The sequence below is a fragment of the Argiope bruennichi genome, chromosome 4, assembly GCF_947563725.1.
Source record: "Argiope bruennichi chromosome 4, qqArgBrue1.1, whole genome shotgun sequence".
Lineage (NCBI taxonomy): Eukaryota > Metazoa > Arthropoda > Arachnida > Araneae > Araneidae > Argiope > Argiope bruennichi.
Genome location: NC_079154.1, coordinates 111,742,658 through 112,319,373, shown reverse-complemented (window position 1 = coordinate 112,319,373; position 576,716 = coordinate 111,742,658). Strand labels below are relative to the sequence as shown.

General features: G+C 29.5%; 9 protein-coding genes across 20 annotated transcripts in view; 3 read left to right on the top strand and 6 right to left on the bottom strand.

Moving 5' to 3' along the window:
• The window catches only part of LOC129966625 (VIP36-like protein), a 27,931-nt gene extending 9,056 nt beyond the window's left edge, over positions 1–18,875 (top strand). The window contains exons 3-9 of one of the 3 annotated variants that reach the window (XM_056081126.1): positions 244–358; positions 2,071–2,153; positions 4,727–4,888; positions 6,141–6,255; positions 7,213–7,265; positions 10,168–10,225; positions 18,340–18,875. In XM_056081126.1, the coding sequence (XP_055937101.1) occupies positions 244–358; positions 2,071–2,153; positions 4,727–4,888; positions 6,141–6,255; positions 7,213–7,265; positions 10,168–10,225; positions 18,340–18,833 (1,080 nt within the window). In that variant the 3' untranslated portion in view covers positions 18,834–18,875. Of the gene's footprint in view, positions 1–243; positions 359–2,070; positions 2,154–4,726; positions 4,889–6,140; positions 6,256–7,212; positions 7,266–10,167; positions 10,226–13,544; positions 13,726–13,824; positions 14,034–18,339 lie in introns of those variants that run through there. The other 2 variants (XM_056081128.1, XM_056081127.1) reach the window with 2 other exon arrangements.
• A 4,949-nt stretch (positions 18,876–23,824) lies between these two features.
• LOC129966158 (BLOC-1-related complex subunit 7-like) lies at positions 23,825–32,382 on the bottom strand. Its single transcript, XM_056080553.1, has 5 exons — positions 32,130–32,382; positions 29,338–29,400; positions 26,824–26,867; positions 25,503–25,523; positions 23,825–24,051 (listed from the first exon to the last, which is right to left on the bottom strand). The coding sequence occupies exons 1-5, from the start codon at positions 32,268–32,270 to the stop codon at positions 24,000–24,002; spliced, it is 321 nt and encodes a 106-aa protein (XP_055936528.1). The 5' UTR covers positions 32,271–32,382; the 3' UTR covers positions 23,825–23,999.
• Positions 32,383–32,597: 215 nt separating this feature from the next.
• Positions 32,598–55,666, top strand: LOC129965661 (BLOC-3 complex member HPS1-like). Its single transcript, XM_056079758.1, has 16 exons — positions 32,598–32,978; positions 34,046–34,204; positions 34,287–34,405; positions 35,747–35,861; positions 37,598–37,752; positions 39,591–39,714; positions 41,389–41,455; positions 43,417–43,442; positions 43,538–43,678; positions 44,417–44,572; positions 47,676–47,791; positions 47,873–48,086; positions 49,982–50,104; positions 50,744–50,860; positions 52,370–52,449; positions 53,693–55,666. The coding sequence occupies exons 1-16, from the start codon at positions 32,868–32,870 to the stop codon at positions 53,868–53,870; spliced, it is 2,001 nt and encodes a 666-aa protein (XP_055935733.1). The 5' UTR covers positions 32,598–32,867; the 3' UTR covers positions 53,871–55,666.
• LOC129965662 (drebrin-like protein) lies at positions 55,659–75,439 on the bottom strand. Its single transcript, XM_056079759.1, has 12 exons — positions 74,948–75,439; positions 74,695–74,750; positions 72,849–72,961; positions 70,367–70,441; positions 69,333–69,470; positions 68,359–68,436; positions 68,127–68,213; positions 65,448–65,573; positions 65,279–65,359; positions 61,561–61,933; positions 60,182–60,355; positions 55,659–57,674 (listed from the first exon to the last, which is right to left on the bottom strand). Exons 1-12 carry the CDS (start codon positions 75,028–75,030, stop codon positions 57,535–57,537), a joined length of 1,524 nt encoding a protein of 507 aa, XP_055935734.1. The 5' UTR covers positions 75,031–75,439; the 3' UTR covers positions 55,659–57,534.
• Positions 75,440–75,868: 429 nt separating this feature from the next.
• Positions 75,869–173,235, top strand: LOC129965660 (rho-related BTB domain-containing protein 1-like). Of its 8 annotated transcripts, none has more exons than XM_056079755.1 (16): positions 75,869–76,057; positions 76,699–76,770; positions 79,101–79,222; positions 137,689–137,920; positions 145,179–145,282; positions 146,796–146,993; positions 150,806–150,850; positions 152,278–152,485; positions 154,507–154,755; positions 155,821–156,200; positions 157,112–157,205; positions 157,330–157,450; positions 159,931–160,049; positions 160,156–160,398; positions 162,599–162,747; positions 164,351–173,235. In XM_056079755.1, the coding sequence occupies exons 4-16, from the start codon at positions 137,741–137,743 to the stop codon at positions 164,517–164,519; spliced, it is 2,259 nt and encodes a 752-aa protein (XP_055935730.1). In that variant the 5' UTR covers positions 75,869–76,057; positions 76,699–76,770; positions 79,101–79,222; positions 137,689–137,740; the 3' UTR covers positions 164,520–173,235. The 8 variants fall into 8 exon arrangements, with proteins under 8 accessions (XP_055935730.1, XP_055935724.1, XP_055935731.1 ...); XM_056079749.1 differs by having other exon boundaries at positions 75,870–76,057; positions 157,297–157,450; XM_056079750.1 differs by lacking the exon at positions 75,869–76,057 and adding an exon at positions 76,259–76,329 and having other exon boundaries at positions 157,297–157,450.
• Positions 173,236–247,557: 74,322 nt separating this feature from the next.
• Positions 247,558–404,444, bottom strand: LOC129965880 (uncharacterized). Of its 3 annotated transcripts, none has more exons than XM_056080134.1 (4): positions 404,288–404,444; positions 271,339–271,472; positions 254,001–254,058; positions 247,558–251,765 (listed from the first exon to the last, which is right to left on the bottom strand). In XM_056080134.1, the coding sequence occupies exons 2-4, from the start codon at positions 271,465–271,467 to the stop codon at positions 251,632–251,634; spliced, it is 321 nt and encodes a 106-aa protein (XP_055936109.1). In that variant the 5' UTR covers positions 271,468–271,472; positions 404,288–404,444; the 3' UTR covers positions 247,558–251,631. The 3 variants fall into 3 exon arrangements, with proteins under 3 accessions (XP_055936109.1, XP_055936108.1, XP_055936110.1); XM_056080133.1 differs by lacking the exon at positions 404,288–404,444 and adding an exon at positions 392,868–393,313; XM_056080135.1 differs by lacking the exon at positions 404,288–404,444 and adding an exon at positions 275,391–275,528.
• Positions 404,445–421,562: 17,118 nt separating this feature from the next.
• On the bottom strand, positions 421,563–509,672 carry LOC129965393 (uncharacterized). Its single transcript, XM_056079237.1, has 8 exons — positions 509,594–509,672; positions 487,116–487,246; positions 473,730–473,990; positions 462,643–462,877; positions 454,425–454,569; positions 436,671–436,862; positions 435,357–435,519; positions 421,563–421,941 (listed from the first exon to the last, which is right to left on the bottom strand). The coding sequence occupies exons 2-8, from the start codon at positions 487,201–487,203 to the stop codon at positions 421,634–421,636; spliced, it is 1,392 nt and encodes a 463-aa protein (XP_055935212.1). The 5' UTR covers positions 487,204–487,246; positions 509,594–509,672; the 3' UTR covers positions 421,563–421,633.
• A 7,731-nt stretch (positions 509,673–517,403) lies between these two features.
• Positions 517,404–534,057, bottom strand: LOC129967165 (uncharacterized). The gene is made up of 4 exons (XM_056081862.1): positions 533,910–534,057; positions 530,278–530,347; positions 526,186–526,580; positions 517,404–517,741 (listed from the first exon to the last, which is right to left on the bottom strand). The coding sequence occupies exons 2-4, from the start codon at positions 530,336–530,338 to the stop codon at positions 517,409–517,411; spliced, it is 789 nt and encodes a 262-aa protein (XP_055937837.1). The 5' UTR covers positions 530,339–530,347; positions 533,910–534,057; the 3' UTR covers positions 517,404–517,408.
• Positions 534,058–537,592: 3,535 nt separating this feature from the next.
• Positions 537,593–556,340, bottom strand: LOC129967167 (nucleolar protein 56-like). The gene is made up of 11 exons (XM_056081864.1): positions 556,278–556,340; positions 554,958–555,162; positions 553,714–553,884; positions 552,369–552,561; positions 550,605–550,792; positions 548,124–548,275; positions 546,214–546,314; positions 544,852–544,991; positions 543,508–543,629; positions 540,231–540,402; positions 537,593–537,680 (listed from the first exon to the last, which is right to left on the bottom strand). Coding segments are annotated over exons 2-11 (1,365 nt in total). The 5' UTR covers positions 555,082–555,162; positions 556,278–556,340; the 3' UTR covers positions 537,593–537,678.
• Between the last annotated feature and the right edge of the window lie 20,376 nt (positions 556,341–576,716).

Here is a 576,716-nt window from a genome sequence, read left to right as displayed (position 1 = left end):
TTTCGGGAAAATAAGTTGCCATAAAAATTAGACCAAATGTTTAAAATGTATTAAATGCTATATAAATATTATGGATTCTATGTTTACATTTAATGATTTGTTATGCACTTATTCAATGTCTTTTTACTAATCGATTTCGTTTAATCCTTGTAGCATTGATAACTGCTCATAAATTTTCATTTCATTGTATGATTAGATCTTAATATTATATTTTAATTTATAGACATTTTTTTTCTGTTGCAGCCCATGATGAGCAATGACTGGGAATATCATATCCAGTTCCATATCCATGGTAAAGGTGTTCACCTCAATGGGGATGGTATAGCTTTTTGGTACGTCAAGGACGCGTTGCACGCAGGCAAGTGCATTAAAATTTTTTTTCTGTTTTACTATCATTTTATAATTAAAGCTTAATTATTTAGACCGCACATATTTACCCCTTTTCAAAATCACCCATGTTTTTTATATGGAGATTGGCATTAATGAAGTAAATTGTAATGTCGCCAAATTCCAGAGATGTATAAGCCATTAAATGCGACTAAGAGAGATAAATTTTGCTAATTCTCAGTGGCGGACTTTCACTCAGGTAAACTGGACAATTGTCTAAGGTCTTTTGGTGTGGAAAAGGGAAGGGAATTCAATTTTTTTAAAATTATTAGCAATTTAGTTTTCCAAATAAATAACTACATAAAAAATACAATTTTGATTAACTATATAATATTTATATTTTATTATCACTTTTTCGATCATAATGGGTTATGTTTTATATATATTTCATTATTCACTTAGTTATAGCAGCATTGTTGGGCAGTTTTAATTTGGCGACCAAATTTGGCACCAAATGATTATTTGAAAAATATGAGGTCTCGAAGTTTGACACAATTTGCTTCTCGAGATATGTCAAAACTTCCGGTACTCGAGATATGTCAAAATTTCCGGTACTCGAGATATGTCAAAGTTCGATACCTCCTCTCGCCTGACTATAAAAGGCAGAAAATTGCTCTGGAATTTGTTTCAGAGTTGATTGAGCTATTGAATTCTGCCTTATCTGTGATTCGTAGCTTTATATACAGCTAGTTCATGTTCTGTTGCAAATGAACTTATGCCATATAAGAATACTTTACCTCACATTTGAATTTGTGACGTTTTAGAGTAAATTGAATCATTTTAATCCAAGATACCTCCGTCAATACTTTCGCCTCCTTTCACTGATAAAAGACAATATGTGGCACAACTATATTTACAAATCACACACCGCCTTTACCAAATATTTATTTAATTATAATTGTGTACAAATTAAAGTACATTCTGAGTCATACTAAAAAATATGGTGAACGTCACAAAATTATCAAAATAAAGATATAATCTTAAAAAAATCATTCACATTAAATTAAAAGTGTGTTATATTGATCAATTTGTTGAAAGAAGCGCCTGATAATGTGCAACACTTGGACTGAAATTGCCTAAATCCAACCCTGTAAATCGAAAAACAAAACTGTTCGATCATTTTGTAGCGACATCATATAAACGATTTCTTTATTTTCTCTTTTAATTTATTTAGAAAATCATCAGGCAATTTTCATTGTTACCACATTATAAAACATTATTCAATCGATACTTTAACATGAAAAATAGAATTTGAATTTTTGGCTTTTACATCGCTTACCACTCTGAACTTCAAATACCTCAAACTATAATGTATCGGACAAAAATTTCGAGAATTTTTTTAAGAAGTGCACATTGTTTGAAATATTTAATCTGTATTAGCTTGGTAAGAATTTTTTTCATCTTAGATATTAGAGCTGCAATTAGAATGAAAATACACTGCGACTTTTTTTAAGCATAATTTTTAATTAAAAGACATTCTCATTTCTACCATGATGAGAGTACTTTTGCGCGTCCTTTTGCGTCACAAACTGCAGATTTTGGTGAACATTACTATTTTTTTTAAAGTTTGTCGGGTCTTTTCTGAAACATTCTGAATGCAGATTCTCCCGAAAGAAAGTAATTTTCTCCTTTATATTCCCTTTTCCTCATTGTTAATATATATAAATGTATTTTATTTCCCAGGACCAGTTTATGGATCCAAAGACTACTGGAGTGGACTTGGCATCTTCATAGATACATTCGAAAACGCCGCTTCACCTCACAACGTAAGTAAATAATTATTTTGTATTTGAATACATAATGTTTTCCCGTCTGTTAATAAAAGAGGGCTTCCATTACATTTTCTTATTTAACTTGACTAATTTCATGTTTATAAACATGAAAATTTATAAAAGATTTTTCACTCATTTCTTGATCTTAAGGTTCTGAAATTTAATTCAGCTGTGTATACGCTATGACAATACGATAATTTAGTATTTTTTAAATTTAACTATCAGTTAATCGATAAATTTAATTGAATTTTGATTCCAGAAGAATTGACTTATCTATTAATGAATTTCAAAAAAAGCTGATTTCAAGATACAATAGCCTTTATAATAAATTATAAACTATATTAATTACTAAAAAATCGAAATTCGTAAAAAAAAAGTTATCTAAAACATATTTTTATTAACGTTTTTTTATTTTTGTTAAAACGTCATAATACAATCTTAAAATCTTGTGCTTAATTTCTTTATATGAAATTTTTATTGAGTGAAGCTATCTTTCATTTCCCACAATTGAATCTGAAGATTAATTTTGCTCCAACCTGAGGCTTCACAGTTATTAAATGAAAACCGAATTTAATTAATGATTAATTCATAATTAAATCCTACAAATATAAAAATAGTGTACTGGCACGAAGGACCTTCAAAGGAACAAAATGTGGAAACTTGGCACATAAGATATACATAAAAAAATCAATTTTTAAATTGATAAAAGCAAACCGCAATAAATAAAATATAGAAAAACAAGAATCAAATCTTTCTTTAAATCACTGCTCCTTATATAAGATTGCCACTGCTTTTGATATCATATAGCAAAATTTCGACGCAACTTCAATGTCTTTAAACTTATATAGCTAAGAAAATCTTCTTGGGTGAATGAATTTCATTTTAAATAAATTTTAATTGACTGAGTTTTTTTCATTTATTTTTAAATTAATGTAGCAATGTTTTATTATTTTCTTGAAATTGTGGCCTGAAAGTTTGATTCACTTGAGAAGGTCACAGAGAAAATTTTAAAATCGCAACAAAAAGAAAACACACTCAAATATCTAACAAATGGCTTATTTGAAACATAGATTTTATCAGAATAACTATCAAATATCAATATTATAAAAGCAATATTTGTAAAATCATACTTGTAAATAACAAAATATGCAATGTTGCTAATTGTTATTGCTATTGTAATATTAATTACTGTAATTATTTTTATTGTAATGTTGTAACTGTAACATTGTTATTGTAAAATTGATGATTATAATATTACTTGCAAACAATTAGTAATTGCTTGATAAATATTGTAATTTTTACCACATAATATTATTTTATAAATAATTTGTATTTTAAAGCAGCCTAGGTGAAAAGAATAAAGAACGATTTATAATGTAGTTCTCTGAAACCAATATAAATGAAATGATGCATTTCTACAAATCGTAAATTTCGGTTTTTACAATAAATTTTGAATAATTAAACAATTAATTAATAATAATTTAATAAGTACATTTTTGACAAGATGTTGGTATAATTTCAATAATTAAAAAAAAAAAAATCAAACATCGTTGAAGTTGGCAGAACTTTAATCAAGAAATTGACTTTAAAATGAAAAAATTCTATTTTTTCCCCTGTATTCTTTACGCTTATCTATAGTAACTTATTCAATTACTAATAAAATAAATCATAAAGTATATGGTTAAAACAAGCGCTGAGAAATTCCTATTGCATTTATCTTATAGAGCATTTATCTTTAATTTATTTCAAATTTTTAGAACTAATATATCTCGAAATATATTTTCATTTACATTCTTTTTCTTCATATCAATTGTAGCGGAAAGAAACCATGGATTGTCAATGCATGAGCATAACCAATGGAAATCAGAACTAAAGGAAATTGCAGTCCTTGAATTTTTTTTTTTTCCTTTCAAGAAATGAAAAATTGCACTGTCTGCTTTAGAAAACCACTTATACGATTTTACTATGCTCCAAAGGAGCGAGCGATACGTAATAAGAAGAGCAATTTCCCGAAATCTTTTATTAAACACTTTTCTTCTTTCAACTTCCTTTTTCGAAGTTGATTATTTATTTTCGTTTCGTCTATAAATGAAGACAAAATCTTTCGGTATATTATTTGAAAATACTCGTATACTCGCACAGAATTGGTAGAGGTTCTTCTATTTTAGATATTTGATTAAAAAAAAAAATACTTCAGCTTTCATCTCATCTGACATTTGGTGAAAATTAAGAATAAGTAAGCGTAAAAATAAGAAGAAAATGAAATGTATATTGTTTTTCTCCTGTATATCAATTTGGAAGCGCAAAAAGGCAAAATGCATCAAACTGTTAAAAAATGCAAATGTCACTTACTAGTGTGTTAATGTTACTTACTGTTAGTTCAATAAATCAGTAATTAAATTTATACATTAAAAAATTACAGGCGCTGTAATTTCTCAGTGCTATATTCACGCTGTAATTGGTCGCTTGACACTGTAGAAAATAGTCCACTAAATCACGATTTCTATTTCAGAGTGTATTTGAATTTATATTATTTAATAAATGATTAATGTCTCATTCTCTTCTAGCATAGACATCCTTACCTCTCTGCAGTGGTGAATAATGGCTCATTCCCTTACTACCATAATGAGCACGGCACTGCTGGCCAGATCGGAGGTTGTCATTTACAAGCCAGAAATCTCGAATGGCCAGCAAAAGTAGCCATCTCCTACATATCGGATATCCTCACGGTTAGTAATAATACTGTAATCATATAAATCACATTAATTCCGCCAAAGTTGATTCAAAGTTATGACCCAACTTAAGAATAATTTCAGCTCACCTAAGTTGAATTTTTTTAAAGACGATTTCTCACCAAATGTGCTACTTTTGAAGTTTTTTATTGCAACCTTAAAAGCCGATTGCTACCATTTCAAGCAATCACCTAGGACTGTTGAAGAATTTTTCAATGATTGACACGATTATTTTTTTTTTTTAAGCAAGAAACAGAGCACTAATCTTAAGTGTTATCAAAATTACTTTTTAAATTTATGCAAAAATATTGTAATTAATATAATTGTTAAGAAACCACTTTTATGTATTCATGTAAATAATAAATTGGTACTAATTGCAATTAGCGTGTTGTCTATTTGAATGGTGCTAAAGATTTATTTGTTTTCATCAGATAAGTTGTGAAGCTCATGAAGTAAAGATGTTGAAATATCTATTGAACAACGAATTTATTCATGTATTTAGAAAGTTAATTTACCGCGAATATCAAGAAATTAAGACATTTTTTTTGTCATTTCTACAGGTGAGTTGTCATTTCTACTGGTTAATTATTCACAGCTATTGTATAGCGAAATTCAATTAAATAATTAAACAACCAGGTACTATTAAGAATAAATAGTTACATTTACACCATTAAAAATCTCGCCGTATTTCTTCCAAAAAGTCGAGTGAATGATTCATAGAAGATATGATTTCATTTATATTATGAAACTTAGATATTTCTTGAAATATTTATTCTTTTTGTTAAAAAAAAGTTCTTCATATTAGTTAGGACAAATAATTATAATAGAGAAATGCATTTAATAAATATTTTTATGTTTAAATGTATTATAATAAATATTGTAAATATTGTTATGTTCTTTTGTTTAAATTAATATCCAAAGTTGTAATAAAAACTCTTAATTAATCTTATTTCTGCTTTTCGAAATTCTTCAACAAAATAAGAAATGGCAAGAATTCAAATTCATTGAGAATTTTGAAGAAAAATAAAAGAGTTTCCACTTTTTCTTTAATTCTAAATGTACCATAATCCAAAATATATTGAACCCTAATGAATAATAAAAGTTAAAATGAAGAATAATGGAAGAATTTCTACTTCAAAATTTTGAATTATGAAGTAGACCATATTAGATTACATTTCCATTTTAATTTTAATGATTAATATATGAATTTCCACTTTTTTGATTCTAAATGCTCGAAATGTTTGCGCAGGTGTACGTCGACTCTCAAGGAACAGACAACTGGGCACAATGCTTCAGAGCTGTTGGAGTTCATTTACCCACAGGATACCACTTTGGCGTTTCAGCAAGCACCAGCGAGTACTCAGGTACTTAAAATACTTTTACATAGTTCTATTTCTAATTTAGTTACAGATCTTCAAGGTCAAAAATTAAATATTTGAGGTGTGAGTACTTTTTTTTTGTAAGTAATATTGAAAACTACAAAGAAAAGAATTTAGATGGCAATTTCCATTCTGGATTATTTGTGTTAGAGTGAGCGAATGGAGAATCAGATTCGCTGAACTTTTATAGAACAAAATGGCAATTCCAACGATTGCCGTTGCCTATGGTAACGCATTCCTCTCGCAAAAAGAACATTCTGATAGACAGAATTCAATGTTACTAACTTTTTTTTTTTTTTTTTGTAAATATATCTCTTGTAAATAAATTCGTTTTCTTTTTTGTTCGTTTTATAATATTTGCTGAGTAATAATTAAAGTAACACGTTTGATACTCAACGGAACAATTGTTAGAACATAACGCACCTGCGTCATACTCGTTCAGAGTTGGTCATTTTTCGACAAGGAACAATCATTATTCTTATTCTGCTATTTACATGAATAATATGATAAAGCGTCGGAATTTTCTATAATATGAATCAATTTTCCATTTTGCATTAATTTTTGCTTAATTGTGATAATTAATTAATTTTTGGAATTATGTATAAATTATGTTCGATTTTTAATATTTAAACACGGGTATTAAGAACTACTTTACTTGATTCTCTTTCATAAAACTGTTGCAAGGACTCTTTTATTTTTTTGCTAACTTCAATATTAAATGATATAATTTTTAATTAAAAAATATAGAAGGTAGATGAACAAAATTCTGTTAACCTAACAATCTAAATAATAACCATTGAAATTTACTTAATAATATATTACATAATAGTTGTGATAATGACATTTTTAAAATCTGATTTTGGAAAAATATATCTTTTTTTTTAATTACTTTCTTTTCTGAAGTGTTTGAATTGAGATGATTTTTTTTCTTCCCCATTTTAGATAACCATGATGTAGTTTCAGTAACAACATTGGATAACATTATTCCAGACAAGGTAAGCAAATCAGTCTTTTATTTCTTTCTCGTGAAAAACAGAAAAAAAAATGATCACAAAGCCATATTTTATTGATAAGAGTCCTGTGTGAAGTGATATTATTCATTTCATAAGTCGCATTGTCCCAGCCCATGCTTTTAGAAGTGCTTTGTACCCAAGTAGCTATAACTTCTAGACTTATTAATACTTAAATATTAATTCATTTAAAAATTAAAGTATTCATTGTTTATTCAAATTTTTATTGCATATTATTATTGGATATCCGACATGCAACACTACAGAATCGAAAGCAACATGCCTGCTTTAACTCACCAAATATCACGCTTATTTCAAAATTTTAAGAACAAGATAAGTAACATATTCAGAGTAATTTTATCAGTATTTTCAGATAACTATAGTAAAATAATGTTAAATAGAACTAAAAATATGTCCAAAATTGATTCGCTCTAAATTTTTACTGGATAAGTATTCTTTTTAAAAAAATAAATCGCAGCAGAAATCATCTTGAATCAATAAATAGAAAAGAAATGATAGAAATAAATCTTAAAGATGCTATACAATTTGCATTCAAATTATTATTTATTATTAATTTGATAAAACGTAAATGGTAATTAAAATGAAACGATCAAAATGTAGTGTTAACAAAAAATCGTGCATCTTCTGTGATTTCAAATTTGTTATGAAAGGAAATGCAAAATTTAAAATTTCACTTTAGTTCTTAAAAATGCCGATATGGAAATTATGAATATACTTTTATTATGTGATGACAAAATTGGTTTGAATTGGCAACAGCATTACATTCGTGTAAATTTTATTATTTTTGCATAACAAACAAACTGAACTGTTTCTTAAGAAAAAAAAATTTCCCGATTTCCTAAAAACTCCATTACATGAACTACGAATACAAACTATATGGCTAAACGACGTATACTACACCGTGTTCCATTATCATTTTTGTTTTTCTTGAAGTTTAATACTAATCCTCTAAGCTTGTCACCAGTAAGTTTGAAGTGAATTTATAAAGTATTTGGTGGTGGTGGTGGTGTGTGGGGGGGGGGGGACTCAAAAATGCTTTAGACTTCATGGGGTTGGGAAAAAATATTTTTCAAAGTATATGCCTGAATTTGTCTATGTTTGTGTATCTCATGTGTGTATCCTTACATTTGATTATTTTTTATGAATAAGCTGGAAGTGTAAAGTTGGTATATAATATCTAAGCCAGGACTATGGTATATATCTGTATTATATTAAGTTATAAATTTATTAATGAAAGGAGTTGAAGAAGTTTGTGGTTTTTAAACACATACTTGATTTTGTACACTGTATCATAAAACTACAGACAAAAAAAAATCTTATATCTCCAAGCATTTTTTAAATGCACATTGACATTTGAAAGTAAGCCATTTGAGATTTGTCAGTAAGATAATATGGTTAGAATAAAAAATAAATCTATCTAAATAAAACTAAAGCGCCTAAATTTTTATACTCTATTGAAATCCAAATTACCGCAAAAAAAGTTCTTCAAATTGTTTTCTTAAATTCTATGTAAGCAAAAGAAAGATGTTTTGATAATTAAATAAATAGTTACATTTCATTGATCAAGAACTGTTCCCATCGCGCATGCGTAACACTGCATAAATAACCAATATGGCGTCGACCAAGCTTAGTTTTAAAAATTAAATTTAAAATAGTTAAAATATGGCAAAAAGCGATATTTTTCATTTATATTCTTTATCTTATTAATATCGAAAAGCTTGGACGTTGTTTTAAGATTTCCTGTTACTTAAAAACAGATTTAAAACTTGATTTCTGGGTTTTAACAGCCGATAAACATTTGACTTTAATACTGAAAATAGTTGCCTATGTGCACTATGCTATAAAGACATATTTAAGTCGCTATTCACAGAACTTAATTAAATTTTCTATCATTCATTAAAAATTATTAATAACTTATGAGCGATTTGCTCACTTTGTTATTTAAATAGCCTTTGGGGCAATTTGTTGATTTTCCGAAAAGTAGTGAGAACTTTAAAGTAATGAATTCTTTTGATGCAGCAGATTTTTTTCGATATCTTGTTTATTATAATAATTTATATAAAAAATTTCTATATTAAAATGACGTTATCATATAAGAACTTTATCTTTGCTATAAGCATTTTCTTATACTATAAAATATTTCTCACTAATATTAAAGAATAAAAAAAAAAGGTTTTGATGAAGATTTAAAGGCAATTATTTAAACATTTTATTTTTATTAGTAAAAAAAACACAAGAAAATAATTTAATCCCAAGAAAAGCTAAGCATATAACTTAATTTATTAACTCCTAACGATGGTTAATGCCTTCTCAAGTGATAAAAGGGCTTTGTCAATTATGCCATGTATAAAAAAAAGCGTTTGTTAAGGATTAAAAATTTCATATATCAGTGAATAAATAAGATGAAAATCAAACTAGCAGCATTGATTAGATAATTTTTTTTAATCCTAAAATGAAATAAAAATCGATGCCTCCGGTTATAAATTAAAAAAAAAAATGCCAGAAAATATCAAAATCAAAATAACAATAATAAATAGAAAATGCAAGTAAAAAATCTTGAGAAGAATAAAGAATTAAGGAAACATTTAGAAGAGAATTTTTTATACTAATCTAGAATGTTTGGTAGCAAAACAACATGACTTCATAAGTGTAGATCGCACGTATAAAGGCTACGATTTTATGATAAAATAAGAGAAAATAGACCCGATAATATATAACAATGTATTTAGTATGATTCATATATTTATTTTCTCTATCAATCCATTCAAACATCAATCTATTCATACTCAAATTACATTTTTAGGAAAGCTATCTTTTACGCTCAAGAATTCTCTGTTCTTACAACTTATTTAAACTTCTATTTCAGGTATGGGCAGACAGGAGTCAACTTGTACCAAATGCAGAGTTTTTGGAAATACCATTTGGTAAGTATTTATTTTTCTCTCAATTCATTGCATGCACGTACGATTTAAATAAAAAAAAACACAACAAATAATAAATTAATGAAAATACATCAAACAAGAAAGGCGATGACTGTTCTGATGGTCTAAATGTTCATCTGTAAGTTATTTTTCCTGCACTCTGCGACAGGACCACTAAAGACATTGAGCTAACTTTGCTAGACACCAGAGACACCATGTATTCCATCAGATTACCATACTAATTTTATATATATTTTAAAACGAAAAAAAGTTATTATCCCCTGATTATTAAAAGATATAGTTAATGGATGTCAAAGTATTTGAGTGCTTGATTGGTTTGTTTGGTTTATTAGCACAAGAGCGATTTGTGCCATGCTTATGGTAAAATCTGAATTGGTTATGATTAATAAAATTAGAAAAGCAAATGTCGAAAGATAAAAAGACGTTACAGATGACGTTACGATGAAAAATGACGTTAGAGGTTAAAAATTATTTCAGTATCTTAAACGATTCATAAGACTTCGAAACAATAATGTAATGAAGAAATACATATCAGATATAAATGTTAAACACCATTAAAAAGAAAATAAAAGTGCTAAATGCAAGAAGAAAAGCCAATGGTTTTTAAAAATCTAAAAAATATATATTTTGTGATATTTTACTTCTACCAGATCTTGTAATGTTAAGGAAGACGAGGGAAAAAAAACTGAACACGATAAAAATTAAAAACAGGAATTCGATTAAAATATGGCGAACAATAAAATGAACGTGTCAGCTATTGCAAAAGCTTTTTTTGGTCAAATATGAGATGCCTATGGGTGAAGCGATCGTGTCCTAACTGAGAAGAATCAATTTGAGAGTTTGAATGAAGGTGGTTAGATGATTTCTGTTGGCAAGTGCTTGAAACAAAAGAAATGAAAACAGAATATTGGACTGAAAGATTTCTAGCTTTTTCTAGAGCATAAGTTTGAAACCTGAATATGATGAGCGAAATGTCGTTGACTTCTTTGTATTTAATGTACAAAAAATTGTCTGAAAGATTGAATTTGCAATAGAAGCCCGGTGTTATCAACATTTAACTAATAACAGTACAATATATCTTCTTATGCTCTGTTTCGATCCATATAGTAATAGTAATTATGTATCGAAAATTACCAATAGAGGTCTGATATTTTCTCCTACAATTATTTTTTGAGATAATTTGTGTTAACTTCTTTCTCAGATTAGAAATCCTATCCTCTAGGGAGATCCAATATATGAATGCACGCATGGATTTTTACTACCCAGTCATCAATTTTTTTAATGTTTTATAAACATGCATATCAATTCTCAAGGCACTGAGAATATGATTCATACAGACAATTAATGAGAAAATCCTCAACTATGTGTATAAAAGAACTTGCCAACAATATTAATGATAAAATATATAGATGCAAGCTGCATTTTAGTATTGCATTACGTTTAATTCTTTAATCACCTTACACAGTGCCAGATAAATTTATATTATTTATTACTTTGTGTTAGATAAATTTATATTATTATAAATTTGTTATTAGTTATATATCTTCATTGGCATATAAATGTCCAAATTCCTTACGGGCGCTTGTTATGTTCTGAAAGAATGTCAAATAATTCTATCCTAGGATGTTCAAGTTTGTAAAGATGGTCGTGTTCTCTAGTAATTTAATTTCTAATCTTAAGCATTTCGCAAAATAAGATAATGGGCATATTTATTTAATTACAGGAAAATGGGCACATTTTCCCAAATTAATGCTTCTAATTATTGAAGGTATACAAATAAAATGTTGCGATGTTTCAAATTCATAAAATTGGATTATAAATGTGAAAAATTACCATAGTCTGATGATGTAGTAATCACTTCGGAATTGGAGAATTGCGGCCTGAAAATTCGATTCCCTGGAGATCCAGTGTTTATGCAGGTTTAGTGTACAGTAGTTTATTTATTGAGTAAAAATAATTTTTAGCTAATGTGATGTAGAAGTTTAGAAAGAAGAGTTAAGCGCCATCCTCACCACTTGGCTATGATTTAAGTTGACGAGGCTCATCCCAGAATCTGATTAAATCTTGAAGTTTCAAAAATAATATGTCCCTTCATTAAATAAAATGTTAAAAATCAGAATTATAGTTAACAAATACCCAAAAACTAATATTCCTTTATTAAAAATTCATTCTTATTCTACCAGTTTCGAAATGTTCTCATATTTTTAGTCCCCAACAACATGTAAAAAAATAATTCATTTAATTGCTGTATTTCATAAAAATTTCATTCAGTTAGCATTTTTATGCATGCATATACTTTGGTTTCATTCGTTCTATGAAGATTTTGGAAAAATACAACAGCAGAAAAATTCTAATGCAATTACTCGGTTAGAAAATTTAACATAGAAAGCATTTAGTCCCAAAATAAAACTCGTATTTTAAAGAACTGAAGAAAGATTATATCCAGCATTTTACTTTTTTTGTAATAATAAATGACATAATGTTAGAATACGAATATTCAAGATGATCGTCTGCTTTTTGAGTATCTGATTTCAAGAGGATCATAATCAACAGTTCAAATTCCAGAACTAGAAATCTAGCAAAAAATATTGATTAAAAATGCTGTTTATTTTTTTATTAAATCAAAACTCTCATATTTAAAATTCAGTTTTCTTCATATTAACATTATTAACTGAATAGGATTAATTTTCTGTTAAATCTGCTTTATCGCCAGAGATGAAAACAAGAGTTGATGGCCAAGAAGTTATTCTAAAATAATTCTATTTTTTTGCCCTTGAAAAACAATTATCATTATCTGAATAATTTTGTAACCACAGATGATTATGGATATTTTCTGCAGATCCAATCGGAATATAAAAGTACCAATTTTCTTTATAGGTACTATGAATTTGCCACTAAGTAATTTGATTCGATCTATAAGTTACAACGAGGAAGGGTTCGAAGTGCTTATTCTATTCGAATTGAGATTTCAATGACAACAGAAACCGATCTCATAGAATGTGATTATAGGAATAAGATTGTCTGCATTACATAAGAAAATCGAAACCTCAGCAAGGACAAATTGGCAAATGATATAAAATAAGGGGACATACTGAAATTATTTCAGAAGGTTCTACAACTTCAATCAATGGATGGATATTTTCGCACTTAAAACTACGACTTAAATTTTAAGAAGCTATTCTGTTTATCACTAAATGTGCTAATTATTAATTAGTTAATCAACTAATCAAATATTTAATTAAACATTTATACTTTATTATAAAATTTTAAAACAGAGTTTTATTATATAAACTATTCTTAGCGCAACTGAAACCGAAAGCTACTGTTGAAATACCTGCAGAGGCTCCATCGTCATTTACAATGAAAATTGTTTACATTGGTGGAATAGCAGCTATTCTGTACATTGTCTTCTCTACATACAAGAAGTACAAATACCCAAAGAAGAAACTTTTACTTCCATGACATTCTACTTTGTACACTGTAGCTCTCCTCTTTTGAAAATCAAAATTCCTTCAATTAAATGTGTGTTTTTGTCATAGAATATTTAATGAGAAATTTTATTGTGTTAAAATTATTCCTAGCGGAACCCAAAGAGAAAGAAGAAACCGCCGCGGCGTCTCCAAGTTCTTTCACAATGAAACTCATTTACTTTGGCGGAGCGGCAGTTGTCCTCTATACGGCTTTCTCTCTGTACAAGAAACGCAAACTTCAAAAGAGAGAACGACAGAAGAAATAAATGTTCTCAATTTATGTAGTAATTAAATAAAGATTTTTAACAAATTTTTAAAAATGTCCCAGTTTAGTTTTGAATGCTTGTATTTAATGCCAAGAAGTCAATAACAGAGATGTTTCAGTTATATGACAAAAGTAACTGCGCATGTCGAATAACGTGTGACTTCTATTGTCTTAAGTTGTGACATCCTCTTTGTTCCCCTTTTAGCCCAGAATACCGAAAAACATTGTTATGATATTTTTCCGACACATTCAAAACATCGAACGATTTCATGAGAATATCGTGTAATATCTTGTGCTTATAAGGTCTCATTGCTGGATGCCAAATGGGCTGTGAAATAAAATTGACTAAGCGCATTCAATGCGTATAATGTCTATCTAAATTGAGTTTTGTTGTGATGACTTAATATGATAATTTGAAATTTAAATAGCAGGCAACCTCATATAACACTGAATGTTTACAACATAGTTTTGCTCTCAAATGATCAAAGACGTCTGGATATCCCTCGTGTAACGCGGATTCAATCTAATATGAACATGAATTAAAGAAATCTTCAAAGAATTTATATATTATATATAGGTATCTGTATGTTATTATAATTTAACATAACATCAAATGATAAAATCGGTAGAAACAATCAGGGTATTGAGATCCCACTTGGTCTAGCGGATTCCTGATAGGGAAATGTGACGTCTTCTGTTCATCAAATCGACATTAGATATAATCTAAGGTAGAAATCTGAGATAACTTCAATATATGAAGGTAGGAGAGGTCTTGGAGAAATGGCTTAATATTTATGTTCAACTAGGACAAAGGACTGCAACCAGCATCGATCTGACCTCAGTGAGCTATTTGTTACCCATGTAGTAAGTAAATCAGTTTTTGAAAAATGGTGGCCTGAGGATAGAATTATAACATTTTTACTCATATTAATGTACTTCAACCTTGTTAAATCTGAACTCACTTGAATGCTAAATATTTTGCTCTAATGAAGTAATATACTTTACCGATCAAGCTAGAGTTATATTTTATCAAATCCAAATGAATAGTATTGTAAAAAGTTTAAGCCGGAAGCCACAGTGATACCAGGAAGATAAGGTACACTTAGAGGATGAAGATACCTTATAAAAAAGTTAATAGCACTTCGTAGTGATGATGGAGAAAACTGTCTTAGGTTTTGTGTTTAGTAAAAATTGCTTGAATTACGATATTTATCCCAATTATACAAATATAACAATTTTAATCTCTGTAACCCAACCGCATTTCTTTGTACTAGCTATTTTGCATAACACATATTCACACCCCTATTTGCACAAGATACTGTATTGTATCTCTTCGTTGTTGTCCGACCTTCTGAATGCTGTCCAACATAGTGTAAATATCGTAACAATGTTGTTAGGCATTTTATATTAATAGGGACCGAAGAATATGTTTTTTGAAACTCTACAACCATTTTATACGAGGTTTTACAAGTAGATATTAATTCATTGATGTATTTCTTAGAAACAATCTATTTTAAGAAACAGCTTGATTTTCTCTGAAAAAAAAATAGCTAAACTTGAAAGTCAAGCCAAAACATATGAATTATATTGGTAACTGCATACGATAGGCGAACTTTTAACAAAACCGAATGTCAATGGTTAGCATAGTCAACAGACTAACATGACAAAAACTGGCATGCTTTTAATACAAAAGTGCATGATAATAAAAATAAGTTCAAAGTTTATTAGGATTTAACAAATTTCGGCGTGAAGTATCAATCCAGGCTAGGGTAAGTTTTTCTGTTCTAAGTTTTCAACAAATATTATGTGAAAGCTATCTATCAACTCATTAATAAATTTGCGCAGGTATTAGCTTTACTGATCAAAAGTTATTTGGGTGGTGGTAAAAATTTCTTTTATATTTATATATTTTATCTACTTGTATTTGCAAACAGAGTATCTCTTTGCAGATACAAATTCAAAATTTTTCATATGTGTTTCTTTAATTTGATTCACTGTTATGGTAGTAATTTTGTGTCAAAATGTAAGCTAGTGAATCCACCATATATTTTCAAAAACTACTTATTTCTATAGAAGTGAAATTAATTTTTAATAAAAAAGTTACTAAACATAAATCCATTACCATAATTTTTTTCCTCTGGCCGATCCTATGTAAAATTATGCTTACCTAACCTTGTTTCAGAGTTCATAAATGACATTTTTTAACCGTCCACCCTTACTTGAGATTCCATATAAATACCCACCTAATGGTAATGTATATAATAAGTAGATTCGCAGTTTCAAATAAGTGTTGTTTAAATTTAAATGTTGCTTATGTCCAATTCCATTTATTGAATTCTAACCATTTTGCAAAAATATGCATCATTATTGTTGATACTTTTGGAAAATATTTTAAGACTCTAATATATATAAGATTTGGAAAACTTCAAGAGTGTGCGAAGTAATGTTGCAAATGGACAGTTTTAAAATAACCATTTTGGTGAGAGAAGTTTCTGGTTGTTTAGTTTTTAAACAGAAATGCTGGAGGCATTTAAGTTTTTGTATTGCTTGGGCATATACATATTATACAGTGGATGCCACTTAATTTGTGATACTAACAGGTGTTTTTGAAAAGAATTTATAATGTCTTCCTGATACCGTTGGTATAGTAAATACATTTTTGTCGAAAAGAATTTTCTAATTCCATTCCAAGCAGATGAATGAATCATCTTAGAAGAGATTCTCATATACTATGAATATGATACAATTATACATGGTCAGCTAAAGAGCTCTTTTGAAAAAGGCTTATAGTAAAAAGGTGGAGTCATATGTAAGTAATCGTATGGTATTACAGTACTCAATATTCTTCAGATAAAAAAAATGTCATAGCACATTTCGATATTATAGTGAGATTTTTTGTCGTATGAGATTTTTTCAAGCCAATTGTGATATCCTTGGATAACTCTCAAGTATAGGATGACCGTGGTTTGAAGACTGTGGAAACTGATTTTTAAATAAATTTCATATAAGGAAGCAAGGTTGTAGTTTAAAGGATGAAGGACTAGATTTTTAAATAAATTTCATATAGGAATTCAAGATTAGTTTAAATTATCAGGATCTAGATTTTTTATTAAATGCCCCCCCCCACAAAGTTGTAACCTGAAAGATTAGATTTTGAAGAAGAAAAGGTCATGGTCTAAAGGACGAGAAAAATTAGTTGTTGTTTTTTTGGAAAACTTTTACACAAAAGTCTATTTATTTATTAGCCTTATTGATGTCACGACTCTTTAAAAGGACGTTCTAGAAGAATCATTTGAACTCGAGTACTAATGAAGATACTGCCAAGACTCTGGAATATTCTATGTCATTCATTTTATCACCAAATTATCCCCCAAGTCGCAAAACGGTTGTCAAGATGCAAAGGATTTAGTTTTTTTTTTTTCAGTAGAAGACTTCCAAGTTTACAGGAGCAAGATTCAAACTGATTCCCTAGCCAATAGGTGAGAAGATTTATTAGGATGATGCACAAGCTTATATACATCACGTGATTGTTTCTGAAGGAATGCGATTACATCATCAGAAGCTGAAGAAAAATAACAGCGACTGCATGGGAAGAACTGTAAATGCTGCTTTTTTATGTCAGCTTATGGTTGTTTGAATGTATAAAAACTGATATGCATAATTCAGGCTTCAAATCTCAGTTTTGCAAGTACTTTCAAAATAATATCAATAAAGATTGCATATACTTGGAGAGTAATCTTCTCAACTTTCACCTCTGGGAAATGGTGTGTTTGTTTTGAGCTTCGCTATACAATTGGGAGAATGGCGCAATTATTTTGAAGAAGCACACCACCCTGATTGGAGTAAAATCTGATACACAGATACAACTCTATTGATAAAACAATATATAGAATTTAAACCCTTTATCTCACTGGACTTTTGAGTTATCATACTCATATGCAAATGGACGAATGGTCAGAATTTGCTTTTGATGGATTCGTTCAAGATTTGATTATCGCATTCACAAACAGACATAAGACCAAATTTTTCCCCCCGGATCTAGGATCTAAAACATAAAGTTTCATCTAAATCACCAGGTTGAATTTTTAATAATACCAACAGTTTATCTTTAATATTTCATATCCGAGAAAATAAAAAGCCTCTCCATAGCTTAAGAACAAGAGATCATTGAGAAAAAATTTGACATATAGGTTACGAAATTATGTTAATAGTCGTGAAAGTGACTTTATAGGTTATTATATAACTTTTTTTAAAGAAACATATTCTTCCTATGATAGACAGAATTTTGCTACCATAACAGAGAATCAACTTTGGTAGAAATTAAATATATGATTAAACGACCTTTTTTCTGTCACTTTCAGTGCACTATCAACATTTTGTTCGTGAAGAGCAATTACAAAGAGTTGAAAAGGAAGTAGTACATCAACAGGTAATACCAGAAGTGAAAATCGAACCACCTCAAGAAGTAATCGCTGAAATAGAACCAGAAGTGAAAGCTCAACCACCACCAGTAAAAGCTGAACCAGAACCACAAGTGAAAGTTGAACCACAGCATGTTAAAGCTGAACCACAACCACAGGCGAAAGTTGAGCCACAACCTAAAGTCGAGCCTCAACCCCAAAAGAAAGAGCCACAACCTAAAGCGAAAGAGCCACAACCTAAAGCAAAGGAGCCACAACCTAAGCCAAAGGTTGAAGAAGGACCAAAAATTGAACCAGTCCCAGAAACAAAAGTCTCGCTGTTGAGGAAAGTACTTTATATAGCTGGAATAGGAATAATATTATATGTGGCCATAGCAATGTTCCGAAAATACAATGCTCAAAGAAAGGAGCGAATGCAAAAAAGATTATACTAAGTTTCATGTTGTGCCTGAATAAATGTTTTTATATAAAATATTTTTAGAAGTACAGTTGGTTTATACAGGATGTTCCAAAAGTTATTTATGTAAAAGTATAACAAACACTTTAAACAACTATTATATGGAAAATTAACATATGTCGAAATTTTATAATTCAAATTAATCAATATAGATGGAAAATTGTGTTAATTAGCAGTAGTAGTTGGATTTTATTTTCAAGGCACTGCTGATAATACTGTCTAATGGAATAATACATCCCTAAACAGGTCAGTTGGTATTTGGTTGCGTTCTCTTATAACGATTGTTCTAAATGTGTAGTTGTAGCAGGTCTTGTGCAACAAACAATAAGTTTTAGGTGTTCTCACAAATATAAAATTATGGGATGTGAGATATGGTGAATATATGGGGAATTTAACATTCTTTCTTGATCCTTCTCTTTTGCTCATTAGAATTCCATTAATATAGGTTTCCAATAAATTTATAATTCAGATTAGTACATTAATTCTGATAAGTAATGTATTAACTAATCTGAGTAATGAAGCATATATGTTATTAATTGTTTATGAAATAGTGATTAAACAATTGTCTTTATTTTTTTGAATACCCTGTATCTGATGATGTCTATTTTAAAATTCAGAATGAATTTCAATTACAAAGAGTAATACCATTTTCAGTAAAGAATGAGTAATCAGTGATGAATACTCATTCAACATTTTTTAAGATTAATTTAATTTTTTTATTGACTTCATTTCTAAGCAAATATTGAAATTGCAGCAACAGAGTCATCTCTTGACATGTATCTGAATTTTTTTTTTTAAAAAAGGAATGAATAAAAACCAAGGAAATTGTTAGCTATAGTTGACTTCTTAAATATTTGTTAAAAAATGACTAAACTGCAATTATGAATGATATATGGTCATAATGTAATGCTTTAAATTGACTTATTTGTTTGTAACTTATACCTATATTATTTTTATTGAATACAGATTGAAGTACTTTTTAACTTCATCACTTATACAATATTTATATCTATATGGTGATTAGTAAATAAAATATATCTAGAATATTTGGTATACATAAATTATAAAGATTAAAAAAATAAAACTGGAGAACTAATAATTTTTCTTAAGGAAAAACACATTTTGATGAAAACTACTTGATTTAAAAAGAAGCATAAAATTTGATTAAAGATCAAAATATAATACTGTCCTAGTCTGAAAGTTAAGTATTGTTATCAGGAAGCTAAATTATAACTATACATTTGAAAAACTAAAAATATTAGGGGAAAAAAAGCTAGTTCAGAGAAAGTGATATTAATTATTTAGTTCAAAAATAATTTTTCTTTAACTATTTAAAAATATCAAAAAATGAAAATTTAAAAAAAATGAAAAAAGCAATTATTTATATTACTTTGTGTGGACTATTGAGTTCTATACAAAATCTCATTGTATAAATCTGAATTAATGTATATATTAAAGCATTTTAAGAAGTGTAGTTGATAACATATAGTATATCATGATATAGTTGATTTTTAAAGTTATTTTATATGAATTATAAGTATTAAACCTTTTACCATGAAAAGCAAAGATAGGATATTTGCATGATATCATTGAATAAAATAATACCAGAATATTCAATTGATCATTTTGCATCAAGTAATAAATCTAGGATTCTTCTAGATATATCAAAATTAATAATATAATATAGAATGTTTAAAATCCGATATTTTATGGCATTTGTTTTTTTTTCACAATGCACTTTTAATACAGTATAATTTAAATGGTAAAACATAAATGACATGTGCCTTTCAATTAAATTTTTATGAAAGTTTTGCTTCTAATCGTAAAATTTCCAAATGCATGCTGCATGCACACAAAATCAAATGAAGCTATACATATTTCAAATTCTTCAAGCAAAATGAAATGCTATTACATATTATTAGAATTGTATTTTAAATTTAAAAAAATGGCTGCAATTTTTCGTTTTTGAAATTATTAGGAATAATTTGATCAATAAGGATAAAGCTAATGTTTGAATTTTTCTTTGTCATTTATTTTAAGAATGAAGAATCACATTTAAGAATTCTTTGTCATTTTATTTATGGATGATAAATATGTTTGTACTGCTTGAAACACAATTCATTTATCTATTCACAGTACTACATATTGATCTCAAAACATATATTTAGAAATCTCCATGTTAATTTATTTTATATGTGCAAGTTAAAAAATTATTATCTGCATATAGTAATTTTATATAATTGCATATCAAAGAAGGGTTTAGAAAGTAAATTTGAAACATGAGAAAATATTAACCAACAATATGATAGAAAAAAACTGCAAAAATTTGAAGGTAAAGTCTAACCATGAAATATGTTTAATTTATTTATGACATTTTACCATGAATTTCATAGAGATATTCAAAATAATTAAGATATTTTGATAAGAACTTAATTGTGATATTTAGTTGACACATTTATACCTCCCCAAAAATGTTTATTTAATAAAGAATTCCAGTACTTTATTTATTACTAGCCGCCTTTGGCGACCAGCCGGTTCGCCAATCTTAATGTACGTTAAAATTTTAATAATTAAATATTTTATGCAATTTCTACTTTAATAGCTTCTTCATTAAAATATTTTAAAACTTCAAATTTTGATAGTCGTATAATTCACTCATAATATTATAAAAGCCTTCAGTCATAACATAATATGTATCTCTCTAATTTTCTGTTAGCACCCGTAGAATTTATGCTTTAAATTAAAGTGGAAAGAATTTATCTTCAATTAATATAATAATATTTTTTTACTGAAACAAAGCATTTTTTTATAATCTGATTACTGAAAATAGAGTCACTCAGCGTTTAAACTTTATGGGCACTAAAGAATATCTTTTTAAATTTATGTAATATCTCAAGAGTTGGTCAACAAAATTTTCTTAGATTCATTATGAGCAGATCGATTAATTAACAATGTTTAAATTTAAATGCATCAAACACTAAGAAAATAAAACGAATCGTTTAAAATAAACGGTTGAAAACAGGTTTTAAAAAAACTACTTAAAAACGATGTACTTAAAACTATAAGCATATACAAAAAATATATAACTAACATGAATACAATTTACTTACAAAAGCATGCAACTAACCCAAAAATAATTTAAATCATCCATTGATAACGTTGTCATGGCAACGATTAGAACAGAATGCGCATGCGTGAATTTTCTTCGCCTGTTACGTAACGCAAATACGTGATTTTTTCTACGCCAGTTGGGGTAACGCTATGCGGATTAGAAATTTTTAATTTCCTTTATTCTGTTTTATTTTAATTCAAAAGTACTTCAGAATGAATCTGAAAGATTGATTCATTAACATTGTTTAATTTTAAATGCATCAAACATTAAGAAAATAAACAGAACCGATTGAAATAATCCGCCGAAAAATTTTAACCCTAGCCTCATTACTGTTGGGAGAAAAAAAAACGGAAGCCTTTCCCGTTTTTCGCTGGGGATAATGGAAGATTTTTTTGGCGGAAAAGTTGGCGGTGGGGAAAATGGAAGATTTTTTTGGCGGGAAAGTTAGTTTTTAATTAATAATTAAAATTCTAATTAAAAATTCGAAAAAAGAAACCCCAGGTGCACATTCCCAACCTCCAAGGTATACATGTACCAAATTTGGTATCTGTATGTCAAACGGTCTGGCCTGTAGAGCGCCAACACACACACACACACACACACACACACACACACACACACACACACACACACACACACACACACACACACACACACACACACACACACACACACATTGAGCTTTATTATAAGTATAGATATAGATAACGCTAAAGTTTATTTCAGTATTAAAAAAATGAAATATGTGTGTGTGCTGGTGATCTACAGGCTAGAAAACTTAATTTACAGCTACCAAATTTGGCACAAGTATACCTTGCAGATTGGGAATGTGCATTTCAAAGCGAATCTTTTAATAAATTTTAATTAGAAATTAAATTAACTAAAAATTACACAAAATTTAGACCTAATAATTTCCAAAAATATTATTGCATAAAAATGATTATTATATCAAGTTCAAAAAATTATCTTTTTAATTATATCAATATTTTAACCTATAAATTAAGTTCTTAATTTCACTAAACTAAAACATATTTTTCAATAATTTATTTTGTGGAAAATGCAAATAAAATTTAATACGCAAAAGCATATTATGAGTCATGGGAAAAAATAGTTTCTCTCAATGTCCTCCCATTGACATACATTCAAATTAAAAGATTAAGTTAATTCTTACTGAAAGTTTAATGTTCAGCATGTGTTTGCTACAAAATTGAATAAATATGATATTTTCTTTAAAATAAATGAATGTGAGAAAAAGTTATTTGTGATGTTGTAAAAGTAGCTATAATATTAATTCAATAATTCAGATTTATTTAAAGTATACATAGTTTAATATATACAGGATATTTATTTTAATATATACTTCATTCTTGTTTTTTTTATATATTAACTCAGTCAGACTTGATCATAGCAGATAATTTCTAAAATTCTGTAGTCATATTTTTAAAAAAAATATATTTAGTTCCAGATTTTTTTTCCCCACATTTATTGAAGTTTTGTGCCTTTCACTTAAAATTCAAATTTTATGGTAGCTCATAACAAATTAGAGTGACATATAGTACATTGAACAAAATATTGTAAGGCTTCTATAATAATCTGAATTATGTAACTATCAAAATTTGAAGCTTAAAAATATTATGCCGAAGAAGCTATTAAGAGACCAAGGTTTAATGGAAAATTTTAGAGGGCATTATTTCTAGTGAACAAGCTGGTCATCAGAGGCGGCTAGTATTTTATAAAACAAGGGAGGGGGGATGACAATATTAAGCAATTAATGAATTGTCACCAATATGCTTTAAAATATTCAATAAGAAAAAAGAAGAAATAAAGGAAGTCAAAAAATAAGTAAATCAATAAAATAAGTCAAATGAATTGAGAATATTTAATTATATACATTCATTATACATATTCATATATACATTTAATAAATAATATTCTTGTAATAGACTCATGCATTACAAAACAAAAGAATATAAAAAAGATCTTATGTTTCAGATATGTTAAAAATATTCAAAATGACATTCAGTAATAAGATTATGAAAGGATTTGATGCAATTGTTCCTTCACATCCTCAATAAGTAGAGCACTGAAATAAAGTTACAAAGTCAGTTGGAAACAAAACAATTATAGCAAGTTCTATTAAAAATGTTATACATTTATTAAAAGAGAGAGAGAGAGAGATTTGAAATATCTTGTTAGAAAAATTGTTGCAAGATAATGTTTTAGACTCTTTCATCTATCTTTATTTTATTTATAAAATTTGCTCATAATGATATAACAATGCATAAAATAAAGTGTATATAAAAGAATGAATTTAATATATTTGTAAAACACACATTATAAAAGCAGTAGTTTCAAAAATAAAAAGTAATGCCAGAAAACATGCTTATAATATTTTGAAAAAATTAAAATCGGAGAATAAAATTGTATGGAGGGGGAAAAAAAAAAAAAAACACCTGGTACTACTGAAAAAACTTAATTTTTTTAAAAAGTAAAATAAATGGATGATAATATACTCTGAAGTTATTGAGGAAAAATATTAAAATATAAATTCATTTTTTTAATAATCCAACATTTTTTTTCTCTTTTTGCTGATAATTTCTACTCCAGAAATAATTACATGCTAAATGTGGTATCTTTAAACACAATAGCCTGGCATTTGAGAGTTTAGAATAATTTTTTTACTCATGCATTTTGAAATTTATATTGAAATTTTATGTCACTTTTATATATGCATCAGCTTTATAATTATGACTGTATTAATTATTTTATAATTATGAATATACTATTAAAAACAATACAAAAGTAATTTCTAGGAAAAATATATGATAATATATAATTAATAACATCTGTTATGATGGCTATGAAAATTGCAACACGTATTTATCCTTAACGTCCTTTCAAGGCGAGCAGACAGGACATTTCTCCAACATTTATTAGCCAAATGTCTTTTATCTCAAAATTAGATAATCAATTGTGCTTATATATATAACAAGTGAACAAGTCAGATGGAGAGAAATGCATATTATATGGAAGTAATAGAGCTTTCTTGTGTCTGCTCAGAGGCATATTCAATATTATTGCTTAATTAGAATTGCATATGAAGTGAATATACTAAGAAGAATGCTGCAAAGTTATTGTAGTTTAATGTGGAATATATCAGACAAGTCTGTGATTGTATAACAAATAACAAATTCTTTTCAATATATTGTATGCCCGATCACAAGGAAACAAAAGCTATTGGATCTTTAATATGTGGCAGTTAACTTTTATGTGATATGAATATATTTGCCTTTATATACTTATGCATTGAGATTTCATAAATATATTACTAAGTTGAAATATCAAAATAATATATTACTTTATTAAATGTAAGATTTGATAAGCAAATATTCTGATATGATAAAATGTAAATATTCTTTCTCATTAAGGCATTATTAGAATAATACAGATAAATATCACATAAAACAGAATAAATATTTTGAAATAATGTTAAAAATTTTATTAAAGCATTTGAAGAAATGATAAATAGCATACCTTTTTTGAATGTTGTCCAATCTAAAATGATAAAAAAGAATGATTTAAGGCAAAAGGGATGTATTATTTTAATTCTTATTAAATGAAAAATAGGCACTTTCCATTTTAATTGATGATATTTAAAATGTACATCAAATGCTACAAGTTCAGTAATCTTATACAGCTAAGTTAGTGAAAAAGTGTTCATTTTATATAGCATGATTGCTACATTTTGAATCTGGGGCAACATGAAAGTGATATTTATTTAGTCAACATTTGTATTTGGCAAATGTTAATTTAAGCTAAGAGAAAAGAGTTGAAAAATATCTCTCTAGGATTATGTTATTACCCAAAATATTGATAAATTTTTGAATTTTTTTAAATTTCAAAAAAATTTATTTAAAATTTTTGAAATCTTTACAATGTTATAAATCAAAATGACAAATTTAAATTATTGATATTTTCTTAGTAAGTACTTTATGTTTTGGAAAAAAAATATGAAATAATGTAAAAAAAAAAGAGAAATTATTGTAATCACACTATTTTAAAAAGTGCACATGAAATTTAGTAAGATGTGAATCAATATTTTATCATTTTTATTTTATTAGTTTACATATGTAATTAAATAAAAAAATTTAAATAATAAAAGTTGTATTAGTTTTCTAATTTTTTAAACAGCTTTTCAATGGACACTTTTCTTTTAAATCTTTTATTCCCATGCTTGGGACATGTAAAATTAAAAAAATGTTTTTCAAAAAAATAATTTATTTTTTCATAATCTAGTTTTAGCAAAATGAGATCAAACATTTATATGTACTTTTATTATTAGTATTAATTTCCTGTTTGAAGAAAGGCATCAAAAATTCATCTAAATAGTTGAAGATAAGTCTTACTAAACAGAAATTAGACACCTTTAATCATTAAAACACACATATAAGTAAATTAGCTATTTAAAATATTCTGCATATGATTTAATTTTTTTTTCTTCACAATATGATTGAACTCCATTCCAAATGAAAGATAAAAAATATAAATTGAAATTATAAACATTATTTGTATTCAACAGGTATAGAAATTATGCTTGTTCTCAATCATAAACATAATAATTCACTGTGCAGATATGATTGTTGTTCTTAACAAGAAAATTTCTTAATACCTGTTTTATAATAAACACTATAAATAAAGATAAATCTGAAATTATATTTTAATTTGATTTGTAGGTTGTTTACATGCTGATAGTAATATAAGTTGTATAGGTCAAAAGTCAACTAACAGGTATATAATATGTTTCGATTTTTTTTTTCTTCAAAAGTATTCAAAACAGGCAAAGGAGATTACTTACTGCAAATTTAAGTGATTTGTCAACAGCTGCATCCTCTTCAAATTCTAAGGGAGAAAAAAGTTTAATGCATAAAATATCTTTAGTACATAAGAACTCACACACACACACATATATATATATTGTCAATGAATGTAGCTGGCAACTAGATAATAAACAGATAATACTATGAATAAATTGGGCAGTAAACATTGCACATAAAAATTTTATTCAGATAATAAACTAATATTTAAATAATGGTAATGTTATTAATTATTCTCATAAATAAGGGATAGCTTCTTTTTTTTTCAAAAAATATTAATTGCTTAAAATGTATAAAATAATTATCATAACATAAATCAATGAAGTAGGAAACTGTACCATTATCAATTTTGAAGAATTTAAAATTAATATATCAAAATTCCCTGAAATTAACGATTAATAAAAGAACAGTTCAGGCACAATGCAATATCTTCATAAGAAATATATCTTAATATTCAATGCAATTATGTTTGCAAGAAATATTAATAAACAGATTAATTTGGCTTTTTTTTTTTCAAATGAAAAATTCCAATAAACCCATTTTATGCAAAATATATTTATTGGATATGTAAAGACCTTTCAAGATGTTGCAGTTGCTTGAATTTATTAATCAATTATTTCAAATCTTTTTTTATTATTATTATTATGAATGAAAGAAAACTTTTAAAAATCTTCAGAAAGTATTTTAAGTCTTACACCTAGCCTTTATTGGATATGTAAAGACCTTTCAAGATGTTGCAGTTGCTTAAATTCATTAATCAATTATTTCAAATCTTTTTTTTTTATTATTATTATGAATGAAAGAAAACTTTTAAAAATCTTCAGAAAGCATTTTAAGTCTTACACCTAGCTATAGTTTGAATTTTGCATGGAAAACATCCAAAGCAAAAAGAGAATGCATGCTTGCATGTTTTAAGCATTAGAAACACGAGAAATGTTGCTAATACAGAATTAATTCTTCAATTTACAAGCAAGCTAATAGAATTCATAATGTTAAGAGGTAAAGCAATTTATATATATACAAACACATACACACACACAGGGAGAGAGAGAATGGAAATTACATTCATCAGGCATGGAAAAGCATGAGAAAAAGCTAAAACTTGCATGACTCATAATTGAAAGTAGAATTTATTATTTCATTATCTTTAAATATCAAAATGATAAAAAAATTATTTTAAAGATATGATTAAATTATTTATCACACACGTATATAAAGAAGTAAAAAAAGTGTTATGTAAACTTATATAGTGCAATTGGGAAAAGAATTGATACACTGATCTTAAGTATCACCCTAATTTAAAATTGCATAACAGTTATTTAGGAGAAGGCATCATATTTTTAAATTATGGGGCAAATCTTTAATGGAATGAAATCTAGAATCTGGAATTCTTTAGTTTTGAAACCAGAACTGTACTTAAGTGTCAATTAATTAATAAAATAAAAATAAATATTGGATTTCACATATAGTTATTTTTCTATATGCATCAAAAAAATACTACATCTTATTTTAAAACAGATGGTTAAAATTAAAATATTCCTATTCAGAATACTGTACAGAAAAGACAAGTCAATGGTTATTAGAATGCCAAATCCCAACAATACAGAAGACAGGCAAATAATATCTAGTGCATAAATTATAGTTGCATTATTATTTCTTATAAAATTGATAGATCTTAATTAACCAGCAAGAATGGATTCTTATAATCCCTAGCATCTGCACATATTCAGATTTTTATTATCTTTGTAATTGGAAACTAGAGCAAAGAAGAAAAGTGACATCTCTCTGCTTGAAAATTCAACCTTTAAGCAAGGATAATAACTGCTATCAACATAGCTTTGAATGTCTTTTGTTTCACTTTTAGATATTATATGACATGTATTTTGAAATAAAATGGCAAAAATCAATTATGCAGTTATGACACTACTTTTCAGCCATTCCAGCTTAAGACTTGATACCATAGTAAAATTTTGATCTTGAGATCATATATCATATTTCATTTATCTAGTTAATTATGTTTTAAAATTGTTGAGTCCATGCACTGAAAAATCAGACAATTGATCAAATTACTGATGCATTGTAATTAAAACTACATGAAAATCTGAAGTAAAGTTTAATACACATAGAAAATTTTGATGATAAAACTTTGTATCAAATCATATTTGTCTACCTTTGTAAATTTTTTTAAATAACCCTGTTTACATAATCAGCTTTTTTTTAAAAAATCATGTCAGGAAAAGAATTTCTTCAATAATCAATAAAAACAGTTTAAAATGTACACTAAGTGCACAAATTAAGATAGTACTTCCCGTTTCTTTTCCATTAGAATCCAAATAAATCACATTTTAATAAAAAATTGGATACTAGATTTTGAAATTAAGTTCACAATGCACTTTCTATAAACATACTTTGACTAACATTTAGCAGAAATTCATCATATCAAGTACAGGCAAATGTTGATTTTTAAAGGACAATAATGATAAAAAAAGACTTACAGTTTCTGAATTTTCTAAAGCATACTCTTGTAAAGCAAAGTTTCTAGCAGTGTGCATTAATGTCTAAAAAAAAATAAAATAAAAATTATTATTATAGTTGAATATTTACATCAAGTTTATCAACAAATTTGACATCAGAAAAATTGCTAAAGATTTAAAAGAGAAGCAATTAATAGTTGGCACACATGTATATTTTTCTGTAATTAAATATCTTTCAATTTGAAATTTTTCTTCATATATCACTTGCTATTTTATTTATCTATAAAAATGGCAGATGATTATAAATGTAAAATAAAAGTTTGCCTGAAATTCAATTTGCATATTTTATGCTATTTAATAAAATATTTCTAGAAAAAAAATTTCATATTAACTGAAATAAAAAATTCTAAGTGATAAACATTTCAGAGAATATTAACGATCTATAAATTGAAAAACTTTATTTAATATATTATAATATAGTTTTTTATTATAATATATAATATATATTTACTATATGGAACAGACAAATATAAGCAACAAAAAACAGTGATCATAGTTTTAAAGTTATTCTGATATGCGATGCACAAAGAGTACTAGCCGTTAAAACAGATATCTACCAGCATGCTATAACTAATGATTCTTAGATTACAATAAAAAACTGGATAAAAAATACCAATATCCTAATTAGAATTGACCAAAAATCTTCAGCATATTCTTACGACACACTTCAGCATATTTTTACACTTTTCAAGACAAATAGGTTGTTCAGCTTGGCTTACAGTTTAGTGATACAACAGGCAGTATTCTGAGTGCAACAAACTCATAATTAAACTTTCATTTATATAAAATAAAGCGTTTATTCTGCAATAGAGATAGAGGTTAATGAAAAGATTAATGATGGTTTAAGTATCTAAATATCCAATTTTCTAAGGCCACTAAATTGAAAGGTATCAATATGCAAGCAGATCTTTTTAAAAATTTCCTCTTCTTAGAAATCAAATAAATAAATATGTAAAAAAATAAAAAAAGTTGTAAATAATAAAATGTTAAGATATTATGAATTTTTTTATGAAGTACAATTGGTCGAGTTCTTAATGTTATTATGCTCATTTAATTATCAGAATATTAATACAAACACCTGCTTCCATAATTTTATATACAAACATAGATGGATTCATAAGAGATAAACAAAAAACAAACATTTTTTTATGAAGTTACTAAAAAAAAATATCAATTAAAAAAATATTAATATTGAAATGGAAATTAAAAAAATCTTAAAATCAATGGCTATAGAGTTCAACAGGTTTAATAATAAATAAAAGGTTTTATTCCACATGAAAGTAGAACACACATATAACAAAACATAGCTGAAGTATACACAAGAACTGCACTTGCAATAAATAACAGCAAATTGGTAATAAACAACTGTAACAACACAAAGTACTCAGACAGAACTCCAGAGAATGACTTTACTCAAATGTTCATGTATTTCAAACATTTGCTACTCTACACTAACTACAACTCTCTTGAGCTTAACTCAATTGCTGATATACTACTATTTCATTCTTGACTCGGTACTGACTAATTTCAGTTTTATTTCCTGGGTTTTTATAGTTTCCATGACAAAGAAAAGAAGATTCTAGAACAATCACTATAATTCAATGAACAATCACTAATGAATCTGTTGTCAAAATTCTTCTTTTTCTGGAAATCTTTGATTTGTCATTAAATGCGTAATCAAGTTGTAAAAGTTAAGGTCATTGACTCAGTATCCATTAGAACTATCTGTAAATCTCTTCCTCACCAAGAGAATTATTATGCTGCACAGCAACATTACAAATTCATAACAATATGTTGGAAATGGGCTGTCGTTAATGTGGATTAATTAAGCACCTTTTATATCAAAATGTTAAAATAAATTGACCTGCTTATAGAAAAAAAAAAAGGGACACTATAATGTAAGGCTAAGATATTATAATAAAGGGACATTATTTAAGGCTGTATAATACTTGAATTTGCCAAATAAACAGTTTTTAAAAAAATTACTTATAACAAGCAGAGCCAGACTAAGGCAGGGGCATACGGGGTAGTTGCCCTGGGTCCCCACATCACAGGAGGTCCCCAAATTGAATAAAAAATTTATTTTTCGTTTCCTTCTTTTTCAGTAATGAATTTCGGTTCTTCATTACTGAAGCAGGGGGCCCACAAAGAAGTTTTTGCATGGGCCCTAGTTAGATTAAGTTGGGCCCTGATAACAAAAACTGTATGTTTAAACAAAAAAAAAAATATGAATTTTAAAATCTAGAAAGGTAAGAGTGTAAGATTTTATCAACTAATGCAGGGCATGTAAAGTAATTATATACAACCAGTGAAATAGGTTATTAGTTAAAAAATAAATATTATATATGTAAATTGGAAATACATTGAAGAAATTTGCAATGTAGAATAGAAGAAATTTGCTATGAGATCAAGTACTGGTATGCATATTTAGAACATTATATTGTTAAATATATAAGATAATTCATGACAATGTCATTTTCTACACTGACAAAATTTATATATTTTACATAAAATCTGAATCCAAAGCAACTTATATAATATGAACAAGTGAATTTAGCAATGATGATACAACAGCAAAAATATGTGATGTTTTAAAAAGAATAAAGTTACACTTTTACCAATAATAAAATTAGGCAACAGACAAAATTTGGTATTAAATTAATCCTATAAAACAATTAATGCATCAAAAAAATTATTTATTTTTAATATTAATGTATAAATATACACATAATTAAAAAAAATATTAATATTACCTCGTTAGATTTAGATCCACGGACTATCTGCTTTGCTATCGAACCTGTATTGTTTACGTTGACTTGAATTCTATCTGACAAACGAGCTTTAGATTCAATAAAAAGATTTCTTGCACTTGAAGTTGATGTAGGAGCTGACATGATAGCAATAAACAGCGTTGAAATAGTAAATTCGAAAACACTGTTTAGTATTTGTTTACAGTCTTCACTTTTTTTTTTCGTCGCCACAATATGTTGTTATGTTTTATGATTTCCGGTTTCACTGAATGGTGGCATTAGTTTGGTACACCAAATGTCATTATAAAATATATATTATTGATGATGTGAAAAATATAATGCCACAAAACTTTATTATTCAAATTTATACACTTGAAAATGATTTTAAAATTATTTTCTTACTGCGAAATTTTTTTTTTTTACATATACTCAGTACTAAAACATCTAAACACTTTAGACACATGTCTTGTCACGAGTTTCGTTTCCGTTCCAACAGACATGCGTTTATTTGTTTACAAAGGATGCAAGAATTTTGGCGGGAGACTTCTGTTAGTTATTTGCTAACTAATTTATTCGTGTTTAAATCTGGAATATAACTATTGAGACAAAAGTAGCTTTGAAATGATGGTTTCTTATTGAATATTTTTTAAAAACGGCATAACGTTATTCATTTCGAACATTTTATCATTCTGCATATGTTACCTGTTATGTAATAATTGCCTTTTATAACGATATCGTAATATGAAGGGGGTTATGATATTTGACAATTTAAATGACTTAGTTTTTTCAGATGTCGATATTGAATTATCAAAGCATATCCAAAAACTTGCGATGAAAGATGGCTTACTGGAGGTATAAAAAGCTTTTTTTGCATAAGTATACATATGTTTTGTCATTGTGGTGTAATTTTTTAAAAAAATAATAAAGTGCCTTTAAATAGCTTAAGCTGCATAGCGAAAAAAAAAAAAAAAAAAAAGAAAGAGAATTTTATAAAATCTGATATTTATATTTTATATCTATTAGATAATAAATAGTAATGAAATTCATTTTTTGTTTGTGTCTGCATGTACCTTATATGATAGAATAATGTACCTATGACCTTATATGATAGAATATTTTCTGCCTTTTACCAGAAATATATTAAACTGAGTTTTTTATCAACTTTAATAGTACCCATTTAATCCTTTGATGTGGTTTAGGATATGTTATGGATATATTTTATGTTTTTTTCATTTATGGTTTTGATATGGTTTCCTTGGTCATAATTCTTAGTTCTGAACTTGCCCTGACTGATATGATCATAATATTTTTGAAATATTTGTAATGCATCCTAGAAATTTTTTATCAGTCTTATCTGTATTTGTAATAATTTCTCATTCATTATTATGTTAATGTTCCATCATATTTTTCATAATTTATGTATCTTATTATTCCTCAAACAATTGTAGAATCTGCTCCATTTAAAAGGTATTTAATTGAAACAATTAAAACTAAATTTATTACTGAAGGAATGTTGGAAAATTTAATTATCATTGTTTAACTTCTGATTTTTATCTCTTGATTAAGTTAAAAGGAAGATTCCAATGGTTAATATTGAGTTAAGTATGAAAAAGGAAAGAAAGAAAGAGATTCCAATGGTTAATATTGAGTTAAGTATGAAAAAGGAAAGAAAGAAAGCTTTGAGTAAAACTGAGAATTTTGAGACAAAAATATCAAATAATTAATCATAGCAACTGAAGATATTAATACAATATTATTATTACAATATTATTTTGATATTAATAAATTTTAATTTTACTTTCTTATAAAATTTTTATTTTAAGAATAATTTTTATTATATTTGAAATAAACAACTATAATTTTTAAATGTATATATTATAAGTAATTTTGATTACATATTTTTAATTTCATTGTTTTAGGGTTCTTTCTTTGGCAGTGTTGAACAAGAGATGGATAAAAACATAGTTATGCAGCTTTTTTCACCACTGATAGCATCATATAAAGTAATGCAAGCACAATTTGGTAATCAATATAAGTACATTGAATCCGAAGATGGTATACTATTAGTTTTTGATGAAGTAAGTTTAAATTAAAATTGTGAGTTTTCATTCTTTAATTACATTATAATTTCCTTTTACAATACAATATTTTTTTATTTAGATTTTGAACTATATTGCCATTAGTATATGTCACAAGGATGAGAAGCTGGATGCAGTCCAAAAAGAACTATCATTATTTCTTATTTTTGTTGAAATGTTATTTGGTCCATCACTGCATATGTAAGATTTAAAATTTGCTATTTTTTTAATTAGTGATGTTATTTAAAAAGAATGTTTTATGTATATATTAGTAATGTTGCTGTTTTATCGACACTTTAAAGAATTTGCTATGATTGAGAAAATACGAAATGCGTTTTATTAAAAAGCTTCTAACATTTAAAAAAATTTTACATAAAATTTTTTGAACAAATTAAGCAGAATATTCTGAACAAAGTAAGCGGCACATAAAGAATTTTTATTAAGGAATATTTTGAAGCTGTTTTGTTATTGGCTTCAAAAGTTCAAGTAGTGAGAGTTGCATTAAATATATTTTGAGAAGCATGGGGGAAACTAAAAGCTTGTATGTTTTAGCTTGTAGCTAAAAGTTTGTATGTTTTTGAGCTAGAAGATCATTTACTTTTGAAATAAAATAAATCTTATTTTATATTTGAAATCAAAAATAATTTTCAGCATTCACTAATAAAGAAATTGTACAATTTTTTTATTATTTTATGAAAGAAGTTTGATGACTTCTTTCATTTACTTCTTTTTTTTTTAAATACATTTCTTTTTTTGGATATAAAAGTTTCAGATTGTGATATCTATGTTCAAATATGTTTTTAAAATAACAAAATAATTAAAGCATCAAAATATTTTATTTAAATAATTAATATACTATTTCTATGGGAATCAAACAAAATATTGATTTCTCTAAGAGTTTTGAATTTTTCCGAAGCCCTAACATTTTAGACATTCATTATGCTAGTAGATTGTACCATAGTTTATAGGTTAAAATAATTAAAAGGCAAAAGGAAGCAAAAATTGTTATTTCAAAATTCAGCAAATTACTTTTTGAATTGAAATTCATGGCAAATTTCTTTTCTGATCACATTTCCATGAGACAAAATTTTTTTCTGAAAAAAAATTTTTTGGACACTATTAATCCAACAATTATGTGTTTTTAAAAAATGAGTTATTTGATTTACAGTTACCATGCATTATATCAGTTACTCATAACATTGTGAGAATAAACAAGATAAATTTTTTTGCTATAAAATTAAAAAAAAAAAAAGATGACATTGAAATTAATTAAAATTATTTTGGTTTTCATGACATAGATTTTTATTATTATTATTTAATTCATTGATAATTTATTGCATATTTATAGAATTATTACTTGCTTCCAAAAGAATGCAAAAAGTTGTAAGCAATTTTATTTTGACATTTTTTTTTAGAAAATGTTATAGAATGTAATTTCTTTAATTAACTGTTGTATTTAATTACACTATTTATTTCTTGTTATTATTATAGCTGTATTTAATTACATAGTAATTTAAATATTATGTGTAAATTTTATGGCAGGATGAAAAGTGATATTTCTGTGTGCTGTGATTTGTGCTCTCGGTCAGATTTGGTTTCACTTATTTTGGAAAAGTGGAGAGTTTTAAGTGCAGAACAGCAGACATATCTTGTGGAAGTAAGGTCTTAGATTGTTGTATTGTATTAAAACTTTCATTTACTATTTTGTTTCTTTTTTTATGTCATATTAAAATAAAATATATTGATTATACAGATCTTATATGTATTAAATATTTGCTTATTATATGAAATATTTTTCATACTTCAAAAAATGCTGTGAATGGAAAATTTATTTCAAATAAAGTATTTTAAGAACCATTTTTTCCAGGTAAATGAAATAATATTGATTATAAAATTAAGGATTGAGTTTTCATTATATTGCATGTCTTTTGAATACATATCCTTAATTTAGGCTACTTTAATAAATTAGCAAAATTTATATTTTAAATTTGTACATCACATTGATATATTTGTTCGTAAGATTATTAAGGTTAACTTAAACAAAATCAGAGCTTAATCGACAGTTGATTTGCAATGCTTTAGAATAAATTTTATGCAGTACTTTAATAATTTATTACATTTTGCCATATATTACATTGCGTAGATTGTCACAGTAAGGAATTAAACAATACATGATAATGTCAAATGATTGTTACTTTTATAAAGTTAATATTTAATATCTTATATAATCAATAATGAATTAGTTAATAAAAAAATAATTGCTACATCAATTTATGAATACAATTTAGAATGAGATTTATAAGAAAAAAGTTTCAATATATGGTTTCTATTTCTTTTTCTTACATATTTTATGGTAGATTCATTATTATCATAATTAAGGTCTTTGGCTAATTTGGATTTGGTAAATGGGATATTTAAGTATGTAAAATATTCTTAACTAATGCTAAATTTCATGGAATTTTTTATTAGTTTTAATCTTGAAAAAGATCTTTTTTGCAGTTCTGATACTAGTTAATAAAGGCATTATAATTATCAGTACAGTAGAAAAAAAACTATTAAAATGGAAGAATTATTTTTTATATAAATATTTTAATATTTATATTATTAAGATCTTGGAAGACAGAATTTGATGATAAATTTTGATTTCACTAATAATTAATGCATTCTTACAAATTTACATGCAAGTCTTTGCAATATTCTAGAAGTTCATCTTCACTTAGTTGTGAATATTATTCAAATTATATATATAAAGAAACTATGTGAAGTCGTGTGGTAAATTTCAAATAAAAGAAACACTGACATTTCCATTTATGACTGGGACTGTATTGTTTATGCCAGCTATTTGCAAATGTAATGTGATTCAAAGCACCCAACCTTGGCTTGGTTAAGAGGATTGAAATATGCACAAATACTATGATTGTATTCAAGCGTGTTTATGGATTAAAACAAAAATAAAGAAACCAAAAACATTTTACTTTAAAAAAAATCAGTCAGCATTGCAGGGCCTTTGGAAACAGATGGCCTTGTTCTCTTACATTTTCCTACACATCTCTGGTTAATGATTATCAATAGCACATGCTATAATTATTTGTTGGATGAATTTTTATAGTTTTTTTTTACTAGGGAGTACTATGGTTGTTGAATGTTTTAGCCTTGCTGAGAAATTTTCAGTGTTCATAATTAATTAAATCCTTTTCTCAAAACTTGTTGAACTTAACATATCATAAATGTGACTATGAGGTGCAATAGATCTAATCTTTGAATCATTAACTCATTAAAGATCTATGAATTATAACATTGTTTAGTGAAAATATATTTGATATTATATAAAATCGTGTTAAAGTAACTTCAATATACATATTTCTTAAAAAGAATTATTTCTTCTTTAAATAGGCCATGGAGCGGCTCATAGTAAATCCAGATATTACTGCCATGTGCATTAATTTGCTTCAAGAAGTTCTGGAAAAGATACGGCACACTCATAAAGATGGAACTTATTCTCATGCCTTTTTACTGGTTGATACAAAACTTGTAGCTTTATATTCAAGGTGAATAATTTTTCTATGCAATAGTGATTTCTTTATAATAATTGAAAAATTTTCAGGATAATGTTTGAAACATTTCATTAGTGACCCACTTTTTTTTGTGGAAAGTACAATAAAGAAATAATAAAAAAATTTTCTTTTAGATTTTTTTGGTAATTTCTTGTTGCTAGTTTTTATTAATCTAATTTGCATCTTTATGCAATTCTGTATTCATTTTGATGAGAATTATCTATAAAATTTGATAGGTTTTTGTCAGAAACCTAGAAAAATACCAGATTTTTAAAAACATTTTCATAATCAGTAGTCATGTTCTTGTTTCAGTACATTTAAAGAATTTCACTTCTTTGTGATTCAAATATATTCGATCTTTAATTAATAATCATTTTTTCATTTATCTTTTTGTATGACAACATATTATGAATATGTTTACTGTTAATGATGGATAGCCATTACCGATAATCCCACAAACGGATTGACGTTAACTTCTAGTGACATAGAAAAGAAAAAAGCATTTTCCTGTTTCTATGCTAAAATCCCTATTTTAAGATCTTGCATTTTGTTTAGTTGTAATGCAAAAATTACAACATGTTGAATAAAATTAAGTTCTCTGAATAATGGTATGGTACATTTTTTTACAAGTTCGAATTTAACTATTACAGTACACTCCCGAGTATCCAGCCTAATGTTGTGGAAGGATTGGCCGAATAACAAAAAAGCCGAATAAGTCGAAGCTCTATGAATTCGTTTCTTTGCCAATCAATACCTGAACACAAAGTTTTTATACCAAACTCACTGTTATACTATGTATTTTCTTGCTTCTTATTGAATACTAAGTCCTCAATTTATCGTAGCCGTGGCCTGGGGAATCATAGAAGCAATTGCCAGTAACAGGCTGAATTAAAATAGAAGACTATGTACTGGTAATTTATATACTACACTTTACATTTCAAGAATTTATTAAAGAAAAAGTATATAAACTGTTCACATTTTAACATAAATTCTGTAATGCCCAAAAATGCAGGAAATATAAAAAAATATTAACTAAAATTGTAGGCTAATACTAGTTCTTAAGAAAATTGGTTCAAACTGATTTTATTTTTCACTGATAAATGATTACACAGATATGAAAAGGTAACCCTAAGATGAGAGTCAAAACTTATGAATTTTAGGTTTTGAAAAATTCCTTAATAGATATCTTGCTTCCTCATTTAATTACAATAAAAAAAAAACTAGACCAGATTGCACGGAAGCTGGATAGTCGTGAACTGGATACTTGGGAGTGTACTGTGTATTAACTGTCATAACTTTAACTAATACTATTTACTATATTTATGATAAATTTTTGTCGAAAAGAAATTAAATTTTTTTCTTCTTTTAATACAGATCAAAAGCAAAGTTTGATACTGAAACTTTATGAATCTGAATACTGAAACTTCATCGGTCAATGTAATATTTATTAATGTATCAAATGATTTATATGTAGTTTCAGACTGATCTTACATTGACTTTCTAATACGTTCCTAATAAAAGGAATGTGTGAGATATAATAGTCTACATAATAATAGTCTCTTGAGCAATAGCAGGACACTACAAGTATTTAACATTTTACTGTTCTTAGATTTGGAGACGGATAAGATCTGAAAGTGATCAAAACATAAGCCAGAAATATTTTGCTATTTTGAAGAAATAAATATAATTTGATAATTTGAATCAATCAAGATGCACATAGAATTGTATTAGTTGATTTTTATTGCAAATCAAAATCAACATATTGCATGCAATTTTTTTCTTTTTTTTTTTAAATAACCCTATTTTATATGGATATATTTATATTTTTTTAGTCGTAATGCAGGGCAGTTACCAAAGGAAACTCTTTTATTATTAACATTAGTTGTTCAAGTTTTAAAAACTTCACCTTCACCCTCTAAAGTTGAAGAAGAGAAAAAGAAAGCCATGGAAGATGAGGTTAGTATTCAACTAAATGCATTCATATTCCTTAAATGAATCTGCTGTATTTCCTACATTGTTATTACTAATCAGCTATTAATGATACAAAATAAATAATCATAAGATGAATCAAAGTTAAAAATAATTTGAAAATATTTTTGTCCAGAAATATTCCAAAATTTTGAATTATTGGTTTTATTCCCATTTTAGTATTCCATTATTCATTTTCTTCTTCTTATTTTTTACTTCTGTCATATCAATTAAATTTGCATCAATCATAACATTTAGTATTATAATGTTTTATGTATAAATATTTATATTTTCAAAAATGTATTTATAATCAGTCAAAAAAATAATATTTAATAACTGTATTTAATGTTATCGTGTTGTGCATGTATTTAAGTAGAATAGTTAAAACAAAATATTGCTGTAAAATTTTCTTAAATTTTACTTTGAAATGTATTAAAATTAGAGGAAATATTTCACAGAACTGCAAAACTGAAATTTTGAGCTTTGCTTTGTTTTGTATGGTTGATTTGGGTGTTATTTAGGAAAAAAGAATTTTGATTAATTTTTAATTAATAATATAATTAAAATTTTGAAACCCCTTTTTTTAAAGTTTCTACCTTTTATGAAGTAACTTCTTGCAAATTTGATTACTATAGTTCAAATTATTTGCTGTATGAAGAATTTTGGACATTTTTGAACATCTTACTTGTCGTTATAGATAGTATCCAGCCTATAAGCTCCATCATGTTAGAATTCATGTCTTAGTTCTATTGCAATTGAAATGAAAGAGATTGATTCTCACTCATTTTTTCTAGGGAGAAATCTAGATATAAATTATTAACAAATCTAGTTTGCTGAATCAACATGTTATCAAAAAGAGTTTTACATTGGAAATTTCCCATTAGCCTGTTATCTTATTCATTCTCTTAGGAAAAATATAAGAAGTCAGCAAGAATTGTCATATTAAGTTCCTGATTAATATCTTAAATGAAACTTATAGAAAAATGATCTGATACAAACATGAGCTGGACTTAGATATTTGATTGTATTTGGGGGGGAATTATATTGACAAAAAATTGACAAAGTAATATACTGGCTAAAAAGAATTTTATAATGGAACAAGTTCTATTTTTTGCTGAAGTTCCACAAAAATTTATCGAAGAAATTGCTGTTCATTTAATAATAAATTGCATGTTCAAATTTCAGCTCTTGATCATATTTTTGATTTTAAATGAGATGTAAAGCCAAGTTTCATCAGAAATTTGCCAAATTTTGCTTTCTTTTTATTTAGTGATTATATTTTATTGTTTTTTTTTAATACCAAAAGATTTTAATGTATTACTATGTTAAATTTAAACAAATTTGTTTAAATTTAAAATTAAATTGTATGATTTATTTTAGACATTTTGAATAAAATTTGATCCAATACTACTTGCTTAGGATTTTTGTAAACATTTTCTCTTCATAATGAATTATCTTCTCTTTTAGAAGCCTAAACCATTAATTTAGAGAGTAAATGCATTAATTTATGTTTGATATTTGTAATAAAAAAGAAACTGTTTTATCAGCCTATTTATAAACAGATATTCTCTTATTCAAAGTTCTGTTTTAGGTGAATACAAAGTTTTTATTTTGATGTTTTTGCATTATATGTAATTATTTGATTCTATTAATTTTTTGCAGTTTTTCATTCCTATTTCCCCTCAAACCTTAAAAGAAACTAAGTTGATTGCAGAAAAAAAGCGAAAAAGTAAGATTAAGTCACTTTGCTTCTTTAATTCTATAAAACTGAAGTATTATCAAGTTTGTAATGTATCTAAATATACAGTATGTGAAAAACTTCAAAGAGGAAATCCCAGACTTGGGTGAAATTAAAAAACAGAATCCAATGGTTAGCTGTTAATAGCGATTTGAATTACAATTGTCATCCAACATAAATTAAATTGCTGATATTAGTTTATAGGAAGGGGGAGGGAGAAGAAATCTTTTTTATGTTTAATTAGCCATCTTTGGAAACCAGCTGGTTCACAGTAATTATTAGATATTAAAAAAAAATTCAATTAAATATTTTTTATGTAACTTAATAGTTCCTATCACTTTTTGAAACTTTGAATTTTGATAAATATTTAATTAATAATATTTTGGAACTTCTGTGTCATTTTGTTCGTCTCTATTTGCCTCTTTCATTTTCTGTCATCTGACATAAAACTGAAATTTAATTTGAGACAGAAAGTAATTAAACTTCAAATAATCCAATAAATTTCTTGCTGAATTGAAACATGTCCATAAAAATGTAAAGACAGTATGTAGAATAATTCAGTATGAAAATTTTGTTAATGACAAAATATGCTTCATAATTTATGCAATTTGTTTAAGGAATTTTGTTCATCAATTCAATTTAAAGTGTCCATTAATAAGAAAGCAAAATTACATTCTAAAATGGATGATAATATATTTTTATACATCCAAATACATATGACATTAAATAGTAACTGTAAAATATAAAAATAACTATAAGAATTAGATAGATTAAAACTGTAAAACTTATTCTCACATATACTGCTGTAGCATGGTGAATAACAGAAAAATAGATTCTGGCCATATTTGGTGAAATTAAATGTGATCATTATTGGAGAAGAAGAACCCATTTGGAAATTTATAAACTATTTAAAGAATAGGATATTATTAAATTTATAGCTATACAGTTCATCTAATGGATTGACATTTAATAAGGTTAAATGTCATTTATTACACAAACCATTTAGTTTCCAAAAAAGTACCCAATAAAGAGAGACCAAAACTTAGGTGGATTAACTATCTGGAAAAAGATTCATTAAAGAAGAAACTGTTAAGGTGATGAATTTGAAAATCTTAGCCTAGAACAGGTTAGCATCAAATGGAATTCTGTGGAATTCAAAGGCCCATATGTGGCTATCACATCTGTGAAGAAGAACTATAAAAATTTTTAAATATTGTTTGTTTCTGAATTTAAGGCTTAATTCTTATTTACTACAATATTACAAAAAAGTTCTAATGGGTATATTTAAAAAGATAATTTTTAAATGGTGTAAAATAATTTGTTTTTAACATTGATATTTTTGGAAGCAAATATTTTGCTACATTAAGTAAAAATTCATTACTTGATTAGGTTACAGAAATATGTATAAAAATTAAGAGAAGTAATGCAACATTTACCATCATAGTAATCTAATCAGCTTAGAGTCTGCAGAAACATGCTTTATAGGCCTTCCGACTTATCTGATTTTAGTGCCATAGAAACAATGAAACAAATATTCTTCTCTCTCTCTCTCTCTCTCTCTATATATATATATATATATGAAAACTAGAATTTTCTACAATTCTGTATTTTTTTGTGAAAAAGAAATAAGAACTTGACTGTATCAAAGCTTGAATTCCTTTTTAGTGTATGAAAATTAAAAGTAATTAGGCATTTTTTAATAATTCAAAAAATGCTTATCAAAAATAGAAAAAAGCTAGTTAATAAATTATTATTATATATATTGCTGTTATATGTAGAGTAACTCCCTTCTTGTTTTATAGTTTAATACACATATGATTGTTATTTTTTATAACAAACTATTTAAAATAGTTTAAAGGCAATGTTATATTATTTTCTCTCTATTACAAATACTGCCATTAAACATATTGTTTTTATTATTGCAATGTCAAAAGTCACAATTTTTCTTTCAGGTTCTTCAAAGAAAAAGGCCCATCTGGTATACAATACTTTTTTTCTTTTGTTAAAATGTAAAACTTAAAAAAAAAAAAGGAACATTCAAATGTAACTAATATGCATAATAACTTCTTGCAGGAGGATGACCAATCTGACAAATTAAAGTCTGGATCTCACACTTTATTAGTCTACTTAAAATCTCGAAACGGGGATTTTGTCCCTCACATTTTTTACATTATTGAAGTGACACCAAAATTAACACTTGCCATGCTCAATGAAGTAATTTTTATATATTTTCTTTTTTTTTTCTCTGAAAATTCCTGTTGATTCATAAGATTTCAGATTTTTTTTTTATTGACTTAGCATTTTATTGAATTAATTCAAATTAGTCTAAAAAGATATGTTTTTAATAGTTTGAATACATTATTAATAATGTCTCAAAAATATCAGTGGACTGCATTTTAATATAATTTTTAAAAATATCTATACAGTTTAATGTCATTATTTTTTTTTTTTATACTTTTTTCTAGAAACTATTATTTATTGCTTTTTGCTTCATGGGATTATGTTTTCTTAAATAAAAATTTTGTGAATTTTAGAATTATTAAGTATTGTTGCTATGAATTTAGTAATAATTTTTTATTGAAATTTTTACATTTCATACTTGTTGATATAATTGAAATATTAAAAAAAAAAAGATCTTATTTAATTATTTTATGACATTTATAATTGACCAATGCATTGATTTTCATTAAATAAATTCTAAATTTTATTTTTTAATTACTTATTTTTTATTTACTTCAAATGTTGATCTTGCTAATTTTCTTAATTTTTTTTGTCTTTTTTGAGGATTTTAAAATTTTTTTGCAGTATATTTATATCTTGATGAATTCTCTTAGTAGATATATTTCTATTTTTGCAAGAAAGTAGTTTAAAAATGTTTCCCTTACACAATTAGTATATTTGTTATTAGTGTTTTTAAAAATTATTTACATTTCTTATTTCTTTACATTTCAGTTGACTGCCTATAGCTTAGTATCAAGTAATGTTGCAACTTTTATAAAACAGCTGGATAACATTCAAAACCATCCTCTTTTACGCAGCCCTTTTGCCTCTTTTGATGCATTTGAAACAGAGTTTCGGAATTTAATTGATGTCATTTGGAAATCAAAAGTAAGATATACTTTTAAAATATCTTTGTATATATTAACATTTTTAGTGCTAGATAATTTTTTTATCAAATAAAATTTGGGGACTTTAAATTGTTTGTGCTGATTGATGGAAAACAACATTTTACATAAATTTAAGCTAAGATTATATTTATATTATTAAGATTAAAACATCTAAGATGCAAGTCAGTCATTTCACAGTTTTGAAGGACAATTATCAAACATTTTTCTTATTAATATTATGTGGTTTTCATTAAATAGCCACTTGGCCCATTAAACTAAATTATTATATTAATCAATTTTATATAATATTGCTATATAGATTCTATCTACTATTGATTCATTATATTGATGAAGGTTTACTGGGGTAAATTATACCCCAAATGGTGCCTTGAGTCACACTTCATGGAGTTTTTGTAGTAACTATGGAGAACTTTGTTTGAACAACAACAACAACAACAAAAAAAAAACATTAATATTAAAAAGGAGAATGAAAACAAATGGGTCAAGGGACTATAGGAAAAGATAAATTGAAATTAAAGTTTATGGAGGAAAAGTGTTAAAGCCAATTAATGGAGGGATAATAAGAAAGAATGTCCAGAACCAATCAGGAGGCATGCAGGCAGGAAAAGCCAAGGTGTTCACACATTCAGTGAACTGTGAACGTAAAAGAAATCAGAGATTACACTTACAGAGCATTGATATTTTTTCATCCTTTGATTTGGCAGCTTTTATACTAGTAACAGGTAATTTGTTAAGTTGAGATTTATTATGATTTGGAAGGATTCAAAGTTTTCCTGGGAGATGAGAGAGACTTATCAGAGATGATTTTTTTTACAGGAGTATCACTTTATTTAGGGATGGGGGAGTGATTATTGGATTTAATCCTTGCTGCAATAGCATAAGATTTTCTAATAGTAGGGTTTAGCTTAGTTCAGAAGTAAGCTTTGCACCTGTACCAAGATGTGAAATGCCCTACTTGGTGTCCATCAATGCATCTTCAATATTTTCTTTGATAATGCATTTAAATGTTGGGTAGTTGCTATGATATGATTAATACTTAAAATTACTTTGTATACTGTTTTAAACCGAGATATTAGTGTTTATTTACTTATGGTTTCTGTCTTAGCCCCTTTCAATAGATTTCTGTGCACCTTGACATTCGTAGAGATGGCAGTACTTTTTGGTGATATTTCAACTGTTGAATCATAATACCACTAGCTATATTTAGAGATGCTTTCTTTTGTATACATTTTATTCACATCTTTGTCACACAAGTGATAAAAGGAAAATTATCTACCAAAGCTGCTAAGTTATTTTGGTATTACTCAACATTCTTTTGTCCTTCTTTGCAGAACAGTTCACGTTCTTTATATATGCTGATTTTAAATTTCTTGGTTTTATTTTTTATTCTTCAATTTTTTTTGTTTGTTTAGACTAATGTATTTTTTTCTTCTAACAAAGGGATAAACTTTGCTGAATAAATATGTGTTCTTATTTTTTAACTTTTAAAAATATATTCTCAAAATACTCTAAATGTGTCCTTATGCAGCATAATGGATTAAAATATTCCTATTTATGACATTGCAGATAAAAATTCAGATTATAAATTTTTATTGATAATACATTTATAAGAATTTTATGTATTGATTAAATTGGCATCTGGATTTATTGCTATAACATCTGTTGGAATCTTCTTATTCTAATTAAATACTATTTTTTATAATTCAAAACCAGACTTTCATCACTATTGTGATTGACTTATTATATGATGAGAATTAAATTGTGTATTAAGATGTCTTTCATTTGTCTTTCCTTTTTTTTATCCCCTTTATTGTGTCTCCATATTTTGTAATACTAACTAATAAGGTTTGATATTCTTGTGAGCCTTAGTTTTTACTTTCTTGCATATAAAGTAAATATTATAGATAGCAAAGCACTTTTAAGTTAAATATACAATTTTATATATAAATTTTTATATTTTTTTAAAATTTATGTTTTAGATATACTTTATATATAAAGTTTTAGACATTAGTTTTTTACATTCATTAAAAAAATTAACCTCAATATTTTGTTGAATCTCCAAGTTTTTCCGTCCTATCTAAGTTTGAGAAACAAATTTTTTAAATTGTTTTTTCTTTTTCTTTTTGAGAAAGATAATTCAAAAACACTTAGAATTAAGTGGATGAAAATTAGTATGTGGTCTAACAGTAAATGTTTAGATTTTTTTTCCCAATTTTAGACAAAAATCTGTATTTGTAAAGTCTGTATAATGGGAATATGATAATCAAAAAATGCAAAGATCTAAAAGATAAGATTTAGCATATGGTTTTATGTTTATTATATAATATTAGAATAGTATATCAGAGTTTGGAATAAAAATTATGGAACAAATCTGTTTATATGTTGGTTATCTATTAGTTTGTCTTTTTGCATGTGAATACAATAAGGTTAAAAAAACCTGGATAAATAAAATTTAATTTGTGATCTTATGATATAATTTTATGTCAAATTTTAGACCTAGTGGGTTGAAAAGGAGTCCAAAAAAGACCCCAGTTTATTTTATGAATCTCAAAATAGGTCATATTGCATCTCTCGATATAAAAGTTGGAAAGAGACTATCATAAACTTTCGCTTGTGTTGATAGCACAAGCTTTGCAATTTTCATACAATAGATGTTACCATTATCAGAGTGACATCCACTGTTTCTGTGACTTTTAACAAGCAAGCTCACTCCTGCTAGTTTTTGATCGATAGAAATTTAAATTTTAACCACCTGATGCCTTTAATTAAAAGCATTTAACTTTTCATTTTGGTACTCTATTCCTCATTATTAACAATATTGAAATAAATTTAAAGTTGTGGAGTAATACTCCTAATTCATCTGTGTTGAATTATTTCTCTAGAACTGAAGTAACAATTCATTTTTTTTAACTATGTAAACCAAAACTTTTTGAGTTTTTAGTTGTAATATGCCCCCCATATATTAAATCTAGACTTTTAACAAATTAAAAATAAAGTTCAACTATAAAAGTGCTAACGTTTTTTCATTGTGTATGAGTACTAATGATTAAAAAAAAAAATCTAATTCAAGATTTTTTTAATAGACTTGTGCTGACAAAGAAAAGTATATGAAAAAACTTATATCAAAGTGGGAACAACTGAAACATTGTGAATTAGAAAAGGTTTTTAAAATGCCAAAGGATAAAATTACAAATCCACGGCAAGTATTTAAAAAAGTATTTGTGAATTCCATTTAATGTATCAAAATGTGTTTTCAACACATATTTTTTTGTTACTTTAGATTGGAATCAGGACTTTCTTCTTGTTCAGATGTGCTGAAAAATTTCTTTGGGGAATGTGTCGCAGCTCCATGTCTGAAGTTTGAAGAGACAACTCAAAGTTCAGAATATCAAGAAGTTTTAAAAACTATGCAGAGAATCAGTGTAAAAAGATTAGCTGATGTTGCAGACTTTTTGGAAGTGAAGGCTATGCAGAATATTACAATGTCTTCATATCCTTTTTTAAAGTTATTTTCTTTCATAATAATTCTTTTATAGATTTGAATACAGATGAACCTTTTTTTAAATTTATGTTTTATTATGATTCTGACTATTTTCGTGCAGTAAATTGATATTAAAATTAAAATCCATTATTCAAAATTTATTCATTAATAAAGGTTTGTATATCTTATATTCTAAAATAAAAAATAAACAAAATAAAACAAATAATAAATAAAAAATAAACAAATCATTGCATACTATTTAATTTTTGATTGTGCTGCAAAAACAAAAGATTCATAAATTTGGTAGACAACAAAGTGGAATTTCTGTTTCATTCAAGATCAGTATGTATGCTATGAAATTGAAAGCAAAAATTTTTTCTGATTTGCTGCCTATGGTGATCTGCTAAGAATATTAGGTTTGTTTCATTTTCAATGAAATATTTAATGCATGGTATTTATAACTTCTTCAAGAAAATATTTTTATATATTATTTTGTGATATATATTAAAGCCATGCTATTTTCACATATATGTATCGTTTATAATGTTTTTAAACATTTCTAATAAAGTCTAGTCCCAGAGCTGTTAAATACATAAATTTACATAATTGTCTAGATAATCTAACTACTAATTGCATTATATTCACTTTCTTACTCTGCATATAAACTTTGCAAACAAAAGTGTTCTTTTTTTAACTTTAAAAATCATGTAATTAAATATTTGAGGAAATAATAAGAGAGTTTGAAATTCAAAGCAGCAATGAAACATGTTATTACAAAATTATGCAAAAAAATTGAAAGGAAAAATTATATTATAATGTAACATAAAAATAAAATCCAACCTTCGAAAATTTCAAAAGAAAGTAAAAATTAATTTTGTGCAGTAACATTTTTGGAAATTGTTGCAGAATAATCTAAAATCTCACTTGATTTTTTTTAATAGTAAAATTTACTTTGAGGTGCACATTCTAATCCTTTAAAGGTTAGTTGTGTAAATTTGGGTTTAGTCTGTTGAGTGCCAACAGATAGACATATATAAACACACACATCTCCTTTGTTATTATTATAGATTGATGCAAATATAGTTTTTCAGTGTTTTATTTTTGACTGATTAATACCCTGCATTTCGAATTAATTTTGTTAAAATTGGAATTTGGAATGTAATCCAATTGGATTTTTAAAAAATTAAAACAAATTTTTCTCTTTAATTAATGCTGGTAATGCTTGTTAGTATAATTCACATTTCACATTAATTTATTCATCCCCTTTTGAGTTTCATCTATGTAGTATGCATATTAGTTTATATGCATTTCTCTTTAAATTAAATTAAATTTTTGATACCATTGATGTTATCAAGGTGCTAAAATGATTAAGAATGGGGGAAACTTCCGATGTCCATCCTGTTCTTTATTTCACACGTATATATGAAAGCTAATTTTTAAACTGTTAAGTTAACCATAGACTTCCATTTGGAAGAATGTTTTAAATGAAATACATAATTATATTTTATGTTGTTTGAGTTGGTAAATATGCTGCTACAAAAATTGCAAAATTTACTTGTTTTAAGAATTTTGCATTGATTGGAGAATTTATTTCCTCCTAGTGGCCATTAAAATGGTGTAAAATAATGATATTCAAAGGTTTATAATTCACAAAGTATATTTAGAAGATTTTTCAAAATGTCATTAATAGGGCTGGGGATTGGTATAAAAATTATACACCATAAATTTTACAGAAATATGTTTATTAACTTAATATTAAATATAAATTTTTGCATTATTAGGAGTGAAAAAATAGAGGTCCCAGCTGAAATAATAATCATCTTTAGAGCTTTTGGATTGCCTTATATCTAATGAATTATTGATAATATATTATTTTATTGATTGTATTCTCTTAACCTTGATACATATATAACAGAATATCCAGGATTGATACATTTCATATACATTGATCGAAATTCTGATTGTTTGATTGCCCCAAATGTTATTGTCAAGAAAGGCCATCTAAATGGCACACCTTCTTTGAAACAAAAAGTAATTGTTGTCAGTTATTTATTCTGTGGAATTTTTAAATTATTATGTTTTTATTGTAATAATGTTTTATGTTTATTAGAAATACCATTTATTCCTAATTTGTACCGTGTTCTTAAACAGTTTTACATTTTGATATATGCATAGTGAAGGCCAAGTTCAACATCTCAAAATTGTAAATTGTTGTTGCATTGTAAATTACATTGCAACTCACATTTTTAAACTCATAAACTGTGTAGTCTCAATCTAGTATTGTTACTTTTTTGCATATGATAAAAGAATTCGCCATCATTTTTAAAATGGGGTCACTAAATGTTTTGAGTCGTCCTTTTGAAATTCGTTTTCAATATGATAATGATAAAATCAGAATGCAGGTTTTTTTTTTTTTTTTTTTTTTTTTTAAATATGCTGTCTACATCAATAGGAAAATTAATAAATAAAATTATTTTAATCTCTTTTCCCTCTTTTTAATATATGTAGTACATCATTAATATAATTACTATTCAGTGTTATTGTATTATTAATATCAAATGTTGTTGTAAGTATTTTTAATTGTGGATGTTGTATCATTCCTTTTTATCTCTAAAATATATAATACATTTGATTTTATATTTCCTTCATTCAATTTCTTATTCATTATAGATATGGAAAATGGTTTCAGTAGGAAGACGTTATATTGATGGCATAAAAAATTTCTGTTCTCTTTGGAAAGATGATGATCTTTACTTTTATTACAACATTTGGTTTGAAGATTCAACTGTGAGTACTTTACATATTTCAATTATCTTAAAGATTGAGACATTTTGTTACTTAATAACTTAGATTTCTGTTTTGATGTTGTATGAGATTGTATCAGTTGTATGGTTTTATTTCACTACAACATATCTTTCTCTTTTGTCTATGCAGGTATATTCTTTTGGCTCTCAAATGAAACACAAAAGATTCATTAACATATATTTTAATTTCTCTAAATGAATCTTTTGTATTTATAAGTTGGATATCACAAGTAATCTGCATCATGCAAAAATTGTTCAAAATATTCCTTAGATCGGACTATCACATTTGGCTTGTTGTTACTTTTTGGTTTATATGTTCTCATTAAGAAATGATATAGAAAAATCTTAGTTAAATTTTAATGAATTAAAAATGATTCAAAATTTTAGCATTTTTTTTCCTGTATTCAGGAAATATTATCAAACAAAATCCTCTTTTATACCATTTTATAATTTAAAAAGTTTTTATTTATTGATTTTTTATTTTGATTTTTATAAAATTATTAATATTAACTTTAAACACAATATTTTAACAATGCTTTTAATTTATATAGTCACTACCAATAACTTAGCATTATTGTGATTAATCATTGTGAACATTTTAAAAGCTTTCTTTTGACTTAGCAAATATGAATTTAAGATTTTTCAAATCATTACTATCTAATTTTTTAATATATTTCAAAATATTGGATTTTTTAAAACTTGATCTTGTCTTTAACATGGTGTTCTTTTTGTTAATTGCTTCATGTAAAAATCATTGTGTACAGAATACAATGGCTGATACGATCAACCCTTAAAACATTTTCATACTTTCATGCTTCAGATTAAAGGGAAGGGGGGGGGACTTGAATCTCTAATCAGATACATTGTAACATGATGTTTTAAGTTTGATTGTATTAGCCATTGCATTTAATCATTATAATTAATAATTAAATATTCTTCAAACAATCATTTTTGATGAGCACAATATCAAAATGCCTTTTCTATAGTTTCTGATACTTAGACAAGATGTTTTTTATGGTATCAACTGTAATTTCTGTTGTCCTCAAAGCTGTATTCAAATTCATTATTCTTTTGTCTTTCAAGGATAAGTCTCTTACCCTTCTTGGGTACAGTTCTATTTAATTGTATTCAATGGGAAGTAAGGGTGGGGAACTTTATCATTGCTGATAGAAAAGTCAGTTTTGTGAGAAATAATTTGTCTCTTTTAGTAAGCATTCAATTCCACAATATGAATAAATTTTGAATATATTTAGAATTCAGTTTTTTTTTTGTTATATTAACTTTTCCTTCTGAAAAAATATTTTTATAAAATTTAGTATGTTGCTAGAGCTTTTAAAAATGTTGCATCTAAATTACATAGGCAAAAAATTCTAAGTAAGGATATATTTTACTTATTTCCAAAATTTTACTCATTAATTTTTTAGAAGTTTTATATCTAATTTTTGTAATGAAACTTTATTTATTTTAATGTCATCTGCATTTTTTCTTTTAGGGCAGAGTAATAAAACCCACAGTTTATCCAAATCTGAAAAACTTCCCTAAAAAAGGAATTATCTGTGGAAATTTTTACAAGTTAGTCTTTTTGTTTATTTTTAAATATATATAGTAAGACCTACTTAATACTGTTTCTGTATGATATGATTTTTCTCCAATTTTTCATATTTTTCCTTAACAAATTTTATTTATTTTTTAAAACTAAAATTGCAATTGTATATAGCATTATAAATTTGTGGTACATGGCAAAATTGTGCAAATATGCCACTATAAAACTTCAATTATTCAAACTCATGGGACCATAATCACTTCAGATTATTGAAAGCTTGGTTAATAGAAATAGTTTGAAGCCATTGCTTCTTTTCTTATGACAGGGTTTTCTAGTCTTGTTTATTTATAAAGATATATTTGGAAAATATATTAACACATATTTAAATTTTAGCTTTTTTTTAAATTAAATTTCTTTTTGAAAACTAGTTATCAGACTTTTGTAAAAGATTAATCAATTTTGATATTAAAATTTTCAAGTGATGCTGATTTTCTTTTTTGTTTTCTTTGCATTTTTTCAATAATTATTTATGAGGATTGTCAAAAATTTATTTCCCCCCACTCAAAAACATGGAACTTTCTATGTTTACAGTGTCATATTTGCATGGAAATTGCTGACATCACTATTGAAGTTTTCAAGAATGCAATTATGTTTTCTTTTTCTCCATTTAAATAACTTTTTGAATTTTAAGAGTTCATTTCCATTAACAATTTTTTTTACAAACTTTGGCATTGAATTCTTTATATTTATCTGAGATGATTGATAAATAATGGAAAGGGGTCAAACCTTGTTGTTAGAATCAACCCCAATGCTAATTTTGAGAAATTTAAAAACACATATTTTTTATTACTGGTTCTGTTAACAGAGATTTCAATTGAAAGAGACTAATGTTTATGATTGATCATTAAAGGTGTTCTTTAAGGCTGTTAACATCACATTTTAATTTATCATGATATGAAAATTATTCATTTAACTGTTATTTATTAGTATTAATCTATCATTTGAATTTTAAGATTGTTAAATTAAAGAAGAAAAAGCACGCAAAGTAATTTATTACTATATTGAATCTTTATGTGAATATCGAATACATATATTAACCATAAAAATATATTTATTGATTAAGATAACTTTTATTAAGCAGTAATTCATTTAGTATTTGCTGTTTTTTTAAATGTGCATCCCACTTTAATACTTTTTACTGTTATATATTAAGGGGATATACTTAGTAACAAAAATATTTTTGAGAATGAAAGTATGTATTCTTTTCACTAGGAGACTTGTACAAGAATGTTTCCCTGCTGCTTCTTATAACCATATATTTTGCTATGAATTTTTTTGTGTACATCTGGAATCTACTCCAGTAGAAGCTATTGTTGATAACAGCCACAAACTTTGCACACAATTGTGGGATTTCAGTGGAGCTTATAGGACTTCTTTGGATTTATTGTGATATTTTACTGGCCTCTTTTACTTTTCAGGTGCAACATTCCAGTGATTAATACCGGTTTTATTGTATTAATAGATAATTATCAACAGCTTTAATAATTGTTTATATAATACCATATATTTTTATAGAGAGATTGTTAGATTTTTATAATTTTTTTTATACAGTTTTTATTGATTTTTTAAAAAAATTCTTGTATATTAGCTTTATTATGTTTAAAAAATGTTATGCAGCTTTTTTCAACTGTGTACACATTAGGAATAACTAATTTAGAAATGTTCATCATATATTATTGTGTAATTAATGTAAGACATCAGTCTGAACTAATTTTTGCTACTTTTGATATTTTATTTTTTGTTGACTTTTCTGTTTGCATTTCTTTTTTGTTATTAAATGGTTTGATAAGTACACATTTCTTAATTTTTTTTCTCTTCTTAATTCATGCCAGCCTAATTGATAAAATTATTCTTGATTTTATTTATATCTGCTAATTCTGCAGGTTAAAATTAATACAATTTAACTGATGAAATTATTTATGATGTTATATATTGAAACAAAATTTATGAGAAAATGTAATGTTTTTTTAAAGCTAACTGCACAGCTTCATATTATTTCAAATTTTATTAATTATACTATCCATTATGATGTGATATGTTTGTTTTATTCAAAAGTTGTATAAATATTTTTTTATTTGCATTATATTCAATTCACTATACCTCTTCTATTAAAAATATTGCAAAATCAGACAAATATTGCACAAAAGAATGAGGGAGAAAAACATATATACATGTAACACTTCATTGAATTATCATTTTAAAATGCATGTGAAATAATATGAATATTTAAAAATCAGTATATATTTTACATTGATTACATGGCAGATTTGGCAGGTAATAAATTTTAACAAATCCCATAGTGAAAGCTGAGCATTTTATACGCTTATTATCTGATGAATAAACGGTTGGTTCATTATGTATTATTTATTTTTTGAGAAAAGTATAAATTATTATGCTGCAATATCCTGAAGATCTAAGAATATGTCTTTAGTCAAAATAATTTTATTTTACTTAGATAAAAAAAGCTTTGTTTTGAGCTATTAAAGTGACTTAAATTAAATATTTGCATAATTTTTAAATTACGAAAATAGCAAAATTTAAAATCAAATGTGAATAAATATATTTCTTAGAATTATAAAAAATTCTTAGTGATTTTATTCAAAAGCAATTGCAGAACCCTCTAAATGAAAAAAAGATTATCCTTAAAGATTAAGTTTGTAAATTTCAGTCATATAATTCCATGAATGAAAATCAATCAGAATTTTTTTTTACTACAGATTGAAGCTTTATTAAATAGTTAACTTTTAAAGAATAAATTAATTATATATATGCCTATTTTCAGTCTTTGAAGCATACTTTCCCAAGATCAGATTCAAGTTCTAATATTTCTCTGTGTCCCAATCCCTTTGGAATTGATCCCTTAGTTTCAGTATATTCTGATGATTATTTCTATGACTTTAAAAATAATTTTTTTATTTCTTCCCATCATAACACTCTTTCAATGTTCTGGTACTCTTTTTTTCATTGACGGTGCATAGATTTTAAAATATTATTTGATATCATGTGTGAAATAACTATCAGCCTTGATAGTTAAAATATTTGAAACTATTTTTAAATTCTGAAATATCAAAATGAATACGAAGTTAAATAATATTTGAGTGCTTCTTTAAAAAAAGTAATCAATGTATATAATCTAATCTTATTTGTGTCTATAAAAACAAAAGAAAGAGACATCATATCAATAACAAAACAGATTTAATTCAGTACAAAAACTGGAACCATTTCAGAAATACCTAAAGTATACATTTTTGTAGAAGGTAAAGTCTAACATAAAAAGTAAAAACGTTTTAAAAACTAGCATATTAAACTAGTATAAAATGAAAACTGTCATACTTTAATAAACTTTCACAGAATAGGCAAGATTTTTTTTTCTTTTTTAAAAAGGAAAAAATTAAGTACTTCTTTATTGGCAACACCAAAAGTACTACACATACAATTCAAAGAGGGGGTGGGAGAGGTGATTTAAAGTCCAAAAGTGTGATTTAAAAAAAAAAAAAACACCTACTAGTATTTTTTTTCATAGCAACCATTATTAAAAAAAATAACAAAATGTACAAATTCTGGATTTTTTAATTACATTTGTATTTGTATAATTGATCCTGATTTTCATAAATATAAATAAAAAGTTCTAAAAAATTGAGTGAAATTGTGTATTCAACACAAACATTTTTTGGCACCAAATAATGATTTGATTTAAGATTTTATTAACGAATCACACTGAAAAACAAATGGCCAACAGACATTTTAATCTTTAATAATGTGAGAATCAATGAGTATATATTTAAAGCAATTACTTCACATGATCTTTTTTTAAATTGATGGAAAGACATTTTAAATTTTTTTTTATAAAAACATACGATTTTTTTGTCAGTTAAATTTGTAATAAATTATTGAAAATATATTTTTACACTATGCTGTACTGTTTTTTAAGCCAACAACATAAGGAAGAATATTAAGAAATTTTTCCTAGTACTATTTTATAAAATTCAATCATTATATTTAAGGCAGATTTTATTAATATTCAATATATAGCATAAAGTTTATGTATAATCTTAGTTCATAATTTTAACAACCATATAATATTTCTGCAAGATTTTGATTAATACTATCATATTTTATTTGAAAAGTCAAACATTTCTTTATATAAACAACAAAGCTTTGTAAATGTCCAGCTGTTTGAAATTTTTTTTCCACACATTCAGTCATTCAAAAGCAAGAAAGAAAATGATAGTATAACAAATGTTTTTAAAATCATTGATACAGTTTCTATAAGAAAAGTTTACAGTTATAAAAGCATATACATATCTAAAAGTATAATTGGAAACAAAATCTTGAAAAAAAATTATTCAAAGTGACTAGGCATTAAGGATTCACATGAAAAGAATAAAAAAAGGAAATTATCATATTTATCTAATAAAAAAATCAGTATCAGTATCATTTCTCTTTATATACATAAAAAAAATCACTTTGCAAAGTCTTAAAAATCTAAGCAGTACAAATAATATCAATTTAACAAAAAAGATACATTAATTGAAATTTCCCATAATTATACATATATAGATGTTAATGTGTCTTACATTTTCATAAATAAATTTTATAGATAAAATTTACAAGTCAGTCTTAAAAAGTAATATTGAATTTTATAGTGATTTATAAATTTTAAATAATTACTTTCTCTTTTATATTAAATAATATAAGCAATAGAAATTTAAAAAAGTAATAGAAAAAAAATCAGATACATTATATAACTTCTTGATTAAAGACAGCAAAACAGAACAAATAAGCAAATATCAAAGCCTAAATAGCCAATCAATAACTATTTATATTATTGCTATTACATCTATAAAAAGAAATTGAATTGTTTTATTTAAATGATGAAGGTAAAAAAGCATCAACTATTAATATAATTTTTATCCCCTAAAAAACCAAGTCCCATTAATTTGTTTTTATAAAAATGCAATTAAATGCAGGGAAACAAAAATGAAACATATAAGTTTGAACAAAATGACTTTCATCACAGATAACAGTCAAATAGTTGATTAAATGGTAGATAATCAGTCTAACAGTTCAACATAATTAGCAGGAAATAATCCCCAGGAACCATCCGGGGCAAGACCCTGCCACCATCCCTCATCAATTTGCTCAATATGTGTTATAATATCATCAGGATCGAAGGATATTTCAGTTTCATCAGCTAAAAGAAGCAAGACAAAATTTTTCCAATTTTAACTGATATAAAGCTTACAATATACTTACAATCATTAAATATATTATATGTTCAAATACATTTATAAGAATAAATTTAAAATTTGAAACATGAAAAGTATTTCTATACAGAGTCACAATTTTTATATCAAAAAAGCATTTTTTAAAAATATACCCAATAAAAATTTTGGCAACATTAACATTTATGATATATTCATAATTACTACAAAATACTTTGATACTAGGAAGCTTGTAGACAAATTAAAATTATATTTATTTATTTTTGTATTTTATAAGCAATCTGTTGTTTAATCTTCTTCATTATCAGCAAAATGGTATGAAAAGAATTCCATACCTTGAAGTTCTACCAAAATCGATTTTTAAAAATTAGACTTAAATCACGCCATTAAAAGAAATACGAATTAAACCACAAAAATTAGAATTTTTTTTCTCTATGTATTTTGGAATGATAAAATCTTTGGGTACTCGAAAATAATTAACTTTTTATAAATAACCACCCATAGTAGAATAAAAACCCTCAACATTAAGACAATACATTCATGGATTTAAGTAAATGAATATAAATAACTAATAAAATTGTAAAGGAAACTAATGAAAGAAACCAAAAGTTTAATATAATGAAAAATTAATTTTCCATGATCTAAGTTTGAGAGGTAGAAATGTGCACTTGAAAGTGATTTTTATTAAAGTTTCAATTAATTAAAAGTCATGTAAAATTTTGTTGCTTTTTATTGATAAATTTATAACATAAAGTAATTAAATTTTAAAAAGATAAGTAATAATATTCCATTTTTACCTGAATTTTGGTAATTCTTTTATAGATATTTTCATGAAATATTTGAAACAATATTTATGACGGTTATAAAGAAATTTAAATTGTTATCATTATTTTTAGAAATATTTCGTTGAAACTGGAACTGTTTATCTTTTCTCTAGTTCATTTCAATCTAAGGAATGAAGATTCTGTTCATTTTTTCCACATTCTTATGCAATTTATTATTAATTTTTACTCAATAACACAATTTCTCAGATATTATTTGTTATGCTTTAAGATTACATTGCCTATTATTTAATTTTCTTATTAGTATATTTTAATCCACTTAGAACATTGTTACACTAGCAATACAATACATGTAAAATCTGTCATTTTTTAAAGTTGAAATCAACTATGAATTTTATATAAGAAACAAGAAAGTGAAGTTACCACATTAATCAATATGTGAGTAAATATAAAATGTAGAAACATTTGTGTGCAAAAGAGACATAATTTGATTTGAATCGATAAGGGAAATTCATGCTCACAATACATAGAATAGGTATAAGACTATCACAATACATATTTAACTTTTTGATTCCTGAAGGCAATCAAAATCTAATAGTTTTGATCAAGTTGGGTTAGGTTAACAGTGTGAAGATTAAAAATGTTTTGTTAAAGGATGCATAATGCATATTTAACTCTTTGATTCCTGGAGGCAATCAAAATCTATTAGTTTTGATCAAGTTGGGTTAGGTTAACAATGTGAAGATTAAAAATGTTTTGTTGAAGGATGCATCGTGCATATTTAACTCTTTGATTCCTGGAGGCAATCAAAATCTATTAGTTTTGATCAGGTTGGGTTAGGTTAACAGTGTGAAGATTAAAAATGCTTTGTTAAAGGATGCATAATGCATATTTAACTCTTTGATTCATGGAGGCAATCAAAATCTATTAGTTTTGATCAAGTTGGGTTAGGTTAACAGTGTGAAGATTAACAATGTTTTGTTAAAGGATGCATCATGCATATTTAACTCTTTGATTCCTGAAGGCAATCAAAATCTATTAGTTTTGATCAGGTTGGGTTAGATTAACAGTGTGAAGATTAAAAATGTTTTGTTAAAGGATGCATAATGCATAAGAAATTTATCTGAAATTAAATACATTCAATATTGCTGACAACTGAACTACTTGCTAAAGGTAGCAAGTATTACATTAAAAAAAATCGTTTTTGATAAACTAACTAGTACTCTGTTTTTAAAGACAAGATTTCTACTCACTGTAATTTACCAATGTAATATTTTTATACTGATCCCAGGATTTAAAAAATTATGGTGCTTCAATAAAACCATTGAATAAAAATTTTGAAAACAAAGACATTCATTTTTATATCTTGTAAATATAAATTTGATTACCTCAAATTATTTATGATTTTAAAATGAATTCTTTTTTACTTTTTAATTTTTAGTAACTATCTGGAAGAGTTAATTTTTTCAAAAATATAAAATATTACATTTTTTATATAAAAATTTTTTGCCATTTTAATTAAAAATAAAGTTATAAATGCTAGAAAGATTTTGTTTGTATAATTTTACATAAAAGATAAAAATCTGACAAAATTCAGTTGGCACATAGTAAAATAATGCGATATTCTAATGTAATAGTGAACTAATTTGATAATAAACCAGAATGATTAATTTTAATAGTAAAATGGCAAATACCTGCTTGATAATCATATAGAGCACGAGCTTTCAGACCATCTCCAAGAGGAGCTGAAGTAATGACTTGAGTGCTATCTAAAGCTTGAGTGCCATCCACTGTCCTAACTATTCCATGCTCTGCCATCATTTCAGTTAATGGATCTCGAACATTAGGGGGAGCTTCCAATGTTGGCTCTGAGGCAAGGAAAAATAAACTAAAATTCATTCAATTATCAAAATGAAGAAATTTTATAGAATGTGGCAGTACTACAAATCAATTTTAAAAAGTTAAGCAATTTAAGCAAGTGCAATGATTCTAAATGCTACACTGTAGATGTACAAAAGAAACTAAATCAATCATATTTACAAGACAAAGATTAAACATAAAATCATGGCATATGGCATGGCAGAAAACTGAGTGAACTACTTGAATGATTGTAGATATATTGCAATATAAATACATCTACAGCAATTTTATGAAATATGATAGTATTCTATTAGCTAGTTAGATGTTATGACAAAATATGTAACAAATAATTTTATGCATAAAAATTTACATAAAAATTAGGTACAAAACTTTTAACTGGAAAGCTGAAAGTAAACAAATTAAAGCAAATATTTCTTTTGTATAAATCAGAACTTCGAATTACAATGTCAAGTGATATTTTGAAAATTTTGAAAGCAGAGTAGGAATTATTATGCAAAAAATATTACTTCATAAAATTACTTATAAAAAATCATTTTGATTTCAAGTTGTTGAAAAAAATTTGAATCATGTATTAAATTAATGTAAAAAAAAATGTTTTCCAATCGATTATCATAAAAAATCTGGTTTACTAAACATTTAAATAATTAGTTCATGTTTAATAACCATAGAAATTATTCAAACAGTAACAATTAAAATTTTTTTTCTTTCTTATGTTTAGTTAGATAATCCTGTTTTGAAATTAGATAAGAATTACATTTACGTAAACTTCATGAGTTTGAACCAAGCTTGTTAAAATCTAATTCATCCCTCTATTTCAAATTATCACACTAAAAAAATGAATTTCAGTTCCATATTAAAATGATTAAAAAGCACCAGGAAAAGCACAAATTACACACAAGGATTGTACTTAAAGAGATTTCGTCCATTATTTTTTTGAAACAGCTAGAAATTATATAAAGTAACAGATTTTATGATATAATGGTGGAATATATAGGAAACCATTTCATAATACATATTAAGCAAAATGAAACATTATAGAAAATTTTCATGCATATTTACAAGACAAAGTTTAAATGCAATATGCAAAAATAGAAGGAAAACAATATAGAAAATATTCCCAAGTATAAATCAACAAATTTTAATGGGTACAAATAATGGAATTTCCAAAATTCAATACAGAAAAGTATTTTACCATCCCAATTCTGCTCTTCTTCTGCATTGACTTCGAGTTCCGAATCCTGCCGGGGAGGTTCCTTTAACAAATTCCTGGTGTAGTTAAATTCTTCAGGGGGAGAAGCTGCCGAAGTTAGCTCAACTTTTTGGCTATGAACTGGTTCTATTTTTTCTACAGGAACGTGTTCAATTGTTGGAGAATTATAGCTGTCACCAGTAGTAGGAACTGGAGAGGTTGACTGAGCTTCGTATTTCGCTTGGCTCTCCTCAAATTCCTGCAGGACTTTGGGTTGTCTAGAGGTCTGAACATTAGTCATTTGCCCAGCACATGTGTTTTGCTCAAATATAGCTCTAGCATTAATCGTTCTTTGGGAAATCAAAGTTTGAGCTTCCTGTTAAAAATATAAAACATATTTGATATGAAAATTTCCATCCTCTTTGAGTAAAAAATGGAGATAAATACATTACTAAATGCATGCAAATTAGCTACAATCCCCCCCTCAACAAACAACTATTATTAAACTCATGCACAACTAAAATGCAGCATTTTTACATTTATAGAAAGGGAGAAGAAAGTTTAATGAACACAATTTGATTAATAACAGATTATCATCATGAAATTTTCCAGTAAATCCTCAACAGGTTGAAAATAAATATATATATATAATAAGCAGTTAAGTAATTTATTCAGTCGCATCAATTAGTTGTACAAATCAAAATGTCGAGAAGTTCATTTTAGTTTTATGGCATATCCAAACTTATTTGATGAGACTTGCATGCACTGATAAAAAAGTTTATCAGAAAATTCTGATTAACAAAAGAATTGCAACTGGATAAAAACCACAGAATTTATATCTCTTTTCTAAAATTGTAAATATATAGCACTCCTTAATATATAATTTATAAAATAAGGTGTCTAATCAGTTTTTTTCAGACTGACTTCAATAGGCTATGTTTATACAAACTTTCAGGCTGATTTATTAGTTGTGTATTAGGGTTTGACGGTTTTCAAACCCGGTTTTTTAAAGTAAATTTATCACATTCGAAAAGAATTATCACATTCGGTTTTAAGAATTCATATTATGTAAAAATTAATTTTGAACTTATTTGATTTGCTATTCATTCTATGCAACGGGCAGCAAACACATTTTTTCAACGTTGCAAGTTGCGTTGGCCAGTTCTTGTGCACTACAAAGTTGCGCCTCGAATTCGTCAATTTATGTTTTTCATGAACATCCCTTTTCCCTTTTTTTTTCTAGGTGAAACAAAAGTTTGATAAAGTTCATCGCTTGCTTCTCGCTGGATGTTTTGTCTATCGGTATGAAGTTGGTGCTAACAGAAACGTCAGCAATTTGACTGGCTCGTTTCGAAGAACGTGTGAAAGGAATAAATAATTCCCCATTTTCTGCTTCCTCATCACAGTATTTAATATCATATAAAATTTTCTTCGTACCACTCCTGAAAGCCTTTTTACTACACCACTTGAACTAGCCATATCAATACAAAATACTCAATTAAAATAAAATTGGAATTTTAAATAAAATACAGGGTGTTAAAATATTCCATATTTTCTTCGCAACGTTTTAACATAAATTATGTCTTCAGCAAGCATCGGAATTAGATTAAGAAGTGTTTATTTTTTTTCAAAATTCCTAGAAAATGTATAGATTAGATTATTTTAAATTGCATTAATATTAATAGTTAAAATAATAAAATTGTAAAATAAACGCCGAAAATATTTATTCAATAACTTTAATTTCATTTTTAGATAAAGTTTGAGATAATTTCAAAAAGTTCGGGATAGACAAGGCAATCTGAAATCATTGTAATAAAATGTTGAGCTGCAAAGGATCATCTACGAGCAATCTACATAATCATTTGAAAGCAGTTCATAAAATAATTGTCGGATATAATATAATTGTTTAATTTCTTGAAGACCCTGAAGAAAAACTTACAAATCCAAAGACACTGAAAGCTGAATTTTCATTATTTGAACAAACAAATAAAAGAACAAAAAAACTTAGATTTGTAATTTGATGCCAAACTCAGTAACTAGTGAACGAGTATTTTCAATTTCAGACAATATTGTGTCTAAAATAAGAAGGAGACTTAGCCACCTTTCAGTGGATATTTTATGTTTTTTAAAATCCTATTTTCTTAGGAGAAATTAAAATTAGTGAAAATAATATAAATATTATTTGAAATTTTTGTTTGAGTTTTCATTATTTTGAGTAAGTAATATGTATATGTAATCTTTAATTTTGTTTTTTATATTTTGACTTTGATATTGATTTCGTTTTTTTGTTATTTTATATAAATTAAAATAAAATAAAAAAATAGAACAGGGAAAAATATTTTATTTTTCCCTATTCAATTTTTTTTTTGACAAAAATTCAAAAACCGGATAAAACCGGTTTTTTTTAGAAATATCGAATTTGAGAACTGGTTTTTCAAAAAGTCGGGTTTCGTATAAACCCTACTGTGTATGACAACAATTCCAATAAACTTAAAGCCTTTTTAAAATTATGTTACATTGGTGATACAGTTTTTATTAAAAGAAATTTTTTTTACACTATTGAATATGGACAGCCAAAGAAAGTATTTGCAACTTGTTATGCTTCATTGCTTTAAAAAAAGGTGAGATTGGTGCTGTACAAGGACTATCCACAATTGGTTTAAGAGACTTAGAGCTAGCAATCTTGACTTGAAAGTTCTAGATCACCATGACTGCCCAGCAAAATGATTGAAAATTTTATCAAAACCATGCACACAGAAATAGTATGCACAAGCTTGAAGATGCTACTAACACAGAACAGTAGAACATAATCATCAGATCAGAATGGGATATGTTAATTGATATGAAGTTTAGGTCCTACACATAATGAATCATATCTCAATGAGCAAATCGTTTCTCTAGTGACATGAGAGGAGTCCTTTACTCAAGAAGTTTGCTACAGCGGGTGAGATTTGGTATGAAACTATGCATTGAAAATGCACTTGGGCTAAGGAAATACATCCTCGATTACAGCAAAGCCTGGATTCTATTCAGAGAAGGGGGGGGGGACAACAACTTTCATCCATTTGGAGGAACTAGAAATATTAGTATTATAAGCTGCCTTCCTCAAGCTGAAACCCTCAAATTTTCCAAATTTAGCAATCAACTTGATAATTTAATATCCAAAATAGCACAAAAGTGTCCAGAATTGATGAAGCAATGAAATTCATTGGCTGCTAGAGAAAAGCTGTTACATTTTAATTGAAACATTCAATTGCATTATTCTGACTACCAAATTTAACTTGTCTCTTGTTATTAAAAAAATTATCTCCTAAATAAACAGTTTTCAATTATTAAGTAAATTCAAAAATCCCCTTCAGGAATATTTTACAAGCAATCTCAGCATTTTTGAAAAGAGGATATAATAATGCTTTCTAAGGGATGGAAGTAGTGATAGAGTAAATCAATTCATATGTAATGTAATAAATTAATGTTAAACAACAAATATTGTGCATTAATTTCATATCAAAAAAGGAAAGAAACATACAGGACACCTTAATATATAAAATAAGCCACACCAATGCAATTTTAAGATATATCTCACATTAAGAATCTAAAAGACATAGTATCGCAGATTAATGTAAAACATGTATTTAAATAATATGTACATTTTGTTCTGTGATTTGATCAAGATATCTCAAAAAATGCAAACTGCAAACATGTAAATGTGATGATTACTTACATGACTTCTTTCTCTTCTCAAATTTTCACTTCTTGTTCTTCTAGCCTTTTCATCCTTAGCATCATCTTCTAACTGTTTTTCCTACATGAGTTAAACAAATAACATTAGTTTATCTTCATTTCAATGAGTTAAATCACACCAATAATAAATTGTAAAATTGTTAGTTTACCCATTGTTTTTTCTCTTGAGCAATATTTCTAGCAACATTATCAGCATTCCTTTCAGCTTCTCTCATTTTGTTTATGGATTGTGATCGCTCTTTCACCCACTCATCCCTAGCAACAGTATCTTTTATCTAAAAGAAAAGCAAAACTAAAATCAATAAGGAGAAAATAATACCAGTATTTAATATTTAGTTAATACTGTATTTTAAAAGCATAAAATAAATAAGCATTTGATTGTATAAAAACATTTAGTTTTCTTAAGAAAAATTAATTCTTACTAGAAGTTTGAAATGAAGCATAGGAATAATCTGAATTGTTTTTAATAGCATAGTTCTAATAATTTCGAAAGTCTGACGATAAAAATTGGCCATTATTTCACAGAATTTCAACAGCAGTGAAAAATAAAAACAAGTAACATTTGAACAAAGGGCATTTCTTTTCAAAATTATAAGCAAAATTATTTAGTGTTTAAAACAAAATGATTTGTATGGAAGTAACAATTTTAATATTACAAAATATTTTTAAAACAATAAAATACCAAATATGAGCAGATTTTTAGACTTCCGACAGTAAGTTGCATATTTTTAAGTGATAAATAATTTAATTTAAGATTACATACTTTGATAAGACAGAAAAAAATCAGTGTCTATATTATATATATACCTAAAGTAATGAGATCAGTGAAAGAAATAATTATCATTGGCTTTATTTTAGAATATTGATTTTTGAATTATAAATGTGATATTTCAGTTTATTCTGATTTAAAAAATTTTAATTTGTATTAACTTGAAAGTTAAAGGATACAGATGATTATTGTTAATATATTTTGAAGTCATAACTTTTAAATCAAACAAAATCGATAGGGTAGTTGACTTTGAGGGACTGTGTTGAACTCTTCCAACAAAGAAGACCTACAGTGCAGTAGTGTTTTGAGATTTCTTACAAAATTATAGGGAAATGCAGGGCAATTGAGTAATGTTGGCAAATCCAAGCACCACAAACTTACATATGAAATAAAAAATAGGGAAATTGATGCAAGGCTAGAGAATTTTGTGATTTTTTTTAATAAATACAATTAAGTAGTAATTATAAGTTTTATTTAAAAAATAAGGATGGTGGAGGATTGGTAACCATTGATGAGTTAACTAGGCATCTAAAATTTGCTAAATTAGTGTATGGTTTTAACTGGGAACTCAACCCTGATTCTTTTCCGCTCATAGTAAAAGTGTAATGAAGTATTTTTTAGATTTCTCTTGAAAATGGAAGTGATTAGGAACAAGCAACCTTTAATGTCATATCCAGTGGTCAGGAGATTTCACATGATATGCCAAGACTAGAGCAATGGTTAGAGTTGGAAGAAAATATCTTTGCTACCCTAAACATTTTAAATACATTGATACATATAAATAACTCTACATCTCATTTATTTCATATTATATAGTACCAAAAATGATATTTTTTTCTAAAATCTACCATTAGTTTCAGTGACTTTCATGGCGTTAAACTATATATTATGAAATATTTCTTGTTTTTGATGCAAGATAAATTAAACACACTTAAGATTAAATAGACAATAGTGAATATTTCTAATATATATACTATGTACATCTCTTTTTATAAATTGCTTTCTTCTTCCAACTCTGTTTTTATCCCTTCAAATAATTCATATTTAATAAAATTAAGGAACAAATAACACTAAGTGACAAGGAATTAAACTACTCTTAAGAAGAATAAAAGAAAAAAAAATGTACAATAAAATCTGCCGTCATATAAAGTAAAAGAATCTGCAACATGACGTTTTTAACACAAAATGAGATACACGAACACACTTAATGAGAAAATTTCATGAGGCATGAGAAAATTTCTTCTCATAATAATAGAAAAAGTGCTTATTATTGCTTTACAATTGTTGCAAGTGTTTATTATAGCACCAATTGTTGCAATAAAATTCAAACCGTTTTCACTGTTTATATAAGTATATAACAGTGTATTTCTCTTCTATTTAGAAAAGTAAGATTATATCCTAATACATTTCCTTTTACGAAATCAATTTTTTCAGTGAAATTAGCACACAATTTCCCTTGAGATAATAAGTATATTACAAAATATGTGCAACAATATCAAATATTTTAGTTGCTGATTTTTAATTCAGATTAACATGTTGCTGATATTGCATGTGCTGTGCTATTTTAATATCACTATGTTTTCTTTAGAGGCATTCATGCAGCTAGTAAACAAGAAAAGTAACAGGGAGGCAAATTGCAGGGATCAAATATCACAATTTGTAATTAAAAAACTCTTAGTTGTAAGACAATGATAACTAATATATAGGTTCCAATGAAATTTTAAAAAATCAATATTCTTTAAAAACAGGGTGGTTGCCAAAGAAGTTAGTAATTAAAAAAGCCATAAAAATTACTGATTATTCAGCATTTGTATTTCCCTTCTCTGCAGTTACTGTTAATAAATGGCCATATGTTTTACAATTAAAAGTGATAATATGTAGATAAGTTTATGATTAATTCTGCATTTTCATTTATGTTTCATATTAAGTTAAACGATATTTTAAAATAATTTTGAGAGCCAATGAGAGTAGACACATGAAGACATAAAAATTAAATACAGAATTGTTGAATAAATATTAGATTATAATCTGAAAACCAAAAATTCAAAACAATACATACTTCTCTTTCTTTCCTTTCTTCTTCTAATTTCTTTCTTTCGTCTTCAGCTTTCTTTTTTTCCTCTACAATTCTTCTCTTTTCTTCTTCCTACAATGTAAATAAAATCATTCTTCATTTCATAAAAATATTGAACACATTTTGTAAAATATTCAAAAAATTCAAATGTTAAATAATTGCAAAATGTGCTTAAATATTCAAAATCCTTTCACATAGAAAAAAATAATTAATGTACCTGTTCCTTCATCCAGAATTTTTCTCTTTCAACTGGGTTGATTTCTCTAGTTGGCATAATTCGTTTGTATACACTACCCTAAATTAAAAATCCAGTTTAATTTAATGCACAAACAAAAATTATTATATATAGATATTTAAGAAAATCTTTGAAGTGAATTTGATTGTAATTTTAAAACAACAACAACTTAATTCCCAATTTTTTAAAAGTATTATAATAAAAATTTTTTAATTACTTTATCATTTTAGGCAAGATAAATTGTTTAGTATGCTACAGCTAAGGATTTTTATAGATGCAAACATACATATGTATATTTACAAAAAGCAAACATAGCATATGCATATTTACAAAAAACATACATATTTAACAGAGTAATATTACACACTAAAACCATTTTTGATAATTTAATGCACAAACAAAAATTATCATACATAGATATTTAAGAAAATCTTTAAAGTGAAATTGCTTGTAATATTTAAAAAAAAAATTAAAAAAAACTTAATTCCCACTTTTTAAAAGTATTATAATCAAAAATGTTTAATTACTTTATCATTTTCGAGAAGAAAAATTGTTCAGTATGTTACACTAAGGATTTTTATAGATGCAAACATACATATGAATATTTACAAAAAGCAAAAATAGCTAACTCAGTAATATTATGCACTTAAATCATTTTTGTTTGGCATTTAAACAAAGTCTTCAAGCAAAAATCAATACATTTCAGATAAGACAGGAAACTTTGTTTTGAGATATTAACCTAGAGGGCTATATTGAATTTTATATTTATTCATTTACATTATATTAAAAATCTTAAATTTTTAAAAATCTGATGAACTTTTTAGTAATAGCAATAATGACTGATTAATTTTTATAATATAAATATGTATTTGAAAGGGATTTTTTTTAAAAAAAAAATCAATAAAGAAAAATGTATGATAAAAGTTTTTGTAAAACCATTTTGAAAATATACTCACCACTGGAGTCATATTTTCTACTGGATCAGATCGTTCTTTGAAATTAAATTTTGAAGCAGATGCCTTGGCAACTTTTTCTAAAACTAAAGATGGTTCAACATCTTCTTCCATTCTTGCATTGATTGTAACATGAGAACCCTAATAAATAAAATAAAAATAAATATTCTTTTCCACAATTATTGAATTATTTTTTATATATAAGTAATAAAGTTATAAAATATCACAGTTAAAAATATAAATGCTACAATATGTAAAAATGATAAAATTTAGAAATAATTTGTCTTTGGTATAAACCTCTTAAATAACTATAAAAATGATTTGTATTTAATCCTATTTCTATATTATTAGACTGCAGAATTTATATTTTGCTACAGCAAATGATTCTAAATATTTCATTGAAAAGTATAGAATATAAATAATATAAAATTAACAACGTTTACAACAGTTTGAAAAGAATCAGACAAATTGCAATATAAATCAAAACATAATTGATAGTATGACACAAGAAGAAATGTGAAATGTGTTATTAATGAAGAATAACAAACAAAGTTACGCTGAAATAAATTTATCGAACAATGAGAATATCCTGTTGTAGAAGATGTTCAAAATAAACAAAGGTTAATTGTGAAATACCAAGTTGCATAATAACTCTAAAACACAATGCTAACAGTAAGCTATGTGATAACTTGGAATATATGATATAAACATATTCTTATTCATCCATCAACAGCCCACATACTCTAAATTTATATCTTTCATCTCAGCATTACTGCAAAATTCTTTCCTATATTTGTTAACTGGAATAAAGATAGACAATTCATTTTAGGCCAATTCAATCTAGCATGACACAATATTTCTATTAATATATGTACCAAGTAAAAATGATTAAACCAATTAATTTTAATAAGCCTGTCCTACCTGAAACTTTGTTAGAACACTTTGGAATAATTCCATATACACTATTTGTACTTTTAAAACTTATGTGGATATATGTATTATGTAAAAATATCAAAATTTTATAAAAGTTTTCAAACCTTGAAGAAATTGGATATGTCAAGTACATGATTAGCACATGCCCCTTTGCGATTCAGAGGAGCACCCTCTCCTTGCTAAAAGTAGAAAAAAGAAAATTGTTAAATAATTTATAGATAAAAAGTTTATCTTTTACTATTAGTTTAACATCTAATGACTAAAACATTAAAATATTTTTTAAAGTTGAAGAAACATATATTTTCACTTTTCTTAGTAGTAGTTATTACAAATCTAATCTACTCTACTGACTGTGAAAATCTTAGTTATGAGTTCTATCTGGTTTCTTTAGAAATATCTTAACCTGTATTCTCTTTAGAAACCACAGAAATAAAAATTGCAACATATAAAAAAAAAACATATAATTTGTTAATGACATTCTATGGCTAAGTAACTAATGAATTTCAAACATTTGATAGTTTGCATGCGTGCATATAAAATCGTCATAGGAATCTGAAGAAATCTTCATTAATCATTTCATTAATTTTTTTATTTTAATTTAAATTTGCACTAAGTTTTCAAATACATATAAAATAATGGCCCGAAGAATTGATTTAGAATCAAATTGCACTTGAATACTTCATTCAAACATATTTTTAGAAAATCCGACATATTTTTCAAGCTTAAAATCTTTTTTCTATGTTGGTAATACATTAAAATTGTGAAAGGGGGGGGGGAGGACTATATGAAAAGTCAGTAGATATAGAATGATTATTTTTAGAGAAATTATTTACATGTGCATACATACACATGCATTCACCAATCATACTAACATTTATCAATTCAATTTTTTTAAAGCTTTTAAGTGTTTTATAATAAAACATTTAATCACATTAATCATTCATTAAGTATAAGACTTGCTTCCTGTTGAATTCTTTCTTAGGATAAAAATCAGTGTAATCACAAAACGTTCATCTAATAATTAAAAACATAAATTCAATCTAAAATAGATTTATTTCTTATCCATCTTAAAAGTTATATATATATATCATAGATTCTAACAATAATCTCAGATAGTCATAAGCTCCACAGTCTGAGTACCTGTGCTACTTGTATATTGAAACTTCCAATTTGATTTACATACAATTATGAGATAGCTTATTAAAACATTTACAGCATTTTCTTTTAAAGAAAATATACGATATAAATCAAAAAGCAATATTCTCAAAAGGATCATCAAGCAAAACTCTTATTAATTTGAAAAAAAAAAAAAAAGATAATTGTTCAGTTTTATTGGAAATAACTTTAAATGCTTTTATTCACTATCCTGAAATGAAATTACATTTCTTTACATTTCTAAATTTGATGCTTAAAACACATACTAAGTAGTACACATGCTTCACTGACTGAACCTTATTTCTATCCCAAGTTCTTCTATATTTAAAGTCAGCAAACAATATTCTGCATTTGGGCCAACAATCTGTCACTAAAATATCTGAGCATCCTACATACCACTCATTCAGATATTAAATGAAAATTAATTTATGATTTGTCAAATTTTTAATCTTAAATTCTTAATAAATTCATCAATTCAATAAAATATTTTTAATTGAATTGATTGGTTCATCTCTTCAATTAAATATTTTTTAACGTGGATTCAATATGTAACCAAGTTAATTATTAATCCAAACAAGTCACAAAAAATTAACAACCAAATGTATTTTCAATTATTCAGTAAGTTGGAATTCAATATAAAGAGAAAATCATTAAAAATAAAGCAAGTAGAGAGAAACGAAAGGTTAGGAAAAGAAATTAGCATTTAAACAATAATCTGCAAATGGCTATAATATTGCTTGCCCTTATTTATTACTGTTTATGATTATAGTAATAGCTCAATTATTTTCACACTGTGATAAATTTGTAACAGCATAAAATAGTATACAATTCATAACATTTGTTTCAAATGAAACAATTATATTTTTGGAACTTATGACATGAGGAACTTATGAACCGACAGGATGGGCAGGGGAATCTCTTGAGACAAAACTAAAAAACTTCCAAAATTGTGTAAATGTTGCTCAGCAATAGAATTTGTCAAATTAATTACAATTTTATTTGAATGATTATTGGTTTCAATAATTGGTCTTAATATACATCTTTAATTTCAAGCTGTTTTATTTCAATTAATATTAAAACACCAGAATTTTCTGGTTTAATAAAGAATCAGACAATTAGATTCAAAAAGTTATTTAATATTTAATAACAATTTTTTTATAAGAATTGATATTCCTTTATTTGCATTACATATACTGACAAGTTCAAGTAAATCTTACATTAGGGTTCAAATTTTGACAAAAAATTAAAACTTGCCATTTAAGTACATAAATAATAAAGAAGACACGTTATTTAAATTTGTTAAATCCAATAGAAGTTAAATAACTTTATATCACAACATAAATTACAAATTTTAAAATCTAGGAGTAAGAATTTTACAACATAATTGCCATTTACAATACAAATATTTTTTTAAAAAGCAAGGGAACTTACCCAATTTATAAAAACAAATTTTGGAAGTCCAGTATTAGGACAAATAACTTTACAAAAGGCATACATAACTTTGCCACTGTTGAGTTCATCTATTAATTCCTCCAAACCACCATCTGAAAGAAATATATAATTTCTTTTGTGATTGCATATTAATGTGTCAAATGCAGAATAAATCACCAAATTCACAATCTATTATACTCTTTGATAAAAAATTTTTTTTATCATATCCTTTCCTACCAAATACCCTAATACTACACAAATACTCTCATTATATATTAATACTCTTTTTTTCTTATTGCTACATAAGACATATTTTCCATTTTAAATAATTTTTTAAAAAAATAGGTTGATTATGATCTAAACATATTTGAATTTCCATTCTCTTGTATATACATCTCAAATTTTTAAACTTTAGAATCATTAATCTTTACTGAACATTATTTTAAACCAAACATATCATTCAGCGATGAAGTATATGAATAAAAATACAACAGAATATATAATAACCTAGCAAATTGCAGTCTAGAAATAGTGTGAAAATTGTAATATTATTTATTTATATTAAAAAAAACCTTCAAGTGAGATTCAACAGTAAGAAACTCATTCGATATTCATAAACAAAAGAATACATGAAAGACTACACTAGCAGCAACTGAAATCTTTTATTCTAAACATATGGGAGGGAAGAAGAAAAAAAAGAAGCATTTTTTTTTTTGTGTGTGTGTGTGTGTGTGTGTATTGTGAAAATTATCATTAAGAGGAATTTCAGATTTTGTTTAGCCTATATCTAAAGGATTAATAAATGTTTTTATAAGCTGATATTATACGAGATATTTAAGTTACATAAAAATCAATGATTAGTTAATTATTCATATAATTGGGATATACAAGATAATATGTATAACACAGTATGAAATCAATTCATATTTTAAAAAATTATACTAAGCATATTTAGTATGATTTAAAATCCCCACTTTTAATAATTTGATATAAAAGAAAACAGTATGCTACAATTTATTAATTAAAAATACCAATAAACTATATGATATAAAAGCTTCAAAAACAACATAAAATATACTTTAAGTACTGTTTAACCCTTTATTTGCTGAATTATGTTGCCATCAATTTTTCAACTTCATTTTTGCACTAGTAGTTAACTTTTCTTGCAAAATAATCCCATGGAACCCAATAAAAATATTTTAATTAATAGAAATATCTTAATTTAATTATTAATTAAATATTTTTAATTCCTACTTTCAGCCTATATTAACTTCTTGCTACTTGGGTTACATTCGCCATGTACTTAAGAATACCTTCAGCAAAAATTGTCATATTACGAAAATATAAGCCAGATTTAAATGGTACTTTTAAGTACCGTCAGTAAATAAAGGGTTAAAGTGCATGTCCCATTTGACATACTAATATTTTAAAAATAAAAAAAATATTAAACTGTTTAAACTAACTAATTAAATTTACTTAACTAAAGATTACAATTTATGCAAAACTTTTTGCAAGTTGTATTTTTATAACATAATCAAACTAATTCAACATTTGAAATTTTTGATGAATGAATATTAACAAAGTTAAGCATGCAGAAATTGATCATTGAAGAATGGCAGTAAATACAAAACATTATTTTTAATATCAATTTAAAATATGTGTCAAATAGTCTAAAACAAATGAAAACTACAGAATTAAATTAAAATATTGATCTAATGAAATCAGTGAAGTTTACTAAAATACAATATACAGAAGAAACTAGTTTACATGGTTATTTATTTATTTCCTTTAATTCAGATACATTATAATATAAATATTTTAATATTAGTTTGACGAAAGACCTTACCTCCAGTTCCCACAACACATAAATCATTAGACTGCTTCTCATAACCAAACAGAGCCCTGAAAAAATTCAAATAAATTCAGAGTAAATACAGATATCGTCTAATATCTTACTCAATAAAAACATGACTAGTGATAAATACATGCAAAAAAACTGCTAATATTTCATCAAAATTGGATCAAAAACACGTTTTACGTTTGAATATTTTCATGCATGAAATACTGTGTTCTGAATAACAAATAATGATATGATTTACCAATCTGTAGGGGACTTTTCATCTACAACATCTTTCCAGGCTTGTAATAAGGCAGTTTTATGCTTTGCTAAATTAACGGACATATTAATTAATTACGTTCGACAAATGTGAATTAAAATGCAATACAAACAGGAAACCGAATTTTGACAAATGACGTCATGCAACCGCAATCAAGATTCTTCTTTTAAACATCTGTAGTTATAAAATACATTAGCTTTTGTTCTTCGAGATTGAAAATAGCAGTCTAACAATAAAGAATAATATAGCGATTAATAATTTCGAGTATCGTCAATGTCAAGGTAAGAAAACGCATGGAAACAACACCAAATCGCAAAACCTGTACGATAGGAAATTCCCGACACTTGAATATCCGGTGAATCGCCCGTTTGGCGACTTTTATATATTTAGTTAGCTTCTCTTAAGTAGATAACAATAAATATCTGTTTTGAACTGATACGTATTGAGATATCTGATAATAGAATAACATCATAGTTAAAAAACAAACAAACATAATCGTTGAAAATAGTAGGAGAAATAAAGAATCAACTCAGAATAACCTTAACTAGCACTAAAAATTAAAAAAAAGGCGATAAAAAAATTTAAAATTTTCCAACTGCGTACTTTAATAAGTGAATACAGTTTTAAAAACAATTTTAAAATATAATGAGGTGATAAATTTTAACAGTCATAAATTTGTTTTTGAAAATGAAGGGAACGATTATTTAAAAGCATTGCAGCTCTATCGCCTCTCAAAACAATAGAAGTTTATTTTTTTATTCCTGAAAAAAAGATAAAAAATACGCTTTCATTTTCATCCGAATGAAAATATTAATAGTAATGAACATCGATTTTCTTGGCGCAGTTAGTGACCTGTCAAAACAGAATCCTAATATAGCAACCTCAAATTACGAGGAGTGAAGAATCTCTCTATAGCCTCTGGATGTATTTAGGAAAACAGAGATCGTCATATCGGCGAAATACCGTTACGTCTGCTATAAACGGACAAGATATGTATATTTACTGCATATTTTGAAGATAATCCTGTGGAAACACTGTTCTTTTGATAAAATAACGCACATTCTTTGAGCTGCGTCTTATCTGTATAGCAAAGTAAGATGGAATTATTGCTTCTAAATTTGTTATTTACGTTGTTGCAGTATTCTGTATTATTGACTGATATCATTAGTTTCGGTATTTGTATTGTAATATAAACAGTGATTGTTTGGAAAAGATGCTTGTCAGTAAAACCAATGATTTCATTTGTTCTTTGTGTATGTTCACAGAAATCTTTCTAGTTTATAAATCTGCAATTCTATTTATACTACTCATGCGTAGATGCTAAATAATCGAAATTTGACTTGTTCAGTTGTAAACATTGGTAGGTACGTTGTGTCTTGAAAGCTCTTATTTATAATATTTTCTTACGGTCCAAGAGTAAAACTTGAAGAATCAATTTTGCCTTTTTCATTAATTAAAATATTTTCTTTACTAATATTTTTTAATGATATAAAATTGAATTCTATTAAATGAGTTTTTGCTAAAAATCATATGGTTGCCAGTATGACCATAATCTTATGTTAGCAAATATTTTAAATTTTGTATTGATGCATTTTTTTTTATTATCAAATTTGGATTCCTTTATATTCATATAAGACAGTGCAAGTTTTTATTATAAATTATATGAACTTCTATATAAACTGTTGCTGTTTGTTTTTTAATTTTGCTCAGTATACTATTTTGAAATTTTGCAGGGAAATTGAACTGAGGCATTGAAGAATTCTTCAAAATGACCTAGAAAATTTTAAAAAGTGATGATATACAAGGTATGTTCTGAAAAAATAAGCTTATTTTCTGTATTATTTTGATTATAGTTATTTTTAATTAATAACTATTTCGTAAAAATATTCCAATTAATCAGAATTGGATTTTTTTGTTAGTTTTTACTGTTAAAATCAGCAAATTTTATTTCATTGTAATTAAACAAAATATGACAAGTCCCCCTTGTATGAATAAAAAAATTAGGCGAATTCCTTAATACTTGTGTGATTTATTTTACTTGTCAAATTGTGATTACTATATGGCTTGTTTGCTATTATTTTATATATTATTTTAATTGTTAATTATAAAATCAAACTTAATAATTTATTTTAAGAGTAGAGTGGAATAACATTATAGATGAACAAGTGGACAAATATTCGATTTTTTTTTTTGCTTTTTAATGCTGTTGCATAAATAGTACTGTTTAAGTGGGTTAATCCTGTGGCATTTTCATCAACATGATATATTTTTAAATATGATTTTTTTGGTTGTTTTAATGGCATTGCTCATATTGTGTTTGTATTTACTAAATGCTTGGCATCATTTATATTTAGGATTTTAATGCATGAATATATTTTATATATAATGTTGACACCATTTATTTTACTTAGCATTGATAATATTATTTAAATGTATGTCCAATTATTTGTTCATAGTCTATTTTTTTATCATCATAGACTTTAATCTTTCTATTGATAAACTATTTATAATAATTTTTTTACCATCATTTTTTTTCTTCTTATTTGTTACTGTCATCTTATGTTTGTAAAGCTTATCAATATTATTACAGCAGATAAACTTATTATATTATATTATTAATCAACATGCACAAATATAAAAATCGCATTATATATATACTTAACAGTTACACATAATAAAATTTTTATAGCATTGAATTGTTAGATAACCATATCTTGATAAAACATTATCCTTTATAACACAATGATATAGTGCGATGGCTTATAGTGGTTTTCCAGGGATTTTTTTTAAATATTGCCTTTAATTTAATCCTGATTGCAAATATGGAGTGATGGTTTAATTATTTGCATTTAAATAAAGTCTAGATGCTTAAGAGCTTGCACATTTTGATTTTGATAAATATAATATTTAAAAATTGTTTTATTTTGCATAACTTTTTGTTAACACCTTTTTCTTATTTGTATTAATCTGGTTGATTAGGTATAAAATAATCATGTTTAGAGTGCTGTTAGGAGAAAATTCCCTGATCATAAGAATACTAGATCTTGGTGTTATATGTGGAGAAATGAATATTGTTAAAAAAAAAAAGATTTGATAAAAAGGTTATTTCTGTTCTTCCCTATGATAATTTTTTAAACCTTTTACCCTGTAGATGTTTATTGACATTTGATTGTCTGTGATAATTGTTAGTATTATAACATACACAACTTTAAAGAAGTGAGGTTTATTACATTTAATATTATATATTCATAATAACATATCACAGACATAGAATAATTAAAAGAGGAAACAATACATTTACTATTTCACAGTTAAATTGTGAGGAAGATTTAAATACTCTGGTTATATCATTGAATGTTCATCTGAGATTGACTGGTGTCTCTTCACACCATTCAATGGAATTTGTACTATATATTAATTTGCAGTTAGTTGCATTTGTTGCTCATGTATTTATCATAGTATCTAAGCTATTCAGTACTTAGGTAGTTACATAGTATAACAACCTCCAGATTTAATTGTTGATTTTCAGGTTATGCTTAGATCTTCCAGCCTTCGTTATAAATAATGCAACTATATTGGTGATATAACTTGGTTGCTTGTCAATAAAATCTAAGAGTCAGTATAAGATGGAAGTATCCTAATAATGCATTGTAATTGCGATTTAATTATTACATGAAGCTAATTGAATCATGCTTGTTCTAAAAAATGTTTTACAATCTTCCTATCATTTCTTATACATCATTTACTCTCCTTGTTATCATCAGTACTTTTTCTAGATTCAGTACTTTTCCTATTAATAGGGCCTCAATCAATGACAAACTTTGCATGTTGACACTATTCAATTAACATTACCATTAATAGTTGTTAATAAAAACTATCACTAAAATTTGTCTTTTTTTTTTCCCCCTCTCCCTTTTTAAATTCTGTTGACTTAGCATTGTGACGTACTTCTAACAGTTGTTAAGTGCCCTTCCCCCTAGGATTTCAAGGTTTCTCCAGCTCCTGTGGAGATAACTGCCACTGTTAAATAGAAATAATTCAATTTTCTTTCATATGAATTTACCATCCAAGTTTATTAATAAATTATTTGGCCTGAATTTTATCAGAATGTTTTTATAGATTTTATTTTTTTTAGGTTATCCTCTGAAAATGAGAATATTGTTCATCAACTGCTTGTTCTAATTATGTGGATATGTTTTGTGCATTTTTTTGCCTGATCCAAATAGAAACTGCTCCATCATAGCCTCGATCACAAAAGTAGGTGTCTGTTTAAGATAAAGTTTTATTAAATCCTTGCTTTGTTTCTTTTATTAATACAGCAAGTATTTACTTTAAAACTTCTATTTCATACATTTGAACAACAGCTGTGGATGTTTTATGATATGCTACATTATCTTTTCAAAGTTTTAAGTTGAAAGTAAATATGGTCAAAAAGAAAACTCATTTGTTTAAAGAATGAGAGTTTTATTCATAGCAAATATAAAAGAAATAAAATGAATCTGTACAATGGAAAATATTTTTATCACTTGATTATTTTAATTAGGTGCTTTGTATGGATTTTTAAAACTAATTTATTCATTGATCTGAAATTAAAAGGTAGCAATCTGTATTTAAAACATGTTTCTGCTTTCCACCTGAATTCTTAAAATACATATTTATTTTTTAAAAGAATTTCTGTGATTTTTCAGCAGTATTCTAACAAGTATTTAACTGTTAGAAATTTTGTAACAATAATAATGTACATAACTATTTTATACTAATTACAAATTTTTATCTGATTATAAATTTTTATTTTAAAATTGTTCTATCAGTAATTACTGGTTTGAAATACCATTTACCACATAAATATTGTAAGAACAGAATGGTGTGTGATAAAATAAAAGTAATAGGATCAATCAAGTAATTGAAAATGAAATGGATTTCTTGGATTGGAACAAAATAGATAGACTGAGAAAATCAATTTTGTTTTATATGTTTTCTAATTAAAAAAAATAGATAAAAATTCTAAAAATGATCTTGTTTTTAAACATCTTCTGTCATGTTTTACAAGAACATTAAAGAATTTGAATATATTTATTATCCTGAAGTATTTAATTATATTTTAGTAAAAGATTCCATTATTCATGTTAAATTGACATTTTATAAAACATAAGTCTATGCAATCAATGCATATTTATATTATGAATAGTTCTCTTTTTTCTATTTTAGAGTTTTTTTTTGTGCATAATTTTTCGGTTATGCATGGTTATTGTGAGCTATATTGTTTTCTAAAAACTTATGTGAAGGTCATAAACCTTCTTTCCCTTAATTTTTAGTTTATATTTCACATGACGAGTTATACATTTATTTTTCTGTATCTTTGCAGTGTGAAAATAATAAATATTACAATCTGAAACTTATGAAGTTTAAACCAACTTTATATAGTCGCAGATTTTTAAAATAAATTATTTTGATCATCACAATATTAAATTTTGTCTATCAAAGGGAGGTTTTAAAGTTACTATATAATTAAAAAAAAAAAAAAAAACTTTTCCATATTTTTTTATTATTATTCCAGATTTACTAAATATGAGGTTTTTGGTTTACATTTTCAATAAATTTGAGACAAAACATCTACTGTTAGTTGTTTTTCTTAAAGCTCTTTGTTTATTTTTATTTATTTCTTTTTTTGTAGTTGATATGAATAAAGTAATGTTTTTAGTTGTACCCTGATGAAAATGATCTGTTTGAGTTTTTGTATCTGGTTTTCTTTTACTTAATTGTTTAATAGATAGAAATAACTTACAAATCCATTCTGATTTGTACCTTCCTACAATTCATAAAAATTTATTCATATATATGAGGCTTTTGTTATGATTTTTGATAAATATGGTTGCCTCATTTTTCTAATTCTCATTGCTATCAAAATATATCCTGAAATATTCCATAACTGACAATGGAATATTTCAGGATATATGCTTTATAAATTTTTGAGAGTTTTGTTACTTATCTCTTGTTACTCCTAATTATCATTGCATTTTTTAAAAAAAACAGTGATATTTTAAGGACAGGTAGTTTCTGAAAACATAACATTTTGTTTCAAAAATCAAAATAATTACCATTAGGACCAAAATTTACAAAGTATAAATAAAAATGGTCTTAAATGAAAGCCAGAAATTTTCTAATATTATAAAAAAATCCATTTTTAAAAAAGAATGAATGTGTTTAAAACAGACAGAATCTTTTGTATATAATAAAATATTTTTTGTAATTTTTTCTGAATGTGTGTTTTTATTTGCGTTTAGTGTTTTTTACTTTTTTTGCAATAACTTATATGTTATTTTTCTTGAGTAATAGTTTCAACTCTAGGTTATACTGCATAGAAAACTTTTTCATTAGCATGTTTTACAAAATTAAATCAATTGAATTTTTGATGGGGGGTGGAGGGTGGAGCAGCTATAACCAGATATGACTTTTGGTAAACAGTGTTGTAAAATTGTGTGGTTTGTTTAATCAGATTTAATCAGTGTATCAAAATCAGTCTATGAAAAATATTATAACACAATAATATCTTTTCAATCTGGGTTATATTCAAGAGCATGCTGATCTGAATGACTGTTATGTGAATAATCACTTAATGAAATTCGAATCAACTATGCCCTAAAAATGTAGTTTTTATTAATGCTTCCTGAAATTTCCAAATGGCTCTTTTTTAATGCTTTCTGCATGTCAGCACTTCATTTTGTCTGTTTTTATAACTGTACAGCATATGTAATTGCCTGTGCCTAATTATGTGTATTTCTTTGTTTAATGAATAGTGTTGTGCTATTGTTTTATTTATTGGGTATCTTTTCTATCATGGTTCGTATATTTTCAGATCAGTGACATTTTAAAACAGTTGTAAAGGTGCAAACTAATTTAAAGTATTAAAAATAAGCAAAAGCAAAAAAAAAAAAAAAAAAAAAAAACCATAACAAAGCATTACATTAACCTCATAATTCCCTACTGTATTGTTTTCAGTCAGTGTCTGAAAATATCATGTTGAAAAAACTAGCATTGTGCCATTTTATATCTTTTCTAATCTTTGTATTAAGCATAGTAATATTTTGGTGTATGGAAAGCATGGATTATTTCATACTAATTCGATTACTATGACATGTTTAATTTTTGGTAGTTTATATATACCTCCAAATAATATATACCTCAAATAATGAAAAAGATATGTTAAAAAAAAGTATGGAAAAAATACACACATGGACACATTTACGTAGAAAATTCTAAGGTGCAGGGGTGTTTGAAGAGAAGTAGAAATATTGGTTCCAAATTTTGTAAAATTTGAATTTTCTTACGAGAGAAAATGAAAAGTGTGTCTGTCATATTAAACAATGAATGTATTTTTATAAATTGACTTTAATAATTTAATTGAAAAGTTTCTTTTCTTGAAGATTAAAATTCTTTTTTATTCATTCAAAATTCTTTTGTATTATAACCTTCTTTGTAATTAATAAAAATTAAAATGCATATATTCTAAATAATATCATAAGACTTTCTTGAGTGTTTGTTTTAATAAATTAACATTTCTTGTCATAATAATGTTTAAAAAAAATTTGGTACACTTGTAACAATTACATGATGGTGTGAGTATTAACCCTTTTATGGAAAATTACAGCTGTTATCCTTAAATGAAAACAAGGAATCAAACCACCTTTATGCTTCAAAATTAGTCTGTTTTGGCAATATTGGTTCATTTTATGGATAATTAAGCTAAAAAAATTGTTATTTATGAATTATTAACGAATAATTTATGATTTTTGCAAGTTGAAGCAGAAGTAATTCATTTGGAAAACATTTTCATATATGACTTTCCTATTTGTTGATTTTTTTTCTTCCATTTTACTAACAAAAAATTCTGCTGATGATCTTTGAGGTACTGAAATCCATTCTGATGATTCAGTTTGACTCATGACTAGTTTTGAAAACTGTCTGCTATACTTGAAAAAGTAGATCCAATATGGATGGTACTTGATTCTGAACTAGCACAAATTGGAGGAGGATGTTTAAAATGCATTAAAATATAACAGATAACTTTTTATAATTTATTGAGATATTAATTGTTCATTTAGCTAGGTATGTTATATTATATTTGGCAGGTCCTTTAGAATAATGTTTTAATGTTATATTTGTTGGAATTTATTTACTTATAAGCATAATTAAATGCCTTTATTGTAAGTAAAGAAATCTAATCTAAATCTAATCTTTGGCTAATTTTGCAGGGATTTTAGTACTGTAATAATTTTTTCCATGATATCTTCTAATAATAAATGGTGCAATTCAGCAATCCTAACTCTGGTACCTCCAGAGTGCATTAAATCAACTATCTTGCTAAGAATAAGGATGAAAATATCAATGTGTATACTGGAATTTTACAGATTGAAGAGTGGAAATGTGTGTTGCAGATCGATTTTTTTAAATTAAAATTTGTATGTATAAATAAACATCATTTTAAAGTTTAAAAAAATTACCTTTTCAATGATGTCACATTTCCTCCCCTGTATAAATTTCTTTCTGTATAATTAATTTTCCCCTGTATAATTAATTTTTGAAAGCTCTTTTATGCATTTTGTATAACAATACATTTCATTGTTGAAGCAAAACTCAAATAGTTTTCATTGTTATTAATATTTCATTCTCTTAGTAATTTTAATAATTTTATTAATAATGGTTTAATAAATTAATTAATAATATTCATAATGGCTTTTTGATGACTTAATGGACAAGATACGATGATTCTTTTTATTTTTCCACGTTGAGTAGGTTCCTCTGAAAGGCAAAGGTTTTCTAAAATTATTGTAATTTTGTTGTACTTACAATTATGGTTTGACTGCAAAATGAATTAATAGTAAAATATTTTTGATGTGTGGCCATTTTTAAATCTTTGTTGTTGTTGTTGTTGTTTGTGATACACTTGGTTGTATAAAGTGATAGCATAGCACAATGGACAGTGTAAAACTTCTAAAATAGTGTAAGTTAAATGGCTATTAAAATTGAAGTTAAAAAATACTTTTCTAAAGAAGCCATTAAGTTTCACAGAATATTTAATTAACATTTGTAACCATCATTTATCCTGACGAGCCAATGGGTCGCCAAAGACGGTTAATTTAAAAATAAAGATGTCTGGTTAAGAAATAAATAAAAATTGTTTAGATAAAAAAAAAAAAAAACTGAAATAAATTATTAACATTAAGTTAAAAATAGGTGGAAATATGAAAATCGAATTGATTCTAAAATGTTTAAAACCACCACTGATGGCAATAAGTAGCTTGAAATCAAATTTTTATAACAATTTGTGACGTGACCGGATAACCGGAAGAAAGACTTCCGTCCGTTGATTGGTGGCCATTATCGTAATTCGCTAGAGGAGTCTGGCTCCACTCTCGGCGCCTGCGTTTCTAGCGTTTTCTAATACGTATTTCAGTTATTAGTTAAGGCAGAATGTGATTATTAATATGAGAAAAAATATGCATTTTTTTCATGTAACTTTATTTTAACAGCATTTTTATATATTTAATTAATATTCGTAAAAACTTTTTTAAAATGCATAATAAATAAATGGTTTTGGAGATAATGTATAACTTCATTTAAGCAGTTTGTAATTTAAGTCGGTATTTATTCAAAAGTTACTGAAAAGAAATGTTGAAAATTACTTGCACTATTCTTTTCTTTTCCTTCCTTTTTTTTTTCTTTCATAATTAACTTATTCTGTTTTGAGTCGTTCTTTTTGTAGTTATTTCTATAAATAGATATGCTATTACATGACTCGTTCTCCATTTTTATTGTGCTCAGTTGAATAGATACGTTCTTTTATATAAATGAAAAGATTGAATAATTTGTTGGACAGCCCAGAAACAACGAACTCGCGAAGAATGAGCATTCAGAGTTGGTTTTTATTTGCTACGAATTGGACAAAATTAATTCTATTAAAGTAAAAGAGCTCGAGTCTTCTCCAGATGGAAAAAAAAAAAAAAAAATCGTTCAGTCGCATTTATATGTTTATTTTTTTGTATACATTTGGCATTTGTTAAATATTGGTGTTGTTGGTGGCTAAAGGCCAAGGTTGTATTTTGTAATACCCATGGCAACTGTAGTTAAAGAAAATGAATGATGAAATTCTGCTTTCTATATTGATGATCTATGCACGTAATTCCGGCACTGAAGGAAACAAAAATGAGATAAATTGTTTTTACTTGTCGTGCGGTTTATTTTATTTCACTAGGATGTATCTTGTTCAGTTTTTCTTACTAATTTTCACTCCGTAATTTCATTTGTTGATTTAACGTGTTTTTTGGTTTTTACGCTAATCGGAACTTCGGTAAAGTTCTCTTTTTTTCAGCTTTTAATTAATGTTATTTTTTTCTGCGAAAGAAATCGAATAATTCTTCATGCACTATCATAATTAACTAATTTGGGTATGAGAATCTTGTATTCTGTTTTTTAACCTAGAATGTTTGTCCCATTAATAGGTATGAATAGTTTAATGGGTTTATTAGAGTTTGCTACAGTCCAAAATATCTGAATAGTTTTTTTATTTACATTTTAAAAACTGAACTGTGGATATTTTAGTTATATTATTTAAAAAAAAACTGTTGTAAATAAGATACTGATAGTCAACGACACTGTTATGAGTAGTAAAAAACATCTACGTGTTATTTTCATTGTCGTCGTTTTTGGTAATGCCGTTTATTATTACATCAACATATTTTTGTATTATTGTTATATTTTTGAAAGTTTTTACATTGTTTTTTCCGATTGAGCAGAAATAATTGAAAAATGTTATTCGTGTTTTTTTTTTTTTTTTTTTTAAATTTTATATTCGCTTGTATTTAATCACCTCGAAGTTTTATATTTCCGATGAATAAAAATAGCTGATGTCAAAAAAGTAAAATTATCCTTCATATAAGTCTTGGTAAGACTCCGGTTAGTAAATAAAATAAATAAAAATGTATAGAATCATGCTTTTCAATTCTTAAACTTATTTCATTTTGTGTGTAATTTGCAACATAGTGAATGAAAGGAAGATTATGTAAAAAGAAAGTGTTTTTTTTTTTTTTTTTTTTTTTTTTCCCCCGATTGATGAAGTAAGTCCAAAAGTAGATACATACATATTTCAGCGTAAAGAGAGCATGCCAAATTGTATTGATCTTGCTCTTTACAAAAGTTATTTTATTCACGTTTATGTGATCAGGCAAAGAGGTATATACAGACATGTAGGGCAGGAAAGATTTGAGGCATAGAAATTCGTGAACATTTCAATATTGAATTTTTTGATGATAACGTCATTTTTTCCCCTTATCAATGGAGTGTTCAGCCATTGATTTTATTATATATTTCATTCAGTTTATTTGATATTTTTGAATTACATATTATCGCGCAAGGCATCGAGTATCTTTAACGGGTTTGATCATCTCATTTAGATCGATTTGGCCTAAAACTTAGTAAGTTGGATCTTCAACTATGTTGTAAAAATTACATGCTAAAAATTCATGCATTTTTTCTTATTACGCATTGAGTTTTTCATATACTCGGAAATACGAATACTCAGGTTGACAGCAAACCCATTATAGTTGTTAATCCAAAATTGGAGTTGTGTTCGTTCGTAGTCAGAAATACGAACGTAAATACAAAAATACAAATATAATTTTTACCCCTAAAAAGATGTAAAGCATGGAGATTTACAGAAATCTGAAGGTTTAATGTTCTGGTGATTGCTTTTTTTCTTTGTTTACTTCATATATTAAAAAAGAAAAAGCTTGACATTTACCGAAAGTTTTACTGTGATTGCAAATAACATAAATAATCTACTGATTCACTCAATCTGGAATATTAGGAATCAGATTATTTGAAAGAGAGAGAAAAAAATGAGTTAAAATGCAGCGGAATTGAAATATATTATCTCGTAAGCTACTATATATATTGTTTGCCAGCAGATTCCAAAACACTCCGCGCTGTTGCGCATGCGTTAGGATGGGTTTAATTGGACAAAATAGGGTTGAGAGGAAAGATGAAAGGAAGAGACGTTTACATTTAGCAATAAAGTTAATTCAGGAAATGCGCAAGTCCTTCCGCGTCTCACTTCTTAGTGATGTAGAATCGTCGAAAACTGGTCATCTCAGGATATTGAAACGAACAGTACATATAGTTATTTGATACTATTCATACTAGCCACCTTTGAAGACCAACTGATGCGCAGGAATTATTGGTTGCGAAACGTTTTGATAAAATCTTTTATACCTAACATCTATACCGACTAATCTTAATGGTTTCTTTAAGAAATTGTTTATGAATTTTAAATTTTGATAGGAATGTAATTTTCATTATTTTAAAAGCCTTACTTTGTTACATTCTCTATGTTTTGCGCTTTTTCAACTTATTCTCATTTCACTGATTTGAATTTTAATTTAAATGGAAAGGGATTAAACTTCAACTAATTTACTAACTTTCTTGTCGAATCGGAACGTATTTATAAAAAAAAATAAGTAGAAACATTCAACATTGAAGTTTTGTGTATACTGTAGAATATTTTTAACAATTTACGTAATACCAGAGGTTTATTTAACAAAAATTTCAACAAAAAAGTGAACATATTACGATAAGAGGAGCAAAACACCAATCTTAAAAGAACGATAGTATGTTTTCATAAATTCAATTAAATTACTGGAAAGACCAACCGTGTTTAAAAATGTGCAACTCTTAAAAAAATTTCGCATTGCTTTCTTCTGAAAAACTTTCACTGTTACTGCCACAGTATTCAAAAATTTAATTAAAAGAATGTTTTAAACAGAAATCTATTCAATATGTAAAAATAAGCTAAATCATTGTACCATGATCTTCAACAATGATAAAAAAAATTCGGGATTAAATTTTTATAGCAATAATAAAAATGACTTGAATTTCTTAACAACTATGAAATGTATTGCTGTAAATTAACTATTAAAACGAATTAAAATCAGGAAAATAATTGGTCATTTTAATTATTGTCAATGAATATAATATTTTGAATTTTTTAGATAAAGATAATCTTTGTGCTGTTTTGTTTTCGTAAGTTAAGGTAAAAGTGAAGACTCAATTTTTGATTAAAATTATGAACAAAATTTTAAAAAATCGCTCCGTTGTGCACATTTACACTTTCCAAAATATTGTGAAATTTTGTACCTCTAGATTCTAACAATTTATTATTTAAAGCGCTAAAACATCACAGATGCACATATATTTTTCTTTATTGTTAGTTAAGAGTTACGATTTTGTTGGATATCATATTTCATTAATCAAATTCATTTTAATTTTGAGATATCGTTTTCAGTAATGCAATTTCATAAGTGGTTTTTGAAAAAGGAAGGTCTAAACAAAGAGATTCGACGAATTCTGAAAGTTTAATTTTTTGGTGATTGGAATATAATAAATTCTCTGTTATCCATGAATGTTCCCAAAATGTTGATAATAAAGAAATGATTTTCACTTTTTCTTTTTTTGTAAAAATTTAAACTAACAAACTTTGAAGTACAGAAATTCACTGCTTATTAAGGACAGGAATTCACTGCTTATTATTCTGTGTGTAAGCTCCTCCTGTTGTAAATTTAAAAAAAAAAAAAATCAAGATCATTTTCTTGTTAACGTATGACATTTTTTGGTCATTTATTTTTTTTAATTACCTGCGGATTCATCACTCAATTCCACGGGTTATCGGAAGTTTGCTTTAATTTTATATACTTCATATTCAGAATGTAAAGTAAAAAAAAAATAAATAAAATAGCGCAGCTATGGAAAATGCAAGCTGTTCTGCTATTCTCAATTATATATTTCATGATTTTATTAATGAGGAGAAAACGAGACACGTATTTTTCTTTTCTTTTTACCACCCATGCACTAACTAAACGAACCGTGACAGTGAGCACCAAACTCATCACGTTCCGACCTTGGAATGAAATTAATGAATTTTGCATATTTGCCAAGCTTTCTTTCCTCTTGGTGCAGCGTGTATTCCCTATAATTAAAAAAGCGCAAAACATGAGGATAGGTGATGTAAAGGTCTTCACGATGTGCTTCTGGTTTTTAATGAAGCTTTTTTTCCCCCACTTATCTCACAGGAATATCGTATAATTTTACTTATATATTATGTAACATTATGAGAAATATTGTAATAATATGTATGCGATAATTCGTACGTGACTGACCTAAATAAAATAAAATAAAAGCTTCATTTTAATACGAGCTGTTCGTTGTTTTCCTTTATGGGATCGAAGATTTGTTGAAGATATGGCTGGCATGCGATTAAAGAACAGCTGAAAAAGAAGTTCAATACTGGAGGTTCACTGTAATAACGGAAATTAAATAAAAATCGTGATGCACGTTCCAGTACGTCTAATTAATTTAGGTTTGGAATCTATGACGCTTTAACTAGCATATCTCAAGACAATCAAAAGTGATTTGTATTAAAAGACATGTGCTCTTACGTTTATTATATTACGTGAATCGGCTTCATTAACTGTCCAATAACTCTATTACATTGATAAACGATTATTATTGCATTGATAGTGAAAATTTAGTCCAGTATTCAAAACCAAACGCTAATAAATAATAATAATAATTAAAAATAACACATTTAATATTTGAATTATCGAATTCTCATCTGTTGTCAAGTTTTTCTAATCAGTAGCCTTTTAAATTCTTTATTCAAAATTTTTATCCGAACTCTTTATAACTTCTCCTCAATTTGATGATCTATGAAGCTAACATTCGCAAAAGATAAATATCAAAATAAAAGATAATTTATGGTTTTATTTTTGTTTACATTACTGTAATGGTGTACTTATTATGTATTCTTTACATCATGGGCAATAATTACATGCACATAGATTAAATCTTGTGTTTTTACGGAATTTTTTTTACTTGTTAAACGGTAGTATTGTAAAAAATTCAAATCCGACTCCTGAGCTGCGTACTTTTTATCCAATTTTTTTTCAAAAAGAATACTATAATAAAAACCATATACTTGGGAGTATTTATGATTAAAATACGCTTTGAAATGGCCATAGAAAAAAAACCTATTGAACACAATGTTATTAAATCTGGTAATAGTTTACAAGGGAACATAAAGTTATATTCCCCCCCCCCCCAAAAAAAAGCTTTGGAACTTACCACTTGTGAATAACCAACATTTGCCATGGAACCTCTTATCAGCAGATGAGTCTCATTTTTGCCTTAATGAGCATAATATTAGATTCTTCTGAAGTCACCAAACGGTTATTTTAGAAGAATGTAGTGGAACTGGTGACCGGTGGCAACTATGACATTGGTCATTTCAAGGTAGAAACTTAATTATAAAGATCGTGTATCTGCATTTTCTCATAAAATCCTTTTTTTCCCTATATAGCTCTTATTAAGAAAATTTTATAAATGAATACATAATAAGTATTGATAAATGTACCATACCATACCATACCATACGGTACAAATACCATAATAGTAAGTAATAATAGTAAGATGAATATAAAAATTCCATAATAGATTTCATTCCATCGAGATTATTATAAATAATGTGGTTTTAAGAGTATGATTTTGGACATTGTCATGCTATTGCGCTATCCATCTAAACAGACTTTCAAAAATAATTTTAAAAAAATCTAATTCAGCAGTTTTTCTATAATTTATTGCTATATTAGAAGTCTGTTGTGCGATGTACCGGAATCGTTACATTTTGGAAAGAAAAACATATTTTAAACCTTTATAACTCAGCTTCTCACAAGATGTTTTGATATTTTTTTTCAATTAATAAGACAGAACTTTTTTAATTTTTCAAAATCTTAATTATAAAGTGAAAAAAAAAACATTAAGAAAAAAAAAATGTAGCATTTATGTCGCATTTTGTTACAATGATTCAAAGTTTATTTTGAAGACGAAGAAATACGAAGTGTTTTGAAGCAACTATTTTGCTTATTCTAACATTATACAATATTTGTATGTTGTGGCATATTGGATATATATATATATATATATATATATATATATATATATATATATATATATATATATATATATATATATATATATATGTATGTATGTAATGTTTACATACTCGCTTCCTCATTTGTTTTCAGCGAATGTTGCTTCAATTCAGCTTACTAGCAGCTAATATAATCTATTTTTGAAGCGATGCACTTAAATTGCCTAGAACGATCGAATTGATTTAAAATGAATATAGATAATTATTTTGAATTATGCAGCTCTGAAATGGTTTGCAATAGAATTATTACATGATACCGTAAAAGGTTAAGGTACAATTTACAATAGCGAACTCGACATCTGTTAAATGATAGCAATTATTTCCCGATTGCATAACTATATTGAATTGTGCAGGTATGTCTATATTATTGCTGTTCCTTTCCCTTTTTTTTTTTTTAATATTTTCAATTTTAACAACATACTTTAATCCTAGTTCTGACGGTAAAAAATCTTTTGAAAAATTACTTTAGAATATTAACAAGTACTCAATTAACTAACACTGTATTAAACAATATCTTGAAATATCTTGATTAAATAAAGTTATTTTTTTCTAGATAATGACGTTAAACCTTAAAAAAATTTCCATTTGAAATGCTAGTATTTTCAGTAGAGTATATTTTGGTATTCTGATGATTGAGAAACATTGTTTGTATTATTATATTAGATATTGAGAAATAATGATTTGCAGAAATGTCAAGTTGTTTAATTATCATTTGTTAGAGTTGAAACTTTTAAATATGTGCATCATTAGTAATCAGACTTTGAAATATTTTGTCCTTAAAAATATGACTAAGAAAAAGTATTAATTGATTCCAGCAATTGGTGGATCTCTATTTCTTTTCACAGCTTTAAAGGGGATGAATCATAGTAACTCGATGACCTGGTGGTAGAATCTCTACTTTGGGATTGGAGGGTCATAGGTTCAAAAGCCAGTTCTCCTTAATTTAGGAATATGAATTTCTAAATTTTATATATAAGCTTGGTGCACATAATATTTGTTCTTATGGACATCCTCTTGTTGATATAACGTATCAGACTACGTTTCAAAATTGCAAAATCCATCCCAAAATAGTCCTGTGGAATGATGGATTTTAAATATTTTTGTAGAAGTTGGATTCAAAAATGTTATCCTCCGTTTCTTTTTTGATGACAGGAATTATCTTCTAAAAATTGATAATAGTGGTATTTAAAATATTTGTAATAAAGTGATTTTCAGCTTAAATCAGAAAGAAATTGATACGACTTCTAAGCATTTTCATCTAATTCAAGTGAATTTCTGTGTTCACAGAATTTCTGTGTTCTGATGAAAATTCTCAAATCTAGACTTCCATATCTATGAGGATCGTTTATTACGCATTACGTAATTGGACTCTATGTTCCTTCATATTCATGATGGCTTTCATCTAACTAAACTATTTACCACCGTCATGGTATAACCCATGATTTTAGATACCCGTGGATTAGATCACATATTGCCTAGTAACATAAACATTAAAAATCTTATGCCCAATTTTGAGTTAGATGTTCTGTGCAGTTTTCTTTCTAGGAATTGTTATATTTTTCGTTTACATTATTTGATCAAGGTTAAAGATTATAAGGTATGCTCCCAAAAAGATGGCACGTTGCTTTAAGAATAGGAAGTTTTTCAAACTTTTATAGAAAAATATCGTATTGATTAGTTATGTTGAAGTTATCTTGAATCGGGAAACTTGGTGATTTGATTCAGGTCTGCCTAGAGTCTGACAAAGACATTATATTTGAAAAGAAGAGTTACCTTGTTCCGTATAATCGCAGGAAATAAACATACGTTAATAAAAAGATGAAACCATTAAAGAAGTCAAAAACATGACAATTAGCGGTATCGGCCATATGTAAGAATCTTCTATCTTTTGTGGCTGATACTACGAATTGGCTGGGAAAATTATCACGTTAAATTATGTCGCCAACTTCTGCACAATTTCCTTATAACTGGAACTTCCAGGAACTCGTATTGGAGATCTGAAATATCTTTTCCCTGCATGCCATTATAAAATTGAAGCATTTCTTGGATCATTAGCATTGGCACATGGTTAAGGGCGAAAGTACTAAATTTCGTCAAAGTGGTTAGTTTTGCTCGCCGGGTCCATGATCTTTTCTCCCATTGTGAAAGACCAGACAGACATCTGTGTGAAAGTTGTTTCCCAACAACGATATACTTGCTGCTGGAAAGAGAATCAATAACATCTGTAAGTTCAAAGTATATCTAATACAAATTAGTATTGAAAAACATTAGACCCTAAAAAAGCATTAATTAGAAACATTGGCAAATGTATTTTATGTCAGCTTATTTACTTCAGTTTGATCATTAACCAATTTCTCAAAGACTTGAATAAATTTTCTGATGAATAATTTGGTAAGGCTCCGTCTTTAGTACATTGGAATATTACTTAAGGGCTAAAATTTAGTTATTTATAGACATAAAATATATTTATACAAACTTATTAACATCTCTACTAATTACATAAACATAAGAAACATTCCTAACTATGCATTCGGTAACGCATTTTTAAACTAGGTGTCATTTTATTAGATAGAAGGAAAAACAATGCAATTAAGGGTTTTAAAAATTAATTTAAAATCATTTTTAACTTATTATTTTAGTAATGCTCAATTTCATTAAATGTTAATTGAACACTTCTACAATTATTTTTAGTTTATTACATTAGTTATGGTCATTTTTATGAAACATCATTAAATATTACCTAGTTAAACATTTGAAATATGTCGTATTTTGCGTGATCAAAACTGTTAAATGGTGTCTGCAATTAAGGGTTTTAAAAATTAATTTAACATCATTTTTAATTTATTACTTTAGTAATGCTGAATTTCATTAAATGTTAATTGAACACTTCTATAATTATTTTTAGTTTATTACATTAGTAATGATCATTTTTATGAAACATCATTAAATATTACCTAGTTAAACATTTAAAATATGTCGTATTTTGCGTGATCAAAACTGTTAAATGGTGTCTGTTTATTCTATTTTGATACACTTTAAATTGAGTCAGCCGATTTAATTTTAGAATTTATGACGCATCTTGTAATATAAAAAAGGACGCAACGTTACAGTCATCCAGTGTAAGACAATGTGATAATAATAAATCTGCAATTATTTTCGTAATGAGACTAAGACGTTTCATGAACTTACTTTATTACGCATGATATTTTTTCCATGGTATTTCTGGTAAAATTTATTCTAATTTTAATGTACCGTTTGTTATCCAATTAAAAATGAAATTGAAATTTAAAATTTATTCAAAAAAATATGTACAAATTTATAATAATAACTGCACTTAATATCTGTAATTTAATAAGATTAATCTTTTTTCATTTCCTTCATTTTTGTTCTGCGAAGAGGAAATTTTGGAAGTCGTTTTGCTTTGCATGAAGATGCTGACGGCTGAAATCAATCTGCTCGGCGAGTGAAATTTAATTTGCGGCCCATCAAAAAGAACGCTGACGGTTTAAAACGAAATCATCACTTAATCTTAAGTTTATAGTCAAAGTACGTGTCCTGATTTACGAGATGCATTTTTGAAGGACTGAAGATATTTTATCTGAATTATTCATAGAATACAAATGTTTACTTGTTTACAAATAATGAACCATGTATTCACTATTAAGACAAAGACTTTTATTCAAAAGCTATCTGAATATGATAGTTTTTTAATGATACATTGGTTATCTTTGTTGTTAACTCTTTATATCCTGCTTGAATCATACTGGCGTCTTCGTAATATAATCGCGACGGCAAGAAATGAAATCACAATAGCAATTATGGCAGATGAAGGCTGAAATTAAAACTTTTTGAGTAAATTATTATAATAAATTAAAGTGTTTTCCTTTCTTTAATGGGTTATTCTGCATCGGAGCTTATTTAATGATGGAACATTAAAAAGTTGTAGATGAATTGAACCGTGAAGTAAAGGATTAAATAGTATTATTTTATATTGATTCTATTGAAAGAAATGTGTGCAACGTATAAATACTGGTATCTTTGAACATTTGCTTATAACATATATGAAGCAGAGATGTCGTCAAAACATTCGAACTTGATATTTTGACAAATCCCTACGTTTTAGACCAACCTGAGTTCGAAGTACACATTTTTGACTTTATTTTAGTCTACTCTGACAAAGATAACTCAAAAAACACTTTGCGCTAGATGACTGAAATTTGGTACACGTTTTTATATCAATTTTGTGTATTTCTATAAAAGTTTGAACAAAATCCGTTCAGAAGAAGTCTGTCGATCCGACTGTACGAGGGCCGCGGTGGCCTGGTGGTAAGGCCTCGGCTTCGGAACTGGCGGGTTTCAGGTTCGTGACCCGATTCCACCGAAGAACCGTCGTGTAAGGGAGTCTGTTGCACGTTAAATCTGTCATGACCAAACGTCCTCCCGCTGGTGTGGTGTGGTGTGGAGAGGGAGGTGCCAACTCAGGTGTCGTCCTCGTCATCTGACCGCGGTTCAAAATGACGAGGTCCATCCCCAAATAGCCTTAGTGTTGCTTCAAACGGGACATTAATATAACCAAACCAAACCGACTGTACGAACAACAAAACGATGAGAGCTGGATAGATAAAAATTCGATACATATATTTAATGTCTATAGTGCAGATACCTATCAGAATTTGTGCCAAATCCAATGAGGGGTTGACCCTGTTAGTTTGTACTTAAAGAAACACGTGAACGCGATAGTTCAAAAACACAATGACGTAAATATATTAAAGTTGTTATGTGTTTTTGTTTTCAGTTGGTTGGGAAAAACGACAAATTCGGTTTTCGGATACTATTAACCGCATGCTAGGGATTAATCGCCAAGGATGAGACGATAGATTCAGTAAAAATGCTAAATTCTCGCCAAAGATTAATATCCTTTAATTATTGTACGCCAGTGCCATGCAAGGCGTTCTCTGGGACAATACCTTCATTAGAGATTATGCGAGAAAGTTTTGGGGAGACTATTTCAGTTAATAAAAGTAAATTTTTACTTATATATTTATTTTTATAGCGCTGGATAAAATTCTTCAGAAATTAATAATAACCTCTGACATTTAAAAGAAGATTAATAACACAATCGATTTTTCCCCGTTAAAATGATAGTAATTGTAATGGTATTTCTATGATTAACTGGGCATTTGTTGAGTATTTGTATATATGTTTCTTTTAATGGTTTTCAATTTCTGAAGGGAAGATACTATTGAAATCAAAAGTAAATACCGTATCAATTTTACAATTTTACAGAAGAGCTAAAAGCAGTTATAAAGCGCAACGCATTGCAATGCTCAGTTTCAACAGCGGCGCTCTTTTGTTGTTTTTATTTATGGTTATGTTACTTACCTTACAGAGGATGCCATGGAAATAAGGCAAAATCCAATAATAATAATAATTTACGCTTGAAGTTTAAGATGGACGAAAGGAAGTCGTTTGTGTGATTCAGAACTTCCGACTAAAAAGGATGATTTAATTTAGGATGTTATTAACACTTTTAGCCTTCCTCCACAAAAAGAATTACTTAATAACTTCATGAACTTATGTATAATTAGGAATATTTGTGTTGATGATAGACAAAAGTAATTTATAGTTTTTTTAATACTAGATTCAGATACGTGCTGCTTCATTTTGTAAAGTACAAGATGAGAAAAGTTTGCTTTCCCTCCAGATCCAATTTGTTGAAAATATTTAATTTTTACTTGATTTTTCTGTGTACTTAACTTAAACTAGAAGTCTTTAGACACCAGCTTGATCACCTAGATTATTGGCTCATTATATAATAAAATAATTAATATGGAATATTAATTATTTTGATAGGTTGCCTCAATCACGCGCACTTTCCAGCTCTGAAAAATATATATATTACGAAATAATAGAAGAAGCGGAAATTTTCTTCTCAGGTAATGTCTAAAGGAGTCAGTTTTTTAATATTAATTTTTATATTGCCAAAAATATGCGCTGGAGTGTTTTGGTTACTAGTTAGAATTTCCTATTATTCTTTTAAATTAAAAGCAAAATAAATTTAAAAAATATTGGAATTAAAGTAAACAAATATATGGAAATGAATTTGATATCAAAAGAGAAATTAAAGATATTACAAAAACTATTTTTATAAGATAGTTATTGGAAGACACGAACATCAGTTTTCATAGGCAAGTCATAACAATTATTCATCTGGCGACAGTTAAGCCTGTTTCAGATCTCGCTTAAACTTAGAGGCTTTTTTCTAAAACCTTGATTTTTATTATTATTATTTACATATTTTATCCCCTGAATGTTTGCTGTTTTTAGCTCATAAGATTTTTCAGCTCCATTAATGAATTAAGTGAATTATTGAATTAAATGCAACTGTGAAAACATTCAATAAAGCAATCTGAAACTTTTGTTTTACGCTTTGTTTGCATTTAACGTTGCCTATCAACAACAAGTAATATATGCGATTTCTGTGCCACTTTATGTTAGTTTTTTTTTATATATATATAAATGTATGCTTTCGTTGAATATGTTATTTCATTTCTTTTTTGTTCGCACTAAATTGGCAACATGCAGTTTTACGCTCTCAAAATTAATCGTTTGCTCAAACAATATAAGTTTATTGGCTTTTGCCTTTTATTTGGAGAAGAAATTATATTTTGATTGCCTAGAAAACCGACATGTTTTATAAGTCAAGGAGAATTTTTCTTTCCGGAATTTTATTCCTTTATCAGGTAAAGTAATTTAAAATATTTTTGCCTTTGATTTTTTTGTTATAATTATTTAAGTTAATTGGCTATAGATCTTATTTTAATACTAAATGTTCTTTGACATTTTCAATTTCATCAAAATTTCAAAAGAATTTTTATAATGTTCTTTTAGCGTGATATTTCTGTGGATGCTTGATTGTCATTTTCTATATTTAATTTATTTTCTTATAGTTTAGAATTTGACTCATGTCTTCATTTAGAACGCATATTCGAACTTCATTTCCATCGAAATATTTTTTGAAATTAAAAAATTATATACATAGATGGGTTTTATTTTTGTAGAAAGGAATTCAGCAAATGATGTAATAGTATTAACATAAAAGGTTTTAAATCGTATAATCATGCTTTTTTTCATTGCGTTAGTATTGTTTTCGAGTATTTAGATTCTTGGCCAAATCTACTCTTATTTATAAATGAAAAAGTAGTGAATTCCATAATAAAATTTATATGTGGAATTAAATAAATTCCATACAAAATGAAATAAATTTCTTTTTAAAAAAACTATTTGAATATTTCAAGAAGTATTAGCTTATTCGATTGTTGTACTGTTGTTGCACACACTTTAAATAAATCGAATAACAATATACTTTTTCTAAACTATTTTTATGTTCCATTAAAAACGAAGCAATGCATTTAAATAATAAAAAGTCACAAAATAGCTAACAGAATCCAAATTTTCTAATTCTTTAACGAATGATTCTATGCTTGGTATAGGAACATAGTTTACATAGATTTTTTTAAATGGAATTAATAAAAATTTTCAGAAATAATAAAATGTATTTAATATTTATTGTTTTTTAAATGTAGTTTTCTTTTTTTGCACACACTTTAAATAAATCGAATAACAATATACTTTTTCTAAACTATTTTTATGTTCCATTAAAAACGAAGCAATGCATTTAAATAATAAAAAGTCACAAAATAGCTAACAGAATCCAAACTTTCTAATTCTTTAACGAATGATTCTATGCTTGGTATAGGAACATAGTTTACATAGATTTTTTTAAATGGAATTAATAAAAATTTTCAGAAATAATAAAATGTATTTAATATTTATTGTTTTTTAAATGTAGTTTTCTTTTTTTGCACACACTTTAAATAAATCGAATAACAATATACTTTTTCTAAACTATTTTTATGTTCCATTAAAAACAAAGCAAAGCATTTAAATAATAAAAAGTCACAAAATAGCTAACAGAATCAAAACTTTCTAATTCTTTAACGAATGATTCTATGCTTGGTATAGGAACATAGTTTACATAGATTTTTTTAAATGGAATTAATAAAAATTTTCAGAAATAATAAAATGTATTTAATATTTATTGTTTTTTAAATGTAGTTTTCTTTTTTTGCACACACTTTAAATAAATCGAATAACAATATACTTTTTCTAAACTATTTTTATGTTCCATTAAAAACAAAGCAAAGAATTTAAATAATAAAAAGTCACAAAATAGCTAACAGAATCAAAACTTTCTAATTCTTTAACGAATGATTCTATGCTTGGTATAGGAACATAGTTTACATAGATTTTTTTAAATGGAATTAATAAAAATTTTCAGAAATAATAAAATGTATTTAATATTTCTTGTTTTTTAAATGCAATTTTCTTTTGTTGCACACACTTTAAATAAATCGAATAACAATATACTTTTTCTAAACTATTTTTATGTTCCATTAAAAACAAAGCAAAGCATTTAAATAATAAAAAGTCACAAAATAGCTAACAGAATCAAAACTTTCTAATTCTTTAACGAATGATTCTATGCTTGGTATAGGAACATAGTTTACATAGATTTTTTTAAATGGAATTAATAAAAATTTTCAGAAATAATAAAATGTATTTAATATTTCTTGTTTTTTAAATGTAATTTTCTTTTGTTGCACACACTTTAAATAAATCGAATAACAATATACTTTTTCTAAACTATTTTTATGTTCCATTAAAAACGAAGCAATGCATTTAAATAATAAAAAGTCACAAAATAGCTAACAGTATCAAAACTTTCGAATTCTTTAACGAATGATTCTGTGCTTGATATAGGAACATAGTTTACATAGATTTTTTTAAATGGAATTAATAAAAATTTTCAGAAATAATAAAATGTATTTAATATTTCTTGTTTTTTAAATGTAGTTTTCTTTTGTTGCACACACTTTAAATAAATCGAATAACAATATACTTTTTCTAAACTATTTTTATGTTCCATTAAAAACGAAGCAATGCATTTAAATAATAAAAAGTCACAAAATAGCTAACAGTATCAAAACTTTCGAATTCTTTAACGAATGATTCTGTGCTTGATATAGGAACATAGTTTACATAGATTTTTTTAAATGGAATTAATAAAAATTTTCAGAAATAATAAAATGTATTTAATATTTCTTGTTTTTTAAATGTAGTTTTCTTTTGTTGCACACACTTTAAATAAATCGAATAACAATATACTTTTTCTAAACTATTTTTATGTTCCATTAAAAACGAAGCAATGCATTTAAATAATAAAAAGTCACAAAATAGCTAACAGTATCAAAACTTTCGAATTCTTTAACGAATGATTCTGTGCTTGATATAGGAACATAGTTTACATAGATTTTTTTAAATGGAATTAATAAAAATTTTCAGAAATAATAAAATGTATTTAATATTTCTTGTTTTTTAAATGTAGTTTTCTTTTGTTGCACACACTTTAAATAAATCGAATAACAATATACTTTTTCTAAACTATTTTTATGTTCCATTAAAAACGAAGCAATGCATTTAAATAATAAAAAGTCACAAAATAGCTAACAGTATCAAAACTTTCGAATTCTTTAACGAATGATTCTGTGCTTGATATAGGAACATAGTTTACATAGATTTTTTTAAATGGAATTAATAAAAAATTTCAGAAATAATAAAATGTATTTAATATTTCTTTTTTTAATGTAATTTTCTTTTTTGCGTTAAATAGAAAAATTATTTATCGTTTAAGCATAGTTTTCTTTAAATCGAAGTTAATACAGTTCAGAATATTTACTCAAAAAAATATTGCGCATCTAATGAAAGTTTGAAAAAACAACCGAGATCATTGCTTTTGTTCTACGCAATAGGTTATTCGAGTTAAAAATTGGTCATTCGTGACGCAGCTGTCCCTTTGATGATGTTTTATGTAACATTGAATTGTGTTAGCCATTATTTACTCTGCATGTAATGATGATATTGTTTGCGGTCGCCATACGTATTTACTTCTGCAGCTGGAGGACGATTGTTTTTTTCTTCTTTTTAATTTTTACTTATATTATAATTAACTTTTATTTATATTATATATTAAATTTTTCTTCTTCTGATTTTAAAGCTGTTTATCTGATTAAAGTTATAAATGAGTTTTTTCTAATATAATGAAAATTTCATTTTTCTTCTTCTTTGCTTTTCTGAGTTGCTATTGTTTATTGCAAAAACTCGATTACATCTACGTTTCTTTTGAATATTCTACTATTTCTTAAATAAATTAAAGTGTATGTACACACTTAAAACTTCGAAAATCGTTCAAAATATCGAATATTTTTTATTGCTTAAAAATGTTCTCTCATCCTTTAGCTTTCAAACGATACCAAGATATTGTCAATATTCGAAATATTTCTCAAATTATAATTATTTTTCTTGAGGGACTTTCATTAAAAACTCTAGTTACCGTGTTTTTAAACTCATTTTATGAAGAATGATATTTTTCCACTATGTTTCTTCAATCAAACAGTCATAACTCAACAATAAATGAACCAAATACAGTTATTTATATATCAAAATAATCTGTATGAAATAGCGGATGTTTTGTGTCTCAATTAAAGTTATATTTATAGAAATAAATTTTTAATAGCTATTTAAAAGTTAAAATTACAGAAAAAATCTCGCTTTTTCTATTCATCGTTGATAAAAAAAATTGTTTAGAAAAAACTATATATTTTTATAACTTGATTGAGGCAGACAACATGAAGACTAATATTAGGCATGATTTTCAACAAGAATTGTGTGTCTGTACAAATGGGAATTTAAGATATCATGTTTCAAAAAAATTGGCTAATTAGCTCATTAAATATTATTTAATTAATTAATAATTAGTGTAATATGGTTTTTTTCTCACTGAAATGAGTTTAAATATATATTAATGACCTACTGTAAAAAAACTGGATTTTTAAAGTTAAAATTAAAAAAAAAATCTTTTAGTGTGTACGTACACCTTAATAAAGCGTTTTAATTTTTTTTTTCAGTTTTTATCAGAGATGTATTAAAAAACAAATTCGTTTTTTTTTAACCTGCGAATCAACAAGATAAATTGTGTGCAAGGAAAACATAAGAAATCATAAAAGAACTGTTTTGTAATTAAGACATAATTAATGTGTATAAAAATATAATTTTTTAAAAAAAATCAGAAATAGTTAATGTTGATGTCTTATTGGTAAGTAGTTTTTTTCCCCTTCCGTTTTATAGTTCATTTTTGGTATAAAGGCGATTATAAGTGTCGACTCTTAAATTTTTTCTTATGATGAATTTTCTTTTGTTATGTGCCTCTTGGATAAATGCTATACGTTTATGACGACATTTGGGCGACGCATTTCTACGTTACGATGTTTTACTTTAAACATTTCTTTTTCTATGTTGCTTTTATTCATTTGATGATTCTTTATTTATATTTGGAATAATAATAATCTAAGGCAAAGTTATTTTTTAGTTTTAATTTCTAGTTTTGATGGAAGAGTTAGAATTTCCCAACTTTCTTTTATATTGTAACCAAAGTAAATTCTTTGAAAAATGTCGAAATTAACGAAAACAAATATACGGAAATGAAATTGATACTAAAAAGATAATTTTTTAAATTTAAAAATAATGCAAAAACTATTTTTTGTGAGATTATAGTCTTGAAATAGAAGAGCATCAGTTTTCATAGACAAGTCATAACGGTTATTAATCTGGCGACGGGCTAAGCCTATTTCAGCTCTCCTTTAGATCTTTTTTCTGAAACCTTGATTTTTTAAAAATATAATTTGGCTGAATGTAGTTTTTAGCTCTGACCTGAGAATTTCTAATAATATTTTGTAGCTCCATTAATTAATTAACTAAGCGAATTATTAAATTAAATGCAACTGTAAGAACATTCAGTGAATGATAATTATAAGTAGTAGAATGTATAATTTATATTGTGACTTATGAAGATAACTATCTTCCGCATCTGGTTACACGAAACAAATAACTTTTTTTTAAAAAAAGTTTTGCTACGTACTTAAAATAATTCTTTACCTACTCTTATATTAATCAGAATTTTTACGATCAAAACTACGAAAATCTGATGAGTCTTCTAGCGCTTGTAATTGGAATATCAATTTGTTGAAACATTTTACATTTCATCTAGGACATTTAATTCCAACGTGGAATAAACATCTTAACGTTTGAAGGTTTTTAATAATTGTTTTAGCTCTGTTATCTTTCCAATCATATGAGCTCGACTCCATATTATAGGATTATTATTATCTATTTATTTAAAATGTATTTTTATAATAGAATTTTCCGATGGGAGATTAAATCTAGTGTTGCTTATTACGTACATAAGATTTCATTTTATTTGTTGAATTCGTAATTTTTATGGGAGGAAAATGCAAAGAAAACTTTAAAAATATTTTGATTTTTGCTCATTTTGTGTTGTTAATTTAATTTTCTAGCTGAATGAATTTGTGGATTTCGAAGGCAACTATCTTTAGCGTCTATCGTCAACTAAGCAGCGTTTTTTTTTTTTTTTTCTAAGCTAACAATTTCGGATTCATTTTTAAAATTTTGTTATTTATTTGAAATAATTCCATACTTATTCCAATATAATTCAGAACTTTCACGGTCGAAATAGGTAAAATCAATTGATTATTTGTTGCTTATTACTTACACAAGGTTTAACTTTATGTGATGAATCTTAATTTTCATGAAAACAAAAGCAATTTTTTTTTGTTAATTTTGTGCTGTTTATTTAATCTTGCCTAGATGAATCTATACTCTTTGTTGAATTTATGCCTAGAGAAAATTAATCTTGTAATAATTGAAAGCAAAAAAAAAAAAAAAAAAAAAACATACTCGATTTATTAATTTTAATTCTATTCGTACACGTGTGTATGTAGTGTACGAATAGAATTTTTTTGTAAACAGCCAAAACAGTTGTTTTTTTTGGCAACAGCCAAAAGTTTACAGGCATATTCACGAAAATAAATGCTATTTTTAGATACATTTCGGTGATCGTTTCATTAGTTGATGAGGAACTTCCAGAAACGTTTCGTAACTTGAGTGATTCTGGAGTGTGAGGTTAAAGGACGATTTATGGATATTTAATGATTCTTACATGAATTAGACATGCACTGGTATGGGATGATAACTTATAATATTTCGGGCCTTTATCGAGCCACTTTCGTGGCTCGGTAAACGACAGAAGAAACAACATATCTCCGAATATAATATATGTAAGCTGCCATGTACATATTACGAAAGCGGGGAAAACAATAACAAGAAATTCTTTTTGGTATACAGAAAGTAACTGAAAATGAACATTGAGAAATGAATCACAACTGTGCAATTTCAAGTTTCTATTGTCACATAGGATTTATAGTAGAATTTGCAATTGTTTTGTTTCTTTCGTCGCTACCCTATTCCAGCAAATTAAATTTTTCCAGACAGGTCATTATGTAGGTTTTCAAAAAATTCAGAGAAAACAGAAAATTCGTAATTTTTCTTCTGTATAAGCCATCTTCAAAATTTTAATATTTTCTTATTCTTGAATATTGTACTAAAATGCATCAAACTTTCGACCATCCCCCCCCCGTAATATGTTCTGGAAGGTGGTTTGATATTATAAACTTTGATTTCCATCAAAAGTTTTTCATTCCCAATTACAATGAATAGTTAACTTAAATTAGTAAATGCATTATAAATGTAAATGAGAAATAATATCAACATAATTAAGAAATAAACATTCAGAAATATGTATTGAAATCTTTTTAACGAGAATATTATATGTAAAACTTTTTCAAATGCTCGGCGTCGGCATATGTTTAACATAATTTATGCCTTAGAAATTCAGTATTTATACTGTAGTATTTATTTTTAAGCAATTAAGACTCAAAATTTTGAAAAATGGAAACTTTATTTGTTTGTCATTTGTCTCCTAACAAGGCGTGTACAGACAGAGAAAAAAATAATGTTTTTATGTTAAACTCTGTGATGTCTTTTATGTCATTTCAGTAAAGATGTTGGAGGGTCGCAAAACCTTTTCAAAAGAATGAAATAACCTTGACTTTCCACATTATAATAGGCTTTCACTGCAAGTTTCTGGGATTAGTGAACTGTAGCTTGTATTGTTAAAACCAGCAGGTCTGTGACACTTATTGGTATTTCCTTTGTATAATAATCGTTGATCATTAAATTTCCGTTGTTCAATTATTTTTTGTGATTCTGTTTATTGACCGATAGGAAGAAGGGGCTATGACTGACTATGGTCAGTGTGAAGGACGACGGATATCTTTTGTCTTAAGTGAAAATTTTGGCCTTGTGGGGATGAGATTTTTTTTATGACCTGAATATTTTTAATAAGAACAATTCATGTTCACATCATACATTATCGAATTAATTTAATTTTGGAATTCATTGAGTATGCTATATATTAAAAAAAGGTTGGAGTCACTGCGCGACATAGGACACTGTGAAATTATACGTTTGATGGCAGGCAAATTTGCATTTGTAATACGATTGCGATGACACTAACAGGGTTATCGGTAAAGCCATTTTAAATTTAAAACCGCTTCTCGTATACTCATGGAAATAACGTATAATTTTAGTGAAGTGGCTATGCTGAATTTACTAACGGTGCTCTTAACGGCGAAATAGAAAAGTAATAAAATTAAGTAAAAAATAAACGATATCGACCAGAAAGTTCAGGTAAGAAAATGTACGCTACACCATAATAAAAATACAAGAAAAGGTTTTATAGAATTGTCTGTAAAATTAGCGAAGATATTTGCAATTAAAATTTTAAACTTTTAAGAGTCTTTAAAAAGATTTCGTTCTGAAGGTGAAAAATACATTATCTGGTGTTATACAGTTTTCCCGAAGTAAGCAATGCAGAAGATAAAGATAATCTGTTAATTTAATATACAAATTTCGTATTCAAAGGTATAAAAATGATTAATTCACGATTTTATTTTATTTGTCTACTAATACATTTTAACTTTTACTGTTATGTTCTCTTATTTATGAGGATCTACCAGTCATCTATTGAACGACATGCATTTGATTTTGATACTTGCCCATCTGTATGAAGTGTATAAAGATAAAATATTTAAATTATAAATTTTTTTTCGTGACTTGATGGCCGCGAGGTTTTAATCAGGTATTTTGATAGTTGCACAAAGGTTGTGGTTTCAGATCTTCAGCCTTCCCTCCCCCCTGTCCCGAGTGCGTTTTTCAGATTTCTTAATTATTTTTTGTTTACTATCTCAGATAAACTATGATAATACAGGAGAATGCATTTTTCAATTTTAAGACAAACCCCTTTTTAAAAATTAATCAAAATAAAAAAAAGCAGCAACTAAATTGGTATTATTAAGAAAATGTTCTGAATTTTAAAATAGTCTGAAACTTATTTTTGTGTTTTTAATATTTTTGGCGGTTCTAATAGAAAAATGTCAAAATTTTGCATAATTTCTTATTAATTAAAATTTTAATAAAATTTTTAAAAAATTATTCCGAGGTGCATATTTTTGCCATTTAAAATATATCTGTACCAAATTTGGTTTCTCTGTGTATAACAGTCTATCTTGTAGAGTGTCAATAATTCCACACAGAAACACATTATCCTTTATTATTATCAGAAATTATTAGCATTACGAAGTAATTCATTGAAAATTAAGAAGGTCATTTTATTCATTTTTTATTTTTCATGAATTACTGTGTAAACTTTGGGCAATTCATATTTTAACTTTTTATTGTTACTTAATTTTGGTGAATTATTAATAATTTAAAATGCTTTCATTTGCATTTTAAAACCTCACAATAATTTATTTTTAAATTTTTCTTGGGACTACAAACTTTTTTCCGCATTTGTTGTATCTTCATTCTTGGCGTTATAGCATAATAAATCATTTAATCACCGTTTTTTTGCCTGAGTAACTATATCAGTCTAGTTAGAACAGATCGAAATATTGATATTTTAAACACTCTCAATTCTCTCTGACCTGATGAGAACACTTACACCAATGCTAAACGTTTTGATTTCATTTTATATTCACTTCAAATGTGTTGCTTTTGATAATTGCAGTAGATGATTAAAAATGTTTCATCATTGAACCTTTTACAAAAAGACATCTGTTTCGTAACTTTTTGTCCTTTCAAGTACAGATAAATTTTTTCAAGGAATTATTGATTTCATCTGATCATTATTTGTTACAAGGTTATTAAAAAATAAAAATAACTGAAATTGAGTGTTTTTCTCTGTTTTGAAAAGTTCTCTTCCTTTCTTTTTTTTTTTTTTCACTCAGTGGAGAACACATCTAGCATTGTGTGAGTAAAATAATTGCAATGAAACCCTTATCTATATCTCTCAGATAATGAATTGTTTGGTATATTATATCATACACTGATAGCTGAGATGGTGGTTAAGTGCTGATTGAGGCTGTCTGACCCCAGTTGTTGACCCTTGTTTACTTTTATAGCCATTTTTAATCTAGCAAATAATCTTAATTCGATGTTCTATTGATAGTTATTTTCGGTAAAGCTCCAGTTGAAGGGCTTACAAAAAAACACTAGCCATCATCATTTACTTAGTTCCTCCTGTGTATCAGTCTCTATTTTTTTAGTGTTTCGTTTGCTAAATTTAATTCATTGATTTGCATTTACGGCTTTTTTTTTACCTTATTTCTTATAAGATGAAAAAATTGCTTAATTATGCAATTTAAATTAACAAGAGAAATTGTGTCTGAATAAATTTTAAATCCTACTTTTATTTTTTATGAATTTACAGGTATCATTGATATAAATAATTTGTTAAAAAGTTGCCATTATTAATTTCCTTTTCAAAAGATTTAGTAATTCTGAAATTACTAACATAAGAAATGCGCCTCACACATTAAAAAATATAAATATTGGATAAATCTTGTTTCTTTAGCTTTATTGGCCCTTCATTATTTTAAATTTAAAAACACATCAGTAATCTTGAAAAATAATAATAATAAGAGACAATTATATTCCGAAATTCACGTTCTTTTTAAAAGTATATGTTTTTGTTCTAAGATTCAAAATTTGGAAACTGACTGCTGATTGGCATTTCTTCTTTGAGACGGACCAATAGAGTTGTCTAAAATCGCACTTTTTTAGAAGATAGAAGTATTCAAATGTTTATGACTCACTCAGTTTTAATTGAATAGATAGATTGAAAATAATCGTTTTATTTAAAATGTTAGTTTTCTCAAGAATATTTTACTAAATGTAACTTATAGAACCAAGAATCAGTATTAAAAAATATAACATTCGTTATTCATCAGGACATTTACTGATAAATTACATAAAATAGTATTTTTTTTTTTTTTAAATTTCGTTTAGATAATTTTTATACCATACCTAATACTAACTGTTTATAAATTAGGTGGGAGCCGATTAGAATAGACCTTTTGTATATATATATATATATATATATATATATATATATACACATACACACACACGCTGTTCACAGAGATTGTTTTCTTCCGTTTATCTTTCTAAAAACCGTCACATTTCAAATTTATTGCATTTCATATAGACACTTTTCTATATTTACTTTGCTATAAGAATTAACTGAATCTTTTAATTTAAGCTTTTCACAACGTGATGGCAATGCGTTGTGCTTTCTTTCTCATACATGCGTAATATGGTTGTGCATTTAAATTTTTATTTTTATTTTGGACGAAATAAATCATTGGGAAATGTGGTTCTAATATTTTTCTAAAAATTCAGAAATAATAGAAACTTAATTTTTAGGTTAAAACATTAGTATTAGAAAGAAAATTTTTGGAACATTAAGATATAAAAATAATTTTTGTGAATTAATATTTTTCAAAAGTTAACCAAAGTTAAAAGCACCAAAATTTCGCTTAATTTTTAATTAATCGGATTCTAATTAAAATTTAAAAAAAACTGCTTCGAGTTGTCCATTCTATTCATATTCTAAAGTATGTACTTGTATATGCCAAGTTTGGTAACTGTAAATCAAACTGTGGCACACATACATGTTCGCATGCTCCTTATTATAAGTCAAGATTAATAAGTAGAATAAGATATAAACTTATTATTAACTTATCTCTCTAACGTTTTTGTTAATTTTTTTATTTATTTAAGCGAAAAATTATAAATATATCTTTTCGTTTCGTATTGTAAGATTTGTTTTATTTAAGAGAAACATATTGTCCACTAATAACTTCTTCTATTCAAAATAGGTGATTTCGTTTGTAACGTGGAAAAGGGTCTGCAGAAAAATAATAAAATGCCTGTTGTTCCCTTTTTTTTTAAAAAAAGAAAAGAAATTTTTTTTAGTTTTTAGAATTACTTTAGATTTATAAATTCAATTTAAATCTTAATTTAATGGCAGAATCTATTTCTTTAAATTGTTTCACCCATTTTAATATGGTATTTCTGCATGGGGCTTCTTAGTTTTTAAATCTGCTTTAGAATGCACTAGTAATTTTTAATTCAGTCAGCTGATGAGGGCGATTAATTTTCTTTCTACGAAAATTTCTAATCCTTTTATAGATTTTTTTTTTTCATTTGCATATATTTGGTAAGTTGCATTTATTTTAATTTGTAACCTAAAACTTTGTTAAAATTCTGTATATCGTACAGCTGGTAAATGATATTCACATGCTGCTCTCTAATGATATTTGTACATAATATAGCAATTAAGATTGCATTTTGCTTTGCTTCATCATCGTTTTTTTTAATTACTGTCTATTTAGCTGTACAAAGGCTGTTTTAAAATGAATAGATAACGAGGACTCTTGTACTGGCACTCAGTCTAGCCTATTTCTATGATGATAAGAAGTAATCTGAAAGTTAAAAAAATGTAAGTTTAGCATATTTGTTAATCAAAAGCTATATCAATTACTAGTTTTCATCAGTGGTGGGGAATTTTTCGTGTTAGTAGTGGGCCATTCTTGTTCAAGAGTTCCTACTATCCGCAACTAGTGTTGTTCTGAAATAAGGTAAGCATTTGAATGAATGACATTCTACGGTTGCGTGGTGAAATCGAAATCAAACCATGTTGTGATACTTTCATGACTGGACAGTTTAATTTTGGACTTCATTAAGCTTACTATTGAAGGAAAATAGACGTGGCGCAAAGTAACTTATTGTATGCACAGTTGCATTTTTTATGTAACTAGTAGGTTGCATTAAGCGATTCTGTATTTACATTTTCTGATTAATGACCTATGAAGTAATGCATTCATTGCCATATCTTTCTTATTTAGAAAACGCACTCTTTTATTTTTCTAAAAATATTCTTTTCCGTTATTTGAACCAGCTCTTATCTGTGTAGAGATGAAAAAAAATGTTTTTATTATTATCAACATTGTTATTAAAAATTATTAATTATTTCTATATTTATTTCATTTCAATGTAACATGTAAATTGAAATTTTGGTTCGCCTTTGTTTTTATTTTATAAAAACAGCTTAACCGATCAATGCGCGTATCGTTCTTTCTAATGCTTGTATCACATGTAGTTTACAAACTTAGCTCGACTTGATAGTGTAAAGTAAATATGTAGATACATAACGATTTTAATATTTTTTTTTAGAAAACTCTTTAAGAAAAGAATAGGAAAACATTTAGTCTGACGATGTGATTCCATTTGATGAATTCAATTCCGATTGTGTAATTACCAGTTTACAATTCTTGTGGTCATTTAAATGAGTGAAAAATCAAGTTGTCTAACAACATCGCTTGTCATATTACTGACTAGATATAATCCGAGACCTTTTCTTGTAAGGGTAAATTGGGCATTATGACGTACGTACATTGTCCCAAAATATCTCTTTCATAATGCAGTTGGCCGTTCGATCTTTGTTTCGTGGAAGTTAATACGTCGTTTACTTTTATGTTATACATTGTCTTCTGTTTTTTCGCTTCTCTTTTCCCTTCTGTTTTATAGCGTCAAGATTACGGTGTAGGCACATAAAAACATGTTGGTGTTTCGTGTCTCCATTATGTATAAAGAAAATTAAGTCATTGTGTATATTCTGAGACTTATATACATCGTCTTTTGTGCTGCATCTGCCTTTTTTTTCATTATTATAAGGAAGGCAGAAAGTGGATTTGTGACACAGTTTCAGATCTTTTACACTGCTGACTTTAGAGGTAAAGTACTGCTGGTTATTTTTTAATTAATTCATCTTATTATTATTCACTTTGTAAAACTTAAATCTACTATCTGATATAATTCTACTATATATAAGATCCTATAATGTTTGTAATTTAAAATTTATCAAGTATAATTTTAAAAACATTTTAATTTTATAAATTTTATAAAATTTAACAAATAATAATAAAATAGGATATACATATTTATATATTGTTTCGCTTTTATACTTTTCAAGGGACCAGAGGAATAATGTGGTTGGGAGGATAACTGAAGGTAAAATTGCTCAGAAAAAGAGAAATGTAAATGCTTCACTAATGCATATTGTAAAAATTCTGTTTTCTCTCTCTCTTTCTTTTCCCTTTTTTTTCTTTTGAAAAATCGAGATAGGTTGTGGTGTTTATTAATCAGTCATCCTCTATTTGTTTTTCAAGTTCGTTAAAGTTTCCGAAATTGTTTTCTTCTCTCCCTAACATGATTCTCTTAAACTGTTTCTGATTGGTTGTGATGTTAATTTTTTTTTCCGGTTTTTTTTTTTTTTTTTTTTTTTTTTCGCGTTCGAATCCCTCAGCATAATGTAAAATGCGGGGAGCTTAAAATTTCATAAACGTGATTTTAAGAATTTTAATACACTGTGATTGTAAGAAATCGAAGAGATCTAACAAAAAGTTTTGTAAATGAAAGGGAAAACGGTGACATAAAAGTGGTGTAATACTGCAAAATGAATAATATATAGTAATATTTAATATACATGAAACTTTGATTTGAATGGTTTTCTAGTTAAAGATTATATCTATTATTTTGCTGTATTTCGGAAAGTGGAAAATCTTAGCGTCTTCGGCGATAGATAAGATAGAAAAAAGGTTAAATTTTGAAAAGGAGACAAAGCTCTCAATTCACCCGGTTAGCCTGAGATAAATATATTTAATGATATTCTCAAGCGCCGTCTGTTGCTAAAGCACGTAAAGATCATCTCATGTGTAATTGTTTTCTAGAAACAGATTAGTTATTTGACTCATCCTAGAGTATTCCGGGTGAGCAATTGGTGAGTACGATGACGTCGTTCGTATTTGCATCCCTTTGTTATGTTGCGTCATTAAAGCAGCTGAGCTGCGCGTTAAGCACCGGAAAGCCCTGAAGTTTAAATGGATTACGTAGCAGAGTTTGGCTAATATTTACTAAATTCATGCGTCTTTAACGAAACAGATTGATCTTTTAAATGTAAACTTCGCCAAGAAATTTTTATTGCGCAGTGTGGTCAGAATTGGCTCTTGCGCCATTAAAACCCACAAATCCAATTCAAGAAATTTTTACTGACGATATAAGATAAAAATTAAAATTGTTTATTTAATTTTTCAATAAAATCTCTTGATGAAATCATGTATACCGAATTAAAACTTTGAATATGAAAAATATCAATCCCTCTTTTTTACTTTGCAAATATAAGAGAAAATTGTTTTAATAATTAAACAAATGTGATGTGATTAATCGAAATTGTTATTTATTTTAAAAAGTAAGCAAGTATAATGTTTTAAAAAAGATATAAAATATTTAATACCAAAAAATCATGCAGATTGTAATCAAACTTTTTAAAATTTAGAATCTAAATCTTTTTTTAAACGTTTTAAAAATAAATATTTTCTTGTTTGAATAGAATATTTCAATGATTAATTTCGGATTTTTGTTTCACTCGGAATGTATTTTTCTCTTGCCTTGAGGTAAATATCCATTTAAAGTAATATTATCTTCACAGCTTTCTTTTATTCAAATTGGACTATTAAAATATATTTTCTGTAACGACTCCATGGTGATACACAATGATTTCTTTGTATATGTGTTTATACTGGTTTTCGACTTAGAGAAAAAATTGTAGCTACAGTTTTTCAATGGAAAATAATTTTATGAATATTTTTACATTTCCGGTACTGATTATTATTGTAATAAATACTTTTTGTTATACTTTATATAAATACTTTTTGTCGAATAATATTTGCTGCACCTTCAAAATTTCTTCAACTGGTTAACTTCATTTGACAATTATCGTTAGCTGCAGAATGCCTTTTTTTTCCTGCCGTATTTTCAGTTTCGCAAACGACTTCACATTTGTTTTATCTTACTTTTCCATATGCTCTGTTTAATCCTAAATGTCAAAACTTTCTGCCAAATGACAGATTCAACGTATTTCGTCTGTAAAAACATGTTGATCGAGACATGTAACTGATCGGAAATCAATCGTCCTTCTTCAAATCTGATAGATGGAAACCTTGTTTTTGTTTTCGCTGATTTCCTTATCTTTGGAAAGGGGTCTGATTTTCTGAGTAGCAACGTTCTGCAATAACATGGCACTGTGTCTTACATGAGGCATGGTGCGATGTTTTCTGTGACAGGAAACAGAGACTCGAACAACCAGGAACAAATCACAGGATGGGCGTCTGCTGTTCCCGCCTAAGGTCGCCAGCTGAAGGAAAAAATAGATTATTATTTCCCATCATTTATAATAATTATTTGTTTGTTTGGACTTTACCAGCAATCTTCATTGAACAAAAATTATTGGTATTACAGTGTCGGTATTTTGAGGAACTGAAGATTTTTGTTTTTAATTCACAAAAAGCTGTTGCTATTCCTGTGTTCTGTTAAACAGGGAAGGAATTCTGATTTCTTTTAAGTTGGGTTTTGTAGGAAACAAAAATGTAGATGGTACTTGAAGGAGACATGAGTTATTAATAAAAATATGCGTGCACATTATATTTGATATTACTATACAGCCTGCATTAGATGATTGTATTTAGAAAAGAAATCCCGTCTTAAAAAATTATTAGAGTGGGCTTGCTTTTTTATTACAAGATCTAATTTTCATGGTTGAATTTTACGTTCAATCTTATTTCACTTCATTTTTATATTTTCCATTAATTTAAATTTTCCGTAGAATTTATGTATTTAGTAGGGCCATTTGATTCAAGCAATAATAGATACTCAAGATTTTATTCGTGAAATTTTTTTTTACATATATTTTTTCTATTAGTAATCGACTTTAATACATGCTTCTGAAATTAAACGAATCCACTATTTGATCTAACAAGCAGCTGATATTAGTTCCTTTATAGTGCAATCATAGGATTGCAATACCATTTTATATTTATTGTCTTACCAGATATTTCTTTGAGATATAAAATTATTATCTCTGTATTTAAACAATACAGAAAGGTCGTATTTTTAGACGTTTGCTGTCTCTTCTTGTTTATATGTTCCTGTCTGTAACAAATCTGAAAGAGTCGAATGATATTAAATTGCCTTTAGAACAGATGACTTTAAAAATCATGCAGAGTATATGAAATACTTTACTGTGAATTTTCATTGATAGTTTAAGAATGTGTGATAAAAAGGTCTCTAAAAACAAAATGTACATTTTTACTTTACAAAAGGAATTGAATATGGATATTTGTCGTCTGGGATTCGATTTTGAACTTTTTTTGAGTTTATAAAATCCTATACAATTAAAAAAATAACTGCGTTTTTAAATAAGTAAAGAAAGTGTAAGATTTTTCTTCTTATACAATACATCGTTAACTGTACTCCGTCTGCTGATTCTCTTTCAAATTACATCATGTTATCTCTTTATACCGCTATGAGTCATACAACCAAATCATGAATTCAATAATCTGAACACTATTGTACGAACCTTTCCTGTCTTTCAATCGATTGCAACAGAAATCTCCAAAACATCTTATCTGAAGATAAGTTTGATTTGTTTCTGAGAAGAAGGGTTAACAGTTTTGACATATTTAAGAAACGATCTATTTTTGAACTGATTTTGAAAATTTTCTTTCTTTAGCTGTTTCTGGACTGGACTATTTATTTAAACTAACTTAGCTTTGATAAATTAAATTTTGCCTAATAAGGAAATAAAAATGGTAATTCATTTTGTTGACTTATATGTCGTTTTCCCCGTCGTTTTTTAATTTTAGAACTATTTTATTTTGCACATTTTTTCCCCCATTTGTTGACGCTTTTGTGTCGTGATCTGGTATCAATAGAATTTGCTTAAGGAGCATTTCTTTTACTTAAGTACAAGTCCAATTGGATTTGTAATTTTTTTTTTTTTTTTGCTAATTGAAGTATGTGAAGGAAACTATTCTAATCACCAAAAACATTCGTCATTGAGAGTTAAATGAGTATATATCCAGGAAGAAAAGAAGGTCGGGATAGCCTGGTTGGTAGAGCGTTGGATTCGCATCCCTTGAGTTGTGAGTTCGAACCCTGCCGGCGGAAGACTCTCCGTGTGTGTGTGGTGGCTGGCGCGCGTATAAATCTGTCGTGGTCACAAAGTTCTCCATGTCGAGAGTAATGCCACTGGGAGTACTGGTTCTGAAATGATCGTTCTATGTTTCATATTTGAACTACGACTTGTGGATGAGTGAATGATATAAATGAATGAAGTCCGCCTCGTAAAAAGGTTTGTGACGCGTGAGTAGCTAAGATGTACTCTTGGCCTTAGATGGCGCTACTGAAAACAAGAGACGCTCTTTCGGCTTAAAATCGCTCAATTCGTCAGCAGGCTTATCTATGACAAGTGCCATTAGAAACAACAGGAAGAAAAGCATATTTTAGTTATTTCTGTATGTATATGAAAAATAAGTTAATGATTTATTGACCCATTAATAAAATTTATTATGCGATTCTGATATCAAAATTTTAAATTTTTAGTAAATATTGTTTAACAATCGCAAGACTATTTATTTGTCTGACTTTGTGCCTGTGTATACGCTTTTACAAATACGCAACGAACTGGAGTAATGAAATTTGACATGTGAAGGCATCAAAACTGTAGATCTATATCAAATGTTCGACCATATCAGCCTACAGAAAGAGGTTCTTTTCCAATATGCTTACTCTATTCATTCCACCGTATAATGAAATTAAAACCAAAAGATTCCATAATGTGTAAGTATCTGGAAAAATCTCTCTTCCTTGTTGTTATTTTTAAGGTATGAATTCATGAAAAGTGATTATGGATTTTAATCTGAACTTTACTGAAATTTCTAAATTTATCCATTTAGAGTAGATAATTTTTTTTGTGAAGTTATATTCATTTTGCTTAATTTTTTTTAAAAAAAATATATATTTGTAATTTGTGGTTTTAAAGGTTCTATTTTGTCATCTTTATTTTGTATGCATTACTGGTATATTCTTATGTTGTATTCATAAAACGCCGCATTCGAAACTAGTGTTTTGCTGTTCGGACAGATTTATCGCATTGAAATAATTGCTTCTGTGTATCGTGTCTCTGCTCATTTCTCGCGGGAGTATTGATTTTGTCAATGCCTAGGGAATTGAGCCAAAATCTCAGCTCGACCACACGGCACGAATGCTTGGAAAAGGTAATTTCGAATTCTTTTCGCTTACTGCTGAAAAATTTTAAAGCTTTTTTGAAATTATTTCTTTTAATTTTTTTTGGATCTCCTATCTAAACATTTTCTGAATCATAATTCTCTATAATATGAGCAGTTCTAATTCATTTATAGCGAGGCTATATTAATGTTAATAGCCAGATACATAAGTTGCTTATCTAGAAATATGTTGCCATTTTTAAGGGCTAATGTGGTCTCTATATTGCCAGAATTTCGAATTTTTCATTTTCTAAAATCTAGAATTTCCATTTTGCGAAACATAAGCTTCGAACTTTTCTCAAACTTTTTTTAATATAAAAGCATACCAATCCATTTATAGTTTTAAGACTTTATAAACTGTAAGACCAAACTTATTTTTATTGTATTCTCTATAATATGTAATTTATTTTTATCCAAAATAAACACAAGCAAATTTTTTGCGTTATTAAATCTTTTTTTAAAAAAAATAGAAATTTAATGATAATTCGATGAATAAAAATGATTTCGGGGATAATTTTTTGAATAGTTAGGGATTATTATATATTAGTGAGAATATTATTATATTTTCAATAATGTATAATTTGTCTTCATTGGACATAAAAATAAAAGAATTTTATGTTATTTAACGTTTTAAATAAAAAAAAAATGAGATGATTTTTTGGGGATAATTTATTGAATATTTACTAAAATATTTTCTTTCAAAGTTTCTCGTCTTCAGTGCCTGTTAAATAAGAGAAAAGCCGATTAACGTGTATTTTACTTCAAAATATTGTGCTAATCATGTTCTAATTTCAGTTGCGTAAATGCAGCACATCTTAACAATACTTACCCGCTAAAATCGGAAGCTAAATTTTGTAATTAATTTTTTTTTAATTTTGGAAAAATAAAGAGACTAAGATTTTTGCGAAAGTACGTAAAAAATGATAAAATTAGTTTATAAGAGTTTAAAAGATTATATTTTAGTACTAAAATTTTTAAAATTTCCATGGGTATATATGTAGGTTGGTGTGCCAGTTTAATATTCCGAATTATTTGAAATTATAACAATTTTTTTTCCATAGTGTTATTCCAAATTTTTGTAATGGAGTCACAATTGCATCTGTTATTTGATGAATTTTCTTAGATATTGAGAAATACTGAAAGTCCAATCATTTGGATTTTCTTGATCTCGTAAAGGATTTTCCTTACCAGTTTTCCATGGTTAAACATTCCGATTCATTTGAAGTGTATTTGCAACCCTATTGGAACAAGTTTGCTCACAAATGGAGTTATGTTGATTCGCATTCTTCAGTTAAAGTATTGCTGCTATTATTTATTTAATGTTTTACAAACATTTATAATTTTTTTTATGTTTCATTTTTATTCTTTCAGGATTGCTTATTGGAGGATAGAGCTGTTTTATTTAAAAACCTAAATGAAGTCTTTTTATTACTTGTTATATATGTATATAAATACTATCTGGATAATATTCTCTGAGCCAATCTCATATTAATGTGGTTTTGTGTCATAATAGTGTTGTAATTGTCTATAATAATGTTGTTAAAATCCTATTTACATGTATCGATATTTTTGTTATTTTTTAAAGAAAGTTATTAAAAGTTAAAATGAAAGAAAACTTTTATTCCTAAACTTTCTGTCTTATTTCACTAAATTAAAAAAAATTAAGTAACGTATGCTTTTTCTTAAATTATTCCTACAATATTGAATTGAGAGCAAAAGAAATTAAAATGATTCAATTTGCATAGGAATATTGGAATCAATCCTATTATTTACAAAATATTTCAGGAATTTTTTTGACTGAATCTTGTTCAATATTGTTCTGTTTCATATATCTTTATTTAACATACCCAAGAATTTTCATTGTTTCATAGCATGAAAGGTCTATTAATACGAGTAGAATCGTAATTGGTAATTCTGAATCTCAGTTCATTTTGCATTTAACTTAGTCATGTTTTGAATAGTTGCCAATAGCTGAATTCTTCTAACATCGCGTGTGCTGGCAGCTTTTGTATTCTTTTCTTCTAGATTGATGTGTGTTTTTTTATTTGTGTGTTGTGAGAGACAGAGAGGGAAAAATTATCTTTGTTGTCGTTACTTTGTTATTTTTCGGTGTTACGCTGTATATCTTCAGGATTACGATAAACTATAAACCACTGAATGTTCAATAATATTTCATACATGAAGCTTCGTTGATTTCATAATTATTATTAAGTCAATGCAGATTGTAATAGAATCCATACTTCTCATATCTGTTCAAAATCTTTAATCATTTGAGAAAACAAGAAAATATAATTAACTATAACTATATAAATATATTTTTGTCATCATGGTTTGACAAGTTTTTTTATTTGCACTGTAGTTTCTGTAGAATAGGATGTTTCATAATTTAACCCTAATTTTGATACAGCTCTATTATTTAATAAACATGTTTCATATACTTTAATCTACATTAATTTATTTACATTAATCTTGTATGTGATCTTGTGTCATATATTTCAAATTCATCTTGTTCTAATTTTTTCTCAAACTAAAAGTAATTTACTTCAATATGTACAACCGAGCCTTACGGTTTCTCATACCTCTTTATGCATTGAAGTTGATGCATTTAAATTGAAAAAGATAAATTTATAAAATTAATACAGATATTTTTTTCTCACAGAGTGCTTGTACGCTTGCAAAAATAATTTTACATCTAAAGAACCTGTAGGCAGTATGTTAGATTTGACGTGATGATAAATATTTCTATGTGTCACATGACTTAGCTATACAAAGAGATAGATTTTAAGGGAACACATTTTCATTATCCATTGAGAGTTATTGTTATTGTGAATCGGAAACCTATTATAATATAAGGGTATTTAAAAGACAGATAATTCTTTAATTACATTTCAGAATTGCAAAAATTATAAATATTATTTATATGCATCTTTAATTATAAAATACGATTTTATTCTTAAGGAAAAGAATGCAATCAAAGTTTACCATTTATTCTTTTAAAGAAAGTTGTATGCCGTTTTTCCTATTTAATCTTTCGTAAACTATTAGAGTTTTTTCTGTTATTGTGTTGAATAATTATAATGATAATTTTCCGTCTTTTCTTTCCATGACTTCCATTGCTAGATAAATTTCATTTAATTACATTGCATTGCATTCTATGCATAGAATTACATTAAACGAAAAAATTCGTGAAATCTATTCGGAATGATTCTCGGTGCAATACTATTTAAAAGGATTGAAAAACAAAGATTTATGTTTTCAGACACAATTTCTTAATCTACTTAAAATTTAGGGAGTAATTATTATTTCCGAATGCTATTAATTATTTGAGGCCATTACATTTTTTTATTACAAAAATGACATTTCTTATCCATAGCAATTGCTAAATGAGATACTAGTATTGTTTTGTAATTTTATTAAACTGGTATTATTCCTCTCACCGTTTCCTAATCCAGTGCTTTACGAAAACCTTGCTTTTGGTTTTATCCCATTTTTAATTCAATTAATTCTTTGTGTATTTATTATAAAAATAATATTTGTTGAGTTTAATTTATCATTTGCTAATGCTGATACCACACCATAATGCTGATTTATTTTACCATAGCTGCTTACTAATTAATCTTATGCAAAAGAGATGAAACGAAAGAAAACCTGAATGTTTAGAAATGAAAAATCTTGTTCATTAGCTGCAGATGCATTCAATTTTTAATTAGTAACGAATTTTCTCGGATATTTCTTAGTTAATGAAGCATTTGGAATCCGACTACGTAAGAATACAGTTATGCGAAAAATAATGTGTGTTTTTTTCTGTGTGTGCAACGAATTATTTTTGACTGTCTCAGGAAAAGTTAATAGTAAATACGATACTAAACAGCTTTTGCATCCTGCATTTTTTATCCTTTTTTAAAGAAAAGCGAATATAAGTTTATGTAAAATTGGAAAATATTCCACTTTCCAGTTTATAACTGAATTAAAAGCCGGATTTTATATCTGCATTGCACCACTACATGATGCCAACTGCATTCAGCACCCCTAAGGAGAATTCACATGTGATGTTAATAACTTTTGCAAGCAACATCTGTCTGATGTATAATAACTCTCGATGGAACTCGTGACACTTTTCGGATTGATTTGTTGCTATCTCGATAAATTCGTTCTATGTTAGATAGACAAGTTTCAAGCTGTCAGTTAAAACTGCAGTTGAGAAATGAATGCAATTAGTCCTTACAACGTCAGATATTGCAGGCCATAAAAATGTGATATTATTATATTGCATTGCTTTGTATCTTTCACATTTGATATCCAGACTTCTGAGAGGCGAGCCAAACTTTGTATTCCAAGGATTTATCAGCAAATCCCAATTTTGTATATTGTTTTAAAATTTTACATAAATTATTTTTAATTATTTATAATAGCGATAATTATTTTTATAACGTTGTTTGATTTCTAAAAAATGAACGCTTTCCAACTTTTATTTCAAGGATATAAGTACTAATTTGAACTAACGAATCACGCGAAACATTATGTACGTCATTTTTTTCCATGATTTTCTAAGCCTTAATGATATAATTCTCGCGGTTTGAAAACAACTAAAACTTCCGCATTGGAAACTACAAAATGCTGCTAACCAAACTGTTTTTCCTGGGATTTTCTTGTTTCGAAAGCATAGAAGCTGTGATCTCTTATACAGTTTTCAATTTCTGCTTTGTACACTCCTCCCCGATTCGCGTCGCTTTCTGCGATATATTTTAAGAATTGCTATGATTTAAATTTATCTGGAATATCTTTTGAAGCTTTTTAAAATATTCTTTTATTGATATTGAAAATAACTAAAAATAAGAGATTATTGAATTTAAACGAGTGGAAAATTCTTTAAAAGATCTCTACACTTCCAATAAACTCGTGTATTATATAAATACAGGATTGATTAATTAGCTATGAACCCAAATCCGAATATTTTAAAATATTAATTTTTTTTAATGAAATATGGATGTGTAATGTTGCACCAGGAACTCAAATTGTTTTATTAACTTTTTCTTTTTAAATATTCCATATTCCGAATTAATCTAGCAGATTTTGAAACAAGTTGATTAAAAAATTCTTAAAACAGTGTTGGCAAATACTTAAAACGGTATGTTTATAATAAACTGAAACAAAATTGCTATTTAATTTTTTTGAAAGTTTTATATTGTGACGCGTAGTTATATTATTTCATTATCTAGTTCTCATAGCAAAGTCCTGCCTTTCAGCATAATTTAATCCTCTCTCCAAATGAACAGTTTATGCATTCTTTTTATGTTATCGTTTACAATAATTTATTTTTAATAATTTACATTTTTAATTTTAGGAATATTTATTTTTTAGGTTTAGATTTGGCTTATTAGAACAACTTAAATCATTCAGTTTTTTAGACAGCAGTTTTTATATTGAAAATGCTTTATTTTTATCATGTGATCATAGTATTCAGAGTTTTCAAACTTTTAGCATGAAAATTTTTATTGTCTGGATACTATCTGCAGAATATGTCGAATTTGATGCAATGCAAAGCCTAATGAGAGACATGTGATGATGTCTAAAGAGCATCATATCATTGGTCCTAGAATTACTACTCGGCTAGGGTAGAAAAGGGTTTGCAAATTTTTAAATAGATTTTTAACTAAAGATTGATCGGAATGTAAATGCTTATTCTATTCATTTCTTTGCACAATATGGATTTTTACATAATTTAAAGTGTAAAAAATGTTTTTTAGTTTAACAAATTTTATTTCCAATCACTTTTTTAATTATTATAAATTTTTAGTGATTTATTGAAAATATATTTTGTATTAATAATCCACATTATTTTTGATACTAATTCTTTTTTTGTGCCCGTTCTCGTATCAATATATAAGAATAAATTAAAATATATATATTATGGAGACAGACGAATCACTCTTAAAACATTATCTATTCTAAAGAAATAAATATGAGATGTTTGGGAATTTCTTAATCGCCCTTTCTTTCTCCTCGCTAATTTCTACTCACTGATTAATGACACATGCTGTTGCGTATGTGTAAAAAATTGAATTCATTTAACAAGCGCTTAGAAAAGAAATTGCTTTTTGGACATGCTATAAGATGAGTTGCCTAATGAGAACCGTATTGATTAGATCACGTCTCATTCAGCAGAATTTATCTATACCGTGACGAAATAAATTCACCATTTCAGTGTTACCCTCCTACGAAGGATGCAAAAGTAAAACTTTTGTCCAAAGGATAGAAATGAGTGATATTTAAAATATATTATTCAATTATTGTAAAGCTAAGGAGTGGTTTTAAATGTCTGTTCGAAATGAATAAATAAATTGTATTGTAATTTTTTAATCTCTAAGAATGATAATCAGTTTCAAACTTTATTTGTACCAATTATTTAAAATTTGAAGCTGTGTATAAATTGCTTAATCATGTTTCAGATTTTACATAATTTTCGTATTTGTTATGTTATTTCTCTTTAATGTATTATTTAACGCAGAATTTACAATTCATTTATCCTCCGATTATGTATTTTATTAAATGATCTTTTCTTCAATGAACAAAATAAAAAAAAATCTGGTAAAGAAAAAGTTGTACAAATGTATACTTTTTCTGGGAATTTTTATTTGACACAAAACAGTTTGTGCTAATTTAAATAAATTTGCTTTAAAACTTAGTAGAAAAATATGAATTTTCAGTTTTATTTATATTTATTAAATTACTTCCTTGATTTATTTTAAATTTATTATTAATATCTATATCATATGTCTACTTTTTCTTTATTTTATGACGTAGAAAGATTGAGGGGAAAATCCATAAAAATATTCCATTATATTGTTATGCTGAGAGTTCTCTGAAAAAGATTGGAATCATTAAAGAATATTTTATTGTTGTAAATTTTCCACCCTTTTGTAAATTACTGGTTAATGTCCTGTTATATAATCTCTGATGACTACGCAAATTTCATTACATGATGCCATCTTAAATTTTAAGACATTCCCCTTAAAGAGAAGACTCTCTATTGGACGTTCTTTGAATGAAAATTTCTTTCGTTTTTTCCCCTCCTCTCACGCGAAGAAGTTGACAAGTAAGGTAAGACTGCGCACGCGCCGTCCGTGAGCAAACCGATTTATGCACTGTATCTTGGCGGGTTTCAAAAAAAAAAATTGAAGAGCGCTTGGAATGGATAAAAATCATTTGTAGCCATCTCACACAGCGTGCTAGGAATCGAGTCGAGAAGAAAACGTTTGGAGACAGCTCTCCCTGAATATCTGCTTTCGCTCGTGAGCCTTGGCTGTGGCGATATTTCTTTGTGGATGTTTATTCTAATGAATGATTTGACGTAAGGAACATTGAGTCGCCGAGTTCCGTATTTTTACTGAACGTGACAACAGATTGTTTCTTCAGGTGGGTGATTTGTGTGAATATTAATGTTGTTGTGGTTTATTTTTTTAGCACGATGTGTTTTATTTATTTCGTTTAGTTTATCTAGTGTTAAGGGATAAAATAACTAAAAATAACTGCATTGAAAAACATGCTTAATGTGTGAGTGTTAAAACGTCATATTTTGAATATGTAACACTAGGAAATAAATTAACAGGCAAATAATGTTGCTGAAAATATATATTTTAAAATAATCAAGACTTTATGTATGTTACCAGATGATGCGATAATGTTAGAACAGATTTTTAATCCCTAGAAATAGATTAATATGAATCAGGCTTATCATTTTGGAATATCAATGTTTAATCTAGAACTATTTTTTTCAGATAGTATGATGTAGTTATAGCATAATTTGCTTGAAATTATTATTTTTTTTTAAATTAGAAATAGTTTTCTTATTAATTTTCGCATGGGAATAATTATTAGATCGTATTTTCTTCATTTTTTATTGATAAGTTCTCAATTTTATTTAGAACTAATTGAATTAACTTCAATATCTGCTGTATTTAAGTGTTTTTTTTTCTGGACTGAAAACACTTTCAGGTATCATATAAGGCTCTTTTGATTAAGATAGTTTATTTTTATAATAAAAGACCAATAAAAAATAATTTTATATTAATTAGTATCGATAAACGGAGGAAAATCGCGAGGCATCAACAATATGCTTTTGGAATAAAATATTAGTTTCGACTTATAGAATTTATTTTATCATTTTTTCCCCCATTTATCTATACGTTTTACCAAAATATCTGACAAACATATTATAAGTGGGTTAAAATAAATTCGAATGCTTTCGAATCAATTAGTGCTATTTAGCATTTTTTTTTCAATTTGAATAAATAGAAATTGGCATTTGCTTCATCTGACCGGCATGAGTCTTGTCTGTCATTCGTGTTAGACCTCAGTTCCATTTTTTTTTTTTTTCAAATTTTGGTAAAAATAAAAGATCTATGAGAAAATACCTTTTATTTTAGAATGAAGACGTTTGCTGATCATATAATTTACTAAAGTTGCATTAATTAGTTTTAGTTCTAAGTTTTTACATAAAAACAAAGTTCGGAAAAAAAAAGGGAACATTTGGATCAACGTTATCGAGAGACAGACTTTACGTGAAATGCTATTTTTGAAATGCTTTACGTGAAGTGCTATTTCTGAAATGCTTCGAGTGGAAATGCTTTTTATTTTTATTTTTTTGCCTGTATAAGAAAATCAGTATATTTAAGAAAATTTGTATACCTTGGAAAATTTTATAACTCAGTTGTTTTTTCCTTTTCAGAGACTTAAAGTAGGTTCTAGGAAACATTAAAAAGTAATAATAAGGCTTGGAAATTTATTTAACAAACACACAGACAGCCTTTGAGGATTTCAGATCAAATGTGGGCAAATTTTGAATAGATTCGATTTATTTAACATTTTTGATAAATAATCGGGTCACTAAGGGTAATTAGGAATAAAGAGTATGGAGAAAGTTGTTTATAGTAAGTACGAGTGAAATCTTAGCGTCGCGTGAATTAAGTATTTTCTTTAAGACACTCCAAATGAAGACAAAAAAAAAAAAAAAACTTTCTCAAATTTTTCATTGTTATTTTCAAATATTTTATTACAGTAATGATTAGTTGCAAGCGTATTCAATAAAATTGAAACCAAAACTTTCTTAATGTATCACTATTTATTTCCTACATCGGTTATTGGAAAAGTAAATTACTATTTCTTGGATCTAAGGGATGTAATGGTTACGAATAAGATTCAGTTTTCATTTTTGACTTCCGTCTGTAAAACAAGATAATGTTCTAAGTTACCCTGACAATTTTCATCGCGAGCTAGTTGAGAAAAAGCTTTTATTAATTTACAACTTTATTAATTTAACAGTTATGGATTAATAATATTTGATTACATCAAATCAATTGTGTTAACATTAATTTAATATCTTTTTCATACTAAGTTTAGTGCAGAATCATTATATAAATAGCAATAATTTTCTGCCGTACGCGTTTTACTGTATTGAAAAAAGGAATGATGTTATTTCTCCTAATCGCTTTCTTCAACCTTGGTAGCAATTAGAGATATTTATTCAGTCAGAATTCAGGAATTTCTGTAATTTAAAAACAATTGCATCCCCAATCATAAATCTATTCATGTCAGACATTCTTTTTTTCCCAGATATAAAAACTATGTAATAAAGAGAAAACATGAAATTAATAATTACGAGCTGAGCACTATTTTCAAATGCTCGGAAGTCCTTAAATATGACGTAATCCAGCTAAAAAAGAATTCTTACACGATTAGCTTCTATCTAATCGACCAAATAAAACTTAGAAGTGCTCTGGATAGATATTTTATCTAAGCTAGATAAATTTTGTAAAGAATGAAAGAAAATTCTTTGGATTGTATAATTATTTCATGTCAATGTATTTCATGAAAACGTATCTCTGTTTACTTCCAACTGTTTTTTCCCAGATATTGAAATCCAAAGGCATTATCAAATTAAACGAAACCGCTTAAGCAATTGAATAAAATCATAATTTTCAATTGCTTATTAGGTTTCGTTTCTAAAATCATAATTTGAACATAGAATATTTATTTATAAGACGAATGCTGCCATTTATATATATATATATATATATATTCATTTTCTTGTTTACAAAGTACATAAAGAGAAAATACTGTAATCATCGAAAAAATTCGAGAGTTTTGCGAATTTACATGTTTTAAATATTAATAAATATTTTTAGTCCAAAAAACACATTTTTGGAATTATGTCTTCTTGATTATGTACACGATAACTCAAAAACGCTCTGAGATAGATGGCTGAAATTTGGTTTATAGGCTTTATATCACATTTATAGGATTTTCTGCAAATTTTGAACGAAATCCATTCAGACGAAGTCTGTCTGCATGGCTGTCCTTGAGCAAGTGACAATGATAACTACAAAGCATAAAGAACTAAGTAAAGAAAATGTGGCACCCAAGTTTAGCATCTGAAATGTAGATTCTTATCATATTTTGAACTAAACCTCTCAAAAGCTTGACCGTCTATTGGTTAGTTCAGTTTCTCAAGTATGAAGTACTTCAAGGAAAAAAACACTTTTTATAATAAACTTATAGATGCAAATAGTGGCTTAGTAAAATTAAGTGATATCCGAAGCATACTAAGATAATTTCTTCCACAATCATTATCAGCGAATCAACAAGGATAAGTTGATTTCTGGGCATACTATAATTTTTTTTCACTCTTTCATATTTAACCAATGGCATAAATGTGCACCCTTTAAGACTGGCATCAAGAGGCTCTCCTATCTGCCCTCGCTTGTTGCAGCACTGGAAGAAGGAAAACTGAAACAAATATTGCCCCGAGGTGGATTAAAATGTACTTTTTTTTTTAATGTTACTCAGTTGACTGTTATGAATGTGTGTAATTATTCCTTCGATCTAAGTTAATATTTGTTCTCTGTTGTATAATTAATAGCACCCTTTTGATTTTTATAAGAAATTAATGATTTTTTATATAATTGTTTTTTTAAATATGTATTATAATAAAAGTTAATTTACAAAACGAATTATATTTAAAAAATTTGCTTATGTCTTGTTTAGGATTCATATTAGTATATTTGTTGAATTTCGTCCTGGTAAAACATCTGACCAGGCATCTTGGCAATGTCGATACTTCGCATCTTGTTGGTTATACCAATCAATGAATAAACACGATTTCTATACATCTTTTTCAATTTATATTTATTCGATTAGAATAATATATGATATGCACTTTTTAGTCATATGCTACAAAAATATTTTAAAAGTATCATTTTCCCGTTTATTTGGCCATCCAGTGATCTTTCACTTCTCCTTTGGCATCAACTCATTCTACTACTCCCCCATTTTCCTTCACCAAAAATCTTACACTGGGGATGAGAAAGTTCGTTTATTTGGCCTACTTGTCTGAAGGCATCGCGTCGTATGTCACTAAACAGATAGGAAACGAAAATATCCAGACCTCTCTACAGAATAAGATCACTCCTTTATGTAGGGTTGCCAATTGAATGTCGATGATATTGCTTTTCTCTCTTTTTACTTTTATGACTGCTAGCCAATATACAATAACTGTTTAAAACAATGTCTGTAACCGAATTTTAAGATTTGAAAAACATTCTAGGAATAATATTCTGAAATTAAAAAGCTATTCAGTTTTAATTTGTATAAATAGAAGTGAATTCTTTGTTGCACTCTGGGCCTTATTGGGAGCAATTTATCTTATCGCTTAACAACGGTCCTAACAAGACTGTAACATTTGTATGTGCAGTTAAAGACTATCTTATGTCCTTTACCTTTTAATGTCTGCCTCATGATTGACACTGCTTCTTATTCGTAATTGACCTGTAGACGAATTGGTGGGACGTAGCATCTACTTTTTAACCTTGAAAGGTCGATGCCGGAATTATTCGCGCGTTACATCGCTTCTTTGTTCTCAGTGCGGCTGTTTTGAATAGCCTTGGTATGGACCACCACAAAGAAAGGAAAACGACCGCGCGAATGCAACTGGTCGGTGTTGAGATGAACAAAGAAAGTCGTCCTGCCGTCTGGGTTGCCTTTCTGGCCGGTTTTGTTTTTTTAAATGTTTATTGCATTATATAATACAACTTCGCATTCCTTTTACTTTGAGAAATAAAAGCATGTTATCTCATTTTCATGCTAGGTTAATTTAAATTTAACCGTGCATTTTTTAAAATTCAATTCATGTGTAAACTGGATTGTTTTTAAAAACGTAGTAAGTTGTTCGGAGTCAAACTAAAAGTATACTTTTATCTAACATTTCTTCTACTTTGCTTAGGTTGAATAAATTATTTAAAATGTTGCCAAATTGTTGATTTTATTGATAAGAATTCTAGCTGCAGTATGAGTATTTCTTTAATCAAAAAGCTGCGAGATCATTTGATAAGATTTGAAGTTAGTTTGGCCAAAACCAGTTCTGATCATGTTACTTTTCTTGAAAAGATAAAGACCTTAAAAAGGGGTTCTCTCTTTATCTATACATTTGTGATTTATTGCATGCAGAATTTGAAACAATTTGACTGATCAGTTTGAGGGATCAGTTGGTTGGATCAGTTAGAAATGCAATTTTCAGATGAACTTTCTAGTTATTTTTTGACGACTAGAAAGTTCATCTGAAAATTGCATTTACCTATGATTATGTTTTTCGTATTCCCTTGAAAAATTCCGAACTTTTAACCTTCCTAGCAAATTCTTACCTCTGATTAACAAGAAAAAGTATTTATTAAACCATTACATGTAAGGAAAAGAATTTTATAATAAAGCATGAAATATTATGTTAATTTCTCATAATTTGTTTGCTTTGCAGTATTACGCTATGTCTGCTGAATGATGTGAATAGCTGTTTCTTTTTCTCTCCTCACTTGAATAATCAAAAAAAAAAAAACTAAGAGCTGTTTAGTTTGCGAACACAGTAATTTTTTACTATGATGGCAACGCAAAATCGAGCGATATAAGTTGAGAACAAGGAGAGCTTTCCGATAGATATTGGCCTGTGGATTTTTTTAATGAATTATTTATTGTTTATAAGTCCACCAGAAAGCGCAGAAAAGTTCGTGTTCGATGTATTATCCAATTAAAGTTACCGTATTGCCGAAAACAGTATTTCAGTATTACTACACATCGGTGAATTTAATATCTGAGAAATTGCTTCATAATATATGAAAATTCGATTTTTAAAAATCATTTTCTTACGTTACAAGGAAGTGAAACTATTTCAAATTTGGTGTCTTAATGGATAATGAATGTGTATGATGAAATCTTAATATCCTCGTTCATCGTTGTTTCGACAGCATTTTCATTGTCACGTCTGTACCCATAAGCATTTTTTTTTTTTAATTTCCTTCTTCTTTTTTCAAAAAAATATTTCTTTCAAATGAATTCTAAGAAAATTTCCAACCGCAGAGCTCCCCCTCCCCGAAACCGTAAGTGAACGTGAGTTCTTCAGCGTAGGTAGAAAAATCGTACCGAAAAGTTGTCTGTTTCATATCCCGCCTCCCAGGATGTTATTAAACCACAACTCAAATAAACAAAAAACCAATTGTTTATATCTGTATAGTTAGCGGGAGATAACGGGTTTCTTTATCTATCCAAACGCACCTCTTAAAATAAACGAACGTGCAGTGGCGTCACTTAGTGTTCTGTGACGGCCGACCCTGCACGTACTGCCAGGTGTCCTTGAAAGTAGTAAACACACCACGGGTAGAATGGCTCGCGGAGAAACCAGGTTATACGCAGTGATTTAGCTCTCGCGATTCAGCTGCTACCGAGGAAATTGTTTTTCCCAGGTTAGTTGCACTCTTCTTGGCATTCGTAGCTCATTTTCTTTTATAGATTGTCACGGAAGAGTTTACTTGCACTCAGACTTCGTGACTCGAAGTTTCTCGCTCGCCAGATAATCGATTTCAGGCAGAAAATATATTCGTGAAATAATTGTGTTTGTATATTCCAGTTGGAGATATCGTTATGTTAAAACTTCTCTAGATTTAGGCTAACATACTAAAATGCGTTTCTATATATCGAATGCTCATATTTGTATGTTTAAATTTTTTCAGACGTCCATTTGCAGGTATGTGTTAGTAGATATGCCTTAAATGCTTTTTTAATTGGATTATTAGTAATTATTGATGCTTTTCTATCTATTTGCTATTTAATCGATTCTGCACTATTATCTGATTTTTTCCTTTCTGTTAAAACTATTGTTTCATATTAAAAAGTAATTTGTGTCATTCATAATATTTTACTGCTGAATGTCTTCTTTGACAAATTTTGTCAAAAATACAGATAATTTATGATAAAAATGCAATTTATCTAATTTACTAAATTACTTTATATTATAAAGAATTTGGCTTCTGAAGTAATTAAAAATATTTTGTATATAAATGCATATCAGATGTTTTCATTAGTTTTTAAAAAAATCTAGTCAAAACCACCAATTGTTATACGGAAGAACAAGAACACACAATGTTCTTTTTATATGGATTGTTTCATTTTCCTTATTTAGACTATGGGTAAGGATAGAATATGTATATGTTCTATGCAATTGCATCCTTTTTTAGAACACAAGGCTTTTTTAAGGTAATAATATTTTAATTTTTCTCATATTATTTAAATTTATCATTTAAAGTCTTAGGGTTTCTTTTTATTTGGGACAAAAAATATTGTAAAATTTCTTATTGAAAGTCTTCAATGAGCTAAAATCTATAGGCACTATGCCTTATACAGTAACATTTATTCAATCATTCGCTAACAGTGTTCAGGCAGATTGCGAAGTGCGGTTCTACTGGACAAGCAACTCTACAGATGTTATCATTTTTGTGTTCATACGTTATTTTATCCTGTAACCTGTAGCTTTTGAATTTTTCTTAAGTCTATGCTGTTATATTTCAAATAATTAATCTGTTAAAATCCTCAAAAGGAAATAGTTTAAACAGTGTTCTTAAGAAAATTATTCTCTTCATAAATCATTTGATTACATCAGCAGTTTGAAAAGCTGATTGAAAGCTGTTTTAGAGCATAAAAAAAGAATGAAACAAATCTTTTTTCGGAGAAACACTATGAATTTAGGAATGATTAAAAGAATAATAATGATTTCAATAGAATAAAACTTATTAGTATTTCACTTATATCATAAAGAAAAACGAATTATTGATTTTTTTTTTTACTCAAAACAATTAGGATGGACCTTATTTACAAGGGAATTTAAATAATTTTCTGTTTTTAAAATTTTTTAACCGTGCTATAATTTTTTTTTAAATAAGCTGAAAAAAATATTTCTGTATAGGTATATTTGAAAATTAATAACACCATCTGTTGCTACAGAGAATGGGCCACTATTTTTTAAAAATAAGATTTCTAACCTAGGATAGGGCTGTTGATTGTTCTTGCATTACTATACTTACTTTTTATCATAATGGAAGGAAAGGAAAGCATGTTGCATTTTTATCACCTTTCAAGGCTTTATCTTGTAAATCAAACTTTTATGTAAAATGACAAGCAGTGGAAGATTAAAGGAAGTGTTTATTTGTTGTTTGATCTTCATAGTTTTGAATGTTTAGCAATTTTGTATAAATTTGCGCTTTGGAAAGAAGTTCTAAAATCAATTCAAATATACTTTAAATATATATATATATATATAATAGAAGTTCACAGGCTGTTATTAGCAATCTTTGAAACTGATTTTCAGGATCAGAAAATCATTGCTGGAAATTTTGCACTAAATTGTTTGAAAAGCCTTATATAAATTGTTTAAAAAGCCAAAATATTTATCAGTTTTAATTTTAAATATATTTAAAAATAATTTTTATTTAGATAGCTATAAAATAAAATTCCATTTTTATTAGTAAATGAATTTTTGCTTTAAATTTGCGATTTTTTTCAAAAGCTTTGTTCCAGTTTGGAAGTTTATTTAAAATTTGAAATTAAAGAATTTCCGCAGATGTGTGTAAAAATCGTATAAGTAACTTTAAAAGCAGGTCATTCATTTATTTGAAGTAAATCCTTATCACAATTTCTGAATTAATTTGTTTCCATTTTTAATTGATAAAACGGTAAATATGAACCACTGGGGAAAATTAAATTCTACTTTGCTTCTTAAAATAGCATTCATCAGTTTCGACTCATTTTTAAAAAAATGATATTCATTATTTTAACGTCATATTATTAACAATTTAAATCTAATCTGTGCAGCTGCTTTCTGTGCCTATTAGTATATTGATATCTATTCATCCTTGACGGTTGGTGATGAAATCTTAGGCAGACTGCATCCTACGGGTCTCCATAGTGTGCCTGAACTAACATTGCCTGCGACTTCTGCATAATTCACTTGAAGGTATGTCACCATGTATCGTGATTTAATATGTGCATACTAATTCCCAAGGTCCGGGCCTGTTAGATTGCCAAAATTCCAATGAGATGATCCAGATTGCCCCCCTCACTTGGGATAACATGCATTTAATTCTTTTCAGAAACTCTCTGTCCAATTTTGGTATTTTTTAATACGAACTACCGACGGCTTATCTCGTTAGACACGCTTTTGGCTCGCTTTCAAAGTCATTTACTTTTACTTTATTGTGTGAAGCCAGTTATCATTCCCTACATGCTAGGAATTATTTAAAGTCATCACACTCGCATTGTGCTTGTGAATTTTATTTTATTTACTTTTTATTCCTCTGTTTTCCCCCTCGTGAATTCTCTTTATAGAATTTTTTTCTTAACGGTGACTATTCTTTTCGGCATACTGCATTATTCTGTATCTTAGGTATGTATTTTTTTTTGTGTCTGTTCCAGTTTATATCGATCAGGAATAATGCCTACATATACGTTGGTCTTGTTTTATTTTTTAACTTAAATTATTAAATGAAGTTTTATTCTCTCTGTTATATCAATTTGCGGAGGGGTTAATATAGTTTATGTTTCTAATTTTTTTTATTATCTGGTTTATTGATTTGCTTTTGATTAATATGTCTTGTTTATTTTACGGAAGTAAATGATTAATAGTGAATTCTTTTTGAAAAAAAAAAAAAACGATCTTTACCAGATTTTAAAATATATATATACCTATGAAATTTTTTTCCTTTTTAGCTTTTACTAAATACACACACATACGCACGCACACATGCGCAGTTACTCTACTTTAGAGAATAGTGGCAGTTCCGTTACAGAGTTTAAGTTATATTTGGGTGTGCTATCATTAAAGTCAGTTAAAATAACCGTTCCTACTTCTTGATTCTTATTTCCTGCTTGCCCATCTCTTTTTCGAGATGTCTAGTTTCCTAAGTCAAAATTGAAAAAACCTTGGTCACTTTAACTGATCACCAAAAAACTTTATCGTCGTCATTTTTTAAGGTGTGGTCAAATGCATGTTCAATAACTGTGAAATTGTCCCACGCCTTTTTTTTTTAACCGTAAAACTATTTTCTTTGCCTGTCTATGTTCAACACAGAGAAGCGGCATTATATTGTGTTATGTGGGGGTTTCCTAAACTCAGTCAACTCGTGGCAACATTTTTCAACAGAAAAATTTTCCTGCTACCCTAAAGTTAAGGAAATTAAAAAAAAAAAAAAAAAAAAAAAGATGGATGCATTAATTTAGGATAATTTTAAAGACATTCATTTAAAAATAATTGTTTTAAAAAATCCAACGAAATCGTGTAAAGCAAGATAATATTTTAAACTATTTATCCTTTCAGGCATTTCTAGATGTGAAAGAAGTATTCTTTGAGAGACTTTACGATCCTAATATTTTTTCTATTCTACTATAATTGTTGTTGTGATTTTAAGTTTAAAAATCCCCGTTTTGTGTGATGGAAAATAATTTACTACTGATATTTGAATATATACCTTCATATTTAAATATTTAAGAATATTCTTTCTTCTTGCCTAACGAATATTTTACTTTAAATTATCAATATTATTTATCCGAGACTAAAAATTCATCCTTATCTTTAGATTCGTTATAACTGACATATTTTGAAATTTCTTAATCTTTAGAGAGTTCATTTTAAACATAAAAAATTTCCCAAAATATAATGCATTATGTTTAACATATTATTGTTTTTGTGTAAATGCTTTTAAAAAGATTTAAAAATAAAATTGAATCAGAAATACTAATTATTGTAACTTTCCATTGAAATGACAAAATATTGAAAAATATCATTTTACTGTTCGAAAGACTGTTCGCTTAGTTTATCTTTTAAAGAATGGATTACGAACAAATTGAAAAATGAGCATTTTTGCGGAGATTTTTATGCTCGGATAAAAAACACTTTACCATGATACAACCAACACGATACTAACTCTCAAATACATCAAGATAAGTTCTTCAAGAAACAGAACAGTGCGTTAGATACAGAAAACCGCATCTTACTGCTTTTGTTGACGCATGAACAGATGAGTTGAATGGACGAAAGTGAGATGCTAAATGGCTCTTATGAGCCGTGACTGAACAGATGTATTTGAAACGAAATCGAAAGTGAAATTTAAGCATTTAAATGCGTCATTAAACAGCATATAGACTAAAATCCTGACATTTTTCATTGGCTGGAAACATAGTTTATTTCTATTTTTTGAATTTTTGTTGTTGCTTCTCTGAAAATTTCATTAAAAAAACACTGATAATGTAAGGTTATAAAGAAAGAAATAATTGAACATGCAGAACTGTCTTCATTATAGACACAACCAAGTGGCGTATTATTGTTATTATTTTTTGTAATGGATTAGATGTTTTTTTCATTTTAGTTTTGGTCTCCAAAACAAGGTAATTGAATTTCATAAAATTCAATTAACTAGTATTTTATTTAACTAATATCATTTTTGAAATACTATTTATTTTAACTGATTACTCTCTGTATTTAAAAACAATATTTTCTTTTTTGATAACATTAATGATAATTTATTGCTGGTGTGAAGCCTTGTTGTAATATTTTTCTGCAATTGGATTTTTGGGTATGTTTTAGAATAAATTGTTCTGATCAAAATAACCTAAAATTTGAAAAGTAGGTCATGTTGATATATCACATGAAAGTAGGTTAATCTCTTTGTTTTCGACAGATTTTGACAGATTTTATTTGTCTATATGAAAATAATGTTAAAAATATTATGACTTTTCATTAAAAATTTACATATTTTTAATTACCTTTAAATTTACAAAAAAAAATGTTTTATAAATTTCAAAATATGTAACTTGTTTGCGGAAAAATTCCTTTACTCTCAAAGGTTCATTGATGCAAAAAAAGTTTCTGCAAAGAATTGTTAAATAAATGAAATTTGGTCAAATGCTGACACTGTTGTCGAAAAAAAGGGTATTCATTAATTTAAATAAAGAAATAAGTTTATGGTACAAATGATCATTTTTACGTTAGAATTGAATCAAATTAACTTTAATATATTTATAATAGTGTTAGTAAGTATTGCACTCCTTTACAACTTACTATTTGTAAGCTTTCTTCATCACGAATTTTACTGAATTATTGGATGAATATGATTGAATTATTCTTTTACTATGTATTGTATTCGTCTTCATTGTTAAACCTCCTATTGTTCAGTATTTGGAACTTTTGAACTTTTCATCTCCCCGTATTCTAAAACGTATCTCTTCGAAACTTGGCGTTCTTGTGACTACTACTTTTCTCTACTATGCTATGGTGAGAAAATAAATGCTTTAATTCCAGCATCTCTTATATAGCTATTGTTACTTCAATCAAAACATCAGTTTTTGACATTAATAAAATTTTTTCTTCTTTTCTTCGAGATGTAAATATAAATGATGTAAGTGTTGCTTTAAAATTGATTTCCTTCTAACGGTTCGTTCATTCTTCTGATCTACAAGCGTGAGAGTGAAAAATTGGCAAGTAGAGAAAAGCTGTTGCTGGAAACACAAGATGTAAGAAGTGTTCTATTGCTTCTTTAATTGGTCGTTATTCACTTTTGTGTTTTCAGCTCGGTGGAGTGGATGAACCTTTAATAGCAAGACGTGGGAGCATCAAATTATGTGTAAAACTGGTACAAACTGCTTCTTGCTAGTTTTAGAAATATCATGGATAGATTTTTCTAATATTGTTTGCGTTTTTGGAATTACTTAAGTCGCAGTTGATATATTGTTGTTTCTGTTTGTTTGTTTCTTATGGCACTTGCCACTGACAAGCCCACTGTTACGAAGACAGCGATTTAAGCCTGAGGGGGAACGTCTCTTATTTTTTATAGCAGCGCCAACTAGGGCCAAGAGTACGACTTTGCCACTCACGCATCACTCATTCGCTTGCACAACCCCTTTTTACAGGAGGGCACATTCACACATCTCACAGATAGAACAACAGAAGAACAACCATGCCCAAACCGGGACTCGAACCCGGGACGCCCAGATCACGGGGAAGACGCGCTACCCCTATGCCAGGACGCCGGCGCAGTTGATATATAGATATAGGATTTGAATATTGTTTTCAAATACGTCCTTTTTTTCTTTTTTCTTTCTTTAAAGCGGGGCAGTAAATATTTTAAGTTTCGCATTTCCAGCAAAAGAAAAACCGAATAAAAAGAAAAAAAAATTATGATGTAAATAGTATGTTATAGAAAAAGAATTATGGAGCAAAATCATGTAAAGGAGTATTTATTTAATGTAAGTAAAAACATTAATTCAATAAGGTTTATTTTTCGATTGCTTTGGCATACAAATTCAAAAGAATTGAAAAAAAAAAAAAAAAAAGATGCTGTGAATATTTTTACAATCTACAGTTGAAGAAGCTTTATTTTAATGTAATTTTACGTATGTGTGCATAGTGGAATGTGTGTCCCTATCTTCAAATGTCAAGATATTTTTTTTTTATTTATTGTACCGATAAATGTGGAGGATTTTAGGAAATGAAAAATTATTAAATTGTATTTTAAATAAAGGAAATATCATAAGACTTACATTTTTACAGACACGTATTGCTATTATTTTTTTTTAAATCTTGATAATTTAACATAATAGAAACACAAAATGTAACAAGCTTTTAAGTGTGACATATTGCTGAAATTTGGTATTGAACGGATGAAAAGAAAATAAACATTCTAACTATCCCGCATTAAATTATTCGATCATGAATTCTCGATACAAAGTTCTTGTAATAACATCTGATGTCTTTTCTTTGACAGGACGTGGGTGCGGTGACGAGTACCGAATTGCGGGACATGGGATGCGAAGAGCATGGATAATGAGCAGCCGCATCAAGAGCACGTAAAATGCGTGGTTGTGGGCGATACTGCGGTGGGGAAGACCCGTCTCATTTGTGCCAGGGCTTGCAATGCTCGCCTCACTCTCAACCAGCTCCTCACCACGCACATTCCGACGGTGTGGGCCATCGACCAGTATCGAATATACAAGGAGGTAAAGTTTGTTTCTTTGGAACTCAGGAAATAAAATTAAAAAAAAGAAGAAGAAAACTGATTTTATTTGAATAAACTTCAGTTTAATAAATGCTAATCTAAGTTTTGGTGTATATTTGTATTGAAACTGTTTCATGGGAAAAGGCGGTCACCTATATTAATCCGAACATTCCCAAATCTGGATGCTTTGTCACGGTTTGAAGAAAAAAATGATTTTTTTTCCTCAAAAAAGTGCACTTATTTTTCATTTAAGTATATGATTTATATTAAACATTTTTTTCAAGATGATTAATTAATTTTTTAAACACATTTTTGAGGTAAAATATATTTTGGAGGATTTTTGTAATTTTTGCTATTTATAGGATATGATCACTTTATTTTAATAAACAGTGTCAATTCAGTGCCGTTATTCTTTTGAACATTGCTAAATTCCATTACGTATAGACACTTACTATCAGAAAGGTATGCGGCTGTGGTAGAATATTCTAACAATCCATATTAGGTGGGATAGCTACCTTTAAATTAATAATTTTTTTATTGGATGAACTCTCTTTATATCGAAAGTGTCCCCGTTAAGATTCAGAAAATTTGATAACTTTACTTGTAGATTCTGTATATCTACATGAAAAAAAATTAATGATACCCCATAATGCTAAATACCTAATGGGTGCGACCGCCTACCGTGTAACCATCTAGTTTGCTCTTATGAATTATTCATTCTTTTAACAAGATCAAAACATCGTTTGAAATTTTCTCTTTCGTTCCTTTTTTTCTTTGTATTTCCGTTATGGACAATGTAACGCCTACTGAATATTTCCATATACGGATGATTTGTTAGATTTGGATTGGAATTTCTTGTATTGATGTCTGCTCAAATTTCCCTTTTGTAAAATTCATTGTTTAAAGCCATTTGCTATTTTTAAATTCCTGAGAGGAAAAAAAAAATTATTATCGATTACAGAGATAACGGAGATAGATTGTAAAGAAAGTCAGTTTTCAAAAGCTCTGCTTATTGCTCAAAATCAGTTGGTAAATTTTCATATACTGGTAATTTTTATTGATAAAATTAATTCATTTTTATATCTATTTCTATCTGGACGAGAAATATTGTGTTGCGAATCCGTTCCTGTTGAATACATAGCAAGAAAGCTTGAACCAGAATAGATTTATACTGATTTCTATTCTAATTTCCCCCCCCCCTTTGGGTTCATTCTTTTTTTAGATTAGACAATCATTGGGCACTACTAGTATTTCAGAAAATAATTTCTATTCTGAAAGCTTTCACTGATGAAGAATATAACGAAACGTGACATTTTCGAATGTTTGAAAATGCATATCTTCACTTTTCTAGTCTGAAAATTTTAACGCTATTTCAAGAGCGAGTGAAGAGATAAAGGGGAGAAGGGGAACGGGGCAGGATCACACTAGACTGTTGAAACAAATCTTGGTGCTGGTCAATTCCTCATGAAGAATGTCCCCCCCTCCCTTAAATCACCTGCATAGCAACCATTCAACTTTACGTCACTGAGTAACGAAGGTATTCTTAGTGTGGGTGTGACGTCAGTGGAATCTTCATGCTTGCTCACTCAAGTATCTTAAATCGATTCCGTTATCGGTTCACAACTGGATTGGAAGTGACAAATCCGGTCCTTCTTTTTGATAGATGTCATCATTCCCGTACTCGTTGACTTGACAAGGTTATGAAGCTTTGGTCATTCGGCGCCTTTGCCCTTCATTTTCGGTTGTGTTTGTGTAGCTCTATATTAAATAAAGCGAATTTTAAATCTAGAAAGACAAATTTAAACGTCTAATCCAGTAGATGCTTCTTTACCTCATTTAAACAGATAAGGAAATCGATTTTATGGATCGAAAAAAATTACCGTTCTGACACGTTTTGAACACATTTTTGTGAAATACATTTTGTTTCAAAAATCTATTCTTAAATAATGAAAATAATTTTTGTGTGTATTGAAGTATTACAAATAAAGAAATAAGTCGGGAAAAGAAAACTGCGCACAAAAGCATATGCTTTCATTATTATAATATTCTTAATACAGATATAAACGTAGGTACATGTTTAATAATAATAATAATAATAAAATATTCTTTATGTCCACAAAAATGTAGTTTCAGTAGTAATTCTTGCACTGAAAGAGCGTTAATTGACCGAATTTATTTTGAAATGCGTAGTTTTTTTGATAGGGTAAACAACCATGCCAGAGACTATTTCAGTCAAAAAATTTTTGGGTGTAAATTTAAAATTATAAAAAGAAATCTCATCTTATCAATTTTTTGTTGCTTGTTTCCGTATATAATAAATTCTGAACCATCGGAAAAAAAGTGCTAAATACATTTTTTGTAAAATTACATCCAAAAAAATATATTATGCAAAAATATGATACCATTCATCTTTTTTATGACATATATTAGTGCATATTAATAAAGGTATTCACTTTTTTTTTAGCTGAGAGGTTGTAAGAAAATGTTTATAATATTATATATATCCATACAAAATGCATTTTGGAGTGTGAATGCATTGATCTGCTGCACGGATAAATTTATCAAAAATAATTGTGATTTCAACCGTTTTGTAACTTTGAGTTCGGTATATATTTTCACAGATTGATTTCAATTAAATATATCAAAACTACCATAAACAAAGGTATTAAATCTTGAAAATTTCACGTAAGAATAAAATTAATTAAATATATTTTTATGTATTTGTACTGTTTTTGAATTTACGATATCAAAATGAAATTGAATTTAACTTACTGAATTCATATATATACTTGTGCTTTTCTGTACAGTACCTCTTAAATGAACGAGAGGAAAGATTATTCTTGGTAAAATATATAATTTAAAATGCACATTATATTAAATTACATGATATTTAAGTACAGATCAGTGTTGAATTATAGCATTAATATTTAAATTTCTGCAGTATTTCGGAGGTTAAAGTCGCTAAGCCTCGCATTCATCAGCCCTCTCCATGCTTGATGCAACAAAACTATTTTCATAATAAATCTGTATTCTTTAACAACCAGAAGAGGAATTTTCTATCTATTTAACTCCCTCGTATTTAATTATTTTAATTCTTTAATCCCTTTTTGACAGGGAAGTTTTACTTTTCAACTAAAAACACTCAAAATACGAAATTTGTGGTAAAACATTTTTTATTAATCAACTATTAATTATTAATGTGAAAAAAAATTACGAAAATATATTAATATGCAGTTTACCATTGTCAGTACTTTTATTTTTTAATGATTACATTGAAAGTATCTCTTAATGCAGTCTCAATATGTTTTGATCGACTTCGAAGAAACGAGACTCTCTTTGAATCTATATTAAGACTATTGTAATTGCATTGCCCAAACTCATCCCTTTGTTGCATGGCAACCAAAAACCCGCGTCAGTCATGTCGAGACATATTTCTGAGAAAACCCGACCACTTAAATTTTGTAATGGTTCTGCACCGCCCTTCCCAGGTTCAGAAACCTCGAAAATCTAGTGAACCGATCGTACACAATCGAAATACGAAAGAGGGTTTACAAAAGCGGAAAAACAGGGAGGAAAAAGAAAAGGAACGAAGCTAGAGAAGTATTTGTTTTGACTGCGCAGAGGAGGCGAAAGCGCTCTCTGGCTGCGTTTCTGGATAAGCGCCAACTTTCCGCATGGCCTTCAAAATCACATGTAGGCGAGTCAACAACCCCTAAAGGAGAGTTCTTGTGAGTGCGATTTTAGGTGATGGGGCCTTGAGGTCTCATGTTTTCATTGCAGTTTCTGCATGGAATCGCAACACCACCGGATTATAAAATGAGTTAAGACCGAATCGTGAGCTCTTCAGTTACATAAAGCGTTTAATATTTATGTTTTCAGTTGAGTTTATATCTGGATTTTCACAATAAATTTTGTAAATCCTTTTTAAGGCGATCTAGGATCTTGGAAATAAAATAAAAGGCGCCGCATCCAAAGAATAATCTGATCAAGTTCAAGTCGCTTAAATACTTATGCCTTTTGTGGGATGCCTCTGAGCCTGTAATAAATTTACTCAAAAGGAGTAGAAAAATATGGCTAATTCTTTCGAAAATATGGAAAATTCGGTTTTCATTCTCAACAACATGAATGTTTTAAAAACTATCAGGAAGGTTGTTTATTTATTAAAGCACTGACTACACTATTACAAATATTAATATGAGCTAGAATTCAACGTAACTATAGACTGAAAATTCATGTCTTAGTGCAAATCGTACGATGACTTTTAATGCAGTTATCTAACAAAAATGACGAATGTATCGTTGTCCCTTTTCAGCGATCTGCCATGTTAATTTGCTCCTATCGTATTATAAATTGAAATTTATTTCAGAATTACTTTTATAAAAAGTAGTAGGAATGAATGTTTACATCTTTTATTTAGGACCCAGTGGTATATTATTTTTCTTAAGAAAAAATGCTGCTCATCTTTTAAGTCAATTCTAAAATGATAATGTTTTTAGATTGGTCATATTTCTATAAATTGCGTCATTCAGAGATTGCAGCAGCCTACACTACAGATCTCTGGCCTTATAGTTATCTAATTTAGCGCATAATTACTTCTTGAGTAATAGGTGGTCGCTTAAAAAAATTTTTTCCAAAACTTTTTGTAAATTATCAATTAATTCAAAGTTAATAGGTAATTTCATGTTTATTCCTCTATAAATTCGGAGCATATTATTACACAAATTTTTTTTTGTAAACCTCTTTAAAATTCACGAAGTTATAGATTTTCAGTTATACCAATTTTTTCCTCTGATATTTTCTTTAATTTTAATAAATATCCCAAAGTTAGTACAAAATAAATTTTAATAATAATTTAATAATCCACTTTTTATTATTATAATAAAACTATGTATATATATATATATTTCTATTTTTATTTAAGAAGTATGAAGAAGTTTTTACTTTCTTGCAAGAAGAATGAAAAGAGAAAATATTGGAATCATTAAAAAAATTCAAATTCGAGATTTTTACGGTTCTATATTTCAGGACCCGCTGAGTTATTATAAAGCATTTTTTCCATTATGTTTGTTTAAACATGATAATTCAAAAGCACATTGAGCTTCACTGATGAAATTTGGTATATGACCTTTACATCAGATTTGTAGATTCCTGTCAAATTTTGAATGAAATCCATTCTGAGGAAGTCTTTTTTCCCGGCTGTACGAATATAAGTTAACAGGAAAATTACAAAATGCAGAGAGCTAGATAGATAAAATTTGGTAGGCAAATTTAACATCTAAATTGTAGACATGTGTCTGATTTGGAAACAAATCCGTGAAAAGCTCAACCGTCTGTCAGTCTGTACTTTCATAAGCATATAAATACGATATCTTAAAAATACACTGATTTAAATGTATGAAATTTGGTATGTGATTTTGTAACTACAATTATACTTCTGTGTCAGATTTTGATTCCATTTGGTTAAAAAAATGCGTTCAAAATACATATTTGATTTTTTTGTATTAACCGTATGCCAAGAATTAATTACCGAAAATAACATGCTAGATTTATTAAAATTATAAAATGAGTTGTTCATAAGAATCGTTCGCCCAAGCATTCAAAGCGTTCGCCGCATAAAATCCTCTATTTTATGCGGGGAAAAGTTTATCTCATTTTTATTAGAGAGTATGCGCAAATATTTTGGAGAGACCATTGATTCAGACTTGCCGCTCACACATTTTGACAATGTTAAATGTATGGTTTAAAAAAACGGTGGGATGATTCTTTTAATATAATTTCTAAGGCAGAATTTTTATTTCAGCTTTTTTTAAAATATTCTTAAGCATTTTGGCTGACATTCGTTCTGTAAAATGCATGACAGAAAAATCCCCCTCCCCCCCCGAAAAAAAAAAAGCAGTGACTGATATAGCCAAGCCAAAGACGAGATAGTCGAATCAAGCTTGAAAATTCATGCTATGATATTTTGGACTAGAGATTCAAATTCAAGAATTACTTATTTTAATTTACCTTTGTATCAGAAATTGCAACAACAGATTGTTTCTAACTAAATAATTATAATAAAAAAATAGTGATTCGTTTAACTGCTTGGCATATAGAAAAAAAATCCTTTTTGGTGACACTTACACTTATGTGGAAGTAATAAAAAGGTCGACAACAGTTTGGATTTCTTAAAATAAAATACTTGCTAAATAAATTTTTAAATATTCAACATGAAAATCCCTTTCATTTCTCCCCTGAGATATGCGCTGGTTTATTTACTCATATTTAAACTCAAGAATTTTTTCCAATTACCTACTAATTTTATAAGGGCAGTAATGTATCCATATAAACTGAAATAAATGCTGAAATATTGAATATTTAGTAAATTTTATATGAATGTTTAGTTTTTGTCTTTGCGGTGCTTTCTTAGAATGAATCTCTGGACCTCTATACCTTCTTTACCCTTTTCTCCTTCATAATATGTCACTGCCTGTTATTTTCTCTTTTTTCTTCATAGCTCAAGATGACAGAATTTAATTCAAATCTCTATTTTCACATTACCCGACCTTTTGACCATAATCGAAAAATATTGTGTAGTCAGTTAAATAAAATGTGTGACTAGTCATTAGACGATCATAATAGTGGCGTAGAGACCTGAGAGTAGGGCATGTATAAATGCACCAGATGCCATTATTTAGGGACGCTATATATACCAAACATCCTACTGGCACAAAATGTTGATGTTTTCAAAACAATGATATCTTCAAGATCTTGTTTGATACTCATAATGCTGCACAATATTCCAAAAATATTTCATTAATATTATGGAGCTTTCTGTGCTGCAATGCTTTTACAATATGTAAAGCAAAATGTGATGGGTGGGGAATGGAAATTATATTATGCATAAAGCTTAGCTTTCTATGCAACGGCTTGATGATTATATTTATCAAGATTGCCCTTAGTGATATTCATATGAATTATAGCTAATAATTAATAACAGAATATAAATTAATAAAAAATTATGAATTATTAAAATGAATTAATAAAAAATTCTTCCATTCATATTAATTTTTAATAAATAGTTACTAAATAATGTGCTCTGTAAATTTTTACTTGTCTGCACTTTTATCAATTGTTTCTAGAATTTAATTAATTAAATGACTCCGAATATCATGCATATTTAAGTTGGAATTTTCTAGATACATAATTGAAATAGAAATGTTATACTCTCTTTTTAGACATCCTCATTATAAAATAATATTTTTTATGTGTTCTGTTAGGTTCTTGAACGCTCCTGTGAGGTAGTAGATGGCGTTAATGTGTCCTTAAGGTTGTGGGACACATTTGGAGATCATGATAAAGACAGAAGATTTGCATATGGAAGGTAATATTCATTCTTTAAATATTATTTGGTTTTTCTTATATATATATATATATGTTTTAAGCCGTGAATGTGAAGGTAAAATGTTGTCATGGAGATGAGCATATATTTGTAGTAGGACTGCCAAGTACGGTGGGAAAAATGCCAATGGAAAGTGGAAATAGACCAAATTGGATATCAATTCTCTCTATATTAACAGATAAACTAAAATCTATTACATTTTTATGATGCTCTTTATATCTAGATTATTTTTAAACCTTGTACGTATGAATTCAATATGAATTTCTTTGTAGAATTTTTCAAGCTGTACTGCAGTATTATTGAAATTTCAAAATTTTAGATATTTTTTTAAATTATTACTCAAAATAAAATATTTAATTATTTTGTGTATTTACGCATCTTGACATTCTTTTTTGTAGAAATATAGCATGCATGTAAATATATGCCTGTGATCATGAGTATGTTTAAAAATGATTTTAATCACTGAAGGAATAATATTTCAAATTTTAAATTGGATTAAGAAATCTTTGAAAGTGTAATTTCCGATTTTAACTAAAAAAATATTAAAAATCACAAAATGAAAAAAAAAAAAAAAAAAAAAAAAAAACTGGAGTATAATTTTATATAGTCTATAAGTTTTCTTAGCGTTTTAAGTAAATGTTAAAAAAAAAATGTTAACTAAAACCGGCATTGTAGTTATTGACTTCATTTAGTGTCGGTTTTTAAAAAGTATAATTTACTTTCTTTAGTTTTCCTATTAGCATTAGATATTGTACGATATCTTCATGGTGTTCTATATTCGGAAATCCGAACAATATCATAACAATATTAATGGGCATTTTGTTATAATAAGGTTAAGGGGGAGGCCCACCATAAGCAGATAAGGTTATAGTAAAGCTGTCCCTGTATTTTTATAAAATTGTCTTCTAACCTCAGTTAAAGCATGCACTCATTTTTAATTCTATTTTATTTATTTTTAATTTACTTATATCAGTTATATTATTTTGTTTTAATTCTTTATGTTCTTTAATTGACAAATTCTTAGATTTAATTCTGATATTTTTTTTAGATTGAGAATCATAACATGTTTGTCATTGTTTAATATTTTTTTGAAAAAAAAAAGTAAATTATATTAATAATTGAACTTAAAAAATTAAATATATATTTGATACAAAATATAAAATATTTTATTATTTTTGTTTTCATAAAAATATTATATTTGAATTCTTAAAATTGTAGATAAAATCGATTTTAAAAGTTTAAGGATTTTATATCTGTCTATTTTCATCATTAATTTGTTAATAACATAATGATAAAAATAAATGGAGTACTGTCCCTTCGTATTGGTTTTTCACACTATATTAATTTCAATTTTCATTTTCTTTGTCTTTTTAAATTTTTTTTCAATTACTTTACTAAATTTCATATAGATAATATGCATTGTTTCTCCATGACTAATACATTTACTTCAAGATTCTAAGTGCACTCAAGATTGAATTTCCATTTTGTTTTATAGGTCAGACGTGGTGCTGCTTTGCTTTTCAATTGCAAATCCAATGTCATTAAGGAACTGCAAGGTGGTATGGTATCCTGAAATACGTCGATTTTGTCCGAGTACTCCTATTATTCTGGTGGGCTGTAAAAATGATTTGCGTTACATGTATAGAGATGAACAGTTTCTAAGTCTCTGCCGAGATCGCAGTCCATTTTTCAGGTATAATCTGTGACTTATGATGCTTTTTTTTCTTTCTCTCTGCATGTAAAGTTCAGTTTTCTGTATATAGTAACTATTATAATTTTAAACTATCACGAAGTATTATGTTTGCTATGTACCACTTCTTACTGTTACATCATCATCCACCAAGCTCTCATGCTAACTTTCTTTTGATAATTTCAAAGAACAAGGAATTTTTAAATTATTTACTTGGGCTTAAATCTTAAGGAATGCTTTCTGTTCTAGCACCAAACTGCTTACTATACACTATTTTCTTTTTAGAAAGCATATAATATGCAAGTTTGCTATTGGAAACTTTCTGCAATGTTATTCATAAATTGTACATCTGAGCTAAATGCACTTATTCTGCTAAACAGCTAATAGGAATTTACTTTTCCTTTAAAGTTATGAAGCAAAATTAGGTTTGATTAATGAAGTATGTAAAAAATAAGTTTGTAATAAGAAAGTAATGTTAATTTGGGAGATAATTATTTTATATACGAATTATAATGGTTATCCAGTTATAAAATAAAAGTAATTGATTGAATTTTAAAATTGTAGGTTTTATTGACTAATGGTCTGTCTATACGAGCATTTTTAACCAAAGTATGAAAGTAATTATAATTCTTTTTAAGTATTTTATAGTATATTTAAAGCTCAAGACTTCTCAATGTAATTTCATTTTAATATCTGTACTTGACTGAAGTAATTTTATAGTTTATTACATGCATGAACTGTTCTAGGCAATTAATTTTTTGCCAACATCTTGGCAAAAGATTTTTTTTCTAAGATTTGAAATGAAATTTGAGTTTCAAGATGGTTATGTTGTACAAAATCTAGATGAAATTATGAAATTTTCTTAAAACTAAACTATCTTATCAAATACTAATACATATATGCACATCCTTTATATGAACACTACTTTTACTTTCATGTGAAAAACTAAATAATAATAATATTATTAGAATATTTCAATTGGAAATATATATATATATATATATATATATATATATATATTTAGCAGCAAAAACATTAGTGATCAGTTTTGTTATGTTGTTGTGACAAATTCCTCTTGAAAAAACATAAGTAATTCAGTCTTAAGTAAGGATTCATAACAAAAAAGAAAAAAATCAATCTTTGTTAGTCAGTATTACCTTGGAGTAGCTAGATATCTTCTGAGACCTCAGATTGATGTATAGGTACACACACACACATATATATATAGGTAGGTTGCCTCCCTAGAGAATTTTTAATGTGACCACCTTTTTTTTTTTTCTTGGAGGAAATACATTAAAACCTTAAACTGTGCTTCTATGAGAATAATGCTTTCTCCCAATTGAATCTCCCAGTTTATATATATCTATATCTATACTTATAATAAAGCTCAATGTGTGTGTGTGTGTGTGTGTGTTGGCGCTCTACAGGCCAGGTCATTTGACATACAGCTACCAAATTTGGTACATGTATACCTTAGAGGTCGGGAATGTGCACCTGGGGTCCCTTTTTTTGAAATTTTAATTAGAATTTTAATTATTAATTAAAAACTAACTTTCCCGCCAAAAAAATCTTCCATTTTCCCCACCGCCAACTTTTCCGCCAAAATAATCTTCCATTTTCCCCAACGCCAAATGATTTAGGCTTTAGTTCTTTTTTTCTCCCAACAGTAATGAGGCTAGGGTTAAGATTTTTCGGCGGATTATTTCAAACGATTCTGTTTATTTTCTTAATGTTTTATGCATTTAAAATTAAACATTGTTAATTAATCCATGTTTCAGATTCATTCTGAAGTACTTTTGAATTAAAATAACACAGAATAAAGGAAATTAAAAATGTATAATCTGCATAGCATTACCCCAACTGGAGTAGAAAAATTCACGCAATTGCGTTACCGTAAAAGGCGAAGAAAATTCACGCATGCGCACTGTGTTCTGATTGTTGGCATGGCAACCATTATCAACGGACGATTTAAATTACTTTTAGGTTAGTTGTATGCTTTTGTAAGTAAATTGTATTTATGTTAGTTATATATTTTTTGTATATGCTTATAGTTTTAAGTACATCGTTTTTTAAGTAGTTTTTTTAACCTATTTTCAATGATTTAAATTATTTTTAGGCTAATTGCATGCTTTTGTAATTAAATTGTATTTATGTTAGTTATATATTTTTTGATATATGCTTATAGTTTTAAGTACATCGTTTTTTAAGTAGTTTTTTTAAACCTGTTTTCGACCGATTATTTTAAACGATTCATTTTATTTTCTTAGTGATTGATGCATTTAAAATGAAACATTGTTAATGAATCGATCTGTTCATGATGAATCTGAGAAAATTTTGTTGACAAATTCTTGAGATATTATATAAATTAAGAAAGATATTCTTTAGTGCCCATAAAGTTTAAACTCTCAGTGACTCTATTATCAGTAATCATATTATTAAAAAAAAATGCTTTGTTTCAGTAAAAAATATTATTATATTAATTGCAGATTAATCCTTTACACTTTAATTTAAAGCATAAATTCTATGAGGGGTAACAGAAAATTAGAGAGATACATATCACGTTATGACTGAAGGCCTTTATAATATTATGAGTGAATTATATGACTATCAAAATTTGAAGTTTTAAAATATTTTGCTGAAGAATCTATTAAAGTTGGAATTGCATAAAATATTTAATTATTAAAATGTTAACGAACATTAAGATTGGCGAACCGGCTGGTCGCCAAAGGCGGCTAGTATATATATATATATATATATATATATATATATATATATATATATATATATATATATATATATATATAATTACAAAGTGAAAGTTTTTAATCCACTTGACCATTAGTGATACCTGCTTTGTTATGTTTACTCCAAATGAAATTCATTCAATACTGACTCTAAAAATTTGTTACTCTTTAACTGAACCTATGATTTTTTATTTATTATTATTTTTTTATTCTTAAGCAGAAGTCTGTGCTTTAATGAATGAACCTTTTTAAAAATCCTAATAAAGGGTCATCAAATTTATTGTGATTTAAAAGAAATTTTTACTGAAAGCTCGCTAAAAATATATGTATAATATTTTATGTTTGATTTTATGCATTTAATTTCTTTCTACTTAATTCAAAATATTCAGTTCAGATTGTTTTATCCAAAATTAATATTTTTATACATTTTTGTTATATATTATATATAATTATACCTTTTTATTAAAAAAGGTGATCAGAAATAAAATTTATATGGAAATTGTATAAATATTTTATTTGATTTTTTAAGAATTGTTTAGTTGAGAAAAGAAGAAAAGAATCGCCGTTCTTCCCAAAAAATCTGAGATGATTTATATCTTCTGAAAAATTATGCTGTGTATACAAATTCTTATCACTATTGTTAGATCAGCTAGATTTAATTAAATAAATTGTTGTAGTATTTCCATAAAAGAATGTTGAATTAAAAATATAATTTGAAAGGCCTGGGCGTGGAACATCATATCCTTTATTTTGTGCTATCGCTTTTAATGATGTCTTTGTGATGTTTACCTTCTCACCTTATGATCTTATGTTTCTCTTAGATTCAAGCCTGCTTCCTTCTAAATAACGTTTATTAATTTATTAATCCCTTATAAAACTAAAGAGTAATTATAAAAATTCACTACATTAATTTGGCCATCTGATTACATTCAATCATTTTGGTTTTGTTTTGATCATCGTTATATCTAATATGTTCAAACTCCACCATTAATTAACCATCAATTCATAATTTTTTCACTGAGAAAGAATATGAATCATTTGGCCATTTAATTCCGATCCTTTGTTTTACAGGGGAAATCATCCATGTGTCTCAAGCAGATTTCCAGAATTTGGAAGGTATCAGAATCTTATAAGTGGTTTTCACTTAATTTTAGGGAACTTTAGTTCATTTAGCACTTTCCCTTTCTACCTATGTTCGTTTGTAGTATAGGTATTTCATTTACCCTTAATTGTTAATTTGTGTTTTTGGAGTTTGTGTTTTTTTATTGATAGGTTGTGGTTAATTACAAAGTTGAATCAAATTTTTAATTAAAACATTCTTGATGTTATGAAAATGTTTTTTATTTGAATGCATCGGAAAACTATAATAATAAACTAATGAATTTATTAAAATTATTAAAAAGTTTTAAAGTTAAATTAGACTTTGTATTAGATCAAAATTATGATATTAAAAATTTTATTCTCAAATAAATCTGTTGGAGAATTTATTTGAGAACTAATATATTTAGCATAAAATGAGGCAAAAAATATTCTTTTAATATGAATATTTTTTATTACTTCACTATAATAATATAAAAAAAATCAATCTAGTTTTTAATAACTTTGAATGTGACTTTGAGGCGAATAATGAGAATTTTAGTATTGATTCTTTTTATTTTTCTATTGCATTTATTGTAAATTTTATTATTTATTTTCAAATGAGTAATGCTAAAGATATGGAATATCCTTGAAAACATTCGAATTTTCAAGAACTTGAGTGTCACCTTAGTTGTATTATAAACTGTGGCATCAAAAATTATTATAAAATGTATTGCATAAATTAAAACTATTTACAGTGTAAAATTTTGCATCTGAAATAAATGAAATTTTCAAAAAATGAGATGCTTGATGCATGTCTTTATCTAACTCTTTGCATGCTTTTTTAATACTTTCATTGTTGTTTAATCTGCATGCTTTTTAAATACATCTATTATTTTTTCCCCTGCATGCTTTACTTCTTATGATTCTTTCTATATTTATATGTAACCTGATAAGCACATTTACACTTTCAGCTTTCTCATGAAGTAATAAATCAGCACATATGTAATATGAACACTTGGTCAGCAATGCTTTGAATTGTAATCATTTTTTTTATTTAATGATAAATTATACAAATTACAATAAGAATTGTGGATTTTTTAGATGGTTTTATTTACTAATAGATAAAAGTTTTATAGGAAATCTGCCATAATGAAAATTGACCAAAGAAGGTTAAGTCCTAAAGAAAACTTTTGTGTATTCAGATTATATGAATGTATATAATTGTATGAAATATATGGTAAAAGAAAGTTTGGCCTTTTTGCTGTGTTTAAATTGTCAAATATTAAATTACAAAAATGCTATCAATTGATAGCATCATATTCTTATTGAAATGATATTTTTTTTTTTTTTGTTTACATCTGTAAATGTCATGTATGTACATATATAGTTTAATGCATTGTTCCAAGTGTGAATTGCAATATCTGTTGAATTAACTACTTACTGCTTCAATCTTGATTCTGCAGGCCTTTAAGAGAAAGTGATATTCTATCACCAGAACAAGGGAGAACTGTTGCAAAGGAAATCGGAGCACCTTATTATGAAACTAGTGTTTTAACCCATTTTGGTGTGAATGAAGTATTTGAGAATGTTATACGAGCTGCATTATTGTCTAGAAGACAGCAACGGTTTTGGATGACAAACTTAAAGCATGTTCAGCGTCCATTGCTTCAGGTATGAAGACGGATTATTTTAATAATGTGTTAAAGACCTCTTTCTTACAATGATGTTAGTGTAATCTTTATTATTGGTATTACAGTATTGAATTTTATCAAGTATTTCAATATAAATTATAAATATTAAAAAAAATTCAAAAAGTGTGTTTCTTAATCTTTTGTGCACTGATTGCTTTTGTGAAGAATTCAGCTGAGGTTGGTGCATTTTATGCACCATCTTGTTATTATAATTTTTTTTAACAATTCTCTGCTTATTTAACTATAGACAGTTTTATTTTTTATTGCTTAATAAGATTAGAGTTTAAATAAATAAATGATATGCACATAAAATAACACTTTTTTATTCTTAAAATTGCATAAAATATTTGAAAATTAGAAAATTAAATTTGAATTTAAATAAACTCTTTTTTTGGCAAAAACATTTACATAATTTGAATTATAATAGGTTCCTAAACTTTCAGACTTTTTAAACCATCAGAATAAAAACTAAGATTTATACAAATTTTTTATTGATGAATAAAATCAAATTGGGATGTATTTTCTTGTTCCAATCTTACTTCTCATTTGTGTTTCACTGTATGTTTAAAAGTGCTAAATATATTTTATGCATAAATTGTTGGCACTGTGCAGTTGATAGAATGGTTATTGTTTTAAACTTTACCATAAAGAGTGCATCATCTAAACTATATAGATAAAACAGACATTTTCATATGTTTTCTTTGTTGCTGGAAGAAATATTTTTCAAATATAAGCATTGCGGTTATGCTGATATTATTGAAGTAAAAACTTTCATTAAAAAACTTATATGGAGGGAAATTTTTTTAATTGAAAAGTAGTAAAATCAAAAGAGCATATGGTTATATTTATATATGTATATATATTGACTTTATGAAATCGGCATAGAATTGATCCACTATATCAAATCTCTAAAGTACTTAATATCCCTATACTTAAAAAAAAAATAATTCTTTAAAGAGTTAATCTTTCTAAAACAGTGACATATTGCTCTGGAGATTTAATTTTTTGAAATGGTGTACAGAAATGCACCAGGCACACAAATGCAAGTGTTTGAAATACCACAGAGCATTTCTTGCACTTGCATGTGTGTATATTCAAATTTTTTTCGTCACTGGAAACTATTGTAGCAGATAGGGACGCCGTTTATTTCAATTAACAATGCATACCCTACATTCTGTGCAATTGATTTGAGTGAAAGGAGTAGAAAGTTTTCTGAATCCATGTAGAGCTGATAATATGTTTCTCTTTGAAACTTTCCATTTTTTTTTAACATTTAAGAATTGTTTATAAAATCATTTCCATTCTTTTGTCTTCCTGTTGCAATTTCAAAAATAAATAAAGGAAGAAAGAAATGAAATACGTATTCATTCCATAAAAAACTTTTTTGAGAAACAATTTTACTAATTATTTCTTTGATTGTTATAATAGTGTTGAAACATAATGCGATAAAATTTTGTATTTAGAACTCGGAATTCAGGAACTCCATAGAATATTTAAACTCCAATTCAGAAGTTTTTATATAATTTCATGTGGGAAGAAAAATAAATTTTCATTTATTCATTATTGTTATAATTTTTCATTTATTCATTTTACTGAATATATAAAATATAAAATGGTCCTTGAAACAGTCATTTATTCACTATCATATTATTCCATGAACTATTAAAATTCTTATTTTGGTGCGAAATTTGGAAAGAAATTAATGATTGAAAAAAAATAATTGAATAAATGATACCAAATCTGTTGTCAATTATTTTAGTTGAACTTAACATTGTAGAATTGTTGATTCTGTAAGAGTCATTTTTCAGGATGAGAATACCTCTAGTGCCTATTTCTATTATAAATTAATTTTTTATAATAGGCATTTCCTCCAGCGAACTTAATACAATCTGTTAATGTCCCAAGAAAAAAAAATTACACAGCTGATTGAATTTTTTGCAACTATTTATTGATACATTATCAAAATGTTTTGTAATAAATGATTTTTCTCATTTATATTAGGTTCCATTCTGTCCACCTGAGCCAAGGCCTCCTCAAGTTATTGTGCCACCTCCACAGTTTGAGGATGACATGCTTTCTCTTCTCCATAGTCAAATGTACACAGATGTCATCTTTTTGACTGGGAAAGTGGGTTTTGCTGCACATAAATCGGTGTTATCTGCTGTTTGTAATTCTCTTTACAAGCTATTCACCCTTGATATAGCTGCAGAAGGAACACTTGGAGGAAGAAGTGCTAGTGATTCTAGTGTAGTAAGTATCTGCAACCCTACAATTTATCTTTCATTAGTATCTTAATTTATGTGTGTTGTTCTTTGTAATATTAAAAGTTTCAATTATTATTATTAAAGTTTCCCTGCTTTATATGTCTACATTTCCTTATTAGATCATTATGCTAGCCAAATGGTCTGACAATATGAATTATAATTTCAATAACTCAATAAAAATTATAACAAAAGATGTACTGACTTTTAATCATAATTAATGAATGTATAAAAGGTATTACATATTTATTGAAGCAGTTAATTGCTCAATGGTAACATTAATAAATGTATCATATTGTTAATTCAATTAATTAATTCAAGTTCAAAATTAAAACTGGCTATCATATCTATGAAGACATAAATATGAAATGATTCTACATCCTCTTTCATAGAATGTAGAAAGAGGATATACAGAAGTTTTAATAGTCAATTCTATTACATAGAATGCAATCCTTAAGAACAGTTTTGATTTTGGATTTTTTTTTTTTTTTTTTTGTATTCTATACTGCTGTATACCTTTCGATGTTATAGTACATTCTTTTTATATCAATCAGATCAGGTCTGCATAATGTTTATGATTGATGAATCAAAAAAGTTTTTGCTTGTTATTTCTGACATAAGCACATGTAAATAAAGAGAGGAAAGAAAATTTAGTTATATGTAGTGAAAAACATGAAATTAATTTATAATAGAATTTATTTCATTGTCAAATTTTACTAAGACTGGGAATTGTTTTTATTTTCTTACAAAGAGTTATCATTTTTAAAATTATTTTATGCGATGAATTTCTATCTTGCTGGAAATGCTTCAAGATGCCTTACTTTTTAACAAAAGCATGGGAATGATTCAAGCTTTTTTTTTTTTTTTTTTTTTTTTTTTTTTTTGTGAAGACAGTTTTTATAAAAATTCTTTTCATATAAAAGATAAAGTTTTTGAGCATTATTTTAATTTGTTTTTCTTAAGTTTAATTCATTTTTCTACTAATCTTTTTGCATTATATTGGAAATGTGTATATTTACTATATAAAATTACAGTTATTCTTTCTCTCCTAAAGGTTAGCTCATCAGATAGCTCTGTTGGCAATTTCAACACAGATACTGAACAACTTCTTACTGAAAGCCCACACTCTGTCATCACATGTGCCTCTTTCTGTTTATCTCGAAGCCACCACAATACAAATCAGAACAATGTCAGTGAAGCTAGACATGGCTCTGTCCGTAGACGCTCCAGTTGCCAGATTCATCCAGAATCATTAACCCATGGGACTAATGTACCAACAGGTGTTCGACGGATCCTGGACCACCGTGCATATCAATGCATAAGCATAGAACGCTGTGAAGGTCTGGACCATCGAGGAAGAGTGACTTCATCCATACAGACAATTGTTACATTGGCTAATGTAATAACACCAAGTGCAATGCAGAATTGTCTTCGGTGAGACATTTTTATGTTAATTCCATGAAATTCTGTACAGAATTTAATCAGAAAGAGTATTTAAAATTTAGAATATACAGTCTGTTGGCCTATGTTGAGTTTGATTTAGCATTTGTAATATTGCACCAATTAGACATTGTTAATAGGTTTTGAAATCTATAAAATATACAGAATTAGAAAGAGCATTGCATTTACTTTTTAGAAATAAATTACTTAATAAATATATATAAATTAATATCAAAGAAACATTGGATTTGGAATCTCCATTCATATTTAAATTGTATATTTAATTACTATTGCATTTCAAATTTTCGGAACTCTGGTTATATTATAAAACCTGAAATTTGGGTAATCTGTACATTATTTTGCAGTCTTAAAACAATGTATTAAAATATTATCTCAGTATCATTGATTATTTTGTAATATAAAAAGATTACTTTTTAATATAAACAATGGTAAGTGATAAAGAGATGGCAAATATTTTTGGTGTTTTTCCCCCTCATTGTAATGATTCATTTTATGCCTTATTTTTTAGTATCAAGTTGAAATTTCTAACTTAATTTCTTTTAGCCCTTTCAAGCTTTATTTTTTTGTTTATTTGATCTGCATTAGCTTTTTAATTTTGTTTCATGTATTGTTAAAAAAAATAGCAATAATATGTAATTAAATATATTTTGTCCTAACTTTTGCTTTAATTGATACTTTTAAAACAAACTGGTTGTTAATCCATAAGTGCCAAATAAAAAAGAAATATTTATAGATTTTTAAACATTTTTCTTCTTAGCATTATTTTAATATTTGTATTATTTATTAAACTATTTTATTTTGTACTAAATGAGCTGTCTCATAATTCATTCACAAGATTCTGTGTTTCTGTATTTTAAATATTTTTGATCTGATGCTGATTTCAGATTTCTCTATACTGGAGACTTGGGCCATAAAATGTGTATAAACATGACCGAGCTGTTAGAGGCAGCTGAACTTATGGATATACCAGAATTGCAGGTATTTCGTTATGAAATATTTTAAGTTTTAATTAAAAATATTTATATTCTATATTGTTAGTGTTGCGATAAATAAAATTGTCATTGTTCAGACGTTTGACCAGGAGTTGTGCTCTCCTGTACAGCTAATGATCACCAGTGGGCAACACAGCCAGAAGGACATTAGGGCTGATTTACATGAAAAATTTGCACAAAAGGTTCGAAATCGGATGAGGGAGGTCTGTTTGCACCAAGGGCTCTTTTCTGGTAAGCTAAATCTCAATAAATAAATTTAGAAAATGTTATTCAAATGTTTAGCAAATGCTGTATGATATTATAAATCTTTACTTATAATAAATGTGAAAGTGTCAGACCATTTGATTTGGCACATACTTTGGGGAGCGATAATGTGTAGCTCTGAGCAATTTGTTTAAAATTTTAATTAATTAAAAAATTAGTGAAATGTTGATGTTTTTTTCAAAATAATTTTTGAAAATATTATAGTAGAAAAATGATTTTTATGGCATTTTTAAATTCAAGAAACTATCTTTTCAACAATCGTTTTTGCCATTTATTTTTCTTTCTATTTTGATTTATTTTAATAAAATATTTTAAACACATTTTGCAACAATATATTTCCATATTGAACTGAAACTCAAATCGTTCATAGTGTTGCTACTAATATTTCATCCTGCCTTTTTTTTCCATTGTTATAATCAAGATATGAAGGTTAGGTTTATTTTTCCCATGTTACAGCAAGTTTCATTATAAAGCATGCTTAATAATGAAATTTTTGATATTTTATTATATTTAACATAAAGGTTTAGGTTCAGAAACAAGCAAAGGGGAAAATGTACTTGTTTTTAAACACTGTTACTCTTTTGTGTTATATAATTAGTTGTAAAAGATGTTGAGAGAAAATTAGGGAATTGCAAAGAACAATGAATGATTTTTAAAGTAGTGTAAGCTATATATCTATCAAAAGTTGAAATGTAAAAATATTTTGTAGATGAAACAAGTGAAATTTTTTAAAAACCATTAATCCTGATGAGCCAGCTAATCACTAAAAGGTGATAATAATAATCTTTGCAAAACTTAAAGAAAAAAAAAACCCTTCAAATTGTCTAGAAAAACTACTGTGTTTTGTTTTATAATTCAATTTTATCCTAAATAATGTTATACAAAGAAATTTTATCAAGCCATATATAAATATCTAGGTGGTTTCCAAAAATAACATTCTTGTGAATAATGTTGCGATAAAATATGTAATGGATTCTCCTGAATTGGTGAAACACCAACTGATAAATTAAGTCATCAAAAATTAACCAACTGGATAGTTTGGGAAGATTTATTTTTTCCACCCTTCTTATACTTGTAACCTTGAAAAACGGATAGTTTGTATTTATATTTAAGAATCAATCTGGGATTAATCTGTTTTCATTTTTTTTCTGATAATTTTTACCACATACTGACATTATCTTTATATAAATCATATTATTCTTACTTACAGTACACATATACTTCTGGAAAGTTTTTTATATTGCTTAATGTTTCGTATATTATTAGCAATAGCAGTTTTCTCTCTTATTCTTTAACACATACACTTATAAGGCATAACCCTTTTTCAGTCTTGTTTTATCATAATACCTAAAATTTGAAAGTAAATACCAATTGATAACAATAATTGTTATTTGTTACAATCAAAATATTTTTTTATTGAAACATTTTTTTAACATAATAAACAGTAACTTATATATGTAATGGTATTTTAAATTTTAATTTCAATTTAATTAATTTCCAAGGCTTTATCTTAATTTAGCCCATAGTAACTTCATTCTAAAATATTCTCTTATTTCCTGATCCAATTCCACTTTCTCTACTTAATTAATTCAAGAGAAATTTTATAAAATTGTTGAATCGGCTAAACACCGACACATTCTCATGCTCTGCTTGAAGGGATAGAAAAATGTCCAGTAAGCACATTCTTTATAAAAGATCCCTGTGTTTCCCTTACTTGTGATTGACATGTGTCAGAAATCCCCATCAGAATCTTATTAATATATTAGCACTATGAAGAAATATTTTCCATATCAAAATCTCAGGTTATATAAGACGATGGATAATATATTTACTTCTTTTTCCCCACTTCTGCTTTTGTGTTGCGCTGTGGCGGACATGCCTTGTCTGTACCTGCTTGTAAATAATGTGTACTTCTTCAAGATGAAATAAAACGACGTCACGAAATAGAAAGTCTCTTCACTGTCTTCAAAACTACATTCTGCTTAACATAAAATAATGCTTACATATATATATAACCTTCAAATCAAATGAAAGTAAAAAATGATTTTCTATTTTCATTAACAATAACATTTTTAATGAACAATAATGTTTACTATGTGGTAATGTAGTTCTTTAAAACAGAGTATTATTGAAGAAGTCTAATATGAAATTCAGAATTTTATTTTTTATACATGGATATTCTGCCATATTAATGTTGTAATATAATGAAATCTAATTTCATTTTGTGAAGATAATATATATTCCAGCATTTATAAAAATAAAATGTAATTCTTTATTTATGATTTTTATATAATATACATTAAATTTTAAAAAAACTATCATATTTCATATTCCTAGATTCTCGAAATTAAAAAAAATATATATTATTTTCTTAAGAAAATTTCTGTGTTCTATATATGTACTTTGATATTTTCCTCATTAGTATGCATTTCTCTTTCATCTTGCAGATGTTTATTTTCAACTGGAAGATGGCCTTTGCTGTGCACACAAACCTATATTAATGGCCCGTTGTGATGTCATGGCTGCAATGTTTCGGGGAGATTTTCGAGAAAGTTCTGCAAAAGTTGTAAGTTTCTTTCTTTCCTCCATTCTTTTTTTTTTGTGTGTGTGGATTTTGTAATATAGAGAAGAGATCATAAATTAATTATAAGAATATTTGACATCTGTTGTAGGTTCATTTTCCTGGTGTGACTAAATGCTGCTTCCAGCAACTCTTAGTGTATTTGTACACTGATGAAATTGATGACACAGTGACTCCCTCCAACTGTCTTGATATTTTAGAACTTGCCAATCGACTGTGTCTGCCCCGTTTGGTGGGCCTTGTGGAGCAGAAGGTCATTCATGACTTCATAAAGCTCTCTAATACAGGAAAAGATACTACAGAGCATGCCTTACGGTTATTAGAACCTTGCCAGGTAAACAGCTTTCCAATCATATGTTATAATTAATTCTATCTATTTGAAATAAATTTGTTTATAAAAACTGGTTTTTGGCATTTTTAGAATTTCAAATCTATTTTAATATAATTTATCTCAGATAACTTTTTCAAGAAATATCTTTATTGTATTTTTTTTACTGCAAGTACTTAAATCTCTCAAATGTATAAAGAGAATCTTTTCATTTTTGTTTGGATAATTTAGGGAATGAGAGGTAAGTTGATTTATTGAAAGTCTTAATGTACAAAGAAAAAGCTTTCTGTATTCTGAAAATGTGCTCCGATGCTTTTGAGATTTTTCTAATAGCTATATGATTTGTTAATAATATGTTTCAGGTTTTGTATGACTTATTTTACTATATGTGAATATTTTCCAGATATGAGTGAGGGGGGGGGGTGGAATTAAAAAAAAATGTTTGGCTCTTAATTGGAATCTTAGATTCACTGCACAGATTTAAAAACTCTCTTAATATATTATATGAGAGTATAGAAAAATAGTAAATGATATTTTTCCTGTAAGACCTTTACATTTTGAATCATTTTGCACCGCTAAGTCTTCAGAATATAGTTAAATATTATAGAGAGTGTGATAGATAAATCTTCATCGATCTTTAATAAGAATTGTTATACTTTTTTTTAACAAATGTATAAATAATAATAAAAAAACAGGCTTAATATCTGGTTCATTTAGAAGAAAAGTGCTTTAATAAGATCTAATAAATACTCTTATGATTGTATTTTTCCTTTGAAGGTATATCATTTTTATCATAAATCAAATCTGTCTATCATTACTATAAATGGTGTGTAAAAAAATAACTTTATTCTATAGTCGTGGAGACCCAAATTAAAAGAATATATTGCATATTGAAAGTCGCTGAAGAAAAGTTATTGGAATAATTCATTGTATCCAGTTTTCCAATTCAGCACATTTTTGAAGTTAGAGCACACAAATATAAATCATTGTTAGTATGATTTAAAGAGTGTCAAAATAAAGTAGGAAAAGCAAATGAAAATCAAATTGTGCTTGATTGAAATTTAGAACAGTTATGCCTTCAAAATAATTAATTAATTAATTTCTGTAATATCAGTATTAGTTACTCAATTATGAAATTCCTGAATAGTAGCTGATGTTTCTTATTTCTAAAATATATGATAAAAAAGAGGCCTACTAGAAATTTCTTGCTTTACTTTTTGTCATTCGGTTTCTTGTTTTATTTCACAGTGGGGCAGAAGAAAACCAATTCATTCCTTGCTCTGAAGTTCCGCTATGAGGCTGTAAAATCCTGTATTCCACATTTTAAAAAAGAATTTGACAAAAATGAAGATGTTCTAATGTAGGTGCTTTAACCATATGACTCGGGGCTAGGTGAAAGTTTTCAAAAAATAACATACACATATATATCTAAATATATTGTTTTATGCATTTAAAAAGTTGAATTGAATTGTTTTTTTTTTTAAATTGACTTTGGTATCGAAGAGAAAAACTTCGTTTTATTAGCATTGTTATGAATTTGAAATTTTTGTCCTTATATGATGTAAAAGAGACAAATTTGCAATTCTGTAACAGAACGTTTCATTTAAATGTAAAGCTTATATAGTTATAAATAATGTATTTATGTTTTCCAATGTTCAATAATAATTAATATACACAATTCTATGTAGTATACATCATACTTATTATTTATAGGATTTTTTGGTCGAATAAGATAATGCAGAAGATATACTTCTGCTGAATAATAATACAAATGAAATAAATAATTGTAATATTTTATATATTAATAATAATCTTTAAAAATTATTGATTTCTGAATAAAAAAATTTCAAGAAAATGCACATGTAAGCATTAGGGTAAGAGTTAATTTATATCTGTGTAATATAATGTAAATATAATCGTTTATCACTTTTTTTCAGTGTGCATGTTTGATTTCCATATCATTTTTTTTGCCTTATATGTTTAGAAAACTTATTTTAAATGAATTTTCAAATTGATGCATGGATTTTTGTGAAACAAACAAACAAACAACAAAAATATTCAAACAAACAAAACATAAATTTATAAGCACATTTTTTAAAAATTTTTTTTATCAATAGAATTATAAAAAAAATCTGTAAGTTTTATTAATTTTTTTACCATTTAGAAAAGAGACAATTTCTTTAAAGGTATTTTCTTTTTTTTTCAGATGCACAATGCAGACCAATTGGCAGATTGGTGTTTGTATCACATAGCTGTTAATTACAATGATATCTGTAGAAAAACACCAAAATTGCTCAGAAATCTTCATCCAGAAAATCAAGCATATTTAAACAGAAACAGATGGCCACCAGTATGGTGAGTTGAAAGTATATTGTATTTTTATGCATAGCTTTCTTTCTGGATATGTTTTAGCTTATATGTAGTAATGAATTAAAATATATACATAAATAAACATATGTGATTTTAATATCAATGTCAGCTGAAAGTCTTTCGTTCATTGTTTAATTAAGTTTTAAAAGCAAAAAATAAAAATTGATGATGCATGTGCTTTTATTTTGAAATATTTTTGTAGAGAGAATTAAAATTAATATATTCATGTATACATGTAAAATAAGCTTTATGATAATAGAGTCTAATATTTTGATTTACTTTGCATTGTCTTTTTACCACAAATATCAATAATTTAATAAAATTAAAACTGAGGTTTAATTTTGTGCACCATCTATCTGAAACGAAAACTAGAAAAAATAGAATTAAAATTTATCTCAATAGTTTTTAAATATTTCAGTGACAGACTTAATATTATTTTCATTTTAAAATAAAAAAGGTTTTATTTTCTAAATTTATAACTTTATTATAATATAATAGATTCATTGTTTTGGAAAAATGATTTACAAAAAAAAAAAAAAAACCATAGATATGATTTTTTGAAAGATAAAGATAATATAATATTGTTTAGCTTTAAAATAACTTATTGTTAGCATATATACTTCAATGCGTTGCTAAAAGTTCTCAAATGAAAGGAAAAAAGTATTTTAAAATTTTCTTGTTATTTTGCATATCACTCACTATATGGCAGGAAAATTTATGCAAAATATTATAATGTAAGATACAGTATATATTGCTCATATATTGATGCATGGTTTTATCTGTTACAGAAATGACATTTTAAAACAACAAGAATGGATCATTAGATTTTTCTCCTTTTGTTTTGGCTTTCACTTTTATCTGCATACCCTCTATGACAATATATTTCTAAATATATTTATTTAAGCATGAGTTTTGGTATTATTTTTTCCCTTAACGATTTATATCAAAGGTTGTTGCTGATAATTCACACTCAGAAGTATATTAAAAATTTCAAAATGTTTAAATATACGACTTTATGGTATAATTTAATTTGCAAGTGTTTGTTTAAACTGACTGTATAATGAAGACTAAAAAATATTTTTACTCCCTTGACGTGAATAGTAGCTACTATAGACTAAGCAATGTCTACCATAAAATTTAGTTATATTTGTGGATTTAAGCTGTGGGATCAAAATACCATGAATTTCAGCTCTGTTTGCCATGTATGTGAGTTTGGAACATACTAATTCTGCCATCCAATATCTTTAAGGTAATAGGACATAGGGAATAGTTTATTGGAAGAGTATTTTGGATGTTGTTATTATTCTCATTATTTGAATGTGTTCAAAATCATGAAGTGTATCCTTTCATAATTATTCGTGTAATTTCAAAATGATGGACTGCATTATTCTGACTAATTGAGCTTTATTAGAAGATTAATAAATGGAAATTTTTTTAAATTTTTTAAATATTTTTTTAAAGATATATGTTTATTTAAATTCATTAGATTATATTGAAATTTTGGAAACAAAATGCTTATTTTCATAGAATAATAAGTAACTAAAAAGTTCTTCAATTAGAAAAATTTCATTTAGAATTTCTCTTCCAGGTATCTCAAAGAGTATGATTATTATGAACGATGTGTAAGAGAGCGCCAGTGGCAGGAAAAACCTCCCAAAGTTTTCAAGCGACATAGAAATAACAGTACAAGTGGATGCCTCTGCTTTACTGGCCGAAGTAGGAACAGTGACTCCAAACGTGCCTATCGTACTGTTTGAACTGTTTCTCCAGTCGTTATCCATTTCATCCTTTGTGGTTTCTTGAGATCTTAATCTTAAAGCTTTGGATATGAATTTATCCACTGTAATTACTTTCCTGAATGTGGAAGCTTCTTGAATATCACTGGGTTTTTAAATGGTGGATACTGACTTACTTACAGTGCCACTGAAACAGAATGTATTGCTTTTTCGGATCAATGCTTATGCTGGATTATTAATGAGCTTTAGATTGGTAAATTTTTTCTCTGCTCTGCTGAATGCTGCAAGATGTTTGAAAAATCATCTTTTTTACTTCAAGGTCACACTTATAAAAGAATAGTACTGATTTCCTTTAATTGCCTGAGTTTAGTTTCTACCTATTAATTTGGAAGAGAAATATGTGGAGTCTTGTTAAAGGCTACATTGTAGCATGGAAAATACAAGTCCATATTTAAATCCCTCATTTTGATCAGCAAAATATATTTTGTTTTTGTATTCTGCCATTTATGTTTATAAATGGTTTTTGCTTGCCATAAAATAATCCAGATTTTATTATTGAGTGTTGGAAAGCTTATTGTCTAAGCTGAGATGTTCAAAAAATATTTGGAAATGATATATCAGTCTTAGCAAATGTATATTAAGTATGTATATTTGAATTTTTTTCTTGCACATGCCCATTTTTTTCTTCCTTTTTTTTAAACAAATACTTGTACAGCCATCTTTAGCACTGAAAACTTTGCACAGCTGCTGGTCAGTACGAATGTGCATAAAAATGAGCATCAGGGTGGATATTTGATAATGTACATATTGCATTGTTATTTAATCCCTTAAGTTTTGTACTTGAATTTTCATTTTTATGATTAATGTGTTCAAACAATACACTGTGATCTATTGACCATTTTGAATTTTGTTTACTTTTTATGTGTGTCTTGGTAGTTATATTTTGTTACAGTGGTAGAATGTACACAAAAACTGTGCACATATTTCATATCTAACTATGAAGGAGTCATTTTCTCTGTTGATTGGATTAAAAATATTTAGTTAGTATTATCAATGTTTACTTAAAAATTTTTTACTTACAATTTTTGTTTTTAAGTTTTTTTTATTATTTTTATTTATTCCTCACTTTCGTTCACTAAGTAGGTGTCAATGAAATGAAAAAAAAAATCATATATTGATCAAATGGGGGAAATCTAATTATTAATTTTTTGATTATCATCTAAACTTAGATGTCTTCGTGCATCTCTAGCTGATTATTTTAATAAATGTTTATAAAAACTTCACTCATGCACGATTTTATAAAAGTTGTACAATGCTGATCATCAACAAAAATAGAAATAATCTTAATGCAGAGTATTTCATTAAATATTTAAACAGCTATCATTTAGTAAATATTTCATTTACTTGTATGTGCATTTGAGATAGTTTTTTTACAGAAAATAAAAACACTGAGCAAAAAAGAAAAAGAAAAAAAAAAAAAAAAAAAAAAAAAAAAGGCATGAAGAAAATGTTAGATTAAAGAAAATAAGTAAAAATAAAAACTCTTGAAAGTATTAGCAAAAGAAAATTAAGAAACTGAATAAATTTTGTCTTAAAAGTTATTTTACTAATACTTTTTTTTTTTTCAAATCTCCTCTAAGCAGCACATTTAGGTTTCCCTTTTCATATGTATCTAATGTTATTAGTGAATGCCAAATTAGTTATTTCCTATATTGGTTTAAGCATTATCATATTTTATAAACAGATCTATATTAATTATTATTTGAGATCATGCATTAAATTAATGTAGCCATTTATTACATTACTAAACAGCACCAAATTTATTGATCAAATGTATGCATAAATAAAAATCACTTTAGTTGAACAGTGTGTAACCAGTGTTAGCTGTGCAGTTAAGTTCTCTTAGAAGCATTAACTCTTCAATGTTGATAGGAGTAGTAGAGACCAGTTATCACAACAGATGTTAAATATCTTCATCATTTGTAAAGACTGAAAGGCTTAATAACTGAATATACCAGGTCTTTAAAAAACTCAACATGGTTTAAATTTTATTATTAAAACATGTTGTAAAGAGTCATTTCACATTATAAATGTAATTAAGCATGTCATCTAAATTCTAGTGGCATGTTGTGCTATAAAGTCATATTCTTTTTCATCTGCAAGATGGGTAATGAATTTCAGAAATCAACCACTGACTCAATATATTAACTAACAATATTAAACTAAGCTAATAAAACAAATAAATGAATTGACTTCATTTGTTTTGAAAATTTGAAGGTTTGTGAGGAATAATAATTTTTAAGTTGCATTTTGTTTTAAATTAAATTATAAGTTAGAGTATGAATGGTTTATTATTAACTTTTATTGATTTGTATTAATGAATTTTAAAGATTATTGCTAAAGAAAGGAAAAAAAAAAAGTCAGATGTTTTGCTTTTAAGATGATCTCATAGTGGTTCATGTAAATAATGTCCCCATGGATATATCTGCTCAAATGACCATTTTTGCTGCATTTCAGAAACTTCAAAATATTAAAATAATTTATTTTGATGGCAAATTATCTAAATTTTCTTCTTCTTTTCTTCTAAAAAAAAAAAAAACTTAGTTTTTCAAATACTGAAGTTTTCTTCATCAGTCTTTAGATTTATATTAGTTCTTAAAACTACTTAAATTTGTATACTTAAAATGTTCTTCACATATTAATAATTATATTTACTAATTATACTAAAAAAGGGTCTTCTTATTAAATATTTATTGTGAATATGTTAACATCTCCTCTTCCTCTTTAATTTCATCAAGAACAGTGTTTTAATTGTACTCTTTTTTTTTATCCTATTAATATATAATGCGGTCTAATTTGGCAAGCATTGGAAATTCCTGTATTCTTTTTTATTGATATGTATTGTATTCTTTTTTCCATTTCTGTTAAATTCAAAAAATTTGTTCTTTTGAAGATTTGAATTGCCTCTCACTCCATGATACAATTAACATAATTTTGCATTGAGACCTTGTAAGGCATATTTTTAACGAATTACCTTACAAATCTTTTAATGTAGGGCATATTTTAATGTATATGATGTATTTTAACTTTATAGTTATAAAAGTGATGTAACAGCATTATAATGTTAAATAAGTTTAAGTGTGATGTACTGAAAGCTTTTTAATATATGAACATGCTATAGCCTCATGTAAACCTGATTGTATAGAAATGTTATTCGTGTATTTGGTGTGGATATTCTATTCATATATATGTGTTTTGAAAAATGTTATTGAAATGTGAAATTAAATTTATCCAGCATTAATTTTATTAACTAGATAATTTAATTATTTAATAAGTGGGTGACAAAATTTTTGTTCCTTTTAATTTTTAATAATTTTTGTTTACTTAAAAAAATATTTTGAAGCAATTTATTCTGTATTATTAATTAACAAAATCCTTTTTGTCTGCAATTAAAATACCATAATATGTATTAATTTGGAGAAATTAAATTGTACCAATCCCCCCCCCCCACACCATTCTTAGCTTTATTACATTCATAGCAGTGTAAGAATCTGTGTGATGAGCATATATAAGTATATGTATTATCTATGTAATATATCTGCTTAAATATTCTTTTTAATATCAGTGTTGCATGATACAATGTTTATTATCTTAAAATAAATAATATGCAATTACTACAAATTTCTTTGTAAAAATTTATAATCCTTCAGATAAACAGAATTGAACTTTAAAGGTTTAATACTGCTTTACACTAATAAATAAAGCATTCTCTTTCTGAAAAAAAAAATGAAAAAAATAAAAAATAAACAGTAATTTTTTTAAAAAAAATTATATCATGGAAATTCAGAAATACCTCATTTATGTAAAGTATGGTAAGAATAATTAGATCTTTTAATAGCAACCAATATTTTCAACTTTCTTATCATTTGCCACATTTGTGCATTCATTACATTTTAAGTATTTTAAAGGTTATTTTTAAATCTCATAAATTTGTTGTTGATTTTTATAATTTGTCATTTATAATTATTGAAAATCATCAAGTTTGTCTAATTTCTATTGTTGAAATGTTAAGTAGATATATGACTAAACTTTAATGATTTATCTGCTGATTAATAATTTTTAGGGAATTTACATAATGGTCTTTATGAATAACTCTTTCTGTGTAATAACCCCCCTTCCCCCAATCAAGTTATATTGTTTCTCCTCGTAGAATCTGTTCAGGAAATGGCTGGTTTATATTTTCCCAAGATGCATTATTTTCACCAGTCTCTGTGGAAATTGTCTGCTTTGGAAAAATTAACTTCTGAGTATCTTATTGGGTGGGTTTAATTTTTTCTTCATTTCATTAAATATTAACAAGCTATTCATCTTTTCATTGGGAATTTTTGCCAGTATCCTCAACAAAACATTAGATGTTGTTCTGTAGAGAAGTTTGGCTTAAATATCTGCTGGAAGTAATAAGCATATGTTTTGAAAACACAGAAAAAGATGTTGATAAACTGGTTTTAATTACTTTATTTTATACACTAAATGAAACCTTATATAATTAATATTTTGGAAAATTAAGAGTCCATAAATAAATCACTTTTTATTAGGTTAATGCACTTTTGTGCATTTAGCATCAAAATAGGTATAGTGCTCATAAGGTGCCTCTCTGCGTCAATTCGTGATAATTAACTCCGCTATATGTGATACTCACATTGATAATAGTGTGTGATCAAATAATGAAATTTTTATGCATCATTTCCAAGTGTGTTGTGATACCATTTTCGCTGAATATTTACTCTCTTTGTGAATTAGATATCCAAAATAATTCAATTAGTTTTAATCCTTGCTGATGCAAGATTTTGTATCACTTGTGGTTCGTAAGCTTTATGCATATTTAGATGACCGCATTTTAGTTTTGAAATAATCGAAATTCCAAGGACATATTTTTTATAAAAATTTTTAGTTTAAAGACTAAGTATAGCTATTTATATCTCCATAAACTTATACAAAATGTTATTAGCATATTAGTATTACGATTTTTAAAAATTTTTATACTTAATTATGTTAAGTTTTACTGTATTATTATACAGTAAAACCTAACATAGTTAAATATAAAATCCAATAGTCTCATAGCCAAATATTTATTTACCATCATTATAGTGATTTTTTTTTTTTTTTTTTTTTTGTAATTGGTTTTATATAAATAAACTAAAATGTTATTTTAGTTTTTAAGCTGAATTTATTTATATCGTATCAGATATAGAATAGTATCGGATTAATAAATATCTAAATATTTTTTTCAGGTATTGATATTATCTTTCTGTTTGGCATTTGTAATGAATAAATAATTGTTTTCAAAAGCTAAAAGCATTTTCATTTTTTTTAAAGTTGAAAATTACCTTGGAATTTCACTGCATTGAAGAATACGAACTACTAGTACAAGCTACATTTCATTTGCTACAATACTATGTATTGTTTTGTAATGTATTATATTACATTTAAGTACTGTGCTATTAAATATTTTTATTCCTCACATAGTAAGCATTATACCTATCTAAAAATGTTTGTATATTTATTCTGTAGCTCACAAGTATTCATTGCTATAAGCATTCAGTTACTATCTTATAATGTGATCAAATTTACAAAATACAATGAAAAAAAAACACGTCTGGATAAAAATGTCCGATTTGACATTTGTATATTAATCAAAATTAAATAAAATTTAAGAAATAAATTAAATTCTTCAATAAGAATTTTAACTGTTTTGATCTTCTTGTCTAAATGTGTATGTGTAACCTTTTTAATATTATTTTTAAAGCTAATTGTGTATAAATTTTTGATTTTCAAATAATTTTAACACCTCTATTAAAATGTTTTAGTAATAATTTCATGTTTGCTGTTATATAGTATTTTTCCTCATTGCCAGCTGTTATAAAATTAAAAAATTGTTTTTTTTTTATTTTTTTTATTTTAATTACTTTCTAATTACTAATTCTATGCATAAAATATTTTTTAAATCTCTTTATTAAAAGCTGGTAAATAATTGTAGAAAAGTACATGTTTCAGCCATTTTCCATTAATGCCGACCTTTAATGTTGTTGCTGTAAGTGCCATGCTCCATTTTTTCAAACTTGTAAAGCATATTGTTAATGCATTTTATAAAAACAATGAAGTTTCTAACAGTTTCACTACGACACTGTAATTATAAGATTTACACATATTTGTTATTCTTAGAACCTATCAATATTGTTTGGTAGGAAATATTGGTAACGTTTTTAAAGCGTTTGTTGAAATTTAGGTGTTTTTTGGACTAGCTATAGTTTACATTTATGTCTTTCATGTATTTCGCATGTGCTGTAACTGTACTGTCAATTTTATAGCTGTTAAATTTCGTTATCATGTAACAGATTATACGGTTTCTTCCTTGTTGTTATTACTGCTTATAAGCAGCACTATACATGTGTCAACCCGGTGAAAAACAAATTATTCATTAAAGTAGCAAAATATATCGCATTCGATTCATTTTTATATTGATATATATATGTTATGTATGTAAAACGATCCTGTAATCTAACATTATTATTTCGCTGTTGATGTATAAAAAAGAGTGTATAAAAAAATTCTGTTCATATAGTTGTTACAAAATTTTATAAATGTTAAGTATAAGGGTGATAAAATTTATCAGATTGTTATATTAAATATGCTATTATTTAAATGGTCGCGTGTTAAATTAATTAAAACTATCATCCTTTATAAAATTATTTTTTACTCTTCTTCGATGGGACAATAAATAAAAAAATGCTATTGTTTGAAAACTGTAGTTTATTTTCACCTTAGCTTTTTTTAAAATGTAGTTATGCTGTGGCCAGAAAATTTGATTTGTAACTTTGTAATGTGCCAAAATTTTTTGTACACTCTACCTCTGTAAGTTAAAATCAATACTGTGCAATTTTGTCGGTTATTTTCTTTTTGTTTTAAGTTACTAGTTAAAGTCGTTGTTGAATTTTTGTTCTGTTAAGCCTCTCTTCAATATTTGGTGTGCGCATAAAAGTTTAAAAATATTTATTGAAGCACTGAAAAAAACTAATACTATAGATAGAAAAATTGTAATACTCCATATTTTACAGGTTCTTTTCTTTGATTACTTTTAGTGTCAGCATTATATTCATCAACAAAATTTATTTCATTTCTGTATGCTGCCGATTAATTGGAGTAATTATAAGTAAATACCATTGGTTGTGTTTTCTTTTTTAAAAAATAACTTAGTTTGTTACTCATTTTTTGCATTTAGTTTTTTTTTCTTTCTTTCATTTTTTTTTCTTTTACAATTATATATGTAGTGCTGTCTAACTACCTGATGAATTCTCCCAATTTTTTCAATTTGCTTAAACTGGTTTTCATAATAATTATTGAGAAAAGGAAGAGGTCTTCATCATTTTTCTTTGTGTTAACTTGAATCGCGTGCCATTTAGTTATGTATCAAATACTCATTTCAATTTGATTTCTGGAAGCGATTTGTCAATTATTATCTTTTGATTACACCAAAGATATTTTATTACTCATATTAGGCTATTATTACTTTGCATTTTTTTTTTTCTTTTCTGTTATAAATTTTGTTATAAATATTTTTTTTATTTTTTGCATGTTTTGATGTAAAGTTGTTTGATTTTAAAGGCCGAAAATTCTTTTTCAAAAAATTTCTTTTTCCTCTTTACTTTTAGGCATGCAAGTAAACTTTAAATGTATACTGTTTCTCAGATATTTACTTATAATAATTTTTATATTGCATGCTCAATACCACATGAATTGTGCCATGTACTTGCATAATGTAATAATCATGCAACACTTCCTTCGGATCTGATCGTTTGACTGACTTTTTAGCTACAATTAGAGCTATCAAATTTGACATGTAATTTTTTTTTTGGTAATAAGTATTCACTAAAAAGAGATCTTCAGTGGCCACGCTTTTCGTCATTAATTTAAGCGAATTTTATTACATGAAAATCAGTCTTAATTTGCTTAAAAAAGTAAAAATTTAGATTTTCAGTGATAGAAATTTTATTTATGTGCAAAATTTTCTGTAAATTGAATACATTTAATTTTTTATTTTGCAAGATTTTTTCTGTTTTGGCTTAGTTTATATACTCACTTATAACCACGTTTTGAAATACAGTTATTTGCATGTACTTTTCTTTGTTATGAATTAAAAGTAAATTAAAAAAAATAATATAAAAATAGACAAGACACGTTGTAAGCATTATCATACTACGACACTTCGGACTCTATATTCGAATCTTTTTTCTTTTATTATTTTTTTTATTTTTCAGTTCTCAAAACTCTAGTATTTTCTTTTAGTTAAAATGCTAATGAAGAATGTATTTTTTAATCCCCACTCTCCTATTTCATCCGAGATTTGCTACATAGGAACAGTTATCCATAAAAATGACTTGCACGGGGACATTTATGGTAGTTGGACAGCAATATTTCGGACTGAACTGTATTGAGTTTTTGTTTAAGGATGTTTTTTAATTTACTGTTCACACTGAATATTGGAGTTGGAAAATATAGCATACGCACAGAACTAGAATCTTTCTACTCTAACCGAATGAGGAATTTTAAACAGAGAGTGAATGATTTTTAATTGGTGATTTCCATTACTCGGAACATGTAGGTATCATGTTACGTATTTGCACTTGTGTTGTCACATAATTCGCTTGGATTATTTGTGAATAAACATTTCTTACAGAAACTGGCGTTTTTCTTTCTTTCTTTTTTTTTTTGTCTCCTCTTTTTAAAATTGTTATAAATTTTATAGCAATTCGATGAAATTTATTTTATGGACATGGATTGCTTAAGATTCATAACCAAATATACTTTTAATACTTAGAGATATTTTTTCAATGAATTGTTCATTCTGAATTTTTTTAATTAAATTTCGAATAACATTTTTTTTTTGCTTTAATTATAATAATATTTTGCCTTAAAAGGAGAGAGAATTAGATGCCCTTATCAATTTAAAAGTAAGTTATAATTGGTTTATGAAGGCCAAATGCTGGCAACTTATTTGAATTCTTTAAAATAATTTGTATAAATATATCCACGTTATTTTAAGTTATTTTTATCTTCACATTTTTTAATTTATGAAAAGTAAATTCTTACTTTCTTTATCTGAAGAAGGTGTTTAGTAGCAAAGTAAAATTTTCCATTTTATAAGAAATAAAAAGTTGAGTTTCGCTTTTATTTAAAAAAAAAAATTGTTTTTAGATTATTTGATTTTATTTGTTCCATATAACAGCAACCGATGAGGCGATTTTAGTGCGAGCTAATATACTATATATATATAGTATATATACACTCATGTCCAAAATTAAGGTCACAAACATAAAATCGGCGAAAAATGAAAAACTATTCACTGTGTTGCCACGGAATTTGGCACAGAGGTACACTACAATGGAAGAAAGAACATAGACACATAACAACATGGAAAAGATTTTAATTGGGAATTAAGAAACAGAATATATCAAAAAGTGTTACATTATGAATCGGAGATAAAGCAGTTATCTCGGGAAAAACCTGTCTAATATGAAATGTGACCACCGTGCACTGCTATACAGGCTTCACAACGAGGTTTCATATTGTTTATGAGGATGTCAATAAATGCTTGGGGCAGCAAAGCCCACTCTTCCAAAAGCGTGCCTTTTAACTCTTGGAGGGTATTAGGAGGGAGGTTACGCTGTGCAATGGCTCTTCCGAGACCATCCCAAACATGTTCTATAGGATTAAGAACAGGAGACCTCGAGGGCCAGTCCATACGTCAAATATCCTCTTCCTCAAGAAAATCGTCAATGATCTGGCCTCTGTGTGAACGCGCGTTATCGTCCATAAACACGAATTCTGGACCAAAAGTACCCCGGAACAATCTCATATAGGCTTCAAGGATCTCATCCCTATAGCGATGTGCATTGACAATATCCTCATCGAAGACGTGCAGTGGTGTATGACTGTCCAACATTATGCCACCCCAGACAAGGATTCCTCTGCCACCAAATCTATCGATTTTCTTTACCTAGGAGGGATGATAGTGAGCTCCTCGCTCTCTCCAGATGAAGATTCGTCGAGTGTCCCTCTGTGGGGTAAATCTCGACTCATCACTGAAAAGAACATGCCCCCATTCTTGCTGTGCCCAAGACTGATGTGTTCGGCACCACAACAACCGGGCTTTTTTTCTGTTGGATGCAGTCAAAGGGACGCACTCAACTGGTCGCCGGGCATAAAGGGCCCTCTCTGCTAGACGTCCGTATACTGTTTGTCTGGAAATTTTTATTCCAGACGCAGCAGCAAGGTCACGAGCAAGTTGAGGAGCCGTTGTCATCCTAAGCTGCCGTGCGCTTAATGCCAAATAGAGATCCTGTGCAGGCGTCGTTGCTCAGTGACGGCCTTGGCCGGCCTTCCTGGTTACAGTACCACTTGTTTGGAATGATTCCACATCCTGGATACCACTTTCGGTGCCACTTGTAACCATCGAGCCACCTCCGCTTGAGACTGCCCAGCTTCAAGCCTGCTAATGGATCTCCATCTCAAGGAATCGTCTAAAAGATTATAAGAACTCATTCTCACTGGAAACAGTTTAAATTTTTTGTTTTAATGCAATATTCACAAAATTGCAGGCGAAAATCCCAGATGCCTAAACGGTCTAATTTCAGTAGTTCCTCAAAAACTAATGCTAAACAACATTATTTCCCACAACAAAGGTTAATATCGTGTTACCGGTCCTTCACAATATATAAAATATAATTTGTTTAAATTTTACTGGTAGCCATTTCGAATTACTTTGAAAAACATTTTTGTGACCTTAATTTTGGACATGAGTATATATAAGGATCTTCAATCGTGCACTGCATATGGACTAAAATAAAGTAGTCGGAAACCATTTTTTTTTTTTTTTTTTTTTTTTTTTTTAAGAATTCCGTTTTTCAAAGTTTGTTTTGCTTACTTGCTTTGAGCAAAGGACCGAGTTCCAATCTTTTAATCCTCCCGCACTTCTTGAGTAGTCTTTATATTTTTGAATAACCCTTTTAGTAGGAAATGAAATATTAGTAATAAAATTATTTTTTATTTTATTACATTTCCTACTCGGAACTATCTCTGCATAAAAAAGTCGTTATTATAATGTTAAGGGTTTTGGCTAGCTTAAAAGTCAAATGACTCAATTTAACTTAATAAGTAGTTCATAGGATTTATTTTCGTTTTTATATTTTTATTCCGTTTTACTTTCCCGTAGGCGAAGAATTCAAAAAGAAAATATTATAATCAAGAAATTCGAAGTCGAGATCTTGAAAAATCTCAACCTTTTCAGACTTCTCTGAATCCGAAAAACATGTTTTTAGAATTATGTTTGTGAACTTGATAATTTAGAAATCTTTTTTTTTATTATATGGATTGAAATACTATTTGTGAACTTAATAACAAACTTGTAGATTTCGATCAAAATCTACAAATTCATTCAGAGAAAGTTGTCGGTCCGGGTGTCCGAGTAAGATGAATTCGATAATTACAAAACGCAGAGAACCGAGTTGATAAAATTTGATACACAGGTTTAGAATTTAAAATGTTGATGTATACCAGTTTTGAGGAAAATCCGACAAGGAGTTTCCCTTCTGTCGGAATGTCATTTCTTATTGTCTATAAACACTGACTTCAATAAATGAAATGTGTCATGTGATCTTATAACTACAATTTTAGCTCTATACCAAATTTGGTTTTTCAATCGATTGGAAAAAAAGTGTCCAAAATACGTATTAAATTTTTTATACCTGTGTATAATCAGCAAACCAGAGATTAATCACCATATATATATATAATCACCAAAGATGCATACTAGATTTAGTAAAAATTTAGCGAGATTCATTCCAAAAATCTGTATTTTTTAACGATTTCTCGCCAATGAGATGCAAGGGATTCACGGCTTTATTCAAAACTCAGAATTTTATTCAGAAGAAGAGGCATGGCACCTTTATAATAGAGTATGTGAAAAAACTTTGTGAAGATCACCCACATTGGTTTTACCCTTTCAATGCCAAAAAATTAAATTTAACTTTAAAATAATATTGCATTAACTTAGGATAATAGCTGATATTACTCGTCATGATCAAGTATTCAAATTGCAAGCAGTTACAATGCGGTATTTTAGCTTTTTTTAGAGAGACGAGTTTTGTAAAAGGGTTTAAAGAGGGCAGGTACAATATCATGTTTGAAGCTGAATTAAACTTACCGAGTTATTTATTTTTGTCAAGACAATAAATAGCCTGGCAACTGTTCTATTATGTACATGAACATTCCTAATGGAGCCAAATCCAATGACGTAATAGCACTATTAAACACGTCACTCTCCGTATAATCCATCTTTTAAATGTTCGTTGTTATTTACGTGCATATTCGTATTACGTGTAATTTCACCGCCTGATTCCTCAAGTCATCTGATCCGATAAATAAACAATCTTTCTTCCTTGACTTTTAACTAAAGAAAAAAAAATATCGCTGTTTAATATTTGATGAAGCCATGGCAACAGCTGAATCTCATAGCAGTGATAAAATCTTCAATTGAAAATTTGGCCATATTTTTCATAATAACCAGAATTCAGAAAAAAAAAAAAATTGCACTTCAACTAAATTGGTAAATATAGATTTTTTTAAAAATTTTTTTTCAAATGGTGTAAAAATCAGTTTCACTCGATTATATGTTCAGAAAATATTGCGGGAAAAGGCGAAAATATCGCGTGATTTTTAATTATTAAAACTTTAGAAATATCCCCTCGAAGGTGCACATACCTGCTCTCAAAAATATACATATGATAAATATGGTAGTTTCAGATTAAATGATGGTCTGTCTAGTAGAATTCCTACACACACGCACGCATATACACCGACAATTGTATTTCCAATAAAAATAATATGGTATCCAATCATGTATGGATATTGGCATTCTACAGATCAAATCGTTTGATCTTCAGTTATCAAATTTGGCACATATATAACTTAGAGGATGCAAATGTCACAGTTTTGATATTTTAATTCATTAAAATTTAAATTGAATATCGACATTTTTCTGAGATAGCTTTCGAATATATTATTGCCCAAATTCTGGTGTGGTGTGGAGAGTGAGGGGGGGGGGTGCCAGCTCAGGTGTCGTCCTCGTAATCTGACCGTGGTTCAAAATTACGAGGTCAGTCCCAAAATAGCTCTAGTGTTGCTTCAAACGGGACGTTAATATAACTAAACCAAACTAAACCAATTATTGCACAAAAATGAATTTTGCACCATTTTAAAATGTAAGAAATTGTTTTTAATGATATTATTTTATAAACAGCAAATGTTTCCTGAATTTTGGCATTTTTTTTTAAAAATATTTTTAACCTAACTTTAAACAACAGATTATATTGTTCGAATCGTTTTCACTAATTCATCAATTATGTAAGGCAATCAATTATGTATGCGCAATTTTCTTTCGTTATTGAAAGCTAAGGAAAAAGGATTTTGTTTAATATCCATGCAATTTGTTAGACAAATATAAAGGTGAAGTTACAATAACTCGAACTAATACCCATGTAAAATAAAATGGAATATGGATACCTTTTTCCTAACCTATTGAAACAAAGCAGCAATTTCAATAATAAGGTCATATACCAAATTTCATTTATTTAAGACATTGTGTTTCTGAGTTATTTCATTTACATACATGAGAAATTATAGACTGATAGGCGGTCAACTATTTGACGAATTTGGTTCCAAATTTGATTCAGATTTACATTGCTTTGCCATGCTAAATCTGTATACTGTTACGAATCTGTGATGCGGCTTCCCAGCGTAGTTGGTTCCATCATCAGAAAGACAGTTTTACAGTCATCTGTATTAGACGGAGTCCGGGTGTCGCATCGGAGGTCTATGAGCTTGGCGACCATTTGGCGACTTTGGCGCCAAAATAGATTATACCCGAAACATCGAGAATTTTCCCGATCCGTCCATTAGGAACCGAGATAGCCTCGAACGTTCCTGATTGGTTGAGAGGCTTCTAGCCCCGCCTCCTGAGACCTATAAAAGGAGGCAGCCGCAGAGACAGAGGAGTCGTTGTCGGAAGCGACAGAGAAGAGTAGTCGGAATCGACAGGGAGTGGTAGTCAGACTCGACGGTGAAGAAGGAATCTTCCAGAGATTAGCAGAGCAGCGACGGAGTGAAGCTAGTGCTGAACTAAGCTGTGCGCTACTGTCTGCAGTAGAGTCTGGTTGTATGCTGCACATCTCGGCTGAAGATAATCGTCTTCTATGCTGTATATAGTTGTCGTCTTTGTGTTGTCCTGTGTGTCTTCGTGTAAATAAACGTCGTTGTTCCTTTTTCTACTGCCGCCTGATGATTGAGCGTTCTCTACACCATATCACTTCCACTATCCAAACGAACCCCGGAAATTTCGTAGCAATACTAAACTTTTATCTATCAACTCTATCGTATTCGAATAGCCGAACAAGCAAATTTACTATGAATGGATTTCAAAATTTGTGAATAATCTACAAATTTCTTATAAAGACTATATACTTCGCTATACCAAATTTTATCTTTCTAGTTCAAAACGTTTCGTTTTTAAGTTATTTCACAGATAGGCAGACAAAACTTCAAATTTTTACTATATTTTTTATTTATTTTATTTTTATGGATTCAAGGAGCTCTAAAATAATGGAGATTCGTCAAAATCTCTAATTGGTATTTTTGACTATTACATACTTTTGCTTTGTATTCTTCGTATATAAGAAACGATCCAGCATATTGAAGTTTTTTTTTTGTATATTCATTTATTTTTGCTGTATAATTAAGTAATAATTCTCAAAAGTGATATAAAGATAAACGATTCAGTTCTAAAACATTATCATTCGACGATATTTTTGATCAGAAATCCGAATGTCTTAATTTTTTTTAATGAATGGTTTTGTACACAAGAGAGGAGGGTATCTTTACTGAGAAATCTTGGACCTCTGATCATCAGATCATGTTCTTTAAAAACTAAATTTCATTCGATTAATCAAGCTGATGGGACTTCCGCGGTGATGTTTGTTTCGAACAACAAAGAAATATCGAACAAAAGACTCCGACACCTAATTTAACAAGACAGAACCATGGCTACTTCAGCAATATAAAATCCTGGAGACAGCCTTTGTTCTCTTTCTTTGGCTCTTCATTTTGTTCCATAGAGAACTTCTTTTTAATTCGTAGAAAAAAGGAACATTTTCTGTGATAAATTACACAATCGGTCTGCTAGTGCCTTGTTGATTTCTCAAAAACAATTCGCGACTCGTTCAGCAATCCAATTCTTCTATTCGTTGCAGTTTTCCAAGAAATTGTTTTGTTTTTGATTCGATACAAGTTTTGCTTAGCAAAAAGTTCTGTTTTCGAGCTGACTTCCTGGTATGATAAAAAAATATTATCAAAATGGATCGAACATAGTCCTTCCAAAGTTGGTTAATTTTTGGTAAGATGCACTTTTCTATCCCCATTTTGGGTGACAGAAGTTTGAAATTGAAATTCAATTTTTGTCTGAATGCTTTTTTACATGCTTTTATGTCACTCGACTTCTTTCATATTTACAAAAGTGGAGAATTAGCACCGATTTTTTTACTCATTTTTGAATGTGCTATCGTTCTGAGCTTTATACACCTCACTAAAAGTTCAAGAAATTTAGTGAATTATTAAGAAGAATCCTTATAGCAGTTCAATTCTCAAGAGGTCTAACTACAAATAAAGAATATGCCAAGTAGATATCTGTTTAAAGAATTTGCACAACGAAACGGGACCAACTCCTCCTTCGTTCTCGTATACTTATTTACACAGCCTATTTGCGTCCAGTACTCACCTATGCCTGCCCAGTGTGGGGGTATGCTGCCAAAAGTAACTTAAAATTAATAATTCAACAACAAAACCAAATTATAAAAAGTATCTGTAAATCACCCAGATATTTCTCCAACTTTGAAATATATAAAGCCATCGATTACCCACCTCTCAAAAAATTCATACAAAAAATAGCCACTAACTTCCATAACAATCTTGTAAATATCGATAACGAAGCAATAAAACTAATCCCTAAATACGAACCCAATTCACGAATAAAAAGACCAAAAAACGTACTCCTCTAACACATCTAACCCTTTCACTAACTGGTATAACCCTTTCACCTTACCTGCTTAAATAAAGTAAACATTAAATGCTCAGGGCGCCATCTATTGCTATTAATCTTAATCTGTAACTTCCCCGGCACTGGATTTCCATCGCAAAGACCCGTTACCGCTAGCAGCATACCCACTCACCCACTCCTACAGTAACAACCAATAGCTTCACGCCATTCCAAAACTCACCCAAACCAAGCCAATCATAAATCTAGCTTCACCAAGTTCACAACAGGATTCTTTAACTTCAATATTATAACAGTTTCATGGCAATATATTAAAAGTAATGCTCTAATCAGCCACATCATTAAGGGGATAGTCCTTCTCCAAGGACGGGAGCCCCGACAAACCCATCATCGAGATCGAGATCAAATTTTAAATACAAAGTTGGCAGTTGTGTTTTTACTTTCTTGTGTATGAGATATTTTCAAAGAGAAAATAATGTAATTCTCAAAACATTCGAACTTGAGATATCGTCGAATCTCGATGATCGGAATGGATTTAAAATATTGAAACTTGGTTTCCAGGAATAACTTTTAATTTAGTTTCAAAATTTGAGGAGGAAAATTGGAGATGTCATTGGAATTTTTTTTCCTCTTTTCAGTATATAGATAACCCCTGTGAAATTTTTAATTCAAAAACGTTCATTTCTTTTGAATGATATCTTATATCTGATTTTACGATAAACAATTCTAGAATAAAGCTGGGTTGCTCCTTTTCTTTTCCACAGCGATTGTACATTTATTAAAAAATATATGAGAAAGTATTGAGAGACCACTCATGCTAATTAAGGTATCGTGTTCACATAATTATGAGCAGACAAACAAACGAACAAATAAAGGGAATTTATAATTAGGATTTAAAGATCGAGTAATAAATCTTTGTTTTTTTAAAAAGCTATCCCATTTACCAGTACATGAGTAGAGAGATTGACAAATACTCTATTCATTAGCGAAATTGTTCGAAAATCTGATTCTAATCGAAATTTCGATGATGAAATTATTGGTCAATTATCTCTGTAATTTTGAGTTATTAAGTTTTATTACACTTATATAGATAGATTCTCCGTATATCAAAGATGCGTTATTCACATTTTGATAGAAATCAACGATTTTAGTGTTGATGCTGCATTCAGAATTTCATACGTTATCATCTTTTTGGATTTTGAGTTATCCAGTTAAAAAAAAGAAAAAGAAAAAAAAAAAAAAAAAAGAGAGATTAGCAGTAAAAGTAGATGAAATTGATTTTTTTTTTCAGACTAAAAAGATCTAAAAATTGGAGACGCATCAGTATTTTGAGATCGAATTGGTTTGACTATTAAAATATCGTTTATGTACATTTTCCGTGCAGGAAAGGAAAGTAGGGTTGTCGAAAATGACCTAAATAACAATTGTAGTTTCTTCTTATAAAATGTTTATTCTATTTACTTATGTTTATGTTTGTAACAATTTCAGACGACTAAAGAATCCATCATCAAATATTTTAGTGATTAACCCTTTAAAGGGCTATTTTTTTTAGTCATATTATGTTAAAATATTTTTAGGCTTGAAATTAGAATAAGAAAAGGAATTCATTTAGCTTATTAGATAAATTTAATTCGATTAATTAATTAATTAAGTTAATTAATAATTAAGTAACAAATCAAGACACGTCATTTTGTGTGAGATAAAGAGCTGAATCATCTAAGTTTCTGTCTGTCTAAAAAAATTTGTCAGAACTGATGCCAACCTACATAATTTCATACAAAGATTGATAAATTTGGTGGGAAGCATACTTCCCACGGTGCTAGAAAGGGTTAAAACACTTTCTAAAATATTTTCTTGTAAAAAACTGATTTAAATATCTAGCGATCGCCTTTCGGATCACAAAAAAGAGTCTTTGGGGCTTATCTATACAATCAACGCTATTACCTAAATACAGATAAAAAAAGAAAAAAAGAAAAGAAAAACCCACGTTAATTTAAAGGTTCGAAATCTTGTTAGGCTTGGAGACATTTCGATCCGCAAACTTGAATCTCCGATTTACAAAGCCGAGCAATTACTGACCCCGCCAAAACAAGCACAATGGCTTTTCTTTTTTCTCCAATCGGCTGAAGCTTCCATTCCGTTTGGTCTTAATGCTTCGCCATTTTCCAGACCTCCTTGAATAATGGAATTTTGCGGAACTAAGCCAACGCTGTCATTTGCGACGTCATCTCTTTTATGAGTCTGCTGAGGATCAGATAATGCAGCGCATAATCCCAGTGACATTTTTTTGGGGGAGGGGAGGGGGGAGGGGGGTCAAGAATAATATGTCATTATTTTATAAGATAAAGATTTTTCTGTCGAATGTACTAAGAATATTCGATTTGAAAAACCATAATCAACGAAGTAAAGATAAACTTTTGTAAGTGCTAAAATAAAATAAAATAAATAAATAAAAAAAATAAAAAAACGTCCTGAAGATTTTAACGAATTTTAACGTTTCAGACCTCTTTGAGACTTCCACAGAAACTTTCGAAATTATTATATTTATAGACTGAATACTATCTATTAATTACTTTAAGCGACGTATATATTGCTATCTCTCAGAACACTTTGTATTACAGAAGGTTGAGCTTAGAACTACAAATTCGTTATTTCTTTTATAAGTGTTCATTTAAGCAAGGTCTTTCAAAATTTTTAATTGTATTTTTACCTAAAAAAATAAGCGATGCTTTAACTTTTTCCCTCAATAATTTCTGAATCTATTTAACTATAAGAAATATTCTTAACCTGTTTTTAAAGTTAAAAATTTTTTTACAGATATTAAATTTGTTTTCTAATTTTAATAAAATTTTAGAAGTATTTTAAATATATTTCATAAATTGTTTTATTTATTCCATTTATATATATATGTAATGATATTTTAAACTTTAATTTCAACTTAATTAATTTCCAAGATTTTATCCTAATTTAGCCCCTAGGAACTTCATTCTAAAATATTCTCTTATTTCGTGATCCAATTCCACTTTCTCTACTTAATTAATTCAAGAGAAGCTTCATAAAATCGCTGAATCAGCTAAACGCCGATACTTTCACACGCTCGGCGTGAAGGGGTAAAAAATGTCCAGTAAGCACATTCTTTCTTAAAAGATCCCTGTGTTTCCCTTACATGTGATTGACATGCGTCAGAAATCCCTATCTGAATCTTATTAATATATTAGCACTGTGAAGAAATATTTTCCCTATCAAAATCTAAGGTTATATAAGGCGAGGGATAATTTATTTCGGTCTTTTTCCCCCACTTCCGCTTTGTACTGCGCTGTGGCGGACGCGCAATGTCCGCGTCTTTGCTTGTAAATAATTATGCTTTCCCGATGGATTAAAAAGAATTTAAAAATGATAAAAAGTCTCTTCACTGTCTTCAAACTGCATTCTACTTCATGTAAAATAATGTTATATATATATATATATATATATATATATATATATATATATATATATATATATATAATTTCCAAAGTTGTATCTTAATTTAGGCCATTGTAAGTTCATTCTCTTATTTCTTGATCCAATTCCACTTTCTCTACTTAATTAATTCAAGAGAAACTTTATGGAATTGCTGAATTAGCTAAACGCCGACACATTCTCACTCTCCGCATGAAAGGATAGAAAAATGTCCAATAAGCACATTCTTTCTTAAAAGATCCCTGTGTTTCCCTTACATGTGATTGACTTGCGTCAGAAATCCCTATCAGAATCTTAATAATATATTAGCACTGTAAAAAAATATTTTCCCTATCTATATCTCATGTTATATAAGACGAGGGATAATTTATTTCGTGCTTCTTCCCGACTTCTGCTTTTGCACCTAGCTGTGGCAGACGTGCCTTGTCCGCGCCTTCTTGTAAATTATCATACCTGCCTCCCGAGAGAGAATAAGACGAACTTAAAAATACAAAGTCTCTTCACTGCTTGTCACACCTGCATTCTGGTTCACATAAAATAATGCTCTCTCTCTCTCTCTCTCACACACACACACACACACACACACACGCGCACGCATATGTTTATATATATATATATATATATATTACATTTTTTGTGTGTACACGTTGTTGTTGCTATGAATAAGAATAAATTTTTTAAAAAATTCCCAAAATTAACTATATATTAACATGTAAAACTGTGTGAGACGTTTGATAAAAAAGTACCTTAAAATATTACATTTTTTTGTCAATAGGTGGCGCTGCGCTAATATTTGAGGCGATTTTTCAAGTTATTTTTATTACCGAAACAATACTGAATATTTCAGTTGCCTTTTTTTTTTTTTAGTTATGTTTAGTTTAATTTAACTAATTAATTCCTATTTTTTATGAACCACGTCGTGGCAATGATGCCACAACTAAAACATGTTCCATGTCAGTGTATTTGTGTTTAGTATTTAGTTGATCCATTATATGTTCCATAAGATATCAGATATTGCAATAGAATATGAAGTTTCCTTTATTCTAGATTTGTAGCATCAAGACCTTTAAAATACCGTTTCTTTATGCTAGATGGTGTACTACTTCATATTACGAACTCAGTTCATATTTTCTTAAAACATCATTTCATACAAGAATTAGTAATAAGTCGTTATTTTCAAACAATATGGCCACCACGACCGCCTGATCTCATACCTTGTGACCTTCTGCTGATGGCGTTTTTGAAAGATTTCGTGTTTAAAGATAGATGACATATAATCTGGAGGACAATGTTGCTTTTTATACCAGCTCAATCACGCAGAACACTTTACGTGGTACAGAAAGCACAGTATTCAAAATTGGATGTATGATTGAAAATAATAGAGGACTCTTATCGAGAGTGTGTAATGCTGTCTTTTTTGCATTTATCACTTCTGAGGGACATGTTTTTATTTTTGTTAGTTGACGCAGATTGCCTTATCTCTTTTTTTTTCTCTGTCTTTATTGTTTGGAACTATAGATACAGTTCCATAGCTTTCTGAATTCGTCTTTCTTGGTTTATTTATCAACAAATCTGGAAAAATCACCTAAATAATAGACGAAACACCGCATTGACGAAAAATGTGACTATGTTTTTTCGGTTTTCCTTGAACACTTAACTCGTATTACATATTAATGAAATTATACTTTTTTGGGGAGCCATAGAACCGTCTCTAAGATTTTCTTAATGGTAAGGACTTTAATTATTATGACCTTTTATACAATTTTTAATTAGCACGATTCCTTGGAAACGGAAAGAGCCAGACGGATATAATTTCCTTTAATTCAATGGGCGGGACATTCTTTCCGCAAACTTTATACTCGTAAAAAGGCGGTACGAATTTTATTGTTTTAAAACCGAGTTCTTGGTACTTTTATTACATTGCTGCTCAATGGGTTTCAGGAAAATAATAATTATTAGTCATTGCACGAATTTGGAAAAACTAAATTCCATAAACTTTTTTTTTATTATTTTTCGTATGCGATGTATTGCAACGAGAAGGTGTTTTAATTCTTAAAAATTTAGAGCTAGTGATTTTGACGAATCTCCATCTTTTAGACCTCTCTGAGTTCGAATAACATATTTTTGGAATTATGATCTGTTTGTCTTTAAGCATGATAACAAAATAAAAAAAAAAATAAAAAAAAAACCTTAAACAAGAAGGATGAAATTTGGTATATGGTCTTTACACAAAATTAGTAGATTTCTATCAAAATTTGAATGAAATGCATTTTGATGAAGTTTGTCTGTACGACTGTCTTTGAGCAAGTGAAAATGATAATTACAAAATGTAAAGAAACTGGTAAGATAGAATTTCGTACACAGATTTAACATCTTAAATGTAGGTTTGTATCAAATTTGAAACCAAATCTATCATAAAGTTGACTGTTTATTGGTTTGCACTTTCACATCCATGTAAAAGCTACAACCGAGAAACGCAATGACTGAAATCAATAAAATATAGTGCCCAATTTTAACATCTAAAGTATAAATCCATATCAAATTTTATACGTAATCTATCAAGCGTTTATACATTCTTGTGCATATAAACGCAATACCTGAAAAATACAATGACTTAGGTGGATGAAATTTGGTTTGTGATCACGTGAATGCACGTATAATTTAATGTCAAATTTTGGTTTTAATCGGTGGTGTAATATTCCCCGTTTCCCAGTACTGATAAGACATTTACAGCCAGCTGTGTCGTCGCTGTTACTTACTAAACTCCTCGAGACAGCCAGATGGTGGATCTTTTCACCTGGGTGGTCTCGCATCTGTTCATTAGCAACTACAGTGAAAGACCACATGTGGAATTCCTCGTCCAAGAGGTATTGATAGTACCTTCAAAGAGAAAGGGGTGTCCAAACATCTGGATGCTAGTTGTTTCTCTTTGTGAAAGGACCTTTCAACGATCCACTGGCGCCGCTGAGAGAGCATATGTCTGAACCCCGATTGGCCGAAAGAGAGCTCAAATGACCAATGTAAATTAAGAGGCGGAGATTGTCGCCGAAATAAAGTGTGGAGATTTATTTTTTTAGGAGAAGAAACGAATTGCAGGTGGACGGTTGGACTACGCCCACAAGTTCAGAGTCCGAGAACCAACTGAGTTTCAAGAAAACCCTTCGACTTCGACTGTTGTGTCTCCTACTACAGGTGTAAATAACTATTTATTTAACCAAGATTAGAACAAGTTGTACTTTTGTATATATTTTTTTTTGGGCTGTAAAATAAAGAATTTTCTGGAAATTCTGCTTCGTTATTTGATCAGTCTAGATCAAGACATTACAGTGGAGAGAAAGGCGTCCTAAATGCTTATTCCATTTTTGGTAATTATATATTAACCATATGACAGAAAATCGCCAAATATCGAATTTAATAGGCTTCTCAGAAGTTATTTTTCTTCAATGCAGTTAATACAGATGTACCGTTTTTTTTTTTTTCCCTCTAACAATTCTCTTTCTAGGATTTTGAAAATAAAAATCTGAGCATTCATTATGTTCACAGGCCATAATTTTTATCTGGAGTAGGAGGAGGTGATATCATTTTTATTAAACCTCGTTCCTACGGCTTATTGTCTTAACGGATGTGGTCTTAAATCTACTGTCTGACCCTTTATAGGACCACTCTCGTCTGTGGACGTCGATCGGGAGCTTCCCACAAACTGTCGGTAAGATGAACAGACATCTATGAACCACGGAAAACCACAAATAAGAAGAAAGCAGGCACAAAGCGTCTGACTTAGGCGCGCACGGGTCGTCGAAACGGGGCTTTAGGGAGAATTCGAGAAAGTTTCGCTAAACCACTTCCTCTGGTTTTCTTTATGGTATTTTTAGGTAGTATAATTTTGCGCTTTTATTTGATTTACAAGGGTTAAAACATATTAAAATTAGAATTTAATGTCGTTAAAATTTTTTCATGATATTATTTTTAGATTTTTTTTTATGTTAACAAATTCGCTTGAAGATGTGTGGTCCAGTTTGTTTGCAGTTGCTTGATTGATTAAAATGTTTTAACCTTGGAAGGCTTTATAAGAGAGTATTAATATTAATTAAATAAACAAAACTGTAGAAATAAAAAAAATATATACCTGAAAGCATTAAAACCAATTTTCTTGATGGAGACTTGTTATTAAATGTTTTGTTAATTCAGTTTGTCATAATATTTCTTCCCCAAAAATTGTTTCTTTAGAGATTAGTTTAAAATCGATAAAAAAATATGTGATTTTAAATGTTTCAAAGGACCAAGGACTCCAGCCACACTTCCATCGCTTAAAGCCCTTATGCTTAATCCATCCGACTTTTGGGACATGTGATAAAAAATAAAACGGCATATTTATGCATTTGGGAAAGAAACAATCCGAGATGAATCTAAAAATTTAAAAAAGATAGTGCCATTGTTTTCCACATTTCGGGAGACAACAGCATAGTAACAGAACGAAAAATGAAATCCTGCCCTCACATAGCAACAACAAATGAGAAATGAAACTTCTAAAAATTCAAATTCTAAACGTGCTTCAAAATTCGAAAGCGTACATAATAGTTAAGCAGCAACGCGCTTTTCTAATGCCGCCGAAAACAAAAGCAACACTGGAAAACCTTCAAGGCGGAAACACAAAATTCCTCTCCGCTCTAGACTACTTTCAGAATGACAAAGGATACATAGAAAGGGGCTTATGTTTCATTTTAATCTTGATGTAATGTGGCAGATGGATGAATGTTCGTAAGTGGGATTCGAAGTTGCGCTGCCACCTTACAAATACGTGTTGAAAAAAATCGCAGTTCGATTCGTCGCTACAATTGAACGATAAAGCTGAAGATAATTTATCTTCGAACTGTGAAATACGTCGTGGCGGAATTTCCAATTTAGAGAAAAGGTGTCTTTTTTATGGAAGTAACAAACAGTTGTTTGGCCGGCGTCCTGGCATAGGGGTAGCGTGTCTTCGCCCTGACCCGGGCATTCTGGGTTCGAGTCCCGGTTCAGACATGGTTGTTCTCTTCCTTGTGTTCTCTCTGTGAGGTGCGTGAATGAGCCCCCCACCCTGTAAAAAGGGGTTGTGCAAGCGAGTGTGTGTGTGCCATCTTCATTTGAGCTAGAAGTCAGGCCCCCCAACTCGGGTGCTCAGAGGTCTTTACCCTCAGAAGCTACCGCGCAAAAATTTTGCTTAAATAGTCACACGACAGCCGGCATAGGGGTAGCCTATCTTTCTCGTGATCTGGACGTCCTGGGTTCGAATCCTGGTTAGGGCAGGGTTGTTTTTCATCTGTGTTCTATCTGTGAGGTGTGTGAATGTGCCCCCCTGTAAAAAGGGGTGGTGCAAGCGAATGTGTGTGAGTTTCATGAACTAGAAGTCAGACTTCTGCCCTCGGGTGCTCAGGGGTCTTTACCCTCAAAAGCTACTGCAGCCCCCTTTCTGTGGTAACGCGGACACGACATCATCAACAAACATTTAAAAAAAAATAAGATGCTACTTAGTGTTGATGAACACAGGGAAATCAATCAAAATCATTATGTGTGTGAAGCTTAGAATATTTCTGTATAAAAAAAATTAATTAATAGATTTGTCATAAAGATTGATTACTTCTTGGATACAAGATGGAATTAACTTCTTTTACAGTTTGAAATTTCTCTGCTGTCGCATTTTCTTCAAATTATAGATATTTTTGGAAGATGATACTTTTCATTCTTCTTCTTTCTAAACAGTACCAGTCAAGTTATATAAATTCTAAATTAAATCAGAGGAAATGGTCCCCCCAAAACTTTTTCGCATACTCTGAAATAAACTTGTCATGCAAGAGAAGAAATAGAAGGCGTTGGCGTACAATAGTAGCAAAATATTAACTTTTGGCGTGAATTTAGTATTTTTACTGAATCGTTCGTAACATCCTTGGCGAGTTTTTTTGGCATGCGGTTAATAGTATTGAAAAAACTGAATTCGTGTTTTAGACACGTTTTTCTCAACCGATTGGAACAAAAATTTGACTCAAAACTACATTTATAGTTACAAAACTCCAAACAAAATTTGATATATTTAAGGCATTGCGCCTTTGAGTTATCGTGTTCACATGTTTCTAGATATGTTTGGTTTGGTTATATTAACGTCCCGTTTGAAGCAACATTAGGGCTATTTTGGGACGAACCTCGTCATTTTGAACCGCGGTCAGATGACGAGGACGACATCTGAGCTGGCACCTCCCTCTCCACACCACATGTTTCTAGAAGTATAGAGCGACAGACGATCCATTCCTGGTTGGATTTTGATCAAAATTTGGCAGGTGTCTACATTTAAGGCGTTAAATCTGTGTACCGAATTTTATCTATATAGCTAGTAACAACACTGTAATGATTCAGCTTCTTCCCTGCTTGACCATGGTGACGTTCCTTTTTCCCACGCTCCATAATTAGCGTCTAGACAGCAGTATCAGCAATGGCGACGCCCTAGCGCAGTGTAAGTGCTTCCAGAAGTGCCAGGTGGTCAACCCCTTTAAAGTAAGGACATCTTTGCAATTAGTGCGAGTTCAGATAAGGGACCCTACCTGCATTGTATTCGAAACAGATGTAAACCTGCATTCCGTACATTGTGAAGGGTGGCTCTTCAACGGATTCCCACGGTCGACGGTACACCAGTGAAGTTGTTGCTGAACGACTATTGGATAACCAGGAAAATGGTCCGATGTGAATGAGGGTGGGGACAGAATAAAAGTGCGAGGAGATTCGAAGAGAGAAAAAGAATCGTGCAGAAAGAGGCAGAGAACGGAGTGTCCGACGAGATTTCCATCCGAGAAGATTCGGTGGATCCCTGGAGCTACGCCTGTTTGCTAGAACGCTAAGAGTCGGCTAGCTGTTTCCTAGGGAGGTTTCTCCGAAAGTATTCGAGGAACCCTCCTTGTTGTGTTGAATAAGAAGACTACTCACTTATTTAACATAGATGATGAACTGTAATTTTATGTAAATAAAGCTGTAAATAAAGAATTTGATCATAACGCTACCTTCTATTGGATCGGGACTTTACAACACCTTGGATCCTAAGATGCATGGGGCCGCGGTGGCCTGGTGGTAATGTCTCGGCTTCGGAACCGGAGGGTTTCAGGTTCGAGACCCGATGCCACCGAAGAACCGTCGTGTAAGGGGGTCTGTTGCACGTTAAATCTGTCCTGACCAAACGTCCTCCCGCTGGTGTGGTGTGGTGTGGAGAGAAGGGTACCAGCTCAGGTGTCATCCTCGTCATCTGACAGCGGTTCAAAATGACGAGGTCCGTCCGAAAATAGCCCAAGTGTTGCTTCAAACGGGACGTTAATATAGCTAAACTAAACCTATGTTGCATATTTGTGATTTCAATAGCGCTATGATATTCCGGGTTGGTTTGTATTTTTATTAATTTACTAGCTGTACCCGGCGCGTTGCTGCCACAGAAGAAACAATTTTGGAAATATCGTTTAGAATTTGAAATACTTATCTTGTTTAATTAGGAATGATATTTATTTTCTTATCAGCAACGAATACATTCATTGAAATTGAAGGATGTATAAAGGAGAAGTATTAATTATATTTATTCTATTTTTAAAATTTCTTATTCAAGAGCTATTAAGCTGTCTCTTCGTTTCGTAATTATTCTGTTAACTGATATTCGAACAGCCAGACTTTCCTTGAACAGATTTGACTCAAAATTTGAAATCTGCACACTTGTGTAAATACTGTACTATACTAAATTTCATCTGTCTAGCTCAAAGTGTTTTTGAGTTATCTTTGTCACAGACAGACAGACATTTTTCAAAAATGTGTTCCTCGAATCAAAGAGGTTTAAAACGTGGTGTTTCTTCAAAATCTCCAGTGAGAATTTTTTGACGATGACTATACTTTTTTTATACTAGGTATACGAGAAAATAAAAGAAGAATGGAAAGTTTTTGAAAACAAGAATGATTCTTAAGTGAAGAGTTAAAAAAGTGTAATGATGATTGCCAGAAGTATTGACAGAAACGGAATTATTACATTAAAATTTTTTCATCTATTATTGAAACTTAATTTTTCGTTTTATCTACTCATAATTTTTGTGTGTTTTGATTAACAATTTTTTTTGTTTAGTTTGTTTTAATAATATCTATACATAGGATTCTAGATGGTAATGTTAATAATAACTATAATTGTAATTTTAATAATAACTTCATTTAGTTTAATTATATTAACGTCCCGTTGTAAAACAACACTAGGGCTATTTAAGGACGGACCTCGTCATTTTGAACCGCAATCAGATAACGAGGACGACACATGAGCTGTCACCCCCATCTCCACACCACACCAGCGGGAGGACGTTTGTTTTGACGAATTCAGCGTGTAACAGACCCCCTTACACGTCGGTTCTTCGATGGAATCGGGTTTCGAACTTCAAACCCTACGGCTCACGTGCCGAAACCTTACCACCAGACCACCGCGGCCTTATTTGATGCGGAAGGCAATATTTTTATATTCAATGATTGCTCAAATTATGAAGACACCAGAATCCCACTGATTTCTTAAAATTAGAATCGCAGAAAAATGCATGAAATAAAATAACAATAAGCCCAAGGAATATCGACCTTGTTTCAAACTAAAATCTAATCAGAAAAAATAAATTATTTTCTATTATAATAGAATCATATTCAAGATGATTCAAATGTATACAATGTTACTTCATACAGCTTTTTCCTGTGCTATCGACCCAACAATAATTGTTATATTTCTCAGAAAAGTTCGAAAGATTTGATTTTTGTAAATCGAGGTGATAATCTGGATAATTTGTATATCTGGCAAGTTATTGCCAAATCAAAGTTCTTTTTTTTATGATAAAGTTTATTGGGAAAATACTAAATATAAATGTCATGATGCGTTATGTAGCATTGACGCAAAGATCGGTTCAAATGCTCCATAGGGCAGATTATTGCACTTGAAGCAAGACTTGAAATGTAGCTTTTAATTTGCTGAAAACGGATCTTTCTGTGCAAGTTATACATTTAATGCTTTGAAATACAGTAATAGATTTTTTAATACAAGCCCTATGTTTTAGAGCAATATGAAACGTATAAAAAACTATTTATTGCCTTTAATATCTTCTTTCAAAATATTTTTTTAATGCGAGTTCTAAGTTTTAGAGCAACGAAAAATGTATAAAAAATATTTATTACTCTAATATCCTTTTACAAAATAAGTGCGTTTGTTTTAAAAAAATAACTTAACGCCAGTTTTATCTTCTCAAAGGAAAGAAATGTCCACAAAACTTTATTTATCTCTCTCTGGCGAAGCATCTGGGAAAATTATGTTATAGTTGGGTCACAAACCGCTCCGTAGAGAACAATTAAGTGGACATACTATTTGGTCTTCCATAATTTTAAGAAAAATTTGCCATAAATAGCAAAACAAAAAAAAAGTTAAATAATTTATGAGATGCATAAATATAAAACAAAAAACAAAAAAGCAGCAATATACGAAGAGAAAAATTAGAAAACAAAATACTAGAATAGTTTTCAACAGCAACAAAAGAAAATACAAAAATATACACTTAAAAATGTACATGTTCAGGACTTCAACTTTTATATATAAAGTTTAGCCCTTTAGAAGATTTGGTATTTTTAACCATAGCTAAGAACACCTGCTGATGAAAGTTTGAGGGCAAAAAACATTTTTCTAATCGCTGAGAAATTTACAAATTCATATTAATACATACTATAATCTGATACAATTCTATCAATCAAATCACATAGACAATTTGCTGTCCCCCCCCCCAAGAAAACCTAGGTTCATGGATAGGTAAACAACCATGAGTAATTAGAATTTGATTTAGAATTTGATTAGTACAGTATCACCATAACAGCATTTACAATTTACTTGTAGAATTATTCCATATAGATATATTACATTAACAGAAGATTTCCAACCTTCACTCTGATTTAAGGTTGCTTTTTTCCGAAATATTGAAAGTTTTACTTTAACTCTATGAGTCCGGTTATTGTGAGAATTCGAATACCTTTAAACTCTAGGTCTCGTGCTCGAAAACAGAACGAAATCGTTCCTTTTATATATATTGCTAATCATTAATTAATTTAACTTCTATATTTCAGTTATACACCCGAAAGTGTTCGAGTCAGGCTTAGATGAACAGGGAGATTCTGGTCCGGGTTCAAAGGGTTAAAGCGTATATCCTCACGATCTGTTGCCTCTTGCCTTCTTGGCTAGAATATCAGCATATCTATTACTTGTATCCCCTACAAGAGTACGGGAAAGTCATTATCAGGTGTTTCTAAAGATGTGGTATATAGAAACAAGTTATTGTTAAAATAGAAAAGTCGCAAATGTAAAGGGTGAGCACAGCAGACTATGTCAGTCAATTATAAGATGGTTATAAAAGTTTATTGAGGATGCATAAATCCTTGAAAATTATGAAATATATAGAATTAATTATGGAGGAAAACGAATGGAATTTACCATGCAGGCTCGGTTTTTACATTTCGAGAATTATAAATAACAAGCGCCTTCTCTTTTTACAGAAATGCAATATTCACAATAAGAAACCATAAATAGTATAAATTACTATTTATGATTTACGTCGGCGTTAGATAGAGACTAAAAAAATGGTGGAAGAAAACCCATAAAATCTAAGAAGCAACAAGAAAGCAATATTTCACTAATTTTCCCATGAATGCTCAAAATGCAATCGGATATGAAAGAGAGCCTCATATGTTAAGAGTTTTTTTTTTTCTCTATACGAAATATGCAAAGAGAAAATATTGCGATCGTCAAAATGTATGAACTCGAGATTTGATAAATCTCAGCATTTTAGATCTCTGAGTGTGAGTCCGAAAAACATATTTTGTGGAATTAGGTCTTTTGACTGTGATCATAATAACTCGAAAAACTCTTTGAGCTAAATGCAGGAAATTTTTCATGTGGTTGTAACACTAAATTTTAAGATTTCTGTCAGATTTTGAATGAACTCTGTTGAAAGGGACTTTATCTGTTTGGTTGTCCTAGTAGAAGTGAGCAAAAGAATTAAGTCTACAAGAAGTAACAACACAATGTAAAAAAATAAATGAATTAAATTTAACATACAGATTTAACATCTGAATTGTTCCGTATTAAATTTTAAACCAAATGTGTCAAAGAGTAGACAGTCTGTCGGTCTTATTTTCTTAGGTATGGAAACTTGATAATTCAAAAGAACAACAATTTATATAACTGTAATCTCGTACGTAGAATTAGTTCTTAAAACATAGGATTGTGTCATGTTTTAAATTAAATTCGCCAAACCATTATATACTTTTGCAAATATTCAAACTGTATTTCTTCCTTTTAAAAGAAATCTGAGAACAGCCATTTAGATTTTATTACGTAATTATTGATATTTTTAAAACAATGAGATTAGCTAACAAATGAGAATGTTATCCGTTCAGCTTTCCCATAATACAATATGGCAATACATACAATTTTAATATCATAATACTATTTTTTTGTACACGTCTGTACTAATTTGCAATATTGCTTCCCTTCCGCAGTTATTTTCATGGTAAGGAAGATAATTTTTAATGGCTGCTGAAGGTTAATGACCGCGACCTTGGAGAGGAATTTGTCGACAAAAATGAAGGATACGAATATTCCAGAGTCTTTGCAGATTCCAGATATAGCCAATAGGATGCGAGTTCTGACGTTTGTTCCAGAACATTTAGTTCCATGTTCCGGGAGCTATGAAAAATGAAGACAATCAGCAATCGAATCGGGATAGGAGCAGTTGAGCTAAGTCTGTCTTTGGAGTGTTTTCAGCGAGTATTCTGAGCACTTTGTACTGCTAATGCTCCTTGCTGTTGTTTATTGCAAGAATTGTTTCCGTGTACACTTCGGTTACGTTTTGCTACTGTATATTTGTATTTTCGTATAGAATAAAGCATCTTTAATTATTACCGATCCTGTTGGACTTTTCATCAAGCAGAGTTTTTCTGCAACAATGTTATAATGTAGAGAAATTAATGTTAATATTCATTTTGAAAGATTTATTATTGACCACTTGAGACTAAAAGTTCCTAAATTTCTACAGTTTGAATGATCAAATTACACACCAATTTTATTATATTTATTATCTTTCGTTTTCGAGCACATATAAAAATCAAGAAATGATCAAAAAGTCGGTGGTTCTGGTCTTAACTTGATGTAAGTCTATAATTTTGATGATAGAATTATATGCTAAGTTCCATGTATTTAGCCTTTTCTGTTACTTAGTTATTATGTTCACTTGTATACAGATGGGCAGACGGACGAATTTCGAACAAAATTTGAAATTAATAGTTTTATGGGGAGACGCTCTTGGCGTTTTAGTGATCAGAGATATACAGAATATCCAGTAGCTTAGATACAATTAAAAAAAATCATTTCTTTTCTAACTAAAAGAGGTTTAAAAAGTGGATTTTTTTTCAAAATTTCGAGGTCGAATTTTTTGAACGATTGCAGTGCTTTCTATCGGTGCCCTGAAAAGAAAGATTACTACCCATGTAGCACAGTCTGGTGTACAATATTGTATGATATCATATTATTCAATATATTTACAATATTGTGTGATATTATATTATTCATTATTTTTGCAATATTATACAATATTATGTGATATTATATTATTGATTTTTACAATATTATGCAATATTGTGTGATATCATATAATTCAATATTCTACAATATTATACAATATTGTGTGATATCATATAATTCAATATTCTACAATATTATACAATATTGTGTGATATCATATAATTCAATATTCTACAATATTATACAATATTGTGTGATATCATATAATTCAATATTTTACAATATTATACAATATTGTGTGATATCATATAATTCAATATTCTACAATATTATGCAATATTGTGTCATATCATATAATTCAATATTTTACAATATTATACAATATTGTGTGATATCATATAATTCAATATTTTACAATATTATATAATATTGTGTGATATCATATAATTCAATATTCTACAATATTGTGTGATATCATATAATTCAATATTTTACAATATTATGCAATATTGTGTGATATCATATAATTCAATATTTTACAATATTATACAATAATGTGAATATTGTTTAATAACATACAATATGGTACAATCTATGTGTGCCAATAGGGTACCAGTAAGAAACAGAGAGTGAAATTGTCAATACGAATCATACTGGTATTCAACTACCAAGCCCTATTCAATCACAATACAGAACACGAAACTGAATAAATTCCAGATACGTCAACCGAAAATTGGATTCCCTGACACCTAAATGAAATTCAGACATTGTATCGAAATTCAGCTCCTTTCATCATTCCAAGTTCCCAAGACACTGAAATTCAAAAGGAGCAGTCCGCATCTTTTTCGCATCGCTTATAATTTCATCTGGAGCTGGGCGAAGTTATCGAAAGGGGGTTCCTCCGCCGTCGCCTGTAGTTGTCACCCCAGACCAATGGCCGAGCGAAAAATGGCTTTTTAATAGGCCGAGGTGCTGCCCGAAAAGTTTCCGAAAGCCACTGCAATGTCAGGAAAGGGTCTTTGATAAATTAAGGTGCATTCCTTCCATAAATAAATGTTCTTTGGGAAGTTGTGCAGATGGAGTAAAAATAGATCTTTGACGGAGTTGGGTCCCTCTGTTGCAGTACCTTGTCCTCCTCTGCCGTATTGATTCGTAATTATTTAGTAGCTGCCTGAGTGTCGGAGTAGGATAAAAAGGTAATTATTTACAAGAACCAGTGGGAAAATGCAGAGTAATCAGTAATGGTTAAGAATGCTCGTTCTTTAAGTAACAACAAGCAACATTTAGATAAGAATTATGTAATTTTACAGCAGGAGAAACAATTAATTGATCCGATTGATTATTTAATAACAATGACAGAAGGAAAAAGTTAATCATATGAATATGACATGCTAAAATTAATAATTCACAATCTCTCTCTCTATATATAAAGATGAATGTCTGTTTATATATCTTTTAAAGGAATAGATACTTTTTGCCTAGTCCTGATGCTATTTGATTCACGAGCCCTTCAAGACTATAGGAAGGTCAGTGTCAATTTGATTAAAATAATAATTAATTAAAAGTTAAGTAAGTTTTTTTTTCAGCTGTATTTTTCAAAAAATATTATCTCCAAAAATTTTCAAGTTATTTTTATGATAGCCTAAAACTCAAAAAAGTATACTATACAATTCATTTTTTAACTATGTTAGTCATAATAATTTTTGTATTTAAAAATCTCTGGTTATGATATATTTTTAAAAAAACTTTATGCACGATTTATAAGACTTTTATTATAATGATGATATTCTAATCAACTTTATTGTTCCATCAAACGATTCATTCGCGTACTTTTTGCCATTGTAAAAATTAAGAAAAAGAAATTTGGACGATAACTCAGTTGCAGTATTTTAATTTTCGTTTTTATTTTGAAATATATACAATTTTTAATTTTCAAATGCAATAAATTGTAGCAGATTAAATTTTATTTTTGAATCTACTCATATAACAAAGTGAAATGTTAAATAAACGAATTATATATTAATATTTTAACATATCCACGGGCAATTTTCAAATAATGGCAGGCTATGAATGTCATATTCTTTCTTCTGGGTCAAAGTGACTTTTATCTCAAAATATTTATAGAGCTATATCCTAGATGGTGACAACAAAAAAACTCCCACATTTTTGTATGTTTTAAAAATATGTAGTAGTTTCATTACTCTATCTTCTCATTTGGATAATAGATGGCGATACCTGATTAGGTACGCATCCCATAGTGCATTGCAATTGTAATTAGAAAGAGATGATATTCTGTTCTGTTAAGGTGCGGGCGTTGATGTCTAGTCTTGTCTTTCGTGTTTGTTTGTATGGAATATGATCATTAAAAAAATGTTTCCGGCGAAAACATGGATCCTCTTGCTTCCACTTCAGGGATCATAATAATCTTCATTCCACCACAAATATTTATGGGTATAGCCATCATTTGTATTTATGGATAGGGTATATTATAAATATTTGACTGCGATAACCGTATTGTCTATGAATGTGCAAACATCACGGGCCAAACTAATATTTTGGACGAACAAACTGTTCGCCATAAACGGCTAAAATACGAAAATTAGCGATTTAACTTGTATCAAAGACGTTCATCTTTGAGAACTATCCAAGGAATTGAGTAACTTTCCAGTGAATAAAGAATTCATTGATCTTCCTTTAGATTGTTTAAATTTTATATAAAATGCAAGGTAAACAGGATATTATATCATAAACTGTCTTGCAAAAACCAGAAGTTTTCTTGTTTAAAATTATCAACTCCACCGAAGGAAAAAAATTGGAAAGTTATGCAAGTTCTGGCAATAGGAAAAGCATTTCGATTTATTTCTATTAATGAACATAGAGAAAATACATTTTCAATAATTTTTGAAATGAATTAATATAAATAGGTATTTTGTCCAATTTTAATAGATTTTTTTTATTGTTGTTTATTAAACACAGAAGCATGCAACATAAGCCAGGTTATTTTAAAAGACCTCTTAGCTATGATAAATATTAAATTATTATGGATCACCAGGTTCGCCTGTAGTGGGTGTATGCTGTGAAAACACAATCAGCAGGCCTCAGTAGAAAACAACGACGACATTTATTTACACGAAGAACACCAGTATACAGACGAGACAAATACGAAGATGACTACTACATACAGCCGAGATGAACACACAGCAGCACACTACAACACACAGTAGCCCACAAGTAGAATTCGACCACAGCACACAAAGCGGCCAGGCAGAATTGAGCAAGAGAAGGGATAGTCGGAGCTTCGCTTTACGGTCTTTCCAAACGGCTGAAATTCCCCACTGTCTTCTCGCTTAAGCTCTGTATCCAACTGCCGACCCACTACCACACAACTGGCTACTCCACATACAACTTGATGCTGCTTCCACAATAGACAACCTAACTCGGCACACAGCTCAGTTCAGCAATGGCTTGAGTTCCACACAACGCTGGTACTCCGTCGTTGCTTTGCTATCCTCTCGAAGGCTTGTTACTTGTTCACAACTCCGACTACGATTCCAATCACGATTCATTGCAACTTGAGACTGCCGTCCTTTTATACTTGTCGGGTTTAGTTTAATTTAGTTATATTAATGTCCCGTTGTAAAGCAACACTAGGGCTATTATACTTGTCGGGAGGCGAATCGGGAACCTTCTAGGCCAATCAGGCGTTATCTCAGTTCCTATTGGATGGATCGTTAAAATTCTCGAAGTTTCCAGCATTATCTATTTTGTCGCCAAATTCGTCGCCAAGTTGCCACTCGAGAAGCATCCAATACAGATGATTGTAAATCAGTCTTCCCGATGATAGAACTAACCATGCTGAGAAGCAACTTTACAGGCTTGTAACAATATCCTCTATTAAATATATAAATATAACAATCTATATATTCTTGTAAGTTTCCTTTTATGTTTTATATTCCATGTAAAGTATCATCAAAAAAATCAAAATGAATTCATTCATATGCAGTGGTTATTTTTGAGATTTTGCATAATCATCATTATAAAGTTGGTAAAAATGGTACTGTAATAACAGAAATTAAGCATCATTATTTGATGTCAAAAATGATGAGCCGCTTTGAATATAATCTATTCTAAGGAATCATTTTAACTGCATTTTTAGGTAGATCAAATGAATTGACAATTTCAAAAATTTCAAATAACAGTTCAAATTTAAAAATAAGTAATCCGAAGATAAAAGTATAGACTTGATACAAGAGAAATTCATTTAACAACTGAAAATGAGAACTCAAATTTATGATGCAAATTTATTTAAAAGGATGAAGAAACCGAATTTCATATATGCGAATAGAATGGTTGTCGGTGAAAAAAAAAAATGTGTTATAGTCTATTGTTCAAACCTTTACCAACAGTTCTATCTAAAAGACAATGCGTGTGGAATTCATATTATCTTTTATTATACGTCTGTTAGGAGCTGACTATTACAAAATTTCGTCAGAAAAAATATTTGCACGCTTTCATTTCGGTTAACAATAACAACAAAGATTAGTTAGTGACAGTAAGTTATACCAAAAAAAGCTGCTTTGAAAGCTGTAAGTTTGAAAAAGCTGCTTTTTTAAAAAATTTCTGCTGGTTAGACAGATATTTTCAGATACACGACATTATTATAAAAGTTGCATGAAAGTAAATGGTTCATGCATTAGATATATTTTTATTTAAACGCATAATTGAGTTTTTTACAATAAGAAAACACTGAAGTTGACAACAGTTGATGTTTCAAATGAAAAAAAAAAGTGTATTTAATTATTTACACAATCCGAGTGAACCGGAACTAAAAGGGGGGGGGGGGTCGATTCAGATAACGAATTTTTTCGGTTGAGTCATTAACATTAATTACTATTTTGTATCTAATTACAGTATACAGTTTCTGAATTGATTTAAGTGTAAAACAAATCATTACTTTGTAGGCTAAATTTATAATTTTAAGATTACATTAAGTACATCAATATGTACTGAGTTTATAGTATATGAATTAATCATTCAGAAAATTCAAAAATATTTGTTCCAGCTTCCCTCCCAACATTTTCGAACATCAATCTCAGTCTTTTCGTTAAAAGGCCGCCATCAGGCGTTGAATCAACTTATTTTTCAAAAACTCATAGTGCAACTTAAAATAACGATTATTTCTTTGTAATATAATATATGCCTTTTGGAGTTTTTATTTTAGAGGTAATTTGGATAAGTAGTGAATCAATTAACGTGAGCTGGTTAGTTTGGATTTTACTCTATATTAAATCAAAACTGCATCGAGTGTGGTATTAAATTATAATTAAAATACAGACAATCAAATTTTGAATCATATCAAAGTTCTAAATTAATTCTATTGTTGCTTTCAGTGAAATTTCTGTCTCCTGGGGGGGGGACCATCTTAAAAAGTTGGGAAAAAAGCCATCCATTTCGAATTTAAATCAACATGGAGGTTAGAACTTGCCATAATTTTTTATATCATTTAATTGCTAGATTAAATTTTCTCGATTAATAGCATAAAATATATACCTTATTTAGGTACTATATATTATCTAATGCGATGTAATTTCAATCCAATAAATAGCTTAAAATATATAATCAGTCAAAAAACATATCCAATATAGTGAATTCCAACCTTAATCCTACCATTCTTAGAAAAAATAAAATTTTACACATGATCACTGTATAGTGAGGTCACGTGAACTATTTTCATTTTTATTCTTTGAGATTTTATTAATTTTCAGTAGTATATAAATTAAAGATGATAGCTTATAAACTAATGCTGCCTAACTTATGTCTTAGTGTTAGTACTAGGTAGATTCTCAGATATTAAAAAAAAATCTTCTTGAAAAATCAATCCGCAGATGTTAATGGGACGATCATTATCTATATATATTTATCTAAAAACTTTGATAAAACTTTTAAAATTTTTTACGTTGTGCTATTATATTTTTATGTTGCACAAATGTTACTTAAAAGTAAACCGATATGATGACAAGATGGCAAAAGGAATGGGAAGAAGGCGAAACAGGCCGCTCCACATTCAACATAATACCGAAAGTTTCTCTCTACGCGACCAACTGGAACAGAACAGATGTCCTTTTCTTCACTGGACACGGCCCATTCCCGACATACCTACACAGATTCCACCTGGCCAACTCTCTTTATTGTAGCTGTGGGGAGATAGGATCCCCAATTCACTATGCCACCGAATGTCTACTGACTCTCTCATGGCACATGAGGAGGCCAGAAACAAGTCTCGATGAAGAATGGTACAGGAGAGTTGCATCGAATACCCTTTCACGCGGCAAGATCCACTCCATAGTAAACCATATTCATAAATACCAAGACCTCTTCAAGACTACACAATAGCTGAGACCAAAATGCCACTTATCAAAATCAGCAGAAATTATAATTTGAAAAGTCCCTCGAAAGTGCAGTTCTCACGAAGGAAATCAAAACCACAGGTCTCAGAAGACGTTACAGATTTCTGACTTTTCAGTGATTATTTATATGCTTATACATATTATACAGATGTTCTCAATGTAATTTATCAATTTTTTCAGGTAGTAATCTCGTTTCCCTGTAAGTTGAACCTATAGTGACCATTTGTTTAAGTATCCTTGTCCCCTCTATTCGGTTATTACGTCACCAAAAAATTCAATACAGTCGTGTAGGATTTGACACCGTTGTGATTCTCTCTGGAGAACCCTGGATGGTCTGTAGTCTCTTTCTTTCTACCAACATTTTCTTTCTTTCTTTCTTTTTTTCCCTTCCATTTTGTGCTCATCCAACTGGTTAGATAACTTAGTGTTATAGGCCCCGGATGGCGTTATGTTATGTTACTTAAAAGTTCTCTTGTTTTGAAACTATGCAATAAATTTTCTAATATGTCCCTTATTATAAAATAATATAAAAAGACAATGAATAATATAAGAATATAGCATTTTATAATATCAATAATATATGCATAATATATAAGATAAATAATATATACATAATAATGATGCAAAAATATTGGAATAAAAACTGTTATTAGAGAAGTTCTTATAAAAGAACCTATTGCTCCAATTTTATTCACTAAATAATAAAGTAAACTTTTTTGCATTTATTAATATCATCATTTGTTGTTATTTTATATATTTTCTAACTGAATGAAGAATCTCTTTTTTTTTTGTCTACTTTTCTTCTGCTACCAAATAATGTTGCAGAAGACTTTCTGCAATTTTAAATTTTTAATTAATCTTTCTTCTACATTAAATAATGTTCATCATTTAATGATGAATAAATTTTCAGTTGAATCTTATTATTGTGAATTTTGTTGATGAAAGTTGCCATCAAATTACAGAAATAAATTGAAAATTATGGTATTTGACCTTCCACAGCCCAAGGAAAGGCTTATCTGAAAAAAAAAACACAAACATAATCCATAAATATATATACAAACGCTTACAAAGAAACCAGGAAAAACAACACGGTCATCAAACTGGATATATTTTTAGATTTTAAATTTGTGTAAATATCGTTTCCTTCCTATAATAGTTATTGCCGTTAAACTTCAGATTATGAAACTGAAAAATATCAGTGTCAAATATCAAATGCAAAACCTTACTTAGAAGGAAATAGCAAATTTTTTATTGATGACAGTAAAGAACGTATCACAAAAATCACTTACGCAATATCATATTTGTCAGGAAGTTACAAATGGTTTTTTTTAAGCGGAAGTCTTGAAAAAGTTAGATACAATACTCATGATTTAAAAAAAATATATATAATAATAATATGATTGAAAGCATTTTTTCTCACTAATACAACAAAAACAGTTTCAGATGTAATGGTTTTTTTTAGCGCCTTGTTAACAATATTGTTGAATAATTTTGGACGTATATGAATTGAATACCTTGCAATGAACTGTAATAAATGCACTTCGATCACTTTTCTAATCATGGAACAAATCAAGATTATGACTCTTTAGGATTAATCTATGGAATCAACACTATTATCCAATCACAGATAAGAAGAAGAAAAAAAGGAACATCTTGATAATTTAAAGGTTTGGAAATATCTTGGTAGCCATTTTGATCCGCAAACTTGGTACTTCGAAAATTCGAATTTACTAAGTCGAACAATTACCACAAGCCAAAACAAATGCTTTCGCTTTCTTTTTTCTCGAGCCGTTTAAGCTTCCATTCCGTTTGGTCTTAATGCTTCGCCATTTTCCAGAGCTTCTTGAATAATGGAATTTTGCGGAACTAAGCCAACGCTGTCATTTGCGATGGCATCTCTTTTATGAGTCTGCTGAGGATCAGATAATGCAGCGCATAATCCCAGTGACATCAAGAATTTGGCACGAGGGGCAGATTCCTTTTTTTGCGTGGGGAGGGATTCTAATCTGTCATTATTTTATTAGAAGAAGCGAACAATTTCTTTTGGATATATGAATAAATATTTATCTCTAAATCATTACATGATAGATTACATGAATGACATGGTTAGCCCTATTTTATTCTTATACGAATATATAACATTTTGTTGAGGATAAAATTATTACTCAAAAATTAAATAATATTAAGTAATAGCGCTTAATAAAAACAGACAGTGTTGGTTTGACTACAGTTCTTTAGTCTACTATTCTTAGTTTCAAAACTTTGAACTCGAAATTTTCGATAAGGTTTCAAACTTTATAAAATGTGAATGAATTTAATTGGATTTAGTTTATATGCCTTTTTATTATATGAACATAATAACTGAAAAACGAAACCAGATAAAACGATGCATTTTAAGAAATAATTTTCAAACCCAAATTGTAAACCTTAAATAAACTTTCGGCCAAATCCGTTGCCAAGACGAGATACTTTTGCAAAATATATATTCTTTCTCTTACGATGGAAACTTCACTTTTACAATATTTTTTAACATACCAGCTGTCATAATGTTATGCATATTTTTAATTTCTGTATAAATTGCTGAAAATGTTTTTTTATTTATTTTTAGAATGGCAACGCTATTTAAAAAAAAAAATGTTTTTTATTGTCTCGTTTTTCTGATGGCAACTAGTAGTTCAATTCCAAAATGGAATAAATTATTTTGAATATATTTCCGTTGGGAAATTGTTTTTCTTTTTTTTAATTTAGAAAGCAAATGGAAAAGGAGATTTTTTCTTTGCATCTTTCATAAATATTGAATTTGAGGTTTCAATTCATGCCCATCTCTTGTATTCTTAGATATTGCTTTTTATTTCATCGCACTTTAGCATTCCAGTAATGAAAATTTTAAATACATTTTCGCATAATATAAATATAACAAACACATAACAACAAAGCTTAAAAGATAGTTAAACTTTCTTTTAAAAGATTGCTAACTGCAGTGAATAAGAAGGGGATGATAGAGAAGTTGATTGATTGAAGTTCATTGATATAAAAATATTCCAGATGAATGTTTATATCTCTCGTTAATAGTTTTTTTTTGTATTTCATTTCTTGTGAAGTTAATTCATTTATGGTTAAATGAATCTTAGATTACTTCAAAATCTGAGATGATAAAACATTTTATAGACAGATAAACATTTACAGACATTTTATAAATAACAAGGCAGACAACCAGAATAGATTTTTTAAATATAAATTCAAGGAGGACTTTAAATGCTAGAATTTATTCCTCCTTGAATTTATATAAGAAACCTATTTTGACTATCTGTATTTTAAAACATGCTTTGTCTTCTCGGATCATTTAGTATGCAAGATTCATTTAACTGTCAATATTATTTGGTAAGCCTCATTTAAACCATTCTTCGAGATAACAAATAGAGCAGTAGATAATACATTTTTTTTTATGCAATGAGAGCTTATAGAAAGACCGATGAATAGACTAATGTACTGTATGATGAATAGACTATACATTTGTCATTTTGGAATAACATCAAAACTGTTTTCTTAATTGATAAATGGGGAAATAATAAGATGGATGGTCCTTTGCCGTTCTGTATGATTCTTATTAACTCGTGTATATTGTTTAGAAGTTTGCTCGAAAGAAAAAAGAAGCTCTTCAGAAGTTCGCTTCTTTCGCTTTTATTTTAATCTGATGATTTTATTTAGTTTTAGAAATAAAAAGAAAAATGGCTTCATGATGATATATTATTAATTTCGATTTTAATAATTTCCTATATAGAAAGAAATTAAAAATATTATAATGAATAATTTAACATGGAATTTTAAAGTTTTTTACTTATTAATATCCTAAAAATAGATTTTCTGTTTGGCAACAATTAATAATGTTAAAATAGATACCAGGTGACTAAAAAGTGGTTTAATGTTGGCTATATAATCATTTGTAATATTTCAAATTCGATTCCCTGCAAGATGAGCGAGAGTGATCTCAAAACTTTCTCTTATGCTCTATCATAAACTTGTCACGCCAGAGAACGCCTCACATTGCATTGGCGTGCAATAATTATGAAATATTGACTATTGGCGTTCAATTAGCATTTCTATGAATCTATCGTGTCATCCTTGGCGAGTTGTATGGCGATTAATCTTTTGCATGCGGTTAAAAGTAGCAATAAATCGAATTTGTGTTTAAGACACGTTTTTACCTCAACCGATTGAAATAAAAATTTGACTCAAAACTACACTTGTCACAAAATTCCATACCACATTTGATATATTTAAGCCCGAGCGTTTTTGAACTATCGCGTTTACATGTTTCTCAAAGTACAGACCGACAGACAGTCAACGCTTTGATGGGTTTTGTTTAAAATTCGATAGGTGTACAGACCAATTGATTTTAATTCTTCGTATGGAATATTATCCATTTAGCTCTTTTTGTTTAGTAGTTATGATGTTAACTTATATTCGAAAAGCCGGACAGACAGATACCCTCTGAATGAATTTTGCACAAAATCTGACAGAAATCTACAGATTTTGTGTAAAGACCTTATACTAAATTTTATCTGTCTAGCTAAAAGAATTTTTGTGTTATCTTTGTCACAGACAGACTGACGGATATTTTCCAAAATGTGTTTTTCGAACTTAGGGAAGTCTAAAACGTGGAGATTCTTAAAAAACTTGAGTTCGAATTTTTTGACAGTACTCTAATTTCTCTATGCTATGCATATAAGATTAATTGCATTTGAATGTCACGTAAGATTTTCAATCAATTATTTCTATAAAAATATTCAATATGTAAAAATGAAGGGAATGTGAAATCAATGAAATCCAATCATTTACGTATTTTAAAACAATTTCTGATCAAAATGATACTGTTCGCAATCTAGAAAGCAACAGCATAGCCAAAACAGAAAAAAGTAAAATTACTCACTCGCATAAATGCAACAAATGAGAGAAGAAATGTCTAAAAATTCAAATTCTAAACGTGCTTTTCGAAAATTCGAAAGCGTGCGTAATATTTAAGCAGCAACACGCATCCCCAGTGCCACCGAAAACAAAAGCAAAATTGGAAAACCTCCAAAACTGAACACAAAATCTCCACCCACCCCCCGATTGCTGTCAGAATGACAAAGGATGCATAGAACGGGGCTTATGTTTCATTTTAATCTTAATGTAAAGTGACAGATGGATGAGTGTTCGTAAGTGGGATTTGGAATTGTTGCCACTTTACAAATACGTGTTAAAAAATCGCTGTCTGACTCATAAATGTACAATTGAACGATAAAGCTTAAAAGCAATTTATTTTGAAATTGTGAAACGCATCGAGGTGCAGTTTCCAATTTAGAGAAAGTATAACTTGTTGTGAAAAATATAAATAAATATTTAAAAATTAAGAAGTTGTTTAAAGTTATAGAATTTTGGAAAATGTATTTATTATTTGTGTGAAGTTTCAGAATATTTTTGTGAATATAAAATAATAAATTTAATATAAAACTGATTTTTTTTATTCGGAATTGAGTTTATAACATTTCTTCTCCAATCGAAAAATCTTTTTTTTTTGTTTTGTTTATTAGATCAAATTGTTTGTTTCTTTATTAGATACTGTGATAAAGAAGTAGAAATAATGCTTCGTTTAAATGGACTTGATGCTCAATTTGAAAATAGAAAAATACTTGCGATTAGAAGGTAATCAAAGTGAGAGTATATTTTTTGTTATATAAAATCAGCATATAAATTACGTTATTTTCTTTAAAAAATAAAAAATAAAAATTCCTGATGATTTTTTTTCTTAATTTTTTTTTCTTTTATTATTATTACCTATAAAAGAAAATTTAAAGAAAAAACAACAAATAAATATTTTATGTATAACATTTACAAGCTAACCATTTTGTTGGCGATTGAAATATCGTTTGCAATTTTTTTAGCGAAATATTTCGTCAGAAAATTCTCGATTTGTAGATTTTTTTAGAATCTTTATCCCTCTAAAAATGTTACATTTGTTTTCTCATAACAATGTATGTTTGTGAGTTGCAATTTGTTATATATTTCGTATTCTAAAAAAATATTCAATTCCTTTTATCGCTTAAGCGAACTATTTTTCATTTTTATATTTTAACTTTAAAACAAAGTATTATCTCCTTTCAGAACACAAATGATTATTTAAAAAAAATGTAAATGTATTCTGATAGAAATGTAATCCAGTTTACAATTCTTCTGGCGAAACAGAACTTGTTTTGGAATGTAACACCTTCATTTTATTGTAAATAAAATAACTTACTTATTATAAATCATTTCATTACATCTGGAGATCTTTTTAATTATTTGAAAGAATTTCAATCTTTAAAGACGTCCAAGAATTTTCCTTTTGCTGCTATTATTTATATTTTCCATAATGCATTTACTGTCTGTGAATCTTTTTCTTCATCTCTTACCACATTATGATTTATCTAAGATTTTTCGATTTTATAGGATATTCTTTAATATTTCGTATTAATTGAATATTTATCGCATTAAGAATCTGTGTGATTCGTATTTGTTATTACTTCAAAATAAAACAACGATCTGGCGTACTATGCATACTCAATTGTTGCCATTTTATTGTAATGCATGATTTTTGTTTTGCATTGAAATTAGTAAATTCGCTATTTGAGATTCTGCAGTTTACGTATTTTACCCATGCATTAATAACAATTATATGTATCAAATAAATAAAAATATAAATTAAACTAAAAAATTATGATTGCAAATCTCCGTTTGTTCTTTTGTTCGTATAATTAATTTTATTAGGAATACACTGATGCACTTGATGTAAAGAATCAATTTTGTATTGCTATAATATCTATATTCAATTTGAGAAGAACTATATAATTAATTTGTTTAGGATCAATTAATCTATTTATGGACAAAAGATAAATATATCATTTCAAAAAATAAGAAAAATGAATCTAAATCTAATTATGTTGACGATCTAGTTAGCACATTTATATATTAATAACTATAAATATTACTAAAATTAGAAACATAAATAATAAAGAAAAATGTTATTTGCTTCTGTATTGCTGAGGTCCACAGAAAGTTCCATTTTGTAAGTAATTTTTGAAATATTTTCATTGAAATAATGCTGCTTTTTGTGATAATGCGTTACGTGAAGATGCTCACTATTTTCATTTAATCGTTAATTTTCGACATACAGTGGCTCAAAAAATTGAGAGTACACCTTATTTTTACTTGATAAATCCGACTTTCAATATAAATAACACATTACCGGGAAGTTCAATCTTGTTTTTATTTTTACCCATAACAAATGGTTTAATTTAGAGCAAAAATAAAGAAAAATCAATGAAAAACTTCTAAATTGAAAAGTTTCAGAAGCATTTTAAATAATCATACGCTGAATTTTGCCTCTAAAAATTGAGAACACACCAATGAAATTTTTGCAATATCACGCATAGAAACAAAGTGTCACTATTAAGTTGCATGTCTTTTGGCTCTTATAATGACCTCCAAACTTCATGGTACCGATTGGACCCATTTTTGGTGGTATCTGAAGATATTTTACCCCATTCTTCTGGCAATACTTGTTTTAATTGGGTTTTGTTTCTAATTTTGTGTTTTTGGACCACTTTTTCGAGTATGGCCCACGAATATTCAATGGCATTGATGTCAAGGTACTGTGGTGGCATGTGTAACTGCTGTTTAAAATGAAAAAGGAACCATATTTTTACTTTACGTGCATTCTGTATGGAGTCGTTGTCCTGCTGGAAAATGGAATTTCCATCTAAACCCAAATTTTTAACACTTTCTTTTAGATTGCTGTGACCATATGGTTTATCCAACTTGTTGCAGAAACTTTTCAAATCATTGGCAGAAATGTAATTGCTGAAACTGTGCGAGCTGGATATAAAAGTCGCATTGTTAGAGAGAAACCGTACATCAGCTTGCAAATTCAGAAAAAGCATTTGAAGTTGGCAAAAACTCATCAATTGAAGACCAATAACCTTTGGCAGAAAGCTATATTTAGTAATGAAAGGAACCTCAACATTTCTGGCAGTGACAACCATCCTACTGTATGGAGAAAGCCTAATACGGCTTTGGATCCAAAAAAATTTAGATATTACAGTTAAACATGATGGTGACTCCGTCATGATTTGAGCTTGCATGGCTTCATCCGGGGTAGAAAATTTAATTTTTATAGATGACATTATAAACGATAGGGTTTACTTGGATATACTTCGCAGCAATCTAAAGGAAAGGGCTAAACATTTGAGTTTGGATGGAAATTTCATTTTCCAGTAGGACAACGACCCCAAACAGAATGCACGTAATGCCAAAATATGGTGCCTTTTTCATTGTAAACATTAGTTACACACACCACCACAGTACTCCGACATCACTACCATTGAATATTTGTGGGTCACACTCGAAGCAGTGGTCCAGAAACACAAAATTAGAAACAAAACCCATTTAAAACAAGTGTTGCAAGAAGAATGGGGTAAAAGATCTTCGTATACCACCAAAAATTGATCGAATCGGTACCACGACGTTAAGAGGCCATTATGAAAGACAAAAGACATGCTACTAAATACTGACACGTTCTTTCTATGCGAGATATTACAACAATTTCATGGGTGTATTCTCAATTTTTTGAGGCAAAATTCTGCGAATGTGTATTTAAAATGCTTCTGAAATTTTTCAGTTTAGAAGTTTTTCGTTGATTTTTCTTTATTTTTACTCTAAATTAAATCATTTGTTATGTGTAAAAATAAAAACATGCTTGCACTTCCCGGCAATGTGTTATTTATATTGAAAGTCGGATTTATCAAGTAAAAGTAAGGTGTACTCTCAATTTTTTGAGCCACTGTATATTCAGACATTGTTTGCTAAAAAATACTCTCAATGTAATGACATATTAAAAATAGAATAAAATATAACTGAAGAATGCATAAATACATAATCCAATCTACCAAATATTCCATCCGCTGTTGGATATTTACCACCGAAAGGCCACGTGTTAAAAAATGTGATGTCATGTGCATGCGAACTAGAAATCGTTTGCAAACATTCATCAAGTAGTTTTAATAACTGGCAATACTCAGTATAGTTTAAAACTATCCAAATGAAAATAAATTTATATAATTTTTTTGAAATGAAAGTTTAAATGGTGCATTTTCTTTATTCCAAGTACAGGAAATAAATTCTTAATATGCCTCAAAATTTGAATTGCATGCTTATGTTATATTGCAAATGCCCATATACAGTCAGAGCTTTTTTTTGAATCTATAATTTAAGAAAATATTCTTGGAAGATTCAGCTCCCATTGAAATTCCTTTGCAATTTTCAACACTCTAACTGAAGCAAACTTTTTATTATAATCTTGAAATGGATTTGAAAATCTATGAATTTACAATATTGCTTGTTCAACATTTTGAGATTGAATATGAATTGTATTTTAAAGCATGGCATTCTTACAGAGATTCTATTCTGTAGGTTATATTCACTTTGTTATTCTATATGTTTAAAATCGTCGAGCAAGTTTTCTTTCCTTGTGATTATAGTACTTTCTGTATTCTAATAACGTATTAAAATTGGTGTCTGCAGACTGAGCGGTGCACAAGTTAAATAGATTCTGTGAGACATTATTTAAACAGCACTGCTTAAAAATATTCACTATAAAATGATTTAATAATACGGATATTTTATAATAGTTTACTAAAGTTATGAATTTGAGATGAAAATTTATTTGAAACTGTCTGAATCTGCATTTTCGTTTCTAAAACTTGGAATTATTGCCACATAAACCAAAATAACCAGCAATTGTCGCGGCTCAGTGGGCGGAACATCTCGTTTAAGATTGTTTGGTTTGTGGTTTGAACCCCAGCCACTGTGTTTTATCCAAAGATTGGAATTCTTATATTTAAAATGTTATCTATTGTTTAAGATCTGGAAGGCTCTAGATCTTTCTTAAATATTCAAATTAGATTCTTCTCAAACATTCTCTATGTGTATAAAAGCTGAGTTCCATCAGTGATGGGTAAGTTATCAGTTTTTTCGTTTCTAATAAATCTAATTATTTATTTTAACTAACGAAGTGCCGGTGGCCTGGCCTAGGGGTAGCGCGTCTTCCCCGTAATGTAGGCGTTCCGGGTTCGAGTCCTTTTTCGGACATGGTTGTTCTCTTCCTTGTGTTCTCTCTGTGAGGTACGTGAATTAGCCCCCCTATAAAAAGGGGTTGTGCAGCGAATGTGTGTGAGCTTCATAAGCTAGAAGTCAGACTTCTGCCCTCGGGTGCTCAGGAGTCTTTACCCTCAGAAGCTACTACTCAAAAATTTGGCTTAAATAATCACAAGACAAGAAAAAAAAACTGACGGCGTATTTATTTACTTCTTCGTGACACTAATTTCCACACTTTTTGCCTATATTTCTAAATTGAAACTCTTTAGAGAACAACGAATCTGTTAAATTCTTAAATATAACCGTTCGTTTATAAAAAACACCGAACCACTAAAATTCAAATGTCTTTCGTATTATCAGATTTTAGTGGTGAAGTCTCGAACATCAAGCTGACGAGTTCGAATATACAAATTTTCAAGGAGAGGTAGGAAATAGATTCGTGTCGCAAATTCTAGTTATGTGTGAAAATGGATTTCGTAAATAAATAGAAATAGTAACTACAACTAACTAACTAACAAAAACAATTTTTAAAATCAAATAAGTAATTTAGATTCTGTGTCTTTTAATTCCTGCAATCAAATCATTCGATTACCATCACTAGTACCGCCAGACATGCTTAATGTGTTAATAGATTGCAATTGTTGTAAGCATTTTATATCACATTGAGTAAAAGCGATATTACATTCAATGCAATTCTTCGAAACGATCCTTAATTTCTTTAGCTTTTATAAAGCATTTTACCCTTTGCAATAAAGGGTTGTGACGTGTGTGTAGCTAAGTCGTTCTCTTTGCCCTAGATGGCGCTACTAAAAAAACAAGAGACGCTCCCCAACCGGCTTAAAATCGCTATCTTCGTAACAGCGGGCTTGTCCATGGCAAGTGCCATAAGAAACAACAACAACAACCCTTTGCAATAAATATTTAGCATCATTTAAAACGTCCAAAATTCAAAGTGAATTGTTTTGATATTTTAACTACCCAGTGATTAAATTACTATAATTGTCTCCAATAAAGAATGTTTGAATTTAGGTTCGAAATGTGTTGAACCATAGCTATTAAAAGGCAGTGATGCAGCAATGTAAAAGGAATTTTCTCGATAGGCAACTTAGTTTCCCATTAAACATTTATATGTTTTAGTATGCGCTAGACAAGCTTTTTTTCCTCTTTATCTAAATTCGGTCTGATTTATAGATGCGTTTTCGCCATAAATTTTATATAAAATATTTAGCTGCTTAAAATTTCTTGCATAATTACACTCTCATGCAATTGAACATAAATCAATAAAATTCAGTAAGACTAATCACTGATCAAATTTAGTTGAAGATGGCCCTTAGCTATGTCGGCAAGTGGATAGACCATCTTTTGCATAAATCGATACATTTTGATCGTGATGTTTGGCTACCATCCGATCAAAGGATTTTAATAAAAAGAAACTGTTAGATTAGAATAGTACATTTCGATAGATGTTAATAGCTAAAATGTAATATCGATAAATATCAAGCTTGAAATATAAAATAAGTGAAGAACTCGATAAAATTCGATGCAGTTTATTTTAGAAAGACGAATCTTTCCTAATTAAATCTGAAGCAGAGTAAATACTTGATGGTTGTAATACAAATTCTGTAGTACCTATTCTTTTGCAGTAACTTACATTCGGGTCTGAAGAAATGGGTACTCCCACTACAATAGCATATTTAAATTGTGGCTTTATTATATATCTTGCCGACGTCCTGGCCTAGGGGTAGCGCGTCTTCCCCGTGATCTAGGCGTCCCGGGTTCGAGTTCTGGTTTGGGCAGGGTTGTTCTCTTCTTTGTGTTCTCTCTGTGAGGTGCGTGAATGAGCCCCCATGTAAAAAGGGGTTGTGCAAGCGAGTGTGTGTGTGCTATCTTCATTTAAGCTAGAAGTCAGACTTCTGCCCTCGGGTGCTCAGGGATCTTTATCCTCAGAAACTACTGCGCAATATTTGGCTTAAATAGTCACAAGACAAAAAAAATTATATATCTTCTACAAATTGGCAGGTTTTGCGCATTTTTAAATCAGCAAATTCATGCGCGAGAATCTTGCGTTTCAGCACCCCACTTCATGTATGAGGTAACAACTAACATTTCTATTTGCTGAGCATGAAATACTTAATTTCAGGGAAATTCAAATCATAAAAATCAAAATCCAAACTTGAAGGCTATCGTGTGGCAAGTGAATTAAAATACCCTATTTTCGATGAAATGCAGACTCCTGTCAGAAATCTAGATTTTCAAATGAATTCGATGTGATAGATAAATTTCATTCATTTGTATTTTGATTTGAATCAACTCTAAAAATGATGGATATAGGATTCTATAGTACCAAGTAAAACCATGAAACTGTAATACAGTGGAATTTAGTTTCTTGTGTAAATCTACTGACATTTGGGAATAGTTGGTTCCATAGGTTTATTACGATGTCGATGATTGGTAAATTCGAACACTGTTAAAAAGCATTCATCTGATTTATTTAATCCTATTTATTAAAATTCAGAACTTTTTCTTTGTAAGAAGATTAACATTGACTGTGCTAGCTAGTCAACTAACAATTTTCTCAATTCCTAAAGGCATTTTTTGAATTCGAATTTCCCCATTGAATTTAAAATGCCTTAATCTGAAATCTTTCGATGAATAAATAGCAGACATTCTTACCAAAACGCGATATTGACAGAGCGAATGCGACGCAAACATATTGTGTTTATATTCTTAACATAATTATTAAACAATGACATCAGTCTTTAGTAGTGCCTAATTATGCCTATAATTCTACTTGTAACTACGATTGTCACATAAAAAAATTGTTTTGTTCCTGCCTTTTGATGTATGACTGACTTTTCTTTCTGCTTTCTAATTTTCATTTTATGAATTCTGAAAACAGTAGTCTAAATCTCGTTCCAAAAATCTGGTTAATATCGCTTATTATAGGATTGTAGGGTGAAAATTTTTCTTTTGAAACTTCGTTCTTTAAAACGGTATAACAATTTTTCCTTTAAATCTCGAGTTCCATCTTTATTTGAGTACATGAACGACCTCAATGATGAGGATTTTAAGGTAAGAATAACCGAAATTTCATTTTCTTTAATAGACTCCTCTGTTCCGGGTATAAATCAAAATTAAACCACGGCAGTGTATATATTCAGTCTGATTTGTAGTAGAATTCGTCAGCTGGCATCTGTATGCTGTTGCGCTATAGTTCTTACTCATCTACTTCCCATTAGAATGATTGTTATCATTCCGCTACCTGAAAGTAATACCATAGTAATTTTTAAAAAAAATTTAGTGTCAGGTTTTGGCGTATCGGTTTCAAGCAGCTCCTTAAGCAGCATTCACACGAGGACAACTATTGCCCACAGTAGAAAGTCACGCCTACTTCAGAAAGATCACGTGACCGCAATGAGAAAGCGGCAAATAGTTGTCCTACTGAGACAACCATTTAACACTGGATGTTTCAGAGGTAGGTGTTACCTCCTATTTTGGACAATAGTTGGCATCGTGTGAACGCTGTTGTAGATGCAAAGAACATAATTAAAACTAGTTTTGGCGCCAAAACGCACTCGAAGAACTGCAAATTTCCCTACTTTGCTTCAAGTATCCCACAATGATTAATCGAAAACCAAATTCGCTATTAAATGCATGTCTCCTCACCTCGAGACAATCATGCTTTTATAAATAATGGCATATTAATCATAGTATATTAAACAAAAAGTTGGATTTTGCCAAGTTGATCGAAGTCTACATTTGTTCCAAACTGTCATGGTAAGTTTTTAAAATACTTTCCATTTCATCTTTCAAAGCCAAATAATGATACTGAATTTAATCTGTTCGAGACATTTTTCGCAGTAGGAAAGAATCTCTCAGCAACTCCAGAATTGATACGGAGTGGTGAAGATTTTTATTCGTAAATTACAGTATCCAGCTAAGAATACATCATTAGCTTCTTAACTAGTAAAAATCTATTCACTATACAAATTCGAGATGTTCTAAAGTTTTGTGCATTCTACTGATGTTTTTAAGTAAGGTTATCAACTGAGTGCTATTTATTTCATGTACTAGTTTAATCTTTGGAATTACAAGTGCCTTCTCTTGCTACAAATGTATGAAACTTCTAAAAGATCTAAAATTGTAGCTGCCATTTTTCTCGAAAAGAAGAGTATCAACTTTATTAAATTTGTTAGTCTGATTGCACAAGTTTGTAATTGTATAAAAGCCAAGCAAACATTCGCCTTACATAATTGTAATTGAAGTAAAAGTTGTGTGTTGTAATTTGTAATAAGTGTTTTCTTAAGTAAAGTGAGGCTATAATAGATTTTTCACTACTAGGCAGGATATAAAATATGTTTCATTTATGTAATAAATGCAGAAAAATTCCATGCTAGTTGAGTGCTTTAAGTTTCATAATTTACGACACTTTTGATTTCGGAAAAGTACTCGAATAAATTAAAGTAATAAGCAAATCTTCTAATATCTGAGCGATTAAGAGGTTAAATGCGCGTGCCTTGAAATGATTATTTTTGTCCTATTCCAGAATATGGTTTATTTTTTGAGTAATCGCAGTCATTTTTGCATTATGGCGTTGTATTTAAATCGGCCAACTTGTAAACTTTTGGTGATTAATGCGGAATGTAAAATGTTCGCTTAAATCATGCTTGGTGTATTCTATTGCGTTTTACGTGCTAGAACGGATAATTGGTTTTGCATCTAAAAATTGCTACCTTATAACTTAATAAAATTGAATCCCACTCTTGTATAAGATTGCAGTTTGATGTAAATTGTTTATTGGTTTGGTGCTATTATTAAATTATCTTTTCGTGTATAAACATTTTTACTTTTACCTGCTTCAGTTGTGTATTGTATACATGTTCCAATAATTATGGAACAGTTTTCAGTTTTTTTCTGTAGATCAGTATATAGCTATTTGTATTGAAAATTGGAGTATAAATATTCCAGTCAAGACTTAATTTTCAAATTTAACTGTATTTTTGATATGTGTTTAAATACATAATTTATTTTACTTATTTAAGGATTTGTCAAATTCGAACAATGGTGCATTTTAAATCGAATAAATGTAATGATAGCTAGGCTTAGCATTTATTCTATGTGCATTTAGTATGTGGAATCTTGAGAGTGAACTATGCCCTAGGTAATTATTTAAATTCGAATTTTCTTTTCAATGAAACGCTGTCATTTAGGTTTTGCTTTATAATTATACCTTTTTTCTGTATTCTGTTTGCGATTTCTATTATATTTTTATAATCTATTTTATTCTATATTTGTAAACTCTTTTTGGGTTTGACTCTATTAAAGATTGTTAGAAACCAAAGTATTGTATATTATACGGTTGACTTTTTCTAAACTTGTGTATAATGTAATTAAATGCTTTATTAACATCAGCGTGCTTAATGACGTGAGCATCAATTTTGTAGTAACTGAGTGTTTGCTGTTTTTAAGTGCAGCATGTGTTTACAAACAAACCTTTTTTTCATAATTTGAAGTCCTTATTTGTTTTAATGTCCATTTTTGGTAATGTCTAACTGGAAGTTGTATTGCTGCTTCTTGGATTTCTGTATAAGCAAGGCAAAGTGACGTAGTTAATAGTTTAAAGTCTCTTGCAGAAGATTCTGAAATTTAATTGGGATTTAAATGATCTAACATGAGCCTTTAAAACTTATATTCGGGCGACTATTTAAACTGATTAAGAAGAATAGTTGATAGTGAAAGGAAATAATCGTTGAATACCATGGTCTAAAGTTTCAAATAATTAATGCAAAGTGTCGTTAAGTTGTATTTTGACGCGTATTAAAATCCAGCTGCTGATAAGCTGTTTTCATGTACAGCTAAGTTTCTGGTACTTTTTATACTTCGGGATTCTTAAAAAATGCAAATAACGAAGATGCGCTGCTCGATGCAGTCTGGTTTATAGAAATGTTTCTATAAAATTTGCTATTTATGATTAACCAATTAAATTGATTTTAGTTTCTCTTCCGTAAAATTTCAAAATTATATTTACATTTCTAAATTCCCCAGACGAATTTCAATTAAAAATCATACATAAACCTTTCAGCTTATGCAAATTTATACCTTAACCAGCACGCGTTAAAATATTTTTTGGTAATATTGCATATAAAATGTTTCTTGAATATCTATTGTCTGACCCTAATCAGTTTAAATATTCGTTCAGACCGACCCTAAGTGAGTTTTTTTTAAGTTAAGAGTTTGTACTATTCCATACATCTGCAATATAGTAATGAATTCAATATCATTTTAATGCTTATTCTTATCAGTAATATTCCTTCTACGGGTTTGTATAAATTAAGTTCCGTATAGCATTAATGAAAGCGATATGTTGCTTGCAAATTTCGTTGAATAAATTTTCACAAACATTGAAGGTTTTTGCGAATTTCGTTGCTTGCTTTTTTAAAAATTTCTCAAGATATTTTCGTGTGTCACTTTTGTTTCCTATAAGGTCTATTTTCTGTTAATTTGCATTTCATAATTCAAAAGTCACTAAAAACTTTTAACAGGACAGTGGAGCCTAACGCTACCATATGTTTGTTATTGATTCTTGGAAGTGGTTTCTCACTAAGAAAAATTTCTTCCAGGTTTATCTTTTAATGAAAAATTTAATTGAAACTTTTGTTGTCTAATATTATTGGTCGTATAAATTGATCTTAATATCCAAAAGGTCAGATTTCAGGTGGTATTAAGGTTTTGATATATTTTCGAATTTAATGAACTGTCTAAAGTTCATTCTAAACATGAGATGTAAAAACACTTTTTGTTTTGACGAAATTGAAATTGATTAAATTTTATCAAATAATTCCCTCGTGACATTTGTCATTGTTATGTTTAAGAAAAACTATTTTAAGATTTGAATGCATAAACTGTATTGTATTTTGTGCTGTAAATTGCTTTGAAATTTATCATACAACAGCATTTATTCCGATTTAAATTCTATCTTGTCTTGGTTTCTTTGAGAAATATGACAATCAAAAAGTCGAAACTGTTTCATTTGGAACATTAGATTCACTGGTCTTCTAGTTTCTGCCATTCATAATGAACGAATATTTCCATCTCATAATTCACGACTTTTACATTTTTATCAAAATTAGTGTAACTACATATTGTACTGATTGCTTGAAAAAGTGTTTTGTTATCAAAACATCTTACGACTTTTGATCTTTTAAGTCAGGAAATTAAATGAATCAATCAAAATTCTAAGCAAATAATATTTGCGTATTGAAGTGTTTACTTTTGTTTTTAGCGAAAAACTAGGCGCATAAACAGCAGAAAGAGACGTGACTCTTGATAAAGTTAATATTGTTTCATATTTCACTAAGTATTCGTTCTGTCGATTTGAAATTTTCAGATAATTTATTGGAGAGTTCTAATACAGTAATTTTACACAATACGACATAATTTTACAATAATTGCAGTAATTTTAGACTCAAAAATCAAGAAATTCCCTTGTCATTAAATGTAGGATCTTAATTCTCCCCAGGAGAGACCGCGGTGGCCTGGTGGCAAGGTCTCGGCTTCGGAACGGAGGGTTTCAGGTTCGAGACCCTATTCCACTGAAGAACCGTCGTGTAAGGGGGTCTGTTGCACGTTGAATCCGTCCTGACCAAACGTCCTCCCGCTGGTGTGTTGTGGTGTGGAGAGGGGGGTGCCAGCTCAGGTGTCGTCCTCGTCATCTGACCGTGGTTCAAAATGACGAGGTACGTCCCAAAATAGCCCTAGTGTTGCTTCAAACGGGATGTTAATATAACTAAACTAACTTAATTCTCCCTGAAGGATATTTCCAAACATATGTGCTTTTAGCCTATAAAGCTTTTTGCAAGCACATACAAATCTTTGTGTATACTTGCTTGTTTGAAATGCATTATACAAAATTTTGTTAAAGAATTTAGATTATGTGCACCTTTTTAAATTTCACACGCACATTTTATGTAACGACATTTTTCATCGTTTAGTTATGGAATTTTTACATTATTAGTATAAAAGATATGAAAATAGATCTTTCGTGGGAAAAATAAAATATATGTTGTACAGCTGTTAAAAGAATAAAATATGCGCGGAAAAAAATTATTTATACTAAACATTACTTTAAAATTAATTGAAAAATTATTAAATCATGACATGACTTTAGAGTATTTATATTTTTGAAAATTATTTATCGTTTTTTCATAAAACCTTTTAAGATAAGGTTTATATTATTTAGGTTTCTTTTGGTAAATGATGAAACTAAGGATTATTTGTCCCAATCATTTAAGAAAGCCTTTTTTTTTTTTGAAAAATTAAATCCATTTATGAAAAATATCTTTGAAAAATAATAGATTTTCGAAATACGAATTGGAGAATTTGGAATTGGGAAATTTGCTTTGAATTTACAATTTGTTTATGAGAAAGGAAAAATGAAGCGGTCAGCCAGTGATAAAAATCAATGACCACAACAGAGGTAATGGACCTCCCCCGGGTTGGATTGAGGGTAGGCAAAATTTGTGTTCCTTTATCGAATATTTGTCCTACGTATGGTGCTATTTCTTGAAGTAATCAGTTGTCAGACAGAGATGAATATTGCTTTTCAAAAGTTTAATACTCAGAGGGTTAATTTTATTTGGTAATAGTTTTTTTTCTGTATTTCCTTTGTTGTTTGAGGCTTTTAAGATAAAGATATAGAAAAGCAAATTAACGTATACAACTGTATATTTATTGCATCAGAAATTTCCTGAAGTATCAGCAATGATACTGCTTCTAGAAATTTTGTGATGGAGGTAAAAATGGGAAGTAGTTAATTACCTAAAAACTATTGTTGAATCAGAACAAGCAGAAGTTGTAGAAGATCTTAAGACTAATCATTAAACAATATTAGGATATTTGCACTAAATTTAGAAAACAAAAAAGCTTTACAATCCACATGAATTGAATGAAAAATGAAAAAATCCTCGGTACGGCAATTATTGATCAGAAACTTCATTACAATAGCTACAATTATAAAAGCACATACATAAATCTAAAATTAGTGCATACATTAAAATGAGGGAATTAGGAAAAGCTTTGCATTCCATTTACATATTTAATTAAAAACTATCCGCCTTTGGCGATCAGTTTGTTCGCGCAAGTAATGATAGCTAAAGTACTATTAAAATAGCATAATAATATTAGTAGCAATAATGAAAACGATTTGAGTTTCCCTTCAGTGATAAAATATATTATTGTAAAATAAATTTAAAATATATTTTTTTAAATGAAAATCTACGCTTCGGAATAAGCATCATTTAAAATCAAGGTTTTGAATTTTAAGATGACGTAAAAACAATTTTTGTACCGTAATAGTTTTGGAAATAATCGCGGGAAATCGCCGAAATGTTGCCAATTTTTAATTAAAATTAAGAAGAAACTGTTCTGGAGTGCACATTCTCGCCCTCTAATATATATATATATAGCCCGTTCATTAGAGCATCCTTTCTGCGGTTGCTTCTTAAGTGAAACCAAACCAGATCGAAAAGTCAGCATGCGCTATCGTCACAGTTATTCATCTAGTGACTAAGCAGGGTAGTTGGGATTACACATTCCTATAAAAAAATTATTATTCTATGTATATCTGACCTATACTTAAAGTCTAAGATCATTTCAATCACTCTGTACACAGTATTTTATTTTGCAAGAATTTTGCAATAATTTAGGGCTTTTAACCCTTTGCAATCTTCTGAAATTTGATAGAATAATGTAGCAAGAGTAAATACTATCTTGGGAATAGCTTTATTTTCTATCTTAGTTCGGCATATTTTGCTTTAAAATGAAACTAAGCGTATTGTTTTTTTTTTTTTTTTTTTTTAACCTTCATCCATTTCCAAACATTAGTGCCTCGTCATCTGTTTTTTTTTATCCATTTAACAATGTCTTTCATTCACTGATTTGTATAGTGAATTTATAGCTGAACTAAAAAAAATCCAATCTGTAATTAATATATACATATATTGTACGTATAGCCAAAGAAAACAAAGAGAGCACTTCCAAAAATAAATGATATACACGGAAACAGGCAAATCGATATGTACAATAATTAGAGAAATTGCTCCGCGATTATCATTCAACGCTCATGTGAGCGCCTTCACTTATATAGTGTCGAATTTTCTTGTAGAAACTCCAAAAGTAGATTCCTAATAAATTGACAAAATTTCTGCATTTTCTAGAACATCCATTTTTCTCGCTAAATTCGACAATAGATCGACAAATTTTTTTTGCCGAAGTCGAGAATTGTAGATCTATTATCAATTCATTAACTAAGGATTTCGTTAGATCTCTCCTCCTTACTATGAGTCTACTAGCGCAGAAAGCAATGTTAATGATTCGTAACACTATGGACTCTGTTAAAGCGTTTTCTGGTTCAAACAGATTTATTTACCAAAAAATGGTTACTAATTTTAATACAGAAATTGTGGAAAAATCTCATGAAAGTTGGGTTTTGAAACCTTATTCCTTTAATTAGGTATGAAAATGTTTATATGTAGGAAAAGTATACTTTTGTCTTGATCTCCTATGTAATTGGTAATTGTCAGCTATCATTTTTTTATGGATTCATTCAAAATACTTTTTTTAGGAATATATTTTATTCACATCAGAATTTATATTGATACATATGTATAAAGACTCAAGTAGAAAATAAAGAAGTTGTATGAAAATAGTACTTAACAAGTTTCATCTTGTACAAAAACACTTTTATTGCATTAATTTATTTTAACACACATTGTATGTGTTGAATATTTAAAAACTGCAGTTAACTACTCTCGACTCTAAAAATTGGTTTAAATGACTCTTTTCACAGTTGATGAGGGAATGAATAAAAACTTTTGTTAAGCTGCCAACTAGCAATCTGAATATAGTTATTAAGCAATGGACCAACTCCAAAATACATCTTTTTTTCCCATAAAATATTGCATAAAAGATACCATTGCAGCATTTTTCCAAAATTATTAAAATTCACCCTATAGAAGAGATTCTAGCTAAAGAGTGCATTACACGAAGTGAACAGTGAGCAAACAATGAAAGTTATGAAAACTGAAAATAAAAGAACTTTAAAAAAATTATTCGGAATTTAAAGGATGCATACCATCAATTTCACAACGGCATTAAAACATATTAGATAGTTAAAAGTTTTAAACATCTTAATTTAAAAATATTAAAGGGCATATTAAAAATAAGCCATTATTTATTAAAAAAATTGACGATTAGAAGTAGTCTAGATAATTAAATTTGACAAACATGTTATATATATATATATTTAATATGTAATGAAATTTTAAACTTTAATTACAATTTAATTAATTTCCAAGGTTTTATCTTAATTTAGCCTATAGTAACTTCCTTCTAAAATATTATCTTACTTCCTGATCCAATTCCACTGTCTCTACTTAATTAATTCAAGAGAGATTTGTTGTTTGTTTGTTTGTTTCTTATGGCACTTGCCACTGACAAGCCCGCTGTTACGAAGACAGCGATTTAAGCCTGAGGGGGAACGTCTCTTATTTTTTATAGCAGCGCAACTAGGGCCAAGAGTACGACTTTGCCACTCACGCATCATTCATTCGCTTGCACAACCCCTTTTTACAGGAAGGCACATTCACACATCTCACAGATAGAACAACAGAAGAACAATCATGCCCAAACCGGGACTCGAACCCGGGACGCCCAGATCACGGGGAAGACGCGCTACCCCTATGCCAGGACGCCGGCAGAGAGATTTGTAAAATTGCTGAATCGGCTAAAAATCTCACTTTCCCACACTCCGCGTGAAGGGCTATAAAAATGTCCAGTAAGCACATTCTTTTTAAAAGATCCCTGTGTTTCCCTTACTTGTGATTGACATGCGTCAAAAATCCCTATCGAAATCTCATAATATATTACCACCATGAAAAAATATTTTCCCTATCAATATCTCAGGTTATATAAGACCAGGGATAAAATGTTCAAGAGCTTTTCCCTCATTTCTTTCTGTGTTGTGTGTGTTGCTCGTCGCTCCTGCCTGTAAATAATGCGCGCTTCTCCAAGATGAAATAAAACATCACGAAATCGAGAGTCTCTTCCCTGTCTTCGAAACTGCATTCTGCTTCACATAAAATAATGCTTGTGTATATATATATATAATATAGCAAATATTATCTGAAATTTAAAGTAGAAATATCAAAAATATGTATAAAAGAGGAGGATATATTCTATTTTCTTAAGGATTATTTCTTAAAAATAAAATGAAGATTAATTTAGTTCGTATTTACTCTAAAATTTCGTCTTCATTTTAATAGTAAAGATTCTAAATAATATTGAACAATAGAGAAAACAACCTTGAAATAAACACCATGAAACATAGCTCATTAAAAATACTCTAGTTTGAAAAATTCAAGTTTTTTTGCAATGCCTTAGAAGTTATTGTTTTTATTTCATTTTCTTTATGGCTAAAATAGCAACTAACTGAAAAAAAATCAGAGCGAAATAAAACAAGATTATTGATTTTGATAAAAGCAAACTGAAGATTTCCCTGTACAACTAAGGGATTACTGCATTGGTTTTAAAAGTAGATTGCTGTGAAATGGATCGCAAAGGGTTCCGTTTCGGTCACCAGACAACACATAGGCACAATTTTCAATAAGGAACTCGAAATGAATAAAATATTCATAAATGTAAATAGATGAATCTGTGAATCTTTTTTTTGGTACCTAATCTTTCTCTAACATTACCACAAAAACTCAAACGCCCTTCTTAGCGAAAAATCTCTGGCAATACAACCTAAACAGTGAAACTGTCAATACGATTCGAATGGATATTCAACTACCAAATCCTATTCAATCACAATACAGAACACGAAACTGAATAAATTCCAGATACGTCAGCCCAAAATTGGATTCCCTGACACCTAAATGAAATTCAGACATTGTATCGAAATTGAGCTCCTTTCATCATTCCAAGTTCCCAAGACGCCGAAATTCAAAAGGAGCAGTCCGCATCTTTTACGCATCGCTTATAATTTCATCTGGAGCTGGGCGAAGTTATCGAAAGGGGGTTCCTCCGCCGTCGCCTGTAATTGTCACCTCAGACCAATGGCCGAGCGAAAAATGGCTTTTTAATAGGCCGAAGTGCTGCCCGAAAAGTTTCCGAAAGCCGCTGCAATATCGGGAAAGGGCCTTTGATAAATTAAGGTGCATTCCTTCCAAGAATTAATGTTCTTTGAGAAGTTGTGCAGATGGAGTAAAAATAGATCTTTGACGGAGTCGGGTCTCTCTGCTGCTGTCCCTTGTCCTCCTCTGCCGCATTGATTCGCAATTATTTGGCAGCCGCCTGGATAATTAACTGTGTCTGGGTACATACTATAAGAGGAGTGTTATTTACGATATCCAGAGAAAAAAAGAGGGTTAATTATTTAATGATAGAGAGATAAGAATCGTTTTCTTCATTCTAGGGAAGGAAACATTTAGATTAAATTAATGTAATATATAGCCGGCGCTTTTTGATCTGATTGGTTATTTGATAACATTTCGGGGCCGCTAAAAAATTAAATCAAGCGAAAGTAGTAAATTAAAATTAACTGTTAATTACGAAATTTAAATTTAAAAGTGAATGTTTGATTCCGAAGGAATAATATTTGTGTAATAGTTTTGAAACTGAGTCATTTTCATGTGTCATTCAATATAAACTTCACTTTTTATCAGTTTATTTAATTATTGCAAATCTTGCATTAAATTTAAGGAAACACAATTTATCAAATTTTGCCTTTTCTGAATCGATTTTTTTAATATATTTTTTTTTAAATTTTGGGTATTAACTGAATTTTAGAAAAACTTGTATACCTTTATTCTCAGATAATGACTACAAAAATCATTTGGTGTAATTACTTTTATTTTTTTATTTTATTTTATGGAAGGTTTTTATTTTCCTTTTCAATTATTTTTACCAATATCTTTACAAATACCTTTGTTATAAATTCAACGCTCTTCTAGTAGAGTACGCAGACAACAATCATTAAGTATGTCAATCTCTAAATGATGATTAATTGCTAAGTTTTATGCCTCTTTAAATAAAATAAAAAAAGTCTTATAATTTTAACTGTTGTTCTATCTGTCAGCACGATAGCTCAAAGACGGAATTAATGAAACTAATGAATTTTAGCATGCTAACTTAACACCAAAATTGTAAATATATCCTTTAAATTTTGACAGAAATTCAAGAAGAGGAATGAGTCCATGTGCTCTCCTGTGCGCATATGAATAAGTCATCCAGAAATTGCAAGAAGCTATAAGGGCGAAATTTGACATTTTTTACTATCATTAATCTAGATGTGTATTGGAAAAATATTGTATTTACAGTAAATATAACAATAATATATTGTAAATATAGATTTTGGAAAATATTGTATTTACTGTTCATATATCTACTGATAATGAGAGCATGATATTTGAAAAATTCAATAAATTACAGGGATGAATTTTTATGTGCGATCCTGGTAACCAAATTGTACACTTCTATCGAATTTGCGATCTCATTGATAAAAGAAAAGTTCTATTTCAAAATGCATACTTGCCATCTTCACAAAACTGGTCGCTTTAGGCGATCAGCTGATTCGCGAGGAATACTAGTTTATTCACTTTGAATTAAATCAGTTCCGCGCTTTTCTCCACTCCGCTTGATCACGTGACTCAATGTAATCACGTGACGCGATGTGTTGATGTATGTCTTTCTGTTCTGCGTTGTAATAAAAATGTGTGCCTAGCATGGCGTGGTTATATGGAGGAGTAATATTGTAGAGATAATTAACAAAATGGATATGATGTGAGGAGTAAACAATATGGTCCGTCGATGTGCTGTGTTGAGGAGTTAACAAAATCTTTAAATTGACATTCATAATTCACTAAATTAAATTTTAAAAAAATTGTAGCGGGCATTAAATATGTGCTATTTTAATAGCCTTACAACTAATTCTTTTTATTGTATATATATGAATATATGAAAGATAGGTCCCATGCCATAATAATGTGATTAAAAGTATTTTACCGTTTCATCTACATTGTAGCTTCCTCGATAATAAAAATACACTTTTCTATTTCTTATGTCAGCCACACATACATAAAACAGAATTTTTTTTAGCATTCAATAACTAAAGAAAATCACGCGATTAAATATGTGATGGACATTGAAAGCAGTTTTATTTTAGTTTAGCAATGAAATGTATTGTTAAAAATTATTCAAAAAATATCTTAATTTTTTTTAAAAATAAAAAAAAGCACTTGCCTAACGATCAAATTATTATTATAAAGACAATTTTTTAAAATTGTATGAAAATCAATTTTGTGTAATGATGTCTTTGGGGACTGCCAAAGTGAAAAGTCAAAATATCACTTAATTTCTAATTAGAAAAAAATAATTGCCATGAAAGGCACCTTACCACCTACAAAAATATTGTTCCCTCTATCACTATCAATCCGTCGGGTTCGTTTACTTGTGTGTATTTAGTGGTTGTGTATGGTATGAAGATAACACAACGCAATGATCAGTCCTTTCAGTAGACGAACACACAACACGTTTATTGACACTACGACACACAGGACAGCACAAAGACGACAACTATATACAGCATAGAGAAGACAATTATCTTCAGCCGAGACGTGCACACAGCAGCACACAACAAGACTCTACTGCAGACAGTGGCGCACAGCTTAGTTCAGCACTAGATTGACTCCGCCGCTACTCTGCTAATCTCTGGAAGACCCGTTGTTTACCGTCGACTCCGACTACAACCCCGGCAGCTGCATGCTGCCTCCTTTTATAGGTCTCAGGAGGCGGGGCTAGAAGCCTCTTAACCAATTTGGAACTTTCGAGGCGTATCTCGGTTCCTAATGGGCGGATCGGAAAAATTCTCGATGTTTCGGGTATAATCTATTTTGTCGCCAAGTTTGTCGCCAAATGGTCGCCAAGTTTGTCGCCAAGCTCTGGGACCTCCGACGCGACACCCGGACTCCATCCAATACAGATGACTGTAAAACAGTCTTTCTGATGATGGAACCAACTATGCTGGGAAGCAGCATCACAGATTCGTAACAATATATTTGTGCCGAACTCAGTAATTCAGGTCTAAAGAATTCTGGTGTAGAATATAACACACACACACACACACACACACACACAATTCATTTTTATTATTAGTAGAGACTCAAAATAAATATACTGAAAATGTACGAAAAAGACGAGGAAAAACATGTCTGTCTACAGTAAGAAAGGTTTGAAGTGAAAAAATGTTTTTTTTTTTTATATATATAGTTTCTAGGATGATGGTTAAAGGAAAAGTAATTGAAAATCATTTCCAATTTTATCCGAAATCATAGGTGCATGAATTTTGTATATCTAAGAAACTCTTGAATTATTTATGTAAACTTATTAAATATATTTTTAGATTGTAAAGAATAATTTACTTCATCTATATTTTGTACAAGAAAGAATTCTATTTTCGACGATTATAATCGACGATAACTTACGACGATTTCTAATTCGACGATTCTATTTTTTTAGACGAATTCTAAATAATGTTTTCAAAATACTATGTAGGTACCTGGAATTTTTACTTTATTTTCTTTTATATAACGTGTATTTTGATATAATTCTAAAAAATCTGCTCAAATTAATAAAAAAAAATGAAAAATATTTAACAATTTTAATTTTCATTTTAAAAAAAAATTAATTCTGAAGCTATTGTAAAAATTAAATTTTTATAAAATTGTGCAATACTTATAAAAATTTATATATATATATATAATGCCTATAAATTTTAACATTTTTTTAATCTCTAATTTTTTTAAATTTTACTTACTATTAAGAAAAAAATAATTTTTATTTTATTAAACGCGAAAAACTAGTGCCCGAGATCCTACACCTTCCCACCCTTATCTAGCCATATATATTGGAGACTTGTTTCAGAAACCAAGTCAATAATTTAAATCAATAAAATTACTTCATTGTATTTTTTCCATGTTAAAATAGAACTCGCATTAATTACCCATGACTGGATTATTTCTACTATCTAATATGAACTAAATGTTCAATCGGGTCTTTTAATATTCCCAAGAAATTAGCGCAAGTTTTAATTTCCAGATTGAAGGAATTATCAACAATTTATACTCCTTTTTTTATATAGATTCGCTGAGAAAAGTTTTTTTCATTTTGCAAGAAAATGATCTTGTTTATAACAGCCATCTTCCAAATATCATGGAAACTTTCAGCTAGTAATACAAATCTAACGAGACTATAGACTTTTATTGATTCTTCAAATAATAATAAATAAAATAAACAAATATAATAAAGGAACATAACGAAATAAACATAAAAGTAGTATTATTGCATATTGGAAATGGATATGCTTCTGTGTTTGTAAAGCATTCAGTTAACTTAACCCTTATGTTCATTTTGTATAGTATACCATACATACAACTTTATAAAAATATACTACCAATATAAGTAAGTTTTATTTTATTTTTATGTTTGTAGCCCTAATTATGCATGTTTATTATAAAATACACATGCCTAAATGTTTGTTCTTACACATTTTTATATATACATACCTATATACATTTTTTTTTTTTTTTTTTTTTGCTTTTCTTCAAAAAAAGAAATCTTGCCACGATAGGTTAAAAGGAGTTTAATGGAAATCTTGAATTGAGACTTAATCTTAACTTTTCGTAACTAAAATAGAATTGGAAACTTTGCGGTCATTTGAAAATATATAATATGCATTTTGTTTGACCAACAGAATTGTTGTTCGAAATTGCATTGTCCTTATAGTGAATGGGACAGCTTGCTAGAAAGAAACATTGCATGCATAAAGAATGATAAAAACAAAGACATTGGAACTTGGAGTCAAATGTATTAAAAATAGAAAATTTAAATAGTTTGCTTCGTCCCCCCCCCAAAAAAAAAGTTTTACTTCGATCACTTCATATAGAATTAGGCATACAAACTATTTTTTAATATATATTATTTATAAGGAGTAATATATATTACTGTAAATAATATCCGGATTTACAGGGAACAAAGCTGATTGAAGGGACATTTGCTGAATTTAACATCAGAAAACTAACATTTAAAATTTTGAGATCAAAATAGAAATCTTTGAAACCAATTATAATTAGCTTTTTTGGAAACTACGAATTTATTTCTTGTAAAAGAAAAAATTTAAGATATTAACCTGTTATCCAGGTAATGGTAACCTGTTATCCAGTAATTAAATTACATTCGTATTTGTTTTGCATTGAAATATTTCGATAAATATATTCGATTAATAGGTTAAGGTATAATGCAAGCTAAAAAGTTTTTTTTTTTTCATAAAAACACTTGGACTTTTCCTTCTTAAAATTCAAGTACAGTCAACGAGAGGTACAAGGTGAATGGTTCCATCAAAACATGAGTTAAAAGAGATATCGAGGAATGTGAAATATCAATATAATGTTCAAGTCCTGATGAATGTGAAAAAGAGACAACTTTTCACAAGAAGAAATGAGGAAAAATAAGTTTTGGAAAAGCTAGAAATCGCTACCATAAGAATTCTTAACTCTTTTCATAAACATGTTTATCACTAGAATCATAGCAGATATAGGATATATATATATATAAAATATATATTTAGCACGGGGGAAATAAAATATGCAAGAGTATTTAAATTTCAGTTATATCTCAAAAAAATATGAAATATATATTTCTCCAAAAAATATATGAAAAATATTCATATCTTTCTCCATTCATATATTTCTTTCTTATATTTCATATATTTCTCCAAAAAATATATGAAAAATATTCATATCTTTCTCCATTCATATATTTCTCATTCTTATATTTCATATATTTCTCCAAAAAATATATGAAAAATATTCATATCTTTCTCCATTCATATATTTCTCATTCTTATATTTCATATATTTCTCCAAAAAATATATGAAAAATATTCATATCTTTCTCCATTCATATATTTCTCATTCTTATATTTCATATATTTCTCCAAAAAATATATGAAATATATTTATTCCAAAAATATATAAATATATGTGGGAATTGCTGACAAATCTCATCTCCTGTATGGCGCCATGTTCGCCATGTTGCGTCACATCCTTAATCACGTGATGCTTTCCCGCCATTATTGGCAGACGAGAGTTGGGCAGTGAGTCTGTAAGACGTACAGCTCACGCTCATGTATCGTTGTGTTTTATGTTAGTATAGTAATGTTTTGTCCTTTAATTATAATAAATATATTTTCATATTAATGCTGGTCGTTGCCTTTCCCCACATATAGGAAATATTTATAATGAAATATATATTTGCATTATATATATATATATATATCTCCAAAAAATATGAAATATTTTTTTCCTTGGGAAAACATTACTTGATAAAAAAAATATATATATAAATTGGTTTTTCTTTTGAACAGCACCTCTGAAATTAGCATAAAAACCCTTTATTAAAACTAATTTTCTTGAACAATGTTTAGAAATTATTTTTTAGAGCCATGTAATTATTAGCTTTCTGAGAGTTCTAGCACATGTGGTTACAACAATTGGTGAAACCTATAGTCAGAAATCAGAAAATATGATTCATACTCATTATCTGCTATAAAAATTAATTTTATCTCGATTTTTTTTTTAAAATTAAAATGAGCTTCGACTTGACAATAAAGGTTGTAATTTAAAAAAGTAGCATCAAAAAATTAAAAATTCGCAAATAAAAATTCGGATTTAATGCGCGAGAAATAAATGTGAAAACTGAAAATAAGAACTGAAATTTATTTGAGATGACAAAGTAAATTGCAATGCTGAATTTCACGTTATTTCTTGAATAGAATAACCGTCGGTGAAATCGCAAAATGCAAAATATATTATTGCCTATTGTTCTAACGTTTACCAACAGTTCCATCTGAAAGACAATGCGCATGGAATTTTACTTGCATTTATTATATGTCTGTGCAGAACTGATTATTACAAACCTTTTGTAAGAGAAAAATATATTAGACTTTCATTTTGGTTAACAATAGCATCAAGGATTAGTTAGTGGCCTTAATTTATATCAAGTGCCTGAAAAAGCTGAGTTCTTTATTATACCTGCTGGGTAGACGGGTGCTTTTATATACAAGTTATCATTACAAAAATTGCAGAAATGTATAAAAACAATTCATCCTTATATTAGATGCATTTTGATAGTAACACTAAATTCCATGTCTATTAATATGAAGCAGCTGAAATATTTTAAGTTAAGTAATAAATTCATTTTCACATTTCTAATGACATAAGAATCAGAAAAAGAAAATATATTTCAATACAACACGAGTTTTCGACATTTGATATTGTGAGCTATACAAATAAATTGTCAGCTCGCTATAGCTTGGCCTCTTTTTTAATTTAATCTCCCTCTATGCGACTTATGGATATGATGCTTCTTGAAAAACAAGATATATCGACAAACCTTATTCTATTAGTTTTCATTTTTCAGCATTTTCTAGCATATTTTTCATTTAATAAAAAGTAAGCGCCTCATTTATTATATTTGCTGCTCAAATTCTGCACGATTTGTATTAATAGAATGCCCGCCATATATCTTTGCGGTGTTTCTGCGTCAGCATTGAGGTCATTAAAAGGCCTGGTAATGAAAATCTTGAATTGATAATAAAGTTGCGTGGTTTCATTTAAGCTCAATTCGGAAACCCGGTATATGACTGCCATCACATAAACATGAATTGAATTCATTATTACTGCATTTACGTCTGGTTATACCAACGTGATGCCATTTGAAAACGATCGTTATTAGACGGCGGCATCAACGTGGGGTCATTGGTGGATCATCCTCAGATGACACGTATGTTATTCTGAGAATAACTAAACTAAGAATTTGATGTGTAAATGCTAAATTGCCTTAAATTTAGAGAACTGTTCTGCTAATTTGGTTGAAATAGTTATCTTATTTTTAAGAGAAGTTTAGCTTTTATTTTCTTTACTATCTAATAAGATGACGCCTTCTATTTTGGGAATATTTCCATATTTTGATTCTAATGCAAATCCGATGAATACTTGACTTATCTATGTATACGAAGTAATTTTAATATTGAATTATAATCGTTATGAATGGTTCATTTTTTGCTTACAACTATCAAAATTCGATAAATCGATACACGTATGCCATACGGGCAAAACAGTTAAGAGGCTAATAGTAAATATTATAGTTTAATTAAAATATATTTTAATAATTTTTTAAAAACATATCCACTCATCTCATCTATTTACTGTTCGTTTCAGGATCTCGAGATTAGCATTTTTGGTACTTTGAATAAGGGGTTGTTCGCAGAAAGATGAGTGGTTATTTCGTCTCCCGATTCCGCGAATAACCCGAGTACACTCTATTGCTAAATGTAAACATCCTTTCATCTTTCATCTCACCCCTTTCTTTACGAAATAAACTTCGCCTGGCAAATGCACAAAGGCGTTGAGTTTTTCAGAATTAAAAAAAATGGACAGTACATGTATTATTTCACTAAAAATAGCACATTTTTTTATATTCTAATGAATTTTGTTCTTTATATTCGTACAGTTTAATGAACAGCTTTTCAAAAAGTTCTGTTGACAAATGGGATTTTTTGATCACCGTTCGGACATGAAAATGTTAAGACTGATAAATCAATGTAATCCTTTTTCGCATTTTTTTCCCCACTTACGTACAGTCTGGTTTTCAGATTAAAGAGGAAAAAATTTAGACATATTACATTTTTATCTTTTACAAAAAGATTTGTCTCAGTATTACAGACTTAACTTCGATATGTTGCACAGAGAAGAACAATAATTTTGAGCTTTGTCATCGTCCCATTTCTGAGAATGCGATTTTTTTTTCAAACAAATCTCCTAGTTGCGAACACTGATCTATCTGCCACATTAAATTAAGATTAAATGAAATATAAACCTATTTGTAAATATCCTTAGTCATTTTGGACGGCGTCAAATAGGAATTTTGTCTTCGAAATTTACTCCCATTTTACTTTTGTTTTCGATGCCACTAAAAATGGCTGCTTAAATATTGCTTGCGCTTCCGAATATTGAAAATTTTTGTGAATATTATGTTGATCTCTCTCTGATTCGGAAGTCGAGATTTTGACAATTGGTCATTTATCTTTTGCATTCAGTTTACATTAGTGAAAAATTCGTCATTGGTCATTAAAGTAAACTGAAGTGCTAAATTAAATCATTTTGGTATAAGAATAATTTAAAGCAGATTTTTTTTCAGAAATAAAATTACCATTTACCATTACTAAATTACCACCAATAAAATAGGCCGGGATAGCCTGGTTGGTAGAGCGTTGGATTCGCTTCCCTTAGGTTGCGCCGGCCGAAGATTTCCCGCGTGCTTGGTGACTGACGCGCGTATAAATCTGTCGTGGTCACAAAGTCCTCCATGTCGGGAGTAATACCACTGGGGGTACTAGATCAGGGGTGATCGTTCTCTGATTCAGGTCTAAATTACGATCTGTGGATGAGTGAATAAAATGCGTGAATGAAGTCCGCCCCGTAATAAGGTTTGTGACGTGTGAGTAGTCAAGTTGTACTCTTGACCCTAGTTGGCTCTACGATAAAAACCAGAGGCGCTCCCCCTTAGACGTAAATCGGCTGTCTTCGAACAGCGGGCTTGTCCGTGGCAAGAGCCATAAGTAACAACAACCACCAATAAAATTAACAGGAGACATTCCTTCATAGATATTGATTACATGATTATTTTAGTAAAAAAGGTGCAACTTTTAAGTCCCATCTTTAATTTCCACGTATACTTCTATAATAAGGCGAATTATTTTGTTTGGTTTAGTAGTATAGTATAGATAATTGCTCATGTATTCTAATAGTGTTCAAAATTGGTATAAATATTCAAGTTTGGGGTCAAAAACCATAAGACAAATTCATTTATCTATAATCGTTTCATATATAGAAGAAAACGAATTGGCAGGTTTAATCCGAAATTTGACAGAAATCTATCATTTTGGTTCATATATCTTATAGATATATTTATCCTAATTACTGATGCACGAGTAGACATATATGCAAATTGTCAACCCGCTGATCGATGTGGTGGTTCAAAATTTGATACTGCCTAAAATTCCAATAATATAACAATATATCAGATTTCATTAATCATTATCGTATTCATATGTGCGCAGACAGATGGACAGAAAAACAGATTTCTTGCAGACGATTTTCGTGCGAGATTATGGTTTTGAGTTTTCGTATTCAGTCAAACACATTTGCGCAGTCACTCTCGAGTTTTCGGAATTTGATACAAGTTTGAAATTTCGATGTAAAGTATGCTTACCAAATTTTATCCGATTAGCTTGTCGTATTTTTAAGTTATCGCTATGAAAAATAGATAATGAAGCCCAATTAGTAGAGTTCAGAATTTTTTTCAGATTCATGGAGTTGTTTTTAAAAAATCGAGCTCCATTAAAACCGAAATGGAGTTCTTTTTTTAAAAAAAAAAAAAAAAAATTGCCTCGCCTTCTTATTATATACCGGTTAATTACAAAAAAAAAAAAATAAATAAATAAAACCTACTCCAAAAGAAGAGAAAGTAACTATCATACCGTTCACAAGAAAGGAATAAAATTTTAGTTCAAGGTATTTTGAGGTATGCGCTCAAAATCATATGAAAAACAAAAGTTAAACTTTAACATTTATGGTTACAGTGACAAAATTTCAAAATTTTCAGATGGCAACACCAACTTTTTTTTATTGAAATGTGTTCTCCATAGCAAAAATAAATATATATTATTGGAAGAGTAACTGTAGCACGAAAATTACTAGTGGTAGACAGAGTAAGAAGAAAAGAGAAAACAATCAATAACTGACGAAAACAAGCAACAGAAAGTAAAACATTTTAATGTATTCACAAATTTTCTACTTGGTCTACTTCAACCAAGATGACAGTTTGCATGCCGTAGATGGTGCTAGAACCAAAGCATGTGCAGTGCCGAAAGGAATCTGTTCTATTTCATGCCTCTGATGGGCACATTGCAGTTGTTTTCTGTTTTCTTCTTAATCTGCCTAGCGCTGAGTTTCGTGGTACAGGTACACACTATTTATTATTTTTTGCTATGAAGAACACATTCCAAAAAAAAAAAAAATGTTAGTGGTCTCATTTGGGAAATTTGAAAATTTTATCAAAATAACCATAACTATTAGTGTTTAAATGTTGTTTTCCATGTGATTCTTGAGCGCATACCTCAAAATGCCTTGAAGCAAAATTTTATTTCCTTCTTGTGAATGCTATAATAGTTACGATCTCATATATTTACCGACATAAATTACTTAATTAAAAATTATTTTACATGTAATTGGGGCTATTTAGAAACAAATACTTTTTTACTTTCATAAATTTCAAGAATTCATTCTCCTTTTAATATCGTGACACTTCAATTCAACATAGCCGTGTTTTTCAATTTAGTTGAAAAACTTTACATTATGTTTCCCTTCCAGCAGATTTATGGTTGGTTGGAAATGTGATTCGACGCAGAATTCACTGGAATTCACTCGTGTCGATGGAATCCCAAGAACGTTAATGAATCTACTAAATGTCGGAAGCGGTATTCTTCGCGGAATCCTGCTGTTGGACTTTTGGAATTTTCGATGCCTGAAAGAGAGGATCAGTCATGTTAATTAAATTTGGGGTTACGGAAACAGTTAATTATCTCCGAAGGAGTATTTAACTAAATTGAACTTTGTAATGGATTTAATTTAAAGGAAATATATATTTGTTGTCATTAATCAAGCGATAATTTTCTACATTATTGCATAATTTGTTTTATAAATGAATTATATTTGGTTGCTAGACGTTTCCGGATTAATTAAAGTATTTAAATATTTAAATTAACTCGAATGCATTTTCTTTATTTTCTCATATATGAGGTATACAAAAAATATATTATTTTAATCGTTAATAAAATCGATCCGTGCCCTTGTGGAATCTCTACCCTTTGGAATTTTTTGAGAATTAAAGTGCATTTTTCGGAATTATGTTTGTCAGTCAGTCAGTCAGTCTGTAAAACTGTAACTTGAAAACAGAACAAGCTAGATAGATAAGCTTGTAACCTTTACTTAAAAATGTAGATTTCTATCGGACTTTGAATAAAATCTGATGTTTGTGTACTTATGCATAAGCAGGAGAAAAGATAGTTTATAAACTCATCAAGGGAAATAAGTGAAATTTGATGCATGGGTTTATTACTAGGGTTGTGTATATTTATGGAATTTTTGACCAGTTGTCATATGTTTAATTATTTTTTATGCATACATCTATGTGAAAATTCAGAAAGGCAACTACTAAAGCATGTGAATTTTATCAAACAATTTTAACATCACAATTTGCCAGTATATATGAAATCTTAGATCCAAATAATAGTCAAGAATAGATCACAAGTGCTTACTTGTACTTTCACGATTAGATACTAAAAAAAGGAATTTTAAAAATCCTAATGATTACGACAACGTATTCGTACGTAGTGAAGAGCTTTATACTATTTCAACCTTATAGAGAAAATGAACCGTTGTTCAACTATTTATTACTGATGCAGTTAGATTAAATAAATGTTTCTAGAATGCCTTGTTCATCTTAGTTGAGCTAATTTTAGTATTATTCAGTGCCGTTTCGAAGAGCTAATTTGAGGCGAAATTTTAAACCATGGTCAGAAAAGGCAGACGATACCCGAGTCACAATTTTTCCAAACTTTTCTGCCTCACCAGAAGTATGACATTTATTTAAACAAATTTCATGCGCCTTAGACACTTTCATACACTGGCTCTTTGGTGGTGTTAAATTTCTTATCTGGAAGCCGATACCTTGCCACGTGGCATGATGACTGATGAAACAAGGAGAGTGGTTTCTCTAAAACTTTCTCGTGCACTGTCTATATACTTTTGTAATAATAACCGGAAGAAAATTAGTTAAAAAACAACTTATTAACGTACGATCTTTAGAGATTAATTGCTGTTATGTGGTTATGCTAGTGTGGCGCTAGCTTCATTAGCCAGTTAACAGCCTCTAGACAAAGGTGATCGCTTTTGTCTAGTGGTTATGTTACGCGGCTACGAACGCTAGCGTCGCAGGTTCGACCCTCGCTCAGGCAATTGCCCTACTAGAAAATTGAATGCGTAATTTGGTCACTTTTTTTCCCCCGCCCGATTGAAACCAAAATTTCACACAACTGCAATGGTAGTTACAAAATCACATATCAATTTTTGTCCATTTTTCATTACGGTTTTGAATTATCACATTTAGTACAAACTGACCAAAGGTCAGATCTAATTCAAAATTGGATGCATATCTCTATTTTAGTTGATTATACACCCTGATGTGTACCAAGTTTTATCTTTTTATATTTTGTTTTTACTTTTTATAGATGTTTTATGTTTATAGATATTAATTTTATGTTTTTATAGTGTTAAGAATAAAACGCGTAAAATGAGTGTTTAATTTGTTATTTCCGACACAGATATGTTAGAAGCCGGCGTCTTTGCATAGGAGTAGTGCATCTTCCCCGTGATCTGGGTGTGCCGGGTTCGAATCCCGGTTTGGACATGGTTGTTTTTCATCTGTGTTCTATCTGTAAGGTGTATGAATGTGCCCCCCATAAAAAGGGGTTGTGCAAGCGAATGTGTGAGTTTCATCTTCATGTGAGCTAGAAGTCAGACTGCTGCCCTCGGGTGCTCAAGGGTCTTTACCCTCAGAAGCTACTGCACCCCCTTTCCACTGTAACGCGGACACGACATCATCATCATATGTTAGAAAAACGTTAGATATAAAATAGAATAATTAGTTACAAGTAGATACTTTTATTTTCAGTGTTCGAAATGCTCTCCATCTGCATTTTTTAACGTTTATTGTTCAAATGATAATTTTTTCTTCTGTTGTCGCTAGTTGTTACATGACAGATTTTGAAAATCACGTTCAAACAAAATCGCATTTTACACGTTATGCTCTTTATAAGTATTGTAAAGTTAAAAAAGTTTCAAATCTGAAATTTTGATGAATCTGAAGGCTCTAGACTTTCCTTAATCTGAAAACACATTTTTGGCATTATGTCTGTCCTGTCTGTCTGTCTGTGAACACGATAACTCAAAAATGCTTTGACCTAAATGGTGAATGGAAATGCATTCACCGGAAGTCTATGAATGCAGGAAGTCTGTGAAGCAGCAACAACAGTTCACAGGGAGTCTGTGAAGGAGCAACAACAGTTCACAGGGAGTCTGTGAAGCAACAACAAACAGTTCACAGGGAGTCTGTGGAGCAACAACAATAAATAAAAGGAGAGCTAGATAGATAAAATTCGGTACACAGGTAACCCCATAAAATACAAGTAATGTCGAATTTTGAATCAAACCCGACAAATGATTGATCATGTTTCGGTCCATACTTACAAATACATGTAAATTAAATGATTTTAATCAATGAAATTCGATATTACTATCTTGAGAGTACAGCTGTAGAAGCCGGCGTCCTGGCATAGGGGTAGCGCGTCTTCTCCGTGATCTGGGCGTCCCGGTTTGGGCATGGTTGTTCTTCCGTTGTTCTATTTGCGAGATGTGTGAATGTGCCCTCCTGTAAAAAGGGGTTGTGCAAGCAAATGAATGATGCGTGAGTAGCAAAGTCGTTCTCTTGGCCCTAGTTGGCGCTACTAAAAAAAAACAAGAGACGCTCCCCCACCGGCTTAAAATGGCTGTCTTCGTAACAGCAGGCTTGTCCATGTCAAGTGCCATAAGAAACAACAACAGCAGCTGTAGATTCGTGTTAAATTTTCTTCCCTGAGAATACAATACTTTCTTTTTGTATACAAAAATAAAAGTTAAAACACAATTCGCAATGTATTTAAAATTGGTGTAGGATCCTGGCCTTCAATTGGAGAAATTAATTACGAGAAAGAAACAATGCTTTGATAAAGTAAAGGCCTAAAAACTATAATTTTGAGAATTGTGGCTATTTATTAATAACAAGGTAGTCACAAGCTATAAAATTGCATCGAATATTGCAAATTTTTCAATTTTATTTAAAAAATTGTTGATACTTTTGTACCATATCTGATCTCTGCGTTATAAAATCGCTTGGAATGCTGCAAATTTCTCTACATATTTCAAACCTTTTTCAAATATAATTTAAAAAAAAAAAAGTTATAAACTCAAATCGAATGTTGCAAATTCCTCCATATTTTTTCAAACTGCTATGGTTAATTTTTGTTTAAAGCTCAGTTTTTAACACAGATTCTTCCTTTCGATTCGATTCCTAAACATACATATGTAAATATATAAATATAATTTTTGGTAAACTTGCAAGCAGTATTCAAAATTATGTTATATGGTGTTTTGTTGGTTTTATTTTAATAGCGAAGAATAATATTGTAATTTGGATAATACAATGTATGAACCTTTGGTGTGAATTTAGTCTTTTTACTAAAGCTATCGACCCCTGGGGGGCACCTCGAAATGAGGATGAGATGCTTCCGGCATGGTGGTTGGATATCGCCACCCTGGAGGGTACACAAATAGGTGGGGGATCTGACTCCTCCCATCGATGACGGGACGTTCTTCCTTCGGGGAGGGTTGTACCGTCGCCGGTGATGGCCCTTAGGACTCAACCACAGTTCCCGCCAGTGTTGCTGTTGCTGCTTTCCGGTCATTCAGTTTTATAGTTTAAATCCGTGTGCCTTCGTGGCGGGTTGGAGAGTCAGATGGCTGACTTACTAAAGCTATCGAGTGATCTTTGTCGAATTTTTAGCGACTCATCCCTAGCATGCGGTTCATAATATCCGAAAATCGAATTTGTATATTAGATATTTTTTTCGCAGCCGATTGAAGCAAAGATTTGAAACAAAACTACACTTGTAATCATAAAATACTATACCAAATTTGAAATATTTAAACCATTTCGTTTTTGAATTATCGCTTTGCTTATTTCTGAAAGTACAGACAGACATATAGTTGACAGTTCAGTTTTGGAAGTATTGATTCCAGCTTAATAACAAAATTGGTCTTCATTTTATCAAATCATATAAAATAGCGCTAATTTCTTTCCTTCAAATTTACAGTCATTAACGCATCTATTTTATGGTGCTTATACAATCAGACATAAAAATGTCTGGCACTGAAGTTAACTAATCTTTATATTTAAACACTGGTGAGACGTCTGGATCCGAGGAATAAAAGAATGAAATCAACACGGAACAAAATGAAGTAATTTATTTTCCAAAGCTTTCTAATCACTACGTACAATGCAAATGAGCAAATATCTTAACAGTTCGTGAAAAATTAGAGAACATGCTTTATTATTTTTTTCACATACATAAATGGCAACAGTAAAACAGTGAGAAACGCGAATAGTGCTCGACTCTAAAATAAAAACACAAAAGGGAAAACTTTTCCGTCGCCAATTACAAAAACAAATTTGTTTTATTTATGACAAAAGTTCCTTTGACAAGAAAGAGAGAGAGAGAAAAAAGCTTCCCTTGCAAAAATTTTGCAAATTCTTCACACGTAAAAACTCCTGATAATGGATTAAAAAATCAATAAATCGTTTGCTTGCTTCTAGAAAATTCGCGCGAAGCAAAACAACAGCAAAACTTTCGCTGTTTAAACAAAAACTTGGTAAGTCAGGCTAAACTTCGATAATTATCTCATTTGTTTTAAAGATTTATTTCAGGATACGTTATAGAAGACAGATTAAAACTTCAAAAATGCCTCAAGTAATAGCATTTTTCCTAAGCTATTTTTATTATTTTGCAATAGATTAAACGACATAATTGCGTTTCATATCGGCCTCTGAAGAACACCGATGAGAAAAATTGACTTTAATTAATGAAAAAGCATTCTGAATGATAACTGACTGAAATTTTCAAATTGTCATTTGCGACAGTTAAAATCTGTTTAAGATTCTGATATGTTTAATATCTAAATGACTAGCTGATTATTAGTGCTGAATCAATTAACTAGCAATTTTCAATTTGTCAATAGAGATATAGGCTTAAATTATTATATTCGATTTGTGAAATAATTGCTTATGATTGTAAACATTAAAAGCTATTTATAAATAAGAGCAATTTAACACATCACATTAAAGAAAAAAAATTGAAGTAATTCTTTAAAAAAACTCGTTCACATTTAATGAATCTCTATACATATCTTGGAAATATTAAGGTGGTTTAGTTATAAGACAAATCAGTAGGCAGCGCTTGCGTAGAAAGGATGAAAAATGCTATTCGGTCTGTGGCAAGTACTTTTCCTGGCGGGACAACAGGACGCTGTATTGTATTTTTTTATTACTGCTCATGCTTTTATAGAATTTAGCGGTGCTTTTGGCGAGAAAAAATTGATCACTTATCGTAGATTAATTCTGACATTTCTTGCTCTTCGTTCTTTCTGATGCAAGGGTGTGTGTGTGTCATTTTTTTCTATAGTTTTCCATATTTAGGTATGTTGACTTTTTTTTAAAAATTTACCATTTTTCTTTGTGTAAATGTCTATCATTTTAATACGATGCGCAGTGAAAGAAAATCCAGGGAAGCCAAAACGGCAATTTGTAGCCAAATATGGAATACCTGAATCTATCGTATGAAATTGTGACAAACATAAATCAGTCCCTTTCTGCGCATACGTTGTCTTATTGGCCGTCTTATAACTAGCCAAGTGTAACCCCACCTTTATTTTTTGTTTACAAATTTTATGGGAAAAATTAAATTATTTAAAGGGATTATTTTTTATTGTTTTTACAAATATAAAAAAATAAGTTGGCTACATACATCCATGACATTTTAACAAGGATTCTTGAAATCTGGAGATGTACGTTTTATGCAACTTAAGAATCGTGTTTTATATCAATTTTTAGAGTAAGTTTGTTATTCCAGATAAATTTTGGTTAAAATAATGCCAGCAGACAACAATTTATGCTAAGTTCTGAAAGAGTTTTTAATGCACGCAAGGCGGAGAAATGACTATTTGGTATTCTAAAGTTAGATAAGTTTTGTTCATTCTGTGCGTTACAGTGGAGTTAAAAAGGAAACGAATAATAAGAAATTTAGAAAAAAAATGTATCGTGTGAAATGAAATTGTTTTGATAATGAATTCTAAGAATACCGTCAGCTTACAAGAAATTGATTTCCCCGAATTTTAATTGAAACCATCTGGTTTCAGTTCAGCCATCTGATTTCAATTCATCAAAGGCATTCTATTTTTGATGGATCTAATTTTAAAGAACGTTCTTGTTTATATACAACCTGTTATATCATTATATAATTATTATTGTTGATGTACAACCTGTTTATTGTTTGCTTAACATTCTTCATACCAGCTCCTAAATAAGATATGTGTTGGAAGCGAGTTCTCAAATTGTACATACTAAGTCTATGGCAAAGGATACCGACGGGCTCTGATTGGTTTAAGCCTTCGCACCTTTTTGGCAATGTTAAAGCTCACATATTTATACGTTTTGGGAATTAAGTAATCATCTCCCCATATGTATTTGATGGGAAAGTAACAAACGTTCAGCAACAAGTTTCAATGACTGCATAAATTATCTAATAAAGGCACGAAAATCATAGAAAAATAAGAATTATTTCATTGCTGCATCATATGTTGAGTCATTACTTTCATTTAGTTTTTATACTTCTGTGCATAAACAACATTAGTTACTTGTATTACTAGTATTATTAGTAATATTTATTATTATTATTAATATTTAGTATGAGTTGTATTACTAGTAATATTTAGAGAAAACAATTATATTAATAAAAATTAGATCGTGTGGATATTCACTCGTATCTTCCATAAAACTAATGAAAGGTACAAAGTTTGAGCCAAATAAGCGAAAACTACACTATTATGAGTGCAAAACATTGCCAAAAGGATGCCAAGGCTTAAACCAATCAGAGCACGTCGGTATCCTTTGCCATAGACTTAGTCTGTACAATTTGCGAACTCGCGTGTGTTGCCACATTGTACTACATAAAAAATATACAATATCTTTTAATATCGTGCATATTAACATAAGATGCATTGTCACTATATACAATATAATTAGATATTATACAATATCATTGTGCATAATGTGTTATGATTAAAATATTGTTAATCAGTAGTGTACAATTCCGTGATTATTATCATAGAAATGCTACGTTGAACAATAATAATCAGCATTATAAAATACCATAGAACATATTGTACACATAGCTTAAAAATAAATACAAATAAATTGCAAAATGAGCTGTTTAAAACTATTTTTAAAAATATATTACTTAAATATGGTTATGTAAAGCTGTAAACAAAGCTTAAAATTTAATTTTAGATCAATTAACTATAAGGCATCTTATTTACAATATTAAATTATTAAATATTTTATTTGATCCATTTTTATTTCTGCGAAATTAATATTAAAATTTTAAGTGAAAATGTTTTTTAATATCTGCGTCTGCAAGTTCTTTAAGTTTTAAAGAAGCTGCTGTGGTAAAAAAAAAAAGGGGGGTTTCATGGAACGCTAATGCAGTGTGTGTGTGGGGTGGGAGAAACTTCCCTGCTGCTTTTTCCTTTCGGATTCTGTTTGGTATGTTAGCAGAAATAGATTAATTTCAAGTCATTTTATTAAAATTTTCCTATTGGCTTATTTTTTAAAATTTATAAATAAGTAATATTTACATTTCTCCGTTACCTCCCAGGTTTTGAGATCGCGGCAACCGCTTTTGGGTGAAATTAAAGTTGTAAAATGTTTTTCCTACCGAAAAGTATCTTAAGAAATTTTTTAAAAATAAAATTTGACCTAAATGAAATGCTAACTGCAAGATCAATTAAGTAATGAAAATTAAATTTTTAAAATTATTTTTTAATTACATTAGAACTTTCTGCTATCATTGTACAACTGATCTCTTCTGTTTTAAATGAAAGCGACTGTTCTTATTTTCTAAGTATCCCAGCCGCAAAGCTAATATTATACTAGATATCTGCAATAATAGTGTTAATATCTTAATCAATGGAAAAAATTATTAGAAGCAGTCGAAATCTGACAAACACTATTTGCTTGTTTACTATGAAATATGTTTTCACATTTATAAACTTACTAAAAATATTTTAACGCTTTTTTAAAAATTTTAATTTATGTTTCGAAAAAATATTTATAATAATAATTATTATATAACATGTTCAAGAATATTATGAGCTGATTACTTATCTTACTATCACGGAGATATATTCAAACGTTCGCAGTACTCCAAGGAATGTTTGCATGTTGCAGATTGATCACCCTGAGTATCCTTTTATCAGGCAACATGAATTAGTTTAAAAATTATTAATTTAGCACCAAGATTACATTTTCATGGATATTCCAACTATGGAAATTTTTTTTGTTTGAAGCAATATAAGTTGATATTTTTAAGAAAAATTAAAATTTTAATTCTGACGAATTATTTTTTCGAAATTCACCAATTCCAAAATATTTTAATATTATGGGAATTATCATGCATTTCTATTCGCAGATGGTCTTTGTTAAATACATTATCAATTTGTCCCGAATGTCGTGTGAATGGCGGAATGCAACATTTCGCAATATTCTTGAATAATGTGGTCCTTTTTCTGTGATAATAGGTAGCTAATAAAGATTAGTTTATATATGGTATAGCCATTTTGTCAGTCGTGTAATATTGGTTGAATTATTCAATTTCGTTACCCTAAATTTCTAGTAAATTATTTGAACGAAGCTGTTTTTATTTCGAAATTTCTAGTAAATTGTTTGAACGAAGCTGTTTTTATTTCGATTCCAAACCGAATAAAATCTCGTAACTTTTCAGACAGGATGATAATTGTTTTTTCCATAATATGAAGCAAGACGAGAGTCATAAATAACGCTCTGATTCGGTTCGATTCTAATCGATACCAAATTTACAAAATCATCATCAAATTCCATTAGTATCTCATGTTTCTGAAACTGGATAGCACCTTCATGAGTACCGGACAAATGTACACAAGACTATAATGCCAAAAACAAGTTGCTGAAAGATATTGCTGCGAAAACTATATTTAATTATATACAACTATATTATATTATACGACTACTCGCGGTTTTGATTGTATTTTATAGCTTTGGATTTCTCTCTTTATTAAAAATAAAAATGACGAAAACTCTAATTAATAATTCTTGTGTTTAAATTTGTGTTTATCATCTATAATATTTTTACTTTATGAGTGAATTAAATCGACGCTAATTATAAAAGCAGGTTGTCTTCATAACTGTCATTTGACAGTTAAATCTTTAAAAAACGCAAAAAAAAATCTTTGAACTTTTTATCGATTTGCAATTTTCAAAAAAAAAAAAAAAAAATTACCAGCGGTTGTAATTGGACTAATTTTTAAAATGCATTTCTGCCACATGTCGCTGTTTATTTGATAATGTACGAAAAAGCTGCAAGCAAACAAAACATGAGTAATTTTTATTTTGAAATACATATTTGAATAGGACATTATTTTCTTCTGTGGAATATTTGATTTTTTTAAACTGCATGTACTGTACTAACATTTGATTTGAATATAAATTTCCTCTTGATGTTTTTAGATGACTCTTTTGCAATTAGAGTGTAACTTTGACTATTCTAATTACCTTAACATTTCTTTGTTGGAGAGGATAATAATGTAACTTTTAAACCACTGAAAATCTTTATATTAATCCAATTACTTATGTTTATATATTTCTACATTTAATCGCACTGATTTCTCTAGTCAGTGTTTTTCTATTCAATCACTTATGAAAAGCGGCACCTGAAAGACTTTTTAAAACAAAGATAATAGCATTAGTTGATCGTTGTTAACGAATGAATTGCTTTATTTTATTTTAAGATTTTTATTATAGTGTTGATTTTATCTAACATTATAAAATTTATAGTGTTGATTTTATTTAAACTTGTTTTATTTTTCATATATATCACTTGAATTCTTGCTTATTTTTGTCGTACTTAGTATTAATTATTTTTGTCGTACTTAGTATTAATTAATTATTTTTGTCGTACTTAGTATTAATTAATTATTTTTGTCGTACTTAGTTCGACAAAAATTAATAATTAATATTGAGCATTAATTTTTGCTTGTTTTTTGTCTTACTTAGTATTAATTATTATTAATTTTTGTCGTACTTAGTATTAATTCTTGCTTGTTTTTGCCGCACTTAGTATTAATTCTTGCTTGTTTTTGTCGCACTTAGTATTAATTCTTGCTTGTTTTTGTCGCACTTAGTATTAATTCTTGCTTGTTTTTGTCGCACCTAGAACTAATTCTTGCTTGTTTTTGTCGCATCTAGTATTAATTCTTGCTTGTTTTTGTCGTACTTAGTATTAATTCTTGCTTGTTTTTGTCGTAAGTATTTTAGTTCTGCTGAATGCATTGTGTTTGTGTATTGCGAGGCAAGTTTGGCAGTTGCTATTTTTCCACCCTCAAACACTCAAAAGTTATTTCTTTTGTTCCAAATTTTGATCGCAACTACTAATATTATTTGTTTCTTGTTGCTGTAATTTAATGACAACTTTCAACCCAACCTTTTTGTGCTTTTCCTTTGTTGCAATTTGTAAAAAAATAAGAGAATTTTACTACCCATTGTTTCATTTCAAGCTTTACATCTTTGGGGTTTACGTGGGAAATAAATATCAAATTATATATATTTACTATTCACTTTATATATTATTTAACTAACTTTATGAACTAGTTCTTTGTTTTGTTCAAGAAATTACGAAGCAAAATGTTGAATCGTAATTTATGCTAAGGTACACTGAAGCACGCACGTGAGTTGAAGCTTAAGATCTCAGGTATAACAAATTCCTAGTTATAAGAGGGATTTTCTAAATACATATCTTCTTCATGGCTTTATAAGTTCAGATCATTTAAATAATACTCTCATCTTATTTACATGTTAGCAAAGCAGCTGCAATAAATACTCATTAGACTTTCAAATTTAACTAAATATCAGGGAAATTTTTATATATGCAATCTCCAAATATATCTAGCTTATTATTAGAAGAAACAGGAAAAAATTTATAAACTCCCGTTTATATGGTTTTGCTTATAAGGGCGTTACATTGGTGCTCAAAAATTGTGTGAAGTCAGTCATAAAAATAAATTTAAAACATGTTAAACGTCTTAGATAAGCATTCTACAACTTGTTCTGAAACACAAAAGCAAATTCGTGACAATTCGGATCATTTATTTCAGGTTAATAGAAAAAAATTCTTAAGTAAGCCAGTTAAATAAACTCAAAGGTTGTGTTTCATCAATTACAAACAAAAAAAGCGATATCTACAGCTATGTCTTGCTGAAATTTATTATACTTTGTTTTCCTTCGGATATGTAATCCTTGAACGATCAATCCTTATAAAGAATTCATTTGTTTTCAAGGGATTCTTTACGCTCGCCAAGACAATTTTCTGCATTTGTCTTTTCATATTGGCATCCTAATTTGCCGCCAAATTGATTTTTTTAATTGAAATAGGATAGTTAGAATAGATTTCATCTCGCCTATTCTATCTCTTCTTCAAATCTCATTTGAAGAAGGTTTTAACATGAAATATAAACAACATAAAGCCTTTTATTTTTATTAGGGAATCAAAATTAATTATGTTAGCATTATTTAACTAATTTGAATCATTTTGAAATTCATCGCCATATAATACGGCCATTTCGTTCCATTTTGTAGCAGAAATTTTAGAAAACTATACTGCAGCTTTTCCATGCTGTATCATTTGAAAATCATGTTATTAAAATGTTTTTTATGGGAGAATTAATATGCTTTTTACTATGTTACACAGTTTAATTATATATTTAAAAATGCTCTATTTTAAGACAGCTGTTTCAAATTTAGATACATTTTATAATAAGTTATATTGTTCAAATTGGTCAAAAGTTGAATACATATTGAAAGAAGGTTATTTCAATTTTTGATTTATATTATAGAAAGTCTGCCATTAGAAGATTGACAGAATTAATTTGAATATCATAGGATTGGCAATTTCTAACCTCTACGGTGGATTACAATATTTTTTTTAAAGTTTATTTTATTTATGTGCTAATCTGTCTTTAAAAGTTCAACCATTTATGTCTTAAATGAATAATTTTTCTTTATTCTAAACAGTTGGTTTCATATTTTTTAATACTATGTACTCCATTTTAGAAAAGTACTAAATAATCTTTTAGTGACATAGGTTTATAAATACACAATTGTGAAAATATGCAAAAGAGCCAAATCGATACTGTGCCAAGATTACCATCCTTAAAATATTTTCTTTCCTTCTATAAAAGAATACAATCTTTCAAAGATCACTTTCCAAGCAGCACAAGATAGGTGACGATCTTGAAAAACGTAGCAAACACTGAGCAATATCGTACAGATGTTGCTCAATATACGAACTGTCTAAAAGAAAACTTGATTTTACCGAGATTGTCATTCTTAACCCTTTCATTACCTAACCGGCCCAACCGGCCTTAGAAATTAATTCTATCCTGCGGGCCATTCCTGCTTCAAATGAGTAATGTAGGATGTAAAATGAGTTATCACCAAAGATTTCCTTACTTTACATCTTACAACCGTCTTTAAAAAAAAAAAACTGGCTCTCCAGGATAGAATTTGTATGGCCGGTTAGACCGGATCAGTAATGAAAGAGTTAAAGTATTCTTTTTAAGCTTATCTTTCAAGGATCATTTTACAAGTAGAACAAGATATGTTACAATATTGTTCAATACTTTTGCACTGCTGGGATATTATCCAAGTGAAAACAATATATATATATATATAAAGTTTCTTTACATATATGAAACTTAGCTTAACTAGATAGATTTAAACTGAATAAGAAATAACAGTTGCGACTTAGTTCTTGCAAACAATATCATTGATATCGTGAAAGTCGCCCAGACAGTCTACGCCAGCTGTAAAAGAGAGGAAAATAATCTTCACAACACAAAACGAAGCATGAATGGATCATTCGCGTTTTGTTACAGAAAATCGCGACCTAATAAACTGCTTGCTGGATTGCGAAATGCCTAAGAGATTAAATTCTTGTTTTGATTATCTCAAAATTCTTCCAGAGAGGGTTCTTCTAGAGTCAGAAAATTGCACCAATAATAGTTTTTTTTACAGTCTCGTATCAGTTCGTCTCACTCTAAAATAGGGCATAAAGCTGCGTTGAAAAATGGAGGGGGGTTTAAATCGGGGAGCGGTGGCACTTGTGCATTGTGAAACGTGTTTTGCATACACCATTTTTCGTTTGTTTTGGCTCGACGTCACAGTTTACGTCAGGTAACGCACCCAGAGGACAAGGTGGACAAGCACTGCGAGAAGAACAGTCCATACTGATCTCTGAGGGTTGGGAGCATTGTTGCAGCCATCCTCTTGGCAACAGAAGAATTCAGACAGCTCGTGAACTGGAAGGGAGAAAAAATGTTTATTAAAAATATTAAACTATGAATTCCCTTGAATTATTCTGATTATGGAATAAGCGCACTTACAAAGCTCAATAATATTTTGTTCAAGTTCATTTCTCGAACTCAAATCAAAATGAGTTCTGTGATATATATATATATATTTATTTATTATATCGTAGTTCAATGATTGATATTTACTACTTAAAAAATATTTGAGGTAAATTCATATTATTTATTTAATTAAGCAACAAACTCGGACTATTATTAATAAATAACAATAGAAACAGAATTAGATAACGTGATAACGTTTAATGATGCAAACTATATTTATTTGGCTAAAATATAAAAGGGATGGAAAAAAAATTTCAGAGGTTGAGAAATTTTATAATCGAAAAGTAAAAAATACAGAAAAATACTCTAAAATTTTAATTCCACCTACTATTTTAATTAAAATTAACGAATCAACCATCAGTAGTGGTCTCTTCAAAACTTTCTCGCATACTTTTTAATAAACGTGCTATGCCAAAGAATGCCTTGAATGCCATTGGCGTACCATAGTTACGAAATATTAACCTTTGACGTCATTTTAGCATTTTAACTGAATCTACCACGTCATCCTTGGTGAGTGTTTTGGCGATTAATCCCTGACATGTCGGTAATAGTATCTGAAATCGAATTTGTGTTTTAGACACGTTTTTCTCTACCAATTCAAACAAATATGTGACACAAAACTGCTCTTGTAGTCACAAAATCCCTATTTAATATGCTTAAGTCATTGCATTTTTGAATTACCGCGTTTACATGTTTCTGAAAGCATAGACCAACAGACAGTCAACTAGGTATTGGTTTTGTCTCACACTTCGATAGGTGTCTATATTATAGATAATAAATTTGTTTACAGAATATTATCTATATAGCTCTCTTCTTTTTGCAATTATCATGTTAAATTATGTTCGAACGGCGGGACTGACAGACTTCCTCTGAAAAAATTTTACTCAAAATTTGATATAGGTGCAAATTTGGGGTAAAGACTTATACCAATTTTCAATCGTCTAGTGCAAAGCCCTTTTGAGTAAATTTTGCCACAGACAGACGGACGGATAGTTAAAAAAAATACGTTTTTCGAATTCAGGGTGGTATAAACATGAAGATTCCTCAAAATCTCGAGTTCGATTTTTGTTACTATTAATAAAATTTCTATATGCTACGTATACGAGGAAGTAAAAAATAGAAATTAGTTTTTATCAAGTTTTTCACTTATAAAATTGTTTTCATTCAAGTTGAAAATATAAAATTGATTACTTTTATAATTTGTTGAATTTTAGAAAACTAGCTTTTACCCGCGACTTCGTACGCGTGGAAATAGATTGGAATTTATAGCATGAATGGCTTTATCTTTTGTTATTCCTGCGCATGTGTGAATTTTCAAACGCCAATTGGGGCAGCACAAATGTATCAATTTTCTACGCAATACGGGGTAACGCAATATAGATTATAAAATTTAATTTCCTTTGTTCTGTTTTATTTTAATTCAAAAGTACTTCAAAATGAATCCGAAAGATCGATTCATTAACAATGTTTAGTTTTAAATGTATCGAACACTAAGAAAGTAAACAGAATCGTTTGAAATAGTAATAGTCAAAATCATGTTAAGCCTAATCTCATTGGCGTGGGCAAAAAAACCCATGAAGAGCTTTACTCATTTGGCGATTTCTGGCGGCAAAGTTAGTTTTTAATTAATAAACAATTAACCACTCAATTAAAAGGAATAAATAGTAGCCTGTGTCCTATTCCAGACTATAATATATCTCTGTGCTAAATTTCATCCAATTCTGTTCAGCCGTTCTGACGTGATTGACTAACAAACATCCATCCATCCATCCATTCAAATTTTCACATTTATAATAGTAGTATAGATAAATATGTGAGTGATGCAAGCATACTTTAGAGCAAGAGTTTTATTTTAAACTAATCTGATTACACATATAACTAATAACCTATTTAATTCTACAGTGATATTGTTTTTACTTTATTTAATTACATTAAATGATATGCAAACGTGACATGCATTACAGTAACAATAAAAAATGAAGCTTGGAATAGGAAATATTTTATCAAATTGGGTAACAGAAATCCATTTTGCTTTTATGTTTATTCGATTTGAAAAAAAAAATTCTAAGATCGAAATTCAGAAGAATCAAGAGATAAAAATAACGAAACGACAGAAGGTATTACCTCCACTCTTGCATTCGTAGGCGCAATCTCGCACTACTATTCCTTCATTTAAATATTTCTGAAAAGCAAAATGAAAAATAATTAATATACTGAATGATAACTGTATAAAAAAAACAACAAAAGTGCCATATAATGAGTGAAAACGAAATTTTTTTAAATGAATTAAATGCTGAATGTGAGAGAACAATTCTTCTGGTGATACGAGTAATATAGAATTTCCTTTATAAAAACGAATAAAATAGAGTAATATATAAAAGATGCCGGCGTCCTGGCATAGGGGTAGCGCATCTTCCCCGTGATCTGGGTGTTCTGGGTTCGAGTCCAGGGTTTGGTCCGTTGTTCTGTGAGATGTGTGAATGTGCCCTCCTGTAAAAAGGGATTGTGCAAGCGAATGAGTGATGCATGAGTAGTAAAGTCGCACTCTTGGCCCTAGTTGGCGCTACTAAAAAACAAGAGACTGTTCCTCACCGGCTTAACCCTTTAAAGGGCCATTTTTTTATAGTCATATTGTGTTAAAATATTTTTAGGCTTGAAATTAGAATAAGAAAAGGGATTCATTTAGCTTATTAGATTAATTTAATTTGATTCATTAATTAATTTGGTTAATTAATAATTAAGTACAAATCAAGAGACACCATTTTGTGTGAGAAAAAGAACTGAAGTATCTTAATTTCTGTTTTACTAAAAACATTTGTCAGAACTTATTCCAAACTACTTAATTTTATACAAAGATTGATCAATTTGGTGGGAAGCATACTTCCCACGGCCACAGAAAGGGTTAAATCGCTGTTTTCGTAACAGCGGACTTGTCCATGGCAAGTGCCATAAGAAACAACAACAACATATATAAAATATATAAAAGATAATAAAAATATTCTCTCATTATCTATTCATTAAATGTTGAAACGTGCAAATGCTGCTTGGCGTATATTATCATCGCGTGCACCTCAATAAAATAGTGTTTAGAATCTGTAGCACCACTTTCCAGTAGAGCTAGTCCTATCCTAAGAAGGACAGTTTTATGCACAGCTCTATTGGAGGCTGAATGGATATCGGATCAATTACCCCCGGGCTTAGTGACAAACATGGCGACCGTTTGGCGAATGTGGCGACAAAGTGAATAATACTATAATCTTCAGGAAATTTGGCGATATGATTAATATAAGGGGAATTATGCTGATTCTTCGAAAACCTTCTGTATCTGTTCCAGAACCCATAAAAGGCTGGAACCAGTGTGTTTTTAGTCAACGACGAATTAATTGGTTCAATCTATTGAAGCTCAAGCGATTAATGGATTGAGAACTGAACCATGCGATGAGTTTTGGAGACAAGTATTGAAGCAGCATCGAGTCGTGTGGGGAGTAGCCAGTCGTATAGCAGTGAGTTGGCAGTTGGGTACAGTTAAAGCGAGGAGGAGACAGTGGGAAATAACATGCGCTTGGAGAGACGTGTATGCAGCTATGGATGCTTTGGACACTTTGTATGCTATTGTGGTTATTTATATCCCATTACTATTTGTGGGCGGTTGGTTGTTGTAAATGCTGTTATGTGTTGTTCGTGTACGTTCAGCTGTGTTTTGTCGTCTGTATTTTTGTGTTAAACGTTATTTGTTATTGAGGCCTGTTGACTCCGTCACCATATGCCCACTAGAGTAAACCCATTAAATTCACGAATTTTGCGTACAGAATTGTTTCCGTAACAATATTAAATGTTTGTCATAATCATAGTCAAATCGAAGTTACTCCTATCTTGGCAAAGCATCCAGATTAATTTATTGTCCATCGTCGTCATCCCACAGAGGAGGGTACTAAGATTGATCTTAATGACCATTACAATTCACAGTATATTTTCTGAAACAGGAAGTGTGTCTCATCGTCGAAGTGGAGATAATCCGATCCCGCAATTTTCATACACTAATCAAATAAAGGAGAAAGAGTCACTGAACTGATAACTTCTCATCTTTATATACGAATAGTAATCCCAGGCGAAATTTTGATGATGACCCCCCCCCAGAAAAAAAACTTACTTCATGAACTAGAAATGTATACCATTCTATTATGGTATATTTGTGTAGTAAATATATCATTTAATATATCATAACTGAAGTTATCGCATTCGTTTACAGTACTGCGATCGAAAACTTTGTTGCTAATCGCGAAATATCTTTTTGAAGAGTTAAAAAACAACAAAAGGTAAGTAATTAAAGATACATAAAAATATATAAATTTAAAAATACATAGGAGGGACAGAATTAAAATTTTCTGAAGAATATCGTGATCGAAAACAGCTTGTTGAAGTGGTAGAACATTATGAAGATTATTTCCATGCAGGGTAAGTTATGTAATGATCAGGTGATTGCCAGAATAAAGCTTTACGAATGATAATCAAATACTCAGAATCCACTGGAATTGTCATGAAAAATTATAAAATGCGGAAAAAAAAAGACAACAATTTTGTTGGTTTACTTGTTGAGTTGACCATCAGAATGTTATTGAATAAGAGGAGAAATGAAAGAGTGGTGGAAATTTAGTAACAGTTTTCCGCTTTTAAATAAAACATCACTAATATCAGAGGAAAAATTAAGATGAAAAATTCGTAGGAATTAAAACAATTTATAAAATAACTTATAAAAATTAACAATAGTTTAATTAAATTAAGAACAAAATTAAAAATCACTACTAATTTGGAAAAATATTTATTTATTTATTTTTAAATTTGAGCGAAATTTTTCGAAATCCACTTAGGCAAAATTGGTTTATGTTGGAAAAGGAAAAAAAAAGTTATGGAAAAATATTTGGAAGTTCTTTTTTATCAATCATGATTTGAGAATTTAAACAAATCTAATTTTAAAAATGCTGGTTCTGGTTTCAAATCATAACGGTCAATTTTCAAAAAAGCGGGAAATTAAATTTGAAAAATTAAAAAAAAAGGTTTTACTCTGTGGCAACTGATTCTTGAAAAAAGTTAGAATTCGTTATCGTTATATAATTTATAATATACATTTCAAAATGGCTTCTGTTCCTAAAATTTAAAACCTTTAAATAATATCTTTAATGACCAACATTAAAATGTACTATAATTTTCAGCCGTCATAAAATTATTTGTGTATGCATATCATATGTTTATAATGAATTATTCAAACAGCAATATTTATATGTTGATGAATACCACAATGCATTTCTGTACGTAACATTATTTGTCTGGGTCTTAAAATACGAGACTGCTTTTATGGCGCAATAAATAATCGAATTTATTTTGTAAGAACATAAACAAAATTGTACCTAGCAATACAATTCTTTTTTCCTAATAGTTAAAAAATATTGACGGAAGTTATAAAATTAATAGTTAATTCTGAAGCTTTATCATAAGAAACGTATGCGAGTTTTATGCAATATACAAGGAATACTGAGAACTATTAGTCATAATATGATGATAACAAAGCAAAAAGCAATTTTTAACCGTGAATCACTCTTAAGTAATAACTATTGTGGCTGAAATACAAAACAATGATATCTGAATAACATATATATGTTCTCATCATACCATTTCGTTGCGAAATTCATATTCTTCTAAATTTTATCTTTAATCCAAAAGTGCATTAAATTCTCCCTACGCAGTATTATGACATCTGAAGTAACACGAAGTGCAAGAAAAATTACTAATAAAAATGTGGAAGCCATGGAAGTACAATACAGTTTTGTCGTGTTAAATCCTTAACAGAGAATAAAATTGGAAACTTCAAGGAAATGTGCAGCAATAAAAAAAAAGTCGGTAGCAGAGAGAGACAAATAAAAAAAAAAAAACAGTAAAAATTGCACTCACAAAGTCAGCAAAGTTAAAATCATAAAAACCTGTTCTGTTAAAAATTCATTTACTCCGTTCTTTTAACGTCTTTGGAAACCTATGGAAAATTGCTGCAAAATAAGCAAAAATATGCCATGGAATTCTCATTAAACTGTCATTAATCGCTGATTAAATATTTTTTTTTATGCTTTAATGCATTTTCATACCGATTGCACTTCACGATCAATTTTGACAAGCAAGCAATAAATAACAACAACACAAATACTATGTGACTCAATTATAGCGGAATATATATTAATTACAATGCTAATTAGTTCTTAACCTTTTAAAGGACCATTTTTTTCTAGTCATATTATGTTAAAGTATTTTTAGGCTTGAAATTAAATAAGAAAAGGGATTCATTTAGCTTATTAGATAAATTTGAGTAATTAATTAATTTGGTTAATTAATAATTAAGTGACAAACCAAGACGCATCATTTTGTGTGAGATAAAGAACTGAAGCATCTAAGTTTCTGTCTTTCTAAAAGAAACTTGTCTGAACTTATGCCAACCTACATAATTTCATACAACGATTGATAAATTTGGTGGAAAGCATACTTCCTACGGCCTTAGAAAGGGTTAAACGAATTGTTTATGCTAATAAGCACAAACATAAGTATATTGAACAATTTATTTTAATTTGTTAAATATAATACAGAAAGTAAAAATGAAATTAACATATATACACATATTTTGTCCCTTTGGGCACTTATATAATTATAAAAAAAACTTTCTAATGAATTAATTCACATATAAAATACATTCTTTGACATAATCAGTAATGATCATTTTGTCAAGTAGGCTAAGTTTAAAGTGAAACGCGATGCTACTATTTAGTCTCCATCTTAAAATGGAATGAAACAGGAATTTCATTAGAATTAAAACCATAAAATGTTTCCACGTATTCGTTACAATACATACATAGCAGCATATCTATCTACAGATAATTCACAAATAGTTCATAAAATATATTTATTTGAAAAAGTTGAAAAAATTATTTGCTTTTTTCATAACGCAAAGCTTCATCATCCATTTATCTTTTTCTTTTTTTGCCATTGTTTTCTTCTAATATCAGTACACAGGTCCCAATGTCTCGCATTCTCAAAAAAAGTGAAAGGTAATTTACATAAATAGTTACATTATAATAGCAATGATCAATTCCGCCCTATTTTATATTAAACTCTTCCCCACATGATATAGTGGCCTGGTGGTAAGGTCTCGGCTTGTGAGCCGTAGGGTTTCAGGTTCGAGACCCGATTCCACTGAAGAACCGTCGTGTAAGGGGGTCTGTTGCACATTAAATTAGTCATGCCAAATGTCCTCCCGCTGGTGTGGTGTGGCATGGAGAGGGGGGGGGGGTACCAGCTCAGGTGTCGTCCTCATCATCTGACTGCGGTTCAAAATGACGAGGTCCGTCCCAAAATAGCCCTAGTGTTGCTTTACAACGGGACGTTAATATAACTAAACCGAAATGATATAGAAAAATTTATTATTTACCATGGAAATGCAGTAGAAGGAATGTGTGACGATAATCGACCATGCACTTAAGTAATATTCCTATAAGGCCAAATTCATTCTTAGTAAAATATTACAATAATTTTTTATCATTTAAAATATGTTCTAAATTATTCTAAATAATAAACATTTAAATATCAAGACAGCAACTACTGATACAATCATGATTTAATATTTCCGATATTCTACTGATACTATAGGAAATAAAAACATATCATGTCACCAATCGCAAAAGCAAATCCAAAACAATTTATAGAATTATAACCAGAAAAGAAAATGCCTTTGCAATTCTTGCAAATATTCAATTCTTCAAAGGCTGGCCTAGCCGAATTACTCTAGCTGGCTTTGGAAGCCAAATCTTATTATATCGTCTGCACTATTGATTACCGCCTTGTCTGCACAATGGTTGATACATTTCAATGGCTACAACATAGATATCCTAATTAGCATGGTAACGGATGCTTCCATTTCGAGTCTTTGTTATAAACAAACAGTCTCCATGTCCGATTTTAGTTTGTGTATTCCTTCAGGAATTAAATATAAGAAAAGATTCAAATCACTTTCTAATATGCGTACGCTGAATCCAACTCAGTGTTTCCTTACTTGAGATAATCCAGTCAGAAAAAAGCTGATTAATATTTGATCTTGCATAAATACCTTAAAAGATCATCACTATTTTGAAAATTCATGTGAAATCTTGAACAAAATAAGTATTTTTTTTTTCTTTTTAGAGTATTTGACATTCTACGAATACTCATCAATATATCAATACCAATGAAGCACTAATATCGATACAAAATCAATATAAATACAGGATCGTAAACGTTAGCGTAGTTATTTTCCTTTTTTAAAACTATTCGATGCTTATCTTGGGATTTTTCATATCATTTTAAACCATGGTCAGATGATGAGGACGATATCTGTGATTGCATACCATTTCAAAGTTTCGAACCGCACTAATTTAATCTTGAAGACATATTTAATAGGCGTAAGGCCCACAAACATGAAGAATATTTAGTAGAATTTTGTTTGAAAATATTACTAATATTACTAAATATTACTAAATATACTTTGTCTCTAGATTATCGTGGTCTAGTATCAATAAAAGATTCTTAAAACATCACGAAATGAGAAATTAAAATTTTTTTATCTGAAAATTATTTAACGAAAAGAACAAAAAAATTTCGTAGAAAAAGAATAATTTTTCAATTAAAAAGTACTCTAGTTAGTGGGAAAATGGAATTTATTTTTGTAAGATTTTGAAGAAACCGAAGAAATAGAATTTAATCGTCATTCTTCATTAAAAATAAAGCTAAGACTCTTCGCTCAGTTTTTTAATCAAAAAATGCAAATGCATTATTTAGGAAATAATTAAATAAATAAATAATTCTGAATTGAAGAAAAACAAACATTAAAATAATTAATCAGTCTGTTTATTTGAAAGAGAAAAAAAATTCCACATTTTCTACTTATGCTGCTTACAAATGTAAATAAGGTAAAAAGGTATGACGTCACAAAATGAAAACGACTTTTCGATACATTTTTTTTTTCTAATTCCCGAATTCAGGCAGCGTTTTGTTAATGAACGAGCAATAATTAAAACTAATCTGCACAGACTGAATTGCTATTTAGAGAAGAGCACACATCATTAGTGCAAGGAAAATGATGTTAAAACTACTTAAGATATTTTTTTCAGATAGCAAAATGTAAGAAATGTATTAATTTTTTTCCGCTAAACTCTGTGAGCTTTGGCATATCAACTGTGATACAAATGAACAGGAAAAAATAGAATTTCATTTTAGCATTTCTAAATGTAGCAAAAACTGTTTAATTTTGCCTTCGTTGCTATGTAATTCCATCTGTTAGAGGCTGAAAAAGCTTCATACAAAAAGTAAATAAAAAGAAACAAAAATAAAACTTTGCAAGCGTATTTCTTTTGGTACCGAATTTTTTTATTCCTTTATCTAACTGCAGTGAAAAGTAATTTTCTATTTATTTTTTTTTATGTAATCAAACAAAATTTGCGAAGAGCATAATGTTTTGGGTATTGAAATTTCCCTTTTAAGATACACTGTGTAAATATAATTGGTGTAATATTTATGAAAAAAATTGTAATTTTTTCACTTGATTTTTTTTGTTTCAATATAAACTAAACACACTTGAATGTTTGAATAAAAATTGAATGTTTGTTTGAATTATATACAATTCCATTTCTCTTGACTGAACAAATGGAATTTGGTATCAATGTTCCTAAACATCGAAGTATAGAATATAAACTAGAATTTTTAATAAAACTGTACGCCTTACTTAAAAAAGATATTTATTGCATTTATTTTTAGTTTTACCTACAGTTTTTACAGTTGTAGAAGATATTTTGTACCATTTATTTTTACAATTTTACCTTATTTTGGATCATATTTTAGTAGTTTTAAAATTAGAATGCATCCAGTTGAAATATCATGTCTTGTCAATGGTTATATTTTAGTATGAACTTGCAGTGGCATGGGTAATATATAGCTTATTTCAAATATTTTAAATTCCATTTAATTTTATAATTTATTTCATTTTTTTTATAATTCACTCAGTTTCTTCTTCTATGAAATCGATGGAATTTTATATAATTTATCATATTTGTATGATTACTATTCATTTTGCATGGAGATAGAAAATGAAATAAGATTTAAAGTATTTATTTGATATATTGTAAAACTACTACTTCTCAAGAAGTAAAAATAAGAAGGGATCAAACTCACTAAATGAAATTCTATTTCTCCTTTTAAGTTTGTTATTTTTCAGTACATTGCTATGTATTTAATCATATCGAATTCACGATTATAATTTTCAGCTGCAACAGACATTGACAGAAAGTGAGGGTAAAACAAGCTCCCAGTGACTTATTGTGCGTAAGTTTTTTATGAAACCATCGGAAGTGGTCTCCCTAAAACCTTCTCGCATAATCACTGATAAATACGTTATTCCAGAGAATGGCATATTATAGTTATGAAATATTAATCTTTGGCATGAATTTAACATTTTTACTGAATGGCGAGTTATTTGGCGATAAATCCCTCGCATGCGTTAATGGTATCGAATTTGTGTTTTAGATATGTTACCCTCAATCGATTGGAACAAAAATTTGACGCAATAAATCACTTTAAACTACAAAATGCCGTACCAAATTTGACATATTTTGGCAAGTGGGAAGAAGAGTACGGTTTTTCATCGAAAGCCAGCCTTACAAAAAAGTTCCTTCCGACTATTAAATATAGGCTGGCACGAGAATCGCTCTTCTTCTGCTCTTTTAAAGTGACTCGGTTTCGTACTGGTTATGGGGATTTCGGTCAATATTTAAAAAGGTTTCCTCGACAGACCAGTGACATATGTGACTGTTCCTTAAGAGAAACTCAAAACGTTGAACGCATTATTTTTCGTGGCCTGCATGCGCAGGATTGCCGGAAAGTTCTTCAACAAAAACTTGGCATTTCAGCAAAGGATTGACCAGTTGCTCTGATCACTTTTGTGAATACAAAGTCCTCCTTTTTATCTTTCTTAGAATTTGATCAAGCTTTTAAATATAAATAATTTTACTCTTATACTACAGCCTAGAAATTTACACCTATCATTAACTACTTTGCATAGTATTTTTTTTTAAACTTTTGCATTCATTTTTGTTTAATATTTTGGGTTTTATGTGTATATATATTTGTTCTATTTTGTTTACTTTTATCTATTTCTTTTGTCTTGTTTTTCATTGCCTTTTAACTTTTGTTAAAGAGTTTCATAAAAGGTCTAATAGTTTTTATACTTCTGTGAGCCTCGTGTTGTACATTGTGGTGCACGAGGAGAATTTAATGTTTTAACTATAAATAAATAAATAAATAAATTTGATACATTTAAGTCAATGCGTTTTTGAATTATCGCCTTTACATGTTTCTGAAAGTACCGACGGACAGTCAACCCACAGTTGGATTTGGCTCAAAATTTGACTGAAGTCAACACTAAAGATGTTAAATCTTTGTATCAAATTTTATCTATCTGGTTCTCTTTGTTTTATAATTATTAATCATATTCGAACCACCGGACTTCCTCTGATAAGATTTTGTTCAAAATTTGATAGAAATTTTCAAATTCGGTGATAAGACCATATACCAATAATTTCAGCTGTCTAGATCAAGGCGTTTTTGACTTGTATTTGCCACAGATGGACTGTATTTGCCCCATTCAGGGGGGTCTAAAAAGTAAAAATTTGCCAAAATCTCGAGCTCTTTTTTTTTTTTTTTTACTATTACTATACTTCCTCTATACTACGTATAGGAGAAAGTAAAAACATTGAACACCATCGCGAATCCATTGCAGTTGGAATAACGATAACGAAGTAGTGGAAGTAACGAAGTAGTCTGTGGTGAATAGCTTATAAGCCAGTTAACAGCTACACTACCCGAGAAATTGCTTTTGTATCGTGGTCATGTTACTGGACTGCGAACCACAAGGTCTCAGTTCTATCCTCGCGCGTTCCAATCCGCCACATTGGTGACCCGGACGTGATTTGCGATTCCAATCCGCCACAAATCCATAACATGAATCGTGATGCATAATTTTGTCACGATATTGATGGTGGTCAGTTTGAGCATCTTAAGTAATCTAGAAATTATTTTTGGTATTTTTGTATTTTTATAATAATTAAAGCATATTTTTCGTCCGTTTCTTCTTCATATATAGTAATTAAAACATTATTTTCATTTCTCCCCCCCCCCTTCAGCTTTCGGATTGCGTTTCAAGTGAATACTCTTGTGTGAGCAAACAGATGTGGATACACTTAAAGATCATAAAATAACCTCGCATAATACTGGCATTTCATCCATTTTCCCTCTTAAAAGAATATATTTTTAAAGAATATAATATGGCATTTTTAAATTCTGACCATTAAACGGTTCAAAAAATATTTGATGAAATATTTCAGGGCAAATATATCTCAACATTAAAATAATCATTTCAAAAATTACTTAATTGGTTAAAAATTCTAATAAATGAACTATTTTATTAGATAGAGAATTATATATAAACAAAAGGTGAAGAATTTGTCTACGAATCATTATGCAAATTTCGCAGTTATTTTTATAAAAATAGACGAAAATTCATTAAGGCTTATGTCTCCTTACTATTCCGCTAAATTTATATTAACTACAGTCAGGAAGAGTTCAAGTTGATAATGTGAAAACTATGAGCTGATGTGCTTCTGAGTTTTAAGGGAAGGAAAAATTAAATACTTTTTGTGAAGAATTTTCTTGACACGAAAAACTATTAATTTGGTGTTTTAAAAATTATATCCAAATATATTCATTATTTTTAATTATAGTAACCATAAGTTTAAGCCTATTTGATTGCTTATATTTTACCCGGAACCTGACTAACTCTGACTTGCTGATTAAAGGCGACTTTGTTTTTCTCGATTTTCCGTCTTCATGAAAATTGAATCTTTTATTAATTTACATTTATTACTTTGAGTATTTGAAGAATTTTGAATGAAATGCTTGTTTAAAAATGATCTAAATGAAAATCCCAATCATTATTCAGATTGCTGTCGAATACTTTTCCCGAAATAAACCTTACGTTTAGCGTGCATTAAATTCTAAACAATATCCTGAACTCGCGAATGTGCATGTTAATTTAATAGGCCGATGGCGTGAGCGGAGAATTTTGCTAGAATCGCTGAAAATAGTTCCCGTTCGAATAAGCAGAGAGAAATGGCACGAAATACAAGATGCGCAGAGTTGAGCAAGGTACCTTTCTTAACAGATGTTCGATTTGAGTTGAGAAACAAATAAGGAATGCATATTTGTTATAGACGGATTCGCAATTTCATATAAATGGACATTTTGTAGATGCTTCTTAATAATTGCTTGAATTTGAATTTAGCATTATTTTATCTTAACTTCTTGATGTACGATATAATTTAATTTCCTGAAGATAAGGATAACAAATGAATTAAATGATAGTATTACTCGTATATTCCTTCATAAACTTTTTGTTCACATATTTTTTTGTATTTTAATTTTTTTCTTGTATTGCTATTGCGCAGTGATGTCTTTCCCACCTTGCATTCTTTTGTAAACTGATTTATTATCGTATATCTGATCTAGTTTTAAATTACCCCATGTGAATGAATACTTGGTACCCTTTTGAATCATCCTGTATATATAATCAATAATACAATCAAAATAAATATGTGAACAAATGCCAATAAAAGTTAATGACTAATTTGATGTGACTCACTAAATTTTTCATGAAGTTAAAGATATATTTGCAAAGAAAATTACAAAATATTTTGAAGTTATTTCTTCTTATTCCCTAGAAATTAGCTTTCATTCCTAGTTCCATTTTTTTTCTCCTCGACTATCCGAAAAAATTATTCTTCAAATTAAGTTTAAATATAAACGAATGAGTGATTAAAGATACATATATGCTGTGTATCTAAAACTAAAGATTAAGTATTAGTAATTTTATGGTAATATCTCCTTTCTAGAAAAGGTATTTCATATTTAAACCGAAATCTTTCGAAAATTTTCCATATATGTATTAATAAATCCGCGTTGTCAAAGATTTTTATTTTAATGTGATGTGGAAGTTTGGAAAACTAGCTGACATTGCAAGTATCGTCCTTGATATCTAACCATTGTTTTGACTTATGCAATTACACGTTTTTTTCTTTTATAAACTTCAAATAGTTAAAAAAAAATGCTAATATTAAAAAACAACCAATAACCACAAGGGGTGTGCTGATGCCGTTAGTTAATCAGATGCATTTCATTAAGAAAATATTTTTTGCCGACTTTCTTGTTTGTCATTAACCTAAACTACAAATTTGATCTTTTAATTATTTTATAAACGGTAATTCAAAATATAGTTAAAAAAAAGGAGGAGGAAAGTACGCGCGCATGCAGACTCGCATGTACATTCTATAACAGTTTATAGGCACTTGTTCATTTTTACTGTCTCCCGAGATAATATTAAAAGTAACTCTGACCCGTAAAGTATACGGAGTATGAAAAAATACTAATGCCAGTAACATATCCCTCTAGAACACGGAGAAGATATCCGTAGCACCATCCAAGCTTATAAATTCATTCCTTTGAAACATCGTATTTCACTCTGACTAAAAGACATATAATTTAGTACATGTCCTACAACCATGAGCAAGTTCTTTCAATGCAAGGCAAATAATTTGAATAATAATCAGTACAAAATAATATAAATCATATTAATACAATAAAGTAAATGCAATCTGATGTATACCTGTGTTAATAAAATATCAATAGTTTCCCAAACATTTATTTATAAATAAATCCATTTGAAATTTTGTTAAATATTCGTTATAAATTTGTATGATAACAGTAAATCAAATACATTAATATAATCAGTAATTTAGTACTATAAAATGCATATTATAATTTTGTATGCTAACAATAAATCATCATCTACTCAATTAGATATAAGACATGTAAAAAGTTTCTAAATTTTGTATTATTGTATAAAATTCAGATCAACATTCTTTCCATCGGCAAATCACCCTCTCCCCCTCCTCCCTAAAAAAAAACGCAATCTTCAATCATCTTGTAGAAATCTTGGTATCTAAGGTATATGGAGTTCCCTATGTCACTGTATTCCACATTGATTACATTCAAATCAAGTATAATAGAACTTGGCGACTTTATCATAATCTGAAAATCGCCAAATCCGGGGCCATAAAAACAAGCACATACCATACACTGAATTATAAATTAATTTTGTTATCTAAGTTACTAAATTAATGTTGCAATTAAAATAACGGCAATAAATAGTAAGAATGAACCCCATCATAAATATCTGAATTTATTTAAATCAAATAAAATCGGTCAAATTTGTGCGAGTGTTCTCATACATTTACCATAAAAAAAATCTCAGTTTGAATCTTTAGAACTCTTTTATATTCAAAAGAGTGCAATTTTTGATATGATGGCGGTCAATGTGATAAAAATAATTTAGATTACAAAGGAACAGTTTCACACTAAGTGCACTGATGTCCTTGTTCTCTTAATGGTGAGTTAGGTGTTGCCATAATTTGCAGTCTGACCTTATCAGAGTACTTTGCTTTTAGTCACTGTCTGTAGCCCTGCAACAGATTTAATATATTTCGGGAAAAAATGTACAGCAATATTTCTGCTAACGAACATTGGTGGCATTACTTTCATTAAGGTAATAGAATGGAAAAAAAAGTAAGTTTTTTTTTTCCCAACACCGTCTGGAAAGTTCTTTTTTTTCCTATTACGATCGCAAAATGACTAATACAGAAATGCATTAAACTAATATGGAACTAATTTAGAATAATATTACCACTGAAATTCTGCCAGGATTGATTTTGATTTGATGGATCACTATTGGATTTTGTTGCTTGTGCTTGAGACAGTCTCCCTCGGAAAATATTAGCTTTAAAAGTGTGATACATTATATCCATCATTCAAATACTAGTAGCGTTTTTATATCGATGTATTTTTTTTCACCTAGTTGAATGACAATGTATCCATTTTAATCGTCGTCCAATACCAATTTCCTAAATCGTTAAAGACAAGTATAAACTTTCGGTTGAAAAATGTTGTCTACATGATAAAAATCATTACATTTTATGCTTCATACAATAAACGTATTGTGATAAAGCTACGAATTGTACATTTTCATACAGCCCTTTTCCGTTCTATTGGTCATATGTAGTAAAATATGCTTGGCATATTATTATTTAAACAAAAATAAACTTCGCTCTTTTACAATTGGAATTGGCGGAGTTATGAAACTTTGAATATCTCTATTTTAAAAGATTGAATAATATTCGGGTGTCAATAGATGGCGCTTCTTCGAGTCATCCATTAATGAGATAAAAATAATGAAATTCTGAGCTTCATAACTTGCTCGATGTATATATTAACTATTTCATTTCAAAAACTGTGAAAGAGAGTCACAACAATAAATTTGAGTTCGATAGTCACATGATTGCTCTAAATATGGTTGACACAATCTTCTGAAATTTTCTTTCTTTTTTGTCTTTATTTCATTAGGATGTTGCGTAGATTTTATCTTAATACGCGCCTTGCTCATTACAGAGAAAGAATTGAAAGTTCAAGTAGAGAATTCTTCATTTGGTAGAATTGAAAGTTCAAGTAGAGAATTCTTCATTTGGTAGAATCGAAAGTTCAAGTAGAGAATTCTTCATTTGGTAGAATCGAAAGTTCAAGTAGAGAATTCTTCATTTGGTAGAATTGAAAGTTCAAGTAGAGAATTCTTCATTTGGTAGAATCGAAAGTTCAAGTAGAGAATTCTTCATTTGGTAGAATCGAAAGTTCAAGTAGAGAATTCTTCATTTGGTAGAATTGAAAGTTCAAGTAGAGAATTCTTCATTTGGTAGAATTGAAAGTTCAAGTAGAGAATTCTTCATTTGGTAGAATCGAAAGTTCAAGTAGAGAATTCTTCATTTGGTAGAATTGAAAGTTCAAGTAGAGAATTCTTCATTTGGTAGAATTGAAAGTTCAAGTAGAGAATTCTTCATTTGGTAGAATTGAAAGTTAAAGTAGAGAATTCTTCATTTGGTAGAATTGAAAGTTAAAGTAGAGAATTCTTCATTTGGTAGAATTGAAAGTTCAAGTAGAGAATTCTTCATTTGGTAGAATTGAAAGTTCAAGTAGAGAATTCTTCATTTGGTAGAATTGAAAGTTCAAGTAGAGAATTCTTCATTTGGTAGAATTGAAAGTTCAAGTAGAGAATTCTTCATTTGGTAGAATTGAAAGTTCAAGTAGAGAATTCTTCATTTGGTAGAATTGAAAGTTCAAGTAGAGAATTCTTCATTTAGAAGAATTGAAAGTTCAAGTAGAGAATCTTCATATGGTAGCATAATGCAGGGAAGCTCAGGAGAAGATACGTACATAAGGCTATTATTATATACATACACAATATTTTAAATTTTCTTCTGTAACATATTTGCTTTTTTCTTCCTATCGCTGTTTACGAGGAAGTTATAGTCGTCGGCGTATATAACTTGCAATTCCACACTTTATTAACCTCTCATGACAGCATATTATTATCAGTTTGTAATAATTCTACCTTCGGAGCAAGATACGGATTTAGTTTTAAAGATGTATCAAATAGAGACATATAATTCCCAGCCTTAACGACCATTTGGCGACTTGGCCAAAAACTTAAGGTTTTTCGAAAGCACAGGAATTTTGGTGATATCTCTATTAGGAGCCAAGTTATAGGATACTTCTAAATCTTTCGAGCTCCCATCCCTAGAACAATAAAAAAAGCGGAAGAGCACACACAGGATTCATGTGAGAGAATTCGGAGTGTTGATCGAAAAGCAAGTTTTCCAGTTGTTTCACACTGAACAACTCTTGTTGAGGGACTATTTAATTAGAAACTTACTGTTTGCAAGCCTTTAAATAAATAAGCGATTATAATTAAATTTGCAAGTTGATGGATTCTGCAAATACTGCCTTTGTGAATACTTCTGCTGTATTTTAATATTTCGTATTTCCTCTGGAGCAAAACATCGGTATCTGTTATTGAGGTTTTTAGACATCTTGCCGTGTGCACATCGGACGGATTTTCTGTCATAATATACAAAGTACACTAAGCTTATTTACACTATGGATTTTTGAAGGGATCATATCTCGAAATCGCGAATCTACCATAAAGGTGTTATGTTCCAATAATTGGTGAAAAGAATTGAAATGAATAAATATTCAGAAATTCAGTTTTCCTATTTATTTTTTAAAATTTTGTTAATCAAAAGCTCAGCAGATAACTTACAGAAAAAGTTAATCCATATACAACTTTATTGTTTTAAAACAATCTTAAAAAGGCTTCGGAGAATCTTAGATGTCTAAGAGGTGAAATATCGAGATTTAATCAAGGTATGAAAATAGTATTGCTCAAATTTTTGAATGGATATATGATGTGACTATGACATCCGCTTTAAAATTTAAACTAATATCAAGTTTGAGATCTGTTAAAAATTTCACTCTTAATTATATTACTCTTAACGTGCGCACAAAAAAAGTACGTTTAATTTCATCACAGGACGTTTGAGTATAAATGATGATATTAAAATGACGAAAAGTATTGTTATAAAATGTATTTAAAAATATTTATAAGAATTTATTAAAATTACAGAAAAAAATTAAAATAAAATATAATAAAATTATAAACTCAATTTTTAAAAAAAATTTACAAAAGTTTATATGCAATAGCATGCTTCAAAATTAGGATTGACATTTCGAATATTAACATTAAAAAAGGCTTAACATTTCGAATAATTTTTAATTAATCGGCAACTTATATGTTTGGCAACTCATGCTCCAACTGTCTCTAATATAAAATATTTTGTACGATTTCTAATCATAAAACCGCTTTATAATATATTTTATAGGACATAATGTAAGATTTTCGTTTGATTTCTTCTTTAAAAATTGGAAACATTTTTCTTACTGAGCGCTTGTAACCTAAGGATTACCTACGAACCCAACAGGTAGCTTTAGGTCAACAGCCCACCCTATCAAATGCTTTAAACATTATTTTCCATCAAGAATACAACAGAATGCAATTTACACGTACCATGCCAGCCTGTAAACAAAATCACATTCAAGTTTGTTACTGCACTTAGCATCAGTAAATATGAAGAAACCCATTAGATGTTTCGTCACTTCAATCTATGACAATATGAAAAGAGGAAAACCCATGGTCAGTCAAGAGATATAATTTCCTTTTTTTCCTAACTGTTTAGACAACATCTTATTTATAATGAAAGATTAATCATGACTAACTTCATGCTTACGTTTTTCTTTTCTAGTGTTATAACTATTCTCTAGCAAGCGAAGTGGAAACCGCCTATGGCATTTGTAAAACAATATAAAGGTCGATTTCGAAATACAAGAAACGAAAGCACGTTATACTCACTAGACAGTATTTATCTCTGGGGCGGCATTCCTTAAGGTCTGTCTGATTGTAGGTGTAGCAGGGGATGACGGAGCCAGCACCATCTGGCGTGTACTTTCCACATCTGTAGCATTTGAGAGCGACAGCCATGGAGACTGAAAAAAAACCCCAATTAGAATCATCACAAAGAATAAATGCATAAGTCGTTTATATTAGCATTCTGAATATTTAAAACAATTATATACATTTTACCACCTTTCACAAATATTAGAATATATCGTTTTTGGAGTAAGTGTTTGTGAGAAATCCCTAAGTTATAGACTGCACTGAATCTAATAGATGGACTAAATATAATCATCCAGTGCAGTCTGTAACGCTGGATGGAATTAGAAATATTTCAACCACTTTAGTCGCCAATACTATTATTACTTTTTGACGTTGGACAAATCAAGCAGGTTTTTCTAAAGTTCAGATATTTAATTTAGTTATTTTAACTTCTTGTTTTAAAGCAACACTAGAACTATTTTGGGACGGACTCATAATTTTGAACCACGCTCAGATGGCGAGGACGACAGATAAGCTGGTACCCCCTCTCCAAACATCCGCATCACACCAGCGGGAGAACATATGGCCTAGATTGATTTAACGTACACTAGACCCGCTCATATGACGGTTCTTCTGTAGAATCGGGTCTCGGATCAGGAACTTCCCTATCCCAAAGTCGAGATCTTACCACCAGGTCCTCTGAAGTTTAAATTGATTTATCATTTTGTAAATGCACTTTGGGAATAATAAAAAATTATAATTAGTCATAGGATCATGAACCTTAAGTTTCATTCACATCGGATTATAGTAAAAGTCAATTAAGGTGAGATCTGCAACTTTAATTCTTTTATATTTATTCTGATTCATTCGAAATTATTTATAATATTTTATTTAAGCATTACTTTTATTTCATATTTGGCGTCGCATTTTATTCTGGTAGTGTATTGGTAATTATTTCAATCAGATTTTAGTGATTAGTTTTTGATTTGATTGTGTGTTCGTGAGCACTTAGGAACAGAGACGATCCGAGACGCAAGGAAATAAAACTTTTAATGTTATTATATATTTATATCTAAAGTGAACTTCAAATAATATACATATATAATATATTCTGGTAATGTGCATGACATTTTCAACTACAACGTTAATCTGAGACATTCGGGAAATATTAAATATTATTAACAGGACAGCACCCCGGCTAAGCTTATGCAGCTTCTAAATTTTTTGTTTAGAAACCACGTGGAAAATATTTTAAGCAAAATAAAGTCGATGCTATCTTTCAAGTGACATAAGGAGATGATGATGATTGTGTTAAGACTTCTGGGCCTCTAACCAACTCTGTTATACTTTAGGGTAAACTAACCCAAACTTTAGTAAAGCAAGCAGTGAAATGTTTGTGTCAAGAAGGCATAAAGATGAAAGCAGTTTCTTAAAAAATGACTTTTATTAAAAATCAAGAATAAAGTCAATGTGCTCGTCACTGGAGCAATCAAAATAATAAGTTGAATAATAAAAACTTAAATCAACATTACCAGACCTCAGATTCGAACCGTCTAAAAAAACTAATCGGCATAGTTAAAACGTTGAAGCAATTCAGTTGCATAGCCAAACCGTCGACACACACACACACACACACACACACACACACACACACACACACACACACACACACACACACACACACACACACACACACACACACACACACACACACACACACACACACACACACACACACACACACACACACACACACACACACACACACACACACACACACACACACACACTCTCTCTCTCTCTCTCTCTCTCTGCCAACAACAAAACACGAAACTCACGAATTGGAAAAACAACACAAGGACCGTAAAATTCGGATCGATCCGAAAATAACTTTCACATGGTTTTTCTTTAAATGTCTAACAGATTGAATAAAGAAACACATATTTTTCATGAGATAACAAATACTCTCCCCTGAGGGAAAGGTATCAAAGCATTGGCCTAGTCCTTTAGGGGAGTATAAATTCTAAGTGAGGCAAAATTATGCTTTGAAAAAGATGCAACTAATCGATAAAAAACAAAACAAATTAATAAAACTTGTCTGTAATGTATAGACTAACGAAATCTTGTTTTAATCGCAGAGTATAAGAAAGAATTTCAATAAAAAAAGGTAAAGAAGATTCAGACCTTTAGTCTGAAATATCTTAATATGATAATACATTTTTTTCTGTCGCATCATTTTTAAAACTTACGTATAATGCTAATAACGTGCTCACATAGAAGTGTATTTAATATATTTACAACTCACGTGATTATAAATGCTGTTACTAAAACAAAGAAAAGTATACTTTAAATATGTTAAAATATTTATTAATTAGAAATTTAATTTAATGGAAAAATATTGCATGATAATAAAGTTGATGTTATTGAAAAGTTATTTCTTTTATTCAATATCAAAATGTTATAAAAATAGTTTTCGTGTCGCAATGTGCACCGAATTTTTTGAGGAAAAATATTATAATATTAATTATCTTTAATAAAAAAATTTAATTAAAATTTCCCTCTTAATAAGTTGCTGCTATTCAATATGTATTATACAAATTTTCTTGCTTCAAGTGCAATAATCTGCCCTATGGAGCATTTGAAACGATCTTTGCGTCAGTGTCACATAACGCATCATGACATTTATAGTTAGTATTTTCCTAATAAACTTTATCATAGAAAAAAAGAACTTAGATTTGGCAATAACTTGCCAGGTATACAAAATCACCTCGATTTACAAAAATCAAATATTTCGAACTTTTCCGAGAAATATAACATTCATTGTTGGTTCGATAGCACAAAAAAAAGCTGTATGATGTAACATTGTATCCATTTGAATCATCTTGAATATGATTATATTATAATACAAAATAATTTATATTTTCTGATTCGATTTTAGTTTGAAACAAGATCGATATTCCTTGGGCTTATTGTTATTTTATTTCATGCATTTTTCTGCCATTCTAATTTTAAGAAATCAGTGGGATTCTGGTGTCTTCATAATTTGAGCAATCATTGAATATAAAAATATTGCCTTCCGCATCAAATAAGGCCGTGGTGGCCTGGTGGTAAGGTCTCGGCTTCGGAACCGGAGGGTTTCAGGTTCGAGACCCGATTCCAACGAAGAACCGTCGTGTAAGGGGGTCTGTTGCACGTTAAATCCGTCCTGACCAAACGTCCTCCCTCTGGTGTGGTGTGGCGTGGAGAGGGGGATACCAGCTCAGATGTCGTCCTCGTCATCTGACCGTGGTTCAAAATGACGAGGTCCGTTCCAAAATAGCCCAACTGTTGCTTCAAACGGGACGTTAATATAACTAAACCAAACCAAAATCCGCATCAAATAATCCAGACATAATCCATGAATAATCCGGAGATCAGCCGATAATGATTTAACACAGTGACTGCTATATGACCCAAATACATTTGTAGCATGCATAAATGAATCTCTTATGCATCTCACTAACGCTCTATTGTTTCATGTAGCATATTCACCCATAGTTCATATTTGAATATGTGGTTAACAGAAGCACGAGACAACTTAAATCTCTACTAATTATAATAGAAAATAATGTATGTCTCTCTGTGTGTGTTTATAAGCTATATCGTTTAACCCAGAGGTGCCACATTTGGCATAAATATAATTTAGAGGGTGGGAATATGCACCTCTAAACGATAATTTGAAATTTTAATAAATTTTTGTTAATTAAAAAATCAGTGAGATTTTGGCAGGTATAAAGTTAGCTGTCGCGCATGTTTTTTTATTTGTGTACCTAATATCCATTAAATGTATTTGGACGAAGCATCTATTCGTTAGTGTGGTGCAAAAGTCTGAATAGAAGAGGCTAACTCTGAATATAGTCCAAAACTACATCTACTTTTATCTTGTTTAAAAATGTGATGTTAATAAAATAAATTAAACTATTTAGACTACTATAATATATATATATAAATTGCAACTTTTTTAACTAGCTATTCTTTCAATACTTTACCTGGAAATACATTTCATTAAAAAGCAAAATATTTTTACTGATAGCTTGTATCATTATAAATTCCAGTCAGATTTTTCAAGACTTGGGTTTACTTGCTCATGCAATGATTAATTATTCTCTGAAAAGCTAAGAAGGGCGGTGCATTTTAAAATTTGAACTTTTAATGAAACAAACAAGCTTCCCGTGCCGGTGTTTCCAAAATCTTGATACTCTCTAGGTTCGGTAATTGAATCGAGCTGATTGTTTCAAGAAAAATATTCCCTCTCAAACTTTTCCACGGAGCGACAACCACCAGAAAACTGGGGAAGACAAGTTTTACGGTCCGTTGATCATGTAAAAGTCAGAAAACGAATGTTCGTGAACACCCCCCGAGAACAAAATATTCGATCTCACGTTCCGTTGCCACTCGAAGCAACTGAATTTGAAGCGAGAATAAAATGAGCGAAAACGAAAAATTATGAAAAGGCAGAATTTTCTAGTTAATTGATTTCTCCTAAAACGAATCAATTAGGTGTATTCTAATTCCAAGTTAAATTAAATTTAAATCTATTGCCCAAACTGAATAGTTAAGAGCCAACGAAATGAATTCTTTAAAGTGGTTGCTAGAAATTAGATTGTGCATGCTTATTTATATAAATGATCCTGGGATGGGGAAATTGAATTTGGAAATTTGTTACGCACTTTGAATTTTGCATATTTTCTCTACGTCATCCTGCTAATAATAAAGAAAAATATATATTGACTTTGCACGGGAAGACAGGAACCTACAAGGTGCAGAATTTTTAGATTAGTGTAAATGTACTTGGGTGAGAAAAAATTTGCAATTTGGGACGATTTGTTTTGAAATTTTAACTAAATAAAAATCATTAATCAGTAAATTTTTCTACAGGACAATCCATTTTACCAAGAACTTCAGGGAGTATACAACTCAAACCAATTTTTTGAAAATGAGATTAAAACTTTAATTAATTAAAATTCAAGCGATGTTTTTGCATTTTCCAGCGAAATTATTATTGCACAAAATGGACTTTTAGATGATTTGAAACTTTGTTTTTTGTTCACACTCTTAACTTAATTTTGTTGCAATTTTTTTTTTTTAATTTTGGCATTTAAAAAAAAGTTTTTGATTTTTGATATCTCTTAAAAATGGAGGAATGAGGAAGCCAGAAGACATATGATAACAAAACTAAAGGTCATGAGTATTTCTATGAAATTAAAATGATCAAAATACGTTCAGCCGTTTTGGCTGGCTAACTCTGTCGCAAAATTTCTCCATGCAGAATGTATTAATGCTTTGATTTTTCCGCTTTCTTTCAAAAATAGAGGAAAGAGGATTCCATACGACCCTTGAGGAATGTTTAATGTCATGAGCTTTCATATGAAACAAAAATGAGAGAAATCGGACAAGAGTTTGTGGCTGGATGATTGGTTCTTTAATTTTCTGCATTATTTGAAATATGTAGATAAAAGAATATCCACTACTGATTTTTAAATGGTGAATACTAGCATCTTGCTTTAAATTTTTTAATATTAAATAGCAGCCATAATTTAAATCGTTTTATTTATTTGACTACTGGAGTGGTCTTCACAAAACTTTCTCGCATACTGTCTAATAATGACTAATAATCTCTCCTTTGAATAAAATTTTCCCTCTTGAGCAAAGTTGCCATTAAAAATGTTACACATGTGTATCAAATTTTATCTACTTAGTTTTTTTTACAAGTAGTTATCGTTGTGGCGGTAACTTCATAAGCCAGATAACAACATCCGGAAAGGAGTGTACACTTTTGTCTAGTGGCTTTGTTACTCGGGTATGAACCCTAATGTTGCGAGTTCGAACCTCAAACTTGCACATTGGTGACCTCGGATGATGAAACTTCAACCTTCGTACAGCTGTTGTGGCGCCATCTGCTCATAGCAACCCAAAGTCGTCAGATCCACTTGACGCAACAACCCAAAGTCGTCAGATTCCTTTGACGCAACAACCCAAAGTCGTCAGATTCCTTTGACGCAGCAACCCAAAGTCGTCAGATTCCCTTGACGCTGCAACCCGAAGTCGTCAGATTCCCTTGACGCAGCAACCCAAAGTCGTCAGATTCCCTTGACGCAGCAACCCAAAGTCGTCAGATTCCCTTGACGCAGCAACCCAAAGTCGTCAGATTCCCTTGACGCAGCAACCCATAGTCGTCAGATTCCCTTGACGCAGCAACCCATAGTCGTCAGATTCCCTTGACGCAGCAACCCATAGTCGTCAGATTCACTTGACGCTGCAACCCAAAGTCGTCAGATTCACTTGACGCAACAGCAACCACCCACACACTCTCGCCTTAACGCTTGGCGCTTCTCAAATGGGTACAGGCACATTAGATTCAACAGCTAATACATCACCACTCAACAGCCCTATCGTTCGTCTCCCCTCCGACTCACTGGAGGGAGAGTCGGTGGTGAATAGCTTATAAGCCAGTTAACAGCTACTCTGCACGAGCAATTGCTTTTGTATTGTGGTCATGTTACTGAGTTCGAATCACAAGGTCCCAGGTTCTATCCTCGCTCATCATAATTCTCTACATCGTGTTCACTTGTACACGGAAGATAGACTTCTAGAGTATGAGTTCCGTTCAAAATTTGATAGAATTCTACAATTTTGGTTGTCGTTCTGCATACCAAATTTCAGTCATCCAGCTCAAAGTGTTTTTTAGTTATAGATTACATAAAAAAAAACATAATGCTAAAAATGTATCTTTCGGTCCCGGGGACGTTTGAAAAGTAGGAATTTCTCAAAATCTCACGTAAGAATTTTCTGATGGTTACAGTACTTCCTCTACATTTCATATACGAGAAAGTAAAAAGGGTTGTATGGATCAATGACGTATATAATATTTTCATTTCAGCGAGCTATTTTCCAACTTTTATCATTGAAGTTGGAAAAATATTTCTTCTCTCTTCAAGTTATTGAATATATTCGCCCCTAAATCGATTTCGCAACAATGTTATTAAGCCATCATATTCCACGAATAATCTTTGAATGAGCGAAAAGTTCGATTCATACCATTTGGAAGCGGCTCCCACTGTGGGGGTGCATTTTATGCTAATATCCCATCTGGGAATGAATGGGACACGTTCTCAAAATAGATGATACAGTGGAGGGGTGTATTAGAACGGCCATCAGACGTGACTTTGCAACTTAATGATAAATCGATTCGAATCAACTGTTTGTAATGCTCCTCGACTTTTCGCCAAATTGATAACTGAATATTTACAGTGGGGGACATTGCAAATGTGACGTGTCTCATTCCGGATATTGTAGTTAAGAATATTTGAGACAGTGCCGCTACCACTAAGGTTAGGTAAAAATATTGCATTGATTCTGAAGATGAGGTGATGTCGTGAGGTGAGAGAAACTTCAATCGATTGCTTCGTATGCTACCAGATTGAGGGATCCACATGACATCTTCAGTAATAACAAAAGTGAATGTGTGTTTGTGTATCTTTGTGTCTGAATGTTGGCGCTCTGTAGACCAATTTATTAGACATAGAAGGCACGGATATACTTTGCAATTTGAGAAATGTGCATGATTAAGCAATTTCTTTAAAAGCTTATTTACATTTTAATTCCGTGCACTCGGGAAATCAATGCACATTTATTCACTTAAAACAAGGACTTGTTCACTGCTACGAAAATATATATATATATATATATATATATATAATTTTTTTTAAATTTGTATTTTTCCGAATTATTTTCCACGTCTTCTTGTCCTTTTGTAGATATTTTTAATAATTAAAATTATAAAATAAACAAATAAAACGTCAAAATGATGCACCATCTTGAATGAGGTGTAAGAGTCACCATCTGAGTGAAAAGGGATAACTGATTAATTAAAACTACTTTAATTAAACTGATTAGTAAAAATTTAATGTTATTCATCAATTAGATTAAAATCACTTTTGATAGATGAAAATTAATTAGGAAGCTTTTGGCTTTTTCCCGTGATAGCTTTCGCAAATATTAATGCAAAAACTATTTTTATATACCGTTTTGAAATTAAAAAAATATTATATTAGAATATAAAAATATTTTATATTTTTATATTCTTTGTTGCTGTAAAATGCATGGCCGATTTTAATCAATTTTTAAATATGGATTGATGAATAATTCTACTTCTCCTATACAAATATCCGGTTCTGGGAGCAAATGATTGGATTTGCTTTCTGAATTTAATCACTTCTCATATAAAATTAATTGCATTTTAATCACTTTTTGTTTAAAATTAAGTTTCAAATTTTAAATCAAATGACAGTGAAACTACATAACATAATGCCATCCTGTACCCCCCAGTGCCTGTAACACTAAGTTAGTTACCTAACCAGTTGGATGAGCACAAGATGTAAGGGGAAAAAAGAGGATAAAAGAAAGGAAGAGACGACAAACAAACTAGAGATCTCCAGAGAGAATTCCATCGGTATCAAATCCTACATGACTGTATTTAATGTCTTGGCGAAGTAATAACTAAATGGAGGAACAAGAATACCTAAAAACAATTGGTGACAATAGGTTGAACTTACAGAGAAATGCGATTACTAATTGAAAAGGAAAAATTGATAAATAACATTGTGAACATCTATATCACATGTATAAACATATAAATAAACATTATAGAGTCAGAAATCTGTAGCGTCCGCCTGGGTTCTGTGGTTTTGATTTTCTTCGTGAGAACATGTTCTGTAGGGTATTGCACTGTTAAGGGAATAATTTTGGATGATTTTGACAAGTGGCATTTTGCTTTAGCTATTGCGTGGTCTTGAAGAGGTTGATATTTATGAATAGGATTTATTATGGTGTGGATTTTGCCTTGATGACTTAAGTACAGTACTGATGGTACCAGGTAATCTTAAAACTCTGAAGGACATGATGTCAAAAATTGTCAGTTTTTTACCAACTATTTGAGAGTTTGTAGATAAGGAAGAAGGACAGTAATTGACCACTTTGTGGCCAATTACCTCGAGGAGAATGTCAGTTTGACAAATCGGTCAATGCAAGGATGGACAATGCTCAAGATAGCAGTCGGCCACAACAAATCCTGTCGATACTGCTACGTTCAGTGGTGGCGGGGTGGTCGGCAGTACGCAAGAAGAAGAAGAAGCAGAAGGTGTGGATCTTGCCGCGTGAAAGAGTATTCGATGCAACTCTGTACCATTCTACCTCGAGACTTGTTTCTGGCTTCCTCATATGCCACGAGAGAGTCAGTAAGCACTCGTTGGCATAGTGAATTGGGGATTCTATCTCTCCACAGTTGCAGCAAGGAGACTTGGTCAGATGGAATCTGTGTAGGTATATCGGGAATGGGCAGTGTCCAGTGAAGAAAAGGACATCCGCTCTGTTCTATTTGGCCGCGTGGAGAGAAACTTTTGGTATTATGTTGAATGTGGACCGGCCTGTTTCGCCTTCTTCCCATTCCTTTTGCCATCTTGTCATCATATCGGTTTGGAGGATATTCTTCAAATGACATCTTGGAAGTTTCATTACATTCCGATCTTGATTAGCTCTAGCCGCCGTTTTGGATAGTTTGTCCACCGCTTCATTCCCGTCATAGCCTACATGTGCCTTGATCCATGAAATTTTAATGTGAGGATTTACAAGAAGGGACAATGCATCTCTTGCTAATTGTCTATTGGATTTTGGAGAACTTGAGGCTTGCATATTTGTTTTATTGTCGACATAGTGATTGGACCTGATGAAGGGAGAGAAGTTGCGTATTTGACTGCTCTAATGAGTGCTAGTAGTTCAGCTCGAAATACTGTATTTTCTTTCAACAGGGTGGTTGACTACTGGTTTATAGTGACTGCATCCTGTATGACACAAAATGCAAGCATAATTTCTGCTGAGGATTTCGATCCATCTGCATAGATCCCAAGTTTTAAATTCTGAGATCCACCGTCTTCCAACGAAATTTGATGTTCTTGGAGATGTTTGGATGAATGTGACTTCCAACCTATAGCTCTGTATTCATACTCGTATGGGTTGATATGCGGCATATCATGTACGATTCCACGGAGTCTGCACACGGCCAAATGAATATATTAATCCGGTTTCTGTTTTAAAGGAGGATTGCAGGATGTGAAGCAAGATATCATTAAATATGTCTTCGCTTTGCATCTTGAATTCCTTGTTTTATGAAGAAACTGACCCCCGAAATGGCTCATTAGTGTAGAACTTGCGCGGCCGGTTAGTCATAAAAGGGTTAAAAATATTTTCTTGAGAGAATCATGAATATTCAGTTATGGATAAGAGATATAATCAAAAGCAAACACTTCTTAATATTCTTGATTGTTCAACTGGTTCGTCAGACAACCTTTCTACATTGCTTTTTACGCCAAACTGTCATTTATAATGTGGTACTTATTGCGTCCTAATGTTTTGCATGAACAGCCTCTGTATTCTAATTTCATTACTATATGCTGATGAGTTCAGTGTTTATTTCATTATTGAACCCCATTGTTTTTGAGAAGAATACTTCTCAAAGGCATTTCAAAATAATGGGCCCACGTTATTGCTGATTTCTACATCCACAAATTATTTCTATCTAGCCAGAACGCGAATATTTTGGGACTATTGTCTTCCTGCAAAGTCATGCAACAACCCACATTGCCTGGAAAGTAAAGGAGTGAACACTTTGGAGATGGTCCTACAATTTCGAGATATTTTCTGACTGCTTATATTTTTCATTCTTCAGACTTAAATCACTATGATTTCTGGTTTTGGAGATTCTTGAAGAACCCTGTCTATGGGGGAACATATAGACTTTGCCTGAGTGCTGCAGTTTCTTCATGCTTCTATTGAGAACACTATAGTGGGCTTTGAATACAAAACTAAAGCAAATGGAATGTACATTAAGCAAATGGCATGATTAAATAAAGCTTTGTGTGTCAAATTTGTGTTTTTTGTTCCTCACGCGCCACCTTTTCACTTGCTGGTCGAAATTAGAATTGTTGATTTTTATCATAGATTTCTTTTTCCCATGGTTTCGAAATAACACATATACCGAGTTCCAATAAGATATCTCTGTTATAATGGTCTTTTTATAAATCTGAATAAAGATACTTCGATTACAAATATCTGTATACTCTTGTTTAATGAATAGAATTATATAATTCATTATTTTCCCGTGAAGAATATAACTTTTATACTTTTCCAATATTTCTGAAACATTTTTTTCACTGCAAGCATGGATGTAAGTATTTATCAAAGAAAATACAGGATCTTAAATCCAAGTTTCATATATAATATGACATGAAAAGGCTTTATGTGGTAGCGAGGAGAGATCATGGACCGGAATTTAACAATTTATCAAATCTGTCGTAACCTTACAATCAGTTTTATAAGGGTTCCAAACTTGGTTCTTCTCTTTTTTTTCTCTGACCAAGTAACTCTATTCTATGCCAGTCTTGTGTATTAAAACCACGGGACATTTCCTTCCTTTTATAGAGAGTGAAAGGAAGGCCCTGTCACTGGGAACCGCCAGAAAGATTAGGGGCCGAGGCAAGACCATTGTGGGCGACAGCTATCCCCTCTCCTGCGACAATGACCGCTCATCTTCTAGTGGCCAACAAAGAGCCAAGTGATATTTCTTCTAGAGCAGACAGATATCGACAGCCACTTTTTTGTTGCGAATTTCCTGTCATCATCGCCAGTGCCACGTGTAAGAAGCAGTTACAGTTACAGCAGCTGCCGCCGCTTACCTGATAACGTATTTCTTTATCAGCGATAGGTTGGTAAGGCTATACTAATGCAGATTAAATATGGGAGTTATTATTGTTTAATATTCAATTTTTCATGAATAGCATAAAAGATTTATTTTCAAAAGTACGCCTCTTTAAAATTTGTATATTTAAAAAAATTTGTATATTTAAAAATATTTAGATTTGGGGGGGGGGAGGAAAATGAATGGATTTTGAAAAATGGTTGGAAATATAAATTTATTGAAAGTAGATTATATAATGTATAATATGGCCGAAAAGAAGAAATTTTTTGTAATTTAACTTCGATTTATTTCATCGCGGGAGGCCTGATATATAGATAAAAATCGGTAAGAGATACGCCAATCTTCATTGCGACGCATCAGTAAAAGAGACCGAAATTTTTCCCTTCAGTGTTTTTATTATAAGATTTTGTTAGGGATTTTTTTGCTACGTGTCGACTTAGGAAAGGGAATCTTAGGTATCTTTAGAAGAAAGTTGCAAGCATTAAGTGTTTTTATACATTCAGTCGGAGCCCGTGAAAATGTTGTGATCAGCAATTTTAGAGAGCGCGTGTAGAACTAATTAAATACAAAAGCGGGAATTGGATCAGGAAATAAGAGACCATTTTAGAATAAAAGATAGGCTAATTACATGCATTATAATTAACATGAGCTAATTTAAGATAAAATTAGGAAATTAACAAGGACTCAAAATTAGATTAAAAGAATCATTACTTTATATATATATATATATATATAATATGTGTGTGTGTGTGTGTGTGTGTGTGTGTGCGCGCTTTAAAAAGCATTTAAGAATCGAAATTGTCCAGTTGCTTTAAAATGGGATTTTGTGAAAATTACATTCTCAAGTTGTTGGTATGCATATGTTAGAGAGAGAGAGGTAACGCTTTCTATATTTTTCTGTTTAATAAAGAAAAGCAAAAATTAAGGCTTTTTTGCCTATTTTCAAACTGTCATTCTAAAGATAGATTTATAAGGTTAATAATTTTTTTTCCTATTTTCTTTATGTTTAATTTATTTTCTCTGTATAAGAAGATCAAAATCTCTTTTTTTATGAATATAATATAATTCGCGCCAATTTTTATACTGTGGGTTGGTATAAATCTTTACAAAATTGATCCATTTTCAATATGATGTTAGTGGAATTTCCTTTTTTTTACGGGAGGGGGGGGGGGGTTCAGATAACAAACATATTTGGAAACAGTAAGAATATTTTTGTTCTCCATCCATAAACAAAGTTTATGAAGAGCTTAAAAAATCAAATGTCTTTACTTTAATTTCTTTCTTTTTATTAAAAAGTTTTTGTAATTTTGCGGATGGGTTACTAAGACTGAGGAGCTACCAAGTCTAATAACTGGAACACAGGCTTAGGATAATAGAGAAATGGAAATCCCCCCCCTCAGTATTCTATATTTAATAAAATAACATCTTATAAAACTTATATATATTGTAAAGGTTGCGTTACTATTTTGCATATATATTGTAACATATAAGTTGCTTTTCTTTACAATATAAAGCAAATATATTGTAAATTGTATATTTGCTCTTTTGCATATATATTGCGATACATAAGCTATCCTTTATAATATAACACATTTGCATTGTAAAAGTTGCTATTTTGCATACATATTGTAACATATACGTTGCTATCCTTTGCAATATAAAACGTTTATATTGTAAAGGAAAACGTTACTATTTTTCTTATATTTTACAACATATACGTTTCTATCATTTACAATATAAAACGTTTATATTGTAAAGGAAAACGTTACTTTTTTTCTTATATTTTACAACATATACGTTTCTATCATTTGCAATATAAAACGTTTATATTGTAAAGGAAAACGTTACTATTTTTCTTATATTTTACAACATGTACGTTTCTATCATTTACAATATAAAACGTTTATATTGTAAAGGAAAACGTTACTATTTTTCTTATATTTTACAACATATACGTTTCTATCCTTTGCAATATAAAACATATACATTGTAAAGAATACGCTGCTAGTCATGAAATAAGATGCAATATTTCTGATCGAAATTTTTAAAAATCCTTTGACAAATTTTCAACTATAAAAATGATTTTAATAATAAACAGATTTTAATACTAATGCTGGTAAAAAATAATTTTTTACTCTAAATATCCGACACAACATTTATTTCAATTATCAAATTAAAATAGCACAATTTTGGGATTAAACTTGGAGTATAAAACTACTCCATTCCTCTCGGTTGATTCAAACAAATATTATCAAATTATTTTTTTTCGTGTAAAACACCCAATGAAATATTTTAATTACTGTTTTGTGGCAAAACCATTAATATAAAACTAATTTAATTTCTTTATTTTGCAGATACATTCAAAACCAATCCATTTTCACTTTTCCGTATAAGTAGTTTAGAGAAAATATAGTAATCGTCAAAAAAATTCAAACTCTAGACTTCGACATTTCTCCACGTTTTGGACCTCCCTGGGTTCGAAAAACCAATTTTTGGGAAATGTCTGACTGTCTGTCTGTGATAAAAATAACTCAAAAACGCTTTGAGCTAGACGGTTGAAATTTGGTATATGGTTTTTACATCAAATTTTCAGATTTCTATCAAATTTCTTGAAAAATCTGTTTAGAGGAAGTCTATATGTCCGGCTGTTCGAATATAATTTAACGTAATAACTATAAAACGAAGAATCCTGAATGGTTAAAATTCGGAGCACACATTTAACATATATAGAGTAGACACATATCAAATTTTGAGCCAAATAGAATGAGGAATTGACCATTTGGCGATATTTTTTTGACCATTTGGCGATTCTTTCAGAAATATTTAAATTCAATAACTCGAAAACACGAGTTAAAAATTTGGTATTGGATTTTGTGACTGAAAGTGTAGCTTTTTAACAAAATCATGTTTCAATGGATTGTGAAAAACGTATCTAAAATACAGATTCGATTTTTGGATGTGATTAATGGCAAGCCAGGGATTAACTCCTTATTTACCGAATGATTTTACCATCCATTTTTCAACTTTAGTTTTGCACCAGCAGTTATGTTTCCCTGCAGAATATTTTAATGAATCTACATATCTTAATTAATTAAATTCTTTAAATGTTTTTAATTTCTACTTTTAGGTTAAGTTAGCTATTTGCTATCTGGGTTACATTCTCCTTGTTCTTTTGAATACCACCAGAAAAAATAGTCATATTATGAAGATATAAGCAGGTTTAAATGTTATTTTTAAGTACCGTCGGTAAATAAAGGGTAAATCGCCTAAAAAAAACTCGCCTAGGACGGCATGATAGGTTCAGTAAAAATTCAAAATTTATGCCAAAGTTTAATATTTCGTAGCCAATACGATGCAAAGCATTCTCTGGTATAACATCTTTATTAGAGAATATGCGAGAAAGTTTTGCAGGGACCACTGCCATTGGTTTTATTTCGAAAATATTTATCCATATTAAAAATGAAATAATTATGAGTAATTTATGGATTGTTCCATGGGATTATGATTGAAATATTTCCCATATAAATATCTTTGTGATAATATATAACACATATTTTCCAATATAAATATCTTTCCAGTATAAATAATTCCATATGAATACGTTATATACTGCTAAACATGGAGTTTGCTCATGACTGCACATATAGCCCTGATTTTATATTGACATAGAAATGAAAATGCTTGAGTTTATTTGTGCCGAATAAACACTGAAATAAATAAACCAGTGGGTAAACATACGTGCCGATGAGTCCCTTTGGACAGAATCCGGGAGAAGGAAGCACTCATCCATCAATTCTTCTGCCTGCATTTCCCATTCATTCATTCCTATAATGCGATTTCCCTTATGCTATGCAAAGGCACACATTACAGAAATATTGAAATCATCAGAACGGTCTTTTTATTTAAATAGGCGCCTTGAAGACATGATTTATGGCTTAAGGCGCCCGGGGAACACTGACCAGCTCACAAGCAGCGAAAGCAGGTGAATTGCCCATGAATAATGTACAAATAGACCATTTAGAATATGAATTTTTATGCTGAAGAGTTCGGCTTTATCTTTTTTTGGTAAAAATGTAAATTCTTGTCGGTAAGAAATGTTGCGTTATACAGAAATATAGTTCATATTGGTAAAAACATGTTTTACATAATAGTATTTTGATTGACATTTATGATATCAAGAAATAATTTGCCGATGAGAGAGATAAACGAAAATTTCAATTTTTTATGCGGTTTATTATTATTATTTGTTCTTTATAGGATTTATATTTTATATGTATATTAAAGATACCACCGCCGGCGTCCTAGCATAGGGGTAGCGTGTCTTCCCCGTGATTTGGACGTCCCGGTTCGGGCATGGTTGTTCTTCTTCCGTGTTGTAGTTGTGTGTGTGTATATATATTGTTGGGTGTGTTGGGGCCAAGGAACGATGCTTTCTTGTCTCTTTTCTTATTTATTTTGCACACACACACATATAACAACACACATGGACGATGACTACACATATAAAAGGTAACACATAATACTATATACAATTAAAGTAGAGAATGCCGCTAACAAAGAGCGAACGAATAACTTTTTGCCGCTAACAAAAGAGCGAGAGGTGACTACTTGCACCAGTTTCACACCAACTCTCAGGGTCCAGTGTTTACAAAAAGGCTTAAGTGCGCTTCCCCCACATTCCAAACATACATATGGATTAGCGCATACTGCGCCATCTATGTTCAGTATTAATCTTTACTATATGACTAAATATACAAAGAATAAAAAATACAAATAAAATAATAAAATAAAAACAAAATATTATAAATAATAAAATCACATAAACACGTGTTCTATCTGTGAGGTGTGTGAATGTCCCCCTCCCCCTGTAAAAAGGGATTGTGCAAGCGAATGTGACGCATGAAGTAGCTAAGTCGTATTTTTGGCTCTAGTTGGTGCTACTGAAAAAACATGAGACGCTCACTCGGCTTAAATCGTTGACAGATCAGCGGGATTGTAAAGTGTCATGTGTCACAACAACAACAAAGATACCACCGCCTCCTATAAATCACCATGAATGCACAAGTATTTTAACAAAGTATAGCTCACTTTCAAGTGTGTGTTATTTGTAAAAGACAGGATTGAAAGATGCCAACAATGAACCAGAAGTTGGTTGTGTTCTCAAGTCTAATGCAAATAAATTTTGTTTATTATTACATATGAAACGTATGTAAAAGCTATATCAATATGCGTAAAAATGTAACAGAATTCGTAAAAGATATGAAGAAGTTTATTCTAAAAAGATTTAAGACAATATGTTGTAAGTGAAAGTAAATATTAAAATTAATCCTTTTTACTTCTATATGAAGGATAATTATTGTGATCGCAAAAAAATTCTATCTAGACATTCTGACGTATCTCCATTTTTTAGACGTCACCGAGTTCAAAAAACCTTTTTGAAAAATGTCCGTTTGTCTGTGACAAAGATAACTCAAAAGTGCTTTGAGTTAGGCTGACGAAATTTGATAAAGGATATACGGTTCTTTACACCAAATTTGAAGATTTCTATCAATTAATTAACATTTAAGGATTTAAAAAAATCCACACTTCTGTAACTAAAATTACCCAACTTATGAAGCTTTGAATTTCACTGCATTAGACCATTTCGACGACGGTATAATATACTTTCACCAATCAACGCTCAGTATTTCCTTGAGATGGCTACTGATAAGGCAAGATACAAAGAAGTGTTAATTTAAAAGCTTACATTTTTAGAATTTAAAAATGAATACTTCATTATTATTTTATCAGTAATTCATTAAAACAAACAACATAAAATACAAGTTTTCCAAATGAAACGATTTTTCAACTTAAAGTAAATACGTATTTTAAACTTAAAGTAAATGGTTTAAAAATCACCTATTCAGCTATGTTTACACTAAAGATTGTATATTATCTTTTTCATAATGAATTGTAGATATTAATATTTTATAAGTATTACACATATTTTAAGCTGATTTTTCCGTAGAAAACTTCTCATTACTGAAAAAAACACATATTCTCCATCGTAGTTGAGTATTTTAGAGACAATACAAAAAAAAAAATACATTATGCTTAAATACATCACTCACTAATGTAGCAACTAATCGCAACTTTAGCTGCCAAACCAAGTTAATATTTTAAATCAAAGTGTTGTCAGTCGATGTAGCCATTTTGAAAGAAAGTTTTACACTTACACTGAAAAGGCAAGAGGATTAGGCAGATTAAAAGTGAAAATCAGCAATTAAGATTCCTCTGGGAGATATGCGTAACAAAATTGTCTTCGTTGTTAGTTACGAGCTGTTAAGATTGTTCTAAATCGACGTTTGCCTTTTCGATATTTATCTGATTTTTCAAGTGAAAAATTTGAATTTCCTCCAAGTAAAAGAAGAAATAACGTAACTTATCTGAATAGTTGTAGTTAATGCGATATTAACTGTAGCTTAAAGTGACATAGTACTAAAATAGAAGAAATAATCTACTAATACTTTTCTATAATGCGGTTGTAAAGTTTATTTGTGTTGAAAGTATGACGTTTTATTTATCATTAAATTTTAACTGCCAAACGATTATTTTGTTGTTTATAAAACTTGAAACTGAGCATACAGAAAAAAAGTTTTATTTTTTAATAAATATTCATATTTAAAGCGATAAAACAATCTCATTTTTATAAAATATTCTACGCGCCATACAGAAATCCGTACATCACTGAAAATGGAAAAACAGAGTTTCTAAGCGAAATGAGAGAGAGAAAACCATTTTAAAACATTAAATACCATAAAAATTCGCTTGTGATGATTTCGCTGAATAAAACTTTGTTTGTGATTTTTATCATAAAAAATAAATTTTTTTAAAATTATTTTTTTCAACATAAAAATGATTAAGTAATAATTTGTCATTTGTAATTTCTAAAAAATGGTATATCATTGTTTATTTATTTAATTCTTTAATTAATAATTTATTACTATAAATAATTTGGAACTATTGCTTTGATAATATATGGAAATATTATTACACAAAAATAATTTTTTCATCTTCAAAAATTTCGAAAAATTATCGTTCCAATGATACTACTTTACATATGCATTCCCCCCTTCCTTATTTTCAAGATTTTGAAAAATATTTTTTGTATATTTTGATACAATATTTTTCATTTTAGCTGTAAAATTTAAACAGGTTTTATTCAAAGACCAATAGAATAAGTTAAGGAATTTTGATTATGTGTATACTTTCTTATTCTTTGGCAATGTCATAATAAATTTCCACTTCCTGATTTTATTTTATCTGAATCTCAAGTTATATCCAAGTTAAGTTAAATATTAAGTATATTAAGAAATAAATTCAACGTTTTGAAAGATAATATTTAATGTCCTTCAATTTTTTTCAACTTATCACAATACAGTGAACAAACTGTTAGATGTAAAATACTCCGTACTCTTGTGATGCTGTGATAAATTGGGAATCCTGTATCGGAAATATGAAAGCGTAGCTCCAGAAACATTTAAATCAATTTAAATGTGATTTAATGGCTAGGGCATGTAAGTTTTCTGTGCAAGTATGAATCTACAAGGAGGCTCATATCCGCAATAAATATATCAGTTAAAAAATAATAAAATAATATTGCTTTAAGGGTTCTCACGATTTCAGGTATAAAAATACTTTGTTTGTGAAATCATTAAAATAAAGTTAAAATTTAAGAATTTTATTGTTTTTATCATGTGAGAACATGATGTTATTTGGGTTTGGGATTTTTGAAGCCTAAAAATATACGAGCAGAAAATTGGCGATTTATCGCCTTTGAGGCATCCATTTTTCGTTTTTAGGGTTTAAAAAAATGATAAAGTTGTCACAATCGGTGACTTATCGCCAACAAAAAGTTACAACTTGACGTAAATGTCCGTCATGTACCTGATTTTCCTGTCTGGCCAATAAAGGGTAAGGTCGTAAGAAATTATTTCCCGAAGAAGATCAGAGAAGAAAATGGGAATGAACGTGAAACAGTGAAAGGAGGTATCGAAAGTTCTATACATAATATTTTTAAATTTTCAGTTTTCCTAACTGGTAGAAAAGTTTTGAAGCTCGAATGAGTTTAGGATGAAAAAAAATAATAAAACCATCGTTTTCTAAATGTTGGTTTTTGCGAAATATGAGTCATGTAAGAACATGACGTTTTTCTGTCGGATTGATACATCGTGACTTAAAAAAAAAATAATTTTCCCACAAGATAACTTGAAATTTATGATAGCATATTTTAATTTTTTTAATTTAAATTCTATTTAATTATTAGTTTAAAGAAAGAAACGAATCAAAAATCTATTTTCTGGAGAAAATGAAAAAAAGAGGCCCTTTTTATTTATTTTCTTTATTACATTATTTCAAACTATATATAGGATTCTTTCTTTTTTGTGATTTAGAAGTGTTCGCTCTTTTTTAAAGATAATTAACTATTGACAATGTCTGCTTCATAACAAATAAATGACTCTTTGAATTGCTTGTTTAATTATTGGCAATCTATATTCTTTGCGGACATACTAGTTGCTAAAAGCGACCAATAACTAATAATGATTGGGCATCAGGAAGATTTGTCAACCACATTTCCCCAAATAGCCCGTTTGGCTGTGACGCAACAGACGCTCCGTCAGACTTCCGAAGACACAGGAATAAGTCCAACCAGTAGCAATGTCTAACTAATCAGCAACAACATTCCAACTAAATTGTATCTCCACCCCTCGATCCCGCGTTATCAGTACCGGAAGGTGCAGTGCAGGAACTGTCTTATCCATTCCGAAACTCTTTTGTCGTTAAACTGTGCTTTGTTTGGGTTATTAGATTAGATTGAATTTCCGTCTCCAGGTATGAATCATTTCATTTTCCACTTAGCGGGAAATAGTTTAAAATGCATAAGTTGCATTAAATGAGTAAAATATATGTACTAGTATAAGCTAATTTTCATTACACTTCGGCTTCTTGATTCAATAAAGCCTGTATTCAGATTATAATAAAATTTAAAATATCATAATGAACCAAGTATAAATTTAAGAATACTTTTAACTATTAAAAATTTAGCCCATCTTGCAAAACCTTATTTCTCTGGTAATATTAATCAAAATAATTAATTGTATTTAAATCTCATATTAAGAACTTGTTCATGGTTCTCTGAAAAAGCATCAAATGAGCAATTTTTTAGCATCAAATTGTGATAGACGGGTTTTGTTTTTATAGCTTTATATCTGCTCTGTTTACTATAGACATGAATATTTCTGATGGAGTTAAATTCCATGACATCACAGTACTTTAAAAATATAACTGTACATGTAATTTATTTTCTAATTGCATGAAAACTTTCAAGATAATTCCTCTTCTTATCCCTCGTAAAAACTGTGCATATGTTAAATGTGTCGTGAGATAATAAAGGGAATCTTTATTTTTTAACTTTCAACAATAGAATATAGCCTTTGAGTGAATGCTATATAGCTTTCAGGAACGGAGATCTAGAGATCATTCTAGAGATTTCCATGTGACGTCACAGTTTCTAGGGAGACTATATAATCGGAGATGTTCACACGAAGAATAATTTTGTCTTTGGAAGATTTGCCGCATTTCATTGTATTAACACCAAGCAGTATTGATTATTTAATTAGTACTTGTTTGTCAGCTTATGTGATGTTGAATTCTAGACACAAATCTGTTCTTTATGTACATTTTGACTGTGTATTTTAACCTGTGTCTTCCGTCGATTAAAGCGTCGTTTTTCATTATTTAACTTGTTGCACTAAATTCAATGTACGTCCATCAGACGATTTCTGCAATGATATATATAAATATAAAAGTGATCAACGGATTTATTTCTTCGTTCTCTTTAAGATATTTGTTCTTTACTAACAATAAACGGCACATTTTGTGCTTAAAAATTTAAGGAAGACAACAGAATCAGGAATTTGGATGTTCGCTTTTTCATTGAATTGGGTTTAAAAATTTTTGAAGGTTTATTCTGTACATGAGGAGGCCACATACAAAATTTAATTCTTTATTTTCGTTATCCGTCATTTTTGTGTTGTCACGATCACGTTCTCGCAAATGTATAAATTAACAAAGAGTAGATTTTTTCGACTGAATATGTTAAAACGTTTATACAACTTTTATCCATGATTCTAAACATAAATCTGTATACTTTGTTTCCATTATCTATCAATTTGAGTTAATAATACATTGTTTCTCATGCACATAGACGTGTAGCGGATTTGTTATGAGCGAACATAGAACCTGGGACCTTGTAGTTTGCAGCCGAGTAGCAAAACACAAGACAAAAGCAATTGCTCGTGTTTCGTAGCTGTTATCTGTCTTATAAGCTTTTTACCACAATACTCAACACCAACATATCGTTCATCTCACCTCCGACTCACTGGAGGGAGAGTACTGTGGTGAAAGCTTATAAGCCAGATAACAGCTACGATACATGGGTAATTACTTTTGTCTAGTTTTCTTGTTACTCGGCTGCGAACCACAAGGTCCCAGGTTCTATCCTAGCTCATAACAATCAGCTACAGATAGTGGGTAAGACAACTCTTCCATTGATGAATTTTATTCAAATTTTGACAGACATCTATAAATTTGGTGAACTGATCACGTTTTAAATTTCATGTCTGTAGTCTGTTGGAATTTTTGAGCTATCGTGTTCATAGACCGACAGACAGACATAACTTTAAAAATGTGATTTCTAAATTCAAGGATGCTTGGTACGTACAGATTCCTTCGTGTCATATTTTCATCCCATCACTGACATATCGATATTTTATCAGTAATTAATGTATAATCGGATAGATATTACCATTAATTTTATTTTATAGAATCGATGATATTTATATTTTATTGATTCAAAAATATTACTAATTTATTGAATCAATGATATTAAGTTTTTATAGAATCGCTGATATCGATAGATCTGTTATCAAAATGAATGATATTTCAATTTAATCAACTTCTTATACAAAATAAATAAATAAAATTTAAAAAATATTATTATCATCATCAATATAATATTTCAACTATAAAGAAATTTATTTTCATTGCAAATCATACTTCAAGGAATTCGCGTTATTTTTATGGTTGCTAAAAACGCTCAGAAGTCCACAAGTAAAAATTACTCCTAAAATCTAAAATAGGTAGGAAATAATTATACATTCAATAGACGATTCTATGAAATCGCCATTTTTACATCTTTTTGGGCAATTTATTGCATACGTAATATTGAAATATTATAAAAGTTGATTAGTTCTAAAATTCTCCATTGGTGATTTTTTCCCCCATTCAAAACTGATAGGGATAATAATACCATCAAAATAAAATGAATTAAGGATAGATTATAGTTTAGTATAAAATTAGGGTTAATTTAGAAACAAAAATCAGCATTAATAGTTATAGAAATATTTTTTTGAGAAGCTACCTGGAATACAGTTTTAAATTAATTTTTTTAAATCGTTGTCTTCTTTGTTATAAACTGATTAAAAATGTGCTTTTTTTAAAAGTTCTTAAATAAAATGCATTATATAACAAACAAACAATATTTAGTTCTTGAAGTAATTTATTTAATATCAAATTTAAGAAAAACCGCTGTAATTTCCAGAAGAATGTTTTTTCAATTAATAAAACTCAAGGTTAATAGAATTCATCAATTTGCATACGTTTAAGTAATGTTTTAATAAATTTTGCTCATCCCTTAAGCAGAAATTAACGAAACATATTTATTCCATGGAGCTACCACGGGTTAATATACTTATAAGTTTTAGCGAAAGTTGTGCCGCTGGTCTTGAATATTTGATTTCGGTGTTACCTATTCTCCTTTTGGAAGAAAAAAAAGAAAAGGGTTTTTATTTTTCATTATTCTCTAGAGTAATAATCTTAGAATTTTGTTTCAAAAGATTTTTTTTTGGGAACAACGTTCAAAAATTAGGGAAAAAGCAAAAAATTTTCGATGCCAAAGATGCGACTAAAAATAGCCTTACATAATTATCTTTTGTTAGAAACTATAATTGATTTTAGGATTTAAGAACTATTTTCTTTTCTACTCTTAAAACTTTTTTTTAAAAAAAAAAGCTTTTTGCTGCCAACCATTGATTAAAAGCTGGTCGAAATATAAGAGAAAGTCGTCTTAAGGTTTCTGAAAAGTTTTGATGCAGTTTTATAATGTTCAGTTTCAAACAAAAATAATAATTTTTTTTAAATAGGTCTATCAAATCGTTGCAAGCTTAGTATCAGTTATGAAATTTCATGGAATATTATCACTAACAGTTTTCTTCTAATTTCAGTGCGCACAAACTAATCACCTAATATATCAGTGGACTAATTGTTGTACCTCGGCTTCATCTGTGTATATTTATTTTTATATATTGTCTCATCTTTGCTGAAGACTCAGTAGTCTAACGGTTAGAGCATTGTTCTGCAATGCCAATTATTCGGATTCGAGTCCAAGAATAATTATGTTTACATTTATTGCTTTTACTTAATCTTTTCAAGACCGATGGGACATCTAATTATACTCAAATCAAATACTTTTTAAAAATGGTTTCGAAAGGGTTAATTTGTATGTAAATTTAATGTATGCAAATATTCTGGCTGGTTGAGTTCTAGAACGTTCCTTCAGGCATATAAAAAAAACTGCAGTAGAAGTCTTCAGTTTTAGTGCCGTTATATAAAATACTGCGGCAAAATAAATCTTTTTATAAAAGTGCATCTTATTGCAAGTTCATTTATACGTGACATTTATGTCACAGTTTTTGAAGTTATATATTCATTTCCTTAAGAATTCTAGAATTTTTATCTCTAATTTGAACAGAATCGTAGCACGGAAATTTTAAAAAATTGATAGAAATAGTCATACAGAAATAAAATTTACGAATCTGAATTTTTTTTAAACTTTAAGATGTCTTTTCGTTCTTACGTCATTGTAAGTATTAAAAAAAGTTGAGCTAGTTAAAAGGAAGCTTTTCTTATATCTTTCCCAGTTATTCAGAGATTTAGGATCTACTGACGAAAATGGTTGGCAGTAGACTTTGCATTCAATGCCTAGACTTTTAGATTTTCATTTTTTGGAACTATCAAAAAGAGTTTAAAAGGCCTTTTGAATCAGATCAAAGCAGTGCAGAACACGAAAAGAGAAGGTGCCTGCAACATCCACAAAAACTGTATGCAAAAATTAAGGAACATAGTAATATGATTACAAATTATAGTTTCTTAAAATATAACGAATATACTGATTAAATAAAACCACAAAAAAATTTTTTTTTAAGAAATTAGTGAAATATGATCTAATTGACAAGCTTTCATCAACGAAAATACAAAAGACTATTCAGTTTTTAGATTTAAAGAAAATATTTGTATGTGTCAAAAATGTTGAAAATACCTAAATTATTTTAAGCAGAAAGTATCATTTACTTTCATTCGGTGGACTGAACAAGAAATGTGAATATTTAAATGAAGGATTTACTTTGGCTATCTTTTAACGATATTTTCCTTTTAACATAACCATAAACATAAATACAAAAATTTGTTCAGTTTTTAAATTTTGAAGATAGCACTTGCATTTATTAAAAAAAAAATGAAAATAAAATCAATTTGGATATTCGGTTCTTAATTTGTTTATTTAATTTTTAAGCAACAAGTTAAAAATTAGAAATACAAGATTTTAAAAATGAAATCTACGATCGCAAATTTCAAATTATCATGTGGGAGCATTATTATTTTTTTAAGTCATTATTTGTCTTAATTAAGTCATGAATCAGTTTAAACCGTTTTGAAACAATCACGAGACTTCTCTATCGGTCTCTATCCCCACCTCTCTCATATATATGAAATTTTTTTTAAACTTTCATTCTTTCATTTTCAATTTTTCTAACTGGCAAACGAAGTTTTAGAGCTCGACCGATTTTGAGATGAAAAAGTCCATCATTTTTCTAAATATTTCCGCATGAGTAATCTGACAGTCTCGTGATTGTTTCAAACCTGTTTAAACTGGTTATTGATTTAAATTAATTAAGACAATTCGTAAGAATTCAGAGAATGAATAATTTGGAAATCAAGTTGTAACTTTAATTGGCGATATATCGCCAAATGTGAAAACCTTCTACATCATTTTCTAATAACCCTAAAAGCCAAAAATTGATGCCTTAAAAGCGATAAATCGCCAATTTGTTGCCTACGCATTTTGAGGCTTCAAAAACCTCAAACTACAATAACTCATGTTCTCACATGATAATAAAAAGAATTAATTGAAAGATATACGAATTTCTAACAAGTTTGTAAGGGTTTTTAGAACACAGAGGTCACACATTTTGTGCCCATTTATATTCATAGATCATATTTTAAGTACAATATACTATTCATTGAGTTGCATTTTAATTACATTCCAGTGAGGAAGTGAAGTGTTTTTTGGCAAATATGAGATGAATTGTGATAATTTCGTCTGAGCTGAGACACGAGCCAATGAACCTGTATCCAAACCAAACGATTAACTGATGCTTTAAAAGATTTTCAAATATTTCCTCTTTTAAGTGTTCTGCATTTGTGCATGTAATGTTAATGTAACAAAATTAGTTGTTTTAAACATGCAAGCTTCTACCATGGATTGACATTTAAATATAACCAAATCTCAGAAAAACAAAGCGAGACATGCTCGTCTCAGCAAAGACCATAATAAATCTTCTTTGTTTTAGAAAAAAGCATATTTCTTAGCAGATGCGTATAAATGTATTTTTTTATTGGCCATAAATTTTGTCCCTATTAGATTTCACTATTTTTAAGGCATTTTTAGTCCAAAAAAAAGGAGACACTAAATACAATCTGACTTTTTTTAGCCATTAGCTGCGTCAGCTATTTTTTTATGTTGGAAATCTCGCTTCTGAATCTAAGAACATGATTTATTACATGTAAAATAAACTTTTTTTGAAAAATGAAGAAGCCGGTGAATAGATTTTTTTCAGATATTTAAAATCTGATCAGCCATTAAATACAGAAGCATAAAAATTTCTAAGATAATAACAAAAAGTATTTAGCTCAGCTACGTAAACATACCGCTTAAATAACTCGTGCGTATGCAAACTCGTCTTGCGAGGAGGAGTTTTTTTTTCGGGCGTTAATTAAAATCAACGGACGGTTCTTACCGGTTTAAAAAAATTAACAGTAACGTTCACGGTTAAATTCGGTCCAGTTATTTATAACAGTTAATTTAAAACAATGATTTATCTCTAATAATAATGAAGAAAATGTGTATATCTGAATATGAGTGTCGACGCTGTACAAACTATATCATTTGCCCTACAGTTGCCACACTTGGCAAATATGTAATTCAGAGGATGAAAATTCAGAATTAGAATAGGTTTTTAAAACATGTCGATTAAAATTTTAATTAATGGTTTCCACTATGTTTCATCTTTGGTTTTTTTTCCATGGTTGAAGATGAAGATAAAAAAATTTTGATTTAGTTTTCCATAATAAATGGTTTCCATTTTAAGTATGCTTTTATTTTACTTTTTGTAATTTGATGTACTTACCAATCAAAGTTTAACTTCATAAATAAGCAATAATGAAAAATTTGAAATCGCATCTATTTTTACTTTCTCGTATACGTAGTATAGAGAAAATATTGTGATCGTAAAAAAATTCGAATTTGAGATTTTCACGAATTACTTGCGTTTCAGATCTTTCTGAGTTCGGAAAACGTGTTTTTGGAAAATGCCTGTCTGTCTGTCTGTAGCAAAGATAGCTCAAAAATGCTTTGAGGGAAACGGACGAAATTTGTTATACGGTCTTTACACCAAACTTAGGGGCTGCGGTGGCCTGGTGGCAAGGTCTCGGCTTCGGAACCGGAAGGTTTCAGGTTCGTGACCCGATTCCACCGAAGAACCGTCGTGTAAGGGGGTCTGTTGCACGTTAAATCCGTCAGGACCAAACGTCCTCCCGCTGGTGTGGTGTGGTGTGGTGTGCTGTGGTGTGGAGAGGGGGTGCCAGCTCAGGTGTCGTCCTCGTCATCTGACCGCGGTTCAAAATGACGAGGTCCGTCCCAAAATAACCCTAGTGTTGCTTCAAACGGGACGCTAATATAACTAAACTACTAAACTATTTACACTAAACTTGTGGATTTCTATCAAAATTTGAGCAAAATCCGTTCGGAAATCTGTCTGTCCAGGTATTCGAGCATAATTTAAATCGATAAGTACAAAACGAAGAGAGCTAGATGGATAAAATTCGGTAGACAGATTTAACATCTATACTGTAGACACCTGTCGAATTTTCAGCCAAATCCAACAAGGGGATGACCGTTTGTCGGTTTGTATTTTCAGAAATATATGACTAAGATAACTCAAAAACATAATGGCTTAAATATATCAAATTTGGTGTTGTATTTTACGACTGCAAAAGTAATTTCATCTCAAATCTTTGTTTCAATCGGTTGAAAAAACACTCTAAAATACAAATTCGATTTTTGGATACCATTAATCGCCAAAAAACTAGCCAGAGTTTATTCGCCAAAAAACTAACCAGGGATGGCGTGATAGATGCAGTAAAAATGCTAAATTCACTTCAAAATCCTAACTATACTTTCGCCAATAGATAACGCCTTTATTTAAGAGCATTTTGGGGAAGCTGTTCCATCTGATTAAAGACTGCTACTCTTTAGTATAATATAATTGAATATATAAAATATATATTATCTCTCTTTTAGCTTGAAAATGACTTAGTGCGCTGAATATATTGTTGATTCAGAGAAATTTTTAATGAATTATAAAAATGCATTCAGTTATTACATAAATTATGAAATATATTCTGTAATACATATAAAAGTTCAATGCTGAACGAATCTATTATCTGCTCTTGTAAACTGAATTAAAATCTCTTGTTACTTTAAGAAATGCTTTATATTAGTTAATTGTTAAACATTTCCTTTTCCTAATTCAAATTCAAACTTTACGCAGAATGATAGAAAATTAGGGAGTACGTTGCAAAACGTACGGAATGATTTAACCACTTAATTATTTTATTTTCTTTACTATCTAATAAGAAATATTTTCCTATTATATACTCCTATTTTGGAAATATACTCCTATTTTGGAAATATTTTCTTATTTTAATTCAAATGGAAATCCATTGAATACTTGACTTATCTATGTATTCGAAGTAATTTTAATATTAAATTATAAAAGTTATGAATGGTTTATTTTTTGCTTACAACTGTCAAAATTCGATAAATCAATGCACGTATGGCACTCGGGCAAAACAAGCTGTTAAATCATTTAAAATAGTAGGTATTAAATGTCTATTAAATTTTAAATTAAAAAAAAGCTTTGCTGTTGAAACAATCAAAAGAAAACTAAATAAAGTATTTATTTAAAAATTCAGTAATAGTAATTTAACTTCTTCCAAATCAGTGAAAAAGTAAAAATTCTTCCATGGGTCGGATCTTGCCGTGAAACTTTCAATAAAAGTTTTGAATTCAATAAGAAACCAATTAAATGAAAGTCAATGAAAAAACTGTCTTTCAAATTATAGATAAGTGCTTCAGCAATTTTTTCATCAAATTTGTAAAAGATAACTCCATTAAAATACTGGATGTAAAAATGTTAGTTTCAATTGTTAAAGTTTTTTGAGAAAAATGGATCGTTTTTAGTGCGCTGAATTTTCAGCTGCATCAGAAAATTTATTCGGTTTTTTTTATTATTGTGAAAATTCTGCTATCGATTTTCTATAACTATGACAATTCGACAATTATATGTTCCTGAATGCATTGTGATATTTTGATTCTTATAGGACCTCATTATTTATTAATTACTTGATATTAATTAGATTTTGACTTCATATGATACGCGCTTATTGGAGGTTGATTGAACAAAAATTGGTTTTTAAATTCTCTATTAAAATATATAATGAATTTTAATATGCATTAAAGCATAAAAAGCAATTAATGTTGAAAATTAAAATAAAATTGTTTTATGAAACACGTTCAAAAGACAATTATGAAAAATAAGAAAATATATTTTAAATAAAAAAATCTGTTGGTTGTAGCAAAAGTTGTGACAATGTAAAATTATAGAATCTTCACGAAGAAGAAATTTAGATTAAATGAAAATCTTATGATATTCATTACAAATAGCAAACATGTCATAAATTATCATTAAAAATTAAAAACATATCATAAATGTGAGTAAAATTTCAATTAAAATAATTTTTGCTTTTATTTTACTATTTTCTAATTTTAAGAATTTCTTCTCTACTTTAAGCACATTTATAAAAAATATTAATGGCTTTCAGATTTATTAGTCTTAAAGAACCTAAACACCTAACTTAACAATTGTCACAGCATTTTCTTAAAATAAATTAATATAGTCACCCTTTTATAGGTAAGAAAAAGGGATTTTGAAGTTACTCACAAAATTCTAAAGTAAAATTTGTATTAACGTTTTATAAACTATATAACGAATGCTATGACAAAAAACTAGTTTAAAATTTAGAGAATAACGTTAAAAAAATTTTTAAGTATGTGAAATGTACAAAAAATGTAACCATCAAAAATTCGACTTTGATATTTTGGCTCATCTTCACATTTCAGATCTTTCTGAGTTCAAAAATTCTATTTTTGGAATTCTGTCTATCTCTTTGTGAATACAATAACTCAAAAATACTTTGAACTAGACAAATGAAATTTGGTATATGGTCTTAGCATCAAATGTGCAAATTTCTATCAAATTTTGAACGAAATGCATTCTGAGGAAGCCTGTCTGTCTTTCTATTCACGTACAAGAAACAATCTGCAATACTGAAAGAGTTAAATAAATAAAATTTGGCACAGATTCATATTATCTCATATAATCTAAAGTGTACCTAATTATCCAATTTTGAACCAAATCTTTCAAGCATTTGATTTTCTGTCTGTCTGTCTACATTTGTATGCATTCGAATAACTATAACTCAAAAATGCAACAATTTGGATAATGAAATTTGATTTGTTATTTGTCACTAAAGTTGTAATTTTGTGTCAAATTTTGGTTTCAATTAGTCGGAAAAAATGTTGTCCAAAATGCATATTCAATTTTGTTTACTATAATAAGAAGTTATAATTGAAAATTAACTATTTGGGGAGCCTAAAAAGCCGAAATCTCTGTTCGATAGTATCTTGACTCGGGCATTTTCGGGCACGTAGTTGAAATTTAGGGGTGAACGGTTATTTGTGATCAACTGCTCATATGGAAAGGACGATTCCATTCTGGCTTCATGCACAAAAAAGTCTCACTTTTTAAAGTATTCTCAAAACAGATATAAAGAAGATCAAATAAAAATCTACATAAAAAGAAAGGGGCTCTAAAGTCTATAATAGACGGAATTTGTCTGGAAAACAAATAATGTCAAAGCGGTGCTTTGGCCAGAAATCCCGACGTATCAGCTCTGAGCAAAACAATGCTTTACACATCATTACCTTACATATGGTGCAGTGACGAGGAATTCTTGATATAATGTCATGGCTATTTTCCGTTGCACGACGGAATTGATTTCCGTCGATATACGACTACAGTTCGGCTGAAATCTGAAATCGCGAGGAAGACCCTCTTTTCGCTTCTAGAAATAGTGAAAATGGGCCCCTAAAACGTGAGGGTTACCAATTTTTTTTATAGAATGAATGATTTGTGGATTTTTGCGCAAGATGTCATTATATTTAATATACTAAACACTATGCAAAAGTATTGTTTTACTCTGAAAGAGGGAAAATATTTTTTTATTGATGATGATTATTAAAATGATGAATTGATATTTCGATGATTATTTAAAATAACTGTAATTTAAAATTTTAAATGAAATCTGTTATCGCAAATTCCAAGTTATCATGTAAAAACTATTTTTTTTTTTTTAAAGTCAACTGGTATTAATCAGACAGAAAAACATCATGTTCTCACGTGACTCGCATTTCGCAATCAACAACAGTTTAAACTATGACTAGCAGATTACAAATTCGTCGATATTTAGAAAACAAAGATGTTGTTGTTTTTTCTATCTCAAAATAGTTCGAGCTAAAAAACTTTTTTTGTCAGCTAGAAAAATTGAGAATTTAAAAAAATTTATATATAACTTTCGATAGTTCCCTTCGCTGTTCTGCTTTCATTCCCATTTGCTTCTCTGTGCTTCTTCGGATGATGACTTCTTACGATCCTACCCTTTATTGAACAGACAGGAGAATCGTGTACATGGCGGACATACGTGCCAAGTTGTAACTTTTTGTGTTCGATAAACGGCAAATGATATTCTTTGTCTTTTTCTAATGACTCTAAAAGCGAAAAATTGATGCCTCAAAAGCTATAAATAACCATTTTTCTGCCCGTGCATTTTGAGGCTTCAAAACCCCATCATGCTCTCACACGATAAACACAAGCTTAAAAATTTCTGGATTTGAAATAAATTAAAAATTAAGAGTTTTGATTTTTTTAAAAAATAATTTCTCGAAAAATTGACTGCATCGAGAATTTTTTTTGAAAAATTGAAAAGTAAGCAGATTTCGGAATTTGAATTTCAAAAACAAATCACGTTTTACCTTTTAAAAATGGAAACCACATAGATTTAATGGGCATACAGATTAATTTTAAGAGAGGTTATTAAAATAACCATGCTATTTTAATAACCGTACAATTGTTAGATTTATTATGTGCTTAAACTAATGCGGTCGAGTCGCACGATGTCATGATACCATTAAAAATTAAGTGTTTGAGGATTCTATTTTAAATTGCGCGTTAACTTTGGCGGTATTGTAATTTCTCTTTCTTATTTCTATAGTTATTCTATCTATAGTTATAGTTATTATAGTTATATTATATAGTTTCTTATTTCTATAGCGCGGAAAATCAGCGAAATTCTTTTTTCCTAAGATTCTACAATGGAAAAGATTCCCATGAACAAATATTTAACAAAGTAATAAAATGCTTTGAATTTTATTGGAAAAATGAAATAAATTGTTGAAAATTATATAAAAAAAGGGTATTAATGTTCTTTGAAAATTAAAAAAAAGTTTTTGAATTTCATTGAAATTCGTGTCATTAAAAACAGAATTTAAAAAAAAAAAATTCAACAAGAAATAAAACTATATTCGTGCATTAATAGTTTCAGAAACTATCGAGGGAAATAAGCATTAGAATAAAATCTAAAATATCCTAAAATAATTTTTATCCAGCATAATTTTTACTGAATTAAAATTTTTAAAAAAATTTATCTTTAAACAGAATGTTTAAAAAAATCTTTTTAAACAGCACGGTTCCATCTTACTGAATATATTTGCACCAAATTCGGTGTTACAAGCCAAATGATCTGTCTTTCAGAGCAATGACAAAAGCGTGCACGCACGCACACACGTACGCACACACGCACGCACGCACACACACATCCACATCCACACACACACACACACACATCTTTATTATTAGATATCTTAATTGTAGAGATATATTAAACGTAAATAGACCTATTAATTGCAGTTGAAAATTAGAAGTTTCGTCACTATCACACGCACGCACGCACGCACGCACGCACACACACACACACACACACACACATCTTTATTATTAGATATCTTAATTGTAGAGATCTATTAAACGTAAATAGACCTATTAATTGCAGTTGAAAATTAGAAGTTTCGTCACTATCACACGCACGCACACACGCACGCACGCACGCACGCACACACACACACACACACACACACACATCTTTATTATTAGATATCTTAATTGTAGAGATCTATTAAACGTAAATAGACCTATTAATTGCAGTTGAAAATTAAAGTTTCGTCACTGTCTGCCAATAGTTTATTTCTGAGAGGAGTCATAAATAACAAAAAAATGATTTACATGCAATATATTTCAGAATAGGACTGCTATGTTTGTCCTATCCCTTTAAACTAACTCGTTTCTAGACGTCCTTTGACTTACTTTCGCAGCTATTTAAAATTGAAAAATCATGAAGAGAAAGCTTATTAGCGTGTGTGTGATCTTTGGCGATTTAATCACTGGCAAGCAGGTCATACACAAGTAACATAGAATTAACGATACCCCAAATTTCCTGTCTGTTGAATTAAAATCACGAAATATTATGACGTATTTCCTAACACAATTCACTGGTGGATTTCCAATTAGACCGAATAGGCTGCTGCCTGGAGCCGATCAACTGAGGCGGGCTGCAAACAGATCAAATAACAATAATTTTTTTCCTAATTGTCAAATAAGTAAGTTTCTAAAACAATACAGATTATATGAATGATAAAATATTAATATAATAACATATCAAGTATAATTGTTCAGATTTGCATCCGTTTCATTACGTTCCCTTAGTTGTTACAGAGCCGCGGTGGCCTGGGGGTAAGGTCTCGGCTTGTGAGACGCTGGGTTTCAGGTTCGAGACCCGACATTTCATGATTGGTTGAAACTGGTTTTTGTTTTTTTGTAGTAGTAGTAATAAGTTGAGGCCAATCGAATCGTTTAGTCGCTTAATCATCAGCGCTTGTAACTAACTTCTTTTTAGTAGTGCGGTTAATACTTCAGTAAGCCCAAATCAGAGTTCGCCGTATCAATGGAAGTAACATCGCCGGGATTTTTCTTTTATGCTTTCATCTGCTGCAAGGCTTTTCAATAAAAATCTATTTCTGTAGTTCCAGACCTACTTTTAGAGAGTATTTATTTATTTTTTGTCCCCGCCTCAGACTCGAGTTTGAAGAGAGACTTTCAGAAAGTTTTATAGCCATTTTTCTTTAAGGAAAAGAATTCTTGAGGAGAACGCCTTTTTTGCTTGAGGTCGAAGCCCAAGTTTTTCTTGTACACTCGGCCTTTTCTTTTAACTACAGACGACATATAATCCAACTCTCAATACTCGATAAGCTTTGCCGAAAAAATAAGAGCGCTAATCTTAAAAAGATTGAGCGTTTCTAAAAACTAAGAGTGATTTCTTAGTAGAAAGTTAATTACTTCGTTCTAAAAAAGAATTTATTTTACCGCAATTTTAAAACTTTTCCCGTTAGGTTATTTTTTCTAAAAAAATTATAAAAAGAATATTTCACCCGATAATAGTGCAGATTATATCGGAACATGGAAGATTTCTTGAATACTTCTACAGATTCGGAAGAATGCAAGACAACACATGTATATGTGGCGAAATAGGGTCAATCCAGTACTATATAACAGAATCTGTCGAACTTAAAGAAATTTGAGGAAGATTTATTATGAATAGTAATTTTAACACAATGCCTTGGAAATTTAAAAATAATAAAAGAAACGATGGAAAAGAGTTCTAGCCTTTTGCTAGCAGTTTGAAGATTCCTTGAAGTTTTGTTGACCGTTGTTATCTTATGCAAAAATGTGGATAGATAATGAGCATAACAGCCAATCGCAATAATCCCTGTTAATATGATTTATTTCTGTGGTAACGAGGTGACTGGTTGTAATTTAAAAAAAGATTATTCTTTCTAATATAGAGACTGTAATATGGCTAGTTTCAGCTTCTGAACCAGATGATTGCACGTTGGAGATAAAATTAAATTAAATTTTTGTTATAGACGTGGATCTAAGAAACAATAAATTCGTTTGGTATGAAATATTGATATTCTAAAATGTTAATACTTGAGCGCCATCTCAGTAATTTAACCCTTTAAAGGGCCATTTTTTCCTAGTCATATTATGTTAAAACATTTTTAAGCTTGAAATTAGAATAAGAAAAGGGATTCATTTAGCTTATTAGATAAATTTAATTTGATTCATTAATTAATTTGGTTCATTAATGATTAAGTAACAAATCAAGACACATCATTTTGTCTGAGATAAAGAACTGAAGCATCTAAGTTTCTGACTTACTAAAAAAATGTGTCAGAACTGATGCCAACCTACATAATTTCATACAAAGATTGATAAACTTGGTTAGAAGCATACTTCCCACGGCCCTAGAAAAGGTTAAATATGATTTAAATGTTACAAAGTCAACCTCAAAATACCTCTTTTGTTATTTTAAAACGTAAACGCAAACTTTTAGATAAGAATTATTATTATTATCAGATTATCTATCTAAATATTATAAAATTATAAATAATATCTGTCTAAACATATAAATATCGTATCTATCTATTTTTCGATAAGAATTATTATTATTTGAAGATTTTCTGTCTAAAAATATAATTAAAAAATTCTTTCTATGAATAGGATAGTACGCATTCTGGGCATTAAAATGCCATGCTCTTTGTATTATAATCAATCAATGAATAGTTTTACAGCTTATTCCTTTTGTGTCATACAATGCGTAATGATTTGCTTAGTCATGATGTGGATAAGCAGAAATAAATAAGAATTAGAGTGATTTAAAAAAACTATATTCTATTAAGTAACAGAAGCGCGTCTATTGATTTTCTGTTCTAGTAGATCAACAATTTCCAACCTTTCTTCCCTGCAGTAACCCTTGAATTATTTATAATTCTCTACTGAACATCCTTTACTGATAATCTTTCCATCACCCAAAGAAATTTTTATTAATGATGTTAAACATTTGTTTAGCTTGAGAGTCAAATGATTCATATAAATTTAATAATATTTGTAAGTTGTTTTTTATATAAATTTTGCATTTTATTTCATTTGTAAAGTAGTATTAATTCGCTTTAATACAGATGAATATAGCATTCAACTGATTTAGTATTAACTCAAGCTGAAGTTGAGCTGATATTAACTCAAGTTGAAGTTAACAATCGCTAGTGGTTAAAATCAACTCTTCAATGGATGGATATTTCAATACTTCTCTTAATGCTTCGTTTACGATACACAATGTTGCAAAATTTGATTCAACAGAAGGGAGATAGAGTTGCTTTAAGTATAATGAGATATTTATTAAAAAAGTACTTAAAAGTTTTGTAAGATAATGTGTTAATTAAAACAAGTTAATTATAAGTTAACAATAAGTAATAATAACAAGTTAATTAAAAATATTATTAACCTAGTTTTCCAAATAAATAAATTTGTTTAAAAATAGAAATTCGATGAATTACCAAATATTAGAATAAAATTTATGTTTATGTTGAATTACTAAAATAAATATTAAATAGATTAAAGTACAATTAGTTATTCATTTAACTGCTACATGAAACTTTATTTCGTGGTTAAAGTAAATAACAAATTAAAAGTGATATTTTTGAATAATTAATAATTTTAGTTATAATTAATGATAAATATAAGTAAGGAAATCTTTGATTATTAATTACGATTAATTTTATCAAGACGTTTATTGCATTAACAATTTTTTGCCATGATATAAGTACGTATTAAAAGAGTAAACATATTTATATTTTTAAAAAAGTTACTGAAATAAAGAAAAATAAACTAAAATTAATTATTATTTTAGTATAATAATGATTAAACTAAAATTAATCATTAATATATTATTTAAGAAAAAATTTGTAAAACTAAATTGACCAGTTACGAAGCCGTCGTCCTGTCCTAGGGGTAACGCGTCTTCCCCGTGATCTAGGCGTTCCGAGTTCGAGTCCTTGTTCGGGAATGGTTGTTCTCTTCCTTGTGTTCTCTCTGTGAGGTGCGTGAATGAGCCCCCCTGCAAAAAGGGGTTGTGCAAGCGAGTGTGTGTGTGCTATCTTTATTTGAGCTAGAAGTCAGACTTCTGCTCTCGGGTGCTCAGGGGTCTTTACCCTCTGAAGGTCTTTACCCTCTTAGAAGCTACTGCACCCCCTTTCCGTGGAAAAGCGGACACGACATCATCAATTGTAACCCTTCTTGGTGGAACTAAAATGCAAAACAACACTCATTATTATTTAATATTTGTATACATAGCTCAGCTGGAGTTGTCTCCCCCAAATTCTCTCGCATACTATCTAATAAAATTATTATTTTCCTGCATAAAATTGTGGACCTCTGGGCTTAAAATTGCGGATGCCATAAATACTCAGATTTTAATTTTCGGAATCCCACTCATAAGAGTTTTGTAATTCGTAATATAATCAAGGAAAACAGGGAAAGGGATTCTTGTGATGAAAGCTTATAAGCCAGTTAACAGCTACGCTGCACAAGCAATTGCTTTTGTATTGTGGTCATGTTACTGGACTGCGAGCCACAAGGTCCCAGATCCTATCCTCGCTCATTCCAAATCGCCACATTGGTGATCTCGGACGATGAACCTTCAACCTTCATACAGCTGTTGTGGCGCCATATACCCACTGCAAACCAAAGTCGTCAGACACACTTGACGCAGCAACAGCATCAACAACCACTCACCCACCCACAAACGCTCGCCATTACACGTGGCACTACTCACATGCTCAAATGGGCCCAGGCGCATTAGATTCAACAGCTAATACATCACCACTCAAAAGCCATATCTTTCGTTTTACCTCCGACTCACTGGAGGGAATGTCTGTGTTATAAGTTTATAAGCCAGTTAACAGCTAAGCTGCAAGAGCAATTGCTTTTGTATTGTGGTCATGTTACTGGGCTGCGAACCACAAGGTCCCAGGTTCTATCCTCACTCATTCCAAATCGCCACATTCTCCTCAAGCCTTTCTCGCATACTAATAAACTTGTCATGCCACAGAAAGCCTAGCTTGGCATTAACTTGGCAATCATTACGAAATATTCACTTTTGGCGTGAATTTAGCATTTCTACTGAATCTGTCGCGTCATCTTTGGCGAATTTTTGGGCAATTAATCCTTGGTTCTTTTTGTCTTGTAATTATCGTTTTCACTTATATTTGAACAGCCGAACGGACATGCTTCCTTTGAACAGATTTTACTGAAAATATTATAGGAATCTGCAATTTTGATGTAAAGACAGTATACCAAATTTCAACCGTCTAGCTCAAATCGTTTCTGAATTATCTTTGTCAGAGACAGACGGACATTTTCCAAAAATGTGTCTTTCTAAATGTGTCTGAAATGTGGAGATTCTCGAATTCGAATTTTTTTGAAGAATACTATACTTTTTATATACTACGTAAACCAAAAAGTAAAAATTACTTACGGATTAACCATGTGCCTTTGGTTAAAAATAGTTACAAAAGAGCCTATTAAAAAATAATTAATCAGCGGTTACACAATTGTACGAGAAATTTGAACAACGCAGATTACATTGTTGTCCTGTCAGAGAAAGCCTAGCTTGGCATTGATGTACAATAATTATGAAATATTAACTTTTGGTGTGAATTTAGCTTTAGAATTTCAAACCGTTTTTCACTATTTTATCAAATATTTAATCGCCTGATTTTCTTTCGTTGTTGAAAGTTCAGGAAGAAACTGGGTTTTTTTTAATACATTTTACCGCCATGGGAAATATACTTTTCACCAAATTCATCAATCTTTGTTTTGTCGGTTGGGGTGCATTCTCAAATTTTTTTCAATAAAGCAGAAACCTAGATGTTATAATTTCTTATAACGCACAAAATATAGGCCGCGGTGGCCTGGTGGTAAGGTCTCGGCTTGTGAGACGCAGGGTTTCAGGTTCGAGACCCGATTCCACCGAAGAACCTTCGTGTAAGGGGGTCTGTTGCACGTTAAATCCGTCCTGACCAAACGTCCTCCCGTTGGTGTGGTGTGGAGAGGGGGTGCTAGCTCAGGTGTCGTCCTCGTCATCTGACCGCGGTTCAAAACTACGAGGTCTGTCCCAAAATAGCCCTAATATTGCTTCAAACGGGACGTTAATATAACTAAACTAAACACGCACAAAATAATTTCTTATCACACACAAAATGATTTAATCTTTATTTGTTACATAGTTATTAATTAAGGCACGCAATTAATTAATTAATTAAATTATATTTAATAAATTGAATGAATTCCTTTTATTAAGCCTATTTCATTTGTGAAATTATTTTAATATACCACTACCTGAAAAAAAAATGATTCTTTAAACGGTTTATATCTGTGTAATTTACAAGACAAAAAAAAAAAATGGAATTATAATACATCGAAGTAGAAGAAAATCGAATATGTATTTTGGATACCTGACAGACTGGAACAAGAATTTGTACCAAAACTGCAATTGTAATCATAATTGTAATTCTAGGATCATACAGATTGATAACCCATTGATATATTTAATGTAATTTTGATACGAATCTATATTATAAATGCTAAACTTGTACTGATTTTTTATCAATTATAGCTCTTTACATTTTGCAGTTAACGTAATTACTTGAATTCGACAAAGTCACTCATAATAAATTTCATTTAAAATTTGAAAAAAAAAAAAAACACGTACAATTTTAGCGTAAAGACAAACCATATACCAAATTTCATCTGTCTGGCTTAAAGCGGTTTTGAGTTATCACATTCTTAGATAAATAGAAAAAATTCCAAACTTATGTTTTTCGTATTCAGGAAGATTTGAAACTTGAAGTTGTATCAGAATCTCGAGTCACGTATTTTTTTATGACTATAATAGTTTCTCTTTGAAAAATTTCGCAAACGAGAGATTAAAAGCAATAATAATTTATTTTAAATATTAAGATCAAATATTATACGAGGTTTTTTTTTCAGGAAGAATTCGCATCATTTTTCTTAAGCTAGTAATAAAAAAATGCTAAGGATTTCTATTTTTATAACAATTTTTTATTTATTTAGTATGTTTATGGATTGTATTTTTACTCTCATTGTAATATATTCGATGGATTGTGCATTTGACAGATACGGGGCATATGTCAATATTGGCAGCGAAATTCAGTTCAATTAAAATTGAGTTTTGAAACTAATGTTCTTTTGTTGTGAACTTTATTCTTTAACTAGCCGCCTTTGGCGACCAGCCGGTAAGCCAATCTTAATGTTCGTTAAAATTTTAATAATTAAATATTTTATGCAATTCCTACTTTAATAGTTTCTTCATTAAAATATTTTAAAACTTCAAATTTTGAAAGTCATATAATTCACTCATAATATTATAAAGGCCTTCAGTCATAACGTAATATGAATCTCTCTCATTTTCTGTTAGCTCCCGTAGAATTTATGCTTTAAATTAAAGTGGAAAGAACGAATCTGCAATTAATATAATATTTTTTACTGAAACAAAGCATTTTTTTAATAATATTATTACTTAAAACAGAGTCACTGAGCTTTTAAACTTTATGGGAACTAAAGAATGTCTTTCCTAATTTATGTAATAACTCAGTATAAGAATTTGTCAACAAAATTTTCTCAGATTCATCATGAGCAGATCGATTCATTAACAATGTTAAATGCATCAAACAATAAGAAAATAAACAGAATCGTTTAAAATAATCGGTTGAAAACAGGTTTAAAAAACTACTTAAAAAACGATGCACTTAAAACTATAAGCATATACAAAAAATATATATAATTTACATAAATACAATTTAATTACAAAAGCATACAACTAACCTAAAAATAATTTAAATCCAGTCCGCATACGTTGATAATGGTTGTCATGGCAACAATCAGAACACAATGCGCATGCGTGAATTTTCAACGCCAGTTGGGGTAACGCTACGCAGATTATACATTTTTAATTTCCTTTATTCTGTTTTATTTTAATTCAAAAGTACTTCAGAATGAATCTGAAAGATCGATTCATTAACAACGTTTAATTTTAAATGCATCAAACATTAAGAAAATAAACAGAATCGTTTGAAATAATCAACCGAAAAATGTTAAGCTAGCCTCATAAGTGTGGGGAAAAAAACTGAAGCCTTACTCATTTGGCGGTGGGGAAAATAAAGACTTTTTTGGCGGGAAAGTTAGTTTTTAATTAATAATTAAAATTCAAATTAAAAAGTAAAAAAAAGGGACACCATATGCACATTTCCGATCTCCAAGGTATACATGTACCAAATTTGGTGACTGTAGGGCAAACGGTCAGGCCTGTAGAGGGGCCAACACACACACACACACACACACATTGAGCTTCATATAAGTATAGATATCGTTGTCATGAAATGAGATTTGTACCTAATCCGTACCCACCCCCTCTCCATAATTTTCCAGATTTCTAGCCTGGTCAGAAGGAGGGTACTGAATCCACGTCTATAAGCGAGATATACACCAGGCCAATGTATAAAGCAGAAACGGTGGAGCAATTGTATTTATATTTACAATTGTGTCAAGTGGATGAATCAATCCTAATCAATCCTAAAGCAAAAATACATAAAGATGTTTTGAACTATGGATTCGGAGCTCCTTTGGTGTTCTGTATCACAATTGAAATGTCTTGCATTTATATATTTATTTTGTTTTATATCTTTACCATTCATATAATTTTATATAAATTGTTCCATATACCGATATTCATGTAACATTTGACAGATTGCCAGAACAAATGCGCACGAAGAAATAATGCCAATAGGAAAACCAAAAACGCAGTAATTTATCACATTTCTCAGACAGACTGACTTCCCCGTGTTTTGTATCCTCCACAGCGTAATTTCTCTTCCAAAGTTTATATCCCTATAATACAAAGGAGATTATGTAAAAAAAAAGCAGTAAAAATCGAGTTAGCGACTTCCAGTGACAACTTGATAACCGACGTCGCCGGTTTCAAACGATCAAACGTGTGACAGGAACAGGATATATGGTTATTGGGATTATGGTTACAGCTAGCTCGAATTTTCTATATCGTTTCATTTTATTCGAATTATGGCATATCGGTAGCGTCACGACCTTTGGCATATTTACCGTAATACTACATTTATTTTTTACTTGCAGATGAGCGTCTTAAAATATTAGATATTTCGATTGAAATTATTAGATACCGTTTCAAAATAATAATAATAATTATTATTATCACAGACTGTGCCTGGGAAAATCTGCTGTGTGCCATGTATACTACAGCTTTTGTGTATTCATGAAAATACTTATTCGCTTAATCCTATGATATTATCAATTTTATCTTTTCATTATTCTCATTATAAGTATTTATTCAATCTTACTTTGATAAATTTTATTAATATGAGTATCTATTTATGCTCTATCTAGCAAAAATTAATACCTAAAATAGAGTAGTTATATTTAAAATAACTTAGACTTATGTGCAGATTATTTTGATTGGCATATATTGTCAAAGCTTTGTATATTTGTTATCTGAATCAAGAGGAAAAGAAATTTACAGTAAGAATTACTAATTCAAACTTCGATCACTAGTGAAAAAGTGGTCGATTTAAACACAAAAAAATTATTTCAACATATTAACTCTTTCTAAGGTCGTGGGAAGTATGCTTCCCACCAAATTTATCAATCTTTGTATGAAATTATGTAGGTTGGCATAAGTTCTGACACATTTTTTTAGAAAGACAGAAACTTAGATGCTTCAGTTCTTTATGTCACAAAAAATGATGTGTCTTGGTTTGTCACTTAATTATTAATTAACCAAATTAATTAATCAAATTAAGTTTATCTAATAAGCTAAATGAATCCCTTTTCTTATTCTAATTTCAAGCCTAAAAATATTTTAACATAATATGACTAGAAAAAAATGGCACTTTAAATGGTTAATGTGCATTCCATTTATATACATAACGTATTCAAAGCTTGCCCGACAACATTGCGAAGTGTTTCTTGAAAAATGACAGCAGCATAAATTGTTATTTTAGCTATCAGTTCAGAAGTTTCCGTATGCTATTTTTCCATAGACATGATCGTTCATGAATTCACATAACTTGAAATCAAAGATTTTTTTTTTGTATAAGAGTCCTTGCAGCCTGAACTGTGCTAGAAATCACTAGGATATTAGAAAAAATTCTAGTGATTCGCAAGGATTCAAATCTAGACAGTGAGGAAATCAGGCAGTCAGAAAATGTCCCGAAGTTACCCTTTTTTCTTTGAAGTACGCACGAAATAGTGTTGTGGTGAAACGAAGAAGCAAACATAAACTGGAGCACAACTTAAAACATTTTATTATTGAACTTAGAAGTTGTGTAACAACTCAACTCTGCTTTGTTGATTTACCTTTGTTCGAGAGATTTGATATATGCATTAGCGTTACTTCTGTTAATCTTCGATCGTTATATTTAATGCCATGTAAATATTAAATGTTTTTGTCGCCTTACTTTTGATTTATTCATTTTAATAAGAACACGCCTAATGTATCACGGCACGATTTCTTTAGTTTCGCTTTAGTCATACTGGCGACCCGGACGTGATGGCAGTAGCGATTTCATGAAAACTGTAGTCTCTAAACATTCGCGTTCTTGTAAAGTATAAATGATTTTCGGTTGTAAATGCTTGCAATAACAGGTACAAGTGACAAAACAACTAAAATAGAGTGGTTATATTTAAAATAACTTAAATGTTCTCCTCAAAGAAAAAGCTCAAACATCAAAGCGATGCTTTTGAAATTTTTAATAAATTTTAATTAATAAAAATAAAGCGAGATTCAAACATTTTCCTCCATAACTTCTGAAAAAAATTACTGTACAAAAATGATTTTTAAACCGTTTTAAAATTCAAAAACTCACCTTTTTAACGATATCAAATTATTTACCGTATAATTGGTTTACAAAATTTTAAAATTTTACAAAATTATTTTTATTTTTGTTCACTTTTGCAATGAAATCATACTTTTTTCATTGTTTCTCTAAATAAATATTTAGTCCCAAGTTTCCACTGTTTAGAGCTAAAAATGTATTTTTACTTTTTAAAAAATTATTTATTATCAAAGGAATTAATTTAATAAAGGAATTAAATTAATAAGCAAATCAGATTCATTAGCTATTAAAGTAACATGGCTTAAATATTTATCACAAGCTGATGTTTAAGAAGATTTAAGGGGAGCAATCATGAACATAAATGTGTGTATAAAAAATTTAAATGAATTTAAACATATCACCAAATGCATTTAATGTGAGTAAAAAGTGTTAATCAGCTTTTTACGCATGATGATTAAAGTATTTGCAGCAAACCGACATATTGATTATTTTAAAGGGGCTATATAAATATGTTTCAACAGAAATCAAATATTCATATTTTTTTAACTCCTTAAATAGCAAACATGCGATGAAAATGCATTTCCTACCGACTAAACAGTCCCAAAGAGAAACAGGTGTCTTGAGACGAGCTAGCTTGCAATGGATTACGCATGCGTGCTGTATAATTCCCCACTTTTCTCTGAACATTTCACTTCGATTTCCTACACAGTTTTTCTTTTTCTTTTTCTATTTATCTCACAGTCTCTCAGGAAGATAAATTTGAGAAATTATCAAGAAATGAAACATTTTAGATTTTCATCTCTCAATGGAATTTATTTCTGTCTTTAAATTATGCTTTTCTCAACTTCAAACTAATTATCTGAAACACAAGAACTTCTCCCATTCTTTTCTTATTTCATATTCACCTGAGAATTATCCTGGGAAACAATCCGAAAAAAGAAATTAAAATCTCGAGAGTCGTGTACAATAAATTTATTCACTATTCAGAGATAGTCAAAGATCTTTTGATTTATTTGGCGAGAAAGAGGACGCTTTTCCCGCCAACGATCGGCGGTTTCGTATGCAAGTCATGGGGACAGAAAACAAGAAAAATTATTAACGAGCGAAGTTGCTGGATTAAAAATAGAAAATACCTATCGTTAACCTTTCCATTCTGAGCTGTGTGATATCCCGTGGTCTTTCCGGTGGGAATTCTCAGCAGGAAACGGGATTTTTTTTGTCCGTTCGAAGTGAAATGGAAACTTTTAATTAGACACAAGTTACTACCTTGCCATAGTGAATTGTGGTGTATATTTGATTTACGTAATATGCAAAAATAAATCATTTTTGATGTTATATATGAGATTTGTAAACCATGTTTACGGTGATAATAGCAATAAAGAGACTGACGACTGCAGTTTATTTTGTAATAAATATTTTGTTGTGAAAGAGCTTCAAAATAATTTATAATCAGTTATTAAAGAAGGCAATCAAAGCTGGATTATTAAGGTATTAAACTATCACAAACGATATAAAATAATTTACTAAAATCTTTACGTGATATTAACCCTTCAGATGCGTAACCCCGATTTCTGTGGGTTGGCAATCAGCCCATTTTCTATTGCGTTTTTCGCAGTTTAGAATGCTTATTTTTGTGATTACAGATTTATATTATATCATATTATTATCATGTAAAATATAGTATCAGTTCCCTTTGTTTGAAAAATATTTGATGTTATCTGCAAACATCGCATCTAAATAGCGATTTAAAAAAATTACGCTGTCAGAGGACTAAAGATGGGAAAAAATCAAGCAATTCTCAGTAAGATTGAAACACAGGCTGCCCGAGAAGTTCCGAATACATGCATAAACAAACATAGGAAGAATATAAACGAAATGGCCAAATAAACATACAATACAATTAAGTGACGAAATTAAAGTCAAGAAATCTAGATCTGATATTCCTTTATTTCACATATGTCCAAACAGACCCGACCCGGTTCTATAGGCAAAGTCACTATCGTGGCATTTAATTTTAATTGCCCACTCAATATATAATACCGTCATTCCTTTTATAAACCATTGTATTTAAAATTGAAATTTTTTGAGCACTAGAAAAATGCACGTATTTAATTTGTGCCTATACTTGTTGATATTTTGGTTCGCTTATCTAACGAAAAAATGATTATCATTAACATTAATTCGTAACTAATTAGAAAGCGGAATTTCAGCTGGAAAAAATCGAATCAAATAATTGCAATTGAACAACAAAATAATCGATTCTAAAAAAAGATGATTAAATTTAAAAAAATGGATAAAATTAATGGAATTTTAAGCTTAGGTTAATATAGTTTTTAATTTTTGTATGTGATTATGTTTAAGAAAAAATTTTTTGAATACGTTCGAAATTTGTTATATTTTAGAATATTTGCAAAAAATTAAAAAAAATAGTTTGAAGAAGCATTTATGAAATCGAAAATACTTAATATAGATTAAGTGGCAACAATTTTATAAAAATTGCAAGATTTTTTGTTGTTGTTGTTTTTATTTGGCTAAAAAGAGGTATAAAGCAAAACCCTTCTGGTTTAGAGATTTTAAAAAATCATTTTTATCAAATGATCTGTTTTAAATTAAGATGATAGCTTAAGAAATAAATTATCTGATTCCTGAACTAAGAAATAAGCTTTGTTTTTATCCATGTAGATGTGATGGGTTTTAATGCATGAGTTCCCGTTGGATTCGCTTAATCGTTTTATTTCTTGATTAACAAACGATGATCATGATGATTTTTACAAGTGAGAATTCAATGATGAAGAAGGAATTTATATTACATGAAGATGGGTATTCATGTTGTTCAAATGATCTTTCCCACCTGCGCGTTGAACATTGGGCATTTGCAGATGAATTCTTCTACGCAAGAATTCCAATTTCAGCCTTTTTCATAGGATTGTCTTTACGAGTTCCGGTCACACCCTTCTCGGCTGACGTCTCTCTCTTCTCTCTGGTGAACTCTGAACTCTGCTTCTGGCTATCATCGCCCTCTCGTGGAGTTAATTTACTACATCCATTCTTAAAATATTGGGGTTCGACTGATAAGTAACAAGAAATTTTTAATTTTTTTCACTTTTTGAAGCAATGAAACTACTATAAAATATTTCTAAATGAATAGATCACTTATTCTCCAATTCAATAATTACAAATCATATTTAGAAATTATTATACCAAATTTCAACAAAAAAAATTGCATTACATTTCAATTTAAGTGTTTATTCCTAAGAAAATTCTACCAAAGATTAATATTGGAAAAAATGGTTTCTAAAGGCACGATTAAGATTAAAGATTTAATGCTATTTTATATGTAAAATGATATTAAAACCTTTGTAGATGCAAATATAAAAATCAGTGTATCTTTCCCCCCCAAAAAAATCGACTTAGAAACTAAATTCTAATGGTTTTCTAAAGAAAACTTTTCAAACATTAAGAATATTAAATTTAAAAAAAATCATAAATTCGTAAAAAATCGACTTTTTAATGTAGCCGTCTATCTTAAACTTAGGTTATATTTATTTAATATTTTAATTATTTCCATTAAAGAGTATCATACAAGTAAAACGTCCTCGACAATTAAAATAAAATATATCACTATTTTTTGTCTCAAGGTGATTTTCTTCAAAATATGTTTTTTATCAATGATTTTTCCCCCAAATTTCACGAATTAATGTTTCAATAATGCCTTAGAATGAAATAGACTCTGTAGTCCAAAAATCCGAGAAAGTTCATTTCGTGGCTTTTGGTCAGGAACACATAAACTCTCTAAAGAATCTATCTGATAAAGAAAGGCACCTTTCCTTTAAAAAAAAGAAAGCAGATGGAAAAGTCAGCTTTCAGCTCGAGTTCAACACGACATCGTAGACTTTGTAGTAGTACCTAAGAAAAGAGACCGTTATTCAAGAAGAATGATAGCCCCAGTCGAAGTTAGTGAAGCATGTAGTGGTGCGAAGTAGTGGATTGTAAGTTATGAGTTATCGGCGAGCAAAAAGCCGTACTTTCTGTGGGATATCTTTTCGATCCATTCACCAGAGAGGGTTTCCATCGGATTTCGAACAAAGAAATATCAATTGATAAAAGGTTCTTAATTTTCTTTTTTGTCTTGCTGAATCAGATTTCTGCAGCGCTGTCTGGTGAGAAAAGATAACAAAATAATCTCGTAAATTCTTTGACTCCTTTTTAGAGGACATTTTTATAAGGCCTGTAAATCTGTAAGTAGTATAGATGAACTACTAATAATTTATAAGTAAACAAAAAGTTCCTATAAGTTATTAAACAAAGATTAAAAATCCGTAAGAAAATATACGATTCTAACCCATTTCATATGAATCCAAAGCAATAAGCAAAAGTAATGCTTCTGTGGATATTTTTTTTGAAAGTGAATTCTTATTAGAGTTGAGTTGATATTTAGTTTTGGTGTATCGGGTGTAGGTTGATACTGATACTCATTTGTACCTGATACTTATGTGCTTGATACAACCGGCAGCCGAATCATTCCCTTCCAGAATGAAACTGAGTATTCGATGGTTGCACTTGAACCGAGTCTGCTAACTAATAATGATACAAATGTGATTTAAAATTGTGATTTCACTTCTTTGGAAGATGTATTGATGCAGTTTTGGATTTGACAGTGATAGATGTATGAGTAAGAAGAGGAAGGGAAGGAAGGAATTGGATGACATAGTCAATATTAGGTGTACGTGGGAATTCTTCAATGCCCCAATAGCACACATATATACTGTCGATACTACTTCGTTCAGTGGTGGCAGGGTGGTGGGTTGTACACAAGAAGCACACACATATTGTGTAATATTGAATGATTTAAAGCAATATTCGAAATATTGTTGAATATTTAATAATATAATATCGAACAGTACAATGTAGAACAGTACAACAGTACAATGTAGTACAGTACAACAGTACAATGTAGTGCAATACTCGTATTCTATGTGTATGGTAAGTACATCGTTACATGAAGTAAAGAAAGAGGGTGCTAGGGATATAAAATTGTTTAAATCACATTACACATCCCAGCAGTGAGCCGAGGCAGGATTGCGAAATAGGTTACATCGAGTTAATATTTTGCATCAGCCTGATATACCATTACCTGATCAAAGATTAATGACACAGAAAAAAATTGTCAATTTAGTCCAAAAAATGATACTAAATACCTGATATTCTTAAATTATGTCAGTTTTATGTATTTAATACAAAGTATCAGGTTGATGCATTATCACCCAACAATAATTCTTATGAAATAGATTAATTGAGACGAAAAAGCTAATTATAATTTATGTTTTCAGTTCCTTGATTAAATACTAATTGAACTGGCGAATAAAAATAAAAATGCATAAATGTTAAAATTGTACTTCTAAATTTATAAAGTAAACTGCATCATTAATTAAACACCTTTTCTCCAACATTAGAAATATTCAGATATGGAGAATCATCGAATTCAAGATACACTAGAATCTAACGTACATCAGAATCGGCCTATGGATTTAAATAATGTTTATGAGCAAAATACAGACAGATTCTTAAAGCTGTGTCGGGGTCATGTAATGTTGGAAATATGCGATGCAGTTTTTTTAGATATTTCATCTGATAGTCCTTTTTCTGGATTATAAATATTGTTACGGAATTTCCGGGGTTTGTTTGGATAGTGGGGGTTATATGGTGTGAAGAACGCTCAATCACCAGGAGGCAGTAGAAAATAAAACAACGACGTTTATTTACACGAAGACACACAGGACAGCACAAAGACGACAACTATATACAGCACAGAAGACGATTATCTTCAGCCGAGACGTGCAGCATACAACAGTATACACAGCAGTTCTACTCCGTTGCTACTTCGCTAGTCCCTGGAAGACGAGTTCTTCACCGTCGCTTCCGACTACTCTTCGACTCCACTGGTCCACTACACAATTCACCCCGACGACTCTGGTTCACTCTACCACTCCCCGGCAGCTGCAGCTTTTTTTATAGGTCTCAGGAGGCGGGGCTAGAATCCTCTCAACCAATCAGGAACGTTCGAGGCGTATCTCCGTTCCTACTGGACGGATCGGGAAAATTCTCGATGTTTCGGGTATAATCTATTTTGGCGCCAAAGTCGCCAAGCTCTGGGATCTCCTTTGAAACCCACTATGCTGGGAAGCCGCATCAAGGATTCGTAACAATATGTATAGTGATTTCTATGATAAAAAAGGTTTCTAAAAATTTCCAGTGATATTAATTTTCATTCCTCTTCTGGTATTTTTGATAGTCCGTCAATCGTGGTAGGTTTGGACTCAGAAAGAAATTTTTTCAATAGACAAAATGCATAATAGTCTGCAAGTGAAACTTCAGAGGACTTCCCATTAATGTGTTGAAAAGGAATATAGGCAATACAGTATCAGTGTTTTTTCAAGGAATTCATGGGTACTTTTTGAAATATGACTCGTAGTTTTGCCTTGAAGTTTCACTCCTTTAAATTAAAGAATTGGAATTTCTTTTGCAAATAATGAATGTAATAATTTTATTGATGGTATGTAAAATTAAATTTCATATTTTTTATCTCTTTTCTTATTTTTAATTTCCCATTTTAAGAGAGTCCTCTGGCAATTATAAACTATTTACTGAAACTTTCTTTGAATTGATGGAACAGGTTCGTAAAATTTTTTGTTTTCGTTTTTTGATAGTGAATAAATTTATTTTTGCTTCAATTTTTTTTCAACAATGAAATATTTTCATGCAGAGTTATGCTCGGCATTGAGTTACATGGCAAAAAGAAAAAGCAAAAGCTAGCTAACATTTAGTTTTTTTAAAGTTGTAAATTTTGGTTCCTTATATCCTTAGGAATATTTTAACACTTTCTAGAAATTTCATAATGATTTTGGATTACAGAATAAGAATATTTTTTTTTCGGGAATCGCAAAACTTATTCTTCAATCCATATCTTATATGCACGATATATTTTGAAAAAAATAAATTTAAAAATAGCAAACGATATTTTTTATTTTAAATAAGAAGATGTTGCCAGAAATTTTTATCCATAACTTGTTGTTTCAAATTCTTTATCGAAATTGTTGCAAAAATGTGCAATTACTTTTTTTATATCAGAGAAAAGAGAGTTGTGTTTTCAATTCTCATTTTTCTTTATTATTTTACTAGCCATCTTTGGCGACCAGCCGGTTCGCCAATCTTAATGTTCGTTAAAATTTTAATAATTAAATATTTTATGCAATTCCTACTTTAATAGCTTCTTCATCAAAATATTTTAAAACTTCAAATTTTGATTGTCATATAATTCATTCATAATATTGTAAAGGCCTTCAGTTATAACGTAATATGTATCTCTCTCATTTTCTGTTAGCACCGTAGAATTTATGCTTTAAATTAAAGTGGAAAGAATTAATCTTCAATTAATATAATAATATTTTTTACTGAAACAAAGCATTTTTTTTATAATCTGATTACTGAAAATAGAGTCACTGAGCGTTTAAACTTTATGGGCACTAAAGAATATCTTTTTTTAATTTATGTAATATCTCAAGAATTTGTCAACAAAATTTTCTTAGATTCATCATGAACATATCGATTCATTAACAATGTTTAATTTTAAATGCATCAAACTCTAAGAAAATAAAACGAATCGTTTAAAATAAACGGTTGAAAACAGATTTTAAAAAAACTACTTAAAAAACGATGTACTTAAAACTATAAGCATATACAAAAATTATATAACTAACATAAATACAATTTAATTACAAAAGCATGCAACGAACCTAAAAATAATTTAAATCATTAAAAACAGGTTAAAAAAACTACTTAAAAATCGATGTACTTAAAACTGTAAGCATATACAAAAAATATATAACATAAATTCAATTTACTTACAAAAGCATGCAACTAACCTAAAAATAATTTAAATCGTCCGTTGATAATGGTTGTCATGGCAACAATCGGGACACAGTGCGCATGCTTGAATTTTCTTCGCCAATTACGGTAACGCAAGTGCGTGAATTTTTCTACGCCAGTTGGGGTAACGCTATGCAGATTATACATTTTTAATTTCCTTTATTCTGTGTTACTTTAATTCAAAAATACTTCAGAATGAATCTAAAACATGGATTAATTAACAATGTTTAATTTTAAATGCATAAAACATTAAGAAAATAAACGAAAATAACGTTTGAAATAATCCGCCGAAAAACGTTAACCCTAGCCTCATTACTGTTGGGAGAAAAAAAAAATACTGAAGCCTTACTCATTTGGCGGTGGGGAAAATGGAAGATGTTTTTGGCGGGAAAGTTAGTTTTTAATTAATAATTAAAATTTCAAAAAAAGGGACCCCAGGTGCACATTCCCGACCTCTAAGGCATACATGTACCAAATTTGATAGCTGTATGTCAAATGACCTGGCCTGTAGAGCGCCAACACACACACACACATTGAGCTTTATTATAAGTATAGATATAGATGACATTAAACAAACATTTTCATTAAACAGTTTTAGCAAATCGGAATCATGAACTGCGGTTGTAAATTAAACATTGCTAACAGCTCACTGCTTTTTGATTCACTCAGAAATAAGAATGTAAAATTTTCTTTTATTATTTTTTTCTAAATAGCGTATTTTGATTTTGAGTACAATTTGTTTCCTTTTCTTTCTTAATCAAAATATCCTTTTTTCCAATTATATTTTAGAATTCTTTTTGCTATTTTTCTTTTAGTCGTAATTTTTTATTTTATTTCACCGCTTAAAATAACTCTTCTTCCTTTCTTAAAATCCATTGTTTTATTTCCAACAGAAAAGCCGTAAAGATTCTCACGTTTTTGTTTCTGTATTAATGCAGTTTTCAAATATATTTCCTGAAGATTGCAATAAACAAAACTATAATATTTTTTTTATGTGTGAGCGTATGTGATCTTTAATAAAACTATGTTTTTATGCTTATTCAACGGCTCAAAGGCTATAATTTTTCCAAGTATGGGGCATGAGACAATTCTTTTTCGCTTTTTTTAGGAAGATATATATAAGAAAATTTAGAGCGGACTATTTCAAATCTTTTTATATCGAAAATTATAAAAAAAGTGTCTTTAAATTTATTTCAAAATAAAATTCTTATCGAATAGTGCAGAAATTTTGATTTTATAGTAATAAGTTAATGTAATCATAATCTAAACATTGAAGAATTGTCATTTATCAATATGTAAAAAACCTTATGTGTGCGTGTGTGTAATAAGCAATACGATATCGATCGATCCATTAACAATTTTTGCTTAAATTTGAATTTTAGTTGACATATCTTAACACAATGAAAGAGAAGTAATTGTGTAATCATAATCGAACTAATTTGTAAGAAAAAACTATGATTCTCGATCGCAGTCTTTTTTTTAAAAAATATCTTGAGGCTTATTATGATTTTATAATTTATTTTTTATAAGTATTTGAACAGGGAATTGTAAACATCCGACTGCATTTGTTAAATAGCCATAGGATTTTATTGCTCGAATTCAACATGCCTGTTTCGAGGGCAAGCGTAGTTTTTAGCATGATAATATTTATAGGTTGATATAGTACATACAAATTACTTCATGCAATTGGTTTTGGAGTCGGATTTTAAACACACAAAAGCCAAACATGGCCATGCTGCGCCAAACGTATAGTAAATATAAAAGCAAAAAATACAATACAAACAATACAAAATATTTAAATTACAACTGATTTCATTTTGATAAAACGAACAAGTATTTTAAAGCAAGTGACAATCATATGCAATGTAAGAAGCCTATTGACAGCCTCTCCTATTGACATAGCGATGATTTTCTTCCACTTCATCGCTTAAAACCGTTGCATTAAAAATGACCGAAGTTGGAAGTTAAAAACTGGACATTCGGTTAAAATGTGTACAACTGAATAGAGTATTTGGCACTAATTACAAATGGATGCGGTTTCACCAAAAAGTGAGTGTTTTCCCCTAACTGAGGCACCAAACCATATGTCATTTAATATATAAGATAAAAAAGAAGAAATGGAAATGTTCTACAGAAAAAAACCAACGAAGCTAGATAAATAAATTTTGCTGGAAGTTATTTCTTATCATTAGATGTTCACCAATAAAGTGTTTTTCAAAATTTTAAATTAAAAATTAATCAAAATTTTAACGTTGCATTAAAAATGACCGAAGTTGGAAGTTAAAAACTGGACATTCGGTTAAAATGTGTACAACTGAATAGGGTATTTGGCACTAATTACAAATGGATGCGGTTTCACCAAAAAGTGAGTGTTTTCCCCTAACTGAGGCACCAAACCATATGTCATTTAATATATAAGATAAAAAAGAAGAAATGGAAATGTTCTACAGAAAAAAACCAACGAAGCTAGATAACTAAATTTTGCTGGAAGTTATTTCTTATCATTAGATGTTCAGCAATAAAGTGTTTTTCAAAATTTTAAATTAAAAATTAATCAAAATTTTAACGTTGCATTAAAAATGACCGAAGTTGGAAGTTAAAAACTGGACATTCGGTTAAAATGTGTACAACTGAATAGGGTATTTGGCACTAATTACAAAAGGATGCGGTTACATCAAAAAGTGAGTACTTATATGTGAAACGGGTATTCCCAATACAAAGACGATTTAATATAACGTTCTTTCCCCTAAGGCACCAAACCACACGTCATTTAATATATAAGGTAAAAAAGAAGAAATAGAAATGTTCTACAGAACAAACCTACGAAGCTAGATAACTAAATTTTACTGGAAGTTATTTCTTAGCATTAGATGTTCACCAATAAACGGTTTTTTCAAAATTTTAAATTAAACATTAATTAAAATTTTAACACTTTGCTCTTTAGATAAATATATAAATATTTTTCCATGCAATTATTTTTTTTCTGATTTTGATAACTTTTTGCAAAATATAACCATTGTATTTTATATAAATTCATTGTTTTGATTACTGAATCTATACACTTGCTTTGCCATGATATTAAACACGTTCTTTTTCGTGTACGTTTTCGCTGCTATGCAATTAAGATTAAATTATCAAAATAAATTAAAGCTAAACGAATTAACTTAAATAGTATTATTATGGTACGATGTTTCGAATTAGAAGGTAGAATGTCCAATAACTGAAACAAAATAATACAAATAATATTTATCTGACTTCAATACGATTTATTTTTAATGAAGAAAAAGAAGAAAAAAAAATTCTGACAATAAGAGCGTTTAAACTCAACTGACACATTTACATCCGCTGTCTTTTTAAATAGAGATCAGAAGTTTCAGTTTCAATCAAATTCTACATTTAGAATAAACTGAAAGAGAAATAACAGGCATATGAATTACTTATTGTCCTATAAGACAAAGAGAAATTGAGATCTTGAAATTGAGATCTTAAGATCTTGAATTGAAACTGCAGTTATGAAGTGAATACTTTTCAAAAAAATAATTCGAACAAATTCTAAGAAAGATTGAGAAAAATAATAGATGATTTTTCAAAGAATTAGATATTTTCAAATTACATAATTTTTTTTAAAAAAAAGTTTGTTTGCATTTTTCTACATTAACGGAAGCGCTTATTATTATATTCAGTTCTTTGCATCGAATTTAAACGAGATATTTATTTTTGTGCAACGAAACGTTTTAATTCTCAAACGATAACCAATATCCTACAGAATATTATATAAAAGAAGAAAATAAAAGGTGAGATCCTTTATTCTTAATAAAAATTTCGTTTTCTTATTCAAAATACTAGAATCTCCGATCACTGCATAGTATTTGTTATTTAACCCTTTTTTTAAAAAAGGTTGTTTCAAAAACTGTTCCTTTAGATTTTTCAAAAGTAACTAAAACAACAGTAACTCAATACACACTAACTTTTTAACCACAAATATAAGAATTTGCGTTTTATCATTTGTTTCAAATGCATAAATTATTAAGAAAAATAGGAAATTGCTTTCAGTTATTCTTAAAAACTAGTTCTGTAAATAACACACAGATAATTATCTACCACATAAAAGAAGAAAAGTAGTTAGAATGAACGAGAAATAAAAAGAAAAGAAAAAATTCTCCCTGATCCAGTCGAGGAAAAATTCTTGTTTCTTTAGATAAGATATAAGCTGTAGATGCAAACTAATCTCAGAGAATGAGCAGTACTTAAGAAATTTTAATTAAACTGATTAAGAAGAAAAATTTCGCACCGAAGATTTGCATTCATTGTTCCGAAAATATAATGTGAGCTGAATTATGATCTCGACACTTCTAGTGGTACTTAAAATAGCATTCATAAACCTTCGATTGCATTTGACAAATAACTAAAAGATTATATTTATATTTTAAGAAGAAGTGATGTTCCCTGCATTCTTTTTCCTTTAATGTTAAAATAAAAAGAAAATCTATCTGAACTGTTTTGTATAAAGACATGGTTGAAATCTAGTGGAAAACTATTCCAAATTAAAGCAAAAGAGAAACTAAAATATTCTAACTAAAAACTAAAAATTATAAATATTTATAAAGTAATAATTAAATATAATAAAGAGAAATACAGAAGTAATTCTGCATATTATACAACATCTATATACATATTGTCTTAAGAATGGTGGGTCTTTCATTCTATAAGATAGATAGCAAAATTATATTGATTCAGAATCTTTGAACAACATTACGGGAAAATGATCTGACCTTATTGCCACTTAATTTTACACAAATAAATTATTTTAATATTTGCTTGAATTTACTTAAATGTAATAGCAGAAGAATCGTTTGGCCTTAATAAAATCGTAAACAGAAGAATCGTTTAAACTAGATAAAAACAAGATCAAATTTTTTTTTATTAAAAAAATATTTTAATACGATATTTTAATGAAATCTCATGTAAGCGAAAGAAACGCATGTTCTTCATTATTGTCTCATTTTTTATCATATATCACTTTTCTATGTCATGAAACTTTTAATATAAAAAAAATATTGAAATTAGTTAGAAATTCATTCTTAATAGTTAAGGTAATATTGTCACGAAGATTGGAAATAACCAGGCTGTTAGGTTGAACAAGTAATCAGATTTATTCAAGCAAAGTAATTTTCAAGCGTACAGGACCGATAACTCGACCACAACTGGTGACACTTGACTTTATATACACTCTCAGAATGTTCGAGAAACATCCAGATAGAACATTTAAAGAAAGATCTAGAATCAACTAGAAACTAGAGAAATAATAAATAACATTTTAAATTAAAATTCCAGTCTTTGGATAAAACTGACTTGGCTGGTATTCAAACCTGGGTCGTGAAGGTCTACAGTCTCGTGTCTTGCCAACCAAGCCACAGGAATTGATATCAGTAGTTCATTATGCGGCATTACTCCCCTCCAAAGAAAGACAGCGCCCCGCTGTCAATCAGGTTAAGGGCTTTTACTCTGGAACGTGTCATGGGACCCTTGTAAATTTCTTGATTTTCGGCAGGTACGACATTTTCATTTTGACTGTCCTCAATTTCAATTTGCTTGTCGGGATCATGGTATGGTTTCATTCGCAGTACATGGACAACGTCTCTCGGTCGTCTTCTTCGGGATTCAGGGTCAAAATCTTGCACCTCGTATGTTACGTCTGATAAACGGCGTAAAACCTGGTAAGGCCCAAAGTACCTCCTTAAGAGCTTCTCGGAGAGTCCAACTTTTCGGACTGGAGTATAAATCCATACGAGATCTCCAGGAGCATAAGATACCATTCGGTGTTTGGCGTTGTAACGTCGACGGTCTTTATCTTGGGCACTCAGGGTTCGCACTCGGGCTAACTGTCTTGATTCTTCAGCCCTGGCAAGCATCTTAGCGACGTAATCATCATCTACATCATTGGGAGAGAATGGCAACATTGTATCTAACGTCGTTTCGGCGTCGCGTCCATGAAGTAAAAAGAAAGGCGTAAAACCTGTCGTCTCCTGTTTAGCGGTATTATAAGCAAAGGACACAAACGGTAAAATTTCGTCCCAATTTTTCTGCTCTGTATCCACATACATGGACAGCATGTCGGTCAAAGTTTTATTAAAGCGTTCTGTCAGTCCATTTGTTTGAGGGTGATACGCCGTCGTGAAACGATGATCGATATTGCACAGGTCAACAAGGGTGGAAACAAGTCTTGCTCGGAAAACGGCTCCCCGATCCGAAATAATTACTCGTGGAGCTCCATGCTTTAGAATAATTTCTTCGAGCAAGAACTTTGCTACTTCTTCGACTTCGGCGGTCGGCAAGGCTTTTGTTATGGCATATCGTGTCAAATAATCTGTGCAGACTATGATCCATTTGTTTCCCCGACCAGATTTTGGAAATCTTCCGAGGAGATCAACCCCAATGCGATGGAAAGGTGCTATAGCTGGAGGGATGGAAACTAATCGTCCAGGTGGTCGTTGAGGAATAGGTTTTCGTCTTTGGCAATCTCGACAATGCATGACATATCGGACAACATTTCGGTACATCCCTGGCCACCAAAATCTTTTGCGGATTCGGTCGTAAGTTTTTGCGAAACCAAGGTGGCCTGCCGTAGGAGCGTCATGGAAGTGTCGAAGTATGTCGACTCGTAGATGTTTCGGAATGACTGGTAGCCACTTTTGTCCAGCTGGGTCAAAATTCTTTCTGTATAGAACACCGTCAATTAATTCAAATCCTTTCTTTTCTATGGATCGGCTGTTGTTGTCAATGTTAATTTTTACAAGGTCTGGATCTTTGTTCTGTTCTATTGCAAGGTTCATACTCGTGGTAACGGCTAGGGATTTGTCTGTTGTATGAGTCTCATCTTCCACTGGATTTCTCGAGAGAGTGTCGGCATCCCTATGCTTCTTACCGGTTTTATATTGAATGGAAAAATCATGTTCTTGAAGTCGAAGGGCCCATCTTGCAAGCCTTCCTGAAGGATCCTTTAAACTCATAAGCCAGCACAACGAATGATGGTCGGTTTTAACTGTAAAATGTTTTCCGAATATATATGGCCTAAATTTGTTGATTGCCCACACAATGGCGAGGCATTCCCGTTCGGTAGTGGAATAATTTCTTTCGGCTTTTGTCAAAGTTCTGGAGGCATATGCGATTACTTTTTCAGCTTTATTCTGGATTTGCACCAAGACAGCTCCAATACCATAACCACTGGCATCCGTATGAATTTCTGTAGGGGCATTTTCGTCGTACATTCCTAATACAGGATCAGACGTAAGCGCTTTCTTCAGACTGTTAAAAGCTTTCATTTCTTCATGACCCCAATGAAACTCCGCACCACCTTTTAGCAGCATCTGCAAGGGTTCAGCGAGATAACAAAAGTTCTTGATAAATCGCCGGAAGTATGAGCAAAGGCCAAGAAAACTCCGTACATCATGTTCGTTTTTGGGGGTAGGAAAATTGCTAACGGCTTTCACTTTGTCAGGATCAGGACGAACGCCACTACTAGATACAAGATGTCCCAGTATTTTTACTTCTCTGGCCGCGAAAAGACACTTCTTCGGGTTGAGTTTAAGACCAGCATCTTGAAGGCTTTTTAAAACAAGTCTTAATCGAGTGAGATGGTCATCAAAAGTTTCCGAGAACACTATTATATCGTCTAGATAACAGAGACACATAATCCATTTGAAATGGCGCAACAAATTGTCCATCATTCTCTCGAATGTCGCGGGGGCATTACAAAGTCCGAACGGCATGACTTTAAACTCGTATAATCCTTCGGGTGTTATAAATGCCGTCTTTTCACGATCAGCCTCGTCTACTTCTATCTGCCAGTATCCAGAGCGAAGGTCCATGGAAGAAAAGAACTTGGCGCCCTTCAGACAGTCTAATGTATCATCGATACGAGGAAGAGGATACACATCTTTCTTCGTGATCGCATTTAGCTTGCGATAATCAACGCAAAAACGCCAGCTTCCATCTTTTTTCCTCACGAGTACAACGGGTGAAGACCAGGGACTTTCAGACGGCTGGACGATATCGTTATCGAGCATCTTTTGAACTTCTTCACGAATGATGCGTCTTTCGGTCGATGAGACTCGGTAGGCTCGTTGGCTGATTGGAGTATGATCACCCGTGTGAATCCGGTGTCTCACATTCGTCCGTGCAGCTGTCTGCTTGTCAGTCTTCGTGAAGATTGCAGTAAAACGTCGTAGCAGTTTAGCTAGTTTGTTTTTCTGTTCATTGTTCAACTCTGGTGACAACATCGGTGAACAATCCATTTCGACGTTTGGTGTCTCTTGCTGTGCATCGATGTCATCTGACTTGCTAGAAATTACACATAAATGTCCCCCATCCAGTGGTTCGGCTTGGCCTATGCACATTCCTCTAGGGATTACTCTGTTCGTGGACTGCAAGTTGGCAACCCAAATTTCACTTTTCCTGTTATGGTATAAGGATACCATGGATGGCACGGCGATGTTTCTCTCAAAGAGCAGCTGCTTATTACCATCAATGACTACGTTTAGGTCTCCTTGAACATGGTATCCTGATACTGCTACTTTTGTCACAGAATGGGGTTTAAGTGTGTAGTCTTTTGTGGCATACAATTTCCATGTGTCTGGTGTGGCAACGTCTTGGCAAATGTTTTCTACGTATAGTTCACTTTGACCACAGTCGATCACGGCTTGCGAAGCTTTTAAAAAGTCCCATCCAAGGATTATTTCGTGACTACAATGCGGCACAACAATAAATTCAAACGGCAGTTCTCGGCTGTTTATCCGAACACGCAGGATACATTTTCCGATCGGTCGGATGAAACTTCCATCAGCGACTTTCAGTACAAGGTTTTTGGTGTCAGAAAACAAAACCTTCTTTAACGACCGTCGATACTTATCGGAAATGATCGAAAATGAGGCTCCAGAATCGACTAGAGCACGTATAGGTTTCTTATCTATAATGACGTCCAGTTGATTTCCCGTCATCTTGGCGGCCGATGGAGGATTTCCGTTGCATGCGGCCTCACCTCCTAGGAAGGTCGCTCCGTTCAGTTTTCCTCATTTCTGCGGCTTGGCGACTGACTGGATCGACGATACGGTGACGGTGATCTGAAACGGCGTGTAGGGGATCGGCCTCTAGATGGACTGGGTGTGGAACGGCGGATGGTATTTGGTCGGCGGTATTCTTCTTCTTCAGCGTCAGTTTCGAAGTTCTGTTGGCGGCGTCGATAATTGTCAAATACAGCTTTCCGTTCCCTGCAATAGCGCACAACATGTCTTGGACGGCCACAGTGGAAACAAACTGGTCTATTGTCGGCAGTTCTCCAAATATCAGTTTTTCTTGACTGTACGGGCAACCTCTGAGCAGGGGCTCTGGTTCGTCTGGCCACAGCTGCATAAGATGGTCTTGGTCGAGGTTCGGTTGGTTTTGCTGAAACCGGTGCCAAAGCTTTTACGACTTCGTCTTGCACCAGGTCCTCTAACGACTGGGAATATGGTTCCGAAGGTGCTTTAAGTTCGGTAACCAACCGCTGAACTTCCTCCTGCACTATTCTGCGAATGAGGGACGTCAAATCTGGCTCGTCCTCCATGGATGCTACAGGTACGACGTTTGGTAGCCTCTCAAATCTCTGTCGTTTTACTCTCTTTTGCTTCATATCCTCTATATAGTTGCACCATTTTGTGAAATCAGCTATAGTGGTGATTTCTTTCATTAAAAGGGCCTGATAAATGTCTTCGGCAATACCTTTCATTAGGTGTGACACTTTTTCGCAGTCAGACATCGATGGATTAACCTCTAGGCAGAGACCTAATACGCTCTGAATATAGGACTGCGTACTCTCCCCTGGGCGCTGGGCTCTGTATTTAAGTTGTTCTTCGGCTTTCTTGGTGTGTTTTTGACGGTCACCAAAAAGTCCTAGTAATCCATTTTTAAACGCTTCCCAGGAATTCAAGTTGTCTTCGTTGTTTTCAAACCACTGCTTAGCAGTGCCATCTAGGAAGAAATATACATTGGCGAGACACACCATGTCATCCCACTTGTTGAAATGGGCAACTCGATCATACTCCTTTAGCCATTTAAGAGGGTCCTCTCCAGGCGTTCCGGAGAATGTCGATGGGCTCCTCAGTTGTTGGGGCGTAGGAACAGTCACTACTACGGGCTTGGCTTCTACCGACATTTTTGTCTTTTTTCTGCTTTCTGGAGAGTAAAATCCAAATTCGGGAGATAATCCTCTCAATCGAAGGCTCCTCCGTAGGTTTTCCCTATCGTCCACGGTTGCAGGAATAAGTACCCGGCGCCTCCACCAAACTTGTCACGAAGATTGGAAATAACCAGGCTGTTAGGTTGAACAAGTAATCAGATTTATTCAAGCAAAGTAACTTTCAAGCGTACAGGACCGATAACTCGACCACAACTGGTGACACTTGACTTTATATACACTCTCAGAATGTTCGAGAAACATCCAGATAGAACATTTAAAGAAAGATCTAGAATCAACTAGAAACTAGAGAAATAATAAATAACATTTTAAATTAAAATTCCAGTCTTTGGATAAAACTGACTTGGCTGGTATTCAAACCTGGGTCGTGAAGGTCTACAGTCTCGTGTCTTGCCAACCAAGCCACAGGAATTGATATCAGTAGTTCATTATGCGGCAATATGTATTCATGAATCTCTTAAACAATCATAGTTCAATATGAATGAGTAATATATACATTACATTCTACATTAGTTTACAGTAGAGTTATAAAATATTGCTTTTCTAGCTATATTTCTTTATATAAGACATAGGAATTATTCTACGAGTAAAGCAAAGGCAAAAAAGAGTTATAATTTCTTTAAAAAATGCTCAGTAGTATACAATTTAAAATGCATTATTTTACTATTTATTACTGTTTCAAACCAAGATTTAACCTTAAAAAATATTTTAAGAAATCGTTCATTTTTCTCTACAAAGTAGCTGTTAACTTTGCATTATAATGGTCGTTCTATCCAGTCTCGAAATCGACCACAATTTCAAAAAGAACGAATAAATTTAGATTAGAAGGGAATTCGAAAAAAAAAATTACAAGCTCCTTAAGGTTCTTCAATTCGATGGAATTATCGCCATTCCATTTGGAGCTTTTTAATACTGTTTCTTTCGCCAGCGGTTTGAAACTATATTTCACTTCAAGCGATTTTTTTTATCGTTCAGATAGTCATTGCCACTCAAGATATTCTTACAGTTATATTTTTTTTTTCACCTTTAATGCTACTTTGGTATCGATTTTTTATTTATTGCCTGAGTCGATGCTTTTTCTTCTTTTGAGTTACGAAGTTTTATTTTATATTTTTGACAGCATTCGAAAGTGCTTCTGGTTTTCCCTTTCAAAAAATAAAAAAAATACTGAAATAAGATTTTCATGAGAGAGAGAGAGAGAGAGAGAGGTTCGTAAAATTTCTGAAACTACAGACTGATCTTCCAATAAGGAATGACTCTAGAAGTTAATATCAATGTAACAAATATCTGTCTTTTTTGTTCTTTAAAAATCTTTTACAAGTTAGAAAAGGGAATATCTTAAGTATTCATTTTTCTCCCTTTAAATGTGGCTCTAAAATAGATTAACGGTCAAATAAATTACTGGTGTCCAATCAGTTATAGCACACATTATTTCATAAAGCATATAATAATAACTGGTATTTATTAATAAATATATGATAATTCAGTTAATGATATAAATCATCAATATGATGAATCGATTGATCAGTTTTACTGATTATTAATATTAATAACCAATTAATCACAATACATATACATACTTTGATAAATGTTATAAAAACAATTATTGAAATTCATCGGTTATCAAATGTAATGTCTAAAAATATCAAACGTAATTTATAATTTTAAAATAATGTAAATAATGTATAATTTTAAATGAAATGAATGTTAAATTCAAATGTAAATTCTTTACAATTATGTGAATACTGGATTTCTTTTCTTTGTCTATTATCATTATTAAGGCGATAAACTTGAAATCATAAATTATGTTATTATGAAATACATAATTATAAAATAATATAAAATATAATATTTAATAAATTATATAATTTGTTATTTGAGAGCAATTCTTTTTATTGTTTATCCTCATATCGCTTCACGAGGCCAGCGAGTTTTGAAATATAAACTTTATACTTCATGTATCGTCATAATAAGAAATTCAATAAAATGAGACCATGAGATCGTGGGAAAAATTATTCAATGATTTAGTATTCGTATTGATTAGCTATCAATACCCTCAAGTTACGACCGAAATTAAAATATCAATCTATTTCAGTTATAAAACTTTAGAGAACGTTGTTAATTATTAATTTCAAAGTTATTCAAACTGATTAAAGTTTGTAGTAATATGTTTGCATATGTTTCGAAAGTAGTATGTTTGCATTTTAACAATATTAAACGATTTTAAAATTTAAAAATAGCGAATATTTTCGTCGAATTAAAAAATATCGATATATATTTCTATCTATTGAAATTTCATTTTTATTCCTTTATTCAAATAATAATATTTACCACACATTGTAATTAGTTAAAAACAGTTTAAATTAAAACATTTGTGAAATTTATACGATATTTATTTCTAATAAAAATGTTCCATGATGTCAATTTTAAACCAGTAGTAGTGGTCTTCCCGAAACTTTCTAGCATACTCTGAAATAAATTATGCCCCTACATCAGCATAAAATTGTGGACCTTGGTAAAGCCGCAAATAATAAAATTTCTACGTACCGAATTTTTTTCTGGAATCTGTATTTTTAACTATTTAATAGTTTCTATGTATCAAATAAAGTTTATATATATTAAGCAAAAATTATCTTAAAAATAATTAATATCTACCTATTGCTGTAAAAAAGAGCCTATTGATTTTGCTAAAAGGAAGAAATAAAAATGTCGTTCTTTCTTATGGCACTTGCCATGGACAGGTCCGCTGTTACGAAGATAGCGATTTTAAGCCGGTGGGGGAGCGTCTCTTGTTTTTATAGTAGTGCCATCTAGGGCCAAGAGAACGACTCAGCTACACACACGTCACAACCCTTTTTAATGGGCGGACTTCATTCACGCATTTCATTCACTCATCCACAGATCGTAATTTAGACCTGAATCAGAGAACGATCACCCCTGATCCAGTACCCCCAGTGGTATTACTCTCGACATGGAGGACTTTGCGACCACGACAGATTTAACGCGCGTCAGCCACCAAGCACGCGGGGAATCTTCGACCGGCGGGGTTCGAACTCGCAACTATATGGACGCGAATCTAACGCTCTACCAACCAGGCTATTCCGGCCTAGAAATAAAAATAATTAACGTCAGTGGTTTCTCCAAAACTTTCTCGCATCTTCTCTAATAAAAAATGTTATTTCCTGTCCTCCTAAATAAAATTGTGCACCTTCGGCAAGAGAGCTCAGATTTTTTTTTCTCACACGTTAGAGAAAAATCGATATATGTGTATAAATTGCATGGTGTTGGTGAAAAGTAATTACGAAATATCGATATTAGGTGTTAATTTAATATCTTTACTGAATGGAACTTGCATTATTTGGCGATGAATCGCTGGCATGCATTTAATACATAAAAATCAAATTATCAGTTTATTATATTTGACGGGTTTTTTTCCAATCAACTGTAGCCGATTGTAGACACAAGATTTCAAAAATTTCATTTATTTAAATCATTTCATTTTTGAATTATTGCTTACATGTATACAAAAGTACAGATGAACAGACAGTCAACCTCTTGATGAATTTTGTTCCAAATATGTACAATAAATACATAATATCAACATTCTACATGTATGTATCAAAACCTCTACATCAAATTCTACCGATTCTTCATTTTATGCTTTGTAGCTACTTATACTCGAACGCATGTACAAACCGAATTCCTCTAGATGGATTTCGCTCAAAATTTGATAGAAAACTTCAAATATGATATTATATCCATATATTACATTTTGTCCCACCTGATTCAAAACGTCTTTTAATTAATGTGTTCGCATATAGAAAGGCACACTTCCAAAAAAGCGTTTTACAGACTACAAAAATTTTGAAATATGAAGATTCGAAACTCGAAGTCGAATTTTTCGATTATTACAATACTTTCATTTAGTACACGACATATTGAAACTAAAATCCAATAAGAGAAGCCTCATTAGGATTTTACTGTGTGTTCTTCAATTATCCTCCCCCCCCCTACCCCAATATTATATTGCTTGGGTAAGGCGACGTCTTGCAGGACATTAGAGAATAAAAGCTATGAAATGCAGATCTTTGGCATGGGGCAAACATTTTTATTGCATCTATCAAGCGAACATGTAATTTGAACTCCTTTTTTTACGACCGAATGAATTCGAATTTTAACACAGGTTTGCAGTTGTCATAACAAAAGAAGTAACATAAAAAAATTTTAAGTCAATTCCTCCTTTCGCAAGAATTGAACTCGCATTCTTCACCTTCACGTGAAAAATACTGAAATCCTTGCATTTTACCGATTGAGCTACTGCCTGTTGATTTCAATTTTCATTGCAAATTGCTAAAACTCTATTTAAAGTATTAAAAATTAATTAAATTTAATAATTAATGAATTAATATTTGAAAAAAACTATATTAACATCAAGTGTCATCCACTAAAAGTTTAAAAAAATGTATTTGAACTTGAGTGGATGAATAAAAAGTATTTTATTAACGATTGAACATTTGAATAAGATATATAAATATATATAGGGAGAGTGTGAACTAATAGTAGGAATTGAAATAACATACATTATTTCATTTAGGATTTAGTTTATTCCGTTTATGAATTGATTCCTGCTGCAATAAAAATTCCTGGAAGAATGGAAATTTGTTTCCAAACGACTAAGAATATCCACCGGAGAAGTATATATAATTTTTAGCTTCTGTTTTATGAATTATTTGCGGTTTGCTTATTCTAAGTTTTCAAAAAATGGCTCACAGCTTAATGATTTTGTTTCCATTTTTTGAAAAGCAAATTCCTTCATATATGCATTGATCAACTTTAAAAAAGATCGATATACTATTGTATTTAGAAAAAAAACGCTTACAATAAATTTAAACAAAAGTTCTAATTAAATTAGAAACGCATTTATCAAAGGTATATTTGCATATTAAGGCAAAAATATAAGAAAAGATATATTTTATCTAGAATATTTGATAGAAAAATCCATCATCAGTAGTTTGGGCATTAAATGCTTTCCAAGTTTTGAATAAATTTTTTTCATTGTTATTATTATTAAAGATTGCTTCAAAAATTAATTTGATAAACAATAAACTAATTTGAAACAAAAAATTTAAAGACTCTGTCAGTAGAATGTTCGTTGAGCAACCGAATTATATAAAATCTTTTTTTCTCTAGCAACGTTTTTTACAAAAGACTTTTTATGCTAAAATAAAAAAAAAATAAAAATAAAAAAAGCCTATAAATAAAGTTAAAAAAGATTCAGTGTTTTAAAAACAAAATTAATCATAACGGATTAATATTTATGATTGCATCAGATAAATAATTTAATAAAATCAGAAATCGCATTGATTCTTTTAAGAATGGATGAAAAAATTACTGATAAATGCCAAATTATATATAAAAAATTCTTTATTTCCTTTTTTATCTGAATGAATATCTAAAAATTACTGTAAATAAAATCAATCCTCCTTTGTATTGAGAGAAAAAAATCGTTTATATTTTATCAACATTTATAATTTTGTCTATAAATAATTTATTATAAATCTTAAAGATACAACAATTCATAAATGGAATGTTCATATACGGTAAATTATATTTCATATATTTCTTTTCCCCTGGCTTTTATAGAAATAGAATTACTGTCGCAAAAAAAGAAGTAAAAAAATATTTCCGATCAATTTAAAGCAGAAAACCTGCTTCAAGTTTATTCCCAAGTACCTCGATTGTCCCGATTTTTTCATTTCATCGTCAAAACCTCAGCATTTCTGAATAAGAGGGAAAGAAAGAATGTTTTTAGCGCAATTCCGACCGACATATGGAGGTTCATTATTTGCCATTAGAATTCCGAGCTCGTTTCTGCGGGACTTTAATAGTTGCCACTTCACGAAATCGAAATACTGGCGTCGAGTGTCCACACAATAGCGGGATAGTCGCTTTTATCACTCTGGCGGGCAATCATTCGAATCAATTTGAGCTTATTTACAATAGAATTCTGCTTTTTTTTTTCTTCCAGCCCGTAATGCAAATAAAACGATTTCAAATACATCGTAAAATAGTTCGAGCAAAGAATTATTTCCCTTCAGATTATTGGATATCCATCGAGCATGAAATAAGGAAACACTTTGGGGAATTTAAACTCGATCAGGAGATGCAAGTACCGCATTTTGCGAATAGTAAAAACAAATTCGTGGTATCTTACACAAAGTTGAATGTTTTTGTTGTAAAGCAGAGGATTTCTGCCATTCCAGAGGCATTATTGCATTGAAATGAGAAAAATAATTTTAATAAAATTTAATATTAAAGAACGTATTGTTACAGAATATGGAATAAATGATATTATATAAGTAACAGTTAGAAGAATTTTTCTTTTGACTTGTTGGGAGACCAATGTTTTTTTCTTTGTTTTGAGTGCTTCAAATTCAAAATTTGAATTAATTATTTAACAAGTTCCGTTGTTTCGTAATCTATATATCTCTAATCGAAACACAGAAGTTTAGAAAAGGTTGGATGTAATAGATACTTTGCAAATAAATAATAAAATACAGTTAAGCCAAACAAATTTTTTGCTTGTTAATTCAGAGCTTTAAAACTATTATTCAACTTTTACTAGTTTTTTTAATTTTATTTTTTTATTTTCTTGTATATGTAACATAGAGAAAGTATAGTAACCATCGAAAAATTCGTATTCGAGATTTTCACGCATCTCCAAGTTTTAGATCTCCCTGAATTAAAAAAACACATTTTTGGAAAATGTCTGTCTGTCAGAAACTCTTTGCAATAAATGTATGGAATTTGTTATACGATCTTTAAAACTAAATTTAAAGATTTCCATCAAATTTTAAATAAAATCTATTCAGGGGAAGTCCGTCCGTCCGTCCGAATATAAGTTAACACGATAATTATAAAAAAAGAGAGGCAGATAGATATAATTCGACACACATATTCAACATCTATAGTGTAGTAACTTGTCAAATTTTAAGCCAAATCTAACAAATGGATTGATGATTTGTCGGTTTGTGTTTTAAAAATCATGCAAAAGCGATAATCCAAAAACGCATTAACTTAAATTAAGGTATCAAAGACTTAAATTAAGATATCAAATTACGGTATGGGATTTTTGTTTTTTGTAATTTCAAAAGCAGCTTTGTGTCACATTTTTGTTTCAGGCGGTTGAGAAAAACGAATCTAAAACACAGATTTAATTTTTGGCTACTGTTAACTGCACGTCAAAGATTAATTATCAAACACCTCCCCAAGAACCCCCTAGATATTGCTTTTGTATCCTGGTTATGTTACTGGACTGCGAACCACAAGGTCGCAGGTTCTATCCTCGCGCATCTCAAATCGCTAAATTGGTGACCCGGACGTGATTTGAACACGCAACCTTCTGAAGCTATTCACTACAATACGACAGATTCAGTAAAAATGCTAAACTCACGCCAAAGGTTAATATTTCGTAATTATTGAACGCCAGAGCCATGTAAGGCGGTATCTGGGATAAAACTCATAGTAGAGAGTATGCGAGAAAATTTTATGGAGACCACTTACACTGGTTTTAATTTCTGATCCAGATTCAGCCTCTAGAAAAATTTTATGGGTGCAGGAATTTTAAAATCATGTACGCAAAATAATTAAGAAAAATCGTGAGATAATATATTGAGTGAACCTTTGTCTATAATCATTAAAATAGGAATAATTGTGCGAGATGAGAAAGCTGGGAAAGAGTTCCAGCTTGGATATCATATTCGTCTGACCTTGATTCAAAATTTTAGTGCTCCCAAAATATTTGCCGAGTCGTCTCAAACTGAAGATGTAAATCAAAGTAAATTAATTTTTTTTATTGGTTTTGAAATGCATAAAAGGTCACGTTTTCGCTTCCCAGAAGAACAAACCTTTAAATTGCTAGTTATTGAATACTTTTTACTTCAAGCTTATGAATTCCTTGGGTAAACTGAAAAATAGAAAAGGAAATTAATTTTTATTCTTAATGTTATTTCCTTTTTTTAATCTTAATGCTATTTCCTTTTTTATTCTCTGTTTTTCTACAATTTTTTTCATTTTTCATTTTTTTTATTTTGTTCTTAATTTAAAATATCCAATCACTCAGAAGTTTATGGAAGATGTAAAAAATAATTATCTATATTGTTTTACTTTATAAAATCATGAGAAATTAAAATTTTAATGACAGTTTTGTTGCTGTCTCGTTTAGTGGAATTCACTGAAACTATATAAAACTACAATAAAAAATGTGTTCATATAGTTTTTTATTTCTTCTAGAAATCGAACTATTGTATTTAAACAAAATGATTTGTTTACATCTATTTTAAAGCACACACCACAGAGTTGGCACACATATACTATAAAAACTTTTTCAAAAATTAAATTCTGAAATATTGTTTTTATTTTAATGAATTACAAAAACTGAATAGTGTAAAATTTATGTATTTTGAAAGGTGTAACATTTAAATCCTATCAAATCAATTTTATTATTTACATTCATTTTAAAGCACGCATACAAAATGTGTTCAAAAAATAAACTCAAAAACTTTGTTTTTATGTTAAAGAATTATAAAACTGAATAGTATAACATTTCTGAAATGAAATTAATTTGATATAAACTTTTATATTAACTAAATTTTTTCACTCAGCCTTTTACCTTATATAAGAAGAAAGACTATGCATTTAATAGAGCAACAGCCTGCATAAATTCTATATCTATAGATTCTAATCAGATTGAGCTAGAATTAAGTTCATGTCGTCCTCGTCATCCGACTGCGGTTCAAAATTTCAGTCAGTCCCAAAATAGCCTTAGTGTTGCTTTATAACGGGACGTTAATATAACTAAACTAAACTAAACTCAGACAAAACTGCTAGGCAGATTATCCTTGTCCTGACAGGAAGTTAGCATTAGATAATATTTTATTGTTATTAAAAAAGTTATACTCAATTAAGAATTACGCACGTTCTGTAATACAAAATTTTTCTTTACTTTAAGTATTATTGTGATTAAATTAATTCTTTATTACTCATTTTATATATATTTAAGCTGCAATCAGTCTTGCATTCTCAATTAATACTTGATGCAATATAAGAAAATACTTACGTTCTTAAAATTTGACAAAATAAGGGAGAATAGTCACACATAAAGAAGAACTTGAAAAGTGAAATTGATTTTATAAATCTCCTGAATTTATTCGTAAAACAATTCACTAAATTTGTCCAAAAATATTTTTGTATTCTCAGAAATAAAATATGAGAATTCGATTTGGTGCAGAGTAGCTTAATTTTTTTTATTTCATTTATTTGGGTTATTAAATACAACGTTAACTTTATAGAATAAAAAAAAAATAGTAATTTGATACGATACTAAAACTTGAATGAGTATTTGTATTTCAATCAAACGGTTATATGAATTTTTCTACTATAAAATATCAGTATTTTTAGTTTTATTGATGTAATAAGATATACATCGATGAATGTGTGCTTTAAATCATTAAAAAGATATTAAGCTGACAATTTATTGAAAATCTTTATAAACCATTTATATCAGAAACTTTAAAGGATTCCTAAAAAAAAAGCCATTTCTGTCTTAAAACTATAAATTCAGAATCAATCTAATCATTTGTGTTTAAAAAAAGATAGAGACAGAAAAATCGATGTCTTCCTGTTTCATTTAAAGATGCAAGTTCCACTACATCTCAATGAAATGTGAGATTTTTAAAATAATACGATTACCGAGTTTGTGATGCTTCCAAAATTAAAATAAATAAAATTGGTAAAATACTTAAATATCCATTTGTGTCCCTTTTTCAATGTTATTTTTAAAATTTGAGCGACACGAATTGAAAAATGGTATTTTGTAATTAGACTCTTTTTTATGGATTTCCAAGCTCTGTGTCAAATCTAGTGAAAAATAGTCGAATCAAGACCTTTAGAATACATATCATAAGCCGATCCATAATTAAATTCTAAAACGTTGGAGATCCTCGGGGCTGTACTATTTTCTAAAACGAAAAATTCTTTAAAGTAAGAATACTGAGCTTAAATATTTTATTAAATGAAGCAGCAATATTTTTCCTTCAAAGAGCAATTAATTTTAGATTGTTCTGGAGTCTAGGTAAAAAGAAATACTGTATTCAAGAGATCCAATTACTGTCAGCAGCATGGAGCAGTTAATCATCCTTTTCATTAACCCTTTTTTACTCCTTTTCTTTGTATCAGATAAAATGAATTCCGTTATAAAATTCGGTTGTAACTTAATTGTTTTAAATTGAACATTTCTTTTCTTTCATAATAATTGGAATCGACAGTAAAAACGAATGATTTTTTTTCCTTTCTTTTTAGATAATTACATATTTTTGATTTTAAACTTAAAAAAGAATCTTCTTTAAAGAATTTATCGTCTGCACAAATAGTTATTTAAAAAAATTCTGGCAAAAAATTTATCATTTTCGAAATTAGCTGTTTTATCAGAGGTTGAATTTTAACATTCGTAACCTCGTATTCGTAATTGAATTATAAATCATTCGAAAATGAACTGTAGAAGTATTATTTCTTATTTAATAACTAATGTACAAATTTAAATATTACCGTAAGTAAAAAAAAGTTATTTTATATTCCTTTAGAATAATTATGAGTAACTTCGAAAGAACATGTTTTTTCCCCTTGAGAATTTTAATTTTAAGAAATGAAAGGTAAAAAATAATTTCTCAAATAGCTCAAAGACTTCTTTAATTCAATTTTATATTTAACGAGCATTGCCACTGATGTCATTAAATCAAGTATTATAATAGAGCAAATTTGATTTTATTCTTGAAAAAATGCGATTAAACCTACTCAATAAAAGTGTCTAATTTTCATAAAATAATTCAATTCTCTTTTAAATGTCTCCTTGCCAAAAATTAAAATCAAATTTAATAAATAATTTTTTTGTAACACTGGTTTTACGATTCTTTTATATTTACAGCTATCAAAATTTCATTTAGATTTGAATTATTTATTTCAATCTTATTTGCTTTTAATGTCACAGGGTAAAAAATGCTGTTTTTTTGTTGTTGTTTGTTTGATTCACGATTGATACGTTTGCGTATTCTTTTTAGTTAAATTTGTGCCATAAGGCTGTAAATTAGTTGTACAATGTGATTCAATTAATGTATAGGGGATTTGAACTTTACAATTTATAACGTACTGTACCAAATCATAAACCATTTCGTGCACATTTTATTTAGGTCAGAGGAAAATCGACTTGTACAGGAAAAAGAAAATTTACCACTTGCATCATTAGGACAAAGTGATATTACAGATTAAATAAAGCCAATGAAATATTTAACCGTTATTTAAAGAATCATTTCATACGATAGACGAAAATTTAATGGATATTTTAACAAAGAAATAGAGTTAAGCAGTTACGTCTCATTTTTGACATTGACTGCATAATCAAGAATTTATATTTAGTAACTTTGTTTCTTCCCTTCATAATTTAATTTTCAAAATAGGAACAATATTTTCATTTAGCATATTATGCTTTGATTATTCTGAAAATGATGCCCCATTTTTCAGAATACATCATATCTCTATCTATCTGTTGTAATGTCTACGATTATATTCATTATTTTGTGAATAATAAGTAAAAGCATTATTTAGACATAATGGAAAATATTAATCCTAATTTGATGTGCAGTTACTAGTTTTACATTGAAATTAATTCACATAGTTTCAGAACTGAAATCTTTAAAATAGTTTTACATTGAAATTAATTCACATAGTTTTAGAACTGAAATCTTTAAAATAGTTTTACATTGAAATTAATTCACATAGTTTTAGAACTGAAATCTTTAAAATAGTTTTACATTGAAATTAATTCACATAGTTTAAGAACTGAAATCTTTAAAATAGTTTTACATTGAAATTAATTCACATAGTTTTAAAACTGAAATCTTTAAAATAGTTTTACATTGAAATTAATTCACATAGTTTTAGAACTGAAATCTTTAAAATAGTTTTATATTGAAATTAATTCATATAGTTTTAGAATTGACATCTTTGAAATAGCTCTACATTAAACCTCAATTTAAACTATTTCAAAGATTGCCTATCAAAATGAATAAATATTTTCAAATGAAAATCACATATGTTATTAAAATAAAGAATAAATTATTAAAATAATAGACATTATTAAACAAAAATTTGAGAAAATTTTCATACTTGCAGCAATTTTTACGTGCCCCACCTGAGCAAATTGAGTAACTGAATTCATTATAAATTGCGCAATTTTGCATGTTTATAATCTGGCAGCATTGAAATTTAAACAACTGTAATATTATTTTCACTTTTTCCACGATTATAAGACTCAGATCTGTTTCATCTCTTTTTTGCTCAAATACTTTCGTAGGCTTTTAAACCGTTATTATTCATTTCTACAAAGTTGTAGATTTTTTTTTCTAATTAATTTATACTTTTCAAAAATTATTTTTAAATTTGAAAAGCAGTTTACGGCTGCCTTCTTGTTAAAATCAGTGAGTCGGTTTATGTTTGTCAGTTTTTTTTTAATAACATAGAAGTTTGCGAAATAGCGTCAAACAATCCAAGCGTACTATTGCAGTCAATTTATTGAAATCAGTTTGAGTTGGTTGGTTTCAGAAAACTGTATATCAACTTTCAACAACCTCAAAATATCTGATTTGCTTCAGAGTGTATTCAGCGAGTTCTTGTGCTTGAGAAATTGAGAAGCCCGGCTTCCTTCGAATGTGATTGCTTCCAATTGAATGTGACCCACGATCCCTTTATGCCTTATTTATCCCAAATACATAGCATCTAGTTCCGATGCATTCATAAAATTTACAAAATACCCATTAAGTAGCTCATTTTCCACGAAGAGTAATATCATGTATCAATTTCCGCGCTGCGCGGAATTTCCCCACACAGACTTTATTTAATCAACAGGTCTTACTTCGTTTGAAAGTGGATAAATTGATTTTAAAAAATACAGATTGTAACGAAAAATGCCAAGTGATAATATTTGCAAATAGAAATTTTTATTATTGGTTTCAATAAGAGGCTTAATTTAAAAATCAGAGGTCAAGATTCAAAAGAAAGTGTCGATCCTTTGAAATGTCGAAGAATTTTTGAAAACTGACTTATTAACTGAGAAAATTAAGACTGTAACCTGATAGATGTCCTTTCCGTATTAGAGGGAAATGATTCAAAGCCATATCCCGCTCTTTTAATATTCAAAAACAGGTGCTTTCGGAATGGACCGCTAGAGTTAAAACACAGTTTTTACTCTTTTTGTTTTTTTAATTACAGTCAATCACCTAGTTACCACAGAACTAAGCCGTGTAAAAAGGGATCATTATGACTGGCTGTTATGTTCATTAACTATCCAGCTTTTGCTAAGAGGGCAACTACCAATAAAAGTTCAAAATATTTTCATTGGTGGTAAAAGGCTAGAAATATTTTCCATCCAGTTTTTACTCTAATGGAATAAATTCAGTCTTGCCTCATAGATATCATAATGCGCTATTCCAGTATTATTTTCGCACTCATTGAGGAAAATCGCATCTTAGGGAGGAAAAAAAACCAGTGGTCACCTTGAAACTTTTTCCGAATATTCTCTTCTAAAAGAGTTATAAACATATTGCAAAATGTGTTTACCCCCCGATACTCCCTCATGTCATCTCCCTTTCTTTACATAAAAGTGCGATGGCAATCAGCGCCACGAGACCTTTATTTCACACATGAAAGCTATGTACTTCGTAATATAGTAAAGGAAACCAACACATGTGTATTAAAGGCATGTCATCGGTTAGCAATAACAACAGAAAATCCATCTATGGCACGCATCTAGTATTTTTACTGAATCTAATATGCTACGTTTGGCGATTAATTGCGAACAAAAGTATCAGAAAATCGAATATGAATTTCCTACGGGGTTTTTTTCCGAATGATTATAATCAAATTTTGACATAAAGCTACAATTGTAGCCACAATATCACATACCAAATTTCATTTATTCAAGTCATTGTGTTTTTGAGTTTGAGTTATCACGTTTAAATGTATGAGGCAGCACAGACCGACAGATGGTAAACCAATGACGGATTCGGTTCCAAATTTGATGCAAAACGATTGATGATAAAGCCCTTATAGCCCTTTAGATATAGATAAAGCCCCCTATAGCCCTTTTTCATTTTTTTAGTTATATAGTTCATTTGCACTCGAATAACCGGACAGACAAATTGTGAATGGATTTCATTTAAAATTTCATTGAAATTTGCAAATTTAATTCAAGTTGGTAAATCAAATTTCATAAGTCTACCTCAAAGCGTTTTTGAGTAGCCAAGTTCACCGGTAGAAAGATATAATTCCAAAAAATTGATTTTCAAACTTAGGGAGGTCTAGAACATTAATATTCGGCACAATTTAAAATTCATTTTTTTTAACTGTTACACTTCTTTTCCTTTGTATTCTAGGAAGTAAAAAAAGATCATAACACTGCACAGGAATGAAATAACTTACAATTAGATATCAGATACCATTTTTAATTATTTTTGCCATGTGACTGAAATGTCGCGTAAATCCATTTCATTAATTTTTAAGAAAAAATAAATTATGAAATGAAAAGTGAATTATGAAATATTTGAATTGAATTCAAAAAGCAAAAGATGGAATAGATAGTAGGAATTAAAATAGAAAATGAATTTAAATAACTTCCTTCTTCAAATTTCGAATATATTCTATTTACCATTGCTGTTTTTTTATAAATTGAAGTTAAATTATTCTTGTTCGAAAAGTTGAAAAGAAAAACCTGACTTGGAATAAATTCCACAATCGATTTCAATTTTTAAAACTCCATGAGATATTCCATTTTAAATTCAATAACCATAAATTAATTTACTTTCCTGACAAGAGATATGCATTCTTTCACTAAACCGAGCCAAGCAGGCAAATAAAGAACTTGTTGATTCAGGAAGTTTTGCATCTTTCTCTTAATAAGCGAGTATAATTATTCGTGTTGCCATAGAAACATCTTCAAATTGTTTTTTGTCAAAATTTCAATTCTAATATCTATAGGGAATAAAAAGATTTTTGTAAAATTTCACTGAATATTAAAGCATGCATTTTTAGTTCATTTCTCTTTCGAAACTTGGAGCATTTTCAAAGGAAAAGAAGAATAAGAAAAAAAAAGCATTTATTTAATTATTTGAAAAAATATACACATCAGACGATTTTTATTTAAAAGCGTAAAAGTAAAATACTTCTTTCTCTCCATGTTGTTTCACAAATGATTTCATGAAAAGCGATTCGAAAAATAGTAGATTTCATTTAAGATGCGATTTGAAGAATGTAATAAATTGCATTAAGAGTTCAAAGCATTTTTAATTAACGTTTTTTTAAACTGCTACTGAGGATCTGATAATGAATTCGGACGTATAACTTAATATATATTTCGCTGTTCCTTTAATTATTTTATCTTGAATTAAATAAATAAATTTTTAAAAGAATTCTTACAATATCAGTTTTGCTCAAATATAAAATGATTTCTAATAGTATTGGATAAAAGTTCTTAAGAGAATTCAGATAATGCTAAATGGTAAATGATTAATCTTTTAAATGCGCATGAAATTTTAGAAATTTTAAATTCTACTTTGAGAAAAATTGTTAAACTGAAAAATTCCTAATTGATTTCAGAAAAAGTGATAAAATAAATAATTATTTATATAGTTGTTATTTTGTACCTTAATTATGAATGCCAACATATTTATTTGAAAAATTAAGTGGCACATAACTACAAGGTTTCATCAATTTTTACAGATTGCTTATTTAAATATTAATTTATTTTTAATTCAATTTCAAATGTCATGAAATTCCCCAACATTTATTTAAGAATAAAAAAATGCTAGTAATCGATTAGCATTGTAATTTTATAAAAAAATACATTAGGTTTTTATATGATAATGTTTATAGACCGATATAAATCTGTAAATAGACTTTTACGATAAAGCCATTCTTCAAATTCATAAAACTACAAATACAAATTTGATATCTGGACTTATCTTCAAATTTGCAGTTATCTATCAAATTTTGGACGAAATCTGTTTATGGGAAAAGGAATTTATCTTTTAGTTGTAAATTTGTATCAAATTTTGGAATCAATCTCTTAAGCGTTTTTAAGAGTATCTTTGGGCTTTGTATATTCGTTAATTTAAAAACTAAATTATCAAAAAAAAATTAAATTTGGTTTATGCTTGTATTTTATATATTGCTTTTATTATAGATTTGTATCAAATTTTGGAAACAACTTTTGAAGTTTCTTTACGGTATCTTTCTGCTTTGTATCCCGGTGAAATAGCTCTGTAATTTAAGACTCTGAGGAGCAGTGATTAGCCTTTATTCCATCCTTTTTAAAAATTTTAAAAATAAGTTTGTTGCTTTTTTTCCTTTTCAAAAATTATTTTAATAAATATTTGATCGTTTCTTATATTTAAATAAAATTCAGTATTTTATAAAAGTAATTAGAATGTCTTAAAAATAATTTTAAATTCATACTTTTTTGGAATAAGAAATTATTTTTTATTTGTAGTGAAAGAAAATATTTTTATAAGTAAATATATGATGCAAAAGTAAGCTTTACTATTCATTGAATACATCCCAAACTAGTTTTATTCGTCAAAAATGTAAATTCCTTATAAATTAACAAAATTGAAAAAGGTAAAATAAATTTGTTCCTTCACCACGCAAATGTTTTTCGACTGTATATATATTTCGGCACAATAAAATAAAAATATTTATCAAAAATTAATTCTTTAAAATTTCACATGTTTTCATAAAAAAATGTCACACATTTGAATTTATTTAAGCGGAATTGTTAATATAATTAGTTAAGTTATAATAAATTCTTATTTGTCACAACTTCCAAGCTTATGCCAATGTTAATTTTTTGTTCATTTCTTTTTGAACAAAATTTACTTCGTTTTTTCAAAATATCCGAATGTCCCTTTCGGTTTACCACTTACTGCTGCTTTTGAAAAACTACCTCATCTTTTCTATGACATACTTTATTGTGTATAGCATATGTGAATTGCTGAATGCTTAGATTCAAAGAAAAATCGGCCATTCTTTTCTCTGTAGTAGATAATTTACAAGTGAAGAGTGAGCTATTTCCAGTAATAGTTCACTTTCCGCTGAACTTAATGTCTGCTAATGCGCTTTTGAATCTGATTTCTTTGTCGGAGTTCAATATTTGCAAATACTTGTAGTGGCGACAAATAAAACCTGGGGGATGGTAAGATTTGATAGATGAAATGCTAGTGGCCAGCTTTTTCTGAAGCTTTCAAAGAAGATAACATCCATCGAAACACTATAGCAAAGGGTAAGATTTGAGAGTTGGAAGGAAAATGTGTCTGTTAATATCACAGCTGCACATAATTTCCAGTCTTTTGAAGAAAATGGGCCAGAAAACGAGTTTCATGCTTCCAGTATAAATGGCAGCGGGAATCAAGGAAGGGATTCAGAGAACACTCAAATCCCTTGAGGTGCGGTAGGACATATTTGTGCCACTATCTAGTGAAAAAATTTTCAGCTGTGAAATATTTTATTCTCAGGGAATAAACTTCACTTGTGCATTTTCTAAAGGTTGCAATTAAAATAAATAGTGTAAGAACTCAATTCTTTTGTAGAATGAAATTGGGTTTGTGTTAAATCTATGCTTTGGTGGTATTGTATCAAATTTTGGAACTAATCTTTTAAGGGTTATCTTTCGGCTTTCTAAAGGCAGTAAGTAACTTAAAAACACAGTTATATAGAATAATAAAATTTGGTTAGTGTTTGTATTGCCACATTGAAAAGAGGCATTCGACTCTCCATGGCCGAATGGTCATAGCACTGATCTCATAATCAAGAGATCGTAAGTTCGAATCCCGCTGGAGACAATGCGATTCACAGTTTGTGTAAATATTTAATTCCTTGATTTTATGTTTCCCTTTATTTCATGTTCCAGAAGATTCTGGACATTTCTTTAGTTTACCAGACAAATGTTCTGGACTTTTCTTACTGTCTCCAGAAAAGTATTCTGGAACTTTCCCTACTAGTATAAAAGCAGAGGATCTGTCAGTCACTGTGTTCTGAGTTCAGAGTTGAGTTAATAAATTGGTTTACTTCTACTTCTTGTGTGTGTCATTGCGTTCCACACTAGAGTACCTACGTGACAGTATTTTGTACAATGGTGATATTGTGAATCTCTCAAATTTTGGATCCAATTAATAAAAAAGATGGAATCCAAACTGTGTGCAAATATTTCAAAGTTCAAGTCAAGCCATTTTGTGTTAAGTAATGAAAACGTTGAGAGGAGAACATTTCCGCTTATTTCTCTCAACTAATAATGCCTATGTTTTTGTGTGTTTTGGCGCTACACAAGACAGAACATTTAACGAAAAAACCCAAAATGTCATTTCACACAATTATATTTTGGTGAATAGGTATATGGCTCTTGGAGAAAAAAATTCTAAGTATTAATTAGAATTTTAATTAATGTAAAATTAAGCAAGATTTTTATTCTTTTTCGCTATAACTTCCAAAAATATTCATGTATGAAAAAGATTTTTGCCCAGTTTTAAAATAAAATAAAAACGATGTTTACAATGATGCCAACTTAATTTCGATAAAATTCTTTAGTATAAATTTAATTAATTTTTAAATATATTTTAAGTATATTTTAAAACAATATTTTTAGTGTTGTGACTGAAACGCAAATTATTTTCATCTTTTCTTCGCATATTTGATCTCGTGATTTTTCATTCATCGTTGAAACTAAGAAATAAAGATTCTATTAAAATATCTGCTTATTTTATATGAGGAATAAGAAAATTAATCTATAGCATCGTTAAAGTTAAAAAAAAAAATAGGTGAAACAGGCACTTAAGCTTTTAATAGCACTTTAGTGTCATGGGTAATTCATATTGACAATGAACAGGCCAATTATAAGGCTATTAAAATAATACGACTTCAATGTCTGCCAATTTGATGAAATTATAGTCATGAAGTTATGTCTAGGCTATTTTTATTAAAATGAAATACAACAACTATCTTTAGCAAACTAGCCTTTCAGTAAAGAAGACTAGTATTTTCATGGATACAATTCATAGTTTAGGAGGATAAAGCAAAAACTAATAATTTATTATCAAGATGTCCCTCTTTATTCAATCCAATACGCGCCTTATTTTTATTCCTAATTTTATTTGAAAAGAAATTTTAAAGAATTGAAAATTATATATATAATATAAAATATAAAACTGTCAATACCCACCTTGCTGTTTCGCGTTCATTCTCATTTTCTTCTTGGTGTTCTTCTGGCGATAACATTTTACGGCCCTGACCTTTAATAGCCAAACAGGGGAATCGGGTACATGGCGGACATTTGCGCCAAATTGTCACTTCTTATTGGCGATAAGTCGCCAAATGTGACACCCTTTTTATCATTTTTTTAATAACCTTAAAAGCGAAAAATGGATGCCTCAAAAGCAAGAAACTGCCAATTTTCTGCCCTTGCATTTTGAGGCTTCAAAAACCCCAAATGAAACAACATTATGTTCTCACATGGTAATAATATAATTATAAATATTTTGTAGATAATCTAAGTAGCTGTGCAAAGTATTAAAAAATTTAACTAGTAATTTAAATTTCAATTCTTGAAGTCTAAGGTTTTTTTGCCCTGTACTTTCTTCTAAAAATACCAACTTGAGAAATATTAGAAGGCTTTTATTAGATATTTGGAAAAGTCGGGAAGGTCATAGGGTGCAGTAATGGAATATTCTTATAATACATATTTTCCTTTTAAGACCATCTTTTTTATTTCCAAAGATGTATATAAAATTCTCTTACTGCTTACTTCTCTTTCTATATTTTTTTTTTACTAGAATATTTCATATATCACTTTTCAAAGTCAAAGGTTAAGAAATAGAATTCAAGATATTCTTTAGTTATTTTCAAGAATTTCTTTTTTTTAGTTCTTCATAAACATTTCTTTAGTTGCCTTTTAAATATCTTTTTTTCTCTCTCAGATCTTTTCATTGACTTCAAAATAGTGAAAGTTGATTCTTAAAAAAACATGAAAAGTTTTAATTTCTGTCAGCTGCTCTTTTGTTAGAATGATACATGGGTCGCATAAATTTCAAAGTAGCCTTTATAGTTGCTTAAATATTCTGGCTGAAGGAAGTAGAAAAAATATTTTGCGATGTTTCATAGCATTTAATATTATATTTTTGCTTTTAAGTATATCTTTTTGTCCACAATGTATCTCATTTTTTTGAAACTGAGAATAAATACAAAAAAGGAGATGTTCACTCCCCAGTCTATTATGTATTTCTAGAATAAATTCATTTATGATGATATTGGTCACTCATTTTGTTTATACGTTTATCCATGGAACTAAAGATTAAAAAATTATAAAAATATTCTAAATTTTGTTTTCTTTCGAGGTTTTTCCGCTTTCGTAATTTAGATATTTCAATACGATAATTTATTTTTTAAAGCATTTTAAAACACAAAAATAAAATTTTACTAAATGATATAACTATAAATGCAATTCCTTTCTTTTTAAATTTGAATGCTTGTGAAATATTCTTTTCTTGTAATGAATAAGAAGTACCATTTGTTAAATATGAAAATAAACAAAGAACAACTAATTTTATATCCCACTAGCTTTTACCCGAGACTTCGTACGCATGGAAATAGATTGGAATTTATAGCATCAATGGCTTTATCTTTTGTCACTCCTGCGCATGCCTGAATTTTCAACGCCAATTGGGGCAACACAAATGTATGAATTTTCTGCGCCAGTTGGGGTAATGCTATGCAGATTAGAAATTTTTAATTTACTTTATTGTTTTATTTTAATTCAAAAGTACTTCAGAAAGAATTCAAAAGATCGATTCATTAACAATGCTTAGTTTTAAATGTATCGAACACTAAGAAAGTAAACAGAATCGTTTGAAATAATAGCTAAAATCATGTTAAGCCTAATCTCATTGGCGTGGGAAAAAAAGGAGAAAAAAAACCCTGAAGCTTTACTCATTTGGTTATTTTTGGCGGGAAAGTTAGTTTTTAATTAATAAACAATTAAACACTCAATTAAACGGAATAAATAGTAGCCTATGTCCTATTCCAGACTATAAACTATCCCTCAGCTAAATTTCATACAATTCTGTACAGCCGTTCTGGCGTGATTGACTAACATCCATCCATCCATCCAAACTTTCACATTTATAATAGTAGTATAGATGTATGGGAAGAATCATATATAAAATATGAAAATATACGAAGAGCAATGAATTATATCACGAGTGAAAAGAGGATAGAAAATAATTTTAGTGTATTTTAGTAAATATTCCTTTCTTTTTATGCATGACATGTACCATTTATAAAATATAAAAATAAACGACGAACAAGGAATTATATCACATATGCATGGGAAGAACTATTTGTAAAATATAAAAATAAACGAAGAGCAGTGAATTATATAACATATGCATGGGAAGTACCATCTGTAAAATATGAAAATATACGAAGAGCAATGAATTATATCACGAGTGAAAAGAGGATAGAAAATAATTTTAGTGTATTTTAGTAAATATTCCTTTCTTTTTATGCATGGCATGTACCATTTATAAAATATAAAAATAAACGACGAACAAGGAATTATATCACATATGCATGGGAAGAACTATTAGTAAAATATAAAAATAAACGAAGAACAGTGAATTATATAACATATGCATGGGAAGTGCTATTTGTAAAATATGAAAATATACGAAGAGCAATGAATTATATCACGAGTGAAAAGAGGATAGAAAATAATTTTAGTGTATTTTAGTAAATATTCCTTTCTTTTTATGCATGACATGTACCATTTATAAAATATAAAAATAAACGACGGACAAGGAATTATATCACATATGCATGGGAAGAACTATTTGTAAAATATAAAAATAAACGAAGAACAGTGAATTATGTCACATATGCATGGGAAGTACCATCTGTAAAATATGAAAATATACGAAGAGCAATGAATTATATGGCAAGTGAAAAGAGGAGAGAAAATAATTTTAGTGTATTTTAGTAAATATTCCTTTCTTTTTATGCATGACATGTACCATTTATAAAATATAAAAATAAACGACGAACAAGGAATTATATCACATATGCATGGGAAGGACTATTTGTAAAATATAAAAATAAACGAAGAACAGTGAATTATGTCACATATGCATGGGAAGTACCATTTGTAAAATATGAAAATATACGAAGAGCAATGAATTATATGGCAAGTGAAAACAGGATAGAAAATAATTTTAGTGTATTTTAGTAAATATTCCTTTCTCTTTATGCATGGGATGTACCATTTGTAAAATATAAAAATAAACGAAGAACAATGAATTATATCACATATGCATGGGAAGTACCATTTGTGAAATATGAAAATATACGAAGAGCAAAGAATTATATGGCAAGTGAAAAGAGGAGAGAATAATAAAAGTATGTTTTAAATGAATTGTGAAAAATAAAATAACTAAAAGAATAAAATACATGATTAATAAAAATCCTAGAATTTACTGCTTCTTCTTCTTTAATAAAACAAAATATTATATTAATGTGTTATTCACTTTAACTGGGACCGAACAGCTCATTAAACTTCCAAATCTTTAAAACTAAGTACATAGGTTTAATTAAATGCTTTTGAAAACAAATATATATATATATATATATATATATATATATATATATATATATATATATATATATATATATATATATATATATAATTTCATATTGCTTGAGTCAATAAACGTACCGCTAAAAAATGCCAAATTTTGATATAACTGTCGTGTCCTATTAATAATATTTAGTAAACTCTTCTTAACACACTAAAATTTTAAACAAAAACACACACGTTCCACACTTCTACAACTAAAACTGACCGAGTTATGAAGCGTTAGCTTTAAACCTCATTATTTTATATAATTAAAGACCATTTCAATAGTCGCATCAAAAAAGATTGACGCTTCAATCAACGGTCTTTTTTTCTCCGAGGCAATTCATTTTGTTGGCTCGAATAATATAGAATATAATTCTTCATGACATATAAAGGATACCACTTCGCTTCCCTTCGCATTGTTCAATGCCCAATTTCTCTATACTGCGTATTCGGAAAAGTAAAAATTGACAGGGGAAAAAAAGTGCAAAATTTTGTTTCGTTTTCTTTTCTCTGCTTTCAGTAGGAACGGGAGTTAATAACTTTGAATGACTTCACATATTAGATTAATTATTAATTTCTGAAAATAAAACAAAAAATAGTGCAATAATTAAACTAACTTGAAAGGAAAGGTGACTGCTTATTCTTTGAGACGGTAAAGAAATGTTGAAATAGTAATTTTTAATTATTTTGGAAGCTATTGGCAAAGTAAATTACATCGACCTTTTTCTTAATTTTTGTTTTTTAATTAGGGATCTTAAAAATAATAATTGGAAGTCGAAAATAGCAGAGTTAGCTTAGAAATTCACCACAGAATGACATGTTTAAATTTCATTTCGTTACTGTTCGTTATTTCAAAGAAAGTCTTACGGAGTTTGATATTTATGATCTCCATATCAAATATTAAATGCATAGCTCCATATTGAAGCTTCTTAAAATGTAGCTCTCAATGAAGAATTAACTTGTTGAAGAAAATTGCGTTTCCATTGTTTTAACTACAAAAATATTTATTTATTTTAATTAACTTAGAAGAACATTTAACATGTAAGAACGTCACAAGAGCTAGAATAAAATACAAGCAGAAAGTGAAAACGTTCTGCGCCACAGTTACAGTTAGTTTCGTGCTTAAGTAGAAATAATAATAATAACGCAATTAACAATAAAAAAACTGGAAAATTAAAGTATAGTCAAACATCTCATGAATTGAAAAGAGTTTTGCAATTTTGTTTCTTTCAATCCGCTGCAGTCTTATAATAAATAAACATATAGACATATATTCCGTTTTTTGTACATAAATCGAACCTGTTAATCCATAATAATTCGAACCCTAATCGAATTGCAAATTTGAAAACCGATGCATAATATAAATTTAAATATCTTTAATCAGAAAACGACGTCTGTTTCTCATATACATTCCAAATAAATCATTCTTGTATATATAAAAAAATGTGACAATAATTTATTTATTATCGTTTATTTTAATTTATTTATCGTTTATTTTATCGTTTATTTATCGTTTATTTTAATTTATTTATTATCGTTTATTTATCGTTTATTTTAATTTATTTATTATCGTTTATTTTAATTTATTTATTATCGTTTATTTTATCGTTTATTTTAATTTATTTATTATCGTTTATTTTATTTATTATCGTCTTCTATATATATCTTTTTCTTTAACGATGGATTCGTATTTATAAAATCTCTTTGAAAATATTTCATTTTTAAATCTCCTATAAAAAAAAGAAAGAGAACAGAGATGCCATGTGAGATAAGAATTTCAAACAATTTACTTCAGTAAAAAAAAAAAAAAAACGTTTGGACCTTGTTCTTTATTCTCTTTGTAAACTTTTCATTTATAGAGCTCTAAGTTGTATTTTATTTCATGACGTTCTGCTCAAGCCAGTTCAGAATCTAATTTTTGTAACGAAGTTTTTTGTACTCGCAGGAGAAGTTAAAACAATGCTTTTTCACAAGAAAAATATTGTTTTATGACATACCTTTGGGAGAAAGTGCGAGAAATAAGTCCCGGTTTTGTAAGCAAAGCCATAAACCTTAGTGTCCTTATGCTTTGAGTAAACATGGATGAAATTTTCTTCTAATAAAATATTTCTATATTATTGAATAAAACAGGTGTATACTTTGGGGAAAAGCGTTCTTTCTGTTGTTCTATCGTAAGACAGGAAAGAAAGAAAAAGATACAATCCTTTTTTGAAAGTTCTCGCTGGAATTAAAACAAAGAAAATAAGAAGCGTGTTATTTTTATCTTTTATTATTAGAGAACTTAAAGGTCCTATTTTTATTGCTTGTAACAAAAATGAGAAATGACTTGACACACTTTTGTAATGGAATATACGTTTATTTTATCATAGAAGCTAAACTTTATAATAGAAATAGATATACTAGGAGACAAAAAAAAATTATTCTGAAATATTCATTACTGAAATATTTTTAATTGATTTTGATTACTTTTGATGTATTGACTTCGAATATGAAAAATATTTTTCTCTTTTGGATTCCTTTTTTTTTTTTGAGATTTTGAATAACTAAATTAGTAATTAATTTAAACTTTAAAAAGCAATCTGTTCCTCAAACAGAAGAATTACATAGGAAAAAGAAAGGACATCAGTATTTTTTTATCCTGCAAAAAGTTCTGTGATGAAAGAAAAGAATATGGTTCCATAACTTAGGTAATTCAAGTGATTAAATTTCACAAATTAGCGGATAATTTGCTGTTCATGTAATTGGTTTATCATCTCTTTAGTCAGCAAGAGGGATTACATGAAATATCCATGCTTCTCGAATTATAGGTTAGTACATCCAAGCAATACCATTGCATGAGAAAAGAATGATCAACAAGAGAGAATTATTCTCAGGGAATCAGTTGTTTTCCAAAAATCAAATGATGATAAGTAAGAATCAAGATATTACCAATGATAAGTAAGAATGAATTTTAAGTCTTTCTTGAAAATCTAAAAGTAATTAAATCTTAAATAGTAATTTAATTCTCGGTATTAAGTTTTCACAGTCTTTGTTTCTGCAAATCTCATGAATAACTCATTTCAAATATGATAAAAGTATCATCTTATCGTTTTCACAATATATTAAAAAGTCAATACCATTTTTATATTTTTCTTCCCATTGATTGTTGTGATTAAAAATTCGCCACAACATTTTTGTTGCAATTTTTTAACAAAACTTTAAAATAGTACAAAAGCTTGGCAATTCTTAGTAACATCGATTTAACTAAGAAGAATTAAAGAATAATTGACTTAGAATTTTTTAAAAGCTGCTATTGCCAGTTTTGTCAAGTTCAATTTGCCAAGAAATAATTTTTAATAGCTTTAACGTTATTAATTTATTTCAATCTTAATTATTCTTTTAGCAGAATTTCTATCATAGTCAATCTCGAATATTCGTTCTGCTCTGCTGGTACACACATTTATTCGTTAAGATTTGGTGATGTGAACTTGTGTTAATATTTGGCGATTTATTATTAATATATGCCAGATTTTTGATTGAGCCTCCGTTAATAAAATTATATCTTTTAATCAGAATATGGCAATAAGGTTTTGAAATAGTGTGTATACTAAATGTATAAAATAGATAAAATGCGTTTCTTAATTCAGTATTAAGACATGTAATCTCTTCTTTATTTTTTAAATATCTTAAATAAATATTACATTTAGCAAAAGAAAAAAAAATGGTTAAAATGTACTATAATGTGCCCTTTGAATTATCACAAGCTGAATAATTCTTTTAGCAACCTTGCTGCTGAATTGCAGACTAATGTTTGCTTTCTTGAATTGGACATCTATTTTGACAATTGGACATTTTTAACATCCTTCGTAAGGGGAAGGGGCATGTTATAATGCATTTCCACCAACAGATTTTAAAAAATAGATTTCAACCACATTTTCTATGAATCTCCATGTCCAATATCATGCGTTTTGGATACTGTAAATGCACTTCACTATTAACCAGACAGCAGCCAAATTGTGTGAAAAGCATAGCATTTTCGAACAACAAGAATAACTTGCGTTTTAACTGTTGCCAAAATAATATCAAATTACCAAAATATTGATACCACTCATTCTTGAGCTATGTTCTTTTCTTTTTATCTTTTTTCAACGAATGTATCATTTCCTTCAGATTTTCAGCAATGCTGCGAAAAGAGAAGAAACTGAAAATTCCATTTTTATAAAAACTATCTTGATGCAATAGATTCACCACGTTCCAAATCAATTCCATACTTCCAGAATCGTTGAGAGGATCTACACTAAAGTTAAATGGCACTCCCATGGAAGAACTCATTATTTCATCTGCCCTGTATTCAGATTTTTTAGCACAAATTTCTTCCGCATTTAAACTTGGCGATTCTTTACTCGATTCTTTATTGACTTTGATGTTAGCATCTATCACGAAAAAAATATCGCCTCTGAAGCCTTTTGCCGAATCTAAGAAATCATAGCTTAAGCTGTATCTTGGCGATTCCATTTTATCTTTGTTCGCCATAAACAACGCCATGGCGTCCTTTTCCGCATAACAGTAAAGTTCATGGCCGGTTGGGCTTTCAAAATCGAATCCAGAGCACACTCTAGGGGTAAAGATGCGAATTTCATACATGCACGAGGAAATTTGTTGCAAGTACACTATACTTTCTTCTTTAGATTGTCTACAGAAATACCAGACAATCGTTCGAATTTCTTCTTTAGATGCACCACAGTTACCTTCTCCAGTGAAATGTCGTGTATGGAAGGTTTGCTCGCCTTTACCCCAAAATCCTTCCAAATTCTTGTTTTTATAACTATCAGCATATTGCATACCCAAGATAGTGCGAGAAAAATTGCGGTTGTGAAATTGGTAGATGAAATGCGGGCACACGATGTACGTCCATTGCATTTGTCTCCACAGCAAACAAGGCATAGCATTGATTCGTTCAGTTAACACACTGACGTCTGGATAGATGATATTACGAGCAAAAAGTATTTCTTCCTCACTTGGTAGTTCACACAGGAATTTTTCACCGAACATTACCATTGGGAATGGTTCGCTTGGAAAATTTCTGAGCTTCTCTTGAGTCAACATGACGCTGTATTTTTGAAATGGCGCCTCAATATATTCTGCTCCTTCAGTAGTGAAACTTATTACAATATAAAAAATAATTATTGCAAAACACTTTTTCATTTTTTAACAGGAAGCAGGGAATAACAAATTTAAAAAAGGATTTAAATGACGCTGTCTGGATATTTCTAGAAGCGTGGGGGAAAAAACAGCTTATCAAAATACAACCGGAATTTCGTGCATAATTTCTACTCGTTTAATATTTTATCTGCTTTCACCAGCATTGAACATTTTATTTTTATTTTCAACTAGCTAGAACTCAGTAAAGAGTGGTATCGAAAGCTATAAGTAAAACTGAAGATTAATATATATATATATATATATATATATATATATATATATATATATATATATATATATATATATATATATATATATTAATCTTCAGTTTTTCTAGTTGGAAAAAAATGTTTTTGAGCTGGAAAACTTTTGAGATGGAAAAAAAAGAAGAAAAAAAAAACATAGCTTTTTTAAAAGTCGATGATTACGCAATACAATGATCACATGATCATTCCAAATCAGTTTAAACTGGATTTTCGGGGGAAAAAATTTGGCTTGGAGATAAAGTTTTGGAGCTCAAACCATTTTGTGTTGAGGGGGTTGCTCTCATTGTTTTCTATATATCGACGCATACGCAATCTGATAATCATGTGATTGTTTAAAACAGGTTTTAAATAATTTTCACAAAAAATATTCTGGCCTCGAGAAAAAATTTTTGAACTCGTTTGATTTTGTGATGGTAAATACCATCGTTTTTCAAAATGTTGGTGATTGCGAAATATGAGTTATGTGAGAACATGATGTTTTTCTATCGGATTGATACCACATGACTCGAAATTTGCGACAACAGATTTCAATTTATTTTATTATTTTATTTTTAATCATTTTAAAAATATTATATATATTTTCTAACTTTATTCTTCATACAATATAAAATTCAACCTGCACGAGCACATTATGCTTATATAATAAATAATAGTTTTTACTCTATTTCGGAGACTATAAAAATCCGAGGACGAGAGCTCTACATATCAGTCGAGTGAAGTCTCCCTTTTACAGTGTTGATCTCCAAGGATTTCTTCTGCGCGTTTCGTTTTGTTTAGTAAACTGTGCTACTTGTGTGTTATTGGTTAATACAAGTGCTGTTTTGTGTACTCTTCGTCTGTTTTTTGCCATATGTGCTGAGTATTTTCGTGCAGAAAGGAGCATCATCACCCATTACTGAGCCTGTAAGTCTTTTCACTGTACACCCGCTGTACAGTTCCGAAGATTGATCCTGCGTTGCTATTATGTTTGCTTTTTATTTATTTGAAATTTTCGCCATTATTTGGCGACAACATAGTATTTGATGGAAACTGGAGTCAATATTTTAGCTTGCCATCGACTTGTGCTTTGCTAACGGAAAAATACCGACAAAAGTATTTTAAGCATTTATAAGGAATTCAAAATTCGGTGAGTATTTTTCGAATATACACTAAATTTTTAAATGACTCAACATATTGCCTCAAACAACAATCCAACTATAAAAATTTTATTTTCGCCTAGAGATAAAAATCCATGACTCTCGCGTGATGCATGAGAAGACTGATGAGCCTGTTTTGGTTCCGAATCTATGAGTCACATTTCAGGGAAGGAAAAAAACCGATTTCATGACAAAACATAGTGTAAAACAACAAAGAAATAATGTTTCATGAAAACGGAAATTCCTTTGATCATGTCATTGCAGTCTTGAGTAAACCGATATCACTGTCGCTGTAGGTTTAATCTGATAATATTCAGCAAAATGTATTCGCATTTAAATAATTTGTAGCAGTATTTTCCTTTTATCCACATAGGGTTAATCATCCCTTAGTTTAAATTTCGGTAACTACATTTTATCTAGCTAGTATCTAATAAGCTTAATTACTCTTAATTAGCCTTACCATAATTCCAGACATAATTAAAGATGATTAGTAGAGTAGTTTATTTTTATTTATACTGTTAATTATCTCTCTTTAAAACTAAGTTCTGCTAAAGAGAGAAAAACATATAAATATTTTAAACTTTTGGATATAACATATTTAATCCATTTTGTAAAATTTCAAAATTTATTGAAATTTTTGAAATTTATGGTTGCATTTTCTAATTTTAAATGCTTAGTTATTTCGCTAATTTCAAAAATTTTTATATTTTGTGAAAAGTTTAAAAAAAAGAGGATTTACTAAATTATCGCTTTACTTTAAAAATTCCTAATATTTATTGTTGATAATTTTGGCTTATTATTCAGTTTGAAAATTAAATACAGAGTAATTTATCTTAAGATATTTCACTATTCTCTAAAAACCTATTTAGCTAAAGAAACTTGTTACCAATCTAAACAAGATTTTTGTATATATTCTTTAATTTGAATCATGTGGTCTTTTTTAATTTATTAGTTAACCACAGCACAAATTGTATTCAATTCGTAATAAACAGATTGTTCTCTCTAATCATTGCAAAATAATTTCTAACCATTAAAGATTAGCTTATACTTCTTTTAATGGCTCAGAAAAATTATATTTTATCTTATCATGAGTCAATAATTATCCAGTTTAAAAAAATTAGAAAACCTAGATTTTAATACGTCGTTGCCGTTGTGACGTATGGCACTTTACAAGCTCGCTGACAATTATCTGTCAGCGATTTAAGCCGAGTGAGCGTCTCTTGTTTTTTTCAGTAGCGCCAACTAGGGCCATGAGTACAAATTAGCTACTCACGCTTCACAACCCTTTTTACGGGGCGGACTTCATTCATGCATTTTATTCACTCATCCCCTGATCTTAATTTAGACCTGAATCAGAGAACGATCACCTTTGAACCAATACCCCCAGTGGTATTACTCTCGACATGAAGGACTTTGTGACCACGACAAATTTATACGTGCACCAGCCACCAGACACACAGAGAGTCTTCGGCCGGCGGGGTTCGAACTTACAACCTAAAGGATGCGAGTCCAATGCTTACCAACCAGGCTATCCCGGCCTTTCTTTTAATACGTTCCACGGGTCTGTTAATTATATTTTATAGAATAATTTTGACTCTTTAACATTTTAGATCAATTAAGGATTGCCTCGAGAAAACGCCTTGAATGATTGGCAGATCTTCCTTGAGGCATCCATGGATATAGTCCTAAATCTTTGAAATAGAGATATTGAATGGATCATTTTTATTCGCGATCTTCAACAAAATGATGAATCCTTTTTTTGTTTGTTTGTTTAATATGTATCTTAAGAATATTTTACTGAATATGATTAATAGAACCAAGGGATTGAATAACAATTTAGGCTCCGCAGTATTCTACACAATATATAGTACTTTATGTCATTTAGGGTATTTTTTCAACTGGAAATATATGTATGATTCTACTTGTTTAGAACTGAGTTCTTCAATCGCGATTAGAACAAGTACAAAAACCAATTCAATAAAAAAAAAAAAAACTACTTAATTGATTCCATTTCAAACCTGCATACGTAGATGAGAACTTGTAAAATTACTGTGCTGTACAGAGATATATAGCCTCATCTGCACAGCTTAATCTGTAAACTGCTGTCTAAAATTTGATATCTCGAAGATTATATCCGAACGAGTAAAAGTTTAATTAAACTCCATCAAGAATTTCCTACTTCCAAACAACAAAGAGCATTTCTTAGCTTAATTGCATTTTTGTTGTACCATGTTTTAGGTAAATCTAAGAGGGTGACTAAGGATAACACTGGTAACATTTTTATCCTGTTCGAAAACTTCTTATGCATGTAAGTTTTGCAATTGTGTATAGTGCTCTTCTTGGGTCAAACGCTTCACACTTAAAGTGGTGGAGGAATTGGAAACTGAAAAGCAGGTTGTTTTTGTTTTTTATTTTCTTTTATACGAAATAAACAAATAGAAAATATTGTAATCGTCAAAACGTTCCACGTTTTAGACTTCCTAATTTCGAAAAAATACGTTTTCTTGGAATTGTGTCTCTTTTTCTTGAATATGGTAACCCAAACTCGCTTTGACCATTACTGATGCTACATCTTTGTGTAGACAATCTGTCTAGATTTCCACGAAATTTTAAAAGAAATGAAATATTAAAGAGAAAATCTGACTATCTAGTTGTTCGAGCACTAGTGAATACCATAACTGTAAAACACAAAACTGTATATAAACAAAATGTGGTATATGGATTTAACAGCTAAAATATTGATCCATATCAAATTAGGAACCAAATCCATCAGGAGGTTGATCATCTGTCGGTCTCTAATTTTGCATGCATATCTAAGCCATGACTCGAAAATGCAACCATTTAAATAAATGAAATTATTATTATTATTAACATTAAAACTTTGTCAAAGTTTGGTTTCAATCAGCCTGGGGGAAAAACCGGTCCAAACGACGTAATCAATATTTAGTGCTTATGTATTAACCACATTCCAGCAATTTATAGCCAAATAAATCTATACTTATAATAAAGCTCAGTGTGTGTGTGTGTGTGTGTGTGTGTGTTGGCGCTCTACAGGCCAGACCGTTTGACATACAGCTACCAAATTTGGTACATGTATACCTTGGAGGTCGGGAATGTGCACCTGGGGTTTCTGTTTTCGAATTTTTAATTAGAATTTTAATTATTAATTAAAAACTAACTTTCCCGCCAAAAAAATCTTCCATTTTCCCCACCGCCAACTTTTCCGCCAAAAAAATCTTCCATTATCCCCAGCGCCAAACGAGAAAGGCTTCAGTTTTTTTTCTCCCAACAGTAATGAGGCTAGGGTTAAAATTTTTCGGCGGATTATTTCAATCGGTTCTGTTTATTTTCTTAATGTTTGATGCATTTAAAATTAAACATTGTTAATGAATCGATCTTTCAGATTCATTCTGAAGTACTTTTGAATTAAAATAAAACAGAATAAAGGAAATTAAAAATTTCTAATCCGCATAGCGTTACCCGAACTGGCGTAGAAAAAATCACGTATTTGCGTTACGTAACCGGCGAAGAAAATTCACGCATGCGCATTCTGTTCTGATTGTTGCCATGACAACGTTATCAATGGATGATTTAAATTATTTTTGGGTTAGTTGCATGCTTTTGTAAGTAAATTGTATTTATGTTAGTTATATATTTTTTGTAAATGCTTATAGTTTTAAGTACATCGTTTTTTAAGTAGTTTTTTTAAAACCTGTTTTCAATCGTTTATTTTAAACGATTCGTTTTATTTTCTTAGTGTTTGATGCATTTAAATTTAAACATTGTTAATGAATCTAAGAAAATTTTGTTGACAAACTCTTGAGATATTACATAAATTAAAAAAGATATTCTTTAGTGCCCATAAAGTTTAAACGCTGAGTGACTCTATTTTCAGTAATCAGATTATAAAAAAATGCTTTGTTTCAGTAAAAAATATTATTATATTAATTGAAGATAAATTCTCTCCACTTTAATTTAAAGCATAAATTCTACCGTTTTCAACCGTTTATTTTAAACGATTCGTTTTATTTTCTTAGTGTTTGATGCATTTAAATTTAAACATTGTTAATTAATCGATCTGCTCATAATGAATCTAAGAAAATTTTGTTGACCAACTCTTGAGATATTACATAAATTTAAAAAGATATTCTTTAGTGCCCATAAAGTTTAACCGCTGAGTGACTCTATTTTCAGTAATCAGATTATAAAAAAAATGCTTTGTTTCAGTAAAAAAATATTATTATATTAATTGAAGATAAATTCTTTCCACTTTAATTTAAAGCATAAATTCTACGGGTGCTAACAGAAAATGAGAGAGATACATATTACGTTATGACTGAAGGCCTTTATAATATTATGAATGAATTATATGATAATCAAAATTTGAAGTTTTAAAATATTTTGATGAAGAAGCTATTAAAGTAGAAATTGCATAAAATATTTAATTATTAAAATTTTAACTAACATTAAGATTGGCCAACCGGCTGGTCGCCAAAGGCGGCTAGTAAATAAATAAATAAAAAACCAAAGATTCCTAGATAACTTTGTCCTTCGCAACTATTGTTCATCAATAACATACGGTTAATGCGCAATTACCGTTTACAATATTGAAAAGCAGAAATCTCTTCTATTCGGAAATCTGAAAATAAACAAAAAACAGCATTCGTGGCGTTCACTACCTTCCCCGAAATCCAAAATTCTATGCGGGGTGACACCTTTATTAGAAAATATAAGAGAAAGTGCAGCGGAAAACATTGCCGCTTGTTTTGACATGATCAAGATTCAAAGATCCAGATCTCTCTTAAATCACAAAGCGTGGATTCAAAATTACATATAAATAGAGCAAAAATGAATTTCACCGGGAATAATTGTTTATTAAACTTTAATAGGACCTTAAAAGTTGGTGTAAAAGAGTTTGTCGGGGGAAAAAACATTGTAACAATTGATTGTATATCAGTAATTCCAATGAGAAGGGTGAAAGGGCAAGAAAGAAAATTCTGCAATGAATGAGTAACATTTGATAATTGAAACAAGGGATATATCTATGAAAAACAGGTCATATAAGTAGCGCTTTCAAACAGTTTCAATATTAGCTTTACATTAAATTTTTAAAAAAAAACAATTTTTAAAAAATGTAATGTGGTCGCATTATCATGTTCAATGTGGTCATCTTGCATTGCGATGTTTAGTGATTTTACCATTTCCAAAATGTGTCTCCTTTTTGATACATGTCAAGATTCTTTTGCTATTCGGAAGGATATTTCATCTTTTTCGAGGAATGCACTGCTTTTAAAGCGGAAGTGCCAATCAAAAGCTTGCAGGACTCTCAACAGAAATGCTGTAAACTTCTTGTATCATGCGCGAATACTTTAAGGCAGATTTAGCGAGTTTTATACAAAACTTCACGTTCGCTGTTCATGAGATTACAAAGGTGGTAACGACGTGATTGCAAAAGCAAGAATAATACAGTGGCATATCATCTGAGAGAAAGAGTGGCCTTAATGACCGAGCAACACTCCTAAGAATCAACAAGAAAGCCAAACATTAGTATGTGTATCGTACTTTTTAAGGGAAATCTCATTGGCTTCGAAAAAGTTATGTTATACTTCAGTCGCCACTTGCTCTCGTTATTCGATTATTTGGAACTGCAAGGCTTATTCAATGCTATGCGTTATATGATGTAGCACTACTACACGAATGTCAATATTCCTTATGAATGTTCAGTCCTTTGCTGTACGTTTCCTTCAATTCTTTGCTGTATGAAACTTTTTGAAACCACTTATTTCATGGGCTAGAATATGTACCAATATAAATATTATTTTCTGTTAGAAGTTTTTATAGATTTTTTTTTTGGTATTCATTATGTTTTTTGAGACTAAAACCTTTTGATGATGTTTTGTTTATATTTAACTGCTGCCATCCGACCATTAGTAATAAGCTCGGCTTTTCTGCCACTTGCGCTAGCGTTTTATCTATACAGATCTCTATTAAGCATTTGGAAACATTAAAAATTTGTGTAACATTTGTGAAAACGAAGCTGAAACAAATAAATAATGGTAGAAAATTATAGCCTATTTCAGTGATCTTCATCTTGAAATTAAAATTCAATAGCAACTTTCCTACTGTCAAATTCTTCCATGCTATGTCGAATTTATTCAAAACGAAAAAAGTAACAAACTAGATGATAGTAAATTGACATATGATTTATCACCAGACTTGGACATATGTATTAAATTTCCACAAAACATATATCAAATTTTGAATTCAATAGATCAATGTGAAACGATTTTAAATGTAAAGGACTCTTATACCTTTATTAAAAAATAAAGCTAAACACTAAACACTATAGAATATGAATCATTCAGAAGCCAATGCAATGTCTGGTATATTCAATTTTTGTTATTTTAATAGAATTAATAATATTTTTTTTTTTAGTTATTTAAAAATAATTAGTTATACTCTTTTTTCGAGGGCAATATCTGATAATAAGTATTATTTTAATGAATGAGCAAAGTTTTTTTTTTTTAATTTCTGTTATCTGTATTTAACAGCAGTGGCTTTTGGCTTCTGAAGGTTTCATATAACACGTAGAAATAAATATATCATTTCTCACAATTTTTTTGAAATATATATTTTTTTATTTTTAGTCTTCATAAGTCTTCATAAAAATATGTTGAATAAACAAAATATTATTACACACATCCTAAAACCTTAAAACACTTTTGCATCGTTGTTTGCATCTGAAATCTATTTGAAAACTGTCCATAAAGTTAAAAAAAATACTTTGAAGTCATCAAAGTGATGTAAATACACACACATATATACACTGAACACCGACATCCTTTTTAACTATTAATTTAAACAAAGTACTGAAATGCGCTGATCATTATTTCCTGCACCAGAGGCAGGAATGTCTTCCCATTCAGTCGGAACGTGAAAGCTAGACTGATTGATCGACTCACAATCGCGTCGGAACTACGCGTTCTATGGCACAGGATTCTATTTATTGCCACATTAGCATTGCTTTATAGCTGATCTACAAGGATATCTAACCATAAAACAACCCAACTATCCCCTGGATAGTTACAAACTCATCGAAATCTGTAATTTGATGGCATCTGGGGCTTCAGACAGAGACCCGGATGTGGAGACAGACATGAAGCCAGACAAAAGAAGGTTCGCCCTCCTCTGTGACATTTTCGGGCACGATTTAGAATGAATGAATAATATTTGCCAAAGATATTTTCCTCCGTCAAAATCAATAAGCAAGCGTAATGCTACTAGCTGGAGTGGTCTTCTCAAAACTTTCTCGTATGCACTCTAATAAAGGTGTTACCCCAATGAACTTGTATGGTATTAGCCTTCAATAGTTTTGAAATATTAGACAGCGGTCTTTTATTTTTTAGGTCATTTATTAATAAATCTATTCTGTGATCTTTGGCGAGTATTTGGAGATTAATTCCTGACATCCGGGTGACAGGATCTAAAAATGGAGTTTATGTTTTAGATGCGGTTTCCCCAACAAATCGAAACCCCACGAAGGCGGGGCACCGCGAAAAGAGGATGAGATGTTTCCGGTATGGTGGTGAATCCTCGATGATGGGACCAGCTTCCTTTGGGAAAGGTTGTACCGTGGCCGGTGATGGCCCTCAGGACTCAACCACAGTTCCCGCCAGGGTTTCTGTTGCGGTGGTATGGTCAATCAGTTTAATTTATCCGTGTGCCTTCGGACGGGTCGAAAAGTCAATGATATGACTTTCCAACAGATCAAAACAAAAATTTGACTCAAAACTACATTTGAAGTCACAGAATAAGATATTAAATTTGATATATTTAAAACATCGCGTTTTTGCTTGCACATATTTCTGAAAATTTAGACCGACAACGGTCAAACCCTTGTTGGATTTGGTTCAAAATTTGACAGTTGTCTACTCTATAGATTGTAAATCCGTGTACCGAATTTTATATTATCTAGCTTTCTTCGTTTTGTAGTTATCGTATTAACTTATAATCGGACAGCTTGACAGACAGACATCCTGAGACTAGATTTTACTTAAAATATGATAGATATCTACAAATTTGGCGTAATAGCAAAATACCTACCAAATTAATTGATTTAAGTCATTTCGTTTATGAATTATCGCTTTTACATGCATACGAAATCACAGAGGCATGCAAACTTTGCATCGTATGATAATGCAAATATTTATGACAAATTTGGTTCAAAACTTGATAAGAATCTGTATTTTAAATTTCAAAACTGTGCCGGAAATTTTATATATTTGCATTTTAGAGTTATCGATTATTATCACTTGTAATTGAATAGCCAGACATATAGACATTGAATTTTGTGAATGAATTTTATTCAAAATTTAATAGAAATCTACAAATGTGTTTGGAAATCGATATATCAAATTTCATTCGACAAATTTATAAAACATTTTTGAGCTATCTTTGTCACAGACAAAAGACAGACTTTTTTTTCCAAAAATGCATTTTTTCGAACTCAAGAACATCTAAAATGTGCAGATTCGTCAAAATCTGAATTTTTTAACGATTACTATACTTTCTCTATACTTCGTAACCGAGGAAGTAAAAAATAACGTCTGTTGTCTTCCCGAAACATTATGAACCTTCTTAGTTTTACAGCTGTCTAATAAAACTTCGAGAAATTAGAGAAGCATTAAGAAAAATGCAAAGTTATCGAGTTTTTATAAGCAAAGGTCTTCAGGAAAACTTCTTTGCATATTGATGGAACCCGGACCATCGATTAAGCAGTTACTACAGTTCAAATTATGTGGTTTTTAATTAATGGTAAAAATGTCTGGAGAAAATAATTGTATTCCGGCAAGAGATTAATTTCTCTCTGTGTGTGGAACGTGAGAGACGCTTTACAAAATTTAAGCTCTCTTATTCGCTTTGGAAGAAAGTTGTTGCCAAATGAAGGGCTTAAAAATGATGCGAATTTATTTGTTGGGAACAATTTTTACTTTCTAGAATGTGAAGTAGATAAAGAGAAAGTTTTATAATTGCAAAATAATGCAATCTCGAGATTTTGACAAACCAGATAAATTGAAAATTTAACAACAGTTGAAATTTTATTTACTTTACTTATGAATATATTAAATATATTATGCGTATGAATAAGAATTCAATCTGTTTTTCTAAAATTTAAAATAATATCACTAATAGATATTAAACTTCAAATAATTGTTAGCTGACAAATGTTTTTATGGTTAAAACTATTTTTTTAAGAATTCTGATTTAAACGGTATCTAAGTTTAATTAAATGCATTCATTTATTGATAATAAGGCTCTAAAAATACTCTATTATCACCAAAAATACCCATGTTCAAAATTCAAAAATTCTGAACTGTTTGTACACTAGCATGAACGCAACTTGAAAAAAAAAAGTTAGCAAAAATGTCAGTTTCTGTGTCATTTGTATAACATCTCATTTTTCCTGAGAGAAAAAATATTGCAATTTACAACAGCTAAACCGTTCAATAAACACTCTTCTTAGATGGATGTTGAGAATTCAAAAAATGGTACGTATGTATTTTTATATAACTAGGCCAGTAGTATGATTTCATTTAGCATAAATTGTCAGCATTTCCATCCATTTCTTGTCATACAATACATAGGTTTTTTTTATTAAAAAAATGCACAGCTGCGAGCAAAGAATTTTATTTTCTCATTTGGTGAATACCAAGTACCAGTACTTCTCTGGGATGTCTAAAATATTCAATTACCCATTTTTTCTCCTCTTTCTTATAAAATCGGAATTGCAACTGTTACCCCTGACAGACTGAACAGCATTTTATATAATTATCAAATTTATTTCAAACTATGATTGGATAATGTACTACTTGGCAAATATTTGCATATGACTATTTTTTTGTATTGAATAAATTTGCATTTTCGAAATAAATATTTCCATTTAAATTTGTGATTTATCCCTTTAAACATAAAAATGAGCATGTCTCAAAAAATTTTGTAAATACGAATATAAAACTTTGTATGTACCTAAATAAATACACAAAATAAACATTTTAGTTACTATAACTTTTACACTTTTGGAAATTATAATAATTTAAGTTGTTAAAATTTCTTACTATCAGCTCCACAAAAACGAAAATGTTTTCATACAATTTTCCACCTTATTAAATGAAATTTTATAGCTTGAAGTGTATACCAAGACCTAATATTTTAGGGAAATAAAAACTTATTCCACTTTTACGGGATATACTGCATATATTCTTAATATGTCAGGAAACTTTTCTTCATAGGATAAATGCGACATTTTTCATACACAAGTCTTTCGTTAATTTTGTATTCATATTCGTTTATCAGCAGTTTTTAATTCCAAAATGACGCCAAAGAAAATTTAATTGTAAATAAAAAAAAGAGTCCAACAAACCTGAAAGTATAGAATTCTACTGCTTATTGAATCAAAATTATATTTATAGGTTTCTTACTTCAAATTAAATGTTGAAGAAATATTTTCGCTTTTGTTTTGTGTTATTTATTTTACTATTTTACAGAATTCGCTTATCCGATTTGTTTCTCTATCTGATTCCGTGAATAATCGTGACTTGATTGCATTTAGAAATTATTATTTGCTTAAATAACAATTGTAATACTTAGTATCAGATGCCGATAATTTCATAGAACAGAGTAAACCTTCATGTGTGTGAGCTGTTTGCATAGTTCTAGGGCGAAGACCATCTGCCACTTACGGACACCTGTTCTTGTGTCAAGTACCAGATGCTTATTCTACTGTGTAATAATACTGTCATTCATTATTGATTGGTCAAGTATCATCATTTATAACTCTTCTGTTTTTCTCATCGGTATTTGCCAGGAAAACGACGATGCGAAAAACTCAAGCTTGCATCCCAAGAATTGTGGAATATCGAAAAAATATTTAACTTATTTGAATAATTAAAAAAAAAAATTTAATGATTTTTAAAGAAATGTTTATATAAAAATAATTCTTTCGAAATCATATAAAAATATTTAAAAATTATTAAAAAGTTGAAGCAAATAAAAAGAATTTAAAAGAAATGTAACACATCAAAGAAAAAAGTCGCATCAATTAAATACTTTTTTGAAAAATTCAAAAAACTTAACTTTTTCATTAACTTTGAAATTTTAAAGCTCTATCTCTATGAAAAATAAACAGTCATAATTTGATTTCTTTTTTATAATTTAATCTCATATGTATTCGCTTGAAATTGAAAGAGAAGTTTTGCAATATCTTTAAGTATTTCAAATTCTATTTTTGAGAGAAATTTAGATTTGTTTAGTTTATTCTAAACAGATCCATTTGACCATTAATTCCCAAAATTGGTAGAAATAATTCGCAATTTATTTTACATAGATGAGATATCTCAGGTTCAAAAAATATTCCTTGTTCTTTAAAATTAAACGATCCACTTTTCTCTAAATTGTACTTAATGAAGATAAGTTTGTCATGTTAATAATGTCTGTAACCTGTGTATAAATTTATTTTATCTTATTTTGGAATAAAAATTATCTAGAGTGAGCGCAATTATTATTTGTTTTATCTGAAAGCTTGCATTTAATCCTTGGCAACTCTCTGGATCACCATGGATATTGATTGCATTTTATATATTTAAGCATAAAATTGTTAGACACATTAATGTGATATTATTTAATAGCTTTCATATAAGTTTTGTTTAATATGTACATGAACCTTTCTAATTGAAATCAGTTCCAGGACATCATTGTGCTATTAAAAATAGAATTTCCCGGTTCATCTATCTGTTAAATTTCCCGGTATTGTTACTTCCCCTTTTATTCATCATACACACTGCACAGATATTAAACAGAATCTTTCATCAGCTTTCGACAATGGAAAGAAATATAAAAGTTATGATTAAATATTTGATCAAATAGTGAAAACAGTTTGAACCCCATTCCGAGAAAAAAATCTATTGTAGAAAAAAAAATTAAAATAATTTTGCACGAATATTTAATTGTTATACTTAAAGGATAATTTTTAAAGATTTTATTGTGAAGTAAAAGTTTTTTTGTTTTGCAATATGTTTGGGAGAAATGATGAAAAAACTTCAAAAATGCGCCCAAAGTGCACATTTCTACTTCATAAAGTATAAGTGCGCAAATTGGAGGCCAAATAATCTGGCCTATAGAGCTCCAATACATGTTCATCTTTATTATTAGCAAAAATAGCGCAGTCGTCCCGAGATGGGTCGTCTCGATGACAAGGAAAATTCCTTCGAGACGGTCATTAAAATTATCTTAATTCATCAAAGATATTGTGATATAAATAACCTCATTATTCTATAGGTTTAAAATAAAAAAATACCTTTTTATATTATTTATTTAAATTATTAGTGTATCGAAAATATTTTAATAACAATCCCTATTACGACAATAGTTTGACAATTATTCCCTGGCATGCCTTTAATAGTATCCAAAAATGAAATTTGTGCTTTAGACACGTTTTTCTCAAACCGAATGAAACAAAGATTTGACACAAAACGGCATTTGTAGTCACAAAATACCATACCAAATTTGATATATTTATGTTACTGCGTTTTTGAATAATTATGTTTACATGTTTCTGAAAGTACAGACCGACAGGCAATCAACTTGTTGTTGTATTTGGCTCAAAATTTAACGAGTGTCTATACTGTAATTGCTAAATATGTGCATCATTTTATCTATCTAGCTCTCTTCGTTTTGTAATTATCGTTTTAATTTATATTCGAACAGCCGAACAGGTGGGTTTTCTCTGAATATATATTACTCAAAATCTGATAGAAATCTCACAAATTTGGTTTAAAAACCTTATACCAAATTTTAACCGTCTATCTCAAAGCTTTTTTGAGCTATCTTTGTAACAGGCAGATAGGCAAACGTATATTTTACAAAAATGTTTTTTTTTTTAATTCATAGTGGTTTGAAACGTGGAGATTTGTCAAAACCTCGAGGTGGGATTTTTTTTATGGTTACTATACCTTTTCTTTACTACCTGTACGAAAAAGGATAAAAATTCTGGAAATAGTTATTTCAGCTGTTTCAAAAATTCCATGATACATAAGTTCCTTGCCTAACTATCAATATAAACTATTGATACCAATTTAAGCAAATCTGGTTCGGGAGACAATACTCCCCTTCCGACAGCAAAATAAAAATCGCATTGCACGACAGCAGTGATTGAAAAAGCATTCTCTTCCCTTCCTTCCCTCAGCGATTCTGCTTTATGGTCCGTTTCGAAAGCGGGGCCATTTGCCCGCGAAGGTCTGAATGGCCTTCATTTGCAGCTCAAGACGGAAAAGTCTGTTTTCCTTCTATTAGCTATTCCAGCCCGCAAGTCAATATTTACGGAGAGGCTTGCTTTGTCTGGATGAAGGAAAAACCGTTTTTTACCTCCCCAAAAAGACTTTTTAAGGGCGAAAAAAGGCCATTATATGGATGCTGGCTGTTTGGATTCACATTTTATGTCCAAAAAAAAGATCTGTTAAAATCTCGAATTCCATGCGTTTTATGGATATTTGTTCCATTCTATTTGATTTACATATTAAGTGCTGTTTTTAATAAAGTGTTGACGTTGATTATAAAAGATATTTATGAATGAATTAAATGAAGGACGATTTTTAAATCACTTTAATTCAGTAATACAATTCAATTGAAAGGAGTCAGTTAATGAACTGATGCTTATCTAAAAGATGTGGTTCCCGACTAGAATATTTTGTCTTTATATTCATTAATTAAATACTTTCCATTTAAAATTTTCCGTGCTAAAGCCAATTATACAAATGGCGGTTCTAATGATATTGCTTTCAGAAAATTGAGCTAAAGATTTCATATAAATTTTTCAGATAATATAATGATTTTTTTTAATTATCCAACTTGACTGGTCTCCCCAAAACGCTCTCGCATACTCTCTAATAAAGCTGTTATCTCAGAGAACTTCTTGCATGGCATGGGCATACAATAGTTAGGAAATATCAAACTTTGGCATGCATTTAGCATTTTTACTGAATCTATCGTGTCATCCTTGGCGCATTATTTGGCGATTAATCCCTGGCTTACAGTTAAAAGTATAAGAAAATAGAATTTATGTTTTAGGAGCGTCTTTCTCATTTGATTGAAACAAAAAGTTGACACAGAACTAGTCACAAATCCCACGCCAAATTTGATATATTTAAGTCATTGCGGCTTTGAATTACCACGTTTAAATGCTTCTGAAACTACAGACCAACAAACGATCAATCCCTTTTTGGATTTGATTCAAAATTTGAAATGTGTTTAGACTATTGATGCTAATTCTGAGTATCGATTTTATCTATCTAGCTATTTTCGTTTTCTGGTTATTGTGCAAAATTATATTCGAAAAGTCGTATAGATAATCCTCTTTGCGGATTTGCTCAACATTTCACAGAAATCTACAAATTTAGTATTGTAGCGGATTAGAATGCGCGAGGATAGAACCTGGGACCTTCTGGTTCGCAGTCCAGTAACATGATCACGATACAAAAGCAATTGCTCGTGTAGCGTGGCTGTTAGCTGGCTTATAAGCCCTTCACCACAGTATAAAGAACTATACCAAATTTCACCCGTCTAGATCTAAGCATTTTTGAGTTATCTTTGTCGCAGACAGATAGATAGATGGTCATTTTCCAGAAATGTATTTTTCGAACTCGGGACGTGGAGATTTATCAAAATCTCGAGTTCATATATTTTGACAATTACTATACTTTTTTCTATAATACGTATACGTGTAAGTAAAAAAAGCTACAGAATGGAATATTTTAAAATACCTTGTAAATTCATCGAAAAAAACTACTGGGGTCATAAAATTGGATACTTGTGTATGAACCGCATATCAGCGATTAATAAGTAAAAAAAGTCACCATAGCTGTCATTTTTATTACAACCAGCGAATAATCACCAAAAATGCCATATTATTCTATTGATTAGTTCGACAATAGTCTGGGGTTAATACAACATAAATACCTAAAATCATATCAGGCAGAATAATGAGCACATAAATTAATAATGATTTCAGAATAAAATATTAAGAAAAGAAAGGAATTGGTAAGACTTAAGATTAATGTCTAGTTTTTCCCCAACTTTTTAGAAAACACTCCCGAATCTTGGAAGGTTACAAGATATGGTAACAAATGGCTTTTTAAGTTGCAATAAAAATTGCCGAGGTTACTTTTGGCGGAAATTTGCTATAAAATGTTAAACTTTGGGCAAACGGACATTAATCTTAAACTTTCGAGCTTTTTTTTTAATATTGCTTTATTTTTTGCTTATAGTCGACACGAATGCATGCCACTTGAATCGTTAATGGATAAACAGCATGACTTGGAAGACAAACTCCCATTTTTACATTTGCATTTTTTTCTTTCAAACTTGGATACAAAGTTATCATATAGAATCATAAAATAAATCCATAATATAAAACCATTAATCTGGTATTTAGAAATAGGATTAAGGTTTTATTGATCGAGGTGATTAGTTTCATATAGAGCGAACTATTATTTGATTATTATTATCTTTCAAATTTGTAATACTCTTGTTTGTACAGTGATTGAAACAGAGTCCATTATCAATTTACCCAAAACATTTGTTTTTTTCTTATCGACTTTCTGAAAAATTGTTTATTGATATCGTAAGGATGAATCTTTGACATAATGCTGTCTATGCGGAAGATATGTAATACATTTCATAGGCTAAAAAAGGGGGATTAAACTCAAATTATATTACTTTTGTAAGAATGGTTTGATTTTATGATTATCATGAATGGCAACTGATGATCCATCCATGATGGTTATTCTATAAGAATATTGAGTAATCCTCATATGTTTTACAAAGCACGGCCAAACCATCTTTACACATGCAGAGACAAACACATGCAAACATAATTTATCCGCTGTAGACTATATCATAGCACAGCGAGTTCGCAAATTGTGCAGACTAAGTCTATGGCAAAGGATACCGACGTGCTCTGATTGGTTCAAGCCTTGGCATCTTTTTGGCAATGTTTTGCCAAAAAGATGCCATACCGAAATATATTTTCATAAAAATAAATACAATTTGTGAATTTATCCCCCCCCCCTCCTCCCTATTTTTTATGGTTCACATGTAATATTAATCTGGAACACATATACAGCAGAAAAGATCAAATCCTGAAATCCAAATTCAGGAAATATAAAAATTACAATTAATTAAAAATATTGTTTGTGTGTGTTTCTTCTTAATATTATTTTGATATAACTAAAAAAAATTAGCTACGAAATCACATATTCCGTTAATGCTTACATATTTACACGTTTTGGGCATTCAGTAATCATCTCCCCATATGTGGTTGATGGGAAAGAAGCAAACGTTCAGCAACAAGTTTCAATGACTGCATAAATTATCTAATAAAGGCACGAAAATCATAGAAAAATAAGAATTATTTAATTGCTGCATCATATGTTCATTAATGACTTTCATATAGTTTTTATACTACTGTTCAAAAATAACATTAGTTACTTGTATTACTAGTATTATTAGTAATATTTATTATTATTATTATTAATTAGTATTAGTAGTATTACTAGTAATATTTAGAGAAAACAATTATATTAATAAAAATGAGATCGTGTGGATATTCACTCGTATCTTCCGTAAAACTAATGAAAGGTACAAGGTTTGAGCCAAATAAGCGAAAACTAGACTATTATGAGTGCAAAACATTGCCAAAAAGTTGCCAAGGCTTAAACCAATCAGAGCGCGTCGGTATCCTTTGCCATAGACTTAGTCTGTACAATTTGCGAACTCGCCATAATCTCATAGATATTAGAAATTCAAATCTGATGTTATATTGCCGCTCAAGAATGCAAGATCATTATAAGGAAAGCAAAAAAAAAATCATATTATCTACTGTAAGCCAATTAAAGTTATTATTGCTCTATTCCGCTTTTAAACTGTACAATTGACCAGTAGAATAATTGGTGGGAAATCTGGAGAACGTAATTTGCCAGAAACCACTTAAATCAGCTCTACTTAAGTTTAATCTGAAGGGACCAATAGAAAGTTCTATAAATGATGGGAATGTAAAATCGAGCTAGTACTATCCATGTAAAGTATGGACCACTACCGATTGTCAATGAATTATTCTGACTTCAGATATGGTTTGAAATAAACGATGTGGCTAAGTGATACTATGAAGGCTATCAGAGTTAGATAGACTTAACTTGGATATTAACCAGTTCATCACATCGAATCGAAATCGGGTCGATTGATGATACTTTATGAAGATGTTTGAAACCCGAGTTTAGCTGATTGTGATGCGAGATACCTTTTAAATGGCAGAATAGAAATAAATGCCATTGGTACTTAAAAGCGGGAGTACTGAAGTGTGTTACCTTTGCCTTCTTTGCTGTTTTAGTATTTTTACTTTGATTTGCTTTCAATAGTTTGAGTTCAGTAATTTCAATATGAGTTTCATTCTTCTCTTTTTTTTCTGAAGTTCATTATTTGTAAAAAGTATCATTTTCTTTTTGACATATTCATTTGGCAACAAAAATATCCTTACGATTGAAAAAGTCAGAAAAAATCCATTTGGTTACTATCGAAATTTTATATACTGTCTTTACACAAAATTTGCAGATTTCTATCGAATTTTGAGTAAAATTTGTTCAGAGAAAGTTCGTCTGTCTGTTTGTTGAAATATAAGTTAACTTTATATCATCAAAACGAAGAGAGCTAGATAGATAAGATTCAGTACACAGATTTAGCATCTATAGTGCAGACACCTGCCAAATTTCGAGCCAAATCCAAAAACGGGTTGATGGTCTATTTAGATTTTCAGAAACATGTAAATGCGGTAATTCAAACATGCAAAGATATAAACATATCAAATTTAGTATAGGAGTTTGTGATTATAATTGCAGTTTTATGATTAATATTTGTTCCAATAGATTGAGAAAAACGCGTCTAAAGCACAAATTTGATGCCGGCCACGGCATGCCAAAGTTTAGTCGTCAAAAAAAACTAACCAAGGATGGCGCGATAGATTTAGCAAAAATGCTAAATTCACGCCACTTTGGCATGACAGATTATTAGAGAATATGCGAGAAAATTTTGTAGAGATTTCTACCGCTGGTTTGTTTGTCTTAATTATTTTTAGGAAACACAAAACGCTCTACATTGTGCACGTCGCGAACATTTGCGGGAAATTTTAATCATATCAACCAGCCATCAATTCAATTAAAAAATGCTTTTCTTTTTCCTATCAACCTTTTTTTAAATTTATTTAAAACAATTCATTTTAGCGAAATTTCTAATGTGAAAAACTAGACCCTTTCAACCAATAAATCTATTTTTAAATTCATTTGTTTCTGATGAAGATGTACAAATTTCTTCATGAATCATTAGGGCATCAAACTTTGACTCCTTTGTCTTTTGCTCTTAGATAAAAATATCCTTATACAACTCCAACTCATAATTCACGAGTTGGTAAGCAATAATAAGTCAATCAATCTCACTTTAATGTATCTATCATATTTTTTTTTTAAATTGCCTCAATTACCCCCAAAATTGTGCAGAGACAATGAAGATTTTCAATGTTTATAATGTTTTCAATTTATAGAACCGTTCCTGTACTTTACGATTTAGCATATCACATACAATAACTTTCCAAACCAAATTGTTAAGAAACTGTTGTATGCAATTTCAACAATTTGTTTAATACTCGTATAATTCGCCAAACAATAAAACGAATACCTTTGAAAGAATAAAAAATATACGACGAACGAAAAAAGAACGAGTGAAGAATTGCAAAAACAAAATATGGTTCCGAAAAGCATTTCCAAGAAGAAAGCAGACGAATAAGCAGGCCATCTATCGTAAAAAATAAGCAGGAAATATTGCTGCTGCCAGGTGCATTGAAAACAATTCGTAATTTGTCTTTTATCGTCTGCACTTTATTAAGAAATCGTGCTTATGAAATTCCTGTCTTCGTCTGGAAGATCGTCCGAACATTGTACGAATGGAATTATAGCTGATAAATTATTCAAATTTTCTTTTAAGAATGAATTGGTTTCTTGATGTTGGAATATTTTCGAGACAAACGAATTGAGTCATTTGGAATTTTTTGTTACTTAGGGATAAGTCTTGTGCAAACTATATCGTTGCATCTTGTTTAAAAGTATAATGAAGAGCCTGAATTTGATTCTTTGTATCTAACACATATGGAAAAATAAAGTTTCAATTTCAATAATAAATAAATTTCAATATTTTATTTATAGTGCCTTAGCAAAGAGCACGCAATCAAATTTCTATTTTAAAACTTGGACGTGACAGTTTTCTGAAATTACTGGTCTTGAATATTTATTACATACAAACATGATGTTGTTTCGTTAAACGGTTGAAAGCAGTTATAAAAATGGAAAAAAAAATTACGATTCGTATATTCGAACTAACAGCGTTATTCATTGGACTGTCTGCTAACAGAATTTTTAGAGGAAAGTGGATATCTGACTTTATTTTTTTTTTACATATATTATTTGCTATTTTGTTACATTACTTGAACGTTACACTTTAAGATTTCATTAAGAAAATATTTTAAATGTGAAGATTTACGTATAGTTTCGGAATATCAATTTTATAAAAAAAGAATAATCAAAATCAATTTCATTAAGCAAACTTAACAATACTCATCGTTTCAAGGCTGTAATTTTCACTCTCCTAATTACATATGTATCAAATAGGGCGGCACTAGATACAATGGTATGCTATACAGAAAGTCAATGTACAGACACAATCAATCGCTTTTATTAGTAATAGATAAAGAGACGAATGAAATGTCTAATTCATATTGTTACAAAAAATTTTCTCCTTCAATAACTACCGCCAATAAATCGTAATGACACAGTGCATTTAATTGCTATAGTTCATTAGTTCAGCAGCTTGCTTGCTTGCTGTCTAATGCTCTAAAAAATCTATACGTGTCGGCAACTTCGACTCCTCTCACACTTCCGACGATCCACACAACTTCTTCGCAGTTTCAGAGTTCCCGTCTTTTATAGTACCGGGAGGCGGGGCTAGAATCTTCTGACCAATCAGGGTGTATCTGAATGTATCTTCGTTATTACTGGATGGATCGTGAAGCTTCTCAAACTTTCTGGTATTATCCATTTAGTCGCCAAACTCGCCAAATTCATCGCCAAGTCGCCAAATGTTCGCCAAGTTTGTCGCCAAGCTCTGAGGTCATTGACGCGGCACCCGCTCAGCATGTACAGGACAGATCTTACAATGGTCTTTCTCACGATGACATTATTCGTACTGGGTTGCAAAATTACAGATTTGTAACAATATTCTTTAGTGCGAAAAGAATAAACTATTATAAACCAGTCGCTCTTGGCGATTGATTTGAATATTTATTCAAATTCAGATAAAATGTTATTCATAACTTAATATTCGTGGTTTCCTCATCGAAGTATTTTTAAATATCAAATTGTGAAAGACAATTAAGCCGCGTTATTTAATAGCCTTTACGAAATTCGTTTCAAGGTTCTAATTTTCACCCTCCTTATTATGTCTATGTCAAATATGGCGGTACTAGATACAATGGTCAGTTATGCAAAAAGTCAATGGACAGACACACGCAATCACTTTTATTAGTAATAGATATGGAGATAAATTTATTTATTGTTACTGCCTTAAATAATTAATTTAGAAAGACTGAATTACAAGAATTTGTTTAACTTTTATCTTGGTTTAAAAAACAAAACCTAATTATATTAAAAATCATTCTAAAATATTGTTGTGGATGAAAATTTTGAAAATTTAAAATTTTTAAACTTTTCAAATATTTAGCCATAGGTCAAGATGCCGTTTCCCAACGTTTATTCCATTTATTAAACTAATTTTTTTTTTGTCATAACCATCGTGATGAAATGTTATTTACAAATTAAAAAAGAAAGACCAGATATCTTGTATGTTCTATTTCAAAATTACAACCAAAAAATCGCAAGAAATTTGAAATTGGAGGATTCCAAAAATAAACATTTCAGCACTTAAAATGACAAAATTCCAGAAGTTTTATAACTAGATATTTTTCTAGTAATAAGAGATTGTAGTGACCAAATTATCATTTACAGAAGTATATTATTACAAAAACAAAAGAAAGTAAAACAAATTGAGGATAATACTCCACATTATTATGTGGCAACATAAAATTTGACGAACACTTAATTTAAATCAAAAGTTGATTACTAATGAAACGCATTAACTCCTGATATCTTTAACATCACTATGAAGTAAGCGCATGATTGAACGATACCCGTAGAGAGGAAATTCATCAGTGCAATCAATCATTTTAAGCAATTATCAATAAGAATCATTCATCCAAATTATGTATTTCTTCTTTGAGAATATATCTTACTATAGTCCAATAAAATAAGACTTCTGAATCTATTTTTTAGACTACCAATACATATTTTCTCGTATAATACGTATTTTATGTCTCGTATAATAAGTATACGAGACTTTAAGCTATAGTTCTAAAAGTTCAAGGCAAAACCCATCAAACTAATATGACACTTGAGCGAAACTAAATTACCTATATAAATTCGTCGTTAAATATTGTCTGATTCACTAAAACTGACTTCCACGTTATATCTTCTTCTTTAATGTTGTTACTAATTTACCATCAATACTTATTCTAATCTAATAAATGAAATTCAGCATCTGATCTTGTGATAACAATTGTAGTTTTACAATTAATTTTGATTTTAATTGGTTGAAAAAAGAGAAAATACATATTCAATTTCCAGGTACCTGTGCCAGTCATTAAGTGCCAAAAAACGCAGGTCGGATTTAATAAAAGTGCTGCACCAAAGAACGATGTTCTGTAATTATAGTTGGCCAATGGTATGCGGTAAATACACAAGTACAGATTTTCTTTATATTGCTACGAAAACTCTTATGTATGAAAACAAAAATATGAGTCCTTATGGTGGTCACGGCTATCCCCAAAGTCCACAATATTAAGCAGAGAGAGGAGAACTAACACATTTAATATATAGAAAGCAAGAAAGTTTCGGGAAGACCACTAAAATGTTTTTTAATAAACTGTGTGCATTAAAAGTATGAGTTAAGCCAATTAAAGTCCAAAGTGATAAAAGTCATATTTATAGCTCTATATTAAACAGGGAACTTCACGTACATGAAATATCTTTATTTCTGTAAAATTCTCAAGGAGATATCTTTGGACATAAGCTAATGAGGCCTTTGTTTTGCAATCTTGGAGGCATTTTTCCTTTGTTAATTCTGTAACTAATCTAATCACATTAAAATTAATTAATTAAAGGAAATTGAAAATTCTATTCCAAATATCATATGATAATATTTTGAGATGGATTCATCTGCCTCTGTATTATTTTTTGAAGTGCTGTCTTAATTATAGTAACCATAAAGTGTACATCAAAAAAGGCTTTTGATAACGTTACAGCCCGAAGGAAAAGAAACACATGAAAAAGATTGCTGTAAAATGTATTTAAGAATATTTTAAGAATAAGGAAAATATTTTACGAAAATAATATTTATCTCTGAAAAACTAATTTTTTTTAAACATTCAAGTGATACAAAAATATTTTTTGTGCGATAATATGCTTTAGAATGATTGAAAGAAAAGCATTTTAAGTTTCAATGGATTTTCAATTACAAATATGAACAAAATTTCGTGAAACCCTTTCACAATGAACACCTGATGGTCACGAAGTAATTATGTTCCAAGTTTGGCATTTCTTCTACCAAATGTTTGAACCGTAAATCGAGTTTTTTTGCAATATTTAGTGACGTCAACAATTATTAGATATGCAAACAATAAACATTGCCGTGTTAAAGAATTCTTAGTAACTGTTTTCTTAAAGTTGTGCTTAACTTTATAGTAGTGGTTCCCAACAGGCAGTCCGTAAGAACCTTAAGAGAGATTAGCGCAAGAAGCTAGAAAAACATATAAAAAGTCGTCAAATAATGGGGTTGCCAAAAAAGTGGAGTTAAATTTAGGTTATTTAATTCTAAATATTGAAAATAAAGTGAAAACAAATAGTGAATACTTTAATCCTGTATCTTTTATTGTGAGAACGTATTGTTCTAACTTTTTATTGTCTATCGTTGCTGAGGTTTGAGCATTTTAACAGGCAAATTGACTATTAAAAATGTCTCAATATACTTTTAGCATTCAAATTTTCAAACTTTTTACGGGGAAAACTTTAGGATGTACCTTTGCCTGATAGTATTCCAAATCTCCCGGAAAGTACACCTCCCAAATCGGAATTGGCACATGGTTAAGTTTCTGACTTAGGGGGCTTTTATGGGCTGGGAACCACTACTTTATAACAAACAAAGGAACAAAGGATATTTATATTAATTCAAATTACCTGTGCCCGTTAATAGAATAAGTAAATGAACGGATATATTTAGTTTAATTATATTAACGTTCTATTTTGAAGAAACCCGAAGGTTATTCTGGGAGGAACCTCGGACTGAAGCATAGACATCTGATCTTTCAACCCAGCCTCTTCTGGCTTTAGCAGTACAGTGGCAGTACGTTTGCTACTTGATGTCCAATTAAACGTGAACCAGGCTGACAAACACTTTAGTAGCTTTGACGAAGTCGGGTTCTGAGCCTGAAACTCTCCGCTCCCGAAACCGAGATTTTGGCTCCAAAATCCGAAAAATAATACGAGAATAAGAGTTTCATGCCAAATATCGTCAGTTTAGCTGATTGTACATTTCATTTATTACATTTACATGAATATAAAAGGCCGGGATAGCCTGGTTGGTAGAGCGTTGGATTCATTTCCTTCCGGTTGCGAGTTCGAACCCCGCCGGCCGAAGATTCCCCGCGTGTTTGGTGGCAGACGCGCGTACAAATCTGTCGTGGTCAGAAAGTCCTTGCACGTAAGCGAAGAATCATAAATCAGTTTTCTGTTTGGACACAAGGTGTTCTAAAATTTCATCTTCTTCACAAATCATCAAATTTTCAATGTTGAATTTTCGGCACGCTTCTCTCGGCGGAAATCTAATGGTCGAATTATTCTAGTTTAATTTTAGTTATTGAATGTTAGAACTATTCCGTTTAGGCGATAACATTCATCCGTAAAGTCGCTGGGAATTAGTACAAACTGCAAACTCTATACCAACAAAACATTAAATCTTGGCGACCGGTCGCTCAATTTAGCTTAGCTAAAGTTGGTGTGGACCGCCAATTTCTAGTGATCCTAGAGAACCGTTTGAGTTCTAAATAAAAATAACGTTAACATTTCATCTTGGGGATCAACTACATATATATTTGAAGGTCCAGTAAGGCCGCTAAAGGTGGATAATCCTTAGCAAATTATAAAGACAGATTACCGATTTTTCTAGAATTTACGGACAATTTATTGCTAGAATTCGATAATATACAAACCAAACTTTAAATTACAGAATTTTTTAAAAAATAATAACTTTATCATCATACTGAAGGAATCATTATCTTAAAGAAAATATTACCTATAGAATAAAATGAAGAGAAAGAATATCTTCCGAGTAAAATGACTGGAGATAAAAAAAAAAAACTATGGGGAATTAAAGCACATGAGAAATATCTTAACCTTTCGGTATAAAAGTATGCTGTATATTTGATATGTGAGATTGCGTGACAGAACTCGCGTTTACTTCAAATTTACACATATATGGAATAATTAATTTTGAAAAAAGACACCATGATGCACATATCTAACCGGTCTCATCTCTTAAAATTCTGCTACTAGTATAATGATAGTTATATAATAGATATAACTAGGTCAATATAGAATAAACATTAAATAATGCACACTGGAAAAGATGAAATTAAAAAGCTCAACGATTTTTCATATGTATTTATCCCAACATAAAAAAATATATATATTAGAATAATGAGAACATACAGTTTTTCACATTTCCGTTCAATCATAATCACGTTATTTTGAAATCAATACTATTTTCATATGTAATCGACGTTATAATTTTATACAAGAGCTTCATGATTTGAAGAAAGCCAACAGCTCTACAGGAAAGGACAGTCAACTCATTCGAATTCGAAATTGAGCGTTTAGTGGAGACCAGTTTTCATTTTTTAAAGACTGCATTTCATTTACGATAATATTGCATAAAACTTTTCTTTTTTGAAAATCATTTTTAAAATTGCCAAATACATTGTGTTTCGTTTCCACAAATTTCATTTAGCCGTCAATATTTTGATTAATATATCAAATATTATCAAATATTTTTGCCATAATTTTAAATAAAATAATATTTTTTTTCTTTTAGAAAATGGTTACAAGTGTGTTCATTTATGAAACCATTTATAGTAAAAAAATTAGTGCTGGACATTTGTATTTCAGATATTAGTTTGTATGTTGCATGCGCAATACAGCTCTTCAAACTATTTTCATTGCATAAACTGAATCACTAATTTATTTAATTACTGCCTGTAATACCTAAATTCATAAATTAACATTGTTGCTTTTGAGGGAAAACGCAGGGGAAGACATTGTGCCGCAGAAAACACTAGTGGCATTCCAAATCCAACATTCTCAATTTTTCATATCTGAAGTATGTCACTTTTTTGCAAACAAAAAAAGCTACTTGAAAGACTGTATTTTCAACCATTTCTAATTTTTTTCAGCTGCACATGCGCAATAGCATAATGTTTTTGTTTTTCCCAAAAACTTTGGGCTGAACATGTATTTGCAGAAATAACTGCTCTATTAATATTAGATATAGATATTTAAACTTTTTTCGATTACGGAAAAAAAATTGTGTCTAAAAGTGAAAATAAATTTAGAAAATGAAGGCATAATTAGAGTGTAATAAAAAAAAAGCTTAAATGAAACTAAGTTTTATTAATTTAAATGAAATGTTTTATTATCCAAATGTTATCTTGATAAGTTTTCTAATAAAATTTTATTTACGAAGATTAAGTGGTGCTAAAATCGATCCGGATAATCGATTATCCAAAAAATTTAATAATTGACAAAATGAAGAGTATTTTCTTTAGAGAGAAAAGGCATAAAATTTATATGCACTTTGTTTATATTGTATTAAAATATCACTGCATGCAAAATCATTTGTTCTCACTGCTTTAGCTGATTTCACTGGAGAAGTGCAGGGTTTAATTTTCTTCAAAAGAATAAGACAAGCCACTATTCTAGCAATAATTGCGTGATATAACAAAAGGTGCTTTCAGTGTTTTCGCTACCTCAACGTTATTCTATAAGATCCTGTTTGACTATATTCGTATTCTATCTTTAAATGACTCTTAGTTTATCGGATTGTTGATAATAGATAAATTTATAGACCCTAGATTCAAAGATAATTCAATTATCTAAAAAAATTTAATATAAAAATTGTTTGTCGTGATGAAGCCCAATTTAAATCATCTTTCCATCTCCAATAGTAAGAGTGTTATAGGGAAACAAAAATTTAAAATCCTTGAAATTTTCATCCCTTTGGACTAAATAATCCACCTACACATCCCTATCGCGATTCTGTATCATCTCTACAATATATTCTTCATCTGTTCAAATCTAATTAAAACTACTAGTGATATCTTACGTTAACGTGGGTAACGTTTTACTCGCATGTAGTATATTGGGTTCTATAGATCAAGGAAGAACTGAAGAAAATTTCACGAAATCCTGTTAAAGGTCTATGTCATGCCAAAGGATAGTATTCCTATATTGAATCTTTGTATTGTTCTTATATGGAATCTACATAATAGGGAAGCATGTAGTGGTAATCCAATATGTTTGCATCTAGGATACTAGGTTGTCATCAATAATAATACAAGGTCTATGATCAGTTACAAAATAACAATCACTGAAAGAATGAATGGAAATAGAATAAAAGAACTATGTTGATCAAAATGGATTTCGTTGTGTAAAAAAATCATTTTCTAAGATCTATTATTTCAATAATTTTGATAAAATGTTAATTTTTTAAATATTTTATCATGTTTGCATTATTTTTTCTTGGTTCTGCATATGTAGTGGAAGAAAATCCTTTTCAGATGGACGTATCACACAATCTAAAACATTGATCAGACCTCTTAAAAGGGTTAATAATGTAAACGAGTTCTTTGGAAATTATAACAAGCAAATGAAATAATTCCAGTCGGAATTCAATTAAATTCTGAAAAATTCGTTATGAAAAAATTATTTATGGCACTGAAATATCAAAATTTCAACTAATTTTTTATAAAATTATTATAAATTTTATTCATAATTGAAAACTTCTAACATGTTTTAATGTATGGAATCATTAACTGAGGTGTGGTTTAAATACTGAAAAAGATATATCTTGTTATACTATCATAGATAGATAATGAACAATCTTTAGCCGAATAGCTGCATTCCTTTGTAAGATTATTGCATTTTACTTTTTTTAAATAATACAAATATATATAGAATTGTTTTTTGCCCAGAACATAATGTTATGTTTTGCCAATAAAATTTTTGTTCTTGCTAAAAGAGTTTGGAATGTAGCGAATTTCGTTTCATTTACGATGTTTTAAATAATTTCTTATATAAATTAAGTTTTTTTTTTGTATATATTTGAGTGGGGGGCTATTAGAAAATTGCAAACGCATAATGCTGTTGTAGAGATTTATTAATTTGTAGATGATTCGTTCGTTTAAACACAGACTTTTGTGTTTTAAAAGCAATGGTAATGCTTAGGATTTTTTCAACTTTTCTGCAACATTTTATAACTGACTTAGTTAAATTATTTGATTCCTGTGAAAATGAAATCAAAATAATAGAAAAATATAAGTATTTAATATTATAAATGGGAATAAAGTGTTATTGTAATATTTTCTAAAAATAGAAAGCTGCGCAATTTTATAAATCTGTTAAGTATTTTTTTACAGTTTTTTTTAAATTCTATTGCAATCGAATGCAGCAAGGTAATCAGCAACCAATAAATGTCCAATTCATTCTTTTAATCAATCAAAAAATTTGAGTGTTTCCTTATGTAAATTTGAACTAATTCTTCAGCGTTACATATAACAAACAACAACGAAGCTCAGCGAAAAAGCCGTATCTCAAATTATGGATTTGAACTTAACTCCCAATTACGAGAACAAATAAGGGAAATACAAAAATAAATATTTTAAATTTTATCAAAATCATTCATATAAAAATATTTGGAATTTATTCTATTAAAAAACAAATTCATTTTGATTTAATAAAACATATTTCAATTGTTAAAGGTATTTTTACATTACATAGTATGAAAATATAAATAAATGTAACAAAGGCAAATAATTACATTTAAAAAATTTATTTCGAGGTATAATTTTTTATCGAAATAGCTTACTTATGATAGTTTATTGTTTATTAAAAATTTCTTTGCTGACCAGTTTTCCTTTTTCAAAATAAAAATATTATGCCAATTATAATTATTTACAAACCATTATCAATCGAAAAAGTTGTTAAAAATATTATTTAAATGTTCAAATGTTAATAGGTAATAAATAAAAATTCACCATTTTTTTTCACACAACCCTTCCAAAAAAAATCAATCTACTAATGATATTTTTAGTTTTAATTATCTGATGATATATTATTTTTTTATGAAAAATTTTGTATCTAAGTAAAAATATATTATAGAAATATCTGTTTCACAATCTTATTTTACATGAAACTGATTAACTCAAAAAAATTACACGATAAATTAATAATTAATATAATATTCTATTTGTTATCAGCAAGACCAATTTCCAATTTATCAAAACAATTAAGACCCTTTACGGAAAACTTAATCTGCTACAAAAGATTTTGCAATTTCATTTTAAAATTTTTTTATACCATGGATTGTATTAATTTTGCTGTTACAATATTATTCTTAAAAAGTTTCAAAAAGAAACATTAAAAAAAATATTGCATGTGATATTAATCATGTGAAGAAAATGGATATTTTTTCTATCGTTTACTTTAGTTCCTAAAATGTAATATATAGAATATTTATACTAAATATTAAAAAATCTTTCTTAAAAATTACATTTCATCCTTTATCATTCTGATACAATAACATTTCTTGAATAATATTATATTAATTTTAATTAATATAATACTTTCCGTGCATATTTAAATACATGAAATATCTAACTTTAGAGATTAAATTTAAAAAAAAAACGTTTCTTAAATTTTTTTTTTTTTTTTTTTTACAAATTCCTTCTTATTTTCATTAAATTTTATCATTATATAGGTGTGCGCAAAGTATGTTATTGCTTCATAAAATTCATGATTTTTAAGAAAGAAATTCAATAAAAAAATTGTTTTGCTTCTTAACTAATTGGATTCGAGAAATTGTTAAAAAACCGTCTAATGTCCGAATTTTTTTTATCCTTTTTTCAAATTTTATCTTTGTTTTACATTCTTTTAAATTATTATGATAGCATAATATGATATATATGATAAAAATAGTTCAAATATAAATAATTACAAATAATTTGCAAAGTATAAAATATAGCAACAAACTGATAAATGGCAAATATAAATCACAAAATAATAATACTGCCATCTGCAAATAACTATAAATTCAAAGAGAAAACGATTTCGTAATTTTCTAAAATAAAACAAATTACAAAAATGATTTTGACATGATTGCAAGAAAATGAATCAAGACAAGTATGATTAAATCGCATGCATTATCTGTGCAAAAATGAGCGTCTTAATCAATACTTACGTGCAGCACAGAAACACGCAACGACGCTAAACTTGTTAAATCTCTGCATTTTCAGAAACAGCTGCAACTCATTTCTCTTAAAAGCGCGCGCAATTAACCAACAACTTCTTGAGCAAAAGTTTTCCGGGATAACTATGAAATACGATTCTGTCTGGAAGCCCACAGAATCTTTAGCGGCCTTTGGTATTTTGCAAAACTCCCTCGACAACAATTCTATGAAATGGAAGAATAAATCGCACTTTTTTTTTCTCTAAATTCCGCACTTTTTCATATTTTTTTTTTATCTCGCCAAAACTTGCAAGAACAAAGAAGAAAAGTTCGCCAAATTTTCAAGTTTGTGTCGTAGCATGCACCATTGCTTAATCGGTGGCCTTTTTAGACCGATCCAATCGTCGAACGGTGAAAGGTTTCGGTATTGCCGATACAGTAGAAAAGTTTCCTGCAGTTTCCAAGTCGGAAGATATTACTGGGCGAAAAACTAAGGCCCTTCCCTCTCAAAGCTTCGGTGCGAGGCACACTTTCGCCACCTGGTGGTCAGATTTTCAGGTCGATTGGAGCACAACGACTTCTATGAACTGAACACTCTGATAGAACTTAATTAAAAAAGAACAGCTGGCCCCTCTCAGAAAGTTTTGCCCATTGTTCTGTTGGAACAGACCAATTACTACCAGTTGTCGGGCATGGGGAGTGAAATTCTTCAAAGCAGGAATGCGGAAAGCCATAAGAATGGAAAGAGGACAAAATATATTTGAATTGAGGGGGTGAAAAAACTGGAATGTTTTATGAAAGTTCTGGTAGTGTATGAGTTTTTGTCTAGATGCAATTGTTCCATCCGAAATGCAAGCAACGATTCTGTAAATTAAAGTTTTTGATTGTTAAAGAAAAACAAAATTTAAGTATTTTATATTTAGCCCTTCTTTTTATTAATGAAATGTATTTTTTAAAAATCAAAATCATCATTTATAAGTGGGGCCAAGAAAGATTTTATAGCGTTTGTTTATGCCTAATTCTTTAATAATAACGAGTAAAAATAATTCATTTGGTATCTTTGTTTGAAACATATCATTAAACCATTTTTATAAAAAAATATTTTTAACTATATTATTAAGGACATGCAGTTATGCACTTAGGTGCCGACGATTATTTTATGGATTTATGACCTTAGTTTTATTTTATTGTATACGAAATATATAAAGAAAATATATTGTGATAACAAAAAATATTCTTCATCTAGATTTTTATTAATTTCCACGTTTCAGCCTTTCTTGAAATCATAAAACATTTTTGAAATTATAATTTTCAGACTGTCTGAATACTATTGCTGAAAGCAGCATTGAGCTAGAGTAATGAAGTTTGGTATGAGCGCCAAGTTTGTAGATTTCAATCAAAATTTGACCGGAATCTGCCAAAGAGAAGTCTGTCTGCTCCTATACATGTGGACACTGTATCAGTAACGCACTTATTATTATATTAAGTGTTATACTAAATTTTATATTTTAGTATACAAATTTATAAGTATAATTGCAAATGTGTATTATATTTTGGGCAAAATCTGTCTAAAAGAGTGGGATTTGTTGATTTGTGTGTTTGTGTCGTCTGAAAGTGATAACTCAAAAACCATATGACTTACAAGGGGGGGGGGGGCACGAAGTTGAAAATTCAGTTCGGGATGAAATTTAGTATAAACGTAGATTTAGTATGTAGTATACATTTAGAATGCTCACTCAAGAGAATATTAAAGCGCAATGGGCAGTCAATTTTGAAAAAATGGTCCTCAAACTTTCTTCATAGCTTATATACTAATAATGTGTCGCCGTTGCAGAAGCGTGAATAGTTTAGTGGTTAAGACACTGGCGTAGCAAGCAGGAGAGCCGATTTCGATCCTGCGCTAGCATTTGTTGCTTATTTTCTTCCTAATTTATTTTAAATTAATTTTAGCAATTTACAGTTTTAAGTAATGTTTTTTTTCACGCAAAAAATAAATATTTATTCTAATATTACAATTTAATTTTTAGAAGAGATATAATTATAAGTATGCATGCATTTTTTGAAATATTCAGAGTTACTTATTACAATTTAAAGATGGTTTCAATTCATATGATACTTCATTTTTATAAAGGAAAAATTAAATGTATTTTTTCTTAATATATAAATTATAATTTGTTTTTTAAAAGAAAAATAATTATGTATATTGTTCTTGAATTATAAGTATAATTTAATTTTTTGAGTGTTAAAATAATTAGAAATACAATTCTACCTATAAAAATATTTCAAAATAACTACTTTTATATTAAAATCATTAAAAGTTTTACAGTTTTGGATTTTAATAAAGATAAATTATTTATAATAGCTCAACGAAACTGTATTTATATAGGAAGTTAAAGAGAGCAGCTGACATAAATAAAATTATATCCGCGAACATTTAACACGTTAATAATCGAAAAAAAAAGTAGAAAGCAGGTGTTTAGTTATGGAATGCATAGGCAGATGGTTCTAATTTTTTAGTTACGTACGATATGCTTTAAGCGCTGACCGATTTTTTTGAAGAAAAGCAAATATTTTTTTAAGTTAAATGGAAATTTTTTTTATCCATTCTTTTAGGGTTTCTCTTGTGGATAATCATTTCATTAGTTATGAATTTTGCATGATGTCAAAATGTATCTATCTTGTTTGAAATGTTTTTACGATAATTACCTTTCTGTCTCTTTTATGTAATGAAAAATTAATGAAATATTTTCAAGATGTCAGTAATTTAATTAACATTTATCATCATTTAAGTTATATATGTAATTATTTTTCCTGCTTAAAAATAAAATTATAATTCAATAGTTATTTTTAAGGGAGATTTATTTTTAAAACATTCATATCTTAATTTTTTTTTAAATTATAATTCAGGCATTAAAAGAAAATACAGTTATTTTTCCATATAAAAATTAGTATCATATTAATTGAAATTATCATTAAAATGTTAATTTAAGTAATTTTTTGAATATTTTAAAAAATGCGTTCATATTTATAATTATTTTTCTTTTAAAAATTAGTTGTATCCACATATTAGGAGGATAAATATTTATTTCTGCAAAAAAAAAAAACTTTAATTAAAATTGTTTGCAAATTGCTAAATTAATTTAATATAAATTAGGAAAAAAAATATAGAAAACAAATGCTAGAGCGCAGGATCGAACTCAAGTCTCCTGCTTGCTATGCCAGTGTCTTAACCACTATACTATTCGCGCCTCGGCAAAGACGACACATTATTAGTATATAAGCTATGCAGAAAGTTTGAGGACCATTTTTTCAAAATTGACTGGCCATTGCGCTTTAATATTTTCTTGAGGGAACGTTCTAAATGCATACCACCTTTATACTAAATCTCATCCCGAACTGAATTTTCAACCTCTTGCCCTACCCTTGTTAGATAAATAAAAACTTCAATTCGGTCTGGTGACCAAAACAGCAGATTTGTGTCAAATTTTGGATTCAATCAGTGGAAAAGAAAGCTTCTTCAATCTTCTCTGGTCGAAGGCTTATGAATTTCCATGACCTTTGAGGGTTTGTCGAGATCCCTATGTTATCGGTTATGCATTCACTCGATGCAAAGGAGTACCGAAGGAAGATGAGGGTTTGAAGGTTTAATGTAAGTAAAAAGGTAGTTATTAGAAGGCAGAACTCTTCCAAAATAGTTTATGAAAAGGAGTAGATTTTCATTCAATGATGAATTGACCTCTCAGATTGTTTATAAAGTAAACGTTTTAACGTTTCAGTTTTTAATTTCTCATCTATGAAAAATACAAAATGAAAGTATTGCAATTGTCAAAATGTTAAACTTTCCTGGATTCAAAAAAGCAATTTTGGAATTATTTGCTTATCGATAGGCCTTTAATTTGCTTTAGTTTCGTTACGTTAACATCCCATTTAAAAGCAACGTTCCATATATTTTGGGACAAACTTAATAATTCTGAACTGCAATCAGATAAGGAGAATGACTCTTAAGCTGAAACACTCCATAATTCAAACTTTCACACCACACCAACAGGAAGTTGTTCAGTCAAGACGGATTTAACATGCACCAAACCCGCCAACATGGAATTGACCTCGACATTCGAACTCTGTTGTTGTTGTTTCTTATGACACTTGCCATGGACAAGCCCGCTGTTACGAAGACCGAGATTTAAGCCGTTGGGGGAGCGTCTTTTTTTTTTAGTAGCACCAACTAGGGCCAAGAGTACGACTTTGCTACTCACGCATCACTCATTCGCTTGCACAACCCCTTTTTACAGGAGGGCACATTCACACATCTCACAGATAAAACAACGGAAGAACAACCATGCACAAACCGGAACTCGAACCCTGGACGCCCAGATCACGGGGAAAACGCGCTACCCCTATGCCAGGAAGCCGGCTGAACGGTCTCTGAACCCAATAACTGAGAAACATAGCAAACTACAGACATGAAAATTATTATGTGAGGTTTCTATCAAATCGGAGATTTCTTCTAAATTTCGGATAGTGTCCGTTTATGCAAAGTATGTCTATTCGTTCGTCCACGTCCATGCGGATGCGAAGCCACAAAAAAAGTAGCAAGAGTGATGAAATTAAACATGCATATTTATCGTTGAATTGTAGATCTGTTTAAAGGTTTGGATCGCATTGGGGAAAAATTAGAACGAAAGAATCAAAACTCAATATTCAGTTTTCTTCAATGTAATATGAAGCATAAAGCGAGAAAGTCCAGGGCAAACAGTGTCACTTGATTTCTTTTAATGTCTTACAAAAATAACTTTATCTCAAAATATGTGAGTTAAAGTTTTTCTTAATGCCATTATTAAGTCAAATTATAATTAACCAATTCATAAGACCGACGTTGGTTGATACCAGTTATTCGGCCAGGAATTTTGTAGGACACAAGTTCAAAACTCGATTCCTTCAGAAGTCTGCAAGGCATACGGGTGTGACAAATATTGAAAGGTGCTCGAAATGATGTAGTGTGAAGATTTATAGATGGTATGAGGAAGCAGATTTCATTTTTGTCATCTGATAATTGATCACTACACGCGTCCGGATTCTCTCACTTTATCAAAACGATTCTAAGGCCACGGAGGGAAAGTGTTGGCTTCGGTATCGATGAGTTCCAGGCTGGAAAGCCGATTCCATCGAAAAACCGCTGTGTAAGCGGGTCTGGTGCATCTGAATTCATCGAAACTAAATGTCCTCTCGCTGGCAGAAGTTTAAAGAGGGAAGAGGATGCCATCCTTATCATCTGAATGCGGTTGAAAACCATGACGTCCGTCCCAAATTAGCCCCATTGAAGCTTTAAAAACGTTAGTAAAACTAACATTATAAAATAAAACATTAATAATACTATACTAATTCAACGTGAGTCTATAATCTAATCTAGAAAAACTGAATAGGAATCTAAAATTTTCTTTTAATAAAAGTTTAGTTTTCCTGTGGGTACGCATACGTTAAAAGTTGGGGACTTAAATATTTTTCTTTATTCAAAAGGAGATAGTGATTTGCGAAAGTTATATAAACTCTTTTGCCGGCGTCCTGGCATAGAGGTAGCGCGTCTTCCTCGTGATCTGGGCGTCCTGGGTTCGAATCCCGGTTCGGGTATGGTTGTTCTTCATCTGTATTCTATCTATGAGGTGTGTGAATGTGCCCCCCACTGTAAAAAGGGGTTGTGCAGCGAATGTGTGTGAGCTTCATGAGCTAGAAGTCAGACTTCTGCCCTCGGGTGCTCAGGGCTCTTTACCCTCAGAAGCTATTGCACCCCCTTTTCGTGGTAACGAGGGCAGGACATCATCATCATATAAACTCTGTTAAAAAATCTTATGTATCTCTGTGTGCTCAACTATTAGAATTATATTTCAAGAAAGCAGTATTCGGAAAATTAAAATGTGGGCGGTGCAATACTAGTCTGAACAGCCAATGATGCATTTTAGAGCAATCTTTTTTTATTTTCTAATATATTAAATATAAAAAGGAAAGAAAGAAGTGTAGAAGAGAAAAGGAAAAGATTTCCCAGAGTTACTTTCAAAATTTGTTCGAATACGACTCAATCTTTTCATTGACTTGCGAGGCAGACAAGGGCTTTTCCCTTTGCACATACAGCCATCACATTTCTTGTACTGACTATAAATATGTTTAAGAAGAGACATTTGTTTGTTGAACAAGAAAATGCATACTGCAATGCAATAACAGATTCATTCACATACTAGAGCGCACAAAGCGACTTTTCCTTAGAAATCTCTATTTTCTAGTAAATAAATAATAACGCCATTTTTACACGAATTATCCGTATATAAAAAATAAACCTTGACCTTTTCTTTCTCATGTGTCTTTGTGTGTTTCATTGCATGTGTCTTTGTCTATCGCTGTTCATTAGATGTAAATATCTTAAATCCGCTCCTTATTTTTGAATAACTTTACATAACATCACATAATTAATTTCATATTTGCGGTTTCAGCAAAATAGAGGAAAGTTCCTGATTCTGTTGAAAAGTTTTTAGTGTTCAAGTCCAAGGATGAACGCACTCTCTCTCTCCCTATCTTTTTGTCTCCCTGAAAATGATAACATGAATTAAGGATTATTTTAAAGGCTGAAGTCTAGCGTCTTCAATTGACCAAACTGACTTTGGAATTTGCTGATGTTACCAGAGATACTTCAAAGACACATGAGGTCTGATATATTGGTTCAGATATTTACCTTCCCGGAGAAGTTTAAGAAGAAACTGGACCACATTTTTGTTCTTCTTGTAGAAAGAATCAAGTGACGTTTCAGAAGGACCAATATTGGTGAAGTCATTTCATACTTACACGGCAGATATTAAATGAGTTTTGTTTATTTAATCTTGTAAACACTGCCCACAAAAGAACATAACAGTTAAATTTAAGACAATGTGCAGCTAATTGCTAGATAGCAAGCGCTGTTGCATTTATTAAGTGAATGTAATGCCATATGATTCAATTCTATCTCCATGGTATATTTTGTTTTGAATCGCAAGAATAGTGGTTCTAAATGTAATAAATTAAAACTTTCAATGCAAATTCTTAAATGAGACGAATTTAAATTCATTCACTCTGATGATTTTGACAGGTAATAATTTATTCTAAGCAGCGTTTTAATCTAGCACTATATTATCTCTTTAAAATCATCTGAGCAGGAACGAAATGTGAAAGAATTTCAAAGTATCTGCTATAAAATAGTTTTAACGGTTAAAAACTGCTTAATTAATGTTTTGCGGTACCGCATTCTAAAAAAAAAAAAAAGAAGATTTAAAGAAATATTCGCACTTTCCTCCACCGTCTAATCCAGCATTCACTGCGGTGTAGAATTACAGAATTGTATAGTGACTTAATCTCGGGAAAATATGCGCCTGACACTTATTGAATACTCATAATGTTACCATTAGTAATTACCGGTATTGATGTATTAAGTAACTAATCACAAAATGTGAGCGCGGTGCGTCCATAGCCCTTACTTAATATAATGGAAATCTCGGGCGAAATTGCATGCAGACGAATTTAATGCACTTTAGTCCCTTAGTAATCTTCACCCACCCCTTCCAGTCCACCCTCTTTTCTCTGTCGGCGAACCCGGCTACTCGCTGGGGAGATACAAATACAATTTGCATATTTACTGATTTGCTTGAATGAATGATTTCATAATCTACCATACGCGTTAATAAATAAACTGGAAACGCCGAGCATAACTGGAGCGCATCCCTTTTGGCTTAACTGTATATTTCTACGTAAAGATGGGATTTACAAAATGCGAGTAAGAAAATTGAACTATTTTTAACGAGAAAGTATTTTAATCATCAAGAAATTTGAATTCTCCATGTTTTATATCTTCCTGAGTAAAAAAAAGAAGAAGATTGTTGCTATTGGCGATAGGCGAGGATCGAACTCGCAACCTTTGGGTTCGTAGCCGAGTAACAAGACCACTAGACAAAAGAAATTTCTCATGTCTCGTAGCTGTTATCTGGCTTATAAAGCGTCACCACATTACTCGTCCTTCAGTGCGTCGGAGGTGAGACGAACGATTTTTTGTCCTGTTTTTGCTGTTATTAGTGGTGATATATTGGCTGTAGCGTATTATCCATTTTTTTTGGCTGATTACTTATCAGCTTTATTTATTTATTTGCTGATTATTTATCAGCTTCATTTATTTATTGGCTGATTATTTATCAGTTTCATTTTTTTTTGTTGGCTGATTATTTATCAGCTTCTGATTTTATTTATTTCTGGTAGAGGGCGCTACAACAGTTGTATGAAGGTTTTCTGCGTATCACGTCCGGGTCACCAATGTTGCTATTGGCGATAGGCGAGGATCGAACTCGCAACCTTTGGGTTCGTAGCCGAGTAACAAGACCACTAGACAAAAGAAATTTCTCATGTCTCGTAGCTGTTATCTGCCTTATAAAGCGTCACCACAAGATGCTTGTTTTTTATGAATACAATGAGTCAAAAATGCTTTGTTCATTTCAGCTACATTAATGTCACATTTTAAAGCAACACTAAGGCTATTTTTTACGGATCTCTTAATTTTGAACAGCGGTCAGATGACGCGGACGACATCTGAGTTGGCACTCCCCTGTACAAACTGCCGTGCCACACCAGCGGGAGGACGTTTGGCACCGATGGATTTAACATGCACCAGACCCACTTACATAGCGGTTCTTTGGTAGAATCCGGTCTCGAACATGAAACTCTCCATTTCTGACGGCGAGACCTTACCATCAAGTCACCGCTGCCATCAAAGCTGCTTTGATTTAGAGAAATGAAATTTGGTATGTGATGTTTCCACAAAATTTGTAGATTCCTATCAAATTCTGAACGGAATTTATCGACAAAAAATTCCGTAATGTTTGTAATTGCTAATGCAAAAAATAGGATAATTGTAAGACAATAAGGGTAAATAAATAAAATTTAATACAAAAGTTTTAATATATAAAATTTTACACCTGTCAAATTTTGCCTTTTTCCAATCAAACAAAGGATTGACAGTCTGACAGCCCATCGGATATAAATTCAGTAACTCAAAAATGAAACAGGTGGATGAAATTTGATATCTAATCTTATAACTAAAATTGTAGTCCTTTGGTTTGAGTCGATCAAAAAGAAAGCGTTCAATGTACATACTAGATTTTCTTGACTGCGTTACGTAGCACAAAGCTCTCATGTACTAGAAAATATAAGTACTAGTGATGATTACGGCCGTATTAAAGATTTCTATATCGGAGAGAAGCGACATATGTGTTTAGAAATTCCCTCGCTTCACATTTTTCCTTTATTAGGGAATATGCGAGAAAGTTTTGAGGAGACCAGTGTCGGTGGTTTTCTCTAATTTTGTGAGTATGAATTTGCATATGTTAAAATGATAACTCTATAACCTAACACTGCATTCGTGTGAAATTTTGTGTGTGGTCATAACTGAAAGTATAGAATTGTATCTGATATTTCTGTCTATTGTAAGTCAACCATCTGACTCTCCGACCCGCCACGAGGGCACACGGATTTAAACCATAAGGCTGAATGACCGGACTGTCACAACAGCAACACTGGCGGGAACTGTGGTTGAGTCCTAAGGGCCATCACCGGCCAACCCTTCCCGAAGGAAGTACGTCCCGTAATCGATGGGAGAAGTCAGATCCCCCACCTATTGGTGTACCCTCTAGGGTGGCGAGATCCAACTACCATGCATGAAGCATCTCATCCTCATTTCGATGTGCCCCCCACCGGAGGTTTCTGTCTATTGTAAGCAATAATTTTTCTAAACACATACAAAGTTTTATTTCCTGGGTCTTAGAACCTTACAAGAAAAGCATTACTAAAATGTTTTTAATGCAAATGCAATTTTATGCATTTATTTATTTATTAACAGAATCCGTATGTATTCTGTATATTAAAAAAAAAAAGTACAATATTGATTTTGGCACATTTATTTTGGTTTCTTAGCTCCTGATGAGCAGCAAATAATAAAGAACAATATTAACTAAAAATGAAAACACTTTTAAAAAGACACAGCTATATTTCAAAAAATGCTCTTATTTTATTGCCTCCCAGCAAGAGACAGTAAAATGAGGTAATATCTGGCAAACGATATTATTAGTGTTTAAAATTATGTGAATACTTCAGTTTCGAATACTTTATCTGAAATTAATTTCTTTGCGAAGTCAACAAAAGTGTAGTTTCCTTTCCCATCCAGCGAGAGTAGTATTTCCAAGACTTCCTAGTATACTTGATAATAAAGGTTTTATTCCTTTTCGTCTCACAACCTCCCCCCCCCCAAAAAAAAATATATATACAGATTAAAAATTTCAGCTGTTGAAATCAGAATAATATGAAGGAAAAAAAACAAGATTAACAACTAAACTGTCGTTTCATTAAATAGAAGTATAGGCATTTGTTACGAATAATTGTGCAATGTTTAGTTTGATTGTATTAATATCATGATTTGAAGCAATAGGAGGACTATTTGAAGACAGAGCTAAAATATTTGACAAATGAGCAGAGAATATGTACATGCCAAAGCTTCATCAGGGAGCTTTCATGCCATATCAATCGGATATCATTTGATTTTTGACGTTATATGTTACGTGCAACAATCCCACAAGCAGATTTCTTTCTTCATTGTAACTTGTTTTTCTGAATTCAACACCTTCCTATGAAGGCATTATGAATTTTGGTGATTGACTAAAAACGTCACTCATAAAATAATTATAAACTTTAAATGAAAGATAACCTTATGTCCTTTAGGGTTTTTAGCAGAAGATCCTATATTTGATTATGTTGCTAATTTAACACACCAGACATTTTCTGTTAGTCTGTTTCAGTGTCTTCTTATGTAAAACTAGCCGACTTTGGCGATCAGTTGGTTAGCTGGAAATATTAGATGTTTTTCATTTAAGTTAAAACTCTTATGAAAAGTTTAATGTTCATTATTTTCAAAACAAAGAAGTTGCCTACCAAAATCGAGGATCAAGACATTTTTTTCTGCCTTTGAAAACTGAGTGTCTGGGTAATGATTTTCAAATTGCTCGGTGTCTTTTTGTCGTATTGTTGCCGTTTTACCGTAATGTAATTTTCGGACTTCTACAGTGATCAGCATAATGTTTCTCCTCTAATTTCCAACTGTGTAAAAAAAATCATGCAATTATACATGGGTTAAAACCATAATTTATTTTGCTGCAATAAAATCTATTATTGAAAAGCACATTACAAAATATTTTTAAAAAATGTTAAAACTCTGAAAATATTGCTCAGAAATTAAATTGCTGTCATTAAAAGTTAATTTTTTAAATTCTAAAAAATGGCGTAAAAATCGAATTTTTGATACTATATTTTCAAAAATTATGGCAAAAAAACATCAAAATTTCGAAATTATTTTAATTAAAATTTTAACGAAAACTTACTTTGAGGTGCACATTCTCATCTTTTCAAGTATATTTGTGCCGAATTCAGTAATTCTAGATGTAATGGTCTGTCCAGTAGAACGCAAGCACAGATCATTATGATTATAGATATTTGCATGAAATTTTCTGATTTTTTCTAATACAGCAACGTATGTTTTCTTTCGGGTTTTTTTTCTATTAACCCATTTTATCAGCTCTTTATTCAAATAATAATTCCAAAATTAGGTTTTAGAGTGATGTTTAATTTGAAGTATCATTTTTTTCACTTTAAAGTAGACAACAACCATTATTTCTAGTGTTGAATCCGCGCAGTAGCTTCAAAGGATTTATTTCAGATTCGTATTGAAATAACAGCCGCGAACACAGATCAAACACACTGTTTGACAAAATTGGAGGAAACAGAATGCCTTCTTCGTGCAACATCTTTCAAACATTAAAAACAGCTGCTTCGGACGCTATCTTTTGAATGTCACGCACAACTGTTTCTCAAAAACAAAGCAGTTGCTCACGCCCCCGCCTTTCTTCTCGTTACTTTCTTTCGTCGGATCTGAAAACCAATAAATAGGAAGTTAACCATGGAAACACGATAGTGACATTTGAAAGTCACTGTGCTTTATTTTAGGGTGATTTTTCAGTTGGATGGGCACTTTACTGCTATCGCTTTTCAAACAATAATTACAATGTAAACGCTGTTATAAATTTAGTTATATTAACGTCTCTCTTCAAAGCAGCACTAGGGCTACTTTGGGACGAACTTTGTAATTTTGAATGGCGATCAGATGAAGAGGACGGCACTTGAGCTGGCACCCCTTCTCCAAACTTCCACTCCCCACCAGCGGGAAGACGTTTGGTCTTGACGGATTTAGCTTGCACTAGACAGTTCTTCGGCGGAAACGGGTCTCGAACCTGAAACCCTGTCGTTCCGAAGTTACCTTACCACCAGGCCACTGTGACTCTTTCTGCTTTAAGAAGTATGCGAAAAGAAAGTATTAAAGTCATCTAAAAATTCGTCTGTTATAATTTAGTTTAGTTATATTAACGTTCCGCTATAAAGCAACACTAGAGCTATTTCGAAACGGATCTCGTAATTTTTAATCATGGTCAGATGACGAGAACGATACCTCAGCTGGCACTCCTGCTCCAAACTTCCACACCATACCAGCGGAAGGATGTTTGGCCACGAAGGATTTAACATGCACCAGACTGTCTATTATAGATAATTTCAATTAACATATTCCTATTTTAAATTATTTGAATCAATCTTTGAGGAGGATTTTGTATTCAATAGATAACAGTTCCTCGAGGCAGTCGTTTATGTGTCTAATCTAATGTTATTAAAAATTTCATAGTTCAGACTGTTTTGTCAGCAGAAATGCATAACTAGGATATTAATATGCCACCAGCATTTTTTATGTCTATTTCTAACGAAAAATTTAGAAATTAACTGTTGGGAGACTAATCGATTTAACCCATTCACTGCCATTTTCGAGATATCTCGTAGGAAACTACTGTAAAATAAAGCGTCTGTAAATTTCTCTGGCTCTGAATGAGTCAATACCCTATATATTGCTAAATTTAAGTAGCCCTAAACAACAATCATTCAACAAAATTCAAATCTTAATTTTGTGTTGCTAACTTATGTAAAAAGTCATTTTGAAGTATATAAAAAATAAAATACAAAATTTCAATAGAATTTTACTTCAAAATTTGAAGTAAAATTCAATCAAAAAGAAAAGAAAAGACACTTTCATCGCTTAATAAACAGCACTAGTGTCCTAGAAATTACTGTAGCCTTTAATCTCCAATTGCAGAATTTAAGTTGCCTTGAATATATTTCTTCGGTGTTCGTTCAGTGGCGGATTTCAAATTTGGGAGTTGTCTAGATTGGAGTGGCAGAGAGGCAGATAGATTAAAAATGCAACTAACTTAGAGACTTTTTCAAGTGGCATTAGGCAAGTTCCTATCTGTTTCATTGAGTCCACAATAATTAAGTTGCAGATTTTATACACACACACACACACACACACACACACACACACACAGACACACACACACACACACACACACACACACACACACACACACACACACACAACACACACACACACATAATATTTCGAATCCTGTCGACTAAATAATATGTAACATATTTTGATTGAAGTAGAATGCAGGTTCGAAACAGTGAAGAGACTTGGTATTTTTAATTACGTTTTATTCTATTCCTAGTGGCAGGCATGATTATACACAAAAAAACGCAGCGCGGCACACACAGAAGTAAGAAAAGGGGGAAAAAAGCCGAACAGATGATGACTAGCCTTATATAACATAGGATTTCCAGCCAAGCTCCGAGGGAATGACCTTTTACAACTTTTCAAGGGTAAAAGTATCACTTTCATTTAATACGTAGTACTGATGGCGCATTATTTTTACAAAGGAATTCATTAAACCGAAAGTGGAATATATATATATATATATATATATATATATATATATATATATATATACACCAATAGTCTGCTTAAATAACATTTCTTACAAGAGCAAATTATTTATTATGCCCATTTATGGGTCGAACTTAAATAAATGAATGTCTAAAAATATACATTCTTATCAGTTTACTAAAATAAAAAAATAACCTCCAATAAATCATTAGTATTCTACAAAACTAAAAAGGCATTGAAGTATGAAACAAAATTCGCCAATTTATTAAAAGAAGAGGCTTTATTCTACGTATTTCCTAGGGTCGTAGAATTTCTAAATATGCTTTGGCTTGTTTTCTTCTCATCTTAAGCATAAATATCCTCACAGATATTCAATTCTTAGTATATGAACCAGAATTCTTTTACCTTTCTATTACCAGTTCAAACATTTATATCATCTTCGAATTTAAGAAAAATTGTGTAATAACACTGAAAAACTAAAATTAGACGCTATTGTATTGTATTGTATCAAGTACATACTGCCCAAAAGCATCAGGCACTCTGTTATCAGTTCTCGGACTGTATTAATACTGATAAGTAATTACGATTTTGTTCGTTTTCGACGGGTGGTACTGTATCGAAGTGATACTTTGTATGAACATTATGTCGATACCATATCACCAAACCGTAGCCTACCATTCTGCCTTTACGATATTATTATTATGCATTGTATTAATAAAATGAATACATTATTTCTTTTTAATTAAATGAATATATTATTTCTTTTTAATTAAATGAATACATTATTTCTTTTTAATTAAATTAATACATTGTTTCTTTTTAATTAAATGAATATATTATTTCTTTTTAATTAAATGAATACATTGTTTCTTTTCAATTAAATTAATACATTGTTTCTTTTTAATTAAATGAATATATTATTTCTTTTCAATTAAATGAATACATTATTTCTTTTTTAATTAAATTAATACATTGTTTCTTTTTAATTAAATGAATATATTATTTCCTTTTAATTAAATGAATACATTGTTTCTTATTATTACCTAGAATATTTCTTATCAATTTTTTTACCTTTTTATCAATGTTTATTAAGTAAACAAGATTGAAAGTATCTTTTATGAATAAATAAATGCATTTTCCTTTAAACGTGTTTTTTATTCGAAACAAATCGATAACTCAAACAATATAAAATTTATTAAAATAAATTAACGATAGTTAAAATAATTAACACACCAATATGAATAGAATTTTCAGAATATAATGATTTAAAAATATATTTAGAAAGGAAGTATCTTTATTTTTCAAATTTAAATAGATAACGAAAAAGGTAACGGCAAAATTTAAACTCCTGTTATCAATCTTTTAAATTTTATAAAACTCCTTGCTATTTTAATTATTTTTTAAAAGACAATGCTCAAAATCAGAATTAAGAGCTAAATTTATAGAGAACGGGCAATTTAGGGAGAAATAACAGTTTTTAAACTTAATTTGTATTAATATATGGCATTTAATACATACGAATGGGAAAGTTATGGTTATTGTATTAATCAAGTATCAAAGTATCATGGGCAATCGCGTATTAATTTGTACATGAGAGAGTAAGCGGGTATCATTGTAGCCCTAAGCACAATAAGCTTTACGATATTATACAATATAGTCGTTCTATGAAATATCAATATTTATTGTACCTTATTATATATAAATCATTGTGGTATTCTATAATATTTTACGCTATTATGCAAGGCAGATGGGTGCAAAGAGCGGAAGTAGTATAAGATACAATTACTGTTTTACTTGTAGGTGACATTGAGACGAAAATATTGGTACTAGTGCTAAACCTGAAGAAGTGATTGAATTAATAGTAATCGTTTTTATTGAATCGCTGCTACAAAAGTTTTTCAAAGAATATATGATTATTTAATAATAGAATGAAGTAACGTGAAATCATAAAGAAGTAATGTGGTTTCGAATAATTAACCTATATCGTAACAGTTTCGCACTGAAATAAGTAACTTATACTTATTTACTGTAATTCACAAAAAGTATTGTCCTTAAAGATTAATTACATGCTTTATAAATACTTTTGTTTAAAACTTAACCAAGCCGGCGTCCTGGCATAGGGGTAGCGCGTCTTCCCCGTGATCTGGGCGTCCTGGGTTCGAATCCCGTTTCGAACATGGTTGTTCTTTATCTGTTCTGTCTGTGAATGTGTCCTCCTGTAAAAAGAGGTTGTGTAAGCGAATGTGATGCGTGAGTAGCTAAGTCGTACTCTCGGCCCTAGTTAGTGCTACTAAAAACAGGAGACACTCCCCCACCGGCTTAAATCGCTGTCTTCGTAACAGCGGGCTTGTCCGTGGTAAGTGCCATAAGAAACAACAAAACTTAACCAAAAACGAATGTTAATTACTCTCCAACGAGTCCGAACAAAATGTTGTATCTGTGAGGAGGAGGGGTATGCTGGAGTAGTAGTTCATGCTAGGCCAGCTCTGCTAAAATGATTTTTTTTTCGCATATTAAAGGAGATGGTATTGATGTTTAAAAGGAAAACTGATCCAGAAAGGTACGATCTGGAATGGGTGAAAATGTAAATTCTGTCCGTACAAAATATTGCATGACAGCTTCGAGGCTTTGTTCGATAAAATATCATGAAAATATCGTAAGAATTTTTTAAAATATTCTATATTTATATGATATAAAAAATGCCCTTCAACTATGAGAAAAATTAATCGTAGTTGGAGCTGAGTCTTTTTATTATTATTATTAATAATTTATTAAATCTGCGTTCAGTGTTTTAAGAGTAAGCGATTGGCTCGCTAAAAAAAAAAAAAAGATGAAGATGATGAATCAGTTTATTTTTGTCAGAGGATTGACCTCATCTCGTCACATTTGATGAAGAAAGTTAAAGTTTCATTGTTAAATCAAAAAATGTTTTTTTTCAAATATTAATTAAAAAAGGAAAATAACTTTTTATATCTTTATAAGAAGCATTAATGAACAATAAAATGCAAACTTCGAATTTCGAAAAATTCGAAATTTCATGTATAAATTATAATTTTATAAATCTAAAAACATAAGGAGTCTCATATTCGCCCACTCTCTCCATTAAAGATAAATGCATGTTTATGTGGTAGCGCTCGGCAGGTTAGCCTTTTTAACCTACATCAACGTAATTTGATACTTATATACCTTGGAGTGGGGCAATATGCACCTCTGAATAGTATTTTAAAAATTTTAATTATTTAAAAATTAAGCTGAATTTCATCAATTTTTCCGCGTTAACTTCCAAAAATATTATTGCCCAAAAATAAATTTTACTACCTTTCCAAAATTTAAAAAGGTGTCTTTTTTGATGATATCCGTTTAAAAATGGTGCAATTTTTTTCTAAATTTTGATTATTTAAAAAAATATTTCTTAATTTCTAACAATAAATTATATTGTTTTCCTTAAATTCTAGTGGTTTCATTGTTTCATCAAATATTTAATCCCCAATTTTTTTTATAGTGTTGAAAACTAAAGATGTATTTTTTTATTGTCTGTGTAAACTATAAGACGATTATTATTAGTAATAATAAAGTACCTCGAAATTTAAAAGAGGGATTAACCTCACTTTTAAATTTTTAATAGCTCTTTGACACTATGGGATATGTAAACAGCACAGCTTTAATTCCTGATAATATATCTAAATAATTTTACTTTGATTAAATATAAGAAATATTCCCAGAGAGCCAGTTGGTTACTTGAGACTACTAGTTAAGAATAAAATAATTGTGAAAAATAAGGAAACTATGGTGGAATATCATCGCCTTTTTACTTATTTCCTTAACAGTTCAGTCCTTAGAAAATGAATTATCAATACGATATGAGTTCGACTGTTTATCTAATTCATTCAGAGTTGAATTTGATATAAGATGATAAATAATAGCATAATGATGCTTGATGTTAAAATATCAAACAGAATCTCTCTTATTATCTGATACGTAATAAAGTTATTCATTTCTTTGGAAAAGAAGTTGTCAAAAATCTCCTTTTAAGTTTCTAATACCAGCTCAACCATTTTATCCCGATTCCAATCTATCACTAACTACTTTATGAATAGAGTCGTCTTTCACAAACTTTAACGCCATCTATCGAACTTGTTAGGAATGACATACGATATTCTCTTCACAGCAGTTTTAATTTCTCCCACTTTAACAGCTTTCCGAGTTCATTCTGACATTGCGATGAATTTTGAAACCCCCCAAAAGAATTTTCCAGGACTTTCCACTTTAACAATTTTGAAAGTGCGGTAATTAATTCTTTTAACGAGAGTTCCTTAATGGTTAATCATCCTCTAATGGCAATTAAAGCGATTGCAGAACGCCGCTCTTTTGTATATACATTAATTAGCATCTGTGATATTCTCCCCGTTCCGATGCATGACGGGAATGATTCGAAAACAACGAATGCAATTTTATTATCCTATTCCCTTTAAAATTATTAGCTATTTAAATGTCATCCTGCATTCATTAAACGCTTTTTCTTTTTGATTATGTTGAGAAACATAATAACTGTCTAGCGATGGAAGATGCAATCGATAAATTCATTACTATAAAATGCATTAAACTGCAGATGTCGGTTGCTCTTTGATTTAAAGCATCGTCAACTATTTCAGATCTAATTTAGGTTCGCTGGCATTTTTGTAGCTTCTCGGATAGTTGGCGCATTCTTTTAATATGATTTACTGTAATTTTCTTTTTTATTTCTGCTTAGCCATTCGTTATTTAGGATGCAGAACTGCATCCTCATTTTCTGTATTCTATCATTTTCAAAACTTGCTTTGAACTTCATTTCATTGCTTGGCTGTTTTTTTACTTCGATTCGAAACAATAAGATAAAAATTGGGGAAAATATAATAACAGAGTAAAAAGAAAGCAGAAAATGAGATAATGAGTGGTAGATATTTCAAAGAGAACTGTACATACACCATAAATCTTTGAAAAGTCTAAAATTTACCCACTATGTGATACATCGGAAGACGGAAAGCGATGTTTTGTCCCTTGATCATTATTTTTTGAAATTTTGGCATCCCTAATATGTCCAACGGCTTACAGTTGTTTTTTTCACTCCTGTTTTAGTTCGTTTTTATTATACATCGACGAAGACATATCTGATTGAAGCTGTTAAAAGAAGGCAATAAATGAAGTAACAAGTGGGAGATATTTAAGATGAAACTACACATCTAATAACTTTGAAAATGCTGAAATTCGCCCACTTGCAGAGTGATGCATCGGAAGGCTAAAAGCGATACTTCCTTCCTTGAATTCAACAATAATTCTTTTGGAATTTTTGCGGACTTCTTTTGCCTAATAGCTAGCAGTTAATGTTCTTTTTCACATTTGTCTAAAGCCCCGTTCCGACGGTCTGTTGCCATTATGGATATGATTGCAAATCTACCATCTGACTTATTGTAGGACCACCCCCGATTGTGGACATCAGTTCAGAGTTTCCGTAAAGTGTCTGTAAAATGAACAGACATTAGACCAGAAAAACACAAGAGTGTGCCTGTCTCAAAATACGTGTAGGCAGTCGGAACGTATCTTAAGACTGGTCTTTTTTTGATTGAATTCTTCTTTTTCTTTTTCTTCTTATTGATTTTTTTTCATATTTTTTTCGTTCGCTTTCGTGTTTCTCCAACGAAGATATATTTGATTAAAGCGGTAAAAAGAAGGCCGAAAATGAAATAATAAGTGGGAGAGATATAACAGGGAGCTGCACACCGAATAGCTTTGAATGTGCTAAAATTCACCCATTGCATAAAACTGAGTGATGCATCGGAAGGTGAAAAGCAGTGCTTCCAATCTTGAATTTTACAGTATTTGTTTTGAAATTTTTGCATTTCTGATTTGTCTAATGGCTAGCAGTTATTGCTTTTTTCAGGCTTAGTTATTGCTAAGCCTGATCTTTGCTCGGTTGAGTTTTTTTCGTATCTTTTCGTTCGCTTTCCTGTTACTCGGACAAAGATATCTAATTTTATAACATGTTCGCTTTTACTCATTGAAGTTTGATAGCTCGAATTATATCTAAAATACAGTTCAGATAATTAAAATTAAAGAAAAAGCTAAAGTTTTCATGGTAGAAATTTTATTTTTCCTTAATTCGATTACTATAGGTGAGTACGGGTGTCCCAATCCCGAGGTACCCAGGAATCTTTACTCCCTTTATGTTTACCTATGTATGGCGCAGTTTAGCCAAGATAGGCTCTTGTGCCATTAAACTTCCTAAACCTCAACCCCCTTCTTAATTCGATTTAGAGGTAAAAAAAAAAATTTTTTTTTCTTAATTCTCTTTCGATTGTATTATTCAAAGACATATTTTTTATTGTTTTGCTCGTTTCTGAGTTGACAAGCCTCCTTGTCTTATTAATGATAAAGAAAATGTATTATAAATAGTATTATATTTTATAAATTATTATATATAATACATTATATTCTTAAATATTACATTATATTATATAAATAAATTACAATATATGAAATATTGGGATTTTGATTAATCACCAAGGCTTGTTGTTGTTGTTTATAATAGCACTTGCCATGGACAAGCTCGATTTAAGCCAAGGGAGCGTCTCTTGTTTTAGTAGCGCCAACTATTACCAAGAATACATCTTGGCTACTCACGCCTCACATTCGCTTGCACAATCCCTTTTTACAGGGAGGGGGGGACATTCACACATCTCACAGATAGAACAGATGAAGAACAACCATGCCCGCACCGGGACTCGAACCCAGGACGCCCAGCGGGAAGACCCGCTACCCCTGTGCCAGGACGCCGGCTCACCAAGGTTTAAAACAATAGTTCGAAAAAATCATTGTTGGAGAATTGTTTGTCAACACCATAACTCAAAAACTCATAAGACTAGACAAATGAGGTTATACAACCGTAATTCTATATCGGCGTTTGGAATAAAATCTCTTAACAGAAAATATGTGTGCATGTCGACACTGTATGTATTCACATGCAAATTGAAATGAAAGTAAACAAATGACTGAAGAATAAATTTAATAAAAACTATTTCTGGCCTTAATCTGTTCAAAAAATTATATTGATTGGTAAGAATTGGTAAGTAACACAGGTGTCACCAAGAGTATTAAAATAGGTGATCAATTAAAAATAGCCATTACCGACTCACACACTTCCCCCCATCCCATTCGAAATATCTATCGTTTGCCATCAAAGATGCGTCATCACAACTACACCATCCTATTCGAATTTTCCAAGGAAAAGAAAATATAATTATCGGGAAATTTCTTATTCCCATATATGAGAAAATCCCAAGGAGGGACTTTCAGCTCTCATAAAATTCTTAGCAAAATCCTCTTAAAATATCGCTCACTCTATTAAATCTATAATCTACTTAAATGTTTTTTCCCACATATCTTAGTTGTGATTTAAACAACAGAGTACTTAAGAGATTTAAGCGTTTTTGCATCGAGGAAAATACTTGCTTCGTGAGTTAAAAAAAATTATTTCGCCTTTTTTATACTCACAATGGATATAGTCTTATCTCGACAATGCTTTTTGAAAGGCATTAGTATCTATAAAAAATCCAAGGATTGGAAACTACCGAATATTTTCTCGTCCCAAAGCGGTGGATGCCTCGAATGACGTATTCAGATGAACTCAAAGCATGAAGAAATAAAAAAGTGAAATCCACGAACGCAAATTTCAAATTATCATGTGAGAACATTATTATTTTTAAGTCCTTATTTGTCTTAATTAATTTAAGTCATTAACCAGTTTAAACCGATTTACGAGAGCTCAAGAACTTTTTTACCAGCCAAGAAAAAAATTGAAAATGAAAATTGCCATTTATGCTTTATTCATTGCCTATGCGATTTTGAGCTTAAAAAAAGAATGCCACATTTCAAAGCTGAATAATGAGAGTTTCCGTCGCAATGCTATTTTCAAATGACAATAGATTTTTAAACATATTAATTTATATAGATTTTTTATGAAAACAATATTTTTGTAAACACATATTGTTATTTTCAAATTTCTGAGATCATAAAACTGTTTCATAATGGATTAATCTTAGACCAGGAGTCAAATCTTTCAATACTTCCCACTTAAGAATCAATGAAGTAATGTTTCCCCATTGGGGGAAAGAGAAAATATTTTTATCAAAACTGTTATTAAACGCAAGTGAAATTTTTTTGAACATATTATAAAAATTAAATTATTTAATTTCCTCCGAAAAAAAATTACATTCCATGAAAATAACAACTATGATGTCATAGTCATACATCAACCTTTTAAAAACGCATCTGCTGTCAAAGAAGCAAACATAATAATAAAGCAATACTGGTAAAAGCAGGTCAACCTTTTAAAAACGCATTTGCTTTCAAAGAAGCATACATAATAATAATGCAATACTGGTAAAAGCAGGTAAAAAAATATATATGCGGTTAAAAGATGATGATAAAAATTGTCACTTATGCTTTATTCATTGCCTACTCGATTTCGAGCTTGAAAAACTACCTCTTAACCAAAATAAAATTATGTTCTCATATGATAATATTCCATGAAAAAAGTTTGAAGGCAAGCAACCAAGATGTTGCAAAGAGATAATTCCCTCTTGTTTTGAAAAAGGTGTAAATGATTACGCAAATCAATTAAACTAGTTATAAAAGCCATAAGAAACATTATCCATCCGACTTTTTCAAAGATATTAAGAAATTTTTCTACAATGCATCAATACATCGCAGTTTATATTTAGCTCCTTAAAATACAAACGATAATTGCATACAGAAGATAATTGCTTGATAATTTATATTTTGCAATAATACTTCTTCTCTTCGATAGATCTAGTCACAAATTTATTACTAATTTATACTTTGGGTTGAAAGATCATGCGTTGAAATTCGTGATACAACATTTTCAGAGTTTCAGAGTTTTTTCTTTTCTTGCTTCCGCATTTAAATACAAAAGAATAGAGACATATTCTAGACAGACAATTCAGTTCTGTATTTGATATGAACATCGGTACGGATTTCTGATAATAAAACTATATAACAAATCTGTTAATCCGATTTTCAAGCTTTCAAGTTCATACACATGTGAATGGGTTAACATGTTACAATTGATGCATTTCGTTGAAAATGCGATAAAAATCTGTAATATTGATGCATTCCAAACTTTAAATCAGTTGATTGTAAAGTTTTTAAGTCATCATGTTACAAGGCAAACAGACAAAGAAATATAATTCAAGAAATAATTTTTGCTGAATCAAGGACATTTAAATCGAAAAAAAAAAATGTCATAATCTCGAGATTGAATTTTTTGACGATAAAAATATTTTATCTTTCTAAAATTCGTATCTGACAAAATAAGAATCTCAAATTTCACTCATTCTATTATCTGTACGCTTAGTTTCCCCCCCCCCTATCATATCTCAAATATGCTTTGAGCAACAGAATGTTGAAGTGATTTAAGTGTTTCTACATTGCAGAAAATACTACTTTCGAGGAAGAGAGAAAAAAAATTCTTTTAGTGTCGTTGCAAGTGAAATTTTCCCTGCTTCTCCAAAATTGCATTAACATCCATAAAGAAATCCAGAGATTGAAGACTGTCTCATAGCTTCCACTTCCAGAGTGCGAACTTCGCTCGCTCGAGAATGGATGTTGGAAGACGCATCCAAATGGGCTCAAAAGCGGAAAGAGATATTCCATAAAACACAGGTGGAAGCGAACGCGCGCTGTGTGAAAGAGCTAGACGCTTTCATGTTCTGCGTTCTGTCTAGTGTCAGGAACTGAATTATCTTCTAAATCTTTCTTATTTACACAACAGCGTCTTTAGTTTTTTTTTATATATTGAACTCTTATTTTTTTCCAGCAGAACATATCAACTTAAATTCTTGTTAAACGAATTCGGAAAGTGCTCTGTTCATGGAATATTTATTAGCCCACTAGAAATTATTTTTATTCTTTTTAAATGACCGATTTTTATGAATTATAGATAAAGTTCCAAATGGCCATAGAAATATTTTTAATGTCAATTTGCTTTTTTGATTTTTTTTTCTTATCGCAAAGTTTATGCTAATATCGAATAGTTTATTTCTTATAGAATAGTTTTATTTCTTATTGAATAGTTTATGATTAATGTCAAGACATTTTGTTTTTTATATTCCATTGCAAATCTTGAAATGTAACGAAGCTTCTAAAATATTCTGGAATTGGGCGTTAGATGGCTTTCGCAGTCATATAAATGTGTTGAGAAGTGCTTTAATTTTCCTACATTACAAGTTAAAAAAGATTTAAATAAAAAAAAGGAGCGTATATATAAAAAAACTAATATAAAAAAAACAGAGAAAAAAGTAAAAATATAACAACAACAGAAATAAATAAAGTGGAAACGGTATCATTTTACTTAACTATTCAATATTCTCCACAAAAAAGGCTATAACAAGTAAAAGAAATTCCTTAGGAATAGCTTTTTCAAGTACATTTGCTAATATTTTTCTACGTTGCTATGAGAAGAAAAAAATAATTGAACAAAATTTATTCAATTGTTTTAATTATATTGATGATTTACTTTTGCTAAACATAGATAATTCTAATTTTATAATTAATTGTTATCAAAAAGAATTAAATTTAAATTTAACTAACGAAAACCAATGGAAAGATGGCCGTTTGGAATTAAAAATAGAAGTTTCGAATGGGAAAACTTTGATAGGTATTTACGATAAAGGAGACGAATTTGACTTAATTTGAAAGTAATTAAACTAAATAATTTCTTTACCAATTTAAATTCTAAATATCTTTTTACTATATAATAGGATTAAAAAAATGTAATAAAAATTTCTTATATTAAGGCAATAACCAATCATATTAAAAACTTATAGTTTAATGATGTTATAATTCATTGTAATATATAGTTGTAAATATCTTTAATTGTAAAATTATTATAACATAGAAGTTTTAGTAAAAGGGTTCTAATCTGTATCATAACATTGTTTCACGACTGAAGCTTTGCTTTCTAGATTTTTTCCTTTGGATTTTATTTTAACTTAGTAGATGGCGCTAAGATCGTTCACTTTAAATCGTTTGATGACTATGACCTTTGACCACGCTTTGTAAGCGTTTTCAAAACGTGGGAAAATTCACATTTGATGTTATATCTGTATTTACGGTAAGTTTCGTTTTCTCCTTTTGAATTAAGTACAAATCTTTATAGAAGAGATTTAAATTCAACTTATATGCTTTCTTTGTAATTATATTTCAAACTTTTTGGTGTAAATTAGTTTTGTGGTTTGATGTCTATTTATTGTCTTGTTTTTCTTGTATGTTGCTGTGGTGGAAATTAGATTAAGAAATAGTTTGTTTACTAAATAATTAATTTTGTTTTTTAATGGTTGAATTTATTGTAAATGTACCGAATATACTAATTCTAAAATCCTCGATTTCTTGGGATTTTCGGATCACGATTTGGTTTAATCAATGCTTGAAGGTAACACTTTATCAATTTTTTAGGCTAGATTAATCATTTTTTTAAATTTTTCTTTAATTTTGTTAAGTTTTAATACAATTTAAACTTAAGTTTATAGATTATTTGAAAATTATAAAGTTTTTCCGCAATAAATACGAAGCATATTAATACATTAAAACCAATTTTAAATCACTCCAAAAGTTCGAACGTATTTTTTTTCAATGATGCTGATTTTATTTTCGTAAAATTTTCATTTTTCATTTTCAGAAATTTTTAAAAAAAATATTTTAAAGTGTCATTTATAGCATTACTTTTCATTGTTTTTTGTTATCGGATTTAAATTCTCGCATATGATAATGATATTAAAAAGTTATATATGCTTTTTAACTCTATTTCTTTGTCAAAATAAATTTTTAAAAATAATATAAAAGTAGATGAATCAAACTTAAATGATTATTGTGCTATGATGTATAATAAGAGATCTGAATAATTTTTTCAATTGTTATTAGTGGAAAAAAAATTCATGTTTCTGAATTGCAATGATTATAGGTTGCAAATTTATATTTATTAAGTTGAAACTTCAGAAAATTACTTATTTTATATTTATTACATTAAAATAGTTATAGAAATCTATTATTCCAAAATCCAGCAATAGAAAAACAATCGAAATGCTTTGGTGATAATTTGAAATTCTTTTCTATTTTCTGCAGTAATAAAGTACTAGCGTATCAAGCGATACATTCTGTCAAAAAATTGACCTCATAAGTTTATTTCACACGAAATGTTTATTTAATCATCAATATATTTTATTATCATTATTTAACTAGTTACAATAGATAATAAGTAACTGTTATTGACAAGCCAATACAATTTGTTTACTTTTTACTTTCCTGTATAGGAAGTATACAAATAGAAAGTATTGTAATTTAAAAAAAAAAAAAAATACTCGAGTTATTGATGAATCTTCATGTTTCAGATATCTTAGAGTCCTAAAAACCCATTTTTGTAATTATTTCGGTCTGTTGGTCTGTCTGAGAACCTCGTAGCTAAAAAATATATTTTACTAAACGGATGAAACTTATTATATGGACTTTTTATTCCAAATTTGTAGATAACTATCACATTCTATCAATGAAGCCTATCTGTCTGGCTATCCGAGTACAAACAAGCATAACTATAAAAAAAGAAAAGAAAAACCCTTAGATTAATAAAATAAAATTATGCAATTAAAATGTGGATGCGTAACCTATTTGGAGCCACATCCTTCAAGGGATTAACCGTCTATAAGCCTGTCCTTTTATATGCACATAAATGCGTTATTTCAAACACATAGCAACTTTGATAAATTTAACTGCTTACAGTGTAGTATCTAAATTGTGGATTCTTTTCAAATTTTGAACCAAATTTGTCAAAGTGAATCATCTGTCTGTCTATTTCTTCACATGTATGCAAGTTCAGCAATTCGATATTCGATGAATTACAGGAAATTTAGTATGTCTTGCGGCTACGATTGAAGTTCTATTCATATTTTAGTCTTGCGGCTACGATTGAAGTTCTATTCATATTTTAGTCTTGCGACCACGATTGAAGTTCTATTCATATTTTAGTCTTGCGACCACGATTGAAGTTCTATTCATATTTTAGTCTTGCGACCACGATTGAAGTTCTATTCATATTTTAGTCTTGCGACCACGATTGAAGTTCTATTCATATTTTAGTCTTGCGACCACGATTGAAGTTCTATTCATATTTTAGTCTTGCGACCACGATTGAAGTTCTATTCATATTTTAGTATCAATCGGGCAAAAAAAGACATCCAAAATACATTTGCATGAGTATTGCCTGCCTGTCAACTATTAATCTCCAAATACATTGCCAAAGATCGTAATTCCAGATTCAACAAAGAATGCTTAATCCTCGCTAAAGATGGATCTCTATGAACTATCCTTCGCTAATAACAAGAAGTTAATATACAAGTATACTTTAAATCATACGTTATTAGTATACTTTAGTTATTAGTACACAAGTTTTTAGTATATTTTAAGTCATACGTTTCTCGCGTATAAAACTCTGAAAACAAAAATTTTAACACTCGTGGTATCTATAGTCTTATCCAAGGTCTATAGTTTTATACGGGATGGGGAAGGGGGAGGGGGAGGAGAGGGATAAAGATTTTATTAGAGACTATGCGAAAACGTTTTGCGGAGATCATGCCCTCTGGTTAACAAATTTAAATCTCAATCATTTTAATTAATGTCCGATTGTGGCCAAATCTGTCATATCGCAAAAGGTCAAACTCGCACAAAAAAAAGCTGAAAAATGTTATATTTAAAAAAAAACATTATAGGTGAATTTCTGGTTCTTTTCAAACAGAGAAAAGCTGAGTCATGTGAATATCATTGACTTTTATAAAAGTTCATCGTAAGAGGCTATTCACAGAGAAATACTTCAAAGGCTATAAGATAAATTTCTTTTTATATAAAAAATAATCACATTTCGTATTGAAAGTTCTTAGAAAATATGTAGAAACCGAGTAAGATAAACTTCAAAGCATTTTCTAGCCAGTATTTTCTTTAGTAATAAGTGGAAAAGATGCAGATATAATCAAAGAATCTTTCCTTTTAGTAGATCTTTCCAGAAAGATATTTTTCATCTTTAAATAAAATTTGCATAATTTTCTATGATTATTTGTAACCTATATCTTACATTAAAATATCTATTAACATATGAAAAAAATGTTACATTTTTTTAAGTTTTGCTTTTCGAAATTGTAAAATAGAAACCTCTAAGCATCTATTTTAATTATCATCATATTCATATTTTATTTTGTTTACCCTACCCAATTGTATTTAACTTTTAGCAGTTCTATCCTTCCAAAAAGTGGTTAAGGCACGCAAATGTCGATGGCGAAAATTCACAATCGCTATTTATTAATTGCAGTGACAGAAATAGTCAATAAAAGTAGTAATTTAAATTACTGGTTGCAGAACTTCAATCCGATTTCAAAATTTTTAGTTTTACTTCTGTTAAGCCTAATATCTTCCGAATAGGGTTCTTATATCAAATCTTAACAAGTTATTGTCAAAAATGGTAACATTTTTGAATTCAGTGATTCGGTAAAAATAAATTAAATACTTAAACATTATAAATAATGTAACTGAATTTTTTTGCATAAAATATTTATTTAAAGCTTAATAAATAGTATTCTTTTTTATTTACAAGAAATCATTACACAATAAATGAAGCAAACATAAAAATTGATATAAAAGCTTTAATAAACACGTGAAACTAAAAATCTGATTTACTTCTTGTTCGTGTTTATGGATGCTTTTTGTTATCATTCCTTTCTAATACTAAATAACTTTATTTATATACATCAACCGGTTAGACATTCTTATCATTTCATTTCTTATTCGAAAACAATGAGTATATAAAGAAATTTTACACAGGGAATGAATACTTTTCGAATTCATTTTGCAAGTAACCTCTTATTGTGACGGTCATCTTCTCTACTATGAAATCTTCGACCAGCTTCGAGATTCCAGTAAGCAACCACTTCAGAATCCAGGTCAGAGGCCCCAGACCAGACATTTCTATCCAGATAGTGGACATCTCAATAATTTCGAACTCCTTCAGTTCAGGCTTTGCCCCTTTCTTGTTGGATTGCTGAATCTTGAAATAGAAGGACACTTTCTTTATGCTGCCGCCAGCTGTCAGTGATGGGCCGAAGGACATGAATTTAGCGTGACCTGCAAATATAATAAGTCTTTTAATAGTAATTTGGAACCGTAGGGACCTTGTGGTTCATTCTGAACATTACAATCAATGTTGCGCTTTCATGACTGAATCCCAATCAAATACCCATGATAAAATATGTTGTTCCTTTTATTGGACAAGAGCTTCAAGCACCAGTTTCATCTAATATGGTGCCTTCGTGATTGGACAAGAGTTGCAAGCACCAATATCGTCTAATATGGTGTTCCCGGGATTGGACAAGAGGTGCAAGCACAAGTTTCGTATAATTTGTTGTCCTCGTGATTGGACAAGAGTTGCAAGCACCAGTGTCGCCTAATACAATGTTCCCGTGATTGGACAAGTTGCACCAATTTCATCATCATTATACTTCAATCAAAGTTATGAAGTTCTCCCCTAAACGGAACTCCTTTGGCTTAAAAATACAACTATAACAATCAATTATGTTAGAATGTTTTTTTTAAGTTGACTTAAGTTCAATTCTTAGTTAGGTTTCTAAAATTTTAATGTTATTTTATATCTGATGTTATGAATAGAACATTTCTAAGTTGCATGATAATAATTAGTGAAATTTTGGATATTTGCCGTTGATGGGTATAAAAACTAAGTTTAACTTGATTTTCAAACTTAAATCCTGACGTTTTCCATAAAGAAATATATGAATAGCTGCACGTTATGCTTCAGATCAATCACAAAACGTGTCATATATTTGAAATTTTCTTCTCATTTTATCAGTTTCTCTTTAAACTGGTTTCTCTTACTATTACATAAAAATACAATTGACAACAGTATTCGTATTTGTAAGCACCGATGTAATGATTTTTACTGATTTCCGAAGAAAATTCTAGTATTTATCTTTAAAAAAAGTATTTCCGAATCAATTATTTTTATTCGATAAAAAATAGTTTCCAACTAATTAAAGATATTATTTCAATTCATAGAATAAGATGATCGTCACAATCATTTAAAAAGTGTTGGCAAATGAAAAGAGAGCATTTTTCTTTATTTCTGCATGAAGGTACTGTTCGTTTGAATATCCTGAGACAACCAATTTTAGACGATTCCCTCTCATTAAAGAGTGAGACGGGGAAGGATGAGCCCATTTCCGATTTGTTTTTGGTTTAGTTATATTAACGTCCCATTTTAAAGCAACACTAGGATTATTTTGGGACGGACCTCGTCATTTTGAAACGTGGTCAGATGATGAGGACGACATCTGAGCTGGCACCCCACTCTCCCCACCACACCACACCAACGGGAGGACGTTTGGTCATGACGGATTTAACGTGCAACAGACCCCCTTACACGACGGTTCTTCGGTGAAATCGGGTCACGAACCTGAAACCCGCCGGTTCCAAAGGCGAGACCGTACCACCAGGCCACCGCGGCCCGAGCTCATTTCCGGAATTTACTGCATTTTTAAATATAACCCCCCCCCCCCCTTTCATCTTTCCGCTCGCCCCTATTTTGTCGAATTAAACCCATCTTAACACATGCGCAAGAGCATGGAGGATTTTGGAATAATTTAACAAACAATATTTCATCTCATCAATAAATAAAAATCAACTGTGCTTGAAAATCTATGCAACAAGATATTTGCTAATACATTCAATAGGAATTTTAAATAAAAGACCCATAATATATTTTAAAAATACGTTGATGTGCTTCAAAACGCTTTTTTTTTTCGATTTCTGCAAATAGATATAAATGATAGTGTTGAAAAAGAATTATGTTGTGCATGCTTGTATGCGATTCGTTGCACAATACGTCTGGCTTCTTTCACAGATAAATATATTTCCTGTAACCGGACAACTTTTCCAGCTCGCCACCCAGCAGCCACTCGATAAAACTCAGTCTGTGCTCTGGAGTCATGAATTGAGCGTTGATGTTTACTTTTCAATTGAGCATTGAATTGTACTTTTCATTAAATATTTGTATTAATTGTTCGTCCTATTATTGTTTTTCGTGTGTTATGTCCTTTAAGGTTTCATTAAAATGATTTAAACCATTTAAGCGTCTTTCCTTAAGAGTTTTGTTTTTCCCTAGCAGGAATACTTTTTGGCGCCCAAAGGTAACTAGTTTTGTTTAAAGTTACATTCCTAATTTATAGGAAGCTTGCCAACAGTATCTAAATCCATCGAAAAAAATTCTGTAGTTGTCAATATTCAAGAGAAATTTAGCAGAAAACGGTACATCTATCTTCAAGCATTCCTCCCACTCCAAGAAGGAATTGTCCAGAATAAAGTTTTTTTTACCTCTTTCCGGGAAAGGTAGAAGAAATTATAAATATTTTTTTGTAGTAGAAAGCTTTTTTCATGAGCCTGAAATTTAAGTATAAATTTTAAAAAATGAAGAAAAAAAGATAACTAAAATTTTATTGAAGTTATTGTACTGTTAATTTTTTCCTTAAATAAATATCAAAGTGATACCCTTGATTGTGAATTTATTTAACTTTAAAATATTTCATGGTATTTTTTATCCTTTAATTTCAGTTGGATAAATTTTTAAAAACGAGAGTAAAGAGGGCAAGAAAAATAATCGGAAACATTTGCCTTGAAATTTAATTTTAATTTAATTTAATTGCTTCATTACTTTTTCTTTGTTAAAACTTGCATCATATCAATATTTCATTATTTTAATTATTAATAATTAAAATATTTAGTATTGATAAGAAAATACGGAATTAATGCTAACTCGAAAGCCAACATTGCATCTTGTAAGATAAATTGTAGTAAACCCATGACTACAATGCTGAAGATGATTTCACTCATCAAATCAACTTTTCTAAATGAAATTCCACAACAGATAAACAGTGGGTTTTTTTTTTTTTTTTTTTGTAACTTAATCCATTCAATGGTTTTCATTGAAAAATAATTACTAAAATTCTATCTAATTAGCTCTTGAAATTAAAAGATAAATATTCTTTATTAACCTGTTGCCTCAATGGATTTATGAATGGCAATTGAAAGAATTCCTGATTACTGATTTGTTAATTATATCTGTCTTGATAAATTAATAGCATTTACAACGAACATAGAAAATCGGTGGCGATATCCAATACGCATGTGAAGAGCAACTTTCCATGGGAAAAAATTAATGCAGCATTCTATATATTTAGAAGAATTCCAGTAGCACACAATAATTGTACAATATAAAATAATATTGTACAGTATTCACAATATTTTATAAAAATGGGCAATACATTATAGCATTGTACAATACCATATAAAATAGAAGAATGTCGTCCGGCAAGTCTTTTTAAATTTCAAATTACAATTCTGGATGGAATAATAATAATAATATAACTGATGGCATATCAGTCGAGAAAACGATACTGTAAAATATTCACAATATTTTATAATATTAGATGATACTCTACGGCATTGTACAAAATCATATAAAGTTGTATAAAATAGACTAATATCGTACAACATGTTGTTTGTAAAATGAATCATTTATTTAAATTTCAAATTACAATTCTGGATGGAATAATAATAATAATAATATGATGATAATGATGAAATAATATAACTGATGACATATCAGTCGAGAAAACGTTATTGTACAATATTCACAATATTTTATAATATTAGATAATACGCTACGACATTTTACAAGATCGTATAAAGTTGTATAAAATAGACTAATATCGTACAGTATGTTGTTTGTGAGACAGATTATTTATTTAAATATCAAGCCATAATTCTAGATGGAATAATATGATAATGGCTGACAATTTAGTCGAGAAATAATAACTTTTAGACAAACAGAATTCCTTCAAACAAAAAGCTATCTAGTCTTCCTTCATTTATTAAAACATCGCATTATAATGAGTAATTATTCTAACATTTAAATATTTTGCTAATTATGCTTCTAATTATTCCAGCCCTCTTTTCTAAGCATTAGAGTTCTATACTATAAATAAAATAAGTATTTAATAGATAAGCTATACAGAATTTTTACTTTGATTCTTATTCAAAACTTCATTAAAACATTTCAAAAATCTATGATAAGGTTATAAAATTAATCTTATTTTCTAATGAAATAAATATTAACAAGGAAATCCAAATCTTTAACCCTCCGACTATGTAATTTTTTAAAATCAATATTTAGATGCAATGTTTGCAAATAAGTTCAAATATTTTTCAAACTTAGTGAACTTAAACTACATGTTACACGATAATAATATGATATAATATAAATCTGTAATCGTAAAAGTAAATACTCTAAACTGCGAAAAACGCGGGATGCAATAGAAAATGGTCCAATTGCTGACCCGCGGAAGTCGTAGGAGAAGCAACTGGAGGCTTAAAACAGTTTTAACCACTTAACTGTTTTATTTTCTTTACTATCTCATGACACCTTCCATTTTGGGAATATTTTCTTGTTTTGATTCAAATGGAAATGCATTGAATACTTGACTTATCTATGTATTCGAAGTAACTTTAATATTGAATTATAATCATTATGAATGGTTTATTTTTTTACTTACAGCTATCAAAATTCGATAAATCGATGCACGTATGGCACTCGGACAAAAAAGTTAAGCGGTTAAATTATTGGTTTAGAAATTTCAGAAACTGGTTTTTTTTTGGGGGGAGGGGAGGGGAAATCTAGAATGTTTCTTGGTTTAGACTATCGCTTCAGTTCAATAATTAAAACATTCAGTGAGTTCTAATCAAAGAATAGACAGACAGACATAACTTTTTTTCCGGTCTGATGGTCAAATCGTCAAAATCATGTTCAAATTTTTGATGATTGCATACTTCATGTAGGTGAAAATAGAAAATTTAGCTGCGCCATATTGAATAAGTGAATGGAAAAAAGGACAAGAGAATAGATGAGGCGATTTCAAAATAATATTAAATCCGAATTTCAAAAGATTAAATCAAGAACCACAATTCACTGACTCTCGACTGAGATTCTAAATAGTCCAATTTCTAATAATGAATGCAGTGCAAATTAAGTGCTCATGCTGAAAAGCCTAAAAATATTTCACTGTTTATAAGAATAAAAAATGTTTCCTCTGACTTGTCAGCGAATTTTGAAAACACCTTGTTTACTTTTTGCCGGATTTTTCCAGATGGAACTTTGCAGAACAATGGACTGTAATTTCAACTCCTTTTTTCGCTGCGAAGAATTATGGGTAAATTATACAATTTATAAACAGCCTTGCATTTATATTGACACTTTGCGAGAATTGAATGTTTAGATTTGAGAATTCGCGAAAAGCTTTCTCGTATGAGAAGTTATACATTGAGAAAGACTGCAATCATGAAAAAAAATTGGATCTCGAGATGTCTATCTGTCTTATCGCTTTAGAAATCCATGAAACCAAACAAATAAGTAAGTTTTTTTTTGGGGGGGGGCTGGTTGTTTGTGTGTATAACAGCATTATTACTGGGAAATGCACTAGTTAAATGCATGGAAATTTGCCATATGATTCTTATGCCAAATTGTATCTGTAGGAATTTAGAAAAAGCCGATAAACTGGAAGAGGTATTTTTCATGAATATAATTCCATCTGCTTACCTGCATCCTTAAACAACAACAAAAAAAAGTCCCAAGTTACGAGGCTGAAAACAACCAGAATCCACCTTGACTTCCAGTGAAGAAAATTATATAGATTTTTACCATCTCTAATATAAAAATTTTACACAGAGAAAACAATGTAAGTATCGAAAGGATTGGATTCAATAAGTTGATAAATTTGTATTTTAGACCTCCTCCAGCTCGAGCACTTTTTCATTTATGCCTATCACACAAATTAATTTTAATTAAATAGTTTTATTTGAAGTAAACATTTTAATTACCAATATTAAGTTCAAAATAATGAAAAATTTTGTTGCCTTTATTAGTTAAATGTATTTCTTCAGAATTAAATGAATCTTTAACGTATTAAAGCCATGATAAGCGCCATATCGTTCTTTGCAGCCATTCTCAGAGTAGTTTATCGCATTATTTGAAAGAAAGAACACGCCAAGACGCTTTCCGTATCTTAGAAAATCAAGTGAAAATGTTGGGGTCATTCACAACAGCAAATGCTTTTAATTTTGTGTTGTAGAATTAAATCAACATAAAAAAACATTGCCTCAATGAATTGTTTTGAGCAAGCTAAATATACTATAGGAAAAATTTAGTTGTTATAAAAGTCCGGAATATCCATATTAAATTCTTCAAAATTAAGAATGTTCCTTTCCTTAATATTTGAAATACTTTTTTAATGAATGGCGTTGCTTTATAACTGCGTTTTTAAGATTCGCCAATTTTTCACTTTTTCGCATATGAAGTATAGAGAAAATATCTTAACCGTACTCGAAACTTGGATGAATCTTCGCGTATCAGACCACCTTGAGTTCGAAAAATAAATGTTTGGAATATTATCTATTTAAATATGATAATTCAAAATATTTTGATCTAGACGGTTGAAATTTGGTATATGGCTTCTGCACTTAATTTGGAGATCTTTTTTTTTCTATATAAAACTTTAAATGACATCCATTTAGAGGAAATCTATCTGTCCAAGTAGACTTGATGTTACAAAAAGATAAAGAACTAAGTAGATGATGCTTGGTTCATGATTTTAGTATCTAATTTTTATATTCTTGTTAAATTTAAAAACAGATTTGTTAAAGTACAAACCATCTGTTGGTTTGTTCTTTTGCTTGCACATATTTTTCGAAAACGTAACTACTAAAGTAAATGAAATTTGGTTCAATTTTTTGTATCATCTGTTGTATGTTAGATATTTGTCAAAATAAGAACTGCATTTGTTAAAGATTCAATCCTTTATCGGTCTTTACTTTCAAAGCAGAAAGACGCAATAACTCCAAAACGCTATGAACTTCAATATAAGAAATTCGGTATGTGATATTATAATTACAGTTGTAGTTCTATATTAAATTTTAGTTTTAATCAATCAGAAAATATTGTCCAAAATATATATTCGAGTTTCAGACACTTATTTATCAAACTCAAGGCAATGTTAATCATCGAAAATCGCTTGACATATTCAGTATAAATGCTAGATTCACGCTAAGAATTTATATTTCGTAACTATAAGAGGGCATTCATAACCTGATTTAAAGTCCAAAGTTTTATGAGTAGTGAAGGGATAGTAAATTTGTTAAAATATATATGCGAGACAGTTTGGGGGAGATTACTTCCCTTCGTTTTCTTTAACGCGACGACAGTCATTGCTAAAAAAAGGTTTTAAAAAATGCTTTATCAATAATGAGACTATCAAAATTTCAACCTTAAAAATATTTGAAGATGAAGTTATTAAGAGATAAATGTACATAAATATTTAATGGAAAATTTTAGGGAGCACTAATCCTGGAGAATCAGCTGGTCGCCAAAGACGATTGGTTTCTAATAAGGTTTGGTTATATTAACGTCCCGTTTGAAGCAACACTAGGGCTATTTTGGGACGGACCTCGTCATTTTGAACCGCGGTCAGATGACGAGGACGACACCGGAGCTGGCACCCCCCTCTCCACACCACACCACACCAGCGGGGTTTCTAATAAAGAGATAATTGTTAATATATACTATCTTATACCGCAAATTTGGCAATAAATCTTAAATACCGATATATGACAACTGTATTTGACGCACCTGTTAATAAAATATAATAACTGAATGTATTAATAAATGCAATACTTTTAAAATGTAACACAAAAAAATTATGGAAAAATTATGTTATAGACCCTGACTAAAAATATTTTATAAACTTAAACATAAACGGTTCTTGAATATCTAACTTAACGGAAACTTAGTTCTCTAATTGCTAAATAAATTGTTAGACGATTATGGCTATTAGTATAATAATATTTATTTGCTGGCATATATAGGGTTATTCAAAAAGAAAGTTTTAAACTATTTATTTCTAATGAATAACAGTAGACAGAGATATTGCAATACAACAATAGATAGAAGAACATTCCTAGTGTTATTTGATATTTTCAATATGAGTTCCGTCTATTACGGGCAAACATTCGAATCGAAAGAGTTCGACCTTACATATCCTAAAAAGTATATTACGCATTGGTTTTGAGCTCAAAATATCTTTTTGGTAGAGATATTCCAATCTCTATTTCTTCTGCTGGTGGATTCCTTTGGACTACGTTGAAAAACAGTGCAAGTAAGTAAGTTTGATTTTCATCTGACGTTCGAAAATACGCAGTGCTTTTTCCACTTCTGTGAATTGCTTCTATCAACTGTAAATCTGTTTAAGACAAATTGACTCTTTGAACTTACGGCGAAATGCACTCTGTGCTCCAACATTGGATTGACACTTAGAATAAAAAAAGTGTTCCTGAGGCATCGCTATTTTATTGTAAAGAAACAACAACGCCACCCTTATTGTGATTATCCGAAAGCAAAAATAAAAATTTGAACTTTCCTCTATAGAATGATGGGACGTATGTACCTCAATCTATTGTCGTCCATTTAGAATATTTTAAATCTGTTCATTCTTTTTGAATAAGTCTGTATTATCCATAAATTGCATCATGCGACATGTACGATAACAAAAAAAAACCAATTTAACTTTTAAATATGACACGCAATTATTTCTTGGGTAGTAGGTGCTAACTAAGAAAGATTTTTTTAAAACTTTCAACTAGATTTTTAATTAAAAATGAATCGAGTTATTAACTCTTTTCCTCGATAAGTTCGGAGAATATTGTTATACAAATGTAACTGTACGCCTGTTTAAAAAAAATTATCTTTTCAGAGATATCAAATTTATTTCCAAACGATATTTACATTTTTAACGATAACGATATAATTTTTAAGATTACAAACAATAATTACATTTATTTTGATTTTTACGACGAAGTACATTTTTCAACAATATTTAGTTATGGTATTTATGCTTATGCGCATTGCCATAGAGATAAATACATTTCTATGTAAACATTGCTGTTGCTGCAATTATAAGTAAATAAATAAAATAATGCCGGTTTTACACTCGGACAGTTATAAGATGGCCAATATGCAGCGCATGCGCAGAAAAGGTTTAATTTATGTTTGCCACAATTTCATAAAATAGATTCAGACATTCCATACTTGGCTATAAATTGCCCTTTTGCCGTCTCTGAATTTTTCTTTTTCACTGCTGATTGTATTAAAATGATAGATATTTACACAAAAAAAACACGGTAAAATAAAAAAAAAGGCCAACATGCCTAAATTTGGAAAAATATAGAAAAGAAATGGCAAATGATATGAAACACACACACACACACACACACACACACAACCTAGCATCAGAAAAAACAAAGAACAAAAAAAAAAAAAAAAAAAAAAAGGACGGAATTAATTTATGATAGGTGATCAATTTTTTCACACCAAAAAAACCTCAATTCTACAAACGTATGCGCAGTAAGAAAAAAAAAAAAATACAATACAAGGGTATGTTGTTGTCCCGTCGCGACAAGCCCTTGCCATGGACCAAACAGCATTTTTCAGCCTTTCTGCGCATGCGCTGCTTACTGGCCATCTTATAACTGGCTGAGTGTAAACCTGGCATAAAGTAAATAAGATTACAATAATATAAAGCTGAAAACAGCAGTTTAGAAACCAGATAGTTTCTTTTAAATTTTTAATAAGATCTCAAATGCTTTTTGATCTTTTAAGTGACAATATGTGATTATTTATACAAATCGTTATACATCGAACATAACCGCCGATCCTAGACATATACACGATAGAGGAATCAAACTTTAAATATAATTATGTGATGTTTTAGGCTAGAGGTTCGAGACTCTTAATATTTCTTTGTATTTGAAATAATTCTGTATTTATTAAAGTAAGCGCAGTATACCCAAATGAATTTCTTGAAACTCTCTTCAGTGATTTCTTTAGAGCTCATTCATTCTCTCAATATCAACACTCAGATGTATAAATATATTTCGGAAAGGAAGGTTTTGAATTTAGGATTTTTTTTTTTTTTTTCATAAGAAGCGTAATAAAACTGTGGAACTTTATTGTCTTAGCTTAAACATAAATATATATTCCTGTCTTTGAATTTCAGGACTAAGTAATATATTTTCCATTTGGGCAAAATTTATTCTACGAGCAGTATTTGCTTTTATGAATCATACGAAAGCAAAGCAGTATTCAAAAGTTTTCTTATTTTTAAAGGGTTTTATGTCTAGCTCTTTTTCTTTAGACTATCAGACTGAATATTTTAAGCCGAATTTCGGATATTTTTACAAAGATATAGAGAATCTTATGCTTTGTTTAATAAATTTATTGAAACATAAAAATAAATTTTATTTTATTTTTCTTAGAAGATATCTGAAGTATAGACGATATTTTGGCATTTTGGGTTTCGAACAACTTTAACCCGTTCTATTTATGGAATTGAAAAATTAAAATAAATTCAAACACAAAGATTTAAGGAAAGAGTTCATACTTAATTACTTATATAAGTACTGGTATTAAATTAACTAATTTTAAATAAATATTTTCAAATAATTAATTAATTATAAGACTTCATGGAAGTAAAAAACAATTAATTAAAGCTTTAGCTGTTTTAATTTATTTTCTTCTTTTCTATTTTAATTCAATAACCTTGCCTATTTTCTGAAATTAATTCCTTATTTTGTTCTTTTGAATATCAAAATTACAATACAGTTTTGTAGAGAAGATGCCATTTTTAATTGTTATTAAATCCAAATTGGCAATCAGAGTGTACTCAGTTAATTATCACATCAAGAAGAAAATGCTTGCTCTGTTTAATATGCAGGATCTTTTAAAGAAGGAATCAGATTCATTCATCCAATAGCCTATCATAAAATTTGACATTTCTTTGTCGTAGATGTTAATATAATGTTGAAAACATCTACAACAAAGAAATGTCAAATTTTATGATAGGCTATTGGATGAATGAATTTTTGATTCCTTCTTTAAAAGATAAGCTTGAAGTTATAGAACACTTACAGCAGCAACAGTTTTTTACCTTGTTCAGAGTGGATGACGTATCACTAAAAAATCTCGGCAATATTTCTGTAGCAAAGATTTTTTGGTCGCTGTGGTTGAGAACTGCTCTGCGAGTATTTATCAGGGATTCATAAAGGAATAGACTTCTCCTCCCGCATCTTCCACATACCATAGTATTGTTTTAAATTCAATAGTCGCCACTTGTAGATATGGAATTAACGAATCAGTTATTCTAATCAAAGGACAGGTCTTCTTTTTCTTTCTTCTGTTAATTTCGATGCCCAGGTGATTCGGCATGTAATTTTTTTTATTACCAATTAAGAGAACAACTGATTCATTGAAAAGTCAGCAGAGCGTTCCAAATATAAGATTATGAAGCCAGGTTCAACATTAATGTAAATTGGGGACAACTACAAAAAAAAAATTGCAGAGCTTATCATGCACAGATACATCGAAAAGATGGCGCTATGCAACATAAAGATAATAATGATAGAGAAAAGCCAGTAGATAAAACACCATCAATACAAGAAACTCTATAAGCTCTTCGATCCTTAAAAAGATCAGTTCAATACCATGCCGAATCTTTTGCTAAACTTTATTCGTATCAAAGCTTGATAGTTCAATAGTTTCAATGACTTTTTTTAAAAAAGTATAAAAATATAAATATATATATGAATATTTTTCAATCTTGTACAGTGTATCAACTTTTCTGCTTCTAATTAAAAGGAATATTTAATATGAATGGTGTCGTATGGTCTGTTTTTTACGCTTTCTCTGTAGACTTGTATATTATTTTCATAGAGTTATAATATTTACATAGAATTTTCGATGTATTGATAATATGAATTTAATGATCACTTTGATTTGGACACAAAGTGATCACTACAAGCGATATACATTGTATTCTGCAAATTATGCATTGTTGAGAACAATTGGTATACAACACTGGCAACAACATTTAACACCTGTAAGAATTTCAAACTGATATTAACATTGCCGTAATCACATGTTTACGCTCCCAATTCTTGTTGAATTATTTAAAAAAAATGTTACCTTACATCAATGCTGAATAGCACAACATGCAAACACGCAACATCATAAAATATTAATTTCCGATCAGACACAAAATACAAATGACTCAGAGATAATTATTAGTTATTGTTGCATTAATAAATCAAAATACATTCTACTGTAGTCACATTACATCGGGAATACTCTTGATTTAACATTAACGCTTTTCTACTATAGTGAAGGCCGCGGTGGCCTGGTGGTTCTTGGCTTCGGAACCGAAGGGTTTCAGGTTCGTGTCCCGATTCCAACAAAGAACCGTCGTGTAAGGGGGTCTGTTGTACGTTAAATTCGTCATGACAAAATGGGCCCCCGCTGGTGTGGAGAAGGGGGTGCCAGCTTAGGTGTCGTCCTCGTCATCTGACCGAGGTTCAAAATGACGAGGTCCGTCCCAAAATAACCCTAGTGTTGCTTTAAACGGGTCGTTAATATAACTAAACTAAACTTCTACTTTAGTGAAGTGATACAAAGAAAGGGTGCTTCTTATTAGATATAGATTATTCGAATCACGGATGCAAGGATTGACAGGGAAAGTGTTAAAATGCATATGAATAATTGAACTTTCATAAAAAATTTATTAAATATTTTTATAACCTGTTTAAATATCTGGAAACACTCAATGTTTTAACCCTTTATTTACTAGCGGGATTTATGTCTTGTCAGTTTTTCCATAGTAGTGTATTAATTTAAACGCTTTGAGATCCATTGTGACTTTAGTCCTACATTTATGAAGTTCGTTTCTCAGTTGTTGGATTGCTGTATAAGATTATATTTAAAAAGTTTCCGAAGAGAAATAATTACTATATAAGACGATATAAAACCAAGATGGATGCCTAGAAGACTGAAAATTATCCATATGTTTGCATGTGTAAAATGCTCATTTATTTTAGATTTTGGAAAGTTATAACTTTTTTATCCTCTATTTTTCAATTTATATGTTGAATTATTTAACAAAATAATTTTTTAACTTTTTTATATCATTTAAACTACCCTTAAAATTTCACATATTTCTACATAATATTATAATTTATTACAAAAAAAATCGTGTCGGAATCATATTCCATGTAAATATTAATTACCTTAGTGATGACTTATTATGAAAATTGGGCTACTAAATTAGGTAATTTAAAAAAATTAGCACAAATTTCAAAAACGTTAAGAAATTTTGTAAATAAAGGATTAAAAAAAAGTAGCTTGCTGGAATATCTTTTTTGGATAAAATCAGAAAATATCGTATTTACTTAGAGAATGCTTTGTTGGTTCATCGCCTGAGTTGCTAGAAATTTCTGTTTATGTAGCAATGTAAGATACCGAAAGTGAGTTGATATGAAAACACTCTTCTAAATTAATAAAATAAGATTTAATTAAAAAAGTCCATTTCAAAAACTCTCACCTTTGTAAGTGAGCCTAAGCGCGGAGAGTCCTAGATGGGCCGAGACGGTGATGGTGGTCTTCGTCGTGTTCAACTCGCAATCATCCGTTCTGTGGATGGTGGAGATGCCGTACAACCAGCCATCGTACATCTTCGCCTCTCCATTAAATGTCACGTACATTATCTACAATATAATAAGACATGTATAAAATTATGGCTTCGACCAACGAGGCCATTAAATGAATCTGAATGACAAACCGCCACGAACAGAAACGCGGATATTTTGGCCAGTCACAAAATAGCAACACAGACCTCTCCCATAGGTTGTATATCTAGCCACCACCGTTACCATACTTTCCGGAAAGTGTACTGACTTCATATTTAAGATGCTTTTTCTTCGGATAACAATAACACCTCTGATTATAAACCGAGATGATTAGTGTACTGACGTACTCATCTTCATATTTAAGATGCTTCTTCTTCGGATAACAATAACAAAGTATACCTCTGATTATAAACCGAGATGATTAGAGTCTAATTATAATACGAGGTCTCTGAATAGTCTTTTAAAAGCTTATAAGCCATATAAAAACCAACAACAAAATAGAGTATTTGATTGCAGTTGCCAGTAATAACGTCCAAAAAGGGAAGGGGGGGGGGTCTTAGTCAACGAATTTAGAAAAGATGCATTGGGCAAAGCTTGCAATCCGAGTATAATGGGATATTAAATTTAAATTTACGAAAATACAATTACACTGTTGCATGTATGGCAACATGTGAAGCATGTGTAGCTTCGGGTGGCAAGCTCTTTGAACACTTACCTTAAATATATATTCCAAAGTTGAGTCCTACAAGACATTGTATTTGCCTTCCGGGTAAGATTTTTAAATGTTATTATTTATGTAATTGTGTTGTTATGCTATTGTGAATTTATATCTCATAATTATATGAGATATTTTTTATATCTCATTATTCATATGCTCATCAGGAATTTATAGCTTCATGAGGTTCCTATTTTACCAGGTGTATCCTTTTATCTTACTTAATTCATTGGTAAGCAGACCCCGTCCCTTCCTTAAGACATGCTTTTTGCTCTTACTACCCTATGTTCTGCTTTTCTAACAGTTTGTGCAATGTATCTAGAATTGGGAACATTTAATGAAATCATTCCTAGCTTTGCTTCCTTTTGTTTTTATTTCGTAATCTAAATAAGACGAAGAAAAGTTTGAGATAAAAATGTGAATACATCAGTATCTAGCACTCAATTTAGACTCCATTTGAAATTAAACTAAAATTTTTATATACGAATAAAATCCATTATTTTTTGTCACTTACTTCTTTCGAGAAATTGGATGCGAAATCGGGCAATTTCATGGGGTCGAGGTCCTTGTCCTTCACATAGTACTGCACATTGGTGAGAATTTGATCGATGTATTCATTGGGTTCCGATCCCGGGATGATAGATGTGATGGGGAGCTTCATGAGATGTTTGTTGATCACCTTGAGGAGGGATTTGTTCAGCTCACCCTAGAGAGGAATCGAGCGTCAATGTGCGAGAGAATAATATAACAAGTAATATATATAAAAAAAATTAAGTCAATTCCTACTTATTTTCTTATATTATTTATATATATCTTATATTATTTATGATATAAGATATCATAAATAATCGCGTCAGTAATCTCAGAGCTCGGCGACAATTTGGCGACATAGCGACGGATTTGGCGACTATGGCGACCAAGTAGAAATTGCCGGACAAATTTAATTAATGAATTAATATTTGGAAAAAAACTGTATTAACTGTATTAAAACTGTATCAAGTGTCATCCACTACAAGTTTTAAAAAATGCATTTGAACTTGAGTGGATAAATAAAAAGTATTTTATTAACGATTGAAAATTTGAACAAGATTATATATATAGGGAGAGTGTGGACTAATAGTAGGAATGAAAAAAAAACAATATGAAAATAGTAAATATATAATATAAGTGGAATTGATTAAAGTTGAGGTGTTTAGAGCTTGCTTGCAAAATATATATTAAGGCAAATTCAAAACTTTTTCGTGCACATATGATTAAGAGAAACAATTTCTAAATATAAGAAAATGGTTTGTTTTCAGGTCCAAGGGTAAAAGATATCAATTGAGGCTGAATTTGGACAATAAACTAGACATAAAAACAAAAAAGTAGTCTGTAGAGCGATAAAACACACGCATAAACAGACATTCGTCTTTATTATAAATAAATATTATTTGATTTGTTAGTTTTAAAAAAATCCAAAAATTTATTGAATTTGGACGATAAACTATGCTGAATTAGCACTCTACGGACTAATATTTTATGTCTAGCTTATTGTCCAAATTTAACCTATTGGTTTGTTTTTATTACACAAAAAAAAAAGTTTCAGGAGATCGGTTAAAATTTAAATGTACATTTTAACACAGAAAAATTTTCCAGCGGTTCATTTATCTTTATCATTTGTCTTTCGTAAAAGAAACGCCAACCACAAAAACCAAGCTAACGCCAGTATACGTAGCTAACACCAGATGTAGGTCAATTAAATCGGCTTGCATACTTTGAAAATATGGATAGTTTAGCCATTATATTACTGCACGTCAGGCAGTAGTTGCATCTGCCATCGGAACAGAACTCGTCAAAGGCGTTTAGTATATTAAAAAATAAAACAGGAGTATCAAAAAATAAAGGTAGAGTAATGTAAAGTATGACTGTTATCAAGATTGGGAAATATACTTCTTATTTCAAAATATGAAACTAATTATCAAAATCTTAAAAATTAATTAAAATTGAAAGAAATTTCACGGTAATGAAATCGGTATCATTGAAAAGATAAATCTTTAAATTTTAAAATAATGAAAAAAAAAATTGTAGGACAATTTTTTCCGAAATCCCTGTAAAAAAATGACAAAATTTTGGTTCATTATAAATTAATTAAATAGTTATTTAAATTGTGCGTTTTTAAATTTGGATTAAATTTCTTCCCTTGCGGTAAATAAAAAGTGTGCAAAGTGTGGATGAATTCGATCAGTTTTTAAGAGGATATGTGGAACATACATACTTGGCCAAAATCACTTTTATTTATGCTGATATGTTTTAAATTTTCTAAGCTAGATACGGGCCGTGCTGGCCTGGTGGTACGATCTCAGTTTCAATGCCAGAAAGTGACAGGTTTGAGACCCGATTCCACCGGAAAATCATCGTGTAAACGGGTCTAGTGCACGTAAAATATGTCCTCCCGCTTCTGTGGTGCAGAAATTTGAAGAGGGAGTGCCAGCTCAGATATCATCGTCGTCATCTGAGCGCGGTTCAAAATGACGAGATCCGCCCCAAAGTAGTCCAAGTGTTGCTTTTAAACGGGGCGTTAATATAACTAAACTTCTGAGCTAGATTTAACCCTTTGCACTCAGAAAAGTAATTCGATGCATAATTATTCATCTAATGCAATTATTCGTCTAAAAAATATGTATATTTGTTTTAAATTGAATTTCCCCGAAAAATTTATCTTCTTATCACTCAGTAGATATTTTTATCAATCAAAAATTTTAAAAAATAAATAAAACATCCAAACGATGCACCGTCTTGAATGATGAGTGAGAGGCACCTTCCGAATGCAAAGGGTTAATTGAAGATATAGAGAAATGCTCCAGACGAGCGTTGGACCACGGTAGCCTTGTGGTAAGATCTTGGCATCAGAATGAAAGGTTTCAAGTTCAATACCCAATTCCAGGGAAGAACCATCGTGTTAGTGGGTCTGGTGCAGGTTAAATCCGTGGGAGAAAAACGCCCTCCCGCTTGTTTAGGTGTCCTCCTCGTCATCTGACCACGATTCAATATTACGAGGTCCGTCCCCAAATAACTCTAATGTTGCTTTAAAACGGGACTTTAATAGAACTAAACAAACAATCCAGACGAACGTAATAGATGAAAGATGCTTAGAAATGTTAGGCCATAGAGTGAAGTTAGGCCATAGTTTTGTCTTTAAATCGAAAGTCATCTAAAATTGTGAACACTTTAAAAATTTGTTACGACATTTTCGAAAATGCTGCCCATTTAAGTTATCAATAGTTAAAAAATAAACAAAAAAACAAACAAATTTAATTACTTAATTAAATTACTTTATTAAATTACTTAAATTAATTACTTAATTAAATTAATTTATTAAATTACTTAACAAATTAATTACTTAAATTAATTACTTAATTAAATTAATTTATTAAATTACTTAACAAATTAATTACTTAATTTTTAACAAAAAAAATTTATTACTTAAAGCCAAATAAAAGTATTCATTGTGAATAATGAGTTTAGTTTTTCTAAGTAAATCTGCTTACGAATCAGAAATGTTTCGTCTTATAAGAGTTCGGATTATTGACTTTTATACTTTGTTATATAAATCGTTAGAGATGTATAGACGTAAAAGGAAAGATTCGAATTAAAAGCTGGCCACCACAGTACAAATACCGCAGGTCAATTGTACTCATGACCTATGGTATTTTTCTGTTTGTTTTGGATGTTCCCAATTTTTTAATGATTTTAATCAATAGATTTTATATACTTCAAAGTAAATACTTCATAAATTGGGAAAAAAGTCTGTTCCAATATGTTAATAAAAATATATACCTCAGAATTTTTTTTGAGTAAAAGTTAATTCCAACATCTTGTTCAGTGCGCACCATAAAAAAAAGGAAAGCACTTCATAAAAAAGGAATAATTATTACCATAACTAAGAATAAAAACTGGGTACTTTAATAGCTCTCAGATTTTTTTAAACAGCAAGAAGAGTCAGAATTGTAAAAGTTAAAGAATTCCATTATTAAAACCATCATAGCAAAAAATTCTAATTAAAAACTTTAAGAGCCGTAAACGGTTCTTTAAATTTGCTTTTTATGAAGTAGAACACAACTTAATGACATTAAGTATCGACTCCCAAATGAGGTAAGAGGTGCACTTTTTTAATGCACTCTGCGCATATTACACTTTTTTCTGCGTATTATTTTTTTTATACATTCGGTTGACTAAATACCCCATGTTAAATTCTGTATGAATCATCATATAGGCTGGCCAAATTTACTAAAACTTTAGAAAACTGAAAAAAATTAATATTTAATTAAAGAGCAGTTTTTTTAACATGAGAACTTTTTTACCTTAATGCATATTTGGTATCCCACTCAAGAAAATATTTTGAAAAACAAAAACTAGAATTGAGTTTTTTTAAAAAACAGAACCAGTTTTAACGAGTATCTGAAAGGAAATTTAAAAATGGTTTAAAGAAGCATGAAATATACTAACATTTAGACAGTAAAATTACCAGATTAATATTATTAGAGTTTTTCTGAAATAAAATAAAGAATTTTTTAAAAATTTTTAAATATCTGTTCACATTTCTCCCCAATGCTGTTATAATAAATAAAAAAAGCAGTTAATCTAAAAAAAATTTATCACCAGTCTGCGAGATAATTTAAAATAATCTTTACTGGTATTCTGAAATTTTAATCAAACACTTTAACGATTCGATTTTAAGTTAGGGATTAACTCTAAACTGAAAACTGGAATTTGCAAATCGTTTAAAAAAGTTTGGTAAATTTTTTTATCAAAATTTGGGGACATCAGGTGTTTTAATGTCGCATCAACATGGGCAAGATAATGTTTTTTGCATTGGGCAGTTAAATGTTGTACTGTTCATCAAAACCAAAATTGTGTTTCTTTCCAACTTTTATTTCCACCTCCCACGTACTTCCGGTACCCGAAGGAGGTAAACACAGACGACCACATCTATTTGTCACTAAGGCACACGGAAAAAACGATTGACCGGACCGCTGCGACAGCAACGTTGGTGGGAGCCGTGATTGACTCACCGACGAAACTACAACCCGTCTAGTGCGAACTACGTCCTGTCATCGGTAGAAGGTAGCCAACCCCCACCATTTCTGTACCCACCCCGGTGGAGAGAACCAACCACCATACCGGAAGCTTTTCATCCTTATTTCTGAGGTGCCAACCGGTGGAGGACCCGAAGTAGGCGTGCATGGAATCGGAAATGTATCCAACACTTTTACACCTTCAGTGCTGCATTCGAAGAAGTGAGAATTTGTTTACTTCTGCGGCAAATTTTAAATCACGTCTGTCGTCAACAATAAACCTAGCCATCTCACGCATATGATGCAAAAGAAACAAGAAGTTAAAATTTTTAAGGAAGGATATTAAGATAGGCATGCAGATTCCACGAAAGATTCGAAAAAGGCATTTAGAGCACCATACATGGTAAGTATTCTAAGCAAGTCAAGCGTCAAAACTTGGAACGATTAGGTAAAAGTCTGAGAACTCCAGTAGATGGTAACGGTTTGCTATTCGTAGAAACTTTTAAGGTGTGCTGGCCCGCATTTGTGTGAAGGCTGTGGGAAATACAGGAAACTTCAGACATCCAAGCAAGTCGGAGCGAATATTCTTTAAACCTTTTAATGCCGAATGAAATTATTTTACCTTTGCGAGGAATGCCGTCCCAGTTTGGCGAATTAGCTAGGATTTGGGGTGAAGCTCATAAAAAAAATGTTTGCAAAATTCGAAAAGAAATATATTACGAAACAAAGGAAGAATAAATGAATGCTAATCTTATTTCAATATTTTTTTGAAAAATAAAGTACCCTCGCATATGTAAAAATATTTTGTAATTGGCATTTTTCGCAAGTGTGAAAAAACGATATATCATCTTACGGCACTAAAAGAGTTAAAAGAATAGTTTTTAAGTGATTCTTATCAAAAATTTCAGGACAAAAATCTGCGAAATAAATACTACTTGTTATATTAAAAAAAAAGTAAAATATTCAGCAATTTTGTACTTATTTTGAATTTTCTTACGAATTCAATAAAAAAAAAATGAAAGTTTCAAAAGTATTCCAAATAATATTAAAAAAAAACCATTACATTATACACATAAAGTTAAATGTAACAAACTATTGGTGATATTGAGACACAAATCTTCTTTAAATAATAAACGAGTTAAAATCTATTTCATTAAGAGAAATTCTGTCGATATAGTAAAATAACAAATATATCGACAATAGCAACTTCAAATCAGAAATGAACGTCTGTAACTTTCTTAATCTTCGTGTCCAAAAATATTTCGCTTTGAACTTTAACTCATCACATCTGCTTTTCTCCCAACGTTTTCACAAACTTCGAATCAATTAAAGCAAGCCTCTAATTCCATTAGATAATGTGAAGACCTTTAATACCCCAGGCGATTCAATTATGACGGCTGTTTGGATTGCGAACTGTACCACCACGGTTCCCTTCCCACTCATTGCCGAGTTAGTTGTTTCCAGAATCAATGACTTTTCGAGTGACTGACAGAGTCATTTGTCGATGGTACGGCTTGGGGATTATGTGACTTGAGCTGCTGAAGTTGCAATCGGTCACGATTTCGGTGATGGATGGCGCTTGGGCGCTCGGAGCTGAAAGGTTGATATTTGTTTCAGTAATTATCGTTATGAGTCATTGGATTAGATAAATAAACGCGTTGAAATGAATGACTTCCAGAGAAGACAGTCCATTGTCTTTGTGAAGCAGAGTGAGCTCGATGCGTGGTTTTACTTATGGTGACCTAATTTGAAATGTGTTTTATCGAAATGTAGAAGATATAATTATGTAATTATTATTAGAAACCAGTCACTGAAATCAGATAGCAGTTAAGAATTCCTTGGCGTGTATTAATTTAAGTTTCAAATGGTTTCACCCTCAAAAATATGGCTTAAAAAACGTTTCGAAGGTCCAGAGATGAGTTGTGTAAATATTGAGAAAAAGCAAATCTCGGTAATCCATTTATATATTTCAATCAGCAGGAGCAATTTCCCCAAGAATCTCTTTCATAATCTATACTTACACACACACACAATGAGCTTTATGTGTGTGTGTGTGTGTGTGTGTGTGTGTGTGTGTGTGTGTGTGTGTGTGTGTGTGTGTGTGTGTGTGTGTGTGTGTGTGTGTGTGTTCGTGTGTGTGTGTTGGAGCTCTACAGGCCAGACTGTTCGACCTACAGCTACCAAATTTGGCACATGCATGCCTTGGAGGTCGGGAATGTGCACCTGGGGTCCCTTTTTTTTAATTTTTAATTAGAATTTTAATTAAAAACTAACTTTCCCGCCAAAAAAATCTTCATTTCCTTACCACCAAATGAATAAAGCTTCAATTTTTTTCCCACGCTAAAGAGGATAGGCTTAAGAAATTTTCGGAAGATTATTTCAAAGGATTCTGTTTATTTTCTTAATGTTTGATGCATTTAAAATCAAACATTGTTAACGAATCGATCTTTCAGATTCATTCTGAAGTACTTTTGAATTGAAATAAAACAGAATAAATGAAATTAAAAATTTCTAATCTGCATAGCGTTACCCCAATTGGCGTAGAAAAATTCACGCATGCGCATTGTGTTCTGATTGTTGACAACTATTTTCAACGGATACGGATGACTTGGTTTTGAAGGTTTAATATGTCTTCGACAGATTATTTCAAACGATTCTGTTTATTTTTTTAGTGTTTGATGCATTTAAAACTAAACATTATTAATGAATCGATCTGTTCATGATGAATCTGAGAAAATTTTGTTGAAAACTTCTTGAGATATTATATAAATTAAGAAAAATATTCTTTAGTGCCCATAAGGTTTAAATACTCAGCGACTCTGTTTTCAGTACTCATATTTATAAAAAAATGCTTCTTTTCAGTAAAAAAAATATTATTATATTTATTGCAGTTTAATCATTTCCACTTTAATTTAAAGCATAAATTCTACGGGAGCTAATATAAAATTAGAGAGATACATATTACGTTATGGCTGACGGCCTTTATAATATTATGAGTGAATTATATGACTATTAAAATTTGAAGTTTTAAAATATTTTAATGAAGAAGCAATTAAAATGAAAGTTCCATAAAATATTTAATTATTAAAATTTTAACGTGCATTAAGATTGGCGAACCGGCTGGTTGCCAAAGGCGGCTAGTTTATAATAAAACTGTCTTGCTAGAGAAGACCTGACATGGCATTGGTGTACAATAATTACGAAATATCAACTTTTAGCTTGAATTTAGCGTTTTTACTGAATTTATCGCGTCATCCTTGGCGAGTTATTTGGCGACTAGTCCCTGGCATGAGTTAATAGTATTCAAAAGTGAAAATTGTCTAAATTTGAGTTTTAGACCATTTTTTCTCAACCGATTGAACAAAAATTGGACACAAAACTACACGTCTATTTTACATATTCTCCAATACCAAATTCAATATATATTTTCTTCTGTTTATTAATTATATGTTTACGCATTTCTGCAAATATAGACCAACAGGCAATGAATTCATTGTTGGATTTGGTTCAAAATTTGACAGTTGTCTGTCTACATTATAGATGTTAAATCTGTGTTAAATTTTATCTATCTGTCTCTTTCCGTTTTGTAATGATCGTGTAAACATATATTCGAACAGCCGGACAGACGGACTTCTTCTGAACAGATTTTGCTCGGAATTTAATAGAAATCTAAAAAATTGTTATAAAGATCTCTACCGAATTTCAACCATCTAGCGTTCAAAGCGTTCATTAAACATCCAAAGCATTTATGAGTTATCTTGGTGACAGACAGACAAACGGACGGACATTTTCCAAAAATGCGTTTTTCGAACTTAGGAGAGTCTAAAATGTGGAGATTCGTTCAAATTCTCTATTTCAAATTTTTTGACAATTGCTATTTATACTAGTAAGTAAAGTATTCAAGGTAAAGTATTCAAGTAAAAGTATTCAAGGGGGGGGGGGGAGCAAATCAATGTTATGACAATGCAAAAGCAATTGTCAATGTTTTATAATAACATTCTTACTTTTAAAATTTTCTTCCAATTAATATCCTATGCAAATTTAACTTCCTTTATATTTCTGCTTGTCTACTAATTTGGAAGAAAAAATTTGAGTATTTGTAAATAGCATGGGTATGGAATTATCTAACATAAAATAAATACTCTTTTTCTAGGTGAATTAAGTTATTAAAGTCTTTCAGTTTTAATAACTGGTGTTCTATCTATACTATAAGAAAAGTTTATTCATCCGAAACATAAAATTACTATTTTCACCAGAAATATTCAATCCAAAATAGTAGATGTCTGTTTGCATCTCATATTCATTAAGACATTTTTATACCTTTCAAGTTCATAAAGATTATCGAAATTATTTTCATGTCCCCCTGCAGATGGCGCTGTGATAGCGACTATTTAATGGATAAATTTTCAAAGAAATAAAATTAACAATATAAAAGTATAATCGCAGTAATATTTCACGTTAGAAATATCCAAAAATTACGTAGAAAAGTTAATGAAATATTGAGAAGAAATATATGTTTATGAAATATTAGATTTGTAACGTCAGTAATTAATAGCTTTAGTTTGCACTTTATCTAGAATTTTACTTTTACATAATATATAAAGTTTTTGAGTTATTCTCATTAGAAAGGTCATTATCTTCAGTATTATATAATGTTTTAATACATAATTATTCGATAAAAAGAACCACACTGAAAAGGAAAGGATGTTATTATTAAGATAGTTAGTGCTAACAAGTCAAAAGTAAAAAAAGAAATTACAATACACATTACAATATACAAAGAAGGCATATTTTATTGGAATTGATATGTCTCGTACACATAAATATTCTTTTCTCCAAACAAATAGTGCTGAAACGTTTCATTTTTAAAACTTTCGAAATTTTAAAGCACCTCATTTGTTCACGTTTAAAGAGCTGCAGGAGAAGTTGATTATTTTGTCAAAAACGTCGATTAGGCGGCTTAATAAAGTATCTAGCATCATCATCTGTTTTCATAAAACCCACTTTTCCAGCCACTGAACCCTCGGCATCTCTCCCCTATGAATATCCCAGTCTATAGAGAGCGCGTGGTTTTGATAGCACTGTATTGAATGTTTTGTTCCGTGTTTTAATCGATCGTTTTTCTTGTTCTTGTTCTTATTTTTTCCTTCTTTCTCACCTTCCTCATAATTAAACTCGGCCACAAAGTTTCAAATACCCTCTCCTCCAGTTTTTCTTTTCTAAAGATGCACAGACAAAAGCAAAGGATTTTTTTTTAGTTTTGTTTCTGTGCTTTTCCTCTTTCCAAAATGAGAAAAAAAATGTTGTTATTGTTGTGTAATGTTTGGTGGGTCTTTTTATTTTGAAAAACTTTCCTTTTTCCCCCCTTTCTAAGCCTAAACTTTTTGGGAAGTGTTTTAATAATCCCACGCATTTGTTGCGAGCTTTTCCCCAAAGTCCAATTAGAAGTTCGGAAGAGATTCTGCGTTTGTTAAGCTCTTAAATACAGAATGCCTAAGAAATGTTTTTCTCTGTTTTTTTAACATCTGCAACTAAAAGTAATGAGCGGAATGAAATCAAGGTTCATAAACAGACTGCGTAAGGCAAGAGAAAATGAATTTCGAAAAACAAATTTGTTATAAAGAACACTAATAAGAGATATTTTAATGTTGTCAGAACACTCTGAACGCAAAGAAAATTGATTATGCAAAGTTTTATTAATGCTCAAGTGATAAAAATGCACCTACAAAAATGAATGGCATACTGTATGAAACTGTAGACAATTTTTCTTTTATTAATCACTAGCCGCCTTTGGCGACCAGCCGGTTCGCCAATCTTAATGCTCGTTAGAATTTTAATAATTAACTATTTTATGTAATTCCTACTTTAATAGCTTCTTGATTAAAATATTTTAAAACTTCAAATTTTAATTCACTCAGAATATTATAAAGGCCTTCAGTCATAACGTAATCTGTATCTCTCCAACCCAATGCGCATGCGTTAATTTATGCTTTAAATTAAAGCATAAATTAATTTAAAGCATTAATTAATTAATGCTTTAAATTAAAGTGGAAAGGATTAATCTGCAATTAATGTAATAATATTTTTTACTGAAACAAAGCATTTTTTTTGTAATATGATTACTGAAAACAGAGTCACTGAGCATTTAAACCCTATGGGCACTAAAGAATATTTTTCTTAATTTATGTAATATTTCAAGAATTTGTCAACAAAATTTTTTCAGATTCATCTTATGCAGGTATATTAATTAACAATGTTTAATTTTAAATGCATCAAACACTAAGAAAATCGTTTGAAATAATCGGCCAAAAAATGTTAGCCCTAGCCTCATTGCTGTTGGAAAAAAAAGAAAAAAGAAAAAACCTACTCATTCGGCGGTGGGGAAAATGAAAGGATTTTTTTGGCGGGAAAGTTAGTTCTTAATTAATAATTAAAATTCTAATTAAAATTTCAAAAAAGGGACCCCAGGTGCGCATTTCCGACCTCCAAGGTATACACGTACCAAATTTGGTAGCTGTAGGTCAGATGGTCTTTTCTGTAGAGCGCCGACACACACACACACACACACACACACACACACACTGAGCTTTATATATAAATATAGATTATCAGAATTTGTAGAACTACGTACTGTATTATCAGTACGGTTCTTCCTTATGTGCAAGTTATTTCATCTGAATTTCTGATGCGATTTTATATTGATTTTTCCTGCTTTTTATCCAATTCATTACATCATGCCTTCTTCCCTTTATATTCAAAATCCAATTTAATTTCGTTCATGAGTTTCAGCTGCAATTACCTTAAAAAAAGGACATTTACTTTATAGTACACTGTATTTGGTTATACACACACACACACACAGGGCGTCCCCAAAAGAAAGTGGAACATGCATTTATTTTCCCATCATCCGTAATACTATTCAATTCACTTTGTATAGACAATAGTTCCAACATCGACTTAGAAAGAAGAGTAAATTAGTTAAATACTTAATATATACCAGAAAAATACTGGAAAGCTGAGCAAGAAAATAATTTTTTTTCTCGCCATTGTGTCTTTTTTAAAAAATAGTACATCGCTGTTAGAAGGAATGTTTGGAAATGTTGACACTTCATGCCGTATGTAACCTTAAGGTTGATCTAGTTCCAAAGAGTACCGTCTTTTGAATTCCGGCATCTTTCTAGGAAGTGTGTTTACAAAATGGTTTTGCGATAAACTACGGGCTCATAACTACGGGATAAACTACGAGAAATTTTGCAATTATATATTGTGGTGACGCTTTATAAGCCAGATAACAGCTACGAGACACGAGTAATTACTTTTGTCTTGTTGTCATGTTACTCGACTACGATTGCGAGTTCGATCCTCGCTATCGCCAATCACAACAATATCTAATTACAATAGTTACGGAAATAAATGCTTATTCGCTTTTTTTGAAATCTTACTACAGTGAATATTGCCTTCACACTTGAATTGCAATGGATCTTGATTATCTCTATTTGCATATTTAAATACTTATTGAGTTCGCAATACAGCACTGGTAAAAGCAGGTATCACTGGATTTAAAAATTTGTTGTAAGAGTTATGAATATGAATGAATTTTTTATTAAAAATTCTGTTGACGATTAGTAACATCAAAATTGAAAAACTCTTTTTTTACTCATTAACTGTTTGTTTGATTGCATAATTTTTATTTTATTAATTTTACATTGTTAACTGCTACTATTATTTCTACTTAAACATTAGTTTAACTGTAACTCTAATAAAGAACAATTTGAATTTCTTCAGCTTTGCTTGTACTTTGATACTTTCAAGGTTTTTCGGCAACTGATTGGAAGTAAATATTTGGTTATATTTTAGTCAACGGAAATGTAGCTTACTTAAACAAAAATATTCTTCATTACGAACGAGATTTTAAGAGGCCAACATTTAATATGGCGTTCATAAATACCCAAACTCCCTAATTCTAATCCAGATACAAAATTTACGAATGAAGCATTCTATTAATAAACATCTGTGATTTTTAAAAACTATTTTTTGATTTAAACTATTTCATATTGAGTCATAGGCTCGAAAGTATGTTTACTAAACTCTTATGAAATAATATTTTTAGCGATTTTTACTTTTTAAAACAGTGTAAAGTTAGTTAAACTTAGCATACATTTCGATAAATATCTGGGATGGTTTAAAAATATTTATTTACAGAAAATAATTGAAAGAAATAAAGACATTTTTTTTATTCCAAGGATTTAAAATCTTTAAATGTTACTTCAAATTTGAAATCTTCAATTATTTCCAAGTTTTTTTTTATCCAATAATGCTCTCCACCTTGATTGTTCAGGTTGCATATCGGAAAGTTGTTTGTCTTTATTTCTCTACTACTTATTTGAGGACTACTACTTTACATCGGCTTACTCTACTACTACTTTACATCGGCTTACTCTACTACTACTTTACATCGGCTTACTCTACTACTACTTTACATCGGCTTACTCTACTACTACTTTACATCGGCTTACTCTACTACTACTTTACATCGGCTTACTCTACTACTACTTTACATCGGCTTACTCTACTACTACTTTACATCGGCTTACTCTACTACTACTTTACATCGGCTTACTCTACTACTACTACTACTTTACATCGGCTTACTCTACTACTACTTTACATCGGCTTACTCTACTACTACTTTACATCGGCTTACTCTACTACTACTTTACATCGGCTTACTCTACTACTACTTTACATCGGCTTACTCTACTACTACTTTACATCGGCTTACTCTACTACTACTTTACATCGGCTTACTCTACTACTACTTTACATCGGCTTACTCTACTACTACTTTACATCGGCTTACTCTACTACTACTTTACATCGGCTTACACTACTACTTTATATCGGCTTATTTTTCTATTTTACATCGCCTTACACTACTACTTTACATCGGATTATATGTGAGCAGACCCATTCTAGATAATTGAATAATCGACAAAGTAAAGTAGAAAAATTGAAATTTTCCTATAAGGAGTGAATTTCATTATTATAAAAACCATATATCTCTAGTAATAATAAAAATGAACATATGAGTGTGTTGATACGCCAAGAGTCAGATTGTTTGAATTTGATCTACCAAATTTGGTACATATATACTACCAAATTTGGCACATTAGGGAAACGTGTACATCAGAGTGATTTTTTTAAAATTTTAATCGATCAATGAATTGGGCTATTTCAGCATTTCCCAAGATAACTTCCAAATATAATGCCGAATCAAATTTATTTTTGATACGTATTAAAATTCAAAAAAAAATTTTTAGAACATTTTATTTTGTATCATTTTTATACTTTTAATAAATTTTAATACATAATTTAAATGTAATTCACAACGATGTATTTCGAAGTTGAAGATAAGTTAAAATCTTTTTGCAATGTTGCTACAAATATTTTATTCTGTATTTTACCATTGTTGATGATTTTTCCATGATGAGTAGATTTTAGTAAATATATGCTTTTAATAAAACTTTTGAAAATTTATTTTAAAGGCTTAATTTCAGAATCAAACAATGGTAAAAGTTGTTAAGCTCTTTTGTTCTTTCCTATGATATAATTCAATTGATATAGACAGAAAATTACGGAAATGCGTAGCAAAATGAATTGAACGGTGGACGACTTCTGAAAAGTTATAAGACTTATACGTCCTATGTTTATCAAAATTTTAAGTTCAAATATAATTTGCTGAGGAAGTCATTAAGATACAGTTACACAGAATATTTAATGATAATTTATAGCATCCATAAGTCATGGCAAGCTAACTAGTCACCAAAAGCGGCTGATTATTCATATTTCACATATTTAACTACTGCAATTTTTTATAAAGGTCATTTTAAAAAACCAAACAACGAAATGTTTACTAAAAATTTTGTTACACCTTATTAAGATTTTTGTCCACAACGGTCACCCCTGCGTGTTTCGCACCCTTGTCTGTCACGTCAGCCAACAATTAAGACCCTAAACCATTTCATGTCTAAAATACGTAATGCTTAAATTGTATTGTTTCTATTTTCAAGCAATTTACATGTTCATAAAGGTCATTAGCAGTTTAGTGTTGTTAAGTTTTGCTTTATTTTAAGAGTTCCAAGTAATTTAATAACCTTCAGCCTAAAAGAGAATTACTAAGAGTACAGTCACATTCATAAGTAAGTTTGGAAATAAGTTAATGCAGTAATGGGAATTATTGGATAATAAGTTCTACTTATACAATTAGTTTGTTAAGAATATGAAAGTTAATGAGATTATGGCGTCAACTTTTCTCCATATTTTATTAAACAAAAATGTTTCAGCACTTGCGAATCATTAAAAATTCTTGACAGATAAAGAATTTACAATTTTATAAGCGTAAAAATAACCATACACCTTTGGTACACTGTCACTTCGACTCGGAAAAATAATTGTCAGAAACTGTAGTAAACTTTATATTCTTAAATTAAAAATAATTAATTACGAAAATTGTGCATGCTTTTTTAGAAAAAAAGTTGCATTTTATTTAATAAATATTACATTTATACTCATTTGAATAACTTTGTATATTGTGCGTGCGTGCGTGTGCGTGTGTTGGCACTTTATAATCCTGACTGTTTGATCCGAATTTTAGTTAAAAACCATGCCCAAAACACAAGATTTGACATACCAAACTCTAAAATGGGAAAAATAGTGAAATTATTTATAAATTTATTGAATTTTTTTTCAAATTTTATATGTTACATAGTGATTATTAGGAGAAATACGCCTTGTCATTCAAATGGGAAATAAAATAAAATTATAATATTTGAAAAAATGATTACAGAAGACTTCATCATTTTATAATTAAAATGCCTTTTGGAAAAACCTCTAATTGTCAATCCAACAGTAAGTAGAAATACATTTGGAAAACGCATATCAGTCCATCAACTTTTGAGTAATGCCTGTTCATAATTTCGCAAGAGGAGAGTTCCCATAAACATTTTCCTCAGATTCATGCTTCAAAGTCATATTTTATCCTTCCAACAGCATATCGATTTCTAACTATTTGTATCTCTATGTCTCTTCTCAAGTCTTATTATTTTTAAATATCCATTACTGCTATATCTTCCAATTAACCATTCATTCACTCAAAGAATGTTTTATTAATAATATTTAGGTTAGCTTAAAAGCGTTAATTTAATCATTTAGCTAACATTCTTAATATTATAGTTGGGGTGATTTTTGATTTTACGCTTAATTTCATTTTTATGATTGCGTTAGTTTCATGCATTAGTTCATTTTTATGATTGCATTAGTTTCATGCATTAGTTCATTTTTATGATTGCATTAGTTTCATGCATTAGTTCATTTTTATGATTGCATTAGTTTCATGCATTAGTTCATTTTTATGATTGCATTAGTTTCATGCATTAGTTCATTTTTATGACTGCATTAGGTTCATGCATTAGTTCATTTTTATGATTGCATTAGTTTCATGCATTAGTTCATTTTTATGACTGCATTAGTTTCATGCATTAGTTCATTTTTGTGACTGCATTAGGTTCATGCATTAGTTCATTTTTATGACTGCATTTGGTTCATGCATTAGTTCATTTTTATGATTGCATTAGTTTCATGCATTAGTTCATTTTTATGATTGCATTAGTTCATTTTTATGATTACATTAGTTTACAGCAGTAATGAAAAAAATTTGCATTAACTTATGATAAAAGCTCATCACTCATTGTGATGATTAAAGATTCAAAAGGAAGAAAATTTGAATACAATAGTGGAGCTCATTTCATGGAATTGAGTGCTATAAAATTAAGTTTTAGTGAAGACAATTTCATATCTCGATTTAGATTATACTTTATTCGATTTTTGTTGTTGATGAACGTGCAAAATGGGTTAATCCCTTTTACAGATTGCATATCAGGACAGGTATTAAATATCTTATTCGTTTAACGTTGCGTTTTGGGTATTTTTCTTTCATTGCTACCAGTAAACTTTCTTAATTTTCACTTCTCCTAAGAGCTAATTAGAAACCCAAGTTATATACCTTTTTTATTCCAACATTTTGGTATATTTCCTTTATTATTTATATTATTTTTACCCCTAAATTACTACAGTACGGTTAGACTTCTTCTTGCGTACAGCCGACCACTCCGCCACCACTCGAACGTAGCAGTATCGACAGTATTGTACGGTTAGATTGAATTCCATTTCAAAAGAAGAAGAATCATCCTTCCACTGTTAAAAAGGGGAGACAAATCTTATAGAATCTATTCAAGAAAAAGGGGAATAACATTTACCATTTTCCATATGGAAAATTCATCTAAAAATATTCCTGAGTTATATTTAATCCAATATAATATTTAAAATTAACCCTTTGTACTCGGAAAAGTAATTAGATGCATGATTATTAACTGTATATGTTGCTATTTGTGATAGGCTAGAAACTTTTGGGTTCGCAGCCGAGTAACATGACCACAAGACAAAAGTAATTACTCATGTCTCGTAGCTGTTATTTGGCTTATAAAGCGTCACCACATATAAAAGCTAATTTCATTGTTACGAGGTATAAAATGCAAGTTATATATAATTCTACAAACTTTATCAGTCAAGTTTCAATTGATGACCAATGAGTAACCTCTCGAGTACAAAGAGTTAATGTATAAAATTTTATTTTATTAAAAGGAAAATGTTATTGAATATTTAAGATTTACTCATTGAGTCTATATAATTAATCAGAGTTGGAAATTAGGATACTGAACAAAAAAGATTTAACTAAATTTTATAAAAAGCAACAATGAAACAGTCACTTTATTAATGTGTTTAAAAAAGAAATGTTTGGTTTTGACTATTAACCTACCTCTCAGTCTTTCATTTATAACTAACTCACTGGTATAAATATTATGAAATTTTGTAATTAAATTCCTTCAGATGAATTTCCAAAGAACCAATAGAGAATGCAATAAAAATTTATTTAATTTGATCAATTAATTTATAATAAAGTTCAAAAAATATTAAAATAGTGTTGTCATAAATTGTATACAAGATTTCATAACTCTATCACATAGTAAAGTAACTCAGAAATAGATCACAAACGCTAACATTTATAGACATAAAGCATTTGAAAAATATCAAGAAAATGTTTCCAAATTAATTGATCTAAAAAAGAGGGGCTGCCAGTAATGTAATAATATTCTTACCTTTAGCAGAGGGAGGCATTTCTTGAAAAGATCTTTGCTGATATCATTCAAAATTTTTAGCAGAACCTCCGTCCATCTGCCGCCTCCTAGAAAATTCTCCAAATGCAGCTCTACTTTATCGAAGTCCATTTCTACATCAAAATCTCTAAAAGCCATAAAAACTTATAAATACTGGTGATCGCAAGCATTAGTTTCCATAAAAGACAAAAAAAAAATTATAGAAAGCTAGCATTGAGAAAGTAACACGATACAAAATATTGGGTTATGCAACAAATCATCTGCATTCGCAAGCAATCCTTTGAAATATAGATTTTAGACGTGTACCCAACTTTTTTTCTGAATCTATCGAGTAAACATGTATTTTGAACACCTTTTTCCCAATCGACTGAAACCAAAATTATCCCAATTATCCCGATTTAAATATAAAACTCATCAAATACCCATCATCACAGATCTTTGGATTGCTCTTTCCAAAATTATCCCAATGTCATATCCCAATCGACTGAAACCAAAATTATCCCAATTATCCCGATTTAAATATAAAACTCATCAAATACCCATCATCACAGATCTTTGGATTGCTCTTTCCAAAATTATCCCAATGTCATATCCCAATCGACTGAAACCAAAATTATCCCAATTATCCCGATTTAAATATAAAACTCATCAAATACCCATCATCACAGATCTTTGGATTGCTCTTTCCAAAATTATCCCAATGTCATATCCCAATCGACTGAAACCAAAATTATCCCAATTGTCCCAATTTGAATATAAAACTCATCAAATACCCGTCATTACAGATCTTTGAATTGCTCTTTCCAAAATTATCCCAATGTCATATCCCAATCGACTGAAACCAAAATTATCCCAATTATCCCGATTTAAATATAAAACTCATCAAATACCCATCATTACAGATCTTTGGATTGCTCTTTCCAAAATTATCCCAATGTCATATCCCAATCGACTGAAACCTAAATTATCCCAATTGTCCCAATTTGAATATAAAACTCATCAAATACCCGTCATTACAGATCTTTGAATTAGTCTTTCCAAAATTATCCCAATGTCATATCCCAATCGACTGAAACCTAAATTATCCCAATTGTCCCAATTTGAATATAAAACTCATCAAATACCCGTCATTACAGATCTTTGAATTAGTCTTTCCAAAATTATCCCAATGTCATATCCCAACCGACAGAAACCAAAATTTTACACTATAGTCCAAAAATCGCATACCGAATTTGATTGACTTACGTAATTCAGTTTTTGAGATATCTTATTTACGTGCAAGTGGAAGTACCAACCGACAGACGGTCAGACTTCGACAACCGACAGACTTAGTTTAAAACTGGATAAGAATCTATAATTCAGATGTTAAACCTCTGTACTAGATTTCGTTTATCTAATGATAGTGTTCGCTTGTACTCGAACAGCAAAATAAGCAAACTTTTTCCGAGTGGATTTTTTCCAAAATTTGATATCAATCTACTAATTTGGTTTTTTAAGTACCAATGCCAAATTTATCTGTCTAAATGAAAGCATTTTTGAGTTATTGCGCTCACAGACAGATAATTCCAAAAATGTATTTTTTTTTTTTTTGGACTCGGAGAGGGGAGGGGTCTGAAACATGGAGGTACGTCAAAATCTCAAATTTTTTTACTGTTATAATATTATCTCTATATTTCCTATGCGAGAAAATAAAAAAATCATTGAAAATTGTTGGGATGAAGAGAGCGGACTATTTTTCTCGCGTAGAAATATCTGTGTGATTACGCTTCTGTTTCATTCCGGCGCCATTTCTCCTGCGAACTGCTTAACATAATGCTGTGTGGGTAATTGTCAATACCTGTGTTCTTTTCTTCTCGTTTTCAATGTCTAATAAATGTGCTGTCTTCAAGAACCATGCTGAGATTTATTAAAAAGTAACAACAAAAATGAAGAATTGTTGAACCTATTTCTTCTAGAAATGATTGGAGGAATATATTTCAAATAATTACAAACTTAAAAATCACGCGAAGTATTACTCAACTCTTCTTATTAGACGAGAGTGCCTCTTCAATTTTTTCGGAAAATATTTGAATTAAGCATTAGTTTTATCCAATTATGCTATCTGCAGTTCTTCAGATTACTGACTAGAAAACTACTGTACTTATTAAAATGGCCTTTGCATTTGAGTTCAGCTTAACTGGAATCTCGTTTCGAAAGTATGCAAAGGTTATTTTCTGATAGAACGCCATAACACAATAAATAATTCACCAAACTCTTTATTAAAGCTTTTGAATTGAAACATCCTACATGAAAGTTATTTTATGCAGTCGGGTCTCGAACTCGTTATCCTGCAGCTCAAAAACCGAGTCTCTACTAGCAAACCTTTGCCTCCAGATTTTACCAATTTGGTTTTACCTTTCAGCATAATAGTGTTTATAGCCAGAACTTATCTGTAAATTACCACAAACATGATGCGGCAATTTGCATTTTTTGAAAACACTCTACAGGACAGGCCTATAGAACGTCTTGAGCGACTCTGTCACTTTTTTTCTAGAGAATAGAGCCTACTGGGCCTATAACTGCTCATAGGATATGTAGCTACATCTTGGGTAATAGATACACTAAAAAATTATCTTAAAATTTGAATTTGTTTTCCCATTAACCCTTTCTAGAGCCGTGGGAAGTATGCTTCCCACCAAATTTATCAATCTTTGTATGAATTTATGTAGGTTGGCCTAAGTTGTGACAAAATTTTTTAGAAAGACAGAAACTTAGTTGCTTCAGTTCTTTATCTTACACAAAATGATGCGTCTTGATTTGTTACTTAATTATTAATTAATCAAATTAATTAATCAAATTAAATTTATCTAATAAGTTAAATGAATCCCTTTCCTTATTCTAATTTCAAGCATAAAAATATTTAAACATAATATGACTAGAAAAAAATGGCCCTTTAAAGGGTTAACTTAAAATTAATCGAAAATTCAATACTCTTTCCCAATAATTTCGGAACGTATTATAGTACACACACACACACACAAAAAAAAAATTAAGGTTACAAACCATTTTAAGGTAAATAAATTAACTTTTTAATGACGTCAATTTTATTTTCGTACAAAAGTTTTGCAAGTTTAAAAAATTTTAATAATACATAATACATATAAATATTTTTATGTATTATACAACAAAAAAACGTTGTTTTAATTAATGAGTTGTTTAATTAATGAGTTATATATTCGCATTCGTTGTGATATCATTAAATAATATTTTTTATCCATGTTATGGTTGTTATACGATTACGAGCGAAATTTAAAAATAGAGTAATAGATGAATCAAAAGACTAAAACAATATCATGCCCCAACGTTTCAGACTGGAAGCTGGAATTTCCTTTATATTTTTTTAATCAAACTTCCGTTCATTCTCACAGGAATATATTTCATTTTGAAGTGTACTTTGTCGGAATACATTCCTGCTTTATAAAACATAATTTTATAAACAACATTTCTATAAACACCGGCAAACCTCAATAGCCATTCCAGCAGCAAAAACATCCTCAGCTGGATTTTATTACCCCTATTCTGAAATTTCTCTCTCAGACATTGGAGGCAATTCCGAAACAAAATTGTCATGAGAAATTCGAACGCATATTTCGAAACGTTAACTCGCTCAATTTAATGACTAAGATTTGCAATTAGACTAAGCACAATGCACCCGGGAGACTCGACGTGGCCATTAAAACAAGAGCCATGCGTTTTGCCTGCGAATTTGCATACAAGATGATGGAGGTTGCAGCGCGGCTTTATAAGCTCATTGAATGTTAATTCCCCCGCTGGGACAGGCTTAACTGCGAGAAGGTAACCGGATACCACCCGATGGCCCGAGTGTAATTGAATCTTTTATTTCTGTCTCCTAATTTATTTGTAAACACAAATTTCATTTTCACATTTGCATTTCTTTAAGTCAGTGCCTCCGAACTTTTTCCCCACTCGAATTCACTGTTAAAATCGTTTTCCTTTAGTTAATGCCTCTCTAGTTGAAAGCGATTTTTTTATTCGAATAATGATATTTTTAGCGCGGAAGAAATATAAAATTTTCTTTGGTGCTTATTTTCAGCCCTTCTAGTACCTTTAAAGGAAAATGGTTATATATGAAATAGCTCTGCAGATAATTTCTGTTATATAAAAAGGTCAAATTTACCAAAACATTTTCATGACAGTACACTACCGAATATCAGGTTCGCGACTATCCGGCTTAGTTTTCTTTTATTGTAATTAAGTTAGATATTGCCGGCGTCCTGGCCTGGGGATAACGCGTCTTTCCCATGATCTAGGCGTTCCGGGTTCGAGTCCCGGTTCGTGCATGGTTGTTCTTGCCTCTGTCAGGTGCGTGAATGAGCCCCCCCCCCCTGTAAAAAGGGGTTGTGCAAGCGAGTGTGTGTGTGTGCTATCTTCATTTAAGCTAGACTTCTGCCCTCGGGTGCTCAGGGGTCTTTACCCTCAGAAGCTACTGCGCAAAAATTTGGCTTAAAATAGTCACACGACAAAAAAATGTTAGATATTACAAAATTTATGTTAAACGTGAAAAATCTATATCTTTAACTTACATTTTCACTTATAACTTCTTGAAACGCGCAGTGCAGTAAATAAAATATATGAACTACAGTACAGAGAGTCCTCTATTTTAACTCGACACGCTACCGGCAGCTGCTTCTATGATTCACCGGGTCGCGTTCACATTCTACGTGGTTTGAGACAAATGAAGGGCTTAGTACTCAATAAGAAGTGAAAAAATACATATTATAACAGTGAGTTTTGGTATAAAAACTTTGTCTTTTGGTATTGGTGGACAAAGAGATTTCATAGAACTCCGCCCTATCCGGCTAGCCTTTCCATCACATACTCGGGATACTCTGGAGTGTACTTAAATTCAAGATGTGTACAGATAAGCGACATCCTTTTTTTCTCAAATACTTTTATGTTATTGTATGATGTCATGTGTCATTGGTGGTCGCTGTAACGGTAGAATTTCATGTTTTTTTTCTTTCTGATTTTAAAGGAAATACCACTTAATAAGTTGAATATTACATGTAACTGCGTTCTGCGAACGTTTATTATGTAAAAATTTCTCTAAACACTGTTCAGGTCAGATTATTGTATTGTAATTACTAAATTTGGCATATAGTTACTTCTTGGGTGCTAGATTCTAATGAAGAAAGTTTTTAATGATTTTGAATATATTTTAATTATAACTTAATCAAAGTTTAGATTTTTTTTTTCCTGAATGAAATTTCAGAGCATATTATTATCAAAAAAACTCTTTCACGCTTATACAAATACATACATAAAAACTGGATTGGTATAATCTTGGTGTCTTATGCACTGCTTGCCTATTTTGACACAATCTGAAAATCGCAAAGTAAATCCGCGAATATAATCCTTTCGATGAAATATTATGACATATTATGTATAATAAAACTTGGAGATCTTGGTCTTAATCCGAAGATTGTAAAAAAAAACACACATTATTTTGATGATATTGACAGAATAGAAAATAACCAAATATAACCGGGGGCTTTTAAAATAAATAAATACTTAATGATATTTTATATACTATATAAATGATCACTAACGCTGCTATGTAATTAAGAGTAAATGTTTAAAAATAATATAAATCTAAAAAAATCTTGAAAATTCTTCAAAATTTGGAATTCGAAAAGTTTGCAATATACGATTATGTTATTTTCTTTATCTGAACTACGAGAAAGTGAATGGCATTTAAAAAATATTTTCCTTTAAACGTAGGTTTTATACTAAAATAGGAAAATTATAAGATGTAATCGACTTACCTTTCTTTTTGTGTTAATGGTCGTGTATCTATTGGCAATAACGAGTACCGAACTCGCAAGGTTTGGGTTCGTAGCCGAGAACATGACCACAAGACAAAAGTAATTACTCATGTCTTGTAGCTGTTATCTGGCTTATAAAGCTTCACCAGTCTCATTAAAATTTAAAGATTATTAAGGTGTGGTGGCAACTCATCGTACAAAACAAAATCGTATTTGAATTTCAGAGACAACACAACTCTTGTTTCGAATCTTGTGTAGTCAATTTACTTTCTTATTGCGTAATTTTCGTTTTTGATGCTCGTTAACTGAGAATCCAAATATATCTTCATGTGAATAATTTTATATATATGTATGATTGTGTTCTGAATAAAGCTAGTATTTTTTCTAAATCGCTTCATCAAGATGGACAAGCAAGCCATACACAACATATCACCACGTAAAGGATTGGTCAGTAGTTATCAGCTGTGGTTATATGATCCATCAAGCATTGTTCATACTAAGATTCTCTCCAATATGAACAATGTTTTGTTAGTTTAGAATATTTGCTTTGAATAAATTCATTCATGACTGTGTAAATATCTAGTTTTGATATTTCACAAAACTTATTGAAACTGCTGCATAGAATATTGTGATTATTTGCATACAATAGGAACAATAAATCCAATTGTTCAATACAAAGTATTGTAATCGTGGAAAATGTTGGCGTCGAATTTTGCCAAATCACCATGTTTATAATTTCCAGTAAGTTCCAAAAAACTATTTTTATTTTTTTGAAACTAATAAAAAAAGAAAAACATAAATGCGAACAGAAATTGATATAACCGAAAAGTTTATTTAATTCTAAGACAAAAATAGTTTATATATCAGAAGTCATTACGAAGAAATTTTAGAATTCCGATTAATATTCAATTAAAAATGTAATTAAAATTTAAAAACAAATATTGCTAAACAAACACTCACAACCCAAGACATAACCGTGTAGCAAATTTAGTAATGCTATACAGAAATCTTTCCTGCATAATGTTTTGAACGAATTTTTATCATATACATATTTTATAACGCATCGTAACATGCTTATAAATAAATCATATTAAAATCTATTGCTTCCTTTTATTTCAAGTATAGCACATAGTCTTGATATTTTAATAATATAGTAATGCTAGCAGAAAAAAAAATCAGTCAATTGATTGAAAAGTTGAAAATAATTTCTTATTGTGTTTTTAATCATCTAATAAGGAAAAATATCCTGCAGTAATATGATGCAGGATCTTACTTTGATAATCAGATAAGAAAATCCTTGGACAAAAACTTCAATCATGGGAAATGGTATCTTCTAAAAAAAATTCTTGCAATCACTCCCCATGGCTCATAAATTCAGCTCATAAAAGCAACCCGATATAAATCCTTTGTTATATCATAATTATCCCTTATTATGATCAAAATCCTTATCTATCGTAAGGAGAGATTCTGAAGAAAGGATTAAAAGACTTCTCGATTTTCTCGTTTCGTAAAGAAGGCTACTCGCTTGGTATCAACAGACATTAATTTGAATCTTATGAAATAGCTTTCTTAATGGATATTATCACAGTTCAGTTTATATAAAAAAAGGGGGCTGGCGCTTATTTTCCTAAATATTTCAAAAAGACTAATACTTCGAATTTAAAAAAGATAAAAAGATTTATTCATTAAACAAAATAGGAAATTGTATAAAAACACTGAATTTACAATGTATTGAAAAAAGTGGAATTCTTGTGTAAAAAAAAAATATATTAGCATTTTCCCAATCGATTGTTTTACCCTGAATTAGCTTCTGCAATAGCATCAAGGGGGCCGTGGTGGTCTGGTGGTAAGGTTTCGGCTTCGGAACCGAAGGGTTTCTGGTTCGAGATCCGATTCCACCGAAGAACCGTTTGGTGCACTTTAAACGGGTGCACCGGGTCTGGTGCACTTTAAACGTCCTGGCCAAACGTCTTCCCGCTGGTGTGGCGTGGCGTGGTGTGGAGAGGGCGGTGCCACCTCAGATGTCGTCCTCGTCATCTGACCGGGGTTCAAAATTACGTCCCAAAATAGCCCTAGTGTTGCTTTAAAACGAGACGTTAATATAACTAAACTAAACAAACTAAGCAATAGCATCCAATGTTCCAATTTCATCCATATAGTTGATTGAAACCTTAAATTATCATGTCCATATGTTCATGCATAAACAGACATGCTCAAGTACAAATACAAAATTGGGTTTTTATTGGGGGGGGGTGACTTGGAATATCTAAATTCATTAAAATCTTGAGATAGGATTTGCTGGCAATTACAACATTGTTTTTACATGCATAAGTAAAAGTAAAATTATCAGTTAGTTGATGGAAATATTATCCTACTTCGATAACTGCAAGTGGTCGTCATCGGACGTTTCTAAAGATGCCTTAGCAGACACGCTCAGGTTATGAGACTCGATTTTGAACTCTCCATTTCCTCTGAGAGGAACGATCTTGATGATCTTGCCATTAATGGAGTAATTCCCGTAGGCTTTGATGTAGGGGATGCGAAGCTGGAATGTAAGAGACAGGTTCTGGAGGTCGGCGTGCAAGTTGTCCATGATGAATCCCGATAAACCTGCGAATAAGATTTAGAAATGTTAAATTTGTGGTGGTAACATCATAAGCCAGATAACAACTTCCGGAGAGGAGTGTACACTTTTGTCCAGTGGCTTTGTTACGCGGCTATGAACCCTAACGTTGCGAGTTAGAACCTCAACCTTGTACATTGGTGACCCGGAGGTGATCCCCAAAACTTTCTCTTTTTAATAAAGATGTTATCCCAGAGAGCACTTTCCATTGGCATTGGCGTACGATAGTTACGTAATATGAATGTTTGATGTGAAATCAGCATTTTTACTGAATGTATCGTGCGATCATTGGCGATTACTCTTTTGCATGCCATTAATAGTACGCACAAATAGAATTTCCCTCCGATTGAAAAAGATTTGACACAAAATTACACTTTTAATCACATAAAGCTATACCAAATTTGATATATTTTAATCAATGCGTTTCTGAGATATTTACATGTTTCTGAAAGTACAACTCGACAGATGCTTAACCCTTTGTTGGATTTGGTTCAAAATTTAATAGGTGTCTAAACTATAGGTATTAAATCCGTGTACCGAATTTTATCTATCTAGTTCTCTTCGTTTTGTGTTTATCATGTCAACTTATATTCGTACAGCCTAATGGACAGCCTTCCTCAGAACGGATTTTGCTTAAAATTTGATAGAAATCTTCAAATTTGGTGTAAAGACTGTATACCAAAATTCATATGTCTAATTCCAAGCACTTTTTAGTTATTTTTTCTCACAGATAGACAGACATTTTCCAAAAATTTCCAAGATTCGTCAAAATTTCGATTTCGAATTTTTCGAAGGTTACAATACTTTCTCTATACTACATATCATAACCTTGGACAACGTAATGGGATGTTGATTTTCTCATAAAGCAATTTTTGATATAATTTCACTTTTTTTAATGTGAATTATCTTGAATTTTAGAAGTATAGCGGAGTTAGTTAAAATAGTAAGAACACCATAAAAGGCAATATAAACAAAAACCATCAATAAGGCAGACAAGAAATAATATAATTTAATTTTGTTTCAATTTAAGTTAGAAAAATCAAAGAATGAGTCCTCTTACTGTAACTCTTCGCCCAATTTCACCAAATTTTTTCATACAAAATTTAATTATCCTTAAATATGTCAATAATTATATGTCATTAAATATTCTTCTTTTAGAGAAACCTCAAAAACATTATTTAAATTTTCAAACTATGTGATGTGAAAATCATGAAAGATTATCTTAGAGATATATTCAAGAATAACAGGTCATTCAATTTGCAAATATGTCCTATTCAAAAAAGTAAAAATTGCATTCTCATAAGGCGCTATCTATATATTTATTTTTGTATAGTGCTCAAATTTACCAGATGCAATCTTTACTTGTTCTCCTTTTAAATGATTTTGAATACTGAGGAATTGCCAAATATGAAAATTTAAATAAATCGATTCAAATAAGCATGCCATATGCAATAAAAAAGATTTAGGGATTGCTTCAATATATGCAAAGATAACAATTAAATCAGATTATTAATTCTACATTCATTCAAATTTTTGTTTCAGTTGTTAAAACGAGAATTTTTTCTCTAAGAATGATTAACATTTTATTCTATTCATCATTAGGAATGACTAAATATAACTAAATAAATTCCACACACTTGTTTCCATGACTAAATAAATTTTACTCAATTTTCTTTTAAAAATCCACACACATGTGCAAATTTAATTGAAAATAATCATTAAATTCTCGATGCATACGGTTTAAAATAATCGAAACATTCTAAATAAATTTAGAGATTAATGCTAAAAAATAATGTTAAATAAAGTTTTTGGAACGAATGGAAATAAAATAAAAAAAACAGATGCATATTTTCTGAAACATTGCTTTATTATTGAAATATAAATAGCATAATGCTGTTGATTTACATGTTTGAGTTTCCATACATAATTTAAATATTTTCTTAAGAATTTTCTTATATCTAATTACTTTTTACCAGAGAGTATATTAATTAAGAACAATTAATTTTATCGAAACAATTTTAAGCTTTTTTTCAAAGGTATTTCGTCAAAGTCTGGTTAATTGCATATTTCACACACAGGAAGTTACTTTAGCATTTTATTCAATAATGTTTTATTCTCTCACACATTTAGCATTATATAAATTCGTATACTTTGAACAGAATTTTGCTTCTAGGTCTTTTTTTAATTATTTAGAGATTCCACAAATCATTTAGGAAATTGTAATTGGCTTCCGTTTGCCACAAACAAATCTGCACTTGAAATGGAAGTAGAGTAGAATCTGTAGTATTTATAAATTTTTTCATCTCATATTTACATTTATTTCAAAAAGGGGGAAAATATCTTTAATTAAAAGCAAAGTTGAATGATATTTTTTATTTTTCATTTCCTTTTAGCAACTTTCCATTCCTCTCAGAAATTCCTTCTGTTATTAATTAATATTACTATGTGACTTATATGCACCTCCATTCAAACACAGGATTTTATTGAAGTACAGCTCTGTTGCAACATTTCTCAACATTGTTTCTCCTCCATGATCTCTACTGCTTTTGTAGTTATTTAAATCCTGATTTGTTGCAACACTTCTCAACATTGTTCCTCCTCCATGAACTCTACTGCTTTTGTAGTTATTTAAATCCAGATTTGTTGCAACACTTCTCAACATTGTTCCTTCTCTATGAACTCTACTGCTTTTGTAGTTATTTAAATCCAGATTTTTGCAACACTTCTCAACACTGTTCCTCCTCCATGAACTCTACTGCTTTTGTAGTTATTTAAATCCAGATTTGTTGCAACATTTCTCAACACTGTTCCTCCTCCATGAACTCGACTGCTTTTGTAGTTATTTAAATCCAGATTTGTTGCAACATTTCTCAACACTGTTCCGCCTCCATGAACTCTACTGCTTTTGTAGTTATTTAAATCCAGATTTGTTGCAACACTTCTCAACATTGTTCCTTCTCTATGAACTCTACTGCTTTTTTAGTTATTTAAATCCAGATTTGTTGCAACATTTCTCAACACTGTTCCTCCTCCATGAACTCTACTGCTTTTGTAGTTATTTAAATCCAGATTTGTTGCAACACTTCTCAACATTGTTCCTTCTCTATGAACTCTGAACTGCTTTAATATTATCGAAGTAATAATCTGTTTCAATACTTCTCAACATGCATAATTCCTTCTCTATGAGCTGTACTTTTTTATGGTTATTTCTGGCTGTTTTATAGACGCAAAATGTTTTCAAGACGTCAAAATTCTGAAATAATTAAGAAGAATGAAGAAAATCTAATATTGATAAACGTTAAATAAGAAATCAATTTATATAGCGACTTGCTTTATTTTTGTTTTGATAAATTTATTTTTATTCAAATACTTTTTTCAATTACTTATTTGATTTTTATTTTGAAAAAATTTATAAGAAAAGAGGGATAAAAGAAATCAAGATTTTGTTCTATCACTCCACTTTGCACCTCTTTCCTTTTTTCAAAGGACTCCGACCACAAGCATAAATAATTTTTATACGTTGTCTGCATTATCAAAATGCATAACACGAATTCATCCTATATAGTTTTTTGGGGCGTGTCTTCAAGCAAAACTTTCTAAAAGATGCACAATAAGCAGCAAGTGAACAAACAATTCTTAAACATCACGCAGAGGGCTTGGCAGTTAAGAATAATATGACGTGCTTTATATTCAACAAAAAACCAAACTTAATGATACTTGTGCGCAGTACATCATTAGCAAGTGAAACTATTTTTATCGTACTTCTTAATTTATGTTATCGTGACTTAAAGGTGGCAAAATGCTCTAGACAGTTGAATTCCAGCATAAATAATTTGGGCTGAACTGTAATAAACATGAAAATATAATCGCTTTGATGATGTTTCAGTTCATTAATATTCTATTGCAGAAATTGTAATAAATTTCACCTTGTCATTTGTATCACAGGAATAACTTTATAGCTTATAACTGTTTAAACGAAAAGTTTTTGAGCTTCAACTTTTGAGTGTAAATGAGAAGCTCAAGGACATCTGTTGACCTTCACCAATCATTTATTTCCTCGACAGTGTAAATATATAGTTTAAACTATAATCAATTTTTGAAAGTTTCCAAAACAGTTGGAATTATTAGGGGGGGGGGGGGGGTTGTATCAGAATGCTAAAGTGTCCAAGGTTTAATACGAGATTTAAACTCGTGTCTTGCTAGTCCCCCATTTTACTAAATACTTTCCGGCAGTTATTATTAATATTTTATTAAAAAAAGATTAATTTAAACTTTTAATTCTTATAAAGTTTAAAGAGAAGAATTCTTCTCTTCTACTTTTATTATATAAAATATTCACTTATGTACGATCAATGTGAATGATTCAACCCACAGAAAAAAAAATTGTAGAAAAACGTATCTAAATTTTTGAAAAAACCTGTTACTTATTTTAAAAACAATTTTTTTAATAGCTAAAAAAACCAAAATCAATTATTTGTAGCATTTAGTCTTATTGGTCAGGTGGTCATTCTTTCTCCAAATTAAAACATCGCATTAACAGAATTTATTCCAAAGGATGTCAGTACAGCAGACTGGGATTAACGGTTGAATCCTTGGCGGACTCCTGAGGAATCCACAGACAAGATCGAGATTCTCACTTGGTTATTCTTAAGAAAAACATTTGGCCAGTGTTCGCTGAAACAATTCCAACATCATCGATAATAGAAAATTAAGCCAAGTTCCACGACTATTCCGAAGAGCATGGGCGGTAAATAACAAAACATAGCCAAGATGAAACGCAAAGAGTAATATTTGTAGGCATTAATAATTCAAGAAAGTAGCAAATTGCTAAATAAAAAAAAAGCAGTAATAGTGTTAAGCCTGAAAAATGAACTAGAGATCTCGCTCTGCGCTCAACACTATTATGAAAGAATTAATGAATCACTTCATTCTCTCGAGTTTATATTAGTTTTTCGGACAGTTTGTGAGGTCGCATGGAATCTTCCAGAAAAATTTTCTGAGTAATAAAGATAGACCATCATTTTTGAATTTTCCAAAATCTTTATTCTTGACGCCAAATATGTCAGAAACCCTTCGGAATGTCTTTAAATCTCTCTTCTTTACAATAAGACTAAATACGCAGGGAAACGGTATTACAGTTTCGTAAAATTAGCTTGGCCCCTAATTGCCCCATACCCTTGAAAACATATATCTATAATAAATTATACAAGAACTTTATGAATCCCTTTTATAAATATCAGTTTTCTTTCACTGAACGCTCTTTTTGAAAAGGGCTGTTTTAGGAAGGATTTCTTAATTTCTATAGTAATCACACGATAAAAGTGACACCTAAGCAAGTTTTCAGTCTTCAAATGTTGAAACTATATCGACGCAAAAAACATTTGACCCCTAAATAATCTAATGCACCCCAAACCCCATATGTACGGCGAATCTTATAAGGAATCGGATCTTGAACTCAAGAATTAAATAGCGAAGCCGACAGTACATTAGAATTAGTAATAGTAATAAATTCTAGGAACTGAACTCTAAAACGCCCACTAGGATCCAAAATATTTAAAAATTGCCTATAGCAATCTATAAAATTGTTTCACACGGCAAATGATCCCACATTGGTCTGGTTATAAAGTCCAGGTTCGAGGATCAGACTCAGGTCCTAAGGATGATTTCATCAAAGAACCGCCTTGTCAGCGAGAATGGCACACGTTAAATTCATAAAGGTCAAATATGCATCTACTGACGTAGTACAAAAGTTTGAAAAGAGTATTTCCAACTCTGAGGAAAGACCTCGTTATCTGATTAATGTTCAGAATTCCGGAGTCTGTCCAAAAGTAATCTTCAAGTTGCTGAAGTTAATTATATTTAAATAAAACTCTGACTGGAGTCTTCTCTTCTTTTTTATTTATTTTCTTATAATTAAGACATTTGTTATTCGGGAAACTTATTAAATGTTCATTATTTCTCTATCATTTATCTTCTAAGAAATGCCATTTTAATCAGCCCAGATTTATAAGGTAATTAAAGCGGTCAACTTTTCAAAGAATATTTTTTTAAATATAATCTGGAGAATCCTAATGTCTCATTAATGCAAAATGCTCAGCAAATATTTTTATGCAATTATCTAGTTACCAATCGATTTTGTAATCATTATTCTTATGAATGGCTCTTAAATACATTTATTACCCTCTCCAAACAGTAACTATTCATCTGATATAAAAATCATTTATTTTTTCCCCTTAGTTTCATGTAGACGAAAAATGGAAAACGGCTTTAAGATCGCAGAAATAATTACAGTACCATAGCCATCTATTAAGTTTGTTCTAAATAAGAAACAGAAGCAGCGGATTTTTCTCCAATCCAGTCACGAATAACGGGAGTAAGGAAGGCTTTGACAGAGAGCAGTTTCATTTTCCTGTGCGTTGAATACGCAATTCCCTAAGTATTGACTGAATAAGAGTTAAATATTCAGGAGACGTCGTCGCGACCAGTCATTTTCTAGTGGTTTAAACTCATTTCCCCCGGGAAGTTCTGCATATTGGTCAGAAGAATAGCGTAGACTTCCGTTTTTGATTGGAGGTTTTATCTTTGGTTGGAGGACTTAATGCTTTTGGGGATCTAGGATTGCTTATAACGGTAAAACTATTAATTATTGGCTTCGTTAAAAGGAACTGTATACAGCCCAAAATTAAAGTATTATCTTAAAAGTGGAAACTTTGTGGTTGGTACAGAAACTACACCAGAATTTTTTTTCCTTCCTTAACAGAAGGAAGGAAAAATGCTATCAGATTGGACAGTACAATTTATCTTTATCTAGCACGCTGCACCGCATTTTTTTTCTAGCTTCTTGTTGGTACGAAAACTATACCAAGAAATTGTTTCCTTCCTTAACAGATAGGGAAGGGGGAATTCTTTCTTATACCAACTGATTGGCCAGTAAAATTTCTCTTTATCTTGCCCAAGAAACTATATCAGCACAATGTTTTTACATAATTCATTGACATTTTTTTTGTTAAAATTCTCCTTTGTTCGGATCTCAGATTGTTTATAAAACTGAATCTATCTATTATCGACTTCTTGAAAAGAAACTATATTCAGAAAACAATTAAAGATTTTCTCCAAAGTGGAATCGTTGTGGTTTCTCCAGGAACTGCAACAGAAAAATTTTTTTCCCTTCTTAACAGACTGAACAAGGAAGAAATTTTCCTTTCCTAACAGATTTGTATTGTATCAGAATACTAAAGTATCCAAGATTTAATACGAGATTTAATTCCGTGTCTTGCTAGTTCCCCATTTTACTAAATACTTTCAAGCAGTTATTACCAATATTTTATTAAAAAAAGATTAATTTAAACTTTTAATTCTTATAAAGTTTAAAGCGAATTCTTCTTTTCTTTTATTATATAAAATATTCACTTATGTATGATCAATGTGAATAATTCAACCTGCAGAAAAAAAATAATGAATTTTGTAGAAAAACGTATCTAAAGTTTTGAAAAAAACCTGCTACTTATTTTAAAAACACTTTTTTAATAGCTAAAAAAAGCAACTGTATACAGCCCAAAATTAAAGTATTATCTTAAAAGTGGAAACTTTGTGGTTGGTACAGAAACTATACCAGAATTTTTTTTCTTTCCTTAACAGAAGAAAGGAAAAATGCTATCAGATTGGACAGTACAATTTATCTTTATCTAGCACGCTGCACCGCATTTTTTTTTCTTGCTTCTTGTTGGTACGAGAACTATACCAAGAATTTGTTTCCTTCCTTAACAGATAGGGAAGGGGGAATTCTTTCTTATACCAACAGATTGGCCAGAACAATTTCTCTTTCTCTTGCCCAAGAAACCAAATCAGCACAACGTTTTTACATAGTTCATTTACATTTTTTTGTTTTGTTAAAATTCTCCTTTGTTCGAATCTCAGATTGTTTATAAAACTAAATCCATCTATTATCGACTTCTTGAAAGGAAACTATATTCAGGAAATAATTAAAGTATTCTCTCCAAAGTGGAATCGTTGTAGTTTCTCCAGGAACTGCAACAGAAAATTTTTTTTCCTTCTTAACAGACTGAACAAGGAAGAAATTTTCCTTTCCTAACAGAGTGGCAAGTATAATTTATCTTTATCTTGCCAGCTACACCGTCAATTTTTTTTCTTGCCCAAGAAGCTATACCAATGCAAATTTTTATATAGCTAATTGGGATTTCTTTGTTTTTAAATTTATCCTTTGTCCGGATCTAGGAATGTTTATAACACTAAATCTATTAATTATTTCCTGCATTCAGGAAATAATTAAATAATTCTCACCACAGTTGGATCATTGTGGTTGGTACAGAAATTAGACCAAGAATTTTTTTCTTCCTTAACAGACAGGAAAGGTAAAATTCTTTCTTATACAAACAAATTGGTCAGTATAATTTCTCTTTATCTTGCCGGCAACACAACCAAAAATTTTTCTACTTGTCCATGTAGCTATACCATTGCAAAGTCTTTACATAGTTTATTTGCATTTTTTTAAAATTAAATTTCTCCCTTGTTCGGATTTCGGACTGTTTATAACATTGAATCTATTAATTATCAATTTTCTGAAAAGTAACTATATTCAAGAAATAATTAAAGCGTTCTCTCCAAAGAATGCCTTATTTCCTGAATATAGTTAACAGTTTCCAAAGAATGCTTTAATTATGGAATCGTTGGGGTTTCTCCAAAAACTATGCAAGGAAATGTTTTCCTTCCTTAACAGATTGCACAAGCAAGAATCTTTTCCTTTCACAACAATTGGCCAGTACAGTTTTTCTTAGTTAGCAAGCTGCATCATCATTTTTTTCTTTACCAAGAAGTTATACCAGGGCAAACTTTTCACATAGCTAATTTGCATTTTTTTTAAATTTCTATTTAAGTATAGTTGCAAAAGTATGTAGGTATAATTTTTCTCAGTGACAAACTTTCCCATAAAAATATATCCATCCATTTGCATTTGAATATGATGATTCAAAACCACAATGAGATGAATCGTTGAAACGTAGTGCATGGTTTCATTGCCATAATTTTTATCTCTAATTCGGAATGAAATCCATCTGTGATTTAATAGTCTTTTGGTGCGTGGTTTAACACGCATTGCCAAATTTACTTTAAATTAAAGTATTAAAACATTTTTACTTAATGAAAACTGCCAGCCATGTAAATAACAAAAATAAATTTTAATTACAAATTAAGTTAACAAATATAGAATATGATACATTGGCCGTAATTCCATCGACCAGCAGGAGACAGACGTTCTAAGCCAGCTGGCGAAGGCAGGAAGTGAGTCACTCGTATCCGTTGGAGAGCAAAGTTCATCTCCAAAGGTATGATTGATGCTTATCGCCAGTTGGCGAAACAAACAGTCATTTATCGCCTGTTTGGCCGCTGCAGTCTATTTGCTTGTCGATTCTTGTTATATGCAATAATTCAAAAATGCTAAAAGTTGAATTTAGGATTTTTGTTGCATGAACTTTGAAGCAAACTCGTAGATTTGTGTATGAATTTGGGATTAATCTCTCAATAGATAGATATTGTCTTCTTGCCTTGTCCATTCATATGTAGATATGATCATTCAAAAACGCAGCCGTCCAGTATTAATAATGGATCGATTGTATTTCGTATCCAATTTTAGATGTATGCTAAATATTGCATCCAAGCATACGGCGGAATGATGTCCACATTGTATACTCAGTGCTTTGGATAATTTTTGCGGAAAATATATAATTCAGGTCCATTAGCTGTGTGATGAACAGTTTAACAGTCTCAGTAAAGGATAATTTATTCTAAAAACAGGTAACAAACCACTAATGAAGTGTTTACAAGAACAGCATTTGCAGTAAACATCAACACACATATTGCCGCATTGAAGAAAGACAGTTGAATCTCCATGGCCGAATGGTCATGGCTCTGGTCTCATAATCAAGAGACCGTGGGATCGAATCCCGCTAGAGACAATGCGATTCATAGTATATGTAAATATTTAATTCCTTGATTTTATGCTTTTCTTTATTTCCTGTTCCAGAAGATACTGGACATTTCTTTAGTTTACCAGACAAGTGCTCTGGACTTTTCTTACTGTCTTCAGAAAAGTATTCTGGAACCTTCCCTGCTAGTATAAAAGCAGAAGATTTGTCAGTCACTATGTTCTGAGTTCAGAGATCAGTTAATAAATTGGTTTAGCTCTACTTCTTGTGTGTGTCATTGAGTTCCACACTCAAGTACCTACGTGACACTATTAGCTATTATTAATCTGAACAGCAAAAAGAGGGCAGAGAAATCGTAGATGATCAAGAGAGACTTCACTTGAATTCAGTTTAACTCTCTTTCTATCCACAGACTAGTTCTTCATCTCAAATTCCCGGTTCCTTTTAAATAATCTACATGATAGGGCAAATAAACTTCTAAAAAATGCTAAAATTCATATTTTAATGGAGCTAACGTCAAGATTCTCGAATATTCCGAGTCCTTCATTTTTCTTTTCAAATAATCACTAAGTCTGAGGGGCAGTTAACTTTGCCTATATTGAGCATCCGACAGAGCTATCTGTAAAGCTCTCTTCCTTATCATGAAATTAACAACACAGGGTAACAATATTACGAACTCGTAACATTAGGTAATGATGGCTAACATAAAGTGTACTATTTTATGCAAATATAAAAAAGAGTTGAGGAGATATCATTTCCACTTATTTTTATTATAATTGTTTTGAGTTTGTTTTAATCATAATTTAACATTTGCACAGCTGTTTAATAAATGATTCAAGATCAGTTCAAATAATGTGATGAGCAGAAATATTATAGAGGAAAAATATGCTTTCCTTACCTTCTATATGAACATCTGTGAAGTTCCCGTGCACAGATGCCTTGCTGTCTTCAACGTCTATCTTGATGGGTTTCTTTGGCATGAAAGGATCGAGTATTGGGACTTTCAACTCCGGAATGCCAACGGTCATGTCATCCTTGAAATTTTCTATAACTCCAATCAGGAACTCGTTGATGTCTATTTTTGATTCCGCCCTAGCATGGGGCCGAAAGTACTTCGCATTTTCTTCTGTGCGTGGCAAACTCCAACCCTCTGTACTAACTATGAATAGAAGATGGAATTAACTTTGAATGGAAACAAAAATGAATTGCATAAAAAAACAATAAGGTGTGAATTGATCGGGAATTGGAATATGGGAATAAATGTAAGTTCTATCATTTCTTATAAAAAGATATGTTTGTGGTGTTTAGACAAATATATCACATCATGCCATTTGACATGCAAATAGACGTAATGAGGATTCAATTCGATTCACTGCGAAGTCCGAATTTTAAAATTTAATGTAAAATTTTTTTATTTAATATAATGAAATGATTTTAGATGATTTTTCATACGTATTTGCTATAATATTGTTTCTAATGATTGCATTGAAAAATCACTGCCGCATCACAGAGAACAAAAATTAACGTTCTAAAGAAACGTGTTTATCATATCTGATTTAACTTACTGAATTTTGAGAAAATTCTTCTTAAAACTAGTTTCTTTTCCCTTAAAAAGTTTAGAAATTAAAATTCCTGAAATTAAAATCAAATTACATTATCTTTTTCAAATTTTTATTTCGAGGATTTCACTTTAGATTACAATAAAAATGACCTCTCACAACCTCAGCGAAGAAAATGTGAATCCGGATTGATAAATTCTGTTTCTTCGCTGAATTGGCAAGGAGCCAAATTAATAAATCAAGAATCAGAAAATTATTTTCATATAATTTAAATTATATTTGCATAATTTGTATTCTAATTTAATTGTGTAACTCAGTCATTTTTCTTAGCTGATTTCCCTTTTAAATTATTCATTTCGATTTTTAATGTCTATAATTTAACAGGATATATCATCGTTACGAAAAATATAAACATGCGAAATCCATATTATTTACTTACTTCATTTTCATAATTTTATTTCATGCTATTGTAGTTTCGATTTTACTAACATTCATTATGTTGTAGCGGATTGAATTGAGCGAGGATAAAACCTGGGACCTTGTGGTTTGCAGCCCAGTAACATGACCACGATACAAAAGCAATTGCTCGGGTAGCGTAGCTGTTAATTGGCTTATAAGCTTTCACCACAATGTCATGGGTATCATTATGAATGTTCTGCTAGTCTCTACTAATAATAAAAGGGAATGTTTGTGTGTTGACACACTACAGGTTTGATTGTCTGATCTAGTATAATCAAATTTTGCACGTATATATAAATACTTTGTGGAAAAGTCGGAATGTTCAACTTGAAGTAATTTTTTAAGCAGCAATTAGAATTTTAATTAATTAAAAATTAAGAAAAAGTTTGAAGTTTCCCCACTATAGCTTTCGAAAATATTACAGCACATGAATGATTTCATCATCTTAAAATTCAAAAATTATTGATATTTCGTTAATACTGATATTTTTACCTTATTATTTTTCTATTTTTAATACATTTTTGAAAAATATTAAAATTCTAAAAAAAAAAAGAGCTGTTGCTTAGTAAAGAGTAAAGCGTTCGTACTTTCCCCGTTATTGGGAAATTCCATTAATAAATAATAAATCATCGCACCTGTAAATATGAGGATTTATTGTAATTCAGAAAAAATTAAGATAAACAGCTTTTGAACCCTTTTAAGTATTACGCAGATTATAGAGTTTTGTTTCAATTTTTTAGGATCTTTCAAAAAGTCATTCCCCGATCTACCTCTGTAATGTCAACTTCCAACTGGAATTACTGTCCGCTGAAAGCTTTAATCTATGCACTAAATCCTGCAAAATCGAAAAGTGGAAGGTCCAGTCAGTAGGAGGATACCTAAAGACACTCTTATTTGATCGACTGTAAACATGGAGAGAAAAAATGGTAACGTAATTATAATTATATTTAATATGTGAACTGTGAAGTTAGAAATTTAAATTGCAGAGATGAAAATTTGATTTATCAAATGTTTTTTTATAGAAATTTGATTGGTACTTGGCTGCTTTCAGTTAGAGAACAAATGTTTATATTTAGACATCCTTAGGTAGGAACATCTTATCCAATTGGATGATTGGACTGTAATTCAAGGAAACTGAGAAAGTTATTACACTGAATTTATTTTAATTCTTTATTTGTAAAATTGTGGTGTGTTTATTGAGGAACAGTTTTACTAAGAAAGCATTTTAGTTATGCTATAGGCGCTTTTCTACAAATGGTCCAAATTTTTCTAAAGCAGACCATTCAAATTTGCTAAGATAATATTAAATTCAATGAAATATTAAAAATATATATATAAAAATAATTCTTATGCTGTTTTTAAGTATGCAAAAATAAGTAACTACACCTGCAGAAAGGAAGCCAATTTGTCCACAGTTGCTTTAGTAATTAGTCCAAATTAATTGCTTTATTTATTAGTCCAAAAATTGCGCAAAAGGAGAAAGATATTGTTCTTTAAACCGAATTATCTAAATTAATAAGATTATCATCTTGAGCTACAGAAATAACGCAACAAATCGTTATAATAATTAGCAAATGCTTGGAATTTAGAAGTATTACAAGGCAAAAGGAAAACAATAAACTGCTATTTAAATCTTGATCTTAATTTTATTTCTTTTGAACGAAAATATAAAGTGTTTTTGTATCATATGTAAGGAAATAAAGGCGGAGGAAAAAATAATAATGTATAACTTTCATACTTGGGTTCATACATTATGTGCATACATTATACTTCTGCTTTAATAGCACTTAAAGAAATTACTGGCACCATTTGAGAAACCAGTCTCCTTAATTGGATAGATGACACGATATTTATTTTATTTCTTTTTACATTGAAGAAATTTTTTTTTTCTTTTGAAGGTAACTACAAAAAAATGTAATTTAAATTACTTTTTTATCTCTACACATTAAGAACTTTTCAGATAATTCAAATTCATTAACTTTCCTCTCCTGTAATTTTAGCTGTGCACTTTGAAAATCCTACTTCACAAACAGTTGTTACAAAGTACTCAGCAATTAATCTCAGTTATATATCTGCGATAAATCTGTAAAATTGCTCACGCAATCATTCAAATACATTACAGATTTAAAATGCTGTCAAAGATTTGAAATGTACATTGGAATAAATATTTTAATAACACACAAGGATTTAGATTTAGATTCATATTTGAGTATTCAAACAACTCATGTGATAATTCTAACGAAAGTCAAATCTACTTACTTAAATGAACCATAGAGGGAGAAACCAAGATTTCTAAATTCCATAAAATATGCTCCCATCGAATTCTTAAATATTATAAATTTATAGTTAAATATGCATAATACGCAATACACAAAGAGAACTTCTGGGAGAATAGCTGTCTCAGAAATTTTGTAAATTGGGAAGTACTGCTTGTGTATAAATTTATGTTCTGCATTAGTGATACTGAGTATCAAAATGGCGGAACCAGCATTTTCCGCTAAATTGTATTCAGAATTAAATGGAAATGGGAAATATTATTTCTTTTACAGCAGAACTAATCAAAGGATAGTGTACAGTAGTACTTAAGAGATGTACTAGACAGCAGTTCTTGTAAACAAGTATATTTTCAGTATTTTTAACATATAATGTCTCATTCAAATCAACAAATTCATTGATTCACTCTGCTCCTCAATGCCTCATATATATTCTGGATTAGTGCTTGTTTGTGTTTTATGTATATTGAGCACAAAATGTGTAATCCAAATGTCTTCAATGCATATATTTTTTATCCATCATCTTTATTCAGTCCACCATATCTTGTGTATTTAAAATCTTAATATGAAAATAAGTTAGTATTAAAACACTATTTAGATCTGTATTTTTCACATCAACTTTGTTACTCAATACGATAATAAGTCAGTACATATGCTGAAGTTATTCAGAAAAGGGCAACTCGGTAAGTAACGAATATCAAAATCAACATTTTCATCTTGGATATTCATGAATTTCAATCAAGTCACGATGACCTCGTGGGGATCTCTTCTTCAAGATTCCATTCTATATTAGATTTTTTTCATATAGGGTCCAATATGGACATTGTATAAGGACGTTAAATCCTTTGAGGACCAACGTTTTACAGTTGTTTCGGTGTAGAATTTAAGAATCCATATACCGGCTCAGATTTCTTTCATGTAATTTGGCTATGGTTTTAAATTACGAGGCCTGATCCAAAATATTCCTCACATAGCTTCAGAATGAAAGTTTACTTTAACTAAAGTTGTAGCGGTTACATAACTCTACTACCTTCTATTTTTATACAGCAGATGGCGTTACCTTATTAACATCAAGATATATTTCCAATGATCCTTCTTGGGGGTCATAATTAGATTGATTGTATTCTATGTGAGCGTCGTGGATTTTCGTGTTCGTGTTTGTTTTGTCTTGTGAAATGTTGGACATAGAAAATAATTAAATAACTGTTCCTGATATTCGTCTGTTATTTTTCTCTGCCTCATACTGAATCTCGCCCCTCTACAAAGTTTAATATGCATTTTATTAATCACTTTGTGGAAGGAATCAGTGTGAGAAATAAAATCCTCTAAGAGTGGCAGCACAAAGTTGGAAGAATTAAAGATTAACGCCTGAATAATAAAACACAGAGTTTCGAATTATTGCGAGACATAAAGATCAAGACCATTCTATGTAATTTGGCAATAGTCCAATTATTTGGTGAAATTACGTGATTTGATGACATTGCACCAGATTAATGATCATAAATCGTTGGATAATGTCAATAATATTTATTTTGTGTCCAGGCCCGTAGCATTAACTCTTTTAATTTGTGAATGCCGAAGCGTATTCAATTTTGTGTGGTTTCAGAGTCTGGGCTTCAAATATTGTACGGGTAATGTATTTGCTATCAGATTATACTCCGAAGTATACTCTAAATATTTCAATTCCAGAATAAATTAGAAAAGCTTCTTAATAACAGTTACGAACTCTATTTTTTTTTCAGTTTCATGAAAAAAATATTGAAACATCATGGTCATAAGTGTTTAGAACTCAATTACTAAGAAAATACTTAGTGAAAGGCAGGGACATTTTGTTTCTGTTATGTTTATTTCATAATAAATTAAATGATGATAAATCGATTTGTATAGAAAGAAATAGTTCACAGTTTTACTACCAGGTCAAAATCGCCTCTATAGTCTGTTTTGGTTGATGAAATACACTTAAAAATTAAAGAGTAAAATTTTTCCGGTCATTTGGTAATATTTAATGGGCATTTTAATGTGATATGAATTATACAAATTTTTCTTTTTCTAATCTTTATCCGAGTGATTTTTGGTTTTGGGCGTCATTTATAATGAATTGAATATTTTGTAAATGCTATTAATTTATATTAATTAATATTTGTACATCAGAGAGTCCGATGCAGATGTGATGCAATTTGTAATGGATGATATCGGTTTTTGGGTAACCTTGTTCGAAGAAAACAAAGAAGATGCAAAGTTTAAGAAAAATAAGCTCTAGATTTTAAATATTTAAAATTCAGTCCTTTATTAAAAATGAAATGTGACAGCTCACAATTTATTTAAAGTAAAATTGTTCATTTTATCCTAGAATGCATTACTTTTTCTTACAAAAAAATATATATATACGTGTTTTGAATAACTGTATATAATTTAGGAAAGTTATTTAAAAAAATTTAAAGTATTTTTTTCATGAAATTTAAAAAAAAATTAAAATACGAGAAATGGCTAAATGAAGCAATATCCCAATGACATATTTTACAATGTGTTCCATGTTAGCTGTACTAATGGTAGAGATAAAAATAATACTATTAGGCGAAATTAAATTAAAAATTTTCAACAGACACTGTACTCTAATCAGTTTAGAGCTGCCCTTGTTAAATAGAAAAAAAAATGTAACATGTAGTTTTCTGATTTTCTTCCTCTTTTAAACACTATGTACCTATTTCTCTTAACTATTCTGTTTAAATGACTGCATCTAAGTACTATTGCTTCTTTCCGGTGTCTATCTTAGAGTAAATAGAGGAAAAGAATTAAATAATTTTGAAAGAAAAAATTATTGCAGTAATATATAATAGTTTGAATTGTAAAATTCTATGCTCAGAGCTCTGTAGACAAAAAAAAGCGAGTTCTGAAAATAAAATATCAATGTTTCTGATATTTCTGATTAAAAAGAAGGAAATATCACAAAAAAAGGATAAAAAATTTTTTGAACCTTTAATCCATAATAAAGAATAAACATTGAAGCTTGATAATGTTTTAGGCTTAATTATTTTGTTTTCCCTTAAACTGATTTCATTGCCTCGGTCTTTGCATTCTATGCTGAAATATTTTTACATCACGTAATTTGCAAAAAGAATACTTGCCTAAAAATATTATATTGGGAAAAATATCCAAATTGCATGGAAGGAAAACTAATTTTATATCCAATATATCTTAGGTATCTTGTGAAAAACAGATTTTTAAATTTTAAAATGGCTTCTGAGCCATAATATGCTCTGAAGTAATTGATTAAAAAAGGGATAATCTGGGATTAATTTTATTTAATTACAAAGTTTGGAAAACTTTTTCTTAATGTACTACAACACAAGAAGTAATTATGCAGCAAATTGCAACTTTAGGCCTAAAGGTCTGTCTAACGTAGAGTTTTGGATAGTTGTAGCACCACGTAATTTATAGATAGTATGTAAAAGATGTCGAGAATATATATTTTTCATTAGATTCAGTATGCTAGATTTGCTAGATTTACGCCATGATGCTAGATTTACTATGCTAGATTTACGCCAATGATTCATATGTCATAAATAACATTCACCCATTCCTTGCATGATATTTGTGACCTTACCTAAGGTCTACAATTTTATGCCGAGGAAATGAGGATAATTCTTTTATAGAAAAATAGGCGAGAACGTTTCATGGTGTCTTCTCCTGTTGGTTTTCAGCAGCAATAGTTATATACTGTGGATAAGACCCTGTAAATTCAATTCCTTCAATTCACTATGCATGGGCATCAAAACAAGATTTTCTTTTTATAGTTGCTGTCAATATAAGATTTCGTCAATTTACGGCCTTAGATAGGGAGCCTTTTTAATAAACTGATCCATTTAGTCTTGTATTTCAATGATTTTTCAACCTAAAGAACATACTAAAGATTTATTTCAAGCTTTTTTTTTATTCTTGTAAATTTGTATATTTATTTATCTATCATTGATTTACGATTGTGTAGATTCCATGTTTATACATTCTATTACTTAAACAGATGCTCGATTTTATAAATACTGTGAACACCCGGGGAATATAATGAAGCAAATTGGGACCTGATCAATTATTCTTGACGAAATATTAGCATTGTTCCAAACATTTTATAACTCATAGATTATACTTTTTACAAATTTTTTTTCACAATAAGGCTAATAAAATAGTTATTAACCATTCCTGATGTCTTCTCTCATTCTCGATAATGTGTCTTGTCAGAAAAATTCATAACATTGAATATGAGATTTTCTAAATGCAAATTATAATTAGTAATTAAATTGATTGTAATCTTTCAGAGTGTTTAAAAATAATTATAAATACGATCGAAAATTCTATCCATTCTATCTTTCTGGAGTTGCATCGTTGAACGAAAAAAGAAAGTCGCGTTACGCAACGAAACATAAATCACGTCATAAAATATCATAAGAGTTTTAAAAACCGAAGCAGAGACAAAAATCCAATAACTTTTCACTCGAACCCAGCGGAAAAGCCAGACCTTCCAAGAGCCATTATTTTGACATACAATGTATTTTTGCTAGGCTGCAGTAGCTGCTTCGAAATCGAGATGAACGTTCCGTCAATCACGGGGTCGCGCCGGTGTTTAATAAATGGCAAATCTTCGAAGACCGGTGGATGGGAAGAGGGGGTGAGATTTATGACTCTGGGAGGGAATTCCAAAAGGGGGGAGGGCTGTTTTTATGACCATTTTTCAAAATTGGGCAAATGCCTCTTAGGCTGGAATCCAAGAAATCTCAGTCTTGTTGAATTGCAAATGAAACAGTAAAAATTCTCTCCTGGGAGAGTGATTTCAGGAGTACCCTGGAAGAAACAATAAAGGGGGGGGGGGAGGTGAAAAGATTATGTAAAATGTTTCTAGAAGGTGAAGGAGGGAGGGATTTGCGTGATTACTTTTAGATCTTCTCATGGTTCTCAGAGAAATTCTGAAATAATAATTGCGGGCTGAGATTCATCTTGTAGATTAATGGAGGAGATTGGCGATTTGTTTATCTCAAGAAAACTTATTCTTAACTTATTTTTTTTGTGCTAAATTGTAAAAAGCATTGTCTATTATTGTAGCAGTTTAAAAATTTACAATCATAAATAATTACAATCATAAAATATTTACATTCATAAACAGATTGCAAAAATAGATTTTTCGATTGCTACTTTTTGTACATGTTCGACAAATTAAATTTTTAGTTTGTTACGTTTCGTATTTATAAAACGTTTGCAAACTCCTCATGATTTTTTTTAAAGCAGAATGTATACTGAGGCTCTCCTACAATCAATTATAACTCTTTAACTTCAGAACGACGACAATTATAATTACGAAAGTGGTGTCTAAGTGTTGTAAAATGGCTTCTGCGCTACATGTTGCAACCTCTTACAGTCTTACTTGGTGAGGAATTCGGGAGTTAGTTTCTTATCTTTAAACGGTACAAGATAAAGAGAAAATGTAGATTAGAAAATTGTAGAATATTACCTATTTAGTACTAAAAGTCACCTTATGCGCATTAAGGCTGAGAACAAAATGCCCCAAATGCGAATTATTTTGTTCATTATTTTCTAACGCCAAAATGCGTCAAAAAGTGAAACAAAAAAATATTATCACATCTCTATTTCCAGCTTTCAAACTCTTTCTGTCTGTTACAATGTTTCACTTTCATCCATATTTTTGTTTGTTTGTTTCTTATGGCACTTGCCACTGACAAGCCCGCTGTTACGAAGACAGCGATTTAAGCCTGAGGGGGAAGGTCTCTTATTTTTTATAGCAGCGCCAACTAGGGCCAAGAGTACGACTTTGCCACTCACGCATCACTCATTCGCTTGCACAACCCCTTTTTACAGGAGGGCACATTCACACATCTCACAGATAGAACAACAGAAGAACAACCATGCCCAAACCGGGACTCGAACCCGGGACGCCCAGATCACGGTGAAGACGCGCTACCCCTATGCCAGGACGCCGGCATCCATATTTTTAATATGTCATTTGATGCGATATCACAATCAACAGTAATGCTGTATAGGAATTCCTGCAGTGTCGACAGGAAGCTGCTGCCTGAAATATTCCCGCAGGAAAAAAAAAAAAAACATATTGGGATAATTTTTGTTCGAACATTTTCTCTTTTCCTTCCTATGTCTTATGACACGTCATCAGTTTGAAAAATGCGTACAAATAAATGAGCATTTTAAACATTCTCTTCTTTGTATTAAATAAAGGGCATACGCATTTTGTTTTGTACTATGTTGATAACGATTTACAACTTTGATAACGTTTACCCCGTCTTATACCGTTTTTGAGACAGAAATACTAATTTCACACTTTTCGCCAGCTTGCGTTGTAAGTGATTTTATCGCATAGCGCATAGGCAATTAACAATACCAGGGCACCACTTTCATGACTATAGATACTGTCATTCTAAAATTAGGTGAGCAAGCATAGAATTTTTTAGCGGGCACTTTATATTAGCTGGCCCTAAATTGAAACATTAGCACTAAGTGCTTTTCAGTAAAAAATAAATAAAGTCTATATCAATAAAAATAAAATAAAGTCTGTAATGCACAATTTCTGTGTCATCGAGTCTTAAGCCGGCGACCATCACTCGCGAAGCGTAGATTCTATTGCAAGGCGTAGCAAATCAAATTTCATTAGCATTCGCTCGATATATAGATTAATATTATATTAATACTAGTATTATTTTTGCTAATAATGGTAACTAGAGCTACCAAAATTGGCACAATCATATTTTGGAGGTTGATTCTAAAATTTCTTGATAATCTCGAAAATATTTTACGGAAATTATGTTATGTACCATCCGAAAACTCTGTGTGTGTGTGTGTGTGTGTGTGTGTGTGTGTGTGTGTGTGTGTGTGTGTGTGTGTGTGTGTGTGTGTGTGTGTGTGTGTGTAATATGCAAATATAACTTTGCAGATGTATGGCCGTAAAGCTGATACTTTTGGAATAAATTTCAATTTATTAATTATGGTGTACCGCGGGAGAAATTTTTGTGCAGGGACGAAGCGATAAAACGGCGTCTGTCTACATCGCGGCACAAGAACAAAGCGCTTGAAATTTTTCCTTCCGAGTTCTTACCAAGAGCTTCTTTTAGGTATTTCTTTGTCAGGAAAGGATATCTTAGGTATCTTTGAAAGAAGTGTGTGAGTGTTAGAGATTTTTAACCCTTCAATCGGAGCGTGAGATACAAGAGTGAGCAATTTTTTAGAATGCATGTTAGAAATAATGAAATCAAAAGTAGGATTTGGATCAGGAAAGAAGAGAACATTTTTAGAATAAAGTAATATGGGGTAATTTAGGATTAAAAAAAATTGAAATCTATTAAGATTTAAATTACAATAAGAAATATCCTTATTTATGTATATATATGAAATTAATTTATATATGTCCAGATCGCCTTATTATAACAGGTATTTAAAAACACTTTCATGCATAATTTGCCACATATTTTATTGCTGAAATTCATGCGTTTTTACTATCTATACAAAGATCTAAATCCATATTTTTTTTTTCCATTTTTGAAAATTAAAGAAATATAATGAAGTAATTTATTTTATTTTTGTATTTCGTTCATTCTACTGTGAAATTTGTGAACGAATTCCTCTAATATTATAAGTATTTTAGAAAATATATCGAGTATACTAAAAGACTATAATTGCTAGTAATATTAGTGTTGATAGTTAGTGTAGAACATTATTTATGTGATATCAAATATAATATCTGATTTCAGCTGAATTAATTACATAAAATACTATCTTATGAAAAAAATTAAGTTTTCATCTGATTATATTTTTGGGAAAAATCTTTATAAAATTTATAAATACATGTTAAAAATTCTGTTTATACAGGTTAAGGTTTTTTGTAATATTTTGAACTCAAAATGATGTTTAAAAGTTTTTTTTATATGCTTGCATAACATCTTATATTTTCACTCAAAGCCGTATTATGACAGAAATTTCAGTATTATATGAGAATAAATTTGATGTAAAATATGAATTGTTCTGATGCAATGCCTCCTATTCAGCTGCTTCAACGTCTCAAAGTGCCATCAATCATCCGAACATATCAACTGGATAAACCCTTTTATATCAGATTTGTCCTATTTTCAAAATATTCTGAATTTTTGACTTGCAGATTTATAAATTCTTATTCTCATCTTAACCCCATATTTCATCTTCGTGTATTTTATTACATTAATTAATTTTAATTGGTTCTGCAGAAATTGCAATATTAGGAGTTTTTTCGAGAAAGGGAGAGAGGCATTACGGAGGGGGGGGGGTACTGATTTTAATTTTGTTCGTCTTTACTTTTTTTATACAATGAGAAAACATTATATTCGTCAAAAAATTTATATTCGATCAAAAATTTATATAAATTTCAAAGTTTTGAACTTCCTTGATTTCGGAAAAGCGACTTTTGTCTGTGCATACAATAATTCAATACCCAGAGTAACCTAAAACCGGCTACCCCGAACCACCTTGAGGCACACGGAAAAATCTGAATGCCGCAACAGCAACACTGGTGGAAACTGTGTTTGAGTCATAAGGGACATACATCACTGGCCATGGTACAATCCTTCCTCTGAGAAGTACGTCCCAACATCGACCCCCACCGACCCCCACCTTTTTAATTTATTCCACCAGAACGGCGAGAACCAACCACTATACTGGAAACTTTTCAACCTCAATTACGAGGTGCCCCCTCCCGCTGAGTGCAATGCCTGAGTAAGCAAGACTAATGAAATATGGTATGATTTTTTTAACACTGTAATTATAGATTTAATTTAGTTACATGCGTACATAATCTCAATGTAGCAACAGCCTCTTAATTTTGAAATGGGCTAGGTAGCCCATCTCAGAGCTTCCAAACCACACCAGTGGAAGGATATATCACCCTGGTGGATTTAGCATAATGCCTGCTTACAAAGCTGTTCTTTGAAATAGAGTTTCGAATTTCGAACCTTAAATTCGAGATTACCTCTACCTATGTGGTCTGTAATTGCAGGTAATTTACCGTTTTTTTATATTCTTTTTATGATCATAGTTTGTTTCTAATGCATAAATTCTGGTTGTGAATTTCTAAAATTTTATTTTTGATGCCAAAAGAATTACAAATATATATATATATATATATATATATATATATATATATATATATATATTGCTAATTTCATTATTATCAAAAACTTTTTTGAATGAGTGTTATGAATTGTACTAATTACTCAGGTTTCTGAATATTTCTGAAAAATCAAAATATTTTCTTAAATTTTCATTTTTTTTATAGATTTAGTCAAGAGAAAAATTATTTTGGACTTCGAAATTACTCAGTCATTTCCGGCTAGATAATGGCATCACTAAAGTAATCTGCATTCATTTATACTGCACAATTAATTAATCCATGCAGTATTATTTCATTAACATACTAATATAGATGAAATTAATAATTTTAAACGAGAAATACATTTTTTTAATTTAATATTATTATTAATAAATAGTATTTGGGGTTGTAGAAGGTTAAGAATGCTTGCAGAATGTAATAAATGCAATATTTGCTGAATGAAATTTTAACACAAATGTACTAAAAAAAACTAGAATTCGATAGATAGATATCAAGTAATAAAACTGTAGGTAATAAAAGATAGGTAAATCCCTTGATTCTTTCCATTCTGTGCAATACTATGTTTGTAAATTCAGTCTTTATGGCAAATGTCAAAAACCCTGCCTACTTGAAAAGTTTACATTGTAATTAAATGGTATCCAGTGTTTGTTCCTTAAATTTCGAACAATTCCAAATAATTATATCATTCCTTGCATGTGCCACGAGAAAAAAAAACCTCGAAGAAATTTGAGAATGTCGTTTACCAAGGGACATTTAGAGACGCAACATGCTTTGGGTTTAATGATAAAAATCTAAAAGATGAAAAAGCTATTAAAACGTAGAATTATTTTCATTGTACTTACTTGTCTGAGTGAAATCTACATTTCTATAAGTGATGTATGCTGACGCAGCTAGCAGAGAAGCAATGAAGGCTACAGTATTGACTGCCATTATTGGTCTCTGATCTGCTCAGTTGTCTGATCGTATTATACCTCTGCAAATAGAAATAGTAATATTAAGTAGTGAAGTGTTAAAGATTAAACTAATTCACAAGTAACATAAAAGCAAATAAGAAAAGCAGCAAACCACTTAATAAAGTATATAACCATAAAGTGGCTGTAGATTTTGTTATATATAGCAAAATTCATAAAATTATTTGAATTATATTTCCATCGTGAAACATCAATATGTTAACGTACCTTCCTTCAAAGTAAAAGCCAATGCTTTTGATTGCTTTCTGACAATCATCTCGACCTTATCAATCAGTGTAACAGATTGCTTTTTTTATATATATATTTAAAAAGAACATTTCATATTTGTTACCAAATTGAGGTTTCCTATTTAATATGTTTTGACAACATTTTCTACGAGTCATTTGCGTTGCCTTACATAATTTTTCGTAGTAAAGAGAATCTATATGTATTCAAATTATTTTCATAGACTTTAAAAGACATAGACTTTTTTCATAGACTAGGATGATTTAAGTTAATTGTATTTTTGTTGATTTATATCATTTGCCTGCAGTCAGTTTCTTTAAAGAAACTGATTTATCTGAGTAAAAATCAAAAAAAGTTTTAATTTTGAAAGATCTTGATGCATCTATTTGAAAAACAATTGAGTCAATACATTTTGTAATTCATAGGGTCTAAAAATTTATTTCTATTGTTTAATAAAAATTTTCTGTTTTATTGTCTGTGAGAAGTTCTTAATAGGCTCCGTGTATACTTAAAAATATATAATTTAAAATGAAAAGCTAGTTTCTACTTAGTTTAATTGCTGACACTAATCTTAGATAATTATGATTGATTGACTCACAGGAGGCATATAGCAGCTTATTATTAAGCACAGCATCGTGTATTCTTTGAAAGAATATTTTAATAAGACATAACATGAGCTTAATATTTTTTTAATTGATTGTTTGCATTTACTTTCATCGAGCTAACTTTAAATTTGACTTATTTAATTCTCTACTACATTTTTCCATTATTCCAGAACTGTCTTAAAAAAAGGTATCCAGACTTAGCACTTTCTGCTGTTTTTAAAAGTGAGATTCTTCTGTCTCACCATTTGTTTGTTTAGTAATTTCATTTTAACTTCTTTTCACTTCTGTGTATTTACTAATAAATTATTTCGGTGAATCACAGTTTTTTGTTTTTTTTTTTTTTATTTCTTGTGTAAAGATACCTTTAAACTGCCGCGAGGTTTTAAAATTTTCTGCTTTGATGAAAATATATATTTTGCAAAATGACTCGATACAGTAGCAGTACTTAATATAACATTGTACGTTGCCATAGCAATTAATATAATTCATAGCAATTTCTAATATGTCATTTAAGGTGGGTGACTACTTTAAAAAAATTTATTTTTTTTAATAATTTTTTTATTTAATAATTTTAATATTTAAACAGGTTTCTCTAGAATATTTCTGTCTATTTTTTGGGAAGTTATATTGGTTTCTATACATGTATTTACATACATTTTAATGCTATTCTACATCTATTAGAATATTAGCTATTTTTTTAATTCTAATCTTTTATAGAATTCTCTTTAGAAAAACCTCATAAATTAAAATCTAATGCATGTTTTTTTTTCAAATTTGGCATAATAATTTTTTAATATGTTTTTCAGTTAATCCTTACTCCTTAACCAAGGAGTAAGTGTATTCATTTAGAAATATTTTATAGTTTTTTTAGAGCTTCAGAAAGTATTTTAAAAAAATGAAAATTTGTGTTTTTTATCGATTGAAACCAAATATTTAAAGAATAGATAGAAATACAGCTTATTTTTTTAATTCAGGAGATAGATAATATATTTCTTAAGCTGTCTGCAAAATTTTAAGCAAATGATTTGATAAATCTCTTAACTAGAAGGTTTTTGCTTTATACCTCTTTTCAACAAGAAAAAAAACATTTCTTTTTCTAATTTTTAAAACATTTTTGCCACTTAACTGGTATACTTTGGTTTCATAGATGTTTTTTCAAACTTTTTAATACAAATGTTCAAAAATATAACTATTTTTGAATGTTTTTTTAAGTGCATCCCGAACTAATTACATACCTTTACAAAATGCATTAAACTTTGCATTAAATTAATTTAATGCAAATTTTACAACTTTTTAAATTAATTTAATGCAAATTTGGGAATTTAATTAATCGAATTAAATTTCATGTGCGAAAATGCGATGTCAACTGTAAATTTACGGATTTGTCTGTCAAAATATTAACGCACAATCCACTGCTACTAAGTGCTGGTGAGAAATAGAGATATGAAATTTTGTAAGCAGAAACATTTAGACTTTTCCACTTCGTCTATATCGAATTATATTTCCTGTCGTTGCCGCTAATCCACCGTAGATGATCAACGTGACACTCGGTTTCGAGAAAGTGCCAAAGGAAGTCTCAACTTGGCAGTCACGCAATAAATCGATGGTCGCGTTCTTTGAGAAAAGAGTAGAGAGATATTTTCATCGACGTAGAACATTATATTCGAATTCGATAATTGCCGGATCTCCTTCAAAGCATCCGTTGAGATGATTTACAGTTTGCAATTCCAAATATAATATTTTTTTATTCGGATCTCTCATTCTGATACGATTTTAAAAGCAATGAACAACTTCATCAAAATTATTTGCTAGGGAGTCAAGCATTTTCACTTCTCGAAGTTCTGACTGGAGATTGTATGCGTCGAAGCTTTGGATTCTTTTGTAAGAGCACTGTTGAATATAATTATGATCAATATTCATTAAATATAAATTCACTATTTTTGTTGAGTTCTGATTTAACGATTGCGTTCAGATATTGCATTTTAATTATCACTCAAGGTTGCGTTCCCCTGTTTTCGTTCCTAACTGTCATTCAAGATTGCGTTCGGATGTAGTCATTTTTAATTGCCATTCAACGGTGCTTTCAAATATTTCAATTCCAGATAGCTTTCAGATATTTTCATTCAATATTACGTTCACATATTGTTGTTTCTAATTGCCATTCAAGATTGCGTTCAGATATTGTCATTCCTAACTGCCATTCAAAATTGCATTCTGGTATTTTCATTCCTAATTCTCATACAAAATTGCATAGTCATAAAAAAATTGCAGTCAAAATTGCAAATAGTCATACAAAGTTGCATTCAGGTATTGCCATTCCTAATCGTAATTCAAGATTACGTTCAGATACTGCCATTCTTAATTGTCATTCAAGATTGCGTTCAGATACTGCCATTCTTAATTGTCATTCAAGATTGCGTTCAGATACTGCCATTCTTAATTGTCATTCAAGATTGCGTTCAGATATTGTCATTCTTAATTGTCATTCAAGATTGCGTTCAGATACTGTCATTCTTAATTGTGATTCAAGACTGCGTTCAGATACTGTCATTGTTAATTGTCATTCAAGATTACGTTCAGATACTGCCATTCTTAATTGTAATTCAAGATTGCGTTCAGATACTGCCATTCTTAATTGTCATTCCAGATTGCGTTCAGATACAGCCATTCTTAATTGTCATTCAAGATTGCGTTCAGATACTGCCATTCTTAATTGTCATTTAAGATTGCATTAAGATATTGTCATTTAAGATTGCATTAAGATATTGTCATTCAAAATTGCGTTAAGACACTGCCATTCCTAACTGTCATTCAAGACTATATTCAGATACTGTCATTTAAGATTGCGTTCAGATATTGTCATTCATGATTGTGTTAAGATATTGGTATTACTAACTATCATTCAGGATTGTGTTAAGATATTGCTATTCCTAACTGTCATTCAAGATTGCTTTCATATATTGCCATTCCTAGATTGCATTCAGATATTAATTACATGAGTATTTCATGACAAAATATAGATAATCTTTGTCGTTTATAGCATAAATCAAGAGTATCAAACTCGCCCAGCTAGTATAGCGGTAGAAAACCAATTTTAGATAAAAACTCAGTGTCTTGCATAGCAACTAACAAAGTATTACAACATTCTTAAATTCGTAAAATATTCCTTCAACCCACCATTGCTGCCATCAACAGTAGAAAAGTTGGATGACTTAAAATCCATAGAAAATAGGCATTTCATTTTTCTTAATGAAAACAAAAATTCAATTAAAATTTGTAATTTATTTACATTATTACAAATATTCACGAATGCGAAGCCTACTTGTTTGTAAGCATGGCTTGTTTACAACTTTATATAAATTCTGGGTAAATATTTTAAATCAAATTCATTTCTATTTAAAAATAAGTAATACTTAATTTTCTTATTCATGAGTTTTTTCAATGGCAATGAGATTAGGAAAAATTTTCTCATTTAAAAAAATGTGAAAGAAGAAATATCAGGAAGCTTTTGCTTTGTTGGTTAGTTTGTTGGTTTAATAAGACACAAAATTAAATCGGATCATATAGCTTTTAAATGGATATTGCATAATGAAATGGATACTACTAATTGCTATTAAATGAATACTGCATTGAATTTTAAAATTATAAAATAAAATTACCTCGTTTCATATTCTTAGTTTTCGAATTCGATTTATTGTTTTCAAATTTCGAATTATTTTTATTAATTTTCGCATTTTATCAATAATTCTAAATAGAACACATAAAATGACCTATATTATAAATGTATATTGTTGTTGTATGTGGCCATAGACAAAACTTTTGTACTATAATATAATGCACTTCGTTAAGAATACATGCGATTGGAAAAGTACAGAATGAATATCAAAGTTGCAGAGAAAGCTGAAACTGGCGAGTTTGGCTACTCTAAAAAAAAAGTCAGATTTAAAATTTTAACTATTTTGAGCAATATCAAGTCGTATCATTTTAAGCACCGGAAATACTGTCGAAAGAGAGTTAAAATTATTTTGATCAAAATAATCGCAATATTTATTTGTTTGTAAACAAAATTCTGTCATCTGATAAGTGAATACTTTGAGTCAACTCAAACATTTAAATATTACATGAGAAAAAAACTGAAATTTGACGATACATAATATAACATTGCTGATTCGGAATGTTTAACCGGAAATCAGCAATCTTGATATAAAAATATCTAAGCAGAAAAAATATCACAATCATTCAAAAGTCAAAAACCTTTCAACTTTTCAACGAAAAACGATTTTACTCCATTTTATGCCATTCTCGTAAATTCAGAAATAACTTCACCACTTATTTTTGTGCCATTTCGTGTTCGAATAGCAATCTTTTCGACACAAGCAGCCAATGGCACAGCAGCCAACGAACCCCGAAAGCCTCTCTTCGACCATTGATCGGATCTTTAATCCAATCAGAAAGGGGATGAGGGGAGATGAGAGAGCGACACGTCCGGTGCGTTGACATTTTAAAAGAAAATGAATCAGGGCCACTTAAGATCAGGAAGTGAAACCGAACATTGACGCATGCATTTATCAAATCCCATTCGATATTTTCGAGGAAGAACCTTAAAAGCAGATTTCAGGAATTTGTGGAAATAAACAGGAATTGCGTCGCATCATTGGCATGAAACTGAAAGGAATTTTTTGGGGGATTGGGAGAAGAGATTTTGCTGAATGATCAATAAAGAGAATTAGAGATAAAACTTTTTTCATTTAGGATGGGTGTACCATTATCTGTCCTATTATGAAAGCAAAGCTTTGGTTTCCTTATTCATAAAGCTATGAAAATAGTGAGGATAAAAACTTCAAATCTTATGGTAGGTATCAAAATACGAAGTAAGAAAAGAGATAATATTATTATTAATAAACAGCGGATCGATTAGTCTTACTCTCTAATATATTTGTCATGCCAGAAACCGCCTTGCATCGCAATGGCGTACAATAGTGACGAAATATTAACTTTTGGCGTGAACTAGTATTTTTACTGAATCTATCATGCCATCCTTGGCAAGTTATTTGGCGATAAATCACTGACATGTGTTCATAGTACCAAAAAAAATCTACTTTGTCTTTTAGACACGTTTTCCCTCAATCGATTGAAGTAAAAATTTGACACAGAACTGAACTTGTAGTCACAAATTCCCTTACCGAATTTGATATATTTTAAGTCATTGAGTTTTGGAATGATCGCGTTTACTTAATTCTAAAGTGCGGACCGACAGACAGTCAACTCGTAGTTGATTTTGACTCAAATTTTGGCAGGTGTCTAGGCTATAGATGCTAAATATATCTACTGAATTTTATTTAACTCTCTTTATTTTGTGATTACCATGTTAACTTATATCCGAACAGTCGGACAGACGAACTTCCTCAGAAAAGGTTTTATACATAATTTGAAGAAATCTGCAAATTTGGTATAAAGACCGTATATCAAATTTCAACCGTCTAGTTCAAAGCGATTTTGAGTTACCTTTGTTGCAGACAGATAGATATTTTCCAAAAATGTGTTTTTCGAATTCAGGGAGATCTAAAACGTGGAGATTCATCCAAATCTCGAGTTTGCACTTTTTGACAATTACTGTGCTTTTTCTCTACTATGTATACGAGTACGTGAAAATCACTCATTTTACCTTAGAACTATACTGTTAAAAATGCAATGCAAATCAAAGAAACGGACATAAAAGCTGCAAATCTTAGGTGAAAGTACGTGGTGAAAAGTGATGGAAAAAAGAAAACAAACGAGGAAAGGCACGCTTAGTAAAAATTGCCACTCTTTACCTTGGAGCTATTTATATACATATAATTTTTGCCTTATTTCTAGAGAAAAGTAATCTTTACAAAAAGTTTTAAAGCAATTTATTTTTGTCCTCGTCTGATGTTTTGTAAAAGATGAAGGACACTAAATTAATTTTTTTAGATAAAATTTAGGCGATTTTATGCACAATTTGAGTATATTGGCTAAATAGCTGGAGGCATTCGTAACAGTTTATACACTGTTTATTGGTGATACATCAGAAAAAAAAGCAAAAACATCAGCAAAATTAGTCATAATTGAATATGTACCTTAATACCCGGCGTAGATTACCTTTCCACCCAGTTTTATAACTCTAGCTATTAAAGCAACTGATCCTGAGACTTTATGAGACGTAGTTATCTTGTCGTAATAGCAAAATTTAAACTAAAATCTGTCCGGGAAAAAACAGAAATATAACGATGATATTGAATCCAGAAAATTCAATATACTACAAAAATTTCAATATGGAAAGTTATCACAGATAAAATAATCGATAATTTCTATTAAAAGCCAACGCAGATGAAAAAATTCCATAACACCTCAATAAAAAATATCTTTCGTAATAATAGATTTTGAAAAAATTATAGCTCATAAGAAAAAAATCAATAAAATAAATAAATACTTGGTTTTTGATTATTGGATCAATTGATTTTTATATGAATTCCAATTCAACATTATTATTATAAAAAATAGCATGATTTCAATTTTAAAAGTACATTATTAACAAATAGATATTTCTCTGAGATTGCTGTTTAAAGAAACTGAAAAAAAAAAATAGAAACCTTGAGTTATATAAAAAAATTTTTATCAAAGGTGTATAAATTTGTCTAAGAAAAAAAAATATCTTCAAAATTTTTACGCCGTTTAACATTTTTAGGAAGAGAGTAATATGACATAAAAATGTTTCGAAAATATTGAAACAATTTTAAAAAGAAAATGATTTCCGAAACAAAACAAAAAAAAAAATACATTTTATAAAAATTAGAAAATTTTATGTTCTTTAATTTATATGAATTTCTGAAATGAATCATTTCTCATGAAACGTTGAGTGACGGAGAGTAATTATAAGTTATACAAAAGTTCAGAAACGCTAGCACATTTTAATCTGTTATTACGAATGCTATTCCAAAAACTGATTAGAATAACTAACATCACGCCACTCTTCTATTGGATTTCTAATTATCTTTAAGATAGTATTATTTTTCCATAATATATTAATTCCACAATAACCAGATATGAGTAATGAATAGTTTGAATAGATGAATAGTTATAGAGAGAGAATCTAAAGACACAGATATTTTATCTTCTTATGACCTTAAAAGGGGTCGGGGAAGAACTTTCCAATTACTTTTCCAAAATTTCTTGCTATAAAGATATATTATTTTTCTTCTACATTTTTGTAGTTTTTGATAAGCTGAAATATATTTTCATTATCTCAATAGTATCTCAAATCTACCTTTTATAAAATTTGTTCTTCATATCTCAGTAATACATAATGTTATATTTTGCGATATAGTTGATATAAGTTATATAATCTGCTTTTAATAACTTAACTCAATTTCGTATTTTAAATTTCAATATCATATCAAATTTACCTTTTATATTGTTACCGAAATTTTAAAAAAATCTTTTAAACTCGACGAGTTCGCTATAATGGGTGTATGGTGATGCAGTCAATAAGCCTCAATAAAAAACAATGATGTTTATTAGCACGAAAAAGGAGTACACAGATGACAAATACACCTTCGAGATCTACACTCTAGCAGCATTTACAACAAATAGCAGTTTATTAGTAGTAATCGTTAGTAAACAACAAACACAGGGCACAAAGGGGACAGACAGAGCTCAGAGGGAAGATGAACTCTACTTAGTTGTTCACTAAAGTCTCTCCAAACGTCTGCTATTATTTACTGTTTCTTTGCTTTAGCTGTACCCAACTGCCTACTCACTACTATACTACTGATACTCCACACTCGACTCGATGCTGCGTCAATACTTGTCTCCACGACTCGGCGCATGGTTCAATCCACCAATCACTTCAACTTCACTCAACACTTGCGCTTCGCTGGACTGATCCAACTAATTCGTCGTTAACTCACTATACGACTGATTTCGGCTTGGACTGTCAGCCTTTTTGCCGGGCAGAGAAGGTTCTCGAATAATCAAGCATAACTCGGCTCCTATTGGTCTTATTGCCAAAATTCTTGAAGATTCTAGTATCATCTACTTTGTCGCCAAAGTCGCCAAATCTCCAAATAATCGCCGTGTTTGTCTCCAAACTCAGGAATCATTGGTCAGGCATCCGACCATCATCCAATAGTCGTAAAACAGTCTTTCCTACTATGGAACTAACTGTCCTGGGAAGCAGTATTACAGATTCGTAACAATGTAAGCTGTGTTTCATATCTCAGCAATACATGCGATATAGTTAACGATATAATCTGTGCATGTCATATGATATGTCTTATTTCATTTCAAATCAGTGCATGTCATTTAATATGTCTTATCTCATCTCAAATCTGTATTTTAATATATCTTGAACTCATCTCATCTCAAATCTGCCTTTTATATAATCAATTTTGAATTCTCAGTAATACATAGTTTGCTATATAGTTGACGTACACCATATAGTGTGACTATAATATAAGACTTCACCTTGAATGTAAATTTTAAAAAGTATGACACTTAATAAATTAAAAGAACCAAGTCGAATGAAGAAAGGCGGACTCAGTAGCTAATAAACAGGAGGGCTACTTCTTTTACCCTCCGTGTTTTGTGAAAAAAACGAATTTAAATGCGATATTACCAAAACCCATTCAATAATTTTTATTTTTATTCAAAATAATCTCTTGATCAATCGATCCTCTAAAGAGAAACCTAATCTGATATGATAAACTTTAAATTTATATTCAAAAGGATTTTAACTTAAAAGTTCCAAAAAATTTATTCTTCAGGAAATTCACTTATCTGATCTAGAACATAATTTTCTTCCAAATTTAATTTCAAAACTATTCGTTCGAAGCTAGTTAAAAGTGACGCCGACATTTCCCTTCTCTTTCTAACCCCCTACCCTTCTCCATCCCTTTTCACCACACCTTCCTTTCAAACTCTCATCACTTTCGGAAATCGAGCCGCAATCATTGCCCTATCTCCATCGAGAACATTTTATCAGCGAAAATTTTCACTTCGGATGGGAGCCAGCAGAAATCGTTTGCATAATGGGGAAAATCCAAAGCCAAGTGACGAGTTCTTCCCACTCCAACAGAATTATTTGAGGGGGGTTACAAAACTTTTCGAAAGGGCCCCCACCCGAAGTGAATGTTTTCGAATGTGGAAACTTTTGCATATGCATGAGAAAGTTTTGGCGCGGGATCTTTATTTTTAGAATAGTTTTGGCGGCAAGTTTGGACATGGACATATATAGAGCATTAAATATGTTTTAATAAGTTTCTAAATGGGGTTTAGGGGGTGGATTTGCATATTTTTGAAAGATTGTTTTTGTTCTTTTGCGGGTGGGTTTGAAGAAGTGTCTCTGTTTAAGACAAGCAGCCGTTTTAAAAGGCCTTGAATTTCCGTTACTTAGAATTTCGAAATTTGAGTTTTGTGCTGGTAAGTACGAACAATTGAAAAAGGTACGAGGGAAGAAAATAAAGAATATCAAGCCCCCCCCCTTTCTTTCCTAAAATTAATACCTCCTCATTTTCTTTTTCGATAAAAATAGCCAAATGCAATTGACTATTTTTATATTTTAATTGTTCTTCCTGATGGAATAATAATTAATGTATTAGTGTTAGATGTTAAGTTATGCGGAAATTACTAAATAATCAAAATATTCTTTCTTTTCATTTTATTCAAACCATTAGGAGTCTATTAATATATATATATAATATATACAGTGCACTCCCGATTATCCGCGAAATTGGGTGGCACGGCCGCCGCGGATAATCCGAAAAAAAAAGCTAAAAATTGGTATAGCAAAAGAGAAAACAGTCATTCCAACTTTGAAAAATCGTTTTATGTACAATAAAACGTAAAACAAACAGCAGGAAATGTTTAACTAACGCTTAATATTTTAGTATATCACTCAAAACTAACCTAAAATGCATTTTTTTAATGAAAACAGAAAAGTGCTTTGTACTTACGAGAGGCGTCAAGGATACACAGAAAAATTAATACATATGTACTGTTTTAATACTGTAATGTATTTTATGTAATTACAAAAGCATAACTGTAAAACTGCACCTTTTTGAAAAAATCAGTCAAAAACATTGTGCGGTAGGCGCGGATAACCCGCCCGCGGATAATCGGGAGTCTACTGTATATATATATATATATATATATATATATATATATATATATATATATATATATATATATATAATATGTGTGTGTGTGTGTGTGTAACATTATTTGTTGTGAAGCAGGATGCAGTTTGAAGACAGTGAAAAGACTTTTTACATTTTTAAATTCTTTTTAATCCATCGGGAAAGCATAATTATTTACAAGCAAACGCGGACATTGCGCGTCCGCCACAGCGCAGTACAAAGCGGAAGTGGGGGAAAAAGACCGAAATAAATTATCCCTCGCCTTATATAACCTTAGATTTTGATAGGGAAAATATTTCTTCATTGTGCTAATATATTAATAAGATTCTGATAGGGATTTCTAACGCATGTCGATCACATGTAAGGGAAACACAGGGATCTTTTAAGAAAAAAGGTGCTTACTGGACATTTTTTACCCCTTCACGCTGAACGTGTGAAAGTATCGGCGTTTAGTCGATTCAGCAGTTTTGTAAAGCTTCTCTTGAATTCATTAAGTAGAGACAGTGGAATCGGATCACGAAATAAGAGAATAATTTTTAGAATGAAGTTACTATGAGCTAAATTTAGATAAAATCTTGGAAATTAATTAAATGGAAATTAAAAGTTTAAAATATCATTATATATATATATATATATATATATATATATATATATATATATATATATATATATATATATATATATATATATATATATATATATATATATATATATATATAAGAACGTTTTATTTGATTGACTAATTTTTAAGTGATATTTTAACATAAAATATTTCACGTTCACTTTCTTTTTATTATATATCTTTTATTTCTCTCCCTCTTCATATATTAACCCTTTAAAGGGCCATTTTTTTTCTAGTCATATTATGTTAAAATATTTTTAGACTTGAAATTAGAATAAGAAAAGGGATTCATTTAGATTATTAGATAAATTTAATTTGATTTATTAATTAATTTGGTTAATTAATAATGAAGTAACAAATCAAGACGCATCATTTTGTCTGAGATAAAGAATTGAAGCATCTAAGTTTCTGACTTACTAAAAAAATGTGTCAGAACTTATGCTAACCTACATAATTTCATACAAAGATTGATAAATTTGGTGGGAAGCATACTTCCCACGGTCCTAGAAAGGGTTAAATCGCTGTCTTCAATATCTCAATATCATCTCAAATCGCCTTTTTACTTTCTCATATGAGACGTATAAAGGAAGTATAGTATTCTTCAAAAAATGCGTATTCGAGATTTTGACTTATCTTCGCATTTTAGACCGCCGTTAGTTCGAAAAACACATTTCTGAAAAAATGTCCGTCCGTCTGTATGTCTTCTGTCTGTGATAAAGATGACTCAAAAGCGCTTTGAGCTGGATGGATTAAATTTGCTATACTGTCTTCAGATCAAATTTATAGAATTCTATCAAATTGTGTGCGAAATCCGTTCAGAGGAAGTCCGTCTGTCAGGTTGTTCGAACATAAGTTAACACGAGAGCTACAAAACGATGAGAGCTAGATATATTTAATTCGCTATATCTAGATACTATATATCTAGATATAGCGAAGATATTCGCTATATCTTTATACAGATTTAGCATATACAGTATAAACACCCACCAAATTCTGAGCCAAATCCTACAATGATTTAATAGTCCGTTGCTCTATATTTTCATAAATATGTTAATACGTTTACTCCAAATCGCAATGGCTTAAATATTTGAAATTTAATATTTGATTTCGTGACTACAAGTGTAGCTTTGCGTAAAAGGTTTCTTTCAATCGCTAAGGAGAACTTAGTCTAAAATCCAAATTCAATTTTCAGTTTCTATTAACGGCATGTAAGGGATTAATCGCCAAAAGTTTTTCCAAGGATCACACAATAGATTTAGTAAACATGATAAATTCGTGCCAAAAGTTAATATTTCATAATTATTGTACGCCAATTCCATGAAAGGCTTCCCTGGAATAACATCTTGAATAAAGTGTATGCGAGAAAATTTTGGACTAACCACTCCCGCTGGTTGTGTATAGTCTATCTTTTATGTTTCCATAATACATAATGTTACATTTTGCAATAAAATCAATATAAACTATGTATCCGTCCTTTGATGTCATATATCAATTCCGCAATTTGTATTTCAATTTAATCTCATATTTGCCTCTTATATAATCTGTTTTTAATATCTCAATATTGTATAAGGAAATAGTTGGAGATACAATTTCATTTGATACTACGTATCAAATGAAAGTGATACTTCCGTTGCCCTTCTCAAGGTCAACACATGTATTGTATTGGCGCGTGGCCGAGAATCCCATGTTATATAAGACTAGTGATCATTTGTTTCAGCTCTTTCCCTTCTTTCTTACTTCTGCTTTTGTGTTGCACTGCGCCTTCTTGTAAATAATCATGCCCATCTCCGAGAGAGATTAAAACGAAATTAAAAATACAACGTCTCGTCTATGTCTTCAAACCCGCCTTCTGCTACAAACAAAATAATATTTTATATATATAATATACGAATTTTCTAGGTTGTTATGTAAAGTACCATCCGTACCTTTTGATGCTGCGATTTTGATTTGATTTTCAGAAATTTAATAATCAGGATTCCAGCAGAGACCAACGAAATTCATATTGGCATAAAATAATAAAGAACTAGTAACTTTACAATCTAAATACGCACCTTAAGACACTGGCGAGAAAAATCACAATACTTTTCTAACCGAGAATAAACTATTCTAGCAAGCATTTCAGGAATCCAAACATTTGGCGAGGAAGTAATTTTTTTTTCGCCGCCAAAGATTTCAGGCGAGTAAAATCGGACAAAATGAGATTCGAATGTTCTCTCTCTGCAGCGAACAGGTGGAGATTCTCCCGTGAGAATAAAACATTATTCCACCGAGCTGTTGCCAGAGGAAGACTGCGTTGTTTATCTTTCGGTGGCATTTTCAGAGTTCACTTTAACATTTGGAAGGAAGGAGTTATTTTAAGGCTCCAGGTGATAATGCCACCGAGAAATAGAACGAGCATCGCGGATCATTTTTTGATAAATGGATGATAGATTAACGAGTAGAATCGAAAAATCTAGTTTCAGCTTTTGCATAGAAATGGCTGTAGTTTCACTTTACTAACTGGGACCGAAAATATAGATAATGTCAATATATTTAGTATTGAATATTTTAGCTTTATTAAGCTTTATTATGAAAATTAATTTTTTTATATAGTAAAGGTTTAAGGATTCGATTGGATAAAATGAAATTTATATAAATTAATTTCAATTGAAATGTTTATTTTTCCAATGTTTTTTCACAAGCTATGAATTCTACTATATTTTCATATATATGTATATTTGAACATACATGAATATATGAATTCTACTGTATTTTCATATATATGTATATTTGAACATACATGAATATATGAATTCTACTGTATTTTCATATATATGTATATTTAAACATACATGAATATATGAATTCTACTGTATTTTCATATATATGTATATTTGAACATACATGAATATATGAATTCTACTATATTTTCATATATATTGTTACGAAATTTCTGGGGTTCGTTTGGATAGTGGGAGTTATATGGTGTGGAGAACGCTCAATCAGCAGGCGGCAGTAGAAAAAGAAACAACGACGTTTATTTACACGAAGACACACAGGACAGCGCAAAGACGACAACTATATACAGCACAGAAGACGATTATCTTCAGCCGAGACGTGCAGCAATAACAGCATACACAGCAGCATACAACAAGACTCTACTGCAGACAGTAGCGCACAGCTTAGTTCAGCACTAGTTTGACTCCGTCGCTGCTACGCTTATACCTGGAAGACAAGTTCTTCACCGTCGATCCCGACTACTCTACTCTGTCGCTTCCGACAAGTCTTCGACTACTCTCTGGTTCACGACGACTCAGCAGCTGCAGGCTGCTCCTTTTATAGGTCTCAGGAGGCGGGGATAGAAGCCTCTCAACCAATCAGGAACGTTCGAGGCACATCTCGGTTCCTACTGGACGGATAGGGAAAATTCTCGATGTTTCGGGTATAATCTATTTTGGAGCCAAATTCGTCGCCACGTCGCCAAGTTTGTCGCCAAGCTCCGGGACCTCCAATGCGACACCGTACTCCGTCCAATGCAGATGACTGTAAAACATTCTTTCTGATGATTGGACCAACTATGCTGGGAAGCCGCATCACAGATTCGTAACAATATGTATATTTGAAAATACATAAATATATGAATTCTACTGTATTTTCATATATATATATATTTGAACATACATGAATGTATGAATTCTATTATATTTTCATATATATGTATATTTGAACATACATGAATATATGAATTCTACTATATTTTCATATAAAAGTATATTTGAACATGCATGAATATATGAATTTTACTATATTTCATATATATATATATATATATATATATATATATATATATATATATAATTATTACTTGAAAACTTATAGAAAATTGGATAACGTTATCTGAAGCATTCACCTTTAATCATCAGATTTTTATTGCTTTTTCCTATAGAAATAAAAATTAATTTTCGATGAAGCTTATCTTACCAACAAAAAGAAAACAAACAGCATTTTTTTTTTTTAAATTCAGTTATTTTTTTTCTGGTATACGTAGTATTGACAAAGTATAGTTAATCGTCAAAAAATTCGAATTCGCGATTTTGACGAATCCCCACGTTTCATGCCTCCCTCTATTCAAAAAACACCTTTTTAGAAAATTCTCTGTTTCTCTATCTGTCTGTGACAAAGGTAACTCAAAAACGCTTTGAACTAGACAAATGAAATTTGGTAAACCATCTTTACATCAGATTTGCAAAATTCTATCAAATTTTGAGTGAAATCTGTAAATAGGCTGTTTGTATAAATTAAACCGATAACTACAAAGCGAAGAGTTCTAGATAGATAAAACTCAGTATATAGATTTAACATCTATAGTGTTGACACCTGTCAAATTTTAAGCCAAATACCTCTAGGAGTTGACAGTCTGTCGGTCTGTACTTTCAGAAACATATAAACGTGATAACTCAAAAATGAATGGATTTAAGTATATCAATATATTATTAAGTATATTTGGTAGGGGATTTTATAACTACAAGTTCAGTTTTGTGTCAAATTTTTGTTTCAATCAGTTGAAAAAAATGTATCTAAAACACAAATTCGATTTTCAGATGCTATTAACAGCATGCCAGGGATTAATAGCCAAAAAACTCGCCAAGGATGACACGATAAATTTAGTAAAAATATTAAATTCACGCCAAAAGTAATATTTTGTAATTATTGTACGCCTATTCCATGTAAGATGTTCTTTGGCATGATAAATTTATTAGAGAGTATGGGAAAATGTTTTGGGAAGACCAAACTCGGTAGTTTCATTTATAAATTATCAACAAGAAATTGCCCATAAACTGTTAAACACTATGTGAGATTTCAACGCGTTTTCTTCCTGAGTAATGTGTCATTTTCAATATTTAATTTTCTCAATATGCTTCCGATTCCCTTTTTACAACACTTTAAAATTAATAAAAGTAAGCTTTTCATTACTATCAATTTTGTAACAGTGTAGAATTTTTCTTCATTTTTAATGAATTCTTAAAGAAAAAATATTTTTTAACATATTTTACAATAGTTTAAATTTTTATTGTTTTAGTTATCGAATTTGTACTCTTCGGAGATACTTTGTGTTACGACTGTATTAAAGATATATTTTGTAAGTATTACTATTAACATAATTTAAATTCTTAAAAATAATGTGAAGATAAATCAATGTTAAAACATTATCATATTAGCACATTTCAAATAGGTTAAAATTTCATTTAATTTTTGGATATTGCTTTGCTGGATTTTTAATTGATTACATTTTCTTCTGTAATTTAAACTTTGATTAATTTAATATAGAACATAAAACAAAAAATATTTTTTCGCTCATTCTTTTGCTGAAATTATTCGGACTGTAAAAGTTAGCTTCTGATTAAAGAATTTTTTTAAAAAAAATATCCTTTCAAAGATTTATTGATAAACCTTTCCTTCTTAGTAAAAAATTAAAGAAAACTAATGAAAGATAATTAGAGACAAATAATTAATATGAGAAGTAAATAAAAAACGGTATTTAAATCGTCAAAAAATCAAGAATTCGAAATTTTAACGAATCTTCACATTTTAGAGCTCTGTAAGTTCGAAAAACACATTTTTTTTTCATTATGGCCACCCATCTGTCTATGAACGCAATCTGCCAAAAACTTTTTGATGCAGACAGATGACATTTTGTATTTGGAACATAGATCAAATTTGTAATTTCTATCAAATTTTGAACCAATTCTATTCAGAAGTTCTGTCTATCTAGCAGCCTGAGTATACACAACTACAAAACGTTAAAAATCTGGAGAAGTAAAATTTGGTACAAATCTGTAGCATCTAAAAGGATGTCGTTTCTTGCAAGACTTTGAACCAAATCTATTAAAAGGTTGTCTGTCTATCGGTCTGTGCTTTCGCAAGCATATAAACACATTGACTTAAATCAATAAAATTTGGTATGTGATCTTTTAACTACAGTTGTAATTCTATATTAAATTTTAGTTATAATTGGCCTGTAAAAAGGCTTTCAAATTGCATATTCGGTTTTTCTGTATTGTATGAACTGTATTCCAACGATTAATCGCCAAAGATTGGCGCTTTTAGGCCCTTTCATACTTATTGTTCACCAATAGCATGTTGCTAATAATGCACAAGTATGATTATTAGCGAGCATACAAGAAAGTTCCATGAAGTGATGCTAATACTATATCACATGACTTTTTTTCTCTGAATCCATAATAGAAAAATCAACTATTGTAAGGATTCGACCGTGTTTACATTAGGACAGTAGCTGGTCTTGAAATGAAATCACGTTTCATTTATAAAATCTTCTCGTCAAGGAAACAAAATGCCGTAGTTTTTCTCTAATATCAAGGATATGCGCATGCGCAGTTTCTTGCGATCAGCGGCAAATGGGAATATGAATTGAATCAAGACCTACCGCTAAACGTTTCTTCTTTACCTTCTATGCACAGTCGTGTCCTTTCACATTATCTTTCGATCGTGGATAAGATTGTCCAGTTGGGTTTTTTTTTTATCTTACAGTGCTTCGTAATGCTGGGTAGCTATTATCCCTGTGCAAATGGGGATCGAGGATTTTTTTCATCTTCTGAAACTGATCTGTCTTTGCTCTAATCGCCCGATAAATAGTTTTACTCTCCTATCCTATTTAATCATTTCATGTGTGAAATAGTTAAATAGTTCAGGCTAGTGTTAGAAAGCCTGAAATTTTCTTGTAAAAAAACTGAAGGGTATCTCCAATGTCAAAATGAGTCACATGTTTCATTTCTTAATTACTTGAAAAAAACGAGCATGAATTTTCTTAATTCTTTTTGAAATTCTGAGTTTGCATAGGATATATCTGTAATTTTAATTAGATGGTAATATAAATTTTAAATTACAAAATGTATCCAATGAAATTCTTAGTTATAAATAAAAATAATCTTCAATATTTAATTATGCGTGTATTTAACTATATATTCGATTTTTAACCCTTTGCAGTAGTAAAAGTAATTGGATGCATATTTATTCACTTAAGACAAGGATTTGTTCATTGCACCGAAAAATAAATATATATATAATTGTTTTAATTTATATATTCCCAAATTATTTTCCACATCTTCTCACTACTCTGCAGGTATTTTTAGCAATTAAAATTAAAAAATAAGCGAATAAAACGTCAAAATGATGCTATATCATGAATGGTGAGTGAGGGTTACCATCTGAGTGCAAAAGGTTTAATACGAAAAAGATTTTTGAAAATTTCAATGTCCCTTTGTTATTTAGAAGTAAGTATTTCAATATTTCATTACAAAATATTTATGTTTATTTAACAATTATTACAATATGCATTTTTATATAATCATTGCTGAAAGCTTCTTCCTCTTCTACCATAATAATTTTTTCTATTAGGACTTGTTTCCAAATCAATGCAATTTTTAACGAATTAAAAGTTAAAACCTCATGTGTCTTACCTACCAAATAATATGAGTTGGAAATTCATCGATTTTCTCAGCATCTGCGATTTTCTTGGGCTAAAAATTCTGTAAGCTTCTGCTAGCTCAGATACAGTTTTTTTTTTTTATCTACTCAAAATTTAAGTTGATTATTACTCGCCCAGTTTAATCTTTTAGCTAATAAATAGCCAAAACTGCATTTGTTAAAACTTTTTCCCGGTTGATGTTCAATAGCACTTTTTGTGAATTTAAACAGATAAAGCAGAAGTTAGTTAAGACATAAGGAATGTTAGTTATCACAAAAGCCACGAGGTTCAACTCTTTCGTAAGATATTATCGCTCATTGGGACTTTTCTAATCTGGTTATAATTGGTTTGGCTTCTGAAATTATCTTTTATTGTTAAGCAAAGAGTCTTCATATTATCACATTTTGAAAAACTTTGAATATTCAAATCTTTTCAAAGAAATTATCAGATCTATTTTATCAAACGGAAGAAGAAAGCTTTCATGTTTGTCTTGGAGAAGACTCAGAAACTAGTTCTTAACCCTCGTTGAATTCTTATAATATTTCTGTAATCACAAGCAATCGAATTCACTGTATTTTTCTTTCGTTTCCAAGGTATTTTAGTGAAATAATAATTTATTTAAAAGTAATTGGCATAATTTTTTCCTCCAGGGCAAATTACCCATTACTAATAAAAAAAAGAATTTAGAAACACTTCTCTGAGCTCAGTACAGTATTTTACGAACAAAATAGAAATTGATATAAAACCTTTAGTATTGTTTGCCAACGGATTCTAAAACCCTCTTTTGCGCATGCGTTAAGATGGGTTTAATTCGGCAAAATACGGGTGAGAGGAAAGATGAAGGGAGGAGATGTTTACATTTAACAATAATGTAAATTTGGGAAATGGCGCACATCATTTCGTGCGTAACCCCTTAATGAGATAGAACCGCCGAAAAGTGGTCGTCTCAGATTACTGAAACGAATAGTATAGGAATATATTTGTCTGTTAACTTAAAGAAATTGATCAAAATATTTGCCTAGATGCTTAGTTTATTTTTTTCTACAGAGATAAAATATAGAGAAAAGCTGAATCGGCACTAACTGGATTGAATCCGAATTACATTATTTTAAAAATGCCATAACTAACATGCATAGTGAATGATTTATTTCAAAATCAATAGTAATAATTCATATGGCTTAAGTAGTAGCCACTGGAATTACGAGACGCTATAAATATTTTTATGAAGCTTTATGCAATTTCAATTCTAAAGAAAAATATTGCTTTATTATCTGGATATATATCTCTTAAAAATAAATATTTAAGTGCGGTTGTATATTCCATGACGATACTTCTTCAGACTCCTTTATTGGAATTTAATAAATAATTAATAATTTTTCGTAGATTTGAAAAGATTTCATGTTTTTAAATGTTGACCTAATATCAAATTTAATTTTTGAGTATTAACGGTAACTAAGTAATTGATTAAATAAATATTTATACGAAAAAAATACTACAATCAAGGTTAAAAATATAAGAATGGAAATTACATTTTCAAACAGACAATTTAAAGTAATCAATTTAAAAATATTCATTATCCTAAACTTTTTGTTTTTTACTCTATTTATTTCATACTAGCCGCCTTTGGCGACCAGCCGGTTCGCCAATCTTAATGTTCGTTAAAATATTAATAATTAAATACTTTATGCAATTCCTACTTTAATAGCTTCTTCATCAAAATATATTAAAACTTCAAATTTTGATTGTCATATAATTCATTCATAATATTATAAAGGCCTTCAGTCATAACGTAATATGTATCTCTAATTTTCTGTTAGCACCCGTAGAATTTATGCTTTAAATTAAAGTGGAAAGAATTAATCTTCAATTAATATAATTATATTTTTTACTGAAACAAAGCATTTTTTTATAATCTGATTACTGAAAATAGAGTCACACAGTGTTTAAACTTTATGGGCACTAAAGAATATCTTTTTTAATTTATGTAATATCTCAAGAGTTTGTCAACAAAATTTTCTTAGATTCATTATGAGCAGATCGATTCTTTAACAATGCTTAAATTTAAATGCATCAAACACTAAGAAAATAAAACGAATCGTTTAAAATAAACGGTTGAAAACAGGTTTTAAAAAAACTACTTAACTTAAAACTCCCTATTGCTAAATGTTACGATGTACTTAATTACGATGTACCCCTATTGCTACGATGTACTTAAAACTATAAGCATATACAAAAAATATATAACTAACATAAGTACAATTTATTTACAAAAGCATGCAACTAACCCAAAAATAATTTAAATCATCCATTGATAACGGTTGTCATGGCAACAATCAGAACAGAATGCGCATGCGTGAATTTTCTTCGCCAGTTACGTAACGCAAATACGTGATTTTTTAAACTCCAGTTGGGGTAACGCTATGCGGATTAGAAATTTTTAATTTCCTTTATTCTGTTTTATTTTAATTCAAAAGTACTTCAGAATGAATCTGAAAGATCGATTCATTAACAATATTTAATTTTAAATGCATCAAACACTAAAAAAATAAACAGAATCGATTGAAATAATCCGCCGAAAAATTTTAACCCTAGCCTCATTACTGTTGGGAGAAAAAAGCCTTTCTCATTTGGCGATGGGAAAAATGGAAGATATTTTTGGCGGAAAAGTTGGCGGTGGGGAAAATGGAAGATTTTTTTGGCGGGGAAGTTAGTTTTAAATTAATAATTAAAATTCTAATTAAAAATTCGAAAAAAGAAACCCCAGGTACACATTCCCAACCTCCAAGGTATACATGTACCAAATTTGGTAGCTGTATGTCAAACGGTCTGGCCTGTAGAGCGCCAACACACACACACACACACACACATTGAGCTTTATTATAAGTTTAGATATAGATAAAGCTAATACAAATACAATAGTCTTAGGTTTAAAAAAATGCAATAATGCTATTTTGCCATCTTGCCAGTAAACAGAAATTTTATAATTTTTCTTGAATAAAAATGTTTACTTATTTAATAAATAATACTTTATAAAAGGACATAATATCGCCATGCAGATAAAAAATGTGATCATTAAAATCTGAAATTATATTTGACAACCCAATTTTAAAGTAGATAGTTAAAATAAACAAATTTCCATTTCCATTCGATTTAATTTCAACATTATTACCCTACAGAATTAATCAATACTTAATACGTTACATAAATGTTATTTATTAGATAGATCTTATCAAACTCAAGATCAAGATTATTAAAGTATTTCATAAACGATCACCTACCTTTCTTTCAGAATACTGTTTTTCTGTCGTTTCACAACGAACCACAAGCAGATACGCATAAATAAATAATGGATTGCTACCTCGATTTAAAAATTATCACTCTTCATACGATAAAACTTTTATCTCCTTATCATATTTCTTATCCTTTAAGTCCCTGATAAATACTTTATAACTTACGACATATTTCCCCATAGTGATTTTTTTTCTATCTCGCATACTCGTGAAATCTTACTTAAGACTTCAGAAATGCTACAACATTTATCCTAAATCGCAAATTGGATTATCATAAGTAAAAATCGAAAGATCTTTTTTTGGTGAATACCGGTTGTTTCGCGTTCATTTCAAGTAATTTGATAGAATAGTTATGTATCTTTTAAAATCGTCTGCGTGATATTTTAATAAAATGAATAATTGTTCGCGTTTCAAATTCAAAAGAATAAAAATATCTTCTTTTAAGTAGCACAAATATGTATCGCATCATGAATTTTAAAACATTTTAGAGAATAATAAGTGCATTAGTTAGATGTAATAATGTGAAAGATTTTGACGACTGAATAGTTAATGAATCCTGTCTCAGAAGTTGATAAAATATGAGCAAAGATCTATGTGCTTTCGTATAATAAATCTAATTTGAGAACCGAAATCATCGAATAAATGTAAATTATCTTGGTTTAAAAATAAGTTTTTATTCTGAGGTTTCGCTTGTTTCTTTTACTTTTAACTGCATTCTCTTTCAGCAACAACAGATCCCTGTTTGCAAATGCTTGTTGTTATTAAAGAGAAATAAGTATGTTCAGTAAATGTCACTTAATTTTAAATTATGGCATCCAGCAGTTGGAAGTAACCCAAAAGTTACACTAATGAACGGAGCCTTTAGCCTTGCATTTTAAATAAACGCCAGCTAGCGCGCGAAATGTTAAATGCGCTAAGAATGTTACTTAATGAAATTTTAGCTTTTAGTGCATAATTTGCTTCAAAGGCAAGGTATTTCTCTATCTTTTAGATAAAAGACTTCAAATATAATAGAAATGCCTTCATTTTCTTAAGCAAGTAAACCTTAGGATTTTATAAAGGTAGCGTCGCAGTACATATCTGGTTTTGTCACTTAACGAATTAAATTTATTTAAGATACATTTTCTGTATTAAATTTACGCTCCGTAAAATAGTTAATAAATGTGCAACTTGTAATCCAATTTTATTAATGTAACTCTTTCCCTGTCTTATGAAGTAATTTTAAATTTGTTGCTAAAGACAAATTGATCTATAAATAATAAAAGCAACTTATATTTTAAGTATATCAATCTCTTTATCAATATGAGGGCGCAAGTCTAAATATGTGCTGTAAGGGGTACTTCTATTTCACTTGAATTAATCATTTGCCTTGACCTCAAGACTTATAACAAAAGAAGACAAAAATAAACGATAAGTAAAAACCCGAAGTATTTTTTTCTACTGTTTATTTTCGGATTCGGAAACCCACTGCGTATTTGAGCATGCGACAGGACGTGTAGTGAATAGCTTATAAGCCAGTTAACAGCTACACTACCCGAGCAATTGCTTTTGTATCGTGGGCATGTTACTGGACTGCGAACCACAAGATCCTAGGTTCTATACTCGTGCATACCAATTCGCCACATTGGTGACCCGGACGTGATCCTTAAACCTCAATCTTCGTACAGCTGTTGTGGCGCCGTCTACCCACAACCAAAGTCGTCAAATTCACTTGACGCAGCAAACCAAAGTCGTCAGACTCACTTGACGCAGCAATCCAAAGTCGTCAGACTCACTTGACGCAGCAAAAGCATCAGCAACCACTCGCCATAACGCTTGGCGCTACTCAAATGGGTACAGGCGCATTAGAGTCAACAGCTAATATATCACCACTCAACAGCCATATCGTTCGTCTCGCCTCCGACTCACTGGAAGGAGAGTCTGTAGTGAATAGCTTATAAACCAGTTAACAGCTGCGCTACCCGAGCAATTTGTTTTTTATCGTGGGCACGTTACTGGGCTGTGAAACATAAGGTCCCAGGTTCTATCCTCACTCAAACCCATCCGCAACAGGCGCGTTTATTTAGTCAGAAAAAGGGGTGTGAGGAGATGTTTATATTTAGCAATAGGGGGAACTCAGATTATTCCACTCAGAATTAAGAAGCATAATAACTGCTCATCTTTCTGTGAACCACCCCTTAGCTAAGAACAAGTGTCGAAAAGTGCTAATCTTAAGATCCTGATAGAAAAGTAATATGAAAACGAAATAATAACAATTCAAATCATTCACTAAAAATTATAAAAATAAGAGGGATTTGGAAACCAATTATATCACTTTTGGAAAATTTTTAAATTAAAACTGTTTTTTGAATACCCGGCTCTTTTTATAAATTGGTTAAAAAATGTTTCGAGCGTGTAGTCCGAAATATCGCAGCATGATAACATGTTATGACTGATTCGCTTGCTATCATATTATTTTTTTAAATTTATTCCTTTACAATAATTGTATTTCAGTATCAAATTTTGAACCAAATCCTGCAATGTGTTGACTGTTTCCCAATCTATCTATTAACCCGTTCAAGACGGAGCATCATTTTGAAGCTTTATTTATCTATTTTTCAAATTTGATTGTTAAAAATACCTACAGAATGGTAAAAAGACGTAGATTAATTTTTCGGGGAAATTCAACTTAAAACAATTATATATATTATATAAAATAATATATTTTTGTAACACTAAAAAAGTCCTTGTATAAAATAAATAATTATGCATCGAATTACTTTTCTGAGTTCAAAGGGTTAAAGATTAGGCGCACGTGATAGCTAAGAAAATGTAATAAGTTACATGGATGAATTTTTATGTATGATTTTTATGCCAAATATATAGACTTCAATCTGATGTGAACACAATATGTGAACACAATAATTTAAAAATACGAGTTAAATTAAATTAATGTTGTAGGCTTGACTCATCTCTCTTCATTTTTAATAGTAGCAAAGATAATGCGCACACAAAAACAGTCTTCATTATCATTGTAAATTTCTTGTGCATAAACAGTGCCTAATATATTGGAAAAAATGTATTGTCATAAAATATACTCAAAATTGTTCTCTAAATTTATTAAAAGTATGAAAAATATTGAAGGAAATAAAAATTGATATCACTGAAAAGATTTTAAATGGTGTAAAAATGGGTGTTATTTTAAAAAATACTCCACTTTTGATCAAAAACATAAACATTTCGACTAATTTTTAATTAAATCAATTTAAATTATAAAAAATAATCCATAATAGAGCACATATTACCCAAAGTAACTACCTGCCGATTTAAGTCGTTGCCCGACTCTTATTTCTTATGGCGGTCTTTACAGGTAATAGGCCCGCCTACGATAATTATATTTTTTTTAAACCTTCAAAGTTTGAAATATGCTAAAGTAATAAACTGAAAAATAATATTCATTTTTGTTTTGTCGTTAAAATGCCCATAAATTATTCGCAATATAATATTTTGTTACTCGTGGTTTTAAAAAATATAAGCATTGTTACAGAAGAGTTACTTTTAAGCTAATGTGTGAAAAAAATTAAATAAAAGGTGCGCGGTTATAAATTAGGTACCGTTTGAAAGTTAATTTTTAAATTTTAAAATGGTGCAAAAAATGAAACTATGCTCCGGTATTTTCAAAGAAAAATGTTAACGTTTCGATGAATATTTAATTAAAAAATGGAATAGAATATTTGGAAAATCGTTTTCAAATATACAACTACACACTATATTTAGCAATTTTAAGTCAAAAAGTATCTTGTAGAGAATCTCGGAAAAAGTTGTGCATGATACATGAATCATTTTGCAGTTAATATCCAGTTTAAAAATATTGTCATATGTGAAAGCCTCCCCAAACTGTCTTTCAATCTCTCTAATAAAAGTATTATCTTCCCCCTTCCAGTTTTATTTTTATTACTACCAGTCCCAATATAATATAACGACAAAATCTAACTGGCATATCCTTTTGCAGAAAGGTATAAGTTTCCACCACAATGTCATATTATTCCAATGGTGCTGTGAGTATCAAAAATTTGCAGACCATTACCCTAGTCCAACGTACTTTTTACAAAAAGGAAGAAAGATTATTTTAGATGGAAACTGTCAAATATTTAGTAAAACATCCAGTTTGTACTGGTGTTTTAGAGTAATAAAACTACCATAATATGTAGTTTAAAAAGCTATCAATTTTTCTAAGTTATTGTGGTTTTTATTCTTTTATCGTAAATAACATTTTTGGAAATGTTTTTTTGGTATTCCTCAACATAAAATAAAGTTTTAAAAATTAAAAGAATATTAACTTATAAGAAAGCCATTTAAACATTTACTTACTACATTTAAATTTCTAAAAAGAATGAGATATAAATAATTTCTTCTTTAACATTACTCTACAAAATTAATTTTTAATGATTATATGCAAAAGTATCATTTGAAAGTTTAAATACATTTAGAAAGAAAATAATTGAAAATTAAATAAATGAGAAATTCCTGCATGTTAGCTGACAAAATAAATCTTAAAAACTAAAAAAAAAAAAAAAAAAAAAAAAAAAAACATACATTTAAATAAATAAATGGCTTGTTAAATAGTATATTTTTGACTAAAAATTCAACTAAAAAAATTCTTCAATTAATAAAAATTCCAGTGAAATTTAAAGAATAAGTTTTTAAAATGTCGTTCAAATCTTTATTTTGGACGAAAATATCGCAACTTCTACACGTTTTTAAAGTGTCCAAATACTTCTGCGTCATAAATTGCAAATGATTTTAACTCTCTGGACTACAATAGATGCGTGTAATTAAATATGCAAGAGAGTGACCTTGTTATTCAAGAAGGTCAAAAATATTCCAATATTTGACCTATAAAAACAGTCTGAATCATATAATAAGTTTTAAAAGCTTACTGCCGCTTTTAGGAACTTAATTAACTTATGAATAAGCAATTGAGAATGAAGCCTAATTTATATGCATTTAAAATACAGAAAGAAAATTAATTTTTCACATCAGACACCTTCAAGTTTAGCAAAAGTTTACTCTTTAGCTCATTTTGTTTAATGAATTTGTAATTTTTTTTTCCATTTTATTGCTCGGCTGCGAGTAGTGTGCTTTTGTTCTTTTTGTTCTATTGCTGTGATCGTTATTCTCGAGGCATTTTTTTGGCAGGGGAATACAATTAATGAATGTACAATTTATCACTGACTCTTTAATATTCATGTTTCTGTTATGAATATATAACATGTGTTAATCTTCCAGAGGTCGTAAAATAGCAAAAGAACAGACCGAATTCAATAATACATGAGTTATAATAAGCGCTTTTTTCACTAAATTAAAATCAGGCCAATTTGTTGCCTTAAATAATGCAAAAGCAATAATTAAGCATATAATGGTTTGTTTGTTGTTTGTTTCTTATGGCACTTGCCACTGACAAGCCCACTGTTACTAAGACAGCGATTTAAGCCTGAGGGGGACGTCTCTTATTTTTTATAGCAGCGCCAACTAGGGCCAAGAGTACGACTTTGCCACTCACGCATCACTCATTCGCTTGCACAACCCTTTTTTACAGGAGGGCACATTCACACATCTCACAGATAGAACAACAGAAGAACAACCATGCCCAAACCGGGACTCGAACCCGGGACGCCCAGATCACGGGGAAGACGCGCTACCCCTATGCCAGGACGCCGGCGCATATAATGGTAAAATATGACTTATACTACTTGAAAAATCAAAATTAACATTTACTTAAAAAAATTAAATGGAAGCAATTAAGATAGCTTGTCTATACAGAATTGCATTTTGCAAATTCGCAATTCTTTACTTATAATATTCTAAATGTAAAAAAATAAAAATAAAATCTTTGATTACTTTTTACTCTCTCGTATACGCAATATAAAGTACATTAATCGTCAAAAAATTCGAGCTCGAGATTTTAACAATCTCTAAGTATTACACCTACTTGAGTTCGAAAAACTCAAGTATTTTGGAAAACGTCCGTCTGTGCCAAAGATAACTCAAAAACGATTTGAGCTGGATGGTTGAAATTTGGTATAGGGTCTTTACATCAAATTTGCAGATTATGTCAAATTTTCAGTAAAATCCGTTCAGAGGAAGTCCGTCTGTCTGGTTATTCGAATATAAGTTAACAGTGCAGCTGCGAAATGAAGAAAGCTAGATAAATAAAATTTGGTGCAGAGATTTAATAACTACAGTGTAGAACACCTGTCAAATTTTGAGCCAGATCCAACTACGGGTTGACTGTGTATCAGTCTGTACTTTCAGAAATAAGTAAATGCGAAAATTTAAAAAAAAAACGCAGTAACTTAAATATAATAAATTTGATATGAGAATTTTTAATTACAAGTGCAGTTTTGCGTCAAATTTTTGTTTCAATCGATTGAGAAAACGATTGTCTAAAACACAAATTCTATTTTTGGATACTATTAACGCATACCAGGGATTAATCACCAAATAACTCGCCAAGGATGATACGATAGACTCAGTAGAAATGCTAAATTCAAGCCAAAAGTTTAATATTTCGCAACTACTGTACGCCAAAGCAATATAAAGTGTTCCCTGACATGACAAATTAATTAGAGAGTATGCGAGAAAGTTTGGGGGAAACCAATCCACTGGTTTTCCCCTTCATTTACGAAGTATGCAGAGAGTACAGTTCGAAATAGTCAAAATATTCGATCTCGATATTTTGATAAATCTTCATGTTCTAGAATTGATTTGGCGAAAAAATAAGAGGTTATGAATATTTTATTATTTATGCTTACAAATTTGCTTGAATAACACTCGAATACTGTTACTGCTTTTAGTTAAACAGCGCCAAATGGTTCGCCCTTTTAGTTACTTTTGAGGACCCTTTGTTTAGTTCAGTTGAAACTTTGTTTTTGTAGAATCAACTCGCTTCATTTTGATTCGATGTGTTATGACACATTTATGGATCGTGTTATATGATCAGCACAAATTAAATTGGGTTTATTTGATATGGCCTTTAAAATCAGTAGTAGTCATATATATGTACATAAAATTTCTTATATAACTACTTCCCCTTTCAGCGCAAAATGCCAAGGAATATTTTTCTATATCTTCACGATGTTGGCCAATATTCAGAATATCGTGCAATATCATGGGGATACCGTGTGCTAATATCGTGTCTATAGTTTGTCAACGGATTCTGAGACGATCACATTTTGATGACTCCATCTCATTAAGGGGTGAGACGCGGAACAATGAGTGTATTTCCGGTATTCCCTTTGACCTTGGGTTTCCCCTATTAGATACTGGTAAATATAAACATCTCCTCCTTTGATCTTTCCTTTCACTCCTATTTTGACGGATTAAACCTATCCTAACGCATGCGCAAAAACGCGGAGGGTTTTATAGTCCGTTGCTGAACTATAGTTCTGGAATTGTATATAGTTCACTTTAATTGCTAAATATCTTCAAAAAAGGATTTAATGCTAAATTATACATTTCATTTAGCATTAAGCAATTCACTCTCCAATTGTAGTGATTGGATTTTGAAACGTTAGGAAATAAACGTTCATAGATGGCGCTAGACAACTAGCGCGAGTGTAATTAAAAGAGTGATGTCATTCGAGTGTTGGTTCTTGGAGAAGAAGGAGTTACTGAGCAGAGTAACTCGAACGAATCTGCAATAAATTTGTTGTTAAGTTTTCTATTTGTCTATTTATTCAAAGCACTCACGAACCAGCCACGACACCAATATTTAGTGACCGTTGTATCACAGTATTATAGAAATCAAGAATATATGTTCTATCAAAAGAACTTTATTTTCACATGTTTAAGAGGAGCCATAGGAATCTGGTCTAAGAGTTCTGAAAGAGTTCCTTTGTCTAATTCTTGATTAATCAGCTTTAACAACACTTTATTCAGTTCTTTCATGGCATCCTTATGAAAATGTTCGAAAAGCTTCGGACCTAATCCGGTGAGCAACCTAAGAAGCACTTGAGTCCATCTTCCACCACCTAGCAAGCTCTTAAACTCAAGATTCAGAGGTCCAAAAGTGAGGTTCAGTTTCAGGTCATTCATGTGAAGTCTTGTCTCTCCACCAGTTGTAACATTTAAATCACCATGACCTTTCACGTTAACCTATGAAATGTTTTAAAAAACAGGTTTTTATTAGTGTACTAAAATATAGGAAATAGTTTTTTTTTTTTAAAATAAAGCAATGTTTAGTTCAAAACAAAAATTGAAAAAGCATGGCGCTTTAACATTTTAAAATGTTCCTTTCTTCTGCGAATAAAATTGAATAGGTTATAAAGTTTTGAAGGTTAACATTTGAGATGTCTTGAGAAGATCCAATGGATGGTACTTCCGCGAGGTAGGCTTTGTTTGGTAAAAATAATGAAGTCAAAACTTCATAACTCAGTCAGTTTTAGGCGCAGAAGCGTGGGTCATTTTATTTTTTGTTCAAAATACTAATGTGTCAAGAATATTTAGAATATAGGATTAATAGAACAAAGAACTGTATAAAACGTGGACTCATTTTTCAAAAATATATTAATTGATTTAAACAAAATAAAATAGTTTTCACCATATAGAGCCCTTTTCATACCGAAAATACTTGCGTCTCTCTAAATGGGCTTAGAAATTAGCTATTAGAATATTAGATGTATCCGCGATTAACAGCATTATTTCTAGTGTGAATAATTTGTGAAATATCCCCTATTAGTACAAGATATTACGATGTACCCCCATTAGTACGATGTACGTTCAGCATTTTGTGCTAATAAGGCTAATTGCAAATACTAACTCAGTATCGAATTATCATTATTGTGTTCTAAGTTTGCAAAAAAGATAACTTTAGGCGTTTCAAATCTGTACCTAGGTGATACAAAGTTAGATGTTGTGCTTCAGTCTTTCTGTATTCTTGTAGCGATAAAGAAGTACAGCGGCACTGAAAAAAATGCAATATGCTAGTTTCATGTAACTTATTCTGTTAAGTCTAGTCTCATATTCTAGACTTAAATTTCACTGATATTTAAGTCTAGAGTATGGGAAAAATGCTCTGAGAAGAGACACCATTTGAACCGCATTTCATTTGTTCAAATTGAACATATTCAAGAGATGATTTTTCGATGTGACATTTTCAGAGCAAGGAAAGATAGTGATTCGGGACTTTTACGAAAAAGGCAAACTTCATGGAATTCATTTTAATACTGTTACGAAATTTCCGAGGTTCGTTCGGATAGTGGAAGTTATATGGTGTGAAGAACGCTCAATCAGCAGGCGGCAGTAGAAAATAAAACAACGACGTTTATTTACACGTAGACACACAGGACAGCACAAAGACGACAACTATATACAGCACAGAAGACGATTATCTTCAGCCGAGACGTGCAGCATACAATAGCATACACAGCAGCATACAATAGTATAAACAGCAGCATACAGCAGTATACACAGCAGCTCTACTCCGTCGCTGCTCCGCTAGTCCCTGGAAGACGAGTTCTCGACCGTCGCTTCCGACTACTCTTCGACTCCACTGGTCCACGACCACTCTTCTCTGTCGCTTCCGACTACTCAATTCACCACTACTTGGCAGCGGCAGGACTGCTTCCTTTATAGGCATCAGGAGGCGGGGCTAGAAGCCTCTCAACCAATCAGGAACGTTCGAGGCGTATCTCCGTTCCTACTGGACGGAACGGGAAAATTCTCGATGTTTCGGGTATAATCTATTTTGGCGCCAAAGTCACAAAATTCGTCTCCAAGTCGCCATATGGTCGCCAAGCTCTGGGACCTATTATGGAACTGACTATGCTGGGAAGCCGCCTCACAGATTCGTAACAATACAATCATGTATATTTTCAAGTTTGGCTGCATCATTACGCAAAATAAACCTTTCAATTAATCTACAGATTTAATAGCTCTGCTGTCAAAAGTATCAAAATTGGGGGGAAATAGAAAACAGCTATTTTATTTCATGAATTTGTTGAATATGCAATCTAAAACAGAAAAATTACATTTTTTTAAAAAAATCGCTCTGTGGTCACTAGTTTCTTGACATTAAATAGTTTCCGCAAACATAACAATGCTTCATTTTAAGCTATCGAAAAAGGCATTCAACCTTAGTAATTGAGCTTCAAATTTAATTTTGAACATTTTTTTCCTAAAAAAACTACAGTAATAATATTTGAAATCATAAAACAACACTTCATTAGTAGAATGTTTTTCCCCCATAAAAAACGACGAAAACGATTAATTGATATTTTTCAACAATTCTCTTTTTTTCGATCAAATTGAACTCTTTAAAAAGGTACTGTCTGAAATGTCTACCAAGTGTTTCTTTCTGTGTAACACATATTCTTTAGTCGAATTACAAAAGTTTAGCTCAAAATAAAGCTAAAAAAATTAGATATTTCTCCAAATTTACGCTTTGTAAAAGGTTTTTCCTGACTTAATAGATGCGATCTTAATGCAAGATATATCATTTTATAGATCTTTTATTATAGCAAACCGTTTTAATTTAAATTTTTCCTTTAACCCTTTAAAGGGCCATTTTTTCTTGTCATATAATGTTAAAATATTTTCAGGCTTGAAATTAGAATAAGAAAAGGGATTCATTATCTTATTATATAAATTTAATTTCATTCAGTAATTAATTTGGTTCATTAATAATTAAGTGACAAACCAAGACACATCATTTTGTGTGAGATAAAAAACTGAAGCATCTAAATTTCTGTCTTTCTAAAAAAATGTGTCAGAACTTATGCCAACCTACATAATTTCATACAAAGATTGATAAATTTGGTGGGAAGCATACTTCCCACGGCCTTAGAAAGGGTTAAAACATATAAACTCTTTAAAACATGAAAAATTTGAGACTCGGTATCCAATTCGGTTTGCAATCATAGACCCTTGTTTTCTAGAGCCCATCCAACATCAATAGTTCATACAAAAAGAAAGTTGTTGAATTTTGTTGATGTTAAAATGTAATTCAAATTGACTATTATGCTTATTCTGTATACAAATTTCAGAAGTATGATAACTGAATTTAAAATGAAAATTATAAACATTCAGCAAAATGCCACCTGCTTCATATTCCTCTTGTTCCAATTCATCTCCCATATTTTGTTCCATCCACAATTAAATGCGCAGCCGACTTCACGGAAATAATCAATAATGCATCCTTAAAGTAAAACATTCATCCAATAAGTGTAATTAAATCTAACTGATTATCCATCGAAATCCAATCATTATTCCAAAAAAAAAAGCAAACAGAATTTCAAAAATGATTTTCTAAATCAAAATTATCTAAAATGTAATCATTAAAACCTGAAGTCGAATTTTTCGCCGATTTCAATATATTGTCGCCCCATATTTGAAGCACGATAAAGTAAAAATGGAATTATGTGTATAGGTGGGAGGCGGTGGAGCTAGAACTAATGGAAAAGTTTTACGACTGGGAAAAAGATTCGGTACCACCGACTTAAAAAAAATGCAAATGTGAAAATGAAATTTATGTGTACAAAGAAATTAAGAGATAGAAATAAGAAGATTCAATTACATTCAAGCCATCGGTAGGTATTTGGTTACTTTCCGTGGTTAGGTCTGCCCCTGTGGGAAAATTAACATTCAATGAGTTTATAATGCCGCATTCATCTTGTATGCAAATTTACAAGCAAAGCGCATGCCTCGACTCTCTCAGGAGTACATTGTGCTTATTCTAATAGCGAATATTGGCCATTAAAGAGCGCGAGTTAATGCTTCGAAATCTTCTCTCGAATTTCTCATGGCAATTTTGTTTAAAATTACCATGAATGCCTGACAAAATAAGGCAATAAAATGCAGAGGAGAATTTTTTTCACTCGTTATGTTATTAAAATTAGCATATGTGGTAGGAAGTAGGAAAGATTGTTGTTTCTTGGAACAATTTTTCGAATATACGAATAAATACTACCAATTATATTTTTACTTTAGTTAATTCTATCTTATGTAATATCTAACCAACTTTAATTTTAATTATTTATCTATCTATATCTATACTTATAATAAAGCTCAATGTGTGTGTGTGTGTGTGTGTGTGTGTGTGTGTGTGTGTGTGTGTGTGTGTGTGTGTGTGTGTGTGTGTGTGTGTGTGTGTGTTGGCGCTCTACAGGCCAGGTCATTTGACATAAAGCTACCAAATTTGGTACATGTATACCTTAGAGGTCGGGAATGTGCACCTGGGGTCCCTTTTTTGGAAATTTTAACTAGAATTTTAATTATTAATTAAAAACTAACTTTACCGCTAAAAAAATCTTTCATTTTCCCCACCGCCAACTTTTCCGCCAAAATAATCTTCCATTTTCCCCAACGCCAAATGATTTAGGCTTTAGTTCTTTTTTTCTCCCAACAGTAATGAGGCTAGGGTTAAGATTTTCCGGCGGATTATTTCAAACGATTCTGTTTATTTTCTTAATGTTTTATGCATTTAAAATTAAACATTGTTAATTAATCCATGTTTCAGATTCATTCTGAAGTACTTTTGAATTAAAATAACACAGAATAAAGGAAATTAAAAATGTATAATCTGCATAGCGTTACCCCAACTGGCGTAGAAAAATTCACGCATTTTCGTTACCGTAAAAGGCGAAGAAAATCCACGCATGCGCACTGTGTTCTGATTGTTGGCATGGCAACCATTATCAACGGACGATTTAAATTACTTTTAGGTTAGTTGTATGCTTTTGTAAGTAAATTGTATTTATGTTAGTTATATATTTTTTGTGCATGCTTATAGTTTTAAGTACATCGTTTTTTAAGTAGTTTTTTTTAACCTGTTTACAATGATTTAAATTATTTTTAGGTTAGTTGCATGCTTTTGTAATTAAATTGTATTTATGTTAGTTATATCTATTTTTTATATATGCTTATAGTTTTAAGTACGTCGTTTTTTAAATAGTTTTTTTTAACCTGTTTTCAATGATTTAAATTATTTTTAGGTTAGTTTCATGCTTTTGTAATTAAATTGTATTTATGTTAGTTATATATATTTTTTATATATGCTTATAGTTTTAAGTACATCGTTTTTTAAGTAGTTTTTTTAAACCTGGATTCGACCGATTATTTTAAACGATTCATTTTATTTTCTTAGTGTTTGATGCATTTAAAATGAAACATTGTTAATGAATCGATCCATTCATGATGAATCTAAGAAAATTTTGTTGACAAATTGTTGAGATATTACATAAATTAAGAAAGATATTCTTTAGTGCCCATAAAGTTTAAACGCTCAGTGACTCTATTATCAGTAATCATATTATTAAAAAAATGCTTTGTTTCAGTAAAAAATATTATTATATTAGTTGAAGATTAATTCTTTCCACTTTAATTTAAAGCATAAATTCTACGGGTGCTAACAGAAAATGAGAGAGATACATATTACGTTATGACTGAAGGCCTTTATAATATTATGAATGAATTATATGATAATCAAAATTTGAAGTTTTAAAATATTTTGATGAAGAAGCTATTAAAGTAGAAATTGCATAAAATATTTAATTATTAAAATTTTAACGAACATTAAGATTGGCGAACCGGCTGGTCGCCTAAGGCGGCTAGTAAACAATAAGATAAAGAAAGGTAAATGAAATCAACCTGAGTGGTCTCCATAAAACTTTCTTTCCAAAAAAGTCTTATCTCCTCCTCTTCCTGACATAATATTGTGATCCTTGTGTAAGAACGCGATACCTAGCATTACATTTGCATACAATAATTACAAAACATATATTTTTGGTTTGAAACTACCATTTTTATTAAATATGTTATGTGAACGACGCCTTTTTCTCAAACCATTTGAATTCAAAATTTCACACAGAACTAACAGTTGTAGTCGTAAGACTGTATACTGAATTTCACTACTTTATGCCATTCCGTTTACATGTATGCGAAAGTACAAACCGACAGACGGTCAACCGTTTAATAGCTTTGTTTCAAAATTTCATAAGAATCTGCCATTTAGGTATTAAATCTGTTAACCAAATTTTATCTATGTAGCTTTTTACGTTTCGAATTAGAAGTTCACTTGCACTCGAACTGAGAAACCTTTTCTGAATGGATTTCGTTCCAAATTTTATATAAATTTATAAATTTGATCTAAACTCCATATACCAAATTTCATCCGTCCAGCTCAAAGCTGTTATGAGTTACATGTTCATAAATAGAAACAGTTCCATTTTTTTTCCCGAATTTAGGAAGTTCTGAAACGTGGAGTTTAGTCAAAAACCGCGAGTTTGAATTTTTCGACAATTATAAAACTTTCTCTATACTTCATATATGAAAAATAAAAAGGAAAAATATTACTTCAGGCAGAGTGTTTCATGAAACAAGGTGTCTTGTACCTTGGATCATATTATTTTCTGCACTATTATTAACTCAGTACCGTGCTAATTCGAGATGCAATGAAGATGCAGAAGACCCAAAAGTCTTCAAGGATTTTAAATAAGGTTTGTACTTCGTCCGTTTGAAAGCTGTTGCTTTGTTGTTGCTGTTGCTGAAACTTGTCTTTTCTGACATTCTAATGGATAATTTTGCTGCATGCTTCGCTGTAAATAATCTCAACTATTCCTCTCCATTTCTGTTTTTCTTCCATTCAATTAGAAAGTTGATAAATATTACCGGCCACTACAAACTTGTATTTTAAAAAAAGTCGCTCTAAAACCCTCTAAAGTATATTTTTCAAAAACGTGATTAATCTTGGTAACAAATTAGCCAAAAACCTGTTGAAGGCCCACACATGCACATCATTAGACTCACCATCATTATTATCAGCAGTAGAATTTTTTTAAAATTAAGATTAACTGAATTTATTTGTGCTTAAAAATCTTTCAGATCAATAATATTTCTGTATTAAGTATATAAAACCTTAAATTATTTTTAGTTATTTTACTTCCTTGCACTTATTTGTAAAATGTATTTCTCAGTATTCATACGCTGTTATATTTTATTAACCTCGTTGCTACAACAGATTGTAGCTTTCAACGAATCTTTGTTGATTTAATAAATAGTAATAAGAGAGCAGTTTTAGTATTCTACATCAACTGGATAAGTGGGCAAGTCTGAGATAATAGAATGGAAAAGGCAACCATAAAGGGAAATGTTCATCTAACGCATTAAATTTCAGAGAACTAAAAATGTGTCATGGTTTGAGAAAGGTTGAAGTTACAATAAACCCCACTAAAAAGTTATTTCTCACACTAGTAAAAAACTGACAGAAACTTCAGGATTTGATAACTTTAACTAACCTCTGTAAATGATGGATCCATCGTTGAATATTGGGAAAATACCTCAAATCTTTCCATTCATGAAACATTCTTCTTCGGATAATTCACGTTTATAGAAGGGAAAGGGTAATTATAAAGTGGGACGTTCATATCTGCATTAAATTTCAAAACATTGATTGGATGAATTGACATAAAGTGTAATCTATAATAAACTGTACTAAGAAGTTAATTCACGTAATAGTTATAACGGACTGGAAAACCTTAGGATTTGATCAGTCTAATTAATCTCTTGATTTGTCTGTGTATTTTCTGTATGCGGTTCAAGGTCACATTTTCTACCGCGTCTCTGGTACCAGACAACCAATAACGAGGTAGAAAATGTGACCTTCAATCACCTACAGAAAATACCCAGACTATAATTAGAGTGATCAACGTATATAAAAAATGACCCATCGCCGAATGTTGGGAAAATGCCAAAAATCATTCCATTCATGAAATATTCTCTTTCGGTTAGTTCGCAATTGTGGTTTGGAATGACGTACATTAAGTTTCAAAACAGAGAAAATGTGTCACGGTTTGATTTATGATAGGACTTAATATAAACTAAGAAGTTAATTCACGCATACGTAAAAACAGACCGAAAATCGAAAGATTTGATGATTTTAACTAACCTCTGTAACGTGTATAAAAAACGGCCCGTCGCTGTTGATTGGGAAAATGCCCAAAATCTTTCCATTCATGAAACATTCTTCTTCGGATAATTCACATTTATAGAAGGGAAAGGGTAATTATAAAGTGGGACGTTCATATCTGCATTAAATTTCAAAACATTGATTGAATGGATTGACATAAAGTGTAATCTATAACAAACTGTACTAAGAAGTTAATTCACGTAATAGTTATAACGGACTGGAAAACCTTAGGATTTGATCACTCTAATTAATCTCTTGATTTGTCTGTGTATTTTCTGTATGCGGTTCAAGGTCACATTTTCTACCGCGTCTCTGGTACCAGACAACCAATAACGAGGTAGAAAATGTGACCTTGAATCGCTTACAGAAAATACACAGACTATAATTAGAGTGATCAACGTGTATAAAAAATGACCCATCGCCGAATGTTGGGAAAATGCCAAAAATCATTCCATTCATGAAATATTCTCTTTCGGTTAGTTCGCAATTGTGGTTTGGAATGACGTACATTAAGTTTCGAAACAGAGAAAATGTGTCACGGTTTGATTTATGATAGGACTTAATATAAACTAAGAAGTTAATTCACGCATACGTAAAAACAGACCGAAAATCGAAAGATTTGATGATTTTAACTAACCTCTGTAACGTGTATAAAAAACGGCCCGTCGCTGTTGATTGGGAAAATGCCCAATATCTTCCCATTCATGAAACATTCTCCTTTGGCTGTCAGTTCTGGCAAGGATATACTGAAATTGGCAAAGCCTTTCTCCAAGTCGGCTTTTAGTTCCTCAATGTGGAACTTGGAAATTCCCGTGACGGTGAGATTGCGCATGCGCAGGACCATCTTGGCAATGTTGTCGTTGATGTCTTCATTCACATCGGGGATGACCAATGGATCTACAGGTGGGATGCCAATCTCTTTAATACCCTCTGGCATCTGCTCTCGGAAATTTTCTAAAATTTCTTTGATGAATATGGATAGTCTTTCATCGTATTCCTCGGCTTCTTTGCCAGTAATAGCTATTTCTTCTCCTGAAACAGAATTAAGATCTGCAATTAATTTTAAACTTTATAGTTTAAAATCAGGTGTTCATAATTATAGTGACCGCCTCTTTATATGATCCCAGTTAATCGTATTATTCGCTTTAAATTAATAAACTCCTCTGGTTCCGAAAGAGGTATTGATTTGTACTTAAAAATATTCGTGTGGTATAATCACCATATCGCTTAATGGTATCAAATTTGAAATACAGAATTTACTGATCTTTCATTTTCAATCGATGTTTACGATTAGTGGTCATATAATTTCTAATGTTACGTGCAAGGAAACTTGTAACAATCATTTTTCACATAGAGTAGTGTGCACATTATTTTGTGTGGACTAATATCTGTGCGATAGCCAGACTTAACCAGACGCCATGTGGGAAATTTGATGGGACACCGAAGATCAACCCTACCTAACACGAAGGAACAAGCTATACTTGATGACACTGGACCCTTGCAAACAATAAAGGACCCTGTAGAGAAAACGCATACAACAGAACAGAAAAATAAGCTTTTCTTCTTCTTTTTCTTTTGTCTGAACTAAAGCTATTTTGATCAGTTTAATGATTGATTGATTGGATTTTAATGGCGCAAAAGCCAGACATGGCTATGCTTGGATCAAAAGATAAATGAAAGCAGAATCCACATAAAAAAAGAACTGATTTGAACATTAAAGACGAAACTGAAGACGAAGTTTTCGATATTCTTTTTTTTTTTTTTTTTTTTGGTTCTATTTTAGTATATTTTCAGACAATTTACCTGAAATGAATCAATACAAGATTGCGAAGCAGTTGAAATTTTACAGCTTCTCGAAGAATTGTCAGCTATAGCTTTGTGTAGATTTTGAAAAACCACGAATTGTTGGGAGCAAGATCTATAATAATGTAATAAATGTTGATGATGTCAACAGGAACAAATATATTGAAGAAAATTCTCCAATAAAGGAGGGTTTTCTTCAATATATTTGATCCTGTTGGATTGATGAAATACAAATATAATATACTTCATTACATTTGTTCCTGTGCCGAGGTTAATCAAGCACTTGATATTTTAAAATTCATCATTTAACAAATTTTTAAAAATATATAATAATGAGATTATGAATATTATGTAAATTAAGTTAAAAAAAGCAGCCATTAAGGAATTTTTTTTAATTGTTAATTTTTTGGAATAGAAATATGATCCTCAAATAAGTGTTGGGATACAAATAAAATCGGTTTTATCCTATTCAGTTATTCTTATAAATTGGCTATTGTTTTCAAAATAATTAAGTTAGGAAATGATGTCATTAAGTGGCAGCTACTATATATACTTTTGAGAAGTTGGAAATTTGAATCTGAACTTATCTTAGAGATGTAATCTAGAAACTAGATGAGAGTACGAAAACTATTCTTTTGCAGCAATATCAATTACCTTTTCTTTTTTCTAACAAAAGAAAAACAGTGTAGCTCTAAGCAAGAAAAATATTTTTTCTTTGCAACAACAAAATAACTGACAATTATAGACTTATTAATACTATACTTGTTTTTGAAAATTAATTACTGAACTCTTGTATCAAATTGAATATCAATTGACATTTCATAATTTATCATAGAATGGCAAAAAAAAAAAAAAAATGTAATCAGAGTGACCAAGCACATTTTTCTGAATGAATAATTTTAAGTAATTACTTTATTTTCATTTTGGCAACGTCATTAAAATGAGAGCAACTTATATTATAATTTCCCTTTGTTGAAGGAAGGAAATTTAATATATGCTACTAAATGCTAAGTCAACAAGGAGAGAGTTTCCGAAATCCTCCTAATCATCCGATCCATCTGTAAAATGTATTCTGTACTGATATATGAGTGTTCTCTTTAGTGATAATTCATTTATAATTTTTTCCCCTGTTTTTTTTATATAATTACGACACGAAAAAGGAATTTAAATAAGAATAAATAAATAAAAGGATAAAACATTCTTACTCGTTCCAAAATAGTCCTTGTGTTGCTTTAAAACGGTATGTTAAAGTCATTGAAATGAATCTGATAACTAAAGCTTTCATTATCTTCATTTCTTACTCAAACTTTTCTGAATGAAATTATGGAACGAATAGTAACCATTTATTCAACGATTGTTGGATTTTTGAATTTGAAGCAAGAGGCACATGCAGTAGTTTCCATCTGTACATAAGTCATTTTGCCATAGAAAAAAGGATATTACTCAAAATAGGGTAATTTCAAAGTTTGCGTTTCTGCTAATGAAAAATGCTTTTATTCTTTTCATTCTACTCTCTATGATGATTGGGCCCTCGATGGGTAGCGGTAAGGTCTCGATTCCACTTAAGAGCCACTACAGGAATTGATTCTGGTGCATGCTAAAATCGTCCAAGTGAAATATTAGTATGATGTGGAAGGCTGGATAGGAGGCGTCAACCCCTACTATTTTATTCAAAAACCATGACTGTTTCAAAATAGTCATAGTATTGCTTTAAAACTAGAACATTGACACAACTAACGCTGCAGTTTTAACAATGGATTTCAGTTTACAACTAAATTTTGATAAATATTAACAATGGAAAAAGCTGCTAAACTTATTTCACAGATATCCGTTTATTTGTGTATTTGCATATTATTAGCACTTTTCCAATATTTCAGTTGCTTTTATGGCGTTTGCTTAAGTTTACGATATAATTCCATGAACTTAATAATAAAACGCCTACCTCCCAAAATACTGCTCTTAAGTTTGGAATCTTTTTATTATCATTCCAATTTCACAGTTTTGGGTGATCTTGAAATTGTGTTCTTAATCCATTGTTGTTGTTTATAATGGCACTTGCCATGGACAAGCTCGCTGATGAAGTTAGTGATTTTAAGCCAAGGGAGCGTCTCTTGTTTTTAGTAGCGCCAACTAGGGCCAAGAGTACGTCTTAGCTACTCACGCATCACATTCACTTGCACAACCCCTTTTTACAGGGGGGCACATTTACACATCTCACAGATAGAACAGAAGAAGAACAACCATGCCTGAACCGAGACTCGAACCCAGAACATCCCGATGACGGGGAAGCAACGCTACCCCTATGCCAGGACGCCGGCTCTTAATCTATAAATATTATAATTGTATTCCAATCCTTAATGTATTACAATCTTTCTTCTTAATAAAAAGATTAATTAATTAAAAACGAACAAAGCAAAAGTTTAATTCGTATTAATATGATGTTTTAAAGCAAATAAAAAATGCAAAATGTAAGAAATAATTATATATTTGAGATGTTGTGTTTTTTTAGTTAAAAAAATGTTCCTTGCGATCCCATTACGCTTTTGACGACGGGAAATGTATAAACTCGTTCTTTTCTAATTTTATTCCCCAAAATTTTAATTCACGAATTTCACTTACATATCACTCTAAATAACGGAAACATGTTATTAAATGTCTATTAAAAAATCTCGCCATTTTATTTTGCGACTCATAAATTTCAGCTTAGAATGAAAATAGCTGATTCGTCAAACATTTATATCCAATTACTTTACCAAATACAACGAGTTAAAAGTGTAATTGCAGTAAAGAACATGAAGCATAAATTGTTGCACAATTAAAAAAAAACCGTTAAAATCTAATCAACAAATTAATATTCATTCTTTAATCATTATCTAATTAATATTTATTGTGTTATCATTGTTTTTTCGTTGGAATTAGTTCTTACCTTTAGCTTCCATGCTGGAGAGGAAAGCTATGCAAAAAACCATTGCAAGCGTCATCCACATGGTAAAATTCTGTTAAGAATAAATTGCATTAAAGTATTAAAATTGAAAAAAAATATACAATTTTTAATTATTTAATAAAACAATCGCTGTTTGAACGCTCTCGCAGTAAAGATCATTGAATTAAAAATTATGTTCTTTAATAAATATTTAAAACGATTATTTTTATTTAAAAATAAATTTTTACTTTTGTTACAGCGTCCAGAAACATATTAGAAATTAGGAAGTGAGATCTTTTCAGCATAAAATGCAAAAAAAAAAAAAAAAAAAAAAAATCTTTTTAGCATAAAAAAAAAAAAGGAAAGAAATTATGCTTTGTTATTATATTTGTGATAGTGAGACAAATGCATTCTGACAAAGAGAATACTAAATCTTTAAAATTTAAGGCACACAAACTACAAAAAAATTCTAGGATTCATTAGATGAAAATTAAAAGTTTATTAAGTGCCTGACTTTCCACCCTTTCAATACCAGTTTTTTATTTTCTAAAATTAAAATAATTTATGGTTCTAATGGGTCAAATAAAGAATAAATAGCTATATTCTGTTAAAAAGAAAATATTTACTATAGGTGCAATTTTGGAGGTGGTACACATATGTCTTAGTTGTCTTTTTAAATGGTGGGTACGGGAAATATAAAATACAGTGGGTACGGGAAAAAATTGTACTAACATATGAATGTAATTGCAGAAAACCATTGGAACATGCACTTCAATAAATTCCCCACTTACTCCCCACTTTGGGCGATTTAAAAATATCAGTGGGACATAATGTCCCGGTGGGCCCAAAGGGTTAAATTGTTTATATTATTTTACAATGTTCTACTAGAGTGAGCTGAAAATACCTCAGAAAATGACTCTTAAAAGTATGCTTATTATGCGACGTATTTGAAAATAAACTAATATATTTCAAATAAGTGTTATTCAGACTCAAAATTCCAATAGTTTGCCTTTTGTTTTTCAATCGATAAAAATTCCTGAGATTCCTTTAGGGCGATAACGGTAATTTTATTTGCTTTCCCGCCCACAAGAGAAACGGACACGCTTGGAAAATCTAGTTGATAATGCTTCAGTTTAATAATTATAAAGTAATCTACACTTCAGTTCTAACATTTCTAGAGACTCTACATAAAGGAATTAGGATGCATGGATGTAAGAGTGTGCAAACTGATACACATATTGTATCAGCAAATTCTTAAAAAAGAGTGCTAGAAAGCTAATTGAGAAAGTTTCTTTTGAAGCGAAATTTTTAATCGGAAATTACCGAATATTTAATGCTAATTCTGTTATTAAAAAAATACCGATGAGTCAACAAATAAAACATTTAATATTTATTAAATAATTATTATATTATTCAAATTAATTTTTAAAAAACGGTGTAATTTAGATAAAAAAAATACATCACTCTGCATTAAAAGTTTACACCTTCTCTATGATTGCCGTCCACGAAACGCCACACCTTTAATTAAATGAATATCATTCTAATTCTTCATATAACTGTTTCTAATTAAAATTTTTATTTTTCATTATCTTTCTCTATAGTTTGTTTCATATTTTTGTATTGGCTAAAATTTATCTTTCAAGAGGAATGGTGTCAAAAGTGGATGATTTAAGACCCCTTCCCCTTCCAAAACAAAGTTAAAATTCATTTTTTTTTCTTTTATTAAGAAATATTAAAATTCATTAATTAAATTATATATTCAATCTTATATGTTCCTTCTGCTGTGAACATCTCTTTAATCCATTTAACCTATAAAGAATATTCAGAAATGAATTAAGTACAAATGTCTAGGATTTTCTACCCACTTCTTATATAGAATACTTAGTTCATATATTTCAAAAAAGTAATGCGTTTTAATATGTTAACAGAAAAATAAAAACTATATATATTGTGGCATCATAGATGCATAATTTTTTCACGCCTTTTTTTTTTTTTTTTTTAATTCATCTTCTTAGCTTTCTGAATGATCAGTTCTCAATGAAATTTGTATCAAGAAATCACTGGGGCAGAAGTTTCAAAGCGCTAGTTATTCGTATTTTGTCCAATTATTTACCGAAACAATTTTTTTTATCAAGATTATTGCATTTTGACATCAGACAATGAATGTGTATCGTAAATATATTCACATCAATAAACTATCTTTGTAATTTTTTGCATAAGCTGTCGCAATCCAACAAAAAACTAACTCATTGTTTTGGAGAAGGAAAACGATATTTAAAAGAATGAAAATTTCGGACGGGTTTTATAATATATATATATATATATATATTATTTCAAACATTTTAATTTGCATACAAGGAGAATGAGGTAATTAATGCAAATGCAAATGAAATATGAAGAAAGACAGTATCGTCTTATTTATTAAAAGTCACCTTTGGCGACCAGTTGATTCACGGAAATTAATGCTTACTAAAACTTCAATTGTTTTCTCAACAAAAAATTTTTACATTTTGATAGACATATTATCTGCATAACTTCAAAAATCTTATACAGTTCCAATCGTTGTGTTTTGCATTTTCTTACATTTTTCTTTACATCTATATACACCCAATTATATCACAGAAAAAAAGCAACAGTATTTTAAAATGAAGGCACTGAAAGCATGTCTTATATTGAAAGTTACTCAACATGGAAAAATAAATTGAACCTTGATATTTTGATCACAACAATAGAAAGAAGATAAGTTGAAATATTAGTACTAACAATGCGAACGATTTAAGTTTCACTTCAAGAATGAAATATATTATTACAAAATATGCTTAAAATATATTTAAAAATAATTAAAAATAGAAATTTAATTTCTATTTTAGAAATAATATCATCATCAAGGATCATTTTTTGAATATTAAGATGCTGTAAAAATCCTTTTTCTTCTGTAATATTTTCTGAAATTATTACGAAAAGTGCCAACATTTCGTTTAATTTTTAAATAAATAAAATTCTAATTAATTTTTTTAATCGCTCCGAGGTGTACATATTCATCCTTCAATTTATATATGTGCCGCGTTTGTAACTGTTAAGTCAAATGGTCTGGCCTATAGAGCGCTAACACACGCGCGCACACACACATACACACACACTTTCATCTTTTTTTATTAATAGACTACTTTTTGGTTTTTCAACAACCGACTCAGAATTGTTAGCGAACTCGGCAAATATTAAATTATTTTTAACCCCTTCACTTATAAAAACTGTGCCTGGTTCTGATTCATTTTTCGATATTTTTAGATTTAAATTTGTAATTAATAAGCAGCTAATTTAACAAACAAAAATATTTTGGACTAAAGTATTCATTCTTGTGTAAGGATGAAAATAACAACAAACGTCCAAAATAAAATGCATCATCTAATTAGAAACTTAATAAGTTCATACATCAAGATGTTAATGACGTGTTTTCGTCTTCTAAACCCTCCTCGCGACATGAAATATAGCTCTTTATTTCACAACTTAACTAGACTATCAATTCTTAACTATTCATAAGTATAAAAAACGAGATATATAATTATTTAGTAAAGCAACTCATTAGAGTATGTGTAAGATTTAAAAAAAAAAAAATGGCAAATAATTACACTTACCTGTGTAGTTCACACCACATAGAAAATTTTGAAAGCTTTCTCTTTCTGTCGTAATTTAGAAACTCCAATATCCTCTTATGGCGAAAGATCATAAATTCTTCATCCCCTTCATTGAAACAGATAAGCCTTGACATATGCATTTCAAGACAGAAAAACAAACAAAAAAATGATTCACGTTGAAGTGAGATAAAAAACGGATGTTTAAAACTTATTGATTTGTGTTTCAATACGTCAGTTTTATTTATCTCTTCCAAACTTGATAATGATGTAACACACCGTTTTTCCTCATGATTTGTTATCTAAAAAGAAATATTTATTTATAAATTTGTTTGTGCAATTCTGTTGGAGTTTTACTGCCTGGTCTGCCTAATTAGTAATCTCTCACTCAATTGTATACAAAAAAAAAAAAAAATCATTAGAAACGTCACGTTTTTGACTATCTAAAGGAACATTTTCTTTTTAAACTAAACCTGCTGCATTCTTGTTTCCCATAAAAAAATGCATTGCAAAAGTAATAATTGTAAAATACAATAAAATTAATTCAAAACAACATTAATATTTTTAATATTTCATTGTAACAGTCATTACATTATTCTATATTTCCTATATATTACATTTTCGTTCAAAAATCTCAAATTGTGCGATAAGATTATAAACAATTTATGTTTATATATAAAAAAAAGTCCAACATATGTGTATAAAAGAATCCCTAATACATGCGTTTAAAATTGAATTTCAGCAAGCTATAAAAATATTTATATTTGTTGCTTTCTTACATTAGTGTTTTGTTTTGCTGATGTCTATCTTCATATTGCAACATTATTTGACCTCCGGACCGAAAAATAATATATAATCTGCAGATTATAAAGTTGGGTAGTTATCAACAATTATTTTCACCAAGGAGTTCCATGTCCCTCCCATGTATGGTAACAAAAAAGAAGTTCAGAAACTCCTTTTGATCTAAATTATTTTGTTAAAAATTATGAATGTAATGCTAAATCCGATTTCCATTCATTTAACCCTTTCTAAGGCCGTGGGAAGTCTGCTTCCCACCAAATTTATCAATCTTTGTATGAAATTATGTAGGTTGGCATAAGTTCTGACACATTTTTTTAGTAAGTCAGAAACTTAGATGCTTCAGTTCTTTATCTCAGACAAAATGACGCGTCTTGATTTGTTACTTCATTATTAATTAACCAAATTAATTAATGAATAAAATTAAATTTATCTAATAAACTAAATGAATCCCTTTTCTTATTCTAATTTCAAGCCTAAAAATATTTTAACATAATATGACTAGAAAAAAATGGCCATTTAAAGGGGTTAATACTGAATAATTTAGATAATAGTTTCTATGTGAATACTTATTGTCAAAAATTTTCTCCGATACATGCAGTTTTTTTTTTTTTTCTCGATTAAACTATTACAAAGATTTGGGCATTTTTCCAGCAGTTTTAAGTATAGATGAATAACAGAAAATTTATCAACTACAACAATTCATAAATAGCTACTATAAATAAATTTTGGCTTGTAACCCATTAAATACAGAACCTCTCCAAAATGTAGCAGTATTTTGTTTCAATACCAACCCATATGGCATTCTTCTTTTATTGCTACCCAATAGGATTTGAGACATTTTTCACATAAAATTGAAGGCAGATTCTGCTTTTTTTTTAATTATTTAATTTTCATGTTTTCCTCCTTTATAAACCCATATCTCTGGGACAGGCTACTTCTTCCTGTGTACATCCAACCACTCTGCCACCACTGATGGAAGCAGTATCAACAGGTTTTGCTGTGGCCGACTGCTATCATTATCATAATCCCTCCACATTACTGGCAAATTCTCTGAACTGGCATTCCTTTTCAGGCAGTTGGCCCTTAGCCACAGGTGATCTATCTCAAACCTTCTTCCTTGTCCTCCCTTATATTTACGAGCAGCAGGTCAATACTTTGAGAAAATCTTCTCAAAATTCTCTGTATTCTTCCAAATGTGCATCTCAAAAGGCAAACACTTTTGAATAGGTGGCAAAAAACTGTCAATTTTCAACATCATGTCTTTCAGTATTTTAAAATTTTCTGGCACCATTAGTACCGAGCTAAAGTAATTATTTTCAATTTTTATATTCTTTTTGGACTGTTTGCAATATAGGTTGATCAAAATATGTATATAATATATATATATATATATATATAAGAAGTATCATGGAAGTATTGTCAGTCTGCTAAATATACCATTATATGTTGATAATTGAAAATTTTGATAAATTTAATGATAAGTAAGAAATAATTCTTCATATTATAATAGATATTAGCACAAATTACCAAAACTTTTGTATGACTTTATATGTATTATCAAAGAATTAATTTCAATATTCAGTTTCCTTATAATGCATGAGGGCTAATATATATATATAAACTTTTTATTATTTGTTTATATATTCCTTACTGATAGATTAAGATATTTGTATGCATTATATATATATTTTTTAAAATACAATATAAATAGAAAATATTTATAATTTATATTTCTCTATTATATTGAAAGTTCCACACTAACAACTATTTGATTTTTTGGAGCTTGATTTAAATTATTAAAATTAGAATGGGAAAAAAATTCTATGTGTAATTTAACATAAAAGTGTCAAACTGACTTTATAAAATTTATTTTCCAAACATGTTTGAAATATTCTTATGATGCATTTTATATTTAAGGATCTGCATATGTAAGAATTTATTGTGTTGTTATTTATAATATTTAAATAATATCAATTGCAAAATATTTTTTATGTTATTATTTAGGTTTAATTGCATTTTCAATCTTAGTGCATCTGTAAAGGATCAGAAAATAATAATGATAAGGATCTGTTTCAGAATATAAATAGAGAGTGAAAACACATCTTTTGTATTTGCTTTGGGTACATTTGAAAATTTCAATGCGAGTTTTATACGATAAGAGTAAAACAACAAATGGCAAAATTATTAAGAAATATACTTGAATCGAATTCAGAAAAAAATTCTTTCTGATTAAAAAAGATTTTAGATCTTTAAACAGAAATTCTAAACATTTCAGGGTCTTCCTGTATAGATATTCAGTAATTATTTTTATGTATTTAAGTTACCTTATAAAATTGCCATTCTTTAATTTAACAACATAATTTGAAAATTCTTATTTCCATTATCTTTCTAATATCTACATTATCACTAAATTTCAGATTCACATCTCTGAAAAAGTTTTACTGCGCTGGTAAATAATGAGGTAAGTTTATTTAACAATGAATAATGGCACATCTAAAATCTTGCTGTTGTTTTAAATATCATAAAGTTCAAAATTAAAATTAGAGTGTGATAATTTTTGCAAATTTCGATTTTATGATAAAAATAATAAGAATACAAATCTGAAATTGATATTTGTTCAATAAGAAGTTGATAATGTATCTTTCTCAGTTAAATAAAGATAATCTTTTAATACATTTTCAGCCTCCAGATTTTTGTATGTTTTCTAGACTCACAAATCAAATAATATCAGGATTTGGCAGCTAGGCATTCATACGAAGAAACTTTGACAATGAAAGAATTAAACTAAAATTATTAATGCAGGATTCTAAAACAGAGCAAATAATGTTGAAATGTGTTGTATGATTAAAAATATACATAATTTTTTTAAAAAATTATTTTAATTTCTTATGTACATGGGTATATACAAAGTATGCTGGATGTGGTTTCCATCAGTTCTCTTTGCTCTTAAGGTTTCCTCCCAATGAACATCCTCTGAAACAAAAATAAAGTTAGATTAATTCAATATAAACACAGATGTAGCATTTGAAAATTCACGAACAGTCATATCTCTGATAAAAATTATAAAGTGAGTCATGTAGAAAATAACACAGCTTTCTTTTTTGACAAAAATGCAAGAAATTTCAGAATTCTGTTGATTGGAACCACCATAATATAATCCTTCCACAAATTTATAAGCTTTATTTTAGGATTAAATGAGATCATATATTTCCTCTTAAAACTGTAATGTTAGTGAAGAGAAAGATAATTCTTCCTCTTTTTCAAAAAATTTAAAGGTAAGATCTGTGATTACTTTAGAATATCTATGAGATTACTTTTTCTAATCTTTCTTCTAGTTAAAGTATGCTCTGTATATATTGGTACAGAGTACGTAATAGCTAATAAACAAAAGTAAATGGAAGTGATCTGGTCTATGAAAAGCTATCTTGCATATTCTCTAGTAAAGATGAATATTCTTACCACACCACCCACACCACATAAAACTGTGCACCTTCAGCAAGGCCAGAATGTTCAGATTTTCACCTTCAGTGTTCCCCTCACGTTAGCTGTGTAGTTTACAATATAAAAAAGAATATAATACTTAAATAAGTTGCATGATATTGGCAAATAATAATGAAGAAATACTGAATCTAAGACGATTGTTTTTTGGTGATTATTCGCTGGCATGCAGTTAACCCTTTCTAGGGCCATGATAAGTATGCTTCCCACCAAATTTATCAATCTTTGTATGAAATTATGTAGGTCGGCATGAGTTCCGACACATTTTTTTAGTTAGTCAGAAACTTAGATGCTTCAGTTCTTTATCTCAGACAAAATGATGTCTTGATTTGTTAATTATTAATTAATCAAATTAAATTTATCTAATAAGTTAAATGAATCCCTTTTCTTATTTTAATTTCAAGCCTAAAAATATTTTAACATAATGACTAGAAAAAATGGCCCTTTAAAAGGGTTAATACACAAATATTCAGATTATCAAGTATGTATTTTCAACGCTTTTTTCCCAATCAATTAACGTAGAACTACACTTGCAGTTGCAATGTAGGATATTAAATTTCATTTATTTAAGTTGCTGAATTTACATGCATATAAAATATACTTTGGTAGATGGTAAATCTATACAAAGATTTATTTTCAAAATATGATAAGAATCTACTCTTTAAATACTAAAACTGATAGCTCAAATTTTATGAGTGTAAGGTATAACGTTTTTGAATTGCGGCATTTATATGCATGGGAAAATACTAATGTTCAATCTCTTTACAGATTTCATTGCAAATTTGATAAGGACCTATATATTTTAGATATATAAACTCTGTACCAAATTTTATCTACTTTCTTACATTTTGTAGTTATTACAATTATTTGTACTCCAAATAGACTGCTTATGCACAAATCTCATTGAAAATTTGATTCCAAGTCCATATATCAAATGCCATAATTCATCCAATTCAAAACATTTTTTTTTTTTTTTTTTTTTTACTCAGGTAGGTCTGAAGCGTGAAGATACATCACAATCTCGAATTCTAATCTTTTGACATTATAATACTTTTTCTTTTTGTACAAGAGAAAGTAAAAACTAAAATCTATGGTTAAAACTGAATGCATTTCACTGCACCATCAGACAAAAAAATAATATTTTATTATTGTATTGTTACTAAAAAACATTGAAGTATTTAACATTTACTTACAGAATTAAAAATTTGTTGAACTCTGCATAAAAATCATATATGTAATACTTTTATTACATTAAAATAAGCCTATGAAATTTAATAAGTCTGATATCTGATTAACAATGTTTGCCTGAAAATAAAATTACACTATTTTAATAAATGCTGATAATTTCATTGCCTTCAAATGTCTTTGTTATTCATGTCTCTCCAATCAGCAGTTTTTTAAGACTGGAATAAAATGGGTTTATTAACCTTAAAAATTAAAATGGCTGCTAATTTCTTAAGGTAGGATCAACTAAAGAATCTAAATGATGAAAAATAATAGAAATGCCTTGATTTTTTTTAAATGTCTTTTATTAAGGATAAATCTGGATTATGTTCATTATTCTTACAAAATTTCTGTGAATAAAAAAGATTTTCTATGCCATTAATAAGCTTGTATTTATTTAATATACATGACCCTAGTGGGTTGTTTCTTTCAGATACGGACTTTTAATCAAATAAAAATAAGTTCATTCTCAGATATCACAGAAACATTCAGGATGATATCTGTTATATGCATGCATAAAAAAGTAAGTGGGTTAAAGTATTGAATAATTTCAGTTTCCATATAGGAAAAAATTTCAAGATAGCAGTCAGTTAATTATGCTAATTAGCTATGTTAATAATAATATGTAAAAATATGTGAATTAACTTGAATAATCAATTAGAATAAAAATGTCCGTTTTAGTCCTTTCCATCCAAAACAATTTTGTGAAGACAAACAACACTTTCAGTAAGTTAAATATGAAAATGGATTTTATCCATTTCATGTAGCTATTAAATTAGGTATATCATTTTGATTACTTACATATTTTTGATTTTCTTTTCCTCTTCTGTTTCTGTACAGAAACATCTGATGGAACTTCCTCCATCGTTTCCACTTCAGGTTCAATGTTATTTTTTCCTTCAATGTTAGCCAACTTTTGACGCCTCCTTTCCTTTTTCAGTTTTCTACGGAGAGCTTTCTTGGCAGCTAAAGCCTGCAATACACATGAAAAGAAAGGGCGAGTTAAAAAGATAATTATTTGTAATGAAATTGTTTGCCATAAGAATAAAAATACAACTACACTCAATTATGGTTGAAATAATGCAATCCTTTTAATTTCACAAAATAAAGATTCAGTTTATGTATACATTCTATAGTGAAATACAATAAATAATATACTGAAATTAAAGGAAAATTGTTAAATTGAATCATATCAGAACTTAATAGGGAGAGAAAAAGGGAATGATTCTTTCCTTGCTCCTACTATCGATTCTAATTTCCTTTCCTCCACAATTTAATATGCTAAAATATTTCTAATTTTCATTTTAAATAATATGTGAGGGACAAGAAAATAATAAAAACACATTGCAGAAACAAGATTTAAGTTAATGCAAGCTGAAAAAGCAAAAATAAGAAACTTAAAATTAATTATAATTTAGAATTTATTTTGAAAAACGTGAATCAAAAATGAGCTAAAGTTAGGAAGACTTTAAAACTTTTCTACTCAACTTCAAGGAATATCTTGCTGGTAGTGATAAGTTTCAAAACTAATTCAAAGCATATGTTAGTAATTATGAACCTGACAGGCAACTTATTTAATTTCATATGTAAAAATAATTGAAAATATTTATCAGTGCCAGCAAAAAAGAAAAACATTTCATTTGCCAATTTTTAAATGTTACCAAAATTTTGCCTTTAAATCTGAACATGATCTGGATTAAAATAATAAAATCAGTAATCAGTCACTGACAAACATTGTTTTTCATTATTAATTAGTTGCACAATTAGGGATTTCAGAAATTAAGAAAACAAAATTTGAAAAGCATAAGAATACACATTCCTATGCTTTAAAAGAAAACAAAATAGTTCAGAAAAATTTGCTTTTTCTTTCATTACATTGCAAAATTCCTTAATGTGTGTTTTAACATTTTTCAAAAATAAGTAATCTAGTAAACACAATGAACCAAATTAATCAAGAATTAGAGGTAATTTAACTCTTAATACATTACAGACTAATGTTGTCTTATGCTGTCAGCTGTTTTTATGAATACATAAATGAATTATCAAAATCTGAGTTAACTCAAGTTTTCATATCTAAATGGGTTTTTTTTATTCTTAATGAGTTAACTTATTTTAGTAATAACAAAATTAAGTTAACTCATAATCAATTCAAAAACATATGGACATCAAAATCTGAGTTAATTCTTGAGAAGTCAATAAAATATCAACAGTCCATAAAAAAAATCTATGAATAAGGGCTTTGCACTGATATATTAATAAATTTGATTCCATTCATGGATTGTTGAATAATGGATTCATAATGGATTGTTGGATTTCAATGCTTATTTTCCATCCCTCTTTCCACTTAAATAGTTTTTCCCTTCTCTATAATCCATTAAATGATATTCAGAATCTCATCTTATTTACTTGATGAATTCTGGCCAATTGCTGTTTAGTGCATCAGGGAATATGGAAACCTTAAATCTAATAATATATGTCAACATTTCTATAATATATACACACAAACATTATTGTGTGTATATATTATAATGTAAATCAATACTTTCAATATAAACTTCTCCTCAAAATTGGTGTGCTACATACTTCAATTAATTTCTAAAGTTCAACATAAAGGCGAAGGTTTCAGAAACAGACGGTAATTTACAGTTTATATCATAAATCATTAAAAGAATTTAATTTAAAATAATATTAAATCATATTCTGCATCAGTTATTAAAAATTATATTTATCAATTTATATTTTATAATTTCACATGCCATTTAAAAAGAATAATACATAAATTCATTAGAATTGCAAAACAAAATTTATATTTTAAAGTGTTGAGTTTAGTTTTTAAAACAAGTAATGGGTTTTCCAAGATTAAATTTAAAATTCAATCAGCATGTCATAATATTCCCTTTTTCACCATTCAGTTTTTGCAGGCTATATTACTGGACTGAATTATGATTAACAGGTCGAGATTCATATTATTTATTGAGATAAAACGCAATAAACAGGCTTTTTAGGAAACTAAATTTGGGAAAAAAACCACAGGTAAATCTATGAATTCATATGCAGAATATATAGCTGTAAAATAATGCAGTTAAATTATACTCATGATACTTATATACCATGGAGAGGAGGGAGTAATGTAAACTTATACAAAAATGATATATTCTGTAACAGTTCACAGTTAAAGAAAGCCAAATGTAGGTAACCAAAATCATCATCATAAAAATTATGACAGACAGTAAAAGAAGTCCATTAATGCTTTACATATAACAACAACTTAATCAAAAATCTTGAAACTGCAACCATGAGTAGGCACTTCAAACACTTATAATTGCTATATTGACATGCAAAAATACAAGAACATTATTTTATGTTTCTTTTCTGATTTAAATTGCACTGATGTGAGAATTTTTAAATAAATGTTTACTTTATTAATTGATTTGCAATTGTTTTTAAATATCACATCTCTAAATCCACAGCAAAATAAAGTTTTGAAAACGATAAAATAATTCAGAGAATAATACAAAATCTCTGAATAAAACATAAAATTCAGAGATTTTAATATCAGATATCACACAGACTTAGAATAAAAAAAGGCTGAACTTCCTAAGATAATGAATTGTGCTAACCATAGGCACAAAGAAAGAAAACAAGTCTGATAAATTGAACAAAATGAATAAATTTATACAAAAACATTCCTAGTGCAATTAAAATACTGTGTAATTCTTAATTAAAGAAACATTATTGATCTCCAGAATAATAAAATTCAATTCCAAAAATATGTTATGTATGTAAAACAAAATATCGCCAATAGTCCATATTTTGCAAATAAATTTTCAATTTTAATAATTTTTTATTTAAAGCTCTTTTAAGGTAATGAGTTTTTTTAACATAAAGCCTTAAACTTAAAAATTCCTCTTTATTATCATTGCAACATTCATGCAATTCAAAATTTCTTTGCATTAGTACAATTTATTACATAAACATAGAGCTATTTTGTAAACATTAAGTGTGAATAAAATTTTTTATAAAATGGAGTTTTAACGAAACTTTTTGCATTAAAGTAAAAGTTTGATTAAATACTCACTGCTTTCCTCTCCTCATTCACAATTAAATCAGGAGCAATTCCTAAATTCTTTATCTTATATAAATTCACTTGGTTATCAACTTTTCGCTTCAATTTCTGCCCATATACATCTGTAGGGATTACTAAAGACAAATAAATCACAATGAAAATTTTGGTTAAAGAGATCTAATATAAAATAATAAATAAAAAATACACAAAATTTATTACAAACATAACAATAAAATATTTTAAATCTGAGAGTAACATATTTAAAAACTTGCAAGAAATTTTTTTTAAAAAAAGAAGAAAAATTATTTTTTTGTATTTAGTCACAAAAATTAAAGAGCATGGATTCTAAATTTTCATGCTATAAAAAAGGTAAATAAAAATGTTTAGAAATGAAAGGAAACAAAGCATATACGTCATCACTATGTATTTTTGGACATTTATTTATTCAGAAATTCATTTGAATCATCATAATTCCTGAAAAAAAAACGTTATAAGAAAACAACACAAATTCCTAAAACTGCTCATAATCTTGAAAAGCCATTATTTTTATCAAATTGTTGCAACTCTTTTTTTTTTTAACTAAAACTGATAAATTTTTTCCCATTTCTGAAATATTCATGTGTTATACAATACATGAAAAATTTCATTGCATATAGCTAAATTAAATTGTTTAACATTATGTTTACAAATACATTATGATATAATCAATCAAATTACTATTTCCAACAATAGCATATAGGCCATAATATATAAAACTAGTAAAAAACAACTAATTAAAAGTACATTATAAAGTCCTTATTATATTTTAATTCTATTCCAAGAAATATCTTTCCACACCAAATTATCAAGCAGCAAATACCACAAAAACTTTTTCAAGATCCCTCCTAATAATGTATGGGATTAATTACTTTTCCCCTAACATAAAATAAATTTGCAGATGCGTTTGCATATATATTCAGTTATCACATTGGATATATAAAAGTGCTTACATGAAATAAATTCCATTCAACTCCTGAGCTGCAAATTCAATAATGAATAAGCACTCAATTGAGGCATGGAAACTTTTAGTCAGATAGCTTAATATTTAAATTTTAACAATAATAAATATCTATGATTATGATCATGGAGAATTTTAAAATATATCTTAAAATAAAGAAAAGTTATCATATTGCTAAGGAAATGGTCTGGGATTTGTTATTTGATTACATGTATATGAAAAAAAAATTAACTTGTTCCATTTAATAGCAGTACTTAAAAGAGACAGTACGAATAATTTCTAAATTAGCCCATTATATTATGAAATCTATTATATCTTATTTTTGCATAAGGAATTAAATACTTTAATAGGATTCTCACCACTAAAACAGTCAATTCTTGAAGCCAGTGAACATTTGTTTGCTAGGTATCTGGAAGTACGTCCTTTCAAATATTTGCCAACTAATGTTGATTTCTTTAGTGAACCAAAAGTCTCTTTTTGACCTTTAATTTTTAGAGTCCTATAAATAAAGGAAAAATATATTATTTTAAAAAGAGTTGCCCTTACACTTTGTACAGATATATATTCCAAATAAAAATAAATAAAATATATGCATTGTTTAAGTAAAATAATCTTCATTTTTTTTTTTGGTCAGTATCCATAATTTTCAACAAATTCTTATGAAAAAATTTTGTATTATTGAAAGAGAACTGCAAGGTTTATCATAAAATTAAAAAAGTATCCCTACCCTAACTTCAATTCTCAATAAATACCAATGGAAACAAGTTCCATTTGATCAAATTTTCTAAGAAAGTTTTCCACAAATGTGGGAAAAAATCTAAATTAAAAGAAAATAATTATGATAAATTTATTAGTGATGAAATTTAAAAATATACTGTTTTCAAATTCAATATAGAAAAAAATGTTACAAACAAATTCCTTAAAGTTTAAAAAGAGATTTTAATTATACGAAAAAAAATTTCAAGTCTTTTGACTAACATTAAATAAATTAAATGGGATGTTATAAATTTTTTTAAAAATAGCATATAAAGTAAAAGTTATTTTTGAAAATCTTATAATAAAGATGAGGGATTGGTGACAAAAGAAACAACCCAAATACCACATAACAATAAAAACAATATGATAATTAAAAATAATATTAACTATATCTTTAATTGTTCTAATTAATTTTAATAACTGCAAGTTATAAGATTACATTTCCTGAGATTTTTCCCCCCTATTTAAATAAAAATTTCATGTTAGTAAATTGTCATGTAGCTGTCTGCCAAATTTATACACTCAATAAAATTTATATTAAACGAACTGATTATTGACATTAAAATTCTAATACACAAAAATCAAAAGTGAATCTATTTGTATTTTGATAAAAAGAGAACCAGATAATGCTATTTAATAGAATAATTTCTATGTTTTTTGGAGAAAATACATACAATTAACAAAAAACAGGAATTCTATTCAAATTTAATCATTATGTAAATCATACTCTTAAAATATTAACAAATTAAACTTCGGAAATTTAAATTTTATGCAAAATATCAAAAAGATGCTATAAAAGTTATCATTTACTGATGATCAGATTAAAACAAAGCTTATTTGATAAAACCATTAAAATAATTATATGTTAGTATTACAAAAAAGAAAGAAAACCACCCATAAAGATTGACATAAATTATATTCTAAAACCATAATAATTAAACAAGTATATTGAAAAAAATAATTACCTAAACAAAGATTTTTGAGCACCTAAAATTTGAACAGTAGATGCAGGAAATTTGGCTAAATTGGTTAAACTTCCAGCCTGAGAGATTAACTGAGCTCCAACCTGTCAAAATTAGACACAATGCATGAGAATCAAATAGTTATTAGAAAAAAAAATGAAAAAGAATAATCAGCTAATGAATAAATCAGAAAGCAAACAAATTGCATAATGAACACATATTTCAAATTCACTGAATAAATACAAGGAGCGAATATGTAAGATTCGTAGAACCGCATTCTGTTGATGCTGCTATAAAGCAAATAAAAAGATCAAAGAGGATAACTAATGATTTACAAGGAATAGCAATGAAAAAACAGGAAAATTAAGATAAAAAAATGAAAGCATTATTCATAGATCAGTTAGAAAAACAAGATTCTGACAATAATATATAACTTTTTTCTTTACATACATAGCTAGCTTATTTCTGCTCTCAGACATTTAGAAATGCTTTTCTGAACACTCTATTAAAATTAGGATAATATATGCCTAAAGAAAGGAAGAAAATTTATTTTGAACTAGTCACACCTTACCTACAATTATAATCTGTCAGCTGCTGTTGTATTTAATTTAAATATAATTTTACTTCTTCAACAACTGCTCACAATTAAATTTACATAGTAGTTACACTGCTGCTAACTGTTTTCAAGTTCCGGTAAATTAAAAAAAAATTATACTCAGACATTTATTTCCTCTTTGACTTGCAATTACATAACTGGTTTTTGCTTTTAGAAGATTTTAAGTGATTTACTTTTATTAATAATAATGATGAATGTGCATGTGTTGTTGCATGAGCTGTCCAACCCAGAGCATTAAATTTAAATTTATCAAACTGGGGCATATATTTGCATTGGAAAAAAAAAAACGTAAAAAAAAAAAATAATAAAAATGATCCCAGATGAAAAGAGCATTTAAAAAAAAATTATTAAGTAAAATTAAGTTAAATTTTGATGTTTTTCATAAGTTTTGATAACTTTCAAAAATATCATTGCACAAAAATAAATTTCATGCCATTTCAAAATTTAGGAAACTGTTTTTTTAATGATATTGATTTATAGTCAAGAGAATTTTTCCTGATTTTTAGCAATTTTTTTAAAAAATTTCTAATTTTTAACATTATATTACACTGTTGTCCTTGAATTCAAAATTATCAATGATTCATCAGATATTCCTTAAAGCTAAAGAAGGATTCTATTTAATATCTGTGTAATTTACAAGAAAGAGAGAAAAAAAGAAAAAAAAGCGTAAAGTTACACTATCCTGAAATTTAGAAGATGAATGAACCAGATATTTATGATTTCGAAAACACTATGACTTCATCAGATTACCTCCATTATGAAGTTTCATATTATATATATATATATATATATATATATATATATATATATATATATATATATATAATGAACATAATACTTATAAGACGATTTTTAAAAAGCAAGACTTTAATATATGCCAGTTAAAACAGAAACACAGACAAGAAATTTTATCTCAGATTTAACTGAAATAAAAAATGCACAGTGAGCCTGATTGTCTAGTTAAAAAGGAAATAATATGGAGCCTCTAAAAAAGTAAAATATTAAGAATAATATTTACAAAAAAAAGCAAGAAAAAAGATTAATTAATATTAAAAATAAATGCAATAAGAAACAATTTTTCATTTTAGTTAAGAGGTTTATAAAGCCCTAAGTTCCCTTTTCAATCATTATATTATATTTTAATTTAAATTCCCCTACTCTTTCATATCATTCCTTTTTTGATAAAATCAAATCTACAGACACATACACAAATGCATGGAAGTTTTACATATTTAAAAACAGGTAATATGTAACATCATTTTAATAAATAAATTTTTAGTTAGGAAATTATAAATACCTTTTCACCAATCAGAGCAGATAAATTAGGAGCAATTTGTCTCATTTTTGAATTTAAATAGTTGTTTGTTTCTTCCTTACGTTTAATTAATGAAACTATTTGCTCTATACAGTTTACAATATTTTCTATATCCTCTTCAGAAATATCCATACCTGAAAAATATTTTTAATATTAGTTATTCAATCTAATTTACTGTATATGAATTTTACAGAGCTATGGTTTCATTCAAGTCAATCAGCTGTAACAACATTATACCTTTAATCTATTGCTTTTAGAATGACAGAAGTACAGAAATTTTTTTTATCATATACTTTTTCCAAACACCCTATATTATATATCAACTTTTCAAAAATTATCTAAATTTAATATGTTCAGCGAAGAATGGTTAAAATTGGAATTATTCAGTCCATTATAAGCTGCATCAAATCTAGTATATGACAGTGGGCATTTACATTGAAGCACTTTTTTTCCTTCTTTTTTCTCTTGTATAAAATTAGTATATTGTTTTGACAGGTTGGTATAATAATATATTAATTTTATTCAAATCATAATAACAATACATATTCCTTAAAGCACCTGATTTTGGGGGAAGATCCCTTGGATTCTAGACTTTTGTGTTTAATGGTACTCTGCTTTTAGAATTAATGTACATAATCTCCTAAAAAGTATTGTTGTATTATTAAAGAAAAACTGTTTCGATGTGATTATCTGTTGTCATACGCTATCACACTCTAATAAAAACATCCAGATCATTACAATATGTAAAAAAAGAAACTTCCTTTCAATGGGAGAAAAAAGAGAAAAAAAAAGCTACTCTCTCCACATACTATATTGAGAACATGATTTTTAATAATAAAAGATGGCTAAAGAGATTGTAATAAAACTTTCTGCTTGTTCCTTTAAACAAAAAAATAAATTATAAAATGCACATGGGAAATAAACAAAACTTAGCGATAAAAGTATGGAGTCATACAAATGAATGCATTTAACAGTTATATTAAACTAAGTAACAAGCCATGAGGATATCATAAGAATATCAATGAACATTCTAAAATAATATTTATAAAACTACACTATTTATTTTCAAAAGAGAAATATATATATATATATATATATATATATATATATATATTAAGAACTAACATTTCAATCAAAACTTAATCCATATTTACAGCTTTGAAGTAAAGACAATAAGCAAAATTTCATCCATTTAGATCTTTGTTCACATGCACTTTTTTTTTTTGATGATGATTGCAATATTTTCTCTTTCCAGGGGTGTTTGTGGGACCCCAAAAAATCCCCTGAAACTTTTACGGACTTACTACCGACATTTTGGAGTTTCGAGAAGGGGGGGGGGGGGGGAGAGAGAAATGAAAAATTACAATTATGAAGTATTGAATGACCTAATTATAAAAGTTCAATGAATTACTTTTTTTTGCAAAATTAATAACCATTAATTTTTCAAAATTAAGACCTTTGAACCCAGGTCACGTGATCGCACATCTGGTCGAACGAAGTCTCTCCCTTTTTTTTCTGCCGCGCCTACTTGCCGAAAAGAATCCAGAAGAGAATGTCCGAGAACCGGGGGAATGAGTCATAACTCACAATAAGGAAAGAACCAAAAAGAAGTTTTTTTCCCCCTTTTCAAGCATTGTCACTGCCTTTGGAGAAAGAAAGGAAAAGTTTTCACCACGCACACTGACCTTGCGTTTTCTGCTTTCAAAGCAAACAAAATTACCCAGATCAAAATAAATAATTCATTATTATTCCTACTTCCTTTTGAACGACGATCCCCGGAATTTCCGGGTATCGAAGTTCAAAATCCTCGGAATTCCGGGGTTTCCCCGGAGCACAAACATCCCTGTCTTTCTATATCTTAACACAAAAAATTAAAAAAAAAAAAAAAAAAAAAAAAAAAACTCTTATTATAATTCAACTCCTATTAATTTTTTTTAAAAAAAACTCTTATCTAACTCATATTATAACTTCACTAAGAATACTTTCAAATAACTAATTATTTAAATAAGCTTGTAAAAGCAAGGAAGCTTCCAGATTTTTTTTTCTGTGACTAAGCAGATAATATTGCACATTTGAAAAAAAAAGAAATAGCTGTATATATAAAAAATAAAAAGCAAACAACATTAAGGTAATATCTTCCTTTATTGTTGTATTCATACTTGAAATCAAAACTTGCTAAATGTCCTGACTTGTTTTAATAATACAATACATCTCAATTAGTTAAGAAACTATATTTGCAATGCTATTTATTCTCTAACCATAACAATGTTCGAAATTGAAAAACCTTTGTTTTCGAGCACTATCACTGTACTACATGCTGGCAAAACAGATTACTTGCATTATAAAATACTAAACCAAATTTTACTAAACAATAATGCTATATAAAATAAATTTCATATATTTAAAATAAATAATATATTAATAAGTCTGTAATACAATAAGTATGTAATAAAAAAAAATTACCCATAGAAGTCCGAGCAGCTTCAATGATTTCCTGAACTTTTTCAGAATCGTTTAAAATAGCTTCCAATGCATATGTTACCTTTACGGGTATGAATTTTCGATTTTTTATTTCTTTAACACATTTAATATATGTCTGAAGATCTGGCAGTATAGTAGAAAGTTCTGGAAAATGGAGTGAATACCAATGCCTAAAAATAAAAAAAAATGCATCAATCATATGCAATAATATCTTCAAAACATACCAAAATCTGTATCAGCCAATGTGTCATTTAATTTGTAATGTTTATTTATTTTATTATTCTTTATGACACAATAAGACACTTTAAATAATTATATCAATACATCTGACAATTTTCTCATTTGCCGAGATATTATAATACTGTTATGCGGAATATTTTATGCATTTACACATTACATTTTTATGCATTTGAAATGAATTTAAAACTATTATCATAATTTATAAATTTTATGCAACTGTCTTTTTTGAAATTTTCATGTCTTGACTTTATATAATTGTCTTTATTAGCATGTAATATTCTTCTGAAGAAAAGTTAAATGCTTCTGCAGAAATTTAGCTTGAACTTGGGAAAAAGAATTAATATTGCTTCTAGAAATATCTGATTTCTTATTTTAGGATAATGTGTAGGCAATATTTACAATTTCATAAAAATTACAACTTAAAAATAGAGTTAGCATAAATTTTAACGAAGTTTCAGTGTCATACAGAAAAAAATGTCAAAATAATCAAACATATATGAAATAAACAAGTGTATGAATTACTTGAAGGGAAAAAAAAAAAATATTTAAACCATAGCCATTTGTCATCTGCACAATACAGTAATGAAACAAGACAAAAAATAATTTTGCACATTTTCAAATTTTGGATAAGCAAATGTGAAAACAATTTTTTTTAAAATTATCTTAAAAAATATTTCACATATAATAAATAAATTCATTTTTTCTAGCAAATTTAAAAAAGAAAATAAATGAAGCATTTTAATTTAATATTGAATTATTTTAGTATATTTTACTTTTACATTTTATTGTAATGCAATGACAGATTTCCTTACTACAATTTGTATAGATAACTTTTTCCCAAAGTAAATAGAATAAGTAGAGAAAATTTAAAATCATTAAAATAATATGTATATTAAAACAAGTAAAAACAACATATCAGAAAAAATTATTCATATATTAATAAGGTATTCTTATACCAATTACTTTTACTAATTAATACCATGTCTTTCTTTTTTAAATTGCTCTCAATTTTCATCCTGAAAACAATTTTAAATACAGTATTATAATAAATGTTAATATTTCTACAACTAAAATTTTATCAAACAACATCTCATTTAAAATACAATAAAAATGGACGGAAAGATTACTTCAATATGAAGCAAAAACTTCCTTTAATATTAAATTTAGTTACATTGACATTCTGTTAGGAAGCTACACATGGGCTTTTTTGAGATGGTCATCATTATCTCTTATTCTGATAAAATCATAAGGAGTGATATCCGAGCCTAAAGTTTATCCATAAATTACCTCACCAACCAAAATAAATCTATATGAAGACTACATAAATGGCAAATCTTCACTGGATTCTAGTTTCAAAATTACAATCTTTCAATTTTGAAACCAAGAATACTTACCGCCACAGTAGCCATTTTCATGTTCAAGAAAGAATTCATAAAACAATGATAGAAGAAGAAATGCATTTAATGAATTCAACAAACTCAATTATCATATCAAATATTTAATTACCTAACTCTTGACCCTAAAGTATTTATATCCTTATTCAGCTGATCACTCATATCAACGGTTTCTGGAACCAGTCTGTCAAATTTGACTTTCAGTTTTATTCTGGCGTAGTGATGAGAAAGTCCCAATTGTGATCTGTCAATAGTGGCTTGATCTTTATAACCTTTAATCAATTTAGGAAAATGGAAACGGATTCCTTCAAAAACAGAAAGGTAATGCAAAGTTAATAAAATACAAATATGTAAAAAGTATATATCTAATAATAGGTATGCAGGGAAGAAAAAAAATATAAATTCATATAAAAAATTATTAAAAAATCAATAAATTAAAACATAAATTAACAAAAAATGTTCATTTGATTTTTTTTTTCTTTTTCTTTTCACAACATTATTGTTCCTTAAGTCTGAATTTTTTATAATTATTAAACCATTTTTTTCCCCTTACATTTTTATGTATTTCAAATGCAACCAAACATATGTGAAAAGAGATAATGTTTTGAATAAATAAAATCAATCCTAACAACTATTTAGCTAATGCAAGAAGGAAACCAAAAGCATATAATACATGGTCTCTTAAAATTATTTTGCAACTATTTCTAAGATATTCAGAGCATTTTAATTTTGCATTCACACACTTTTTTAAACCATTTTCTAATATTACAAAAGACTCTAACATAACCATGGTGAACAATTTAAAACATGCTGCCTAATGGGCTTTTATTATTTTTTTTTTCATGTTAAGCTCCAAGGAAATTAATTTACAATTAATAACATTAAAAGAATGGTAAGCCCCTCATAGTAATTTCTTTTATATTTTGATGAGTAATACATGATATTTATCAATGCCTTTTCTTAAAAATAAATAAAAAATACTTCAAATTAGGAAGTTTTGTTTAATAGTTAAAAAGATAATGTGACTATTTTAATCCTTCCCTAATTGCAATATCTAGTAAATAACTGCTATGGTTCAGGAATTTTTTCAAGTAATAAAAACACTAAATGAAGCAACCAACAAAATTTCAAAAGGAAAATAGAATGTCACTCATCCTCCCCCCCCCCCAAAAAAAAGCTATAATTTTAATTTTTTTTATTGCTATCCAAGATAGTGATCACTCATTGATTGGTGAAATTTTATGAATTTTGTAATCAGACTATCTTACGATAAATGCATCGGCATGAATTTTAAATCCAACCAATAATTTCAATAAATGAAAGGATAAATAAATGATTACTAGGGAAGTGAAAGAGATTAGGTTATTTCAAAATAATTTAACATATATATTTTTTAATAAAGGAGCAAATACATAAAACACAAATTTTGTCCTCCATAAAAAAAAAATTAAACATACCTCTAATAACTTCCAAAACAACTCCAGAAGTATTACAAGCAATTCCAAGAGTGTCTGTGATAGATGTGCCTAATGCAGTATCTGATACCCCAAGAACCACAGATTGTTTACCTTTCTTTGCCTTTGGGACATTATTTTCCAAAAAAATATGTAAGTCCATATGAAGTTTGCCTAAAATATATATATTTTTTAAAATCCTCATAAAGTAATTTTAAGTTCAATTATATTATCTCTTAAATATATTATTTATGTAAATTACAAAATGTAGAGTAGTAAGTTTATGTATTATACAGTAATATTCAATTTTAAAAAAATGATTATTTTTCAAAGAAAAATGTATGATAAATTAGAAAATTGAATTTAAAAAAACCCAAAATCAAATTTTTAATGCATTTAAACCTAAAATGTTACTGAAATTAAAGGGAAAAAATTTTAATTCATACAGAATTTTACAAATTTTTTTATTAATTATGTAATTTAATAAGCTTTCACTGTGACACTATACACAAACACAAAATTCTTTAATTTATTAAGAAATAAATATATACAATATTTTCAAATTCCATATACCAAATCTTAAGAATTTGATTATGATCTACCTAATACTGTTCAACAAAATTTCAAAAATATAAAAAAATAATATAATTCTCTTAATAAATTACCTTCATGGGAAAATAGTTTTGAAAATAAGCAGCTTTAATTAATGCATAATAATTGATCAACTTTTTAATTTGAATGAAGAAACCTAAATCATAGTAAATAAATTCTGTGGATGGATTTTATAAAACAAATATTCAATTCAATATTTTTTTAGAATGTCAGATGTAATATGTACTTTAGTGTTGAAATTGATCATTTACATTTAAGCACTTTTAAAAATGATTGTTTGTTAATTATATGTTTAAAATCACTCTATTTAGGAGAAAAAAACTATTTTTTGTGACTTATGTTGAACAGCAGGGAAAAGGAGGTGAAATATTAATCATTCAGAGGTAAAAAAAAAACTGTTTTAGCAACCTGAAAGTAAAAATTCCATTGGTAAAGCATCAATATCATTTGAAAAGAACTTTTTCTTTTTTACAGAGCTCTCAAACGGCAACAGTACCAAAGTTCATAAATAACAAAGGGGAAAAAAAAATATTATAGAGATTATTATCTATTAGTCAATAATTATATACAGAAAGAGCTTTATGCAATACATTGATTAAACAGATACTTTCACAATACTGAAAAAAATAAATTACCTTTCATTATGCATTGCATATTGTCATAAGCTTCATTAACAGTTTCAAATGGATGAAATGCATGTAAAAACACAACACTTCTGAATTTACTTATATCCAAAATACTGTTTTGCACTTCCGGCATGAATATAGCAACTTCTTCAAATTCTGTGGTTCGGAATAATCCATATCCACAGGAGCTCTCAAAGAGAACATATAACTGATGCTGAAAAGTAAAATTTAAATTTAGGAAAATATTTCATCCTTATAATTACAAAATTCAATAAAATAAAAGCTATTAGAATTATACAAATGAAGATATTCTTTAAAATTTTCAGCCAACATTTAGGATTAATAACTAGAATTATTATTAGAACAGCTCACATTTTTATAAGAATCAAGCTCAAGATTTTTTCATTTTGAAACACATGCAATCATTTAAAAACAAACATTTTAGAATTCATTTTTATAGTTGTTTTTTTAATTAAAATTTGAAGCTGTTGAGCGGAGCAAAAATAAATTACAAACAATTAAAATGCCAGTAATTGAATAACATACCTATCATCTCTCTAATACAAAGGATCAGAATATTAATGAAAGAAAGAAGTTGAAAATATTGTTTTAAAAATGGAATAAGTTCTAAGCTGCTGCATGGGAATAAAATATTTTCCATTTGCAATAAATTTACCATTACTGCTATATGACAACATAATCAAACAAGATAATAGATTGTTAGTGAATCAATTTGGCTTAAATTGTCAATGGAACAATTTTTGAGCATTAGTACTTTTTGACTAAAAATTGTCAGACACTTATAATCTGCCTTATTGACTATTTGTATAAAAATAAAATATGATCAGAATGTATGGATTTTTTTTTTTTGATATAAATAAGTTCTATTTAAGACAATATTTCAATTTTTAATAAAAAAAAAAATCAAAAATGAAATTTTCCAAAACTTTTCCCATGTTCATTTGCTCTCTCCCTTTCCTTTTGCTTATATAAAACTGATTTTTTTTAAATAATTTTTATATGAAAATATTGAAAGATTATGAAAAACCATATTTTACATTTGAAAATTTTGGAAAAAAAGATGTGTAAACACACAATAACACTTGTATTTCATTTTTAAATATATACTCCAAAAACAGTTTTATTTTTCAACAGGAAGAATAATTTGCATAAATATTACAAGTATACATTCTTATAACATGAATAAATAAAAATATGACAAAAATATTACACTGGTAATATTTTATTTATTTTTATCAAAAGTTTACACTTGTTAAGTAGAATTTATTCATATTATAAGAGAATGCATTTTATGTAAAGATTTGCTACTTTTTTCACAAGCAGGAAAAGGTTTTCAATCTGATTCTCTAGAATATTCAGAATCAGTTTTGTTCCGATTGTATATCATGATCACTTTCCAAAATTCCATCATTACCTGACAAATCTGAGCTATCATCATTTTCATTATCAGTTGGAACACTTGTAAGATTTAGAATCTCTGCCAATGATGTTCAGCACAGCCATGATGTTGTCACAGCCATAATGTTAAATGAATTTGCGGTACATAGGGCACGAGTCAATTCGACCCCAAGCCTCTGAGGGAAGAATGAGATATACTGCTTCATTGATTTCTGCTGTTCTAATCTTCTACTTCTGGTCCCCCCACCCCCATAAAGATATTGTATGTTTCAAGTGTAAACTTATATAAATTCCAAGAATTTCTAAACAAATGAGACAGGATGCTGTCAAAAAGACCCTTGTGTGTCCTGAAGAGCCAAAGTAGGCCAATTTTTAGACAATTAAAATTTGTCTAATCAGCCAAAATAAAATATAGAAGATGATCATGACTTTATCTGAAGCTTTATCACATATATAAGAATTCTTTAATGAGCTTAATAATAAATTCTTTATTAAGCATCCTTTATTTATAAAAATAACATATCATTTGCTATCTCTGTCATTTAAACTACATTTATTCTTTCAAGTCAAACGGATTAATAACATAAACATGTTTTACGATACATATAAAGAAAGATAATCTAAAACGCTCAGTAACAGTGGATAAAAAATTACTTACCATTATTTGTTATCGATCAAAAATGTTTTCAAACGAAATCTTCAATTAGAAGAACACGTGTTTTCATAAATGTTTATTTCGTAAAAACAGCGGTGCGGTTATAACCGTATAACTGAATCTCAATAAACGAATCATGAAAAACTCGGTTTTCAGATTCCATTTACGAAAATTTGAGCGGTTTTTAAAAAAATATTCCAGACCTTTTAATTTTTACAAAATGTTTTCAGTTCTGAAAATTAAGGAGACGAATATTTGACGAAATGTTATACTATACAAAATATTAAAAATATTAGCGTCGCCTCAGTCGACCAACTGGTTCCTTGTGAATATGAATTATAATTGATTTTAAATAAATCGTTTAATATCATTTCCCGTCCATGATCCTCAATATTGTCTGATATTGCAACCATATTATTTTAGTTGTTTTAATTCAGTTCTGTTTATTGCGAACCTGAATCTTTCTAATGGAAGCAGTTCCACAACAACATAGCGCTTTTCGAAACAAATATCCGGTTCATCTATTTTCCCAAGTAGCACATCGTACATACAATATCATAAAATCTGCAAAATCAATATTATATAATGCTTAGTCCTATGTACAAAACTGTGCGAAATATAAGAATATTATACATTTTTTCCATGATAGTGAAATATAATATTATGCAAAATTGAATAAAGTTACACAATATTAATATTATATTGTTTCTTTACAATTCACTGCTGGAAATTTAATATTTACTTATTAGGGCAAACTAAATGCTTATGCTTAAGTATTCATATAAACCTGTCTTGTTAATAATTCTGCAGGCTGTTTGCTTTAAATCTTTCGCTTCATTCATTCTAGATTTGCACTCTATTGTATTTCGAACCCGAGACTTTTCGGTTTGGGCTCAGCAGCGCCTTATCCACAGAACTAGGGAGCCTTTGAATAAGGATGGTAATGGAATATCAGTGTAGTATACCAATGGAGTATCACTTAACGATTTTCATTTCATATAATTATTAATACAATTCTGAATAGACTTTTCAGTTTTAATCTTAAAATTTCAATTCGGTAACGTAATTTGACTTATGTTTTAAGAATTGTTTATAGTTTTTTTTTACTTTTATTTATGTTATGAAAGAAATTTCCTCATTATTTAAAAGGTTATCTGTAAAACACGAATTACTCATCGTATCTTTTTGCTACCAGAAAAAAAAGTGAGAGGGTTTAATAATTTTCGAGCTAAATAACAGAATGATTTTTAATTACCCTTTCAATACTTTGCTAGATTTCAATTTATAATATTTTTATTATAATGCAAATCAATTCCAAGTTTTAATAATTATTTTTAAAGATGAAACATTATAAATTTTTATAGAAAAAGAAACTTTTTGAAATCGGAAAAATAAACTTTCTTTAAAAGTGAATTTATTCATGTACATAATAAATGGAAGTTTATTAAGTTATATTTTATGGCTTATTTTAAATCGAATATAAACAATATTCGCAGCGAATCAGCTGGTCGCCTAAAGTGACTATTATACTATAAATACAAAAAAAGAAAAAAAAGAATAAAAAAAGCCAGTAAAAAAAAAGACTTCATAGTCAGCAAAAAAAGACTAAATAAAGATACTAGCGACATAAATTACGAGTCGATGTTAATGATCTAAAAACTTTAACCTTTATTAGAAATAATAAATTTCTAATTTAAAAATTAAAGTTACGTTACTATTGAAAATTTGGAGAAAATAAATTAAAATTTTATTTTTTCAACTTCAATGATCTTTCGTTTTCAGAAGACATACGAAGGTGCCCAAAACGAACGAATTTAAACCAATACGGGTTGTAACTACCATGTGAGTGTGAATTGATCCATATTAAAAAATCTGGATGTAAAAAGACAATTTGTCGTTTGAATTTAATATAGATTTGAGAGTAAAATTTTTTGCTTACAGTTAATACATTGAATTTTTTTAAATTATGAAGTATGGGAATAACAAAATTTATTATCCGACTTTTTAAAATTCTATTTAAAACGAGATTTTATCATGTAATTCTTTTAATTATAGTGGAATTGAAAATTCATCACCTGACATTGATATTCCTTTAATTTAAAATAATGATACATAAAAAGACATTTTTAAAAATATCATCGGATTTTCAGAAAATATAATATAATTAAAATTTTATCATAAAATTACATTGTAAAGAAAAACGCATCGTTTGCATTTTTACATATTTCAAATTACAGATTTTTCTAAAAACCATTAAGATTAGAACTCGAATTTGTCATTTACTTTCAGCATAATTGCATTGTGGCTATGTCTTTTTTCCCCCAAAAAATATTAGATTGCTATAATTGTGAAATTATGTTTTACGATGATATTTCTTGAATGAGAATCCTACAGATGGGCAATCAAGTAATTTTTTCATAAGATTGTTTTTCTATGTGGTTCTTAGAAATATTATAATAAAATATTTGTTTCATTCTCCAAATTTTGTTGAAGAAATTCGGTGTTTCTGAAAACCCAGTCAAAAACTATTTTTGAAAATTTTATTAATAGTTTTAATTAGAAGTGTAACGAAATTAAAAAAATTTTTTAATACTTCCGAAGCCTATTATTGCGCAAAAGCTAATTTTATATACATTAAAGTTTAAAGAAAAGCTTTTTAATCATACATCACTTTTTCTTCGGTCCGAATAATTAAAAATTTTTTTTATAATACCTTTTATTTATTGGATTTTCATTTACACACATTACAATGGTATTAAATATATTTTATTTATATGCACATTTGTCTTTAATATAATTAAAAGTAATTTAAAGGCATATTAATCATTTTTAAAACATTATTTTACGATAATTCAGCTAGATGCGACCAAAAATTTCTGCTCTGAAGAGTTCTGCAATTAATTTGGTGAATTAAATTTTATATTTGCAGTAGATATGGTTCAGGGATTTTTTTTTTTTTTTTTTTTTTGTCTCTTCTTATTTGGAAAATAAATAAGAATCTTATATGTGTATATGCAATAACAATTAATCTGAACGAACTTTAAATTCTCAAGCTGCCATCTGTTGGCGAAAATTGATTTTAACGACACCTTCTTTTCGATTAATCGTAATTAAACTTCTATAAATTTGCTAATTTAAGTTGTTTTGTTAATCCTTCTTTCTCAAACTAATATTAATTCCATAAATATCTATATTCTCTGAAGAAATCTTTATTTTATTGAAAAAAATATATGTATTGAATTATCAAATCTCTATCCATAAATTTAAATCGCTAATGGATGACTAGTAGAAGGAAATCATATTTTTACCCTAGTAATAACAGTGAAATAATTTTTTTTCTCCTTTTTTTGCGTCGTGAATGTTGTTCTCGGTTTTTATCATATTTTAAGCAAAAAGTTCTTTACACGAAATCAATTTTTAAAAAACCATTAATGTATCAAAAAATGATAACCGCAATGCTAAATAGATTACAAAAAATTTATCTATATTAAGAAAGTGAACTCAAGAGTTCCCGTATGTGTGTATATATATATAAATTTGCAGAAGAGAATTAAACCACCATATTACCAAGAAAGAGGAAAAGACAATAGAAATAACATATTTGACACTAAAATGCACATCAAGAGAGTCTTAGTGATATTTCAATATTTGATGATATTGTGAAGGCTGAACAAATTTATTTATAAACATACTGTAAAACAGCTTCGCATCGGCGAAATTCTTCCTCTGAAGAACGCGAACTTTTTAAATTATACTGTAATTGATATTTACACACAAGTCATTCTGTAACTAATATATATATATATTTTTTAGAGTCATTATCCGAGACTTTGAGCTTGATAAATTACTTTGTAAACCGAATTTTCGTTCGCCGAGGTTTGACAACGTAATGAAAATAGTTTCCTTTTTGTAGACAGTGCTGCCATCTACTGTGCTAGCTTAACAATACAAAATCATTTCGAAATGTTAGTATGGGATTTATTATTATGTAATTATCTCGTGGCAATTTTTTGCAACTATTGTTTAGTAGCCTCTTTATGGAACCAATTAGTTCAACAGGAATTTAATCACTATTTAATTCAAATAAAATCTCAATAAACATAAAGTCGAGTTTTTGTATTACTCTAATTATTCAACTCTTAATAAAATTCTTATTCTTATTCCTCATTCAAACAACCCTATAACCCCAGCTATTAAATATTTAATGAAACAATGAGGAAAGGTTTTAAATTTCACTGCAATATTGAATTATATTGTTAAAAACTTTAAAAAAGATATTTTTTCAAAATTTAGTAATAAGTTGCTTTCCAACTAAATTGGTATCATTTAAAAAAATTGGCTTTTTTTTTTCCAATTTTCAAACGTTGCAAGAACTATTTTTTGTAATAATTTCGGAAATATAACTAAGATTTCTGGTCAGATGGTATTGCAACGTAAAAAATATGAAATGTTTTAAAATAATATCAAAATTCATAACTATAAGCACAAACTCTAAACACGAAAAGCATATCAAAATCAACCGATATTCCATAGCCTAAAACGGGTGAATACGGGGCAAGAAAATCTGTCAAATTAATATACTTTGACGTTTGTTGCCCTCATCACATTCAATCGGTGGGAAATCTTAATCGCGTTGATGATTCACCTAGACTGAATTGTTGTCAAGAAATTGTGAAATACTTACGAAACTAAATATATACATAGCCTTAACAGAAAATAAATGCAAGTATCAAAAATTGATAATGGAGGTGAATATGCAGCTACTGCAGTAAAAGTGCTAAATCTGAGCACTCAATTTTATCTATTTAATTCTGTGCAGTTGACAATGATCTTGTTAACTAGAACTCCATCAAACATTTCCTGAATGAATTTCGTCAAACATAACACGTGGAGAATAGTCAAAACTTTAAGTTCGGCTTCTTTGAAGATTACAATACTTTCTCTATACTTCGAATGGATCGTTGCAACAAAACAAAAAATCCCTTAAGTGACACTAACAACAGAAAGGAAATATGGATTCAGATTGACCTTCCAAATCAAATCCGATCCTAAACATTGAAAGGTACAAAGGAAAGTTTGTTGCGGGAATTTCTCGCAAAATAATTTTGCTCCTCTATTCATATATATATGCTACAATTGGAATGATTTTCAGTGCAGCTGCGCATAAAACCCTGAACATTGCACACTTCGATTTAAATCTATTTTCCTACACTCTAAAACTATATATATATATATAATGTTTCCCATCTGAAAGTTACATTAAATGAAGTCGGAAACAAAATGATATTTAAAATCAAGATTTATGGTTTGAAAGAAAAACTTAGCTTAGTGGAAGCGGATAGAGGAATTGAAATTATGGTTTGAAACAAAGCAGGACGTATCTGCGTCTTAATTTTCCATTCCTGGCTAATTTAAAAAACTTCCATAAGAACCTGTTTAGACAACTGCCTGGCAAAATACGAACAAAACCAATAAAATGTTAGCAATATCAAATTTAAATTGGATAAATGACGAACATTTTAACTGAGAAAGCAGTTGGAAATCTACAGCAGACAGTTGACGGTCCTATAAAATGGATTCGAAATACAAACACGGTTTAATAGGGTTTATACACGAAAGTTGAATAGGGTTCACCTGCCCCTGCTGCTCAAGGTACACCTTTACAATCTAAAGACAAACGATCGATCATAAAGCAATTCAAACTTAATTCAAGAAACAGACAGGAAATTTCAGAAAGTAAAGAGAAGTGAAGAAACAAACTACAACCCTGTCAGAGCAAGAACACTACAGCAAATATACTGCCAACACCTTGCAACATCTCATGTTTTCTTTAACAAGAGAGGACCGTCAAACTCTTTATTTCGGCCGGCAGGTGACGTCGCCTAAGGTACAATCCTCAAATGCAAAATTTGACTATCTTTTTCATATTTTTACTTTAGAATCTTAACTTTTCCTTATTGTTTTGCACTCATTTAACATATTAAACAATGGCTCGTTCTTCTACAACGCGCTATATGTTTTCATAGATTTATTTATTAACAATTATTATTTTAGATGTCGTTTATTTTGTTGAGGTTACAAAGTAATATTTCCCACATATTTACCTTAAGATTCATAAGGTTTCCTAACATTATTTGACCGCTAAAAATTTTGAATTAAAATTCAATTGACGTTCTTGCATTAATTTTTAATTTTAATATAAATTTAGATGAAATTAAATTGCGGTGAGAAAAGTATTTAAAGGCAGTTTCAATTGTTAGATATTGCCTGCTTAAGGCACATAATTTTGAATTACAATTGACAGATTTAAATTGCGAGCTTATATTAAATGAAAGCACCATACATCACTGATCATATTTTAACTCAATGGGCATATTTCAAAGAGTAATTAACCTTATTCTAGAATAGCTTAAATATAATCTAATAAAAATCACTAATTTAATCACTTTAAATCATTAATTTAAAGGCATTTCAATTAAGAATGGAACGCTTTTTGTATATAAAACGGAAGAAAATCATTTTGACTTATAGGATATCGCTACAAAATTAAACAGCAGTTGTTTTTTATATATACTCTAAATTCAATTATTCAGTCTTTTGAAGATTCTGCCTAAATATTTTCTACCTAACTATGGATACCCTGAAATTCCCCTGTTGTGTTTGTATATGAAAGGAACAAAAAGAACACACCTACAGACCACACAGCTGTCGCATGCCAGCTCATAAAGGGGCGTCTGGATGCGAGAGATGCAGGTTTCTTCATGTCGTTTGCGGCAGATTGCCTTTTTTTTTATAGGATGATTTTTTTCATAATTTACAGATAACTAGATACAACATCATTTAAATAAAAATTAAAGATACATGCAAGCACTTTAAGAATATTTGTAGAAAATCAATGTCCAAAGTCTTTCTCGGCCATAAGTTCAAATGATTTAGTCCATAATCAAAGTTCTGCAACAGTTCTCTTAACGAAAGTCGGCATGTAAAGGAAAGAACAATAAGAGATAGTTTTAAATGGTTGTCGATAATGTTCATACAAGATTAATAAACAAAGCCTTCTTTGTCCTTTCAAATTTCAACGAGAAACCTTGATCACTGCAGAAGTCAGCCTGGGTCCTTGAAGGATGTCATTCTTGCAACAGGAGTTAATTCTTGATCTTTTAATTCTGTTCAAGATTACATTGCATTCCTGCAGTCGCTTTCATCCAGTCATCAGTGCAGAAGTCTGTCCTGATCCTTGCAGGAGCAATGCAGAAGTCTGTCCTGCTCCTCGCAGGAGCAATGCAGAAGTCTGTCCTGCTCCTCGCAGGAGCAATGCAGAAGTCTGTCCTGCTCCTCGCAGGAGCAATGCAGAAGTCTGTCCTGCTCCTCGCAGGAGCAATGCAGAAGTCTGTCCTGCTCCTCGCAGGAGCAATGCAGAAGTCTGTCCTGCTCCTCGCAGGAGCAATGCAGAAGTCTGTCCTGCTCCTCGCAGGAGCAATGCAGAAGTCTGTCCTGCTCCTCGCAGGAGCAATGCAGAAGTCTGTCCTGCTCCTCGCAGGAGCAATGCAGAAGTCTGTCCTGCTCCTCGCAGGAGCAATGCAGAAGTCTGTCCTGCTCCTCGCAGGAGAAGTCGGAAAAGCATTCGCCTCGAGGCATTTGGATAAGAAAAATAAAAGGATAAATAAAAATAAGCACATCAGAAACCAAAACAATAGTAAACAAACAAATGATAGAAGAAAACAGCGATAAACTTGCTTTAGATAAATGCTACTTGAGATAAATCTCCACTGCTCTACTCAGATTGTCTTTTTTTTTTTACAAATATTACGATGATACTCACCAGCAATTGCTTGCAAGTCGCACTTAACATATAAATTGAAAACGGCTATGATATTTTCTTTTATTTCTTTAACCATTAGTTTTATTAAACCCCTTAGAGATAACCACTTAATGAACCTATGTAATCATCCTAATTATCACAAACGAGAATTCCACAAATAGCATTCAATGGCGTACCTAGCTATTAATTTGGGCGGACAGACCATGAAAACAGCAATTTTTGAGTTTTTTCAAAGTATTTGAAGTTTCTTTACGTACAGATAAATTATATATAACCAGTACAATCCATTTAAATGCGTTGTTTCTTAAAAATGAGAACATATTTCATATATTCTTGACCTTTTTATATATCTTAAATACAAAGAATAATTTTTCAAAATTTTATGACTGAGATCTTCACGTGTCGACATTACTGACAAAAACTATGAAAAAGCTTATCTGATAATAGAGATAAGGAATGAACATCTAATATAGAGATACACTCCTCCGTCTTATTACACAATCAAGGATCGATGATCGAGAAGACCAGCAGAAACTTTTCATAAGATCTGGTTTAGAATAAGAAAGTTTATATATATATTTTTTGAAGTCTGTAATACATATAATGGTACAATAACAGAATTATCCGGAAATACTTCAATTAAGGTAAAAAAAAAAATTTCAATTTCATTAGGGGATGCAAATGTTCTTTTATATTTCCTCTGGATACATTACTGGTGGCATTTTCTATGAGGGTCTCAAGAAACGAAAATGCACCTATTTGCAAGGGGTATAAGTTTAGAATTAAATTTAAAGAAATTTCCTCAAAAGAAATTTCTTTTAAAAGAATTTCCTTTAAAAAGGAAATTTCTCCGATAGGTACAGCAGCCATCTGCAAAAAAAGGGTGGGGATGCGACACTTCTGTAACATTGTTATTATTTGTCTTACAAAACCGGTATCGAAGGGATAGAAATATACAGATAAAAAATCTGACTGAATTAATCAACATAGTTAATTGATTCGTATCAAAATTCTCAAATAATTTTATTCGCTTAATCCACAAAGGGTCAACTCTCATAACTTTATAAAAGCGCAATTCTTGTATATTATATAAAATTTATTTCGTGTATTGCAGAAACGGCTCTAAAGATTTGGGTCAAATTTTGTATTTAGATAAAGTTTTGTTTAATTTATCGATATTGGTGTCTTTCCTAAAAAACGCGATTTCACACTAAAAGACTCCATTTTTAAAAAACAACAACAACTAAATATTGGCATGGGGCCTGCATAAGCGTATCGGAGATGGAGTACTGATTAGAGTTCCAGATTCCCATGCATTTTTCTCATGTTCAATCCCAAGTTTGCAATTCAGTTAGATTTCACTCGTAACTTTAAATGAGCCATAGGATTGGATTTTATTTACGATTTTACAAGAAACTGCCGCGCGAAGCTCGATCTCCCAGGTACTATTATATAAATCTCAACTTGCTAAAAAAAATTATTCGAAGTTCATTTCGAAAAATGAACCATGATTCATATTGATGTTTAACATGAGCATTTTCAAATTCTGAATATACGATTTTGTTATTGGAAGTATTTAGTAAAAGTTATGAAATAGATATTTTGAAAACTAATGGAATGCTTAAGAACCCATTTTTGTGATTCATCTCATCGTAAAGATATTAAAGAATCACTAGAAAATTTTATTCTGAATGAAATGCATTAATATTTTTAAATACATAGGAATATTATTGGAAAGAACTTATTGCATGCAATAGTACTTGGAACCAATGAATTTAAGAGACAAAATTTTGATTTTTGGTCGAAACAATTGTTTATCGAATAGAAAATTCAACCAAATCGCGCTTTATATTTATATCTATACTAACATTTTTCGGACGATTATTTCAAATGATTCTGTTTATTTTCTTAATGTTTTATGCATTTAAAATTAAACATTGTTAATTAATCCATGTTTCAGATTCATTCTGAAGTACTTTTGAATTAAAATAAAACAGATTAAAGGAAATTAAAAATGTATAATCTGCATAGCGTTACCCCAACTGGCGTAGAAAAATTCACGCATTTGCGTTACCGTAACTGGCGTTGAAAATTCACGCATGCGCATTGTATTCTGATTGTTTACATTTCAACCGAAGCGGACTCGATTTAAATTTTTAGGTTAGTTGTATGCTTTTGTAATTAAATTGTATTTATAATAGTTTAATTTCATCGTTTTTAAGTAATTTTTTTAACCTGTTTTCAACCGATTATTTTAAACGATTCTGTTTATTTTCTTAGTGTTTAATGCATTTAAAATTAAACATTGTTAATTAATAGACCTACTCAAGATGAATCTGAACATTTTTTTTTGACAAATTCTTGAGATATTACATAAATTAAGAAAGATATTCTTTAGTGCCCATAAGGTTTAAATGCTCAGTGACTCTGTTTTCAGTAATCATATTACAAAAAAAAAAGCTTTGTTTCAGTCAAAAATATTATATTAATTGCAGATTAATCATTTCCAGTTTAAATTAAAGTATAAATTCTACGGGAGCTAACAGAAAATTGGAGAGATACAGATTACGTTATGACTGAAGGCCTTTATAATATTATGAGTGAATTGAAATTTGAAGTTTTAAAACATTTTAATGAAGAAGATATTAAAGTAGGAATTACATAAAATAGTTAATTATTAAAATTTTAACTAGCATTAAGATTGGCGAACCGGGTGGTCGCCAAAGGCGGCTAGTTAATAATAAAAAAAAATTAAATATTTAGTTTTAAACATATTTCACCAATACTTTATTCAGTTCAATATAATTAGCAAATATTAGGATTCTAGAGCCCAGAAATAAAGGTAATTTTCAGAAGAAATTTCGATTCTCGACACAAGGCTGAAAAAAACGTATAAAGACGATATTTACGATGATGAAGCATATCATCAAGAAGTAACACACTGATTTTCCTCAACTTTTTAAAAACTTTTTCGTACGCAAAAATAAGCTCCGACATAGTCCTAAAATTTAATATTGAAATTTCGTCTTTTAGACCCTGAAAGTAGAAAAAAAAATTTTATGTCCATCTGCTTATTAGAATAAAAATTACACAATAAAGCAAATTAATGAAATTTCGTATGTGATCTTTACACCAAAAAAATATATCGAATCTAGTTTCAGACAAAATTTGAAAAAAGAAAGTTCTGTTTGACCATGTGGAGACGAAAAAAAGTCACTCAAAAAGGTTAAATAGATGACGTTTGGTAAAAACTTATCAAAAGCCAAAGATTTGATAAATTATAGATCCACCCTGTCAAATGATTGCTTGCTTGTCAAACTTCAAGTACTATTCCTAAGAAATGCAGCATGCTAGATATATGAAATTTGGTACATAGTTTTGAAACTGAACAGCAATCTTGAAATCACATTTTCTACTTAAACAGTAAGTCTTCTAGGCATTTCTTTTTACTATCAAATAATTAAAAATTTGCTTTTTTTTTTACTATTTCAAATAGCAGTATTCGATTGCAATACAGATACAATATTCTATACAATCAGAGCAAAAAATAATAGGGGGGGGGGAAAGCAAGAAAATGATCACGTGATCATTAACATGCATGAGCTTTGCGATACTATCATTTTTCATTCGAATCTGACTACAGACACCAAATCTTGAGCACGATGACTCGCAAATAGAGAATTGTATTAGATATTAACTACATATATATCGGTGTTTTATATATATATAATATATCTGAAATAATTGTAATAACTTAAGTCTTTTCTAACAAATTTTTTTCTTCGGTTATCTTCGAGTAACAATTTTATGTAGTGAAAACAAAAGATTCGTTGTCTAGTTTGAATCAGCATTTTGCTAATCACACTTCGCCAAATTAACATTAATAAAGGACAGTTTTTGTAGTGGTATAAAATGATAAATACAATAAGAAATGATAACTGAATGAGACTCAGAAGGGGGCACAAAATGAAATATATTCGAAAGAAACCGAGAATTATCTTTACAAAGTTGTGAAGTTATAAAACCGATTAATTCTTCCCAGCTTTGACAGATACCACTTCACTTGTATTCAAAGATTTTAAAATGAAGTCAGACTATTACAATTGGACTGAAAATGGCAAATAGAAATTATTTTTTTTTAATTTGATAAAATATTCCATCATTAATTTCAAGAATTTAGAACCAAAAAGTACCTGCCTCCAACCCCCTGAAAATTCAGAAAAGTCAAACAGTAAAACGTTTATATCTTGCAAACAACAACAAGTTACAACAATGATTTTTCGTATACCATATTGTTTTAGAGTTTGTTTACAAGCGATACTCTTAACAGCCTAAACGAATTATCCTCTTTTAAAAAAATTGTTCACTTTATTTTGGGTGAGAAAATATACAAGAGTTTGCAATCGAATATTTCTATACACCTAGCAATGCAGAATCTTCTATAAATGCAATGTCTGGGACGGTGTTAAAAATACATAATTCGCGTGAGTATGAAAACAAAATTTATATTGCACCTCACTATAATTTTATTTAAAAATTCTGGTCATTCATTTTATTCACTAAAGTAATTCCTATAATCACAACAATAAAATTATTCTAATTTTATTGTAACTGTCACCTCGAACACTATGTTATTCCAATATTAGGAAGGCTTTAATCTTTGCAGTTCTCTCAAATACTAATATAACGCGGTTATCTTTCACATAGATGTATGGTAATTACAGATTCTACATCGAAGGAACATAAATGCAATTTCGGCAATCGCTAAGAATATTAGAATTCTGCCGATCTTCAGAATTGTAAAATGAACACTGACAGAAATTATACTTTTTTTTGTGCTTGAAAAAATATATCAGCATTTTCTGTTGCTGCATAAATGTGGTAACTAGGTAGCTGGTGGATTGTAAAATGAAGAGTTCCTTATTGATTTGCGAGTTTGAAAGTTTCCTACGAATCCACAAGAACGAGAAAATGTACTTGTACCTTTGAAGTACTCCAACTTCTTTCCAATTTTACAACAAAGGTATTACACTATTCGCTCATCAAAAACAACAGTAATCGCCGTCATTATTCGTGATGTGAGATGTACAAGCGTTGCCAACATGACCAAAGAACCTTTGCTTTTGATATACTACTGGATTAATGAGTACAGCTCCATTAAAGCAAAATACAGTTCGTCAATTCTGAGAATGGATAGTTCAAGAACTACGCTCAAATGAACATAAAATGTTTTTTTTATATATCTTTCCCTGAACGACGCTCCCCTTAACCCTTTTAAAGGGCCATTTTTTTTCTAGTCATATTATGTTAAAATATTTTTAGGTTTGAAATTAGAATAAGAAAAGGGATTCATTGAGCTTATTAGATAAATTTAATTTGATTTATTAATTAATTTGGTTCATTAATAATTAAGTAACAAATCAAGACGCATCATTTTGTGTGAGATAAAGAACTAAAGCATCTAAGTTCCTGTCTTTCTAAAAAAAATTTGTCAGAATTTATGCCAACCAACATAATTTCATACAAAGGTTGATAAATTTGGTGGCAAGCATACTTCCCACGGCCCTAGAAAGGGTTAAAGTCATGGTACTGATACAAGCTCGAATAGATCCTCACTAGCAAAACTCTTGTAAATTGTAAAAAATATTGCATAAACAGTGCATATTGTTCTCTATAAAACCATTATATTGAATATTCCTCTACTAATTGTCTAGCTAAAGACAATATCTTTTTCAAACTCCTTTCATCTTAAAAAAGCCAAATTTTACAGGATCATTTATGAAAATTTCTTATTTATATCATTTACGATCATTTCTTTGGAAAGACTTCCACTGATGTAGCTTCTTAACAGCTGACATCTTATGCAACTAACAAGGGGTTGAAATCTGAGTCCGGGATGTGATTTAGTATAATGGTAGTCGATTTAGAATGTTCATTCATGAAAATATTAAAACGCAATGGCCAATCAATTTCGAGAAAATGGTCCTCAAACTTTTGGTAAAGCTTATATACTTATAACTTGATTCACGTCCGGATGATCCCAATGGCCAAGTTGTTTAGGTAACCGACTCGTATGCGGAAGGTCAGGGTTCAAACCTGGCTGGGAATATATATATATATATTTTCGTTTTCTTTTTTAACAATTCTTATTCAATTAAAAATGTACAAATATTTTTTTAATTTTTTAAAATCTAAAATAAATATTTATTATCTAAATGATGTTTAAAGGGAAAATAATTAAAAACGTAATATTAATGGCTACAAATCATTTTAGCTTGCTTGCGTCATTTTCAAACAATTAAGTTTCAAATTCTTGGATTTTAATAATAATAAATTGTCAATTCTAACTTAAAGAAGCTGTATTTATATCAAAAATTGAAGGGAGCAGCTGATATTTGTTAAATATGTGCTGCAATAATCAAAAGAAATAGTAGAGAGAGAGGCTGTTAATTTATTGAATGCGTAGGCAGATTCAAATGTAATAATCATTTAAATTCTAAAAAATGCAGAGAAAATAAAATGCAATATAAGATGTACCAAAATCTTTAATTAAAAATAATAGATATATTTTGAAATTTAAATGCCTGTGAATACAGATATTTCAAATGTATCGGAGACTGAAGATCAAATCCCGTTAGAATCACTATACAGTGAAGTGTCAAAATTGAGATTAGAAGATACATGTATAATATTGTTACGAAATTTCCGGGGTTCGTTTGGATAGTGGGGGTTATATGGTGTGAAGAACACTCAATCACCAGGCGGCAGTAGAAAATAAAACAACGACGTTTATTTACACGAAGACACACAGGACAACACAAAGACAACAACTATATACAGCACAAAAGACGATTATCTTCAGCCGAGACGTGCAGCATACAACAGACTCTACTACAGCCAGTAGCACACAGCTTAGTTCAGCACTAGCTTCACTCCGTCGCTGCTCCGCTTATCTCTGGAAGGCCAGTTCCTTACCGTCGGTTCCGACTACTCTTCGACTCCACTGGTCCACGACTCAATTCACCATAACTCCCCGCAGCTGCAGCTCCTTTTATAGGTCTTAGGAGACGGGGCTAGAAGCCTCTCAACCAATCAGGAACGTTCGAGGCGTGTCTCCATTCCTACTGGACGGATCGGGAAAATTCTCGATATTTCGGGTAATCTATTTTGGCGCCAAAGTCGCCAAATTTGTCACCAAGTCGTCAAATGATCGCCAAGTTTGTCGCCAAGCTCCGGGACCTCCTATGGAACCTACCATGCTGGGAAGCCGTATCACAGATTCGTAACAATATCAAGGATTGTTAGCTGAAAATAATCTTATTGCTTCGGAATTTTCAGCTTCAATTTCTAGAGAAGCAATTCTGTTGAGTGAAGAAATTTATCGAAATTCTCTTGACATGCTCTCTGAAAAAATTGTGTGTGATGACGAATTTATTCATGTAAGTGAAAGAAGTGACAAAGAACTTTTAGAATGCTTAATGCTTCATCAGATGAGTATGAACCTGAAGAGGAAAAAAGGAAAAGAAGTAGAATATATTTCCTTGAATTATAAAATCAAAGCCGTCAACATCGCGAGACTACATCTACATAGAATTTGCAATCATTACAAAAGAATGAATGTAGTTTAAAAAGGAAAGATTATTTGTCTAAATGTAGGAAGATGCAAGAAAGAAGGAAACATTTGATAAGTATTCAATTATCGATTCTTGGACTTACGATCGATTTGTTGAAGCGAGGGAGAATTTTCAATAAGTACTACCAGGATCCATTTATCTATTTATATTTACAAAGCAATGGGCTTTAGCTGCGGCTGGACAATGTGCAGATTTTGAATTCAAAGCTTCCGAAAGATGCGTCAAGAAATTCAAAAACAAGCACAGCATTCGATAATGAAAAATAACAAAATTTGTCTCGAAAAAAGAAACAATTACAGTCGAAGAAATCGTGGCTTCTACAACAGTTTTTCGAATACAGACATTAAATCTTATAATTTCAGCAAAGACTATGTTATTAATACTGACCAGACAGATAAGTTAATGCAATTAATTTTTAAATAGATCCTTAATTTTAATCTAACACTTGCTCGTCCTATATATTTCATGCCATTCCTTCTTTTGCAGGATGTCAGTACCAATTAATTTATAACAGAACTCTTTCTGGAAAAGCAAAATTGTATTCGTCAGAAAACACGATTTGAAGAAAGTGACTTATTCTTACACGGCACAATATGCGCTCACATTATCTGGCAAAATACTGCCTAAAGTATTTGTATGCCTTCAGGAAGCAACCGGCAACTTTGGTCCTCGTGTTTAAAAACAGTAAATCAATTTGCTATAATATAATAGATAATATAAGAATATGATTATTAAATCTTAAAAGTCTGGAAAAGTAACTGCAGAATTATATATTTAATACTTTAAAAATTGTTTGAAATCTTAGATTGAAAAAGAACAGTTTCTTCTAATTATAGATTCTTGAACAGAGCATGTAAAACCTGAATCGTATGATGAAATCTTCCAAGATGACCAGAAAATGCCAACTTGTAAAGTTAAAGTAATTCCTCCAAAATGCACTCACCTTATTCAACCTTGTAACGTTTATTTTCATAGACAAGTAAAAAATCTTATTAAGCGTATACAAAATTCTTATTTAATCGAACATGATCAAGAAATAAATGCTCGCGAAGATAGTATAAAAATTCAATCAATTATACAAAATCTTTTAATAAGATGACAAAGTATGCATGGTTAGCTGCCCAACTTTCTGATGAGAGAGATATTTTTCAATGTAAATGAAGTTTGTTTTCCCATAGATCTCTTAATGAAACCTTAATTAAATAATTATTAAAACTATCTGTAAGTCGTTAATTAAATTTAAATAATTTTATTTTTTTAATACATCTGTATTTATAATTTTTTTCTTTTAAAATTTTAATTTCATTATGTATTTCGATAATAAATATTTTTTTGTACAAAAAAATTAAAAACATTTAATCAAAAGTATTTGTAAATTTTTAATTGAATAAGAAGTATTAAAAAAGAAAAGAAAAAAAAGAAGAAATTCCCAGGCAGGTTTGAACCCTGACCTTCGCATACAAGAAGGTTACCTAGAAAACCACACCATTGGGATCATCCGGACGAGAATCAAGTTATCAGTACATCAGCTTTACCAAACGTTTGAAGACCATTTTCTCGAAATTGACTGGCCATTGCATTTTAATATTTTAATGAATGAACAAGATTGTATATTATCATTATACTAAATCTCATCCCGAACTCAGATTTCAACCCCGTGCCCTCCCCTTGCAAGCCATGCTGTACGTATCAACAAAAGAGAACAATGCCGCGATATTACTTTGAATTTCTTGCATAATATTTCACTAAGTTATAAATCTTTTGAATTTAACATTTCTACCGATACTAATTGAGAGTATGTAACTTTTATTTTGCCTCGCAAACACGTTGGATACGCATGACAAAGCCACATATTAATAAATTTTTCATGGAAACTTTTCCCTTGTATAACACTTTAAAGTTTACATTGGCATTGCATCATCCTGTAAAAGCCCAACGGCTTACGTTTAAAAGGCAGGAAGAAATTAGCCCGCATAAATTTCTGAATTACTCAACTGTTCTTTTCAAATATACCGAAATCTCAGAAGAATAACTGAAAAGATTTGGTGAAAACGAAATGTCCTGTTGCAAGAAACATTTGAAGAATTTCTCTAACACTAGCTTGATTAAAGTATAATTCTAAAAATACCTATTCAAAGTACCATAGCCATAGCTGAAACGTTTTCCCTTTTCGAATGAATCGATTTAATCGAAAAACTTTTTTCATCTTAACAATGACTTGATGCTTTTCTATGCATTTAATATTGGTGAAAGGATGTCAAAACTGAAGCCGAGAGACGTCATTTATGATTAAAATATCCTTTTATCTAACATTGAAACAGGCCTTAGAGTTGTAAAGAGTTCTTAGATAGTTCCCTCATAAGCGTGTTCTAAAAACATGAAGATTGAATCTTCGGGGAACGCAATTTCCCATAGCTTAAAAATTCCACTATTATAATACTGTTACGAATCTGTAATGCTGCTTCCCAGCATAGTTGGTTCCACCATCGGAAAGAATGTTTTACAGTCATAGGTACTGGACGGAGTCCGGTGTCGCGTCGGAGGTTCCAGAGCTTGGCGACAAACTGGGCAATCATTTGGCGCCTTTGTCACCAAAATAGGTTATACACAAAATATTGAGAATTTTCCCGATCCGTCCAGTAGGAACTGAAATACGCCTCGAACGTTCCTGATTGGTTGAGAGGCTTCTAGCCCCGCCTCTTGAGACCTATAAAAGGATGCGGCCGCAGCTGCTAGGGCAGAGTAGTCGGAACCGACCTTCCAGAGATAAGCGGAGCAGCGACGAAGTGAAGCTAGTGCTGTTCTGTATGCTGTTGTATGCTGCACGTCTCGGCTGAAGATAATCGTCTTCTGTGCTGTAAATAGTTGTCGTCTTTGTGCTGTCCTGTGTGTCTTCGTGTAAATAAACGTCGTTGTTTTATTTTCTACTGCCGCCTGGTGATTGAGCTTTCTCCACACCATACAACTCCCACTATCCAAACGAACCCGGAAAATTTCGTAACAATACCAATCACTACAAGGTTCTAGTAAGTAGATCCGACAGACAAAACACTCCTAGTCACAAGAAGGCATTCGAAAACAATTTCACCGTTGCATAATCTGCATTGATTTATTAAGTGTAAGTAATATCAAGGCCAAAATTATCTCGCTTGAAAAAGATATCAGTAAAGACTACAGTAAAGTCAGAACAATTACATAATTCTATATTATTCTGAAAAGAAAATTCAATGACTATAGCATCTTTTAATAAAACAATTGCATTTAAATTCAATGTAAATGTTTTTAAGCTTATGATAGTTATAAATTCTTAATTTAAAAAGGCTATATTCCATATTTTACATTAATGAAAATCCTAACTTTGATTTAAAAAATTTTTTTTATATGATTTCTCATCCAAAATGAAAGGTACAATTTTATTTTTTTGAAAGCAAGGTCGCCTAGACTTTAAAAGAATCACTAATAAAAAAAAGCATGAAACTGTACGATATTTCGAATATTTAACTAAATAGTATTTATTTCACATTTCACAGTTCAATTAAATCTTTATTAAAAAAATATAGAAAGAATGTCATATTACATTGCCATTTTATCTAAAATATATTACAGGGAAACTAAGCAAGATATACGTTTTATCCTAATGTAATAATATGTAGAAAAATTAATTACCTACATTTAAATAAAATTATAGTTGTAACATTTTATAAGCAAGATATAATGGTTTTATGATGATTACTTTATGATTACTGAGTGCTCCGAATTTTTAAGGGGAAAGCAAGAGGGACATTAGAATTAACTAGTTTTCTAATACCTGGAATGAAAAACATTTTTCAATAAAAAGCGCAAAAATTTGTAAATATCTGACTTCCATTTATAACTAAAGGAGTGTTCATGTCCTTATTTGTAATCCTTATGTCAAAATATAAAATATATAAGCCCTATGATTGACATTTTATTTTAAAAATTGATATTTATGCCTTATTTGCCCAAATAAGTGGCATATTGCAAGATAATAAATTATAAATGAGCTTTTAAAAATTGAATTTTAACAGTTTTTTTCAAATCAGAAATTTTACTTCTTTTATATTTTTAGCTTTTATACCAACTGATGAATTATTTTTATTAGAAGATAATTTCTACTTTGTATTATAATCATTTGATCTTAAAATTATATGGCAGCTACTTTAAAATGATATTTAAAACTAATGTTCCACGACGAGTCAGTCGCACGATGGAAAAAA

Bases quoted from the DNA above. Each gene is read 5' to 3' on its own strand.
- LOC129965393 (XM_056079237.1), bottom strand. From the start codon at position 487,203: ATGGCAGTCAATACTGTAGCCTTCATTGCTTCTCTGCTAGCTGCGTCA. The intron at 436,863-454,424 runs GTAAGAATATTA...ATTCCTCTCTAG, and splicing joins AATGCCTCCCTCTGCTAAAG to GGTGAGCTGAACAAATCCCT. The intron at 435,520-436,670 runs GTAAGTGACAAA...ATTATATTGTAG, and splicing joins CATCCAATTTCTCGAAAGAA to ATAATGTACGTGACATTTAA.
- LOC129967167 (XM_056081864.1), bottom strand. From the start codon at position 555,081: ATGCCGGAAGTGCAAAACAGTATTTTGGATATAAGTAAATTCAGAAGT. The intron at 552,562-553,713 runs GTATGTTTAATT...CTGTTTTTGAAG, and splicing joins TGTTTTGGAAGTTATTAGAG to GAATCCGTTTCCATTTTCCT. The intron at 550,793-552,368 runs GTAATTAAATAT...TTTTATTTTTAG, and splicing joins ACTTTAGGGTCAAGAGTTAG to GCATTGGTATTCACTCCATT.
- LOC129966158 (XM_056080553.1), bottom strand. From the start codon at position 32,270: ATGTCAGCTCCTACATCAACTTCAAGTGCAAGAAATCTTTTTATTGAA. The intron at 26,868-29,337 runs GTAAGTCTTTTT...TTTCTCCCTTAG, and splicing joins CTTTAGAAAATTCAGAAACT to AATTTGAAGAGGATGCAGCT. The intron at 24,052-25,502 runs GTATGCTATTTA...ACTTTATTTCAG, and splicing joins TTGGACAACATTCAAAAAAG to TGCTCTACTTATTGAGGATG.
- LOC129965880 (XM_056080133.1), bottom strand. From the start codon at position 392,916: ATGCAGAGATTTAACAAGTTTAGCGTCGTTGCGTGTTTCTGTGCTGCA. The intron at 254,059-271,338 runs GTGAGTATAACG...TTTGCTTTTCAG, and splicing joins CCAGAGATAAATACTGTCTA to AAATATTTAAATGAAGGAAT. The intron at 251,766-254,000 runs GTAATACCTTCT...TCTCCCTTCCAG, and splicing joins CTACGAATGCAAGAGTGGAG to TTCACGAGCTGTCTGAATTC.
- LOC129965660 (XM_056079749.1), top strand. From the start codon at position 137,741: ATGGATAATGAGCAGCCGCATCAAGAGCACGTAAAATGCGTGGTTGTG. The intron at 156,201-157,111 runs GTGAGACATTTT...TGCTGATTTCAG, and splicing joins GCAATGCAGAATTGTCTTCG to ATTTCTCTATACTGGAGACT. The intron at 160,050-160,155 runs GTAAGTTTCTTT...CATCTGTTGTAG, and splicing joins GAGAAAGTTCTGCAAAAGTT to GTTCATTTTCCTGGTGTGAC.
- LOC129965662 (XM_056079759.1), bottom strand. From the start codon at position 75,030: ATGTCCGTTAATTTAGCAAAGCATAAAACTGCCTTATTACAAGCCTGG. The intron at 68,214-68,358 runs GTACATTAATTA...TTTACATTGTAG, and splicing joins AATTCTGGATGAAGGAACAG to GAAGAAGAAAAGAGAAGAAT. The intron at 60,356-61,560 runs GTAAAATACTTT...TCCTTGCCTCAG, and splicing joins AGAAGAGCAGAATTGGGATG to AGCCAACATTGGAAGCTCCC.
- LOC129967165 (XM_056081862.1), bottom strand. From the start codon at position 530,338: ATGTGGATGACGCTTGCAATGGTTTTTTGCATAGCTTTCCTCTCCAGC. The intron at 526,581-530,277 runs GTAAGAACTAAT...ATTCTGTTTCAG, and splicing joins CTCCAGCATGGAAGCTAAAG to GAGAAGAAATAGCTATTACT. The intron at 517,742-526,185 runs GTTAGTTAAAAT...AACATTTCATAG, and splicing joins TTTTTATACACGTTACAGAG to GTTAACGTGAAAGGTCATGG.
- LOC129965661 (XM_056079758.1), top strand. From the start codon at position 32,868: ATGAAGGGGGTTATGATATTTGACAATTTAAATGACTTAGTTTTTTCA. The intron at 50,861-52,369 runs GTGAGTACTTTA...TTTTTCTTTTAG, and splicing joins TTTGGTTTGAAGATTCAACT to GGCAGAGTAATAAAACCCAC. The intron at 52,450-53,692 runs GTTAGTCTTTTT...TCTTTTCACTAG, and splicing joins ATCTGTGGAAATTTTTACAA to GAGACTTGTACAAGAATGTT.